This window comes from Epinephelus fuscoguttatus, linkage group LG16 (genome assembly GCF_011397635.1).
Source record: "Epinephelus fuscoguttatus linkage group LG16, E.fuscoguttatus.final_Chr_v1".
In the NCBI taxonomy this organism is placed as follows: domain Eukaryota; kingdom Metazoa; phylum Chordata; class Actinopteri; order Perciformes; family Serranidae; genus Epinephelus; species Epinephelus fuscoguttatus.
The window spans coordinates 26,574,418-27,151,133 of NC_064767.1; the positions used below are offsets into that span (position 1 = coordinate 26,574,418).

Consider the following 576,716-nt stretch of genomic DNA (forward strand, 5'->3'; position numbering starts at 1 on the left):
CACCCTTAATTATGCATAACTTTAAGCCTTAACAAAATGTAAACGGGTGAGGTAAATCAAAATTCACCCCCGTACAGTTGTCATAAACGGAAAAATTAGTTATAGAGTCCAAAACAAATTTTTGTACCAGGTTGCAAACATGTTTATTTCTGCTGTAGATTTGGGCATTTTAACACGGGGGTCTATGGGGATTGACTGGCTTCTGGAGGCAGCCTCAAGTGGCCATTTAAAGAACTGCAGTTTTTGCCATTTTTACGTCGGCTTCATTTTTTTAAACCTGGAGGTTGCCGCTTGTTTTAGACACACCAAACCCACAGCAAAGAACTAGTGGTGACAAAGGCAGACTGTTGCATCGACCCACATTGCCTGTGTTTTGTCCGAAAAGTTGCACACACTACGAAGACTATAGATAACAGCCAACTATTACATACACTGTGTGCCGGCATGTGAGTAAAGAACTCTCTATACTCTCCAAAAAATGGAAACTGTAAGACCAAAAGGATGGGTTCAAGACGCTAGTTAGCCAGAACATTAACAATACAACCTGATGCTGAAAGAACAAAGGATATTTATCGTGTGGCACCAAACAATAACAAACAATTATGAACCATTTCTGCGACAGAGCTCAATGATTAAGAAATAATCTTACCTCATGCAACAAGTTTGTTTTGGTCTCATGTCCTTTTATCTTCAGGTGTTTGTTTGCTTTCTTCACCTCTGTTTCTCTTTTTATGCACTGAGCTGATCTCACTCATTGATGGGCCAATTCAACATGCTGAATCATTCCAAAAGAAAAAAAAAAGGCAGACAAGCGATGATGAGGGCCAAGGGTACAAGACACACTGCAAAAACCAGGCCGACAGATGCTCACCAATGGTCCGATGTTGGCAGGGTGTGGCCGATTTGGCAAGTTACAATGTTGAAACCAGTGACTTACAACTACAGTAAATACTCCATTTTGTATTTTTTAACCGTTTGGATGTATAAAAGAATCTTGTTATTTATTTTTTAAAAATAGTCTCCTACTGATTTTACAAAAAAACATTTTTATATTTGACCCCAGCTTCCCTGCTGCTCAATCCTGTGTACTTAAGTGCATTCACATTGGATAGCTGGAGTGAAAAGCAGCAGGGCTCCAGAAGAAACACCACACTCCCCTCAGCTTGACTTGTTGGTTCTTGATCTTTTAAATGCATTGCTGATTTATTCCCAGAATCCCTGGAAACTAAGATCCAGGTGACATTTAGCTTTAATGAGTTAGAGAACATCAGCATATCCACACCTCTCACAAAGATACAGCTAAATAAGACTAATGCATTTATTAATGTCCAATTTAATTACCGAACATTTTAGAGCCGTTGCTTTTCATTTTCTTTCATTAGGTGTTCTCGGTGTTGTGTTTTTTTTTCCTGGTGGAAAAACAACATGGAAAGTTTTTAATGACTTCTGAAGTAAATTTGTTAACAACAGTAGCGCCACATCGTCCTTCAGTTTATTAGTGTTCTACAAAGAGATGTTATCATTTAAATCTCTTGTTTTAATCTATCTTTACCAAAAAGAGCATGAGCGTGTGCATTTATTTAGATGTAATCCAAATGGAAGCTTGTTCACGAACATAAAAGCTTTGACCTATTGGATAATGAGGACGATTCAGAGCTAATGATGCCAATTTAACTGAGGTTTATCAACAGATCGTGTTGATGGGTCTTTAAAACAGGACCTTATATCGCTCTCGGCTGCTCCTAATCAGTCTTTGTGGTAAGCTCAACCCATGCAGCGCTGCACACACATTAGCTTCATAACCCACTGAAATTTCTTATTTTACGCTGAAGGAAGCTTTTGTTTTGAAAACAGCAGCAAAATAAATTCAAGGGTGGATGTCGCTCATGTGAATTATCACCAAGTTGTTATTCTGAGCAAGAGGATGGGAAAAGAAAGAGAGGACTGCTCTCCTCAACCTTACATTACTGCTCACTGATTAAAAAGGCAGACTTTGCCTCAAAGTGGATGACTTCATACTGTATTTAAGAGACAGTGGTCTTATCCATGCTATAGCTTCGGTAAGGTGAGAACTTGCGATATCACCTGAATAAGCAATTTATCAAGTTGATAATTAGAGCAACAACGGAGTGTGAGAGACAGAATTAGTTCATTAATCCTCTTTCTCTTCTGTTCTCTTGTCACGAGGGGCCATCAGCATGAGACGAGCGTGTTTTTTTAGTCAGACAACAAATGTAATCTGCATAACCGTCTTGTGCTGGTGGAGTTTAATCGACGTATTCTCACTTGTTCAAAGCAAACTAGCAACGCTGCAAGTCAATTTCCTTTCAACATTTCAGTGGCTCTCGCAGCCTTTGAAGACAGGCATCCATAATGAATGGCGTCAATTTTCATCCCAATTAGAGTGTTTATCTCGGCTTAGTTCACCTATAGTGTTGCCTTTGCCTCTTGTGGGGGCGATGAATTTTCATGAAGGACGAACACTGTACTTCAGATAAAAACAGCTTATCTAGTGCTGGGATTTAAAGCTTTAGAGCTGGAATTATTTTTCTCCAATTTGTTTGTGCTGTGTTAACAGCCAGCGTGGCACCGGGTCGTCGTTGTGTGGCAGGAGGGTGGAAGACAGTGGGAGGAGTTAGGAGAAGGAGAGTGGAGGGAGAGCTGAAAGAAGGGGGAGAGAACATGGTAATGCATGTTTATATAAGAAGAGGTCAGCAGAGCTTTCATCTGGAAAATGGAATAAACGGAGCACATCACATCATATCAGCCCCACAGCTGCTTGATAAGATAGAAACTGACAAAAACATGGCAACTACACAGGTCAGTCAGCATTACCGGTACATGCATAAATACTCTATCATGTGGTTATGGTTTATTTAAACGTGTAGACACAGATACAGTGCCTGTGAGATGTTTTTGCAGTGTGAGCCAACAATTTCACCCTCACAACTCTGATGTGAACCAGACAATCCAACATTGTTAGCTGAAAACTATTTTTTTTTTTTTTTTTTTTTTTTGGCTGTTTTTGTGGAATAGGCGGTTGGTTGTTTTAGCACTGAAGTGTTTTGTATGCCAGGGAGCTGGTGCGTGGCAGGAAGCCTGTGCGATTAAGCTGTTTCCCTTGACACTACCTACTGCTCAAGTTCAGGGAACCCTCCGCTCTGACATGCAACATTTAAATGAAGTCATTAAAATTTAAACCGTCTCCGTTCCAGGGACAATCACTCCTGACATCCGCTTGGCATGCGACAAGTTAATGGAACGTAAACATGGTAGCTGCTAAAGCGATTTGAAACTTGTTTTCCATTGGCTTTTCCACACCAACAGATGAGAAACCTGTTGGTGATGCTTTTTTGCCATTATGGCATCCAAAAATGATAACAATAGGTGAATATTTTTAACCCAATAATAAAGACCTCTCTTGACAGGATAATGCTTAAAACACTGTGCTCTTGTATTTGATTGATGCGTCTCTGGAGAAAAAGCAGGGTACTGGGATGAACAGGAACATGTTGAGAAATCTTCCTCTTCATCTTGTCTGTGTTGGACTGGATTTAGTGTTATGAATTCAAAGTCCTAGTAGCCTTGTGGTTACGACACATGTAACCACAACTTCCCCAATTCAATGCAAGCTGGTTGCTTTGCTGCATGATGTACCTCTCTCTCACCATATTCATCTCTATACACCGTAAGCTGTCAAAGAGAACACAAAACTGTGAAGGAAAACAACAGAAAAAACTAAGTGATGTCACTTTGGCAGCTTTGGCTGGTGCTGAATATGACAACTTTGAGAATGAACAAACATTATCTGGGGATACGGAGTTAAAGAAACTTACCAGACCTCTGTTTCCTGCTTCTCATCTCGAGGCTGCATTGGCCACTACCAGCTTTACACACCTAAATCTCCTGCCTGGGCTGTCAGTGCTCCAGATCCATGGGTGGGTAATTTAGTTGCCAGACTTTCACAAAGAAGCAGAATGCATGGAATAAAAAAGATATCTCTAGTATCCACTGTTTTAACTGTCCATTGTGAGTCTGACAATGTTAAAGGAGTGCAGTGCTTAATTGGTGGTGTGCCCTTTTAATTATTAATGCTTCACTGTGCAAACTTTACCCCTTGATTTGCCTTAGACCAGACTCAGATGTGAATACAGGTCGACTCGACACATTATGATTGTTAACCTGTAATAAATCTGATTTGGAAGTGGAGACTGATTGGTTCAAGTCTGTCCAATCTGGAGATAAAAGCATACAGTGAGTGTTGCTGAAGGATTCTAATCATTTGCCTTCTGATTCAGTTGCTGGCCATCATCTTAGCACAATCATCTTTAACATTTGTTTGCTCAGCGAGTGAGAGAGTATCTTTTATTTCATGCTCCACATCAGGTGTTTGTGCAGAGCCGCAGCACCTGATAAAGTTATCTCACTTTCAGCTCTCTGTAGAGGTTTACAGCCAGAGTTGCTCTCATCTCCACATTCACCAACTTATCAAAATGTTTTGTTTTTCTTCAGTTTGTTTCCTTTTCCTTATGGATCGCACTGTAAATTAGCAAGGCAAACTCTTTTTGATGAATGTTGTCTTGTATTTCGTAAAGGAACATGCAAGTGTTTGTGTCCTTGTGGGAGCTGCCATTCAACGTGTCTGTATTATATTGCCTTGTGTGTTGCCTCAACACATACATCAGATGTTCGATGTGAGCTCTTTCCTGTTGTGAGGACTAAAAAAAATCTGTACAGTGGTGTAAAAGGATGTTACAGTGTTTTGTTTAGTCTTTATAGAGTTTTACTCGTCCTTAGGTTTGTTTGCAGCTTTATTTTGATTGGGGCTTGGTATCGATATTCAATACCTCTTTAACGTAACAACCGAAACAACCCAGTACCAAGTTGTACGAAAACTTACCTGTGTTCAATCCTTTTTGTACCCACAAAAAAAGACTATTTGTATGGTTCTGCTAGCAGCAAGCACTCTTCAGTTTAATGCAAAATGTGGTTGGCCCAGCTATACAGTCTATGGTGTGGTGAAGCAGAGTGCGGTGTATTTCACATTTCTGCATGCCAAGATGCCACCAAAATGTTGAAACTATGGCTATACCACACCCCTGGTGTCTGGTGGCATTTTACACAACTGAATGTTTAACATGACTGGTATTGAATGAAGCACTCTGGTATTGGTACTGGTATTGTGTTTTTTTTAAATAATACCTAGCCCTTTTTCTTGTGGTTAAATGATGAAAAAAGCCCAGAAACCTGGAAAACCTGTTAAAATATGTACAGTAGTTTTGTAAGAGTGTTGCAGTCTAATGATAAAGTGTGACTTCAGGAATTATAAACACTCGTAAACATTTACCAAAGATTTGAAAAGTTGCTACACTCACATTATCTCTCCAGATAAAGGGCGTGATTGATGAAGTGGTTCTGCTCCGAAGAGCTGCTGAGTCTTTGATAACAAACTCCTTGTGAGGTCTTTGGCCATTAGTGAGATTCCCAGAGGGAGGGAGGGCTCTGGGGTAAGAGGGTCTGCCAAATATCTCTTCTTATTTGATACAGGAGAGAGCCTGAGGGCCAGAGAGGCGGCATGCTGGAGATCACAGGACAGACTAATTGTTTCTGTCTACCCAGAGACACACGACTGATCGCTCTGTTACGGTTGCTCAATTTCACACGTATGAACCGATGGGAAATGAACTGTACCAGCTGTGAGTGGAAATAAATAAAATATCAGCTACCATCGTGACAGAAGTGAAAACAAGACGCGTGTCGGGGTACATTAAAAGCTGAGACATGGCTTCCACCTTTAAATTTTATTAGTTGTTTCTGTTATAGTTTAGCAAAGCAAACATCAAAGTATGAAGGCATCATTTCATAGAACTGTAATTAATCTGATCTTTAGTATGGCACCACTGAAAATAACCCATGAATCATACCAACATTTAAAAGAAACCAAAACCAATTTTAAAAAAATCAACCGAGGAAATAAACAAGAAACCATTAACAACAGGTATTAGCCATTACATGATGTTATCATGTACTTAAAATTACAAATCATCTGCAAGCAATACACAACCAAGAATTCATACTTGGACCACCTCCTTAGGTCTGTGATTGTGATTTAGTAGGTTGATATGAAATAAGGCAGATTCCTTCAATACAATTATAGACAATCTGGTAAGGAGACAAGCGAAAGCAAAGAGGACTGTAATTTTGTTTATGTTGATGACGTTTAAAGCAATTTTCTGGCATGCACTGGAAACAGCAAAGAAAAATGGGGACAAGAATTAATTGATTTGTTAAAAGACACTCATATCCTCTTTAGTGTACGTGGGCCTTACAGACCGCGGTCTAAATCAAGGGTATTGGCTGATTTGACTAAATAATGGAGCTCAAGCTGCAAGAGTGTGAGGACACATGGCAGGCGTCAGTGTGTTGCACTCCACTGAGGCTTACAAAAGCAGGGTGTTGTCAGGTACTCCATCGTTGAATGTCACCATGACTGTGGCGCTGTGAGAACAAAAGGATGGTTGATGTTAAGCATCACCCAGCCCGGAGTGTCAACATGTAGGAGCTGCGGCTGTTGTCCTCTGACAGCTTCACCATGCTCTCACAGTGGGATTAGATCAAATAAAGAGACTTGAACCTGGTTTATCTCATCGCACCCTGCTGGCAAAAATGATGTATGACTCTAACACACACAGTGAGGTATGGCTCATCTTTTCTGGTTGATATGTTCAAGTCCTATAGTAAGGTTTTGCACATACATACATTTACATACAGAACATACATACTTCAGAGATGAGTAGTTTCTTAATAAAGAGGGAATAGGCTAAATAAAGTTGGGAATGTGAGCATCTTGTGAGTAACTGGTTGTCCTGGGCCAGTGTCAGAGCCCATACTGACATGGGCCCGTCTGACACCAGTGTGGTTGGCCTTCGCACAGTTTTGCTGGCTGTCAGATGAGGTTGATTGTCTTTCCCTCAGCTGGTCATTCTTTCTTCTCAACAGTGTCTAGATGGAAAACAAGTTCAGAGTCCGACCTTAGATTTTGCATGGCTGAATTTCTGGTTTTTACATTTAGCACACAATACTGTCTTTTAATATTACTGTCTATCACTGGTCATGAATTTGTCTGACTTCAGCAGAGGAGATGATTGGAGACTTCTATAATCAATCTCTGCATGAGTGAAACGATAATTGCACACCACAAAATAAAAGGGGCGAATGGAAATAGAGCTGAAATGATCAACATCAAAATCAACAGAAACAATTAAGCAGTTATCAAGAGTCATGGATTAATTCTGAATAATTTGTTAAGTAAAACGGCCAATTATTCCCTAGATTCAACTTCTTAACCGTGAAGATTTGCTGCTTTTATTCGTCAAATGTAATGGCAGAGTGAACATCTTAAAGTTTGGGCTGTTTTCTAATATTTTAAAGACCAGAGGAAATAAAGAGGACCTTATGCTCATTTTCAGGTTCATACTTTTACTTTTACTAGAATATATTCACATGCTTTAATGGTCAAAAAAAAAAAAAAAAGATCTGTGCTGGAACACCTGTATTCACCCTCTTTCTGAAATGTGTCGTTTTAGTGCTGGTCTCTTTAAGCCCCTCTCCTGAAAAAGCCCAGTGTGCTCTGACTGGTCAATGTTTCTGGTTCTCCCATATCTCTGCATCTCTGCACCGTCACTGCAGATGGTAAATGACTGCAATGGAGAATAGCGGCTCCTTTTACCGTGAAAAATCAGCAACAAAAGCTTCTGAACACAACCAGACATATTGCAGATCTGAAATTGGACTGACATTTACAAAATCCGCAATCAAGTCCAATGTATTCCTCGTGTTACCCTGTAGCTTATTATTTGGAACTTTGGTTACGTTTAATATGAGCTCTTAACTTCATGCCTGTATGAAGACATGTATGTTGATTTACCTGTGTGTATGTGTGTGTGTGTGCGTGTGTGTAAGAATAAATCAAATCCAAAAAAAAAAACAAAAACCATCCATTGTAACACTATATAAGCATAATAGTTCCCCTTTAATGTAATTTTTGGGATACTGTAAAACTTCAATTTAAAGCCCAGGCTGGTATTTGCTGAAATCAAGAGGCTTATATTTGGGACAGGCCTTTAATTCCTTTCACACAAAACTGTTGCTCAGCAGAAATTGGGAATTATAATCAAACTGTTCATTTAAACTCATATAAATATAACTTATAATAAGGCTTCAGATAACACTAATTATGAATCATTAATTTGACCTAGCTCTGACAGACTGCGCATCAGAGAGAGAGTGAATTATGGCACTCAAGGGTTATGGCACCTAGTGTACTGACACAACACCACTTTATCCTGTTAAAACAATACTTAAAACTTGGATTAATTTTTATGAAAAACACTTCTTGATCTGAGGACCCGTATGGACAAAAGGAATATGAATACCTTACAGGATAATCAAGGAGATGACACATAATTTGAGGTAGCCAACAACCTGGTTTAATACATCCGAAGAGCTTCTATTAAAAAAATGAACTGCTTGGCAACCAGACCAGGCCTGTAATTGAGACAGGTGTTTATTTGTGAAAATGTGTAGCCACTCCAGGCTAGTAATAGACAAGCATGCTATTCTCAGATCCTTACAAGTAATACAGTTAAATGTAAAGTTGATCCTAATTTAGAAAAAGCCCATGGTGTCATTAAAATCAAAAAGGATTTGTCCCCTTAGATGTGTGTCTCTGGTCATGATATTTCATAAGCTGTTTTTAGAGCAGGAAATATTCAATATTGTCCTTTTTTTGGCTGAGGTGGCGTTAGTTCAAGATTGGTTTGATGCTGACAATAGAGGAAAATTCACAGGGCATGTTTGATGGTTTTCAGGATGTCGTGACATGAACCAAAATGTTGGCAAAGGAGAAGATTGACTGATAGCAGCACCAAAGGTCACTGGGTCACCCAAAATCATTAGAGGACATTCTCTGGGGAACAAATAGTTAGTCCAGATTAAGATATCTTGGACTGGTGAACAGACAGTAACCCAGTACTAAAGTACCTCTTAAATAACTAACAGGAGACAGAACTTGTGGCATTTATCTATAAAGCCAATAAAGGGCAGTGACATGCGTTATTACCAAAAGTTTTGTCTAAAATTTGATCTGTGATGTTCCAGAAATTGTGTGTGACGGACAGATGGACAAACAGACATTTGGACACTGAGACTCATCCATTTTCTCTGTTCTGATGTGAATCTTCAGTAACGATAAAACAACCTACCATCTTTGTTCCTGTTCAGAAAACAGGGCAGTTTGTTGTGACTGCCCAGTGTCAGGTGTTTTGATACTGTACTATGGCTAATTTTAACTGCACGCTATGCCCTGCCCAGCTCCCTTATACACCATCCCACCCTGATCCACACGCTTGTTCGACAACAAGCTTTTTCTTCTCTGGCGCTTTGTTTGGCATTGTTTAAGCTCCTTCCTTTCTACACCAACCCATTTGCCTCTGCCAAGTTATTTCATATGCTGCTAGCCTGTCCTATTTATTCAACCCTGACAATCTGTTCACAACAGTTGCTTAATGAATATTTTTTTTTACCTGGAAACTACGAAGCCCAAATCTAAATCCCATTTTTTGGCTCAACAACTCTATAGAGCCACACACACAGAACAAATGCAGACATATAAATTCATAGCACTCTCCACAGATGTGTACATTTAAATTACATGCCATCTTATTACCCTAAATCTCAACAGAGACCTGAGAATAACAACAGTGTGGTATCCTTATCAAATATGATTTATTGGCATGATTATTGCTCCTACAGTCTGTGTTGGCCGCATGTTAAAATAATATGCATTGCACACTTGATTTATTAAATGTCTGATAGTTGAGTTTGCAGGCAATTCATCACACTCAATCTCCAAAGACGTGCTGACACGTTTATACCAAAATATCCTACAATACAGCCCCTACTGAGAGAAGGAGATGGAGACAGACGGTGGGGAAAAAAAAAACGGAGACAAGGAGGGTGAAACTGGCTAACACTCAGCTGCACAGCGCTGAGGATTCTCCGGATGAAGTGAATTTTAATTCGGCAGCTGTGGCCACTAATAAGAACCTGCGATTCTGCGTATAAATAGAAATTGTGTTGGAGATGTGAGCGAGTCAGTGTGAGTGCTTCCCCCATGCCCTTACCTTTGGACTGAATGCTGTCAGTTAGAATGGAGTCACGTTCTTCTGAGCTCTCGACAGGATCTTTCATCTCCTCTAGATAAGAGCAGGGGAGAGAAATGAGAAGAATGGAGAGGGAAAATGTGAGGAGAGGCATTTGATAATCCAGCAATCTGTTGCCCCCCATCCTGTGCAGAGAAGCATCAATTTACCTAAACAAGGTAAAGCACGTGAATCAAGCTGAGTAGATTTAAAGTTATAATGTAGCAAACTTTTCGACATCGGGATGGAACTGGATGTAAGTATCTATGGAGGCTTTCACATCAGGGACCTGGGTGCGGATTCAAATACACTGTGTGAATGCTGTGTACCGTACTCAGTCACTTTTCGTCAATCCGTGCCAGGGTCCACTTGAAAAGATGATGGAGTATGATTTGCGTGTACTTGGGTACGGTTTGCATCTGGTGTGAAAACTTACAGCACCACAACACCGAAGTGGACTGTGATTTAATAAAAGGTAGCAGTAATTGCAAAGGCATTTCTCAACACTGCAGGTCTCCTCCAAAATTTGTAATATGCACGCAGCATGTGGTAATCCCCTCCTTTGAACTGCACGGCCACGGGTGATAAAGTAGAAAGACAGGTGAAAGGGTTGTCCTTTGACATTCTCTCCAAATTATAAACAATAGACCAGATCACTGTGACGTTTTTACCTTACATACTAACTAATCAAGGCAGTGGTACACCAGCAACCCCTTTGTTCTGCAAAGTAAATTTACCCTTTTGTAAATGGTGGCTGGTGGCTTTGAGGTAACTGGTTCAGTGGTAAAAAATACACTAAATATAGTGTACACTTATACTGATGATGATATTCTTTAGGTTGGACTTTTTAGGTGGCTAAAAACTAACCAACTGAGGCAGCGTTTGCACATTGCAGTTCAATTTGATGTAAATGACGCGAGGGTTTCTACTCGAAGTTATTGTAAACAAGTGGGCATAATGCAAAGCTTGACTCCATGGTATGGACTTTGGGTGCAATTTGTGGGTTTTCTACATTGTAGCAACAAAATAAACAAATAAAAATAAACATAGATTATGATGCAAGTGTTCATGGGTACAGCAAATTACTAACGTGAAAGCTGACCGGCAGGTGAGTGGAAAGGGAAGGCAGTCATAATTGGGGATGGAACAAATCAATTATACCTAATATATAATGCTCCAATAGTAGCGTCAACAAGAATCTAGATTACAGCATTGATTTGAGCTTCTACTACTAAAATGTGCATCCAACTTAAAACCAGGACGCTAATATGCCCTGTGATATTTTATGAAAGTAGGCAGGTATGTTGACTCATGTGTAGCAGAGGCAGGAAAGCAAGAAATGGAGGAAAGGGTGTGGAGAGCAGACAGCCGGGAGGCTTCTGCTAAGTGGCAGGATTTCAGTGATGCGTCACAGCACACAGACTGAATAGTTCATGGGGAAAAACATGATTTCTACTCACCCCCATTGCTGGTGCCAGTGTTGTTGATCTCAGAGACATCTGCAATGAGGAGCACATATAAATACAGACATGTTACTCATCTTGATTGTCAATCCATGCATGGTGATGCAGTTGATGAAAGATTCAGGAATTAGCAGTTCTAAATAATCATTTGTGCAAAATTATTCTGCTTTTTTCTAACTGATGGTAGTTTTTATCAAATTATCTTGCGCTCAGAAAAGTAGATCATCCCAAAATCAGTCCATGAATTCAAGAGTAACTTCATGGCCTCACATTTACATTTGTCGTGATGTTTAACAGTCTCCCATGCCTGGAAATTCAGTGCCTTCCTAAAGAGTTATTCTTCAAAAAAGAACACAACAAATGCGAGAAGGGAGAGAGACGCATGCAAAATTAATTATAGACTGCCATCCCTGTAAGGCAGCGTGAGACGCCCCCTCACCCTCCCCCGCGCACATCCTCTCTCCCCCTCTATCCTCCCCGTTACCTCTGTAGGCACACAACTCCTTCTTCGTCACTCCCAGAGCAAATCTTGCTGCTTTCCCCTTTGCAACAACAATCATCCAAACAAAGCACATCATAAAAATAACCGCTCTCCCCAGGCAGTCCAGCGATGATGTAAACAAATACAACTGCTTAGGCGTGATAGAACGCGTGGAGTCCAAAGTGGTTCAGAGCTCTGTATGTACACTAACAAGTCTGTGGTCAAGGTAATTTAATTCCTCAAAGAAATGCAGGCTCCTTTGTTGCAATTGCAGGTTTGGATACATGTGTAGGACTGCAGAGGTTCTCAGCTGGATAATGCTACATTTGCTTTGCAGTTTGGACGTGTTGGCTGCCAAGTATGGAGAATATACATTACTCTGCTTCTTCTACATAGAACTGATTTAATCTGTTGCAACATTTTGGTACGAACTTTATCCTTACTGAGACTCCATGGGGACAAAGGGACTCTTGAAAAGCAGGAAGGATGAAGCAACCACAATCTCACCCTCATTTTTTATTTAACTTTTTGATCTGAGGCTTAGAACTCGCCAGGGGGGAAATATATATACTTTTTTTAAAGCAAAACTATTGAAAAACATTTCAGATTATTGACAACTTGGATTTTTTTCCACATAGTTTTAGCTCTGATCGGTAATTATACTTACCGAGCTAATTGAGAGTGAACCCCAACATCGATGACAGCTTAGACATCTACCATACTTGCCTCAGTTGTGCACTGGAGTTTTCTGTGTTCTGTGATTATTTTTGAGGGCTGCAACTATGTTGGTCATTGATTTATCTACCAATTATTACTTTAAGTGATTATCAATTGGATAAAAGAGAAAAGTTTTATTATTTCCAGCATTTCATTGAAAAAAACTAAACTTTTTTCGTCTTCTTGTGAGCTTGTGAGGCATTTTTCAAACAGCTTGCAAATTAAAATAAACAAATTTACGTTACACCAAAAGTAAGTACAGATAAGGGCACTAAAATAACAAAAAAAAAAAAAAAAAAAAAAAAAGAAATTAAATAAATGGACACTGGGGATGCGGACATGCCCTAAGAATAAAAAGGAAATGTATCTAATATAAGGCCTAAATGATCAGATATTGCTGTGGAGAAATAAAGAATTCACTTTAGACTGTCTCTAATTGCATGAAATATTCCAAAAACTCCACAAGTGTCCAGTGTCTCTCCTACCGAAATATACACTGTGTCTGAACTGAATGCAATGCTGTGCTAGCGTCAGCGACAAAAATAGTTTTTTTCTTTTTGAATGTCCTAATAGGCTGCGAGCAAGGCCACACAGCTCTTAGCTAAACTTTCGTCGGACGCAGTGTTTCTGTTTATTCATGTCGCTCGCTTCGAAAGTGCTGCAATGGACAAAGAATGACTGATTTGTGCAACTGAAAAAAGGAGTTATCTACAAATACCTCCGCATTTCACTACAAAAACCTAAATAAGGTGGCAGCTGGCTAGAGGGAGCTCGCCAGACAGCTGAAGGTTTCTGGTATTGACCATTGATAATAACAACCTACTTGCTCTTCGCTATATTGTATGCCATTTTCAGTAAACATCACAATACAGAAGGTTCGTTTTCTAATTAAAAAGTACAAACTTATGATGGCACTCATCAGTCTGATCTCAAGTACAGGGCTGATAAGTACATTCATTTAGCCATAGAAATTGGCAGATATACAAACACTCCAGCTGATAGACGTTACTGTACTTTATGCAATAATGGTTCTATTGAATCAGAAGCCCATGTTCTTTTAGAGTGCAGACATTAGTTCAGAACTACTTCGTAACCTCTCCAAGTATCTTGTTAATTTTAATGATTTTGATGATACAAATAAAATGTGTATAATTTTATCTGGTAAACACTGCATTAACGTGTGTGCCCAACCCTGCCACCTCATTCTTAACAGAAGATTGTCTTTTATGAGTTCTGGTACATAACAAAACGGTTCTTGTGTTTTTGTTTTATGGTGCCATAGTGTACGTTTGTCTTTTTAGTATGTGTCTCACGACTCCTTTGGAGTGGTCCTCAACATCTTTTAATTTTTATCAAGGGGGAGGGGGGTTAACGGGTACTGAATACTGTAGCTTATGTATATTTTTGCAATTCTTCTGTACCCTTATGTACTTGGTATTCTTATTGTGTGTTGTGGAGTGACACTTAAATAAAGGTTATCTATCTATCTATCTATCTATCTATCTATCTATCTATCTATCTTGTTTGTTTATATGAAGTAACAGAGGTGCATATTTAACAGATTTGGTGTGAACGTACAGTAAAGCGTCCATGATGCAACGTGATAGTTTGACACGCTCATGCTGGACATGGTGGAGATGTTAAAGCTAGGGATGCATGATATAAATCTGGCTGAAATAAAATTATTAGCCGGTAATAGTCAATATATATTATTATGTATTATTCCGATAATTAAATTGCAGCTGATAAATAGCGGCCATGATACGAAGGCAAATTGCTTTCATTGACTTAACAAGGGCAGCATCTACACACCCAGGTACAGTGTATGGTGGTACACCTTTAAACTTGGTTTGTGAGCCCCCAAAATACACAAAAAGGGAGGAAGCACAAACACAGCACGCCCACTAGAGAGACAAACATGTCGTTGCCAGTGTGGACGTCTCTTGCAGTTGCAGAGGTAGACAACAAAATTGTACTTAGGGTCTGATCACCCACCGATCGACTCCCCACCAGATCAGCAAACTTGTCAGACACAGCCGTGAAGAACTATCTCAGGGGCCGCCATCCTCCTGGCGAACGGGCAGTTAAATGTCTGCCCGGTTAGCACAAGCTAACACAGCAGCAGCTGTACACATCCAACACAGAGCCTTAAATGTTTCAAACAGACCAGGAGCGTCGTTTCAGCAAAAGCTAAGGTATGGCAATATGACATGACGTCACAGAGCTACTGATGATGGAGTTTCAAAAATATGAACTTAAATAAAACTTCACTTTGGTCTTTGACCTGTCAGAAGTACATACTATGCTACTGAAAACTGTTTCAAAGGACATGAAGCTGTTTCTCACATTCATAATACCTCATGTCTGCATGTAATGCCCGACTTGATGAGAGCAGTGAAAACATCGGACCTATTTTGCGCATATTTCAGCACCACGGACAGCAAGCAGACGTTTAATTATCATTAGTCATGTGTTTAACTTTGTGCTTTTACAACACATAGATACCGTATTTTTCGTGTACAAAAATCTCTAAACATTTAGAGTGCGTCATTTTTTTCGTGTACATGTGTACACGGGTTTCACAGCTGGGTGGTGCTATTGCATTATACCAGTAAAGTCCTAGTTATCCGAATACCAACCGAACGGGCCATTTAACCAACAGTTACAGGCCGCCAAACTCTTCTGGTAATTTCATTAAAAGGCATGGCATATAGGTCCACAGTAACTTATTATTATTATCATTATTATTATTATTATTGGGTCTTATAAGAGTGGGCTACAATGAATACCGGGCCATCAAATCACAGCACCCGCGGTGAGAGGACATGGAATTGTGTGCGCTTTTACGCACGCGGGTGTAGGTGATCATGGATATTTGATGTGGGAAAGATGTAGCCAGATGTATTACCTGTTTTAGATACATGGCTGTCTGTTTGTCCGTCCGTCAGTCTGTAGCACGAGTCATGTGCACCACTTTATCACCAACCCGTGCGTAAAAGCGCAAACAGTCCCCCAAGGAGGGACAGCCATGAGGCAATGAATGAGGAAATAATCACCCAGGCATTTAATCGGACCGGTGTTTAATACGCAAAATGGGATCAAACCCCCAGCGGCTATTAGGTGCCCAGCGGCTATTTGCCACCGGGCGACTATTTGGAAATATAAGGTAACTCACATAACTCAAAACTCGCGGAGGAGAGAAGTGGTGAACAATCTGATTCAATAACACTCGTATTCACTGATGAGCATGTTATTGACCTATTTAAGTGCAATACAATGAAAACAACCAGCCAGTGTGCCTCGAGTAATGACTACAGAACCTCTCTCTCTTTTTTCCTCCCGATTCCAAGGTATGGCAGCTGCCATACCTCACCATACCTAAATGACGCCTATGCAACAAACTCACACCAAAACAGCCTCGGTTCTGTGGTTAAAACCATTAATAACCGTTAGGTAATGCTAGCCTTGTGATGCTACAGCCCTGTCATTGTGTGTATGTGTGTGTGTGTGTGTGTGTGTGTGTGTGGACTATCTCTCACCCAGCACAGAGCTCACACACAGTAGTCTGGAGTGTCTACACAGGGAGGCGGAGGGACTTTACTTTGGTGTCACTTATTTGTGCATAACCCGTTAACAAGCCTGTTTTGACAGATAATGTCGAAGCATTTCATTTTAATTCTTTGGCAAAATGCTCAATACAAAACAAAGTGTGTTTGAGAGGTTTTTTTGACATCCTTTACTAGAAAAAATAAATGAACATTTGAAGAGTCAGAGCTGTTCTTTGTTTTTGTTGTTTTAACAATAGTGGTGTCAGTTAGATCTGGTTAGGTCTGGGCTGTGGAATATTAAGTCATCCATATTTTCTCCCTGCATTTTAGCCTTTCTTACCCTGAAGTGTGCATAAACTACAGGTTATACACTTCTTTTTAAAATACAAATGTGAAATAATTAACAGTCTTAACAGTACCAGCGGTGCAAAGCAGGTAACTATTGGTATTGGCTGAAAAAAAAATTATTATCTATATTGTGCATCCCTAGTTATAACATAGAGCCCACTAATCAATGATGAAATTCAGTGCCAACTTCATTTATTATTGATTTTAATCAATTAGTTGTTGCAGCCCTTAAGCACACTCACTTTTGGTTTCAATCTCCTCTCCCCCTGAACATTTGTGTTTCTCCCCCTGCTGTTGTGGCAATGACACTGTGTTCCCAGGTATCAGCAGTTACTCTGAGCACAACGTTATCAATAACTGATAGAACTGGCCAAAACCCTAAGAACAAGAACCAACCCTGAATTATCCTTTAATATATTCTGCTTCATTATTAATCAAAGGAGCAGATTTACCAACAGATTCCAATCATCACGGTAATTGCATAAATTGACAGGAAACATGTTTACACACGATGTACCACATATGTTCAAGAGTCAGGCGTATGGCGTCAAGTAATGTAATAAATTATGCATACACGTGAAATGATATGGCCTGCATTCCACACGATCACAGTGCAGATATTAAAGCTGATGGTGGGACATGTGGAACGTGCCTGATGCTGCGACTCGTGTCGGAACACAGCCTCCATCATGTCTGCATTTTCATATGAGCTAGCATAGCATGCCTGTGTGAAGCAGCAGGAGCTCACTGAAGCACTGGCCTCATTCCAGATGCTTCTTTCTTCCTCTCTCTCAGGTAAAAACAACACAGTCTGGGTACTAGGATAGCATCCTCTTCCTCTAATATCCAGCACTGATCAAGACAAAAGCATAAAGCTTAGAATTTCAATTGATTGTGGCCCCAGTCTCCCCTGGCTGCCTGAGGCTCGGAGGGAACAGCAACGCGGGTATGTCCTGCTCTCTAATTTGACTGCTGTGTGCTGACAGTCGAGGGGCTATCATTTAGGGGAGGATGTGAGTCTGCTGTGGTAAACACATAAACAAGATGGGGGTAGAGAGAAAAACGGGCCTCTGTCAAGGTTCTGGTGAAGGAGAGGCACAGTCCACAGAGGGCTGATAAGGAAAAGAGAAAAACAGTCGACCGAATTGACTCCCTCAGCAGGAAACTAGACAGCTTACACCAGTGGTTCTTAAAGCTGGGACCCTGAGGGGTCCTTGACAGTGTCTCCCACTCTCAGTTTTGGTATGTAAATTACCAGTATGCAATTTGTATACTGCCTAGATTATTGTGGGTGTCTATTGACAGAGGGCATAAAACACTCTAGCCATCTCTCACACAACAGTTTATATATCTATGGCCCCTTGAAATACGTTTATATTTTTTTCCCCAAATGCTGGGTTTTCCATTTTAAATTTTCTGAATTTTATATTTTAAGATTCAAGCACATTTTGTGACTGCTCATGTTGTTCATGAATAATTTCAGTTCAATAAGAAAATGTTAGAAATTTAATGAATATCCAGGAATGTGATGTAACACAACATTGCACTATTTTTTGAATCAAAGCAAGTGCTTCAATACAGTCATAAAACAAAACATTCAATCCTTTTGTAAATTAAAGTGCTTCACATCTAAGCGTCACATTGCTCTGCTCTAAATGTAGCTGTTAGTGTTGAATTCCTCAGTTTTTGGATGACTTGTCTCAGAGGGCCTCTTCCACATGACTGCAGGGTCCAACAATTTTCTTTCAACAACCCAACATCAAAGAATAAAATAATTTTCCTCACAGATTAGTGGAGAAGGAAGCAGGTAACATGTTTTACACATCCTGTAAATAGAATCTAGCCTAATTAATCTCATTTGCATATACATGTATTTTTTATATGCTCTTTATTTCAAAAAGCGGACGTAGTCACACGAGCATCTTTGGCCGTTTGGATGCATTTACCATAAAAGTCAGAATATGGGGGCAATCCAGTTTTAGCAGCAGCTGGTTTGACAATGGAGATGCTAGGAGATGACCTAGCTTCACTGACCAAGGAAAAGTCTGCAGCCAGGCAGAGCACAGCAAACTCTACTTGTTTTTAAGAAACTTCTTTTGAGCACTGGCCTGATCAACTGGCTGATTGTATTTTACTGGCCCCGGTGTGTGTGTGTGTGTGGAGGAACTGAGCCCTGCCCTTGGTGAAACTCCAACACAGAGAGCAGAGGACAGGAGCAACATGTTTGTAAATGACACCAAAACATAGCAGCATAGGTTATTTTCTGTTCACTTGTGTAAAAAATGCCGATGATGGTGGAGAAAACCCTGATTTTTTTACAGACTGCATCAACATTTTGGCGAATTCCATTAAATTCCTTGTTTTACAGTTGATTCCATTTCTATTACCAAATTAGATACTATCTATGTTTTCCATATCACGGATATCACAGGGCCGTATATATCTCCTGGATTAAGCATGCATGAAATTTCTTCATGAAGACAGACATCTTCAGTGAGGGCGCCTGGTAATGAGGGTTTAAAAGGTACCTGATCTGCATTTTTCGCACAGTATTGAATTATAATCGTGATGATGTGAAGTCTCATGACATATTCATTTACAAGCGAACAGAGGCCATACAGGAGATTAAAAACACTGAAAACATTTGGTGAACTTTTACATTCTTTAACTTTTCTTGTCACTTCAGCCTTTCAGAAGTTTAGTGAAAACATCCTGGAGAGAAAACCCATCAGAAGCTCAAGAGGGAGGATGAGCATACGTGTGTGTCGGTGTGTGTGCGCGCTCACATCTTCACACATCAGAGTGGGGAAAGGAAGGAAGAGAGTTGGGCATAAGTCACCCTCGTATGCAGACAAGCAGAAAATTACATCCCCCCACCTTCCATTCATTTATTAGACAAGAGGTAGTTAGCGTTTTGTTGGTCAGCATTGGTGTACTGCACCACAACATTCAACCATGATAGAAATTGCATTTGCAACTAGATAGCAATGGCAAGTTAAGATTTAAAAGTATTGTGTTAATAAATGAAATACACATTTGAGTCACTGTAGCTTCTGTGTCTGTTTTCTCATTATTTCTCTTCCTTGGAGAGCATTTGTCACGATCAGCAGCAGTTCTGCCTCCACACCACTTTTAATGTTCTTGTCATTCTAGCGCGGTCAGCCCACAGGGGAGGCAGTCCCTGTGGGTCACCCACATGGCAGCATGGGAAACCGTCTCTGCTTAATGTTCCAGACAGGAGCCTTGGGCAGAACAGGAGGTTCCTTTTGTCCCTCCGCCACAGGACATCTCACTGTCTTTTAATTCAAATCCTCTTTTCTTGAGCAGTGAAAGAATAAAAATCGATGGAGGTGTAGAAGTGTCTGCGCCCTACAGTGTCAGTTCCCCAGGAGAATTTCTTCTGTTCATTTGATCCCCAAACCGTGGCGTGGTGGGGTGGGCTGGTCTGCTGTGTCTGAACAGGTCCTGGAGCTTTGATCCCAGCCAGCTCACACAGGTGTCCAGCTGCCCCCAGTCAAACAATGAAAACGACCCATCACAATCTCAGTCTGGGAGCAGCTGACAACCATTATTCTTTAACTTCCCAATAGTTGCTCAATATCTTTTGCTTAACGAGCCACTGAAGTATTCCTAAAATTAAACGCACAACATCTGAAAAAAATTAGACTGAACCTCTTTCACCGATTGCATCAAGTGTGTCTACTTTGCTTGATTTGATCAAGTATCTGGTAAAGGTCTTTGGTTTCTGCGGCTTTTATGAAACAGGCGAAGGGCTGCTCCTTCCTCAACAGCATTTCATCTTGAGAGAATAAAACAGAAAATGTCAAGGTCAATAGCAGTATCAATTGAGAAGCTCCATTGCTTTCAGGAGATGAGAGCAGAATTCATTTCAGCATGTAAACTGGGTGGTCTGTGTGGGACGTGGGCCTTGTCTGCATTGGGCCATGTATATTAAACAAGTATCAAAGAGCCCCTCATTGAACTTTGCATGGACTAATAGCTTTGGGGCTGATATGCCTTCTGCAAAGATAATTAAAGACATCTCTGTGCTCAAGCAAAACAGGAGCGGGTGGAACTCAACAAGTGCCCGACCAAAAGAACTAATGAGCTGGTAAATGTGGAAAGCAGCCCATTTTCATATGTTAATGTTAAGTTTGTAGTGCAGGCTTGTGGAAATAGCTTAGCTGCATGAGCTGCCACTCTCAAAACAGGAAAAAAAGGATTTTATGAAGGGGGGGGTCAGTGTTTGATAGCTGGAGTTTTCTTTGCTATGAGATGGAACACTGTCTGACAATCTGAGCCAATTAAAGAGCACTGAGCTGTGACCTGCAGGCTAGGGAGACGAAAACAAGCCTGCTCAATAAACACTGCGTCCGCCCTTCTATACTGCTATCCTCCTGAAAAGCCAAGAGTCTTCATTAATATTCCGCCTTTCTTCTCCCGAAGAAAAGGCCGAGGGGTTGTGGACACTAAGTAGCATTGAGCTCCCCTGCGGGTTTGGGTAACCTTGCAGTGGTGGCTGTAGTGGGGCGGCTCTAAGTTGGGTCAGGGTCCCCTAAACAGGCTGAAAAGGCCCAAGCTCATTACACAGGCTTGGGCCATGCTTGACAAGATGAGAAAACACAGAGTACTCTGAATGACTGAAAAGAGAACAGGACACCATCTGCTTTGGGGTTGAGCTACAACTCAGAGAAAGTGAAGCTGATTAGAGGGCAGAGAGAGATGGCAAGAGAAGAGACGGGGCACAGTTGATAACATATGTTGCAAAAAGCGATGGGAAAATGACCACTAGCAACCCATTGATAAGACAAAACAAGGGTGAAAAGAAACAGGAAAGTCAGTTAAAATGTTGCTCAGTTGTTAATCTCTCTCTTTTTCTTTAGTCTTTTCTGTTCCCCACTTTGTCCAAGTTAGTGTGAGACAGTCACAGTGGTCTGTCACAAAACAAAAAGGGAGATAAAACAGAGCGAGAACACTGAGATACCCTGAGATGAAAGGCGTAAGTGAATAACTGATTAAGTGAAGAAGTGAGAGAGGGAGACAAAACAAAAATAGACATGGAAGGGAAAAAATGCAAAAGAGGCCTCCCCCTGTGTGACCTACATACCTGCTAAACCTGCTGTCAGTGGTGGCCTGCTCCTCTCTCATCACTCGCTGAATTACTTTACATAATCTTTAGACTCTCCCTACACAGCTAGCGGGCCTGCTGCAGGAAGCTGCCCACCTCTGTCTTCACTACCTATTGTGGTTTACTATATCAAGGCACAGACAGACAGTCTTGCAGGGGACTGGTAAATCTGACTGAAGGCGATCTGGCTAACCCCTGCGATGCATTAAAATGGGACACACCACAGCGGAGGGAGGTGTAGGAGCGGCAGGCCTGGATGTCTGTGTGCCATCCAGGACAAGGCTCAGGCCAGCTGACTGATTTGCAGTTATGAAATGATGCCTCTTCTGGGCAGCTCAAGGTTTTCCGCCGGAGATCATGGATCGGGCTGGTCGATATAATCAAAGTGCTCGTCTAGACTGCAACGCAAGCTGCGAGCCCTGGCAGAGCAGCTGTCTAACACTGAAAGGTCAGCAAGAGAGTAGCTTGATTGGTAGACCTCAATAGAAGCTCCAAGTATATGTGTCAGCAGCATAGTGAGAGACTGATAGAGACATTATCATAGCAAATGAAGACGTATTAGGTATTAGTATCGTCACAGTTTTTTTTAACATGATTTTACTTCAATGCCGGTTGCTGCTTTTTCCCCCAATATTGTCCAATTTAGTGTTTTCTGTGATAAAATATTCTAATGTATCACTTTCTTATCATAACATGACCTAATTTATTGAACTGTATCATATCATAAGGACTGCAATAGGGATGTCAACGGTTAATTGAGAATATTCTATTGGTTTATTTTGCAGCTCAGCAGTTCGCTGCACTGCGGACCACCTGAGTCTGGTGGGAGCTAGCTAGCAGTTCCACAAATTCAGCCATAACCTCTAGTATTGCCGTCCTGACCAGTGTTGCTGGTCCCTTCTAGCTCTGTTAATGATGTTATCACTCTGTTAGCACCGTTAGCAGTGTCGGCACAGCTAGTGGTGCTTACATAATTAACAATGTTAAAGGGGTTTTGTGGCTCAGTGAAGCCACTTACTCACTGTAGATACCTAGGTGAGACCAAAGGGTGACCACCATGTTTTTGCAGGAATGCCGTCCCACCACTGGGACGCTGTTTCTAGTGGTAATAGCCAATGAGTTGCACTGCTAGCTCCTACCTGACCCGATTGGCCAAGGCTAACCAGTTTCCGCACATTAACATAGTGAGCAATGCCAACAGAAAATGAAATAAAAGGTAGAGATTTACATCACAAAACGTTAAAGTTTTGGCTAGTGCTTCGAAATGTGGTGCTAAAGCTTACTGAAGTCAACAAGCGCCAGATTAAAAGAAGAGATCTCTTGTACGTCATGTAATTTTGCCTGTTTTTCCTCAAAAATTAACTGGTTAGTTACCAGGAAATAGGTGTCAGATACTGAAAACAAATAATCAAAACTGATATCAGTGGGCTGTAACTAATGACCATTTTCGTTATTGATGAATTTGCCCACTATTTTATTGATTAATTTAGTCCAACCAACAGTTGAAACCCCCCAAATATTCAGTTTACTATTATGTTAAGACCAAAAAAAAAAAAAAAAAAGGCAGCAAATTCCTAAATTTGAGAAGACGGATCCATCCATTTCTCGGTCGTTTTTTTGCTTACAAAAAAACCCTTTGCAAAAAAAGTTCATCAAATCAGTTGGCAGTTTTTTGGTTGATCAACAAATCAGTTTATGGAGTAAATGTTGCAGCTTTGTTATGTTGTGTTGTATCTTGTTGCATCATACCCTCAGTGCCTTTTGGGTGAACTTGGAGAGATCAGAAAAAGGGGTCAATATCTGAAAATTCGAGTGAGTGACATTAGCAATCCAAAGACTAAAAACCCCGACTGTCATGCTTGAGTCTCAAAGAACATTGTTGTCAGTATCTCACTGCTCCCTTTTTCTAACTGAAGTAGCTACCATCAAATCTTTCTCACTGCCTCCAGGAGACAGGCAACCCATACAGAGATCACTCATCAGTCAGTGTCTTCGTGTGTGCGTGTCTGTTTTTAAAGTATGTGTGTCTGACAGAGATTAAAATGTGTTCGGGACTTTTCAAACACACATTTGTTGCATCTCTGCTGGCTGACAAATTCTCACTCTGCTCAGAGTTGATTCATTTACCATTTCTGTGAAGCAAACAGAGGGATGGGGACAGGATAAGAGAGCTGATCAAAAGAGGAGCTTCAAAGGAGGACAGAAATGTGTGTCCCTTGTAGCTTGTTAGATGAGGCCCCGTCTCTTTGAGGCAAGCTTCTGGGCCAGAGGTGACCAACATAATGGACATTGTGCACATTGTTGGTCTATTCTCCAGCTCCAGCCAAATGACCAGAGTGCTTTATAACTATCAATAAGACAACATTACAAGATGACACAGGGCACTGTGCTGAGGAATGATGGCAAAGAACCAAATTCAATCAGGGTCTTTTCACACCTTAAAGTCAGACCCAAGATATGAACCAAGGGTTGCATTTTATGTTACATTGTATACATTTGATGCGCTTAGTTTTGGTTTCACATGGCAATTATGCAAGCACACAAAATAATTATACATGACATATATCCTGTTGTCATTATCTACGTAAGCTGTGCTTCACTGTACTTGACATTGACTGTTTTATAGATGTGCTCTGCCATCCTCTTGTATCCCCTCATTCTCATCCTCTTAGAAAATAATTAAAAAGTGTCTGAGTTTTTATGAGTCTTTTCCAGCTGACTGTTTACAAAGTCGTCTCCTCCTCTCTGAATGTGCTACAGCGGCTCATTTTGTTATGTTGTGTTGTTCATGGACTAACCAAAACCCACATTATACATTTACTACCACTTGACAACTTTACTGTTAATTTCTCCCCCGCTCCAATCGCCAACACCTGTCTGCTCTGAGCGTAGCCACCACCACTCTCTCCGTCACTAAACCACACACACACACACACACACACACACACACACGCACAGCACAGCACAGCACACTGAGGCACTACAGTACTCTCATCATTTGACGACAGCCTGCCAAAACGTCCTGTAATTGGTCTGAAAGTCCAAACCATCCAAAAAATGTTTTCACACCAGAAAGAAACCAAACCATGGATGGTTCAGTTTGATCTGGACCAAGACAATCTCTTTTCACTGGAACAAGTTTCAGCTGTTTGGACTGAGGGAAGTTTCACACTTGTATTTTGGTTTGGATCAAACTGAAAAATCCAAAAGTCTGGACTTAACAAGGTGGGTGTGAAAGGACCCTCACACTCCAAGGGATTCTAAAAAGTCAAACTTTTTCATATTGAAATCACCAAGAAATTGGCTCGATTTGATATTCAGTGACCTAACATTTACAAAGTAAATCAAAACATGAGTCAAATTGAGTTCAAGAATGAGGTGCAAAGCCAAACGGAAGTCAACAATAAAAGCTGCATTAGTACGGATAAAGATATGACTGTGGTCCTCACGGCACTCAAACACAATGTCTCAGCAGGCCTGTGATTGGTGTAGCTGCTGTTCCTGGACTTTCACAGTCAGTGTAAAAAGCTATAAAACACAAGCATAGCCTAATGTCTTCAACCAGTGGCAGCTTGCTCCCTGAGGAGCCACTCAGTGTTACAGTATACAATGTTATGCCAAAAGTTAATTGTGTGCTGACAACTCTTAGCCACAGGAAAGACCGCATTGCTCTCCAGAATTAGATTTACATCACCAGTATCCCATTGTTCACAAAAGGCGAAGACAAAGGGTCACAAAACAACCAATTAAGCAAAGCTTCAAATCCTTTTTGCTAAGACAAAGGAACATGAATGCAAAGCGCACTTCAGTAACAACAAATTCTGAGAGGAATATACCAATGAATTCTGGGATAAATTATTCAAGCTGTTAAAAAGAAGGAAAAGGGTCTTTTGATTTGCAGTGGATTACTAAGAAATACCACTCTTTGTATTTGACACTTTAAAATAAAAAGAGCGACCACACAGGGTCACTGTGCTGTGATAGCTTTGTGTGTACCCTGATATTGCCAATGGCAAGTCTGCTGGATTTCAGAAGAGCCATTTATGTCGGCTTGTTGTTATGTTACACTCAAGCTGTACCACCGAGGGAGTAAAATACATAGAAATCAATAACATCCCCCAAATAACATTCGCAAACAAGAGAATAACAACAATTCTCATAACAGTTGTTAGAGGGGAATTTGTTGCACCTCCATTTTGATGCTGTTTTTTTTTTTTTTTTTTTTAGTGTTTTTTGATTGTACAAGGGAGAGAGGTGGGTACATGATGTGCATGTTGTTTTTGGGCACCATATGGCACTTGTGGATGCAGCTGGGCTTTCTGCTCAGAGCTTCACATACAGTGAGCTGCAAGCGGTTGTGGCACAGTCGCAGCGCTAAATAAAGCACTCACAGCCATCTATACTTAAAACACCCTGGCTACCATGGGGGGAAAAACATTTGGAGAGAGAAAGTCATGAAATCAAGACAATAAAGAAACCATAAACAAGTGAAAACTTGGATAATGAGTGTGAACTAGAGTTTACTTGTGCTGCTGTGATGTTTTTTCCTTTAACAACACAACAGGTCTAAAGAGAGAAAAGGAAACAAAGAAAAATCAAGGGAGAGATGAGCAGTGGGAATGTCAGCTCCAACAGCCTCTGGGCTGATGTAATGGTGCCTCGTCTCTCTGCTGTGTTGAGACTGAGATTGTTGTGATGGCCTGCTGGGTCTGTCTGTCTCTCCATCCTCTTTCTCTCCATCTCCCCTGCAGGGTCCCTTTTTCCTGGCTTTAGTGTGCCATTACAGTTTGTACTCGCCTGTCTGCTCTGCACCCAGCCATGCTTAGGTAGAGACCACCCCTCTAAACTATTCTCTGTAGCATCCTTCCATAGTCAAGGAGCTGCTTTCATCCTGCAGTCGGCCTCTACCAGAGGCCAGCTTTATCAAAGGCTGAAAAATATAAAGAACATTCAGGCTCCCTCGATTGCAAGGTTGTCCATGCTTTATATTCAAGGATATATTGAAGAGCAGAATTATAGGAACAGCACTGCCTTTTGGTCACATTTAAAAAGGCTGTGTAGATAATAGGCACGAACTAAACCGAGTGGCAGTGTAATAGGAGATACTGTCACAGAACAGTCTCACATGCCTTATTCAGGTTTGTGTTGGTGCACTGCATGACATGCAAATGCTTTACAGGCGAAATTTGCTCAAAGTTTGATTGTAAAGAAGGATGAGCCGGTGTTCGCTCGGTGGCATTGAATCTGCGCAGCCATTAAATCTTACCTTTGGAGCCAAGACGATAGCTATCGACTCCTGTAGGAGAATCACACATGCATGAAGGAAAAACAATTTCTGTTCACAACTCAGATTTATTTATTCCTTGCTTTAGGCAAAGACAGTCTTATTTTAATTTATGGATGCTACATGAGCTTACTGAAGCGGGTGCCCACTCTCACAAGTCACCAGAACAAGGCTTGCTGGAGAGATAGTTAAAAAAACACACAATAACAATACAGCTTCCATTTCCATTTTAAAATATGTTATGAATATTCATAAATAAAGGCTGCTTGGATTCTGATTCAATTTGGGGAGCCTTTATAAAATCCCAGATATCAGACGGAGGATCTCATTGCCTGTGCAGGGAGATATCTAATACATATTGCGGAGCCTGCTTTAAAATACAAAATGTCTCCTCTGCCTGCCTCCTTACATATCTCTCCTCCATACAGATATTATAAAGCGATAAAATCCCCAGAATATCTACTGTTTGTTGCTTATAATGTTGCATTAAATTAAAGTCATCTGTAAAGCTAAGAACAACACGACTAAATACTTGAACAAAACCACATATTTAGACCTGCTATGTAAACAACAGATGGCATCGTTTGGTTCTATGAACTGTTAAAACATCAGCAAATGACCTGTGCTGCAGTGTCCTACATCTCTATCTAATATAAGGGAGTGTGCTCAGACTAAATAGATTCTTACATTAACAAGTAATAATGCTGACGATAGTGAAAATGAATAGAACACCAAGCTTTGTATTATTTAGTGTGACTGAGCTGGGACTGAGATGCTTAGCTGTGATAAACACTTCCATATGTGCAATATTGAGCTATGTGAGAACAGCAGGCTGTCAACAAACATCGCCGACAACTGGGAGCACGTGGATTAAAATGTGCAGAGGCGAAAGATGGTATTTGAGAACACTGTAGCGACATGTCTGTCTATAACACATCCTACGGTGAAGGACTGCTAATATGTGGAGTGTGAACATCGTCATACAGGAGGCTTTACCGATTAACAACATAATGAACGGGTCAAAGGAGTAGAAGCTATCAAGTTGGTAATTTTGAAATCAAATGCGTCCACAGCCACTGATGCAATATAGCTACAGTATTTTAGATACTATGAATCAGTGCACACAGCTGACCAAATAACCCAACAGCAAAATTAGACAGAATTATTCTTACAACATTTACTTTAGGATCAAAGAGGCAGCACATTTCTTCTTTCTATATTTCTTGTCCTTGCTCTTGTGTCTAAGAGCATCAGATTTATCGCTCTTTTTGTCCACTATTAGCAATTTGGCAAAAGAAAGGGAAAAACAAATAATTCAGTATATCATATATTTATAATTAATGCAGACAGGTGTGTCCTTGTGGAGAATTTAAGCTCAGCAAATGCTCAGATTAGTTTGTTTGATTGGTTTGATTTTGCTCAAATGGATAAATTTGTTTAGGAAATGTACAAATTTGCCACAAACCTTGACAATTTTCCGTCTTGCCTGCAATCAAGGGAAGCTCTTTTGTCTGAACGCAGCACCAGACAGCCAACAGCGTGTGTTAATACAAAACATATTATATCGCCATCCCTGAGTTATTGGTGCTCGCAAATTACCACTTGATTGTGAGTATAAGACTGTTGAAAACAGAAACTAAGGCACCAGGTAAGACCTCCACACTGACTCCTGATTAGGTGTATGCATATATGTGTAGCAACCTTGCGTTCGTCTCTCCTCAAATTGTTTGATTCATTACTCATTCCTCCCATCATTATGAGGCATTTTATTACTCCTTTCAATGAAGCAGATTTAACCTCTATAGCCATGAGCAGGCAGCCTGATTACAGTTATTATTTTTAATAAAGGGTATTGGCTCGGGAATCATTTTGGTCTTGTCCTGTGAATAGCTGGTTACGCGTGGCTAAGCCGGGTTGTGTTGGCCTGCATGAGATTCAATATCCGAGACAGTTTGAGTCTGCACTCTGTCCAAGGCCCCGCTCCTCTATACAAAATGCAATCTGCCTGCAATCAGGAATGACACCACTGTTTACTGCTTGACAGTGCCACCACACAGTACACGGCCCATGGTAACCCTAGACAGTGACAGACACTGGCGGGCTCAGGCAAGACACAATCAACAGGCTGGAGTGAAGCTTTCCAGTGATGGAAAGCCTGCAGTGTTTGTAGGACGTATTCCAATGGCTTTTCAGAGAGGATGGAGAAGGCTATCTCAGATAGATCTAACTGGAATGTTCACTCTCACCCTAAATTAATTGAATGTCAGTCAAAGAGAAAGTGAAATGGAGGTGAGGGAGTGACTCAGACCTTTGTGTTAGTGTAGTGGCGGGAGAGGGGCGGCTGGGGCTCACAAATCTAACCCTCAACTTCACCAGGAAAAAACCCTTAATCAGTGTCAATGTGAGCAAGAGAAAAATGGGGATAAATAAAGACGGATAATACCATGTGGTCAATGAATGAACATAAACGAGGGCTATGCAGAAAGAGAAGTTAGAGCTAAACAAAATGGCTGGCCTCATCATGGAGCTCAACTGGACTGGCTGAATGCAAATAAAGGCTAACATATGGCAACCTGATGAAAATTACCTAATTTAAAGTTTCCTGCCTTAAAACTTTGAATTTATTTCCTCTAAACACTGTCTTTTCTTTAGCATGAATAATTCAATATTTGTATTATTGTCAACAAGACCAAAACCAGCAATGTGTAAGTCCGTCTCTCAATACTTTGTGACTTTCCTACCCTGTCTGTGCTGCTGAGCCTCCAGCCAGTCTGTTCTTACTGAAAGTGGCAATGTTTTAAAAACAGGTAACAAATATACATTGTCTTGAAAAAGTATTAGAATTTCCTACAACAGTTGGGCACTTAAGTTTTCAGCAAATGTTACTCAAACAAGTGTAAATAGTGTGTTTGTTGGCAACTATTTTCAGCCATGGTTTAATACAAATTTGGTGCTCTAATGAGCAATACAACAGCAGGTTGGTGAAACGGACTCTTAAGGATGCATTCGTAAATCCAATCTGACACTCTACACTAAAATGAGAGCGCTGTTGTTCGAAGAAGCAGAGCGTTCTACTTATTCATGAATTAACGAACCTTTAAGTTAATCACACTTTCACTCCACATGGCGCTCTGCTGCTCCGTCCTCCCAGACAGAGTGTCCAGAGAACGCACTGCTGCTCTGGCAGTGTGGTGTTCGAGAGCTTCAAATTTAAGAATGGCCCAGTTTGTGCCAGAGTGTGCTCCGGCACTCAGAGTGAGTATTTCCGAATGCAGCCTATATAAACTGAAGGTACAAGTTGCCCTGTGCAACAGTTTGGCTCATTTATGTGTTTAAATAGCAAACAATGGAGGTCTATGGTACAGAGGAATATGTTATATCAGGCGTTGGATACTACATATTGTCATCTTTAAGTTATAACTTATCTTAACTTATATTTTGAAATTCTCATGGCATGTCTGTGTCAGCATTTCAATCTGATTGCACCTCCTGCTGAAACATTTAAACAGCGTTGGTGACCTAACACCAGGCAGATAATGGGAAGCATCACATTTGTGATGATTTTGGTTTTTGTGTTTGTTCTCTCTCTCCCTCCCCCTTTCTCCTGTTCTGCAGTGCATGTGTGTGTCAGGGGGCGTGGCTGGCTTTCTCCTGCAGCAGCAGATGAGGCACACCTGTCTTCAATCACCTCATCTTCCTGTCTACACAAGCCTGGTCTTCACTCCACTACGCTGCCAGATAATTCCGTCATGTTCGGTAGCGCTCTGTGTTCTTACATTTTGTATCTTGTGCTCATCTTGCTGCATAGCCACACTTTGCTGCCTATTCTTCTAGTGTTGCTAGAGGTTTTTGTACTTACCTGTGGTTTTTTCCCGTTGTACTCAGGTCGTCCTTTGTGCCTCACCGTGTGCCTGAGTTTTTTCAATCCATCCGTCGGTGAATATACTACGAGCCAGCCAGCTCCCTGCCTCCGCCGCCTGCTCTTGTTTTTTTTCTTATTGTTAACAAACCTTTTTTGTGACTGACCTGCTTCAGTATCTGCACTGGGGTCCAAACAAAACCTGTACCTAACAACATTGTTGTTCAGAGATTCAGTGTAGTATTGTACCATGATGAAACACACATTTTTCAAGTGTTGACATTAAATAATATTGAACACTGCCTGCTTTATTCTGCCCAGAAAAGAACAATGCCTTACAATATAATAGTCAGTCTTAATTTTTTTTATCTACTATGATTGACTGTTCTCAGCACCTCCGTTGTGGCTTCCAGAGATGTGTTATACCCCCTGAGGTCCCCTGCAATGCCTTGAACTTCCCATACAAAGTGATATAGCATGGGTGAAGTGGATCTTAGACAGGCTGAGATTGATTTCAGGGGAAAACTACTTTGACAAACAGCAGACAACAAAAATAACGCTGACCATACTAATTCAATTCACAAGTATACAAATACACAAGGCTGACTGAGAAAATCGCATTGATAGAAAGTCAGTCAGCGAAGCTCTCAATCAGATCAAATCAAATCAGATCAAATCAATTCCAAGCAAATCAGATCTTACCTTCCATCTCCACAGTGGACTTTGCTGTGTCGTCATCTTCTGCCTTTGCAGCAGGCTGCTCTTCCTCTGCTGGAAAAAGGAAGCAAACCTCTGATGTTTGTTGTGCTACACATTCACACGACTTTAGTGTCTTTGCAAACAGGTGATTGCACCCCCCATGACCTGCTGTGTCTTCAGTGACGTTAACATGCAGAATATTACGGTTTATACCCTTATTCTGAAAAACTCATTGTTCCTTCTAAGCTGTTTACATGGCTAATGGCAAAGAATATTCCACTAATGTTCCGTGTCCTAACATATCATCTATCATGTCAAAATATAGAAAAGTCAGAGCCGCTTGTGCCATTTTGCTTCTTTGGATCAAAATAGGATTTTGTGAAAGTTTTCCCCTGGTGGCGGACTTGTTTGACCGTGAAAACACATTTCCCCCCTTTCATTCCTTAAGCCCCCTTCTTGAAAAGGTTGGTGTTGCGATATTTGCACATATCCAAAAAACATGTTGATAGCAAACTTAATGTTTAGGCGTGTTTCTTCCAAGCAGAAATGTGGACTTTTTTTTGGGCATGCACTGCTACCCCACATCCTTGCAAACTGTTGACTAGTTGGCTTGTGTACAACACATCAATGACAACGAACAGAGCTGACTGTAAACAGACGAGAAGTTGACATGCATGTTCCGAATGCCCTGTATACATGTCCAAGGAATAGTCCTAAAGTTGCCAACGATACAGCACTTACGATAACCATGACCTGGATGACTGAGAATCTTCACTGACAGTAGTCCTAAAACCTGAATGATACTGGCGTACCCCACATGTCTTGATTAGAAAATGCTTTATTCCAAAAAAGGCCTATTTGCAAATATTTGAAAGGAATATGCTGTTGCCACTACTTGTATCAAATATTGCCATATTTGGAATGATAGTTGTATGTTAGTGTGTGTGTCAATATAGTCATTGAGATCAGCTTTATGTATACGTTAGTATGCTTAGTGTGTGCACTATGAGGCTCAAGTGATGGAATATTGTATGTAAAAGTGCACACACTCCGAGCTAATCCCTCCTCACTTGGTTCTGCTCATTCTGTGCAGAGAGATGAATTTGCATAGATTCAGACACTGACAGCAAGAAATAAAAAACCCTTATTGTGCATTTGTAGTGTTCCATCTCCCAACCGTGTAATTTTAGACTGCCACTAAACCAAAAAATGTAAACATCAATGTTTCCATTTTGTTATGATGTCATTATGTCAGCCATCAGGGTTTCACGCATTGAACTGACTCATTCATATCTAACTGCCTCAGTGCCCTGTGGATATTTTGCTACATGCAGTGACAAAATACAATTACTATCAGGAAATCAGACCATCACCTGAACCTTTTTCAATTTGGTACGAATATTTGTGACTGTCAACTCGTGTATCTCAAAGTGTTTGATGTACAAGAATAAAACCAAACACATACACCCCTGAGTACATACCTTTGTCCTCATCTTTATCGTTGTCAGTGCCTTTGTCTTCTTCTTTCTCTTCGTCATTGTCAAAGCCAACATCGTCATCTTTGTCTTGGTTTTCATTTTCATCTTTGTCCTTTTCTTGATTTGGCTCCTCGTTTCCTGAATTTTCATCTGGAGGCACACAAACATCGAAACATAAAATGAAGTACATAACGTTTTGAAGGATTAATTCAGGCAAAGGGAATCAAAGCCTTCACAATTAAATCCTGTAACACATGGCAGAAAACAAGCACATATGCCATAATGCTGACAGAAATCTCTCAGAAACATTTTCACATCAACAGGTTGTTCTTTACCGCGGGGGGCAGACAGGAAAGAAGGGTAAACTGTCAGAAACTTTAAAAAGCCACAGTTTCTGAAGAAAAAGTGTTTCCTTTTGGCTGTACAAGTTGTATTAAATGTAGATCTATAAAACCGATATTTCCTGTCCTTGATTATGATTGGCTGAGGCTTTCAAAGCCGTCATAAAACACTCTATAAACACACAGCTGCTACCGCACAACGTCAGTATTACTGCCCCAATTAGTCACCTGCTATCATATGTGATGCAGAGCTGAAGAGGACAACAGCCAACAACAGCTTAGTATGAATCATGTATCATTCAACAGGATGAGACTGGTCAAAGGTAGAAGTATGCACCGCTGTCATTCAATGTGTGTGGTCTCTGACTGGAGTATAATCCTGAGAGCCTGGACCCTGGAACATCATCCAGTCCCAATCCCAGTCCTGCCTGAGACTTGGAAAAGTCGATAACAAGAGGGGAATGTGTGTGTAGACTTGTACTATGCATACTATGGACACAAAAGTCTTTTCACACTGTCACAATTATGAGACACGTCTCTAACGTGGGAACTGATGATCCCCAGTGGCGCCCCCAAAAATGGTTTATAGTGGCGGCCAAAAAAACACACAAAGATGCCAGCAAGAGATCCTACAGTGAGGAAACCCACTGTTTCCAGTGACAGCTGTTGCTGCTGCTCAATACATCATCCCTTTATCTCCATCAGAATCGGACAAGCTACACCAGCTACCTATGGTAAATTGACAGTGTTACTTTATATAGCTTGATTAGCCGAAAGGACTGGTGCACAGAAGAAAAAGTCTTGGCCCAGATATTCACTGGCTGCACCAGATCAGCCCACAATATTTGTCCTCACCCCTAGAAGCTTTATTGTCTCCTGCTGATAGCCAGTAAGTTCCAAGGTTGGTTATAATGTGACTTAAACATGACAAGGACTTTTTTTGGTAATAATGTTAGGTAAACTAGAGCTCATGCAGGTAAACTTCTTTGGCGCCATGTTGCCACAGCTTTGTAAAGCAGCCCTACACCGTCAGTTTGTGTGTTGCTTGACAACCATTCCACTAAATGTCACCAAAGGACTACACTACTTGGCGGAAGAATAATTATTCGTTAACAATAAATCATTGCATTCTGTGTTGCTGTGTGTTTATTTCATGAAACTTTGCCAGGTATATCTAGTAACTGTTTTATAAAAGCAATAAGCCGCAAGAGGCCGTGCTTTACAGTGATTTTAGAACAGCTAAGGGGCGTTGTTTGGCAGCTGATGTACAATAGTCCAGGATATAAAAACATGTAATGGTTGGTGTTATGAGGGTGTCACTTAGTGGTCGTGAGACTGCTGGTGTTTGCTAGGGTGGTGGTTTCTATCATTTGGAGGGAAAGTAGTGCTGAAATATGTACAAGATAATGAACAAAATGTGTGTAAATGGAATAATACAAAGCGAAATGTGAAGGAGCAGAATACTCACAGCAAGTAAAAGTGCTAATAAAGGTCTGTGTGCAAAGGTTATATTTTACAAATTAACCACAACTACATTATTGAATAACATATCGATCTGTGGTCTCTGGTTTTCACCTGCAACACACACACACGCTCACACGCTCTCTCTCTCACACACACACACACACACACACACACACACACACACACACACACACACACACACACACAAAGCAGAATTATGCAACTGCTGTATTTTTGGCTGAATTAGTCTGCAGGTGTTGTTTTAAATTGTATATCTTTGCTCCTCCTTGCTCCTACCTCTCTGTTTGTGTCTCATGAGAAAGTAATTACATATCTCAGGTTTTGGATAGCATCCCAGGGCTGCATTTGCTATAACTCTCTCATAGAATATCTACAAAATTCATGCTCAGAGAGGCTCTATCTGTCAAATCTTTGTCAATGGGATGGGATTTGAATAAAACAAAAACAGAGGAGAGGCGAGGCGCTGCTCACTGCCAGTATGCAAATGCAGAATCTTAATTATATACCAGCAGCACAGAGGATATTCGGAGAAAGAGAAATGGTTCTTGCTCAAAGTTAATGGTTGCCTCTCTGTAACACACACACACGCACACACTCTCAATTCACTTAAGGCCCTCGCTGTCAGCACAACACAACATATCAGAGTCTCAGGGTCTGTTCATCCAGCCCGTACAGATGCATTCAGAGCTTTGTATACTAGTTATTCCTCCGCTGCTAACAAGACTGATCAGGTTAGATCTTAAATCAAACTCTGAGCTTAAGTGAAAACCAGAGCAGTGAGCTGCATGTTGGTCAGCTCGCACAATTCCCATCTTTTCCAGAGATAAGAGTCAGATCGATGTGCAATCCGTCCCTCTCGGTGAGTGATGCATAGAGTGGTGGCAATCTGCACACTGACAATAACACGTAATCACACCCCTGGTCCATACAGGAGCCTTTGCTTGTAACTGTACTGTACCTGGGTTTTGACTCGCCATCTCCACGTCTTCATTTCCCGGAACATCTAGAGACAGAAGAGGAATTCAAAAGAGTGGAAAACATTTGAGCTCAGCGCTGTTGCCTGGAGTTGAATTGACTTGGCTTTCGATATCACCTCAAACAGCCTTTTCATTCCATCTCTTTGTGTAGCTTTTTCTTTGTACAGCAGTATGAGAGCAATGGAACCACAAAGACATGCATAAATTAAGTGACAAAAAAGAAGGGAAAAGAATGTCACTTCTAAAACCATACATAATTAAGGGATTTCTTTGTTCCGTGCTTCTGTGATAAGAGAGTTTCTTTTTTTTTTTGTTAGTGGTGGCACACGGGATGGAAAGACTGAATTGGAGCGACTCGAAAATTCAATTTTTGATGACAAATGACATCAAGAAGCACTGGTAGAGCCGAGGGGCTCAGAACATGTGTTAATGGTCCGTGGAGCTACATTACCATCGTCAACCTCTTCTTCGTCACCTATTTCCTCTTTACCTGAAAAAAGGAGGGAGAGGAATCATCAGCCAAACACTCACATGGAAATAATGCCAATCGTTCAAATTTCAAAAGCAACGCCACCAGTCATACTGATGATCACAAACTATCTCTAGGCAAAGGATTCATCTTGTGAGAGCTGCCACCACATTTTAAAATGTTTACTTCCTGTCCCCTGTTACACTTGCCTCACATTCACAATGTATTTTTACATAGTGTATTCTATCCATGGTTTAAGGTACTGCTAGGGAAACCTACCACTGCACTCGCAAATAACAACTCCTTTTGTCTGAAGTACAACAATTACTTTATTAGCTTTACTTGTCTTACATTGCCAGCTTTGAACTTCAGTTGCTGAAGGGTTACAGAAGTATTACTGTTTTAATATAAAGTGTTTCAAATGTGTATCAGTAGGAAATAGGTACGAAGAGTGGACCCAGAGTAAGGGCTCTGACGCATCAAGCCAACAGTGAGGCCATCTGAGCTTCTGCCACCTTGGCCCTTGCTGGCTATTTTCGGCCAATTAAGCATATTGATTAGGCATCAGAGGTGGCAAAGCCAATCAGTGAGAAAAATCAACTGGCAGTTGAGCTCAGTGCGTGAAAAGTGCCATGGAAGTGAGGAAAGTAAACAAAGTAACAAAGTAAACTGCTAAAATTGAGAGGGGGTGAAATCAAGAGACTACCACGTTGGCCATTGGCTGTGGTCTTTGCAGTGTGTCCAAGTGCAACTTTGTGTCCGTGACCCAGGCGATGTGAGGTGACACAACAGTCAGTCTTTGAGCCACTAGTTCTTTGATGTCTGTTTGGTGTGTCTGGAGTCTACAGCCATGCTAGCAGCACTATCAGCCTGTAGCTAGGCACAGCAGTAATTTGAGCTAAATGCTAACATTAGCATACTTCAGTGTATGTCCTTGTATTAGTCTGTGTCTGGAAATTTGGAAATTTTTGCAGGTCCTTGAAGGCAGCGCAAGCAGAACTTTGCTTTTTTCCATTCAGCAGCATTTGTGGAGTTTTGAGTTGTGGGGTGAATAACTCATCAGTTGAGCTGATCACAGCTGATCAGATCAGATCGATATATGAGAGAAGCAGCTGTTTGTTAGTGACAGGAAACTTTAGAACCACCGCACTGAAAGTTAAGTTTCACTTTTCACTGCGTCTGATGTTCTGCTCCTCTGCCTGGGCTCTCCATCTGTGGAGCAAATAATAACCGAACTGTGGAATGTGGCGGCATATGTTTTAATCGTGGTAGCCCACCACAAATAAATGAATGTTTAGGAAACCCAGTACTTAAATGCATGCATACAGTGACAACGCTAGCACGTTGACATTAGCAGGTAACATTGTACTGTTTACCATGCAAATGATTGTAGTATAGTATTGCATATTATAGTATAGTGAATATAGTACTATCCACATAGTGGATGGTATCACTACTATACTGTGAACTTGAACTATTAACATGATGCTTACAAGTATTATGTTTCATGTAATCCATGAAAAAATATTTGACGAGGGGGCCTTGTTTTCTACACTGAAGAATGACACTCATCATACTGTAGCCTACATACAGACATCATACTGGCTAACCAACCTTAAATTGTCATGAAAGTATCTGCCTAACTAATCTACCCAAAAAACATGTCAAAATGTGTCCAGTGTATATACCAAAGACAGATTTCAGTTGAACATAAAACAAATTTAATCCCTGCATCATATCTGTTACCCCCACCCTCCTCGCCCCTTTTCTCACTCTCTCATATTCTTAGACACACACACACAGACACACAAATAAACCAATGACATTTGGGACAAATTGAGTAAATGAAAGCCATGACACCAATAAGGGAACATGCTATACAATGGCTATTGTGCAGCTTCTATAATTGCTTTTTTAACAAGCTGTAGAGAGAAACCATTTTTTCATATCTTTGCAATTTTGCCCTGCACTCAGAACAATAAAAATGCCAGCCTCTATTAAATGGGGAAAAGGCCAGTTCTACCAGTGCTGCATGTTTTACTCAAGTGCCTCTGTCCATCACGCAGAACGCTGGTGACACACAGTAGATGGCAATCCTTTCGATTAATCATGACTGGCATTTTGAGATGGAGCCACAGACAGGGCTGAAAAGAATACTTCATTGGGAAAAGCAGGTTAAGATGAATGCCTCGTTGGTCATGAGGTCACCCTAAACCTTTCTTCTGCGTTTAAAAATTATGCATGGCTGCTGTATCTGTCTAAAGTGATCCCAAACAACAATATATCAGATACGACAAAAGGCTGGATGTAATTTCCTCCCTGTTATTTGATCATTTGTATTTGGCTTATTGAATGGAACAGTGTTCAATTTGTGATAAAGGATGTTAAGGACAGATTGTGGATAAACACACACACACACACTCACACACAAATGAGACAACAAAAGATTCTATGTAGGGCAGATGTGTTTTATAATGGATCCAAGTTAAGTTCAATTACAACAGTGTCTCTCTCTCACAAAGTAAAATCCCAACCAGCACCTCAAGTCTCACTCATGTCCTCCAAACAGCAGGTGGCAGCATTGTCACAGCTTTCCTACCCAGTCCTCACTGTACTGTAGAGCCTTCTCTGTGAGTCAGGGTGTACCATACTTCACACAGAAGGGCTCCGGCCGAAGTCCTCACCTCAAGACTTTTAGTGTTAATACTCCCATAAATTCCACTTTCAGAAATATAGTAGAGACTAAAAGGCAATTTTAGACACTCGCCTGCACTCGTGTTGAATGAGCGACAGCGCTGTGGTGTTTTTTTTCCTGAATAAAATGTTAGTCTCACACACACTTAAATGATTTATTTATGTCAACATCAGATTCAGGAGCACAGTATCACAAATACATAAACTATTTAGATGTTGATATGCAACCTTCCCTGTGTGTCCTACTTGCATGACCGTTGAGTAAACACCAACTACAGATGATATTTCCTAGGAGGTAAAAGCAGTATCTCATGTTTAGGAATGAATAGGAATGTGAACAAGTTAACTTGCACACACACACACACACACTTACACACACCCAAGCTATGCTCTATCTCTTCCCCCAGCCCTGTCTCCTTTTGCTTCCATTAAAGCAAACTGGAGCAAAGGACAAAAAAGATTAAAAACACAGGGAAATGTGAAAAATTCATGAGACATGTGTAAAGGAAAAAGGGCTCTGAGATGACCAACAGCTATCATTCAAAGACCTTTTGCATGTGAAATGTGTGTGTGCTAGTAAAGTGCAAGTGTGCCTGTGGGCGATGCTTGATGGGGTGCCACGGTGTAAAAGATGGCATCCCGTGGAGAGGCTCACTGTCTGTCCACACATAGCATTATTAATCTGCATGTCCATCCACGCTCCGTGCCATCTTTCACCATCTCCCCCTCTCTTCCTCAAATCTTTCCCAGAAAGCTGCGAGCATGCCAGACAAACAGACCCAGCCAGGCATTGATTCCTGGCGCAATGTTCACATGTTACTGTGCCCTGTGACATCCACTAATCTCACTAATACCAATCTGATATCAAATAATAGACAGTGTGGGGCTGCCTGCCAACTCAGGTGTACTCTAAAGAGACTGTTCTCCGCCCTGGACCTCTGTGCCAACATTCGTCTCTGTGTCTCACCCACCCTCTCCCACTCTTGTCTTTCTTCTTTCTATAGCTCGCAGCATCTGCATGCTGTGCTTATGTTTCATGTGGATTACATCACAACACAGCTCATCACACACACACACACAGTTAATCTGTGACCCTCTTTTGCAAATACACTTCGAGGGTTGTTTGTAGTTAACGAGGGATCGCGTATTGGCCTCTTTTGAAGAAGAGTTGAAATACTGTTTCTCAAATCTGAACAGCTCCCCTGTTGTGTTGGTCTTAAAGGGACAGTTCACCCCAAAAGCAAAAATACACATTTTTCTTCTTACCTGTAGTGCTTTTAATCAATCTAAATTTTGTTTTGGTGTAAGTTGATGAGTGTTGGTGATATCGGCCTCAGAGATGTCTGCCTTCTCTTTAATAAAATGGAATAGATGGCTCAAAGTGCCAAAAGAAAAAAAGACACATTTGAAAAACACAACAGCAATGTTTCTTCCCAGAAACCCTGACCTAGTTACTCAAGATAATCCACAGACTTTGTTATTATTGCGCAGAAGGAAGCGTACACGTAGTCATAGACAGGACGCTTGTGACAGCAAAAGTGGTGAACATTAAAGCCGTCCTCCTCGGCTGAGCTGTAGCATTAGCAACATTAGCTAGCTCAGTGGTGCCAGGTGAGGCAGCAGTACATGCACAATTTCTTCTGCATGATAATATGGTTGGCAGATGTAGTTCAGTAGGAAGAAAATAGTTTTGACAAGAAACTGCTCACAACAAGGTCTGTGGATTATCTTGAGTAACCCGGTCATGGTTTCTGGAAAGAGACATAAGCCCCTTTTCCACTGCAGGGACTTTTATCAATTACCTGGGATTTTGAAAATCCATCGAAATTTACCCGGGTAAAAAACTTTCCCTCAATCCCAAACTTTCCCTGAAAAAAGTACCAAGTAGAGGGGTAGGACTTTTCAGATTACCCGAAGTCTTGAGGGGCGGGGCTGTTAGCTGAAGAACGCTGATTGGTGGAACAGCTGCTGCAAACTTTATTTTGTTTCTACAAGCTTCACTTTGTTTGTGTTTGATTAAGGATGGGTACTGAAACCCGGTACTAAATTAGCCCTGGGGCTAAATTATCAAAGACCGTATTGATAAGTGCTAACAGTATTGGTTCTCCTCTGTGCTCTGTGCTGGCGCTGAACTCCTCCACATACACACACACACACACACACACACACACACACTGATGCGACACGGTAACCGGTGAACAACCGAGCGGCCGCGGTAGAAACAAAGTGAGGGGGATCTTGAAAATGACTCAAGTTAAAGGCAGCTACACTCGTTACTGTAAGTGGCATTAGCCCTTAGCGAGTAAGAAGCCAATACTTTATCAATACATGTGTTCAGCAAGCATGAACATGTAAACATGTAGACAGCGATATTCAATATGCTCTGTCCAAAGTCTCTCATCCACCGACACTAACATTATGTCCTACACAAGGACAGCACGCTAGTTCGGCTGATAGCGAATTGTTACTACATGTAATAAGCTCAAATGACAGCTGTCTGTATGCAGACCAACTTAGTTTGACACTTATCGTAAAATACTTTTAAACTTAGCTGCTGGCTGAGACAAACAGCCCCAACTCTCTCTAACAGCACTATGTTACCAGTAAACAAGCTGGTGGAGCCAAATACAAGGCACACGCCGAATCATCTACGTCATCATGCTAATTTGAATACATTTTCCGAAGCTTTGAGGTGCGGTGGAAACGCAGATTACCAGGAATTCTTTTACCCAGGTAAACAAATTCCTGGTAATAAAAGTTCCTGGAAATGTTGGTGGAAAAGAGGCTATTGTTGATGAGTTTGGCACTTTGAGCACCACAACCTGAATGCCATCTAGCTCCATTATATTTGAGAGAAGGCAGACATCTCTATGGCACCATCTGCAACTCACACCAAAACAATCTAGATTGAGAAACAGAACAACAGGTAAAAGGAAAATATGTACGGGGTGAAGTGAATTTAAATAATACTTGAAGATTGAAAAGTCTCATGAAAGTAGGACATTTATTAAAGATTTATGAGCCATAAGTGTTTAGAAAAGACAAGGAACAAAGTGACAAAAGCAATACATAGTATATTAACATTCAAAAAAGTAGAATAAAAAAATACACAGTAACATAATATGAGGCATGCTTTGATGTTTATATAATAAGATGGAGAAGCTGCTGTCTTGATTGAATGGTTAGTTGTACCACAGGTTATGTGCTGTTTTACATAGTTGGGTATTTGTGTTAATTGTATGCTTTTTTACTATTTTCTTCTTTCAGCCCACTGAGGCAGAAGAGGCATTTTACTCGTGTGAAGTTGCAGTAGTAGCAGTTGCTGTGTGTGGGACAGAACAGCCCTATAATTACCTTTAGTCCACTAACCAGTGTGTTTATCGTGGAACAGCAGTGGAGAAAACCTTTCAAAGAATACTTTCTCTTCATCATGTGCCGTTGCTAAAACCCCCTTATATCTGACCCATGGACTGAGAAGAGTGAATCCCCCTGAGAAGAGTGATGGATGTGATGGATCGCACTGAGGCATATTGACAGACACACTCCACCAACTGTGCTGCAGCGTAATTTATTCTAAAAAGTGCTCCACATATTATATCGACCACACCAAATAGGTGACCTGCTTTGCTGGCTCTATAGACAAGATGGTGAAAAATAGTGTGTTTTTGTTAAAACACTGGTGTACAGAGGTTGTAGAGACTCCCAGGCATCTTGTGTCTGTCTCTCACATATGACAGTCTGTTTTTGGAGCTCATGTTTCCTCTGCTCTGTGCTATCTTGACATCTGAGTGTTTTCTATGATTAATCCTTCCTATGTGCTACATTGAACCAGACCTAACCTTTACAGTGCAGGCAGTACAAAATCATTTCATTCCTTTCCTGTGAGAGAGGTTGTCTCAAGGACTGAGTGTTCCCATGCTAGAAAGCTGTGCCAAGGCCTTTTGTGAATGGATTAGTTACTATTAAGCTGCCGGGCCTGATAAATTAGGATTTATAAAGATTATTACAAAATACTTATGCCCTCCTAATGCTGGTGATTGAATTTGTGAATCATATTGAATTACTGCTGTGGATTACAGAAAGGTATGTTGAATAGGCAGGGAGAAATGACTTATTGTGCTTTGTTTAACAACGCAGAATGTATTGACGCCCTTGAAGTGTCTGTGCTATCTAGTCCAGCCTCTCACAATCAGCCGAGGACCCGTTTCCCCAAAGAAAACAACCATGACTGCTATCTTCAAAAATTCCCTGCAACCTTAAGGCTTGAAGACAAATGGATGGTGTACGATTTTAATTGCCTACTAACACCCTCCAGTGTAAGAATCTAATTATCTTTGGTCCATCGTATCGGAGAAGCCTATAACTGTTTCAATATTACACATCCAAAGGGGCTGAAACTGCAGAATAGCCAGATAATGGCTTCTTAAACAAGTTTGCCTCTAAGAAAACATTCTTTTAAAAAAGACCAAGCTTCATCTTGTATTCATTTCCCCAAAGAGGAACTTGGCACCGGAGAGCAAGAGATTACCGACCAAGAACACACTCCATTACTTCAAACACACAAAACAAATTAATATGTAAACACATATCAATGTGCATTGTTTCCTCCACTAGTTACTTGGCATGTCCAAAACATGCAGTCATCATGAATAAAATACAAACAAAAACACATGCATGCAATCACACACACCCTCACAAATAGGCTTACCTCTGTTACTGTCTTCACTTTCTTCCTTGGTTGTGGATTTCGTGGATGGCGGTGTGTTATCTATAAATAAACAAAAATAAATGGTGATTTACAGACGGGGGAGTGACACATCGTTATCCCCCAACGGCATCAGGATGCAAAGGGCGTGATTCCTTGTCAATTTGAACTGCTAGATGAGAGACGGTGAAAGACTTTTGGCAAGCCAAACTCATCCCAGCAGTGATTATTCTAACTTGGCCACTCTGCATCGGCCGACCACGCTACAAGAGCCTATGGGGGAACTCAATGGCTCTTACACTGTTTTGTTTTATACCTGCCTGACAAAAAAAATGACTCCTGTGGGAGAGAAGGGGAAGAATGTGAGGCTTTGAGACCAACTCCAGAGCACAGTCTGAGACAAAAGCATCATTCCATGTGAGAATGGCAGTCATTCGAACCTTTGAATAGGCTCCAGGCTGCACTGATTCAAACTCTGGCTGATGGAGCTGAATAAAAGGCCAGTCCTTGGCACCGACGCAGAGGCCCATCAAACAAGGCCAAACTGGACCGGGGCAGGGCTGGCATGATGATACAACAGAGCTACGAATTATCAGGGGTTTTTCCAGTTGGCTTGATGTGGTCTGGTGCTATGTTATTATGGAGTATGCAGTGTAAAATAACTGGTGAGAAACGCGACAGAAAACAGCGTAGTCGCTCAGGCGCTAACAACAGGACAAACTCTCAAATGCAGTTCCTCTCAGCCAAGTCTTTATGATTTAGCCATTACGTGCACATTGTTTCACTCTGGAATATCACATTTTACAGTGCACTTATAAAACAGCCCTTTTATGTTCACCCAAAATGGAATCTCATTGAAAACACAGATGCGTGTAATTGGCAAATCACGGGGGTAACTTTGGGAGGAAAAACATTTTGATAGCACCCTGGGTTCTACATCTGCGGTAATCTGAACACTTCCTTTCGACAGACAGTAAAACTAACATTGCTCTCTGCTTAGTTGGTCGCACGTGTACTATGACGTCTTCAAGGGCCAAAGCCATTAGATCCCCTCACACTCGTAAAGAAAACTCACCATCAGGTGTTTGCTTAGGCCTACTGTACCTTGGAGAACACTGCTACAGGCAGTACATTTCATCAAATATTTCATAAAAATGATTTTTTTTTGTCTAAGGAGAAAAATAAGTGACTGCTGCTCAACTCTTTTGTTCTCCCTATTCAAATAATACACATACCTCCATTAGGCTTTCTGTTCAAGCCATTGCTTAGTCCGGACATCAGCGCACAGACAAATGTCAATAGTTTATCCTGATAAGTAGTATCTGGGAGTTTCAGGCCGTGTGCCAAGATGGTGCGGTGATAAAAGCATTATGCGCTGACAGTTGTGTTTGTGCCACCGCCTGGCACATGCTGCGGAGGGATGCTGCTCTGCTGTTTTTTTGTCACTCGCTTTAGGTGGTCTGAAGGCATTGTGCCCGTAAGCCGGATGAAGAGAATGGTGTTGGGAATTAGCTGTGGATATAAGCTCTTGTAATGTAATGTACCTGACATGGAGTATTTTTAACTGCGATGTGTCAGGCCTGGGATTCAACTTGTCACCAAATGAATAAACATTCAATTTCATCTGCTGCATAAAACCTGGCAAATCACTGTCACCAGTTGAAGCTACGCCACTCACTCAGCCTCTGTGTGCTTTAATGGAGGTGTTAAGGTGAAAAGGCAACCATGAAATATTCTGTCACTCACCTCCCTTCAGCTGCTCCTCTGTAACCTCCATGTCATTGTCTGGCAGAGGGGAGAAAGACAGCGTGTCAAACCATGCTATTTTATATTGTACGATACAGCTCGTCGCCTTGATTATAATGTTAGAGCACAGATATTTTGATGCCATGCTGCTGTGTACTCTGCTTAAACCAGTCAACCACTGAAACTAAAACCTAGAGTGTTTGCTCAGAATGTGATTGAAATATGAATTATTCTTTTGGTACAAAAAGAAAAACCCATCTCATTCACATGCCTAAAAGCCTGCTGTTGAAACTCTTTCACCTCCTCCTTCAAAACCAGCTGCCATGGCCCCAGATCTTACCCTTCACAGCCTCCCTCGATTCCTTCACCAGACGGCCTTGGATCTAGTGAGTTATTACACCAAATGACTGTGCATGCGGGTGTGTGTTTCAGGGGGTCACATTCATGAGACATTCTTTTTCAATTAAACCTATACTGGTAGGCTCAGCATAAATGGCACAAAACCTCCTATTTCCTCAAATTACAAGGACTGCAGGCTGGGGTGGACAACTGTGCCTTCAAAAAAAAAAATCCCTTTGATTTTCTCTTCTTCTCTCTATATGTCTATTGTGCGAGACAGACTGTGTGAACCAAAGGTGTTTCTGGGTGGATGAGTTGAGTTGCACAGTGGAAGATGAGAGGGAGCCGCTGGATGCTGCTTCAGGAGGAACTGCAGTGTGAGAGATGGGGAGAGAGGAGCTGGGGATGCTTGCTCACAGATCCTGGCTCCCATCACACAAACACACACTCAGATCTCAGCATGCCAACATTCTTTGAGTCATGCCACTATACACTATATACATAAATCTGTGTAAAGCATGTGTGCAGTTACGTTTTAATATGCATGTTCCAATGTGTGAGGGCACATCTCTGACTATGTGTATGGCTGTGCATGAGTCTGAGCAATGATTGCGCTTTGGTTAACAAGCAAAGGCAAGAGTTAGCTTTGATGAAAGACTGTTGTCATCTGTTCTGTAGAAGTGTAACCATCAGAGCTCCCAGTGGATCCAGCGACAGACTTCTCTTTTGTATAACACTGAATAAAAGGGTACAGTGCATTAATCTAACCTTGCTTGGGGAAACAAAGCACGGGCCCACTGATACAGTATAACAATAGTGCAAGAATGGAAACATGGGGTGTCTCAGCTACTGCCACATGCTATGACATTATTACCACCACTCAACACTGCTGTCAGCACAGGAAATGTATGTAACGTAGTTTAGAATAACAATATATATGACACCCTTATTTCTTTCTTTTTTTCCTTCTAGGGGTAAAGACAACACAATGGCGTGGTGAGATTCACACGAGGGATTGCTTGATCTTTGAATGAACAAAAGCTATTATTATATGAAAAAGATGAGAAACTATCAGCTGTTCAATAGTTTGACATTTTGGGGAAAGTACTCATTTGTCTCCTTTCCGAGGGTTAGATGAGAGGATCAATGCCACTCTCATTTCTGTGTGCTAAATATGAAACTAGAGCATCAGTAGCTCAAAAGCTCGCTAATTAACATTATATGTCCTGGCTTCTCCACTGGTTGCTTGGCAACCTCACAGCCATGACAGAAATCCAGAAAGTCACTGCGCCCGGCCAAGAAATGGTCCAGCACATCAAACCCTGTACAACTACAACTTGTTTTTCCACTTTGGTTTATGTACAGATTAAACAAAAAATGTAACGCAACAGACCGGACCATCATCGCCAAGGCCGCGCCCTCTTCTAGGGGAAGGAAATGCGCTGTGACATATGGAGAAAAACAGGAAAATGCCAAAGCTTTCACATGAGATTTGAAGCACCCACAAGATAGAATTTTCACTGGCAGTGAGGTAAATGGCTAAACGATGCTGGTGACAGTATATTCATACAGTACAGCAGCAGCACATTGTCATCTCCAAGTAAATCTGAGTTTGGTCAATCAGTTGGCTACTAACAGGTTGATTATTTACAGAAACGATCAGCCTCATGATACCTTATAATTAGATCGCATATGTGTCAATGTCTGCCTCAGCAATATACAGTCACTGTGTTGGTCATTGATCAAATTGCATGGGGGAAGACTGAGGGGGCATGATGCCAATCAACCTTCATTTGTTAAGGTATCACAAACGAGCAGGTTCAGACAAGGTGGCAAAACAATTATTGATGTCTATCAAACAAAAGTTTGGTTGACAAGAAATAAATGCATACAAATGTATCAAAATTACAATCCAAACATGTCAAATTGCATTGACATCTAAAGGAACTTTGGTTTTCCAACCCCCAAAGAGGGGGGAGCCTTGATGTTTGAAGTACTCCTATGTGCCAGTTTGGTCTGTATAACGTTAGCTCTAGAGGTGCTTTTAGGCATTTTGTTTGTACTTTAGACAGAGCCAGTCTAGCTGTTCCCCCTGCTTCAAGTCTTTATGCTAAGCTTAGCAAACTGTCTCGCAGTGGTATCGATCCTCACATCTAAATCTTGGAAAGACATATTGATCTTTTCATCAAATTCTTGACAAGAAAGTAAAAGAACTATTCCTCCAAGTAACTTTTCTTCTGTACTCACATATTGGAACAGCTTGGCATTATGTGAGGGATGGGTCAGACAAAGTTAGCTTTAAAGTTTCAAACTGTACCGCAAGCAAGTTCTAAATCTCTATATTATCAGGAAGTATCCATGTTTAGCCAATACTCTACATATCGATAACCAGGTATATGTACATTTTTTTCATGTCTGTGATTTATGCACATGCATGTGAACATTTTCACATGTGATAAGCTAAACTGAATCCTCATATCTGCCAAAGCTGACTGAGAGTCTCTGAGCCACTGTGCTTTTTGACAATCACATCACTAACACACCATGGTCCTCTCATTTCCCTGCCCCGAGGGACAGCCTCATGAGAGCAACACAGACTTCATTTACACCCCTCTTGGGGTTCCCGTAGCCCTTCATATCCTCTGTCCACATATTACATGGGTATGATAGAAGCTTGTCCATATCACAGCTTTACTTCTTCCAAAGCAGTGGGGGGTTTGAGGGAATGCTTCATCTGTGTGGTAGGTGTGTGGGTTGTGGGACTGGGAGTATGGAGTGTATTAAGAGCCATGTAAACAAATGTCAATCGGAAAGTCAGTGAAACAGTTGGAGAGAATGCAGCAGCCCCTGCAGATCTGTGGGCTGTGTTAATATTGTCAGCACTGTGGCTGATTGAGGGGAAGAAGAGATGGAGCCCAGCTTGTGGGCAGCCACCCGGATCATATTAGTGAAGAAGTGTACCCAGAATCAATTTCAACATGCTTTTACTCTCTACAACCACAGCTGGCTGACTGCTTCCATGCTCGCAAATAATGCGTGCCAAGGCAAGCATGTGGTCAATCACGATTTATGAACCAAACTAAATACTTAATAGATTCATGTCATATGATTGCATTGCATTGATTAAACACAGTCAATTAATGATTATACTTAATCTAGAAAAAAAGAACCTATAAGTGCAACCATGGTAATTCCTTGAAATTTTCCGGCTGCTGTCTCTAGGTGCGTGTATTATTCCTTCAAATGATTCAAACACTGATGGTCCACTTAACCAGATAGAGAGGCTGTCATAGCACCTTTGAGATGTATACAGTTTATAGCTTTTCAATGTAATGAATAGGTCATTATATCACTGGTTATGAGCTCAGTTGTCGAGGTGGGTAATGGATGGTGAATGGTACCACTGAGGCAAAAGCTTTACGTATAGTTGCTGTGTGTATTAGCTTGTTAGTCTATTTGCATATTTTAGTATTTGTGTGTTTGAGAGGCCTCCTTTAGAAAACAAATGAGCTGGCATGCATTCATACATTAAAAAAGACCTTTGCTCATCAGGGCTGTCGGAATTGGTCAAATATTGCATTTGAATATTCCCTCTGGCAAAACATGTAGGCTCAAACCATTCGAATATCTATTACATCCATAAGAGGTGGCGTTCTAGCCATGCTCATTTGTAGGCATATTTTCAAGATGTGCCCTCAAGTTGCAAGTGTTGAATGGCAGGCTAACTGTAGCTTACATAGCTTGCATACATCTTTATCTCAAAGTTCCACAATTTTCTGGTCTACTGATTGAATTTGAAGTATTTCCAAACTGAGCCTTTAGATTGCTTTGAGTGCACATCACTCTCTACGGCTGACTTCACGCCAGATGCCAGGTGACTTTATTTGGACAAGAGGGTGGAGCTGTGGAGGAGCAAGATGTCACTCGGATATATAGACTGTGGTGACCCCTCGCAGACAGCCTGTCTCTCAAAGCAGCCATTCCCTTAATCATGCGCATCTTTAAGCCTTAACAAAATGTAAACAGGTGACTTCTGTAAAAATTCCCCTTCTGTGCAGATGTCATGAACGGGGAAATTAGTAATTGAGGCCAAAACTGTTTTTTATACCAGGCTGTAAACATATTTATTTCTGCTTTAAAGCTGGCTTATTATCATGTGGAACTTGCGCTTGGAGACAGCCCCAAGTGGCCATTCATGGAACTGCAGTTTTTTGCATTTGGCATTCATTATTCAGCCCTGGAGATTGCTGCTTGCGTCAGTGCAGCAGCCTAGGTCTAGCCTATGCGACAACTTGTGATGCAGAAAGCCACAGCAGTGCTGTGAAATGTATGTTTAAAAAAAAAAAAAAATAAATAAAAAAAAATTTAAATATATAATTATATGCAGAATATTCAGACAGCCCTATTGCTCATCAAACAGCAGCTCCTCTGGTAATGAATCCACAGTCATTTGTTCTATTTTTTCACTGTGATGCCAATGTTGTAATATTCATTCAATAGTTTCATTGTTCAATACTCGACTTCGGTATTACTTCCTGTTTTATATGTATGTGTCTTTGTCCGGTGTGCCTGTTTGCTGGTGTGCATGAGTATTCTTGTCAGCACAGGCCATTTTTCAGTTTCCCTCTTCTGCAGAGATGTAACCATATTTTGGCTCTCTCATAGTGACAGCTTGTGGGAATGCACATTGTAATAAAGCAATTTCCTGTATGCAAATGTCCTGTTTACATGTTCCTGCTCCAGTCATTGTCACTTGACAGATCGCTTGAATATGAGGAAAGCAGCTATACAATGAAAAATGAGAATAGTAAGACTTCAATAAAAATCTATTGTGCCTATTCTCAGCTCTAGACATGCTTGAAACCGATGTCACAGAGAAGATCTTGAGTTTCACTCGGCCACACATACAAATTACAGAGAGATCAAGGCCACTATTCACGACGGCTGCTTAACAGCTTGCTGATAGAGGAGGCAGTGGAGAAGCTTCTCCTTGATATAATGAGGAAGACTGATAGAAAGTGGAGGGATGAGGTAATGGCTCAGTGACATGGGAACAAGGAGAGTTGTAAGTGAGAATGAGTGAGGAGGAGAGGGAGCGAGAATATGGGGGATCGACGTGACAGAGGGTTATTAAAAGCGGTAGCATGTTGCAGGAGACAGAATGGTCTCAGGCCTCTGTGTGATGCAGTCAGCGCTGCCGCAAGATCTACCTGACTGTCTGTCTCTAGCAGTGAGGATGATGGGATGTTCAGAAAGCGTACGAGCACACCTGCAGAGCTAATTCACAGCCTCTGATTCACTACTGCCACTCTGCGCAGGCTAAATGCACGTCTTTTCACACTACGGGGTTATGCATTCCCTACATGGTGCAATCATACCAATCAGCATTTCTTTCTTTAAAGCACACCTACTGTTAAACTCATCTACGTGTTCCAGCCTGATGGAAAAAATATACGAATTCCCTCCCTTACCTTAGCGTCTAGTCTACGATCACAGCACCAGTAATTATGTTATCTTTGAATCATCCTCATGGAACATCTTAAACGAGCTGTTGTTTTCATAGAGAGAGGACGGTAAAAGCTTTGAATGAACACATGAGGTGAAAGACTCGAGCAGGTGTAGGCGAACATGTGTAAAAAAAACAAACCCCACGTCAACCTCACTCCAAACTATGACCCTCAGTGGGAATGTCACACTTATTTAGCCACTTGATCTATAATGGAATTAATATCCTCTCCAGCCCACACATGCACACAGAGCAGTGATAAAGGTGGCTCTGACCCTAGAGGTCAGAGGGCACATGACAGGTGAGACACTGTGATGAGGAAAAGCACTCGGGCTGGCATCATGGTGCGTGCTGTGGTAGCCTTCTGGAACGACCCCACATTTAATCAAAGGCTGACCTCTGCCTCCCTCATTAGCAACTCACTGCATGATGGTAAACAATAGTTTTTAAAGAGTTATCCTCTAATAATGTGGCTCTCCAGAACTTTTCTGATTTCCCTTTGCGGCACACACAGAGCCTGTTGTTTTGTCTCCACTCTGTTCCCAGTCGTGGATAGAGATATAGGGCATTTATCCGCTGACAGCACTTGTAAATGGTGAGAGTGATAACTGGAGAACAACAGCTCCAGATTCTCATCTCAGAGCACTAATATGATGAGACGGGTGCTGGGTGCACAGGGGCAGGCATTATAATTAAGGTCTCTCCCCAGAATGTAATCTTTCAGGGTAGAGCCTGGGCGGGGAGTGGGACAGATGACGGGGAGCGCAGGGGGAACAAAACACTCTCCATCTGGGAGCAGCGAGATGAAGGCCTGAGAGCTGGTATTCCGTTGGGGAGGTGGGGAGGGAAAAGTGAGGTAAATGGGAGGTAATGCTAGGCTGGTGAAGCCAGCCAGCCTCCTTCAGCTCCCCAGCTATTAAACTCAATTCTCCGTGGAGCCCCCATCAGAGCTGGTGACTGCTCCCAGCCCCCCTAGAAAAGATGATGGCGTGAAAGGGGGGAGGGAATTGAGAGAGAGAGACAGAAAAGAAAGAAGGAGTAGGAGATAATGGATGTTTGTTTATTTCACATATAGAATTGAGGAGCAGTAACCAAGGACGATCAGCAGTTGCTATGCATCCCTGAATTTTTTAGCTCTTGCAGGAGACATTCACTGCTGCGGACCGTTATTACAGTCAATCAAATCTGACATTAAGTCTCATCAAAATATCAACAATTATGTAAAGTATCAGCTTGCTGGTTTGTTGACAAGAAGTCTAACTATTCTAATCCTATTAAGGCAATCCATAAAGAACCTGACGCTTGTTTTACCAACTGACAGCATTAATTCTAACTGTTAATCTCTGAAAATGGCTTTGCAGGAGAATTGACTGTGTTTGCATTTGAAGGTGTCACCTAAGCCTGACAGGTCCTCATACTACTTCCAGAAACAACATATCTCTAGCTGCAAATGTTTTCTAGGATAAACAATGTGGCAAAGCTGCCTGGGTTTGTGAAGATGGTCAGTTAGGTAGGTGGTGACATCACATATCACACAAAAGCATATAAATCATTCATCTATCCATTAGTTCAACTCAAAACAGCAATAGGTAACACATGTAATGATATGGTATTACTGATATGCAGTCTATTCAACTGGAGGTAGAGACACATACCTGGAAATATGACAGACATTTTCTTCTTGTAGATGGCAAAATCAGTCTCGAGGAAGACACAGAAAATGACCCGTGTGATCTGTGCAGGAAGAAAAAGAGATAGAAGAGTAAAAGTGTTATTGGAAAAAAGTCTCTCTCTGGTGAATAACATGACGGGAAAACTAACTGGACAGGTTTAGATCTGGTGATTGTCCACACCAGCCGGCTACAATTCGCCATTCAGAAATCTAATTAGTTACCCTCCCTATAGAGACCACACAAACTAGACCCTTTGAGACAGCTTTTTAGAGAATATTACAGCACATTACATCAGAATAAGTATTATTGAATGGGTGCATTGTTTGAGCAGAGCACTGTGCTTTAGTATCAAACAAAGTGCAATGACAGGAAACTGCAATTTTAAAGATGAGCAATGGAAAATACTTTTACCTAAATTGAACACGTCAAGAGATAATGGCAAATAAAGTGTTTAATTCTCCTACATAGGATCATAAAGACAATTAAATGCTGAAAAGAAAAAGTGCATTTAATGCTGAAACATCAAAAAGACCACCTGTAAATCTGAAAACCTTTCACAGACATTGACTTATGTTCTGTTTCGGTGTCATAAAAAACAATACAGACAATTTTTTTTGTTAAATTGGATAGCTCAAGAAGATGGGAACTACCACTGGCCAATCATTTCTTCCCCTTACCCTGGGTCTCTTATTTTTATAGCTGTGCAGTTGTGTAAGAGAAAGTTATGTCAGCTCTCAAACATTCAAGTGTTCAACAACATCGACAGTAATGAGTTATATGTTGATCATAGGCAGATGCAGAGGTGACTGCTTCACTTTTTGTAAACAATGCCGAAAAGACATCTATGCACTGTATACAGCGGCTGCCATGACAACGCAAGTCCTCTACAGTATGTTTGTGAAAAAAAGGTCTAGAAAACTTTGTAAAGGTGAAACCCGTTTTATTTCAGAGGCTCTGAGCACAACATAACCTCAATAGCTCAGTGGGTGTTGATGATCAATGCCAGTCACTTCTCTGTTTCCTCACTGCCTACTCACATTTCAAACTTTCTAATCACTCAGGACGACCTGACTTTCTGTATTTGCTCCCGCTGCTCCCTAACCACCAAACTACCAACTGTGCTCTGAATCATTTGTGCATTCTTTGAAATCTGCAGCTTTACACTCCAAACACTGTTGCACAACGCTGGCTTTAATTTTTTGGTAAAGATAACCAACCTGTGCACAAAATAAGCTTTTAAGTTTGCTGTTGATGCAGCATAGCAAAGGCTGCCATGAGATGATGATAAAGAGCTGAGTTATGTTGATAACTCATTACACCTTCAGTGCACCTGCACTGGCTACAATTCAAATGCAGGATTAAGGTTCTTTTATTTGTTTTAAAGCCATATGTAGGCTGGCACCCCAGTACATTGCTGAATGTCTCTGCCCCTACTCCAACTCCCGACCTCTTGGATCCTCAGATCAGTGTCTTTTAACTGTCTCATTAACGAGGCTGGTGAGTATGGGAGATCGTGCATTTGTGGTAGATGCTCCAAAGCTTTGCAATAGCCTGCCACTCTCAATCAAATGGTTCCTCTCCATTGGCACTTTTAAGACAAAGCTTAAGACGAACATATTTTCAATGGCCTTTGGTTGTTCACTGTGGTTTTAATATTTTAGTATTTTACAATCTTTTTTACGTATGTAATTGTTCTTACTGGTGTTATTCTGTTTTATATTTGTGTACATGTGATACTGCTATATATTTGTGTCATCCTTTTAATTTGTACAGCACTTTGGTGCTTTTAATGTGTTATATATGTTGTATTATGCATTATAGACTTTCAATGTAATGAGTCCCTGGGACTCACAGGTCGTCATTTGAGTGGGTCCCCAATAAATGCTTTGTCTTTTGATTTGCCAAATTACAATGTTACACTAGTTTGTGATTTTATATATTTATAATTGTGGTCATATTTATGTATGAGGAATATATATATGTGTATGGAAATAAAATCCCAAACCTGTAACCTTAAGTTATAAATCATTATACAAATGTCACATCTTGTGTACATTTTTAGACATGCCTATTCTCTTTTGTTCTGGGAAGAGTGTTACATTTCCCTTTTACAGGATCTGGTCTAACACAAGATGGTATGAAAATGGCAGCTGCTTGTGAAAATATTTTTTCAACAGGGCACATCCCCTGGACAGTAAAGCAACATCGGGTCATCATCAGCATGAGTTTGATTGTTGATTGATTGAGAATTAAGTTTGTTTGCTGCAACAAGAGCGTTAAGTCTTTGTAAGTATGAGATCTCAGTTGCTTTTGTTTTTTGACAGCAAAATGTATTGTCTTTATTTATGATTTTAACAGAAATTTGTTCTTTACAATATAGCATTATCAGGGAAAAAACATAGTGTGCCTCCCCTGGAAACGCTGATAATGAGTAATAGTTGCAGATTTTAATGCGTCAGAGATGGACGTGTACTTAGCAACATTACTGCAGCTGCCATCAGCATCTCCACAGGGGACAGATTAGAAAAGAGAGAAGTTCCTTTCTATTTGATGAACAGAGTAAACAATAATATTTAAAAAAAAAAAAAAAAAAGTAGAAACAAGCTAACTGTCTCTTAGACTTGCCAAGGAGTTTATAATGACAAATTGTTACATATTATTTAACTGCCAGCATATTTGAATTATTTTACTTCTATTTGTTGGCTCAGTAGAAATCTGATAACCATTTTGTTTTTCACCCTCGGGGCCAAAATCATTCAAGTATTCAATTTAGTATTAAAGGGATTTCTTTTCCGAAATGCACAAGAGGATGATTAAGTTGGAGAGCATCATCGTCTCTGGTACTTTCAGTCCTCCAGACATATGCCAAATAAGTACATGTAAATAATATATAAATATGCAACTTATTAAATCAACAATGTGACATTTAGCAAACCATACAGAAAGCATTCATGAGTGTGTGATTTTGTTTAATTCTGTGTGTTATAATTCATAGTGTAGACAAGGGGACTATGGATGGTTCATAAACTATCCACTAAACCTATCCACTGGCTATGTACACTTTCTGTATTGTAATATTGTGTCTAAAATGAGTCATACGCAGAGCCTTTGAAAGATTGCAGAGAAAGAGGTCACCTCTTTCACTTTCAGTCTTCTCCGGTGGAGTCTTAGATATGCAGGCATCAGTCACAGTCACAGAGATGCATTACACACCGCGGCAGCAGATAATCGCTTGACTGAATAATGGCAATTTTACACAACAGCCATAATGGTGGCTACTCGCCCCCCATCCTCCTCCATGCAGGATAGTGATGTTATGGGGGAATAAAAGGAACTGACCAGCTTTACCCCCATTCCTGACCCTGCCCAACACAAGGATCTGATTCAAAGAGGCACCCTTCTGGTGTTCACACAGACATATAACTATTAATAGTTTATGATCTGCGCTTTGGAGTAAATGTTAGGAGCTGCATCCAGGATGGATAACGTTTTATTTTGCTGGATGTTTTGTGAGGGGAGGAGGGCTTTGTTCATAAAATGTAGACTCACTCTCTCAACCCCTCAACCCTGACAGAATATGAAAGAAAGCTTTAAGTCTCCTTTGAAGTTGTGGGCTCGCTGACAAACAGATTGTGAGAAAAGTGATAATACGCCAAGATAGTGCATACCACTGGGAGCTGGAAGGCCACAGGACAGCATCTCCCCAGGAATTTCCATTACTCTTTTATGGAGCTCCATTCTAAAACTGACTACCCACTGTGAAACAGGATGAATCATGAATTCATGCTTTGGAACACACAGAAATACCGGTTTGCACGCACACACACAGAAACGGACACCATCAATGTTGAGTCCACTTCTCCTATGTTGCATTTGATGTGATAAAGGAAAGGATAAATATTACTTGGAGTTAACAACTTGTGCTAAAAACAAAAACCAAACGGATAATCTTAGTATCCATGTCATGTAGCCTCTTCTCTCTGGCTCCTTCTCCTTCTCCTCCGTCAATCTTTTTGTGTAGTTTTTGTTAGAGCATGTTCACATTCTGCACGAGGCTTGGGCAACTCCTTTTATTCCACAGATCAGAAACACATCATATGGTCTTTGACAGATATCAGCCAGACCAGGATGCCAAATAAAAACCAGAAATTCAAGTGTAGAACATTGATATTCTGTCTGTATCCAAACAAACACTGCTGGCCAAGGCTTCATAACGGTGAAAAATGAATCAAATACAACACAGAAGGTGATCTGTGATATTTTCTTTGTAAAACTAAATTCTAACAGTCTGTACTTAAAAGAGCTTGTTCTTTCAAAGTCAACCAGCAACGGCTTATCTCTTGCATGCACACTTACAGTACTGTATAGCCATAGACGAAGAATCTATGAGGAGTTGGAGAGCAATTTTCTGAATCACAGTCTGAACCAAAATCACACACACCAGACGTTTTTAATCATGTGCAATGTAAAATACACCGTTTCTTCACTGTCATGTGGATTAGTGATGACACACAAACTCACTGCTTTATATTGATGATTACACATACAAGAGAAAAGATGATACACAGAATGGCATTATACTGTATGAGTGTAATCATATAGATGAGCACCATAGGATATAAAAGCACACTCTTTTGGCCAATTAGGGTGAAAGTGAGCATGATTTAAATAGCACTGCAGAATAGAAAATGCTATTGAATACTTCATTTAAGATTTTAGATTCAGGAAAAGACGCTCAATATTTTGGTCTGAGGCTGCGAGGTGTGTGTATGACTGTGTCTGAGTGTGTTGAGCGTGCACCCCGCAGCCGCCAAGGTTGAAAAAGTTAATGGAAGACTAATTAGAAAGCTGGGATCACTGCATGCAAGCCTGCCTAGTCATTACTCATCCCTGATTGGAGGGCCTTTGCCAAAGGGTGAGCACAATATGATTGGGTCCCCTGGTTGCATATGGGAGGGATGGTCGTCTTGACAGAAATGTGTTCTGCACAATAAGGTGCAAGACGGTGTAGTTGGCATGACCTGTCGCTCTTTGAGACTCAGCCAACTTGTGAAAGAAGGACTTTTGACAACGACTGAACAGATGCTTTAAAATAGTTTTGCTGTTGTTAAACATGGACCCCTGTACCTTTAATTCATCATGCAGTTTTTGGATTCTTCATTCACTGCAGGCATGCGAGAAAAATGTTTTCTTTATGAATTCAATGTAACACAGGGTGAGTAGTTGATATGTAGATGGTCATTTGTGGGGTGAAGTATTTGTTTACGTACAAATGAAATTAATATTTTGAAATATGTCCAATTAATTAGTTTATCCTCGATGAGTCCTAGAAAATATGTGATAGTCTGAAAGCTGTTGAGTCACTCTGAAAGTTTCTGTTACACTGTAAAGACATTAATTAATGGTGCAGACATTATTTGTCAACACCAGTGCTGTGCTGTGGAATATTTAATAAGTAAGGTTAAAGATCTTATTTCAATTATATGATTTAAACACTCTGCAGAACAAATTCATCCAGCCTAATCAATTCAAAACCAATGCCTCTTAGCTGTAATTGGGTTGTGAATATATTATGAGACTAATTAAAATGATAATGCCAGGGGTGCAACCTCCTACGACTTTGCAGCTCATTTTCATGGCATGTGAAAAGCAGAAAAACAAGATCTGGGAGTGGCTAGCTCTGTCAGTTTGTGGCAGATGCATGTGCCACAGAGTTAATGAGTAGCATGACACAATATGAACGTGTCCTTTACCCACATTTCTTGTTTCATGAAATACTGTATGTGATTTTTAATTTGCATGTATCTGTGGCTCATCATTCTGGCGCATGGCTCACCAGGTGCCCCAGACTCCTATTGGCTGGCTGACAGATGAGCTGTCATAGCTGGCCACCCATGCCCATAATTACATTGGGGGCACTGCCAGCAGAATCTGACGTGCAGGCACAACGCACGCACTTTTGCTACTTGCATTTCCTTCTTGATTCTGTCACAAACAATAATAGGGACAGGTTGCCCTAGCATGTCTGCTCCAGCTGGAGCCCAAACCCAAGGGAGATCTGTGTCTCTGTGTCCTGCACTGCCTCGTTACCGAGGCACCAGCTCATGCAGGATCCCGAATGGTTGCATCCAGATGGACAAAAAGCGACAGTAGACTGATATACAAAATTAACACTGTCTCTATTTATTCATTTGCTTTCTTGCTTATGACCAAGGTCATGCTGAGTAAACACCAGCATGTACTGGGTGGAGGGGAACCTGTGCAGGTCACCAATCCATCACAAAATATGGGCATAATGAACTGTATGTATCATAAAGTCCCACATACACACCGTAAATACATTTTGTGTTTGTTTTGTTTAAGATGTATTCATCTCTGACATGACACATGACATACGAGTGTTGCACATGTGATCATACGCTGATAGTACATTGCCATTGTTCGAGACAGATTGAATAATTCCAGCGAATTATTCCAGAGCCAGAAATATCTCCCCATAAAACACAGCCTTCTATCTGCATCATCAAAGCCATAATCAGTGAGTGCCCGTCTCCTTTGTTGTCGGCAGCGCTGGGTTGGATAGAGGGTTCACTTTGAGGCAGGTGGACCATATCCAGGCCCTATTACTGATGTAATTACACACACCTGCGTCCCCCTCACCACTAGTACACACAGCCTGCATCTTGGAAAAACTCTGCTCAGGTCTGACAGGCATCCATAGTCAGAGCTGTGTAAACACTCAAACACACATAAACATTCCCAGATCCTTCGTGATCATGACAGCACAACCACCCAGTCCACGTTCTGCTGCTTAAAACCCGCTCGCCACTGTGACATCCCTCTTGTTCACTGCCTTTACCAGCAGTAGGGATTATGTCGGTGGCAGAGCTGACAGCTGCAGCCAAGGCACTGGCACCGGCTACTCGGGTGAAGCTGTGAGCAGCTCCTCCATTTGACTTTGATTGACCCTGTCTGCCGGGAGAGCTGCAGCTCCACCTGCAGCAAGCTGGTGAATTATCATTTCAAAGAAGTGCCCAGAAAAGGTTATCCCTTTGAACAAAACGCCTCCATCCATACATCAAAGGAGAGGCCTGACATTGGGCTTTGAGAAGGCATGGTTACGACCAAAGCCTGGAAGAAAGTGCTGAGCTCAAATTCTTACTTTCTGAAGCCGGTCGACATTAGATGCTCACTATATCACGATAAGGGCAATAGGATAGTCAATGGAGTCAGCTTAATATTGCTAAACACACCACAGATTTTGGTAAATGCTTATGTACACAATTATGCATGAGTGCTCAGCACAGTGTGACTAAGTAGAAGTGATAACAATCTGGTAAGCTGCCTGGTTATTTCATCAGTGTAAAACATCACCATGCTGCTTCTAAGGCCGTACAGCAGTGCAGAATATAAAACATTCTGACAGGAAAATGCTGTCTTGCTAGATTCGGAAAAACCCGTAAGATAATATATCAGCAATTTGTATGTTAATTCAACAAATGCTGCGTGTGCCTCACATTTTTTACACATTAGAGCTGAACAAATAGTTCCTGCTACTGTATTATTCAGGCTTCATTGCTACATGGTACTGTAGACAAAAATTGGAGTACAGCATGCTTGAGGCATCTAGCATTTTAGCTCACATTCTCAAAAATTGTTCTCTCAAAGTGAAAGAGACAGCATTTGACTTTCACAGGCTTTGAGCTGTTCCTGCCAGCTCCCGCTGCCAGCAGCAGAAGCACTGTGCTATCTGATTTAAAAAAAAAAAAGCCAGACACAATTTCAGCAGGAAAAACTCACAATTCATTCCTTCTATTTCATTTCATATTATTTTCATATTTAATCTGTCTGAAAGAAGACGGCAAGCTTTATGGATTTTAAATTCTCCAGTAAATTTTGCCAATAAGAGCACCAAACACAGTGGCTGATAATATTCTGAAGTGGCTGTTTTACCTCCGTGAGCCTGTTCCAGCAGAGTAAAGTAAAATGTCAATAACCTCCCACGGGAACAGTAACTGACATTACCTGACTGCAACTAAATGTTTAGTAGTACATAACCAATGACAGTAATAGAAATCCTTCCCCATCAACAAGAGGACTTGTAAGTACCTCAGAGGAGCTCTAAGGGAAATGTCAGTACCACCAGTGCCTCCAGAGGTTTGAGGTCCCGGACTAACAGCATCTTTTTGGCATGTGACCAATGGCGCAACAGCCTCCACTGATAAATGTGTCAATTGATATGGATGGTCAAATAATTATAATGATGGAATACTTGTGTTGAGTCTACAGGGAGTGGTGTGAGTGTGAAGGAGAAGGATTGGGCCATTTTCTCATCATAAAGATGAGAGGTGGTGCAGCTGCGGACGAGGTCAGAGGGGAATGATGAAGGAAAGACTAATATGAGGGCTGTATCTATGATCCATGGCTGCATTGGTAATGATCTGACCTCTGGACAGCCACTGGCCTATAACAACCTTTGCTGATGAGGCACAGTGTGTGTGTGTGTGTGTGTGTGTGTGTGTGTGTGTGTAACGGTGGAGTTAGGGTTCCTGTGATAACACCTTGTTCAACTGTATACCGTCCAAATGTCATACTGGTCTTAAAAACGGAAATATAGTATTTTCTCTCTCGCTTTACGTAGATAAATGTTATGGTGTGTTTTCTTACCCTTAAGAGAACTAACGACATGACCAAATAGATCTACCTGAGTTACGCTATTGTCGGCTTGTTGATATCTTCAAACGGCAGACATGAAACAGTCATCTGCCTCTGGTTAAAGGTATAGTGGAGTTTGCAACAAACACAGTTTTCTTACATTTCTTGCTAAAATGCACTGCTTGTCTCCCTAAGGTGATAAACATATGCAATGCATTTCCTACCTCATAAAACCTTTGTTTGAGTGTCCTTTTTCTGCTGTTTTATCCTTTCATTGCTAGCTTTTACAGCCCACCAACTGTCAAAGGAATAGTCTGCATCTTTTGAAGTGGGGTGGTATGAGGTACTTATCCATAGTCAGTGTATTACATACAGTAGATGGTGATCAGCACGTGCCCAGTTTGAAGAAGAAGGCAAGTGTACCGACATGGAACATGGAAGCTAAGTAATGAACTGCCGTGGACAGGGGCAGCAGCAAAATGTATGCCACCCAAAAAACAACAAAAAAAAATCAATAATAGCTTAAGCGTATGCTATATTGAGAATATTTTCACTGCTTTACCTTGCAACGGACAGCCTTTTTTGACAGGAAAGCCATTTACGGATCCACTTCCCCATATCTACTCTAGTCAATGCAACCGGACTCCATTGACAAAAACAGTAATTTAAACTCACTGGAGCTGCTGGACATCTGCTGCCTCAAACAGTTAGTTTGTGTTACTGTTCAACTAAGGTGAATCCTAACTAACTCTTTTAAGCTCCGAAGTCATACAGTAATACAAGCAAAATAACTGATTGAGACAGCGATAGACCAGCAACTCCTGTGTTCAGCAAGCTAAAATTCCTGTTTTTCTTAATGGAGTCTGGTTTTGAAGAGAACAGGGATAACAGCTTCAGCTCCCTGTCAGAAATCGCTGTCCATTGGCGAGGTAAAGTGGTGAAAGTATTCTAAATATAGTGTACACTTAGACTGATATTGATTTTTTATGTGGTACTTTTTTTAGGTGGCTAAAATATGTTTTGCTGTTGCCCCCATCCACAGCAGTACATTGCTTAGCTTCTGTGTCGGTACTCCTGCCTGCTTCTCTAAACTATAGGTGTGCCGTTTGCCATCTACAGTAGGTAATACACTTATTATGGATAACCCATAGTTTACCCCACTTCAAAAGATCCAAACTACCCCTTTAAGATCCATAACACCCCTCTGCATTTGGTTGGAATGTAAGCATGTCTCCTGGTGCTTATGGTCTGTATGTGTATCCTGATGCACTTGCTGGTAAAATTTGAGATACAAGCAAATGGGGACCACCTCGCCATAACATTGCGCCACTTGGCACATATACTTTAAGTCGGGAACAAAGTGCAATTACTCAGGAACTGAAAAAGTCTAGAAACTTATATTTATTGTGTATCTCCAAGATAAATTCTAATTATTTCACAAGTGGTGTATGCTGTTGCCTCACATTGTTTTGCAGTCTTCCTCTGCATGAATCCCTCCCTCCCGTTAAGCTCCTTTAAAGCAATGACTAGCCTCTGGCACCTTTGCTGTGCTCCCAATTCCCATATTGACCACCAATAGGCAGTATTACATGTCAAGTTGAAGGATTGGTGCTTCGTGCGGATGTGTCAGGCTCTGTGTCTGCTCATCTGCTCTCCAGGATCACGCAGGGGATATCCTGCTTGGTTGTCAGATCCACTCATATTTTCATTTTTCCTGTTTCTATTTAGTCAATACCTGCTCAGTCTCTGGGCGGAGGCCAATAAGAGCCAAGTCAGCTCTCTCTGAGGGAGGCTGGTGTGTGCAGCCAGGTACATCCTCTACGCTGAACCCGTTACGCCCAGCTCATGTTGATGAAGTTATTACACAATGTGTGTTTTCTTGTCAGATGAAAACAGTTTTCACACAAGAAGGGCAAAGCCTTTTAGGTCCAGCAGGAGAGACAGAACAGGGAGAGCACTGCTTTAGACAAATGAAATCCACTGATGTGCACTGAGGAAAATAAAACAATACAAATGTCTCCCTTCTATTTCTCAGATAAATCATTTTTGATGTTTCCCTCTAGTGTATGCAGGACTTGGAGCAGTCAATGCGTGTCTCTGTGTGCTCGTTTGGCACGTCCGGCTTCTCCTTTTCAGCTGCATGTTTGCCCTGTCTGGTCCTGACTGGTTCTAAGAGGGTTTCCTGGGAGGAAATATGTGGTGTGATCCAGCCAGGTCCTCCCCAGTTTGAATGTTACACAAAAGCTGCCAGACGAATGGGAATCCAATCACAGTTCCCCATGGCAAAATTGCCTGAACTGCAGACAGGCCCGGATCTGGAGAGGCACCAGTGACCTGTAATTTATCTAACAAACAAGTCCATGTTTCTTCTGCAAAAACGAATGTGCTACGGCTGCTAGCAAGAAAGCTGTGTCTTTCGTTGTGAGCATTCTTATTAATAAAGCCTTGTAACCCAGTCAGTACTTGAACGTGATAACGCATATGAGTGAGAGAGAGTGTGTGGGCTGTGCTATCCCCTCGCTACATGGAAATGCTAATAACTTTGTCAGCTCTCTGAGGTTTAACCCACATGTGGTGGGTTTTTTTTTTTTGTTTGTTTTTTTCTCCTGTCAAGGGTAATGCCAAAAGGTCAGGAGGAACACTTATTAGAAAGTACTCTGCTTCACATATACACTTCTAGCTAAAGCTATTGCCCCTTTGTTACTTTTATAACAGAGCCCATACAAGATGCCAACACAATTCTAGGCAGAAATATTAATACTTTTTCCTTTTCTTCCAGCTGCATTAGAGCTGGCACCAAACCCGTCGAAGAAAAGGTTCATTAAAGCCTTTTTTGCTATTATATCCAAACAGCACAATCAGCTGAGCAGTACTCATTATTTCATTTCAAGTTTAGAGATGGACTATTTTATTCTGTCTACCATTTTTCACCCGTATAGAGACACACTCAGAGTCTAAATCTCCTCATTAAATTATGAAAACCATTCTGTGGACACTAAAATGAATAGTTAGTGGAGGTTTTAGGTATCTATAGGTATCTTGCGAGGTATTAAAAGGATAAAGAAATACCCCCAAAATTAAAGCAGAGGGCTATGTGAACACGTGTTACGACAAAAAAGGTGATCCTTTTCACATTAAAATGCCACGATAGCCACTGTGAGGTTCGAACAGATTTACACACTGCTGAACAGAACAGAGGATGAGTGTAATGGCAGGAAATAAAAAACAGAAAAGCTGATCCTGAGAGCGATACCATATGGCTGTGTGGGCGACATCAAACAGGGAAGTGAGCCTCAAAGCAGAGGTGCTGTTTGACATAACTTACAAAGTGGAATTAAGATCTGATCTGGACTTTGTCAGGTGTGTCAGGCAAATTTACAACCCCACGTTCAATGTGAATTGTAGAGGGTGTCGGGGCTATTTATTTACAGTGACAGACTGGCAGAAGGTAAAATGCTTTTTGAGGGGCCAGTGGATTGGGATTTCCATGGAAGTAGAGGAAACAGTTGAACATTACAAGACACATAAATCATGAATAAGTAGAGACAACATAGCAGAACATTTGCTGGAAACTAATGCATGTTACAGTATCACTATTTGGTGTTAATGTTGAGATAGAAATACAATACAAAAACAATATCAAGAGCCACAGTAGACAGGCACAGATGTCGTAACTGGGTGGTAAATAAGTTCTCACACAGAGTACCCAAATCAGAGTCTTTGAAAGCAGTGATTAAGATAAAATTGTCTGGTTTTGGTTTCCTCTGTGTTGCTGTAACTGGCAGCAGTCGGCTGATAGGAGGTGCCTGAAGGTGTTTGCTCTGGAGATGGGAGGCTGATTAGATATTGTAAATGCAAGTGGCTCACAAGGTTTATAGCAGGTTCATCAACTAAAAGAGAGTCAAACCATGGAGATTTGTCTAAATCGGTGTCACCCACTGGAGTCTTTGCTTCTTTTTTTCTTTTTTGATGACAAACAGCTGTGTAACAGCAGATCTAGTCGCTCAAAGGCCCAGTTACAGTTATATTATCATGACACAATGGATACCTTTACAGCTGGCCTTAACACGCACATCTCACATCTGGATATCTGGGGCCAGATGCATAAAACTCTGTGTAGACTAAACTTGTGTGTACCTGCACAGACAGAAATATACCTTTGCTTTTAAAATCATTTTTATAAAGTGGTACATAAATATGATTTTGTTTTATGAATCCCAATCATTGTAGAGCTGGGCGCATGTGCATGAGCCTCATTTCCACAGTTAGCAATAAACTGATGTAGACACGCCTTTAAACAAATTGCATATCAATATTTGTGCCAGCTCCACCACTCATTAGACCTGTTAATGAGAAATACAGCAACGAAAGTGCAATTACACGGACTGTGTCGCATCAATGTGGTTCTCCCAACAGCTGTCATTTCACATGGCTGTGGCTACTTGTAGCGACCATACAACTAACTCATCACATTTCTGCAAACCATCACTGCGGTAAAATCTCAGTCATCATTATTATTAAACCTCAGAGGAATAATCAGTGATTCTTTCATGGTGCTGTTACTGAAACAGACTTTACAAAGTGCTTCACAATTAAGGATAAAATTACACGATCATTAAAGGGGAGATGACGCTCAAATGTAAGTAAAAAGAACTAGAGACCATTTAGCGATGGGATCACTCCAGCTGTGAAACAGCAATCTGACTCAAAACAAATGTGTACCAGGGGCGTAAAGGCTGTGTGTGTGTGTGTGTGTGTGTGTGTGTGTGTGTGACACTAAGGTGTGACAAAATCTGTCAACAGACAGATAGAAAGACATATAACCATCTTCAAAATACTCACAAGTGCTTCTGTGGTAGTTCCTGCTACAATTGGTGTCACTAGGACCACATTTTGCCATGATGACACATACATCAACACACACACACACACACACACACACACACACAAGCCCCTTTTACACTGCCTGATTTTCGGCGAATGTTGAGCCGTTTTGCAGGCAAGCTCCTCATTGCCATTTTAACCACAGCTACCTCAGCTAAAACCGTGTGCATGTGTGGTCTGAACAAGGCTGTGTGTGAGGTGCACACATTCCTACTGCACATTCCCCCTTTATAAATACCAGTGTATATGCAGGAAAAGGCATTTGCATGGTTTAAGTGCATACAAATCATTTATACATCTGACCCCAGAACTCCATTTACAGTAAATCTAAAATAAATATTTTACCCCAGCATACACACTAAAAGCAGATATATATTTTTCTTCACAAAGGACATATTACTGAAAGCAGATTTCCTCTAATAATAGTTCGTCCTTATGTCCTTTTGGCTTTTTCACTATTGACATATATCCCCATGATCTTTGTGTGACAATATTGCTGTCCACACTTCCTACTGTAGCTCCTGCTTGATTTCTAAATGAAAGCATACTTGTGTTTACTGTATGTTAGTGCTATTAAATGTCATTTGGACATTCTTGTCATATTTAGTTGGGTGTTAATGCACCCAAATGTGTCACTGGCAGCCTCTAGATCAACCTTCATCTCATTCACAATCGGATTTACTGCGTCTCTGCTTTATTCAAAAATAATCTGATTACCCTTTTTGGTGTTGATGTTAGGTGCAACGTGGATCAAAAATCATGTACAGGAAAGATCTTGTAAATCAGGATTAGGGTTTGTAGTGGGAGGATGAAGGTTTCTAATTAGCTAAGCCCTGCAATGCGAGCAGTTTTGTTATATGCTGAGAGAAGCTCCAAACTAGTTATAAAAGCCCACAGAACTCAACAGCTTTGGGTGTGATGGAACTAATGGGAACAAAACACATCTCACTGAACAGAGTGAACTGAAAGAGTTTAAAACAAAAACTTAATGTGAAGAAAGTCTCTAATAATAAGCTGGGAACAACTCTGTGAGGAAGCCAAATAAAGGCAAGATGTTGTCATCATCTTTGGTCGAGCACAGTCAGTCATGATCAGTGCAGCAGGGGGAAGGGGGAGAAAGGTAATTCTCCACAGTCTCCCCGATTTGCATGATTTCTCTCAGAGAGACTGTAATATATCTATATTAGTGTCAGTGTCCTTATGTGTGTTTGCCGTGCTGCACCTCAGGGTAAAGCCCTATACTACAGGACACTCAGAAACAAGGAGGGATCCCCATGAGGACCTTCCAGGCCACTGACGCTAGAGACACAATTCGGTCTGACTTATCAGAGGGCTCATAAGAGTGGAGTGTTACTTAAATAGGCAGCACTGTGCTTTTTCAAACACCAAGCCACAACAAAAATACCATTCAAAAGATCCCCCCTGAGTAACAATAAAATAGCTAAAGTGGGTCTAATTAGCATGGTTAGTGGAAGAAAGCTCTGTGCTCAACTCTTGAATATGAATCAAACCGTTTCACTTGTTGGCAGATCAAATAAAAACATCAAAAATGTAAAAACATATCCAATAATTTGTTGACTTTAGTGGTATAACTGTGAGCTAATATGAAACAAATAAACAAGGAGATGTGAGCAGTCGCAGAGAGAGAGAGAGAGTAGTCAACAATATTAGTCAGACTCGGAATGGGTTTTGTCATGTTGGGAGTTTCAGGAGGTCATGCTTACGAGACAGGATGGCCTTTTTAAAAAGAACTACAGTAGAGCGAGGTGTTTTTATTGGAAGGAAAAGAGCTGCAGAGCATAAGATGGTTTATTTCTATGCAGCGACCACATTAGCTCAGGGTGCTGAGGTAGTCTGTGTCACGCATGATGGACGGTCACACCGCACAGCTCCACAGACTAATGTTTCCCAGCCTCCGAACTCTCCTCTAGCTTACTACAACTATCCCGCGGAAGTCTCCAATCAATACAGTATCTGTTTCGGTCGAGCTGTCGCTTAGAAAAATCAATGACCTCCCCATTTCTAGCACTGTTTTCCACACTGTCTCTTGTAAGCTTCCTTAAACCTGACTGGAACCAAAGCAGGGGGTAGTTATCTCCCCGCCTAGTAGCTCGGTGACTATCCACAAGAGATAGGTGACAATTTGTTAATGCGACAACTGTGTAACAGGGGGCACAGAGTGCTGCTGTAATTAATAACGCTAATCCAACATCACTTTATATGTGCACTTAGAAAAAGACAAACAAGGATAAGTAGGAGAAGAAAACACACTGCAGACGGGGTATGATGAATGAGCAGGCTCACTAAGTGACTAATACCAGGGGATAAGAGAGAGTATTTCCCCCCTGTTGTTAATACTTTAATAAACAAGGACATCCACTATTTTCAAAGTAATATATCCAGTCTAGGTACTAATTAATGCTCCTGATAGATACGGACCGTTAAAGAAGTGTCAAGGGACTAATTAGATCAGTGGAAGAAGAGGCGCTAAGCACGCAGTGATATCACATGGGACTGAGGAGTAAAGAGGGAGAGCACCCACTCTGTCATGTGGTGGAGACCCAGCCGGCTCAGTCTTAAGGAAATCCTCCCTGCACCATCAAGAGAAAACCACAGGCTAATATACTACCTCATGATTCATAAGTAACAACCAACAGAAAAAACTGGCAAAATAACGAAATGGGATTTGTCTTTATGTGGCAGACGACAACTCAGAGCAGCATCTGAGCTGCAAAGAGGAGCGGGGATGGGGCCTTTAAGGGAGTGGAGAAGAACATCAGGGTGGTGTGTTGGGACAGACCGGCCCCCAGTAAGCCTGTCTTAACCACACCTCTAACCAGGTCCAGGTGGACACTCTCACTGTCTCTTGACTGCCAGATCCTCAGAAGTGGGTCAACGCAGCACCAGAGAGGGGAGAAAAAAAAAAAAAAAAAAAACCTCTTGAGGAGAATTTAATGCAATCGGCAAAGATTCTTGTGACCATGTAACTGCAATGGCAAACAGTGCTAAAATGGATCTTTAAAGTCTTAACATACTCCATAAAACCATCTCTCCAGGATGAGAGAAACATGGAGGTATAAAGCCCACGTTGACCCTGTGACCTCTGGAAGAGCACTCCTATATTACCATTCTGCATGCCTGTGCTTTGACCTTTTCAAATCCCTCTTTAAAGGTTGCGTGTTCCTGTGTCTGTGGGCTGCGCAGGCTCCGCAGGAGCAGCCGGCTGAGTGAGCGCACCTCGCCTCTCCACAGAGTGACCTACAAAGCTATTGTATTAAAAGAACCGTATTTATTACCGCTCTCCACACCACTCTGTCCTACCTGCTGCAACGGAGAACATAACCCTTCCTCAAACTCAAGTGCTCCTCCACTCAGCACTTTGAAAAGCTTTTTAGGCACGATTGGTTAGAGGGATCTCTGAAAAGGAAGCCTATCGCTTGGCTGCTTTGAGAGGTGAAAATGGTATTCAGGAGCCACTGAAAGTTTAATTAGTCTGTGCTGGGCTGCTTGAAACACAGGGCTAGACTAGTACAGGCGAGGACTGGTCACTAATTTAAATTTTTGAACAGACACTGTTCCTTACATCTGCATTTGTAATTATTTCTCCTAAAAATGTATTAACATAAATGGAGAATCTCTAAAAATATATCTATCTGTGACAGATTTCGAATTCAAAAGGTTTTAATCTGGTGAAAAAAATGCACCTCCATACTCTAGAGGTGCATATCTTAAAACTTGCATTGAAGAAATACTGACAGAGTGCTGACAATAAGGTTGTTACTCAAGGCAAGGAAAGCCTGAGGATAAAGGGTTAACCCGAGGGGCTATACTGGGAGCATGGCCTTTCAGCCTGCAGTTTTTTCATCTTTTCAGATGATGACTGAAGCTGTTAGGTTGGCAAACGATGAGGCTCTTTGGAATAACAGGGGCTCCAGAAAAGCCTGTAAAGTAGAGGTAACAATGAATTGTTACCCACACAGGCTAGAATTATCCTTTCTTATGCGTGCAGTAATCATCCCAAATAGCACCTCCACTGTCAGCTCACAGCCCAATATCCTGGTGTTCGGAGAACAAATATAGTTCTCTGCCAATTTTGATTTCAATATAACAGAGCCCCCAAACTTCCTTTAAAATAAATAGCACTGTCATATAAGCAAATAAAACTCTTAAAATAGAAAAGAACTTTGTGTTCAAGCTCCAGCTGACCACAGAAGAGGCCACATGGTATCAGGCTGCTCTGATTTAGCAACAAAACAAAAACAATTAGCTGGAAACACTGTAACCAAGAGTAAAGAAGCCAGAGGCAAACAGAGCCACAAGTTCCCCATAATTCCTCCAATAATCTAATTAAGATACTTACTGGAACCATGGCAAGCTAATGAGAGGGCTATGACACATTTGTACTCTAAACACTCTGGCGCTTTATCTTTGCGCGCTGGGAAAATGGAATTATTTCCACAAATGCATCTCAAGTCTGATATCCTTTCTCTCCTGGAATGGTTTTGTTTCGCCTGCCCTATCTCATCTGCTCATCTCCACTCCAATCTTATTGTTAATTCTTCCAAGACAGGGACACAATACAATTCCATTTTAATGATTAAAAATAGAAGGTTTCTAGAAAGCGCAAGTAGGTTAAATAAACAGTGGAACTCAGACGGGCATAAAATGACGGCAGCATCGCTTTTTATCAGATATTTATAGCTCAGAGTAACGGTGGTGTTCTGTGATATGTCTCTCTCCACAGGGATGTGGCTGTGGTTGTGTTTTGACATATATTGTATCAGTGTCCTACTGTCTCTGCGACCTAAACGTACAGAGGCACATGTTGACAATGGAGCACACACAGCGCTAACATGCTGTCCTGTGTGCATCCTGTCCTGCCACTGAATCTTTAATTCATGTGCAGTGCCTGTGCCGAGTCCTCGCCTTGTTTTGGCCGATGGCTGCCTGTCTGACAGGGGGGTGTTAGGGGTCGAGGGGTGGGGGTGTTGATATGGGTGGGGTTAGGTGCATATAAAAACTGAGGCAGATGGCAGGATGTGAGAATATCAAATAGAGTCTTCACTTCCTGCTTTGCAGTGCCCGTAGGTCGGCAGGGTCGAGCCAGCTTTGCCGTCGCAGCCCATGCTGCGCACACAGGAAGAGAGTGGGTCACACTTTTATCACTGAGACACACTGAAAAAGCAGCTGAGAAAAAGATCACAGCCGCACAGGGGGAACGCAGACCCGAGAGGTATATCTCTCCTGCTTTCACTTACTCAGATAAGACCCTGAGCCTGACAGCACTTTCATTTTTGCCACTTGCTTATTTCATTTGATTGAGCTTTAATGGGTTTTTGTGGATAACATCCCTTTGTTTTTCACTGTATTTTTTTCTAATTAAGATTCAGTATGACACGTTGAAGTCCTCTTGTTTTTGTAGCACCAGCCTATTGCAGAAAATGAAACCCAGCTTTTGTGAACAGGAGGGTAACCATCAGGAAGGAATTTAGTTTCTCATTGATCTTTAAAACTACAAACGCTTCTTACTTTTTCCTCTGTGCTGCTCGGCAGAGATTGAAAAATCCTTGTTTTCCTTTGCATAGTCACTTTGAAGAAGTAAAACACCTATGAAACATGCAAAGTTGACAAAGAAGTGGGTGAGGTGGTATTTGTAAAACCAAAAGGAAAGGGATAAAAGTAACCTCTGCCATGCATTACGGGGGTGTGTGTGTGTGTGTGTGTGTGTGTGTGTGTAATCTGAACACTGAGGGAGAAGGAAACTTGACTGTCATTTATGTGAAAATGCATTAGTGCTGAAGAAGTATAAATTGTCACTACCTAGGATGATAACACAGATTTACATTTTTTTTTACTAATTGAAATTCATCTTTCCTCAATGGTATGCTATAACTGGCACAGTTTAGTAATCTGTGGCGACTATATGAATATGTATGAACGAAGCTACCATAGTATGATACTATATTTCAAATCAGCACGCATATCTATCTTTTAGCACGCCCCAATTAAATTTGACATTCTGCATGAAGCGGGTTTGAGCAGTCAGTGGTGTGTGTTTATGAATATGTATTCCTTTTACGATGTCAATTAAGCATTGGATAAACGTCCATGATGTGCTTTTCGCGAGCTTAAGCGTAGTCAAACTAATTCTAATTAGCTGGTTTATATGAGAGGCTCAGATTAAGTGTAAAGAGCTGTGGATGTCCCATCGGCACAAGGCTACGAGCCCATATGTGAGACTGTGTGTGTTTTGTAGGAATAATAAATCGTCTCACATGTTTTACACTTCAGAGTTGTTCAGCCTTGGCGCTTAGTGGATTTGCTTGCCAACATTCCCAAGAAGAAGAAGAAAAAAAAAAATCACACATCTGTAAGACATTTCCAGACTCGACGGTTGATGTGCTTCGGACAGTGTCATTTAAACATCCCAGGTTATGGCCTGTTATAAAAATGCCCAGCTATCCAGGTGCCAGGAGACATTTACTGGACTCCCAGAGGCTTTGTGAGGGATTTGGAAGTTTCATGAAGAGACATGGAAACGTGCATGAAAACCTCTTCACCTAAAACTGCAGGAAAGCTTCCAGAATGAGGATTAAGGTTCAACTTCCATCTGTGTGACGGACAGACGAGTACTTAGCAGACAATTATAATCCGTTAAAAGCTAATAAAAGCACCATCATGCTGTTTCAGCATGAGGTGAGCCGGGCTGGGGCTGATGCTGGCTCCCTCCCTCTGATTGGCTGACTGCTGATGAGAGGTAGACATCCTATCTACAGCCGCAGTCCCCACAACAGCCTCAGGCTTAGAGGGTCAAAGGTCATACCGGGGATCACATCAATCAAACGTCTGCTGTGAACCCTGTATGGGTTAATTTGGTAACTAATTTATCTGAGATGGGCTCCCGCCTCATATCACTTTATATGCCTCATGGATGTAACACAGGTCTTTATTGCTCTGTTGAGGAGAGAGCAACTCCCATGTGCTTGCTTCGCCGACGCACTGCAGTCGGCATGAGATCAAAATGGGACTACTTTTTGATGTTTCTCTACAATCTGAGGAAAAATACTAATAAGCTGAACATCCCTCAATATGCAGAGCGCTGGAAAATCAAAACCAAACTGTCAGCGCCAGTCTGAGTTTGGGTATGTGCTACTGCAGCAACATGAGGTGTCATCACTTTCATCTGCTTGGACACGACTACATCAGGGACCTCATTAGGATCTTTCAAACCCCCCAAAAAACTCTGCATCCCTGTTATCCAGTCTAGGAAACATCTGCGTAACACCCATCCATCCAGAGTTACCCACGTCCCACCCAGCAACCGGGGTTACTGGGTTAATTGGCATCCATCTAATCACAGGTGACGTCTGACGTAATAAATTGATTTATTGATTTAAGTGGTGTGTTTTGTAATATCCTGCTCTATGTATGATTTAAGCTAACCACTCTAAATCAAATGTCTGTCTGAATTCACAAGATAATATCAAAAATGCAGTATTTACTGGAAAATGATTATTTCTTAGATCAAGGCATATGGCTCTGAAGCTTTTAGCGCGGACAGCTTGAAGGATGCACTGGGAACCAAACTACAAAACACCTCCATAACCATGAATAATGCTGAACGGAAATGAGATGTCTTATCGCTATTCTCCAGTGAGGGAGGTAGGAGGAGGGCTACAATGAGTCAAAGGTTCAAGATGCATTTAGAACGTGCCAAATGCACGTTCATTTTATTATCAGTTTTTCGTCTGAAGCTATATAAACCTATCACAAATGTCTTGCCTTTATCTCAACTGTTTGGATATACATGTGAGCCCAGAGAATAAAAATATTTATTCTCTTGCTAGCTATGGATAATAGCTTGAACCCCTTGAGCCAATAGGCTTTCAGGAGGAGTACAAAGACACACATTGGAGATGAATCAATACTGATGATAACATGAGCTGGATGCAGTGAATCAGCCTAGGTCTGGGCTTTGTGACCTGTCACATTCAGACATAAACCAGTGACTCCAAAGATTAAGGGGAGATTCTGTCTCTGTTCTCGACCCCGCAACCGAAATGTTTTAGTTGTCCTTTAGATCCCTCCTGTATGCCACGAATCAGTTTCCTTGAGAGATGGCCGCGAGCACAGTCCTTAGAAGTGGATTGTGGGGGGGAAACCTGATGTAAATATGTGCAGCTGGCAGCTCATGTGGTTTTGTTCATGCAGCTCGGCTCGCGAGTCTTGTGCTGAGAGGTACAGTATGGATTTCTATGAAAATAACCTTGCTTTACAGTTTTTTTTAAGACTCAGTTTGAAAGTTAACCTTTTGAAAAGTGCATTCTCCATCTGAAAAACATTCAAAGTGCTCTCTGTATGAACTCTCACAAGTGCTCTTTGACAAAATGAAGTGACTGCAATGGTGCAGGGTGTCACCGCATAAGACCTGAATAATTACAGGCTGTTTGCTTTCTGAGTGTTGCAGTTAATCCTGCCTGACGGGTCGCAGTAAAGACAATATAGACTACTTGAAGTATCCGATTGACATCCTTGACATCACAATGAATCTGCCAACATTTACAAATACTGCGAAGTACAAAACAAGGTGGCTGCAAGCGAAAATAAAGCCTCACTTTATGGAAGCTGAATCCCTGGTCTCTCCAGGTTGAAGCAACTGTGCCAATTTAAAAATAACAAATACAGACACAGGGCCTACAGGGACACAAAGCTTTTACTGTAAACTGTAGCAGCCATAGCAGGGGTATCACACAGTTGATAGATACTTCCAAATAAGATATGAGACACGGGTTCTCTTGTGTGTTACCTCATAACCTTTCAATTATATATCCTGATAACATCTCGACTTTTATTGTCAGATATGATGTTGATAAATGTCACATAAACCGCAAAGAACATAATGGCTGCAGTCGCTCAGGCTCTGCTGAGGCAACAGAACATGCTGACAAGATGAGATGGTGCCAGAGCACACGTTAACCCAAGTACTGCTACATGCGTTTTTACAATCCACCGTTTAAATCCATATATTTTTAATTACCACATCACTTTTTCTCCGAATATAAATTATGCAGGGGGGCAAATGCTATCTAGTTCACACTAGTTTGACTCCTTCCATGCCTGTTTTTCCATCAGATTCCAGTCCAGGATAGTCTGCGTGGGGGTGAATTCTAATGAGCAAGACACACTTACATCCAAGCTATTCCATCCACTTTATGCTTTTTGAAATGACATTAACCTTTTTAGATGCAACTTTTGGAGGATTTTGAAGGCGGCTAAGTATTGCATCACTAATTGACTGCTTAGCAAAGGAAATGTGGTGGAAAATGACAAGATTATTAGATACAGAGTGAGAATGTAATGGAGTGCCAAAAGAAAGGGCTCGCTGATAACGCCTTCAAAAATGCCAGCAAATAACAGGAACACTGCTCTGGAAAGCCTTCGGAGTGAGGGGGGAAAACAAACTTAGCTAACATATGTTCACGCACATTCAGACAAGGGCAAAGTCATAAATGCATGCCCACGCAAGGTAAGTCACGTTTTGCATGAATACGTGAAGATGACTATCTCAGTGGCTCAGCTAAATCCACACTCACACAGGCTGTTAATGTTGCCCCTACCATAAACATGTTAGATTCAATAAAAGCTTGATACTATTTTAATAAGAGGAAAGGCTCGCGGCTTAAATAACTTTGTTTTTCTTCCACAGAGCCGCCCCCTCCATATCACATTTCTCAATTTCAGGCTTTTTCTAATATCCCCCCCATCCCCTGCAGGAACACTTGTATGTTTCAGTCAGTGTTCAGTAGGCTGCATGGGTTCACTCCTCTAACTCTTACCACATGTGCACTGACTGGGGCAGCAGCACTGCACGCCAGATAAAGCCTCCGAAAAACACAGCCACGCTTATCTCCCCATTCAATTCTCCCAATTATTACTAAATAAAAGATCAATCCAAAAAAAATATTACTGACATGCTTTACGACAGGCTTGACACAACACACTTGCACGACTTTAAAGCAAAAGCCAAATCAATTTAGATGAAGTATTGATAAGGATTGGGTTGGAGGGGGAATAAAGGGGTGACAGATATACAGAGGGCATAAGAAAGTATCGCAGTAGATGATGAAGGAGGGACGTTTTTTCATCTTCTGACACAAAGGAATCTATGAAGGTCTGCTGTGCTGCGTGACTGCCAGACAGAGAGATATGCATATGAATTCTTTATAAAGAAATTAATTGTTTTTGTCTGTCTGGGTGTGCTAGATTGTGACTCATTCATTTCTATACTTTTCTATTATTATTCCCTATAAATTATAATTTGCTATAAATCTGAGTGAAATTTTGTGGTCATGTTCTGACTATTTTTGCTAATTTATACTTTATCCTCATTAAGCTCAGCCACATTTCCTCTCATTGAATATTAGTGAAGCTACCCAAATGTTACACAATAAAACAACAAGGAATGAGTGTAATTACAAGTGCTCACAGCTCCGGCCTTATTGTTTTACATGGTACACTGCACAACAACAGAGGGGCAACGCTTATTACGCAGTACAAACACTGTGTAGATTGGCTTGAACATATAAAGATGCACTAATTCTGAAATGGGCCATGAAATACAGAGGACTGTAGATTATTGCCGGTCACAGAGAGGAGCTAATCAGCTCACCAAATGAATGATGAGGAGAGAGCTGGAGAGAGGACTCCCTCTAGTTCTGCCCATTATCTGGCGACATGCAGAGAGGCTACCTGGTGTGAACACACAGACTTCATGCCTGTGCAGCGGGCAGTGGCTCACGCTGGGCGTCCCGCGCGCATCAGATAATTGGTAGAGCACCGCCATGTGAAGCAGTGTGCCAAGGGGACAGCGTGCAGAGAAAAACACACAACTTCAGCAGATGGTTCGTCTGATGAACAAACAGCATGCGGACAGAGAGGCAGAAAGAATCGGGAGCGTCCTAAAAATATAGGGAAGCGGTATAGTTGGAGAGAGGAAGCGCAAATGTGTGTTTGTGTGTGTGTGTGTTTGCGCGCATCCTGACTGACATACAATACGACAAAAGTAAAAAGATCCAACGCTGACTGACAGCAGATTCGTTCATTATCACACAACACTGGTTTCCATCAGTATTTCCTAACAATCCCAGGTGTCAGAAAATCAAAAGGCAGTTGAGCAGCCATGCAGGGAGGAGAAAATCAAATATGTCACAGTAATAACAAAACACCATATATTGGGCTTTTGACGACACAATAAACAAGCACACTGAGCAGAAGAGAGTGTAGACGCTGCGGCAATAGCAAAAAGGATATCATTACAGCCCTTCAGTCGCTTTATTCCACAGTATGGGTCAGAAAAAAACAAGCTAACAGAGCTGAATCAATATGACAGGGTTAATGACTGTTTCTCTCTTCTAAACTCCGGCTGTGGAGCAGCTGGGCCTCAGAGACCCCAGGTGACAGTTAGACTTTCTGTCATATCCGCCCAGTCACACTTCATTTCTTCACCTCACTTCACCACCATGATGCCGCTGCGCTTTCTCCCCTGACACCAGCACTCAACCACAGCGCCTGGGCTCCTCACCTTCGGGCCTTGCAGGACCTCAGCATGCTTTAATCAAAACAGGTTGATTATTTACACCCACATCACTTTGTTGATGGAGATATGATCAGGCTCAGGTTAAATAACAAAAAAAAAAAAAAAAAAAAAAAAAGCACCCACAATTTTTTGGTTTGTTTAATCCTAATTATGCGCCAGATGGGCGAGGCTAGACGCACAGCTCGATGATACAAAAACCTTAGAGAAACCTTTGACCCATAATTCACATGTGTATTTAAAATATGATTAAGTATGCCTCATTGTGATTCACACATTAGGCTATTTGTAATTATCTGTACACAGCCTGTATCCACATCCGGTGGTAAAGCCATATCCATACAGATTAGAATGAATGATACAAACCACTGAATTATTTGTCTCTACTAAGGAAAAAACAAGGCATGCCACCAAATTATGTAGCACAAATGTAATGAAAATATACACTTTAACATTTTAATACCTACATTACTTATATTTATAGACTTTTTAATATTTTTTAATCACTCTATTTATTGCACATTTGTCTTTTGCATATCTAATTGAGTATGCCACCCCCGCATTTCACTGAAATATGAGTATGTGATGAATACATTGTATCATCATATTTGCATGTTCTTACTGATTTCAGTATAATGCATGACGTACTATCATGTGTTTAAGTGGCTGAAACGCACAAGCTATGTTTGAGGTCTCCTGATTTTAATTTAATTTAATCTTTAAAAAATTTAACGGACACCTGCTGACATATTGGAAGAATTATCTGTAGCCATGGCTGGAAATAAATTAAAGATTTTGTTCAAATTGATCCCACAAAACAAAAAAACATGAATAATTCTGGCATCAAATACGAATTTCAACCCAAAGCAAATGTGACTTGATATGTCAATATTAATCTGTAATTAGTACATTTTCTCTCAGCAGTTTTTTTAATCCCCTTCAACTGCTGTCCAATAAAAACTGTCGCTGTGTTTGTGATCATAAAATCATGGTGAGATTCAGAAAGACAAAGGCTGTGATGCTGTGTTTGTGTGTGTTCGTGGGTTTGTGTGTTGTTTGGGGGCTCTTGATGTATGTGTATGGCTGTACATGACGTTGGGGGAACAAAGTGTAAGTGGGTTAGTGTGTGAATCAATTCCATGTGTGAGTGTTTGACCACACTTTGGAAAAGTTGCTGATTTAGTGCAAAGGGCCATCTGTGCTTTTTTCCCTGACCTTCATGGAGCTGTGACTGTGACAGCGAGCAATTCCCTCTCTGTAGGATGGCTGTCTTTTATATATATATATGTGTGTGTGTGTGTGTGTGTGTGTGTGTGTATGACAAACACAACGCATTTCTTGTCAGGCTTTGATCGAACACACTTCACAATAATACATTTCATTGTAGATTGTTTGATTTTCCTTTTGTCTACAAGGCCAAATACAACAGCCAACACAAATAAACTGACTATATTAAGAAAATTACCATTGAATTGAGCATGCCCAAAAAAGGCTCCTCAGAGTGTGTCTCTCCCCACGACTCAATGGTGAAGCGTCCCCTCACAGTGAGGGTGACCTCCTGATTTACTCCTTTTTGCCCCGGTCACAGCACTTTGTCAATACAGCATCCACCATTCAGGAACACATCAACACCCAAGGACAGTCCACACAGACCTGGCTGGTCAGCCTGAACAAAATCCAAACAAATAACCTTCCCTGCTGTCACAGATTTACAACCCTCTGACAGGACTGCCCGCCAGAGGACGACAACAACACGACACAAACGGGATGAATCATCCCTACGTTTTTCCTCTTCACCTTTGAATCGGTGGAATGGTGATGAGAGTGTTGTAATTTCACAGAGCTGGAGCGAGAAGAAATCAGCCTCCTGTCTCTAAATTTTCTTCACAAATTGGTATTGAATACCTGCCGTTTTATTCATTCGTTCAGAGGTATTGTCACGATGCTGAGCTGCAGGAGAGGATAAACACGAGACATTAGTAGTCAGAGTGACTCTTGCAGATGTGACCAAGTTGCCCCACTTTTTCACCACATGCCCCTCAGAGCATATCCTGCCTGAGGAGCGTCTTTCTCTTCTCTCCCTCCCTTCTGAGGGTGAAGGCAGTGCCAGCCACTAGTATGGGTTGTCTAGGGGATGTCGGGCGGACTGGTTCCCAGCTGGGCTGCTGCTGCTGAAGGGGCTGTCATCACTGCCATGTCGCCCTGGGCACCGCAGCAGGACTGAGTTGCTGGTCCCTTGATCGCTGTGGTAAAAGCTCATCTGTAACTGTGCTGGGGCCAAAGAGGCTACTCATGCCTAACTGCTAACATGGAGGCAGGCCAGAAGAAGACTGGGTTTAACTCTGACATTAGCCAGCAGAAAGAAAAGCAATCTTTAAAAACCCATGGCTCATACCCTGTATCACTAAACTTTTCACAGTATATTACTGTATATTACAGCATGGCTTGTTTATTCAAACTGTCAGTTTACACTGCCTGCTGGTAGATAATGCTGCAATCAGTTAAGGCAGCAATAATGTTACGAATATTTGCACATTATTTTAACCAAAACCCTAAAATATTTCTATTAGGACTTAAAAACAGCTAAATCAACATTCAGACAAACTGACAGCACTTAACAACATGCACACATCTAGGCTCCGTACCCACAAGAATATTAGGTTTGAACTGGAGACATTGTTTGCTTGTAAATGTCTTGTAGCTGTGGAGGGTTGAAGAATTACTGCTCCAGGTCAGCATGGAAATACTGTTACAGAAATACTGGAGGTACATAACAGTCTTCATTGTTTCTAATATCTCTACGCTTCATGTAACTAGAACAAACTCAAAACAAAGGTCATACTGTATATTGTGTTTTTCACGGTCGGTTAAAGTAGGTCTTCGTCATATTGTATTTGTATTTGCAAGAGAACAATTACATTGTTCAGGAAAATGTACAAACATTACTTTCATTTTTCTCCATATATCTCAAATAACAACTCTTTCTTTGAAAAAAAAAAAAAAAAAAATGCTCAGATGCCACCTCCGAAGGCATTTTCTGGTCAAGGTTTATTCAGCAAACTCCTACATTTGACCATGATCATTTGTGCCAGAAACCTGGCCAGCCCTGAACAGACACACTAAATTCTGGCTCTATAGGGCCATTCCGGTCGCATCGGTCACTGTGGTTAGCATTCTCTCCACAACAAGCAGAGGAGAACTGGTAAAACACTGATTTGTAACATTAAACTGCTTTTTTCAGTGTTTCCACCACTTTAAAACACCTGGTCAATTTGTTTCGGAGAGGAGGAGACCTCTGTGGATAACTTGGCTCCTGGTAAAAACCTCTTGAACATCTGGATCTTAAGTTATGAGAAAAAGGGTGAACATCCATCAGCAAATGCCTGTCTGTGACAAGCCAGACTGTGTCAGAGAAACACTGATTTGTAATGTGAAACTGCTTTGTTTAGTGTTTTCGCAGGTTTTAATCACCTCATGATCTTCTTTATTTTTCCTTTGGAGAGGAAGAGACCTCTGCAGATAATTCGTCTTCCAATAAAAACCCCCTGAACAATGAACACTAAAGGTATCCTAAGCAGGGGTTCATGTTTGGCACATGGGAGATGTTTCAGCTGGTTGCAATTTGCATTCGTCACCGCTAGTTGTCTAAATCCTACACATTGGTCCTTTAATGCATTGGCTTTGCCTAGGTTGCACTTTAAAATAGTGTTATTCTAAAATGTCATACAGAACCAAAGCCTTTTGGGTGATTTCCTTTGGCAGGTATGATTTCATGTCTATCTAGATAGAAAGGGAAAAACAACTGTAACCTGTCAGCTAAAGCAGATGAGACTTGCATACTCTATATAAGCCTTTCTTTAGCTCTAAATGGGGGCAGTGAAAGATGTCGTCTGTCACTCTATCTCTGATGCTGCAGTGATTAAGCAGCATTGTGGCTCTGATACAGTTATCAGCAGTAATGCTGGAAGCCGGCTGAACAGACTCTCAGCTCAGGGAGGAATGCAGCGTCTGATGGAGTGGCTTGGCTCCCAGGGCAGTTGAACTGACATTACATTAACACTCTGTGCCACGACATGCAGAGTGGCAAAGAGGAAAACAACAACAGTGCAAAATCTATCGCTTTGGTCAAGTCACACTGAGCGAAAGGCAAACTTTGGGAATAAAATGACATTCACGGGAAAAAGCATTTACTGTGATGAAGGCAGGAGATGATATTTAAATCGCATTTGTCACTCTTGACATTCAACTCAATGGCTGACTTTTATACACGTTCCATTTTGCCCAATTTGCCCATTAAATGAAGTGAAGGTGGAATGAAAATCAGGCTTGCTTTTTCTGGCTGTGTAAAATGACATCATTGTAAAGAGACATGTCTACAAGAGTGTTCTGTTTATAATAACAGACAAGTAACTGCTAAACTTGTGCATAATCTCATGGATGTAGACACAGTCATGTAATGAATGCTGTATTTTCTAACAGGATTTAGCACACACATCATGCTTAGCAAGGAAACATGACTGCAAATCCAATGCATCATACAATACGCTGTCAAATTCACCTTCAAAGCTTCTAATTTGGCATTTTGGCTGTTGGCATCTTGTTTCTTTTTGGAGTAAGAAGTGACCAATGGACCACAGGGTGGAGCTGTTGAGGAGCCAACGAGAACCCAATGACACCGCTGTGGTAGCAACTTGTCAATCGTAAGATAGCTGCACCTAAAGCATATCCTGCTTTAATGTTAATTTTACTCAAAATGGGACCATAATTTACAAAATGAACATCACGGTGTAGTGAAGAAGTAACAAGAAGGGTAACAAATCAAGTGAGAAGTAGGGTAATTTCTTAAGGTCTTAAAGGTCCAGTGTGTAGGATTCAGGGGCATCTACTGGCAGATATGGTATAAAAAATTCAAAGCTGTTTTTATTAGTTTATAATATTCTGAAAATAAGACACATTGCGTTTCCTTAGAATTAGCTGTTTGCATTTATATATGAGTGGGTCCTCTTCCACAGAGTCCGCCATGTTGTTCTGCAACAGCACAGATGGCGCCGTTCGGGTTTTTGTAGTTTTGCGTAGTTTTTGCAGTAGTTCTCCTACAGTACATGCTTGGCACATGTGAATGTTTCATTTCTGCAACCTCTACGCTAGATGCCACTAAATCCTACACACTGGACCTTTACCTACAACCAGACTTCTTTTTGCAACCAAGCGGCCACCTCAAGGACCGAAAAATGAAGCCAACACGACTACGAAGACAACCACTGCAGCTCTTTGAATGTCTACTTGAAGTTGGCTCCAGAAGCAAGTCAGTCCCCATCGATCCCCATGTTAAAATGCCAAACTTTACAGCACAAATAAACATGTTGACATTCTGGTGCAAAAGCCAGTTGTGGTCTCTATGGCTAATTTTCTCTCTCATAATGTACAGACGGTCAGTTTTATTAGCTCGTCCATTTACACTTTATGATGGCTTAAAGTTGCACAAAATGAAGGACTGGCCAATTTTCATTGCTGTTGCCGATAGTGTCATAGATAGATATTTATTAGTCCTTTCATAAATTTGTTGTATGTTGTACAGCAATCGCCAGATAAACAACGACAAAAACACTGACAACAACTATAATAACAGCAACAACGATAAAAAAAACAAAACAAAAAAAAAAAACACACCAAAAGTCAGATCCAACCCTCGCTTCTCCACAGAACGACATCCGAGATGTCGAATATGAGGCATGCAGGTTTAGAATGCAAGTATAAGGCACTTACGCATTGGCTCCACTTCAGACCTGGACATAAACCTTTGGTTCAAACAACTATATGCACAACAACTTTGTAGCAGCTGACATCTTTGTACATTCAAGACCTTTGTTGAATGTGTATCAAATTGTTTTCTGAAATGAAAACTTATTCATTATAAAAATAAATGATGCCATCATTAGTCTTTTTTGTATACTCACAGTGCTCTGTGACCTTGTATTTCAAGTGCTGCATCTAATTACTTGTGTTCTCTTTTTCATTAACTCTTAACTGCACCTTCTGTGTTTTATTTTAAATGTAGACAAAAAGATTCATAAGAATCAATAATAGGGCTGCGCTGTTGGATACAAAGTCTATTATTTGCAAACTATTCATGATCCTCAAATAAACTCTGCATAGTGCGCTAGTTCTTAATTGCTATAGTCAACAACAATACTGTTCTGAGGCTGTTTTGGATGAAGCATAAAGGGCAGATGAGGCGAGGAGAATGCACACTGATTGGAGTGCAAGAAGTGGGGAAAGCTTACAGCAAACAGTTGGTTTGGTGAGAGATTTGTGTAGTCTGTATGGTTTCAGCTTGCTGTCCCAGGTGTATTCTACACACTGTGTACACTAACAGCATACAGGTAACATTATTCTGTACTCCTGGCTGGAGACAGTACGGGAACAGTAACAGACAAGACGAGAGCAGGCCTGCAGGTTCTGCTGTCATGGCAGCCATCCTCTCTTTATCTCAGTCTCACCTGTGTCCTGGACAATTTAATCCATCCAGCTCCTTGTGGCTCGCCAGAGTGACATTCGATTAGTGGCCCAATTAGAAACAGCATTGCTTCAAGGCCTCTTTTTCCCTCCCCTTGTGTCAGGGTGAGAGACCGAGATGTAGTCTGAGGTTAGTTCAAGGCTATTGTAAAGGCAACAAGTAACCATGATGCCAATGCCAGGTTGATTAAAAAAGTTAATTAAACATGCGGCTGGGTGATATGGAGAAAATCAGGATACTTTGAATCAAATACCTCGATACTGATATTGTAACAATATAGCTGGGTCAACTATTGGTGCTTTCCACTCAGTTCAGACTTGAACATAGCACATATATAACACCTGCTCTTAAAAACAAAATGGATTCTTATATTTCTCCTCTCTGCTGTAAGTGTAACTGATCTGGATGCTACATTCACTGTTTTTGGCTATGTGTGAAGCTACAAAGCTATTGCTCTACTCTTGTGGATGAACCGTGTGTTATATTTGGTGTTCAAATAGAATTAGACCCTCTGTGCCTCTCACTTGCCCTCTCGGATGGTCATATTACAAATATCAAACATAAGAGACTCTTCAATCTTTTGATATTTGTCGGCAGGAAAACTGTTCTGCTCTTTTGGACCAAGGATGCTGCTCCAACAAAGAAGTCGTGGCACAATCTTATAATGCAGTGTGTTCCCAATGAATATAGCCCTTGTATGCTTCACTTCTCAGTAGAGGCTTTTTAAGTCTGGGACTCTGACTTGAAGTACATTGGACCTACACTGTCTTCTTCCATAGTACAAGGGGTTCCTAAATCGGCTTAGCCAGTCTCTGCACATTGCCTGTTAATCAGTCTTTTTGTAACCTTTCTGTTTGTCAATTTAGCCTATTAGTTTGTTTGTCGCTGCCTTTGTGTGGTTGTAGAAGGTGATGGAGGCTGGGGAAGGATGTAATGCCCACTATTTTTTACTTTTATTATTATTTTCTCAATTTTAACTACGAATTTTATTTGTCATGTCATGTCTGAGCTGCTTTGTTCTGTGTTGTATTTAAAAAAATGTAATAATAATATTCTGATAAAAGGGATTTTTGATAAATAATCATCAGTAATGTGGATATAATGAGTAAGTGGGTAATGGTAAATAATAGTTCACTGTAATGCAACAATTTAACAATTTAAGACAGTTTAAGACAGTGCCTCACTACTGATGAAAGAAATGTTTGCCTTCACCTATTTCCTCTGCTAGCTATATGGACTTTGCTCAAAGAGGGGTTAATGCTTATGTTGGCTGCCTTTTAACAATGCAATTAGCCAGACAAAGGTAGCAACAAATCACTTTCATTTGTGTTAATTGATTTTTAGTTGTTGTAATTATGACTATTAACTGTGAGTCACATCAAGGAGGGCACTCCGCCCTGGCTCCAGTTTCAATTTAGTCACGCTAAGTGGGTAAGCATCATGGTGGAAAAAGGACCAACCCATGGGTTTTCACACATGTAAACACACACACACACACACACACACACACACACACACACACACACACACACACAAACATACATACACACACACACCCTGATTGGTTCAGTTTCTCACCAAATTTGCAGGGATGTGATGTGGCATATGTTCCAGCTATGGGCTAGGCGTGTGAACAGGTGGAGCAGAAAATGGTGTGAACTGCTAGACACCGCAGCAAGGTGGAGGCAGCACCTTCTGTCACAATCTTAGGACAAACTCGTGCCTGATCAGGCCCCAGGGCCGCCACTGACTTGTGGGTCATACTAATAAGAAGCTGGGATTGGTTAATCACACAGCTGTCATGCTAATGCAACGATTCAATTGGAAAAGACAGACTGGTTGATGCCAACACAGTGCTCTCCCCTTGACTTTTATCTTTTGGAAGAAAGGTTTAATTGTGCAGTGATGAAACAATTGCCCTTTGCAGTTAGCTTCACTTCTAATATTAAACAGAGCCTAAATGAGCAGGTGGAAATCACTTCTTATGATGAGGGAAAATAGAAGTGAAAGCAGCGCTGAGGGCATCCATGAGCATTCTCCTCCACCCAGCATTTCAGTGACACTGTAAAGGACCTGTAAGAAGCAGGGGAATTGATCTTTTCCTTTCACGGGCAACAGTAGCCGACTCTAATTGTCTACCAGAGCGGAGCAGGCCTTGGTGGAGGCTTTGCACTGGGAGCCCCTCGTGCACTGTGGGAGAGCACCTTGGGCCCTCGTGGAGTGACAGGAGCTAACACACACTTATGCAGCATGCTCTGAATAATGCAAATCATGTCAGCCCTCACACAACTCCACCTAACAAGACTCTGGTGGTTTCACACAGCATCATCTGTAACAGTGACAAATCCCAGCGTGATGCAAATTAAAACAGTGTATGAGATTATTTTCACTATAGTGTACCACCTCCTCTGAATTATGATACAATAAATTTAGCTTCACAAAAACGGCTCCGAGCTGTACTGATAGATGCTCAGTGAGACGCCTTTTAATAGGATTGTTGGTCTAATAGCAAACATTACCACACATTTTCTGACACTCCATTACACATAAGTGACATCCTTATTTGAATTTACAAACATACACACACATGCATGCATTTCATACATTTTCAGGCTGGTCGCAGAATCCCAGCAGCAGGTCCAGAGCAACGTCTCTGGTCTTGGTCACTACTGAGGTCTGGGCCCCCAGGCCTCATTCATCACAGCTGCTTCTGTCTGGTGCTCTGGATCACAGCAGGGATTTTTTTTCTGCAGACTCTGCATTTTAAGTTGCCCTATGAAGAGGGGAAGCGATGATGGACACACTAGTCAGGGCATCTGCAGCAAACATGCCGCGAGCCATCCAGTCAGGGTTAGTCTCCCTGACAGCACCGCTCTGACACACAAACTCTGACGAACACATAGTGCCCATCTGGCTGTAGTCAGTGGCAGAGAGAGCAGTGACACAAGGGCCAGTCACACTCCCATCCCGAGACTGATATATGTGTACCACTGGTATTGTTCCTGCTACAGAAAAGATTGGCTTGGCCAAAGACTGTCAAATAAATACTGAGGTGTAATTCCATCTCGCATAGCTACCTTTAAAAGAACTCCCTGACATAAATTCTTTGCAGTGGCAGATATGTCCGAGAATATCCCATTATACTCCTGAATGTGATGCAGGCTTGTCCCAAAACCATACGCGCTGGTTTTGGGTGATAGGTAAACATAACAAGATGATGTATTGTGTAGGACAGTAATTCTAGTTCCTCTCCATCTCCCCTGGGGCAAATGAGAAGTCTCAGCCTCACTGCTGTGACTCACCAAAGGCCATTTTCACACCTCGACACCTTGGCCTGATGAGACAAACCATGCATGATAATTACGTGTGACTCAACAAGCTGCAGGGACACTGTTAAGTAAGCACGTGGCCTCTCTGTGCATGCGAGTGTTGATGTGTCTGTCATTACTCAATCCCCATTTAGCCGGCCGCTGACATCTCTGACCCCCTGAAATAGGCATGGCAATAACAAACTGGGTGGCACTGGTATTAATAAAGTATGAAAAAAGGCAGCGTTTGAATCTAATTATTGATCTAATGCATTAGATGTGATCACACAGGCTCTTCAGTGATGAGGAAATCATCTCCCGTAAGACTCCACACTGATAATTACAATAACATTAACCTCTGCCTTGTTAATTCAGGCCCTCATAGCAATTCATCTCGGGTCAGAGACCTTTTAAAACATTTCTTCACACTAGCTTTGCAGAGTGGTGGAAATGCTGATGTGGTGTGGACAGAAATCAAGCTATAACAAGCACACACTGTTTTTTTTAAATGAATAAATGAGGGGCTGTATTCACCGCCTGCTGGAGCACATTTTCTTATTACCCCGTTAACTTGCGATGTATGCTTATCCATGTGCTGGAAGCAATGCTGCGACAAAAACACAAATGCCAACAAATTTAAGAAATTCACTGCAGTGGTGCCCCCAGAAAATTTCCATAGGGGTGGCCAGATGGGGCTGTTTTAGTAGTCCATACAGTGTGCATTCTGAATCACATACTTTTTCTTTTTACTTACAGTAGTTACTGCAGCTGCCCTTTAAAGTACATACTGTTGCATACAGTATGCACACAAGTGGGACATACTACGGAGTGTTATGCCTTGAACTTTGACCCTCTCATATATCCGTTACTATGGAGAAAAAAACAAAATGCTGTTCATCAAGCTCTCCAGAGATGGAGGTCAACCCGGAGAGCTCTGCTGTAATAACTGCATACACTGAGGATTCTAACATATTGTATTCACAACAGCACAATTACATAGGCCGTACATTTCTCTGTTATTTTTATTTAATACTTGTGCCCTTTTGTTGTTGGTTATATGATTATTTTATTCAGTTTATTCTTATTTTTACTAATCGATTGGTCATCAGTCATCCATCATAGCGACCTCTGAATAGCCAGGAAAGCATGCTGGCTTGCATACTGCAAAATTGAACCCAATGTAGTAGCACATCCTGGTATTTTTGGCATATTGCATTTGCAAAACTATGTATACTAAATCTTTTCCTGGCACACGATATAGTATGGTGGTACTGGCACTGGCAGCTAGCGTTAAGAAATCGCAAACTGATATACTTTTGTTCCTTATTTCAAAGTAAATATGCTAATTATCTGATTAGCCGAGACTAATAATGGTACAGTTAACACTTTGATTCTCCAACAATCTTGTTTTAATATGTTATGTGTCTATACAAGCTAGGCAATTCATTGTTCTTCAAATAGGCTGGTTGTCCTTTTTCTTATAAAGACAAATATGCAGTTTTAGTATGAAGAAGTACTTCGATTGTAAGGAACTAAATATTTAATGGGGGCAAGCCTTCTCGGGTTTAGGGGAGACTCTTGGGTACCCAAAGAACCCATTTTCATTCAGATATCTTGAGGTGTGGGTTAAAGGGATCCCTTTACAAATGGCCGTGCAGTTGTTCCCTCAAAAAAATGTAGCCTTTTACTTTGAAGTGTTATTAAGCTTCCTGTCCAGCGTTTGTGGTACCCACATACACAGAATACCTACATCACACTAGCTTTAAAAATGAGCATGCCACAACCTTTTACAAGGCAGTAATATCAGCTTCCAATTATGTTCGCTAGGAAGCCACTGGGGGGGCCAGTACTTGTATTGGCCTCTGGCAACAAAAACGGAGAAACAGGCAAGCAAATGCCAAAAAATGTAAGTATAGTAAAGGGGATAAATTGAAAAGTAAATGAGGATCTGAGGTGTGTTGGTTGGTGGCATCAGCAGTGTAAATGTGCAGGTGTGTGTATAATTTAGTGTAAAGTGTTGTCAAGTACAAATATGAAACAAAAGCCAAGCAAAAGAAAAGGGTTGCAGGCGTTGGCAGAGAGGAAAAAGAGTTGTGCTGGAAGCTGGAACTTAATTAACCTATGGCGCTTCAGATCTGGCTGGACTCTGCAATCAGCGGCACCTTAAAGACAACATGGGTAAACAAAGGAGCCGACGCTGCACAAATACACACAGGCAGACTAGGCAGGGGCTGTCATACATGTGAAAAGATTTTTGAGTAAGGACAGGTTTCTAACTGACATTATAATTAGAATACCACAATAGCAGGGAAAATGACTCATTAATCTGTTCATGTCTCGCACATAATCACTGTCTTTTCTGCACTCATGTTGTGCTATTTGGATGCTTCTAATGATGTGTGTGTTGTGAGCAGGCAGAAGTTGATGTAAGAGCTGCACACACACACACACACACACACACACACACACACATGCACGCACGCACACACACACACACACCGCCTCCTGCACCTTCTCTCCTGCCACAATCTCAAATGAGCTGCAATAACCGCTACCAAAAATTAATATGGATAAAGCAGACAGTAAACACTTGATAAGGCAGACACACAAATAATAAAAATAATAGATGCATGCACGCGCACACACTCTCATACACACACACACACACACACACACACACACACACTAGGGAAGATACAGATCACACAATAAACTCTCATATTCAGGTAACACTAGCGACTATATTGGACTGTGAACACCAGAGAGGTTTCAAAGGTTCCAGGTTTCTGTTCCCTCGACTACATTATTAGATCATGAGCAAAAAAATCAATTACTTTTCTCTTCATTACAAGATAAGCTTCCACATTAAAAATACGAAAGTATCAAATTCAAGTTTTAAAATATCATAAGTAGCCTCCAAACATTTCTGTGATGTGAGTGCTGTCACAACAGTCTCCAATCAACATGTTGGTCAGCACACATTGTTCTCTAGTGAAAATGAGGCTGTCGCTTCACAAGGTGGAACAACACTGAAAAGGCGTGCGGCACGTTTTCATGTGAGGAGGACCACATTGACATGGAGCTGGTGTTTCAAAGCTGGAACATGTAGCATGGCAACCAACTTGTTATCTATTAGGCAGGCAGAAAATCCACGGTGTGAAACAGTGAGAAAAAGATGCACTTGTCAAAATAATCAATCACACTCGGGATCGACACGACCGCATGATTTAGCACGTGCAGTTATTCCTTGCCAATCACACTTGGCTGCTTTGTGAATTTTGTTCATTCTTCAGTGCACAGTCTTGCATCTCTAAACAAATAAGTGAGCACTGCTGCCAGCAGGAATACATATTGTGCCTTTTTTAGAGATCTAAATCATCTTCATGTCATCATGTTAAATACTGGGAATACCCTGATTGTAAAATTCTTGGCACATACCAATTTTTAAAATAACTATTTGTCCGATAGCCAATACTGATGTTTTAATGTTGTTGTTGTTTATCTTTCTGCTGTTATTTACTCCCACTTTTGTTCCAGGGAAACAAAGAAATCTACTCTATTAAAAAACTGAACTGTTTCAAGTATTAAAACGAGTGTTAGGCCCTCGATTACAAATTGAACTATACAAATTTGTGAAACAACTACCTGTCACATGGAAAACATATTTTTAACAAAGTAACAGCTTAAAAAGCATTTTTACTATATATATTATCATAATTTCCTCACTTTTATCTGTTTTATATTGCTGCCAAAACACAAATTTCTCCTTAAAATAATTGTATTTATTCTAGTTTCTCACCAAAATCTACATTGTAGAAGATGACACTGAACGCATCATGAGAATGTGACAGTTTAGCTTTGCCTCATTGTCAGTTTTACGGAATAGAGCTTGAACGCGTCATATTGTTGCTCACTGCAGCCTCTGTGAGCTGTTGGTTGTAGGCGCCGGCAGCATGGAGCTAACGATAAGTAGCACTCTTCCTGCAATATGGATTCGTTGTCCACAATGTAACATTATCAGGGGGGCAATAGGGTGCGTCCTCTGACATGATGAAAGTGAGTTCACAGCGTCCTTTCTTTAAAGATTTCTCTTCGTCCAGAACATGTTTTCTATTGTCACCAGGACAACAGGACTGCTATTAACAATCTTGTCACACAACAGTGAGATCACAGAGCCCATTTGCCGAACAGTTATTGTATTCTTCCTGTACATGCTCATTAGTTTAAGTTTGTTGCCGTACGTTTTGAGCCCTGCTTTTTAGCCTGTGCAAAACTTACATTGGTGAATGTCATCTCATTTGCCGATTAGCTGATGGCAGTAAAGAAGGTGGATATTAAGCCTATGAATTGGTGCATCCCTATTAAATTCAAAATAAACATTAACGGTGCTTGATAGTAATGGTTGCCAGGTTGCCATTGACAAACATCTTGAGAAATTGACAATCAATTCTTGGTCTTTGGTTGCAATCAATGGCAACCACTTCTTAAACATATAAAAAATAGGGACAGCAATCAGCCAAACGCACCCCAAAACAAATAAATTGTTAATATTTGCTGCATTGGTGATATTTTAATATTTCTGTTACAGTCAGACTGGGAGGCAGACAACAGGACTAAACTGCACATGCATGGACTGTTTACTTGTGTGTGCTTAGGCATTGGTTTAAGAGACAGTGGTGAAGCAAATAAGGTTGCACTTGAGATTCAAATTCTGTAAAGTCCCAGATAAAACAAAAAAATAATTTTGTTCAGTCACTGTAATAAAGCTTTTTAACATTCTTATAGGTCACATTTTCATTATTTAGCTGACGTATAGTGAATAGTGTCTTAAATTATTATTATTAATAATGATTATTGTTATTAAATGTTGGATTGGAATGATTTTTGATGTTTTCCAATTGTTAAATTCAATCCACAACTATTTGCCACTAGAGGTTAACTTGTGTTTATCTTTGTCATTACAAGACACATGAGAGAGACAAAAATGTACTTAACACTGATAGTGTTTACCACCATGAAGCTGTGGGTTGATAAACAGGAAAACCCCAAGAAACACCTCGAAAATGACTAATATGATATTTAAATGAAAACTACTTAACATGGAAATCAGCAAGAAAAATACAACATTAACATAAATAAGGGATCACATTAACATCTGCAATTTACATTAAGTCTTAATCAGCACTATGATTGTTTGATCTCTTGACAATACATAATGGACTTTGAGTGCATGTGTGTGCATGCAGCCATGTGTATGTTGTATCACTTTGTTTGCAACAAAAATTAAAAGCATCCTTGGATAGTAAGCCTTGATATGCATATAGCACAGTATGCCCTCTGACGTTTTCTGATTTGCATCTAGATAGCTTTAATTATGAATAAAAGTCAAGTTACCCGATTGGATGGCATAGTGGCGAATCGATTGGGAAGCGTGGATAATGACAAAAGGCACAGCACCACTTCTTATCACAGCTCCAAAACCATATCAATCTCAATATGTGGCACAGCAAATAACCACTCCGTTGCATTGCACGCTGGAACATTTGTAGCAATTTAATGGTCTTGTCAAATGCGGATGATCAGAGATCGTTTTTGAGTCTACAAATAAATTCTCCTATGTAATGCGGCCTCAAGTCATCTTACTCAGGAGGAAAAAGAGAGGTTCACGTCAAACAGTTGGCATCGCACCTCAGAAAGTGCGAGGGTAAAATATGGATTATGCAAAGTCCAGTGGTCTTGTAAATGTTTGTTTTAATGCATCTTTTGCATCCAGCAACACCACAAAATTATTGATACCATAGTATGTCCATCTGCAGACTGCTTTAGCTGAAAGTAGGCAAATGCAAGTATATATTTGCATCTTTTTGTTTCTGTCTACTAAGACAGAATTATCAAAAAACCCTCATTAAAACCAGGCTCTTCAAAACTTCATATTAAGCCATCACTACTATATTGGATTTTAGAGACTTAAACATAGTTGACAGGCTAGAGACAATAAGATGCAAACAAATTACACCTTGTTTTGACAGGCTTGACTAGAATCTCTTCATTAAAAGCATTTTTTTTGATCAACTATTTATTGTGTTATAACTCAAAATGAAACAAGGATCAGACTATTTCCTTTTACTCTACTTTAGTTCATGGTCAAAAGTACTCACATACACAATTAAAGACATCTAATTCATGATAAATGAATATGTTAGAAGGGCTACATATTGTGCATGCATCCATCGACACAGCCAGTTATTAAAATAGCTGGTGAGGGTTCATGAGGTGAGAACAACTGCTTTGAGTCATCCCACGGACTGCTTTATCTTTTCCTGTGTGACCTGAATAAAATACAGCCTTTATTTTCTTAAAGCACCTCCTTAATTATTGAGCCCTAAAACCAAAAATGAGACGATGTGTGTCCTAGCTCATGCTGCCAAGACAGTGTGCCTCATCTAAAGTCTTTTGAAGTTTGCCATAGTTATCTAATGAAATCAGAGGAAGGAAACTAACATGTTGAATGCACATCCAAAACCACAAAGAAAATTCACAAACAGAGTGTCTGCCGAGACAAGTACTGCATGAATAAAAGAAAGAATGTATTTAGCTTTTTACTGCGGGCGGTGAGGCTGAAGTGTGCTAGCCCACACAGCAGCACAGAGCTCCACATCAGAACGGGAGCTGAGAACGTGCACAGAGGTGGGGATGCTGAAAATGGCTAGCACAGTGCACTGGCAAGAGGGTGGAGTGTTTGATATCATCATTATGTACCTCTGTTCTGTTCACATCTATATGACACACTATGCTATTATTATAAAGCAAAGGGTGGTTGTGCTCTGAAGACTACATTCAGCTTCTCTTTGTGCTTCCCAGTCTTACAGTCATGTCTTTTTCACTCACCCCTCTCTAGGACTGACAATCTTCCAGTAACGACACTGTAATGATGCAAACAGCTTGACACAGACGATTCTGAGGCCATGCCTCCTCTCGCAGGCAGAGAGACTCTACAGAGTTTTCTTAACGCAGTATTTATTTTTCTGTCCTGGCTGCAGGCTTTTTGACCTCCCAAAAGCCACATTGGGGATTTTGTGAGCAATTTTTCTCTGTCTCTAACTGGGCCGTAGCATCATCACGAGGGCATGATTGTACTTTGATTGTTTCCAGCCCACTTCATGAGCGTATGGTGTGCCTGCCAGTCCTGGTGGACTGAATCAGGACATAATGGGTTCATTAAAAATCGCCAAGACTGCTGGCATTGGGAGGAATGATTAGTGAGATAAGCAGGGGATATGAGCTTAATGGAACAAGAGGTGGCTCACCAAGATTAAAAGCCTTTTCCACATCACTGCCATTTTCCCTCCAATTCAGCAAATCACTTAATTGAAATTCTTTTAATTTTCTTTTTAATTTTCTTCTCAAACCCCTCCTGGAATTGCAACCTTGAGATGAATGGTCGACTGAAGTATGACTGTGATACGAATTTTATTACTCTTAAGTCATTCAGTGTGTCATCTTAGAGCCCTTTTGTGAGACCATTATTAGTGGACTGTGAAACTGTTTTAACAAATCCAATGTTTTGCCTGAAATATCAGACTTTGATACCCATATCAGCCGCTGCTTACTGTATCCACAAACATAAAAATAATACATAAAACACTCTGCTGCACCAAATTGCCATGTTACTGTTGCTGTTTCTCTCTCCTTGCTCTAAAGCCAACATTAAGGGGAAACAAAATTTAAAAAGCATATTTTCAAAGTCAAATTAAAGAGAAGCATCCCTTGCTGATCCAGAGAGCCATTACTAAATTCAAGGGCACAGACTGAAACATTAGTCCCTACTAGTTGCAGATTCATTATAAACCATAAAATTGCGACATCAAACATGTCATGAACCTGCTAAGAGCCAGATTTCATGGCGGCAGAAACACGGAAATTGGAGGTTGGCTGCTGCCAGTCAAAAATGAGTGTGAGGGCTTTGTTGTGTGATACCCTGTCAAGAGCAGTGCAGTCTCTGTGGTTTGTTGCATGGGCCTTCAGAGAGGCTGCACAGAGGATGAGAGACATAAATAAGTCTGCTCTGTCAGGAGAAACCACAAAGCTGTCAGATGATGCAGCCCTCTCAGGCCTACGCTACAAGGCCCAGCATGCGCCCAGAGAAAAACTACTTGTTTGTAGGACTCAAATTGACGTTACGCTAGCTGGAACCAATTTAGAATCGATTCCAATTGCAAATGGAGATCGATAAATGCCATTTAAGGCAGCGTCCTGCTGCACTGCACGTAAACAAGCATAGCCGCACTAGCATGCACATGCACAGATGCATACGGTACATGCAGGAACAGGCCATGCTTAACCTTGAGAGATGTCTTTGTTAGCTCTATTAAGAAATCATCTCCCTGCTAACACCAGATCAATAGCTGCAACTGAGCTCTCTGTCAGCAGCACATAGACAATAGCATGTCTGAAGTCCCGGTGTTGATGTGACAGGATAAATTTGGTTATGGTCCAACCCCTGGCTGGCTGATGAAGGGAGAGAGGATGAATAGGGTCTTATCGGGTCGTGTTGAGAGAACTCAAATGGCAAAAAAAAGCTCAAAGCCTTCCAGAGATCTCTCTCAGTCCGTCTGTCAGATGAGGATGAAAAGTGCCTAGGCTGAAGCTACCCAGTGCTCATACTTTAATGTCATTCAGTTTGCCTTTACAGCGGCAGACACAAAGTGGGTAATTATTTTGCATTGTAGTTTATTTAAACAAGACTTGTGTAAATTTTTCCTCTGCAGTCTGGAGCCAGTGTTACATAAACAGCGTGCTACGAAAACATCTGAGGGATACTAGACGCGAAGAGGATGTGTCAGAGATGGAGAGAGGAGCTCCTCTAAACACAGTGTTTGGAGAGTGAGGCGAGCTCAAGTGTACTCAGCGTGTTATGAAGGTCATGGCTCAGACAGTCTGTCTATCTTCATTACATCCCGTCTTGTTTTATGATATACAGGACAACATCTCAGACCAAGAGCCTGGCTGGGAGTGTGAGAGCCAGGCTGACAGCATATTTCATAATTGTTATGCATTGAAAAACAGCACAGGCTGCATTCAGCCTCCCTGCCAGAAGCCAAGCTATGCTAAACCGCATACAGTTTTTCATAAGTGTGCATTAAGAAGCCATTAGAGCAGGATGCTCACAAACAACAGCGCAGGTGTTGACAGAGATCTTCACTACAATTCAGTAACAATATTAGACATGGGCATATGGCTGATTACACTTCTCTGCATTGGTATCAGTCACATTATAATGCAGCATTGATAACTACTGTATTAGCATACCAGCTTGACGATGGCTTTTTACCTGCTGATTGTGGGTACTACAGGCACTTCCAATGAATTAATAATTCCAGTGCTCAGTATCAGTATGATTATCAGTATATCCAAGATAACTCATTATCCCATTTGGCTCAGTGGAGTCCATTTATTTCAACCGCCTTTGTTCGTCATGATGAACCTGCTTTATCAAAAGCTTGTTATTCAATGCCCGCAGTACAGCACGATCCTGTCTGCCTAACAAGCCAACAATTTACAGCACAACAATGATCACAGACTATGTAATTTTCTACCTTACTCCTCTGACTGCTGTTTAAAAAGCGTCAAAAAACCCTCTGGATTTTTTTTCAAAAACACTCTGTTAAATAAGTATTATTTATAGTTATGATCGTAATTGAATGTAAAATCACAATGCACAATAGATACAAAGGGTCTTTAGGAATTCTGATGGGACGTATGTAAATGAAACGTATTCAAACATCATTAAAAGCTTCCCCAATGCAATTAATAGAATATATTTTCTTCAAAGGCTGCCATTTTCACAAAGGTTGTGATTTCTCATATTTAAAGGGCCTTTTTTATTCTCTTTAACACAGCTGAGGGGAATTCATCTCATTTACATTTTATTTTTTGTGACATTTCCAAACTTTATGAGACAGTTGCATAAAAAACATGGCTATATTTCATTAACGGCCCCAAGCAACGAGGAAAAAGGCAATCAACTCTCAACTTACAACATGAACTTTCTGGGTTTTACGGGTAAGGACAAATATCTGACAGAAAATTCTGCCATGAAAGTGTTGAAAAATCCCACAGCCAGACAGACATGTGAAATAATCAATAGTTCCCATTGGAGAATGAATGTCTGCAGTGTAACCTCATTCTTTGAGAAAATCTTGTCTGCTCAGTTTGAGGTTTGCCCTCTCCAGATGAGAAGGCTGAATTACTGCGCATCAAAGGCAGAAAATCGTACCAGATTTGCCAGAATACTTTGGCTCTGTATCCTTCAGATTAGATTTGATGTCCATCAAAGCTTTTATGAAAAACTCTATCTGTGGTGTTCACATTACAGAGTGAGAGTGCTTTTTATCCCATAACTGTGAACAAATCTAATCCGATGACTTCATGAAGGGGGGTACATTTTCATTTCAGCACTCAGGAGAGACTGTTAACAGTGATTAAAAAATAGCCACAAATCCCATTGATTTGTTTCAGTTGAAGAAACAAGCTGGAACTGGACATCAGATTTAGAGATTGTCCAAGCTTACAAAAGGAATTGGGAGAAAGTTGAGGGTGTATAAAAAATAGATATATTTTGCTGTTTCTGCAAGCCACCACCACTAATAAGCATACACTTTTCATACACTTCTCTCTTCCCCAGTTCACTCCAGTCCACCTTCTGCTCAGCCGAGAGGAAATCATAAAAGCAGGAGACAAGTACAACTTCATAGGAACACTGCTTTAGCTATGCTGGTTGAGCAGGGACAGACTCTGGTGTACTGTCAAAGTTCAGCACGTAAATAGTAATTCAGTGCTCCAGGCGAGGAGAACACAGGAGGTTACTAGAGACCACTCCACAGGGCGACAGCTTCTTAACGTCCTCTACTGAATAAAAAATAGGAAACACAGGGAATACAGAGAGCTAGGAAAGGCTGGGCACATCAACAGCTCCCTTTAATATGTCTGGGATAAGGAGGAAGAGGCGTTTGTCAGCCTATTAAATGAGAAGGAGGAATTTAGGTAGTTGCAGATCGAAGAATCTTAAGTTGAGCACTGCAGTTTGCCTGTAACAGGAAAGCAGGTGAGCGCAAAATTTATGTAGGCCTGTTCATTGATTTGAAATTGAAATACAGTTTATTACCCCATTAAAATATTTTACGCTGAAATATACATTCAATAATAAATATGCAGCATAGGCATGGCTCACAGTCATTTAAAAAAGCGAGGGGAGCAGCTCCACACTCTTCAATACATTACTGACACAGTAATGCTCAAATTCAGTTAGGTTCACACTGATGAAGGTCCAGAAAGGGAAACCCAGCAATATGGAATCCACCAGTGCAAACAACTGAAATAAACAGCATTACGGAGGAGCAGAGAGGCAATATCAGAGATTGCCCTGAGAGAGCGTAATGGAAAAGGACTTGTTCTGTCACAGCCTCTCATGGTGATAGAATGCCACATGCTCCCTTCTGACAGTGTGATATTGGCTTGGCACAAGCTTGATGAATGTATCAGCCATAAGTCAGACAAACCCCTGCCCTTCCTGGAACAGCACCTTCTAAGATGTTTATGCCACGGTATAGAGACAGACATTGTGTAATAGGAGTGGGACCATTGTCTGAAATGGGTTTATGGAAAGCGGGCGGGCCCAATTCCAATTCCAGCCATTATTTCAAATGGAATGTTATTACTCTTTGAGGTTAGACGCATTGCTGCTTGGAAAATAAGACGGGCATTTGGCTGGGGTGACTTTGCGGCACCCCCCGAGCGAACGGGCCGTGACTTCCTGTTGCTCGGCTGTGGCAGAAGGTGAAGGGAAAGAAAGGAGAAGGAGAATGGTCGGTGAGAGGATGAGAGGATGAGGGGCGACCTTTCCCTGGGCAGGTGATGACCTGTGCCAGACCACCTGGCTTCCTGCCAGGGTCGAGCAATTAATGCTGCCCTCCTTTGATTACCTCGGACAGCCTGGGGATACAGTGGGCCAGCAGATAGTGTCTGGTCCGGGAACGTTGCACAAGGCAGAGAGGAGACAGCTCTGATGAAGGTTCAAGCTTGGGTCGCATTGTTAACACACACAGCCGTTATAAACATCAGAAAAAGTAAGCCGCTTTGCTTATTTATTTTTGCATTTGCATAGTAATGCGGCGTAAACACACTAGGTTGTCTCTAGGCCTTGTCACTCCTGCCTAGAGCCTCACCAACCTGCTCAGTTAATACAACGATTCACAGAGAAGAAAAAGGCTCTAAAAACTTTTCATATCGCAGGTGATACCACGAGGCGGGCTATAAGGATGTGGTTTTCTTTTTTCAATTACATTTATATTGTCAGACTAAGAGAATAGTAAGTAGAGGTGTTATGAACTAAAGCATCTACTTTCTTAGTTCTAGCCCTGCAGCCTTCACACAGCGACAGTGGCAACCGGAGGGGACATTTTATAACAGTATTGTTGTGAAACTCTAAGTGTTAACTGAACTGCTCTAAGTCTATGCACATTGCACATCAGATAGTTAGCATTAACTGTAAAATAAGAAACCAAAGTATATCAGTAATGACTATTTAGATCTATTTGAACACAGGTTTTGTCCTATATACTTCAAAAGCATGAGCAAATCCCTGAAATTCACTTATGGCTTTTGGTTTTGGTGTGTCATCCCAAGATTTTTACTAGCTCCATCTGGCCACCCCTATGACAGATTTCTAGAGGCGCCACTGCACAGTGAGTGCCTCCTGTTTTATCCATCATCCTCCTCTACCATGTAGCTGACCCTCAGTGCCCAGCGTTATCTATGAAGCCCTGTTGAGTTACAACATGTACCACTCCTACTGTGCCAGCCCTGCTAGCTGTGTCCCGCAGAGACAGATGCCCTTGTCAATCAGCACTGTGGAGATCATTCGTCAGTAAAGGTAACAGTCAAACAATGACATAGTTTAAAGGCCTGCTAGACGTAGGGGTGGTGAGGCAGAGGCTGAGAGTGATAGCATTGCTCACATCTGGCCATAATCACACCTGGTAATGACGCACACTGACCCACAGCTCTAAACATCTCTCTTCCTGCAGCTCAATGGAAAGCTCCCTCAGAAAAGGCAAACTGCATGGGGGATTAGCACTTCAGAAGTCAGCATGACTTGAACTGAACCACAGCTTCAACCTTTAACACAACTTTGAAGAGCATTTATACCCATTTATGGTTCACTGAATCAATTGGGCATCACTGGAAATATGAACATTTTCATCTCCTCCTAAACAGCTCTCAGTATACTGCTGCTTTGTATGAAGACACAGTTTAATAGCCCATTATATGGTTATATGAGATATATAACTGGAAAAGCACATGGCTAATAGCACAAGCAAAATGTTTACGTGTCTTTAATTCTGGCCAATTTTTTAAATTCATGCAGAAATTAAAAATCAACTTGATGGGGACATGTGTGACATGACATATGCAAACACTAGAGCCCCTCTAACTGTGGCAACCCTTACTTCTGAATACAACCTTGGGCAAAAAAGTGCCCTGATCAAGTAATTTATGCTTAGAAATAAAACATTGACTTTCAAATGCACCACCGCCTGAAGCCAGGCTTTGAGGCTGATTTGATCCCCCTTTGAGATGGTGAGAGATACGGCCCGTTCCCCCTAATCACATGCCAGAGACTGTGCAATCACACAGCAACAGCTAAAGTAATCACTGCGGTGGTCCCCACCCCTCCTCCCTGAACCGAAACTCAACCCTTCAACATCGGCAGCACCGGGAAGTCCTGCATGTGCGCTCCCCATACAGAAACAGACACACTGCCTGCGGCACCGTGGTGCAATATTCACACTGTAAGCAAGTTTGTTGATGAGGTGGCTGATAATGACCAACTGTGAACTGTGAAAGAGGCTGCCGCTGCATGAGTAGTGACCTCATGCTGAAACAAATACTTGAACAGGAAGGTCAAGCATTTCGTTGCTGCTTAGGTATTGCCTTTCATTATGTTACAGTGCAATGCCACATATGTTGCACAAATGGTGAACACAACCAATCTTAACCTATATTTGTGAGATATTTCATCCTGTAACTTTTAAATTAAAACTTGTGAGAAACTTTATAAAGCTCTAGTGCTACGCAGAGTTTTTGTTTGTGGAAAACTGGTTGGGAAAAACGGAAGCACGGGAATCTGACTGTAAAAAGTTAAGCTTTGGCAAATGAGCATGTTGACTACACAGCATTCTTTTTTATGGTCACAGAGCTGCACGTTAAATGGACTTCTGCTGATTTGGTTATCATGTTGCTTCCTGTGTGAGTTTCCACAGTTAGTGTGGCTGTTCCACCACCCGCCATGCCATTTCCTCTAACTGCAAAGAGCTTATCTTAATACTCTCTGGTAACTGGGATAGCTACCAATAGCTTCCAGGGAAAACAAAAGTGATATCCTCTTTCTGTTTTGGTTGCGCAATGGTTGACGCACTTCCTGTGTGACGTAAATCAAGCTTTCATTTCTGTGGGAGACCGTACCCGGTGGCAGACAGAATCGCAGAGTGAAAGTGAGGCTTAAGGGAAATCAGTTTAAACGCTGATGGTGTCATTATTCTGTCACCATCACATTGTGCAATCAACATTTACTTCATTATGATAAGTTAAAGCAAAACACTATTTCCACTTACATATATGTCACTTAAAAATCACTTGTGACTGCTAAGATACAGACTTGATAGTGGCTTGAGAGATGCCATTAAATGCTACTTAGATCCAACTCTATTCTGGTATAAGACATATATTTAAAGGAGCTGTATACAGCATTAAGACCATATTTATATTTCAGAGTCTGATTCAGAGATTGTCTGCACATGGTTCTAAACATGGAGGTGGCTGAGCCAGTGGCTAGCAGCTAATGGTGCTACAGCATGAACAGGGATGGGTATCGTTAAAATTTTATCGATGCTACTACTTTTATCGATACTCATTGGTTCCTTTTCACTTCTTCTTTTTAGAAAATGAACTAAGTTAAAAAGAATGAATTCAGAGCATGATTATTGAATATTTTAAATTTAACAAAATGTTGTTTCTGGTGCAGCAACTGCAATTTTTACAACAGCAAAGTCACTATATAAATAATATTCTTGACATCACAAGACTGAGTGAAGTTCAGTTTTCATCACTGTAAGTCATTCCTCCTATCCTCTGTCCTCCTGTGTCTCTGCTGATGTGAATCACTGCGTGCAGATAACATTAGTGCTGGTAGAGAGAGGAGGGGCTCTTTGTCTCAGCCAGCAGCTCAGTTTAAAAGAATTTGTCCACTTTGCAGGTAAGTGGCAAACTAAGCTAAACACTTCAACTACATACAAACGGCTGTCGTTTTCGCGTATTTGTAACAATTCGCTATGAGCCGTAACAGTGTGCTGTCCTTGTGTAAAACATGATGTTAAGAGTAAAGTATTGGCTTTTTCTCACGAAGGTTTAATTGCACTTTCTCTGTGTTGTGTGTGGTTGTGTGTGTATGTGGAGGAGGTCAGCCCAGACACAGAGCACAGGTGAGAGGCTGCAGGATGATAATGAATTAAACCAAAATGTTAAAAAGTACTCATAAAAGAACCGATAACATTATAGCCCATCAATACTCCAGTCTTTGATAATTAAGCCCCGGGGCTCAGTTAATACAGGGTTTCGGTACCCACCCCTATTCATGAACAGGGCTAACGATGACCACAGCGCTGACAGAGCTAATGGTGTTAACCTGGGGGAACCAAATGGTAGGGGCTATGCTTCCACAATCATGCTGTGGGTTGGGATGGCATTATTAGTGGTAACCGCCATATAAGGGCATTGCAGAGCGGTGGTGATTAGCTAGCCTGTGGGGTATACACACGGGTGTCACATGCACTAACATCTATCACAACAACTAACAGAGAAACTCGCAGTAAGTGAGTGTGACTTTGTTCTCTGCTCTGGGTGCCATTACTGTCCTATATCTTTACATAGCAAATAGTTGTCTGCTGCCATATTAATAAAGAACTTTACATACTCACTTCACAAACAACTATGTATGTTCTTCTTGTGCTGTACCCGTCAAAAAGAAGTTCATTACACTGGCAATGCTAACCAAGGTTATTTGTGTGTCCCAGACTTTATGGCTTATTATCAGCACAAGTGAGTGAGAGGACAGTGGAGTGGTCATAATGTTTTTCATCCACTATCTGTTTCTGCAGGCCATAGATAGATGACATAATTAACGGCTGTGATGAGCGTTCTCCTGACAAAACAGCAGAGGGTTTTTTTTTGTGTGTGTGTCATCTGAACTTGCGGCAGTCTTGAAAGGAGCTTACTAGGTCATGTGCTGCACTTAAAGAGCACACACTAAATGGCATACACAACACCTCCACAGTAAAGGTCTCCATGCTTCAGAGTGGGATACTGCGGTGTAAAATTGTGTTCAAATGGGAGTGAATGAGCTAGTCGGAGTTTGATGAGTCTCCTGTCCTCTTCTGAACCAATAGCTCGACCCACTCTTGCTTTATCACGGTGTGCCAGCCTACCGCTATCTCTGCTACACTAAATCAATTAGCATGTCATTAAGATAGCTTGTTCCAGCACAGTAAGCATGGAGGTGGGACTACAGTATCTGCACGAACGGAGAGTGCTGAACTCAGAGGGCATCATATCTCAGTGTCCATGTGTTAAGAGTGCAGTGGGCTGTATTTATTGGTGGGCTCGGTGCGTGTGTACAAGAGCACCTGGATGTGGAGAAGATAGCAGTCCCTAACAATAAAACACTGAAGGCTTTCTCACCATGGAAAAAGGCCGTTTTACAAAGTCGCAAACAAGTGCCAGCAAACTGTATTACCCATAAAGATAAATTATGCATATCTGATATTTCTTATGGTTTTTGTTACTTGTTAGTTGGCTCTGTAATCCTCAATAACAGCCATAGCAATTACATTCAAAGCTTTATTTAAGTACTGTGCTATCATAAACAGCCTTTAAATTATTTACTTATTTCTGTGTGAGAGAGATTTAATCAATCCTGTGAGTGGAGTTTTATTTATTCCTTTATTCCTTTTATTCCAAGTAGGGACCGAGCATTAACAGAACATTCAATATTCATCTGCCTCAGAACAGAAGACTCAAAGTCACCTTACATCTGAGAATAAGGTGATCATTCTGCAATTACCAGGAGTAAAGCAACACCTTGGTCTTTGGACAAGATAGAGAGATGATAGGCTTAATCCCTATTTGTGCAGAGAGGATTTCTCTCTGAAGGCAAGAGCTCAATCAAACCGTTCAGATAAACATTAAAAATACTGTAGCATTTTCCTGCTTGTGATAAACTTCTCTTTATCTTTGACAGCAGGAGCGTTTAATCGAAACTGCTGCAGATAAAGAGCTAAAAGTTAAACATTTAAGAAATAACTTTCACTAGTGTCAATACAGAAATTGGATTTGTATCTTAAATCTATTTAAACACTGAAACTAGTAGTATTTAACTACACCAACCTGGGGTCAGGGGAATCAAAGAGCACACATCATATTATCCAGAGTGAGCCAGATAATAAAATCCTCAGATCATAAAAGCCATAAAATCCCCATTCTACTGCCTTGGGCCAAATGGCTGCCACTAATGTATTAGACTACATGGCATGCATTAGCACTGGTGCCAGAAAAGTAATTCTCTGACAGAGAAAACTAATAAGGCATTCACACACTCTCTCTAAAGCATTTCTATAGCCAAAACTGCAGGTGTTTGACAGAGAGGCTGGAGAGAGAATACAGTTATCTCAGGTCAAACTGTGCGTCTCCATCCAGACAGTACAGTATGTGGATGCAGAGACGAGTGTTTAGTCATGCTCCCGGCTCCCGATCTGGCCGTATCTCCCTGATGCTCTCAGTCACAGCAAACGATTCAAAGGGGCTAGACACTGACTTCAAAAGACCAGTGCTGCCTTTGAACACCATGCCAGTTGCACAAACCATCAGCGGCACATCAGCGTCCTCAAGGCATGCACGGAGCAAATTTGTGCCTCTCTCGGCTGCAGATGCGACACTTGGCAAAGTCTTTTCACTGGATACCAAACAATAAAAACACCATGAAGAGGCAATGCAGCAACAGGGAGCTAACACACACCGCCCCACTTAGTGTTAGCCTCTGTTACGGTAGCTTTTGGACTCTCAAAGTGTTTTCCAACAGAGGGCTTCTTTCATCAGTCTAAGCTGAATTTACCAGGGCTTTCAGTCCACACTCTAAATGTGTATTTATCACTGTACTGTAGGGCAACATTTAAGCACATTGTCCTTTTACTATAGAAAAAGCAATGATGTTTTTGTGAGCTTTTTTATTACTGTTTTTAAAATGGATTAAAAAAACAGTCACGTGTCCAATTTATCTCTAAACTGTAAGTCCCTCTTGGGACATTTACTGTAGTTAATCATTTGACAACTAGATCATTCCTTTAAAGGTCTTGTGTGTAGAATTCAGTGGCATCTAGTGGTGAAGTTGCAGATTACAATCACCTGAAACCTCTTCTGAAAAGCTAAGTCTTCCTATCTGGAGTCAGTGTTTGGTTTGTCTGTTCTGGGTTACTGTAGAAACAACATGGCAGACTCCATAAAGGAGGACGTACTCCATAATATGTAGATATAAACAGCTCATTTTATGCTCACAAAACAGCTCACAATCCTTAGTTTCAGGTGATTATAAACTGATGAAGTTATGAATATTCTATTCTATTCTTGCCATTGTGTCCCCCTTCATCCTACACATTAGGCTTGCAGTCACTTTTAGTCAAAAATGAAAAATAAATAAATGAATAAAAATAAATAAATAGATAAATAAAGCAAAAATGTCATCCTTTCTTGCTTCTCAAATGTAAATATTTACTGGATTTAACTGTTTTCTATGATCTCAGACCAAATATCTTTTAGTTTTAAACTGTTGGTCTGATAAAACAAGAAATTTGAATAAGCCAACTTTAGCTTTGGGAAATGTTTTCTGATATCGTATTGGTCAAACGGTTAAAAAATAATTGACTGATGAGTCAATAATGAAAATTAACCTTAGTTGCAGGCAGCTTGATGGGTTCCACAGTTCTGCTACAAAAATACACCAGAAAACACTGCTTCCTGTGGATCCTTTTACAGGCTACATTTCTTGGCCTCAAAATCAGGTTTTAGGCCCTCTCAGTGCCAATGTGGTTTAAGCACTGGTGCCAGATCTTGTAAAAACAAGAAAGGTTTGTCCTTCAGAGCCGAATAAAAAGCCTCAGCCTGAATAGTAAGTGTTACAGTTTGCAGCCATTGATTCAGGGAGGTTTTTTTTATCTGTAGTCCAGAGACTCAATATACATTTTCAGTCACATTACAACAGAAAATGCAGTAAATGTGCTCCTCAAACATTCTGTGGTAACTCATCATTGATGCCCAGCAGCATATGTCCTAGACCCAGCTGACTGGAGCATTCAAGACTGTGTGAGGGCCTCAGACTAGAAACATGAGTGGGCTGTTCATATTCAACTTTCCAGTCTGCTATATCTACTGTAGTGCCCAACTTCCACGTAGCCACTGAAACCTCATGAGAGATGTTGTTGAAAAGAAAATAATCACTTTTATTTTGGTTATAATAAGGAGGTCCTGGAAATGTACTGTCCTTTACAGCAGTAGATACCACTTTAACATGCATTATCATGTTTCAGCCTCTTAGAAAGACTGATGAAAGAAACCTTGCATTGAAAACACACTGTCTGGACAAGGCTAATGGAACAGAGGCTAGCTAAAAAAAAGGAGGGACTTCGACTCTGTATTCTCTTTGTGCTCCCTGAGGCAATTCATCATCATTCTAAGCACCATGTATAGACAGTGATAAACAAGCAGGGAGCACATACGAATGTGGTTCAGTGTCTGGTAACCATGCCTGCTTGATAAAGCTGGTCACAATACTCAAAAATGTAATACTCATTTTCTAAAGGTGAACTGCACAATATAGCCATGATAACAGCAACCATCCATCGTATTCAGCTGAATGACAATGAATGCCTCATGTTAGAGCCCCATCTGCCAAAACCCAGACAGCATCCTAAACTGATATCCATTTACACAGAAAAACACAATCATACAAGACATGCGCCATACTGTATTTATTCCTAATAGTCACTTGACATTTGTCACAAATCACTGTTAAGTCTCGGGCTCTGATTTGAGATGGAATTTATTATCAGGTGTCTTAAATGACAAATGCTGCTAAGGTAAACAGATCATTCACAGAACAGGAAAAGGGATGTAAACACCTGTTTTGGGAGCGTCACAGGCACAGTGGAGTGCTTAATACCAAAACCCAAACCAGAGTGATGTTGAAAGGTGAAATCTCCACACATCAATTTTGTCCTGAGCAGCGCAGCGCAGCAGAGCTTATTACAGACTCCCAATCTGTCTCAAGTGTTCAGACTGTGTCAGTAATGCTGGGCTGCTGGGCCCTCGAAAAGCTTCATTAAAAAGCTTGGCCATCCAGAGCACATCCGTGGCAGCCAAATAAAGTGTCAGACCACATTTTTCATCTGCAGATTAAACCTATGTAAGGCTGAATTAAACCAAATTAGATCTGAAAATGAGAAATAAACCAAAGCCAGATGAGTGGAGGGGTGTGTGTGCGCTGGGAGCAGGAGGAAACTGCTCCAATACCATATGGAGAACTGGTTGTGTTGGGTTGTCACTGCCTCTCTGTCTGCAACCCCCTTATGCATTTTTGAAGAAATTAGAGCTTTCTGGTCTGTTGTTTACACATACCCACATATTCTGTTCCATTTATTCGTGTGGTGGATACACGGATGCTGACCTCCCTTATTCTTTCATCTACTGTGATCTGAAGGATCATTCCTGCACTCGAGTCTCTCTAGATTAAAGGATCCGCTCCCCCTGACCACGGAAAGGCTGTTTATTCTTCCACAATGGAAGTCTAGGTGCTTTTAAGAGTGAATTTCACGCTGGCATTGCGGCCCTTTGTGTGCTGGTGAGTGCATCAGGGCTACAGTGTGCTGGCCTGAGAGATAAACTCACTGCTAATCAATCACGCGGTGTCCTCTTTTTTTTCTCCTCTCCGTTCTTGCACACACACACACACACACACACACACACACACACACAAACACAATGTATGGACACAAATTCCTCTGCAATTTGGTGTAACAGTGTCCTGAGACTTCAGACCCACTTAAGTGCACATTTCAATCACTGGAAAGTTACAGTCCAATTGCTTTGTGTGTCCGTGTGTGACTATTTAACCTGACAAATTCACATGTATCTCAACTGGATAACCAGTGGTGGAAGAAGTACTCTATTACTTAAGAAGAAAATCGCAATACCACAGTGTATAAATACTCTGTTACAAGTACAAGTCCTGCAATCAAAATTTTACTTAAGTAAATGTTCAAAACTATGAAGTATTTAGAATGGCTCATTTCATTTCAATAACGTATTATTGGATTATAATTATTAACGTGTATGTCACTTTAATGTTGCAGCTGGTAAGGGTTGAGCTTACTTTAGTTATTTAATATACTGCTGTGTAGTTTGTGATTTCAGTAGTCTTCCCTTGACCCAAAATAAATCATAATTTATTTGCTGATTATATCCTGTATTAATCTGAATCTTCAAAGTCACTAGTAACTTAAACCTCAAAATTGTCCTTAAGCACAATACTAGTCACTTTTCATCACTGTGAATAACGTGCACACACACATAAAGAGCTGGACATACCCAGACAATGCTTTCAAGTGAAAGTGTGTGTGTGTGTGTGTGTGTCCGTGGAGGGGGTTGCAGCGAGGGGGCTGTGGCCTGTACTCTGCCACCCCAGTGTGTCAGATCCTCAGCCAGCCCATTGTACTGAAATTCAGCCACAATAGCACAGTATCTTCCCTAAAGCAGAGCCCTTATCATGGCCCTGAAATGACTCGTCTCTGTGGACGCCCACAACACAAGCTCCATGGGGGCGAGTGCGCAGAGCTGGAGGTGAGCGAGCGGTGCAATCTAGTCCTATTGTTCCGTGCATGATAAACTGGGCTTCAAACCTCTCATTCTCGCTCTATCTTTGGAATAGCTGGTTGCAATCTGTGATATGAGCTACTGTAGCAATGCTGAACTTTTGTGAACCATCAGATGTTATAGCATACAACATAATCTCTTTGTCAGTCTTTGAAGAGAGATAGAGAAAATTAATAAAACAACAATGTGTTTTAACAACCTGCATGATATGTCAGGTACATTTAGGGACTTTAATTACCTATGTCAAGGAGGTTTTGTTTTCTGTTTGATGTTTATCTGTTTGTCTGCACATTTATAGAAAAACTATGGGCCAGATTTTCATGAAACATGGTGGAGGGGTGTAGCATGGGCCAAGGACTAACCCATTGAACTTTTTTCGAGCAGGTCCAAATCCTGGGGTGGGTACACAAACTATTTTTCACTTTTGTTAACACTGTAAGACAGGGCATTTGGCCTTGGCAAACAAACACCATAAACCCAGTAGACAGTAGTAAAACAGCCAATTGTAGAAATACAATGACTCCACAATACAATCAACATTCATGGGTACCAGTAATCCTCTGTGGTAGCCCCCACACGCAGTTGCTCAAACTTCATACAGAAAGCGGTCTTCATGGGGCATCTGGGGACAGTGGTTTCATGGGAGAACCGCTACAATTGTAACACCACCATAATTGTAACAACACTTTTTTTCAAATAAAAGTGTAGCTATAGAAATGTAAATACACACATGTTATACAACTAATTATACTCTTGCTTACATCACAATGTTAACTGTCTGCAATAAACTCCACCAGGGATATTAAAGGAATACTTCACTGATAAATGACTATTCATAAATCAGTTATTCATGCTGTGTTACCTTGGATTCATGAAGAAAATATTTTTTATTCACATGCCTTCGGTGAACGAAGAATCCAAAAACTGGGACTACTGTTGACTAATGGAAGTAAACAGGGACCATGTTCAAAAACAGCACAACTAATTCAAAACATCTGTTAATAAACTGTCACACAACTTGTGCAGTATAATCCAAGTCTCATTTATCCAGCTGCATGCTCAGTGCTTCCAAAACACATTGCATTGCCTTGCCTTCAGCCCCTCTGGGCAGTACCACAAATAAAACTTATCTATGCTTTTACTTTCAGTCCTGTCCATAAAGAACTGAGGCAAGGCAATGCAACATGTTTTGAAAGTACTGAGCATGCAACTGGATAAATAAGACCTGGATCATACTGCACGAGTTGTGTCAAAGTTTCCTAATGGATGTTTTGATATAGTTTTGCTGTTGTTTAACATGATCCCTGTTTACTTCAACATTTTCCTCTTGAATTCAAAGTAACATGGCATGAATAAATAAATGATCATGCTGCAGGTGAAGTATGTCTTAAAAAAATGTTCACACTTTACGAGAACAAGTAATAATATTGAGCGCAATTTATAAGTACCTTATGAATGCACAGCTGAGATGATGACCATATTCTGACATCATTCTAATTAGAGCTGGGCTATATATCAATATTATATTGATGCTGTGATATGGAAACAGATATCTTAGATTTTAGACAGTGTAATATCAAGCTGCATTATAATAAAATGATGTCATTTTCTATAAGTATTTAACAAAATACTGTGTCATCATTTTGTGATAACACCTATAGTCAACCCTACAATATCATCTCAATATCTTTATCAAGGTATTTGGTAAAAAATATTGTGATGTTGACTTTCTCACATCGCCCAGCCCTTATTCTAATAGCTTTGGAAATATATCCATACACTGGCCTATGTTATGGTTGCTCTTGCAGATGAATATCATAGAGGACTGGACTACCTCGGTGGAGGTCAGCACTCTAAGGGTTCCCTTCAAGTATCCCATGTCTTAATTGACTGTAAGCTCCATGTAAGACATGCTGTCAGCTCATAATTTTCTTATGAGTTGACACGAAGCCTGAGACAGTATCATGTCAGTTATCAGTCAGGTTGACAGTGGGTGTGTCAGTGGAGTCAATGCTGCAGTGATAAATTGCTTTTCTAAACATAGCAGGCAAAGCAGACGGCATTCACCTCAACATTTAATGTGCAACAAAACACTAACGCATCTAACAGAAAAGACATCATGCTGCTCCTTCAGGCACTATAAAATTCCATTAGACATTTATTTAAATTCTACTTCATTTTTTTATTACGTTGAGGTAAAAACTAAACTGACATAATCACTTTTAAAAAAAGGATGTTTTTTTTAAAATCATATATCATGTATTTAAAAATCTGTTTGGGGATGCACCAAGAGTAACTCAACACCAAGCGACGGTGAATGAATTGAAAATTGGAGGGGAAGACCTCCTGCTTCAGTGCATGTTGTTCTGCAGTTTGATTGGAAGACTTTCCAATGTAATACTGCTGTGCTTCTGGGTAAAATGTATCACTTTATTCTCTCTGATCTCGTTAAAAGCTTACTCACTCTTGGTCTAGTTAGAGTTGAAGATCCACTGCTTGTGCATGCGGAGCTTTGCCAAACAGTGCTCAGGGAAGCCTCCGTAGACGTCTACCCCTCTCCATGAATTGTAATATTTTCCACTTGATCTACCCACACCAGAGATAGCTATCAGTCCATGCATCACAAAATTGTCTCTCATGTGCGGCAGTGCAACCCTCTGCACGGCAAACAGCAAACCTGGATGTGGAACAACACCACCACAAAAGTCAGCTTTGCACATTAGCTCGTTATTTAGAGTCAGCAATAAGCTATATAAAACCTTCTTCACGCCAGAGTGTTGATGGATTCCCCAAGTACATGTTACAGCAATCATCGGGCGGTGAACAAGTGCCGCAAACACGGCACATCAACTGCAAAGTAATCCAGCAGCTCGGTATCATTTGGCTGCCTGTTCACAACATCCATAACACCAGCTGAGGGATGTTGTAGCACATCAAGCTGTGAGCTTTATAAAACACCTCAATCCACAGTGACAGATATAAACAGTGCCACAGTAAACAGAGATGACCCCCGAAGGTTACCATCACTCACTGACTCTCAAACTGATGTATGTTGTGTACAAACAGCCTCCTGACAACTGGATGAAATTCCATCATCATGAACTGTTAATGAAAATATATCAAGGTGAGAAATACTCTTTTTTAATGGATGTCACATAAAACAATGCTGCTGTAAAAGCCTTGTGGAATGAACTCAAAATAGCTCGACATTCGTCCTAGCTTTAATTTGGTTATTACAACACTTTCACATGGAGTTTGACCTGGTTAATTAGTGCTGTCGCATTACAAAACAGTCACATATAAAGGTTTTAACACACTAGGTGAAGCGGAGTAATGTTTGATAATAAGTTCTAGTCTGACACTGAGGCCACATAGATTCAAAAATAAAGTAGCAGCTTTAGCGCACACCGTGTTTGTTTTTCTCACTGTCTAGATAATAAGACAGCAATGGCAGCTTCTCTGTGGCAAAGATCCTTGCAGCAGCATGCAGCTCAATCCCCAGCAAAAGCAGCTTTGAAATTAAAATGTCCTTATCCATTTCCTTCCCCCACTGGGGAGATGGATATATTATGTCTCTTTGTGACGGTCATTTCAAATGATGACTACTTTGCCACTTACCTAATAACTAAAATTGAAGATGATCGTCTGTCTTTCAGAGTATACCATTCCTTGTGCTTTCTGCTCAAGATGACGATGTTTATGCAAGTTTTCTACCAAATAAATTGCAGTGGTACAATGGATTGGATCATGAATTACTATTTGAGCCTTCAGTCTCTGGAAGGCGTCACTGTAACTCATCTAATACAAAAACCAATTTCAGATTATTTCATCTGATGTGTTTATGTTCTTCTGAGTTTAATAGCTCTCCCCAGCATAGACCAATTAACCAGTCAACAGACCATTTAAGGCCTGATTAGTCTCAGACTGGCTTTTAATTTGATATGCATTCAGACCACAGACTAAATAGCTGATCAAGCGGGGCAGGTGGATAAGACGTCTGTCTGATACGGAGATGCATGATAATTAGTGTTCTGTGTTTCTGCTGTGGTCCAATCATCTCCACTCATAGCAAATCAGAAATAGCCTAAAATAGACAGTGCCTGCACACATGCATGGGTGGCTTGAGATTGACAGCTATTTGTTTTGAACATGCATTACCCTGCCATGAACTACCTTATCAGGATTCTCTTCGATCCAGCTCTTTACTGTGTTCAGAGCGATGTCAGCTGCAGGCTCATTTGGAAAGCCTAGAAGAGAGAAAAAAAACAGTGTCAGTACCAGTTGTATCCAACATGCAGATGCAAGGGGGAGACAAAAACAGACAGTCCAACAGACAGACTAACCGATATCTCCACAGGTAACAGCATTTCTCCTAAATCAATGGAAAGCAGCACAAGCTGCTTGTCTCTGGCAGATGAGACCAGCTGTCTGATAAACTGCTGTAGACGTGTGTTGCCAGATGCACAGTGACGGGAAAACACATACACATGCAGACATATTCTGGGGGCACAGAGTGTAGATAAAACTACATATTTACATCACACCCTCCCTTACCTCAGGTGGTATTGAGTGTTTTGTCTTTATGGGGGAAATTATGCATAGATGTGCGATCATTACACACACTAGCCTATTTTATCAGTTTGCCAACATGTAGTAAAAATGGTGTGGCTGAGATGCAATGTGACTAACGACCATATTAATCACAACAGTTGTGCCTGCTAAGGAGCCCGAACACTACGTTAACACAAGGTATCGATCTAAACACACAGATTGCAATTTGATTAATTTTTAATAAGGCCAGCTGAGGGAGGACTCTGCAGGATGCTGATCTCAAGATCATTTGCTGCCACTATAGAGAACTTCCCAAGACCCAACACTTAGAGTGAGCTATTGACTATAAAAGCCCTTGGGCAGCCTTGCTACAGCTGGAGAGTATATAACCCATTAGTAAAAGCGCTGACAATCTTCTACTCTGTCACAGAGTAGTGTTTCAGTTGTCTTCATTTCAAAGTAATTATAGCTGAGTTTGGTCATCTGTGCCTTTCACAAAACTTGACAAAAGCATTTTGCTCTAAAGCCTCTGTACAAATCTGTGGAGCTAGTTTGAAGCTGCCTTGCAGTTACATTCATAATACTGCTATGCAAGTTAAGCCCAGAAGCCAACAAACAAACCCTTTTTTTTTCTTCTTTTTTTTCCCCCAGTCCTAAATGATCTCGCACATGATTTCAAACTTCTTCCATATTATAACCCCTGACCTCCATAAGGGACTACAGGTTGCAGCAGGCATTGTCTTCTTCTAACGACAGAGGTCAAGACCTCAATTTCTACCCACATCAATGGATACAAGGGCCACGCCACAGCTGTAGCCTGTTGGTTATTGCATGGGTCACATTCTCAAATATTTTTCTTTTTCCGGGTCATTGCCACGACTGTAACATTCTATGACCTATGAAACAGGCTTACAAGCACTGCAACGACCCCTTCCCCTTTAAGTTGGATGTAAAGAAAAAAATGAAAAGCCTTGAAGATTTAGCCTTACGTTTCCTGAATTCTTTCATCTCTCACTCGGACCACCTGCTGTCAAAGCCTCTCAATAACTTCCCTGTAAATGCTTTAAATCAACTGCCTTGACAGTCAAGATATACTGTATGAAGCTTTATCCCCACCACTCTCACCTTTCTGACTACCGCTGATGTCTCTCTCTGTCTGTTTTTCTTCTCCTCCCCCTTCTCAGCCTGACAGGAGTGGCTGAGTTACACTGAGCAGAGGAGAGGGGCTGAAGTGCTGCCGAGCCCTAGCTGAGCTCCTGTTCAAGCCCTGGGTGGAGCGAGATGTGAGCTGCATACCAGCCAGCAGTGACAGCCAGTCTGCTCCTATGGCTCTGTTAGGCAGTGTCTGCAGACAGTGCATGGCCCGTTCACGGCTCCTGCCCTTCAAAAGCTGCCCCCAGAGCTGTGTGCTCAGAACCTAATCCAGCATGCCAAATCAGTTTGCAGGTCACCTGACTCCTCTTGTCTCCCCAGACACACTTAACCTTTTCAGTGATATCACTTTGTCTGGTGATGTTTCCTTTTTAAAATCCGTTTCCACACATATGCAGGTGTACCGACACCCCAACTCGCACGTCAAGTAACGTAGGCAAACAGATGTGCGGAAGACAAGAAAGCTGAGAAAAATAGATCCATGGAGATAGGACCAGCTGTTTAGAAAGAGCAGGCACAATGGGAGAGGTGTCAAGGAAGTAAGCATATAAACAAATGAAACAAGGAGCTAATTATAATAAAAAGTCAGGACCTGTCTTTGTGCTCTTACTATGAAAACTTTATGAAAGCTAAAAACAAACAATTTTACATGCAATTTGGAGGTGCAAACATGTTTACAATTTAGGGAAAAGTACTTAAATGCATAGGGAAGTGGAAAGGTTTGATGCTGCCTACTGGGATTGCTTAATATATCAAACTTGCAGTGATAAAGGTAGGCGCTGTCACGACTGCCAAATGATCCTCAGATTATTGGAAAGCACATCCTCTCCTCATTTATAACGGTTGCATACACACAAAGCAGGGCTTGAACTGTGTGTACACCACTTTCTAATCATGAATTTGGATGTATTAAACAAAAGCTGATGAAGAAATGTGCATAAATTAACTAAAAAATATGACCCATTCACTGGCATATTTTGGAGACAGGAAAATTGGTGGCGGTGAAGAGAAGGTGGTGAATTGAACCCAGACTGTAGAAATTAAATATGAGAGCAATCATTATGTGTGTAATGATGCTGCTCACACATTTTAATAGACTTCATGTCACACGTTACTTATAGATTCAAACCAGCAGTGTTTTTTGTGCTTGTGCTAGTGAGTCATAACTATTCCATATGCACCTTTCAGTTGTAAAAGATAGAAGCCAACTCAAATCTTAAATCAAATTCCACTCAATATTTCATCAGTGCTGTCTTGCCATCACATTCCCCACCCCTGGAGTGCAGAAGACTGTATGCTACTGATATTTCTGGTCAGCTGTTGAGCACACTGCAGCTGTTGAAATACTAGCATAATGCTGGACTGTGGCAGGTGGCAGGATACCCAATATTAAGCATGAGTATTTTCACCTCCACCGTGCAGCTGATGAAAGTATCATCTGCCGTGGTAGCAATCCAAGACAACATCATAAAGCATTAAATAACTGCAAAACAAAGCAGCAGTAGTTTTCAGTATGATGCCACACGTGATTTTAGATTGCATGTGGTTTTTGTGTGTGAAATCATTGCAGTGAACACAATTGTGCTGTCAGGCGCAAAGAGTGCACTGAAGACACAGCAGCAACTGCTACACACACTCCGCTTCTCCAGTCACCTCACCCACGTCTTCATCACCTGCACATATGGAATGTGTAAATTAGCAAAAACGGTGGGGGTGCTTTTTTTCCTTTTTTTTTTGCATCCCCCTTTACATCTGACCATTTTATTTTTTTGTATGTTGAATTCACTGCATTAACCACAGGAGCAACATGTTGCCACTCGCTGCATTTTCTTTAGTTTGCGACCCCACTGCTGTGACCATCAAACATTATGTGCTTTCTCACCCCTATCTCACCAACGAGCACCCTGATTTCTGAGTCTGAAAAATTCCTTTTTGTGGTCTTCCTCTCAGTTGTTGCAATGATTCACCGTACGGCAAAGCCACTGGCTTTGATCAGCCAGCTCATTTCATTTCATTTGTAGGTACACAAACATTCAGTATGGATTCTCTGCAGTGTTTTACAAATGAAGCCCCAGATCTTAAAAAATGGATGCCAGAAATGTTAGAAATGGTATCATACAAACAGGTTAGCTGGAGCCTCTGATGAAGGTGAGAACTTTGAGAGGTCATGGAACCACTTTTTTGCTCATAGCGTTGCTGGGACACTGGTAATCAGATTGTATAACTACTGTGTAATAGCTAAATGTTTGTTTTAGTTCTTCTAAATGTGCGCATTTACCACAGGCCTTTAGATCTTATATAACTAAAGATAATATTACCTTTTATATTTAAATAAATAAAAACTTTAATCACATGAAAAAAGAAAGCTGAAAAGCTCTTAATCATAATATTAGGACATTCTGGTCAACAGCAGTGGGTGGACGGCATTGAGTCCATTTAATCTATTCAGTGTGGAGTTTGTACAAATGCTCTATTGATTTGAGAGCCATACCTATTAATCATAGCAGAGCTGAACAGAGAGGAGAGATGAAAAGAGGCGAGCTATAGAACCAGTGAGAAAGATAACAGGGAAGTAGAAAGACAGATGTATACAAATGTTGGAAAAGAAATGGCATAAGGAGAGTTAGATGGAAAGCTCGAAAACAGGGTCAGTGCAGCTCGGGGCAGGATGCCAGAAGAACTCTGCTCAACAGGAACATCAACTGCCCAAGGTCAACAGCAGCAGTTTGAGTGCATCGGCTGCTCTCTCTCATCATTTGTCTCCTTCACAGCATCCACTACCTTTACCTCTTTGCCTCTCTGTCCTGCCGTCAGCATGGCCAAGTATGTTTATATGCTTAAAAACAGCTACAATAAAATACCCTCAATCTCCACTTCTGCCACCTCTCTTGGCCGCAGGAGTCACAGCCCTGTTGGAAGTGCAAAATCCACTTACAGGAGTTCAAAAAATGATGCTCAGAAAAGGATTGAGTGGGCTGACTCTTTCATATGCTCAAGTACACACAAAATGAAAAAGTTCTGTGTTTTACTTCTACATCCTCTCCCCTCAACACTTCCTTCTTATTCTCTTTTGCTCCATTTGCTGTGTGGAAGGTTCAGTGAAAGCTAATCTGTCAGGAGGTGGAGAGCTGGCGTCAGGCGCAGTGATGGTGGGCCCTCCAGGGTCCCTGCTCTGCTTGGCTCGGCTCTCTCCTATGCTGGGAATATGGCCGGCTCAGGGAGATTTGTCTTAGTGAGGCGCACTGATGGGATATGTGCAGCGCAGCACCGCTGATGAGGACTCAGGTGGTGCAGTGTTATTTCTGCTGAAGGCTCCTCTACTTCATCACCAAGCAGAGCGCAGCATCCAGACAGAAAGGAGGGGAGAGAGACGGGAGACTATGGCACGTGCCATGTGGACAAAGGGTTACTGTGGCACAATGTGCTTACATAACATCTGCATAGTACATCCAGTGATGTTGATGGCAGCAGTAGTTATGGGTTCAGTGACCACAACAAATATGGACTAGTGACGAGGGAGAAATAAGATAAACACTGAGTCTGACCTGAGAAGACTGCGAGGCAGGTCTTTTCAGTTAGTGTTCCTCATTCATCCGAGGCCACAATTAAAAAGCACAATCATAATATATGAAAAAGACGACTTGGTTTCATTTCCTTTTAAATGAAAGGTACATTTTCATCTGTGTCTCCACGTTAGCCCAGTGAGTTAAGCCAAAGGGAAGACTCATCTTAAAACAGAATTCCCATATTTTATTCCTATGATCTTGGGCATGTAGGACCTTTGTTAATATGGAAAAAAAAGAGAGCCGGCTCTAATCTCTGATGCAACCAAGAGACAGAGTCTCTGGCCCCTCTCTTAGGCATATGTAAAACACCTTCATGAAGATTTTTGCAGGACCCAGGGAGACTTTTAAGGAATATGGTTTTATTTATTTTACACAAAACTAGAAACCAAAGGAAAGCCACTGCTTTGGATGTTACAGCTAAAAAAATACAAGCAGTTACTTAATTCATAATGAAACAGCTTACATCACAGACAACTCTGTCTTGACTGTGAGAGTTGGAAAGTTCATGTTCAAAAATATCCACTGAACTGGAACGTAGGAAAATAATATAAATGTGCACTCTGCCTTAGGGTGAATTTCTGCTTTAAGAACAGGCAAACCCATTGCTCTCTCTCTCTTTTGCCAGCATGGCAACTCTTTCGTATCCTAAATTTAGTTAGAGAGTTAACTTCACAACAAACTTGTGTAGCTCAGGTGTTTTGCTCTAGTGAGAAGGAGTGAGGAGTAACTGCATCACCTGATAAAGCGAGTAGAGGTAAGTCAACAAGTTGAATGTATGTCTGCGCAATGATACATTCCCATTCTTTGTTTGCAAATAAATGGGTAGGCTGTGAGAACATAGTGCATACCACACCAGTTTTGTTTTCCCTGAGTGAGCTTATATTGTGAAGACAATATCACCTCAACCTGCTGTTGTTTCAGGGCTTTATAATTTCTAGTGTTTTTTCTATTTTTATTTATTTATTTTTTAAGAACACACTGATTTTTTTGTAGGAGTGTGTGGCCTTGGTTTGATAAACATATGCTGCCTGAATTCTTGCAAAATTCAAAGTACCGCCTTTCTCCCCTTGAGGCAAGAATGGTATTGTTGGTCCCTCTTTGCTACCCCTCAGTTGTAGTTGGTCAAGTTCACGTCTAAACACTCGTCATTCATTTTGATGAGCTGTCTACCTTGAAGCAGCATATAGCCCGAGGCTGATGTATCTGGCACTCGTAAATTCACCACAGGTGTTGAAATGGCGGTAAACAGGAAATGTGCTACAGAAAAATAAAAATGGCAACAACAGAAACATAAAATGCCAATGTTTATCTGATTCTGAAAGGTCTTTAACAAAGATTTAGCATCTCATTTCTTTTTACAACTGTTGCTCAGAAACATCTTTAAAATAGTTGTATAAAGAAACTCCCCTTTTAATAAAACATTGATAGGGCCCAGAGAGTCTGACTGATGCCTCTAAAGACCTTTATTATAACAGACGGGCAGGGTGGAATCACTTAAGCACAATATTATACAAAGTAGATTAGTTGATTGTGGTTAGGGCAGCAGGAGGAAATCATTAAGTGCAGCACAAGTGAGAGCTGCTCTAGTTGAGGGCAGCAGTCCTGTGTGTTCATCTGGAAAGGGAGGGGGAAAGAGGGTTGTCACCCCATCAGGGCCCAGAGGAGAGGTGAGGTGACCCGGGGTGGAGGACAGAGTAGCGCCCCAGGACTCTAGACGCCAAAGCATGGGTGTCAAATGGCCCGGGGCTCCTCTCTACACCAACACTGGGACATGGCAGGGCTGTGACCATGACCGACTTTGCAGCCCGCAGAAGGAGACAGAGACAAAGAGGGATGGGAGGGTGCTATGTGAGGAAGACAGGCAGAAAAAGAGGTAGGAAGAAAGAGAGCAGCCTCCATGGCACAACAGATGATGACCTTCCTTGGAAACATTCCATACAGGTGATGCCACGCTTTGTCCTACATGCTAAAATTAACATCCGACATTCCACTTTTTAAAAACATCCTGAGGAGCGTTCGATAAGCAAAAGTTTAATGCTCAACCAAGTTTCTCAAAGGCCTAAATCTATTGTCCTGTGGGTGGGGAGTATTTTTACATTTGGCTTATCATCCATGAAAATGGTAGAGCAAGGCTAGTGTTGAGTACAATGCACACTGTGTGACTCGGTTAAATGGGCTACGAAGCTCCTGCTCCCCCTGAGCACACACTCTGCTACCCACTGATACAGCACGTTGCTTCTATGTACCTTGAAATTCCCAACCCAGCTGGGCTAAGCTCCCTGTAGTAAACCCTCGGTTTTAAGAGAAGGGGAGACTTGCCCGGGCCATCTCTGGCAAGCTAGCAGCGAGCCATCACTGTTGAGAGATAAGGTGCCATGAATGTCTCCAACCTTTCTAATCCTAGACAGGGATGAAGAGAGCCGGAGCATGATGCTGGCTGGAGGAAAAAATTCTTAGCTGCTTGACACCTTTGATCTGGACAGTACAGTAGAATGGCAGCGTGGACATACCAGTAGAGCTTGGCTGGATTACATCCGTATATCATCCGCTGCCACGAGTCAGTGCAAAAACCCCTCCGTCAACAATCCTCAGATCCGTCACAGAGACAGATGAGCCAAAGGTGTAGAAGGTGAGCAGTAAACAGGGAGATATTTGTCCTGAGTAGTGGCATTGCCGTGTTGTGAGCCCCCTGATTGTTTTGATAGGGTTATAAATGCACGTGTGCGATGGCATCTGCCAGGTAAGTAGTAGACTTAATGTTCATGTCCTTGCTTTTGCATTGTGCCAGTGAGCTCTCTGCTCCGTGCTGAGATTGATCTTAGTAGTCGCCTCCTAAACTGTACAGCTCATTACAAGGCTTTTGGAAAGTGCTCTTTCAGCGCCAGCTAAGATACGATCTCCACAAGGCTAAATTGTCCACGATGCGTCTTGAAATGGGATTTTTATGTATGTGGCTTTGCTTGAGCAAGTATCTCAGCCCGTGTGTGAGCACGTGTAGGACTGATGCATGAGGGAGAAATATAGACCACAAGGGATGAGAATGTAAGGGAGGGATGAGGGGAGAGAAAGGGATGCAAAAAGAGAATATGACCTCTCTAAGTCTAGGTAGTTGGACTCTTGGCACTGATCTTGTGAGACATTGAGAGGTGTCTCCTCTTTGGAAGGAATAATCCATTTAAACCCAGGTCGCATGGCTGTGATTGATGTGCAAACAGGAGCGGCACTTAATAACCTCTATCATGCTGGGTGACCTCATGGCCCATGGTGGGCACCAGTTTGTTTATGGGTGGTACCTCCGACACACTATCCGTGCAGAAATTCTGTTGTGGCTAATGGGCCGGACTGAGGGATTGGACTGTCAGCGCAGTGTGAGCCCTCATTTTTCTTTCCAAGCGTCTAAGGTACCCCCTGCGCACCCCTGCAACACCCAGCCTCCCTGCTCTGCCATCATCTGTCAACGGTGACTGAGTCTCCTGGAATATGGAGGCGTGAAAGAGAGTGTCAATTAGCATTAGCTTTCCTGACAAATCTATTTTTCTCACCACAAAGGCCTTGGATAACTTGTTCCTGATTCCTCTCTGTCACAATGTTGGGGGCGCAGCATTTGTTTTGTCGACAACGATTCAAATGTGAAAATGGGTCAAGCACATGTGCATAGGTATGGTACCTGGGCGCACATATAAAATTATGGCTATATTCATGCGTATTCTACAGAGACAGAGGGATAGAAAGAGGCACACACACGGAGACAGAAAGAGAGAAAGAGAGATCGGGAAGATGTGCCTTTCACACTAAAAAGCTTTTGTTTACATTGCTGAAATGGAAGTTGACCTTAAAGGTTATCTTAAATGTACAGAAAATGTCAAAACGCCTGACAAGAGAGCAGGGCCCCTTTCAGAACATGGCAGTACTCAGGGGGCACAGGGAAAAGTCATACAGAATAACACCACAGCGCCGCACTGTACTGTAGTTCCTTTGAAAGTCCCTCCTCTATTTGCCCTCTGCTGTGTGAAGATCTTCAGTCTTAATCAGCTGTATTGTTCTGTGGAGATGCAGTTATGGGAAGCGCTAAGCTGTTTATTTATTGAACAGGCTGTTTAATTCTCCCCCCTCTGCTGCATGCTTGGCTCTGCACAGCCTACCCCTTTGATGTGAGGGGGCTGCTGGTGGAGCGCTATGAACGGCTCCTACTGGCAATGCAGCACACGGCACTACAGTAAAAGCAATAAGGCAATAAGCAGTACCCTCGTCAGCGGCGTACCGTGCAAACAGTGACCCTCTCCTTCCTGCATGCATTTGGCTCGCCTTTGTGCCACTACAATAGAGCTGTTTTACTCCAAAATGCCAAATATCCATTTTAAAAAGAGGCCTGTATGTTTCCATTACCTGACACTCTCCACTCTATTCCTTAATTCAACCAGTGGAAGAGTCGTCACTCTAAAAGCTGTAATTTAATGTTCAAATTCATTTTGTTCTGTCCATCATTTGACTTCATTTACTGAGCATTCACAACATCTTTTAAATCACATATAAATCACTCACCAAGTCATACACTAACAAGTCAGTCACCAACAATCAGACACTAATAAGTCTGTCACTTGGTCTGCCACTAACAAGTCAGACACTGACAAGTCACTCACCAGCATGTCAGTCACTAACAAGTCAGACACTAAGGAGTCAGACACCAACGAGTCAGTCCCCTACAAGTCAAACACCAATGAGACAGTCAACGAGTCTGCCATTAACGTTAAAGTCAGGCACTGAGTCAGTCACAAATGAGTCAGCCACTAACAAGTCAGTCACCAACAAGTCAGTCACTTACAAGTCAGACACTGACAAGTCAGTCACCAACAGTCACTTAGTCTGCCACTAGTAAGTCACCAGTAAGTCAGACACTAAGGAGTCAGACACCAACGAGTCAGTCATTAACGAGTCAGACACTAATAACTCAGGTACTAATGAGTCAGACACTAACAAGTAAGTCCCCAACAGGTCAGTCCCCTACAAGTCAAACACTAATGAGTCAGTCAATGAGTCTGCCATTAACAAGTCAGACAATGAGTCAGCCACTTACGAGTCGGTCACCAACAAGTCAGTCACTAAGGAGTCAGACACCAACGAGTCAGTCATTAACAAGTCAGACACTAATAACTCAGGCACTAATGAGTTAGACACTAACAAGTCAGTCCCCAATAGGTCAGTCCCATACAAGTCAAACACTAATGAGTCAGACACCGAGTCTGTCACTAATGAGTCAGCCACTAACGAGTTAGTAACCAACAAGTCGGACCGAATGAGTCAGTTACCAATGAGTCAGTCACCAGTGAGTAAGATACTAACAAGTCAGTCACCGAGTCTGCCACTAACAAATCAGACAGTGATGAGTCAGTCACTAATGGGTCAGCCACTAACGAGTCAGTTAATGAGTCTGCCACTAATGAGTCAGACACTGAGTCAGACACCAATAAGTCAGTTACCAACAAGTTAGTCACCACTTGACACTAACAAGTCAGTCACTGAGTCTGCCACTAATAAGTCAGCCTGTAATTGGTCAGCAACCAACAAGTCAGTCACTAACAAGTCAGTTACCAAAGAACTATTCACTAACAAGTTGATCACCAATGAGTCAGACACTAACAAGTCAGTCACTGAGTCGGCCACTAATGAGTCAGTTCAAGGGCGTAGGTTTGATTTTCACATTGGTAGGGACATAAAAGTGCTCCATGGCAGCGTCCTGTACATTGATGATTATTTAATGCAATTTCACGTCATGTGAAACTGATCACATATCTACACTAAATACAAGAATATCTTGGTTAATGTATTCTCTAATGTTATCAGTTATATGAATATACACTGATAACTTCACCACATCTGTTCGTATGTGCTTCCCCGGGTAAACTATAATAATAACAATAACAGTATACTCCGAAGGGGCTTAACTTCAGTACCAGCCTGCGGTCTGCAGTTGGGTTGGTAATAGTGATTCAAATTGATATTGATATTGAGTAAAAACATATATTATGCATGAATCAATATTTTTACTTACCCCTAGTCACAATGCTGAATCTCACTATCAACATATATCCTTCATGATTAAATCTCACCTGTGAGGCTCCTGTCTCTCCTCTATCTCCTCCTGTCTCTCTTCCATTTCCTTCTGTCTCTCTTCCTGCCTCTCCTCCAGTCTCTCTACTACTTGTCATCTGACAAAAAAATATATTGATGCAAGACATGTGAACAGTGGGACAATTTGAGGTGCAACAGTCATAGATTTTGATTGTTGTAGCCTGAGGAAAACATACTGTATGTTTTACAATTGTGTAATTCATTAAACAACATCTGAATGTATATAGGTTAAAGAACAGCCATAATGTCAACACAAGTTAGTCAGCTTCATCATGTTAAACGTAAATAAAATAAATCAACAAAAATGTAAATGCTCCAAAATCATTATAATACCACTGTGTGCAAAATGTTGCACTTACACCCAATATCTATTACATAAATATAACTCAGTGTTGGTGTTTTTACTGGGAGCAGTGGATCTCTATTCTCCTAAAGTCCCTCCTTCACACACACCATGGATGCTGAAGACTGTCACTGAAGGAGCTATTATTTAGTGTTTACACTTTATTTATTCAGACTGTTTCTATCATGTCATATTACTACAAACATTAATGTGAACTGTGTCATCACTACATGACATCTATGATTGCTGATGGAGCATGTGAAGTGGAATTTCATGTTCTCTGGCATAATATTCATCTAATAGTTGCCAAACTTAGCTCAGCTAGTATTAGTATTAGCTTATTTACTGAACCAACTGACTCACCGTTCACACTCAGTGCTCCGGTGTGGAGCGCTAACGGTGACACGTGTGTATGTGTCATTCCCTCACGAACTGCTGTGAACTGTACGGTGATGCGCACCCACAAAGTCAGTGGAGAGAGCGGCGCTGGGGAGGACCAATCACACATTACCAAAATAACGGTAGAGCCAATCGATGAGCAATACGAGGTTAGAGACGGGACGTATGGTAGACACCAATGATTATTAACCCTTTGTGTACCATACTGAGCAGACGCCGACAGCCAGTGTTTATATTGATAGGGACAATACAGAAGGGGCTATGAGTCAGCCTGTGAGTCAGTCACTAATGAATCAATCACTAAAATGTTAGCCACTAACAAGTCAGTCACCAATGGGTCAGACACTAATGAGTCAGCCACTGAGGAGTAAGACACTAATCAGTCACACAGCAGTCACTACTAATTTTACTGAGAATTTGAATAGGCTAGGTGTTGCTGTACAGATCAGAAAGACCCCAAATTTGTGATTTGAGATATTGGGCTAAGTAAATGACTTGACTATAGGGTCGCATCAAACTGGAAAAATAACAAAAAATGCTACATAATGCATGTTCATATCAATGCAGAATGTGCTGTCGGAATTTCCTGTGCAAGACAGGAAGATATGAGAAGAGGGAATGAATTTTGCAGAAATGACTGCTGAATTCATCATCACTGACTGCAAAATGTGAGGTGAAATAAGCAGCGAGGGAGGAAGAGGGAAGAGAGAATGAGAGAAAAAGAGTGAGAAAGAAATTACAACTTTCGCCCTTCTTATCATTAACACTTCAGTAATAGCCATTTTGAGATGCGTGCAAAGACAGGTGGCAGAAAACAGACATTATTGCAGAGAGAGATGGTGAGAGAAAATGATGAGGAGTTGTTGTGCAGTAAACCATGCAGACTGCAAAAGTGATGGGTGGAAAATTCAGTATAATTATAAACATCTAGTGAATTTTAAGCCTGAAGGCTCTCTTTAGTACACACACTGGGCATGCTGTATATCAGGGTGTGTGACCACTTGGACTGTCTGGTACCAATTCACATGATTGGAAGTTTAATTGCACTGACTGGGCATAGTTTTTTATCTGTGCTGAATAAATGGACAGCTTGTTGAACTCTTACAAGTACACCATAATTAGCTATTCGTTTTTTCAGCACCCTGGATGTTAATAATATGGTAGGTGCTTATTATCAGAAACTGTTGAGGACCGAAAAAAAGGTTTGAAGTAAGTTTGTTGTAACTGCGTGTTTATGACTGGTTTAATAAGCACATCGACATTTTGTCAGGCTCTATAATCAGTGATTTAATAATCAGTAAGCCTATGTTGTGATGTTGTCAGTGTGCAACTTTGTGACAACTGCCAGTTAGTTATAATACAGGGCTGATAAAGGAGGAAGAGTGACGGCTTTGGATGGATCACTTTGTTCTGACATTTCATAGAAAAACGTAAGGTAATGTAAGGTAGCCTGTAATTTGCACGTGTACACGGAGGCTTTTTTGATGCTGAAATTCCTGTACTTTAAAAAGTCTCTATAGGCAGTTTCAAATGAGTAAAACCTAATAAATCCATATACACCACAAGCATCTAATACTGTGATTTTTACACCAGACAGCTGGCATGTCTATTTTCATATGAGCTACCAGTAGTGAGGTTTAGAGGCTTCTGTGATCTTAACGCATGCTCCCAGTCATGTTCTGGGATTGTGTTATTAGTCAATAGCCTCTTTTTAAGGTGAAAGCCTCATGTAACTTCCCCCTTGTGAACAGAGCAGTGCAGGATTTCATTTCTAAGATGTGTTTCCTCAACCAATATATTACATTTGGCAGCTGAAAACTTCTTTTGCACTCTAAGCAAGACACATCCTTCAATACTACGCAGACATTTGTGGCTGCAATGCACGGCAGGTCAGGCATTCAACTGCCACTGATTTTCACCTATCTTTTTCAAAAATAGATTGCACATTTTTTCACACTGGGCTGTGATAGGCGAGTTGCATCACGAAAGTAAGAGATGTTACTGCAGTTTTTCCAGCCACATGGAGTAATGCAACTCATAGAGGTAAAGCTGCTTGTCATGCATTATATTTGTGGAAAATGGAAATCAGAGATGGCTGAAGCTCCACTTGCATTTTGCGGTTCAGCTGCAAATGTCTGCCCTGTACAGTTAAACAGCCCAGCATAGGTCCTCATTAGTGGCAGTGCATTCAAATGACTCAACCGCGGCTGTGCTTATTTACACCATCGGTGTTAGAAGGTACCCCGTCGGTGTTGAAAATGGCAAATTAACACCTAGGTATTATGTTTTTCAAAAGGTTGAAAACTCTTTTTAAAACAAAAAAACATAAATATTATAGCTCAGAAGCATATGCAGGGTGGACTAAACACAGCTTCTGAACAGAAATATAACCACACAGCAGTTTCAGTTTGTCTTGTTCTGTTCTGTGTTTCAGACATAGACTACATTTTTCTTTTTTTGTGGAAAAGCCTCCAGCTCTCTCAGTGATCATGGCGAGAGACCCATAAAGGATTACCATATAGCTTTGGTGACTGGAGAGGCCATGAACAGGTTATGAGTTCACTTTGGTGTTTGAAAAACCACTTTTAAATTTGTTTCAACATTGGGCCCAGTTGTGTTATTATCCTTGTATACATATATGGGAACATCTTGCGAGAACAGTGTTTACACCACAGGGAGCCTCCGGTCTTGTAAAATGGTCTTAATTTCCGTGGCTGTAATATGATCATGGAGAGCGATGAGCGCACCGAGCCATTCTCACGAGACGACTGCCCAAACAACTTCAACCCTGACCATGTGTAACAGTCACTGACTTACGTTGGCTGCAAAGGCTCAATAAGCACTGCGGGACACAAAACAGGCATCTAGGTAATTTTTATCCATAAGTTTACTAGAGTGGTGACTGCTTTCGAACCATATTGCTGCTGACATGTTGTTATTGACAGCAAATGAAAATTAGCATGCTAATTAATCCTTATGGCACCCACTGTGATTGTTAGAGCTCATGTGCAGGTTCAGTGGATGATGCATACTGTATAGAGTGTGTATATATACTGCCATTATTTCTTCTCAGCAGAGGCAATTTGCTATATCATATAAACTCCAGTAGCTCCCCTGCATCAAACACCTTTTTACCATCATAACTTCAAAGCCTGTTTATGTCACCAAGTTTGGCATGTTTTCAATGTGACTTTGTTTAAGTCTAATTAGCACAGCCGCTCTTTGCCAGCGATGCTTTGCTGCATATCAGGCCTGGTCCCGTGAGGGAGCACAAGCATTGTTCGGGGTCTGTATTTTGCTCACCTTATACTAGGTTGTGTCTTTGTGCAACACGGTGTAAGGTGAACTTGTTGGTATGTTTCAGCATACTGTATTTTTCTTCAAAGACAAAATCTGTACCCCCAGCTCTTGACGAAGACAACTGAATATACAGCCACTGAAATGATGTTTGCAATATAATAATGACGATGTTTGCTATACAAGGCGGGTGCACGGTGCCAATGTGTGCAACTGATATGATAAAACATGTAAATAAGAGAGATTAAGCTTACCATAGATGCCTGTGGATATACATGGGAAGGCCTGTAAAACAAAAAAGACAGAAATAAACGTCATAAAAGCATATTCACATAATAAATGGGACAAAACAACAGTAACTTTTATCTCACTGAGCATTAGCACTACATCGGCATTGAAGCACACCTACTGTTTACCTTTTGTATGCTTGTTGTTTACCTCTACTGCTTCACTTCATTCCCAGGAGGAGCTATTTACGGATCCATTTGCCCAAAATCTTGCAATGCTAATGCAGAACTGTATTGTAAACCATGCTCCAGCTCCCAACACACACACACTAATACAGTGTACTTTTTTCTTGACTTCCAAAAAAACACAGGCACACTAAATTCATCCAGGACATGAACACCCCTATTCACACACACACATTAGATCGATTATCACGATCACACTGCTGCGTAAAAATGGCTGTTAGACTGTTGGAAATCCTATCATGCACCGTTGCACCAATGATCGTGACGGCCTATTAGTACTTAATGCCCATTACAGTCCATAACAGTCGTAGTTTGCATATGTTGCTTGAGGGAACGGTGGATCAGACTCATGTGAATTCATAGGTACATGTAGAGCTCGCTGCTTAATAATCTCCAGCACATGAATATCCAAATGAGGTCGACTGATCCTGTCTGTCGCCTACAGCCCAAACTTACACACAGACTTTCTCCTCCACTGATGTTTATGGAACTTAACCAAGGACTGTGGCTGCTTCACACTTCAAATTTACTTTCACCCAACTGATATATGCCTGAAATTTAATGGATTTAGATAGAAAGACAGATTTCATTCTGTGTAAAGTTGATGCAAACCCAGCTGAGTCTCGGCAACAACGAGGACATCACAGCAGGAGGCTTTTCGTTGCATTTCATTCAAATGATGAGAAAACTAAAGACGAAATCACAAAGTCATCGCTGCCACATTTAGATCAATAGCAGGAATCAATAACACCACATCAACTGCTAAAGTGTAGGAGCACATACACAAAACCAAGGAGACATGCTGAGAATCAGAATGCATGTTGTAAATATAAATATTTTCATAAGCTAAAGAGAAGAAACCTACATATATTTATGGCTGTCTTTTCCAAAAAGATTATAAAAAGTAACCACCTTGTAATAGTTCTTGCTTTGTAGCACTTTGCAGCAGACATATTATTCAAGCATGGCTTTATAGCTGAAAATAGTTTCATTATTCTTTACTTCTGTGAGCAAATACATTATGATACATAGGCCTCGCTGTAAGCTTCCCGATTTCACATTCATCTTTTTAAGTATATTAATAAACAGTAAAGAGAAAGGATTTTTTCAAAGGTCCCATTTGTCCTCAAAAGCAGCTGAATACGTGCTTTAGTTCCTGCATTCATCAAAAGGCGTGGCCGCGGCATTAATATAACGGCATGACAAATGGAAAAAAAAAAGAAAAGGAAAACATTCCCACCAGCAGCTCACAACTGGATGAATATAGAACAACAAAACACTACAAAGATTCATCAAAGAATAATACGCATATGTCAAATTCTCCCTGTGCCAAAACTAAGCCCAACAGTTTGTTTTGCCACACTGACCCTGTCAAGTTGTATTTAGAAACATGCTGTTGCTAGCAGCTGTGCCAAGATCACTTCATTTTAGAAGTGAAAACACAATTAATAGATCTGAAAGAGAAAGATAGCAAATACACATCCGCACTTATGATGATTATACAAAGAAGTAGTCAGGGTTCTAATCCGGTGGGTCTTTTCAACTGAGAGAAGAAATAAACCTATTTTGAAAGTAAATAATTGATTAAAAAGACTGATAAAATATGTAGACTTTTTTCCCTCTAAAGCATCACAACCTATGACACCTGCTTTGAAATGCAATGGTCCGTTTGTCCTTGCTTTAAGCGAAGAGGAATGAGTCTCTGTTTGTATTCTTATTTACCAGTTTTCAGGTTCCGCCTGTCAAGGTGAATCTTTCTTCTGTGGGATGATTTAAATCTTTTACCGAAGCTTTGACCTTTCCAGATGACTGTCTGGGTCTGACACAAACCATAGATGATGAAGCGTGGAAAAGCAAGGCCATTTTTAGTCTGTGCCAAACGCTGCCCATGGCACACACACACACAGGAAATATTGAGAATGAGACACAAAATGGTCTAAAATGGATTAATGATATCAAAAGGAAATAATGACTGCATGTAAACTAGATGTCAGATATAAAGGAATTTGTATTTGAAAACACCAAAGGATGCCCAAATTATTAATTGCACAAATGAAATGTAGTCCTTCATATTCTGTAGTCAGCATTTAGACCAGTGAATCCCAATACCTTTAGCTAAATTATGCCAATTCTACATTTGGCAACAGTCAATACAAACAGGAATCGAGATTCACTACAGCAGCAAGAATCTATTTGAAGCTGTGTGATAATAAAAAGGAAGTAAAATGAATTTAATCTTCAGACAAGATGAGCATTATTTCCTGTCAATGCCTCCAGCCAGTCTTGGCTGCCAAACTGATCCTGAGCCAGAAACCTTGTTATCTTCTCTCAGCTGAAAGGCAGCGATGTCAGTCTTTTCAACTTGAACTTCTGCTCCAACGGCAACTAAACCTCAACACATTGTGGGATGCTGCAATGACACCATCAGCATAATCAATTAAAATCTTTTTTATTAGTTCACTGGCTGATCCGTTAAAGGGTATCGATCGCTCTGGTGTGAAAATGCTTTGGGTAATCACTTTAAGGGGTGCTGTAAAGATCTGACACCTTTGCGGCTCATGCAAATGTCACTTTATTTATTTAAAGGATAGTTATTGCGGAAAGTGAGGAGAAGTATATATCCAATAAAACTATAAAGCCTGGGGAGCATTTTGGCAGACACATCTCCTTTTCATCCATATCAGCCATGGGCAGCAATAAATAACATCAAGCTGTGCAAAAATTTTAAATCTTACTGATAATCAATATCTGTAAACATGCTCAACATCATTATTTATAAGCTTAAAGTTAAAATTGTTAAAAGCTCCAGCTGTTAACTCAAACTAAGAAATTTTATTTGCTATTTTTGAAATTTATGCTCAAAAGGAAGACATAACATTTAGATCATCAAGACATCCCTTCATAAAAAGGATGATGTCATTTAGTGTCCAATTTATTTACACAAAAAACACTGAATGCAGGGTGAATTCTGATGTTCAAATTACACTGTGGCTCTCCAGGGAGCCCTTTTTTTTTGGGGGGGGGGGGGGGGGGGTTATGTACACATGCACATACATATATACATACATGACAGCAAAAATATACTATCAATACATTTCAAATCAAACAGAGAACATTTCGCATAGTGCATGAAGAAACAGAAAATTATTCGCTGTACATTCACTACCACTTGACAATTTCTTCTCTGCTCCGATCACCAATACCTGTCTGCTCTGAGCGCTTCCACCATCACTCTCTGTCTCTTTCGCTCAACCACACTCATTACGCCTTGAGCTATTCCCTCAGACAAAATTCTCATGTAAGATACTGGAGTTGATGCAGTAATGAGTGGGCTTGTACGTACGTTTGCGTGATTGTCATTGGTTAGAATTCTATGAACTTCGACAATCACATAAAAGATGAATAAAGTTCTACGGCCAATAGTTTTGCCTTTATACAGCAGTTGTGATCTAATCATACGCCAACCTTGCTAAATGTCTTTCTGTTGTGCGTTTCCCCGGTCTGCCAAAGTGGCGCATGGCTTGACAATTTTACACGCCACTGACAACAATTTACCAGCATTTGGGCGGTGGTGGCTGCTAATTTCCCGACCCTGACCTGTTTACTGCGGTAGCACCTGCTTTAGTATTGCAATTATTCCCATGCAGAGTAGATGAGTGGTGACGGTCATTCTTAATGGAAGTGTTAAATCAAATAGTGCTTTAGCTCTTTCAGAGACAGAAAACAAATTATTGCCAAAGTCCTTTAATTTGTTAAAACTGCATGAAAGCCAATAATACTACAGCTGAATGCATAAAGAGCTACGGCAGATTTCAGAAGCAGCCACAGCGAGCAACACTGTAAGAGCAGCAAAGCCCATTTTTCTTTCCCATCAACACTGGGCCACCGTAGAGGCTATTTTGATAGTTGTTAGCGTACATACCTGTACATCTGCTTACACTGTATAAGGTCCAGTGTTAATTAGGACAGTCAGTCCGTATATACGCAGTCATGACCTATGATTCTTCCTTTAGGTATTATTTCTATCTCTGGATGCTCATTAGAAGTGAGTCAGCATGTTCGCCCAAACCCTGGCACTTGGCTGTGTCTGACATGTTGGCTTGTTGCTGATTTTCTTTGCTTAGGGAGTGTTCAGAAATTGGTCACCAGGGAAATTATTCTGTTGCTGCCGCTCCTCCCTAATCTATCACATCACTTTAAAGTGGAGCACCTTTCCTCTCGGCATTTCTGTACACTTCTTCAGCTCACAGTATATTAAGCACAGCACAGAGTGGCTGCAGTGATTATTGTTGGAAAAACTTGGTGTTACATTCATGCATCCATTTAACGAAGATGGTGTTAATTATCATTTGCATGCACTTACTGTAATACTTTCAGGAGGATTTTTAATTTTTTAAATAGACGCAACCACGGCTTATTAAAACGATGATTTATTCACTTCAAAGTGTGACTAGAGTTTTGCAAAGACAGTGCTCATAAAACTAAGTCACTGTTATTCCACGGAGAGCATGATAGCCTGCAGCTTTCAGTCATTTGTTAAGCAGCAGGAAATGACACAGTAAAGATGGCTCAACCTGTGGCAAATTGTGGCTGTCCTGCTGTAGCTGTCACCTTCCCATGAGCAGACAGGTAAAGGTAAGAAAACCATGCATGAGCACTGTGACTGCAGGATCCTGCCGGGGGGAGCACCTCGTCTCGGCTGGCTGAGTAAATAGCACTGGACACAGGGTGCTGCCCCCGTAGCTTGAAGCCTCCTAGCCTGTTTGCAGATGGAAGCTCTGCTTATAAATCACAGCAGCGAGGGGAGACCTTGTGCAAATGCGACCACAAGTATGTTATTATTCACCACTGTTGCCACAGTGTGGGCTTACATCAGAGTATCAGAACATGAAGAGAATCCTCTTTGTTGACTGCTGTAATTCTTTAAGCATGTAGGTCATGCCTGGTTTCTCTGTCTGAATCAGCTACCTGCTGCTGCTGCTGGGAAGAGCATGCCACGGTTACAGATCAGGATATTCAAATATGACACATTAACACCCTTTTATTCTGCATAATACCACACTCCATATTCTAATGTGAGCGCTGATTGTTTGAGTGTCATTATGCTAAATGGAGGATGGAGAAATGCAGAGGGTGAGAAACCTGGAACCTAATGGCCCGAGTCCCACCACCCGTTTTTATATCCGCTGTGATCAAGTATAACTATTATCACAATAATATCAGAGTGTCCATTAAGAACTCAGCATCACTGGCTGTGTTTACATGCAGGGACTAACTTACTGGCCATGATTCTCTGGAAAACAGCTTATTAAGGATAAGCTGCTTGCAAGCACCTCTGCTTCCTTGTGATGCAGAATCTGTGTTGTTATGAATAAACCAGAACAGAACATTCCTGTCGTCCTCTATAGGGCCCTGTCAGCAATGAAGTATGAAAATGTGCCACCACCAAATAAATCCTTTCCCTAAGCAACACTAGGTAACGTCTGATACAGAGGGAAGGAATGACAATCCAGACTATAGAAATTGTAAATAGTGCTTACCACAATGTTTCTGTTGACAACAACATGTAGCCTATCTATCGTGCTGTGTGAGTGCGAGTCTGTAGCAGCAATGAAAACAAACAGTGAAAGCGGTAAGACGTTCCCACCTCACAGCAAAATATTCAATGTTGAAATATGCCAGCCTAACCTGGTCTTATATAATCACTCTGTGAGGTTTATTGGGTGGCTCTAATCCAAACATGAAGTTTACTTTGAATCATTTTGAAGCAAGATTACTTAAGTAAGGATTATCCGAGTTTCTCCATGCATGTAAACAAACTTTGCTATGTAGTGGCGATATGCACAATCTGATAAATGATAACGGAAATGCATGATGTGTTTTCTGGCTCTGGGCTTCCAGCCTCAATATTTCCCACTTTAAGTAACAGTATAATGTCAGAAACTACAGGTTATTCAGTCAAGGAGTGTGTAGGACTCCAGATATGAGGAAGGTGTGCAGAAAGGCTTAAACTGCTCACAAGTGAGCTCTTAACCACTTGCCACTTCCACAGTAGGACAAGTGAGTGCACACATTGGGATTGAACCAAAGATAGACACAGCAGTTGTATATAATGAAATCTTTTTGGCCTTAATGAAGCTCAGGGTGTTCTATGATTGCTCAGTTCCACAGCACTGATCCCGTCTGCACGTGCGATGGATTCAGTGCTGCAGGGGGAGAAAGAGTCTGCAGCATGTCCGTCAGCCAAACGTATGACAGAGGTGAGATGAATGGCCAGAAAAAAAGGTGTAAATGCTGCAGCCTCTGGATAGGGCAGAGCAGTGGAGCAAATACAAGCAGCTACTGAACTGATGGCTGCTTGATTCATTGGCCCATGACCAGCTGTATGGTTGATCAAGCACAGTTCACCCTGAAGCCCAAAAGCTTCAGTGCACAGGTACACTAAGAAGCTTCTTTGATACAATATGGTCATCACATTTGGAACTGGAAAGCAACTTTTAACATAAAACTATGAAGTACATGCAAAACTTTAACATATCCAAACCAGTGCGTTGAGTGTGCAAATACCATCCAGTTTGGGTGGAAAAAGGGTTCTTCTTTATTATTCATATCACAGTGATTTCCCACAGAGGTCTGCTGGTGACTCTGATTCCTTCAGTGTTAAAGAGGGAGCATTTAGAAACGGCATAAAAATGATACTACTCTGAACTGAGGGCACATGCAACCAGACGTCCGCTCATATTTATGTATGAGCGCTCTGGCTCAGTATCAGTTGAAATTATATCACTGACCACTGAGCAACAGAGAGGCAAAGACAAAAGAAAGGGCTTCACATCTGTGAGACAAACTGACTAACCTCTGCATAACCTGCACATGATTGACAGAATTGAAATGAGTGGGCAAGGAGCATGTCAGGTAAACTCAATAACAAAATGTATTCCTACTACTTCACTGTACCACTGCTCTGTACAGCTGCAGGCGTACTTCTTGTCAGATACATTTTTTTTTTTTTAAATATAACTTATTGATTAGATTAGCATACCTGTGGAGGGTGAAATCAAGACCTCACTGCGGGCTGAAATGCGGCGGAGTAGAGAGAGCCTCAGACTGACAGTTGGGGTAATAGACCTGTGCCTTTACTTGAGACAGGTTGTTATTATGATATTTTCTCAAGAAGCCTCATTGTTTTTGATCCGTCTCCTGCTCGCTGCTGTAATTTGTTGTTAATGGAAAACCAACATTTTATCAATCAATCAAAAATAATATTCCTGCAAAAATGGAGAATGCAGTGAGCCTACATTATCCCATTGGATGAAATTAAGCTGCTAAATTGAAGAAATCTCAGATTTACTAGTACAGGTATTATTTTTTAACTTTATTGGCAACCAGATCTAGAACCTATTCCAGCAGACCACAGCCTCAACTATTATGTGAATATTGGCTTTTATTTTGTGATTTATGGCATCTGACATCCGCTTCCTTTAAAGCCTTGAACTTTAGGATCATCACCCTGACATGATTATAATGGTCTTGTGATTTTTTTTATTGTATTTATCACAAGAGCCTTGACATTATAAACTGTAGGAGGCATTTTGATCCCGAGATGGAAGCAAAGAAAGCAGTAAATGAAGAGAAAATGTATGTGTGGTAATTCTGAGCAAAACGTTTGATTTGGATATTTGAACCTCAACACTCAGCAGTGTAGAAGACATCATTCAATATGCCTCAGGGCCCCCAAAGCTTGTGATTATTCCAATGAGTGCTTAAGAAATGTAGAGCATGGTGTGTAGCATTAGAAGTCATTTGCATTTTGGAGGCCTAAATTACAGGTGGGCACAAAGAAATGATCAAAGCAGGGAAAAGGAGGATTCTGTTGGAATCTATCAAACTGCTGTTTCATGAGGTATCTCAAAGTGAAAGAGCCTCTGAAATGCTGCAGATAAAGTGTAGCAAAAGAGACAAGTCAAGCCATATATCCCTTTATGGAAGGTAAAACCAGGGCAGATGTGGATTCTCAAATATCCATACCCCATGTCAAACTGTCTCAGCGGAGATTAGCAGCATACGGAGCAAGGAGGTTAGAATTATCAGTAATCCTAAAATACAGCTTGTGATTTGTACCGCAAGAGCAGACGAGTTCCAAGTGGTTGATCTAAATGAATAGTAAAATAATAATTAGGGAGCATTTTTCATGAGACATTATTTTAATTTCCATTCATAAATCAACCTCAACAGCACATTTAATCAGAGAAAGGAAAAAAGAGTGTTTCTGGTCTTGCAGTGTGAGAGCCAGCCGATGGTACCCTTCCAATGTAGGGCTACTAATTAGACTTTTTTTTCCTTTCAAGGCGTCCTTCAACATTTTTCAAAAGCACCATATCAAAGGGGCTTCAAAGTCAAAACCCCACTCTGAATTTTGAGGTGACAGAACTGCATACATATGAAGACTTGCTGTATGGCCCCCTGTCTTTGTCACAGGACCAGTGTGAGACAAAAATCATGTCTGCTGCATACTGCATACTGCATACTGCATACTAATGACTGAAAACCTACAAAATATAAGCTTGGCTGTACTGAGACTGTATTCAGTGACAAAAGCCTTGTAATCATCCCCAATCTGACCAAAGGTGTTTGAACTGAGCTACTAAGCAACCTCCACTGACATCTAAAGGGAACATGGGTGATTGATCATTTAAACTGACCTTTCTAACGTTGCCCTGCATTATTTATAACATTAAAGGTTTATTGATGAGCTACTATATGGTTAGACGTATGCTAGGAGCTACATGGAGTGGGTTAAGAGCTATTGTCAGGGGCTGTAAAGGAGTCAGTGTAACATGGTGAAACAGAGTTAATATGGTAGCATGTGGTCAGTGGAGTAGGGTACCAAAACCCAACCGGACTGAATGACAACGCAGAATTCAGTGCCTCATTTCAGCCTCTTGGTGGACTGTTGAGGCTATTGTCGTTGTAGTAACAATCAGACATTCCTGAACAGATAAAGGTAAACTGTCAGGCTGCTGAGTCTTTTCTGTGTTAGGGAGACAATTAGTGATCCAAACTCAAAATTTATTTTGCTGTTATCAGTACTGTAACTAATATTTAGTGCCAAATCCTTTTAGTTGGGTTAGGTTGTATTTATTATGTAAATTTGTTAAAAGTGTTTTGTATTTATTCATATTTACATATTTAAGTGTACTTTAAACTGGTAAGAGTTCATAAATTGTTCAATTTCAAGGTTAGATTTGCCTTTGCAATGTAAAAAAAAAAAAAAAAAAAAAAAGTTTTTTAATGATGTTGACCATCATGTTGTGCTTTATTTTTTTAAAGTATTGGCACTGGCACCATTTAGCCACTGGCAACATTTTTAAAGTATCGTTTTAGAATCAATAACAGCAAAACAACAAATTACACCCAACCCTAGCTGGCTATAACTAATATGGTTAATGTAGAAATAATTCCTAGCTGTAGCCCCATGGTCACCCAGAGTAAAGGACAGGATGCCACTGAATGATCCTTCACTGCCCTCGGGTCTTTCCCACTGCCTCAACTGTGTACAGCCTTAGAGGTCTGACTGGTTTAATAGTGATTAAGTCAGATTTTGTCAGCACAACAACCACATATATGACAACAACATAGATATCCTGCAGATAATAAAATGTTTGTTTCTATCAAAATGATCCTCAGGAATTGTACAAAGTTGCTTATTTACCATTAGAGATAATTAAGAGACCCCATAACTTAATTTTGTTGGACTTTTTTACTTAGTGTCTCATGGTATAAAATGGAAAAGCTAAGTAAAATATTACCCCAAAGAATGGGCTGTGCACAGAATCATAAGAGATGATAAAATAGGCCATAACCACATTTCCCAAAACACTACATACAAAATAAAAACTAACATTCGTTAAGAGACCCAACCTCATTAACTGCAAATCGAATCGAGCTCTCTGTACTGATGTAGTTGTGACCTCTTGGAAGCATGGTAAGTACATAATTATTATAGGAACACATTTTCCAATTAGAAGACCGAATGTTTGTCTTTTTCCTGTATACTTTAAGGCAAAACATACAGTATACCACTGGGTAAGTCTGTTTCTTCTGATTTCTTCATTGGCCTTGTGCTTTAGGAATAATTACTTCAAGACTTGAAGCCTGGGATGTTTTTGTCAACTGGGAATTTATTGGACTTAATGAACTCTTTGTTAACGGAAGCTCAGGGTGCTCTGTGATTGCCTTCATCGCACTCAGTTCCGCAACACTGATGATAGCTGATCCCATTTGCACAACTCCAGTGATACATAGCCTGTGTGAACTCCTGTGATGCAATGTTGTGGGGGAATAAAAGCCAGGCTGCAGTATGTTTATGAGCCAAGGTAGACTGGGGTGAGACGAATGGGCTTGGGGAAAAAAATAGTGCAGCTTCTGTCGGCAGATGGAGAACCCTGGATGACTTGAAGACTTTTTTTTGAACTGTCTGTTAGAGGCTAGCAAATCCCCCCCTGCTGCCGGTGTTTGTGCGAAGGTAGGCTAAACACATGACTGATCTATCTCTGTACTGAATGCGCAGAGATGAAATTGATATTGATCTTCTTATGTAATGCTCAGTAAATCAGCAAATAATCCCAAAATGTCCAAGTATCCCTTTGGAGATTAAAAGCATCATTCTATAGATTATACTGTAAAGAGCCTTGGATTGCAAAGCACAGGGCAAAAGTTAAACAACAGCAATAATACAGTGTCATCTATAAAAGCTATACTACACTGAGTTGTGGCATGTAACTAAGTACAGTGCAAATTCCAGGTATTTGTACTTGAGTATTTCCATTTTATGCCACTTTATAGCTTTACTCCACTTCATCTCAGAGGTAAATATTGTACTTTTTACTCCACTACATTCCTCTGACAGCTGTAGTTACTTTTCAGATTAGTTTTTCATCCCCTTCCTGTCCAGTGAAAACCATGTATCTCCATATGTGTTGATTTTTAATGTTTGTGATAAGCCGAAGAATGAAGGGTTCCTTCACGTGCTGAGAAAATTCTCCTGCTTCTTAAGCTAAATAAACTCTTTGAAAACCCTCTGGGATCAGCTGGAAAATGCATCATCACAAAGCTGAAAACAGGGCTGTTTTTCTGACACCATGAAAAGTTGACTTTTTAGAGATACATGGTTCTCAAAGTTCAGCCCATTACCAAACAGTTTATAAAGGTGTTAAAATTAGCACAACCTTTAACATCTATGCAACACATGCATTAAAACACTACTACTTTACTACACTACTTTTTTCATACTTAAAGTACATTATGATGATGATAATACTTACATACTTTCCCTTGGGTAAGGTTTTAAATGCAGGACTTTTATTCATAGTGAAGTATTTTCACAGTTTGGTACTGAAGTAAAGGATCTGAATACCTCTTCCACCACCGACTATACTGCAACACTACAAAATGATGATCATGTCAGAGTTCATCAATTTATTTTAGACCTACTTGCTAAACTGTATGTTGATTTCGGCATTTACATATGTGGTTAAATCTACACGTATACCAGAGCTTTGATTCAAAGCCTGTTTATTCATGTAGTCCGTGGACAGACTGGGCCCCAGCAGCGCACTTTCACTTTAAAGCTCCCCACAACATAAAGCCATAAATCTGAGCTTGCCCAGAGGTAAGAGCAACCAACACTAATTAACAGTAGCCGGATGAGAGGTCAAGGCCTGTGTCGTATTAGCGTGAGAAAACACTATTTTTCAATTTACAGTATATACTGGTCTAGTGTGCGTTAAGTAAAAAAAAAAAAAAAAAAAGATATAAGCTTGCAGTACCGTGGGTATGAATACAAACATATTTACTGTATGCACAATAATGTATGCTTCCAACCTCAGTTTATTCAAGCTGTATGAAGGGCTTTCAAATGAGATGACTAAATTGTCTTAACACAACTGACACTTTAGATGCAATGACTGCCTCTGGGAATGTCCACAAAGCAAGATTGCTGATCCAAAGTAAAGCTCAATTTAGGCATACTGTGTAGAATTGGTTTTCAATGAATATGTCTAGCCCTTAAAAGACTTTGGTCCAAGGACATAGTAAGCTCTGAGGAGGTCAGCGCTCCCTCTGCGCGGACCTGTGGGCCATTCTCTCACACTTTGATCTGAGCTCTGATGATGGTGTGGCAAGCACAGACTCAGGAGTGGAAGGATTAGGGACAGGAGGGACACGGGGAGTGACAGCTTCCTTTGTGTTCGTTTTATCCTCATTTTGTGCATAACGGCAGACAGCATGCAAACCAATGGCTCCTCTAAGGTGTTTCTTTTTCGGGGGGTGTGAAATCCTTAACTCTTAAAAGAGAGATCAAAGGCGAAGCAGGCTCATTGATAACTGTATAATGGCTCACTTAAAGAGAACAGGCATTTCGGGGAGATGGGCGCGTGGTTCAAACTGCAAGCTATTAGTCATGCTGTCGGCTCATTTCCATATGTGTTTTATTGTCTCATGGGCAAAGGCTACTGCACCTCCTCGCATTTATTGCACTCACAGTAGATCTAATGATATTCACACCTACGGCAAAAACAAAGGGCCTTGTATCTCTTTGTCTCCATATGAAAAGGCTCTTGAAAGGTGACAGTGTGAAAGCACATTTCAGTTTTGTGCGCTTTTCTTTGATGAGCTTTTAGCCAGGCTTGTCTGGAACAATATGAAGCTACATCTCAGACATTATGATTAATACAGACTAAATATAAATTCAGTAATGCAGACAAATTTTATGTGAGTTGACAAAGACTGTCATCAGAGCAAATACTTTGCAAATAAATATGCTGTGTTTTTTAGTCTCTGCAGTACTGAAACTGCTCCTGGGCAACTTTGAAGTCAGTTACGAGCACAAGAAACCAAATTAACTACAGCATTATTGAAACATAAAGAAATGTAAAGTTTCAATGACAGAACAGAACAGACCTCTCTCCCCTCCCTCTCACAGAAACACCTCACCCTAATGATGTTTTCCATCAAGGCCATGGAAAAGTGTTTAGGAAAAGAAACAGGGTGTATTTTTTTGATAATCCAGCTGCAGCCAAGATGCTCTGAGAAGCTACCAAGTGTGGTTGGAACTGCGTCACAGGAGAAAACGTGAAAGATATGATTGACAGTGACGCTATACTGATGTGTACATTGTGCCCGATCAGTGCTGCACATGTGTAACTCAACAGGGACTAGGAGGAAGCAAGATGGCTCACTTAGTAGCTACTTCCAGATGCTATATGTACTGTAGTTTAAATAGGCCACCAATTGCAAACAAAAATCTGCAATACCAGGACACTCTGATACTCCTGAAGTTACATTAAATGCAAGCCAGATGCCACAGCAAACAAAGTCCTTCATGTCTTAATTTAGGCTGCAGTCCATAAGAATTCCCTGTCACTGTAGGATCGAATTACGTATCAAAAGACACTGAATTTCACTGGTTGTAGTATACACATTCACATTTATGGACTTACAACATCACCAAGGTGGCAGTGTTGCCCTGTTCACCCCAGCTCCTTATCTACCACTGCTTGAGAATCAGGAGGACACAGACTCCCGTTGGTCAGTGGATGTAAACATAAAGGTAATTACGATGGGATGAACTGCTGCGAGGATGCCTGATCTCTTCCCCCGTCCCCACTTTTTCCACTCATCTGAAAATGTACATGCACCAAGCCCAGCAGCTGCCGTCTGAACTTCATGGTCTCTTCTTGCCAACCTCAAGGGGAGAGCACATAATACACCTGCCTTGTCACGTAGCAAACTTCCCTTATTCATGGCAGGTACAGGGATATGGGGGATCAACAGATGTGAAAGTGTTGGTAGGAGTGCTCCCCAAGGCTTGTTGCCATCTTTAAGCAGTCCTGTCACTTTTACACTACAGTGCAGGATATGGATATAAAGTATGAGGCTGTAAAAGCAGTGTTTTGAAACATTGGGGCGTTAGTGGATTTATTGAGTGTAAAAGCCTTCTGAAGGATTGCCTGTTCAAAGTATCCACCTTTAAATCCCATAGGAGATTTATTTAACCAAGCGTCCAGGCCTAATCAGAATCTCCCCTCAGACACTAGCTGGGTACAAGTTAGACTCTTTTCTACAAGGATGGTGGTACATAAAAACCATATAAATACACTCACATACATTCAGCATTTTAAAATATACACAGAGATATGAAGGAGTAAGGGTCTATCGTTTGAGTGCATGAGGCGGTGGTCATCATTAAGGTGCTTAATAGACCATGTCGCCTGTAGGACCTGACAGGCAAGCTGGGCAGAGTGGAGGATCCAGAGAGAGAGGGTCACCTTCATGTAGAGACAGCTCTGTCACACTGGGGCCATGAAGGGAGCCACTCTGCCACCCTAGCCTGGCCCAAACAATACATGTCTATGGCCAACCAAGCAGAACAACAAATCCCCCACCTCCTCTAGACTTCAACAAAAAAAGAAAAAAGAAACAGACTCTGAGAGAATTTAGGCAGTAGATAAAAATAGTACTTCCAAGCTGCTTCGTGAGGGAACTGTATAATTGCTTGCTGCAAATGTGAAAGTATATGTAGGGCTCATACTTACTTAAATACAATTATGTTCCCTGATTTCAACAATTGAAACCATCTACTGCAGAAAAACAACTGTGGGTATTGCTAAAACATGTAGGTGTCCTTTTAATCTTTTGCTTTCACTCAGATAAAATTGCGATGTGAACGACCACAGGAAGCAGCAGAGAAAGCACTATGAATATATGCAACTGAAGTCACAAAAAGAGCATGCAAAAAGAGCCAGTCTGCTGCTATCTGTGTTATGTGATTTTTTTTGTTAAAAGCAGTCAAATCTCAGAGCCGCATTGCAAAGCGGTGCTATCTTTGTCTGAGCACAGGTGCATCTCTAAATGAGGAGGGATGAGGAGGGACCCAAAGCCCAGCAACATCCCGGACCGAAGAGAGGGGACACGCCACTCAAGGTCATGGTGAATCTGGCACTGTAGATTGATTGGGAGTACAGGGAGCAGCTGGCTGAGAGCAAAACAGGAAGGTGACTGAGGGAATCACCAGGTGGCTCCCTTGAATTATGAAACCGTCCATCCAGCTCTTTCTATCTCCCGTGCAGACTAAGTGCTGGTTTTAAGTGATCCTGTCATGTGCTGCCTGCCTCTGGAATGGTATCTGATTTCCACGTAAGGTAACATCTGATGGTGGAGTGTACCGTCTGGTCAGAAACTAGAGTTGTTGCTGTGCTTTGATTTGAACTATATGGATTGCTTTCTTCCCCCCACAAATGGCCAGAGGATAATACAGCTAATTACAGCTTTCTAAATGTGGAGTTCATCATGAATATTGATAAAGCATTAATTAGTTACTAAAACTGGAAAACCATTTTCTCTGCACCAAATACATCACATGTTTTTGGAGCAAAAATGTACTGCATCACTTCATAGGAATGAGGACTCATATTTTATTGCAATAAATAATCAAATACTTCTGTCACTCAGGAAGAGTCTGTTCTTAAAAAAAAATAAAACACTGGAGCAGCCTGTGATATGTTTTTCTATAACATATCTTTATCAATAATAAGAAGGCTGATTATTATTTAGAGGGGATCATAATTATGCTTGGGTAAGAGACCATCATGTAGGTCATCATCATTATGCCTGACGGAGCTCTCTGCCAAACACATACACATTTCTTCATGACTCAGCCTCCTTCCGCAAAAGCCAAGGACTCTGCAGGACTGGGCTCAGGTGGGGAGCCAATAATTCCTCGCGTTAGGACTCTGATGCTGTGATTAAGCCAAAGCGATCTGATAGTTACATTTATCTCGAAACACTTCTCTCGGATTTCATAATGGAGCCTCTTCAGAGCATTGCTGAATGGGAAATACTGTTCTTTTAATTGCTCAATGCCTTTCTGTTCAGTCTTTCAGTCGACATAAAATGAAAACTGCCAAGTACAAATCCTCTGAAACATTTGCTTCTGGTTTTCTAGACCTATCTCAAAAGCAGTGCATTCATACTTGTTTTGTTCCATGTTCTTCATCTCACGCTCTTTGACCCAAACGATAAAGAGCCCCCGTTTGATTCCATGCATATTGTCATCAGGGTGTTATGGATGTGACATTAGATTTAAAGCTGAGTGAGATTTGGGGGTTATCTGGCATTCCAAGCTGCATGCAAAAAGTCAAACCATGAAACAAGATTCACCCCATGCTCGCTCTGGCGAGCACTTCATTCAGCATATGACATGGTGACTAAATCTTTGGGCTTTCCAGATTCATGTGTATGTGTGTTGAAAGAGGTGGATATAGGTACAGTAATGGCTGATTTAAATTCAAATCTTTTCTACGGTCCTGACAGTTGCGGCATCATTTATAAAAGGCAAGGTATGACATTTATGATATTGAGATCGCTGGTTGACAATGAAAGAAATGTTTAATCTGTTAAATTACCCTATGAAATGATTACTTCAGTAGGCCTACTTCATAATGATTTAATGTTAACATGTCGTATAATTTTTAATTAACTTGGAACAGGGGAGAGTGCGGAGGGTGGGGGCGTAACTCAAGGACTAGCTGCTCATTGACGATCAGGTACCTGATACTCAGCTGCTAAATGCTTTTTCTATCACAAATTAAATCACAGAAATAATAATACAATACATGCCCACAGTCAATGGCCTGTTTCTTGCACTCTGCAGATCATTCAGGTAAATGTTAAGTGCAGGGTCAACAGCAGGGCCACACTTTTTCGGTTTTCAAATATCATTAACCAGCAAAATAAGTACATTGGCATTCGTCGTCAGACCACAAATGTCACTGCCAGTAGACAGGATAAAACATTTGCTGGGGCCAAAATTACTATCTTGCACCTCTGTGGCGATCTCCAGTATCAAAGCAAGACAATCCTGCACTGTTAGAGCTAATATATCGCTGTCATAAACTTGTGCAAGGTGCTGCACTGCCTCCTGAATTGCTGAGTAGGCCAAGATTGAGCCAGTTTAAAAATTGCAAGTCAATCAGCACAGGCCAGGCACGGTGCGGCAGCCCTCGTTAGCTGTGACCTTGGGAGATAATAATGGCACTAAACTGGGTGTATGTGTGGGGTAATAGCGCTGTGATTAAAGAATTATGTAGGAGAGCATAAACATTGGCGTGTCTGCCAACGCACACAGTCATTCACCTGAGCCTGTGGGAAGACTGCTGCAGTTTTGATAACAAAATGTTTAGGGTACTCTAACTTGTGTACATGCGTGAGGACAACTTGAGTCTTGAAATATGTGTGTGGAGTCTGTGTTTAGTCTGTCCTGGTCTTCTCATAAATATGCATAAATATGGGCTGGCCAGTTGGTCAACACAATATGCACTGTTCCCAGTTTGCTGTCGTGAAACCAAACAATGCTGATCATAAATATGTGCCAAGCAGATGGGGACTGTTATAAATATTCATTTCTGACTTTATACATCCCCTGGATGTAGACATGCAATTGTGCACTTCTGAACCACACAAAGAACTACAAACATTCCCAAGGCTCCCAGTACCTGTCAGCTCTTTGCCTTATGCATTCTCTTTGATAAAACACACAGGAACCAATGCATTAACAAAACACAGGAACGAGTTGTGCTCGGTACGTTTTAAGGTTAGGAAAAGGCTTGTTATGAAAAATCTGAAGAAAACCTGCTGTGAATAACTGTAAATAATCTCAGAGCAGAGACTAGTACTAGCTGAACGGCATCAGGATTCAGGTCCCAGTTTGTGCTCAACAAGAAATAAGTTCGGAAAAAGAAAGAAAATGAACAAGCTGAACCAAAATAAGTAAGAAAGAACAAAATGTCAACTACAAGATAAAGTTTAAGAGGAAGTTATTAAGGCGATGTGCCTGAACAAAATGCTACTTTCTCTTTATCCAAAGGGGAACAAAGCTGCGTCTTTGTTTCCTCATTTTGTTTTATTAAACCATCACTCACCACTCAATACCAACAAAATAACAACCAAAGATTTCACAGCTTGTATATAATTCATCATTCTCTGCAGATCATTTCTTTTAATCATGTAAAAGCAATAACTACCTTGCATTAATTAGAATGGGGGTAGCATTTAATACCAGTGCAGTGGGGAGTCTAATAGAGAGCTGATCTCGCAGTTTTTATTCCCTTGTATGTCTAATGTGCATAAACAAAACACTAGGAGAAAATATAAACTTAAGAGTGGAACAGTTAGCAAGCCTTTTAGCAGCCTGACAGACTACTAATTTGTATGTCTGAAAGTGTTAATGTAATATACTCGGCTGTATCTTGCTTTGCTTTGCTGCCATGCTCATAATTGCTACTTATTCAGCTTAAAAGCAACAAATAACCGAATAAATAATTTCTCTGGTGACATTCATCTTTATCTGAGACGCCATCTGACTTCTACCCTTGAAAACATTTCATGTGTACAGCCAGAGCGAGAGAAAATGTCCCCCGTGTGTCAAACCATGATAGAGAGACCTTGTACTTCGACCAAACACATCTGTATGACCGGGGACTATGATTGAAGGATAATTGGGTGCAAGCTTGTTGAAATGGAACCCTGTGATAGACCAGGAAATTCCAGTTTCATGGACACGGCCCTGGCAAGGTCGCCGCTGGGTTCAACACCTGGCTTCATAAAAGCCACAAAGGAAAGACTGCGGGAAGGTGCTTTGAGGAACTTGATCCAACACCGGAGTTAAACGAGGGCTCACGTGTGGTGGAGCTACAGTACGTACCTGATCAGTGCTAATACAGTACATCACATGTTCGCGATGACTGCTTGCTTTATCACATTGTTTTTTAACACTAAAACCGTCTGAGGAGCTTATTTTCTGACGGAGAGTCATGTTAAACGTCTCGCCTTGTAACTTTAATTAAGTGCATTAAGAGGAACGCACAGATTCAGCGTTCTCATTACTATTCACTCAATAATAATTAAAATATCCATCTGTGAGTGTTAAATTGAAAATGTTGCCATGCGTATCACAATAGCAGCATAATGTATCATTGAGATTTGTGGACCAGTTGGAGGTAGAAGGCGACCCGAATGATTTTGTACATGACTAGATACAAAGGGTTTCCCTGGTTATTCATTTATACACGCTATTTGAATGAGTCTCACCCACTGGCATGGACTCAAGGATGACCAAACACACTGGAGCAGCACGAGGCATTACTTTGGGGATAGTGCGGAATTAGTAATGAGATGACTGGGAGCGTGACAGCTCTGTCCGGCTTACTGACACACACACACGCACACACACACACACGCGCGCGCACGCACACTACAGGCGTTGTTGGCTGGACTGATTCTGCATGGTAATTAACCATAATGATGTAAACAAGAACTCATTCCACCAAGGTCCGCTGCCGATGAACAGCAATCTGTTACAGTATCTGTGAGATTGCTGAGACTTACTCGGTTGAGGAGCAACTGTCAGGCTTTGAGAGACGCCTGCTTTGCATGTAATGTATTTCACATCCTCCTTTCCTGCTCAGCTCCTTTGATCAAGGGAGAAGCATTTATCAGGTGGTGGAGGAAATGTTTGATGACACTAGTGTTTCAGACTCAAGCACAGCTCTTAACAGATGGGAGCCTACTAGAGGAAAAACAGGCTTTCAGGTGTACAGCGAGGATGAGGTTATTTTTGTTGAGTTTTTGTGTAGCTGAGGAGGCTTCAAAGCAAACAAGATGCCACTGTCCATGTACTGAGTTTTCCTCTTGTCGGAAACAATGCAATTCAAAAGTAGCCTTCCTCAGAAAAATGACTTGAGACTTACTTTGAAAATCAGCATTGTTGCAAAAGATTCTGAATGAGATGTTGCTAATCAGAACTAATTGCCACTCGACTATTCTTTCCTTGGGTAGATCCATACGCTTTTCTCCTGTTTGTATTCTCTGTACGTCAAACCAGAGGCAAGAAAGGAGTGACTTTCTCTTTCCTGTTGTGAAGCAGAGGCAACGATAGACAGAAATGCCTTTTGTTCTCCTGTATTGCCCACATTCTTCAGGTATGTTTAATTAATGCATGCTTATTGTGGTGTTCTTGTCTCATGGCATATAGTGGGAAAGACATCTGTTTAATCAACAACTTCCTCCGACAGTCCCTCAGTTGGGTGCGAGCTGTCGCTTCTATTCTCAGATGGTACTGCAGAGGGATATGAGCCTCATAGAAATTCAGGAGACCGTCTCCAGGAGCTCCTCACAGCCAGGTACAGCAGCAGAGAAAAACATGAAGTGAAACCAGCCCGAGTGCTATGGCTGAGTCTTATACTGCTTGACTGTGCTTTAGTACTTAAATTATTTGAAGAGCCTTTATTATTGTCAGAGCACATTAATCTAGAACAGAACTGCTGCCATTTCCTTCACAGAACATCTAGGTAGAGTAGCCTTTGTAGGAGACAGGGTTTAGTCTCTCTGATGATTGCTATGGGCTTCCTGTGCTTGTAATCAAGACACTAGCATGCTCACATCAGCCCACTCCACATAGGCACTCAGAAGATTACCTCTTCAATCCCCATCAACTGTGATTACCCCTCTCGAGGTGTGCGGAAATGTCACATTTTACATATCCTAATATTTCACCTCACATAAAGTTTTGCAGTCTTCCCTGGAGTGAAGGGAATGTCAAGGGAAGGCGATATGACAGGGCCGTCCCCTTTACCCAGACCTGAGGCACCTCCTGCTGTAGTCGCCTTCTATTGAATCAGGGCACTGGGGTAATTGGGGTTCCAATGGCCATTAACTTAGACTAGGTGGCAGACCACCACAACCACTATCAGTGTAATTGGATCTAATTGGCCCTGTGTTGCCAATGATTCAGATCAGACAAATAGCACTGACTAATTTAAATGGCGGCGTGACCTTTTGAAAGCTTCAGTCTAATTAACCTTTGTGTTGCATGCAGGTACTGTATGTGGTAGCGGGCTACAAGCAGCGACTGGCTGACTGGTGACAGAGAGGGCTGGGTTCTAATCACATATTGTAGCTGATTGCTGATTGGGGGATTACACCCAGTGAAACTCTCTGCAGCACATACTGTACTAGTTTTTATTCCTCATTCGAGTTATAGGTGTCTACTCTAGATATTCAGCTGGATCAACACTGTGATTAACAATGGTAGAATCAGTGCTCAAAGTGGAAAAGAAGAAGTACCAGTACTCCCTTATACACATGTTGGCATGTATATCAGGTGTGGGTAGAGGTTGGGGATGGTGTCAGTGAACCAAAAGAGTAGCTCCATGAGTGGGTTTGCAAGTGACAAGCAAACGACAGGCACCAGGTTACTTAAAAGAGCTGGTCTCCTCATCGCCTGCAGTGGTGGTAGCCGCAGGTAGTTTTGCTGATTCTAATGTTACATGCTAGAAGTGGCACTAATGTTAGCTTGCTGCTCCCGGCTAGGATTTGACTTTCAAAGCTCTGTTATGTCATCTTCTGACTCTGTCCTTGGTCTCTATGTGTTCCCTTTTCAGAGCCAAGCCAGCACTATTGCCATTTAACGTCAGGGTTAGGGTTAGGTTAAGGGAGACAATGATAGGGGTAGAATAAGAGTTAGATGGAGTAAAGCAGGCAGGCGAGAACTGGAACAGGTGAGCGTCACAAAGTGCCCCCTGCGTACAAAGTGCCCCCGGTACCCTCTGGGTAATGCAGTTTATATTTGGCGCTGTTATGAATTGCCCAGAGCATCGAATAAGGAGAGGGCAGAGAAGAGTACCGGCAGCTTGTGAGACGTGCCAGTGCACAAGAAAAAGTCACAGTACACCAAAGCCCAGTTTGAGCACTGGCTAAAATGCTAACATCTTGATAAAAGCAAACAAACAACGCCAAAAAACTAAGGAGTAGAGCATCATATTCAACTGAGAACCAAATAAAATCTTCACTGGTTAAGATATGTTTCAAAAAACCTGTATCTGATGGCTTAGCTTCACATTAGAAGCAAACAGTTTTAGCACTATCTCTTTCTTTCATAGCATCCAGCCTTGGTAAAGCATATGTACATGAAGCATAGAGCAGCAGTCAAAGGTATGTAGTAGAACTGCACAGAGTGCTAAAAACTGATATTCAGTAGTATCTTGAAAATACATGAACATGTTTCCATCGGAAGCGCCAAATGACCTTTTTTTTCTTCACTTTGAAAACAGTGTAACATAATTGCAACCGACTGTGAAGGTCTGCATCGAGTTCACGTTTCGTCTGCAAATTAAGTTCTCCAAACAATGCCATAAAGACCTTGGATTCTATTCTGGCGGAATTCAAAGTATGAACTACATGCAATTCTGGGTGATGCAGACAGAAAAACCAGCTGCGTTGTGTAAGCAGATCAGCAGTAAACCTCTCGTTCTTCTATCCCAATTAATGGCACAGTTTACTTTGCTATGATCAGAAGCCAAGTATGTGCACGATCAGGCCTCTTTACTTCTCTCAGCCATTATATAATTAAATCTGGAGTCGCCTGCACTCGCGGACAATAATTTACGAGGAAGGGTAGAGAAGCGGATAGAGGAAAAGTTTGTGCACGATCTGTTCAGTGCATAAATGAAAATTAATTAATCACTTGGGGAGTCGGCAAACCAAAATGGAATAGGGTGGAGTACAAAGTCGTTAAGTTTGATATGGTGGTATTTGGAAACATAAATAATGACAAAGACTCTCAAGTGCACTTAAATACAGCAGTAAAAAACACATTTTCAAATATCACCAGTGACCTACATTAATAAAGGTGGAACAGTAAAAGTTATTTAAAGCACATTTCACATAATTCCTCAGAACAGAGGTTAGCTTTAAAACTGGTCGGCCAAAACTGAATCTAAGATGAGGTTAAAGCCAACCTGCCCTCCATACCTCCCTGTGTTGTCTATCTTGAAGACACCTTGGGGGCATGGTCACTTATCCCAGTGATATAGCGTTTGTTTGTTCTTCACTTGCTGTCCCTGTCATGTTGAACAGATTATCTGGTAGCGGCTATCAACTGACATCTTCAAGCAGGGTGTGCATGCTGATGTATCACTATAAGATATTGTTTGTAGGAATGCATTTCGGGAGCACTGTCGGGTAAAATGAATGGGAGCAAATGCTCCTAGCAGCCTTGGAATGAGCCCACAGAGAAGGGTGGCTAATCCTATCATTCTACACCATTCATCTCCAATCCACTTGGCTTTCAGCATTTTTCTCAACGGGCAATTTGTGGCTTCCCTGCTGGATCTCCTCGAAGCCAGTGTGTTATGACTACAAAACACTTCCAGCGTCGCCTGGGAGTCAGAGAGGAGGCCACTAAATGCAGTCTGCAACCCTGTCACTGTCCACACTGACAGCTGCCAGCCCACTGCACGCCGCCAGAAATAGCTTAATGACAGATACTTTCGAAAAGCATCAAATTGTGGCCTGTCAACGTCAAATTATGAACAAAAAGGAGGCTCAGTTGCCCACAAGATCATTAGTCAACAACTAAAATGCTTGCTGTATCTTTATGTCACTTACCCTCGAGACTAAAATCCTAGTTATTTTGTCTCAACAGAACACTCCCCAAAGGCTCAAAAGGAGGGCTAAATTAAATGAAACAATAATGATGTTTTGGGTAAACATGGTTATTCTTTTATTCTAAAGGTCACAGTCTAAGGGTTTTTTAATATGGTCTCTAAAACAAAACAGAGTCTAAGGCTGAATGGCTTCCAGATGGTGGCGTCCCCTTCATACACAGTCTGTCTGTTTCTGCCTGACAGATGCTATGCTTGCTTCCAGGGAAGAATCTGAGCAGCCTTCCATGACTAACCAAGACAGGGGACCTGCATTAACCGTCTCCTCAGTTCCATGTACTGTATGGCTTTCCAGCTCTTTGGAGAGGAGCCCCCCAGGGTCTGACTGTACATGAGTACAGTACACACATACCTGCGAATGCACTGATAAAATGCACATACACCGGGGTGAATAATTTGTCTTTCACCAGATGATAGAAGCCTAATCTTGATTGCAAGAAATTATTCTTTCAGTTAGAAGATGATGTGATTGGCAGGTCTCAGCCAGTGGTTAAAAATCTGCTTGTCTTACGCACTGCGTGGCACTTTAACTCACAAACAAATTACAGAAAATAATTTATTTCCCATCCGTTGTCTCTGAAAATTCTGGCAATGCAGTACGGTGGTACTGCTGAGTAGTGAGTTTCCCCAACAATCTCAGCTGTTTCCAAATGGACTATAATAATGACATGCTCCGTATATCAGAGAAACCATGATGAGACCTATTTAATACGTCCTGGCTCAAGCAAATATTGATAGCCTGCTACAGCATCTTCACTCCTATCGACCAGTGAGGAAATGTTATTATCACAATTCATATCTAGAATCAATCCACCAAAAATCCATATTTCCAGCTATATTTCCTTTCCGGCTCCTCACCTGTGCCACCTTTGGAAGAAAACAACATTCTGTAGTGTAACAAGCATTGAGCAGAGGAGGGGGCTGTTTGACAACGCGCTGCTCATCAGCCCAGAGCTGCAACTCTGTACTTATAGGCTGCACAGCTCCCATGGCTCCCCTGTGTGATGTTGCAGAGCCCAGCCGGCAACGCTGGCATCCTAGCTGTGGGCTGTGGTCAGTCAGAGCCCAGGGAGCTGTGACAGCCTGCTGCTCTTTCAGCCGCAGCAAAAAAAAAAAAAAAAGCACTGAAGCATAAGAGTCCTCTAGGCAGGGAAGGAATGAGCAAAGAACGTTGCACATTCACATGCGCCAGGATGATGCACGTAAAAGACACAGTGCATGCATGCACATGGGTACAAATATACGCTATCACTTTGCAGCATGCACTGCAGCCAAATGACTTGGAAAGCTCAACTCAATAGGCCATCCAGCCATTGGATATTAATCCAGCGACTAAGACAGAGTGGGGGTGTTAAAGCCTGGACCGTTCCAGATAGCTCTCAACATCAGTGTGGGGGTTAAACGGCAGGTTTCTTGGCGCAGGTTAATCGTCATTTTTCATCTGAAGGCCATCCTTCAGTATGGCTCAGAACTGCATCCTATATTTACAGTTTGCCCTGTGGGCCAGAAGTAGTCATATAAACAAAATGTGCACATCTGCCTTTAGATTTCAGCCAATATTGTCTTGGCAAAGAATGCGAGTATGAGTTTCAAGACTTTAGATAAAAAAAATAATCTACTACAATTTGTGTCATGATTATTTTTCTTGTGCAACATTTAATGTCGAACACCTTGAGTGTTATCAAAAAAATTTAATTAAAAATGTACTTGGCCTGGGACAGTTTACATACGTTTGCATATTTTCTCAATTATCTCTTAAAACTAAAACAATGGAACAAGGGTCCAATTTTAATGCCCTCATGAGCCACTGTCTGAGCTGCCACACAAGGACAGACTTTATGGACTTAAGAATATTCACTCAAGCTGTTACTTTCAAATTAATTTTATTTTATAGTAATGGTAAGAATACAACCTAAAAACTCAGAAACAACCTCTAAACTCAGCCAGGAATCGCCTTAGGTTGCCTAAAAGTCACATTTCCCATCTTCCCCAGTTCCGTCCCAGTAGAGCTGTAAATCAGTGTAACACTGATCACTCTGGGACAGGAAAAGCACATCACTGAAGGACAGGAAAAGCTCTTCTATCTAACGTCTGACTTCTGGGGATACTAGGAAATGTTCAGTCATACACACTGAGCTGCCCTAAGGTAAAGGAAATGCATTTTTAGCACTGAATTTCTGTGGTATTCCCAGTAAACTCCCTGTCTTGACATGCTACAGTCACAAAAGGAGCTTGATGAGATGGCTGTGGTAGCCGAACTGTTTCATAGCCTAAAGGGTGGCTTTGAGCTCTAAAAAACAGGGATTAACTACCAAGCTCTGCTTCTTTTTAATCTTTTATGCTCAAGTTTATTTTGCGTTAGGCTTTGTTTTGACTCCTATTCCTTTGTAATACCCTGGAATCCCCATTAGGGAGCCAGCCGTCTAGGATTCCCAAATGTAGACCCCCCCTTCTCTTTTGCCCTCTTTGTAGACCCACTTGGCAGGGTGCCAGTCTTCGGTGGGATCTCTTGTTTCTCTCACACAGCAAAACTTATAGTGAGACCCTTTCAGATGAATCAAAATGAGCTTAGTGCTGATCAGCTAACCAAAAACTTGGACTCATTGTGCTCTGCACCAAGAGACCGCAAGACTCTCTGTTAAGAAAGAATTAGGACTAGAGAACCCTTAGAGCCTCTATTCAAGCAAGTCTTGCATATCAAGGCAGGCTTGAGTAAGACTAAATCAAGGCCACATCCTTGCTTGAAGAAACAGCTATTTCCCTTTCGCTTTTGGTAAAAAGGCTTTCTGTTGTCCTTGCTGCAAGGAGAGACGAAATGGACTGTGGCTAACATAATGTAAGGACTAGGGCTCATCCTACAAGGCCAGTCAATCACAGAACACCACTGTTTTCACTGAAGGCCTGCTCAATACAGAGCAGCTGTATAAATACATTAGACAGGATCCAGGCAGCTCCCAGTAAAAACAGAAACTCTGTTTCTTATAAATATATGGATTATTGGATAAATAAATCAAGAGATAGGCCTAAACTAAATAAATCTTTGGAATGTGCCAGAAACAAAGTAAGGATTGGATCATTTGTGGATGAAAGCAGACAAGCTAGTGGTGTGTTCCTGCAATGAAGCTTGAGGGGCCCAGAGCTGCAGAGTTAGGCCTTGCTTCTGCCCATGAAGCCCAGAGCCCATCAGAGCAAACTATTCTGTTGTTTAAATGATGTTCTCATGTAATGTCATGCTTGTGGCACATCAGATATGTGTGGATGCAACTATTCAGCAGGCATGCTGCTGATTTTGATAAAACTTCACAAACACTTACCACAACAACTTCAGTCATTTGGCTTCACAATCCATTTAATTGCTACCTAGAGGTGTCTGTCGCAGTCATAATAAGTCATCAACAGAGCAGGAATTTGTCACAATCAACTTTAATGAAACTGGCACTCAGCTATGCCTCCTCTCTCTGTTGGTGAGTACTTGCATTGATTGGCCTCTGATGAGGCTGCAGGGCAGTAGGCTGGTGCAGAAAATGTGATTTGTGGCTATTTGGTGTGATACTGATTTGTTTACCCTCTGTGGGCAGGGCAAATCCATATATCACGTGGACCAGACTGAAACATACGGTCCAGAACAGGCTAGAAGCTGGGATGGTGTGTGAATGATCGGCCGCTGCCAGCTGTGGATTGTGTGGGCATTGTCTCCTCTAAAGCCCTTATGATTCAGCCACGTTCACTAAACCTTTTGCTTTTCTGGTGTTTAAAGAAGAAAATTCCTCTTGCACAGGTGGTACAGTCATACACAAGAATGAAAGCATCTGAAATGACTCTTTGGTGCGACACATTTAATTTTTGGAAATTAAAAATAATAAATAAAAAATCTGAATCAAGACCTTCATAAAATTCAATAAAGGTCACAGTTTGTTTGTTTTTTTATCCTAAAAGTGGCATTTGAACCAATGCTAAAGGCAAAATTGTGTCGTTATAAGCAGCGGCAATATAGAGTGGTGGATACAAAGGCCTGCCTTTCATTTAATCACAAGCCAAAGTAGTGTACATGAAAAGCCTTCATTTGACAAACATGAAACATTACCATTTGTTGTGTTCTCTGTTGCTTTTGTTTAAATAAAGAAGATTAAGGCTTTTCAGAACTGTATCTGAAATGAAAGATGCTAAATCCTTTTGTTCTTGTACCTTTTCCAAATTTCCTAAAAAATTTCAAACACAGCTTTTCTCACTGAAGGCTTACTCACTGTCAAACAAAAACACAGAGGCACATAATTTATGTCTTTCAAGCTGTACAGAACAGAGACCATTTTCTCCTCAGATGAGCACAAGCGTAGTAGCGTACTGTACTCACCACAGTGCTCAAGTCGTGCTCCTTCATCAGCCTGAGGGAGTTCTGGTAGCAGGAGGTGAGGTCATTGGTCTCGGTAGGGCCCACATGACCTCTGGCCACCGGGCCCACGGTGTGGATCACATCTGTCGGGGAGGGGACAACACACAAAGCTCATTTCAGCACAGTCTACTTCTAGCAAGGTGACATGCCTGGCGCCGTTTCTAGTAGTGGAGACATTAGTACAATGCTGCCATGCAGCTGAGCAGTCGAGCCAAAGTTATTAGAATCTGCAAAATCGTCATCAAATACAAAATATGATGAAGTTTGTCTTCACAATGAGACAATGGGGACGGCATGAACAACCCACTGCCTGAAATGAATGCATTTATTCAGTAAATGAAACGGCAGCTTAGATAGAAAATCAATTACAAGATTCTTTTATGCCATCTACTCAAATATTCATATCTCTCCCTGTACTCTCTTTCCCTTCGCATAGTAATGTCTTTACCTGTCAATCACCGGTCTCCTTGTCTGGCCTGGCCAGACTGAGGAATGCAGCTCCTTAATTGAATCATAGGAGTGATGACAGAAAAATAAGAGAGTCTAAGCAGTGACTTGACAGAAACATGATCTTCTGCATTCTGCCTGACTAAACTTGGCCCTCTCAGTGTTGGACAGATCAACATCAACAAACTAGAAGTAACTGCATCGCCCACAGAGCATTCCAGAGAGGTACAGCACAGGTACAGCACAAACTGCAAGGACTTCAATGACACAGTAGAACTAAGTTTTACTAAATACAACTGTAGAAAAATGTGATAAACTTGGAATTTTCTTAAAAAAACATCTTTGCCCTTGTGAACTATAATTCACGAAGCCATCAGTGTTTTTCTGTTTATTCAAAAGCAGACTGTTTCACTTTTACTTCATTTGGCAGTACTGGCTGTTGAATCACAATTCATGGTCGATTAAATATAGATCAACTATGACTCATATATTTGCAATGCATCAAGTCTCCATTTCTGTGCACTAAAGTATTAAACCCCTGTTGAAGTATGAATACTGAGAAATCAGACTTGGTTCAGGTGAGGGCATGTGATGAAAACACAGCAGCCTCATGTGTTTTCTTACACCTAACCTCACCGTTTACTTATAATATGAAACACTTAGCCTCACTTTCCCACTGAATTAATGTAAGCTATAATACTACTCTTCTTGACCATAAATCATTTATAGATTAAATTTAGTTCTCAGTTGTATGTCTGGTTGCTTAATAGGTCAGGATGATAAAAATGCACAGGGAACCACTATAATCAAGTGGCTTTCACTGGTGTTGCTTAAGGGGTGAGATTTTGTGTTTGGGAGAGGTAAGAAACAAGGTGATCCCCCAGCTAAGCCGAGGCTGGGCTGTAATGAGAATGGAGCTGTCTGAAGTATTGTCTTTTTCCAGAATAGCAGGCCGAAAATTGCACAGCACAATGTGGTTATAATGGGACACGTGGTAAGTTGTTTTTCGTGCATAATTCATGAAGTTCTTCACTACAAGAACGGCAACATGCCAATTAGAGTGTGGGCAAGCGCCAAAAACCAGACTACTGGTGAATTCATGAAAGTTTAAACAGTTCTTATCTCACCAGTACCGATGTCTCCGCTCGTATCCTCAACACTTCCACATCAAATAAATATTTATACAGCTGTGTTTCTCTAAGGTGAAAGGCATACTGTATTTCACTTTGTAAGTAAGGAGGGATATTACAGGAAGGACGGTTAGTTGCTGTAGAGCTCCAAAACACTCTGGCAGCTGCTTCAGTATCTCTGCAAACTTGAACACAAATGACCTCTCTACCCTTGGTCTTGGAGGAAGTGAGTTTTTTTGTTTGTTTTTTTTTGTAAAAGGAAAAGGCAGTCATTCTCTAAATGCAACAAAACATTACAATGAAGAGTTCATGTTGTTGAAAAGCAATAAACTGTAGGAACTTTATTGAATCCTAATTTTCTAAAGACTTGAGTTTGTACTGAAAAAAGTCTTCTGCATGGTCACTGAAATACGAATAACTCTAATTAGCTAAGTAATAAAGAGGCGTGTCAGTGAAGTGCATTAGTTTAGGGCAATTTAACCTCGAAGATACTAAAGGTTAGGACTCCCTCTATGCATATAAAAATTTTATATTTTTCCAATGTGTTTGAAGACTCAGGAAATGGTTATTTATGACCACAATGTTTTTCAATACATAAATTACACAGAGATGTTCTTTGCAATAAAGGTTTGAGAAGCTCGGGCAGTTGATGCATTCAATATGAGGCTTTATCATCATTGTTCCTTCTCTTCTGGTGGAACCCTCAGCTTTTATCATTATTCAAATCCATTAGCTGACAGACACATTTCAGTGTTTCTATGTTGTTCAGAAGCACGTACGGACACATGTATATCATTATCTCTGCGCAACCTTCGTACAAGAGGCACATAAATCTATCTTAGCCGGGGTGAAAAGATTACTAGCTGCCCTCTTGCACTTCGTGGGGGCTGGCCTTGATTGCAGGGATGATAAAAGATGCAGAAAAACATCAAGAGACATGTCCTGATGACACACACTGAAGGCAAATCAGTCACTATCAGAAAATTCTAAAAGCTTCATATCAAAAGTCATATTCCTGTTAAAAAAGAGGAATTCACTTGTAAAAAAAATAAAAGAAATATACCAATAAAAAAGCCAATCATTTCAAAATGAACCTGTAGAGAAACATACCAGTGCTACAGAATTACAACACAGCCGAGCATAGTTTGCTCTGCGCATACAAAATAAGTCATTAAGGAATTTAACGGAACACTTCTTTATCACACGGACCACAAAATCCCCGCCGCGCACCTCCTTCAAGACCCTCGCCTTGCCAATTCCACCAGTAGTTAATGAGCTTCCATTCCCACCAATGTTTCTGAGCAGTTTTTTTCCCTCCCAATATCTCCACTGGATTTGTTCATTGTGGTCTCTTGCCTGGGGCCACAAGGTCAGTAACACAATTGAACCAGCAAAGACTGATGATTGCCATTCACACTGTGCTTTCTTTCCCCATGAGCCCATGGACTCTGCAAAGAGAAACAAACAACAAGGACAACAAAACAAAATAAAAACAATCATGCTGATTTTTTTCATTGATAAGAAATAATTAAGCCTTAAACTCCACATTAATGGACCAAATTAAATACCATAATGCAACATAGATACCATTTCTGTACGGCTACACACTTTTTGTTTTATGCGTCCTACAACACAAACCATGAGTGAAACATGAACAATTTATTTTCCTCAGCATGTTTTTGAACATGTGTCCTTTCTGTTATTAGGACCACTCAGGATGGGCAGGTTTGCCACTGACTACAAACTACCCTAACAGGGATGCAGTGGGGTCTAGTTAAACTGTTGCTCAATCGTTTTCATTCTAAATGGGGAAAATGCGCCACAGCACATGCACTATGCTCGCTTTTTCTCGACTTCTAATGTGCCATGATTAGCACACACTTCTCCCATCAATTCTTGAAAGTCGATAAAAAAAGCACTGAAATGGGGAAAAGTGTAGCAAGTACTCAACAGACAATTGTTGTTTTTATCTTTTTTGCTCAGTACTACTGCACCCATCAAGAAATCATAGCAACAATTTAGAATGCCTTTTCTGAATACAGTCAGCACCTTCAGTGTGTGACTGATCCTTGTCCTTTGGTTTGTTTGGGAGAGTGTCACGTTTCTGTAACAGCAGGGACCCTGGAGATTAATGAGGCACGTATAAAGGGAAAAATTGCTCTTAAATGTTTACCCATCAGGTGCAGAGCGCAACGATAACAACAGGAGTGCAAGTGCTACACATAATTCTTGTGCACTTCTCACATAAGACTGAATATAAACTTGATTTAAAGTGGAAATAGACAACTTTTTAACTTTCGCCACCCCTTGTGTCACCAAGTGGTATTATGGTTGGCACCGTTGTCGCAAAGACAACTGGATTGCGGCCCATTTTCTTCAGAGCCTAGCAACTGGGATCTTTTTTTTGCCTGATAGTTTCCACAGTTACTTCAGTTGTTCCACAGTCTGCCATTTTCACTACTGGGGATAGTAACTGCAAAGACCTTACACTGATACTATAAATTACGCCTATACTTATAGAGGTAATAAAATAACAACATGGAGGCCCCGCAGTCTGAATCAAGATCATAGACTGTATAAACACCAAGGTCCACGATGGCAAAACTCTTCCCACGTTGTCAATGGCAGCACATGACAGCTTCATTCCTTCTGTTCTTGCCTTTCACAATAAAAGCCTTAGACATATTCACTGTATCACTGCTTACTAGAGGTGAATTCAATTTATTCAGAGCATTTTGCTTACAATGCTCTTTGGAAACTGGGGATAGCTACTGACAGCTACCAGCGAAAACAAAAGTGCGATCCTCTGTGTTGGTTGCACATTGGTTGATGGCACACTTCCTTTATGGCATAAATTGAGACTTTATGGTGGCTGACGGGGGCGGCACGGTGGTGTGGTGGTTAGCACTGTCGCCTCACAGCAAGAGGGTTCCTGGTTGCGGAAGCCCTTCTGTGCGGACTTTGCATGCTCTCCCCGTGTCAGCGTGGGTTTTCTCTGGGTACTCCGGCTTCCTCCCACAGTCCAAAGACATGCAGGTTAATTGGTGACACTTAAATGGCTGTAGGTGTGAATGTGAGTGTGAATGGTTGTCTGTCTCTATGTGTCAGCCCTGTGATAGTCTGGTGACCTGTCCAGGTGTGCCCCGCCTCTCGCTCAATGTCAGTTGGGATAGGCTCCTGCGACCCTCAAGAGGATAAGCAGTTAGAAAATGGATGGATGGATGGATGGATGGATGGATGGATGGATGGATGGTGGCGGCGGACAGAGTTGCATCGTGAAAGCAAGGCCTTTAGGGAACCAATTTCAATTGCAATGGTGTCATTATTCTGTAGCCACTACATTGTGCAATTTACTCCGTAATAATAAGTAAAAGCAAAAAAAAAAAGTGTCCATTTTCACAAACTCTAATACAGTACACTAGTGTAGCATTGTTGTGTGGTAGAAACCAGCACTTACAAACACTGGTGACAGTATCACTGCACAATTTAAACACATTATTCATAACATCATCTGCATTAATTAACTGGATTGGGACTGATACGCATAATTAAATAGTTTCATTGGTTCATATAAAGCCCAATTCTTTCTGAATGATCAGTGACACTTTGCAAATGCACCACAACCCAAGGTGTCGCTGTTGGTTTACAACTGCACTTAAAGGTTATTATTTTGCTCATGCTAGAGATATAAGGAGGACGTCAAGTTCCTTTTCAAAGCAGATCCAGACTGACACGAATATAGAAATTACTAAAGGACACTATAGGAAACCATTAAAAGAAAACTGTGATGCAGGATACATGTTCTTATTGAACATCTATTCAGATGACAAACATATGTTGACATATTCCTCTAAATTGCATGGGATTTACTGTGCAGCTGCATAATGTATTAATTAATACAACTCAATCGCGGCACATTCTTGATAGTATAAGACTCTGATCGGGAGCAAAGAATAAAAAAATAAAATAAAAAAATAAACCCTGATAGAGACATCCCTCGTGGCAAGTGATTTTCGGTAAGCCTGGTCTGTTCAGGATGGACTGGACATGAAATGACCCTTTACCACACCCACTTTGAAGCAAGTGTGTGAACATCATAGACAAGCCTACTAAAATATTCCTCAGCTGAATAACTACCAAGGGGACATGCTCACTTCAAAGACGCCACTTTCTTCGCAACTAAAAAATCTTTTGAAATATCTAGACTTCATTTAGAAGAGAAGTGCTGTGCTATTTCAGAGAGGGACCAGCACTTCACAGCCTAATCAATCTTTCATTTCTACTTGCCTGTACTGACTTTGAGGCTGCTTTACCATTCCACATAATATAAATTCCAAAAAAGGCTTGAACACGTTTACTGTAGTGTGACTGCGCCTGAATGGTCCCATTCTTGCCAACAACTGTTAGTGCCAAAGAGATGCTGTATGTGGATAGGGAAGCCTCATTTATATCTATTATAATTCACAAGAGCCAGCAGACAATAATCAAACCACGTTTGTGCTGTCCAGGGCAATTATCCTCCACACTTAAGAATCAACAAAGCACATAATGACTTTGAGTCTATTAAGAAATTCAGCCAAAATTTAATTTAACTGCAGTCACTACTTTTTATGGGGTAAGCCAGATTTTGTGTGGAGAGTGGACTGTGGGCTGATTAGTTCATGAAGGCCTTGCTAGTAGAATTAAGTGTCTAATAAAGTGCTATGACTGATGTTGAAAATCATCAGATCATCTAAAAGTCAAGGGGTAGAGTCACTCAGAGGCTGTCTAACTCTCGCTATTAAGGGTGGATCAGCAAAATAAAAGTAATTTAAATGTATAGTTATATATAGTTTCTTAACTAAGAGGAAGTTCTTTGCATAAAAATATCAGTAAAAGCACCATCACAAAGAATAGTGGGTCCATTATAAAAATTGTCCCTGAGGAAAGTGAACCACAGCTGGCTATGGCACTGTATTTCTTAAATCTAGGAGAAGAGGCTCGGTGTTGTGCAACAACTGCCCGTCTTGTATTGTAAGACTTGATTTACAAAGACTTTACAGTGTAATGCATCAGAGCAAATTGACGAAAGAAGATCAATAGAGTTACACAGCGCACGCTGAAATCTCTTGTCTGTGTGCCATTAATATTGAATTTCTTTTGTTGTTTGTATCCCGCGAAAAACATAAACAAAACAAAAAGGAAGCCAAAACACAGGAGAGCAGAAGAGGGAGTATCATTTAAAGGGTAATTCAATGAAGAAGCACACAGGGAGAAAAAAAATCTATATCTATACTGTTCTCTGCGGGCCGAAACTTTTCAGGAATGTTTCACTTGTGGCCACACCCTCATCTGTGATGTCAACACAGGTTTTTTTTTTCATTTCGTCTTTTGATGGACAACACAAGATGTGACAGAGTTTCACAAGACCATTGCGGCAGCAGTTTAAATAAAAAATACATACAGCTTTATTTTGCTGTTAACTCAGAGCGTCTTCCTGCCAAAAATGGCTGCATAGGTCGTCTGTGCAAGCTGCTTATTATGACCCATATTTATGTTAACTGTTAGGTGGTGACTGCTGGTGGCTGTAGTAATTATGAGGAGTAAAGGAGGAAGTCAGGTGATGTAGTATAAAGAGCCACAAAGCCGGTGTAGGGAGAGGGGTCAGGGAGACAGCTGTTCATGTCCTCTGTTGGCTTTTTTAAAATGTACGTTATGTAAATTATCGTACATAATGTACTTAACTTAGCGCACATGCAAAAAGTTATCTTGTGTATATAACATAAGTTACATAATAAACGTATGTATTTAAACCCTAAACCATGATCTTTTCCCAAACCTACCCAAGAAGTTTTGGTGCCTAGACCTAATCAAACTATTAGTTATTGTTCGTAACTCCAGTTCTATAATTATGTGCATCTGTTGCTGGTATGTTCCAACTGTCATTTATGTTGTTTTGGGAGTCACTAGCAAATGATCTATTAATTTCGTCCTTTAGCTATGAGAATGGTTGGTTAACTACACGAAGCACAATGACAGTTAAAGACATATATACTATTATCATAAGCATCATTATTGTGATAATCTCATGTACTAGACAAAACCCAGTGCTCTATAATTTTACCCCCTTGTAAACATTGTTTAGCATATACCCAAGCAGTCAAAATAAAGCATCAATCCATTTCCATACATGCCGGTTTTAATTAACAACTGCTTCCACACATCTGAACATGACAGCAAATAAGTGCCAGTCACTGTGAACTGAGAGGACACGTCTATATTTTGTCAATCACGAAGCTGCCTCTTCAAAGTGTCCAACGGCCCATGAAGTAGAAAAAAAAGAGAGATGGCATCTCGCTTAAAAGGGCTCTCTGGTGTTTCCCATTCCTTCATCTGTACATGTAACTCACTGTCAGTGTGTCAGAGCGGTACACGGCATGTTAGAGTTTTGGCAGTTGAGGATCCACCTGCATAAACACAGTGGTGTAGATTTACAGAACAATTCTGCATCCAGTTTAGGCTTCTCTTCACCTACTGTGCACCTTAACAAATACAAGGCAGTATGAATAGTCAGAGAGAGAAAAGGGCTAGGCAGGGTTAATGAGCGGTATTATTTTCTTCAACTTAAATGATGTAACTTAGCTTTTAACCACATTACAATTAAACCGCAAGAGATGTCCTTCACCTTAAAGAGCGTGTATGTGTACAGTGTGTAGGTGTGTGTTTTGTGGAGCTGTGTGGTGACAGAGTTGAAGTCTTGGTACTTAAGGCAGGTTAACGTGGCTCCCCGATGGTTCTTTGATGGCTCAGAGGTAATAGATTTCAACATTAATCAGGTGAGTGTATTTGTATTCCTCGTCTCCGACATACCTCAGTGAACACCGTGCTGCTTGTGCTGTAAAAGGCAAACAACAACCAGTACAAGTGTGCCAATTCAGGTAAAGGCCAAATGACTTCCCGATAAAAATGTAAGTACTGTATACAGTAGATGCCAGCCGCTGCCACTCGAATTCTGATTCCATAATACCCACAAGAGTGACCACATTTTGCGTAATTAAGTGTATTTTGGCGTGATTGCTAGCCTGGACCCTCTCAGCATGCACACAGCTGTTCCCATGTTGGTCACTGAGGATTACTAAATGAAGTGTGTACACCCACTCGGACATGGAACTGGCGTTGTCATGGTGACAGAGAGTGCAGAGTGATCCCCCAACGCTCGCTGAAGCTCCAGTCTGAAAAGGAGGGGGGGCTTTTTTTTGCAGACCTGGAATCGTCTGCCTGGCAGATGCAGTTGTTAGTGCATTAATATTCCCTTCTTTAAAAATGGATTAGGGGTGTCTTAGTGATTATTCATACACTTGGCTTTCAAAGAGCTTTTCCATTGTGAGTGTCACTGAGATTCTGTCACACTTAAACAGACGAAGGGGTAACGAGCACGAGAGGAGCAGTCAGTAAGGACAGAGTATCATGCACTGTCGCAGGAATGTTTTCCCTGATTGAGAACAATAATTATTTCACAAGTGTTCATACAAAACAGGAATAGCTGGGGTTTTACTGACATGCTTTATGCATACAGCTCTCACTGTATGTTATATAAATTAATAACCTTCAGTGCACAGGCCCCTGTGGTGCTATTTTCCCCACTGTAATAGCAGGTGACCCTTTGAGTGACTCATGAAGCATGACATTTTCATGAAGCACTGATCAGCGCTTCCCCACACTATCATTACATGTGAAATTTTTCAATCTTCCAGAGTCACACTACAGACATGCACATACAACACACGCACACACACAAGTGTAAAGTACAGTACAGTACAATCCAGGCCGCCTTCAAATGTCAAGAAGCTCTTCGAGTGAAAGAAAAGACCACTTAATTGGAAAGCCATCTCCACCAGCCTGCTGGCACACTTTTTTTTTCTTTTCTTTTTTTTTTTTTTTAAACTGCTTTACTGTACTGAACAGAAGGTGAGGTAGGTGTGTGTGAGTGAGTATGCATTGGCCTCATACTGAAGGACAAGAACACTGGGGGTGTGATGATTGTTTTGCTGTACACATGCTGTAAGAGTGGCCCTGGTAGTGTCTACAGGGACGACAGGCCCAAAGTAAAGACAAAGGGAGAAAGTCACTGAGCAGCACCGCCAGCTGTTTCCACTGCTCTGGGCTTTCTATAACATTCCTCCAAGCTTGAATGAGCTGCCAGGTGACACTGCTCTTGCTAGTTCTGCTGCTTGCTCTTTTTTCCCTCACTTTTCAAAGCATTTGCTGGATGTTTTGAATAAAATGTGAATATAAAAGTAGTTTTGCCGTGCATGAGGCGAGACTGGGGATGTACAAAACAAGTCATGCCCCCACACTTTGTAGACTTAAAGACTACACCAAGACAGTACCATTTGAAATGCAGCAATGTGCACAGCTGTGGATATATGTATGTTGCATGATGCAGTGTGTGATATGGTCAAAAATATGAATGTGAAAGACAGAGATGCAAACATTCAAACAAAATCTACGCAACATGCAGGGCACATGATTTACATATGTGACATCCTGACATATAATCATACCATTGTAGAGTAAATTCTGTAGTTTATTTTAGACATACAGTCAATGATGGGGTTTCACTTACCCTTCAGCCACAGGTATCAATTTGCTAGTAATGACTCTGCAGGCATGACATGGCTATGTGGTGATGTAGCTCAGAACCAGCATGCAGTGACACTGTGTGTAAGAGGAAGCAGCCCCGCTGGGTAACATCAACCACATTCACGTCGTGAGGAAAATACAATTTCTGATTTTCCTGTACAACACGGACCCCCTTTGAAACACCTTTGAGAGATGCTGTTGATGAGTCGGATGGGGCTGGCGAACTGCAGGCAGGTCGGCTAAATCTAAATGCAACAGGAGGGCGCAATCTATACAATAACATACAGCAGGGATTCGCTATATCTGTTGTTCACTTGCTGGCTCCCCTGCAGCAAGGAGCTGTGTTGTGGTGGAGCCTTAAATGCAACCTGCTCTGTGTGCTTTGTATTTAATGTAAAAAACAAACCACACATTGCGTCAGCTTAGCCTTTCATCTACCACTTGAACATGAGACTGCCATGTTGCTACCTGAACTCAACTGCATCTCATCATTTCTCTGATTAGGGCACCAAACAGCCGGGGCAGTACATCATAATTCTACGGGGGTCTGTGCAAGCAGGTCCTTGAGCTAGTGGGTTTGAGCTTCATGAATCTTTCAAATGTCAGTAAGGTTTACACTCGCACACATACGCGCAGTTGCACACACACACATACACACAGTTGTGGAGGCACAGCTGCAGGGAGACTGAAAGTGATGTGGCCTTCACAGATGCTATTACCTGTCATTTCAATTAAGACATATGCGCCCAACGTGAATTTGATGGAGAAAGACACTGCGGGTGGAGAGATTAAGTACGCTCTCATTCCAGCAACATGTGCCACACGCTCTCCAAATTATCCTAATGACATTAATTACAAAGGCACATTCAAGGCTGTGTTTGGGTAAGTAAGGGTTAGGAAATGGGAATAAATAGTATTGTGTGGCACCGTTGTATTTCACCCTCACCAGCAGACATGGAATCACTAAAAATAATTTTACTCTAATTCTCCTGCAAACCCATTAAGTCACATTTACTGTTCCTGTGAACCATTACACAGTACAGGACGTATAATTTAAAATCATATTTTGATATTGTGCTAATTACTACACTCAGCATGTTCACCCTATTTGCTTTTCAAGTGTTAATGAAACACTTGAAAGTAATGCACAAAAACAGAGGAAATAAAAGAAGCAAAAATATCTAGGCTACAGTGTGTATCTGGTCAGTTTGGTAACAATTGACAATTGCACTGTATTTTTTGAATGACAAGTTTGTTTATTCCCAAATAGAGCCGAAAATTACCAAAACGAGCATTTGTTGTCTTTGTGCTATCAACTCTGTCGGCTTCTATGCTCCCATTTGCTGCTAAAAGACTTGAAAAAAGTGGGTCGCTTTATATTATAGCCTGGAGCAAATAAATATTTTTGTTAATCAGATAATAACTTTTGACCTTCTGCTCTTTCAAATGGATGATGAACTCTCCAATCTTGGCAAGTGTAGACCTAAGTGTGGCCCTGGAGCACCAAGAAGGAGGACGTTTCCTTTTTCTTTTCTTTTTTTTGCTCTCTTATTTTGAGAGTTCAAAGTAATATGATAATGCCACAAGGCCTTTGAAAATCTTGTGACTACAAATCAAAAAAATGTCAGACAGTTGCTAACATGCTGACATTCATAAGGCTGCAATAACAAAAAAACTGCAGGGGGGCTGCATCATCTCATGCTGAAAGAGCTGCTATCTCCCTGGGGCTGCACTGAGGCCCATCTTCATGTGAATGTGAAATGGTTATTTAATCTGGCCATGTTCTGGAAAGTACTTGTACATTTTCTCTGTATAAATAACAATGCTTTTTATACTTATTACTTTTGTGTGAATCAGCAGGGGACAGCAGAGGGGCACGTTACAAATATGTTTGCTCTCTTTTAGAAGATGCGTTATTCATGTATCGGCTGATACTTTTATACATAGATTTTGGAGCAATAAAAAGTCTATGAGTTAGTGCTGTTAATATATCTGTCACTAACACACACACAGCTCCCTGGATTTTGTAAAACATGACCTTTCTGCAGGTAAGTGTGGACAAAATGGAAGTAGTGGGCTGTGACCTTCGGGAGCAATTTTTGAGTCGCAACGAGATGGGTCAGCCCTTTTCCTATTCCCTGCACCTTGCCTGGGTGAAATTTAGGTTCCTCTCAGCCCAAGCTCCATCAAATACACAGCCCACTTATCAACTCCTTTCACATCCAGGGTGCCACTCATTACTCATGTATTCATAGCCTGTGCAGTTTAATTACAAGACTAATCACAACAAACTATCTCCTTCACTACTAAACCAGCTGCCTGGGTAATGTGGGCCTGAGGGATTCAATGCAGCTAATCTGTTCAATGTTCACTGTATTCTTTAAGATTACCACTGTAGCTACATAGTACTTTGTATGTATTATCTCATATCGACCAACAATTCCATGAGAGAGAGGAGGAACGCACACTTATGCCGGAAAGGTGAAAGTACAGGTGTAAATGGCGATAGTAGCATACTCCATGATGCAAAAATATTTTAACATTTAAACATGACACCCTAGAAGATATTGTCATGTCAAAACTCTGGTAAATTATTAAAATATTTTCTGTAGTGTGGCTACGAACTTGCAATGACAAACAGTTTGACAGCACTTTAAGAGATGTAACCTTTTACACATTTTCAGAAATCCCTCACTGGTTTAATAAAGAAGTATTTCACTGCTGGAAAGACGGTCTTTTCATAAAACTAGCCTGTCTATGCAGTACAAAAGCACTTTTGAAATGACAAAAGAAACCAGACAAAAAGGGCTGTGGCATTCACCCTTGCCCAAGGTAGAAAACCTAGCATTGTACTGCCCCAGACCAATAAACGCTAACGCTGGTGGGTGACGTAATGTGAGCTTGGCCATTTTTCCACAGTAAAACAATTTGACGGCCTGCTGGTTACAAACAATATTGAATTACCAGTAAATAGTGAGTTAAAATATGTTTCTGAAAACATTTATGGTGAGAAACAGGCGACGCAGTAACAGAATCTTGGTTCATATTTGATCAACACTGCTTAGTTTTTCCATTTGATCTGATTTTTTTTTTCAGCCTCACAAATTCTCGTATTACAGGCAAACAGTGCACTAAAATATGTCTCTGAAAACATCTTAAGCAAGAAATAGACAATACAGTATCAAAATCTGGGTTCCTATTTGATCACCACTGCCCATATTTACTGTTTGATCTGAGCTTGAAAGACAAAGAGAGGTTCCATGGTGGCGGGCATACAAATATGTGCAAGTACAATCAGTCTGTAATTTGAGCAACAGTCCTCACGCCAGCAACATCTGGTGCATTTGAGCTAGGAGATGAGAAAGGAGATTTGGGTGCTTGCAAGATGGAGGGGAAATTAGCCATAGTTCATTTACACGTACTACCCACATTGTTACGATACAAAACTGGTGGAAAAGTATCTATTTAATAAAAACTTATTTTCACAGAGCTGGTACATTACCAGGGGAAAAACCAGTGCAAACACAGGTATGATAACATTGCAAAATACACACTAATAGGGCTGGGATTCAAGCCTGGGCTCTTTTTGCAGAAGTGCAACGTTGTAAACCATCAAGCCACCATGCCAGCCCACCACAATAGCAGGGAAAAAAAAATCTTATATCTTTTTCTGCATCACCTGTGGGCACTTTCCTAGTTCAGAGTATGACCTCCCTGAAATGACAGAAGAATGACTATACGGCGGTCCCATTTTTCCTGGAGACTTCAGTGGAACTGGGGTATGGCCCCATTACTGCTCCATCTGTGAGGGCCACCAGAGCAAGCTCTTATCTACGCTTGTTTCAGGTACCTCCACTGAAAAAGCTGTGACAAGGACCCATGCAGCCAGTGCAGTCTCACAGGACCTGGGTCCTAGAAGATACACTCCTCTTCGCACTCACACACACAAAGATGGGGTTATCTGTACAACAGCGTCCAAACTTGCCCATCAGTGTGAGCCAGCGCTGACAACTTTTGTAAGAGGGCCCCATCGAAATAAATAGAGGGCATTCTCACACTCCTCTCCTTTCTCAGCCCTCCCTCCAAACACCTACAGAGACAGTTTCAGGGCCCCATGTGGATGAAGAAGAACTGTGACCAAACTCCTCCAGGGAGGGAGACTTGACAAAAAAGAATGCACCTACCTAGCAGTGGTACACCTGCCACATGATACTTCAAAGGACGGAGAACACACATACACAGTGTGTTGAACGCTTGCTTGTGCAATGTGACCAAAAGCTATAAGAAACATACCCTTATGGGAATACATTACTCATAGTATAATACATAGCCACATGGCACGGCACAGATCAAACATGTTGGAATACAGTTGAAGTTACCACACAGTGAGTACACGTGCACTGGGTGCTGATGCTTTGGATTGATGGTATAGTAAAATCTCATTAGGTGCTGTGTTGCAGCCTGGCCCAGTGCTGTCTCGTTTTCAATTCCCTTTTCTTTTTGTCTTTTTCCCTTTGCCTTCGTCAATCTCTCTCACTCCCTTTCCCTCCAATTCTTCCTGTATCTCTCTGTCTATCTGTCTCTCAGCGGTGTAGCATCTGTTGAACTGCTGAATTTAGCAAAGGTTTATGTCTGGAAAACGCAAGGTCACGCGAAGCATCGGTCGGCTCCCCACCTGCTTTACTGCAATTCCTTCGTGCGTGTGTGTGTGTATTTTATCACAGATGCAGCCATTTCTGCGCTGAGGGGCTGTGCCACGCTGTGCATACGCTCACTTTGTTACCCCCGACAGAAATGCCTCACCAGGGAGAAGCCTTTAGTAGAGCACATATAAACTCTTGCCTTTTAGTGGCATGGGAAATGCTGGAATACATACATTTATGGGGTCTGTTTCTGAGCACGATACTAAACTCAGAGTTTGACCTTGCCACTGCTTTGCACAGTCGTTTGAAAAATGCTGAGGTGACTGTTTTAAACAATGGATAATTAATGTTCTTTTTCCCATTCCTAGGAGTGGTTTAGATATCTGCTCATGTCATCAGACAGGGTACATTAAGAAATGTTATAAATGTACTTTTATACAATATAAAAAGGAAGTTAGGGTGGGAAGTTTGGATGACAAAAGGAAACATTTGCTGGAGTGGTTTCATCTTCGGCGAAGAGAAGTGGAGCTGCAACTTGTTGGCCTTCCAGCGGCACCGGTCAGAGCCATCAGATAATGAAAGAAAACAGGAGATAACAGGGTGAGGCGAGATCTCTCAGCAGGCCTGCGTTAATGCTACTAATGGCACAGTGCACTTTAGGGTGAGCTTTCGATGACACAGGCTGATGTTTTCATATGTTCAACAAACACAGGAGGCCCCATTTAGCTGGGTCAAACACAAGTACTGTGAGCAGTGTCAGCCCCGAGTGCAGCAGCATGATGGACGGGAGGCTATCCTCCCCCAACCCCCCATAATTCATAGCAGTCCAGCCTCTTTGCACAACAGTCTCTTGTTCTTCAGAGTATTTTGGCAATCAGAGCCACATGCTGCACGAGCATTTATCTTACTTTCACAAAAATGTGGGCTTAATGAGATAATTTGGGGTACTATGCTAGATTGACATGGCAGAAGAGCTTCAATGTGTGGTCTCCACACAGGCAGAGAGCAGGTCAGGGGTATGAGAACTTGTTAGTTGTGCGCAATAAATAGCACAGGCTGGCTCTTTTAGCTGACGCACACACTGGAGAGCAAGAGAAACCACTGCAGGCCTTTGTGCTGGATGGAAGACACACTGAGGGGAAATGTTTTTTACCTCCAAGTTGCACAAGGTGAGCTGAGCAATCAGCCATCAGCTTCACCCCAGTTAAGAGAAATCATTTAGCCTGGAGCCTTGAAGCACACAAGCAGGTCTCCTTTACTGCCAGATCCAGCAGATGCCTACTGCAACCATAGTGGCTTTTAAAATATGCCTCACCATCTGATTTCAGTTTTAAGCCCAATGTAAGGAGCCAACAATAGAGAGAAGTACAGAAAAAGCAAAAGAGAGAGAAAATAACCCAGGTTATTCAGTTATACATAGCAGTCACTGCTTTTCTTATCCAGGGAAAATCAATTGAGATTTGTGTTATCAGAAACTTCTGCTTCCAAACAGGACCATAGAAGTTTATAAAAACCTTTATTTTTCAGGTATCAGAGAACAGTCGAACAAACACTGATTTCCATTCGGGTACGTCTGGGCAGTCAGACTGCGCGGAACAGAAGGCTTGTAAAAGCCGAGAGGATTCTCTTTTAGCACAGAGGCAAAAAAAAAAAAACCAAAACAAAAAAAAAACAACCTCTTAAATCCACCCCAAAGCAGCCAAAAACACACAGACACATCAGCCAGATAGCACTTCTTCAAAGTAAACCCGCTCAGGATATGAAATGAAATGATGAAGAGCAGGTGAAAAACATTGCACACATCAGTGCTGCCGCTCAGACAGAGCTGAAATAGTTCTCCACACCTGACTGGAGAGACAGAGGGAATCTAAAGGATGGACAGCAATTCGAGGCTGCTGTCGGTCTGCCTGTGCACTTCAGGATAAATGATAGAAGCAGATGAGTTTTACACTCCAAAGCCCCACAGCAGACAATTATATAACTCAGTAAGGTGAAGTAAAGATGATGCAAGTAAGATATGGATACATTTATAACTTCATTAAACTCTAAGAGTTACTGGCAGTGTAAATTGTCTGTGGGATATCTGAAGCATATCCCGAAGCTCAGGCTGTCGAAGCATCTGTCTGTCTGCCTACAGTACCTTCAATAGTCTTCCACTTGATTTACTCACCATCTTTGTTTCATCAGGTTTTATTGCAATGTGTATAGCACAGCACAAATTCCTGCTGTATAACAATAATAATATTACCTTTATTTATATATCAATTTTCAACTGTGTTTTACAGCAAAAACAAAGGCTAAAATTAAATAAAAATAATTGAAACAAATACAACAAATACTATCAGTTAAGAAAAAGGCACAAGATAAAAGTGAGTTTTAAGAGGACATTTAAAAGAGGACACTGGGTTTGCCTGCATTAAGATACTGGGGCAGGGAGATCCACAGCAGAGGGGCCCACTCACCCTTAGCAACAAGTCACGATTGTGTAACCATTCATAGGGCCCTGCAAACAGCCCAGTCGTCAGAAGAAAATGTTGGCATTGTGCATTTCTGCAAACCACAAATACATTACATTTGCACTTTTCATACATCCCATATTGACGTTTCTAAAGTGATGTATATGAACTGAATTATTGGGAGGTGAATGGCGAGATGCCTGCCAAGCTGCAGACCACTGTCTGAGACCAACAAACGATAAAACCGGTTGCGTTTTAGTAAGTAATTTCCATGGGCTTTGTAGCCCTCAAACGTATAGGTGTTTTTTAAGCAAATCAGTGCTGTGTTTCCAGCTGATTTTCAGCCCCCAGATGTATTTTTTTCAGCAACCCTTGCTGTTTTTCCAGTCAGGATAGCTCCACTACGAGTGGTCATTTTTTACCAAGACATTGCTGCTTTTCCAGCAGTGACTGTATTCCCAAACCATGTATTTTTAGCCAAAACATGACCTTTTCCAAACCACAACAAGATGATTTTTGTGCCTGAACCTAACCACACATTAACCATGGGATGGTTTGCAGAAATATACAACGCAAACTTTTTTTCTGGCGACTGGGTTGATCCCAGGCAGTGATCAGGCTCATCTGTAGTCAGCAGATCAGGGATATAGGCAGCAGTTTGACCATGCAGGGCTTTAAAAACAAGCAGAAAAATCTTAAACTCTAAAAGTAATGGGTATCCAGTGAAGGGCAGCAAGGATTAGTGTGATGTGGTCACTTCTCTTAGAACACGTTGAAAGCCTGGCAGCAAAATTTTGTTTAAGTTGCAGTCTTTGGGTGTTTTGCCTGCTTAGATCAGAATAAAGTGTGCTCCAGTTGTCAAGTCTGGAGGAGATAAAAGCACGAAGGACCTTTTTTTTTGTAGATCTGAAAATATAGCAGACCTCCAAAGAGACATGGTGTTAAAAAAATCCTATACCATGCTTCATATGAATACTGTGGGCGGTTGGTCTAAGGCACTTAGATAATAATACAGAATATGTGTGACACTGTATTGCCTTTAAACGATGCAACATAAACAATGAGGAGAAATCCGCAGTCTTGAGGCAGCCTTTATTGTAGAAGCAGCTGAAGAGACAGTAGCTCTTTCCTGTTTTTCTTTGCTATTATTACCATCTTCCCAATCACACATAATAATGTGGATATGTACATCAGCAGAAATAGTACATGTCAACGTATACCTGCTTAGCATGAAACTGCATGATCTACCTTGCACTGATTACCATGTTGTCATAGAAACAGCAGCCACAGAAATCACAGTCAGCCAACACTGGGATTCATACCTCATGTGGGTTGCCGCACAATACAGCGTGATCATTAATGCCGAATTGCATGTAGTTGCAAAGATGTTACTGTACACATGTAATCATGTATATTGTACATTAATATGAATTGTAGAGAATGCTCAGCACTCGCAGGCTGAACAAGTATGAACATAATTTCTATGATTATGCAGTGCCTGATAAAGTATACAATAACAAACGAGGAATTACGGCCCTATGAGGATCTAATCTTATTGGTTGTTTACAAAGCACTGTTCCTCTGAGACACTTGATCAAAGCCTACTTCTTCTGCTCTGGCAGTGACATCATGTGTAAACAGTGAGTGCTGCAGTGTGTGTGTGTGTGTGTGTGTGTGTGTGTGGGTGTTTGTGTATGTGCGTGTGTGAGTGTCTGTGAAAGAAAAGACTGGAGGCAGGGGCCTTCTCCCATGTTGAGACTTGGATGAAAATTTTGTGCAAATACAGCAAAAAGCCTGTGACAGCGTGCTTAATTATTTTTGGCTGTAGCAGGCCCTGCCACTGCCTGGTGGTGCCCAGCGGTGCCTGCCTCTCAGGGGGGCAGAGACATGCTGCCATCTGGGGGTGTGTCTACCCAGGCCTTGTTAGCATAAACCTAACTACAGATTCATGAAATTACCTCTGAGACGTCTTCAAAATACACACAGATCTGTGGCTATGGTAAATACATTGCCCTCACTGCAGTTCTCATAAATAAACAGATAACATACCATTTTCACCTTGCAGTATCTGCAGTGGAGAAGAAAATGGAAAGGTAACCTCAGTGGACGTGAAAATGAAATATGAGAGTGTGAAATGGGGGTAAATGCGCTTGCTGGTGTTTTCTTTAAGCATCTGCTAAGGTGGGGTGTGACATTGCTGAGGTAGGCTACTGGAAGGGCACAATGTCTCCCAGATGACTTAAGGAGGAAGTTTCTCTCACTTGCACATTGGTCTCCACACGTTCAGAAGAGAGCAGTGGGAAACGATATATTTCCTAGAACCTTCAACACCTCTCAAAATGTATCTCAAGACAAAACTTGTTTGCTTTCCATTCTTTCCCGTGTCCTTCCTGGCAGTCGCAGCCCCAATTGAGAAAAGGGGGAAACAAAGGTTATTGCTTTAGGTTTTCTTGCCATACAGTAAGTAACCCCCTTTCCTCCCCCTCTCTTTTGCTGTCCTCCCGCTGTGCCAAGAGAAGAAGCAGGTTGCCTGATGATGGCAGGCGCCCACCACTGACCTGGGAAATAAATCCTTTAACAGGTGGCCAGCGTGGAGGGGAAGGGCTAAATCAGCAGCACACCTTCCTGCTGCCGACGGGGCTGGCTGTTTTATGTGCCTTAATTACACAGTCCTCCAAAACCTTCACCCCCATCCTGTCTTCTCCTGCACCCACTGCCCTTGATACACCCTCTGACTCCAAGGAGCAGAACACCCACACAAACACAATCAAGCACAAGCTAGCTTTCCACCACCTATGCAATCGCTTAAGTTTGAATGTCAGGTGTTGGGTTAATACACTGTAACATGGCGACGTGAGAGAGTTGGTGTCACATATTCAACATCACGTCTTTAATATCCACACTGAAAGTTCACAGACACCTAGAGAATGTTGTGTTTTGACATCTATTCCTGTGTGCTTCTATTCATTGATCCAGTTTCTGAATGATACCTCTGGTTTTTGGCCCTTGACTCCATGGGGAGATCAGCCCATGTGTAGTTTTGTCAGTCTCTGTAGCTAAGCAACTGAGCATTACAGTGAAAGAGACCAGCGCTTGCGGCGGTTGCTAGGGAACTGCTAGAGAGTGTTACCACTTGTGAACGGCACTCCGATAGATCAGACTCTAATGGTTCAGGTCTGATGGAGCTTCGCCTAGAAGGAGATGAGGGATCGGCAAGCAGGCAGCATGCTCCATCTCACAGGCTATACCATATGTCATAGCCGACAAGTCTCCGGAGTCCCACGCATCAGCACACATAACAACCAGATGAAAGTGATGGCAGGTTTTTCCTCAATAGGAAACCATTTGCATAGAAGTGGAGACTGAATAATTGAGAGGTGTGGGAGAGAGCAGGGTGGCTGAATTGGGATGAAGGGATGTATGCCTGCCAGCCAAATCCATTAGCCAGGCCTTGCTTGGCTGAGGCAGGCAGCTGATGGGAAGGCTCTGTTATCGGACACTAAAGGACACTAGGGCTGGCCATCACCACGCCTGCCCTCTCTACTCTGTGCCGCAGGGGGAGAGAGAGGAAGACAGAGAGGGAAGGGACAGGAGGCAAAATGACAGAGACAAAAAGAGAAACTGAGGGAGAGACCAGAGAGGTTTAATAACAGAAAGGCTGAGGAGGTGTTGCCCTGTTACAGCTTTATAATTGGCCTGCAAGGGCGGTCAAATGAGAGGCTACTTATCGCACATAGCAGTTCCACAAGAATACTTGTCCATCTCTATAGCCGGAGCCCATTTAAAAGAGCATTAGGACAAATGAAGCGTTGAAAAAGAGGACACCATCTCTCTATTTAAGCCCGGATAAAAAAAAAAAAAGAAAAGAAAAGTGTTAGACAATTGTATCCCATGCAAAAAAAAGTAGCTCTGTTGGGTTCTGTTGGGAGCCTAATTACCCTGGAGAATAACTGTAGTGGACAAGCCCAGGGTAGCCTTCACAGAGGACATCTGTGCATGACAAAAGCTGCTGTAGTCACTATAGCACACACAACCGAGGGTCTAAAGATAGAGCCTGGCATATGCTGTCCAGATTGTAAAGCCATTTATGGTACATTTGTGATGTTGTGCTATATAGAATACATTTACTGGACTTGACATGACTATAAAATAATAATTTAAGTAAAGCAACAAAAAAATAATCACATTTTTGTGCAGGTAAATAAAGAACAAAGTACAACAAAGCAAGTGAATGACATGCTGCTTCCAAAACATTTGAACTTTTGTGGTTAGCTCGAATCTTATATTAAAGATACATTTAGAAAATAATTGAAAGGGTTCACACTCAATGTAAGAATTAATGAAGGACATTGTCAAGGCTAATAATCATCTGGAAAATTAGAACTTCTATATAAAGCTCCATAAAGTATCATTTGCAATTTAACTTTGATTCAAATGGCTCTAATGTGAAAGGGTTGTTTCTCAAGATGTGTGACATAGATTCACACCAGAGAGTTAATACTGAACTTAAAGTTTAGATGAAATGAAAAATGCCTTTACAACCCATCTGGATCACATCCTCGGTCAAATTGTGCACCTATTTAACAATATATAGCATTAAATGAATATTTCTTTATTAAAATCAAATCATGTTTTCATCCTGTGAAACAAAATGTTCTTATGTAACTACAGTCACCCAATTTCAACCAATATCATAACATCTACCCATCAATCAATCTGTGACTTTTAGCCACACAGAGCTAAGATTAAGTTAGCAAGCTAGCAACAGCACGCTACATCTGTGTGTCTTTAGTTCCCCAAAATACCTTACCTAACAGACCCACTGGTTACACTTTATTCACTTTAAGAAAAGTAGTATCTATGACAGCTCCAGCAAATGTGCAAGGCATTTTACAGTGGACTGCCTCAGCAACTAATGTACCATGGAGCATATGATGGACTTTGTCTCTCTCTCTCTCTCGTTCTCCCTGACGGATACTACTTTTCTGTCAGTGTGGCACCATCAGGGTCTCACTGTTATGACTGTTATGCCACACCCAGTTTTCCAGGATCAGATCAAATTGCTCCTATCATTTCACTTAGAAATATGTCACGATACTGAAGGTAGATACTGTCGAAATGCTGTTCCAGCTAGACTTTAAATTCAGGTGATAAGACACTGGGGTAATACAGACTGCTCTCTTTCCCTGGATGTGGAAGCAGGCAGTTTTTACTGACAGGTTAGTGATAACAACTTAATAAATCCATTGTATAATAAAAGCTCTGTGGCCAAAATTTTTGTGTTGGAGTTTTTTCACTTTCTAGTGGTTTGAATTGCTTTATACGGCTTTAGAAAAACTAGCTAGAGGCTTGTAAAATATGTTCAACTACAGCATAGTGGAAACAGTGCTCACAGCTCTGACCTTTGAGGCCTTCGAGATGACTTCCTGAGTGATTCTCGTCTAGTCTCACACCATAGAAAAAGCTCAGACAAAAAAAAAAAAAAAAGTAGACATCCAATATTTTCCTACAGTGCAACTGTTCCCGAAGAATTCTCACTAATTCTAACATCCTATTCCATCTCTTTCCTCATATTTGCCATTGCAATGTGTCTCTGTTAGCAGTTTACACTTAGTATCTCTGCGTGAAAGAAAAACACATTGCCGCAGTGATGCACTGCCAATCAGATTTATGCTGCACAGTCTGGTGATCCTGGAGAGGGAGACATCCAAACAAAGAGGAAGAGATAGAGACGAGCTCCACGCTAAGACCTGCTTGTACAGAATCCAGTACAGCATGACAAAGTCCTGGCTTTGAATAAACACAGAGAGACACAACTCAAAATAATGAGCATCAGACAATAACCATTGACCGGGCATTTCAATATAAGACATTGATTTGTGGGTCCTGGTCTATTCTTTGCGCCCTCAGCACAAACAAAATACACTAAAAGAAACAGAAACTAATCATATTCAGCAACGACCACAGTGATGGTGTACGAATGATGCTTCCCCTCTCAAACAAGCAAAGTAGAGTAAAAGGGGAACAGTGAGGCAAAGAGGGAGAGGAAACCGTGGCACATAACTAATAACTGCCGTTTGAGCCCTGAGTTTCATTGCCCCCTATCATGACAGAAGTACATGATAGCTTACACACAGAGAAGAAGAGGGGGCAGCCACAGGGCCTGCTTTAAGAGGATACAGCTGTACGTGTTTACAAAGCTCGCGTCTCCTAAAGCTCTCTCTCTCCCACTCCTTCTCTCCTTCTCTCAAGCACACACTGAAAATCAAGCATGAACAGATATGCACAATTAAATTAGCCCTGAGCTCTGTTTAATTGCATCTGCCAAATAAAAGACATTACAAAACACAACCCGTAAAATTTCAAACTTTACATCTTCCTGTCCCCGTAAGATCACTGAATAGGCAAGTTCAAGGACGTGCTGTTCTGTAACGACTAAGAGTAGTAGTAGTTGTCAGTTAATATTGGGTTTGCATCTGTGGGAAAGCCTGCGTTTTGACTCATATAATGTAATTTGCACTTTGGTGGATGGACTCACCTGGTGTGTTTTATTACACTGTAAGTGCATAAATACTTAACATGCATGGACACAGTGGGAATTAATCCGCGAACCCATAGTGTTTCTTTGAAGTCAAACATGGTAAGATTTTAAATAATTACTGCAATTCAAAGCTTTAACACCATTTTGTTGCTGCAGAATGGCGAGGTCTGGAAATCTCAGTTTATATTAATATAGGCATTTTGCAAGGATAAATAGCAGCTATCACATACAAGCGGCACTGAATCTCAATGAGCTTGTTATTGCAGTGCTACAGGAAGTGCATCCCTACAAAGCATTGATGCCTCATTTGCATGTTTTCATATTTAATTCTGGACAGCAGAGACAGGTCTTGATGTGGCCTAATGTGACGCCTGACATTGCCTAAGCCCTGTAATTATTTTTCTGACCTGCCCAACAATCATCTTTCCTCCAGTTAATTGCCAACATAAACAAATCCTCAGGTGGTCCAAGTTCATAGGGAGTGTTATGCATGCATAACGGCAGTCTCATGGCCAAGAACTACACGACGACAAATCCTCCCAAGACTGATCACAACTTGTTCCACTGCTGCTTTATGAAGTGCTAAATTACAGTTTCTCTGCAGCAGCACGATTGTAAAGACTGATTGATAACAATAATTGGCGGAGATATGACGGCAAATGTATGATCCTTCCCAAGTAGAAGCATAGAAATTATGTTGAAAGAAAAAAAATAGGCAACAAGTTGAGAATGAATATTTAATATAACTCAGACTTGCATTATCAAGCTTACTGAGCTGTGGAAGCCATTGTTACTGACCATTCAATATTTCAAAAGGCATGGGAATGAGGTAAATGTCTTTTTCTTTGGATATGGCTTTATGTTCTGTTCAAATATCTGCACAGTGGCACTTTTATTGCTGTTCTTTTGTGTCTTGTCTGTGTGTGCTTAATGTTTGGTGTGTTGTCGCTGCGAGTGAATATTTAATGAAGCCATGGCAAGCTCTCCACTGCTGTTCATCTGGGCATTGAGTCAGCGGAAAAACTCTCTCTCTGGTTCTGCCATCTGTTGGAATCAATAAGGGGGGCTTGAAACCCCCAGCCGCCGTTCAGGGCTCCAGCATGTTGACGATTAAAGCTAACCCCTCTCTCTGTTCCTGCAAGTCCTGCTTACCACCAGCAAGGTTAAATGGCAGGTGCTGAAAGAAGTATATTATACCCTGCACAGTAATGCTAATCCCTCAATTAAATTATAGCCCCTAAGCAGACAGGCCTTTCCTGGCGCTGCAGCTCCGAAAGCAAAGCCCTGCGACATGTTTGCGCACTACAGTCCACACTTCATGCTGGGGCTTTGGATGGATTTATGGAGGGAATGATACTCCGCAGAAAGACAACAGTACACAATGTGTTTGTGCAGTGTAACTAGACATTAAAAGCTTTGGGATGTGTTTGTTTAGCATGGCAGAAGCATTATGAAGCCTTCAAACAACAGGAACACTCAAAAATCCTCTTTGTCCTGTTTGCCTTCGTCTGATGTTGACAGTACGCGTCTGTCACGAGTGCACAGTAATAATGTCTGTCTGCGGCAGATGGGAAAAGACTGAAGCAATGTCCTTCTTCTGCAGCCCAGAGGGGTGCTCTTCCTCTAATGGGGAAAAATAAGGTTGTTTAATTGTAGTTTATTTCAGAGCCTGATTGCTTTTATTGAGCTCCATTATTCTTGTTAATGAGCCTGTAATGTGAATGCTGATAATGTGAGAAGCAAGTCTTCTCCTCACAATGTGAGATCCTAGTGTTTTCTGGCCACTAGCATCTGTTTGCTGCCCCCTGTGTCGCTGTCATTGACCTAACAATCAGCAAGGAATGAAACTTTATGTCCCATGGTTAACATTTCTTATTTGGAAACAGCTCCAGATGGAATGAAAAGCACTGAAGTTGGTACTCTGACTCACATCAAGGAATGCTTAAAGATAAATTATAGTGGACACCCTCAAAAGATGTGTCACAGAAATTCACACGGAGATGGTGTCTAGCGAAGGATGTTTACTTCTCTAGGGAGAGTTTATCAAGGAGTGTTTACGGATATTTACTCAAAAGTTTTTAGTGTTTTTCTTCCAGATATACGAAAAAAGAATGCACACACACGCGCAACAATCTCTTTGCAAGAAAGCAACAACATTTGGGCTGCCAATGAGTGTTGGGCAAGTAGACTGGCATTAAATTGGGTTATGCGGTGACAAGTGTGCTAAAATGTCATTGGCATTTGGAACAGGGAGAAGGCATTAGCATTACACAAAGAGTGCATTATGAGTGAATAATGCACTGTGCTACCAGGTTGGACATGCAGCAAAGTGAATGTCAAAACTCATTCAAACACACATTCTTCAGCCCATGCAGCCCCATATCATGCTTAAACAAGGATACAGAGAATCCTATCTTCTGCTCATTCCTTCATTATGATAACTACAGAAACGGCACCAGAGGAGGGAGACGCCGATGCCAAAGAAAGCAGATATAGACGATAGCAGGCGGTCTGCATGGCAGCCACTCGGTCATCACGGGTCACAGCGGGAGCGGAGCCTACCTCAGCATGAATTAGGTGAAAGGCAGGAAAACATCATTGCATGGCAAGCACAAGACACATATAGAAACATATAGTGTACACGTACTCTGGATACTTTGGAGTTTTCAAGTCACCCATGATCACCAAAATGCACACAAACCCTGACACACACCACAAGCTGTCACTACTTCCAAGACGCACTGACCTTGTTACTGCAAAGGTAAAAGTGCTTTGAGGATAAACTGATGACATCGAACCCTGAAATCAATCAATCCCAATAATTGCGGCTGACAACACTTGATCCTTGCAACACTGGTCTGATGAGAAACCTAACACTCATACTGTATGCAGTCCGGTGATGTAATGTTTGCCTCACAAAGCACAGCGTTGTGCTCACTGGAATACAGGGCTACATAGTGGATCATATCGTTGGACAGTTGCTTAGGAAACCTGCCAACTGATAATGGCTTCGTAATGTAATTAGAGTCCTATCAGGGCAGTTATTTCACAGACTTATGAGAACACATTTTGCTTCAAAAAGAGTCTGCTCCATTCTCTGAATAAGCTATTAAACAGGCTTCAGACTGTCAGACCCATCAAGACTAAATCCTCAAAATTATAATGATTAACTTGTCCTTGCGAACTATCAGAAAACACATAACACTAATGCTACACTGATACATTCAGAGTGAAAGAGGATAAATGAAAGACGTGGAAAATTACTATTAAAAAAACGAAAAAGAATTGCTAAACTATTTTAAATCCCCTTACTCCCATATAAACCAAATCTTTTTATGCAGCTATTACTACTGCTGTGAAGACCAAAACTGCACAATAGCGCCCTTACAGACATACTCACAGCCTGCAAAAAGGAGGCACTTTCCTTTGTGCAGAGGCCTCTATGACTTCTGAGAAAATGTAATAGCTGATATTATCTCACATTGCCTCTGTAGCAAGAAATAATGGGGTCCTCTCCATTAAAGACCACATCCACATGCTAGAGCGTTTCTTGTTAATGTATGTTTTAGAAACACACGAGGAGAAAAGTAATCAGTGCCACCGCATGAAAACGCTCTAAAGCCAAAGCCTATTCTTTTCTGATCTTGTACCCCACCACATTATCTGGTTTCCCTGTGAACTAGACTGTATTCGTTTTCACTGAGGGGTTTTTATCAATGATGACATACTGTGTACTCGTGTTGACAGAACAGAGGGTTGTTGCTCTGCGTGAGGCCAACAGAGTCCGGCCATGCCCAGCCTGGCTGCTTCTAAGCTCAGGAGAGAAAAAAACTTTTCTTTTCGTTTTTCCCTACCCTTTTCTTCACTCCCCTTCTCTCAACTGTACATGTTTAATGAGCTGGCATCTTTTCTTTCACTTTTTATATCATCCCCACCCCCCCACACACTCCTCCACTCCATCTTTCCCTCCATGTCTGTGCTCACTTTTTCTTGTGTCTCTTTTTCTTCTTCATCCAATGTTCTTCCTGCTGGCATTCAAAATGCTCCAGAAGGGACTGAGGAAAAAGCACCATCCTTTGCTATGAAGTACTTTACATTCTTGGTGCTGACATTCACTGTCCCATTTTAGTGCGAGTAACAATAGGGTGAATGAAAGCTTAAGAACTTTACCGCAGTTGGGGTTCACAGACCTGTGCGCATGTAAAAATGATAATCACATAAAATGGCATATCTTGCATTTCAATTTGAGTACAAGAATAGTTTTAATCAGCGCCCATCATCAGTTTGTGCTGTAGAAAAGCTAAAATTAATTCTTTGTGTTAGGGAATTGTGAGGCAGATGGAGAGAAAGGCATTAATAAAAAAGCCTATCTTTCCTGGACGATTGGGTTTTTCCATTTTGCTACTTCCTGTCAAAAGCATCACTCCATAAAACAGGACAAATGAGATTCCATGAATAGATGAATGGTTTCTTCATACATGTTCAATCTAAATCAATCATTAATGAGTTAATTTGTCGAGGGGATGGGATAAAGCTTCATCACGCAGACCACAACGACTCCATTTCTTTGACAGGGAGAGCAGACTTGGGGGGGATGGCTGGCTGGCTGCCTCTTCATGAGTGTAAGAGGGTTCGGCAGCTTCGGCGGCTGAGAACCGCATGTGTAGCACTTCAAGAGACGCACTGACACAGCTGTGAACTTCATGCAGTAATTAACGGCATCCTGCTTTTCTTGCAAAGGCCACAGCACACAGTCGTTTCCTATTCTCATTTCTGACCTCACTGAGATGATGGTCTGTGTGCCGCAATAAACCAGTCACACTGATTTTCACATACTTTTGTTTTACCATGAACAAACAGTCAAAGCAAAAACATAGAAATGAACTTTTAAAGCAGCAAACTTAAATCATGCATGGTGGGAAAAATGCAAATCTGTCAAAAGCAATAAATAGGAGGAGAGAAGGAGGAATGAAAGTTGTTGGAGGGATGGATCTGATTTATCTGCAGTGGTTCATATGTGAATAGTGAGGAGGCCAGAATGTTCCAACAGGCTGGGGCTGTCTGAGGAGGCCTTGGACAGTGATTTATGGGTCAGTGGTGGATGTGTTAATGGACTGGGCCTATGGAGCATATCCATCCCAGGTATGGAGCCCCATACCTAGGATGGATATGCTCCACGGCAGCCTCTCAGAGCAAGCACAACACATCATCGCTGTGACTGACAGCGTTTTAGACGTCTATAAACACAGGGCCCAGTGTCTGCTTCTGTTAAAGGATGAATAGGCCGCTGGTGGCAAACAGATATATTAACACAGCACAGCAGGAGAACAGGGATCAAGAGAGGGGAGAAAGGTTAAGAACAGCATGTGTATTTTTACTCTTTTATTCCAAAAACAGACACAGCAACATTGTTTCCAGGCTTTATGAATACCAATATAATTGAGATTCTTCAAATATAGAGGGTTTGTATTGACTTTTTAATGTGACGTGAACTTCGCTACTCTCTTACACAGCCCCTGGCTAGAATAAATCACAAAAACACTGGGATGAATTAACATCCTGAAAAAGTTAAGGGCATCAGAACGGAATGACATATTGGACAGTTGGTGGTCTGTGGGACCTAGACACACTTGCCTTTAGGTGTCATTAAGGTAAAATAGATACTGACTGGGACAATATGAGTAGCTGGACACAAAGGAGGTGACATTAAACTAAGCCTGAAGGTATTATAAAGACACCCGGCCTGATTTTAAAGCAGGGTTGTTCTGCCTGACTAAATCAGGAGGACTTTAAAGGATACTCAGTTTGTTTTGAGCTAATATTTTGTTTGTGCTGTCAATTGCAGAGGTCTGTGCCATTTTAGCAATGTTTTCCATGTTTGTTTACAAATGGATGCACAATTTAGGATGCCTGCTTTTATGCGTTTGTCCATATCATGTGCAGTCGCATGAGAAAATGCAAGGTCAACTAGAGATAGTTTGGCCCTAAAAAGATTATAAAAATGAACACATCATGACACTGCATATGGATAAAACCACAGTTCTTTTACGCAGTGCAGATATTATTTATCTTTTGATATTTATCTTTCTTTGACAAGTCACTTTAAACTGACAGGAAACTGCCTTCACTTTTACATTTTATATGATACACTTACGTTGATAAGACGAGTTTAAAATGTTCAAATCTTTTAAGGTCTAGTGTGCAGGATTTAGAGGGATATTTGGCACAAATGTAATATAATAAGTATGTTTTCTTTAGTGTATAATCACCTGAAATTGAGAATTGTCGTGTTTTCTTTGGGTTAGAATGAGACATTTATATCCACATCATGAGCAGGTCCTTGTCCAAAGAGACTGCCATGTTTCTACAGTAGCTGAAAATGGATGAACCAAACAGTGACTCTAGATAGGGCTAGTCACGTTTTGGTGTGATGCCACCTTAGCTAGGAGCTAAGATAAGCTGACAAGCAGTGTCGGAAAAACACAGACCTTTTCACTTGAACCTGCTTTGTTCAGTGTTTTTACCGGTTTAAATCACAGAGTCTGTTTGTTGTGGAGAGGAGGAAACCTCTGTAGATAATATGGCTCCTGGTAAAAACCTCTTGAACATCTGGATCTTTAAGTATCAGAGAAAAAGGTGAGCACATGTGACCCTGGCACAAACTAATTATCCTGACACGACTTCAGCTAAATGATCTGGCGTTGATTCAGGTCAAAGTTGGTTATGTGAGAAGAAGCGATTGTTCTCGGAGGTGGTTGTCTGAATAACAGGAAATCGGTGCTGAATAACAGGAAATCGGTGCTTGAAAACACTTTTTAATGTGTATTGGAACTGGGTGTGTGTGTCAACTGATACTAATTGTTTGTCAGACACTATAAATCGTCTTTGGCTTTCTCGCAAGTAAGCCCTCAAATGTGCAACTCCATGGCCGAGCCTCTCTTATTTTAGGTCTTGTTTATGCTACAACAGTGGCTCATCTGCAGTGAGCTGAACAGCATTGGACAAGTTGTTACATGAAACTGCTTTGTTTAGTGTTTTTACTATTTTTAATCACATGGTCCGTTTGTTTTAAAGAGGGAGAGACCTTTGTAGGTAATTTTGCATTAAACACTGAGGGAATTCTAACCAGGAGTTCACGCTTGGTACACGGGAGACTTTTCAGCTGGTTGCAATCTGCAATCCTCACGCTTTCTCGCCACTAAACCCCGCACAATGCTCCCTTAAATAACTCAAAATTACAGTAGATGATGGGTGCCTGAGATCCACTGGATCATTTTAGCTTTTATCAATAAGGTTGTGCAGTTCCCCAACCTTTATTACATGCAAAACGAAGATTTTTTTTCTATTAACTCAAAGCTAAGCATGTTAGACAAAACAAACAAAGAAAAATAATGTAATTATAACGTAATAATTACTCCCTCACAAATACATTACAGAGTGTGGTATTCTGTGGGGAGACTGAAACCTTTTTGCCATCAGTTTAACAAACAAATACCACACTTCCATGATAAACAAATGAGAATGTATTGAGGAAGAACATATTCTAATTCATCACACCCCCACCTTACCATAACACAGCTTCCTCACTGCTCTGTCTTGGCTACAAACTCGTGCAAACTGTGCAATATGTGAATAATTGGCATGTTTCATCAAGGCATAAAACAGGTTTGAAGAAAGTTGAGTGCCAGACTGCAAAGGCTCAGAAGCACCAGTCACGTGTGTCTGACAGAAAGCTTAATCCAAACCTTGTAAACACCATTAAAACACCAGGGCCTATAAAACACTTTTATGAAGTAAAGAGGCATCTTTACAGGTTTTGTACTACAGCTCCTAAAAAGAATGCTGTTGCTAATGCTGCCGCCTGAATGAGAACAACTGGAACAAAAGACTGGGATAACCTTCAGTCAAAAATTAACAACCAGAAATGTGTTTGTAGAGGAGAATGGTTTGGAAACGAGTCTGGATATCTTAAGTGATGATCACATGTCTCTAATGTTCTTATGATAATCCACTCGTAATGTCCTTGCATGTGCACAAAAAAAGCCTCTCTGCATTTAGTTATCATTCCGTTCACTGTGAGCCGGAGCAGTTTAACACCGTGTCTCCTCACTCTACATTTGCCATGTAATAACTCTGGAGGAGTTTGCCAGGTGGTGCAGAGGGTCACTGTTTACACTTTACCGGAGCTGTTAGAGGCACTCTGATGGAAGCCAATATCCATTTGTAAAAGACCTATCACATGGGGTGAGTGTCCTTCGCTGCCGCTTTCCCTCCTCCTCCTCCTCCACCTCCTCCTCCTCCTCCTCTCCTTTCCCCATACGGTAGCCTCCTAATCAGATTGGTCAAAAAACAGCCCCAATTTCAGCGAATATATAAATAAATAAAGTGGAGGAAATCACTTATACTGTATTTTGGAGCCAACATTCATCATTGTCAGCAGGCATATACAGTTCATATGCCCCTAACACGTCCCATTTCCCCACCAGTAGCCATCCTGCCGTTTGATAGGACAGCGTACTCGCTCATTTATAGTAGAGCCTGTCAGTTTTGTGCTATTTACTAATGTAAATGTCCCCCGAATGAAGTCATCGTCAGGCATACCCTTGCTATGACAGGAAAACAGGCGAGCGTAGCTGTTTCTAGTCATATTTGTGTCCACGCTGCATGGATTTGAATATCTACTCTGCAAAAGTAGATGAAGGTCGTGATGACCTCCAGACAATATGCATTACAATGCTTACCTTACCTCATGCGAAAAACTCACATCACTAAGTTCAGGAGGCATAGTGCAAAGATGGGCTTAATGGCAGATAAGTTGACACAAGTCCAGGAGCCTCTTGTGAAAACAGCCAGTGTAAGGTCTAACATTTCAGTCATGCTTAATCTAATAAGGTAAGTTAGGGGAAATACTTCTGAACTCTTAAAAGTCTTAGGACTCCACACACTGGAAATTGTACTGTATACACAAGCTATAAAAACATTAGCTCAACAACAACAGTCTAATGGTTTGCATTCATAAACAGAGGACCGAACCAGTAGCATGAAGCAAGCTGGAGAACTGACTGTTGATACAAGGAGCTGAGGTTACTGCCCAAAATCCCCACAGAGAGAGGACTTTCCTTTTGTTTACAATGAAATTCTCTAAAAGCCATCATATCTGCTGTGTTCCTATTGAGTTACAGGACAAATGAATTACTGGGCATTTAGTGTGGCAAACAGCAGCATCTCTTAAAGCCGGGGGGATCTCAGGACTGAGCCGAAGAGAAATGCCACTGCTGAGATCCATTTCCAGCTACGTAGGAGGGGAACTAAACAGTCCTCTTCCCCTCTCTTCTGCTCTTTCAATTTATTCTCTGTTTGAATGTTCACTGTGGTCTGCCCACTTGTTTCTGAAGCTGATAATCGGCTCAGGAAAATTAGCTTATCTACATTTAGCATTCAGGAAGACAGAGGAGTCTCATAAACACAAATAAATAAAATACTGCACTGTACAATACTCTGTGTGTGTGTGTGTGTGTGTGTGTGTGTGTGTGTGTGTGTGTGTGTGTGTGTGTGTGTGCGAGCTCGCGCGTGTGCGTGTGCATGTGCATGTTTGTGTGATTGCATGTGTTTGTGCATCACAGAAAGGCAGAGATAGCGAGCTCTTGTGTGCTTGCATTACAGTAAACAGGAAGGGGGGGCTCCAAAGGCATTTTTGATGCCGGGGGTTTTTAAATTGCATGATTGACATTCGTTCCCCTGTATGTGGAAACAGTCGTGTCCCGAGGGCAGGGAAGCCCTGCATGGTTTCAAGTGTTCAGTGAGCTGCGCCTGTTTATTCTGGCTATACCTCAACATCAGTACATCTCCCTGTCAGTCAAAGTTCTGACGCCATAAAGAGAAGCAGTCAGCTCTCTGCTGGGCCTCTGCAGGTGAATTACAGGGAGGGCAGGGCGCCACCCGGCCCCGCACTCTCTCATAAAAGCCTGTTATTAGTGACCCATGCAGCTGAAGCACTAAGCAGTATTTAGGAACATGTTTCCTACAGTTTGATTGGCAGGGTGCAAGGAGATGCCACAGGCAAACACAATGAACTCTATTTCAGTGCTACAGCCTTCAACAACATCTGACTTCTACCTGTGGCAGGAAACAGTTTGATCCACCATTGTGGATAATGTGTGGGAGGCAGGTGTCGCATCTATTTCATTTTTTTCATTTGTTTTCCCAAAAAATGGCAACAAAACTACTTGGACACAAAGAAAACAAGAACAACAGGGGAGCATGGACCAATGAGGGATTTTTATGTTGACTGTTCTGATCGGAACTCTTGCAGGCAGCTCTCTTATAAGCAAGAGTAACCCTTTACTCAAAAGTATGTTGACCATACCTATCAAATCTCAACTACATAAATCCCTCATGATGGCTAATGCACAAAATCCATTTAGGCAATTTCCACAGCACGCTGATGATTTCCACTGACATAATAACAGCAAATAATCCCTGATGAGCTCTTAAACAAACACAGTTTTATGTTGCCAGGCAAATTGCCACCTCTGCAAAGGGCTAACTGACATCACTGCGCTAAGTCAACGCACTAAGTATGAGACCGAAATTAATTCTGCCTTGAAAGATACAGTAGGAATCATTAATGCACTTAACTTTTACCCTGCGCCTCACACCTGCAGTGTCCACCTAAAAAAAGGACAACTGCCGTGAGGTCAAGACACTACAACATAATAGCACCAATGAAAAAAACTTCATAGGTGTTTTATGAATCTTGTCGAGAAGTGCTATTAAAGCCATGGGCTTGACAGCGGAGAGGTTTAAGAGGGGAGCCTTGAGGGGCTATTACCTCACCTGCAGGTGATATCTCAATAAGAAGCATGTCCTACACAATAGAGAAGGGTACATCAGTGTCTTGACCTATACAGCTTCTTGACATGGATTAAGACCTGCGCAGTGAATCAAAACAGCGCCTCAGCATAATTTTCATCTTAAAGAGATCAAGAAGAGGACGTCCTGTACCTTATTCCAAATGTCTCAGGCGCGGGTGGGATAGATACAAAGCTTGAGCCATGTTGTGGGTACAGAGGCTTCTTTTTTGTAAATGCATTCAATTACAAGGAAATTACATTATGATGTAACAGGATATTAAAAAGTTTGATAACGACAGTTTTGAGCAGAAGCACCTGCACCAGCTTCGGCTACTGTGGGGACTGGCAGCACTGAAGTATGGTAATGGTAAATACTGTTATCTACAGTAGGTGAGAAGTCCTGATGGAGCGGCAGATGGAAAACAGATCGTCTCAGTTTACCGAGCTGATTGAAATTATACACTGTGAGCCATCCAGTACCTCCAGATTAAACAAATACACAATCGCACCCTCTGGACACAATTACATCTCCAGCTGATGCTAAGTCCCTTTACAGATGATGGATGTTTGTGAGAATCTCGGTGTTGTAAGATGGCTTAGACTTCCCCTCTGATTTTGATTTTTAAAATATATCAGAGCCAATCAAAACTTTTTTTCCCCCCCAGAATATTAATAACTGAGTTTGCAACTTTGACTTCACATTCTGCCAAAACTCAAGCTTTAATAAAATTGCACTTTGCTTGCACTTAGCCACGGGAAGTTAGTTGTTTCCATTTGTGGTGATTTTTTGATTGAAAAAAAAGAAAGAAAGAAAAAAAAAAAGAGTCTCCACTGGCAGTAGCTGTGCATATCCTCCTTTGATTAAAATAACAAAAGGAGTTCCAAGCTTATTTTTCTTCATTTTTCTTTACTTAGTCATGATGGGTATTTTTTTATGTGCTTCACATTCTTGAACTAACAGCGGGACTTTTCAGATATAAAAATTTAAAAACTACATTTTAAATATCACTTTGGTACTTTGGCACCTTTTTTTGTACCATCTACTCTAGCAATAACTAGGGATAGGAATTTCTAAAATGTTTTTTATACAAATAAATATGCTATTATTGATTCTGCTTATCGGTCATGTCCTTAACAGATTCCCTGATTGTTTCCTGATCAATTTTCTGTGTGGAAAAGTAGGTCGACACAGGTTTTCTATAGCAACACCACTGTTGTATTGTCTCTGAGTCCAGACACAGTGTGGCTACTTTGCGCTAGATTAAGATTTACCCTCGGTAATGGTCATGCTGCTTGGTTGGGAAGCTGTGGCACAGTATGATACTTCATCAATAGCCAGTAACCCACAGTCATTAAACAAGCCTAATGAATTATAGTTCATTCAGAGCACAGAAAATGAGAGATTGTATTACATGTTATTCCACCCATGACAGGGAATCAATTGACACGTAATGCTTACACTCAATAAATCCTTAGAATTCACAGAAATGTGTTTAAAAGGAAAGGGACAGAGGCAATGAAGGGGGACATGTACTGACAGGGTTAAGGCGAGGTTGATCTGTGTTAAGACAGACGCGAGATACACAAGCTCCACACTTGGCAGCTCTGATCCCTCACCTTGGACCGGAGCTTTAGACCCCAGTCTGGCCAGATAAATTCTGAATCAGTTCATCGTTTCAGCATTTTTTTTTTTTTTCACTCCAGGACACAAGTTTGCCCAACGCCTGCATCACCAGTCCTTTGACTGGGATTCAAGAATGATGACGATGAGAGTATCCCCGCACATTCAGCAGATGGCGGATTCATTCACACATGCCAAAAAAACTACCATTGCAAGTGAGTCCAAGAAGGTATTGCAAACGTCAGACGCTTATGTAACCACGGCTCAAAAAAAACACTAGTATAATAGTATGAGCAGAGCCAGAGTCTGTAGTGTGTGTACGTGTGCTGTGAGAGAACATTTAACCTTTACTGAGACATTTCAGCACTTCATCACTGGAGCAGTGTGAGGATGGACACGCCACAAATTGTTTTCAAATTAAATTCTAATACAAATGAAAGTATATAAATAAAGTTAATTAGACAGGCAGAGTGAGAGAAATTTATTCAGTATTGGTGATTTGTTTAGACAGCCCAAGATGTGTGCTGTATTACAGTCAGTTACTGGTAATAGAATAAATTGCAGTTAAAAATAGATCCACTTAAAACTAGTATAACATTGATATCCTTCATTCAGAAAACACATTGATTACTAGGAGGCATGTGACAGTTACCAAGCAGACAATAAAAGTAACCACTGGGTGTTGGGTGGCGATGTGTTATAGAGACATACTGGTGCCTGGTGGTTACAGTTTCTTTACATACTGCATTTTATCACCTTCTCACATATAAGGAGGTCTGGAAACTGATGTCAAAATGTATAACAAGAGATAGTAATGTTTCAACTGCTGGAGAGAACATATGATATAGATACTGTATAATATATGCAGCAACGACAGCTGGGCTGCATTTTGGCCAGGAAAAAAAAAAAAAAAAAAAGCACATCAAAGTCATCCTTTAGTGCGCATGCCATACAAAAATAACAGTGGGAACCAGATGAGTCCCAAAAGGGAAAAAAATCCAGTCCCTCGTTGGATTTTTAACATCCCAGAAACCGTCTCTAATTAGTGACAAGGCTGCTCCCAGGGAGCTGATGAGAATATTTGCGTTTGATTATTTTGGCATGAAAAAGAAGAAGAAGAAGAAGGAGAATTAAATACCGTTTGAAAATCAAGCGGAGCCAGTTGGACAAGTTGGGAAGAGGTTTTCAGGGCACCACTAAGGGTCCACTCTCTCCTTCTGTTGTGTTTTTATTGCTTTTCGCTTGGTCTGCGTGGTTTCTCAGGCCACACTGGTGGAACACCTACCAGTGAAGTGAACAAACAGATGCTAGTCCTGACTAAGCAATTCTCCACACCCTTGCCTCCAAATTCCAAAAGTTATGGGAAGAAAAAAAAAAAGATTATATTCTCAGCATCCCTTTAAAACCATTCTAAGGCGCTGTCGGATTGAATATCATTAAACCTTTTTATTTCTTTTCATTTCTCTTTTCTTCTGTCGACAGCTAGTTGTCATAAACCGCCACCGAACCCCCATGAGGCCCCCTAGTGCAGTCAGACGAAGTACAAAGCAATCATATCTGCTGATTAAAGCTCTAATGCATTCTGCTGCGTGGGGCTGGGCCCTGCATCATTAATGAAGAGCAGATATTATATCCTGTTTACAGAGAGAAGGGAGGCAGCTCATATTAAGCATTAGCGCTCCCCTTGCACTACTTCCACCCACACGCTGAGAGGGCAGCATGCCCCTGGCTCAACATCGACCTGCAGACTTTGGCTAACAGTAGGCTGTGGTAGGTGGACCGAGAATGACGCATACTAAGAAGGCTGCTTCTCAGAGGCTGAATCATGACATCAGTGAGCAAACACTGCCGGGCAAAATCTGATGCTTGTTTGACTTAATATGTCTGGGTGTGCTCCCCTCTGCATATTTTTGCAGGTATGCATGGTTAAAAAGGTTACCCACAAGGTTATATGGCTTATCTGAGATCCGAGGTCCCCTCTCGTCTTACTTTATCATTATTTGCGCCTTTCTCCCTCTTCCTCTGTCTCTGCTGGCTTCAGCCCAGTGGACGCAGGGCCAAGTGGTCAGTCTCTGAGGAGGGACACCCGCTCGGCATGGTGCTCGGGACAAACACTGCAGCAGCGTTTCCTCCGCTCTACCCATCTGTTGGTTTTGGCCCACTCCTCTGGACCACAGCACAGATCTGGCCAGGGTTTTGCAAACACGCTTGTACAGCAGCCAGACCACTTTACACAGGACTTTTCTGTAAGTACTGTCGGCAGCAATTAAATGTGGGAATGGGACTGCAAGTTTGGGCTCTGGACAGTGGGGATGGTAAAAACACTGAGCAAAGATCATTCCCACGATATTAACATCGCATAAATTCTATTTATGACCTTCCCCTGGAGAACTGTGCTCTTCTGATGCTCTTATGACATGATGTACAAGTAAGGACATTTAGTTGAGCATATATCAAATAACAGAAGTTGACTCATACTTCTTGAAACGGGAGTTTATGCTCTTGCGCAATCCTTCATATCACAGTGATATGTTATGAGTCCCACTGGCAATCAGTTTAAGAATTGGAGTGCTATTGTGTCAGCGACTGATTAATATACAGAGAGTTAATCATTATTGGATACCCTAATTGGATTATCTTCCAAGAACACAAAAAGGACTAATTATTCACCAGGAGCACTCTCGTGTAAACAGTGTTTATTTTTCTCTGATTTGCACTTCCCCTAAGCCTTTCGTACCTCCTGAGCCACGAAACTGTCACATCAACATAGTCAAAGTCAAGTAAACAGTGACAATGAAATCATGAGACAAATCATTTGAGTCATCTGAATATAAAACAGCAGCGAGCCCAAGAGCAGTCTGTGCTATGACAATCTAATTACAAAACTTCAGTGGAGCAGAAAAGAGTTAGGAGAGGATAGGATAGGATAGGAGAGGATAGGAGAGGATAGGAGAGGAGAGGAGAGGAGAGGAGAGGAGAGGAAAAAAGAAGAGAAGATGACTCTTTTAGATTCCGAGCAGCCCTTTTCCTCTGCAATTGCATTACTTTAAAAAGCCTGCCCTTTAATTTATCTGTATCTTCTAGCACAGGTAATTTCTGAGTGCAGAGCAGGGAATCATACAGACACTCAATCGATAAAAAGGAGCCACAAGGAGGCAACAGAAGTGATTGCTTCAACCTGCTAAAGACGGCTAGAGGATATGAGCTGTTCCTCAGATAATTTCCATGCACAATCAAAAACACGGCAACAGACAGAAACACTGCATTAAGTATATGACTTACCTGTAAGGTGTTACCAGAAGCAGTTGATTGGGCCATGAGAGCATGGAAAAAAAGAGGAGAAGGACACACATTAGTGACACTGGAGAAGAATATGTAGAGAGTGTTTCTCTCCTGATATTGTCTCACACATGCTCAGTATGAGTGGTTATTAGGAGAATGTGTGAAGCACAGTGAACATTAGAGCAATGTTTTTAACAAGCTCTGGAGGAAAATATTTCAGCATTTACTGTACAGGTTGTTGTGTTTTTCAGGACACAACTGGCCAGATAAGTGCATTGAATGATGATCCACATTCCAGCCACAATTTGGTCCAAACCCTTCTGAAAATTGGCACCAGATGCCCGAGGGAGGAAAAACAAATCCCAAAATGAGCCCGTGTGATTGAGTACCATCTAACCCACGATGTCTGGCCTGCACAGACACTGAGATCGACGTCCACTGTGATAAGCGTTAAATTCAACACAGATGGAGGACTAATCAGAGTTTTTGCCCTAAATTTCCAATCGTTTCCTGTCACTTGAAACCAGCCTTGGCTTTAAAGAGGGACTGGGGAATCCATGCACTCAGATTTCTGTGCTACACTGGCAAGAACGTCCAATAGCAAAAATCAATATGATGATGCATAATCAATGAGAATGCCACAAACAGTTAAGAAATACAGGACCAATAGTATTATGATATTATTTTATTTAGTTATATTACAATATGCATTTTATTATTTGTGCTGCATAATGCACTCAAAATAGACTGCTCTGCATTTGTGAGATCTGGTTTGGGGGCAATTTATTAAAAGTCAGGAAATGAACAAGGACAGCACGACTATGCAGAATATTTCTCATTTCAAAATATATAAAAAGACATTGCTGAGGTCATGAATCATATCAGCTTTGAAGATGAACACCCACACAGGAAGTCTGGCATACTGGCTTTTATTGTTGTAGCAGATTAATGTGAAAGGCTTCCTCATTGAAAAATCACACAACACTTTAGAGTATCAAAACTCATTGATTGGCAGATGACACACAACATAATTTAATTTCTAAAAGCCTTGCCTTCTGTTTGTTTAGTCCTTCATTCCGGAAACCATAGCAAGAAGACAGGTGAGAGCTACCCGTCAGCCCTGGCCAAGGGCAAGTTTTGTTTTCCTAGGATGTAGTGGTTACGCTTTGGAATGGATTAGGACAACGTGATCCAAGACTACAGTAGAGCTCCGAGGTATCTTTTCTCAAGAGTGTGGTCTCACAGCCTGAGGAGAGGTAGATACTGTTGCCTGTGATAAAGTACGGTTGGTGCACACATTGTAACTGGATTAGGCCCTCTGGCCACACGGTATTCTCTGGAGGTCAGCACGCACAGAATTCATTGCCACAGAAATATGAGTCAGAGCTGTGAAACACTGGCATGGTGCTGCCAAGGATGTTTTACACCTTCAAAGGGAGCGTCTGAAGGTGGCGATTAGAAAGTTTTGCACTTATTAAAAGTCAGATGTTCCTGTTGTTGGCACAACACATGAGGCTATGAAAAAGATGCAAATGCCTCAACCACCAATTAGCACAGGCACTTGATTATAATGTCTTGACTTCAGCTCTTAACAGCTACTGGTAATTTATATGCGGTTGAATGAAACACATGCTCAAAGAGATTCACACTGAGCCATATTTATGCACAAATTATAAACATAGTTATGTAGAAACTTCCTCCAGCAATGTATTTTTTGCTGATCTGTATACGCTGTTGTCTTTTGCCTTTGAAGACAGAAGCGTTGTTGTTTAGGAAGCATGAAGAAAATGTATCTGCAAATAGTTCCATTTGGTCAACAGCAGGAGAGAAGTAGCATTAGAGCCTCCAGCACTGTGAAGCAACTGCATAGCAGGACTTAACTCAGCTCTGCTGGACAATACAAAAGTCTGCTGTGGCTGTTTCCACTTATTGTACAGTGGAAAGACTGACTTCTTAACACTATTCATCTGCTAAGTCCCATACAATTACTATCTTAATTGGATATCAAGCGTTTGATAGATCATCCATTTAATAAATGTGAGGGACGCTGATAAGAGACGGACTAATTGTCATGCCTGGCACTAAAATAGTGAACTTGGGAATAATGATAACATGTGGAGAGTTTCTCTGTCAGAGTGACTTCACATTACTCGCCAGTATATTATTAAAAGGATTTTTTAAAATCTGAGATGTCAAAGAAAAATCACATTAAAACACTGAAATATTAACCATTACAGATGGTTTTTTTTCCACTTTCAAACAGGTTGCCACAGGACTGACACTTGCCTTAATCCTGACAGCCAAGTGGAAAAACAGCACATGTGCTACCAGTTGGTTGGGCTAAATCTATTCTTTCTAATGACCACGCAGGCGGCAGCTCAAGAGATGCAAGCCCTGTCCATTCCTGGGAGAGATAGTGAAACGCCAGAGGTAATTAACAGCAGCTGAGGTGCTGAAGGGCTGCATGACATCCAGCACCAGATAGTATGTTCCTCTCCTCTGTCTTTTGTTAATTAGTAGCATTAAACTAATCCTAGCCTCATCCTTTCTTTTCCACCATCAAAGTCCACCAGGGTAATGCAACGGCACAGTGAAGCAGAGCAGACTAAAATGAGGAACTGTAACAATACCAATTTGCCACAGCTCTGAACACTGCAGCATTTCCTAAATATATGTGCTTGCGCTCGTCTCCTTTTTTTGTGGCTGATGCTTTGATAGTGTCCTCTGTGTAAGCCTGAGTGCTGCAGGGTAGAGGTTTGGAGTGAAATGAAAGAGATCATAGGGAGCTGGAGCTTGCTACATAGGTGTGTGTCTGTATCAACACTGGTGTTGTTATACCCCCGCCTGTGGCACGATGCTGTAGACTGCTATGTGATTTATTAGCCTGCACAGATAGTAGCAAGAGAGCATGGGAATAACAGATGCCACTAATGTAGACTATAGCTCTCTAATAATAGCCTTCAAAAGGCTTTCTGCAACACTTCAACAAACCAGCAGTGTGTTTATTAAATCTGTACATCTAAAGTAATTACTTGGATAATGGCGACATCAGTACTTTTGCATCATTAGGACGCAGCATACAAAATGTTGAACATCGTTTAGTTTGTAAGAGCTTTTTTTTCTCATGATGGGACTTTTGTGCCAGATCAGTGTGCCTCAGGATAAATGTGAAGATGTGAACTTTAAATCTTCAACCTGACAGTCGTGTCAACATAATCGATCAATTCAGTCATGAACAGATCCAGAGGTTCTGCTCGGACTATGAGAAAAATAAAACACAAATCAATGCGTGGGTTTGTGCAGGTGAGAAATAATGCTCAGTCTAGGTATTTCAGATGAGCATAGGAGCAACCTCCCCACAGCTCCAACAGCGCCGTCAGGATTTTCCAATGTATGCAGGAGCCCTGACCCTTTTCTCCCTGACTAGTTCAATTATTTACAGGTGTTCCTCCTGACAAACCTCTTACTGTCCTCACCTTCTGACACAGAGGCACTCAGCCACTCAGCTGAATATAAACCACCACCACGTTAGCGCTAGATGGTCGCACAGAATTCAAGCTGGACAGTGTGTTAAGGCAAGAGAGGAGCGCTTGCATCTGCATCACCTGATTTGGGAAAAAGTAAGTAAGGTCTATACAAATAAGCATATTTTTATTGAGAGTTACCAAGTCCTGAATCAAACCGCATACTATGCCGCTGGTAAAAATCCATATTTTTTACACTGGCAGATGAGAGAGGCAAGACTGGCTTTGTGATGAAAAGTGAACTTGAGCTGACCACAAAGAGACTGAACTTGCACTCGCTCAAAAAGAGGAAAGAATGGTTGAAAAATAGGGGAAATCACTCCCTTATCTTTTCCCAACCTCTGTGTTTTATGCTTTGAATCCGACTTCAAAGCAACGTGGGGCTGAAAGTCACCCTGTTGTGTGGGTGGGAAGCTTTTACTTTCTTTGTTGGTAACACTGCAGTACACTGCACACCTGTTAGAACAAGACAAAAATGCTAAGCAGTCGGAGCATTTTGGCTCTTGGTGTGTAATTTAACAAACTGGCAGGGGCACAGACATCTGTAAATACAGATAAACACTGGAGATGTGAATGGTATGGATGATATGACATGCCCTGGATGCCAACAGCAGCATGATTGTCATTGTTCTTGTCATGCATACTTGCAGTGCTGTAGTGTTGTTAAATCACTGTATTTCTTTTATGACATCTGAATTACAATCAATCTCTATTTGACATAAAAGTCACTGATGATCTGCGTCTGATCCAGCCGCTCTGATTGGCCAAACAATACGTGTTCTTCCAAAAAAACAAACAAAATAAAAACAGCTACTTTATCAACCAAAGCTCTCCTGACAACTGGCACTTTTTCGGACGTGCATGAGTTTGGGTGTTTCATGTCACTGTCAAACCACAATGTTTTCTTTATTGATTTTCCGGTCTGATCTCATCCCAGCCAGAGAGGAAGGGAGGCAGGGCGGACACATTAGAAAGAAAACATCAGAAAAAGAAATGTAACACTGGAAGAGTTGAGGCTCAACACAATCAATTCTGTTAGTGTCTAGAGTATGATGATGGCTTTATAAAGCTCTCTTATCCTTGTCAAGTCTGTCAGTATGTTAATGAAGGTGCTGCAGCAGTAGGAGGCAGCGTTGGCTGGCATCTGGCTGGGAAGAAGCCTCCCTTGGGGACTGACATCCCTCTACCAGGACATGTGGTGGAGGAGTGGGAGGCGGGGGGGGCTGTTTGTGAGCTCCAGTGGGTGCCAGAAAGATCACAGTGACCTGCTCCAGGAGCGTGCGTCCCACTGACAGAACTCCTGAAGCCAAAATAGTCTCTTCAATCAGCGTCTGCAGCGGACTGCAGGCGATGTCATTACTATCACCAGCCTTGTATTTTTCTCAAAAGAAAACCACATCAAAAGTGCATCTTGTATGTGCCTCGCAGGAAGCACAGGAGTCTTCTGATGAAACACACCTCTATTAGGCAGACTCTGACTGCGGACTGCTACAGATACTGACCTTCAGAAGATGTAAAGGTTTTCTACATGATTCTTCATGATTAAAGAAAACAACAAGGTGAATGCTAAACAAAAGCACAGTAGAGTGGAAATGAGAAATAAAGCAATGCAGCAGGTTAAGAAATGCCATGCTTGTCTGTTTCAATTTCTGCACTATTTAGTGTTTAAATGGTGCAATAATACAAAACTGCCAAGAGTTATTCTGTCTTAACCATGGCTTAGTATTATGTCAATCAGTATTTAATACAAAAAAACATCATAACAATCCACTTAAAAAATATTCTGCCATTAAACGCAATTTTCAGATTCCAGATCAGAGAATAATTTGCTGGTAGGGTGAATTATTTCCACGAGTTCCCAGTTTCACAGTAGTCAGGGTTTTTTTTTTTTTTCAACAAATGAGAGCTAATATCTTGAAAGAAGACAGGAAAAGGCATGCTGCTGCACTCACGTCAAGAAAATAACATTTAATTCTGCAGAATTCTCCAAACAGCTTGATTTGTATTGAAAACAGATACATTTATACCTCACCTGAGTCGCATAGATTTATCTTTGTAGAAAGTACACTTAGGAAGTAAAAGTAGTCCAACTGTAAATGACTGGTTAAAAAAAAAACAGATTTTTGTTTTCTTTTTTCTTTTTTTTTCCCCCAGTGTTCCCGGAAATCGTCCACAATGACTGCATCCCCTGGTATTCAGCACGGCACAAATGTTACCATTTAGTCTGTCTGAGCGAGTGCTTTTTAAGCTTGCTTTGAACAGTAGTGCATTTCTATTCTCAGACTCTTTTCAAAGCACAACTTTTACGTGAGTGAACAATATGAGGAGCCTCAGGACAGTTTAGTGATTTGAATATTAAAAATGGAACTTTATATCTGGACTACAGGGCTCAATTAGTTCACACAGGTTTTTGAGAAGACTTACAATAATTGAAAGCTTTTGATCCTACTGCAAAGGACAGGACTGAAGAGCTAATGACTGACAGTATGTATGCAACATTTGTAAGCAAGATTTTTATTTTTTGCATTGACGAAAACATTCTGAATGCAGCACAGTGGAAAAGGAAGCCAAAGAGAAAAGTGTAAAAAGAAAAAAAACATTTTTCTTCTCTACCATATGTTCTCCCCCTGCACAGTAGTTCCCTTTTCATGTGGATGCGAGCCTATTTTCCACCTTACTGCAACTCTATCAAGAAATATGATTAATATGTTGGGCCAGAACCCAGGTCCATGGCACAGGCAGATAATTGAGTTCTAATCTTCACACTGTGGTGATATCATTAACTAACTCGCCCCTACAGCTCCATAAAGATGCAGAAACCAATCGACAGTTCGGTGGGCATAGGTGCAAAAGCCACATTAAAATAAGACCTGGGAAAAGTAGGTTTTCATACGGCTGTTGCCTGAATCGATAAAGGCTATTAGGTCCAAGTCCCTAAGGCACATCTGACAAAACTCAGGCCCGGGAAAGACTAAAGAGGCCGAGAAACTGTCCAGGTAATTCATTCAGAGTCACGCTGGATAAATAATAATAGGCACATATGAATCTTCTTGGTGCTGTCGTAGTGCTACCGATACCATAGCAACCATGTCTGTTTCGCTTTGTTCTTTTTTACTGCTGAATAATCTGCTGACAGCAGCCAAACATGTAAATGCGTCCGTGCTATCATAAATCTTCTGTATTTATTTTGCATTGGATCGGAACGAAGAGAGAGAATTGTAACAGTACATATACAATAGTTGATTTTAGCCAGCCCACATCCCTGTGTGTGTTTAATGCCTTAAAAGCTTTACTTGTTTCTTTCCCTTCATTTCATTTTAGACACATGATTGTGCGCTGTACTCTACCGCTACTACTCATCTACTACACTATTTATAAATCCTGTCAAATAATTTATTCTGATCACAGGTGTTCCTATAATCAGCTGTCTCATCTGCACTTCACTCCTCAGCCATCTTACCATCACAAGGTGATTTGTTTCACAGTGGTTTGAGATTGACAACTTCCTATTGTTGACAGCTAATGCCAACAGCATTGGCAGGCTGTGAAACAAGGCAGTCAGCACTGAAATATCTTCAATGACAATGCCTAAGCCCATCTACTTCATGCTCTTTATTCATCCATTTTTCTATTCTGAAGCAGAGAAAAGATTCAGAAAGTGAAGGCAAACACAATACATGTATTGACATACTGTACATGATGCCGTGGTATTAAGCGGTGAACATAGTGCCCATGTTTACTTTACACAACTTTAAAGTTCACTGAACAAGTTTAAATATTTTGTATTTCAAAGACAGATCAAAATCTAATCTGCAATCTCAGTCAGTCCTCAAGCAACTCGTTGTGCCTCAGGCTACTTAAAGAATACTTTGGATGTAACAACACACTGAAGCACAGTGTGAACACACACACACACACACACACACACACACACACACACACAGGAAATGCTTGAGTCAACATCAAAAAATGTATATATTATGAGATGACAAAATACAATTTCAATTCAGCTCAAAGACTTTACCTTGGTTCAAGCGGATTAAGTTGACACATGGTGCTCATAAACATTCATCCGTTATGTCTGCTCTAAATGGGGCCAGGTGTTCACTTGTGCAACTTGTCAAACTACCTTTTAAACAGAACAGGAACTTCAATTAAGTGTCCGACACCACTTAATGAAGTGCTGATTGTGAGAACAGAACAGTGTCCAGAAACATAATGAAGTCATTAATGCTAATTTATACAAAGTCTAACATTTGAGCCCTTTGTTTATTTGTGAGAAGCCAGAAAACATCCTATGGGTTCATTATGATCTGGAGAGCTTCCGCTAGTTGTGTGTTGGACATGGGGGTCAGGACAGGCACGCAATCAGCCAAGTGCCTCATCTAGCTTATGCAGAGCCATTCCTGTTCTATGCTAATGTCATCTCGGTGGGCAGAAATGAGAATGTAGTGATGCAAGATAATTACCAGGGCACACCAGAGACAGGTGGTGCCCTAACTGTGGTGATTTAGCATTTTGAATTCCTCGTTCTCATTAGGCCTGTACTATTCCTCAGTCAGGAAGTAAACTTTGTGGCGCTAGGCACTAAATCTTCACACGGAGCCCCTGAGGAATGGCAGATCCCAGATGCCTTCAGAACATGCTAATGGTCGTAGCTATTACAAAGAGTCACAAACAAACCTGGTGTTTACCTGCAGTCAAGGTCAGCTTGCAGGTTATCAGTGGTTCTGGATGGCAGACTCATTTCTCAGGGCTATCCCTGTGCACACTTTCAAAAGGTCAGTCATTAACCATGCCATAAGACCAGAACACTGCTTAAGTGCCCCTTCTTCACTGTTGGGTAAAGCCCTATTTATGTCACTTCCAGTGGTGAAGCTTGTAGAACGCGAAAGCACACAACGGAAGCACCGCTATTAAACTGGCTTCTTAAGGGGTTAATTTCATACTGCCCAGGTTGAGCCAGGTTGACATGATGCGACTTCATGATTCATGACCCCTGCTGATGCCTGGTCGAACCACTAATTGTCTGCTTATCACTGGAACAACGTGGGAACAATGGGTGGCCGTTGCACCAAGGCAGAAACACTCGCTTTGGGTTCAGGTTGAAGTTTCTCTAATGACTCACTATTAGCCGCTCGACTTATACCGTTGAGTTATACCTGTTTAGCTCAATAGGAACTGTCTGGAGCTGCAGACAAAATGGTCTGTCACGGGGCAGTGAGCGCTTTGGTTCCTGCCTTGAAACAAATGGATTTCACACTCCACCTGCAGGGATGCTGGGGAAAAGGTGTGAATGGGCACTGAAGAACAGCCACAGGACAGGACTCGACAAACTATGGAGCGAGCCAATTAGACGTGGATCTGCAGGGAAGCTTGCACTCTCTCTCCTCTGCACCAGAGAAGCAATATTGACACCACATGGCATATCATTTTGTAGGCTATATTCAAAATACTATTTCTGTCCCATCAATGAAAATTATACACCTGCAGAGCCAGTGAGGAAAAAAAAAAAAGTGAGGCTCTGAGCTTTTAATGATGGACGGGAAAGTGTCAGCGGGATGAACCGAGCTGAGGTGAAAGGAGGGAGAAGCAGAATGTTTTCTCACCGTTACACATTACCAGCAGTTGCCATTTGTTTCTGGTGCCAAGCGAATTCTTTTGTGCAAACACAATACTAACAGCCAGAGCCTATATTAAGACTGTAGTCCAGAGATAGGCAGGACAGCTTCTGTAAAGACTTTAATCATAATAATGCTTCCACGCCTGCCATCCTCCAAATCCTGCCTCGTCCCTTCTTGGTGACAGTGGAAACTTGAACTCTATCCAGTTCGCAGTGGGAATTAGATGAAATGACACTGAAAACTGGAAGTGACTCAACATTTTCTGACATGCCTCATTTTGCCCATCAAACGCCATTAAGCATAATTGATTGCAGAATACAGAAAAGCAAAACCACGCAGGAGACGGAAAGAACAGGAGAGTGAAGAGTGAAGGGGTAGGCAGGAGAAAATTCCTGTTGTCACATGGCAACGGAATGGATGAATTTAAGCTGTCAAGAAATGGAGGTATTGTCAGCTAAGATGGTTAAAAGCCAGGGACTCTCGAAATCCTGACACTAAGATGCTGTCAAGCTGCCCAGAGGAATAAGAGTGACAGTGATGTGAAACAAAGAATTCTCGCCTGTTCTTCCCTGTTAACTAGTACAAACCCATCACAGAGGAAAAGTCGTGCTTAATTCTACCATGGAAAGAGAAGTTAGGGATATACTCAACAAGGACAATGCAATTTTTTATCTTATTTTTTTTAACATATGTCAAAAAACACAAGAAAAAAGAACAAACCTACACATCCAGCCCACATATGCCATATAGGTAATGTCTAAACCCTGAGAGCGTTGGTGAAATGCCCAATAAAATTTTATTATACACAGTATGAATACACTGTCTCCTGGCAACACAAGATTAACATACGAATTTCTCATGTTGCTGCTTTATCACTACGGTATTCCATATGAAACCATCTCCAACCTAAGCTTTACTATCCCCTGACTACATAAATCAGACATGACACATTTCTTTCTGTTTACTGCTATGCTAAATCTAAGGTAAGCAAAGGCAAAAGCACTGAACTCACACTCTTCTGTCTGCAAAATAAACAATAAAATATGTTTTGTTACGTTTTCTATTTTCTATGATTTTGGTATATACCCTCCATATCCTGCTTGGACCAAAAACACATGGCAGTTTAAGATGTCTATACTGTGACTAACCTAGTTATTGTGTTATAAAATATGTCATCTTGGAGAAATTTTAATTTCGGATAACTGTATGTAGAGGATGATAAATGCCTTTGGATGCAGTTCCTGTCTCATATTTTTACCACTGCATTCTTCTCAGATTCAGTTTTGCTTGATGAACAGCAGGCATCATGAGTGAGACTGCAGCCGCCATGTTGACCTGTATACTGTATCCATGGCTCTGCAGACAGACTTCAGAGACAACTGGGTTGACACTCCAGGGCCTTCCCGCTGTCACCGTGCTGCTACATAGAGGTGTGTGTTTGTGTGTTATGAGGGGGTATGGTTGATACTGCTGGCCCCAAATCCCCTCCTCTCATCTTTAGGCCTCGCTGCCTGCTTCCCCTGCAGGACCCAGGTTCCTGACTGGACTCCTTTGTGGCAAAATCAAATCTAAGGGACAGCCTGGGTATCGCTTCAGGCTACAGAAAACAGGGTCACTGGAAGAGGCAAGCGGCAACACGGTTGTATACCTTACACATAGCTGGCTGAGCATTAAAAGCTACAAAAAAACTTCCTTCAAACAAAAGTGTGGTTTGCACCAAATGAAGCAAAACTCAGTCAACATACTGTACATATCAAATCATCTCTCTAGCATGCAGCTGGAAGCTTCACCGAGTGACGAGCACATACGGCAATGATTCATCCAGAAGGAGAGTCTTCTTTCAGGGAACATTGAGTCTCCTTGTTGTGCTGAATTAGGAAATTAAGAAATAACTGTGCTGTTCTGTGCAGATGTGAAGAGCCCTGTGTTGTTTCTTTTTTTCTGGTAATTGCACAGCTTGAATCCTCTTGCCCTCCCCCCCTCCCCACGATTATTGCTGAATACACACTCAATCCCCTCTCTGCCCATGTATCTTGTTGCAAAGTGTTACGTCCAATTGCAAATGGAATTACCCCGACTCTTTCATTGTGTGCACAGCTTTTCCTTTCTCCACATGCCGAAACCATATGCTGGTCCAACAGTGAGCTTTACAAAGTGTACCCCTTGGTCCAATGAAGTCCTTGGCCCAGGGGGCACTTAAGTATATTTACCTTTAATCATGCCTCTGTAGAGAGAGGGCCCACATGTGAATTACTGATAATCGAGCTTCTCTATTAAGTAAGTGGTAGGCTCCACAAGTATATTAGGGACATCAAAGGAACTGGTTGAGCTGCATAGATATCTACAACAACAGCATTACTGTTATCTGTTTTCACCAGGTCATAACCACTCATATTACCTTATTCCTTTTTTTTTCTTGCAGTATCGCTTTAGGAAAGATAGCAGAGATACTACAGTGCCACTCATACTCAGTTTCCTCTTATTCAACATTTGGGCTTTCTGACTTAAGGAAATATTCCAGTGCTGGACAGATGGTCTTTACATACACCTGGGCTGTCTATGCAGTGGAAAGATGCAAATATTTTTGAAAATGATGGTACATGCCCAGAGAAAACAGACAGAAAGGCTGTGGCATTTGCTTTTGCCCAAGAGGTAGAAAACCTACAACTAACAGAATGCAATGCAACACCCCAAACCATAAATGCTCCTGCTGGTGGGTGATGTAATGCAAGCTTAGCTGTTTTTCACAGGAAACATTATAGCGGCCAGCTGGTAACAAATTGTGAATTACAGTTAAATGTTAAGATAAAATATTTTTCTCTAAACATTTAAGGCAAAAAATCAGCAACGCAGTAACAAAATCTTGGTCAGCACTGCTTTAACATTTTATGATTTTCAGCCTCTGTTTTTTCAATACAGGAAACAGTCAGGCGCCCACCCCTTGTTCATAAATTCTTGTATTACAGCCAAACAGTGCAATAAAACATGTTTCTTCAGATATTTTAGGCAAGAAATGGGCGATACAGTAACGGCAACTTGGTTCATATTTGATCAGCACTGCCTAGTTTTACCGTTTGATCCAAGTTTGGTCTGAGGGGTGGGTCTCTCTCTCGAACAGCTTCTATACTCTTTTTGTCAGTGGTGGCAGATGTGCGATGGTAAATGGGGAAATGCAATCTATAGTTTGTAGGGCTGCCTCCAAACAGTCGACCAAATGTTAGTCAACCAAAAAGGTCAGTAGTCAGCAAGATTTCATTGGTTGCATAGTTGCAGAACCCCCCCCCCCCCCGAAACCTGACACTCTATTAGGAGCTGCGCCTTGTCAAAATAAATCAAAACCTTAATTTGAAAGTACAAGCACAGGAAGAGGCCACACGCAGCAGTCAGGCAGGAGTCACATTAGAAACCAATCACAGCTGACAGATACATTTCCCTTCTTCCGTAAATATTCAGTCTGTGATAGATTAAGAAAAGTTGATTATGTTAGTGAAGGGCTAGTCAGAGTTTTACATCTGTCCCATGGATGATAGGCCTACACACTTATAAACAGCACCTGGAAGAAGATCAGCTCTGCACTCAGGATTTTAGGTATAGCGGCTATACGATGGTTGCTTAACAACCTCAGACGCAACTTGCCACTGCGCTCTTGAAAGCTGGAGCAAGAGTAGCGCCCAGTGCCGACCTCATGTGTTCCAGCCGGACTAATCTACAGGGCTGGTACATGCGGTTATTACACAGGTTAGTTAATAACATGTCGGACAGGAAATCCAAAGTGTGGGATCATTTTGAGAAGGTGAAGGACGAACCCGAGGTGATATGTAAACTCTGCAGGCAAACATTTGCCTATCATTCATCTGTAACATGGAAGTAGCTACATGCATGTTAGCCACTTAGCACAATCATTACTGCTTTGCCAACAGCGTCATTAACAGGCGGCTTGCTCAGTGTGTGACGTGCACTCGCAGATAAAATATATGCCTATAATAATTAAGGTTCATTAGTACGGTTTTGTATTTCTCTGTAATGTAGCACAGCGTTAACAATGTTACTGATACTGTTCTTTCTCACACCTTGAACTAAAACCATTGTGTTACCCCACTCAAAATGTATAATTTAGTAATTAAATTAATATTGTAATGTATTGGGCCACTAGTCGACTAATGGCCCTAAATGACAACTATTGGTCGACTAGGAAAGTCCTTGGTCAACAGCAGCGCGAGTAGTTTAAGCAACATCCCTAGAGCCAGAGAAAATCCACTGGATGATGCAAAACATATCATTTTGAGCTGTGACGTGAGCAGGGAGATCTGGACGCTGGTAAGATGGAGGGAAGTTAAACACAGTTCATTTACACATATTGTCCACATTGTTATGATACAAAGCTGGTTGAAAATGAGCAAAGTATCCCTTTAAACTTAACGTAAGGGAGGAGGGAGGAAGGATTCAGGTCCCAGCAGATGTTCAGTCAAAGGAATGGTTACACCAGGCCAAGACTCCAAGAGGAAAATTGCAGGGAGGACACATTTAAATTATTCCTGTGCAAAACCAACTTGATACGGCTGGTGCATGACATCGCTATTGATGTGATTTAGTTCAGCCATGTCCAAATATGCTCTATGGCTATGACTCTGGAAGGACCTTTAGCAATGTATTCAAGGTCCACTGTGTTTTCATTAACATGTGACTGGGGCCTCAGTATGTGATTTTCCTTATGGAATCCAATGGTCAATAAAACAAAATGAATGACTTTAAGCCAGCACCCCTCTACTCATTACAGAGGCCGCCAAGATGGATATGACATTTCCAATACGCTGAGTGACTCCAGAAAAAGACCTCATTGATTGAGGCCAGGACACTGCACTGAGACAAAATATTAATTTTTCTAATAGCATTGTGTTTTTGTGGGAGCAGGTGCGAGCATGTTCAATAAAAATCCCACATATATTAATAAGCTGAACGTTCCCGTTTCACTTCATCAACATGAAGTACTGTAGGCATTATTTATATTTTCTAGAATAAAGATAATATAGTCAATAAAGACAAACACTGAAATTGAACACCTTATTCTTTGTCACTGGAGACAGGCCTAATAATACATTTCATCAGATGTCAGCCACTACAAATTATTTACAAAATGACAGCTCTCAAGCTGCAGTCCAAAAGCCCCGCTCGCTCTGCTGGCGCTCTGTGAGTCAATATCTACTCATGATGAACAAGATATGTGAGAGACCTCATAAATCTTAAACAGCCACCTGCAAAAGGCAAGACGCCTCTCATTCAAAGGTTAGACTCCATATTGCAGTTTCTCAGAGTCCCTCCCTTTGCACTGCAACACATAAAAATGTCATTGATACACAAGTGTAATCACAGTTTCAAACAGCTATTTGTGTGGTTACCCTGACTGTGAGATAAAAAAAATCAAGCTTTTCCATTAAAAGCCAGATCCATAAATTGACAGAGCATTAGATCATACTGCCAGTCTATCCCCCCTTTCTCTGACAGCATTCAATCACCCCCCTCACTCCCCTCAACCCCTTCATGCCTTTCACTTAAGAGCATTTTCAGCTGGCCCTACGGGCCTCTACAACAGTCACATGACTACAGTGTTGCTTCAAAGATGCTCTCTGTTGTCGATGTTGCTGTTTCCTTTGAGCAAAGGCAGTTGGTCTCCATCAGTCACACATATGTTGTCAGTAGTGATGTCTTTGTAATGCTGGTTAGAGCTGAGTGCTGTGGTCAGCAGAGTCCCACAGGGTGAGCTACAGGAGGTCGATCATTTCCTGTTTCTGAACTGAGCCAGAGGTAAGCGGGATGTACAAATTAGCGTATGAATAGGAAACACGACCACAGCAGAGCTGATCAGACAATGGGATGTCCTTCTTCATTGTTGAGAAAGGTTAGAAGTGAAAGTAATATTAACTGGAAACTTTTTTTTTAAACTTCCACCTGCTGTTCTCTTTCTTCCCATTTTGATTTAAACTCGCCATGCGGAGGAGGAATATAGGATTGATGTGGACAGCATTCAGTATAATGTAGTACAGTTGGAGACACCATGGGAGGTATAGCGAAGGCTATGTAGCATGACCAAATGGTCTGACTGTGAGGTGATTGATACAGAGAAGGAGAGAATGATAAGCCCCTGGGAGAGAGCAGCTGAGGAAGACGTCCTCTGTCATCAGTTACACTAGATTAGGAAGTGCCATGCCAATGTTGCAACAAAGAGCAATCTGTGGATCTCCACCCTCGCAGGTCCACTACTGCACTGAGGCCCATCTGTCTCAGCAGCCTCACTTGTCCCCATACATCACCACCTTCCTGGCCCATCGCACTGGGATCCAGCACCACGGTTAAGTGGAGAGCAAAGTCCAGGTGCTCGAACATGCTTTTGACTGGAAACATTGTTACACAAAATAATTTTCATTGACTGAAAACAAACAAAAAATATCTTCAGTCTCAAAAATAAGGTATCTTGGCCATTAAATCAATGTTAATATTTAAGCTCATCTTTACACATCTTAGTCATAACAATTTCAGTCGGCTTTGGATGTATTGATACACCTGTGCAGTAACAACGTCAACATACTAAACTATCAATGTACCTAGATGTATCTACAGTATAAATAGATGTCCATTCCTACTATAACCTGGCTTTGGATCAGCATTTAAAAACGGATGGATGGATGGATTCCTGTTAAATATAGTATCTAATAATTTTACAAAATCATCCAACAACGTAATGCTGCAGGTGACTGCAAAATGATGTAATACTGTTAAAAAAAGGAAACACGTAACCAATTTACAGCTGTATGAGAAATTTGCAAACTGTTTTCTAAAAATATCCCCATAAACATTTTTTATCCTTCTGCACAGTGATGCAGTTGCCAGGTGTAGTTTGCAGGAAAGAAAACTGTTCCAACATCAAACTGCTCACAACAAGGTCTGCGGATTATCTTAAGTAACCGGGTCATGACTTCTGGAAAGAGACACTGCTGTTAGGTTATTTTTTAAATATATTTTTTAGCATTTGGAGCTCCACAGGCAGAGTGCCATCTAGTTCCATTATATTCGAGAGAAGTCAGACAGCTCTACAACTGATATCTCAAGTACTCAGCAATGAAAGAATATAGATTGAAAGACAGTACTAAAGGTAAAAGGGGAAATGTGTATTTTTCATTTTGGGGTGAACTGTCCCTTTAACATAAGCAAAATGATACAAATACTGTATGCACGTCTACATGAACAGTACAAATCCAGAGCAACAAAAAAAAAAAAACAACACAAACTAGATTAGACAAATATCTCTAATGTTGCTGAGATTCATTATTTTTCTGAAGATAATTTAATGGCATTTTGCCTTGGCCAGCTAGCTGACAGCGGCAAGGGACAGGAAATACAGAAAAAGAGAGAGTGGGATGACATATGCCAAAGGTTCACGGCCTGATTCAAACTCTCCACCTCACAGTGACATGGAACGCACCTCAGACCGCGAGGCAAGCAGTATGTCCCAGATTCATACCATTGGACAGATGGAGTAAACCGTCCTCTCTGAAAAATACACATATTGCAACTGGCACGGCTCCATAATAACAGTTTTTCCAACCATCTACACCATGTGAGTACTTGTGTGGAATTATATCACCCAAAGTCAAATAACAGCGGAAAACAGCCCCATGTAACTGTGCTTTTTCTAACAAACCCCATATCAAATCTCAGCGTGAAAAATTTTAGGACTTGTTTGATGTTTTCTTACTCACAGTGACTGAGCAATGATAAAACAGACATAGTACTGTATCTATCAAGTTATCCACCTTGAGCTGCTATAAAAGCAATGTAAAATTGCAGCTTATTAGTGTAATAATTGTAGTGATTTGTCTTGAATGTCACAATTAAGCAGATTCACAATGTAGTTCTCGATACTTTACAGCTCATTTTCAGTTAAAATCGCACTTAAGCCCACAGATATGGGAAAAATGTAACCAGCACGCTCATTAATTAATTCATGTAGGATTTAGAATTAGATTTCAGTTACTGCAAATGTGTGTTTTGAAAACCAGGCTAAACTCTTAAAACCACGTATGCTGTTTTGGCTGTCATTGGCACATGTGCAACAACTGACTGAGAGGATTATGCTATCTGCTGGTCATAGCTAGAGAGAGCGAAACATCTCCATCAGGATGTTTAAAGTGTTTGTGTGGGGTAAAAAGACTGCATGTGGGAGGTTAAAAGAAGTGCATCTCGAGGCTGATGTAATGAGGCTGTAATGGCATCGGCTTTGATGACAGAACAATATTCCTCGTGGCAATGTAAGCATGATACAGGTGAGTCAGTGCGAACAGAACACATGTGCACAAGGCTGTATTTTATTATTTGACAAGGAAAAAAAAAAAGAACCAGACATTTTTTGTTGATTGCGGATTTTCCGAAGGTTATATCTTCAAACCAACAACCCTGTATGGCAAAGTATTGATTGGTTCACCTTGGTTACGTTTCAAATGTTATTTCGGAAAAAAAAAAGAAGAGAAGGAAACAATGCAGGATGCAGGCATTTCGGTTCAAAGCCCCATGGGTGTGTACTATGTTCACAACATAACAGGAGACAACCCTGTTAAGCCTGCCAAGACTGTGAATTAGCTGTCCACTATATTTATGTGTAGACATTTGATAGCAGCAAAAGCTGAATATTGTTTGGGAGCTTATAACAAGCCCGTCACAACAAAGAAGAGATGTCAGTTCCAAAGGCTTATCCCATTTATAATGAGTGAGGATGAGGATACATTATTCATTGATTCCGACACTTTTAAAATTGTAAGTGCCAGATTATTACTATAGTGCTGTTCAGGCTCTTGAACGAGAAACTTTTAATTGCAACTGGAAGAAAAATTTTCTAAGAGCAATTTTAGCTTTTACCTGCATAATCATTTATATTTCATGAGCTACTAATTGACTCCTTCATATTATCTATGTCTTCCGGCATGCTAATCCTTAAGAGAGATCAGCACAGATGCATAGGGGTGGGTACGCATGAATCACCATGGTCTGCTATTGATCCCTGCTTCTCATTGAAAAACAACTTAATGAACATTCGCCAAGGCGTCGCACAATGCATCAGCGTGTTCCAGCAGATAAGTGTTCTCGTGGATTGACAAGAGGAAAAATAGGAGGCTGGTGGACACCACAGTCCAGTCAGGGCTGGATCCATAGATTTATTGATCCCATCTCTAGATAAGAGATGCGAGAATAATGATGCTCTGAGCGCTTGAGCTGGGATGGCCCAAATCCTGGGAGATTAGGCAGGGAAGGCATTGCAAGAGGGGCTGGGCTTCGAGTTGAAAAGCCAATCTGCGGACTCTCCTGAAGCCTGTACGTCATTAGTATTGAACACTGTTGACATCCACCTGGACCCTGTACAGTCTCTCAAGATGGCTCTCTGAGTCTTGGCCAGAGATATGTAAAGTTGCGGCTCTCTTCACAGTGCAAGCGTTCATTAACAAGTGAAAGGGAAACATGAATTGATGACCTTTGCAGCCACACAAGTGCATCTTTCCCAAGGAATATCTAAAAATAAGAAAAGAATGAAAAAATAAGCATCTTTACCTAACTATTTCAGAGCGCTTGGCTCTCCCCAGCTCCAGCCCTAAAGGCCAGGAGAGTTATCCTCTGTTCCCTCTAAAGTACACTTTGTCCCAGTTTCCTCACCAGATGGGCACACTTTTTAACTACTGAGGCTTCTTTGCAATGATTATCATGGGCACAGCAAAAAGGAGCGCAAAGGAAGTTTGCTGCATCCTCTCTCTCCTTATCTGTAAAACCTGAAAGGTATGGCAACAGAGTATCTAACATGGGGGGTAAGACTAAAACCACTAATTGATGACAGTATTAAAAGGGTCAAGGACAGTGGCTGCATCATATCAAATACTTTTTACTTAGGACCTTGACATGACTGTAATGAGAGCTTTTCAGATCCCACATATCTCGCTGTCGGCACAAGGCTATATTAATCATGATGAGCCAACTGACCTGTCAAACTGTTGGAATTGATCCCTTCATTCTGTAATCCTTGTGAAGGTCACATTAACTGGTGGTCAGTAATCTTCCCACAAAACAGACAAGAGAACTATAACATCACGATGCACAACAATAATCCATGCCATGCTCTGCACATTTGCAAAGAATCTATATCTCATTTGCCGTGATGTGCCCTTTTGTCTTTGTGTGTGCCTGAGTCATCCAAAGGTCGCATGGTGCAAAGCAGAGGGAACACAAGAAATCATCAGTGGGGATCAATACAGTAAAACCCCCGTGAGTAGCTAGGTGAAATGGCTGTCATATTCAAATAGCGATATTGCAGACTGCAATCAAATGAAACAGCCAGGAATCTATCCCCTAAAGCCTCCACAATTGTCTTTTGTGAGCTCCTGTTGTTCTTGTAAATGTGTCCCTGTATGCTCTCTAAGAAGGATCCTTGTACATTCACTGGCATATCAAATGACTTTTACTCAGAAACATTAATTTATGCTTTTGCAATTTGTTCAATTACTCCACATCAAGTGTGTGAAGCTAAATAAAACAACAAATGCATTTCTTTCTAAATGATTATGGAAAACAATGTATAAATACGTATTAATTAATACCCCTGTATGAAATGAGGACTCCTGTGCATGTGTGTCGGCACTGTAGTTCACTGGCCGGCATCCTTGCAGAGCCCACTGGGAAGGGCTCATCGCTTATCAATTACCAAGGGGTGTTACTTTGCATTGAATCATTTTATCCTCACGATGTGCCTGCCTGTGTTTAAAGCCGTCTCTTTAAAGAGAACAAGCTCGTTGACAGAATTTGGAAGCATGCTTGAAAAGGGCTAACCACAGTACAGCAGCACACAGAGCCGCTCGATGCGGAGTACGCAGGAGGGGGTGGGGGTTGGGATATCTAAGCTCAACAGTAAACACCGGCATCTCCCTGCTAAACCGCCAACATCTTCTCCGGTAGGGCAGATCAAAGACGCGTGCACTCACAAACTCTTATCGACACACAAAAGCACTAGTGCTGCATGGTGGAGAACTAGGCTGTAAAGGGGATTGCTGCTTTTCAGAAGTAAGTGTTTTGAGAGAGGAGGGGAAAAAAAATTACGAATAATTTTCAATACAAACATGTGGCTGTTAGAGATATCAGAAGACGAGAAAAAGCTTGCATTACGTTTGCCTTGCCTCTACTCAGAAATCCACAAGGGTGAAAGGATACTTTGCTTCCTCCACCAAACTCCACTGCTGAGCACTTTAAGTGCATGTTGACACTTGGTGTTAGCATATAAACAACCTGTCGCAGACACAGCCATGTGTTTTTCTAGAAACTGCACAAATGCTCCTCTAATCAGGTAATTATTTCCTACCAGCTTTGATTTGTGTATGACCTAATATTACAGTGCACGATCAACGTCAGCCCTGATCTACAGCATGCCTGAATCTAACCTTCAGCTTGAGCACAGTGTAATAATGTAATACTGAGACTAATGAGTGTTTACCATGCAGTAATTAATAAGAGAAAAATTACAGTATCATGAAACAATCCTCCAGTGGAAAATGAGTAGGCTTAGTCATACAAAATTATAAGAACAAATATAAAATCCTCCCATATTTCAGCAGCTGAGGAATTAAGCTCTTTTCTTTTAACAGTTTGAGAGAGAGTCCAAGTATCCGTTTTGTTGTTAACTCTGGAGACTGCTGCTCTTGGCACACAGAGCCTTCATCTGGATAGTGTCGCTCCAAGGATCCCATTCCTATTTTAATTGACTGTCACTCATAGCATGCGGTCAACAGTAACACTAGGATTTTGCAGATTCCTTTATAACATTCTTGACAACAAATCAATAAACAAGAGTCTGAGCAGTAGGAGAGATTTCCTGTCATTAACTGTGGCTGTCAATCTGTCTCTTCTTAGAATGAGCCCTGTTCATGATTCCTCCTGCTGGCAGTGGCAACCAGACACATTTTGTTATGGAATTTTCAGTCTTTTAACTTGCTGCTTAAATTTCTCAACATGCAATAAATAATGATGAGATCTAAGCCTACGCAAGGTTGTTAAAAGTTAGTTGGCTATCTGTTTCTCCTATATCTTATTCTGCTAAATATGTTTTTATTTTGCTGAACAGGCTGTGTTTAAAACACCACAAGACCAAATCTATTATCTTTGTTTTTCTCCAGAGAGACAGGACCTCCTTGACTTATGCACTGCTGATATTCCCCCGATATTGATGAAAATATAATTTGCAATGAAAATAATCAAAAGTCTCTGGGACACAAATAACCAGAAAACTGATGTCAGGAATAATTTTAACTAGAACTTAAGAGAAGATGGATCCCATCATCACTTTGAGTTTTAAATATTGTACATGATCTAAAATGAGATGGAAATCACGTTCATCCTCTGCATAGCATTGCATCAGGTTAGATGCCAAGAAGAAGAGGAAGAAGATGCCAGCGCTCAGACACAATCGTACTCTGCTCTTTCAGATAAGGCCCGTTGTCTTCTTCTGTTTTACTCCACAATATGATGGACAAGAACCACTCAGATGATCAAATAAATACCTCCAGGCTGTTTTCCTCTAATGACAAGCTGTTACCAATGCTAACTATGGTTCCTTCCTCTCTGTGCAAGGCTGCTGTGTGCAAAGCAGTAGCAGCATAAAGAACATGTCCACAGGCACCCTATGTCAGCCGGCTGACCTACTTTATTCTCTGTAAGGTCTCGCGGCTCCCTCAAGAACCCCTCCACAACAAAGACACCATTTTGTCTTCATTAGATCCAGAAAATGTCATTCTATGCAGTTTGCCTCCAAATGATATTAGCTTTGTTTACAATGTGTTTACCACCTTAATTCCAAATCAGCTACACAAATAAACAAATGAGGAGTGATGAAACGAGCCTCAGCTAATGAGTATTGCCGTCTCTAAAAGGGAGGTAATGCCACGAGCAGGACTACCTGCACATGTAATTGGAAGAGTCTGCTGGTAACAGAGAGGGTGAGCCCTGTGAGATGTTTCCACTGACACTTTGTATCCCTGTGTTGGTCCCCATAGCCATTAGCATGCACACCATGCAGCTGCAGCTTTTAATCATTAATACATTTCAAATTAAACACAATTACAAACCATGATCAATGATGGAGTTTTAATTACTGCTAATAACTGACCATCTGCCTGGCGGCCGAGGGGTAAGGAAGAGGCACCGAGATGTACCCTGAACAGTGCACCCTAAATGTTGTGCAGACCCATGAAATGCCTGTGTTAATTAAAAAGTCTCATTAAAGCGGCCCACCCACGCCAAGGGGTGAGAGCACTGTGAGAATGGTAATTGTGACCCATGGACAGGAGAATATCTTAGTGTGGACCTCGAGTGAGATGTTAGAGATGTTGTTGCGTGTGCCTCCTTGTGAAAAAATAAGCAACATTACCGCAGCTGTAAACTGGCAGCTCTAAACAATGTCAGGCCGATGATTTTTATATTTAAGATAAAACCATATTTAATCTGGTCATGTCTTGTGGTTGTTTTGTGGTCAAAGAGTTTGTGAAGTAACTCCTGACAAAGACACAAAGACCCTTCTTGCTCTGCGGGCATTTCTCCTCACTGCTTCTGCACTCTAACCTCTAACCTCTCTGAGGATTGTCATTTTTAGGTAAAGTAGTCGTTTTCTCCAGCCCTAATTCTGTCATGGATATTTATGAGCATGTGTGTCTCTGTGTCAGAAAGCCTTGTAGACACCAGGCCTGTTGCATGTAGCTTCATTCATAATGTGGACATTCAATCTAAGTCATCATTCGAATGCTGCTTAGATTTTTTTATTTGCATGTTCATTCTGTTTAAACTAAGTATTTCTGTGCAGTTGCAGATTAGGCCACACTCATATTATTAGCATCATACTATTTGTAGAATGAGATGAGATTAGGACTGTTTCTGAATCATGTGATCTCCAGAGTGCTGTAAAGTCAAAATTTATTTAAGTTAGATGTAATAATTGCCAAAATTCCAGAAAAGAAATATTCTGCTTCAACTCACATATGTGTCTGTTTAGTCTTTCGAAAGCAACGCTGTCACTATGATTCAAAAAACTGTCTGCTCTCCTGCTTGCTGCACGCAAAGAAAGGCATGCACCTGTATTTTCTGCGAGGTCTCGCAGCAATCTAGCAACTACTAATAAATTTAAAAAAATACATTCATTCATTTAAAGAAAGCTGGTTTAATTAAAAAGACTAACTCATTTAATGGGATGAATCACTTTAATCAAATCAAATTTTTTTAAAGAGTGATGTCATAAAACATGAAGACAGACATTCAAAACTTCATTTGAAAACCTCAAAAAAAAAAAAAAAAAAAAATCAGATTCAGTACAGCCCTGGTAGAAATACCTATTGCTGTTTGTCTGTGAGTCAGTATATGTGCAGATTTATGTTGATGATCAACGTACTATTGACACTATAGAAGCTGGAGCAGCAGAAGATGCAGGGGAAGAAATCAGCATGTCTCACCGGCACTGCTGATGACGGCTGTGCCCTAAAACGTGTTAATTTGTACCATCATGCTGCTCAGGCATTAAACATAATTGTAAACTACACTACATCAGTGAACGCTGCCCGTCTCCTTCTACTTCTGCCATCATTGAGACCGCACACTCAGTGGGAAACTGCTTGACTAAGTTTGTAGCTGTGCGCCATAATTACCTTGTCTAAACACTACAGCGGCAACCATAACAACCATCTGCAAAAATGCTTTGGACCAGTTCACAAGGCCAGAGCCAAGGGAGTCGTAATGATGTTGTTTACTTCAACTCTCTCTCTGACTGTTGCTCATTTTATGTTTCTTTTCCGCTCCCTCTTGCATACACAGTCATTCCCCTTTGCATTTTTCCTCCCTTATTTTCAGACATTCAAGTGGAGGACAACGGCTATGGCTCCATCAAGATCGCAGGGGGGGCCTGAAGCAGCGGGGGACATGCCAGAGGGTACGTTGCTGAAACATGTCTTGACGACTAGGGCCAGATTGGGCTTGGGGTATAGTTGCTCTTTGAAAGCCTCCACAGTGTCTGGAGATGTGGTCCTCACGGCTGTGGAGCTTGTTATCCATGGAAAAAAAACACAACTCTGATGGGGCTACATGCCTTTTTCGAAACCCACGCTCACTTCTGCTTGAATGGGCTGGGCTCATCCTGCTATGTCACTTACAGTGGAAACATTGAGTGAAATCCACAGTAAAAATGTAGTTGCCATTAGAGGTATAACTTAAAACTAACTAAAGCTATAAGTTATTTTCAGAATCAATAATTCGAACGACTCCCCAAGCAGGCAGGATGCATAAAACGGCAAGAGTAACATTTTTTTATTTCATTGTGTGAGATTTTGTTTTTGTTGATACTTAATATTAGCAGCTATTCATTTAAACTCATCCAACTTGAACAGCTTTAATTCCCGAGGGGTTTGGATTAGAGCGTTTCTGTGTTAATGAATTACAGATGACACTGGGAAACATGAATTTTGGTCGACTTGTGCGACTTACCCTGCCAAGTTATTAGTACTTGCGACACAAGTGCATTCAAATATGCCAGGGAAATGGCTTTGTGATGATGATGCTGATGAGGATAATAAATTCTTGAGTGAATATGCAAGCTGCTGACATTTAGCTGTGGTGCATACTTTTTCCAAAATTATCTTGTGCTTACATATTTAGGACGCTATTTTTCATCTTGATTCTTCATCACAAAAGACTGACAGTGAACGACGGTGACGATCACATGATAATGCTGACCTAGCACAAATGATCCTGTCTATCAGCATCAGCAATTTTGACAATTCTTTCACGAATAATTGTCTCTCTGTCCATCAAACAAATGACTGTGGTAGCGTGGGGAATCTAGGGCACCTCCTGAGGAAACCTACAGCACGAATCCTCTTGCACACAACACACAGACATTTATCCCTTTGCCACCTTCACATTGAAATATGGCTTCGGAGACAAATGTACATACCTGGAGGTCCCATTGATATGACACAGAAAATCACACATTGCTGGGGTGGTATTTTTAGCCCCGTGCTCCTCTGCTGGGCCAAACACAGAGGGGATTTCTGAGTGATTGCCCATCTAAATAATGCAAAGTGTGTTCTTCCTGCGCACCCGAGAGGCCCCAGATGCAAAATGACTTGGATGACGGGGAACAGCTGATGAGATGTTTTGCCACAAAAGTCTTTCCATGTTTCCTTTTCCACACTGTAGCTTAGTGGTCTCTGAGTGAAGTGCTGGGGAGGTCTGTCCTCTGCTTAGAAACAGAGAACTACTTACAGAATAATGAAAAAAACTGCATCATGTGCACCTATTAGCCAGCTATTTATTTATTTATTTATTTATTTATTTGATTATTCTTTTAGTGTTTTTATCCAGTGAGTCACACAAATGTCTCAGGGAAAAAGGGGAATATATTTGGTGAACATGGACTTGAATCCATTTTCACATACATTTTAATTAATTGCCTGATATAAAGGGCAGATTCTGATTTACAACATGTCTAAAAAAATAAGTTTCATTTATTATCCACATGATGAACAAAAGCAGAAAAAAAGGCAAGTTAAGGCTTCAGAAAAGAAGGATTAAAAAGCCTTATCTATACAGAAGGTAAACAGGTTGGAGATTGGTAACACTGCCAGTAAAATGAAATAACAATTTAAAAAAAATAACAGCTCTCTGAATCTAAATCCTCATTTATCTGAATAATGTGAAGATTCTGACTGCAGCTGGTTGCATGAATCAAAAAGAAAGTTCTCATCTGTGATTAAAAACGGGGGCTTATGCACGCTTTGAAATTCCAAATAACTTTTGAAGGACATGAGATTATGGAGATGCAACAACAGAAGCGTTTTGTTTCCGAACCCAACTCCTATCAAAATCGAACTGCTGTGGTGTAGCTAGTCAGTAACTATCACAAGGATGTGTACAAAAAAAAAACACTGAATAACCACTGATTCGAACATTTACATGGTATATTTAATTGCACGCCATCCGTATGCACAGTGACTTGATGTACAGAATACATTTTAGCTGATTAGCATTTTATCTCATTGCTGAGTGCAGTGAACGTGCTTCTCAGTATGATACTGAACAGTATATATTTCAATCCATGACACTGATGAACAAAGGAGAATATGAATTTATTTCGGGATGAAGCTGTATTGAGAGACATCAGAGTGCCACTCTAAAATAAGCTGCGAGTTGACAGTAGTTAATGAATCTTTAATGTTTCTGCTTAAGTTGTCAGGGAAAGAGAAAATGGCTTCAATTTTACTCCTAAGGCAATAATACAGAGTGCTCCTCTCTGCAAGTGTGCCAAATGATGACCATGGTCAGCCATCTTGCTCTCTTCACCTTGAACGCAGCTACCAACTTTCCTAAACTGCAGGTCACTGAGAACGCATGACCAGTAAGCCTGCTGGCTGGAGTGGTCTCTTCTGTCGCTCGAGTCCTTGTTAATCATGACCTGATGACAGGGCTGTGCAGAAAATGAAAGTTTGCTGGATAGAATTGCTGTTTAAACAGCACTAAGTATAATAAAATCTCTATTAGCATTTACATAATTTCACAGGTCACATGCAAAACAAACATGCAGGTAGAAAGTAGAGTAACACAATCAGGACAAAAATGCAGCTCAGTGGAAAACCTGAGCATTCCCTTGATAGTTTTCCCCTGGGAGGCAGCCTGAACATTTCACCGGGGACTGAGCAACGGATTGAGTTCGGCCACGTAGTGAGAGTCTGTCTCTGAGCTGCCACTAACAATGTACTCTGACAAGACAGACCTGATACTATGCACGCCTAACCTGAGTGCCCATTATGTCCACCCACAGGATTGTCAGGAAATTCAGTATCTAAAAACAAACCACCACACCACGACTGACTGACACACATATTATATTTCTAAACTGTGCATATGATTAGATAACACTGTTTTAAAGTCTTTAACAGAGCTCAAACCACGTACACGTATCAAAGCAAGATATGAAAAGAAAACATTCTTCTGTTTGACACTACATAATATGCATTTTAAAAGCCAAGCAAATATGCTCAACTGAAAAATGTCACTCACAATTTCCAATCATACTTACTCAATGCTGTTTCACTATATTGTATAAAACACTTTTGCATTCAGTAAGATAGAGCATTAGTGTCTCTCTTGGGAGACTATATTTATCTTCAAGTGAAAATATAGTATATCTTATCTACACAATTCTGATTTTAAACGTATTGTCACTGGCTAGAATGCCACAAAACTGGACACCTAATTTCATTCAGCTGAAACTGACAAAGAATTAAAGCCAGGCAACAAAAAGTGACAACTTTAGGGAATTAACTGGAATAATAAAACAGTTTCTCAGAGGATGTTTTTATAGGGGTACGTAGCTGGGATTGATGTGCTCCTAAAGTGTTGCTTCAATTATGTTTGTTTTTCACTCATTGGTAAAGTGTAAAGATTGATCGCATCAGCACACAGGCAGCCGACAAAAATCATAAATTGGCTTGTTGTGATTACAGTTTGCTGCAATTATTGAAAACACAGAGCTGAATTCAACATCAGTCAACCAAGTTACTATGAACTGCGTATCAACAGATAAGTGAATCAATCAAAATAAACCTGAAATTAAAGCCTTCTCTTTTATAATCTTGTCAATATTTTGTCAGAGGTATTGTGTTTCCATGGTTGTAATGTGCTTGTTTGTTTTATGCCAGTATCATCTGGATATATATACAACGTGTGTGTTAAAAGTTTTGCATGCCTTGTTTGTTGAGTGTTAAAACTAGATTCCAGCCAACTTAAACTGAAGAATGATGCTGACTTTGTTTATATTTTACCACCAATACCCCTGAAGGGACCAAAACCTACAAATATAATTTGTCTGCATTGCCTGATATACTATAACTGATGCATTCGTGCCATAGAACTCTACTGTTATCCAAAAATGATTAAAAACACACACAAAAAGCACCCTCACTACTACAAATACTACCCCACTGATACAGAATCTCACAGAGACACAGAGTTTTTGTCAGGCTGAGTAAGCATGGGCAAAAAACAAAACAACAAAAACTGTTATCGTGGCCAACGCCTCAGAGAAAAACACTGGAGCCACTGCTGCTCTTGGGTCAGTTAAGGCAAAAGGCAATGCAGTTCATACTATGAGCTGGATATATACTTATCTTTAACTGGCTGGAGGCTGTGACCACTTCATATTGTTCTTCCTGCAAATGTAAATGTGTAATTTACATTGTAAAGAAACTATGTTCTCTTTTTTTATTCTGTTGTGTGTGTTGCTGTGATGCGATGTACAACGGAGCCCTTCTGGGGTCACATGGTAGAAAAAAAACTCAATGTGTAAATCTGTGCAAATGAATTTGTAAACTTTGCCCTTGGATGCATAATCTGCCACACACAGTTTTGTAATCTAGTTATATACACAGATCTTATGTTGCCCATGCAGTAGCGATCCATTTATAAACCACTGGAATATATACAGTAGGAGAGGATACCTATCTACCCATCTACCTAGAAACCAAGATATGACAGAGATAGTATTCTCTGTTATCATCATATCTGCTGATGTATGATTTATGGCTGTGGCTCATCACAGAAGAAGGTTTTAAGGTGCAAATCACCTTTCTCGCAGGTTCCTATGTTAACCTGATTTAAGATCACAGTTAAAATGATCTGTCTGTTTTATTCATAGAGTTCTAAGTCAACACAGAAATCATAGTTTAGGTGACAGAGTGGAAAAGGTTCCCTTCCAAGAGATCCAGTAACATCTGTGTTTGTCTGACAGAAATGGGTTCAAATGACAGATAAGACGTTTATCTTTCTAACAATCCCAAAACATGCACATTTGACGTCTATGGATAGCTGGATAGCACTGGTTTAGATGTCGGAGCCAATCAATTTAAGTATGGTGGTGTTTTTTATGGACAAATGTCTGCTAGCAGAAGGGTGCAACAGTGCATAGATAGTGAATCGGAGGGCAGGGTTTATAAAACAGTGCACATGGATTTACACATCAAGTTTTTTAACCTTGTGACCCCAAAGGGGCTGTGGTGAAGTAAACAAAACTGCAATCATGAGAAACATTTAAATCTTTGGAAACAGGAGCTTTTGTCTCTAAAATGTTAAAAAAAAAAATAAGTGAGGGAGTTTATTTTTGGTTTTTGGCCAAGTGTCCAGGGTGTAAGCTGGATAATCCATTCTGAGACATGCGTTAAAGGATTAAATAATGCACTCAAAGATGCAATACTGTAACACACTAAAAGAACCACACTCTGCTTCACACTGGATTGCCTTTTTGCATTGTGCATGGAATGAATTGCGGATTATCCCTTTCTTAAAGCAGTAATGCGTATCCAAAGTTCTTAGTCAGACGCTGACAAACAAACAACAAAATTGAACAAATAAATGAAAACTGATGTAAAAATCAGATCTACACTTTTGCTGCTCCAAGCAGCATCTGCACTCTACCTGCAGTCACAGTTGCCTCTACATGCATGCCAACTAGAGAGACAGGAAATCAGCAAAAACAGAAAATGTCAAAGAGCAAGTTGTGCATGTTATGTCTTTAGCACACTGTGCCTGGCTCTGTTAGCCAGGTGAACACAACATGCTAATGCCCTGAGGAAAACACTTAAAGAGGGACGCATGTGTCGGATAAAATAGTCAATATCTGAGAGCCACATTGTAAAACAACACAACTGCACGTGGCCATGGGCGCGCTAACAATGAAAGATGAATGAAAGATGAAGCACAAAGTGATTAAAATTCAGTGGCAATATAAATATCAAAAGCGGAGCTGTCAGAACAGGCTGTGATGGCTGCCTGTTGACGGGAGGGGGGAGAAGGGCCATGTTGGCAATAGTTGACAACCCTGGTAGAGCTTCACATTTGGACGTGTGGAAAAGGAGCTGGTAGTGTGTATGTGTGTTTTTCTGTGGAGTGGGGGTGCTTTGTGCTGTCAAAGCTGTAGAAGCTTGGGATGAGAAAAAAAAACCAACCATATAACCACTGCCAGCAGATAATGTCACTCAGTCTTTGTATTTAGGAACGGGTGTTTCAGGGCTGGCTGAAATATATGAATACGATGAACAAAAGTGCTGCAGTGTAGAGTGAAGGAAAAATGTCCACGAGTTGTCCATTATGTGTCCTTTCCATAATAAGCAGGGGCAATAAAACTGGTCACTGAAAAGACACTGTCCATTAGAAGCCTCTAGATGTGTGTTTCCTGTACCAGACAAAGCTTTTGAGCCTCTGATCATTCCTTTGATCTAAATCGAAAAATCTAGATGCACACTAGATAATACCTCAGAATCCATGCAGATCATACCCATATTTAAAAGACACAGCTGATGACAGCACTGAGAAAGGTGAGGATAGACAGATAGATAGATGGATAGATAGTGTGTTCTTAAGGAGGACATTCTTTGAGGACAAATAACTCCCATTACCTCTCCTAGTGCCGTCATCACAGTAATATGCCTCTTTTCTGGACATGGTCAGGACCGAGTCTTATCACACTGCCCATATTCCACCGAGGATCTACAATTTGAGATGCAATTTCACACCAAGACCTGACGCTTCCCATGTTTCTAAGGTTTGATTCAGCCTCTGTGTTATTTGAGGGGAATGCAATACCAACCCAGAGTTTAAGGAACAACAATAAACTACACAAATATTGACAGTTTACATCCTTGTAACTATAAAAACCACCTGGCACAAACTACAATATCTTGAATATCATGACTATCTGAAATGGTGGACAAATGGTGTTACAGTTAGACGCAGTCAGTGCACTATGGCATAATATGATGCAAAGCAGGTAACAAAAGATACAATGCAAAGTTTGAGAAACAAACAAGAAGAGCATGATTTCTTTGTTTCAAGTCTCTCTGCTGCCATCTTACAGGACTTGCTTTAGAAAATGGACAAAAATTAGCAACGACAATACAAAATTACACTTTTAAAAGATTAGGATAGAAAGCATCGTGTAGCAGCTACAGATACATTAGTTGTAGACAACAGAAACAAAACTGAACAAAGTTTATACAGTATCAAACACCTCATGCTTAAAAGACAAAAGCTGTCAATGTGTGGAAGCCAAATTACTCATGCAAAATTTGTCTTTTGAAAGTCAAGTTGTTTTGAAGAGTATCTAATGTCAAGTATTATCTAATGTTGATTATAATGTGTCCTAACAGTTAGCTCCCACCAAGTAATATAATTGGATGAGATGCATTCCATGAGTGGTGATATAGAGTACAACATCACTGGAACTTTTGACTATGCATTTATTACTCCACTTTACGAGTCTAAACCGTTTGTGACGTTAACCGGTAATTAGCCTACATTAAGGGTCGTTGTAACACACTTTACAAAGGAGAACTTATTTCCATGAATTAGATTTGAGTTTAATTATGAATGGTTGTCAGAGGAGGAGATGAAGGGAAGGAAAGAAGCCTGGAAACTTCACTGCAAACATCCAGATGTGCTGATACGACATCCGGCGATGTCACATCGGTACTGTCTAATCAAGCTGTTAACTCATGTGAGTCACACATGCCAACAAAGTGACTGTCAACAGATTCTTATTTTTCTGGTTGCACAACAAATGGAAACATGCAGATAAACGTACATGATAAAAACTGGCTGGCCTGCGCTAACAAAGTAGCAAGCAGGTGGGCAGGCATGTTTATGTGTTCCCTGGCAACAGTCCAGTCCCTCTCCAGCTGCAAAACTACTTGTGCTGGCGGAGCCAAATAAATGATGAAACTGAATAAACAAAAAAAACCCTCATCAGTTGTAGCTTATTAATGTTAACTAAAATAGAACTTAGAAATCAGCACAGTTGTGAATATCTTCTGCATTTACGAACACAACACAGCTGTGCTTATATTCAGTACACCTGTCATGCATTATTGCTTAATTTATTTAGTGCCACCAAAAACAATTAACTAAGTCTTGGGCACAGCATTTAAAGAAGTATTTCACTGCTGGTAAGATGGTCTTTACGTAAAACTTTGCTGCCTACGCAGTGGAAAGATACAAATACGTGTGAAATTGTTGCTACATGATGAGAGGAGAAACTATCAGCATGCATTGCCCTGCAGTGGACCAATAAACGCCCCTGCTGGTGGGTGACGTAATGTGAGCTTGGCCATTTTGACACAGGAAACAAAATGGCAGCTGGCTGGTAACAAATGACCTCAAATTACAATTAAACAGTACGCTAAAATACATTTCCAGAAACATTTTAGGTGAGAAATAGACAATGCAGTAACAGAATCTTGATTTACATTTAATCAGCACTGCTTAGTTTTACAGTTTGATCTCAGTTTTATCGGGCTCCATTTTTACAACACAGAAAACAGTATGGCACCCACTTCCTAGTCACACATTCTTGTATTACAGCCAAACAGTGCACTAAAATGCGTTTCTGAAGTCATTTTGGTGGAGAAATAGGCAATAAAGTAACTGAATCTTACTCAGCACTGTTTGGTCTGAGAGAGAGAGGGGATGGGTCCCTTTCTGGATCTGCATCTATACTCTTTGTGACTGTGGTGGCAGGCATACAAAAATGTGAAAGTACCATCTGTAGTTCAACCGAAAGCACAAAGCCAGCGAAAATCAGCATTTTGCGTCATCTAGCGGATTTGAGATGGGAGATGAGCAGGGAGATGTGGGCACTGGTAATATGGAGGGAAGTTTACCACTGTTGATTTGGTGATACTACCCACATTGCTGGTTGAACCACAAAGCTAGCTGAATATCAGCAGGGGATCCCTTTAACGTAATAAGAAATTCACTTCACATCAAAAAAAACTTTGATGCTCTGTAAATACATGCTACATAATTCAAACAGTGTAACTCAATGACATGCAGCTGACATGCAAAATCCTTTTAACTCTAAAAGGACTTTTTTGTTAATTGTTTTGTGTTGATGTATTTTTTAGAAAATATAATTTGTTTGGTGGAGTCTGGATTCCGTCATTTACTCTGTGAACCATGGCAACTACATAAACAGACACATGACAGCATATATGCATGAGGAACCCTGCAGCGCAGGGTGTGCATGTGCCTTCCATTTATTATAGATGTTTTTTATGTGGGCAAAAGCCACAGTATCATGTGACACACTAGGATGCCAAATGAAAAAAACAGCGATAGCACAGATGCTACCATAAACGCAGCTTTCAATGTGTTTAACCACAAGAGTCGCTCACTGAGAGGATTCCCATCACCTAAATAAAACAGAAAACGAGTGTTGAGAACGTAATTGAGCTGCCATGTACACTTATCATCACTGTCAAAACAAAACCAGGTGCCCCAAGTACCTAAGAGATGGCCATTTCTTCCCTTCTTTATGAAAATTAATCGTTTCACGGCCACAGTAAATGACATGCCACATTTGTTTATGGGCTTAGAGCGAATTGATAGTGAAGAAAACAGGTATGGGGAGGAGGGAGTGTGGCCACTGACCCATGCTAGTCTCGCACTGCATTTGCATTCATTAGCTCAATCAGGGAGCCTTCCTAACTCTCTCCATCATAAATGATAGATGACTGAGGAGGCTGAATAGCCACTGAGATCACTGAGACCCACAGAATAGATATATTTTACTGACATAAATTATTCATGTGACTTTCATTCTGAAAAACAACATCTGATTGGTTCTTAAGGAGTAGCTGGGATAAAGATTATGCAAATGTTGATCACCCATAATTGAGCGTAATTGCATTGCATATGTTTGTGAAGCTCTTAACCGTCATTACTCCCCCCCTCAGAATTTGTTTTAGCACACAAGAGGGGTGACTCACTCACAGGCACCTGTTCAAAGGACAAGAGAGAGGAGCGGCATAAATGGAGTGGATGACATCTATGACCAGGCCTCTCAGGTTAAACTTGGGGAAGAAAAAACACAGAGGAGAGGATATGAAGCAAGTTTTTCTGCTTCCCCAGAAAACAATAGGGATCAGAAATGTTTCAGAAGAGTCTAATTGGTGCTCTTTGATGTGTCACTGTGGTTGCTCTGTCCTTTCTGTCAGCTGTCACCCCCCAAGCCTAAGGCTCTTTGACAGAGGCGGGCTCCGGGCAGGCCCATGAAGTTCAGCACAGACGCAACAGTGTGACAGCAACTAAATTACCATGATACCCGCCATAATCAATGGGGCTGCAGGGAATATCGGCATCTGTTCAGCACAGGCGGACAAGGCATCGCTGTCAATGCACAATATTCCATACAGGTTACCGCAATTACACCAAATGTTTGAGTTATTTGGCTCATTCATGATGATTTGAGAGGGAAAGACTGAGGACAACTGTGTGACACCACTGCATATTTGTAGTACAATATTATCACACAAATGCTGCACGCATAGAAAACTGGAGTGCCATGGAGGGTTGTCATTTGCTCACCCATCAGACTTGTATGCCTGACTGTAAAATAACAAAACAATAATACCACCAGCCTGTGCTTCAGCCTCACTGCCTCAGTTACAGTGTAATCAATAGTCTTAATATAGAACTAAATAATGATACCAAGCCCAGGCTGCTGAATCCCACAGTGTAAAGGGAGAGACATGGCCCGAGGTGCCAAAACACTGAATAAAACACAGCACCAATCAATCTCTCTGTGCTTCCAAATCAGACATGGCCGATTATCCCTCCTGCACCAATGCTTGTGCATGAGCAAAAGAACGAGATAAGAGTGAACAAGGTTGCATATTTAACATTCGACAAAGTCACATACCAGGTTCACAAGCACCTGAAAAGACAAGCTTCATACGATTAATTGTACAATATAATAAAGGGAGAAAAAACGAATTATCGAACTTTCCACAGAATGGAACATTTCTCCCATTGAAAATGCTAATAATCCATTCTTTGAAGTGTCCTTATTTGCATTACAAACATGGCTCCCAAACTCTCAGCAAAAGAGTGAGGAAGCAAAAGAGAAACCCTCTGTTCTCCATCAATCAGAGATGTTCTGCAGTCGAATCTGTGTTTGCCAAGAGCTGCTATGCAAGATACTGTACCTGCTACAAAAATGCTGTATTACAGTCAGACTTCACCTTTCCATTCAGTGTCACGTTCAGATGGTGGTTCTGATCATGAAAAAGACAGATCCCCTGAGGAATACCTTTCTGTGGTTCCACAAAGAGAAGAGCAATCCCATCAGAACAACCATACATATTCAAGAAATCCTTGTTCTGTTGGCTTTGTTGAGCAGTGGAGTATACCCATAAGATCTCCCAACCTCACAGAACCACTAGGAATTCACAAAATAATCACTGTCTTACAATATGTTTAACTCAGTGTGAACAAGGAAGTCTTCTGTATAATAGAGACACAGCAAGGTAGGTTGAAGAGGGATGGGTCCCAAGACAAAATGAATTCAAACTGCTGCCTAACTAGGCTATCTACCAGCCTGAGGAGATTTATGATTTTATCATTAGGGCTTGCTGGATACATTTGATATACATAGCCCGTCTGCTGTGATTTTGATGTAGCAGTGCTCTTGCAGTTAGAGGTATGAGAGATAAAAATGCAGGCTTCCTGCCACAGTGGATCGCTGTAGAGAAAAGCTTCTTGTTAAACCCAAATACGTGTTCATTCTTTTCTCCTCGAACGGACGAGACACCTGATAATCAAAAGAAGCGGAGCACACTTTGCAAACAATCTGACAAGGCTTGAAGATGCACTCTTGCTTTACTAACTTTGATCTGAAATTGAAATGCCTATTATAAAGTTATCTCACACAAATGGAAAGTGTGCAAGAAAACAGCAAATCAATGGCACAGAATTCATGCAAACACATTATGAGGTGTCTACTCTGAAAAAAGTAAAGCATGATGTCATATATGACATTTGCAGCCCTTTGCCTACTCAGACAAATGATGGACATGGAAAATTAGAGGAATAGTGTGATTTTTTTGGTAACATTGTGTGGGTTTTTGTAACAGTGGGTAATAATGTTGAGGGGGAGCAGCGCATTCAAAATACAATGTCTCCTCTGTGCCAAAATAGTCTTGGCAAAATGAATATGAGAGGTTTGAACGAAAGCCTGCATTTTGATCATTCTTTCTTTCAACATCAATCCTTTGTACCATAGACAACCTGTTAACTATTTACAATGTTCCAGCTGCTTTTGCTGAACGGGGAAAGAAAAAAAAAGATCTAGAGTTGTCATGTCCATATGAAACAGTATAACTCACTTTCTAGTGTGTCAAGCCATGAAGCTGAAAAATGATCTATCTGGAGGGGGCTCACATTCTCTTTCAATCAGAGATGAAGACATAACATTTATTAGCTCGTGCAGAAAGGTCAACTCTGACCACCTGTTGCAGCCAAGCAAGCAGCTATGAAAGTTCAAGCCACTTCACCTCATCTGTCTGCAAAAGCATTCACGTTATAATCACAGAGAAAGGGTTAAACTAATCAATGGCTGTAGGAAACTGAGATGTGATGTTAAAAAGAACAACATTTAAAGAATACCCAAGGACGAACAGAATAAAGAGGCACTCCCAAGCAAGACTAGAATAATATCTGTGCGCTGTAGGCTTCACAGTGACAGGCGCTGTCAGATCACTGTGACACAGAAGCACCCTTAAAGCTCAGAGAAGTACACTCATATTCTTGGAGACACATTCAGTGGAGTCACACTTGTTTGGATGTTGAATGGCTTTTTTTTTTTTTTTTTAAAGGCTTTCTCTAAAGTGCTGGTACTGAGGACTTTCTCATGCATTGATAATCCAATGGCCCTTCAATGATTCAGCAAGCAGTGTGCGGAGTGGCAGCCAAGAGCTCAAGCTCTTTGGGCCTTTTTAAAATTTCAGTAAACTAAAGCAGGATTTGGAGCAGTGGGGGCCTTTTGCAGACTCTCGCTATCTTCACCTCTTCGACTCGATCTCCTGAAACGCGTCGCTGTATCCAAAGTCATTCAAATTGCTGATAAGGGAGCAAGACATGGGTGTCTGGTGGAATATTCAAGTTTACCAACTGCTGAGTATGTGTCTCTGGCAGGCACGTGGGTACTACAAGGAAAAGTCTGGATTTTTTTTTTTTGGCAAAAAGTTGGTTATATAACATTTTTCATAAAACACAAATCACAAGATAATTTAATAAATTATGATCCACAGAGTTTTCTGACAGCCAAAGATATCCGATGTGGTTCATCTTTTGATCAATCTGTCAACTGTTTGAAAGTTGCTGTGCTTGACTGATATACGAAATAATTGCGGTAGACATTTGAGGGTTCAAATACTTCTTCATTTCTTAATTTAGTAACAACTGCTGCCTTTGGAAAAAAGTCCAGCACTGATTAAAGGACTCCTGATGAATGAACTACAATCAGTTGGCTGTTTTCTGAGATTGCCTGTTTTTCTAAATGGGATAAGTTTCATACAGTTTAAAATGCCAAGATGGTTCTTGTAATGTAATTAAGTGGCAATAGTTAACGTGTATTTTCCATTCTTTGAGTGGGGACAGAGCGTACTGGGACATACTATTCTTCACAGACAGGCCACCCTCATTTCCAGGGGAGTACGGAGAAATGGTATATAACAAAAAATGAAAACTGATCAGAATGTTCCATTGTAGGACATTTTGTATTCCACCGCTAAAATAATGGAAGCAGAGGGCCAATTAATCAGGCACTTGTTTACCATTCTCAAGGCTCTCCGTGTTCATTAGTCTGCCGAAGCTGCGCTCTATGGGGCTGGAGACAACCACAGGAGAGGAGATCCATCTACACGCCGCGGGTGACATCCAGAGATTTACGAGCCAGCGCGTGCCACACGCCACATTTCCCATCCCCATAAGACAATAAATGCTTCATTATCATTTTAAATTGCTCCTTTTGTGTCTGGTAACAAACAGCAGCAGCAGTATAACTAAAAAGTAAACTATGATTCCATAACGCCCTCAAGACCACTGTCCAAGCACCAGCTATGGGATCTGGCTCTAAATATGACAGAGAGGATGTATATTCATGTGGAATTTCTCATAAAGCGCTGGAGGGGAAAATCCAGCAGACCAACAGAATGAATGATTTATATGCGGAGTAACTAAACAATTAGTATTTTTGCCATGATTCATGAAACTATTAATAAATTTCCTCTTCTTTTTTGGAATAAGAGAGATAACATGATAACTATGAAAGCCTGGAAGGCGAATAAAAAGAACATGCATAAATGACCAAAAACATCAAATCTTTAGAAATCTAAACAATTGTAGAGAGAAGAAAGTCATAAATAAAAAGTGCAATGAATCGTGCCGGGTTTGAATGGATGTTCCTTTTCTCGAGAGCAGAAAGAAAATGCTCCTTTCTTGTCAGCGAGCCAGCTGCATTGATGATCATTTTCCACAGCCCATTTCCCCACTTAGTCATCTGAACAGCACAAAGGAGCAGCAGAAGGTGTGAATTATCAAAGAGAAGTAAAGAAGGGCAGTGAGACAGGGACAGCCAAAACCGCTACCTCACACTTAAGTAAGCCTTCCTGTTTGTCTTGCAGAACAGGACATTTTCCTCTGACTAAATAGAGTTCAGTGTGGGCTAAAGTCTGTGTGTGAATAATGAATAATTCAGGGTGGAGGTGAGTGGGATCAGTTCCTAGTATGCAGGGGGAGATTAGCCACTGGTGGCCCCTGACAGATGGAGACCTTACAGCCCGATGCAACACAGACCCAAGAGAATATCAGGTGTCACCTCATTACACACTTCATAGGCTTTTTCAACTTCCAATGTTACCTCCTCTGATTGGGATAACTGAGGCAGCTCAAAAACAGCCTAAAAACATTGCTTATGTTGAATACGAATTTCATCAGAAGGGTTTTAGTTTGACTTTTCTGCCAATGCGTCAACAGCTGGTTGGGTATTATTTTAATCTTCCATCGACTTTCTTTAATAAAAGTAAGTTTTTCTGTTTGTTTGTTTCATTTTCCAGATTCGGTTTTTCTCAGCAGGAGCAAAAAGCCTGCCCAAAAAGTCTGACTAAAAAAATTGAATACAGTTTTTTATATATTTATCTTTTGGGGGGATATCATCAATAGAGTTCCGCTCAGTTTTCACAGGGCTGCAGTGAATACTAAATCGGTTTGAAGGGCTTGGCTTTATCTGCCATTAAATGGGTTGCCTTTTCCATAAAAACACTTGGTGGGATTGTCTCATTTAAAAGGGGAGTAATTTACTCGATAGGAAATGTGAAAGAGATTTTATTCAGAGAGAAAACTGAGATTCTCAACTGTCATCTCATGGGCAACTGGAGCCAATGAATAGGGTAAGCTTCATATTTTCTTCAATGCTACACAGCAAGGCAATTTCTCAAACTGCATCAGTGTGATTTATTATTTGTAAGCTGATTTTATTTCTGATTAAATATGCACTGGTTAAAATTGTTATTTTTAAAACATATATACTGATGAGTTTGCAAAGTCTCCCTCACTCTATTTTTCTCTGCCCATCATTAACTCTCTCTACATCCTCCTCCTTGCACAGCTTCAGGCTAGATTCAGGATGGCCTGGTAACCCAGAAAACCTAAACGTAAAAGGATTGATTGATTTTCACAGTTTACTTGATTTGCTAATTTTTTTATGATAAAACCTATTATTTCTCAGCTCAGTCGGCAGAATAAATGTTGGTGACGTAAGTTTCTGCAAACCACATTGTAAGTTTCACATGTATGTGATTGTTAAAGCAGCAAACAGCAGAAAAGCACTGTTGAAGACCAAAAAAACTGGGTGTTTCTGAACAAGAGTTTTGAACATATCCAGCTGTGTTTGTGGCAATCAAACCATTTTTAAGTGTTTTATTTTGGTGCTTAAACCTAACCACAGGTTAACCACAATGTTGTCACAACATAAAATTATTTAGATGACTAGACTGCATTCCTAATCCCTGTCTGATTTTCATAGATTTTCCATCATCATGTTCACTTCTCTCAGAGTTTTGTCACTGATTACACTCTGGAACCAGCTGCTGAGATGGACACTGACACAGTGGATGTATACTGAAGAGCAGCAGCGGCTGCAGCTCAGCTACGAAGCCATGACGCATTATAGTTAATTGGCAACATTTTGAACACTAGCATGATTATTGAAACTAGGACAATAGAGCCCAAACTGAAAACACCAAGATGTAATATTTAATGACTACAACATTTTTGTCCTTTTTTGTCCGTTTTTTTAATGTTCATTGCAAGATTTCTGCCATTAGTGGCAATTCTTGAACAAAATGTTCTGTTTATGTTTTGCTTGGAAACAACTGGGCTCAGCTTCTCAGATAGAAAAAAAAAAAAATCAGAAAAAGACAAATGTAGCTGTCATTGGCTGTTTCACTTTTATGTCAGGCTTTGAAAAATCAAAGACAGCACCAGTCAGTCTTGATACTTGCCCGGTAATTGACGCTGACTGACATAAATTGGTAACAGACCAATTAAGTGTCACTTTAACTTCCACATTAATTGTTTCAGTGGGATAAGAAATCCAGAGTGATCAACAGCCAGTGTGATGGTGCTGCCTGTATTAAACCAAGAGACTGGATGTGCTACAAGTGAGAATTACCTCGCCTCTGCAGAATAACATCTCCCGGTGAGACACCCTGGGGGGGGGGGGGGGGGGGGCGGCGAAAGTGAAAAGAACATTCTGCTTTATGCCAACATCTTATCTCTGTAAATGGGACACATCTCAAGTGCGTATACGATGCATTAGCAGGTTATAATGTCTGATCTGGCAGAAGATTGAAACTGATCATTTAATTGTAGTATATATCACCCTAACATCCAGTGGTCAGTACAGGGCCAAGTTGAACTAAATTGATGGCCAGACGACTGCAAACCAGCCCGTTCCTTTCCAAGGTCACATGGTACGACTCAGACAAAACAGAAAGCATATCCCAATGTAAAAAGATACACAAGCACACAGACAATACACACACACACACACACATGCACATACATGTGTATATTTTAAAAGGCTTTCTCTGTGGTTGTAGCTTACTGGCCACACTGCCACATACCCAGAGAGGCTGTTAAATCCTTTATTCTATGCATTGAAGATTTCCAGCATGTAGTGTTATCAAGTTAACTTGCAATGGAGCTGCTGTTACATTTGCCAAGTGCATAAAGACTAGCTCAAATTCTGTTTCAGGTTTCCATCAAATGCTGGCAGGTCTACAGTCTGGCTGTGGCTCGCAAAGACTCGTGTAAAATCAGGTCACATGCGTAGCCTTACCTGTCCACATGAACAGCTGCAACACACATCATCTAGTGATACTAATGCTCTCTGAAGCCGTGATAGGAAAAAATACTCTCTGAATGTAACATTAGGTGCTGGAGGACTCCTACAATAATATGGTGGGTAATTAAATAGCATGGGCTTGTATACTTAAAACATGCAAACTCCACACGAAGAGAACCAGGATTGAGACTCAGTGTAGGTCCTTTGTAAGAGAACAGTGAACTATGCCTCTTATGTTTGTGAACATTGAGTGTTAATGTAGCTTACATCGATACACAGGCAAAAAGAGCTACTGTGTCACAGCTCCTCTTAGCATCAGCCTGTGAGGAAGAATACACACATTATCTGCTTAGTTGTTAAAAACACGGTGATAGCTGCTGGTCTTTTCCAATTCCAATGGAAATCAGCCACTTCAACAAGCTTATCAGGACACCGGCAGCACTTAATTGCTCCAGGTTTGTTTCATCCAGGCCTCTTTTTGTATTTTGCCTCTTCCGACTTTCCTGATGGAAACTGAAACAACCTAAATCAATTTACCACCTAACATGGTTTCAAGTTAGTGGGCAAAACAACAAAAAAATATCCTGAGTGTTTGATGTGTTGCGGGGCGTGTTAGGGTTGGAAAGGAAGAGGCATTAAAGGAAAAAGCTTAGTCCTAATAGGACTGATGTAAGGACTGAGCTCAGTTAAAATAATTAAGGGCACCACAAGGGCAGAGGACCTCAGATGCACTATGAAATTCATTAAGCCCTCTGCTATCTAAACATGGCATTAATCAGAGCCATATTATAAAACTAATAGAAATCCTTTCAAGAGTCTTATCTTTAAAAAGTTAATGAAAGATACGCATGAGAAAAGAGAAGGGGAAACCAGCATCCATCACCAGGCACTCACAATCCTCTTTCTGAACCTGCTGGTAAACTGTAAATGACCTCAGAATGATGACAGCATGTAAGTCGAGAACAATATGGCTGCCGTGTTTACCTGCCTGTCTTTTCTTGCCATGTCAAGCCGTGAGCTGCCACCGGAGGCCTGACTGACAAAGACCCTGCAGGGTGGAGGGGGAGGGGGCGGGATAGGTTGAGCGATGGATGCCCTATCCATCATGGCGGCCCTTGCTGGTGGGCTAAGGAGCCGACATGTGGTGGTGAGGGAGAGGTGGTCAGTGAGGAGTCAGCACTCTTTGACTACTCCAGATCCATCATCCAGACAAGAGCAGCACAGAATCTGTCTGTGTGGTGACAGCTGGCAGAATGGCTTCTTCCACTCTGGGCAAAGAGCAATGTGCTGACCAGGAGAAAAAGGTTGTAAGAGGGCTGGTCAGGATGATATCGTTTAGAGGATTTGGGGAATCAACACTATCAAAGTGAGGGTTTTGGAGCAGGACCCCATGTTGCCAGATTGAAAAAAGAAGACAGCTTAAGAGATATGATTCATGGGTTTATTTCTTATCAGGGGAGGAAAGAAACATCTATATTACCGTGACAGGTAACGCTGTATATTACGGATCTTGTAATAAGCATTAGTTAACAGGTAATAGGGCCCTTATAAGATGCTTACTAACATTATTAAGTGTTAAAAAGACTATAGAGGTGTCAATGATGGCATCATGAACACGTTTATTGTTTGAATTACGGACATTCAGAAGCACTTACAAGAAACCTGTTATGGGTTTATAGGGTAACTGCGCCCATTTTGAAAAATCATATTATTCCTATTATCAAAGACAGTCCAAAAATATTAGTAAACAAGACCAACTCTCTCCCAAATCCAAACGCTACAGTACTAAAACTAAAATTTGTGATGTCATAAGGTATAAAGTTTAAAGCTGCTCTATAGACACTTAATTGGGAAAGTTGTTATAGATGACACTGAGAGCAGCCAGGGGAATGGTCTGAGTATGTGAGTACATTTTCTGTTTCAAAGCTGAGAACACTACAATAGAGTAAAGACCATTTGGGTATATAAAAGAAAACAAACATTATGTGGATTCACAATATCAGGCTCTCACTCACTGTAGCTGGAGAAGCTCCAGAATTTATACCCCATAACATTACAAGTTTGAGACTTACTTCTCTGGTTTCTGGCTTTAAAGGAGAGAGTAGCTCATATTCACAGATACTAATGGAGCTTCTCTAGACCATTTAAAAGTTTAGGTGGTGTTCCCCTTTAAAGACTGATTGAGAATGTCTATAAAAGCGTTTCTCATAATTGTTTATATTAGCATTACAAACATATTTATTGAATATTCCTTCCATACCTATTCTGTAATTTAAACCTTTACTAAGCTTTTGTCATGTTTTATCAAGAGTAATAAATACTATATCATGCATTTATTAACAGTTAACTATGCTTTTTGCAGCTACTGGATCTAAAGCAAGGACAATGCCTTGTTAAGCTAATTTTTTTTGTATTTTTAAATTTACTCATGTTTTTGTGTCTAGATGATAAAACAAGACACCAATTTTTGAAATTAGTCCTTTATTGAGAGACCACAGCAGCTCCAGCTGTGGAAACAGGCTGCAATGCAACCCCAATTGTGCACCATCAATTTACATCCACTAAAAGTGCTTGTTTTTGCCGCTGACATTTTAAGTGTCTGACAACATTATGGAAAGGACCCTACAGAGAAATGAAACATTTTTCCTTACCTTCCGCTGATCCTGTCTGTTTAGTATTGTGTCTAACATCATCTCGCTCAAGGGCAAGTCTTGTTCTGAAGTCTTGTGGACTTTTCCTCATCAAAACCAGCTAAATATTCAGTCATGACGATGAAAATCCTTTAGATAACACTAAGCCATGCTGGAATGGGGTCCAGGTTGAAAAATACGTCACTACCCCTTTAAGGTTAAGAAATCCTTTATTATGCACTTATTAATAGTTAACTATGCTTTTCTCAACTGGAGGGAGCATGGTCAAGGTTGGTAAAATATTAATAAAAAAAATGACAATGTTTAAGCTTTGAAGCACAGAAGCAGACTTAAAGACTGCGCTTTTGAAAAACTGTCACTTACTTTTTATCATTTTCACATAAATGGCTGCAACATGCGGCTACACAGAAAACCTTCTAGAAAACACAGCCTCAAAAAGGCCTTAAAAATAGCACGATTATTATTATTACAATTACTAAGTGGTACTGTTAGATGATTAGGAGGCCACTGGTATTAATGTTTCATCAGTTTAACCGATTGTATCTGGTCATACATATATACTGGCAAGAAACTGATGACTCAGAGTGAATCAGATCTCAATGCATCTGACCATATAATGCAATGCGTCCATATATAGAGGTAACGGAGCAAGAGAAAAATGATGCAGCATGCAGGTTAAGACAAAAATATCAATCCAGAGAGATGGATAGAGAGAGGAAAGAGGGGAGAGGAAGGCAGAGGACACATGCGAGAAAAAGTTCACATGCATGAGAGAGTTCACAGTGGGTACCAACCTCCTGTAGATCTGAAGAATTAGAGTCATAGGGAAAACTCAGCAGGGGCACAAATGCCGGTCTCGTTATACAATATATCACCACTTGGTAAAGGAAAAAAGAGAACATGTTGTTTTTTTTTCTTGCCAGTTCAGGTGGAGTGTGACATCCCAAGTCATATTGTTGTTGTGCTACAGATGAGTAAAGAAACAATGCTCTACTGCAACAGCCAAAGCTGGCATCTCACAAAGTCACTGCACAGATGAACTCAAAATCTCTTAAGACACTTAAAAACAGTTGTCTTTCAGTCTTTATAGCATTGCTTGTCAGGAGCAATGTCATCAGCTGTTTACAGAGTAATCTGCAAGCATCTAATCTCTGTACACTGATGTAGTCGGTGACCCTGCAGCGCTCCGACACAGCACTCTGTCTTTTTAACTGCCACTGCCTTTTTTAGCTCTGGAGGTGGATTTGTTCCCCAACATGCAGGGAATGCTAAACACACCAAAACTCTAAGGTCAACTCACAGAGATGACCCATTAGGACATGAGCTAGTTAAACTCTGACACCCTGCCCCTCAGCCCTGACCTTCACTGGCAGGATGCTTCTGATAAGGCTAGTTTGGGAGCCACTCCACACACTGTTAAGGCAGGGAGCAGGGAAGGGGGGGAAAAAAGCTATATTGAGGCTTTAGTGGATTTGAGTTTATAGGAGCAGCCGCATAAAGCAAAGACATTTGTGGTCTTGTTATTATCTGTTATCCATCCGACCCAAACCAAACATTCACACACTGTTTAACTCTATATTTCTACTAAAAGAGATGCAAGAAATCTGTTACTGAGATGTCTGCTTTGCTAAAAACGCCACCAATCTCAGACCAGCACTGGTGTCAGCTCATTAGACGGAGCGAGCGGGCTGCGCAGACAGGTATTTTATAGGCAATCCTCTTCTGCGAAAGAACAGAGACCACAGAGAATACAAACCTAATTGCATCACTCCAACATGACAAGAGGCAGATATAGAAGCCTGCAGTCATACGATTCATCAGTGGAGAAAGAAATGGAGGAAAAAATGGAGAATGAAATCATTTTTATGCACATGACGCAAGGGGATCTGGCAGTCATGAACAGGGATTACCTTATGCTCTGTCATTGTGGAGTGATAGCAGCAGAGATGTGCTTTCATTTTTCAGTGCAGAGAGCGGGCGGGGATGAGACAGCCACTGGGATGCTGCTTGTGTTTTGCAGACACAGATACGGGCCGTACACTGCACCCTTTGACAAAATGAATCACCGAAAACGCCCCCAAAAGCACCTGTATCCAATACAGAGAAACGTGGCTGGATGCCAGGTTTGCAAATCCGGTGTAAATAATGAATGTTGTTTCACACAAATTCAACACATGCAAAGGGTGCTGAGCCTGAGTACAAAAGACACACAGAAGAGGAAGCTTCTTGAAAAGTTAATTGATGAAACAGGGTGAGAGCAGGCCAACGGAATGTCAAGATGAAAATCTGTCATATCGTACTGTTTCATTTTCACATAAATTACACTGGAAGACACGGCGTGGAGCTGGGTGTGTGTGCTTGAATGTGTCTGACTGCATGTGTGTGTGTGTAATCTGACCCACAGTATTAGTCTAATCTAAATCAACAGATCCAATCATGCTGCAGGTATCATTTAGCAATGAGGGCATTGTGCCTTTGCGATGTGCAATCTTCTGCTGATTGGAGCGCTATGAAAAGCGGGTGCCAAGTTGCTCGCATAAGCTTCGAAACCAACTCCCAGTACTGACTAAAATGAAAAGGCACAGACATGCTGAGAGTGTTTTTTCCACTTCTGAACAAAAGATTAGTTGCTTTGCACAACAGCGATGAGTCACATCAGACTGTGACGATTATTAACTGAGTGACAATTAAGGGAGAGACAGTTTCTATCAGTAATTTTTCACAGTACAATTGAGAAACTGAATCTTTCTTCACTCCATGTTGGCATGTCATACACTGCAATGACCGGCAGCTGTGCTGTATTTGTAGCAAAGAGTTTTCATTGCATCCAAGTTAATATTAACCATGTTTTGAATATGTATTGAGGCACTGCAAATAGGTAAAGGAGTGCTAGAGTGCCAACTTTTCTATCTAAATTGCAGGATTTTAATGGAAGTGTTAATGGACATGAAAAGGGAGGAGAAGTTAAAAAGGGGGCTATTTAAACATGGTGGCTAAGTTAGCTATTACATCAAATAATTAACTACGTTACTTAGTTAAATCCACCAATTGTTGCAGGACAGATAAATATATTGTGGTAATGTTTCCATAAAATCTGTGTTGCCTTTGGTACTGAGTTCAACAGCACGTCATTGCATCATCTCCTGTTGGTACAAATAGGTAGGTTATAGGCTAATTTCCTGAATACTAACTGCCAAAATACAGATTAGCACAAAGCATGATGACACTTTATAGTATTAGTTTATAACAAGAAGCTGGGACACACTCATTGTCTTCTCACGCTAGAGATGTAGCCTTTTGTTCTCTTTTTTTAATAAGCGACTTAGACGAAGAAGACAACCTCAGGCGAAACCTGAAAATAAATGAGTTGGCTCCCGCTAATTGAGCAGTAATCGTGATGTGCCGTTTGTTTCTGTTGAAGAAACATCATTTGCTGATAAACATTTTTCTAATCACAGCTGCTGCAGGCACCACTTCCCTGTTTAGTGCCAAGGTGACCCGAACAAAACACGAAATAATGTGACATGAAATAGGGACGCTGCCAGGAGCAAAATGGCCTGTCACGCTTCCTCAATATGAGGAAATGATGAGTGCTACTTTGCAAATAAATCTGGCACCACTACTATTAAAAAGGTGGAAAACAATCAATAGCTTTCCCACAATGCATTTGTGTCATTGCTAACTAGCAACTGGTCTCTGAATAGATGAGCGAGCTGATGCAAACTGTTTCCCGTTGTGGTGATTAGGAGGTGAGCGCGTCTCATAAAACTTGTCTTGACAACCTAATTGATCACAGCAGGGGGCATAATAAATGCCTTACACAAACTGAGAAGTATATCAAGGGACCTTTGCATTATAGCTTAATTTAATTATAAAGCACAATCAAATTACTGTAGACTTGAAAAAGTAACCCATCTTATTACAATCTCTCCCCTCCTACTTTTGGTCATGCAACTTGGCTAATGGAGTTACACTTTTCAAAGTGTCCCTGTGGATCAAAAATAAACTTATTTGCCTCCTCAGAAAGTGAGTTGGCTTAAGTTATTAAGTCAAAAACTAATTGGTAACACGGCAAAGGCAACGACATGTAAAGAGCGCTCTATCTGCTTGTATTTTTGCTTCTTCACAGCACCCTTCATGCAATCTGCTGTTCATTTTTTCAGCACATCCGCACATCTAGCACACAGACCCAGTCCCCACCCATCCACCTGCTGTGTATACAATTTTGACTAATGGTTTTATTCAATGTGAGTGAAAGGGGGATTATTGGCCAGATTTCTGTCTACATAAGCACGAGGATAAACTAGTCAGAAGTCAGTCATCAGGCACCTCATTTACGGGATGTGATCTGGGCCTCCAGATCCCCAGGCTCTGAGCAGTCGTGGCTTTGGTAGAAACCAAATGAGAAATGTCATTAAGTGGGTCTCATCATCAAGTGATGCCATTCTCTCTCTCACACACACTCACACAAGCTTGGCACTTACGCACACACAAACATGCACCCTCACAGACACCCATAGACTTTACTGCCCCTAACAGGATGCACTTCGACAGACAGTAATGAAAGTGTCTCATTCGCAATTCCAATCAAAAGCTCATCAATCACAACTTGCATCTAAAAAAGCCTCACGCACTCCCCGCTCTTGGTGGGAAAAGGTGAAAGGAGGGAGCCTTGGTGCAAACCTGAGCTAAATTTAATCATGTGCTATCAAAAACAAACAGGCTGCCAGGATAAAGACAGAGCCCTGCAGAAAAACTGCAGTTTACTGAACCTCATCATTGCAGTCAGTGGGATGAGGCTGTTTAGCTGATAGCAGATCAGGGCAGACTATTGGAGGAGGAGAACATAAAGCGAATGAGCATATGAATCACACATTTCTACATTTCTAATAAACTTTCAGCTCTAGTTTATTTGCAGTGATAAAGCGCTGAAGCAAAGAGATAAAAAGTGCGCACACTGATGAAATGCAGTTATGAAGAACAATACTGTAGCTGAGAAAAAAGCACAAGATGATGCCAAAATAAAGAAAAATAAACTAATTTGCATCAAAATTATAAACTGAGACCCAACTGTAGAATTAAATTTAGAGTACTAAACATAGAAACAGTATGGAAGTAAATACAAAATTAAACAAATGTTAATATGACCCATAAAATATATTCAAATAGCCCTATCAAAGGCATGTGTGAGCGTATGTGTGTGTGTGTCGTTAGTCACACTCTCAATTGACTGTACGAGAGGCACATATGCTGCCACATATAACTTTGACAGCAGCTTTGTTTTGTTTATTTCTTCACACTTCACACCAGTGGGGGTGCATTACGAAGAAGGCAACCGTAACCAGCAAGAAATGGTGTGGACTACAGCAAACAACAATACTGGCTGTAATGAATACGAAACAGAAATAGCCGAGGGCAATTCAGGATTTAGAAGCCACTTTGCCGATTCAACAAAGGGCAATGAACCAGAATATGATAGAAGAGGCTTCTATCTAAGATAACACACTGTTATGTCACAGTTTTGATGAGTTGCCAATGGTCACACAGCGGGGAGCGTTTGTGCTAAAAATGTCCTTAAACATGTTTTTTTTTATATATGTTTAGAAATGCTTTTTTTGGCAGCAATGTTGATTTTGTTTTGTGTCAAGAGTTTGTGCATTAAAGCAACAGGTAAAGTCCATGCCTATGCAACAAGTTAGCGTCACAGAGGCCGGATAAGACACATTCTAAGTCTATTTAAAATAGCTGCTGTGCATCAGTAATAGTATGCAGACTTAGTATAGTTCACAGTCAAAATCCCTGTAAAACTGTCATTTTATCTGATACACCCAGTGTCCACTTCATTAGGTACACCTCTCCTTGGTACAGTCTTATTTATGTATGCATTTATTCATTAATTCCCAGGGACATCGCACATAGATACATCACTGCACAGGACAACCCCATCTCATTCTTGTCCTATACCATAACATTACCAAGCCAGTTCTTCTGTATGGTGCCATCGTTTTTTTCCAAATGTTCACAGTCACCTATAAAAACAAACTCTTAAAGATAACTCACTTAGCCTGTAAACTCATAAGTATTCCTACTTCCAACCTATCTGATTGTGTCACCTCATCCCAGATCCACGAAGCACTCATAATCTCCAAAAACCCAGATCATCCTCTCCACCAGAACACTATACCCCTCCTTCTTTATGACACGGGTGTAGACTACCAATGTGCAGAAGGGTCTGTTTCAGCAAGGCTTTGTTCCCACAGCCATACGAGGTCAAAATAAATAACCCCCTTTTGGTATGAAATTCAGTCTGTGGAGTGCTGGATGCCTTTGTCTCTTTTAATTAAATAATTACTTTTGTATCTATCTGATACAAAATCTATCGATCAAAATCTGTCTATGAGAATCTATCTATCTAGTAATGGTGCTCTTGTTTGTTGGTCTAAAAGCTTCTGCTGTGGTGCTTCAGATAATGGGATAGTGTGCTTGTGTACTCACTGGGTCTAACTGTAATGCCATTTATCCATCATTTCGGATAATTGTGACATTCAAGACATTACTCTTTGTGCCAGGTGCGTATGAGGTAAACTTCATATTTTATTGTTCCTTAAACTCTGGCTTGGTATTGTATTGCCCTCAAATAACACAGAGGCTGAATCAAAGCCTAGAAACATGGTGAGACCCAGGTAGATCCTCAGTGGAATATGGTCAGTGAGATGAGACTCGGTCCTGACCATGCCCAGAAAAGAGGCATATCACTGCTATGCCAGCATTAGGAGAGGTAATGGGAGATAGACATTTTATTTATTCTCAAAGAATGTCCTTAAAAACTATCTATCTATCTATCTATCTATCTATCTATCTATCTATCTATCTATCGTACATACATTGTAATAGAAGTGTTAATCAAATTATATCTTAGAAATGAGGTCATAGTCAGTGGTGCTGTTGTACTGGACTGTAATAAATCAAAAGGTGTTTTCAAGTTATCTCAAGGCAATTGAATCAAACGCAACTGGACAAGTCCAGTTGCGTTCGATTCAATTGCCTTGAGATAACTATGACCTGGATGAATGAGAATATCCACAGGCATGTTTTCAAGTTGTTCTCCCTATTTACACGCACGAGGGGGGGGGGATGTTCGAAATCCTTCTCACAATGCCGTCCAGGAAACTACATAAATCCAACAACTACAAACACATAATTGGATTTACACATCCCCAACAATATAACCACAAACCGAGCAGTATGAGCTTTGTACATATGGATGTCATGGCAAAAGTGTTGTATTGGACTGAATTAGGTTGTCCAGGTGTGCCTAATAAAGGGGCCACTCAGTGTGCAGCACATATGGAGCATGAATTCAATCAAAAGCTAATTTAACAGAGAGATTCCAGATGATTTTCTGCATGCATGAGTTATGTGGAAGATAGCGGAATATTTAGTTGATGAGAAAGTGGTTCGGTACTACTGTTGCTCAAAGTGGCTATTATAACAATTACCATCTCTGGAGCTCCTGTCTGAAGGAGATTGGAGGCAAGCCCAGGCAAAGGTCTGCAATAATGGTTTAGACAAGAGCACTGTATGACTGTCTTTCTGCCCCTCTTACTCCCAACATGTGAAAACACATATTGTGGGCAGCACTTTCTCTATTTTGGTTTTTGTTCTTTTTCAATAGAGAAAAAGCCAACTATGGACTGTAAAAAAGGAATTGAAAAGTCCACTCACCCACTCACACTGTGTGATAGAGAAAGGATAATGTATTTTGCTTTGAAACCTCAGGAGTTGGAAAGAAATATCATCCATGAGTAACACCATTATTTCACACTGTTACCCAGAACTCTGAAGCCAAGTAAATTCTGCACCGATAAATCTTTTTTTGTTAAGAAGTCTGGCCAAAGAATAACTTGTGATGGCAAAAGCTAAAGTTTGTTTAATACACGAAGGCAGTGTTGGACACGTCAGACCTTATTGTTAATTAAACCATCACAACAGAAGGCTTGTCCCTTTGAGTGTGAAAACATACTTTAGTAATTCATGACACTGACCACACTTACATGGACAAAATACTCCAGTTTTTTTTCCTTATTCCAAAAAAGATAACATCCCTACCGAGCTGTTAACATGGCTAATGAAAATGAATATTCCACTAATATCCCCATTTACATTCAGTCGTGCATACTTCGATTAACATATGTAAAAGTAAAACAGCTGGAGCCACTTATGCCATTTTGCGTCTTTGCATCAAATAGGAATATTTCAGTAATTCATGGGTGGTGGATCAACTGTGTGAACACAGCCTCCCTCTTTCACTCCTTAAACCACCTTCTTCAAAAGGCGGGCGTTGTGATATTTGTGCATGTGAGAGAACCTGTTGATATCCAAGTGTTTTCAAAGGTTAAAATTAAGTGTGTTTTTTTCCCCCTCTGAGCAGATATGTGGGCTTTTCTTTTGGGCATGCATCTCTACCCCAGCTTTGCAAACTGTTAACTAGTTGGTTTGTGTACAAAGCATCCATGACAACGCACAGAGCTAACTGTAAACAGGTATGAGGTCGTGTTTTGCAATTATTCTGAATGTGCTTTATACACATCCAAAGAATGCCTGAAAAAACCTGGCTAATTGCGGCATATCCTACTGTCTTAATCAGAAAATGCTACAATAGGAAAAATGCCTAATTGGGTTTATCCAAACAGATTTAAATACAGAGTATTATTATTAGTAGTAGTAGTAGTATGAATAATACTGGAATATTAGTGTGTATGTAACTGAACACTGATCAGGTGCAAAGAAACACGAAAGGCACCAAAACTTTGTGCACTTTATTACCTTTTTATTACCTTTAAAACTGTACCTAATTTTCATTAGAAAATTGTGATAATACACTAAAAAATGATGGGTAACCTTTTTTTTCCCCAACAAAATTGCACATACTGTATTGGGTAAATACAAAGGCTACATCATTTATAAATCTTTATAAATCTTGGTACTGGATTGAACTTACTTTTTGAATAATTAAAAAATTGTGACTATTGGGAAGAATATTAAAAACTGCCAAGTGTCGCTTTTGGCACCAAATGCTTTCTTTGTCTTTTTTGCTTTTTTTTGTTTTGTTTTTTTTTTTAAATCAATTATTGCATGATTTGATAGCCTATGCTAACCAGACCTGAACCAGACCCCCCCCAATCACTTGCCTTCCCAGGCTTTCATAATGCAGGCTTATGCTGGCCTAGTAAAGCTGAAAGGTTAAAGGCATGAAAGCCTTACTGTAAAAAAACCTTTTAACTTACTTTTTCAGCACAGGAATAAAGAAATTGCATTACTAGAGGAAAATGGGGAGGACTGAGAGAGGGGGTAATGGCAGCTGGTACTACACTTGTGAAGGATAAGGTCAGTGGCAGAAATACCCACACTGAGTCTCTAGGGACAACCGCAGAAACATTCAAATCCTCAAATCTCAAATAAACACCTCTCTAGGGGAGTGGGGGGATTTTTTTTTCCTTTTTTTCCCCATCTCATTGCATTCAGTAGGCCTCCACCCATGGTTATTATTCACTGCTCATTATCACTGCTCTGATTAATAAGAGCAATTTCAGGGTCCCCTGGTATTAGAGCGGAAAAAAAGAAGTGGTGTGTTTTCTGTTATAAACACAGTGAGTGTGCTACTTAGAATAGAAAGAAGGAGGGAAAGCAGCAGGTGATATTTGCCTAAGCTCCTTATCTGAGCGCCTGCAGCTTAAGGGGGCACGGATTTCACAATCATTTCTCAATAAATAAGAAAACATATCTTGGTGGTCAAGAACCGGTCAAGACCAAACTGTAGTTGACAATAAATTCCACCAGGTATGTCATCTTTTGCTCAGTTGTGAGATGCTTCACAACATTTCTTTGCACGACCCTTAAGTGTAACAATTTATTCACCATTTGAGACTATTTTTGGAGATGGTGCGTAGGCATACCAGTGCGGCTCTTAAATGTGTCCCCGTTTTTATATATCCCTTTAATTTCTCAATTATTAATGACCAGAAGGGAGAGAGCCAGCGTGCCTGCTTGTGAGAAAGTGTCTGTGAGACTGCAGAGCTACAGTATTGCAAAGATCAGGTCTTAACAACATAACAGCACCTACTGTGCTCACAGCCTGCTACCTGTTACCACTGATGGTCAGTGCTCTCCGACACTCTCCCTCACATAGTCCTGTGGTGACAATAAAACCAACTGTCAACTTTCGCAAAAAAAAAAAAAAAAAAAAAAAACTCTCCTGTGCCAAAGCTCCCCCAAAATTCTGATGAGTGGGCCAGTTCAGGGCAGCAGTCAGCAGCAGACGATGCCATGAAAAAGGCAAAGACCAAATGTTATTCTTCCCAACAGGGATGGCTCACACAGTTTATGTGGCTGTGGGCTATAGACTGTTCTGACTGTGCTCAAACAGTCATGTGGGAAATGAGGTTTTCTGATTTGACCAAGCATTGTACACACAATATATCAATATGCAATATAAAACATATAGGTGGACTGCAATGACTCTTAGTGTTAGTGTAATATTTTTGCACTTGCTGCTAAGACACTGATCAGTAACACAGTGAAGACGAGAAAAAACAGTGTGTTGCTCTTTTTGTTCACTTAACAGTGTTCCTGAATGTAACCTGGTGGCTTTAAGTGATGTCTTATACCAGCCTGAAATAAAAAAGATTCACTGATAACCTTAGAGAAACCCCAACACACGTATATTACTAAATTCTGCTTCTCTGGATCCTTTCCTGAACGTTGCTTAGATTGCTTAAGATGGCATGGATTAAAGGTATTGAAGCACACAGAATAGTGGGAAGCAAAGATCAAGTGTAATGGTGATGAAAGCATCACAGAGATGCAGAATTCCTCAACATGCCCCTCACAGACCTCTGCGTTTCAAAGACATCGACGCAATCCGTTTTTCTCCACAACCTCACACTCATAGCTTGATGTAGCGACAAAAGCAGCAGTGCTCGCACTGCCCTTGTTTAAGGGAGCATTTGATTTTTCTTATAGGCATTTGTGAGGTGTAAAGAAGAAAACTTGCTGTGAAGTCACCTTCAAAGAAATGCCCCGGTGCCAAGGAATTACAAAGCTAAAATAGTTTCTCTGGGAGGAGGCAGCGATTCTATTATTCTTTAAAATGCAGCGCAATGGCTTTCATGAGAGTGTGGAAAAGCCATCTGAGAAGCAGGTCAGGGGAGTGAGCGGCTTGGCCCTGAGCACATTGTGTCTTATCCCTCTCCATTTCCACCACCTTGTCCCTGAATAATGGGCAGACCTCGTCGCTGCCCCCGGAGGCTAATGGCTTCTCATGGAGGAGAAATCAACACAGAAATACCTCCACGGGTAATCTGCCTCTTTAACCAGAAACATGCCCATGTGTTCAATCCTACTGTATTCAAAATAGCACCAGAGAAATAAGCGATTCCACCCCTTTGGGATGCCGCCTTAATATGCTCCATGAGAGCCGCTGATGAAAAATATATAATCTTCACTGCAATCTACCGGAAATGTAGCTAGCTGAATGCCTCCTCCGAAGGGTGATGATTGATACCCTGTGCCTCACAATGGTGATCTGTTATGTAACCTCAAAAGTGATGCAGATGAAAATTTTAGTTGGAGAATTTTAATAAATTGCCAAGGCTGGACATCAACCAAAAAAATTAAGCTGGAAAACAGCGTGTAGAGCAATTAGACTGAAACTCAGAGAGACGTCCAACTTAAAACTCACCACAATGACGAATATAAAGTTGGCCAAATGGATTGCTTTCATTTTTGTTCACGCCGCAATGAAAGGCAATAAAAGAAATCAATCAATATTGTAAAACGCTTGTTAACTCAGAGTATGCACCAAATTGAACTGTGAGAGATGTGCAATATGGAACTGAGAGTGCCCCCACATCTGAAGTACATATGCAGAAAGAAATTAACAGATAAATCTTATGCAACTACATGGATATGCAAAAGTATTTTTTTAAAAATCATATGGTCCTTCCATCTGTATTGTTCTGTCGATATACAAACACACACACAGATATGTATGCAGATACACACAAACAAATGATAAGCGCACATAAATACTCTGTAAATGAGAATATAACTCTGCTTCAGGCACATTACACATGATGAATTATTGAACCACTCACTAGAACTGTTGGTGAAACTCTGCCTCACGTTACAAAGTTACGAAGTTGTGTGTATGTGTGTGTTTCTATGCGTGTATTCCTATTCTATAACTGCAGCTTCACTTTAAATTAATATTAAAACTACAAAGATTTGGTTAAGGCCACATCAACCACTTGAGGTAAAATGTTTAATTTCAAGGATTAATGAAAGGTCAACACCATCTCATTAACAGTTGATAAATATCACATGCAATCAACACAGACGAAACAGATACACACCTCCAGAGCTCCCCTGTGACTGAACATGCTGACTTAACTGCACAAATTTCACATTAATCCACACATGCCAGCGGTGCTTTCACAGAGTATCTTGATAAACTGATGCTTCAATTTAAAGAGCTACTAGTATCATCTTAAAAAGACAAAGAGCATGTATGATAGCAACGCATGTCAACAACAGTAATTAGTAACAGCAAGGACATTTGCCTACAGTGCATTGATCATTCTGACCAGCTTCAAAGGTCTCTCAACTGGAGACCTTTAACGTAGAAAGGAGAAGTCTCAGATGAGACAGTTTTCCTTTAATTCCACTTAGAAAGTGCTTCAAATGTGTAATCAAGCCATTCGCAATCTGTCAATCCAGATTGAGGCTGTCTGTTAATACATGAAAAGAAATCCATTTGATGTCAGTTTTGTCGGCGACAGATAAAGCTGTTCTACCTTGAGCTGATGCAACAAAACGGTGAGAAAACAAAAGGCGCACAGGTCAGTGTCAATAAGCATTTGTTTCTTTTGCATGTCTGGCAAGGCACGAGCACCTATTTGTACAATGGCACTTCCCCTTCAACATGCTCGTTTCTTTATACGCCGTCTATACCTGATTGGTTTTCTTTATGAATAAGCATAATGGGAGTAAATGGGCAAATAAATTATCATTCCCACTTCAAACTCTCCACTCCTGCTCTTTATGAAGCAATTTTAGCAGCTTACAATTGTCTCATTAATGGAGGTAACTGAAAAACAATGCATCAAAGATCCTGTGAAAGAGACGTGGAAAAATACAGTCCAAAAATAAACACATGAAAATGCGTCTAAACAAATAAACCCTTCTAACAATAGCAATCCCACAACAATACGGTAAGGGTAGAGAGGATGTGTTGAGTCAGAGACTGAAACTAAACAGCTAATTTTGTTGTCAACTAAATACACACACCGACGTTGGCTGACATGTGGGTGCCCGCTCCGTCTCTCCAGGGGCAAATAATCCACGCTGAGCTCCTGGTGGCTGAGGTCAATTTCACACTCAGACCTGCTCTAATGTCTACTAACACATACAAATAGATATGAATGCACGTATGCACATGGAGAAAAGCACATACCACACAGCCGCTGACTTGAGGGGAAACAGGTGGGTTTAATGCCAGAATCTCATCTTTCACAAAGACCGCACAAGGAGTCAGGGAGAGATATTGCTTTCATATAATTCCATCGATAACACAATAAAACGGAACGGAAATGAAATAAAAGTTCTTGAGAAGTGCTTTGACCAGCAATAATGTTGATCTCCATCCAGCCGGTTTACTAAAGGGGATAATGTTGTCACTGCTAAATACGTGACAAGCTGAGAGCCACCAGGAGTATTTCACCTTGGAACGATTCATCCTCTGTGGCTGATGGCCTGTTCAATGGCACAAATATCCACTTAGATAATGTCACCAGTAAAATAATCTTTTGTAAAAATCCATATGGAGTATCACTTTGCCATTTTTGCATTTTTCTTTTAAATAACACACCTAAATATGGAGCTCTCATTGATAACATGCCTGAAACAACTCTTGTTGGATGGAGAAAATTGACTTACTCTCAACAGACTCTATCCTGGCACCAAACTGTGAAATGTACACTAGTACATTGTGATCTTATTATTTACCCTTTATATGTTTTTACAAACTCTAACCTGCAAAAATTGCTGTTTCATTTCACTGTGTTCTTTCTTTATGGTTTCAATGGCTTTTCTTGTAAAACCAGGATCATCACAATGCAACACAGAGTCACAAAAACAGCAAGAACTGCAACTCTAACATTTATAACATGATTTGTTATATTCATCCATGAAAATGAGTAATCCTTACTGTGAATACACACCAACACCGTAAGGCTAAGTCCCAGTCCCATTTCATATATCTATCCCTTCCCCTCGTTTGTGCCACCTTGCCCCTTGGAACAGACCTACAAGGGGTAGAGGTTGAAATCTTCAATGAAATGGTACAACCCTTCAAGACCCTGATACGTCATCGATATGCTGGTGTTTACATAAACAGAAGTGACAACTTTGGCTACAGGCAGCCTTTTGTGGTTGACAGGACGGTCATGATCTGTTCACAACTTGAGTTTCACGCTATCAAAAAAGTCATCAACTAAAAAAGAACCCTGCTCCATTATCAGGCCACAAATAGTACTCTTTAAGCTAACCTGTTAGCAACCTGTGCTCCTACCCTGCCTGCGAACACTGATATTAGATGAGCAGCGACAGTGCATCAACCTCATTGCTAGACTTCGGTTAAATGTCAGGCGTCATATGCCATCAAAGGAGAAGAGTGCAACATGCAACATCAAAAAGTGAGATTGTCATGCACAAATCAGCAATACAATGTCATAGTAGCTAGCTAGCGAGTTAGCTACCTACATATCAGCATACTAGCGATTTCTTTAGTTATACATGTGAATAAGGAAAAGGACCGCAACACATTGAGAATGACATTAAACTAAGATGATACTTTGGTTATTGTAAGTTTTAAATCTTAATTAATGAAGACAATTCCTTTGTGGGTTTATTTTGTTGCTTGTGTAGCCATCTTGCAGACGGTTTCTCATAACACTTGGTTTGTGATGTGCCTCCAAAAAAAACCTCTAGAGGGCTATGCAGCTCTTATACTTCCTCTTATACTTCCTCTTATAACTCTATCCCATCAAGAGTCAAGACAGCCTTCCTCTAGACATGAACTCAAAGAACAGAGGAGTAAGGACTAAGTGGTAGGAGCAAGGGGTGTACTGGGATTGGGCCTAATTATGTGCGGTGTGCAAATCTACTCCTTGGCTATGAGTTACTTCCCCTCTCTGTCAAAGAGAAGGTACGATCTGTCTGAATGAGGTAGATTCACTGAAGTGACACAGCTAGTCAGAGACCAGACATCATCAAACATCAAAGTGTCTCGTTGCTAAGGGACCATCTGTTTCATAATGTACTCCACTGAATTGGAATTCTGTTGCATATGCAACAGGATTATAAAGCTGCCCGAATCTGGGCGCTCAGCTTTAAATATTTCAAGTGTTAATCAAAAATAATGCGCTGGGGTTTTGTCAAATGCAAAAATGAAACAAAAAATAAGCAAATAGATTGTGAATGCGAGGAACATCCTTCCAACTAGGATGATTATTTTGTCGTCCCAACACGTGTAGCTTCAATGCCTCTCTTTTGTCTGGTACTTCTCCAGCAGCAGATGGTTCACATACAGTGGTTTACAGAGAGGCTAGTGCATCGCTTCCCTTAAAATATAACAAAACAAGCTCAGCTGCTGTTGTTCGTCCACCTGATGCAAATTATCCTTGTCTGCATTGTGCATGTGTTCAACAATACGTATTACAAAGAAGTGCTATTGTACAACTATGCAAGCATTGGCTGAGAACTGCTGCTGCATTTTCTTTAGACTTCTTTGATATACAGTGCAAAGAAGTGTCCTACATCTCAAGTGAATGACATTACTGAAGTGAGTGAAGTGTCTTTATATATTGTAATTTCCGTGTGCAGTAATGCATGGCAGAAAGGGTGACATAAACAAATAAACTCACAGAGGCCAGTTCTTATTAGAGTCCTCCTCTTGATCAACAAAAAAACAGAAACATCGCCCATCCTGAATTTTCTTCACTATCTTACAATCACCCCAAGCAGCCATGCACAATGAGACAGCTCTGTTTACCTTGAGAGAAATCAATATAAATACCTCAAGGAACTTATTCAAGCATACATGTCTGTCAGTGACCTCAGATCTTTTCATTTAATCTCCTCCTCTTCCCACACACCACAACGAGATCCACTGCTACAGTCTTTGCCAATGCAGATTCAGGTCTTTCATATTCAAGAGTATTGACATATCTTGACTGTATCCTTAATTCCATTACCTGCCTTGACTTTCAGATTCCACATTATGGGCACCTGAGGGGGTACTGAAAACAAATCTTTTTTCAAAATGCTGTTCATACAAAATTTAAAATGCTGGTTTTAGCTTGGAGAAGAAACAGTTTAAGGATGAGACGAAATTCACCTTGGACTTGAAACAACCTGAGGCAATCTGTAAAGAATATGGATGACATGCACCAATTATGATGTAGGACTACATGAAAGGAGACATTAGCACCAACAAACATTTCTTGCAGCATTTTCTCAGGATACTTTACATCCATATAATCCTAAACAAGGCTCCACAGGATGACATGTATCTCTTATATACAGACTCCTGTGGTGCTAAAATGTATTCATCAAGCTATACAGCCAAGAATGTGGTGGGATTTGAACACAAAATGATGCTTTGTGGGCTTTTTGTGAATTATGATGTGAATGGCTATTTCATGGAGGCTAATTGCATTGGAATCAATGTGTAATACAGTACTTTAGGTCCTTTGTCGTTTTGTTTTATGGGTATTAATGCTCAGTGATGCTAAACTATGTTGATAGTTTAGTCAATATGAATGATCAATATGAATGTCTACAATGTTACACATGATAGTTGGTTTTATCCAGCCTCTCCTGATGCCCATTTTCACTTTGCAGTTGTCTGTAATGACGATTTCTATCTTCTTAGATGCTGTTTTGTAGACTCAATAATTACTCTGAATCATTTTGTGGAATCTCTGTTTTATGCATTTTGGTCCCAGGTTGTACCCACTGCTCTGCTGAAAATGCTAATGGAGTCATTACTTGCAGTCTGACAGAAACAATGTTCCAGGGATGATGAATTAAACAATGTCCTCTCTTGTAGTGGGACTTGAGATAACCTCTGAAGCATTAGAAACACAGCCAAGGGTCATCTAAGTTCAAATTTACCGTTTTATTTCACAGAGCAGGGCGAGAGAAGTTTAAAAGTCCTGTGTCTCAGTCTGAATTAAACAGGTGATGGTTAGTTTGGCTTTGTAAAAGGCTTTGTGCTGGGTTTTAATTGCAGTTTTTGAAAGGCAACCTGCTCATTATTGGCTTACTGCAAGTTCCTATAGAATTCTAACAGCTTTGTTTCAAGGGCTTACACTCATTTTCCTGTCATATTCAGTTGATCTTTGAATATCATTCATTTCAATTTAATCTAATTCCATGATAGCATTTCATCATTATTCCTCTCATCTAGGTCAGTGGTCTACTTCACCATTCATAGGTCAAAATCACTGGACATTTAGATGATTCTGAAACCACTGCTCAAACATACCCTGTTTTTCCTGTTCTAGAATAAATAAATAAATAAATAAATAAATAACTGGGGATGGCATTATAAGATTGGCAGAAGTGTTAACTGGAGATGAAAAGGTGCCATCAACCCCTCAGCAAGACACGCTGCTACGATCAGTGTGTTATTGAGTCAAAATGAATATGTAAGTAGCAACAGCTTTGCCAAATAACTGAAATCCGTGCACCGCTTGCACTTAACCCTTAAGTCTTTAACCCTGTTTTAACAGTTTTATCTCCCACTGCCTACTCTCCATCACCGCCAACATGTAGAGTCGTATGCTGTGTGTGTGTGTGTGTGTGTGTGTGTGTGCGCAGTGTGTGTGTGTGTGTGTGTGTGTGTGTGTGTGTGTGTGGGGGGTTTCTGCATTTTTGCTGTGAGCTATGCAGGTTGAGAAGGAGTATCCAGTGACAGATAGGAGGATTTGTAACCCTGCTGCAGCTGTTCAACAACCCTCACCATCAGGTGAGCACACCAACAGGTCTCCAGACACAAGACATGCATGAAAGGCGAAAAAAAGGAAGCTCTTAAACAAACAAACAAAGGACTTGTTCTCTCAGGGCTGGGACACATGATGTGCATGTAACCGCCTGGAAAACGCCAGGGCCCGACCTGGCGTTTTCCAGGCGGTTACATGCCACTCTTGCCACTCTTTTGCCAGCTTTCAAAGGGGCCAGAATTCAGAGCTGATCTTTTTCTAGGTGTTGTTTTTTAAGCGTGTAGTAGGTCTAACGTATTGGTCCATGGGACAGATGTGAAGCTCTGGATAGCCCTGCACTAAAATGATCAACTTCTTCTCCATTTTTACCATGACTGATATTTACGGAAGAAAGAAAGATCTGCCAGCTGGGCCCCTCCCCCCCAAAAAGGCACTCAAAGGCACTTGCATGCCAGCGTTGCTCTGCCTTTTGAGTGTGCTTTTAATGTGTTTACACTGACTATAATGGTTTTGAGGGTGCAAAATATGCAGCGTATGTACGTGCCCTTACTGTACATTTCACTGTGCATCGAAAATTGATGCCGAGTTCTCATCCTCCACAAAATGAAACCATTTAAAAGGTTCCAACAATTGCATACTTACAAGTGCTCTACATTTCATTTGTAGTGCAGCTTTTTACAAATCTTGTGCTCAGCTTAGGAGGAAAAAAATTAAATCCAACATTTTCAAGCATCATGTTTATAAAAAGATACGTGTAGTGTGTTCTTTCAATTGACAATGGTGAGAAAATGAAGATAACAAGGCGGGGAGATAGTAGTGCTATGGTGGCAGTGTCTTGGGTCTTTAGATCTCAGTTTGGAGAACCATTACCCATTCCTTGTCCATCCTCTGAGGCTCTGAGGGCCAACCACGCACACCGGGGTGACAGAATCAGGAGGAAAATGAGAAAAATAATTGGAAGGTCAGATTTGATAATGGCCACTCCAGTGAAAAACAAGCACTTAATTGGTATAAGGGCTGCTTGGTGAGTTTTCAAGGTAAAATGTGAAAGCACTCATTATCCTTTCCATCTCGCAGAGGCTGCTGCTACCTCGCAGGCCATGGCAGAGATAGCTTCCGCCTTCATTCGCAGTGTTGAGCCATGACATGAGGCTTCATGGCCTTTTTGTCGGACCCAGGCTCCACTCTAATGAGCCATTGAGAAAGCATGTTGGTGGGAAATATTCTAGGTGAGAAGTAAAGTTGTGTTCGAGAAAAGCAGGTGTCAGAGTAATTGCAGTCCTTTTTTGGGGGGGCTTTTTAAGTAACAACTTGAAATGTCACCTTCTTGAGTTAACTTTTCTCTTCTTCTCTGTATCGTTGTTAAACTCATCAGGTTGCAGCATGGGTACACGGCTGTACAGCGGGATTGAGAACATGAAGCTCTCTCTCTCTGACTGCGAATCCCACTAAAGCCCTGGTATCACCTGTGAGAGCTGGGAACTTGGCTTCAGGAGCCGTAGTGAGTGTTGCGTGGCAGAATGAGTGTCACCCTGCAGGACGAGTCCTTTCATCAAGCTTCCCTCTTACTCTGACCCTGCCATCTGGGAAAGCAGATGATACTAATGAGGGATGGCTCCTTGTCTCCTGGCACCCAACACACACACACTGCTCCCATTGTGCTACACTGTCCCTGCTGCCCCTTGGGAGTCACAGACACCGCTCATTACGCAAACATAGACACAGAGATGGACAAAAGACAGGTACGCAATGGTATGGGACGGTTTAAAAGCAGGAGAATTTCTGATGCTTTACCATGAAACAAGAGGGATCAGAAACATTTAACTTTTAATACAATGCAGCAGACAGTAGTGAGGTAGACTTTTCTGTTGCTGCATGGTATTTTTTCTTCTTAAAGGTCTGACAGTGACGGTGGATGGGTGTAGGTGGTGGAGGGGGGGTTACTTGGGTTAGCATTGCTTCTGCAGGAACTGGAAAGGAGTGACTTCTCTGAGACGCAAGGGTCAGACAGGGCTAATTAGTCTGCAGCGGCCCCTCAAATTTCTGCCCTGGGATATTAATGAAGTGATCCATAGGAAAGCAGCTGCTCGCCACACACACCCCCACCACCACACCACCATCCTTCCCACCTCAACAGCCCACTGCAACCTCCATTCCCCCAGCCCCCTGCCGCTCTGCGACTCTACCTAGGAAGGGCAGCGCTGTGCCAGGGGAGAAGCCCATACAACCCCCCCTGAGAGCATGACAGCTCCCGATCGATGGCCCCGGAGCAGGAGGCGGATGAGCAAAGGGGTGGGGTGTGCAGCTGTGCGTGTGTCGCCATGCCAGGAGAGGGTGACAACAGCCTGGCTTTGTGTCCTACATCAACAGAAAAATAATGTTTCCACAGGAGTGAGCACAATGGTTTGAGGAATGGTTGTCTTGTCTCCATATTTTAACTATTTCTGCCTTCCTGTGGTGAGTCGGAGCCTCACTGTCATGAGTAACTACTGAGGTAAAGCTTATTAGAGTCTTCACTGGTACATCTGCTCAGAAGCCTCTGTCACAGGCAGGATGTTTTCCTGTCATTTCTTCCATGAACACACAGTCCATGCAGTAAATGTCACACCAACTAAAGTATGTGTCTTTCACATAGCTATGGGGAAAAAAACCCTGGCTGGAGACATTCTGAATATCACAGAGACATTTTCAGACACAGGGAAAGATAAAAATACGTCTCCCTTGTAACAATTCATTCAACATGCTGCTTCAAATTCAAATGGGACAAACCTTTTGAGACAGAATAAACAGACTGACAGTCAGTTTAATTTTGAAAAATCCACACCTATCAGCTCTTGCCCACATCAAAAACTGTGAGAACAAATCAGAAGGCAAATCTCTGATCTGAACATCCTACAGAAAAATGTCAAAAGAGGAGAAATGAATTCCTCTGTTCGGGTAGACGGATGTTAAAATGTGTGAAATGTGGAAAATTGCAACAACTAAAAGTCATTTTATTAAAGCATTTCGAGTCTAACTAGCTAAGATGAACAAAAATCCAAGATGGCTTTCATTTCAAAGCTTTTGTTTTTCCTACTTTAAAACACCAACGTTTTCACCTAACTGTAACCTAACCTCACCTAACCTTTCTAACCCATCTGCTTGTCATGGCACTGTTGAAGTCTGGGTCTTCTCACTTATCAAACTCAAGTGATTCTTGGGCAGTACATGGAGAAATTTTGCCCTGAGTTGAGCCTCTCGGGCAGCGCTTCCTCTCAGGCTGTGTTGCCTCAACGAGCCAACAGCTTGGCAGCAAGAGCTGCAGGAGAGGTTTAATTCAGGGCAACAAGGTCCCTGACATGCCTGTGCAACACTAGCCACAAAGGCCCAAGAGGTAAGACAGGCATCTGACCTGACAAACGGCAAAACGACTGATGAAATAAAAAATAACCAATCCAAACATAATCAATTCTGTATTAACACATTGCATTAATGCAGTTCATCCACCTTATTATCTCTGCCAAGATGGTTATGTTTTTGGTTTGGTTTGTTTGTGTGTCAACAGAAGTACGAAAAAAAATACTGGTCTTATTTTCATGAAACTGGGCAGGGTGTAACATGGGCCAAGGAATAACCCACTCAATTTTGGAACGGATACAAATCACAGGGCAGATACACAAATAACTTTTCACTTTTGTTGACACTGTAAGATAGGGCACTTGGCCTTAGCAGAGGTCTGTGCCCTCTGAGTGCGCTTCTTGGCATCAACTTGGATCTGCTGTTACAGAAAATAATAACTGGCTCAAATCTCATAACAATTGTTGCATCTTTCTTAACAGCAGGGACCTTTTATTATAAGCTCACATATATTCATTTGCATTTCTCATTTCCATTATCGCTGATACTGATGTCTGTTGATGTCAGCACACTAGAAAATGGGATTTTTCACTTAAACAAATGTCCTTGAATGAGGTGCGGGGGGTTAATATTCCCAGTGTGAAGTTTTCCCCTAAAGGCAGAGGCATCATTTAGCTCTTGCAAGCTGAGGTCTTTAGCAGAGTGAAATCTCTGTCTTGTTACGGCTCTGACAGCTTATTCTGCGCACATCCAGTGTGACTGCAGGGGGACCAGAGACAGAGCTGAAGGTCAGTAGGCCAGTGTGAATGAGAGCACCTCTGCAATTGAAGGTGAGTTGTTGTGAGAGGTCACTGCATGAATACCGAATGAGTCACATGGGCCCAGTACTGAATCAATGAGTTTTTCACGAACGTGACGATGGAAATGAAAAAATGGAATATGCAGAGGAACCTCCAAACCATCTGGGAAAAAATACAAAAACAACAAGCTTAAAATTCAAAATAATGTTTTAAGAGCAATACAGATGGTGTCTGTGCTCTTGAGCGCCCATGCAGACTGCATAAACATGAATTCTTCCTACGTCTCATGTGTCATAACAAAATGTCTTGTCAGAACATAAGACAGTGGCGGATAAGCCTGCTACAGTGAACAATATGAGATTCTTTTGATCATCTGCTGAGATCCAATCTTTGGGTAAACAATTGCCAGTGGCATCTAGTAATGACACATTTTACAGATGTCATGTACTGCCTTCCCAGAAGCACCCCCATTACAGCAAGGTGTCAAAACTGTGACCCCTTCTCTCTTTCATCTTCACACCTCTTAATGAACAGTCGCACTCCCTGAACTTTTTCCTTTTGATTGACTTTTACCTTTTCTCAGCCTCTGCACAGTACCTTGATGGAATCGGTGGTTCGGCCCATGAAGTCAAATCCCTGATGACAGAGTTAACCCTTAGGTGGCTTTGATTTCCTAGTAAACAGTAGTGTGTTGTGGTTCATGAGTAATTGAACACTATTGATTTGAAGGTCTGGGGGTGACAATAATGAGGTCACATATCAGGCGACAGCAAACAAAGCTGTGAAGACAGCTTACTTCTCGGTGACAGACACACACACACACACACACACACACACACACACACACACACCACAAGAAATTCTTCTCACCTATACGCTCCATGATAGCATCGCTACCCACTGTCTTTGGCAGCACTTGCTTTTGCTCTCCTTATCTGCCTCGCTGTCAATACAGACAACCCTCTGCTCCACTGGGGGCATGGGGCGGTATTGACATTCAGCTCAAGCCCACAGCTCTGAGTGGAGTCCAGGGTGTTGCACATGAATTATGCATGTCTTGACGCCAGGGTGCTGAGCAACACCAGTGCCATCATAATTGAAACAATTGAAAAGACAATACCAGATGGGTCAATAATTAGACAGCAGGAGGGGGAAACTTGATCCGGACGCTCCCCTGCTTGCCCTGCCAACCGAACCACCACGCACATGGAGGGGACCTTTACCGACACGTCCTGGTCCCCTACGGTGCATAGCCACGTGCTGCATAACATGCCAGATTGTGTGTGTATATGCATGTGTGTCTCTGTGCAGTTATTCAGAGAGAAGATTGCAAACTTTGCTAGAGCCATCACCTCTCAAGCAATACTGAAATAAAAGTGTTCCCACTTAAAAATCCTATATCTTAAGGTTTAGACTTCCTAAAGTTTCTAGAAGTACTGGATAAGTAAACTTTGTGGATCAGTAAAAACTGCCAGAAACAGTCTCTGTGTATAGTTTGTCAAATCCTTGTCGCCTTGGATTAGCTCTCTGACGTTATTCATTGGTGTCTCTTGGTCTGTGGAAAACAGAGGCAGGTGACTGATCCTTCCCTCCAGCCCTGCACTTTCATAAATCCATACTGAGGGCTCCCAGCAGATCCATTACACTCACTGGTCTCCTGGCCAGAGCAAGGACTCAAGGTGATCACCATAAAACTACTTGCCACAGAGCCGTTTCTCACCTTGCAATGCCTTTAAAACAACCTGGGAAACACAGGCGGCATGATGGCAGGAACACGAGCACCTCGGGCCAACATATGTCATAAAAAGGTATAAGCAAACATGTCCTGGTTTACTGCCGTCAATAGTCTTATAGTCAATAGTTTAAGGCCAGTGCAAAATAAATCTGTGATATATGTGATTACATAAAGAAACAATTATTTGTATAATTGCTGTAGGCAAAGAGGCAATTTTAGAAAATGGACTATTTTCTCTCTTTTCCCTTGATTGTTGCTGAGTGTAATTAAACAGCCTACATGATGTCTTTCTGATGATCAGTTAATATTCCTGGATATCAAATCTAATTTATTTTTAAATACTAACAAGAAAGTATGATATTGCACATTTACTCTCTACAGTCCTAAATCCCCTCGTCGTGTCCAATTAGTTTCCGCATGGTGTTTTTTGTTGTCAAGGTGCAGCACTAAATTATCATAGAGGTGAAATACTTAATTACTCCTAAAAGCAAACTGCTTCAAGACATAAAACTACACAGATGTCAAACTTTTTTATTCCATGAGGTGTGAACAATAGGGTCAAGGAAATAAAACAGAAAAGAATTAAAGGTAAGAAATTCAAACAGCCTTGGGCCATAAAATCCACACAAGTACACAAACTTTAATTTCCTGGGAACATATTGATCGAGACAGCACTTAAACCAAGGTACGCGCAAATCTGGGAAACACCCCAACACCATAACGTTAGCAAAAAAAAAAAAAGTTTTACTCCCTTTTTATGGAGTCTCATTTCCGTATTTCTCAAAAGAGGTGCCCCTGAAAGCACACATAGACTCCTGTGTATTGGTCCCATTCCCCATTAGGGTTTATAGTGAGCCATATGCACTTTTATGGGAAGGTTAATGGTTTTTAAGGGCCGCAGCGCAGATCTAAATCCACAGCATTAAACTCAAGAATGGCAACCTGGGATACACACACAGGTCACATGTCTATATATTTAAGAATGTAGCATATACTTAACGAACTGGCTACCAACGTCTCCATCCCCTCATATCCTCAGAAGAGGGATTCTGGGATGTGAAGTGAAAAAAGAAAAAAAAGACAAAACCTGTCAACGCTTACAATCTTAAAAGCCTAATGAGCGGAAGTAACCATAGCAATTTAGTGAAAAGAACATCAAAGACTAGGGAGCAACTATTTAGGCAGGCAGTATTCATGCATAATTAGCTGTGAAAATGGCACTACAGGAGTCTGTTACTCCCTGTTCTTAATTAGTTTTTATCCTTAGTCTTGGATGAGAGGTAAACAAAGCCATCAGATTAAAACTTTGCTTTTCTTCCTGAGACAACAACACTGTCAACATTGGAGACATGCTAGTGTTAGCCTTAAACTGTGCACTATTATCCCAGGGGAATGAGTGGCAGTGTTCTGTATTGGTCTTAGTCACAGTATAAGGGAGCCTGAAGCCCTGCTTAACACCACAATGCTGTTGTTGTAGCGAGACAGTCAATCTCCAAAATAGAGCATATAATTAAATTTGAATAAAGACAGCTAGATGTTTAAAGGGTTCGGTGTAAAGGAAAATAAAGCTTCTCACCTAACAAGAAGAATAATTCAGGCACTAATTCTTTGTTGAGGCACTGTGTAGCCTTACCCTGCATCTACCTTTACTGAGTCTGTTGTGCAGGTAGCGTCACATTATGTTTCCTTACTCAGCAGCCATTTGTGAAAGACTTCCCTATTGATTGATTTTAGATCAAATTGCACTGGAGCTCCTATGAGGCTATAAACATTGGCAAAAATGTCAAAAACATGTCTTTAGGGTCAAAGTGCACACACTATTTTCTTTTGTCTTATTTGACAAAATGAACACATGCTGGAAAAACAGGCTGCACACACAATAGTAAACAGACTAAACAAATGTGTTGGTGAATTTGGAGAGATTTTGGGGAGCTTAGCTGTTAAGATAATAAGTATTTCATATCCATTTAGAAAGGCAAATTACTAGAATTAAATTAGAACCCAATAGTGCATCAAGAAATCTTTGAGGAAATGTTTGAACACATCAAATATAAAATTGTAAGGCGATTTTCCTTTTGAAATCACATAAAGTCAGGAAGAGGATGTTTTTCGGCGAGTTTTGGAACCAGGCCTGCTGGGGGCGGAACATGTGCCACTAATGTAAAGATGTAAAGCGAACTGCAGCCTGATTATCTAACTCAAATTGCGTTACAAAAGAATCAAGGGCTTGAAAAAAACAGAAGCCAGAGTACAAAGAGAACAAGAAAATAAAAGAAGCAGAGCGGCAATGGCCAAATTTCTGGCCAAAAGAAAATGTGAAGAAGCAGCGGGTAAGACAGGCGAAGCTGAACGTGGCAGTGATGAGGAGCTTGGCACACTAGCAAACAGAACCTGCTGTAGCAAGCTCATGTTTAAGCCAGAGTGAAGATACTGGTATTATACTGTATAAATGAAAATGTACCAACATGTCATGCTATCTTGTCAGGAAGGGGCTAAAAAACACTCCAAAATAAGGCTAGATATTGGCAAGGGAAAAATTGGCATTGCCATTTTTCAAAATGGTGCATTTGAATATTTCTGCATCTTGGGTCCCTGAACAGCCTTGGAATTGCATAAATTGGGTATGACTGGAAAACTAAAACTCTTGGATGGATCGTGGATTTAATGAGCCCAATTGTATTCATGTTTGATGATGTAAGTCCCCATAGTAGCCATTTCATTGTAGCGAGACCATTTGAAATTGCCCTTGTTGGTATTAGAGGAAGAAGACTGCATTTTTTATTAATCCTCGAGGGGAAATTAAATTTTTTCCCCCGTTGTAATTTACATGTTATATACACATAGCCTCAAAATACACACATGTGCACAAACAGGACCTATACACATGCATTAAATGGAGAGATGTCTGAGCAAGGGGGCTGCCCATGGACAGGCGCCCAAGCAGTTGGGGTTTTGGCGCCATGCTCAAGAGCACCTTGACAGCACCCAGGAGGCAAATTGGTACATCTCCAGCTATCAGTCCACTTTCTGTATTTTGGTCCATACAGGGACTTGAACCAGCAACCCTCCAGTTCCCAAGCCAAGTCTGTATGGGCTGAGGTACTGCCACCCCACGAGTTAGGGGTGGGTGGTGTTGGTGACAGGCCCATTTTGAAAAACAATTGTCCCCCTGTCCATAATTCCTAATAGCTGGCCTATTCCCAACCCCTCACATCTCCCAATTCCTACACCTGATGATGCAAGCTTGTGCAGTAGAAAGAAAGAGCCACTTCAGTCATTATCTTAACAAAATAAAACTAAGAGACTTTGTAACGTGGGAGATGAAAGTTAGAATACAAAACGATAATAATTACCTAGAAAAAGAAAGATCCTCCTGAGTTTCTCAGACACTCCAGCCAAGTATGGAATGATTATGTTATTGTTTCCGGTCTGTTTCTCTCCCCCTGTGTTACTTCTATAGATTTTCTACCTGGATGACAAATCTGTTTTCCCTGCTTCTTACTGCACTACGACTGCATCATTATCAGTTGTAGAATTTGGGGAAAATGAGGTTGAAAATCTGATTAAAAAAAAAGTCAACCTTTAATCTGATGAGGTAATTCTACACATACATACAGGTAACAGCAGGACTTAAAATATATATATATTTCGCGATCCCCCAAAGATGTTACTAGAATCTGTCCTAAAATACTATTCAACATTAAATCAAAATTTTAATAAATGTAACACACTCTGGCAGCTGCAACACTTCAATAGTGACGGTTCTGTGTGTGTGTGTGTGTGTGTGTGTGTGTGTGTGTGTGTAAATGTGCCACCACTGGGTGATGAGCCCTTTATAACGACAGCCTTCATTACACCAGGCTTACTCATGGACAGATGGGGAGGCAGGACTGCATTAGAGCTGCTGCCACATTCCACTTCAAACCTGACCTTCCAGTGGTCCCACTTCATCTGCCACCCACAGGCCCCCTCCTGATGCATCACTGTCATTCTGGGGCTCAGGCATTCCTTGCTGACCCCCCTATCACGGCTACACAACCAGCCTGCCACACAGGCTGAAGCGGCTCCTGCACCCCATTATTCCAAAGGCCTCTCACCTCCTATTTTCAGCCATGTTTTAGGTGAGACCACCACACTTTCTTTCTGCTAGTGTTTACCCGATCACTCAAGATGCCACCCCCCCTCCCTCTAGTTTCCTGGTGATGAATGACCGTTGGCCGTCTCACTGACAGCTAGGCAGCTGATGCCACATAATTACAGTATCACCGTTTAGGCAAAATTACCAAATTACTCCAGTCCTCAAGAGGCCTGGAAGACTGACAGGCTAGCCAACAAAGGAAACACAAATATCTGAAAAGAGAGAGACGTGGAGGACTACTTGGGCCTTTAAAGGCGAGCAGTGAAATTAGGTTTGTTCTGTTCCTTGAGAGTGCACCCATTACAGCCAATGAGAAGCTGGAGAGCGAGTTGATTAGTCTGGAGAAGCAGAGGCACTTTTTCTCTCATAAATAATGCGAGAAAACATCTGGCCTCTCCTTGATATTCGATCTTCCTTTTCATACTCAATTTATTTAATCATTAATTCGTCTTGAAATTTTGGAGATTATAATCACAAACAGCTTAAAATTTCATCCCAACAGCAAGGTCCAACCATTATCTTTTATGCATCAAAGGTTTATTAGGTTTTTTTTTTTTTTTTTTTTTTAAAAAGTTTATCTGAGAAATATTTCTCACCTTTCCTTGATTTAATTCCTTTTTTTGATTTGTTTTGCAGTTTTAATACATGAAAGATTATCATTAAAACACTGCTTTTGCTACCATTACAACAAAGTGGAACTTTCACATTTAAAACGATTACTACTTCATCCCATAATAACTGACAGGCTGAGTGAATGAGGTACCAGACAAAACAATCACAACTGTCTGAGAAAGTCTGAGGTAGCCCCCCCGTCTGGTAAATGGAGTGAGCATGAAGTGATGAAGTGACATTTATGATGTGAGTGCTAACAGTGAGCAGTGGAGAAGATGTTGACTTAGCACTGTGTCTGGTTAGAACAGTGATGGCCACCAGGGTTGAGCTAAGCCCCGCTAATTTATCTGCTGCAACAAAGGATTTCTTTCACTCAAGCCTCGAATCCACAATGAGAGAGAGAAAAAAAAAAGAAAAAACACCTCGAAACAGTCACAGTGCGTCTATTTGATCCATTATGTAGAGATAAAGTACATTCTGTTCAGCCTTCTGTCATGTTAGCCAGTACATTTATGGAAAGTAGGGCAAACAATGTTAACAATGCACTGCTGTTACATGAAAATCTTATAAAAATGTGTTATTTTTATATTTTGGCTTTTAGGGATTACAGCCCTTCTGTGGCCTGAGAAAATTCAATGAACTGCTGGAATTATGGGACTCAGTGGATCAGGTAAAAAATGTATGGTGGTCAATCTATAAACAAGGTGTTTCGATTGTTCCTAAAATACTGAAGTCACAGGCAGAAGACGTTTAATAACCTCCACTTATCTGAATGACTTTTAACTCTTTAATTACATTTCTATTGCAAATGCTTCAGGACACAATAAAATATATTAACAACACAATGAAATTCAAACTTGAAGGACAACAGCGAAACATCTTTAACAATTAACAAATCATGGGGTTGTTCGATGGCCCTCTGAAAGTGTCAGCCCCGTTGGATGTGACGGGGCGGGACTGCTTTGATAAACATGCTCGGCAGAATGATAATGTTCTAGGGGGTAATTTAATCAGAACGAGCTATATGTCACTTACTAATAGTGGGCACTTTGCTGTGATTTATCTGTGTTTGCTGAGTGGAGAGAGACGGAACAGACGGCCTGGTCTCCCAGATTAAATAGGGCATGGGAAAGATTCCTCACGCTATCAGGGAGAAAAATTTATCACAGGCTGATGATTAGTATTATTAGCACAGGTGCAGTTACAGTAAACACCAGAGACTTCCATTTTGTACTGAAAGGGAGCAGTAGATAAAGAAGGAGGTGAACTGAACTGGGAAGCTTCTCCCAAAGGTGTTTTGTCTAACTATGGTCCTGTAAGTTCCACTGAAGCTTGCCTCTTAAAGCACAGTTGGAAACAAACATTCAAAACCACTACTGCAAAGTAACACAACAACAGTTCTGGTTCTCTGGCTGTGTTGTTCAACTTAAGCTGCTATCTTTCACTGTGGCAATATAAATAAAAAACAGGGATAGAAATAGCAAAAGCAAAAAGGGACTTGTCCTGTACTTAAGAGCTATACGTTAGCATTGTGCTGCGATGACGTCTCACGAATCATATCCTCGAAAATGTTAAAAAGCCTGCTGCTGAATGAAATAATGAAAAAAATCTGATGACATAAAGCCTCCTAAGTCCTCAATTCATCACTTGCTGTGAGTGGATTTGCATGACCTTGATTGATTACTTTGATAACCTTCATTTTAGCTTAGAAAGACCTGCAAATATTGCAGTTATAAGCACTTGCTGTTTTAGCAGCTTATGTAAAATACCTCAAGAAAATGAAGGCTATAGTTTTTTACATTAGCGCATATGTTTCAAAGGAGATAAAAACAAAATTTAAATATATTTCTACTTAATTAGAGGACCATAAGGGGAGGCTATAGAAATGGCAAGAAACAACTATCAATCTTTAAATCTCTGTCTATCCGAGGACACAAACGGAGTTTAGGGACTTCTCATTGGAACTTCATTGCTGCAAACTAAAATGACCCCAGTTCACAGCGTCTCGTGCACAAGGCTAAGCACAGACTTCTGATTTTCTTAAAGGGAACACACCCCTGGATGTAATAGTAGTTATAGACAGCGTATGGATTCACTGAATACACGAGGCCAGCAGGCGTGTGTGGCAGCCGCAAGTAAAAACTAAATAAATGTCAGCACTGTGTGTTGTCCTAATGAAGCTCGAGTGTACAATGGAGAAGTGCGGAGAAGTGCCCGGTCAATGTGGAGACAGAGAGCCGGCTGAGTGTGCTCCAAACAGTTAGCATCCAGTTTTAGATTAGAGAGTAATCAAAGGTCTGCCAGCGGCTCGATGCTGCATGGATAAGGTTGTGTCTCTCCACACTATCAGAGTGGGCTGGGTGGAGGCAATACTCCAAAGGCTGAAATATATAACCTTACAGCTGATAAGTCAGAGTAAAAAGCACTTCCATATGAATCCCAATGAGCTCTATTTCTCTAGAGGGATCAGTTAGCAAAATAGCAGACTGAAATATTTCTCTGCTCAATGAGATTGGACACACTTTAGAGATAACAGTGAATACAGTATTCATACAGCACGTGCTGTATAAATTGTTCCATATATGTAAAAATGAAGCTGGTTCTTCCTAATAAGTGTATGGCTGAAGCTCAAAAAATAATTCTCACATATAATTAACAAAGTCTAAAAATGAAAGAGGCCACTGTTATGACAGCAACATGGTAAAATAAAATGTTGGCCCTCCTCTCTTGCATCCAAATATGATTTATTATTTAAAGCATATACTTAGAGCTCAGAGAATAATGGGTAGGGGGGAGAGAAGCAAAACAATAAACAGTAAAACGTTTTGAACTGTCAATCCAAAGTAGCCCTAGGGAGGAAAACAAAACTGGGTAAAAGATTTCAGATGAAACTGGAGAGTGAAAACGCCCATCGTCTATCTAAAAAGTTCCTGTGGGACGTTAACTTTCTCAGGCAGACCTCTGGTTTGAACTCTGAATGCCTTCTAGGTCTACTGTGACACATAGGGCTGAAATGTGCAAGTGCAGATTAACCCGCGAGGTCTTTGCTAAACATTATTAGTGTGGACCTGTGGAGCAGCATAATAATGACGATATTCAGACAAGTCTATTGTGGAGTGCAGTCACTGCAGCTCATCCTCAGGTGTGTCACACATTTAAATTACAATGACACCTTGTCACACACAATGTGACAGTATGGTGGCCCTGAGGATCAAAACGCAACATTTTAGAAAACAACAACAATGGACTGTCAGACAGTTACGATCCAACCAGTGATGAGGAATCATTGTCCAATAAGTCTATCTATCCTGGTTTCACTTTCACCAAATGCTGTTGTGTTTTCTGAAATGTCATGTTTTCTGCAATGTTGTTGCCTGAAATGATTTTTTTTTTTTTTAAAATGTTGTTTTGTGAAATGTTGTGTTTTCTGCAGTGGTATGTTTTCTGAAATGTTTTCTGGTGAAAAGTCGTGTTGTCTGCAAGGTTGTCTTTTCGGAAGTGTTTTGTGAAATGTGTTTACTGACATGTTGTTTTGGAAATGTCATGTTTTCTTAAATGTCACCTTCTGTGAAACATGCTTTGTTAAATGTTACTGTGTTTTGTGAAATTTCAAGTTACCCGAAATTTGTTTTCCGAAATGTTGCTGTGTTTTGACCCTCAGGTCCACAACAGAAGAGGGTGTTTAACTATGCAAACTAAGCAAGATCAATAAGAAAACACATGCCGATCATCACTCATACTTAATTTATGGACGAGAGTGAGTAGTTAATTTTCATATATTTATTCTTATTTGGCTTCCACCAATGTTGTTTGCAACAGATTAAAGCTCATGTAAACCAACTTTGTTTGCAGCAGAGTTAAGCTGCAGTCAATCCTCATAAATGATTAGGTATTTAAATGGCACTTTTTGATTAGAAGACATAATAAAGACAAATACGGTGTGTATGATCAGAGCTGTCTTGAGTTTTATCCACTAATTACCAAAGTTTTAAATATATTATTCACCAGATCTATGTTAATGTTTATTGTGATTATGTAAAAAGATACTTTTGATTCTACTTTTCTTTCTTTTGAGAAAAAGTATATTACATCATCAGCACCCTTAGTGCGCACCTTTCCTGTTCTCTAATGCCTGGCCTGAAAACTCAAAATGAAAATAATGCCACACATAACAACAACAACACAAAGAATGTTTATGTGTGTTCTCAGATGAAGTACCTGAGCCAGAAAGGCACCATACGGGACAGTTCTAACCTCATCCATCATCCCATCAGGTGAGCATTATAAGCATGCTTTCTTTGAGCCATTCGATATCTACTTGTCAGACACAGCACTGCTAATGCACTTTACAACACAAAAATGTCTTACAGCAAATGTTCACAGGTGACTTAATGTCTGTAACTACAAAGGACAAGGCCACAGACAGGCAATACAATGGACACCATTATAAAGATTTCAGCAGTTGAAGTGGTACAAAACAACCTCAGGTGGTAAACAGATAAGATGCAACAACTGTAGCCATTCTTAATACCAAAATGAGCACAATCCACAATGTTTCTATTCGTTTCAATCTTTTGAATGATCTTCTTCTGACAGCTGAAGTCGACAATACTTATGTATTATTTATCTTTGTGTCCCCATCTGTAGCTAACCCATTCTAAACTTTTAATTTGGTCACTTTTAAGGCATAGTGTGAACTTAAACGCTAATAATGGAACAATTGTGGACAATGCTGCAACACACGTATAGTCATAAATATGTGACTTAGCTTGTTGCAGTTGACATCATATTTTCATTTGATCATTAGTCTATGAGCAGATGAGTAACTTGTCTAACATGAGGGCAAATAGACAATTTCCCTGTCATATTGATGTAACAGACCATTTTTTTTGGAGTCTTTCCGCTATGGTAGGTGGGTAATTACTGTCATTGATTAATAATCCTGGGCCAGCCCCATAATAATCAGTCCCACATGTGCCTCGCCCTCTTAAAGGAAAGGCTCATTTGCCACTGGGATTCACAGCCTAAACTGCTTAGTGGGATGTAATGGAGAGCAATTTTCTTGTCTTGAGAAAAAAAAAATAAATAAAAAATGGGATGGGGTGGGCTAGCCCCGGTCATTTTCCATTGCCTCAGCACATCAAATCTCCAAACAAGGACAACTCTGATTTCAGATCAACTGCTCTTCTCCCTGTGGGCTATAAGTAGTTTTCAAGAACACAAGGAAGCATTTTATCGCTTTACCAGTTATTTTGAGTATTATGTTTAAATTGCAATTTCTCCATTTCTTACAAAAATAACAAAATTGACCAGCGTAATCCTTTGTTGAATGATACAATACACCGTGGGTGATATCTCTAAATAACACTTAAGACTCCATAAACGCTGTAAGATCAAGAGAAATGGCAATATTCATACTGTAATATAATGGATCGCTTATTTCCATGCATTGTTGGCAAAGTCGAGAGATGACTGCTGTGGGTTCAGCGTGAAGCCGAGTCTAAATCCCTAAAAAATTTAATTAAAAGCAAAGTGATTTACAGTTTGTTCTGCATTATTCAGGGTTTAGATTTCCTTATTTCCAATTATATGCAGTGGACTGGATTTCAGAGAGGGAGGCCCCAAAGAAGAGTGCAATCCTCTGAGAGATGTATGTGTTTATAGGAAACTGTGAAAAGCAGCCTAATGTTCAGGACAAAACTGAGAAGAGAATGCCCAAATTGGATATACTGGGCATTGCCAAGATGTAAACGGTAAATGGTCCATCTGTCTGCGCTCTTCTCGCTCTTGGAAGAGTCAAGGAGCCACCATCTGCAGATATGCGTCAGCAGAAGCAATTTCACTTGCAATGAGAGTGCGAGTCCACATGTGTATGTGTATATAGAGACCTGCAGGCACATATTCCTTACATTTTTTAGATACATGTGAAAAAAAAGAAAAATTATAAATGCACTGATTATGCTTTTAATTAGAATTCATTTCGGTGTGTGTGTGTTGGAGCTAACATTTCTTGGACAACACTACGTTTGTTCACGTGTTGTTTGTCGCTTCAGTGTCTAATGGTTTCATTTAACAACTTACAAGTCTTTACATTTGACGTCTGACAGCCTACAGTAATCAATCTGTGACAGCGCTAACAACACCAACTGCTTTATTTTCCAAACACCCACTATGACCATAATAATATTTCAGCTGGCTAACTGTTTTGACAGACAAGACAATGAGATGGGAAAACTTACTCCACAAACAACTTTCAATGTAGTTTTAATTAGGCTTATTTTCTCTAAAAAACATGCTTAATTTCTGTTTAAGTAGAAAAGCTGGTATGTATCTATTTAATTGTTTATGAATATAACTATATTTTTTTGCATAGTTTCAGTAGCCACCTCTGTCAATTATCCTGATGATCCATCTACCCTGAGTAATGACACGAGGCTCAAGTTAATCATTTCATTAAACAAATATTAAAATTAATTTTATGTCAATTTTAATCATTTAATGCATTTAGTTTTAGCCACAGCAGCAGGCCATTAACATAACATTAACTTTCAATTAAACTAATATACACTGACATTTCACTGCAGGCTTTTATCCTTTCGTGCAACGCCTACATGTAACATCCCATAATTTGGGGAGATTCAAAAATGTTAAAATTGTGTGTTGCCTTGTTTGTTTACTTTGTTCCTTGGTGAGGGGGTGGACAGACTATTATTTGAGATTTCATAAACCGAATAGATTGTTGTTTGTAGTCATGGCAGCTTTATAATGTGCGTGTAGGTGGAACAAATAGTCAGAGACGGAAATTAATGGAAGACGAGCAAAATCCAAACAGTGGATAGACTTCGGGAATGAGTGAGATCTCTTGTCAGAGCTGAGCGCTCATAAAGAAAAGTCAAGCGGTTGTCAGTCTCCAAGAGCAGACGGGAGAGACAACGCCGATGATGACAGTGATCAGAGTTGGGAGATAAGAGGATGATACCGGCTGGGAGTAAAGATAGCTCTAATATGAAATAACATCACGTTCAAAAAAGAACTGGCTGTTCCCGGTAAAGAACTACACAATCTATTACGATTTATCAGCACAGAGAAGGTGTTTTGCCCAGAGATAATTACAATAACAGCACCCGGTGGCAGTGTGATTGCTCCCAGGTGACATTGCAGGTTATTAAATTGTCATGGTGCACCCTGTTTTGGCGCTGCAGACACTTGAACTGGCTGCCCACAAGACTGACTCACAGTTTATCTGCTCCATTTGTTTGACATCTTTACGACATACCGTATTAACACAACCTAATTTCATCTGGGCCTCAATGTCTTCTCTTGGCTGTCTCATGGAAATCCTTCAGGGTTAGGTTAGGACTGCTGGGACGTTTGTCTCGACCGAATTACACCAAGTGACATTTCTTCCATCCTATCGTGTTTTCCATTCCAAGTTTGCGAGGGAAGAAGCTTGTGACAAACTTTAAAAGTGACACGCGTAGACAATTATCACAAGAAATTAGCTTGGGAATGTGTATCATAAAAGTCGTTCAATTCTGAGAGGAGGTGACACACGCGCGCGCACACACATACACAACACAAACTTGACTTGATTACAAAACATTACATCAATGATAGAGATAAAAACAAAGAAAACAGTGCAGTCCCTCTTCTGATCATTTATGGCATGTCAGTAAGAGTTATGTGATCCGTTAACAGAATAAATCAGGGATGAAAAATCAATCAAATTAAGCAACTAATAGCTCCCTTAATGTCTTTGTTTGTGTGCAGATGACGCTCCCATCCAGCCATACAACAAGCACCAATCATATTAATTATCTTCCAAATAACAACTCCCCATTTATTACAAATTAGTTTTCAAAACTAATAAATTATGATTAAAATGTTTTTTATTTTAGACATTACGAGCATCCCACTCTGTGTTTTGGAGTGGACGCTAATGACCCCAGTCATTATGTGCAGGTATGCAACTGTGCACATGTGTGTGTAGGCATATGTGTGTGGTTTCATTTGCAATACGATCATGTTACTCCAAACTCCACAGAAACTATGACCTCATGTCAAATGATGCATGTGCACATGTGAATTGCAAAAACCCTCTTTCAAATCAAACAGCTATTTCTGTGATTTTCTGCATCAATGCAATGTCAGTGCAGCCCCCCAGCTGGTCCAGGAGCCTTAGGTTTGAATAAATGAGGCTATTTTATAAAAGCAATATAGATTAATGCTGGATCGCACAATGTTTCACTGTTAATGTTTACCACTAAATCTTAATGTTCACTAACTGTCAAGTAATGTAGCCCTCAATGGCAGCAGTTTTGATTAGAGAATATTCCTGCAAGGCACCGCTGCACACACTACAGAGCAAACAAAAAAACATATTAATTAACTGATACTCACATTTTGCGGGGAGATCGTAGCCACAGGTGATCTTGGCTTTGCCGGTTTCACAGCCATTTAGTGAGTGGCACTCATCATACAGACAGGACCCCGCCGCTTTGTGTATGCAGCCATCCACTGAAACACAAACAGACATGCAAAGAGAGGTAAGGCCTACCTGAGGAGAAACATACAAAAGCAGGCACCTGACATATCTCAAACTAGCGGGGCTAATTAGCAGTTTGTGTGCTCTATCATGTCAAAACAAATAAGCCTTTACAAGAACATCCCGAAAATTATGTTCATGAGTTCGATACTGGAAATCCCAACATTGTCAAATTATCTCCCTAGCTCTGTATCTCTTCCCTGTAGGGACGTTGGGTCTGCCATAGTGTGCTGCGCCTGTTGCTGGTAAATATTGACGAGCTTAGGAATGAAATTAGCTGGGCTAGGATCTAATAACGCCTCCACACACAGTGAAAATGAGACTGTTCTTCCTGTAATCCCTCTCCACTGTCAACAGCGATATACAGTCCGATCATTAACTGTATTTTTCTGCCCTGTGGTGGGGATCTTATAGCTGTCCTGTTCTCTGCGGCGAGCCTGTTATGATGTGGATCTGTGTTCTGATTCTGTCGCGCTCCCTGTTGATGTGTGTGTCCTGGTTCCACGGAGACCCCCCCCCCCCCTAAGGTTTTAATTTTACCGGGTTAAGGCCGCGATACACTTGATTGATGGCACGTCTTACACGAGAAGGCAGAGAGATAGAAATCCACATTATCCGTCTCTGAAAGCCTGACATCCCTCCAAGAGCATGTTATCAATCACACTGAAACATCATAAAATCCTCCTCAAGTTGTCCTGTAAAAATCCTCACAAGCCATTAGAGGATAACAGAGCCAGGGGGAGGAACAGTAGCAGTTGGAAAAACAGACGTGTCTTTTCTTAAGTTTCTCTTTGTAAAGACTTGGCCGATGGAGAGAACAAGTCTCCCAAACTGGCTTTATCCATCAAAGCTTAAACGGTTGGGAGTTAAGATAGCCTGCAGGATAACCACTGTTTACATATTCTGAGCTGATGAAGGAAAAAAGAACTGGGGAACAGATTAAAAAAAAAAATCTGAATTTATATTCCTGATAAAAGACAAAATGTGCCTCTAATCACTATCTTCATCTCCTAATGTAATAATTATTCACGTACAGCGCCAGGAAAGAAAAACTGTACAAAAAAAAAGGCCGAACATTAGTTATACACTATCTTCAAAAATGTACTTTGCTTCACATCGTCAACACAGACAAAAGGTCTTTTGATGAGGGATGGTCCTTTTCTGAGCTCCTTTCAATTTCTCAGGGATGAGTCAACGACAACAGCTGGGCGGAAGATTTTCTAGCTCTATCAATCATCTTTAATGGACTGAGGGACAGGCGGTTGACAGAGACGAATCCTGATGGCTTTTCGAAAAAGTAACATGAGTCTGACAGTGATGTGGATATGAGGAGGTATCGCTCTGGTGACAATGAAAGCTACTTAACACAACACAGAGCGGATGTAGCGCTTGGCTGTAGGCTTGGCATTTTTAGAATATTCACTGTGCAAACAAGATTGCCCATGATCATCAGCCACGCTTATTTGCATCATAATTGCTTCTTAACATCTCGCAAACATGAATTGCTAAAAGCACAGGCTGAACTGAATGCTCTGAGACTCGAAGCATGCCTCTCATTTATATACATATAAAATCACTCCTGATATATAAAGTAAGAGAACATTGCCTTTTAGGCCTTGATGTTTTAGCACTGAATGAAGTTATTTAAGGAAATGTCTTCACCTGATGTTGCATCTGCATCACAGCAGTAACAGGCAATTCAATATTTTCCTACTGACAGGCTTCAGATTCAGTGGTTGTCTATAATGAAGGTGAATTGATCAGATGTCCCCCTTGGCCTCTGTGTAATTTAGGTTTTATAACCCTTCATGTGAACTTCTGTTTTGGCTAAAATGTTTTAATTTAAATATTTAAAAGGATACTTCATCAGCAAAGTGACCATTTGTATATTAATTACTTAGTGTGTGTAACATTTAATTCATGAGGAAAATTTTGTTTTTCTCCACAGTGAACGGAGAATCCAAAAAAGGCAAAGATTCGAGGACCAAAACATACCTTCACAAAGTCTCACATAACCCATCCAGTATAATCCAATTCTCATTTTTCCATCTGTATGCTCAGTATTGCCCAAACACAAGCATTTTCACTAAAACAGTAACTTAACACACAGTACACACAGTCCTATGCACAAACGGGAAGCATGAACATGATGTTTGAACAGGGCTCAAGCAGGGTAAATACTTAATGCATGAGTGTGCTCAGGCACGCTCAGGGCGCGCTACTCATAGGCAGAGGCGTTTTGTATTTTAAAGTTTTAGCAAAAATGCATGCGTTTGGGAAGTACTGAGCATGTGACTGCATAATTGTGACTTGGATTATACTGCACGAGTTATGCAAGTGATCGTGAACGGATGTTTTGGTATAGTTTTGCTGTTGTTAATCATGGTCCCCAATGACTTTAAGTCTGAAATAATGTTTGCCTTTTTTGGATTATCCGTTCACTGTGGAGGCATGCCAAAAAACAAAGTTCTCTTCATGAATTCAAGGTAACACACAGTGAGTAACTGATATGTAAATGGTCATTTTGTAGGTAAAGTATTCCTTTAATACTTCCTTTCTTGCTGCCTTGTTTTTTACATAGTCTTTGCTGTATATGCCACATTATTACTGTATATGTATAATATACATGAGTTACAATATAATCCATGCATTGACAAGCTTTGTAAGTTTAGTTTTTTGTGCTTCTAGATATATCATCTAAATGCAGTTTTCCCTTTGCAGTGTGATATGGAACATAAAAAGGAGTCCCAAGGCACTAACAGAAAGTTCACATATGGGCTACGATGAAGCAATGAAGTGTTCTGTGGGTTTTAGCAGTTTTGAAACATTTTGCAGGCGATCTTGCAGCAGTTTCACTCTGTGAGTGTGCTGCACATCTTGTATTTCTTCTATAATATTTTGGCCACTAAATGGAAGCAAGCAAGGTCAGAGAGAGAGAGAGAAAGGGACACTGGAGGTTGCGCATCACATGACTTCTACACCGAAGATGAAAACTTTCACTTTCAAGTGCTAATTGCTCGGAGATCAATCATCAGTCATTTAATTGGCTGATCGAGCTGACTCATCTGCTTATTAAACACACCAACTGGATTCAGTCTTTGAAGCTCTCATTCAGGTGCACTCATGCTAATATATATATATATATATATATATATATATATATATATATATAGTATTAAACTGTATATGTTGTGTAAATGTGCTGCACCATGTTAGTCAAGTAGAAAAAGACATTAAAAAAAGAAATAGGGTGATATATTTAAAGATTGATCAATACAAAGAATATTTCTGTATAATTAATATGAAAGTAATTGGGTTTTTCCTTAAGAAAAAACACACTTTACAGCCTTGAATCAGATAGGAGAGACCGTTCAAGAGGAGGAAAATATCTTGCTTGAACAGGTGTAACAGAAACTATGATCGCTTCATGGTCATATAAGGCCAGACAGGTTAGGAAAATTTAATAATGCCCTCCTCCAGTTTGCAGTGTTCCCGCAGGAGTCCATCCTCCCTAGACACTTCCTCTCATCACTACCAGGCATGGCTGATCTCTTACCTATGAGCTCCTTGGGAGCCCAGCGAGCAAAAAGCACACTGGGTTCTGTGTTTCATCTCAGTAGCTGAAGAGTAAGATTGTAGATAATAGTTTCGGCTTCCATTTTGCTGCTCCCCCTGTTCATGGTTGCATAAGCTACAGTGAGTGTGAAACTTGTTTTTTTTTCTGATGCTACTGAGTGTGTCACTGTGCATCTTGTGTCAGCGAGTCCCTACAAGCCTGGAAATCTGTTCACAGTGCCCGTAAATAGAGAGGAGGATGCTGAACTGATCTGGCTGATTGCCAGCGTCTTGGATGCTACGGCTACAGATTTAATTTACCTGCTTCACGGAATGGGTGGAGTGCCACAGATGCATGGTGGGTAATATGTGTGTTGGAGAAAGATATATATAGAGAGTGAGAGGTGGGGGAGCATAGAGACAGGGAGAGGTTTTTAAATGTACTTTGTAATTTCAAATTCAATTGCAGGGCGGGTTGTGAGCTAATCAAAATTTGATCGTAAATGCATTTTTCCATGTCCGTTATTTCGGCAACTAAAAGCAGATCTGAGGTTTCCGTAAGTGAAGACATGACCCACATGCAATTTGGCCATCAATTTATTTTCTCATTTAAGTGGGATTTCAGGATTATTCCCTCAAGATTTCTACATTATGGATGCCTGCAACATTACAAAGGCGGCCTCAGATTCTCATTAACTAAGACTGGCATTTACATTCACTTCAGAAAGGAGGACATGTCAGCTCAATCTCCTGTTGCTCACTATGAAACACCACAAATCCGAAACAGTTCTGTATTTTGCACAGTTTGATTACAAGTTTCCTTGTTGATTGTCCGCAAATTTAATTTAATTATCAGATATTCAACTGAATTTTGCTGTAAACCCTCACAGTACTGCATGTGTCTTGTTATCATAGTCACGTGTTTGAGTCGTTTCAAAAGGACTCCCGAACGCCATTATATCTGTGTCCCTATTCCATTATACTTATGCAATAATCATATTCAAATGCTAAAAAAAAAAAAAAAAAAAAAAATGACAGCGCACCCATCTTGATGATGCACCTGCATCACAGCATTGAAAGGTGATCAAAGCGACCTCTCTCTTTCATCTCCCAGCTCTTAGTCTGAATCACATGTCAAGCAGAAGCCCTAAGATGAACATGTGCTCGGCTACGTGATGCACAATCAGTGGCACTCAATGCTATATTTCAACTCCTGTTAAGACTTCTTTATGGAGGACATTTCATTTAACAGGCTTAATATTCAGGCAGCAGCATCTGCTTCTATCCACCCCACTCCTGGGCTTCCTTGGCCCCCGTTGAAAAATATAACAGTTAATACCTCATCTATCTCTCCTTGCAGCCCTGCCACTGCTTTAGGCTGGGCCTACGTGGGACAAAACATTTATTCATCTTCTCTGAGTGCCTTGCTCAGAGAAACCTTCCCCGAGCAGCCACTCCAGCAAGTCCACACAGCTAATGAAGATAACTTTGAGCGGTGGCTGGACGGCATCCCTCTGAACTCATAATGGGAACAAGGAGAGAGCAAGAGACAGAGGCAGAGCCATATTGAGAGAGACAAAGGAGACGAGTGTGTGTGCGTGTCAGCGTGTGTGTCAGTCTAGAGCAGTTTGAATTAGTTACTCAGCTGTAACCTTGGCTCCTGCCATTGTTGAAGACACCTCTGCCTCGTCCTCTCAAGGCTCCGTTCCCACATGCATTAAGGGACTCAGCAAAGCTCTGCTTACTCTCCCGGGGCTTCTCCCAGGCAGCCCGAAAACCAAGGGCTTTCAATCGCTCCCTCAGACACAATGAATACCTGCTCTGCTCTCATTACAATACCCTGCTTTTCAGAAATAGTGTCAGCTGCAATTTTCTCTCCTAATTATTTTCCGCTCCTCTGAGGGTTGGGTTCAGGACTGGAGCCAGAGGAGGCTGCACGGGGTGGGCAGGAGGGAGGAGGGGTGAGCTGGATTCTACCTGGCAGGATATGGAGTAGTCTGAATATCAGTCCATAATCTAACAAAGGGGAATAGATGGTCATTCATATCGAGGTAGGCCTAAACCTCAACCTCTTGCCCATGTGGCCATTTCCTGCTGATCTGCTGAGATCTCAAACGCCAATACTTCTCGTGAGCAGGTTGGGCAATAGAAGCTAAAACTTTTATCAATACTCTCTCACGCTGGGGGTTGCACTTTCCACACAAAACCAAACATATTCCTGAAACTATTAAGCCATATATTCCCTCTCACCTATTTTTTGTAGTATCCATGGCAACAACATATTTCCTCTCTCCTCACAGCACTTTTTTTTTTTTTTTTTTTTTTTTCCAGAGCTGTACACTGATCAAAGCCCCCTCCGCAATTCCACCTCTGTGATTTACGACACCATTTTCTACTCAACTAATTTCACTGAAGGAGATAATGACATGGATTAGTTGCTAATCAAGTGCCAATCAGAGATCTGGCTGAACTAAATGTCAGGTGGAATATGTTCAAGCCATTGTGGTAACTCCCTTGTGATACTGGATTATGTGTCCTAATCACAGCAATTTTGGATGCAACAGGAGCCAGAGCCCCCCCTCTACTGTAACCAAGTTCCCAGGAAAGGGATAATAATCTCCATTTTACCTATAATACCCCGGTAAACAAGGGATTTGGGCTAATAGAATGCCAGGCAGATAGTCATAGATGTTACTCTCCAAAGTGACATAAAATACCTCAGGCTTACATGATTCACAATTCCCCTGACATCGCTATGTAAGCAGGAACCAGAATAAATGACACACCAATCACAGGTTCCACCACAACGCAGAGGAAACCCTGTTGTTATTATTGTTACAGTTCAGCCCAAGTTGACAAATATGTCAGTAAAGATCAGAAGCACTTTCTCTGAAATGGCATAAAGGAACCTAGTGGGTTGCAGTTTCAGCCTTAACTATTATAACATACTGTGGGTCACATCAATAACAGCAGTTTGAGGCTTACTTAGAAATCTAGACATGCGGCTTAAAGTTTGACAGTCTGAATACACAGACAAGCACTACGGCATCTTAAGGGATGAAAGCGAAACCTTTACTGAGGTGCCCTGAAGCAAGGCACTTCATCTTAAGTTGCTAAAAAGCATAGCACCCCACTGTCGAGGATTGCGCCACCCAGCTCCCAGCTGTGACTGTGTCTAAATTTATGAGTGACAAGCAGGTCCCTCCTGAAGAAAGAATATGTGTGCTTAAAATTAATGATTAACAGAAAAATACAGAGCTATTTAATGACCTAAAAACGACTCTCAAAGGTGATTTTAATTAGGTTGCATTTCACCACGAGCAAAGAAACATATCATTAAACAGATCCAAATTGATAAGAAACACTACTTACACATAGACATAACAATTAACAGCTTTGATTCCATGTCATACCATCTCTCTTCTCCACCTTTCCCCATTATTCTTTCTATATCACATCATTGTTACATTAGACTAACATAGCCATGATAATTGTAGCTGCTTTAAAAAAATGCTTCTGGCAACATTCGCAGCACCTTTCAACCTCCTGCTGACAGTGTAAGTCTTGGATCATGTGTTAGCCAGGATTTATTTCCATGTACCATAACAGATATGCACTTCTATTAATTTCCACTAATTTTAAATATAGTTGTGCTAATGTTTCCATGGTACCCAGTTAACCTCTCTACTTTGCAGTTGACGCCATATGTAGATCTGTTGATCATGCTGAGGTTAAGCCAGCTCACTGTGGACAGATTTACTGAAGAATTATTTAATCATTCACAGGCATTATGGAGATTGAAGCTCAACATACTGATGTATATTCATGACTGTGTGCATACTACTTCAAACTGCATTTAAAAACTAGAGTGGGATTTGTGGAGTGGGGGCTGAAGTTAAACAAGTAAGGAGCACACACTCTTCACACTGTTGTTCCCAGGGTTGTAAAAGAATGCCAGGTTAAGTTACCACAACTCATGTGACACTGTCGTTGGAAACCTGGAGTCCGACAGCTGCGGACAGCTCGGTGCCAAACCCCAGCCGTGCTGAACTCCCCTGGAAAATGTTGACCGCCCCGGCCTATACATTTAAAGATGTTTTTTTAACCACTCTGTCTTGTTGTTGCAGCATTCCCTGTCTGAGGTGGCGGAGTCACTCTGTCTTAAACAACCTTAAGTACACCGTCTGCATTTTTTACATGGCTGGGGTTCTGCTTATTCTGCTTCACAGTAGCTCTAGGTTGGGGACACTTTATTTGGATAGTCCAATACAGAGGCTTTAAATAAATGCTTTCATTTTTCTCCTCTAGTGTAACTAATAAACTTGACCCCATTTTCAATCCTAAACCCTAAAATGAGCCCAGACAATGACAATCTACAGACATGAGTTTCACTTTAAACTCCACAGATGACAAATCATACTGAGTTGATAGGACATGGAGTATCAGCAAAGGATTATCCAAATTAGGTGTGACAAGCTGCCCAGTGTGGTTTCCAGGTCTCTTTTGTAGCTTGCATGCCTTAGCTATAATGATTTCTATTTCCTCGCAGCACGGGGAAACAGCACAGACCCAAATTGCCATGCGTGTAAATGTTCTTTCAATATTTAGGACATGCAGGTGTCCAGCAAAAGGGCACCGCCATATCATCACAGCACCACTGTAAGCAACACCTTTCGAGATACCATTCCTGTCATTTGGAAACACAATCGTCCCCATATCACTGACTGTGATCACAGCTGCTCACTGAATGGTATCCTGCCCGAATGAAATCCACCATTTGCGTCTCCTACGACTCCATCTAGGTCTTCAAAACCTTCTTTCATTTCTGGGTGTGTGGTGCCCTAATAATCACAGATAAACACAAACCTCCCCTTACAGCTTCCTCTCCCTGCTTCAATATCACACTCATTTTTCACCTTTGACTCCTCATCCAGTCTCTTATTACAAACAAGCACTCTGTCAATGTGGCTATTAACGCCTCGTCTCCTAGGTTAGATTACCTCTGGCACCCCAGCTTTACTATTACTGCCAGAGGAGAAAAAGGGAGTGAAGGAGAGTGTCAGTAGACAGTATTGTATGTGAGACTCTCTCAGATCTCTCTCTTCCAGCAAAACCAATCAGAAGTGCAATGTTTGTGTGTGTGTGTGTGTGTGTGTGTGTGTGTGTGTGTGTGTGTGTGTGTGTGTGTGTGTGTGTGTGTGCGCACATGGCCACATATTATTTTTGCCTGGAGAGTTACCTTCAGTCATTAAAGCTCCTATAAATGCAGCTTAACAAAACAATTTAAATAAAAATTGCCATTTCTCACTCATGTCTTTCATGTCATAATTGTCTACAAGTTAAATTGTTCATAGAACAAAACACGTTTCCATTGGTTCTTTGGGTTCCTGGAAGGAATCAAAGCATTTCTGAACAACTTGAAACATTATTAACAAGAACAACATGACATGTAGTTAATTCCTCCCTGTAAGGGATTCTGACATCAAAGAGCTCTCGTAGCAGGGGTTTACCACAGCCGTGTATCTCTGGTACAAAGGTAGTCAACATGTGTAACCCACAACCACCAGGAAGCATCTCCTATCAGTAAGTGTGCCACCTATCTCAGTGGGTGAGGAGCAAATCAGCTGCCAGAGAGGATAACATCAAATATGCTTTTTCCTAATTTCAAAGCATGATCCTGCTGCTGACCAATAAGGACTCCCCTCGGACTACATCAAGAGTCAGAACCAGATGTGAATTATTGATTAGATACAGCATGCTTTTACTTAACATTACTGGAGACCTACCACTTACCGCCTCATGGAGTCTCTCATGTTTTTTAGTGTGAATTAGCATTATATTAAGGATAGGATGCTGCATCAGAAGCTGTATCAGACACATCTTTGTGGTTCCTTAACACCACACGGCTGGCTCTATTTGGAATCAATAGAACACACACACATTTTCATCCAGACATAATTAAATGTCGCCTCCTGAAGAAATTGCCCTCTTTGAGAAGTTAGGCTAATAAGGGACACACTAATGTTGAGAAAACACGGCTAGAAAACACAACCCCCTGAGCGAACCTGGCCAATTTCATCATAAATTACTTCCCTGCACAAAGTTCATCTTTGAGTTACCCAAGAGAGCCTGCTGCATGATGGTAAAGGATGGTGTTTCTAAGAACAAACTGGCTAGAGGTGAGAGCTGGAACAGGAGCACTTTGTTCGATGTGTGCACAGCTCGAAGAAGCAACAACAGTGGACAGGACTAGACAAATGCATGTAATTATTAAGCAATCTGAATAGCGAGCTTTAAGGCTGGTGAGGAGAGAAAGCAAGCATGGCGGCTGCTTCAGACTCTCGGATCTTCAGGCCAAACTCTCTGGCAAGTCTGTAATTGCGGAAATGAAGAAAGATGGAGCCATTCAATGAAAGGCCACTGCTTTGGATTAAAATGCATGAACAGCTGTTGCTATTATACATGGTTCTTTGGGTTTGCTGGTGCAAGGCGCTTCTTCAGCAAAGCCTACAGCCGTGTACAATACATTAACATTTGCAAAGTAGCACACGAGGCATGTCAAAACCACAGAGAGCTATGGAATTAAAAGGTCATCACGGTTTTGTATTTCTTGATCACTAACCTTGTTTTACCTGTGTAAACAGATGCTGTGGATGTTTGAATTGAGTTCAGGTGCAGCCAGTAAAGGACTATGACAGTGTGATAGGCTACAGGACTGAGAACATCATGGTTTAGGTCGGAAACTGGGATTCCAGATATCTGAGACATTGTATTTCTATTCCTGTTAAACCAGGAGCAATAAACATTTGGGCAACAGTAAAACCATACAGCATTTTCTGCAGCAAATCAAGTTCTGTTGTGTGTCTGGACATCGGGTCAGTTTGCAGTCTTTATTGAATTCCTAAATTGATGAGATACCTGCAGCTCAAGAGTTTATTGTAACAAGACACAGCAAAGTCAGGCTGTTACACCTGTCCGTGATAACAGCTAATGCCAGAGCTGTCTTAATTGAAGAGGAGTGCAATTTTCGTATCTTGTTTCTGCACAGTCAGAGAAAATTTTCCTCAGAGAAAATCAAGTTTTTAACCCTGTTAAGACCCATATTTTTTATATGCTGTAAGACATCATGAATGAAATAAGCAGCCAATGCCATGACTGAGTAGTGCACCAATGTCTCATAAACACAGATTCTGACTTCCCAGGTTTGTTATTTAACAGACCGAAGGACCCAATCCCATGACACTACGGCAAAACGGGGAGTATCACAGGAGAAGCTGTATTTTGCAGCCATTAGCAACACATTATTAGCTCTTTGATAATGTAGTCACGTCAGAAACATGTTATCTATTACAGTTTACAAGCAGGGGCTTGCATGTTTGATGAGCAGAGTTGTAGGTGAGCAGGCATGCTCTAGCTGCGGGTGAGTGAATGAGGGGCTGGACTTATTTGCATATTCACAGCAGAGTTCTGCACTGGGTCAGGTATCTGCAGTTACCGCAAGCACTTGGATTTGTAACATTCTGAAATTTTAATTTGTACTTCCTAAATTACCTTCATTTTAAAATATATTATCTTAGTTTCACGTGTTTAAAATGTTCAAAAATGATGACTTAAATATGCTGCTTAACCAAATTATCTGAACAGTGCATGGTTATTAAAGGAATTGCTGTTTTGGGTCAGGCTGTGGATATTGTGTCTGTGTTTTGGGTTGGGTTGCAGAGCTAAATGGTCATATGTGCAGATGGTGAGGCAGGTATGGTAATGCACAGCATGACTCATCATGACATGCAGGACTCTGATTCATAGTCCCCACATACTAAATGGGGCAAAGGTGTAGAGTTACAGCAAAGCCATTTTAAGGCATGACTTTTTTTTTGTCATGGATAAAGCTTCTCAATATGTAATTTTGATGAACAGAGATGAGTTTTTGGGGTTTAATCAATGCCAGCAGAGGAACTTTAAATAACTCAGTAATATCAATGTTATACATTTTTAAGATAAAAGATAGACACATACATCCATTATGATATAATACATATTAAAAGAAAAGACATGCTTTCAATCCCGCTATGTAGCAGACAATGAATCCTTTCATGTACAGACGGCTAAAAAATAAAAGTCATGCTAAAAAGAACTAGATAAGACAAGCAGTGTGTTCATCTATGGTAATTTAATATTAGAATGCACTTCATGCTGTGCTCTTTACTACTGTGCATTCCTTTTCATATTTATTTAGCTGTTTCATGTAGCTCCAGCCTTAAAAATCATTTTATCTGCTTAGCCAATGGGGAAAGACGCTGGATTTGAAGACGCACAAAAGTTTAATGTCTCTCATCATAAACATCACTGTGATGACTGCCCGAACAAGGAAGAAGCCTGGAAGAATTAGGGTTAAGCAGCAAAATCAATTCAAAAAAATTACAATCATAGGTAAGTGTTTTTCTTTTCTTTCCAAAGAGATTACCAGAGAGTCTTCCAGATGATTATCCATTTTCCATTATGGTGAAACTGTAAACAAGATGATTAAAAGGAGTGAGAATTGAAAGGAATCAGTGAAAACTGCTGGTGGGTACGAAATGATTATTTGTCTTTTATGATCCTCAAGTAAATGCATTTTAGGGGCGAGTGGATTTTATGACATCTACAGATCAAAATGCTGACTTCAGAAGTATCAAAGGCTACAATGGTTTAAAAAGTTTAAATTCAAAATGTATCACGTTCTTCAGTGTTACTCAACAATTATACTGATTGCTTTTGTATAAAAAACAAAAATATAATTATGGAGAATCCTATAACCTATAATTCAGGGTAATCAAAACACTTGTCAAAAAAAACCCCTGTGTGCCGCGCTGCTAGAAAATCATTACCCTTCTGTAACTCAAACTAAGCAAACAAAGAGAAACAGGCCACTGGGGCCAGGGCTTGCAAAAGCCAGCGTGGAATCCTCTCCAGTGATTTATCTGACGGGGCCCTGACAACTTTCTTGCAGAATCCCAAAGTGTGCTATCTACTAATTGAGCCTGTGTCAGCGCAGGGGAGATTAAGCGTCCGCAGCTGCCCAGTGAAACGTCTTCCCCAGGCCCAGCTGTGAGACACAAATCAAAGGCCCCGGCACCGAGACGAACCGGCACAACACAGAGCCCACCTCCATTCAAACACAAAGCTCAGCACTAATGTCCAGCTGTGATTCACTGTTCGGTAAATATCTCCAGTGTAATGTCTGATAGCGACTGTTAACCAAATCTGATATACTCTGGCACATTACTGATGATTCACATGAGTTCTAATGAGCTCAGAGATATGAGAGAATTAGCTCTAAAAACCAACAGCAATGCAACTGCAGCACTACAGCTCTGCTCCACTAAGGGTCAAACAATGCATCAGCTCTTGGCACACTATTCATTGACTTGACATATAAACTTGCCTGTGATTTGCCTCTTGACTCCCTGTCCTTCATAAATGATCTTGCTGTGCTTTTTCCCCAGGCTCAGTTGCCATAAAAAAGCCTCTGGTAGACCTCTGGGCTCGCTCTCAGCTCCCCACATCCTCAGTTAAAGGCCCGTCGTCCTCCCACTGCCTGTACTTGTAAAAGCCCTGTGTGGTCTCAGTGCTTAACTAGTGGCCATGGCCTGGCTCCACCATGTGAGGCTCCTTGCTGCAGAGCCAAGGATTAACAGAAATGGGTCTTTTATAATTATACCGTCATGATTCCAGGCCTTTCCTGCTGGTCCTTTTAATTAAGTAGATAATTTTTCTCTGGGGAAGACCAGCTTTAACATACTTACCGGCTATTTCAAAAGCGGACTTTTCTCGGAACTGTGGCAAAGATCTTCTTAATCAAAACTATTATTTTGTTTTGAATTAATACATAAATTGCATTTGTGGGCGAGCCGGCACTGCATGTGATAGAAGCAAACATTAACTGGTGTGGGGTATGTTAATGTGACCATTGAAGCATTAACTCCCCCTCCCCCACCCCCCCCACCCCAATGATGTAAAAAGCCGTCCCATCTCTGAGGGATGGAGGTGAGTCTTGGAGGGTAATAGGGTCTTCTGTCACTCACACCTCTTGTGAGTGACAGCGACAAGTCTAATAACGAGGGAGATGCCTGGTCACTCTCCCGTTCAACCATTTCACTGAAGGGACCTATCTCTGCTATCCGGTGGGCAGTCACGCACCCGTGCAGCACCCACCTTGCTCTGGGGAGGTTTTATAATTCAAATGGAACGCTATAATGGCCTCACCAGTGACAGCATTCAGATAGCTGCTTGTTCACAGCTTGCCGTGCTGCCCATTAATTCTAAACCCCCCTCAAATGCAACGTCCAAGGTTTTTATGACGTACACCAGGAGGAACAGAAACAGCACTGGATATGGTCATGTGGAGACAGAAAACAGCATGATGAGTCGACATATTTTCAGATGTTCCACTCAGTTTGAGTACCTACTATCAATCTGGAGAAAAGCTAAAATAATAAAATACATGTGTCAAAACTTTATGGTTTGGGGATTACAGCTGAGTTATTGCTGCGTTTAAACAATATTTTCCTGAAAAAGTACCATCATACACCACTTTGTGTATCACAAACTGGCAGAGCTAGATATCAGTTATTGAGGCTATGATGGAAGCCATTGACCTTCCAGAGATGATATGTGGACTTACAATACAGTGCACTGTCACCTCTGAGAATATTAGTTATCAATTCTGACTTTAAATCTCTCAGGTCAGCATTTATGTCATCTCAGCGGTGGAGCTGCGGTGATGGATGTTGAAAGAATGGCGGGCTTCATTCTTTGTTTTGGAGCTAATCTGATGATTTCCTTACAGCCTCTTAAGCAGGTTATGATCCATTTTTCATGCTTTATACTAAGACAGGATATATTAAATCCATTTCTGCCATAATTGCTGATGCCATTAAAGAAGAGATTAAGATATTATTAAAAACTGATTATTTTGCATATGAAGGCTGACTGTACTGTACTTCAAAAATAAGACACACACAAGGAATGGGGGGGAAAAAAAGGGAAACTGAAAACGCTGATGAGCGGCTTTACCTCAGAGTGAGTATATAAGTGTAACATTGCATTTCTTTTCTTCTGCAGTAAACTATATAATACTATAAGCCTTATGTTAGTTGGAAAGTTGCCAGAGTTAAGTGGTTTTTGGTCAGAATGGTGTATATTCAACCAGAAGCCAAAATTCTGCCAAAAAAGACCGCTTATATATTTATTTAATGTATGTCTGATGGGTAAAAAATTGGTTTGGCACTATCTAGATTTGGCATTGAAAAGAAATTCTGTATCCAAACACAGTGTTTGGCCAATAATCAATTCATAATCATCGCTTTGCATTCCCTTTTGATAATTTGTATTTGCTGCTGTGGCAATGTGATGCCAAAATGGGACTTACTCATGCTTAAAGGAATAATTTATCCACAAAATGATCATTTGTATATCAATTAACCATTCCTTGTTACACTGACTTTGTGAAGACAAATTTGTTTTTCTCGCATGTCTCCACACTGAGTGAAGAATCCAAAAAACAGCAAACATTCTTGATGACTTGAAGTAAAGGCGGGCATGTTTAGCAACAGCAAACCTATATCAAAACATCCATTTGCAAACTCTCACATAACTCGTGCAGTATAATCCAAGTGTCATCATCCAGTCGTACGTACATGCATTTTCACTCAAACTTTACTATTTAAAAATATGCAAATGCATGTTTTGGAAGTACTGAGCATACAACTTCATAAATGAGACTTGGATTATACTGCATGTGTTTGAGCTTGTAAATGTATGTTATGATATATTTTTGTTGTTGTAAAACATGGTCCCACTTTACTTCAATTTATCAAGAATATCCGCAATGTTGTGGATTCTTCCTTCACCGCTGAAACATGAGAGAAAAAAGCTTTCATTGCGAATCTGATAAGTAATTAATACACAGATTGTCATTTTGTAGGTGGAGATTTTCCTTTAACTAAAACTCAGGCAATAGGTGGTGAGGAGGAACAGGGAACACTGACAGGTAAGGTGATCATCGGGACACTTGATACAAAATAACGCCCAATCTATACTTCTTCTTAAAACAAGAGGAGAACACAGTCATTGCTTCCATTTTCCATTGTAGGAAACATACTCACAACAACAACAAGAGTTTTTTGGAGAAAACCGTGTAGGATTTCATCTGTATACAGAAACTGAGCGGATGGCAAACTTCACAATGAGTCACTGTGTTTTCGCCTCTTGCATGATATTACAATTATATACAAAGACAAACACACCGCACAAGACTGAATTTACACCTGGCAGGGATCCTAGCGCAATGTAAACCAGGAAATCTCTGGAAGCAATCAAGCTGATTGAATAATATTCAGATCACACAGACTTTACACCTTGCGGTAACACTAATGCTTCCTTTCAAGGATATAATAAGCACGCATAGGTTACATTTTATTACTAAAATCAAGTCAGTGTTTAAACTCTAATACAACTCTAAGTATCAAATTGGAAACAGACAATGGTCATGTGTCCTGCTGTTGTATGTCAACTGTTGGATCCTTAACACAGCTTCACTGCAGTGAAATCCATCTGCTTCCTAATGCAAAGGCAACGGGCCTTCCCAGAATACAGTCTTGGCATTTAGCATCAGAACTGGGGATTTAGTCAATAGAGAAAGGGGCAAACACAAAGCTGGCCGGCAGAGAGACCTGGCACAGCCTTGGTAAACACCAATCAGACTGGAAGTGCCAGTACTGCTCACAGACAGAGACCAGAGGTTTGGCTCTTTTTCTCTCTCCGGGGATGCTGATTTGAGTATGAGTTCTCTGAAAAAATAGTGTAGTATTCAGGGAAAACACCATGACTTGTAAACGGAGTACCTTTGGCTTATTAAACTGTTCAGACATAAAATGGATTTGGGAGGACTGAAAGGTCAGTTATAGGCCTTCCTCTTACAATGGCACAGATACAGGAAAATAAACCTGTAATTATGTTGGGCACAAGTGTATCCATTGACTGACGATAGGTGTGAGTGCAGCTGAGGGGAGAGTTACTACAAATCAGGCAGCATGGAGGTGAGTTCCCTGCTTTCGAAGGGAATAGTAGGATGTTATTTGACTCGTCATAACTGATGCCAGCCACCACAATACCAACTGACTTTTTTCATACTCATCCAACCTTTCCTTCAACAGCTCTGTTGGCGCACCTGGGCCACACAAACACCTCTGATCACAAAATCGCCAAAATCTGTTTGTCACGCCCTAAAAAGCTTGCACTATGAGATTATTCCACTTGCTGCATTTGGGCTTGGATGCACAGAAAACAAGCTTTGGGAGTCAAACACAATGAGCCATTCAAATCTGCACTAACGCTACTCATCGCATGGTATCTCTAAGATACCTCAACATCAATTTAGATCGCCTTTGATCCCCTACAAGGACATTAAAAGGTGATACTGCTTGCACTTTTCCGCACATGATGGGCTGTCTCTGCGTCACTCAATTCACCATGGCACTGATTCCAGAGATGTCAGCTGTAAAGTTAATTAGTCAGTGTGAACGAGAGTCCAACAATAGCACTTTGCGGGAGCACCAGAATGCTGATATTAAGCTTCTCTGCTGTTATGTTAGGACTTGCCTTCTGGTGATCACAACCCATTCAAGACAATATGCATACCAAAGCAAGACACTTCAGCTGGCTTTAGTCCGTGAAATTAGACTGAAAATAAACCTCAATTCTACACAGTTATGGCTCAAAATTGGTGCTGTTTTCGTAACTGGGAGTAATTTCCTATATTCATACAGTGACATTTCAAAATGTTTACTCTGTAAGAGAAGAGTAGAAATGGTAAAAAAAAAAACAACCTCTAAACATGAAAAGCAAGAGAAACTACAGTTCTCACTAAGCAGTAAAACAGTAAGGGAATTCAGGATGCAAAAACGGGCCTTTAAGCTGGTAGTACTATATTGAAAATCCTTTAAAATGTTTAAAAATGCACAAATAGACTCCAGAGTTTCACATCTTCAAAGTACATCGTTGCAGCTGTTAGGATTTATCAATACATGCATTATGCTGTTTTCTATCTTGTCCTGTCTGTGCACACATTCATACATGAGGTTGCTTATCTCTGCCAGATATATGGGCATATTTATGCTGCTGAAAATACGACTAGCGACATAAAATCTTGGCACATAAAATGACACCCACAGCAGGTCATTACAAGCGACCGTCTTTCCACACTGCTCTTTTTATGTACACTTTACCACAGGTAAACAGTGTACTGGGTCAAACAGTAAGAACAGCCAGACCTGGACATCAGATGAGCACAGGGGAAGTGAGTGGGTTCTCTTTTTGGCACTGAATCTGATGTCAAAGTCAGCACCATATAATAAGCATACATACTGTATGCCCAACAGCTGTTGAAGACCAAAACTGCCACATCTGCATAAACGCATTTATTATACCGTAAATATGGAAAACAAGCGTTTAAGCCCAGGGACAGCTCACCAAGACTGAACAAGAACGGCGATTGTTTCTCATCCTGCTTACTACCATTACTGATATGACAATCGTAAGACCCACAACTACTCATAATATGAAAAACTTTTTAATGATTGATTTGATAGAGAGCCTCAGAGATATCTAAGAAATGTAACAGGTGCCATCTTCAATAAGGATTTTCACTCACAGGCCTTTTTCTTTTGGTGCTGCCACCATCAGATCTGTCGGAGGTTTTGCTATTCTTGTTTGCAATCTGCTTTATGTTCTCATGTAAGAAAAAAAACCCCTCAAAAATAACACGTAAAAATAACCCTGTCAACGCCACCACTCAAAGATGACATGTTTTACTACAGTGCTCAAAAATGCAAATAAAGCATTTGAAGTGTCACTGTCTTTTATTTAACTAACATTTCCTTTGTAGTTCAACTATTTTTTGCTTCACACACAAAACACTGGCCCAGGCATTACTTACTAAACATACTAATAAACTGGAGCTGCATGAAACTAGAATTTCAGCTCTGTGGTTGTATGTCTCCGCCAACCAGTCAAGTTTGCAGTTTACATCCATGTCTGTCCAGACATATATATTAGTGAAGGCATGGAAGGAATTTAATAAAAGGTATGATGTGTATTTTTTGGCCAAATATGGATGCTTCACACACATCTTCACACCCGCAGCACTGGAGATAGTTTCAAGGTGGGCACCCAAGTCACCAATTCAGGATAACTAAAGGATTCTTGAGTTATGGCTATAAACACATTTTATGAGGTCACAGTTACCTTGACCTTGGGCCACCAAATTCTGATCAGCTCATCCTTGAGTCCAAGTGGACATCTGTGCCAATGTTGAAGTAATTCCCTCAAGGTGTTCCTAAGATACTATGTTCAGAAAAGAATGGGATGGACAGATGGACGATCAACCTGAAACATAATGCCTCTGGCCACAGTTGTTACTGGAGTGAAAGCATAAAAGTCCAAACTTTGTTTCTAGGTTCAAAATGGTTTAATTTAAATCCTAATGGTGATATTTGTGGTTAGCTGTACTTCACTGTGGGCAGATGTTGTCTCGTCATCTTATCCAGAATCTACCTCCTTTGGAAAACAAATCTGGGCAACATTTTCAGAGTGAGTATGTGGGTCAAAAGCTTCATATAAACTGTGTAATAACATTCCTTTGAATTAAGTGTAGGAAACAGTAACACAAGAATGCACTGCCCCACAGCAGTCCCAAATCAGAGGACAGGTGATACAATCTGAAGATTGACACTGCTGATAATATCTGTAGTATACTGTATAATGTGTATAAACAGATATGTTTTTAGTATCAGTATTAAAACTCCAAAACAAATAACCACATTGTTTCTGTTCTTATCTTTAACTGTACATAATAGACACAGTAGATCCAAAAATGCATCTCCAGAGAGACCTCCCTACCTGCCCTGTGCACTCCTCCTCAGCTGGCTTCTTCCATCCCCATGACCCATGTCAGTTCAATGAGTGCATCCACTTTCAGCTCTGTAATCCCCAGCCACTCCACACAAAACAAAACCTAAAAAAAACACCCTCCCTAAAATAAATCTATTCATCACAACCTATAAATATTTTTGTTTTCCTCTCCCACACTATATAATTTGCAATTTATCATGTTGTGTCCCCTCAGTGTTGTTACATCTTATGTTGATGTTTATGTGTTTACTGCTTTCATCTGACCATGTAGGCTGATCTTGTACTGATAAATTGTGAGCAGAATTATTTTAACTTTTATGAATGTTTATAAATAGTGGTAGTAACAGTAGAGGTAGCAGTGGTAGCGGTGGTATCTCAACAACAAGTTGTAAAGTGGGTCATAGCCAGTAATAATGCCATCCTCCATATAACTTTGTATTTGCGAGGAAAACTCTCAGCAAGTGCAGCGAAATGGTTCCTGTGGAGACAAAAAGCCACTTCAACAAATGTCAGCGGCTAGTCAGCAGTCCATTTACCAGTGAGATGGCATGACTGATGTACTTTATTTGAGGCTGCCTCAAATGTCTCTCCGGTGGTCAGGTGTACTGGCATGCCCATATTAATGACAGGGTGAGCAACATACTGGGCCTGTAGCCAGGCATTATGCTGGGTTTAAGACAGCGACAGCCTGGAAAGCTAGCCAGGTCCTCTCCAAGTCTATGCAATCTGCAATGCAAATCAATCAACAGTGTGTGGCCAGTGCAGCAGCACTGCAGAGCAGCCTGACTGTGAGCAGTCAGTGTTGAAATGATCTCTTTTTTCTTCAGTGGCCATCACTCTCTGTCAGGTGCCATGGCCATCTCATCGCCATCGCTCTAATTAGACGGGGATCCCCGGAGCAGGCAGCGTGATAGAAGACAGGGGCACCAATATACCAGTTCATCTCAATCAGAGAAAATTTATAAAAGTTGTGAGCAATGACTTCTTTTTAGTACGTTTTTTGCTTCAATAGCCCCATAACTGATAAGTTCTTTTGCTACAGTCAATATGCAGTACTTAGATTAGGCTATTCATCTTATCTAATGGTAGAAACCTACTTGTTAGCTATACAGATAGTCAACTCGCGTATATTCCATACATCTTAATGTGACAGTTCACCCTACATTCAAAAAATATATATTTTTCCTCTTACCTGTAGTGCAATTTATCAGTCTAGGCTGTTTTTGTGTGAGCTGTTCAGCTGTAGAGATGTCTGCCTCCTCCTGAATATAATGGAACAAGATGGAACTCGGCTTGTGGTGCTCAAAGCGCCAAAAATAAAAAACATTTGAAAAACTCAACAGCAATGTCTCTTTCCAAAAATCTTGACTTTGTTAATCAAGAAAATCCGAAGACCTTGGAGTGACTATTTTCTTTCTATAGAACTACACCCGCATACTGTATCACCACACAGAAGGAAGGGTCCATCTATTGCTAGCTAACCTAGCACCACTGGGCTAGCTTACGTTACAGCTTAGCCAAGGACGATGCTATTAATGTTTACATCTCATGCTGTCATAAGCATGAGCCTCTCGTCCATGAATAGATGCAAGCTTTCTTCTGTGTGGTGATAAATTTGGCGGGTGTAGTTTGATAGCGAGAAAATAATTTCTACATGAAAGTGCTCACAATAAGGTCTGTGGATTATCTTGAGTAACCAGGTCATGATTCCTAGAAAGAGAGTTTTTAAAATGTATTTTTGAGCACCACAAGCTGAGTGCCATCTGGTTCTATTATATTCAAAAGAAAGCAGACATCTCCAGCACTCTGCAGTTCACACCAAAACAACCAAGACTGATAAATAGCACTACAGGTAAGAGGAAACATGTCCACTTTTGGTTTGGGGGTGAACCATTCCTTTAAAGACCACTGCTGATAAGTGCTTCTGCATGAAATATCAATATTAAGCCCTACTAGTAAACATTGCTATACTGCCGGAGTCACTGCAAAACAAGTACCAATATAAGGCATCGCTGATTATGACATTAGTGTTTATAATGTATGTCATTATGATACATTTACATGCTTGAGTGTACACTGCTCCATACAGAGCAGACTACTTTTATAGAAACTGGCTGTTGCCACACTGTGGTGCAGCAGAGGAGTGGGGGGAGTCTGACTTTTGGCTCTTCAAGACTAAACAATGTAAATATTTCAACTCTATTTCGGGGAAGATTAAATAATTAACTATACATGTCCATTCAATGTTAATATAGCTTCTCATGTACATGACATTAAGGTGAGGTGTGTCTGCCACTCAAGTAATATGCACAGCACTGCAACAAAGTTAAAACACCTGCCACTGAACCCCACTTTAGTATTCTCATCCTGAGAAATGATGTGCATATCCTTCCTCCATCTCAGCAGAGCAAAAGATGAGCCAGGCATCGGGTAATCATTCCTATTTCCATTCACTTTGCATTTACTAAAACCAGGTATGAGGGAAGCGATTCATTTCTCCTTTTCTCCTATCTGTCTCTAAGATCATTTCTGCTGAAGCCTGGCAAAAGGGAAATGGAGGAATGGAGCAAAGCGCAGATGATCAAATCCAAGGATGATTCTTGTGTCGTTTCACTAAATAGTAGATTTATCCTGGTCCTGTTGCTATGGTTGCAGTGCAGCAGAAGAAATGGGAGGCAAAGTGTAAATCCCTTCATTGATCACTTGGTTATGCTTTCATCATATCTGGTGGTTAAGGTGAAATGTGTTATTGGATCGGTGGCCTCACAACAAGCTAGATTAAAAGATTCAATAAAAACAGTGACAGAAAGGGTGAGAGTCTCCACTTCCCATGTGCTTTTAATGCTTGGAATACGTTATTCACAGCAATAAAGCACACACAAGAGAAGACAACAAAAAAAGAAAAAAAAAACATTTAGTAACCTATTTATTAAATAAATGTAATATTGGAGTGTATTTGTGACAGGACTGGAGGGCAGGCGTAATGAATGGGTTCTCTGAAGTCATTTAGAACAGATAAAAACTAGTTTAGTTTAATTAGATTTTCAAACGGGTGGGGGTGTTGTCCCAGTTCTGAAACAGAACAGTCTTTGTGAAGTTGCATTTAAAAGCTTGGGTGCATAGGCTACTCTAAAATACATGATAATTGTGCATTTTAATAAGCTTGAGAAGTGTGAGGCAAAACAAGCTGAATCCCATCTGCATGAACAATGAGATACACCAGTCACATCCTTTGTAATGTCATGCTGAAACCACAAAGCCTTGCACGGTATAGTGTAGCAAAAGTCAAGGTTATTTAATCAACTAGGTTTACTAGTTAACATGTAAAAGCTTTACTGCTCAGATTTTGGGGAGATTTTAGTTCACTCTGCATGACTTTGCTACTCATAAAATAATGGCATTCATCTGAAAACTGACAGAGGTTAAATGTAGGGATTTAGTCCGCTTCCAAATTCAATGGCATGAAATACAATCAATGGAAATTAATAAATCTGGCAGTTTTTGCATTGTTGTTTTTCAAAAATGACTGAGCTAAGTGCCCACAAAAAATACAGACTACACTTCCGTGACAATATGTGCAGTAGTGAAGGGTAAAAATAACAGGCTATGCCTCCCCCGTGGCCTGTAAATCGAGTGGATGATTGGAAATCACTCCAAAGTGATGCCAGACAACCCCTCACCTGCACTGAAGAAAGTATCACAGCCAGGATATGGGATCTAATGGTAGGCTAAAGGCACAGAGAAAAGCTGAGTGCGTCCTCATATTTTGCAGTCAGTGACGCCCACCTGATTTGGAGCGCACTTTTTTCAAGTATCCATGTTACAAGCTTTTGCATCAGAGCTGACAACAGAATGGCTGTTGTTCGAGATGAGAAAACAACACTGTCATTGTGTTGGGCTCCGTGGACACTTAGTTGATCTACATGCCAATCAATGAGCACAATTAATGTTCCAATGAACACCAGGCACTGATTCAGCAGCTGATGCTTTAATTGGATAGAACTAAAGAGGGTTACAGGATGACCCTTTTACTGACCCTTATCAATGGAGCGGTGCCTGGAGCACAACCTTATGAATGACCCTTGTGTCAGAGGTTGATCAGGACAACCCTGCTTAACCCCTGGACACATCAGCCCATGAGGTCATTTAGCAGCATTTGAAACAGTGTGTCAAAGACTGTTAGCATCTGGAAAGCTTTTTTTTTTTTCTTCAAATAAGATTAAAATGAGGGACAATTAGCCGTGACAAGTGGATTGGTCGTTTCCCTTTAGACAAAGGTATTCTGTAGGACCCAAAGCCTGGTGGCATTAAACAATCAGGAAGGGTGGGGTGAAAAATAAAAAGTTGTGGTGCATGCAGACAGGAACCTTCCTTCACATTAAGTGTGCAGTCTAACTGCTTATAGGTGTACTATGCAGGGATTTCCTAAAACTTCAAAGTAATTCCTCTCGATCATCACATATAACCCACTAGAAGTGTGTGACGGCGTATTTATCTGCAGAGACCCTGCCCTTTGACTGTATTATCGTATTTTCTTCTTGTTTTGATATGTTCAGGACATTTTAGGTTGCAACCTTTGGACAATGGTGTGTAGTCCCAAGGCATATCAGCCCACACTTCAGGTCAGGACGTTATACAAAAGTTCAAGAGGATGCTGTGAGAAATTGTGAACACAGCATCAAAAAAAAAAAAAAAAAGAAAATATAGAGAAGCAAAACACCAAGCGGGCAAAGCTTGTTCCAAACTGAGTGTGATGATAATGCGTGTAAAAAATTTAGTACCAAAGTACTCCACAGTGGCTGTGAATGAAATCAGCAACATGTTAATCTATTTATGAATTTCATTTTAGGGTTGTTTCAGCAATTTAACAACACTGTTTGGACAATACTTAACTACCTGTCTATTATGAGGGCAGCTTAACTCACAAACTGGGTTTTCATCAAATGCATTTCACATTACTCAGTGGCTAAAGCATGTAAATAAACACTCACCCTTACAACTTCAGATACTGCATATCCTATGCAGTATAAATGTCAACTATCACAGTGTGCGAGGCACCAAAAAGGCATTTTTTTATTTTTTTTTTATCATTTTTCAATTGATGGAGAGGCTGATTTGACAGGTGCAAATCCCTGAGGGCTGCAGCGAGAAAGATGTTTCACTACAGTATTGCAAAGGAGCTATGCAACTAAAAGATAACAGTGAGCAAGTCTGCACAACATCTTAGGCATCCTGCTGAATACCTCACAGTGTTCATATTCAAACAGATACCAGCTGTAAAAGCAGTAGATAGGCCCGAAAATGTTAGAATAAATAAAACACTGAATTGAACTTTTTTATATAGAGTGACCAAGAAAACAAAACTGGAAGTTCTGACGACCATACGTTTAAGGCATTGTTTCATGTGAGCAACTTTGCTAATGAATGAGAAAGAAAGTTAAGTCAGTAATCTTCTATGACCTAGCCAATTGCCTTTACAGGGAATAAGAGGTCTTTGGGTTTAAACGGCAAGACAGAGAATAATTACATGCACAAAGTCAGACTGGCCTCAAAAAGTTTCGGGTTGACTTAGCAGGTGCTAATGGGATGTTTGAGAGCTTAGGCTTTGTGGAGTGGAAGCAACCATTGCAGGCAGCGAGCTGACTGGAGCACGAAAAGACACCGAGCCACTCACTGATGCTGCAACTGACACGAGCTGACAGTCAGCTCCAGACTGGTCACTCAGCCTGCAGAACAAAACTCTTCTGTAGAAGTAAAATGGAAAAAGCATGCGGCTGGCCGGAATGACAGCAATTTTTTTAAACCACACAGAGACAAGGCTTGTCTAGCATGTGTCATCCTATGCTGACAGAGACAGAAGAAAGCTGCAGTTCTTTTGTGCCACAGTTGTAATTTCAGAGTTGTTAATTACTATCCGGAGAATTGAAATCGATGCCGGCATGCTGGTATCTGACGATTTCTTTCAGTTACAGGATATGTTGATGCCACAAGTAATTCTCTGAGTGCCATTGACAGGATAAGAAGGGAAAAAAATGTTGTGGATCACACTGTGCACGTCCCTATCAAAGGAAATGAATCATTTCTGACGTCTACAACCTCCAACCAGTTTCTGGCGTCCCTGTGTTAAAATGTCCAGATATGGCACTGTTTGTAGTGCTTTGATTATTTAACCAACCATGAGCTGCTGTGACTCATGATTTCTCTCTGTGATCCCGAAAACACATTTTCTAAATTATCCTGTGGTCAATCCACATTATTACTGTTAGTACAAAGCTGGTTCAGATTCAGTGGAAAACGTTATATCTAGACTGTGGAGTGACAACAGCTTGTCACTGACCATTTGCAAAAAAGTGTTACAAGAAAATGAAGGGAAATCAGATTCTGTAGCTTCTCTAACAAGCGGTTGCTGTGGCCATTATGCATCCAGTATGCCATGCGTTCCTCTAACAGAAGAAACCTGAGTGCTTAGATGAGGGAACAAATTGCCTGTATCAATATGCATCAAGCACAGCGAAAGGGAGAATGGCGATGTTAATTATTTACTGAGGAAAATGTTGCCCTGTTGCTTTCACTGACAGGTCAGACTTCAAATGCTGAGATGCTTAACGTATGCTGCCGAAAAACCATTAGCGCCTCATCCCTGCTGCTCAATTAAAAACTCAGTATAACAACCATGCTAAAAAAAAACAGAAAAAGACAACACCTTACTTTTGGACAGGAGACATTTGTATCACACAGCATCACTTTGCTAAACAGGTGAACTGCTTATTTTCTGTAAAACCTGCATCTCCCAAGGGAAATATCTGGCCCTAAAGCTGCTAAATGTTCCACTATGTTCACCAGCTAGTCGCTAGATGTGTCTGTCTGCCCTTTGGTGCTGGACAGAGTACAACCCTTTTTTTAAGAGCTTTTTTTACACAAAACAGCTGCCTGCTGCAGTTCAATGCTACAAAAGCAATGAGAGTGAACCAAATCAGGAAAGTTTGGGTCTGAACAGCTGAAAAAATTAGCTGAAACTCGCTATAAAGCACAGTGAAGCTGAGAAAGCTGCAGACTCAAGCAATAACTCTCCGTAGATCCATCACTACAAGCAGCTCACATGGTTGTATGCAACTAATAACTTTTTTCATTGTCAATTTGTTGATTATTTTCACAATCAATCAAGTAGTTGTTGATTTGTCCAAAACCCAAAAGACGGTCAGTTTACTGTCATAGAGGAGAGAGAAAACCAGAAAATATTCAAGAAGGTGGAATCAGAGAATCAACTATTAAATAAGTTGCAGATTAATTTAATAGTTAACAACTAACTGATTAATCCATTAATCACTGCAGCTGAAGTCATTGTCTATATTGTAATTGTCAAAATATTAGTTATATCCTCTTTAAAGTAAAATACAGCATCTGGACACAAATATTTAATATGAATATATTGATGCTGCTTTTACACTGGTATAAATTGTGGATTTATCATTCTAGTAATCATGAATTTATTAATTTACAAAAACTGGCTATGACTCAAATTCCGAGGCAGATTAGGCTCAATGTTTTGTTACCCAAACAGAGAAAACTTTTTTTTTTCCCATGGTGAAACTTCTGTTCAGTCAAAAGCAACTAAGCTGTCATTTTGCTTGAAATTGTTACCTCCAGAATCATAGGCAATGTCTCCCACATCAACCCGCCCTAGAGCCAGCCTCCCTCCAGTTTTAACTGTCTGACTATCTTATGGCTGTTGTTGAAACTTTTGTGAAGGATTTAGAAAGACATGGTGTAATGGCTTGTGTACTGCTTCCTGCAAATTGCCATGTGTTCAGGTTGAATTGCATAGTTTTTTTTGTCTTTTTTCCCTTTTCACTTTGGTGTAACCCAAATGTGTGTGCTGAAACTTGTTCCAATAAATAGCTTCCTCTGCCCTGCAGGAGTGGAAAAATCATTTATTTTATAGATTTTCTGCTTTACCATCAAGGATTACCCTCTTAACCTTAGCCTCTTGCTTCCTTATTGGCTTAGCTATCGATTGCCCTCCATCCACTCTTCTGCCTTCAAGGTGACCCATAACTAATAAACACTCCTCAAAAAGTATGCCATGCAGTAACCTAAAAATACGCCCCTGTTTGCTGCTGGCCAGGTCTATATGGCTGTCAACGTTTGTGCTTATGTTATTGAACATTCATCGAGCTGTTGGGGATACCTGTCATATACTATGCCAAACAAAGGTTGATTGATTTATGCAAATGTGTGCGGTCGACATGAGCCACAAGCAGTCCTGTGACATATTTCAGGTCCTCTGGTCTTTCGCAAAGAGTAAACAACTATGTCAGATTAAAGTTTCCACATGTAAACCTACTAATTTTAGTGCAAAAGCAATGTGGACAGCCGAGCCAGTTAAATTGATCTTGCCCTCCGTTTCCCTCTCTTTGCTTCCTGAGAGGGTCACACTGAGGAGTGTGATGAAGAGGAAGCATCTGTTTCTAAAGTGTTCCTCCATTGTCCACCCATTGTGAAGGACCAGCACCTGAGCAAACAAAGAGCTTCCATTATGCCATACTCACCAAAATCTCGACAGCACCTTTACACGCCGAGTGTGTGAGACTGAGTGAAGGGAGGAGAGTGAAAGGAGAAAGGGAAATATTGTATGGGAGCTCTGGATGTTCCAGTCTAGTGTGCTCCTTAAACAAAACTAACAATGACCATTAGTTACAAGACACCTTTGCTCACCATCATTCAAGCTAAAAATGTCTCCCTCCTAGATGGCTCTCAGAGCCCAGAGTAAGGAAGACATGGCTGTTTGTGTTGTTTTGTGCAACTCCACAGATCCCCCCTTTTAGAATGAGCACTTGACCTGCTTCCACACATTGGAGTGTCCTTTCCAGAGTAATGGCATTTTGCATAATGCCATTACTAAGCTGAAAGTGTGAAATCGCTGTGCTTCAGTGCAGTTTTATAAAGACAGAAAAAATGTGTGTGTGTATGTGTATATATAATAGCATGTGGGGGATGGGTGTGAGGTGGCCATGTAAGATGGCCTAGCGAAAGCATATTCTCAAATTTCATCTCCTCTAAATAAGATTAGTTAATTACCAAGGGAGGGTAATGTTACAATTTTGGGGAACTACCCAGCTGAAGCACAGTAAAAAACAAACACAATAACATATTAACTTGTTTCTTTTCAAGCCAGCACAGTTTGTCTAAGACGTCATCTGAGTTGTTCATGAGCCAACATTTATAGCTCACATTTGATAGCTAGTAGGATCTAAAATTATCACCCAGCACAGCCAGCCTTATCAGGCCCTGGTTAAAGACTAAACCCTGGCTGTCAGTGAAAAGAGTGATTCCAGAGTGTCCTATCTTTCCCTAAACACACCACAGGGAGCCTGGGAGAAGACCCTGACCTCATCCCCCTTTCAGCCCTCTGTGCCCTGAACTGGGATCGTTCAGGCCAGCTGCAACATTGATCTTCCAGGCTAAAATTTCAAGGGCTGAAAAACAATCTCCCTGTTGGCAAATGGATGGCATAGCACCCCGAGCGCTGGGGTCGTCAGTTCAGCCGGAGCCCGGAGGACGTGTGGACGTGTAGTGAAGGGTAGGAATGTTGGACAGGCAGAGGAGATAGAGACGTGTCCAGCAGGCCTTCCCTGGAGAGATCCGATGGCGTTGTCTCTGACCAGGTGAAGAGGTCATCGTCACTCTCATGACCTCTAACGCTCACTCACTTCGTAAACTCTATATGCAGTCACAAAGGACAAGCAGGATTGTTACACGTCAGTATGCTAATACACAGCACCGACATGTTCTGACAAATATGTAAGATTAGCTGCCCTAAATCTTTTTGCCTCTGGAGATTTATAACTGTGTCCATAACACTCTGAACAGAAGGTGAGAAAGGGGGAAGAGGACTAACACATAGAGCATGAAATATCACAACTCAGAGCGAGCCGCATCGCTTACTGCACTGAAATTCCCTTTTTAGTTTTAGGGTAGCTTTTCAACACTGAACATTAAATATTTCCTGTTAGAAGCATTCAACTGCAGGTCTAAGATTTAGGAGAAGTTAAAATGGTGGCTTTGTAAAGCTGATTTCTTCCCTTTGCTGATCATCTCTCACAACTTTGTACAACTCTCTCCCTGCTCTGACTGAAAGTCCTGTCAAAATGATTATCCTGTCATTAAATGAGTGGTCTGAATTCATTACATAACATCTCTGCAGCCCGGTAGCCAGCTTTTCACCAACCGGTACAAAGTTTAGATTTTAAAAACCACTGTCCTTAGCCATTAATTTTTTTTCCACCCAGTTTTGTGTTATATAAGTGCTTCCAGCATTTTAATGGCCCTGCGGTATAAATAGTACTACTATCATATTCATAGGATCAGATCCAAAACTTGTTACATAGAAATAGAAACCTCAGTAAGAAGTGCACTTATTGAATCAAAGTATGTTATGGCTGCTGTCAAGCTTTTCCTGTGTCTGTATTGGTGTTATAACATCACAGTATAGAACAGATAATATGTGTCCAATATATAAAGAGATGGTGGTTTACTGTATATCTTGTTATTTGTAATCTCCAGGCACATTTACAATCCACAATAATGTGCTAAGTCCTTGTTGTGATCAAATTATGGAGGGCAATTTGACAGTGATTTACTGCACCAGTGCATGAGACCGTGTTGTTTCTGTTGTGATTGGGGGTACAGTGAGAGCATGGACAGACAGTCTTGTGTTAAAGGGACAGTTAACTCCAAAATTAGTACTACATATTTCTCCTCCTACCTGTAGTGCTTTTTGTCAATCTAGATTGTTTTGATGAGAGTTGCCAAGTGTTGAGCATATTTGCCATAGAGATGTCTGCCTCCTCTCCAATATATTGGAACTAGATGGCACTCAGCTTCTGGTGCTCAGAGAGCCAAAGAAATACATTTAAAGACCTCAACAGCTCCTTCCATGACCAGGTTACTTAAGATATCTTGAGTAACCGGGTCATGATTTCTGGAAAGAAACATCGCTGTTGAGGTTTTTAAATGTATTTTTCTGGCACTTTGAGCAACACAAGCCGAGTGCCATCAAGTTCCATTATATTGGAGAGAAGGCAGACATCTCTACTGCTGATATCATTAACACTCAGCAACTCACACCAAAACATTCTAGATTGATAAGTAGCACTACAGGTAAGAGGAAAAATATGCATTCTTGATTTTGGGGTTAAGTGTCCCTCTACGTAATCTCCACATGAATTCGTCTTGTACAAATGTGGAACACAAGAACAGCATTTCAGGCTATAAAATGCTTCTACTATCCACAAGATAACAGAACGTCTATATTGCATTTCCAATGCTTTATTTTCCTGTCAGGTCTCACTATGGAGAGTATAAGGGAGGGGCTGCAGTGTGTGGTAATAAACCGGTATGCTCCAAAAATAAAGGTTAAAGAAACAGAAAGTTTTGGGAGGGGAATCAAGAATCAGGGGTTAAAACTTTGTGTTTGTTGCCTCTAGCTTAGCAGGGTGCACTGTCAAACACTGTGGTGCAGCATTTGTGGGTGGGAAGCTAGCTTGGGATCATGTCCTTGGCACTGCACTGCATCTCCCCTTGGCTGGTCAGGGCTTTTGTGCAGAGTGCGGTGGACTCTTTGGGGGATCTCGTGAACCTCTGTATGCAATACGCCCTACCGGTGAAGCTCAAGCAGCTGGCGGCTCCATGCCTGCCAGAGGAAAGGTAGTGGTTTAAACAATCTGCACAGATCAATAGTGGGAGTTGGTAGCAACAAGGACTGCAGTTCTCCCTTTCTAACTTTCTAAAAACCACACAACCAAACCAAAAAACACCTCTGTGTGTGTTGTGGATTGTGTGTGTGCTTTTTGTTACTTGTCCTGTGTGCTGCTCATCAACCAAGATCATCAACCACACACATAAAAATGTTCCTCAGTGGTTCTTTGGTGTGGGATGAGGTGCTATATTGCACTGCTGTACACACAAAGAACTCTTTAAGCCCTTTTATGTTTCTTTGGCGGTACTTAACTAAACTAAGCTAAGCTAAGCTTTAGAGGTTCTCTACAGGTTCTTCAGTGCAGTTTAGAAAAAATATTCAAATGCCCCAAACAGAGGACAATAACCTGTCCAACAATTCATAAGAAATGATTGCAAATCATTCTTATCTTACGTACAATTTTATTTAGTGCCACATAGCACCCAAACAGGTTTCTCTATGATTATGAGCCAGTCATCTGCATTTGGGTACTGTTTAGCACTATTTTTATTTAGACTGAGGACTAACTGCATGAGCTTATGTTCATGCATTAATATACATATTGGTCCGTTACCCGTCACTTCACATTAAAATCTTAACTCCTTTAGACTAAGAAGGAGAAGGCTGATTCAGGACAATGGGCTAGACCCTTAAGAGTATCTGAGTTAAGACGTCATAGTGTCTTTCAAATATAACCCAGCAAAAGCATGCAGGTGATCTTTCCCATTGTTTGATTCAGATAATATAAGAGAAGGCAAGTATAGTACTTGAGAGACTGGAGAGCGCTAAATCTCATTTGTGGTGTCTGTCAATACAAGTGAAGTGCCAGCTGCAGCGGTGCCGAGCTGTGGGTGAACCTTAGGTTAACGCGTACGTATAGGGGGCTTTGTGAGTGTTGGGAGGGATGTACTATGCAAAACAAAAAAATCCATTATTCAACAATGAAAAGTGTTTTTTTATCTCTCACTTATCTTACATAGCGTTGTAATTTTGGAGGCCACACACTGACCACAGGTGAGCACAAAGAGGAAAACAGATCATCGGGTCACAACTCCAATCACAGTGTGGAGAATCAACAATGCAAAAAAACAGGCCAGGGAGATTCATTATTTTGGGCTGCTGAGAGTATTTTAAGTGCTCTTATTTCAGATAATTCACATTTCCCATAGCTAACCTTCTCCCAATCCTTCTCTCTCTCTCTAATGCTCTCTCTCACCGTCTCTTTTCATTTCATTTCTCTTTGCTCTCCCTGAAAGACAGATCTATGGAGCGAGAGACTTCTTGTCTGAGGCTGTCTTATCGCCTGTCTCAACCCTGCAGAGAGAAATTCCTCGCCATTTGTTGAATACAAGTGTGATGGTGTGCGTTAGCGGCTCATCTGTGGCTGCACTTCCTCACCTGGCACTCATGTGATTAGATTTCATATCCCAGCCCGCAGCAGATAAACTCTATCTCTATCGGCCAGGCCCCTAAACATCAATCTGCCTTGCTGATGGCCTGTGTTGTGGCGGCAGCCTCATAAAACATTCCTACCACCCTGCTTACGCATAATAATAAAAACGGCAATGTTCTATGCAGAATGCCGTTTTAGATTTAAAATAAAAAAGTTTATTGTAACATGATGTGTATCTGTTTCACAAGGGAGACAATCAAGTCCTCATAAAGGGTGAGCACCCTGCTGTGCTATCCGAATGCCAGCGTTTAGGGGTTCACTGCCTTCCTCCAGCCAGTCCTGACGAGATGCTGGACTCTGCATGGAGCACATCCACCATGTGGCTGGACAGAGGTGTGCTGGAGCAGGAAGTGGGAGGAAGGAATAGAGCAGGTCTGTTTATTTATTGTTCTCCTCTGCTTTAACGGCTCGTGACCGGCTGGCTTTATTAAACTGGGCTTTGAGCACACACATAGCAGCACTAAAACTTCCTGATGGCTGAGAGGGGATCAATTCGAGCTGCTGCCTGCAGGAATTACTGCAAAGTAATGGTACTATCACACAGGTAGGCCTCGCCTGCGTTAGGGGTTAAATGGACCATTTAAATTCTTTAATCAACTTCAGTATTAGCTGCATGAGGGGAGTGCAGCTCCTAACAGATATGTGCAGGTGTAGGCATTTCTATGAATATCAAATAAGGAGTTAACACAAATCCCTTACCAAAATGGGTTTCACGAAAAAGACAAAACAGACATGTTGAAGATCTGTCGGCGCCACAGTTGTAAAACCTGGAACATGAATATTTTTGTCTTTAATTAGTGCTTCTCCAAACACTTAATAGGTTGCATATAAATGATGCATATTTATAAAGGGCATAGCTATTGCTCTAATTAAAATGTATATTTGAGAAAAAAAAAAAAACAGAACAGAACTATGGAGATTCACTACAGACATCTGGAAAGTTTTCAGAAATGCTACTCGCACATGTTCGCAGTGACACTATTTGGTCTATATCTTTCTGATTCTATATTGATTAGTTATGTTACTTGACACTGTATCCCCATGTGCATTGTGAGTGGATTTTGTTTTACCAATCTATACAGAAGACATGCAACAAAAACTACACTCGTGAAATTTACAGGACACTGGGGCTGTATGGAATTGTGGGTTGTTGTTTTTTTCAAAGTGTTTTTAAAGCTTTGTCCACCTTCATTTGCATACGTTAAGGAAGAGAATATTAGAAATGTCTAAAAATGTAATGTAATGCAACAACAACACATGCTACAACCTCAATAATTTCCATAGAGATTATCAGCATCTTCATGACAGGTTAAAAACAACTGGTCACACAAAACTGGAGACTGATATATTGGAAAATTAGAGGAAAGGTTTGTCATGTAAATCGACATTATTTAAATCAGATTACAGTTGAAAGGAAAGAATCTTCCGACTGCGACAGTGCATGTAAATGCTCCGATGTGTGTTGTGTACACTCTCAACCCCCTCCCCTGTACGCTTGTTGACATCAGGGTCCCCTCGACCCCCTGCCACCTCTGTAAATTGTGTTTCACGGCTTGAAGGTTACAGAGAAAGGCTTGTGTTTGCCGAGGAGGCCAGATTAGTGCTCATCAGTCGTGGTGTTTGAGATCCCCGTTCTGACCCTCGGGGCAAAAAGCCAAGCCGCTTTCACACTGCAGTACACGGGGACCCGAATGAGCCTACAGCAGCCTATTGTCACCACTCACCCAAAAGAAAAGGCAGCAAATTGCCATGTCAGGAACTTTGGCCCCCATGCCAATATAATACACAGCCTTTGTCCCTCATCTAGCCTGTTAATATAAAAGGAGTCGCAAAGGGTATATGGTGCAGCTCAATTCTCGCTACAAAATAACAACAGTATGATTTGATGTAGGAGTTTGTGTGGGTGTTTGCTTCAGAACAAGCGGCAGTTTGAACCGCAATAAAGATTTACATTTGATGCAAATGAATGCCTAGTCAAACTGGTGCGGGATAAAGGAAGGAGGCACACATGTATCTGCCTTGAGATGAGAGGAATATTAACAGATGGTTGTAAACCGCGGTTACAAACAACCAATGCAAAATATTTTTAATTAATTGAATAGATGTCTGAGTTCTGCTATGCCATGACACTCAGGAGCAGATGAAAACGAGTCGGTGGATTATGCTGAGGTAAACAGCTATGTTGAAAAAGCCCATTGAAAGTTTGATCCTATAAGATGCTCAAACCCACTGGCTCAGTTTGCAGATAGTACACAAATTGTTACAACATTTTTTTCATTATCTCCAATGATTGTGCTAGTTGTACTCTCAAGCTTTCCACTTCTATGCCTACAGACCCAAACCGTAATCGACTTGAGGTGATTTGATCATTTGTTCCTTGCCTTCCTGAGGTAGCCGGCGGAGGTCAGTGATTTCAAATGCCGACCAGATGACATATATCATTAGGGTGGATTTCCTATTCTGCTCAGTAGTCAATCGTGCAAAGGTAATTAGGCATTTCTGTCTCCGTGACGCTGACTGACACTAAGATTAACAAGCTTTAGGAGCACAGTTGACTGGAGGTGAGAAATCTGCCATTATTGCCCAGATGATGAACTAGGTTCTGTAGGGTTCGATGGCATTGAAACCGTGGCCCCCCTCAGAGCAGACCACACTACGCTGCACACTACTTACATTGTGTGTACAGCTTAAACACATTTCAACGCATAGTCAAGGGGGAAAAAAACTGTTAAGAAGTCACACTAAAGTACTCAGGCACCTCTGGTAATCGATAAAAATTCGCAAGCTAATCCTGTCTAACACCTACACTTCTGTGTGCTCTCAGAGTAAAAAAAAAAAAAAAAAAAGCAAAGGGGAAAGAGTGTTGAGTTAGAATTAATGCAATGTTAGTATGCACATTGTTTTTCCATCAGGTCTATTGGCATACTCACAAAAAGCCTCTGCATGTTTCTAATCAGTGTGGTAGCAATCCTAAATGGCAGCAATAAAAGCACACAGATCTTGCAGGAATGTAAAAGCGCCAGTAAAATAAAACGCATGATTTAATGACCATCTGTTGGGAGCCGGTGCAGACCTTGCTGCGACATGCTTTGTGAATGATCAAAGGCAGCGTCCGCATCGAGAGCGATTCACCTCAGGAGGCACGCTGGGGAATTAACAAGCCACCCAGCACAGATCCATTTTCCATGCAGTTTGGCCCTTTTGATTCCTTAACTGGGCTGCCTCAGTCTCACATGGTGAAAAGGACGGAGTAAAACAATGTAATATACACACAGCAGCCCAGCCCTACAAAATGAGAAGCTCATAGCTAAACAGCAACACACTTAAAAGTTTGAAAATCCATTTGTAGAATAGCCCAGCGGAACGATTCAGAAGAGTTGTGTATTATTAGGATTTTTTTTTTTTTTTTTTTTTTCCTTTCAGACTAGCCCTGCCATCGGCTGCTTATGTTTATGGCCTTTCTGAGTTTCTCTAAGAGTCCATTTAGGTGTTGGGGGATGGATGCCAAATGACCAATCAGCACTTAAAAGAAGCATGCACACACAGAGAGGCATGCTGATGTCCTCAGACAGACATTCCAAAACACTCGGCTCTTATCTCATCAAGGCTCAGTAAATAAAACATTTAACAGCTGCGCCAGACTCAGCATTGCAGAGACAGTGTGGGCATCCAGCCTGCGCCAGGAATAACACGTAGAGCACATAGAAACACAGACACCCAAAGATAAGTCAGGCACTAACGTATATTTATACTCATGAGTTAATTTGAAGTTATAAACAGACCTAAAAAAGACAGATTCTCAGGGGTACGACGAAAAGGAACAACCACTCCGCTGGCATAGCTCACGCTTCAAAAATTTACCATAAGGCATGACAAATCTCAGGTGGGTTCCTGACAAATACATACCCACACAAGCGCTTTCAAAGCACTACAAAGATTAACATACACATCCTTGGGCTGACATCGTCATTACCGCTTTGTTTTGCTTTCTTTACCTTCTGTCTTTCTGTCTCGTCCTCTATCTCCTTAATTATTCTTCCTTTTTTCCAGTGCCCGCCTGTCTGTCAGTGAGACTGTGTGCAGTATTTAACATGCTGAGGGGACACATGTCCACCCCAAACACCACAGAACAAATTCGCTACTTTGTTTGCGTTCACAGCTCATTTGGCCCAATCCATGTTTTGGCATTCTGTTATTGTCACGCTTGGTGAGGTTTTCTCCGCTGCCCACCGAGGGGGAGAAACACGTTCCAGGGGCTGTCAGCTGAGGCTCACATTCACACTTTATCCTGCAGTATTTCCTTCAGGCTTACTTTTTCATGTAGTGTACAGAACACTGTGTCTGGAAACAGAGACTGTGGAGTAGCATGTGTGCCTCCATCTTTGGGGCATTGCCAGCGAATTTTGAAGAAGCTAATAAAACGGGGGGAGTGAACTTGGGAGGTGAGGATAAAGTAGCTGGAGAAATGGCATCAAGGTCAACTGCTTCCTCTGCTTTACCACTAACCCACCCACATCTTGACCTTTTTTTTGGGGGGGGGGGGGTCAAACACACACACTTTAGATACAATCAGCACCACAGCTGTGTGTGTGTGTGACATCATACCTCCACCACCAACACAGTCACACTCCCACATGTATACGGGCTCTCTATTTTATCTGACCCACCACCCCCTTCAATACTGTAATGATTGAAGAGGCTTGGGAAAGTATCAGTGTGGTGTTGATCTCTCCAATGGTTGTGGAGGTTGACGGGAAGGGACAAGGTCTTGTTTGCAATTTCACAGGTGGAACTGGCTGGTGGTGGTAATGTCCCAGCTGGTCTCAAAGGTCTAATCTCCCCCAGCAAGCAGCAGTCCATCCACCCACCGACTGTAAACACAATGGCTCCCTATGGTACTGAGCTGATTGCTGTTTCATCAGGGCCAGGACTGAAGTCAGTGGAGAGGAGCTCTATCTCACACTGTTTGATGAACTTGTTTGTTTTTCCTGCGCATGGGAGGCCCAGAACAAACTGATTGGCAAGCAACATGTTTATCAGAAGCTTAGAAAAGCGTTCCCGATGATACCGGACAGTCAGTGCTACGCCAAAGCCACAGCAAAAAGCTTAATTAGAGCTTTCTGAAAATAATGTCTTGATACCACCCCCTATAATGCCCATTATTACTGCTAAGTATGCTCCTCCATCAAGTATGGCATGTGCTAATGTGAGTCTCACAGTAGAGAGCCAACATGTTTCAGTGGGCTCAAATAGCTTTGCTGCACTCTCCCACTCAGAAATTAATCTTCTTCCCAGCAGACACCTCTGCACATGCCCGACACAGAAAGGAACGCATATACCAACATTAATTGGTTTGTGCAAACTGAAAACTCAATTCTGAATCTGAAACCTCTCAAATACACAGAATACTACACATAGATGGCATGTTTGGCATAATTGTTTTGACATTATTTTTCACCCTACAAAATGTGCTCATTATTTAACTAAGCTAGTCAAACAGTCTGTAATATATTTGATAAAGTGTGGCTTGTTTGATGAAGAGAGGACCTGTTTTCCCCTGACTCCTCTGCAGTTTTGCTTGCTACTTGCTTCTGTCGTGAAAATACATGAATATGCAGAGGAAAATGAAAAGATATTACGCACTGTTTTTCTCTCGCCACCACCCACTATGTCTGACATCTGTTCTCCACCTCCACCACACAGTTTACCCCATGCATCCCTCTGACATTCTTCATACCACCCTCCTCCTCTTCTCTCATTTTTCCTCACCCTTTTCCCTCTCCCTCAGTACTCCTTGCTCCCTCTCCACCTTCTATGTGAGCTTCTGTGGCTATCCTCGGAGATCTGTCTGCACACACACATGCTGTGGCGACAGTGTGAGGGTGATAATGAAGTGTCTGGGAAAAGCGGATTTGGTGGAGTGGTGGGCATCATCCCCGCGGTATAAACGCTCAGCTCTCCCTCAGGAAGGACACATGGAGCGTCTTTCACTTCAGTCCAACTGGCTGTCTCTGTGTCACTCTCAGCTAGCACACTAGGATGGCTGCTGTGGCCCTCAGGAGGCAACAGTGAGGGGGGTTAACGCAACGGCGGGCCCAGCACCTAGGGGACGTTTGCCGTTTCATCCTCTGACACCCGCCTGTTTATTCTGCACAGCCAGGCTGAGAGGAGCGTAACACTGGCACTGGGAAAGTGAAGATCTTCACCAGGGGAACAGGCTGACACAGAGAGAAAGATAGATGGAGGACGAGAGAGAGATAGAGAGAGACGGAGGAAGAGAGGGAGAGACAAACTCCTCCTCTTCCCTGTGGTCTGACAAAAAGATGACAGCTTTCCTCTGGAGCTTGCTCTGCCCTCCCTGGGCTGAAACCTCACTTGTAGGCAAGCGGCCTGTCAGACATAGCTAACTAGGCTGCCCCAAGAGAGATGCAGAAAGCTTGACAGTTTGTTACTAGTTGGCAAAAGGCCACTGTAGCAGGTCAGTCTCTGCACAGGAAGTGTCAAAGAAGTGCCACTAATCAGCTACCAACTGGCTCTTTACAGATGCTCACGTGAATGTTATCCTTCCTCTCCGCCCACAGCTAGTTCAAAGACCTATTATTATCACTGATTTGTCACATACTCAAACGCTCAGATCTATGTACCACCCCGACACTACTGTAAACATTAGGTACTTGAGAGCAATCAGCGCCCCGTGTTGCGCTTTTATGATGCATAGTGGTTAGTGAAATTATGGCATGCATTGTTTAGGCAGCACAAAGCCCCGGGAGCCCTGCAGTGTGCAAGTGTAAAGCAGGCAGCAAGGTAAAGGTCCTTGAGCCAGCTACATTTAACATAACAGAATATTACACGGTACATTTAAATCTCAAAATGAAGAGTAATTTAGTAAATGATGTGATTAAACAAAACATGTGCTATTTATCTTGTAATAAATACAGTGTTCATATTAAAAACAGTTCAACTATTCATTTGTTAAAAAAGACTGGCTATCAAGACAAGGTTATTCTGCCTAGCCTGGTGGCTGTGTATTGATTTAATGGCTCTGCTTAATGGCAATGTCCTGCTAATTTCTTCCATTGATCTCCACTGGTTCCTCAATTACATTCACCACTGTTAAACATAGAGAGTAGATGGCATGAAGGGAACACCTTTGTTAGGGAATCAAATTATATTAAAGGGAACCTGTTATGCTCATTTCCAGGTTCATAATTGTATTTGAGGTTTCCACTAGAACATGTTTACTTTATTTTCCTCAAATTTTCCGTGCTGAAACACCTGCATTCACCTCCTGTGTGAGACACTCTGTTGTGGCGCCTGTTGGTTTAAAAGGATACTTTGCTGATTCTCAACTGCCTTTGTATTATAACAATGTGGGTAATGTGTAAATGAAGTGTGGTAAACTTCCCTCTCTTTTAACAGTGCCCAGATCTCTGCACATCTCTCAGCTTTTCACTGGCTCCAGGGTGTTTGCTCAAACTTCAGATTGCACATCCGCATTTTCATATGCCCCCCCACTACAGACACAAAGGGTATAGACAGGGATCGAGACACAGCTGCCCCCTCTCACTCTCACTCTCTCAAACTCAGACCAAATTTAGATCAAACTGTAAAAGAAGGCAGCGCTGATCAAATATAAATGAAGATTCTGTTACTGTATTGCATATTTATCTCCTAAAATGTCTTCAGAAACATATTTTAGTGATGTCTGGCTTTAACACAAGAATTTGTGAAGAAGGAGCTGGCGTCAAACTGTTTCCTGTGCTGTACAAACGGAGGCTGAACTGAGATTAACGGTAAAACTTAACAGTGCTACTAAAAATACATACCAAGATTTTGTTACCACTTTGCCTTTTTCTTGGCTAAAATGTTTTCAGAAACATATTCTGGCCAACCGTTTAACCAAAGTTGAGATAATTTGCTACCGGCCACCATACTGTCTTCTGTGTCAAAACAGACACGCTCGCATTAGATCATGCACCAGTGGAAGCATTTATTGTCCTGGTGTGGCACACAAAAGTGAATGTCACAGCCCTTTTCCTCTGTTTTCTCTGGTAACATAACACCAATATTAAAAGTATTTGCATCTTTCTACAGCATTGACAGCCAAGTTTTATAAAAAGAACATCTTTCCAACAGTGAAATACGTCTTTAAGACCACCTCCTGAAACAAAACAAACAAACAAACAAACAAAAAAAAAACATCTGCTCTGATTGGTCAAGGTTCCCGGGTCTTCATCATCTCAGCATCGTCATTGCAGTCAGGGGAATGATTGTAATGGACTACAGCAGCACTTTCTATTGTGAAAAAACACCAGTAAATGCTTCTAAACCAAAATCTTCACCACTGGACACGTTCCAGCAGGAAAATGGTCCAAAATCAGGGAGAAAAGAACAACACTGGCAACCAAAACTACATGTCTTTCCAATATAAGCATGTAACTATACGTAGCAGTGTAGGCTACATAATTAAACACTTGCAGTAGCATGTCTGGAACAGATGACCATCAAAAGAAATCTGTCATGAACTCATGTCAGCTTGTCTGGAAAGTATAAAGACGTTGGAAACAGAGTATTCAGAACAGTCTGAAACCTGAGGTTACTTTTAAATATGTTTACCTCATTATTTGAAACTTTGGCCATGTTGAATATTAACATCTCAAATTGTAACATCATATTAATGTGACAAAGTAAGGAAAAGCATAACAGGTCCACTTTAAACATCAAAGCAAAGCAAAAGAAGAAGTCGTTTTGATACTAAACCTCTTTCATATTTCACTGTGCCTCAGTTCCAGATTTTGTTAAATGTTGAAATGTGTATTTCCCAATTTTGGTTTACTTTTAGTCCCACCTGTCTATTACTTAAGTGTTCTGTCTTCCTGATATATACTTTGCAAGACTCTCTCCAGCGAGCACTCCGAGTAAGCTTTTTGAAAATAAGAGGGTTTCATGTGATTGGTATATTGGCAAGACAGCCGTCTCTGAGTCATGTGTGAGCATGTGCCTAAGCTCTCTGGGCCTCTTGTGATGTCCTTGTAGTAGCCTTGCCGTGATTGGTGAGACTATGGGATGGGGTAGTGCCCTGCTAAGAACTGTCCCCGTCTGTCAGATCTCATCACTCCATCCTGCATCGCTGGGGGGCTGCGGGACCAAAACTGACCACTGAGTCAACTGACAAGACAGCTCAGCATCCAGTTATCCCAGAACAAGAAACGAGCACACACACACACACACACGAGCACATATTTGCAAATTCAGACAGACACACAGACACGCCATCATGCAGCAAATGCATTCACATACGCGTGTGCGCACACACACACACATACTGACATGCAAACACCCAGTCGCACAGACACAAACGTAATACACACAGACACATCCACGCAAAAGAGCATGGACAGGCCGAGTGCCGGATCTACCCCCAAAACAGCCACAACAAAGCCTGTGCAGGACACAAATGTGCTTTGACGTTGAGGTTGGTTATGCTTTGAGTTGTCTAAAATCTGAACAACTGACCCAGAAATGCTGGTGCACAGAGGAGGGGGTGCGGGGTGCGGGGGGAAGGTCATGTGTGATGCAGTGTGGAAGAGAACTAAATGGACACTTTCTTTCCCACTTCTTGAGCCCTGTGGTGGTATTCTCACTTTCGGTACAAGGGGGCGGGGGACAGAATATGGTGGATCCTTAAACCGGGGTGTCCGCCCTTTGTTGCAACAAAGCATGTGAATTACCGGGTGGTTGAAATATACATAAGAGGTACAATATGCTGTGAGATTGCAGAGTATCACTCTTCCTGTCCCCGGATTGAAGTCAAAGGCCACCTTTGTTTCCTCTCAGTGAGAGCGAGAGAGAGAGAGAGCACAAAGCAAAGAGAGAGAGAGAGAGAGGCTGCAGAGGTCAAACACAAAGGAAAACAAGCAGCTGCAATATGTTTACAGCAGCAGCCCTGAGGGAAGGAGAGGACCCAACCACAATATCGCATATATTTATTTTTAACTAAATGATTCTGAGAAGTCAAGATGGCCTACTATATGCTTGTGTTGCTCCCTTGCAGGCAAAAATGCACAAAAATGCATGCAGAAATGTAAAATCCATAACTTTCCCAACAACAAGAATAGCTTATACAATAGTTTTATGATAATTTCAAACACTGTACTTTACCCAGCCAAAATGTAACAGCACTCAGAGACTCCCTAGTCCCAGCTGCCTCGAGGCTTGGCTACTGCCCCGAGGTTTTAAGCTGCAGCTGGCAGAGCTAGCGTTTCAAACTGATAAGACTCCAGACTTTCCCAGTCCTCTGGTTCAATATACTACAGGGGACATTCCAGAGGAGTGAAGTCCTCCACCTAAAATCACGTCTCGGTGGCAAACACACTGAAAATAGGTAGGTTTTTAAATCCACTGCAAGCTAAGGCAGGCTGAAAACTGCATTGTTTAATAATCTTTAAGGCTTAAGAATAAGAACAAAATGTACATTTATTGTAACCATCTTACATTTTCAAAAATCAAAAGCGCTTGGAATATGCATTACCACTAATTCATTCAAGTCATAGTGTTTACACACGCAGGAAACCCAGCTGTCAAGTACGATCAACAACAAACTTAAAATACAATCTGCATTATACAAACACTTTCTTAACGTCCTGCATTACACATTCACACACTCTTGAGTGGCTACGGGAAACTCAATTAATTGTGAAGTGTGAACTGCGAGTGTCAGAGGAGGAGCGTCTCTTTGAGCAAGTGTAACTCTGAATGGTCCTCCTTAGCTCAGTGAAGCTGGTTACACCACAGCCAGACACAGAGAGCTCCCACAGTTTGATACGCTGATATGTGTGCTTTTAAAAGTTAGGCCCCGTCCCTTACCCGCACTGCAGTGCCAGAGATCAAGTGATGTCGTCAACTAGCTAATGACATGACTGCCGCAGGCGACGGCCAGCAGCTTGATTTATACATGGGGACAGAGATGAATGATTCATAGGCTAAGAGAGGGATAGCAGGACACGTGGCGGCTATATGCCCCTCTCGCTTGCTGTTATTCGCTGATACACACCTCTCCATAAATGCCTCGGAACACTTTATGTCTCATAAGCTTAACATTACACAACTGGCCAGTCCTGTTACCACCGCTCATAATGTCTGTGCCTTTTCCCTCTCCCTTCTTTGTCTCAACATTTTTTTTTACAACTCTTCCTCACACTGTCCCTCTTTCCCTCTAGTGTTCATTGACTCCCTGACCATTTCTTCTTCCCTTCCCATTATAATGCAATGCTAATCCTAAATATGGAACCCACTGTTGTAGGCTAAAATGAATGGCCCAATCATTCTACATCAATTAGTCCATCCATCATTGCTGATTGGAGGAGGAGGAGGAGGTGGGGGTGTTCGTGGTGACTGTTCTCTGTGGTGGCAGCGGGGAGACAGAGATGGCATTAGAGAGAGCTTTCACGCTGAAATGTAATTTCCATCACTGTTTGGGTACCGCAAACTGCAGTCCACACGATGACCTTGTCCTGCTAATTTCACTGGAATGCCCTCTAAATTACGTCATCTCTGTAATAATTGGGTGAGATGATCTGACAGCATGGGGGTACGGTACTTCTCATGTGATAATTTCACAATATAATGACTGATGTTTCCACTGAGATGTCATCATGCTTGATGTAATTGTATATTTAGTAATTACCACCAACTTCCATTAAAAATACTCAAAATCAAGAGATGGCTACACAGATGTAACACATCAAGCTCTTTCTGTAATACAGAATTAACTTTGTTGGTACCAACAATAAATAGATGTGGTCTAAGTGGAGTGTTGTGGCTTCCCTGCATATTATGCAGTCAGAATACTGGGTTACACATTTAATAAAGGCAAGGCAACAGCACACAGTAAAGTGTTAATGCATAAACTCACTTAGAAGTGCATTACACTTGGGATATGTAGCATGAAGTTGTTTTATAATTTTACTAAGTAAGTGCAATTTACAAAATGACTTCTCTGCTTATGCAAGAACGAGGCCAATTCAAATAAGGATCTTTTTTTAATTTTAATTATTTAAATGCATATCACTGGCTCAAGCCAATGCAAGAGGGCACTCCCAGTTTTGGATGATGCTATAAAAAGGAGACAAATGCAAAGTCCTGTCCTGAACTCATGCTTAAGAAATAAGAGGTACATAGATTTATTTACTTTGATAAATCACACGAAGATTAAGATATTACAAATGTCTTTATGCTGTGAGTTTACCTCGTAAATAGTTCCTAACAGCAGGGCTTATCCTGCAGAGGAGGACAGACACACATTTATTTCACTGCTGTCTCTAACACACTTTAAAAAGCACCATGGAACATCACAGCACAAATACAAGGTGGACCTAGATCAGAGTGTAACTAACTGCCCGCTAAATATGAGCAGATAAGTAAATCCCGAGGGTACCGCGCTGACTGAGGAATCTTTGCATTCAATTTATCATTTTACATTATTTAGGCTACTCCACAGGGAAATACCGTATCTCTTTCATAAGTTATGCTAATGGCTGGTACTACCATCTGTGAACTGAGGACCATCAGTCAAGCATGGTGTGCAGTCTCCGAGTTGTGAGAATAATATGTCATCTTTGAGTGATTAATCATATAGGGGAGTTCTGGAGCTCACTGCGAGCTGATTCGGTTGTGACAGGGACATGAGGCCATCTAACCCAAGCCGTCACACAACACCGTCCTGTATCTCGACCTATATCCCTCCCCCCTGCACAGAGTGCCATGCCCCGTTCCCCTCCAATCTACTCAATAAACAAGCCTGGGGCAGGACCCAGACAGAGGATAATGGTTCACCTGGAGGTGACAGGAAAAGAAAACAGAGCTCTTTGCATAACGAATGCAGATAGAGATAAGCACAGTGAAGCACTTAGGAATCTTGATAAAGGATTATCCAAACATGTCCGAAACTGGATACATTTTCTTTTTTTAAGCATGCTGGAACAGTCTTTTTGGAGGAGCCAGTTCTGCAGTTATTGTCCTGCTGAAATTGCACTGCTGATATTGTGCTTTCTGTGGTCAGGTACTAAAAACAGAAGTTCTCACATTTCACCCAAAAGGTCAAACCCAGGACATTATACTCCTTCCGTTAATTCCATTTGTAATTTGCAGACCTTTGCAAACACATCATTTTCTCAGCACAGTCACTAAGCATTGCCCTGTCATGTCACTGTGAGTCTGCCTCGATGACATCTTTAGTCGCAGAGGAGGGCAAAGAACCACACGAGCACCACCGCAGCCAGGCATAATCACAGCAAGCATAATTAATCTCATACATTAGAATGTGTTGGTACTTGCTATGACTCACACCACTGTTTAGGAAACTTATGAGGGAGGAGAGCTGGGGGCACACAGCGCTACAGCCTATGTTATGCAAGCAATGACAAAGTCTGGTGAGTTCAGTGAGCGTTAGCAGCCCGTGGCCAAATTAGCCCGAGTCAGGACATACAAAAACAACCGTGCATGTGTCCTGCTGCTTGACTGGAGCAGAGAAAGGAGGCCCAACCTGAGAAGAACGATTTGTTTGGGTGGTCTAGTTAAAGCCTAGTGCTAAATGGGCAACGGTTCTGGTTAGAATGCTAATGAGCCCATTCCCCTCCTGGATGGAGACATCAAAGGCAAGTGGAGCTCCCTCTCTCTGGCTACACAGGGTTTCATGGTATCATTACATGGCTCAGTGTGCGCTTGCATCCTTGTGTTTGTGCGTGTGTGCGTGTGTGTGTCAGAGGGTGTGTGAGAAAGCCACAAATGGAGGGGGGAAAGGAGAGATAGACAACATCATGTTTACATTAGGTCTATTCTTTTGGGAGTGTGCCAGCATCCAGCCATGCTGTGACACACATCACACAAGCAACCTGGTACCATTCATAATTACCCTCTATTCACAGAGGCCTCATTTAGTGTGCTATTATCAGAGATCATTGTTATTTCCCTCTATGTATGTATGGAATCCCAGTGAGACCAACATGTCTCACATAGATAACAGCGCTATTTCGGTTAACCCCATTGTGTACATAATACTGAAGACGCACAACCCAGAGAGAATTCCCATCAGTGATTTCTAAGGATTTAATAGAGCATCAGGGCATAAGAATCTTTTCTAGACTTTTTTTGTCTCCATAACTAATGCTAGGAATATAATAATGTGTTTTTTTGGGCACAGGACAAATCTCACTCAGGGCTTTCTTTTCACTTATTCCCACCCTATTCACACTGCTCTGGCTGCAAGCCAATGAAACCATCACCAACATGAGTCTTGTCTGCTTTGCTGTGACCACACATCACACTTGAATTAATGATAAGATACTCAGAGAGGTGAAACTTTTCTCCCAAAAGATACCTCCACATACGTGGGAATAAAAAAAAAAAAAAAAAAAAAATCCTCAAAACCGTGTAAAGCCAGGAGAACTTCTAAAAGTGTGTAGGTGGTAAACTAACTTTTCTTACATAAAGTAAAGACTTTGTCCAGTTTTCACATACTGGCGGGAGGCCCACCTCTGTGAGAACTGTGAGAACTAAACATGGCTCAGGTGCGTGAGGCCAACATGATGGATCATCCTGTTGTGAAGCTGCCCCTCTGCAGAGCCCTGAGAAGACAGGTGGGAGATAAGGCAGGCCCTATATGAGAGCACATCTCCTCTTCACATCGATCCTCGCCGCCACCAAGGCAGGAGGTCTTCACATGCCAAAGCGCAGATAGGGGTAGAGGGAGGGCCAGGGTGAGAACAGAGGGAGCAGTTTTGTAGGTTTAGCAGCCACCTCATAGTGATAAAGACACTGAAAGATAAAACCCCTCTTGGCCTCGTGCAGATAAAAGACAAACGGTGTCGAGCTTTGTTTTGGCGGGAAAGTAACATTCTCAGCTCTCTGGTAGATAATGGTAATCTCTCCGTGGTTATAATCACCCCAGCCAAAACAACAAAAACAAGCTTCACAAGATCACACACATAAAAAAAATAATAAAGTCACACAGACTTGTTGTGGTCATTATTAACACAAGAAAATGTGAGTCGTAGCATTTTGCAGTTAATTGACCTTGTATCTTGTGCCAGTAACTTGGCAGGAATAGCATCACTGGAAGTCAATTAAGAATGAAAGGAGGCTTTGCTCTCAAAAAATGGCACTTGCTACAATTAGAATTCCTCTGGAGTTAATAAGCACAGCTGCAGGTCACAATCAACCGAAATGTTTTCTTCCAAAGTTTGACATTAATTGACACATGAGCTCTCACGTTCCAGTGTTGACAGCCTCAAACCTGACTTCGTTTTTGTCGGTGCTGTGCTGAAACGGAGCAATCTGTAGTTGAAGAAGGACCTGGATCAATCAACAAGTCTGCATGCTCTAAGATTCTGAGAGCAGTAAAACGGGGATTTGCCACAAAATAACAATAATGGAAACATAATGGCAAAGAAAATTGTATCTTGTGTTTGTCCATATGTGGCACATGAATACTAAGAGTCCACTGCAGCGGAGACAGACACCAATCAGGAGGACAGTACACCTGCTTTACAGGGCTTGGCTTTGTTATGGAGACGCATGTTTGTGACCTCTGATCTCAATCACTGAAGTTTTCTTGATGGTTGTGCGCTGAGGGCCTCTCCATGTCACTGATACACATTAGGATGCCGCACTGCTACGCAATAAATGGCTGGAAAGTTTGCAGTCTTACGCATATATCAGACAAGATGAGGGCCACTCCAGGCTGCGTGATTAGATGTGAATAAGATTTCAACAGCAACTGTGTACACTCTAATGGACACCATGTGCGCTGAGCAGTTAACTATGCTGTGGCTTTGATGTTGCTTTATGCACATCCCTCGTCTCTGATGACTCATATTTCACGCCAGGTGTTCCTAATAAATAAATATATAAAAACAGAAACAAGTGCATTCCTGCAAAGGGCATAATTCTGTCCTACGTGCTGTTTTTTTGTTAAAACAATTTCTAAAACTACTCTATAAAAGGACTATGTAATTTGGAGGAACATTTTGACAGATAAAATGATAGAGTATAACATTTTAACAAGTCACCCACATAATTGTTTATTTTTTAGTTCTATGAGGAAGATTAAAACACCAAAAAACAAGACACATGCACTGACAATAAACAGGGACTATCTGGCACACTGTAAATGTCAGTGAAGGTCTTCTTTATTAGTCGCATTATAGAAAGCTCTTAAAGATACAGTTCACCCCAAATCAAAAATAAATATTTTTCATCTGACTGTAGTCCTACTTATCAACATGGATTGTTTTAGTGTTCGCCGAATGTTGGAGATATCAGCCGTCAAGATGTCTGCCGTCTCTCAGATACAATTGAACTACAAACACATTGCAGTATCACAGTGCAGAAGCATTCTTGCATCTACTCATGGATGAAAGGCTCGAGCTCATCACTGTGAATGATCTTAAAATTCAAGGCATCCTCCTCAGTTGAGCCGTAACGTTAGCTAGCTCAGTGGTACAGTTGGTGGGTGTAGTTCGGTAAAAAGAAATTAGTTCCTACATGAAAGTGTTCACAACAAGGTCTGTGGATTATCTCGAGTAACCGGGTCATGATTTCTGGAGAGAGACATTGCTGAGAACCACAAGCTGAGTGCCATACATTCAAGAGAAGGCAGGCATCTCTACAGTCAGTAGACTCCCACCAAAAACAATCTAGATTGATAAGATCTAGATTGATAAATATCACTACAGATGAGAGGAGAAATACATATTTTTGATTTGGGGGTGAATTGTCCCTTCAAGATGAACTCCTTTCGACCTACAGCACACACTGTATAAGAACATTTCTATAGATATATACGATATGATGCAATGCCATGTAATGCAATTAGATTAGATAGATTCCATTAGATTACAATAAATGTACAAACGTCTAATGCCCTGGTTTGGATCACTCTGTACAACTGAAGCCTGTCAGGAAACGGTGACACATTGAAAGTGACATCCCACGCAGATGGATAAACAGATAAAGCTGAAGCAGTGACCCTATTTCACTGTCATATGATTCCAACATATCATCAAAAATTCCCCTTCGGACTTAAAATTAACATTCCACATAAATGGGTGCAATTTACCCCAACCTCATACTACTGTGGGGACAAATGATTACTTCAATCATGTCACTGTAGAAGTCAAATTTCAGAAAAAGCAGAACAGTTGGATTGGGCAGTAACATCCTACTTGAGTTCCCAACCCATTATTCCCACACCACGGTTGGCTGCCTCAGATTTCCTCCATTGCTTTGATGATAATGTTCTTCGGCAGGCCGCTAAAGTAATGACCATCTCTCACTGTGGCACAATGCAAGGTTGTGCTGCACTGCGCTCTAATGTTTTGGCCTTACATTCGGCCACATTTAACAGAGACACTTGGAGCGAAATAGACACTAAAGTCTACCATGAACCCACAGCAGAATATAGACGTGCCATATGAGATCTGATGAGTGCAACTTTAATTGCTTTAATACCATGGGAACAAACACTGAGATGATATAAAGAAAAACAAAGGTGTTCACTTACCTCCCCCTCCTCCCAGAAGACTGGAGTTTGCTGAAAAGAGAAATAAAATGAGTCAGTAAACTTCAAAGAGTAAGTACATATGCATCATTCTATACAGTCAGCAATATCTGAACATTAAAGTTTGGATTCTTTAACTGCGCAAGTGTGATTTCTTTAAAACACACCCATTTGATCTAAACTTTGATATAATTATCACATGAATCATTTATGTTATCTAATGAACAGAACTACTACTGAGAACAGAATGATTCTTGAAATCGTTTATCATATTTCCAGAGGACTTAAAAGAAAACCAGTAGGTATAAAGTGCCAAGAGGAGCCTGTTTCTGGCCTGAATGATTATGTTACATATTATTTTGTATTATTTTCTCAGTTCTCAACCTGTAATCACATATTTCAATAGCTGTACCTGGCAATACAAGATTTAGCATTTTTCCTATGGCAGCTTCCAACAACACCACAGTCATCCAAAAGTAACAAGCAACACGACCGTCATCCAATACTTTGTTTATCACATCTTCAATAGACAGAAGTGATCACTGTGCGTGGCAGTGGTTTTCTTTGAATACTAAATTTGGCAACAAACGTGTGATTCAGCCAGCAGCTAATTTCAATATACACTCCTTGGCAGATTTCTCCCTTGGCAACATGACAGAGGTTATGCTCAATAAAACGTGTGGTTCATTAAAAGCAATTAGCAGTGGCCTGAAGTTTGAGACACTGCACAATTGCAGCTTGGATTATGGCTTTGTGGGGTCTGGTTGTTAGCTCTGTCAAGGACGTCATGTATTCCGTTCGGTTTGTGCGCTTGTCTGTGTGTCAGCAGGATTATGGAAAAATACTGGCCTGATTTTCATAAAATTTGGCGGAAGGGTGTAGCATTGGCTAAGGAAGAACATATTAAACTTTGGAGTGGATCAGAATCACAGTGCGGCTACACTAATTATTTTTCATATTGCAGTATACAACATTCAGAGTCCGGGCCAGGATTGCACATGAGGTGGCTTGGGGCGAAATGGTGGCTAACAATGCCAACAGTGCTGACAGAGCTAACAGTTGTTATGGGGGTTAGCTCAAAGTGACTGAGAACACCTGGGAGGGAACTGGAGGGTGGATGTTAAGCTTCCATGATGGTTTGATGGCATTATCAGTAGTGCTACTGGACTAACGGTGTCAACAGTGGCTACTGACAGAGCTAACAGTTTGATTTTACAGCAGTGCTCATACAGGCTAGTATGCGGAGATTAGCTAGCCAGAGGGGACAGCAGTAACAATAGATGGCTACTAAATTATTGTTCTGAATATTGTATATTGCATCTTCAACATTACGAGATAGGGTATTTGGCCTACTGCCCTCTCTAGTACCCCTCTTTGGGAAAAACATGTCACACAAAATGTTGAACATGAGCTGAGACAAGCTCTTTAGTACAACACTTGTGATCTTGATGAGTGAGGTTTCATTCTCACATGCGACATAGACATGTGGAACAGCGTCAGAGTAAAGCCTCGCTCACTGCTAACATGTTGTCAGCTTTAAGACAGTTTAGTTCATAAACACTCTTAATATGACCCTAGCCCCGTGCTGCTCATGTGAATCTCCAACATTAACTGCAGTTTACTGGTTCAACAGAAGGTAACGTCAGAGTGTTATCTAAGTGGAGGGTGTATCATTAAAAATGAGCCTATCTGTCAGTTGGAGACATCCGATGCACATGAGAGGAGAAAGATTAGAGGGGATTTAAAATACATCTGTTAATTTGGGTGTTACTGGAAGTAGGTAGCCTATGTGTTTGAAGTGTAGTTCATCCAGCGGGCACTGGAAGAATCATACACTGCAACATGCCTTTAATGATCTTTAGTTGTAGCTATACAGGATTGGCTATCATTAGCAGTGAACACTATCCCATTAAAAACTTATTATTTCTCGAAAATGTTTTGGTGCCCAAGCAACAGATAATGAACATGTGGTATAAGGGAGAGTTCTCCAATCACAGCACAGTCCTGTGGCTGTTATTTCCTCTTTTTTTGCCTCATATGAAGGGGACTTCTGGAGTTCACTCAGTTTCCACACCTTTCTGTGGCACCATTATGGCTTTGCATTGTTCTCATTTGAGCACCACACATACGAGTGGCCACAGGGACAAAGAAAGCTCTCCCACTGCAGAATTTGTTTCATCAAAGGGCTTTTGTTGTGTGCGTGTATGTGAGTGTGTGCGTGTGAGTGTGTGCATACAGTATGAGCATAACATACACACACAAGAAACAGCAACTCAAACAGGGATGTACTGACAATCCACTGTCATGTTTACAATAGCACCTCTCCAGGTTTTTCTGTGATGAAAAAGACGCCTGTGCTCTCCCAGCCTTTGTTTAGCTCTGGAATCTATCAGCTATCAACAGCAAGCACACAGCTCAAACGTGCATTTCCAGAGCAGAAAATTCTCTGCTCATATTTCAAAAGCACGGATAAATTTTGTAACCAAAAAAAAAAAAAAAAAAGGGGTTCTATTACCAGAGATCTGGGGATGGCATATCAGATTTTCACTACATGATTATCATGGCCAAAAGATTTCATGTTAACAATATTGTCATGATACCTAAATGAAATTTGTTGGAGAAAAATGATCAGCCAAATTGAATTTTGTTTAATGTGCGATTTATTTGTGTCGATTTTTGGCAAATGAATTACACATAAAATAGAAGTGTATGGAGGTGGAGAGAGAGAGAGTCTGTAACCATAAATGTACAAAAACATACAAAAAGAGCAGTTACACTTAATGGATATTGAAAAAGGCAAAAGGATGGTGTTGTGGGAGGGAGACAACGCAAGAACGTAAAGAATGGAAATGATTTAAAAGTTATGTGTATTATCAACACAATATCAAAATCTAATGTTTAATTATCATGGTTATCCTCAATACCGTTATAATGTGACACCCTTAAATGATTAGGGTTGAGTACCGAACTCTGTACTTCTGAGGGTTTCCGAACAAATGACATCTCTACTACAGAGTACTGATTAACATTAAATCCATTGGAGCCAAATGTCGGTACTGAGAGTGCACCTGGGTGAGAACGCCAGGTTTAGACAAGGGGTATAAGCGCCACGAAATGCCACGAAGCCTGGAAGCCAGCCACAAAGCTCTGAGGAAGCCAAAACTATTGCTGCAACTCCAATCTGCCATGATGGTTTTGGCGTCTGGTCTATTTTCTTTATTTTAGTGATAGCCAAAAATCAAGATTAGCTCTATGTGATATTTTACTGATAAAGTTGTGTACCAAAAAAAGGTACCGTTGGGTGCAGCACATAGTATGTAACTTTTTTGTGATGAAAATATTTTTAAGCTCGTTATCGTTTATCTATTAAATAGTTTTAGTGCCAGTTAGAGGCAAGCTAATAGTATGCTAGTTTTCAGCAAAGTCTATCATTATTGTCTAGTCTCCTGGGGAGTCTTCCTATTCCTGAGCTATTAAAACACTGGGGTTTAATTACCTGACATTATGGAAATGCATACCTGAGGGGGGCGCTTCATTTACTCCACACCTAATCAGAGATTGGAGATGTGGTTGCTAATCAGTCTAACACAACTCTTCTGTGTGTGTGTGTGTGTGTGTGTGTCTACGTGTGTGAGGTGGGGTAGTGCTGGTAGTGAACATGGTAGTCTGGGGGGTTGAAATGTTAGAAGCTTTCTAACCACATGTGACTTGGTGTGATCACGGCAATAGCCCACTGGGAGATGAAGAGTGTTCGACAGCCATCTCATCTCTGCAGTGGGTTTGATAAATATGGGAGCAGGGAGGGGTAAAAAACGCTGCTTTATGCCTTTTCATTTCCCCCTCTCCCTGCATCCTCTCCTTTAATGATCAGAATGTCATGAAACATGTTTTGGCAGTTTATCTTAAAGCACACTGTGCTGCTTATGCACACAAACTATCTGTAACCTACAGAGCCAGTGAGCTCAGCAGCCCACAGCGATACGTATCAGGGGAGACATTAAAATCCCAAAGTGGATGGGGACTCGCTTTAAAAATCCGTCTTCAAGCACGAGACAAATAAGAAACAGCTGGTGGAAAAGCTAACCTACAGCAGCACTCACAGAGCAGTCCTGCTCTCTTGGCAGCAGAGGCTATGAGCTTGTGCCTCATTCAGTATGACTTGTCTGAGAAGTGCTTCAATTATCCTGAGTGAAAATCAAAACAGAAATCCATATTTGGCCACATCCACCCCATAATGCATATTTTATAGAGTGTGTATTAATTATAAACTAGCTCTCCTTGCTGTTTGTGCCCGCCCTGGGCTCAGTCTGGCTATCTTGTGGTAGATCAACACATTTCTGCCTTTAGGGAAGCAGTGGGAGAGCCAACAATTAGTATTATCAGAAGACCATTATCTGGTTCTTCTAGCTGAGCATGTACATGTGGAGTTGTCTCTTTGAATGTATATTTAATGGGTTTTTGATTTTGCCATCCTCTCTTCAGTGTCCGCCTGTGTGTGCCCCCTTGAGAATTTCACGAATCAATTCATCAATTTAGACTTCAAGGGCAGAACAGACCACATCTCCATCTATAAAACAACTACAAGGATCCCATCACATTAGACAAAATACCGCAGTGATCTTTGAGCTTTAATATTTCAGAGAACCTGAATATTCCTTGTCACAGTAAAGATAAGCCTTGAAGATTTGCAATGACCCAGTTAATGAGAAGAAAGAGTGAAGCTTAAGTAGAAGGCTATGACTTGGAGTTTGTCACGACTGCTGCTGAGAGTCGTCCTAGTAGTAACCACAACATGGGTCATAAATCTCAGTGGAAGGGCTCCCCAGACTGCCTGGAGATGGCAGGTCATTAGGAACTGCTGGTCCACAGCATTAGGCTGGCCCATCAAACATACGCCTGAACTGTCACTGTGGGAGGACCCACTTCCTGTCTGCCCTTTGAACTCTTAACCTCCACAGCAACCTCATTTATCCCTCAGCCAATGACAATGCAGCGGAGCCGCCGCTGTGTATTTTCACAGCAAGAAAATATTGATAACAGAGCCCTAGCTGGAGCCTGTGACAGGCACAGTTTATGGATTGTGGCACTGCGTCAAGAAGCCAGCGCAGACACAAACACAGTGAAAAAAAGGAATGGTGAAACCACCCTCTTGTCTCAGTGTGTCCATATATTTGCAGAGCATTCATAAAAATGGCTTATGTGCACTTCAGTGTGCGAGTCCTGTGTGTGCAGAGGGCAGTGAGGCATGGAGCTGGGTTGTGTGTTCGGTGGCGTCAGCAGAGCCCTAGATCATGCAGTTAAATGGGAAGTGCTAGTGCATAACCACAAAACCTCAAGGCAGTAAACAGATTCACTGTCTACCTTCTGGTCTCTGCCACCTTAACTGAACCCTTTAAATATGCTCCATCGGATACACACTCACCTTATCCTTAGCAGCCTCTCGCACGCTTCTCAATAAGCTCAGAGGTTAATAGTGTACTCTGCTGTGACTCTGGGATAAAAGGTGGGGTAAAGAAACTAATAAAAAAGTTTTATGGCTCAGGTTGCCTGCTCTGTTGCAAATAGATGAGTCAAAAAAATCTTGGTGCAATTTTTCAAAGCAACCAGGGCGGCCACTGCAATGTAATGCTACCGGCCTATCTCTGTCTGCAAATACAGGCTTTTTGGCAGGATTTTAAGTAAATATATCTGAGTCAAATTAACTGTGACAGGGACTATCTCTGCTATATTCTATAACAGTATGCTGCTTCATATCAGAAAGTTTCAACATCACTCACTGCTGCGTTTGAAGGGTGTCTCACCTGTCCACAAAGACGGAATAGGGATTTTAACAAATGTGATTCCAAACACACAAACTGTCCCAGATAAAAAGCGCAAACTAGGTCAATAGAGCTGCTCTTTGTAACCGGGAGTCACATCATTTTTTTCCTCCATTCTTCTGCTTTAATTAGAAATCATATTCACAGCTAATTTGATGGGCACAAATTAGCATCTACAACACAATGAACTGCAAATGGGAGGCCTGAAATAATGAAGAAAAAAGGTCCAGAGAAACAAAAAGCCGATCATTTGTAGACTCGACTGACACTTAGATGGTCATTAGACGTTCCTCTTCATAGTGTTCGGATGTTTAACATGTCAGCTCTGAATGTCGATGTTCAAAGAGTCAGCGAAGTGAAGGACTTTGGCAAATTCTTTTTGAGTGGAATAATGTGCTGCTCCACACACTGACACTTTTCCACTCCGTCAGCCTTCCTAACAAGCACTGCTACTGAGCCTGTATACACACACACACACACACACACACACACACACACACACACACACACAACCACATGCCCAAGTACACACATGCATGCGCGTGTACTTACGGACTAGCACGACCCAACTAACAGGAAATATTCAGGCTAGGATTTAATATCTAGAGCTACCCGTGCCATGTCTGTGGAACTCGATGTTAAACTGAGGCAATTCTAACCTTTAATGATGGGGTTCTTTTTTCTTTTAGTGGCTGCTGAAATTCGCACAAATAGAAATAAAACTTAAACGAGCCACCAGTTGTGGGATGAGAGAGGAGAGGCAACAGTGGTATTTCTTATTTGTGGCACATTAAAAATGCATGCTACACCACACATGCTGCCTTGTCTGATGATACTGGTTGGCATTTTTGTTCTTTATAGCTTCTAGTGGTCCCTAAGGAGCCTGACTGAGCCAGACAAACTTGTGGTAGAGGTGGCACGATCCCAGCAGCACATTCACATGCACACACACACACACACACACACACACACACACACACACACACAAAGCCTAAAGCCTGACTCATGCATCAGTCAAAATGATGCAACTGTGGCTAAAACAAGTACAGTATGCAAGGTTCTACTCTTTCTTCTACATGTTAGAGGAGCTCTATGTGACATTCAGAGCATTAATAAAGCAGCAAACAACTGTTTGATATGTAAAGATATAGTGGAGTAATGAGGTCCCAAGCAGAGAATGAAGTCACACTCCTTCTGTGTGTTGTAATCCGAGCTTCTTTGTTCGTTGTTGGGACAGATGGTTCGGCCACGGGTGCATGTTAGTGCATGTGAGTCCTGTGTGTGTGTATCCCACTGGCTAGCTAATCACCACCGCTTTGCACTGTGCTCATACGGTGGTTACTGCGGATATCGGGATAGTGGCATTCGGTTCCCCCCGATGACTCTGTTGGCTCTTTCAGCACTGTTGCTGTTGTTAGCACTGCTCATGCTGTTAGCACCATTAGCTGCTAGTTGCCATGTTGGGATCCTTGTGCAGACAACCTCTGATTCGCAGATACCTGTGAATGTCGAATAGATCTCCTTTTATGTCACAACACCTATTTGAGCATTACATGACAAATTATTTATTGAAATGTTATCCACATGCCATTGACATGACTGAAGTTTCAAGGTTTCATTGCTGGGGTAATGCTAAAAACTGTAAAAATACACAAGAAAAACATTGGTATGAAGCTTGCATACATCAATTTCGACAATGCATGAAAGCATAAATCTCAAAGTCTACTCCAAACAAACTTAAGCATTCGGCAGCAAAGGTAAAGGGTCGGTTTGCTGCCAAAAAAAAAGCCACCTCTTACTTGTAGTGCTATTTATCAATCTAGATTGTTTTGGTGTTAGTTGCCAAGTGTTTGAGATATTGGCAGTAGAGATATCAGCCTTCCCCAAATATAATGGAACTAGATGGCACTCTGCTGGAGGAGCTCAAAGCACCAAATAAAATATATCTGAAACACTCAACAGTGATATCTCTTTCCAGAAGTTATGGCCTGGTTACTCAAGATAATCCACACATCTTGTTGTGAGCAGTTTGATGTAGGAACTATTTTTTGTCTGCTGAATTACACAAAAAATTGTTCTTACATGAAACTGCTCACAGCAAGATCTGTGGATTATCTTGAGAGACCAGATATGATTTCTGGAAAGAGACATTGCTGTTGAGTTTTTCAGATGTATTTTTTGGCACTTTACACACCACATGCTGAGTGCCATCTAGTTCCATTATATTTGGGAGGAGGAACAGATCTCCCCAGCTGATATCAACAACACTCAGCAACTGGCACCAAAACAATCTGGACTGATAAATAGCACTACATGTGAGAAGAAAATTATGTATTTTTGATTTTGAGGTGAACTGTCCCTTTACATTTTTGTTTTGAGAAACTTGTAAGTTGTGTCTGCTGAAGCTGTGAAACAACAGCAAATTAAATTGAACTGAGACTACACTGCCAGCTTTATATCCCCTGTTTTCCAAACCCAGCTTACAGTAAGTTACAGGGTTTTTCTGCACTGTAAAATTTTAGGAGGACCTTGTTGCAGACTTTGTTTGCCATTTATTGGATTGTAATATCAAGTTGATTTGGTACCGGTAACATCAAGCAGGTCTCATTTCTCATGTGTACTGATACTCTGTCAGCGGTCAGTACAAACAAATATTTCCATTAAGGCAGAGGATGGGTTGAACTTTCGGCTGCTCTGTAGTATACTTAGTTTGAGCTATTAAAAGCTCATCTGGCTCAAACGGGCAGTCTATTGCTGTGGGAGTCATTGGTTACCTTTACTGCTGCATACAGTGGTTCATGTGTTACCATACCAACCTCAGCCATGTGGATTTGTTGTGGTGTGAAGCTTATTTGACTCATGACAGCGTCACTAGCTCTGGAAGAGAAATGCCTGTGTGTGTGGAGAAACCAGAGCTTAACTGTTCAAACCCACTACAATAACAGCGATGTGACTTCTATTTTTGGATTTATTTTGAAATTCTCATTACAATATTGGGCAACCGTAGGTTGCTTCTTAAACCTATTCATATTCCTAACAGTACTTGTCATATACTGTTTTGATAGCTGAAATTATGTTGTTTTTGCAGCTTCCTTTAAGAACTATAGCAGCAGTGTTATGATGTCTGAATGTATCAATGTGACAACAGGGTGGTGTCACAGTGATTAATCCCTTTCCTCCGCAGGCTTGTCACCTTCATAACAAAGCAACAATACCAGATGCCAAAGCCAGCCCACACGTCTATTGTTATAATTACCTGACCTTCAAATCCACATTAATGAGCCCAGGATGATCCCATTCTCTTTCATCATTTGGCTTCCGAGCCCTCCTTTTATCTAACAAGGTCACCTTTCACAACACTGCTTCTCCCTGAAATACACATCCCCCTCATAAATATACATCTACCTGCATCTGCTCAACCCCCAATCCTAAGAAGGGAGCTTGGAGAAATTACAAGAAAATAAAGCTGTAGGTGGGCTCTGCAAAGCGCGAGTTTGTATTTCTTCTGAAGTTGACACCAAGGGAAAGTCAATGCCACCAAAGTTAGACACAGAAAACAACTTTCTAACGATTGAAGTGCTACTTAATAATTGTTTTCAACACTAAAGACGCAGCCTATTAACATGAACGAGAAACACTCACTGCCAGGGCTCTGAAGGTACAATGCAGGGGGGCAGTGGAGAGCGGGGTTCATTAGATGAAGTCGTTTCGATCCGTTCCCACTATTTTAATCACAAATGCACTGCGGTTGTCAAAACAACAACAAAAAAAATGTCCGGGGTTTTTGATAAACTGCAAGCACAATCTCAGAAAAACAACACATTTAGTTACTCACCTACTCTACTCTATTTCAGCCACATTTTACAATGTGACTGTAGTTGAATTTGAAGAATGTGGAAAAGGTGAAACTGAGCTCTGCATGATATTAATAAGGCAGAGCTGTTGAAAGCAACGTCTAACAACTTAAAACATGATGTTAAATAATAACTGGAGGAGAAGGCAAAGTGCCACAAATATCCACATAAATGCACAAATTAAAATACACAAATTAAAGCAGTTAATGACACATGCAAATGTTTACAGTGGCATATTCTCACATATCTTAATTTATGTCTTGACATTTCAGTGCACCTCACTGCTCACATGCCTTAGGTGATCCTTCCGAATACTATTAATAGATGAGACATTTTTAGTATATATAAGTGCGGATGACTAATGCATACTAAGCCAAACCAGATATTCAACATTAAATCCTGTACATTGGACAAAAATGTGGTTTTAATATGCATATGTTATGTAACGCAGCAAGATATTTCAACTGATGCTCACCAGCCCTGTGCATATGTGCCAACTTCGAAGAGGCACCATCATTTACTGGTTGAGATGAAATAGGTTATCTGCAAACTTCACAGGGCCCAGTGTCACTGCGGAGCCCTGGCGGGATTTGGGCCAACAGCTGCATATTATGGATTTATCCAGTCCCATTTCTGGATTTATCAGCCACACGTTAATGCAGCCTCCTCCTTACTGGCGATCAGGCCTGTTGGTATGTTAAAGACCCGCATGGCTCCTCAGGGCCTTCACAGTTCACTACCCGCAGCTAGGTACCCACCAGGCAGCCAGACAGTTCCCCTCACTATATCCAAAATAACATGGCTGAGATTCCTCCACACGGGAGAGCCAGGACAGCATTAAATTGGAGATTCTCAACTACTGAAGTGTGGTTTCTGAATCGACTTCCTTACATATCACTGCTTTCTCTTTGCAGAAAATACAAGTCTGGAAATGAGGGCCTTGCCCTTGATAGCCAGGCCGTGGTATATACACTCAGAATTAGACTCCATATAGCTTAAGTGCAGAACATTGCATTAAGGAAGAGTGCATTGTCTTTTTTAACACTAAATGTATTTTAACTTCTCTTACTTCCTTAGTGAAATGCACTTAACCGGCACTTAAGAGAATCCATTCATACCAGCGTCTATTTGATCACAGCGGTGTAAGTGTCGAGGTGATGTGTGAAGTGAGCCTTGGCTCCAGAAGTACTTCGTTTATGTCACAGAGACTCATCTCCCTTAAGCGCCAACTGCAATCAGGCTGGAGCAACTCAATCAGAAGTCCAGGAGAGATACGCCATATTATTCATGTTACCATGGTGAAAAAACATTTTCACGTAGGCATCTCTGTCTCTGTTTAAACAGGGTGTGAGTTAATTAAAGGGGGGGGGGTATCAGAAAGGTGGAAATTATTATACTTCTACAGCTTGTATGTACATTTCTTTGTGTGGAACATTGCTGATGGATGCAATTAGGGGAGACACACTGACTCAGTAACATACAATGACAAGCGACAATTCTCAAATATGTAACGGACTACTTACTAAACTATAAATTTATGTAGTGCTGAATATAGTGAGGGTTTACATCTTGAGCAACTGTAAAAATATAAGACAGACATTCCTTTTGCCTAAATACAGCACTTGTAGAAAGCAAAGCTCAGAAATCAAGAGTCTAAATGAAGACACGTCAGTTCAGTCTACTGAAGTACATGATGAAAGCTCTCACAAAGATAAGCCAATCCCTCATCGGGAGAGATGATCTCATAAATAATCATTCCTGTATTAACATTAATAGCAAGTTGTAATGGTTTGATCATAATGGGAGGTATTTACTTTGAGACGGTTATTTATTTCCCATACTTTGTAATGGAAATGGAAAAACGTTTTGCACCTCAAAGATAATGTCTGCCATTATGCCAGCTGCACTCACTGTTGTCCCAATCACAGGCCACCATTAAAAGAAAAAATTGCGACAGAAACAGAGCAGTTATGCAAACAGGCCCAACAACTGTGTATTGATATCACACTGTACTCGTTAGCTTGTGAATATTATAGCACTATAGCAGCAAAAGGGGGTTTTCACATACGCATATACCTCGCAGTTCCTGCCTTTTGAACAACGGTGGAATTAGCTTAGATACAGGAATGTCATGGTCTGCAACAATATTAGCGTAATATTGTTTTGAGCTTCTTTCTTTGTAGCTCCTATGGATCACACAGTGTTCACTTCAGTGCAGCTTCAAACAAGCGTCTTTTTTCCACCAACAAACACGTTCACACAGAATCCCGCCAGATAATTTTCTGCTCACTGGTATCTGCAGCCTTTTGTTAAAACAAAACAAAAAGACAACCTGTTTCAACTGCTTATTCGAGGAGGTTTTAAAAAAGGCACCCTACAGACTGAAATGGTAAAATGCAGTGTTGACACTATGAGAGTTATACAATCAGACAGGCAGAGTGTTTTCCTCTTGGCAGTGTCACCAACGAAAGCTGAGCTTGAATAAAACAGTGAATTGGCAAGATGAAGAGCAGAAAAAAAGAGTTAAATATTTTCCTTTTTTCCCCAACTGTGTTGCCCAGTCTTGGGTACTGTGGTTTGTTTATGCAGACTGCATTAACACGATCCATTAAATTGCTCAAATCAACTTTACTGCACCTCTCACTGATCCGAAAACATCCTCCCTATCTGACACTCATCCTCTTTCAGAATCTCTCTTTGCTTCATCATCCAGTCTGACGTCGTCCTTTAACTAACTTTTAATGATATTTAAACAGAGGACACGGTTTGGCTTAATAGAACCTCTCTAACTCATCAGAGGATATTAGCCACAGAATAATGTGAAGTCTCCCTTTATCCACGTTTGCGAGAACAACTGAAATCATCCTTTGTAAGTACTCATCAGAGTCCTCAATTACCTATGTTTGAAAAACTAGGCGTGACAAGGAAAATGCTAATTACACATCATTTTCACTGGCTTAAGCAGGTAAGTCTACCATAGCCCTTTTATACACATACTGCATTTCACTTCAGAACACAACACTTGTATCTGTTTTTGTATCAGAAAGTGTTCCTCTTACATATGCAGGAGAAGGGGACCCATAATAAACCACATCAAGCTAAATAATTGACAGACGTGTTGCAGGCTGAGAGACTGAAATAGTTATCTTGGGAATACTTAACTAGGAGAATAGATTGACAATGGTTATATCTCTCTAAATGATATTGCCGTCCTCCTGCTGAACTTTGCAGTGCTGCTTAATTGCAGACGTTAATTGGCTTGCCTCCAAGCTCTTTATTTCATTGCTGAACCCCAACACACACACACGCACTGTAGCCATCTTAATGTTGGGTTAATGCTAAAGCCAAGATTTACATAAGATTTTCTCCCACTGATGTACCGATGAAAAGGATGTACATTAACCACTGTGTGGGAAATAAATGAACTAGCATGAGCTAACTTGAGGGTTTCCTGCTGCTTCATGAAAAAAAAAACCTGTGACAGCAACTGGCTTTCCTGCTAGGAAGGTCTAAGTCAGGGCTTGAGACTAAATGTCATCCACTAATAACACAAGTTCTCCCTATATTGAACATTTTGGAAGCACAACTTGCATCAGTGTGCAATGCAACACTTTCAAAAGTTGTCTGTAACTGAAATTTAATCATCGTCGACCCGTAACCCAGTCCAAAACCAAAGTCATTTACCACAAAATTTCAATGATTTCTTAATTTATAAGTACACACGTAACATGTTTTACACTTCCTGTGAATATAATCTTATTAATCTAATTTTCTATACATGTATTTTGTGTACTTTGTGTCATGACCGTTTTTTGAAAAGCAAAGATAGTAACGTGTGTAGGTGAGAATACGGAGGCACTGCAATTTTAGCGGCAGCTATTTTGACAACAGAAATGTGAGTTAACAGTTAGCTTGATGCAGAAACGTCAGACTTTGCCTCTGGATGACCTCAGCACAGGAGGATAGGATTTGATCCAGCTTGGCTGACTGAGAGAAAGGCTGCAGTCAAACTAGCCGTCACGCGCATTTCCCCGATCAAACAAACTGCTGCCAAAGTTGGACACAACACAGACAGAACAGAGCGAAGTCTCAGAGACTAGAGCAGACATTTGCACCGTTGCTCCTAGTTAGAAAGTTTAGTATCTCCAAAAATGGTTGCAAAATGTGACTAAATGGACGCAATCTGGAGCCGTGACAAAGAGTCAGATGACAGATGACAAAGAGTTTTCTCAGTAAGGTGCAGTACAAAACTGCAAAGTGCCCTTCTCAAATAGCACCAACTTAACAGTTCACGTATAATATTAGGCTGAGCAGCCCGAGCATGTGGGTAATAATGAGAAGCAAACCCTGCGGTACTTCTAGCCAAACCGGGCCAGTTTTACACAAGACTGTCAGCTTTAGTGTTCCTGTGTTAGAGCCTCGACAATAGGAGGTGGGGCAGTGAACAGAGAGCTGCCTCACTCTGGCAGCTCCAAAACACCAATCAAACACTAAATCACGGCAGCACACTAGTTACATTGTGAGGGGGCCTGTCACTTCTGGAGAGCCAATTTATGTGGCTTTTACACATGCTGAAGAAAATGAAGGTTTTTTTTGAGGCACACAACCCGAGACTAACTGTGAGGCTGACTGTAGAGCTGAATGTTAAAGGAGAGGAAAACACAAGGAGAGGCACCCCTCGAAGATTTGTTCAGCTCACTGCTCTTTATAATTCCTATGCCTTGCACATAGTGTAATAGGTGGAAAAGTGCCCACAGAGTATAAAACATGAAATTAGCATGAATAACCGCACATTTACACTCAACTTTAATGGCCTTGACTGGACACTTCCTGAGGACACAGATCCCAGTGTAAAATAATATAAATCCAACCTCACCCTCACACCAGGCTAACAAAAATCTCCAGCAGGTGGGAGCCTGGGAATGAAGGAAGGAAAAACTAAATCTGGCCCAAAGAAAGCAGCAGATACAGGGAAGGATGAAATGAAAGCTCCAGACAGCCTGTAAAGGAATTTTGCATAAAATCAAACAAGGAGTGATAAAATAAAAAGCTGAGAGAGGTGTACAGGATTTGTTTGTAATTCAAATTGGGAGGCCAAAAATGGAAGGAGAGAAACTGACAACAGGCAGAGGATTAATTCTCGTGTTTTGCAGAGAAGAAGTCCATGAGAATAAAATAAACCATGCCAGCTTTTTTTCCCTCTCTAACAACTTACAAGGTAAAAAAGAGACACAATTTTGTTATCCAATGTACAACACAATACTTGTTTTAATACTGGAAGATCAGAAAACGAAGTGACATTCACAGGCAGGTGAGAGCAACTTAAGACAGCAGCTGCAGGATATATGATTAATCAAGAAACTTTCGCTGGACTGTAAGTAGAGATGCACCGATTTCAACTTTCTTGGCCAATTCCGATCCAATTTTTTAAGAGTCTGACCTGCCGATCCCAATTTTCTTTCTTCCAAAGAACTACAATTGATAGTATACACAAACATACTGCATTTGGAACTTTTCTTTACAGCCACCGCAAAACTTTGCTTCAGGTGTATAAATGCATAGATGAGTGCCTTATTGAGCATCCACAAAAGTCTGAGTGATTATAAATGTTCGCAGCTATTAGAAAACTTAGTTCCAAAACAGCTCATTTGGCTGCTCAGACCACTTCACAGGATGGTGAGGGTGTGATCAGATCACGCTTGATTTACACCTCCCTTTCAGCTCAAGTAACGTTAGCATTTTATTAGGGACACTATTGTAATCCTAGGTATTCTTCTTCTTTCTTCTTCCGAGGAAATCATACTTCCCATGGGTGAAAACTCACCAAACTTTGCACAAAGGTCCAGTCTCATGCCAGATATCCTCAGCTGTAAACTCAAGCCAAAAGTCCTGATGGTGGCGCTACAGCAAGCGTCTAAAGTTCAAAACTTTGAAAATTCATAACAAATCAACCATACGTGCTACAACTTCACAACATTCATCAAACTGTAGCCCCAATGCTGAATAAATGTTTGTACATTTAAACCTATTCAAAATTATGAAGTTAATCACTCTGTTTTTTTTTTTCAAAAATTTCTTAAACCTATCTCTTCCCACAATTTTTGCTCAATTGGCACCAAACTTGCTACAAAGCATCTTCAGACTGTCCTACAAAAACTAAGTTTCTCAGATTTTTGATTTATCAAAAATTGAGCCTACAGTACATCAAAATGTTTGACTGTAAACAGTACTGTAAACATATACATGCAAATTCTTGCAAAATAAATCTTCATGAATCTTCTGTTCATGAAAAAAATGACAAAATTCTAGAGGCATGGTGGATGATGTGTGGCAGCTTTCAGAATTTTATCTCAAAAACTGAATTTTTGACAGCATTTTGAATTTTGCTCTAATGTGAACAATGGGAGTCAATGTAAAAATGACAATTTTAAACATCAGTTTTTCACTTATGGAGCAAATCAATCATTGTTACAAACAAATTACCAACATCTCCATGCTGTCTAGATGCAATATGTGTATTTTCAGATTTTTGTTTCAATAACTGAATTTTTTTTACAGTGGTTTGAAATCTGCTTTTCCATGCATGGACGGCTGCTAAACCTGCACATCTGGCTTAGTCAATTTGTGAAGCTACACATGAATTGCCACTGACTAATTAGCGCAGTGAGATAGAAATTGATTCTTAGTCTCAGAGGTTGTGAGTTCAAGCCTCAGCTGATGCAAAAGGCAGATCGTGTTGCTAAATTCCTAAATGTCTTCCAATTCTTCTGCTTGTTGCTCAGAATTGCCTAAAAATGCCCGGACCCAACCCATCGCTGCGCAGCAGCTATAATTTTTCTTTCAATCCCTAGCATTTAAGCATTTTGCTGCCACAAAATTAACTACCACATCTATCAAATAAACCATACTTGGCAAGAAAGTTAACTAGCTGACCTAATAAGCTATGTTAGACCACACAAATCTCTGCTTTTATTGAGCTATACCTCCCAGAATACACTGCCAAACATTTTAGCATTTCCAATTCACATACATGAAACAGTTAGCATTAGCTTTTCTTTGTAAAACTCTTGAGCTTATTATCAACCACCCTCGCAGTCTCCTAGTTATCTTGATTAATCAGCTATCTAGCAGACTTGGGTAGATCACCCATATCTGTGTTTTTATTGAGTTATACCTCCCAGACCATTAGGGTTTTGGGAGCACTTTTGGCCTCAACGAGCCAAATCATGCTGTGCCAATTTGCATTTAATTTGTTAGTTTTAACATGCCGAGTTGAGCTAAGCCTCACCCGAGATGGATCATCACTGGAGTCAGGCCAAAAGCACGCCCGACCTCCTATAAGCGGGTAGCTGTGACATCTTGCCGACCGCAGCCAACTCCTGACAGCCTCCCTTCTCCCTCAGAAACCAGCCCGTGTAGCAACACTTACCTCATGCTTTTCTGTGCAGGAGAGCAGAGAGAAAAGGCATATTTTCAAGTCTGTGTGTGTCTAGCTCTCAGTAAATTTGTAGGCTTGACACTGAATCTCTGGGGTTTGAAGTTTAGTTTCTCTCCTATGTCCCGGTTTTTACTTTAGATACCTATATCTATATCTATATCACCAGTCAAGGCCAATCAAGCTGGAAACGGCCGATTACAGTCACCAGCTGATCAACTGGGGCATCTCCGGCTGTAAGTATTGTCAGGTACATACAGGTAATATTGCCACAATCATAATATCCGAGATCAATCATGCTGGTATAGTTACTGCACCACTCTACCATTTCCCAGAATCCAATATGGGTGAAGAAGCGGTTTGATCCTCGGTATTGTTTGTCACTAAATCAACCAGCTGTCCCTAAGACTACTGCTCTGAAAGCCATTATAGGGAACACAAAAGCTGTTGCAGTTGCAGTCTTAATAAGTTGAGTCCCTACAAAGAAATGAGCTTTGGAAAATTCATCCAAACAATAATGTCAGAGGGCAGACAGACCTTCCATGTAACCACACACTCTGTGCAAGTCAACAAGACCTTTTTGTTGTCAGGCCCATTCAATAATACCTATAGCTACACAGGCTGTTTCTTGCTAGAGGAGAAGGACTCAGCAGTAACCTTGCATCCCAAGGACACATCATTTGAAATGCATTGGGTGCCACAGCGGTGTGATATATCCTTTTTCCAGAATTAACCTCAGCTAGTCTTTCCTGTCACCGACCAATCAGGGAGTATGAGTAGGGACAGGTCCCAAGTCCCAACAAACAAACACAGAGCACTTCTCGTTCCGCCTTTTGTATGTTTACCAGCTCATAGGGCAAGAGCCAAAACATGACAAATTGCTTGAAAGATCTCACAGGTCAGGCAGCCACATGTTTGACAAATACAATCTAATTGTGAAACATTTGTTTAGAAAAATCTTTTTTTTTTAAAAAAAAAAAACGTGAAGGATGGAAGTGTCTCCGTGACCTCTATTAGAGGCAGAGATCTATCTGTATTGCAAGGTTACCTCAACCGACGGGCAGTCCAGTCGGCGAGCAAAAGGGCTCCTGTCTCTGCGTCTCCAAATAGTAAATGTGAGTGCATTGTGGAGAAGAGAGAAAAAAACTGAAGCCACAGATGGCTAAAAGCATACATGATTAAAATGCAATTCAGTTAGGAGGGTGAGATGGATGAATGACCTAAATGGAATCGGCAACTGCACAGGTAGACTCCCTCCAACTAAACTGGTGGGTTTTATGTGTCTCATGGTGTCATAGTTGCCACCAGTGAAAAAAATATGGAAAAAAGTTATGATGATTAGAGCGAGGATGCAATTACCGTGCATGGATTTCTCATTGTACATGGAGAATTCAGTTACAAACGGAAGCCACAAAATATTAACAAACTCTGATAAGATTACTGAAAGCAAAGCCAAATTCTTTCCATCTTTTTAATTAAATGCCAAGATGGAGGCATCTCTTTACAGCATAATAACCGTCACACTGCTAAATTCAGATTTGGCATTAGATTAGTGTCTTTGAGCTTTCTGCCTGAATATGCTGAAAGAATGTGACACTGTCTGTATTAAGGCACCACTTCAAAGAAGAGAGACTTTGTGATCATTAATGGAAGTTCTAATTACTGAGGAGCCACCAGTAAAGGACCAATGCTAGCTCTCTGAGTGTTCATCATTTATGAAGCTGGACCACAGTTTCAACCCTCCAAAGCGTTTAATTGGCTTATCTCTCTTTCTTCCACACAGAGACACAAAAGAAACACAACTTCAGACACATTCAGAGGAGCGCTATCTGACAGACCCACATGAGTCTGTGTCACACAGCAAAGTCACTTGTTTTTATTAATCAGCGAGACAGGATATTTGACATTTAATGCATTTTTGATTGGGAAAAAAAGCATATTCTTTAAAAAACAGAGAGCAAAAACTTAATTAGGCCCCGATGATTTAGAGATGTGGTGCAATATGTATGACACCTCTTGAAAAGCTTTCAAATGCATCTCTCATATAATTCACAAACGCTTATGTCCCACTACGATTCATTTTATGGTTCTCTGCAAAATCAACGATGTTCCTCGGCTGCAGCAGTAAATTTCTGGTAATGGTGTCCAGAGCATCTGTCAGCTTGTCTGATGAAATAAACCCTTCATTGGTGTGGCAAAACAAGCATTACTTTTCCCACTGCAGGAACTACTTGTTCAATCTTATTTATGAGTAATACAAGGGAAGTGGATGCCTCCTGCCCAGTGCCGCAGTGTGCAAAAGAGGATGTGGTTTAATCTTCACTTCCATCTTTAATGAGATCTGATGCAGGATGAAGCAGCATTGCTAAAACACAATGCAGGCCCTGGGAGCTGCACACAGTAACGCAATCGATGCCGTGTGATAAAGTGATATACACTAACCATTAGGACTGTAACAAATTATTTTTTTGTGGTTAGCTGTGTCAGTCCTTCAGACAAAGCCGTGAAAGGGAGAGAGAGAAAGTGGAATCAGACCACAGACAGGAGAGGTGGAAACTCAAGAGCAATGCAAGTAGTGCAGGATTAACCTCTGCATGCACCCCGCACTTAAATGAAATGGATCGGCCCAAATTCACTGCCCTCTGGCCAGTGTTCCCTGTTGTGTTAGCATGACTGTTACATGGGGCAAGTGTTTGTGTAGAGTGGAGTCATGTGAAAGCGGACTCGGAAAGATACACTCTCAATTGATAAGACTGCATATTTTCGGACATTTTTATTTATTTATTTATTTTTTAAATCTTACACTGAATAAAAACATTCTACAACCTCAGTGGACATACAGTATGTACAAGTTACAAAGTCTGGCCTCTTTCTCTGTAGCCTTTGAGGTATAAAAACATACTCTTCAAGCTCTGTGGGCTGCTGAGGGAGCACTGATACCCTGTCAATACCTCTCTTTGGCGCTCCTCCCCCCTCCTCGCTCAAAGACAGGGAGCATTCATTCTTCAATTTGGCCCTAATCAAGTTTGAATCGAGTTAACAGCTGTATGTCAATCTTTTCTAGAACTCCGGTTGCAGATATGTAATCTCCAGCGGTGTCTCCGGGGCATATTTAACTCATACATAAATACAGGGATTGTCTCCTGCAAATATATAATGTGTCACTGCTGGCCAGACAGCAGGTATTGGTTACAGCCACACAGTCTAGACAGGCAGCATACTAGCTTTGAGAAAAACGATATGTATTTATGTATTTTTCTCTTTTAGGCCGACATTTTGCAACAGAAATATGGAGGAAATAAAGAATTGACTCTAATAAGGTTTTAAAACAAACACACGTATTATCCTCTTACACACATAAGGAGCTAATAGACGTGCTCTCCCTGCAAAACCCTTGCATTCAGTTGTCTCGAGCATAGCAATGGCTAGGTTGGTCTGTGAGGGCTGATGCTCCATATGGGAAGCTTATTAAGCAGGAGGCTACATTCAAGCTAGCAGCCTAGAGGACAAGAAATGAGAGAAAAAAAAAAAAAAAGGAGGAGCCCCATTGTGGGAGCCCATTGGCCCGCAGTGTCTCCTGCTCGACTAATGTAATCTATGATCTCTCCCATCCCAATTAAAAGATGAAATGGCCTCAGAACAGCTGTAAAGGGAGGCCTCACAGGAGTGCACTAACCGCTGTTAATGTCAGAAGTCTCATTTAAAGAGCAGCATCTGTTTAGGCTCCACGCAAGGCCTCATGCCTCCGAGCCCGCTAACAGCAGATACAACCCTGCCCATCTGGAACGTTGTAGCAACACTCTGTCCCTGACTTACAAAACCAACTGACACTCGTATTGTTTCGCTCAAGTCAAGAGACACCTTTGACTTTAAATGTTTATTAAACTTTGTTTGAGGTCAGGAAGACTATTTATTAGGTTACATTTTATCGATTTCCTCATTAAAAGTTCCTCATTGAAATGTGTGTCATAGACTTAGTATCAAACTAGAATTGGAAAAGCTTAACTCCAAAACCACAGGAGGTGCAAAAGGCTCGGTAAACATCAATATCTGTTCTCAAAACATTAAATCAAAGTGCTGTTATTCGGCAGCAATAATAAACATGTCTGGTTTGAGGCATTTTATTGTCCAAATCACAATGCAGGCTGATTGAATTAGATGATTACAGTATTTTGAGAGCTTTGATTGGTAATAACATAGGGTATGGTGTATATAATATATTGACTATCAGATGTAAATAATACATGCTGAAGTTGTAAAACGGCTAATGTGCTACACTTAAACGAAAACTGATGAAATGTGCAGGAATCACCAAAAGAAAAAGCCCAGGTTAACAGTGTGTATGGGTGTGTGTGTGATTCCCGAAGCTATCAAAATGAACCCAGCTATGATTTGATTTCACTTGTTTAACTCAGAACTGGTAGCCTGTAGCTTCCTTTAGATCTCTCTTCTGCCGGTCCAACAGGAACACTCCACTGTTCGTTCTGATTCAAGGAACAGGAAACAGCAGTGCATGCAGCCAGGAAATGGGCTGCCAAGTGAGAGAACAGGAGGTCCAGTAAAAAATGAAATGACAGTTATTTGTTTAGGAAGACAGCGGAAGGATGTTCACTTCAGCAAATCTGATCAGATAATTCCATAGCTCAGTGGCTTGTAACAGGAAGTATGCCCATGCGTGTTCATCACTCCTGTCAAAAGCAGCTGTAAACACTGATTATGTCATGTCTCAATGAGGTCATTTTCTAATCAAGTATCCAGCAACATTGCCTTTGTGTGTATGTTAAAGGCCCAGTGTGTAGGATATAGAGGGGTATACTGGCAGGGAGGGGCCATAATATAATAAGTATGTTTTCTTTAGTCTTAATCATAATCACCTAAACATACAGAATTGTTATGTTTTCGTTACCTTAAGCCTAGTTCACATTACACGATTTTCACCCTGAGACTATCATAATCTTTTGAGTGTTCATACCTGGCGACGTGTGTTTCTGTCAGCGGGAGTCTCGCCAACTGTGTTACGACCTGTTTGTGCACACCACAAGATTTCTCCACCAAACCCAAGGCAACAGAGCCCCAGATAACGCGGTGACATCACCAAACACAACACACTCCCTGTGATCCTGTGGATGCCGCCATTGTTGTTGTGGCCTGCCGGCCGGGAGAGAAACAAGCAACTAGGGCTATGGAAAGAAGCCCAAAAGAAGCGACTGCAGTCCGACATAAAAAAAAAAATAATAAGCAGACCTGGCAAGTGGCAACCCTGCGGCTTGTCCTCCTCACATTTCTTCCGTCCTCCTGCGTGCTGACATGGGACGTATCCCGCCTCTCATTGGCTGATGCTCTTTGTCAGAAGTGTCAGACTTCTCCAGTTTTCTATCATGCCAGATATTCAGTCCCAGTCACAGACGAGGGGGCGACTTGCTCGTAGGCTTGTTCACACAAGAGGACTCGTCATGCCAGACTATCTGCCGACTCACCTTCAACCCCAGGTGCCTCTCAAGATCCTCTGCGACGTCAAAATCGCGGTGAAAATCGTCTAATGTGAACTAGGCTTTAGAGTGAGCTGTTCATATCGGCATAAAGGTGCAGGTCCTCGTCCATAAAGATTGACACATTGCACTGCCAAGTTTCTACTATGGACCTTTTTCACAGCAGACATTTTGACTTGTGTCTGTAGAGAAAGCACAGGTGAAATTGATAACATTAAGGATGGCTGAGTTCCATTCAGTGTCCCAGTAAGCTAGTAACATTTAGCCAACAGGGACAATACCAGGGTTTCCCCTAAGTGGAACGCAGCTGTTATTAGTGTCATTGAACACACCTGTGTTGCTCCAACTCTGACATGTCAAAATGTCTGCCCTGAAAAAGGTCCATAGAAACAAACCAAACACTGGCTCCAGATTGGGCCATTCGCGTTTTCATGTCGGCTACCAAAGTTAGCAGCCCCTCTACGATGAGCAGTTTCAGAGAAGCAGATTTAATGTGAAACTGCTTTATTCACTGTTTTTATCGGTATAAATCACCAGGTCCATTTGTTTTGGAGAGGGAGACACATCCGCAGATAATTCGGCCCCTGGTGAAAACCTCCTGAACTTCTGGATCTTAAGTTATCAGAGGAAAAAAAAGGTGAGCATTCACTGGGCTACCAGCATGTCTCTGAGAAGCCAAAGAGCGTTGGAGAAAAACTAACTTGTAACATGAAACTGCTTTATTCAGTGTTAATCACAGGATCCGTTTGTTTTGGAGAGGAAGAGACCTCTGCCGATATTTCTGCTCCTGGTAAAAACCACCTGAACAATGACCACTAAAGGAATAATAACCCAGAGAACTTTCACCCGGCTGCAATCTGCAATCCTCACCGCTAGACACCACTACATCCAACTAAATCTTACACACTAGACCTTTCATGTACATATATTACAATACTGCTGTTACAGAAGACTCCATGGAGGTCTTTATTCATGGGCAATAAAAAATATTTCCTCACGTACTTTAGATCTGGTAATATATTGAGGGGCTTGATAGAGTTGCTGATCAATACCAATGACAAATGATTGCTTTTTCAGCTGCAGAGACTATTGGCTTTTTAAAACTCACTTTCCAGCCCTTACTCTGTTTTGGCACAAACACTGCCTGCAAATTGTACTTTCAAGACACTCCCAATTCCCCATCTACCTCCCAAAAACTCCTACCCATAAACACTTCCAACTACTCTTTGATGGAGTGTGGTGCTAGGAGTTAGCGTCTGGCGTCCCAACACACACAATCTAAAAACAACTAAGAACACAACATGTTCTCAAGCCAGAAGAGGGCAAATGATACAGCATTACTATTGCAGTATTTTGGATTGTGATATATTACCTGTTCACTAGACTCTCCTAGGATCTGTTCTCTAATTAGCTAAAATACTAGTCTATACTTGTGACTTTCTTTGTGCCAACTCAAGCCTACTTTAAAGCTACTGTAAATCGAAATCCAAACTGGTGTATTCTCTTAGCTGAGATGGCAGATTTGTAGTAGGGGAAAAAGCTGTGCCATGGGCTTTAATTGACACAATATGCACAGACATCCACTGAGAACTTGCTGAAATCTTTGCATTGACACCATAGCCTCCAACAAGTTAGCAATTTCATATGATTGGTTGCACTTGTGCATGTGGATTTGGCTGCATTCTTTCCATCTGACTGTTTTATATCATTTCCACCTTGGGTAGACTGAACATCTGTTACAACAAGATGAATCTATTTCAGTCGACTTGAAAAGAAATCCATCCGCTATCAGCTCCTTAACTGCACAAGTATCTAGCAAGTCTGTTATTTTTTTTCCACACTGTGCAGTTCAAAATTGCTATGCATGCTAAACTTAACCGCGAGTAATTTTCTTCACAGGTGCCTGTACTTCAAGTAAGTGGGTAAAGATGATTATCAAATATATGGGCCTGATTTATCATGGCTGCACACATGCACCGACTCATCAAAAAAACAATAGCAGGAGGCAGCTGGTCAGCATGCATACTCAGCAGCTTTCAGGTAGCCCAGATTAGGAAAGAAGTATTGGTAATCAAGTTTATCATGTACACAAGGCGCAATTTCCATATGTTTGGGCTGGATTCATGGCCTACATATAAAACTGCAAAAGACCCCAAATGCAGCATTTACAATACATTTTGTATGCAATGTAACAAACAATACACTCAATCACTATAGAAGTGGAAGGAGTGAAAGAGTTGGGTGCAACATTAGAGACACGTCAATGTTGTTGCAACTTGTCCTGGTCCCTTAGATACAGTAGGGGTGTAAGGAAATATCAATAGACTTGAGTATCACAATATTATATTTAGTGATACTGTATCAATTCTAAAAAACCCTGTGTTGATTTTTACCTAATAACCAGGAGAAAAACAACATTAATAACATTGTCTGTTTAACTGATTTGAAAAACTCCGTTCAGGAAGATATCAATGAGAAAGAGGGAAGAAATCCTTTATTCCCCCCTCTGTCATCTTACTGAACAAGTAACTTTATTAAATATAAGTCACAGTTACTATTTTTAGGATCTCAAAAATATGCAGTACTTGTTATCACTTTCATCCCAACTGTTTGGCCCACTTATTTATTATTTAATGTTTTTAATCTCATGCATTTTCACCCATAGCAGAGGATGTTTTTTAAGTGTATACATGTATCTGAAGTTTTTGAGTGTTTGTGAAGCCGAAGACAATTTTCCACTTGATTGGAAAATAAAGATTGAATTTACATGCAAAGCCTCATGGCAGTGGTTCAATTTGTGGTGTGTTTCAATCCCCAAATGCTAGATAACAGTGCTGCAATCTATTGTAAGCCATCTGAATCTTCCTCTCTAGCATAACAACATATCGCTGGCGTTAACACAAAGAACACAGGCCTAAGAAACAGGCAGTCATTAAGACTGCACTGCTAGCTCCTATAATTATTTGTTTTTTTTAGAATCTCTACATATCATCTTACTTTCAATATCGCAATATATTACAATATATTGTAATATATAACCCCTGTATCATGATATGTATCATACTGCCAGATTCTTGCCAATACACAGCCCTAATATACAGTTATGTGATGCCTGAAATATGGCAACAAATTTCCTCTAACATGCAGTGTCTGAAATATATTGTTATTAATATATGCCATTATTTTATTAATCACTTACTCTCCATACCTCCATACCTCTTTAGACTCAATACTTGACATCTCATAGCTTTCCAGCATGGGGGCAAGGTATCACATACTGTGTGAGGAGAAGGGAAGTAACTTGTAGCTTCTCGGAAATGGGTGCAGCTGACACCGAGTCAATAATTATAGTCTGTAGAAAAATGAGAATCCTGAACACCAGCAGATCATTATCTCTCTACTAAACATTTTCTGAGATTGGTGAAACTGTGCTCATTAACAGTGGTAATAATTGAATAACTATTTACATGTAAACAAGGACCCCGTTGAGTTGGTATGATCACAGATGTACTCTGAATAGGTAATTCCTGATTGTTGATGGTTAACAGGCTGGCAACATGACTCCAACACATTTGGCAGAGAATCAAGGGTCATATGTGATTACCATGGAAAGATCACACCTCTGCACAGCATTTTACAGTTTCTAACAATCTCTATCTTGCCCTAGGCGGGGCACAGGTTAACAGTATGCATTACTTTCCCACCACCCAACGGACAGAAAACAGCCTTAAAACAACCATGTGATGCAGTGTTTCTACATTTATGCAAGGCAGTTTAGCAAAGGATAAGGTTGTGTCATTACTAGTTTTAAAGAGTAACTAAATCCACTTATTCGAGTCTGTTAATTGTGTGTACAGTCACACTATTACACCATCAACTGACCTTGGTTCCAGTCTGTAATATTCATGACAACAGAAGCTATTTCACTTTTCTAGAGAAAATCCAGTAACTTTGTCCTCTAGACCATCAAAAATCTGCAAACACCTGTGGTGTTCTCTGGTGCACCATTTTCCCACACAATACCAATATTCCTGCTAGGGATAGTTCAATTAATTCTGGATGACTGCCAAATAATATACAGAGGTGTGCTCAAGCTAAATCTGGAAAATATGTTGCTCTTTAACTAGACTGTAGGTGATCAAATCAATCAATCAGATAGGTGTCAAAATCAAAAACAACTGAAGTCATGGCACTTTGATATGTTTTAATGCCTTGAGTTCAGCTTGTGAGATGTCTGATGCCTTCTGCTAATAATGCCTTTCTTAATTAAGGACTGCACAAGCCATCAGTGTCCATGTTTACCCTTCTCTGTGGAACATAATCTCCAGCAAGCTGTGTCATCTTTCAAGTCCTACTTGAGTATTTTTGGCAGAACAAGCTCAATTATTTCTTCCGAGATTAATTGCCTCAGAATTTTTTGACAAAGTGGGGCAACACTGGAGGTATTTTCACTCTCTTTTTTGCTCCCCTTGTCTGGCTGTATCGGGTTCAATTTTTGAAATACACACTTGCTCGAGGTCTATTTGGAGATGGAGCCGGGTGCTTGAAAGCGTCAGAGTAAAATCCAGCACATAAATAGTTTTTCATCACAAGCACAGAAGTAACAGGGGCAAGAGAGGAGCCTGCCATTACTCCACTCAGTGAGGGAAACTTAACTACTGCATCCTGTTATTGGCCTTCTATGGGATTCTGTTCTATAAATTTTGGAAATTGGGCCTTACCAGATCCTCAATGCAATGCAGGAGGAAAATTGAGTGTAGCGTGATTGTTTATTTAATGTCACATCTTTATTATAGAAAGACAGATGGGTGGTTACTCTGGCAATAGGAAACCGCTACACAGTTTTGAATAAACAGTCCACGGCAGCTTTCTGTATGCAGAAGGACATATTTGTTATTTGTTATGGCAAATTGTGGTGACGCAAAATCCATCAACTTTGTTGTATCAGCAATAGTGTTGCTGTTGTTAGCAATATGTCTATATGCAGATGGTTCCATTTAGATGGAAGGGATACCATGGAGCCAACATTTCCCATTCAGTGATAAACATATCAGCTCTTGCATAAACAGTCGGAGTTGCACTAGGTTTCCTTTTCCCACAGATGAATGGAGCATTGATGGACACACTATGTGATATGGCACAACACTGTGATAGCAAAGTGTAATATAATACAATACAGTGTGCGTTTTAGTTGTGTTTGTGCAAAAGACCTACACGAATTTAAAAAATGTCTTACATGGCACAATTATATAAGCTGTTTCAAAAACCATATACATTATGATAATACATCAGACTATATTACTACCTCACTAGAGTCTCTCATGATTAAAAGGAATGAAATATAAATATTTCATACTTCATAAATCAATATTAGGCTGCATGATTGGCTAATTTCCTGTCTGTTGATAATGCACTTGCCACATCTCAAGCAATTTTTTTTTTAAATATGCCATTGATTTTTCCAAATGCCCAGCTAATTACTAAATAACTTCTGCTATATTCTTTGATTATTTGTGTGGCTAACAGCTCTGCACTCCCTCACCCGCGTACTTCATGTCCTTGTTTCTCAAATGATTGCATTACATAAATAATGCTTTAGGCCAGATTGTGAATTAGTACAACAGGACGTTTGTTCCACCTCCAATATGAGCGGGCTATTTACAGCTCGGCTCACTGTAGGTGCGCCACCTTCACTGTTGAACAGATGTGAAAATGTGACATGAAAACTACTGTTGCTAATAACCACAGCACTGAAATAAAAGAGACTGGAACCAACAGATATTGTACAACAGTACATGTGCAGGACTTAATTCCACACAAGTTTTACCTGCCAGAACAATGCAGAGGAAAGACCTCATCTCGTGACCACTCTCCGTTGAACTATTCAGAGTATCACTTTGCAAAGTGCCTAAATCTGCTAACTGAATTCAAGAGAAGCAGCTCTAAACTCTGAGGAGCTATTGTGTGTTCTGTACTGCACTTTTCTTTTTCGCTCTCATTTGGATAGCAACATGCTCCCCAATGACCCCACCTCTCTTAGTAAAGAAGAGAAGGGATTCCGAAAAACACTCTGGTAGAGGAAGCGAATGTGAATGTGCAGGTTCTGGATGGCTTAATCTCACACTAAACAGGCAAGTGTAGAAGGACACTATGCCTGGCTGCAGCCCTAATCGTCCTGAAAGAACATCTATGTGTTGCTGTTAAATCCAATTTCTATTTCGCATTAATGCCCTCTGAGAGCTACTGCCTTTCTGCTGTGGAGAACATTATAGCCACATCCAGAACAGACCAAGAGCGTGTGAGAGAGTGTGTTTGTTTTATCTGGCCAAACATTACATTTGAATTTTCCATCAGTCTAAATCTCTTGGTAATAATTATTATCCTGCAACCTGATGCGTTGTGCATATAAGAGATTGTATTTTTCCCCAGAAACATTTCAAATAAATACCCTGCATAAATTGAGACGAAACCTTTCTTCATGAAGATTGAAGTAAACTCTACTGTATAACAGTAGGGAATTCTACAATTTTCTACTGCCTTTAATTTAAAAGAAAAAAAATTAACAATAGTGTTCATGTATCCTGTCTTGTGTTTTAATTCTAAATAGACCTAACATTGATTTTTAACAGTACACAACTTAAAGTCATATGAAATGGAAGATAGAGATCTTTAGCTTTTGTACTTTAACATATTTCCCAGTGAAACTGAATAGTAGAGTTGTGTACAGTTACAAGAAGGATATGAATCAAATCTTTCGCGTTTGACTGAACTCTTACTGCACTGTTGGCTCCTCACACTTCGCTGTTACATCAGGAGGACAAGGGAGAGATGAATAAAATAGACCTCAACCACGCTGTTTAGAAAACGAAAAAACAACACAAAAAGATTTTTATGTATGGATATCCAGACACAGATATCTTCCTATCTCTGTCCACATTGCCCTGTTAGCTACAACAACCCACAAACGACCAGTGTGGCTAGCTAGTAGCCCAAAGTCTCATTTGATTGGATGAATTTTTGTAAACGTCTGAGTGCAGGATAAGTCATCAAACATTTGAAACCATTTTACCCGGTTTTAGAGAAAAAGACAGGGATTTTGATGTAAAAATACTCTGATAAAGATTTTTTGACATATGTTTGGCATATAACGAAAGAAATGATTAATTAACAAAGGGACATGGGATTAAAACTGGGCAATATATATTTTTCATTTCATAGGGACCACTTCAATCCTTATTTTAAACACGTACAAGACATAACTATAAAGGTTTTCATTCCCTCTTAATAATGGTGCTGCTACAGTAGTAGATGTAGGCAATTGTGTGGGACACATGCATGGGCTGTCTCATCACCATGTTTTATGGCTCTTTGCTCAAGAGGATTAAAAACTCCTTAAGATGCTGGTATTAGAGTTTTACAGTCCAACAGGCAAAGACTTAATGCTATTGGAAATGGTGACCGTTCCTAAAAAGAGCAACAGGGACTTCATAGGGGGCTAAAGACGGGGCAGGACTGAGCCTCAACTAATGATGCTACGCAAGCGCAAGTGTCCGCGGGGACAAAAAGGAGAAGTCCTGATGGCTGACTGAGCGAGAGTTAGACTCTGAAAAAGGGGGATTAAACCCTTGATTCAGGGAAATTCAACTTTGAGGGCTGAGGTGAAAAGAGTTAGAATAGTCACCCATGCCTGCTCCAACCCTGCTTTGTCCTTAGAGACAATAGGCTTAGCTACTCTGATCCACAGCTCTCTGGTTCTGATCACAACCCATCACTAATGCACTACCACTGCACTTAAGACAGCAATTTACTGATTGCCATCAATTTCAGATGTTGAGACAGCGCCTTGAGTCGTCCATTTTGCAGAGATTTGTTATGATGTGATTGCTGTGGGGGTCTCCACTTTAAAGTGCAGACGGATTCACACAGATGGGAAAAAAAACGCATACAGTAAGATGAAGTGAGGAGGGAAATAAATGAAGGTGGCTGAGGCCATTCCGTGTGGGGAATGAAGAGATATTGCACCACATTCCAACTGCTTCGGCTGCTGATTTAAATGAAACGCTCGGTTTAAACGCTCTATCTGGCATGGAGCCTCATGCAAATCTTCAAGCTGCCCTCTGACCTGCAGACAATTGTGGGGCAGTACTTAGAGAGCGCTCCCAGAGATCCTCCCCGGACTCCAATTAAGGAAGCTTCACATTACTACACACAACAGGCTAAGTAGGGGCCAAAGCATCTTAAGCTGCACTGCATGTGCTGCACAGCCTGCTGGTGCCACGGCGAATACAGTCAGAGAGGTGATTAAGTATTGCAAAATGAGCCTTCTGAAAGTGGTGTTACTTGAATCACCTCACTAGTACCACAACCAGGGGAAGCATAGATAAAAGGAATAGTAATGGAATAATCAAAGAAGCCAGGAAGAACATTGTTTATTAGACGTGTGGTTGTTTGAGTACATATGCAGCACATTATACTTCAAAGATTACAGCCAGGGAGCCAATAAGTAAACGTGTATCTTTTTTTTTTTTTTTTTTTTTTTGGGGGGGGGGGAGTGCTATCTTAACTGACCACTTTTCCATAAGAGGTGTAACGTTTGGCAGGTGCTCTGCATTATAATAAAAAAGGATGCAGCAGTTACGATAAAATGCATCCTGTTCTACACATAATCCTGAGGCACAGTGAGAAACATGCTGTATAGTGTATGCACAAGCAATAAAGCTGTACCACTACAATGATAAAGGACTACATTTGCTCCCTGTAGTGAATACAAGCCAGGGCACCTACAAATTAAGGTAATGTGTGAACTGAGTCAAGAAAAAAAGCTTAGTAGTTGCCACATGAGGAAAAGTCCCAGCTGTTATTAGCCGAACAGTATCAACAGCACATTACCCCTTATATTCAACTTTGGCAACTTTCGCACCGACACTTTAAGTCCAACTGCACTTTACTTTTTCCATTCAGTTTGACAACACCTGCATGCTATAGGCTTATTGGAATTACTGTCTTTGCCGAAAAGTATAAATTAAAATCCATTTCAACAAGAAATTACCATATGGGGCCAGCAGGGTCAATACTGATGCAGCACCAGAGGTAGTGGAGTTGCTTATTGCATTTCTCTATATATCGCCTTGTGAAGTAGACAGTTGTGTAGTCACTTAAATAAAGGGAACACTTAATTTGAAAGGTCACAGGTGTTTTTTCAGACGACGAGGGCCGCTTGCTCTGTCGCTGAGAAAATGCTCTGAGAGGAACTGCAAATGTGAGGGGCCGTATGAAAGATGGGCAGTGACAGCACGGCTACATACAGCAAGAAATGCATAAAGATTTCACTTAAAGCTTGCCAAAGCACTTATCACCTGTCACTTTGACCGAGCATCTGCTTGCCAATCCATTTGAGTGCTCAGGTAGCTTGTCTTTTTTTCTCCCCCATCTCATCAGAGATGCATTGAAATTCAATCACTTGCATGGAATCAATGGGTTTGAGGAGAATTACCTGAGCAGATTAGAGATGGAGGCAGCTGGAGAGAGCTATCGTTTGATCATTCCAGCTTTTCCTGCTCTGTTTGTTTTCCCCGCACTTTAGCTAAATTAGTAATTACAGTCACACAGCCAATCTCACCATGGCCACCGCGAAGCCAAAGACACACCTGCAGAAGCGCCACAAACAAACAGCTAGTTTAGTGGTGCACAAACTCCGACAACTTAATGAGAGAAACGGTCTCTTTTGCAATTTCCATGTGAAACCTGGTGGAATTAAAGCGGAGAACCAACACAATCAAAAGTGTTAAATTGGAAAGATTGTTGAACACTAAATGGTCCATCAGCATAGTTAGGCTGTATATCTCAGAACACATCATGCAAAATCAGTCTCTTATAGCAAAAGACATCATATTTTAAACTAATTCAGTGCATTTGAAAGCAACAGCAGGAGCATTAGGCCTGGGGTTTGTCTTTCAACATCATTAAAAAAAACAAAATTTAAAACAACTTCATATTACAGCACAGAAAACTTTTCAATGAGACCTTTAATCAGCATTTTATTAGCTGATATGGAGGAAATGGTAGCCTGATTAATAACTCTTAACAGTGCAGGATGCAGAATATTGACGAAATGGCCATGTAAACAGTTAGTGGGTTTGCTTGAAAGAGGGTAAAACAGAAGGATCCAGATGCAGGCTTACTTTAACCCATGTAGCCATTTTCAGACATGGAATTTGCAGCACAGCTGGATGTTACAGTGCTGCAGCGTTTACGATATGCTTGGCATCTACCATGCGAGAGGAAGCTCTAAAGCCCTCTTCTGATCTCACTGTAGTGGTGGGAATGATGGAGGGCAGCAGCGAGTTGGAAAAGAATCATATCAAAGAGGAGTGTCCTCAGTTCTCTCACCATAGATAGTGCACACAGTGATGGATCTGAAAACTTATTTTGCAGTTGAGCTGTTTATCTGCATGATCAGCGATCAAAGTCGACACTGCAGGAGACATCCACGCCAATGCGTTTTTGTTTTTAAAACGTGTAACCTTTGCCACACTTACAGCTAGCATCCGCCCTACTCTGGTGCTTTGAACCGCTGAAACTGAAAGTTCTGACCTTGTTTTAGTTTGAAAACTCTAGGATTGCGTTTTATTCTGGATGGGCAGAAATAGAGACATAAGAAAATGATGACGCAAGCACCCACGTTTGCCTCCTGATTGAGTCTCATCAGTCACAACTTATCCTTTGTGAATTTATCACAGCTCTATCATGTGACCCTTTTCCAGAGGAAAACAAATGACATCAGTCTTGACTACTGGTGATTAAGTCAACATGGATAAGGAATTACAGGTGTTTCTGACTGTGTTGTCTATGCTAGCAGCTGTTGTGTAGTTAAATTCTGTATTTTATGATGCTACTACTGCCTACATGCACAGGAGGCAAGCTATCATTGGAGCCATTTACATTAATACCTGTCTTCAGCTGCAATATCAGCCGGCAGAGTGGACAGTCTGCTTCCTGATGACACCACACGCCCAGTGTACATGAACAGTCAGTGATATGCGTTTTCAGGCGTTTGATCTAAAATTGTGCTAAGACGCTTGTGTGGACACAGATCGTTTTCATTTTAGAGTAGATGTAGTCTATAAGCAACCAGTTACATCCCCCAACACACTTCCTTATCAATCATTCATCAGTTATTTCATTTATATACTGCTCAAGCATTGGTCATGGCTCTAGGTGAGTTCCTACATTGGCTCACATACTGCATGTAAAGAGCTAAAAGCAGCTGGAATGAACACAAGTTAAAAATGTCGGGGAACTTGGATTAATGAGAGAGGTCTTTTTTCTTTTTTGCCCTGTGACACAAAAGGAAAAATCCTTAATTGAAACACATTTTTTAAAAATTCACCTGATGCGAGAAGAACTTCAAATTGGCTCATTTGAATTATTTCATGGTTTATTAACCTGATTTTATTTCCAAATGATAACAAATGAGAACTTTTTCATTGTGCTTTGGCAGGAAAGCAAAATAGCCCTTTTAACAGCTCTCTTATAGTCTTATTTTTAGTTACCCATATCTGCAAGGGTCCAAAGACCAGAATGTGATCACAAAAACCGCACTTGTAGAGTGAATATGTATGTGCACGCTTGGCCGATACATGCATGATTCCCAAAATAGTATATATGAAACCAAGTGTGCGTCTGCTGTCTGTGTCTATGTCCGTTTTGGGGTTATCAGGGTCTTTACAGCGAAAGTGAGCTCCCCTGACAGGTTCTGTGTCTCAGCTAACACCTCTTTAGGGAGCTCAGGAGAAACCCAGACTGCTGTGTGTTTCAATATGACTGAGCGAGCCCACCAGCAATGAGTAAATATATGAGCCAGTGGGGCTCTAAATTTACAGTGTGACGTGTTTCATATTCCATAAGGTGCCATTCAAATGACCAAAGAAATCCTGTCTTAGAGTAAAGTAGCCACATTTCTAAGCAAACAGCTTGGCAATTGCTCACTGGGTGAAACATAAACACGACTGGCTTTCGCTTCTCTTTCTCTCACAACAGAGCCAAGCATCTTATTGGTCTCCAGACAGCAATCAAAAGCACAACGATATCTCAAAGATAGCTCGGTACTGTTAGACTGTGCTACAAGGCTTTGATGCGTTTTACACCCTGTCTCAAGAATATTGCGAAATCATGTGCTTTTGCTCGACCAGTTGGGCCTTCTGAGGCTGCACCTCCACGCTGTTTGGGGTGACTCAGCGCAGTCACCGTGGAAACATGACTGAATGAACAAAGGCAGAGAGTTTGTTAAACATGGAGGGGGCAAGGTCAGCTGGCCATGTGATGTGGGTGGTAGCAGCAGCAATTGGAGGCAGAGGTAGAAGGGCAAAGGGGGTCGCACGAAACTAATCAAAGAACTTCTTTGACTTGATAACCTTGTGTTGCTGCGACTGAATTTGAGCTGGGGAGCTTTTGCAGGAAAACTTTTCTTTTGTTGTAGTTAACTGACATCACGGGCAGAACACCTAGCAAGACCTTACGTGGCGTAAACTGATGCCTGACACTTGTATCCCCACAGTCATACACAAGTCTCACACTGACAAAAACAGACATAAAGAGTGGCTCAGGTAAACTGACGGCTGGATATGTGAGAAGCCTCAAATGCCTGTCAGGCTGTGTGAAAAATCACACACTGAGTCTCTATGGAGGACTCCATGTCACTGCATTCAGAAGAACCAGGCAGGAGTTCAACAGCCTTAGCCCCAATTATAACCCAGCAGATGACTGCACATCATACAGAGCGCTGTTACATTACAGTAAGAGGAAAAATGAATACTCTTCTATTACTTCTGACACATTCAGCTTCAGATCTGACGACTGATGTGACTGATCCCCGCTGACAGATCTGGTGACAGAAAAGAACTGTTTCTCTCTACGCTTGCACATCTGCAAGAATAAGAAATCTCCTGCTGGCACAGCAAACAATAGTGAAAGCCTTCTGACTATGCAACTGTAACTCACTTATGCCAGGCATTAATTACTAACTCAATATAGTCTGAGATCACACTGGCGTTTTAACAAGAGAGTAAAAAGGAGACATGCAGTCATATTCACACAGAATCAATTTTAACAATAGATCAGGAGATCAGTAATGGGCTGTTGAGTCTGTACAGCTACAGTATGCTCTTGTGGATAAACAGAGAGGAGGAAAGAGAGGCTTTCTCCAGGGAAAGCTAGATAATTCCCAATTGAGCCCATCGGCTCCCACCCACACGCACATACACACACACACACAAACACAGAAGAGACAAGACCGTGAATATTCATTAGGAGGATACTGAACTCTAATTAAGCAAGGTGGAAGGAACACAAGCAGGTGTGGGTTGCACCTGGTTTTTCAAAACCATTGCTTCTCCACACTGGGATGAGAACACTCTTCCTTTCTGCGGTTGTGACGTCACTTTCGGCACACATCCCTAACCACTAACAAACCTCGTCACCCTGCATTCATCTGCTCCTCCTACTGCACCTCTGAGGCGCTGGGGCAGGTGTGAAATTTGGCGGGCTAGGAAGCCATCCGCACAAGAGAACAGACAGCAATCCACACCAGGTGAAGACAGTCTTTCCTGCTTGATTGGCAGATACATTCCTGTCGGATGGCTCCAACTCTTCAGCTCAGACAGACAGAAATGTATAAGGCAGAGTAACAGGGCCATATGTAAAAACACAGCTGTTTTTTTTTCCCTCCTTGAGAATGAAAGACATAGCCAGTCCTCTGATATTTCACTCCAGTGCTCTTCAGAATCAACTTCAGAAGCTGAAACATTTAGCTACTGTGTTCTGGCAGCAGGAGACACTGCTGGAGTTAGACTTCATTCCACATTATACACAGCTGTTAATGCACTCAAACGTAAAAGTCCAATGTCATTTTTACAAGAAGTGTCCTGGAAACACACAATGCAGCTTCTATAAGTCTGACTCCATCTTGGGGCATCACCTGTTGCTATGAAGTCAAATCAAAGTCTGTCCATGTGTCACCTTGTGTGTGTGTGTGTGTGTGTGTTTGTGCTGGACTGTGAGTTAGTGAGAGCATGTGTTTTATCAGTTGCTGGCGTTTGTTTGAACGGAGCCGTGATGAAAGCCTAGACAAACACAAGGGAATGTCAACCAAGGACTAAAGTCAACACACAGAGCCTCGACGCTGCCAGGGACCCCTTGTGAGAGAGGCACGCCCTCCGACACCGCACCGGACTGTCTCTCCACACCGCTCCTCTCAAACCGACCTCCACCGGCAAGACAGAAATATACTCGACACATATACTCAACACAGGGACTACTATGCTCTCTGATACAGTATAAAGATATGTGAGGAGAATGTGGATTATGAGACAGAGAAAAGGAGGAAGACAGAGAGAGGAGAAAAAAAAACAAGCTCATAAAGAAACACCGCTAGGCAGTTTTTTTTCCTTTTCCAAGCAGTGGAGAGTCAGCTCAGCATACAGGATTAAAGATGGCTGGGGGTAAACACTGTCCAAACACACCACTGAAGTGCAACTAGAATATGTCCATTTCCATACTCTGCTGGTATGAAAAAAAAAGCACAATTAAAAATCTCCCTTGCGTTTAAAACGACCAACTGATGCAGAGAAAATATTCAAGGGAAGCTCATGGTACTTGCTTTGAATATATTGTTGGGATTATGGTCTCGTATTTTTGGTCTGGTAATGTACTGTGAAGGCAGCGGAAGGGCAAACGGTAAAGTAGGCTGGACAAACATCGAGCCCTATTCAAGTCAGTGCTGAAGCTTCACTTTTATTTTTTCTTTGTCCGTTTTTGTGTGGGAAGCCAGTAAAGTGGGCCTGAATCCCTATTGACTCAATGTGCTGAGACGTTTTCCCTTCTACCAATGCTAAAGTAGGCATGAGCGCTAATCCTTAGGGGTTAAATGGAGCCTCCTCTGGGGTTTCCCTATCCTGAGAGAGCTGGGGGCGGTTGCTGCCGCAGCGCGCACACAGAACTTTAATGTATTTGGCAGAATTTTGGCTCAACTTTTACAAACTCGATGCAAAGGAATTCCTGCTCAAAACTCAGTAATGCAACACTGAATCAGTGTTAAAGCAATCCATATGGGGGACGTGTCTGCTTAAATTCAAGGCTTCCCATGGCAGATACTCAGGTGAAAGGCATGAATAAGATACATGCTGCTGATGATGATAATGATGATGAAATTTTAATGATCACAGTGGGGAAATTAGGTCACTGGAGCAGCAGAGAGGAAGTTATAGATAAAGTAGAGAATGTACAGAGAATTAAATGCAAAACAATTCACAAGCATAATAAAAGAAAATAGCTAAAGCACTGCTGAGGATAAAAAAATGTAGCATCTGTGTTGCTGGTTAGAAGCTATAAAACAGTCAAAAAATATGGCAAAAACATGTTTGCAGCTGTTTATATTATCAGTTACAGCATATGAAAGAATATAAAAGATTGTGCAGCAGAGCTGTAGCCCATGCAAAAATGCTTCACAAGCTGTGCATGTGATTATAAAAAAAAAAAAGAAGAAGAAGAAATGTGGATTGTTAACTGCTTAAATAGGTATAGAAAAAATAGCTTTTGCAAATGATACAGTCACAGTGATTAATGATTCCAAATAGGGAATGCTGGCATTTTCCACATTAACAGTGACCTTTACAAAGAGAAGAATGCTTTGCTCACAGCCTATTGCAATGTTATGCAGAAACTTGATGCAAGCAGCTACGGTTCAATCAACAGGACTGTTCACCAGTAACACCCTCCACAGAAAGGGACCATTTCCATTTCAAATCGCAGCCATTTTCACACCGACACTGAGACAGCATCAGCAGCTGCCAAAGTCTGGCAGCTTTTGCCCTCAGTGTTTTTTCCTATCGCTGCGTATAAATTCACATCTTTGTTATTGCCTGTTTGATTGATGTCAGTTATAATGCCACTACTTCTATTTACCCAACACATCTTCCCATCTCCTCTAACGGCGATTTGCTGGTTGACTTCCTCTTCCTTTTACTGGCTGTCTTTGATGGGTCAACTTAAAGGAGTTCTTACTGGCCTGTGAAATGTCACAGCTTTGTCTTTATTGTTCGTTTGTGAAATTGGAGCATGGAAAGGTATATTTTCAAGCTATGATCTGTGAGAAGAAAGGAAATACTGCTGGGCCTAGAGCCCCAAGAAATTCTACTTCTGGAATACTGAAAAATTTCAATATAATTCTGTATTCAAGAACAATAAAAAAATTCTTAAAGGTGATTACTGCTAAATGATAGATATGGACAGAAAAAATCTATAGCCATATAGCAAGCACACTTTTTGCCCAGTTTAACTTTCCTTTATTCTGAGACAGACTACCCACTAAGCTGTTTACGAGGTTAATGAATAGCCTCGTAATGAATGACGAATATTCCACTTGTATTCCTGTTTACACGCCCTAACATGTCGTTTATCATGTCAAAATATGGAAAGTGGAATGGCTGATGATTGTGCTCAGAATTTTTGTGCACCTTCCACCAGTGGCGGACTTGTTTGACGGTATGGACACAGCCTCCCTCTTTCATTCCTTCATCCACCCTCTAGAAAAGGTAGACGTTGCAGTGTTTGTGTATGTCCATAAATCTGTTCATATCCAAGTCTTTCCGAGCATTTGTAATGTAAGTGGGTTTCATCTTCCGACCAGAAATGTTTGCTTTTCTTTTGGGCATGGACCTCTATGCCGGCCTTGCCAACTGTTAGCGACTTGGTTTGTGTACAATGTATCCATGACTAAGTCATATCAACACAGAATATGTTGTTTACGTGACACATATCAAATTGAGAGTATTATCATATTCTCAACAATAGTGGAATATTAGTGTGCATGTACCCAATGGTACTCACAGAAACTGAAACTGATTTAATGCACATGTAGATGAAGAGCATGTCAATGTCTGAGATGAATGTAAACATTCCCAACACACTCAAATCCTCCCACCCCTCATCCCTATCACTGCCAATGTAATGCACACCGCCACACACATCTCTTCCTGCAGAAGGTTAACCTCAGAAACACCCCAGCAACAGAGTGGGATAAAGAGGGTCTACTCCAGTTACTCCAGTTTTACCTAAAACATGTCATTCACAACTCCACCACAAGCACCTTGCACTTCTGCGTTAATGGGTGGGCGGGCAGTCTACGAACACTTCTTTCAGGAAAGTCATAAATGTCCCCTTGACTCAACCGCCGCTTTTATTTCCCCATCATCACTTTCTATAGGCTTCCTTTGAACGTGGCTCCTGGCTGCACAAGAATAAGACATCTGATATCCAAGTCACTCAGGCTGAGTGCTGAAGAACTGGTGTCAGACGCTGAGGCGCACACACCTTCTCCTTGTTGGGGTGGTTGGAGGTGTCGCCTGAAAACACCTTCTGGTGGAGTTTAATACCAATTAAGTGGCTCTGGTTCCTAAAGACGCTTCCCACCACCACAATGACAAAATGTTAACGTAACTCTACCCGTCTTCAACAGATAACACTGTAATGATGCAAACTGACTTATATCGCGCTTGACAACCATATGCAAGTGTGGAACTGGATAATGAGAATGTATTTTAAGCAAGTGATTGAAGCGTAAGCTCAGAGTTGAGAGCACTGTTGTTACCAAGTTTGCTCTACAGCGCATGATCATATAAAAATCTGTTTTGCTTTTGTACTTTTCTAGCAGTTATTTATTGTATTCAGCAGTGGAAAAAAACAAAGTTGAGAAATCATAAAAAAGGGTAATTTTTAGATATGACTCATGAGAGTAAACAAAGTCATCCAGATCACAGAGAAAACAAAGTCAGAGTTAGTGTTTGGCACAGATAAGTAAACACTTTGATCATCATGATGGCAGCTCTGTGTGACGAGACATCCCTTCTTTCATACTCCCCCTTCTCTTAACCCAAAACGCTGTTGCCTAAGAGCCGTACTTCCTGTATTTGTTCCAATCAACAGGGCCATTACAGTCCTAGAGGTCTTCTACAATCTACCTTATCTTATCTGGAGCAGCAAAAACTTGGTTTGTTCCACTAGATAACATTAGCCCTGACTTCCTCTCCTTACAGCTCTAAACCCTGACTGACCCTTTCATAAGATACTCAAACTCCTAATCTCAAAGGACTATGGCACTAAATTCACCCATGTGATGCTGAGTTCAGGAATCAGAAAGCTGTGTGTTTGTCTTTAAGGCTCTGTCGACGCTTACACAAGCATATAGAGTCCATTGTAAAGATAAATGCTACCATTTAAGTAAGGCTAGAGAAAAAAATACTAAATTGGCTAATTACTGATTTAGTGCAGGACTAGTAAAGCAGTTACAAAGCAAGAGAGAAGGGCTTCAATTAGCTGCATTAGAGTTGTATGCTGGACTGTGAAAACACTGTATGGTAATTCTATCTTTTATCTCTTTTATTGTGCTGATTAGTGCAGTGGGGAGGGGGAGGGGGCCTATCTAATCTGATCACAGAGCATTGTGTTTGGGGTCATTAACCTATGGGAGGTTCTGAGGTTGACAAGTCAGCGCCTACCCCCCTCTACCTTTTTTTATGGAACTCGCTCATCCCTGAGTTCCTCTTTCTCTGCAGAAAACACAACAGAAACAACCAAAGAAAACAAAAGACGAGGGGAAAAACAGCCGACGGGGCTATTTGCATGGCTTGTCATTCTTCCACAAACACAAGGCCCAAATGACTACTGGCCCCTGGACTTGCCTAAGCAGCAGGATGTCGGCCCCTTTCGTCTCAGTTGTTGTTGGCTCTTGTCTTTTTCTGGGCCGCATCCCAGTCCCAAGAGATGAAGGGGGTCAGCCTATCTCTCAACATCTGGGATCTGCATCAGAAAAGGCTAGTACCTTACTGCATGGCCTAATGGCAATCATGCCCGTCTGCTTTATGCAACTGACATCTGCATTCATAGGCATAAAAAGATCCAACAAGCCCCATCAGTCAGAGCTTTCTCCTGCCAACCATTTTGGGCAATTCATGAAGCCTGCATTTACATCTCTACAAACCCACACTAATGAAATCCAACATCTGTCTACATATTTACCCATTCACTGATTTATATATTTTTCCATAAACCCTCTGTCTATCCCTGTCACACACATTACACCCTCTGCAAATCAAAAATGTGAATTTTCGCGTATAACCAACAGCACCTCTCATCCACAAATCCTAGTTAAACTGTTGTGATGCTGAAAAGCTGCCTGTCAGGATGGCAGAGCGGAGATGAAAGGCCCACAGCAAAGATCTCTGCTGATTGCCTGTAGAGGATGAATATGCAAATAAAGCAGAAGGTAAATGAAAAACAAAGCGGGGGTTTTGGCAGCAGCCTTTTTACATGTTCCCCTTTATTTGGCATTGGTTAAGAACACGGAAAGTCTATCAATAATGAATTCCAGTCAGAGCAGGGAAGGAGACATGAGGAGAAATCAGTCTCCATTTTTCCCCTGTGAGCCCCTGAGCAGTTTTGGGGCCTATTGTATTTCACACAAGCTTTTCAGCGAACAAACGCTAAGCTTAAGTGACAGATAAACGGAAAATTGAGGGAGATAGAATAATATCCATAACACCTAGCTTACATTGCAACAATCAGACTGGGTCTGCGTGTTTTGGCAGACAGTCCAGAAAGTAGGGCAACACAGCCTGCCAACTGCAAGCCCGATCTATTGACCACAGCAAGAGCAAAAAAGTAAATCAATTATCTGGTCGAATGTCTGTCATGAGAGACAAAACCTGGGATCGGGACAGTCTGACATAGAACAAGACCAAGTGCACACTCAACAGTTGTTTCATTGCCACCAGAGCCAAAAAGCACTTTAGACAGCACTTAGCAAAATCAAGTGGCTTAATATATTTAGTTATCTTTGCAAACACACACAACAGAGTAGGAAACAACTGTCTGTTGTCCAAACACAGTGAAACTAGCCAGACAGACTAGAGTGCATCCTTGGGAAAAGGAGAGCACCCATCCCCTTCAACAAAAGATGAGCAGGGCAACAGATTTTCCCTGGTCTTGAGATAACAGAAACCCAAAACCCTCGTCCTCCAGTGGGGCTCTTTGTACGTCTGAGAGAGGGTCAATCAGCAGCCGCTGACAGATGTGTCTGCAGTCGATTTAGCAGAGGAAGGCACGGTGAGGTCAGGCATAGGTTTCTCTGCTCTGTCCCCCTGGAGGGAAGACAAGGATCAAGTCAGGATGTCCGAGACTGACCTTTTCTCACCTCGCAGCCTTTGGCATACAACACCTGGATGATGATAACATAGTTAAGCTCATTAACAAACTAGCGAAACATTAAGCCGCAGTGGAAACTCTGCAACACAATGGAAATTTTATTTCATACAGATTTGCCTCCAAGTGAACGACATACGGGCAGACCATTTATATTTGTCTAGAAATCCCATTGTGTTTCGAACAAAAGTGAGAGCCACTCCAGCTGGAAAGCAAACAAATCTGAAAAACTCCACTGGAGGTCTAAGTAGTTTTGGCAGATGCTCCAAGCTTAAGTGTCTGTTCAATTAGGCACTCCAGTTAAGATGGCAATCACGGTTTAACCGTGTGCCGATGTGTTGAGGCTGAAGCTGGAACACGCTCTGTCCTGGCAAATAGCTGGGCATGAGATGTCAGCGGTGGTCAGGCACTTAGACAGTCACTCTTGTGTAGTGCGCACCATCCTAATGAGGCAATAACAATTGCCAGGAGTGGAGGTCCACATCAGCTCATGAGCAGACAATGAGAATACTAAAACAGTCTAAATGGGGACATTAAATGAGTGAGTTGTGCTGTTGTTTATGTCAGGAAGTTGCATCCATGAAAGGCATTTTCTTTAAGTTTGCTAAATTATTACTCTGTGTGAACTGAAGGCATTTGCACAATATTACAAGGCCCTGCTTTTCCTTTCACCCGTTGTCAGTAAAATATTACTGGGTCTCTGCTAGTTTACTGACAAAATGTGTTCTTTAGCTTTTCTAACAGTCATTAATTATCACACAGCAGCTGCTCTCTCTTGACAAACAGAAAGCATGATGAATTTCAGCTAGATATTTTAGTATCCCCAGACCGAGTGAATAACACCTCTCTAACAAACCTGTTTGTTTACTGAAAATGAATGCAGACCCTCCAGGCATTCATAACTAAACAGCATAATAGGTTTGAGTTAATTAACAAAAAGTAGTATTTAGTGAATGACATGTAAGGGAGGAGTCTCTGCATGACATAGACAGCTGCACACAGATCTGATCATTGACCCACTGACATCAGCAGGAAGCTGATATTCAACAACAGATAAACAGAGCTGCTCCACTGCAGCTCAATGCACCAGGTTGTGGTGTCTGTCTTGTCTGGTAGCCGGAGGGGGAGACACTGGAGATGACGCAGGGCAGCAGAGAGTGTTGGCTGGGTCAGCTCTGCTGTACGACCCTTTGACTAACAGGGTGACTCACTGCTGCTTTGGGCCTAGACGGGAGCAGACCCACTGTTTGGCTTCATTTAAACATGAAACCAAAGAGGGTCAAACAGAGAGCATGAGAGACAAAAGTCAGAATGGTTCAGGTGTGTCAGGGTGACTCACATGTCCATCCTATATCAGCGCGCACACACATATGCTCATCATACGAACACATACGCAGCTACACCCACAGGAACATATATCAGGAATTAGCACAATTTGAAATTCTTGTTATAAATTATTCTGGTTCCCTGTGACAACATCATCAAATATTCATTACCTGTCAAAGTTTTTTTGTTTTTTTTTTAAACAGCCAGTCTTCACACAAGTGCTTCAAAAAGGGATGCTTTTTATTAGCATTTCAGATTTTTAGATTAGACTATTTTTTTTACACTTGCATGGACAAAATAATTTGGGTTTACAATTGTGGAACATTTCTTTCTCTTTGAGAAAAGACATTTACATCATCCAGATAAAAAGAAACACCTGCGACAGAGATAATTGACAAATCACAGCATCGGTAATGAAGCCCCTGATGCCAAAAAACCTCATCGTGAATTATCCTGACACATCTCAAACAAATATGCAAATGATAATTTACCCAACAAAGCCACACATGGCCTAAAACAAACCACTACAAGTAAGAGGCTCTGTGTTTGTCTAATTCTCACCAACGTGAAGACACGTACTGTGCATTTCCAATTCTTTCCCTCCTTTTCTGACAGTGAGCATTGCTTTCCAACCAGTGACTATTCACTCCTCTTAAGTGCACACATCTGACAAGGATGTGAGTGCATTTCCCCTTTCCTCCACTCCCCCTAGTGTATCCATGCAACACTGCATTTTTTTCCCTATGCATCTCCCAAACAGAGAGAGACAGAGAGAGAGAGAGAGAGAGAGAGAGAGAGAGAGAGAGAGAGAGAGAGAGGCCCCTCCTCCAGATGACATCAGTGCTCTATTGAAGCTAGAGGCAAACACAACTCCACATTTGTATTGAGATCTACCCGTGCACCTACGTCCTTGCACAGCCTACAGATTTTGTGTGTGTGTGTGTGTGTGTGTGTGAGAGGGGCACCAGTAAACATAGCAGTGCTGCTACAGATAAACTCCAAATAGCTCTATAGCCTTGTTGAGTGAGTGACAGGAGTTTTTTTTCTGGATCTGAATTTAAGTCCTCATAGCCTGGATTGGATTATTATTTTTTTTCCCCCGTCGTGATACCCAATTTAAGAGGATACCTGTTACTTTCCAATTTTTTTGGTTGATTATAGAGGTAAGTGCGTTTTTTGCTGGTACAGTCCTGTTGGGAATGCATCCTTTTCATCTTTTTGGATCTTCTTTCTGGCAGAAGGAATTTAAAGTCATACGGGATCCACAGGAGTTGCTTGTATCTTAATTAGTTGCCCTCTTTTTTCCCCACCTTTCTTTTTTTAACACTCGGCCCATGCGAAAAAAAATCGGTTTCTCTGATGTGGATGTGTCACAGACGTAGGGAGGCTTTCATCTATGCCATAGTAAGAAAAAAAATCCTGAGCGCACTTTTTTTCTAAATAACCAGCCAAACAGAGCTGTGTTAGTTTAAGCTCCGCACTGCAAGTCATTCTGCTCAGCTTGGCAGATTAAAATCGGACTTCTTCTTCTTCTTCATCTATCTCGTCATCTCAAGCCCCCTCTCGTGCCTGCAACTTGCTGCTTCGATCCTGTGCTGCGTCCCTCTTCATTCTAACACACACACACACACACACACACACACACACACACCACAAACACCACATCTCTGTCTTCTCCTCCGGTTTCTTCCTCTGCCGGTAGAGATGCATTTCTTGTTGCGACACGCTGAATTTGCTTCTCGATCACATTCACACTCCGCCTCAGTACATTGGTCACAACATGTAAAAAAAGCACTTAGGAGAGCAACAGGGGCCACTGGAATCTCTCTGTTCCTTGTTTCATTCCAGCTTCTCATTTTCCCCTAAACCAGTAGGGGAATAAACAGTGTTGAATACGCAAAACTTGATAGGATTAGAGGGACTGTGTGATTTAGTCTCGGCGTCGCAGCCCGAGCAGACACCCCGGTGTGCAGCTGAAATTGCAGTGCAGATCCCGCGGAGTTGGACATGAAGGGGCAGCTGGAGAAACTCCGCTAAATGCGTCTCCGGCGTCACTGTCTGGACGACTCGGACCAGCTCTGATCGTGCCCAACTCCATTGAAATGTGCTGTGTGCAACTGTAAGCATGTCTGCAGATAATACGGGCGCCCCCCTCAAAAAAAACCCCACCATACGTTGTGGGAGCTTTGTGCTGGAGGGGCGCAGTCATGAAGGTCTCCTGAAAATGCACAAAATCCAGTGAAGTTTCGCACATAAGCAGCGGCTCATTTTGCGCACACAACATACTGTAGCGTTAAAACATATCTCTGACATGTGTGTGCTGTGGCAGCTTTGTTATGACTGGCGTATTAATAAGCATCCAGAAATAAACGCGGTTTACAGTAAGATAATACCTCCTGCTCATATGGCCGACTGACACTCTGGTGTTAATCTAATGAATCAAATGCCCGGTTCATGTCTTTTACATACAAACCTGATATTTATCCCATTAGATCCATGTAAAAAAGTGGGCGCCTTCGATTAACATGCACTGTACTTAAGCTGGATGTATTATTGGCAACACCAGGGCAGGGACTGTTGTTAATCCAATTTAACACGGCCTTTTATCTTCATGAGACAATAAGGTCATCCAAGCTTATATATATATAAATATATATGTATATTTATAGGCCTACACCCTGATTTCACTAAATCATTAATGTAGTGAAATTCAAACTTGACTTCAACTGTCAAGCTATGGTAGCTCTTTGTTGTTCTGTGTGTTGCAGAGACAAAGAAATAAATTGCCTGTTAATAGCAGACATGAGGACAGACCCAATTGTCTTCACTGATGACTGCCTCAGGCAAAAGTCCCCAGTCAATTGCTTTCAGAGGGAATTCACACTGCAGATTAACAACTAACCAGGTCACTACAGACAGAATCTTCTATTGCCAGAAAAGTTAAAGCATAAAATATGAATGACTGTGTTCGGGGGGGGAAAAGTAATAATACGACTTTCATAACTACCAAGACATTATTTCAGATTCGACACTGTACTCTGCAGAGGCCCAATTCAGTTCTTTTCATAATTTATTCAGACACTGAGCAGTCTCTTTTCACCATCTATTCCAAGCTTTAAGAGGCAGTTCGTTTTATATTGGTTACTAAAAGAGAAGGTGTAAACATGGCTGCAAAGCATATATACTGCAGGAAAAACCTTTGCAAGCGCTATGACTCAGGAAAAACTGTAGATGGGCATGTAGGGAGGTTAACAAATCTCTGTATTGTAGGTAGGTGTCTGGCCTGTGCTGAGATGGGCTCCTGTGAGCAGCTTAACATGAGTATTTAGTGTTTTGGTGTTTGCTTGTCACATACAGGCACACACACACATTTCATCTTGCAGTGCCTACCACCCCCATGTGGGGAAAAAAACACTGCAGCTGCTACAGATCTCTCCTTTCAGGCTGTTACAAAAGAGAGACCCCCGTCTGTCCCAGGCCTCTCTTGTGCTCTTAATGAGCCAGCAAAAGTATCATCTGGTCAGCCCATCTAAAGACAGCTCCAGGAGGCCACATACCAAATCTGTGAAACTATCAGAGATTTTTGCCCATTTTCTCTCCGGCTTAAACGTGTCCTGTGTCTCTGTGAATTCAGATGTGACCATGAATGTTCCATTGTGTATTGCCACCACAGCAGGCCGCTGCCTGGTGTCCTGACATACTACTTACTAATATGTAAATCAGTTGCAGACACAAGGCTTCACATAGCACACAAAAATGGATAAAAACTCACCTCGGCTAGGAGCAGAACATCATGAAACAAAATATCTAAATACAAGAAAACACAAATGGATATTACATTTTGCCTTCATATCAAGTTAGCTTCAACTGACCAAAATGAATGCATTTGCATGATCATGCAACTGTAATGAATCACGTTTTCCAGTATCATTTGACTGATTTAAACCTATGAACTTGCCAAACCTTACTGCAAAAAAATACATTTTCAAGAACAAAATATGACCTACACTAACAATATTGTGTGCAATCAATCATATTTCAAAACTATATTATGAATTAGAATAAATAATCAACAGCAGATACAAACAACATTGATTTCCCAATGGAGAGCTCTACTGTGGTTCAAAATTAATTTCAGGGCTTATGAATAATTTAACAGTCAGCCATTACTACTTCTACAGCTCTTTCCTCCCCTAAATGCAGCCTATGCAATATTATTCTGTATTTTACGTAACTAAAAGTCATTATAATCTGCAATACTTCTGACAGGCATGAAATTGTTTCTATTTGAGGTTTTCCAAAGCCTTTCTTGTGCAGTGTATGACTAGGGGGCACAAAGTCTTGGGCTCTGTTATTGCAGACTAATGTGCATTTATGCGTGTTGAGCTCACAATGGCTATCAGTGTCCAGCTTTGTGTGAGCCTTCCACGCTCTCCACTGAAAGGTAACTAGCTGTATACACACACACAATTTTACCAGGATGCTCAATTTAACTTTGCCAGTTCAGATTAAATGAAGCAGAAGCCACTTTGACTGCAAGAGAAATCTCCTGTTGGCCGGCGGAGATTATTAGAACGATGGAGAAAGACATCCATCACTAAAAATGTGTAACTCAGCCTCCATTGAACTGAAAATGGTTGTATGTGTTCTGTGGGTATACGTTATTAGTAAATGCAATTGAAAAGGCTTGTAAAATGGACTGTGTAAAGTAGAGGCATTTTTAAATTGCCTAAATAAAATGTTTTAATACCTAAACCCCCTCTGTTGAGGCTACAAGGTCCACATGCTTGCCTTGTAGCGAACAATGGAGAGGGGCCACTCTCCTGAAATCCGATGAGTGTGGAAAAAGAAAAGGGGGAAAAAACACCATAGCATCTAGGCCTTACTGTGCTCCTCGTAAAGTATGTGTGATGTGCTTGGTTTAAAGCAGACATCTGATAAATCACCCACAATACAAAACCACAGTGAAGACTATTAAGCTTCAGTATGTTTTGCTCTTTCTACCTATATTTACACCAGTGCTCATAAATGAATACCAGTGTCCCCTGGCCCCCGTAGTGGACACTGAGCCAGACTCTGTGATCTCAGCAGGTAACAGAGTTGTACTGACCAAAGACAGGCATCAAACATCATATATGTGGCTATTTATGCAGAGAATCATCCCACCACACATCCCTAAAATCCTATTATTCCAAGTGCAAAGAGGTCTTGCTGGGTTCCCTCGATAAGATAGAAATGCAGAGACAATTACTTTCTTTTATGTAATGCTAAGAATTCAAGGATTCAAATCAAGACTACATACTTAACACTTAACAGTATTCAGAGGATGGAGAACTTTACAAAATGAGGTGAAAAGGGCTATTTAAAATTGAAATAGCTTGACTAAGTGCTGCATTAAAAGTTCATTCCAACAGACAGACAGCACATATCCCTCTATCATCCCGCCATTTTCTAAAACTCCATTACTGAATTTCATTTTTTCCCCCTTGTCAGACTCCTTTATTCCAGAAGTTAGTAGAGGTCACATCTGGTGCTTTTTCCCCGGACTCTAATCTACAACTAATGTAATACTGGACTATGGGGCCGTGTTTAGATGGAACAGAAGGAAGGGGGGCCGTTATTATTAGACAGCATCTCAGGAGTTGTAATCGAGTTTCAAGCCTCTCAATTCCCTAATCTTCTCCTTGTCATGGGCTACAACTGTTAAATGGCTTGGCCCCTTGTTCCTAATTTACCTTTACGTGTTTTACAGCAAACACTGTCCGCCAGCAGGTCACAAGAATGGTTGCATATACAGGCACAAAGCTATTGTGCGTTAAAGAGGAAACATAACATTTTCTTTGGCAAAGGAAATTCTATTTTTAACAAACAGAAACAGCATTCATAGAGGATGGGGCTGGGGTAAGAGGTCACAGAGAGGAGCTGGAAGTGACAGCGATGGATGCAGCAGCCATCCTCCTCTCCATACAAAAAATAAAATGGGCCTCATTAGTCAGGGGGGCCTTTTAACAATGTGAGTAATTCAGTAAGCACCAACTGGATCTATTTTTTCTCTTATGTGTGGAATCTGAACTAGCCTTGCTGCTAAACTAGCACAGACTGCATTTTTATAAATCGCAGGACTAGTTCCCTTGTAAAACACCAAAAGCTCAGCTGAACAGTGAGCTGGACTGAGAAGGGGCACAGGAACTCCACCCTTAGCCATTGTGTTGGGATCCAGATCACTGTTGTCTTTCGTATGCATACACATTCTTTCTTGTATCACCATAGAAAAGAAACGTGGTCTTTAAGAGTAACGGGCTTTAAAAGGTCAACAGGCTAAATCATAGACCAGGAGAAAAGGGTATTTCTAAATTAGAATTGACAATGTAAGGGAGGTCAGAGATCAGTATCAAACACATTCCTAAACTGAGTAATACATCTAGTTCATTTTAGGTTTCAGAGTGATATGCTTATATTTCTATCGGACTAAAAGAAGAAAGTTATGCACAAACCATGTGCAGTAAATGTCTTATCAGTTTTAAAAGATCACTCTCTTGTTGCCTGATAACTGAAACACTATTTTGTACTGAACGAATGTGGGCACTAAATGTGTTTGTCTCTGGTTATTTTTCAGCGCGCCATCCCAGGTGTGAGGAGGGCACAGTATGAGTCAAGCTGCAGATTCGTGAGGGAGGCTGGGCCCAGAAGGATAAGCACCTTGCCCTGTTTTGCTCCTTAGAGGAAAGGAGAACATTGGTTATCTGCTTCTGGAAAAGGGACCAGAGCCCTGGATTAATGTGTACACAGGCTCGACAAGAAAGCAGAGGATTCTGGGTTACCTGAAGACCTGGAGTACACAAGTGAACAGGCCTGTATTGAGCCTGTGGCACAGGGGATTGGCATGGCTCAGACCAGCTTTGTGTCGACTCATCATGCCTGTCGGGCTTGATTGCAGAAAGGAGCCTAAAGCTTGCCCCGTTCTACACGCGGAACACTATACAACACCCAAAAAATCTCATTTGCAGTTATGACTGTTGAGCTCAACACCCATTAGGATTTTTTAATATTACCTGAGAGCGCATGTTTTGTCAGTGAGAGGGGGATGCTTTTTCTTCAGGCTTATCTGCCATGGTAAAGGCATTGAAAGCATGAGCCTCTGACTACACAGAGGAGGTCATCGTCCAAACAAGGATCAGCTCGACAAACACTGACCAGGTCAGGATATCACCAGAAACCCCTCGGACAAACTTTTCCTTTGAGAAAGGATAAAAGAAAATTCAAGAGGAAATCTTGATTGGATTTTTGGTGGCTGGGAAGGATTAACCACATCGTATAAATCAGGTATGACAAATACGGATGGCTTTGCTTCTTTCCACTTCACTGACCAGACCACAATTTCTAATGAGACGTGCAGGAAGAGAGGTCATGGCGGGAATGCATAATTAAAGCAATAAATCTTTATTAGTGTTATTAAAAGGAACTACACATCAATGGTGAAAAAATAAGACCTTCTGCTTTGCACCACGGTTTTGTTAATTTCAAGGCTACCTGTCGTAAGTTCATAAAGTGTGAAATTTAATATCTTATTTTTTATGAGACTGATTTATTTAATTAGATACATTTTAAACAGATCACGATTACAGCAAATATCATGACCAGTGCTGCACGGATAAACGAAGCTCACAAATTTCATCTTGTAACCTCAGAAATCTCTCAAAAAACCCTGTCCTTGGATCTTAACATGCTCAAGTCTTTTATCAAACCTCTTTTCTGTGAGGAGAGATTTTTCTTTCCTACCTTGTAAGAGGCCAGTTAAACCCCAGAATTTGAATGACGAAAGGCATGGGTAATGACCTAACAGGACTTAAGAGTATGTCGGTTCCACACCAGTTCATCAACAAAGCCTGACTTTGTTCACTCTCGTGGTCTGTAGCGATGAAAGGCAGCCTTGAGATACAGAAATGTGTAAAACAACTAGGGAGTGCGATTACGTTTCACAAGTCAGGGCCAAAAAGCAGAGGCACAGAGATTCAATTCACAAAACTCAGAAGTTGGAACATTTCTTAAAAAGCAATTCTTTTTCTAACGCAGGTTCATTTTTGAACCTCTAATCCTAGAAATCTACAGATGATATAAAAATAGCTCTGAAGAAAACAGTTTATTGCAGGAAAAAAAAAGTTTACTTTTTTTTTTTTTTTACTGTCTGGCAATCCTAATAATCAATTCATATAAATTTAATAGAAGGATTTCAAACCGATTTTTTTTCAGCAGTTATTTAATCTAGAAAGTGCTGCAGGCAGCATTTCAAACACCCAGCAATTATGAGAACAGGAATTTGGCTCTCCTTTAAAGGCCTTGTGCATTAAATGTACCCTTGTGTCTTCTCCCCAGGGGCTCTTGAGTGATTAGACTGCCAGGCAACACAGCTTCAAGATGGTGCGTCAATGCAAGGCCTTTATCCTCTTCCTCACCCGGGTCGGGCTGCTGCTGGGTCTTGCTAACCCCCTGATGACCTCCGCCTCATGTCCCTCAGCCTGCCGCTGTGATGGGACCTTCATCTACTGTAATGACCGTGGCCTGACTTCCATCCCTACTGGTATGCCCCAGGATGCTACAGTGCTCTTTCTGCAAAACAATCGCATCAAGAGTTCAGGCATTCCTGCAGAGCTCCGCAAGCTGACAAATGTGGAGAAGATCTACCTTTACTGCAACAATCTGGATGAGTTCCCCACTAACCTTCCTCTTGGGCTGAAAGAGCTCCACCTTCAGGAGAACAACGTTCGGATGATTACCCATGCCTCTTTAGCTCAGATTCCCTACATTGAGGAACTACACCTGGATGATAACTCTGTATCTGCGGTCAGCATAGAGGAGGGGGCCTTCAGGGACAGCAACCACCTCAGACTGCTTTTTCTCTCCAGAAACCACCTAAGTACCATCCCTCTAGGCCTACCCATGAGCATTGAGGAGCTGCGCTTTGATGACAACCGCATCTCCTCCATCTCAGAGCAGTCGCTCCAAGATCTCATCAACCTGAAGCGACTAATCCTGGATGGTAACCTGCTCAATAACCGTGGGATTGGGGAGATGGCTCTCATCAACCTGATCAACCTGACTGAGCTCTCGCTAGTGAGGAACTCGTTGACAATGCCCCCAGCCAACTTGCCAGGCAACAGTTTGGAGAAGCTGCAGCTACAAGATAATCACATTAATCGGATCCCGCCTGGGGCTTTCGCCTTCCTTAGGCAGCTGTATCGCCTGGACCTGTCTGGCAACAACCTGAGCAGCCTCCCACAGGGTGTGTTTGAAGATCTGGACAATCTCACACAGCTCCTGCTACGCAACAACCCCTGGCAGTGCAACTGCAAGATGAAATGGGTCCGTGACTGGCTGCGGTCGTTGCCATCTAAGGTGAATGTACGTGGCTTCATGTGCCAGGGTCCTGATAAGGTCAAAGGCATGGCAATTAAGGACCTAACTACAGACATGTTTGACTGCACGGAATCAGAACTCAACCCCACGTATGAGACAAGCACAGTCTCCAACACTTTACGCCCCACACAGCCCCAGTGGCCCTCGTTTGTGACTAAAAGGCCTGTAGTAAAAGGGCCTGACATCGGTAAGAATTACCACAGCACCACAACCTCTTCTGGCAGAAAGATCATCACCATCAGTGTGAAGTCAAGTAGTGCTGATGCAATACACATATCATGGAGGGTGTCGCAGCCCATGACTGCCCTGCGGCTCAGCTGGCTAAAGCTGGGACACAGCCCTGCCTTTGGCTCCATCACTGAGACCATTGTGCAAGGGGAGAGGAGGGAGTACCTGCTCACAGCGCTGGAGCCAGAGTCTTCCTATAGGATATGCATGGTTCCCATGGAGACCAGCAACATTTACCTGTCAGATGAGACCCCTGTTTGCATCGAGACAGAGACTGGTTCTCACAAATCATACAACCCGACTACGACTTTAAACAGAGAGCAGGAGAAAGAGCCTTACAAAAATTCCAGTCTGCCTTTGGCTGCTATCATTGGAGGGGCTGTGGCTCTTTTGGCAATAATCATGTTGGCACTGGTGTGTTGGTATGTCCACAGGAATGGTTCACTTTTTTCCAGGAACTGCACCTACAACAAAGGCCGTCGGAGAAAGGATGACTATGCTGAGGCTGGCACTAAGAAGGACACCTCCATCCTAGAAATACGAGAGACATCTTTTCAAATGATACCTATAAATCACCTGCCTGTGTCCAAGGAGGAGTTTGTGATACACACGATTTTCCCACCTAATGGCCTGACTTTATACAAAAGCCCACACACCGACAACAGTATTAACAACAGGAGCTACAGAGACAGTGGAATACCAGATTCAGACCACTCCCATTCATGATATTGCGCATGGTCATTCATGAGGAGTGCGTGACATAAACAGAGTGGCAAGACTTTTACAAAACACTGGATCTATAAGACTAAGGAAGCAATGTTCTGTACATTTGCCATATAATTTATATTTAAGGACATTTTATGAGGATGGAGAACGTTCCAGTTGCAGGCCGTCACTGAACCATCAGTGGGTATTGTAACTAACTGCAATTCTATATTTTAGGAATTTGTAGTAATTTGTACTGTACTACCTTTGCTTAAGGTTATCGACCAACTAAAAGAAACTCTGTGTTCTACTGAGATATGACTTGTCAACTGTGAAAGTGGGTTTTCATTGCTGTGTTGAACAATCAGACCTTAGAAAACCTTGTAGTATAAGCACAGGTCATTCTTTTAACTTTGTGGCTGTCTGAAAAACAAAAAGGCAAAAAAAATGACATGAAGTAAACTAAGGCACAGCTGATCAACTAATTCGCAAAGCAGACATGTTGCCCTCTAAAAATGTGAGCAGTCAGTAGCTGTCTCCACCTAACACAGACCAAGAGTCTTGTTCTAGTATTCACCAGGTATGGAGTACGAATACCTAAAGATGAGGTGCCATGCTTTATTTCTCTGCTTTGTTCAGTGTGTGATTTTAATTTCTGTTTTGCAAGAAGAGGAAACACAGCAAAGCGACCCAAGCAGGGTTCCAGTGTTTCTGATAGGATTGTAGACCACAGCACAGGGCAGATAAAGCACACCGACCTTAAGGAGCTCTCTGCTCCTCAAAACAAGTAGGCTGGACCGGCTGACACAGAGGACCCCCCACTATCTCTATTTGTACAAGCCAACAATGGCCAAACGACAATGGCGGCATTCTTTAGTACCATGTACCATACGTCATTGTAGTCACCAGGCCAAAAAGACAAAACATGTTGGCTTTCATTAGAATTACCACAGTGTCAGCAACTCCTTGTTATGAGTATTATTTTGTATTATTTTCCAAATGAACACACTATTATGTTTCCACAATTTGAAGTTAACTGTTCTTAACAATTGAAAACCAAAGTGCATTGTATGCCCTTTGGCCAGTCTTGTATGTGCCTTGATCCAATGCTTCTTGTATTTAGCTTTTTAAGAAACCAGTGACTTTTTTTCATACACACTTGAATATGAAAAATATTGGTCATATTACAGAATAAAAGTGGACAAAAATAACTTTGCTCGTCCTTACCTTGAGTACACCAAACCCCACTCAAAATACTTTTTATTGTTCTGTTCAATCATGATTATCCCATCATGCTTTGCTGTGATTGCTCAATTTATTTTATTCTACTCAAGAGAATTATATCTTTGTACAAATGTGAACTGCCCTGGAGTAAAAAAAAAAAAAAAAAGAAGGCTACAGGGGAGCTGTTTTATTCATTCATATTTCAAATTACTGTCTCGGCGCACAATCCAAAAATGCTTGGAGATGAAAAACATAACCTACTGTATTTTTATCCTCAACAATGATCTGAACTTCGGAGGTCTTAGCTCATAGCGTTAAAGCCACATCTCCCCTTCCAAGACACAGTGAACTCTTTAACAATAACCGAGATACTGTTCTTGAAACCCAGTTTTCCACTCCATGGGCAGTCTGCAGAGCAACATCTGCTTGAGGCTGCTGTTGTTCTTTCGTGTGGTGAAGCCATGTGTGACTTATCCGATTGGCCAGAGAGAGAAATGTCATGGTAGAGTAGAAATAGGCTGCGGAGAGATTGGACTCTGGGGTTTGATGAACCTCCCAGGCACCAGGGCAACAGAAAACTAATGACGAGGCACCATATGGAGGGTGGTACAGGCAGACCCTGATGGGGATGCCCGTCCCTGCAGAGGACAGAGTATATATACACTGCTCTGGGCTCCAGGCAGAACACTTAATGACATGGTTGCAGCTCACCCGAGCAAGGGCCCATGAAAAGGTACACATGCAAAAGCAGTAAAATACTCTATTAGCCCATTTTACAAATGTATCCAACAGACCATCTTGTGAAAGCTAACATAAAGTTAATGCATTTCGGATTATACTCACCAGACTGGAGCACTGACCGTGCTCCTACACAAAAGCACATAAGCATTCAGTGTGTATCACAAAAAATATCGCATACCCACATTCACACACCCACAAGCTCTTAACACAGGGAAAGCTTTAATTACAGTAAGAGGAGCCGCTAAAAGCTGCACACGCCATCCAAACCTTAAGTATACACTAACTCTGCCCTTTACACTAAATATATATCACATTAACTTGGAATTAAAGTAAACAGATGGTCTACTTTTAGATACTGAATAGTAATAGTTTCCATATGAACTCTGTCAGCAGTTTTTTGGTTTTTGACTGTTCAGCCTTAGTCCTATCTTATTTGGGTAAAGAAATATGAAAACTACAAGATAAAACCTTGGAATGTCTGTAATTTTTATTTTATTATGCTGAAGTGAGCAAAGCATCCTTGTTTGAGATGACATTCTTCACACTTTTTATGGTGGCCTTCTTCAGAAATATTAAATAAATAGCATCGCATACTATGATCCGTTTTTAGGTAAATTACAATAAACAAAAGGATGTGCAGTTTTCTCATTGCTATTATTGGTCTAGCAGAAAGCAGACAATTCAGTTGGTTTCACAGCATCGGCTTCTCCCCGATGAATGTGGTGGCTCTACAAATGTTGAGAAATGGAAAAGTGAGCAGGGCGTCCATATGTCTAGTAATTGCAAGAACCTCTTAAAATGTTTCAAGTGTTAGTTTTGAGCCAGAAAGACTACAAACATAGTGTATCGATGAGATCACTGCAATTTCTTTCACTTTAACAGCAATCATTTATGTGGTATTGCTGAGTTTTTGGGACTTAGTTAATTACTGGCGTGGGTGTGTAGTGACATGACTATGCTGACCATTTTTAAAGTTCTGAGAATGAGAAAGCCGCTCACACATTTCTCATCTGTATGATAAATTACAGTTTAGCCAAATGGTGAAAGGAGCATGCTATTGTTGTGACTTTCACTGAAAATAATACATTAACCGGAGCAGCTTTGTGCAGTTTGGTTGACCTAAGTATGAGGCAAAATTGATGAACCAGACTGCTGACGACCCCATGTGACCTCACTTATCACTCATGACCCTTGACCCATCTGTCCTTTTAAACTATTCCTTAATCACTCTCATGTTCTCACTGAGGTCAGACAAGTCTTTAAACAACACAAGATGCCACATGCATTTGTCTTCTGTGTGACACACACAGCACCTAATTATGTTTGTCTTTTATGTAACCCAGAGATTAAAACTAATGGCGGCAGCTGCACTGTCTGCCCCAGGCCTATTGTAATGTACTGGTCAGGCAGCCGGTCACATTTGCATACCTATAGATGCTCGTATCAAAGCGCCCCTGGATGACCTCATCGTTGCCAATAGCTGGGCATGGTTCTTCTCCGTCAGCACCATTAGTAGGACAAAAAAAGCACAGGCCGTGTGACCCTATGACTGATTAGAGGTCAGTGAGATAAGGTCAGACTCAGTTCAAGGATCTCAAGAGATGAAAAAAGGATGCATATCAGTGCCCACAAAACATAGCAAGTCATCAGGGACTCTGATAGGCGACCTGTCCACTATAAGGATGCTCTGCCCAGGAGAGACCCTCGGCACCAATTACGAGACATTCTTAGGAGGGATGCCAGAAATTATGGGCGAAAACACTACGATGCCAAGGCCACCTGTTAAGCTAATGGCTTAATTGCCCTCAGAATCATTCAAAGGCTCACAGCATAAGGTTAAGCCAATGAGTTGATACAGAGAGGACCAATTCAATATCCTTTGATATGGTTTATCAACATGATTAGGCATGCTATGCTACGGTGCCTTAATAAACTGTACAAAATAAGAGAAATTACTCAAATTTGACAGAAAGGTAAAACAAATCAACAGCAATGTGTCAGGGTTAGGGAATTCTCTAAGTTACATACTCCACTCACATGGGACTCCCTAAAAACTTGGCATTTCACCAGAGGGTGGTGCCTAGCGTCCTGTGTCACACAGAGTGTTGGTGCCCGATGCAAAGTCTCAGCTCGTATTGGGTCGTCTCAGCACTTTTTAGATAAGATAGCAAAACTGTAACCTGAAAAGTTGTTTATTAACCTAACCGACAACTGAACCATAAGATAAACATACAGAAAACCTTACGCCTCATTGTAACTTCAATAAGAGGTGCCTTTTTATTTTTGTGTGTATTAGTTTATGACGATACACTTAGATTTTATACTCCTTGTACTGCTGGCACAGCTGCAACCACGATTGGACTCCCCTGCAGATTTCCAAATGACTTTTACCTGACCGCTGAAAAATTCTCAAACTGACCTTCATTAACAAATAATGGAAAATATAAAATTGGTGCTAAAATAAATTGACATTTAGATGGACTAAATTATGTCCAGCATCAACAATCAACTCACACTGGGGGTCTGTCTTTTGGTGTTAACGTTGTATCTTGATGCCCTGCCTAAACAGGCTCACAAGGCAGACTATCAATTTCCATGTACATAGGCGTGAGCCCAAATAAACAAATTAAAGGAAAACATAAATCATATCTTCCTTATGCCTTCATACTTGACATGCAACACATCATTTATCTCATATTTTATGTATTCTTCAGTTCAATTTGCCTAATTTCCCAAGCTTTAGAAACTAAATTAGCCTTTACTTTGGCACTCAGTCCTAATTCTCATTTTCATCAAACCTAGATAAATCAGGATTTTGCATTCTGACAAAAGTGCACACAGTGTATTATATAAAGCATGCAATGCTGCATCCTGCAAATACACACCCATCATGGTGAAATATAATGTTTTAGGGAGTCCTCTGTTCACATACTGCTTAATGGTCATAATGTACAGAAAAAGTATCAACGTATAGACCATTTTGTTCTAAAAAGAATTTCCCACAGAATAAGAGCCCCTTGTTTTTGAACTCTTGTAAAAGAAAAAATAAAACGTGTGCCTCATCAACACATGGACTTGTATGCCAAAAGCAACCACAAATTCACAACAAAAATAAAAGGCGCGCTTGCTGTTCCCTCACATCATGCTGCACACAGCTTGCACATCAAACAGACAAATTTAATGGCCTTTTGCGGGATGGTGGTAAGGTCAGAAGCCAAACCAAGGCACAGGGCCTCCCACAACGTCTGCACTTTTGCCAGTGTGTAAAATCTGCATATTCTGTGTGCGTGTTCATGTGTCAAAGGGATAAAAAAAGAAAGAAATTGTGACTGCTGATGCTGCAACGTGAGGTACTTGACTTTTACGTTTATCCTCTGGCACAGTGTGTATGGTTGATTCACATCTTGATCAGATTACATTTATTATTCAAATGTGCTATAATGCAAACATGCTTGTGAATATATAGCTGTGGTCACAGACATACACACTAATGAGTGTCTTTGATGGGACTGCAGATTGGGGAGGGATCCCCAAAGGGTCAAATAGACTTGTGACTGTCATATGACTTTTCCTGTACATTTGCAGTGAACTAGAGGAGGTGGGACCTGATAGTCTGAGCCCTGAACAAAAGGGACAGGATGTTTTTGATATTCAAGTCATCCTCATCACTCATTCATGATTACATGTGACAATGAGACGCTCATGCTAACCCAATGCAAACGTCTGCATGAGTAAGTGCACATTGTCTATGTGTAATTATGATTGTTATAGTAGATGTGACTACTTGCCTTTTCATCTGAACCTCTGCACATTGTTCACACATCTAATTAACACAAACAGACAATCACACTGATTGATATGCATGCAAGCAGAATAACCTAAAGCCATCACCTCCCTGCTTGGTTGTCCCAAGACTGTCATGTGACTTTGTCTCTCCCAGTCACAAGCACAGTCTGTTCTGGCTGTAAAAGAGCAGAGGGGGCGAAAAACAGTGTGTCCGGTGAGAGACATGTCAGCGTGAGTGATGTGCTCTTGTGTGGGGGTATTGTCCCCTCCACTCTATCTCTGACCAGCCCCTCCTCATCCTCCAGGCCAAGACCCTCTCCATCTCTTCACATTACTCAGTGACCTGAAACCACAGGGCCAAAAAACCTAACCATCTCCTCCGTCTTCTTAATGAATCCAATTTTTTGCCTGAGAGCACAAGGCGTGCACATACATCCATCGCAACTCTAAATTATCTGACATTAATGCAAATTAACAAGAGCCACCGCCATCAAGATTGTCCCACCCCACAATGGCAGACAATGACAACGCATCTATATCACTGTATGAAGACAGCAACTTATTCTGTACCCCCCAAAATTCAGTCAATAACCTCATTTAAAACAGGCTATAACCAAAACAAAAGCAGAGGGGCTGATTGGTGTCCGTGCCATTACACTATGAATTATACACAATATGTTATGAAAATATCCATATAATTGACTCTGGTCTATGGCAGCCATTAATTCCTGTCCTCCATTAAGTGGTTTAAATGATCTAGTAAGAGGCCATACATCTCCTGATGCCCTTTATGAGATCAACACCACATCCCCCTTAGAACTTAATCGACCCTCAGTCCCATTTGTCTATGAAGTCTGATGCAGGGGAATAATTATTTCATTCCTAAAGGTTCTGAGGGGTCCAACTTGTCCATTACCCCCCCCAGTAGATCTGCAGCAGGAGGCCAAAGCTCCTCTTCGATCCATTCTCTTCTCTCATTTATGTTAAGCCAGCTTTAAATGTCAGTACAGTATTTGCATGCCAATGTGCATCTGTCTGCAGCTCATTATTTTCAGATGTTGACAGCCTAATCGCATGCAAGTTTAGTCCACTTTGCTAACCTAATGCTTGTTACAGCCAAGTCATACTGGACAGCAAGCCAAGGTTCATATCTGCAGTGTTCATCTGCAGCTGTCTTGTTCACTTTCAGGGGGAAAACACTGAAAACACAGCAACCTTGCATAATCTGTTAATCAGTAATGACAGGAAGCGTTCCATGCTGACCATCAAACACCACTGTCTTAACCAAGTCTACTAAATAACATTGATGTAGCAAGAAGGTCAATATAAATTATATCAATTACGTGCTGAGACTTCGATTCTTGCGCTCACACGCCTGACTTTCTCCTCCCGAGATGTTTCGGGGATGAAGACTGAGCAGGGCAGAACTCTACCTCAGCAGGTCTGATATTACCCTTTTGACAGGCTGACCTTCAGGCGAGAACTCAGTCTCTCTCTCCAGAGAAGTTCATCATGCCCCTCATTCACTCAGACAGCAGCTCCTCCACACCTCAGCCGGGGACTAACACATAGACATTTGCTCAAGGGTAGCAATGTTTTGGTACTTCTCCAAGAGGTGTAGAATTTAGCAGTGTCAGCATCTTTTAGGATTGTAAATACAACCTGTCACCATTCATCTAGGCACCAGAAGGAGAACGCAGACACTTCAAGGCATCATTATTTCACTGTCCTCAAGCACCTTGACATGAGATCACTGCAGTGCAGCAAAGGGGAAACATCCCCTGACCCAGTGTAGGCAAACTACTACAAAGGGTTATTAACATTTCATGTGGACTTGGTGTACTCACATAGTTTCAGGCACAGTTACCAAACTCTTGGAGACAGAGTTGGTGGAGCTGACATCGGAGAGTTTAAACACGTGAACAGAGTTAGTGGGCTGTCTCCCGCTTTCAGAAGTGTGGAAAAGTGACAGCGGTGTCATCCTGTAACGATACAAGTTATGTACACAACGCTGCAGCGGGTTGAGAGACTGCAGTTAGAGAAACCTCCCCCCCCCACCGCACCATCCAAACACACACAGTCAAACACACAGGGAAAAAAAAAGTTAAGAGGGAAAAAGTTTGGGGGAGAAGCCACCAATGGGCAGGGCAGGGTGCTGGGATGTGGGATTAATTAAAAGCTGCTGTCACTGTGGTGTGCTGGTGACACGCAGCCACACGATTACTGAGATCTCTGTGTGAGAGGAATCTGCTCCCACAACTCATTTCCGCCCCATTGAGGAGGGGGGTGGGGGAGCAAAATGGGGCCGTCTGTTGTACAAAATACCAAGAAAGAGAGAATCATTTTTCATTTAAAGGAATTTGAGAATCCAAAAGGAAGGAAAGGGCGGGGGGTCAGAGAGGAAGGATGAGGAGAAATTCTTTTGTTTTTGAATAAAAGTCTGCTGAATCTATTTCAATCGAGTCGTACACTGGCCTGGTGGGAGGGAGAGGTCAAAGGATCTAAGCCACTGTAATCCTAAGCTTGCTGCTGCTTAAAACCTGCTCAAGTTAACATGCTGATGTGTGTGACTATGGACACCATGACACTCACGCAGCTTAAACTAACATCTGGCAATGCTACCATATCTAACTTTCTACTTATTTCTTGGGATGCTTACTAATCCCTTTGTTGTGACCAGTGTACTGAAGTCTTAATGCAGTGCTGCAATGATTAGTCAAGATTTTTGAAAATGGATTAATAATTTAAGTCATTTATCAAGCAAAAGGTCAAATATTTCTCTGCTCCATCATCTGAAATGTGAAGATTTGCTGCTTTTCTCCCGTTTTTATCATCAAAAAAAAAAATATCTTTGGGGTTTGGCCCCTTCAAGCAATTTAAGGACGTCGCCTTGGTCACTAAAATGTTTCATTTAATTAATCAAAAAATATTTAACAGATAAATCAATAATGTCTGGTTTGCAATTAGGGCTTGGCAATAAATTGATATAATATAAATATTGTGATATATGACTAAATATCATCATAGATTTTGGATATCCCAATATCGTAAGTGTCGTCTTTTCCTGGTTTTAAAGCCTACATTACAGGGAAGTGATGTAATACTCTGAACTCACCAGACTGATTTAGCTATTCTCTTATTTCCCTGTGCCCACTTAGTCATTATATCCACATTACTGATGATTATTTATGAAAAATCTCATTGTACAAATATACTATATTTAATTTTTGTTTTATCACCCCGCCCTACAATCATCCACAGTATAAGCTATATGTTGTGTTATATAAGCGTAAACACTTCTCATAAAGCCAGATTTTTTTTCTTGTTCCCTACAAATGATTAAAAGAATATAGGAATTGAGTTCTACTGTTAGATTTATCATTAGGATGTATCTCTCTTTCTTTTCAAGTTATTTCAGTGTGTGTGTGTTTTTCAGCTGCTAACAAGCAAGCTATCAAAATGTTTCACAGAGGTGTAGCATTAAGGTGTTGAGTATTAAAAGGCAGTGTTTCCGCTACATTCATTTAGCAGCGGCGGCACGCAAGCAGAGTTGCACCACCACCACTCTGTGCACTTGCACAGCGCAGCAGCCAGTGTAGTGAGGAGAGCAGCGGTGAGGGAGGGGGGAGGGGGGAGTTGGGGAAGGCTCCTATTTAGGGATGCACCAAATACATTCGGCCGAATAATACAAAAAACACACATTCGGTATTTGGTGGAATAAGTGAAAAGCAAGGCCTAATAATAGCGCCGTGGTTTGATAACGGAATCAAACAGACACGGACAGGAATACGTATTCCTGTCAAATATGGCAGCGCATGATAACGGCTTACTGGCGACGGAGAAGTCCGGCTCCAGGTAAATAACTTGTTGTCATGACTGCCCAAAGGTACCTGAACGCTGAGCCATGGCGGCACACAGTATGTGGCGTATCAGAGGAGAAACAAGCCGTTCACATGTCTCTCTTTGTGGCAGGTAACGGTTCACAAACCTCACCGCACTTTAGGGACTGTTCTTTACTTGTCAGGGGAGGAGGGTGGCTGGTTGATTTTTATTTTATTTATTTATTTTATTTTGATCCCCCCTATGTTAATCACTCATTGATGCTGTTTTTGAAGTATGAATAAGTCAATAAGTAATTTATTCCATTGAAATATCAGTGATGTATTATAGAAAAGTGATTTATCTTTTTATAAATGACAAAAGGCACATCTGCCTCATTTTTGCTGTGGTATTGTGACACTACTCAGAACCGTGATACTTTCACTGGTATCGTACAGTGGGTTCCAATTTTGGTACCGTGACAACACTAATCTGGAGGGGGTTCATCTGCAAAAACTAATGAAAGAAAGATATCTCTCACCCCCTCCCCCCGCCACCCCCGCTGCTGAAAAAAATCGTAGAGGAAGCACTGAAGGGGGAAACACTGCAGTATTGAAGAATGCATCATTTTTAAGTAGAAAATGTTGTAGCAGCACATGATCCTTTCACACCCTGGGTTGTGTTGCTGTGATAATGTTTACAATCTGGAGAACATACTTTATATTTTCTTTAAAGACAGACGGAGCAGCCGGCTGACACCTGCATACGCGCCATATGCAGCGGTGTCAGATTCTGGCACACACGTCTGCATTTTTTGAGAAAATTAATTGTGGATTCAATGAATGCTTTATAGCATGGCTGAGAGGTAAAATAAAAATGTCTTGGGAAATTTTGAAAACCATCCCACCTGCTCTGAGTGTTGTGAGAGTGAGACATACAGCAAGCGGGTTGAAGTGCTAAAGGTTACACCCCAGCCACAGATGTCATTAACAACAATTCTTATTAAAGGTGATAGCTAGGGTGAAAACAGGATACTGGAGACAAGGAAGACAGCAATGGAGCTTATTAATTCACACTTCACTCTTACTGGTGAGGGCAGATAGATGTGAATAATACACTGTGAAAGGTTGGAGAATAGACAGCATCTACATTTATGGGATCTCAGTTTGGCACCTGTTTCATCAGGGAAAAATAATCACACTCAATAAATGATATCCATTTTTTTCTCTCCACTTGTGAGACTGTTCCCCTTTCCACCTAATAAACCAAAGATTGTGTGCACCTCACAAATTAAAGCTCTTCAGGAGTCAGATGAAAATTTAATACAACCAGAAGCTTTTAGGCTACTAATTATTCATCTCCTTTAATATGCAGACATTTCATTTAAACAAAAACTTAGGCAGAAGAGGAAAGTTTCCAGTTTCAGAAAACACTGCTGGGAATGCTGGCAGGCCCATTCTTCATTTTCTAATTATGCTGGATTATTATTAGCTAGAGACACAACTGACGAAGAAGACGTACATTGATGGAAGAAACACACTAATGAAATCAGGGGATGCTAGGAAACGCACGCTGAGCAGATGATGTTAATACAGAGGGATTCTACTGTGTGTGGTGCAGAGGCCAAACGAAAGCTTAGCACGTCGTGGGAAAATACAAGAAAAACCAAAATAATGAGTTTTTTTTTTTTTTTTTACTGTGGACAATGCTGAGCTTGAGGCAGACATACTCTGTATACATACATCTGTCTAACACATAATCCCTGTGTTTCAGGCCAGCAGCATATACGGCCAAATGTTCCCAGATCAGTGCTAATGTGACAAGGGTGATGGCTTTTGTGTAGAGTCACCAGAAGTTGTCAATGGCACCACGAGCTTGGTCATTAATCACCCAGCCGCCTGGTTGTGTGCATACATGACACAAGGGCAGGGTCGCAATGGAAGGGGGTTGAGCCCTGTAACATGGACTCCTGCCCCAGGAGCCCCAATGGACTTGAATGAAGAGGTCCCACACATGCATAGTTACCAGGTCACTAATCAAATTATGTTGATAGCCAGGGATAGCACACAGGACAACAGAATTCATTTAGTATCCCTCACCTCTATTGTCTGTTTGCCCGGGCATCACTGAGGTCTGGGATAAATAAGTAACCCCCTTTTCATCTCAATTTATTTGAATCCATTCAAATGAATGGCACGCCTTGTGAGAAAGGCATGAATTAAACAACAATGAGAGGTAGGTAATGTGGAACTTGTGACGACATAGTTGTCACTGAAAGAAAAACTATGCAAATGCAAATGCAAATCATCGGCGTGAGACAGATGGTCATAGTTTTAGGCAAATTCACTAAGTCAGGCATAAGTGATGTCTCACATTAAAAATATGGCCAAAGCATTATTGGACAACACACTCAAAATAGGGGTGCTGAGGTGAGATCTGTCTGTCCATCACTGGAGGTGATCATTTGGTTATATGTCCCCCGAGGTGACTAACACAACAACCTGGCACTATCTCAGACAGGACTGTGTGTGTGGGGGGGCACTCACACGTGTGTATGTCATTCATGCACATACCACAGCCCCAAGGGGATCCAGTGCCTTTGCTGTGTAGCGTTTTAATTAATCCTGTGATGACAGAGCGGATCTGGCAGGTTATGTATGTCTTAGGGCAGGGGTGAGGGGTTAGTGAAGAGAGAGGAACATGACAGTGGGGTTAATGCCAAACCCACCAAAAGGCATAACACAGCGAGCAGCAGGTCCACTCTTGGACAGGTGCTCCTTCTGGGGTCACCCGCCAACTCCCTAACCACACAAAGCCACCGTCTGTCGCCACCAATCCGACCCGCATGGTCAGAAACGGAGAAACACATGGCCTCAGTTGACTCTGGTAAATGTTATGAATTTTTAATGAGTACAATAAAACCAAACATTTACTTATGTTTGAGCCTCTTCTATTACAGGGTAAAAATGTACCGGTCGGTGGTTTGCTTAGATTGCTTGCTCACTTCCCTGACTCCTGGTCCTGTCCTGAGGTGCAGTTAATTTAAGCAGCTTTAATGTGTATTTGACAGAGCGTAGAAGATGTATTATCACCATTGGTTTCTTTGCTTTGTGAAATTTGTCATTTCAATGACCATTCGAGCTCACATTTCACACTAAGTGTGATTTGAATATAAAGTTGGCCATACATTTACATCATCTAAAGAAATCCTTGAGAAATGCAAATCTTCTTTGAGGGTGATTAATTGAAACCTTTAATGCTGCAGCCATTGTTTCATGCCCTGGAGTGGACCTGGGTGGGTGACTGCACACATTGGCGGTGAAACTCAATGTGTGCTGGCTTGTCCATGCTTAATCAAGGCCAGTCAGAATACTAAACACTGTGAAGGTGAACAGTGTGACCATGTCCTGATGCAGAAATCGTATTTTAGAGTCAAAATGAGAATCACTTTAATCGATAAGTGCGATAAATGTGGGAGAATTTGTCTTGGTGACAAAGTTCTCGGCATGGTGAAATGCGAAATTGGAAAGTTTCACAGTACTTACAGACACAGTCAGCGTAAGGTCAACAGGCAGAACAAGACATATATAAGGACCTATGGACAGTAACGTGCATTATTTTCTACAGTTGCAATATTACAAGTGAGTGCATGAAAGCCATTGCTGTTTTTCTCTTCAGCACAGTGGGTACTCAAATGACTAACATCTGCCTCTCCAGCCCCCAAGGCTGCAGTCCGTCTGTCTTTCAGCCTTAGATTGAAATATTCACGGGTCACGTCCAATAAGGCCAGTGATAATAACAGAAAAATACATCAATATTACAGGGCACAAGGCAACATTGCCAGGGACTGCCAATCAGCAGTAAAAATGGCTGAAGTATTGACTGGATACTCAACCAAGACAATGGGTCTCATTGGATGCCTGTCATTTAAGAGACAGCAATTAGCAGATTTTATAGCAGATCACAGAGGCTGCTGAAAAGGAGCAAGGTTCTTCACTTAGCTGTTGTGAAATGAGAGCGACACAGAGGAATGTCTTTGCTAAAGGCATCTTTTGTTGAGCCTCAAGTACTTGAGTTTACAATACAGTCAGAGTGCTTCTTTCATCGTGCCAGCACACGATCGTGGCAGTATTTTAAGTTACGCAAGAATAGAGGAAAGGAGAGACCAAGCTAATGATGAACAGAGAGGATATTAGAAAAGAAATAATTGTCAGCAAGGGAAACAAAGACAAATAGAGTGACAGACCTTCAACCACACAAAAGACAATGTAAAACCAAAGTGGCAATGCTAACTTGTGCATAAGCGCCGGTGCCATAGTGCTAAAACACTTAAGGAGAACATCTAATTGCAATATGTCCAATACCAGTATTGGGACTGCAAATTAAATTATGATTATTTCCTATAAGTCAAACTCCAGGCCTTTATTGGTGGTTTGTATGGAATTAATTAAGATTAGTTTGTATCATGTTAACTCAAACACATCTTGTTTTTACAAGGAAAAAAGCCACATATTACAATTGACAAAAAAAAGAACCCTTGCATGACCTCAACAAAAAGCAACTCAGACAAATTACTGTAATTGCACCAGGCTTTGAAAAGAGGTTTTGAAAAGATAATTTTGCAAAGATTGATTACGACATACATAACATTACTGGTTTACTCATTGTGTCCAACAGCTACACAGATCTCCATTTAGTGTATGAATGACAGGATGCTGGTAAGTCAACACTACCTAGCAAACTGCAAACTACCCACCTCATAATGATGTGATTAAATCAGTCATCAGTCTTGTTGATCATCATTAAGACACAGCCCTTTGCCTATCCTTCCAAATGAAAATGATAGTGTTTCTTTCCTGAGTAGTGAAAATAGTACAGACACATTCATGCAAGCAGCCTACTAAGGAAGACAGGAAAAAGACAACAATAAGATCTGAGTATTAGAATAGAGACAATTTAGTTTTACAACCACGCACAGCCTCCCCCTTCTGCCTCTACCTGTCAAGAGAGAGACTATGCACAACCTACCAAGGGATGTTTGTGTATGTGCATTTTGTGTGGGTGTGTTTGTGTGAAAAAAAAAGTGAGCACACGCTCAGCTTGGGTGAGAGGATGACAAAAGATGTTAACGGTGTAGAACAGACATGGAAGCCGCCGCACACAGGAAGGGAGGCACAATATGGATACCATAAGAAACATAGGCCCCAGTACAGAAAAAAAACAGGCAGCTATACAGAATTAATAGAAACCTGCGGAAAAAAAAATGAGGTGATGTGCCCAAGAAACAAAGTGTGATACATCAGATCAGGGGATAATAGAAACAAGACCACATGTCCCTAGTGATGGTCATTCTGGCTTCACCCTCCAGGCATACACACTTCAAAATGTTAAGCTGGCAATACATTAAACACCAGGGGTTTATCTTACCACTAGGACTTATCCTAAATGGCAAGTTCCTGGCTTAGACTTTTCCTCTTTTATCCCCTATTATTCCTCTATGTTCTGACCTATTCAAGAAGCTGCTGAGATCAACTTTTACAAGAAAATGAACAGAACTCTAAGCTAAGAGAAATGGTTGACCTTGTTTCTATGGACGACATTGTGCTTCACGAATGGACTTACTCATTATACCCTCAGTGACTGACTCATAATTCATCATAATAATCCAAGTATAATGAAACATATAATTACTGCTGCTGTATGCACTATTAAGGTGATATTGTGTTGTTGGACATACGTGGTCATGACTGTGGTTGTGGAAAGGACTGCAGACATTGGGATTTCAGAAATGAATTACCTATCTAGTACTTTTATGAATACTCCTTGTGCAAAAACTATAGTCCAATCATAATAAATATATTGTGTTAAGCATGTATAATGGGAAACATTAATACATTATATTCAGGGACACTGGAAACGGTAAAAGAAAATCAAAACAAAAACCCACTTAAACTATATACTAAAAAAAATGGCAATTTTATCAAGATCAAGATTTTTCATAAAGAACATTTCTACAGATTGTTGTTCTGGAGCCAATGAATGTGATCAGGGCTGGCTCAAAACTTTGTGTTAAATGTTTGAGGAGCCTTGCTGTATTGGCAGACTCTAAAGTGTGTTGCTCTGGTATTTATTGTGAACATACAATGCAGTATTTGTGACCAAGACTGTCTTTTTTTGATTTGACTGTTAAAGTGGATTAATATGAGAGTAGTATTTCAACACTGTGCTTTGATAATGTTGGGAAAAAAAGGCTGCTGCAATGTGTACTGCACTTTGGTGTGATGCCAATGCATTGTGAAAATTCATCACATAAAGTGATGCCAAGAAGTCATTTCGAAGTCATTCAATAAAAGCAGTAGACTGAATTCTCTAAAGCACGTATTTGTCAAGGCCATCCACGTATATATGGTATGTATGTTTACTAATGGTAGTAATTCTATAAATAGGTCAATAATAACTATATTTCTTGTTTTATTCAACACCTGCATTATGTGTCTTACAGTTTTATGAATCGCTTTAAGTGTTGCATTAATAGTTTATCATTTTTAACTTGGGATTTTAAAAGAGTTTCAGGTATTGTAATACTGGTTCGGCCCAAACCTTTAAACATTTTTTACATTTATTAAAATAGCATGAAAAATTAAATCTCAAATCCTTGTCCTGACTCCATTTCAGAAAGTGTACCACTAACATTGGAGAGTGTGATTAATATAACACTGATAATGTTTTATTGATATTAAAGGGACAGTTTGGATCTTTGGAAGTGGGGTTGTATGAGGTACTTAAGCATGGTCAGTGTATTTCCCACACTAGATGGCAACCGGTACACCCCCAGTTTGAAGAAGCAGGAAGAAATACTACCATAAAAGCTTTATATTTTAGCCATCTAAAAAAAAAAAAAAAAAAAAACCAATATCAGTGTATCAGTATTATTAGAATATTTTCACCACTTTACCTTGAGGGATTTCTGAGGGGGAACTGGACCCATGATATCACTATAACAGCAATTTTAGCTAGCTGAACATGGGAGTTGCGGGTCTACGGCTGCCTTGATCAGTTAGTTTTACCAAAGTCACACAAACTAACTGACTAACTGTGTGGCAGTAGTAGATCAGCAACTCCCATGTTCAGCAAGTTAAAATTACTGCTGTTGTCAGTGTAGTCTGGTAGCTTTGATGAGAGCATTGATGGGAACTGAAGCCATTAGTGGCTTCCAAACAGGACTGTCTGCAGGAAGGTAAAATGGTGAGAATATTCTCCAGATAGGTGGGACTTTTCAGGTGGCTAAAAATTGTTTTCCTGCTGCCCCCATCCACAGTCGTACATTCCTTAGCTTCAGGGGCAGTACTCCTGTCTGCTTCTCCAAACTGGGGGTGTGCTGACGGCAATCTACTGTATATAATATACTGACTATGTACCTCATACAGACCCTCTTCAAAAGGCCTGCACTGCACTATCTCTTTAAAGTTCTTTAAACAGACAACTTCTGCAGCACTCAGCCACAAGTATCAGGAAGTATGACATTAGCAATGTGAGATTAAGGAGACCAAACAAACCAAATAAAAAATAATGAAGGAGTAACAGGTAATTGTGTGAAATTCAATGTAAGTTATTATATCAGCACAATCAGTACTCAATCCTAATTTCATTTTTGGATGATGTTTTATGCAAATTTCATTAGCCGCCATTTATATTTTCATTATTAATTACGTGTCATGAGATTTTGATGGCATTCAAAAAATGAGAGTGAGACTGTGTCCAAATGAAGGTGCTAATGCTCTGATTGTGTTAAGATAATGTACCTGATGAGGCCATTTCACAGTCTGGCTTCATTTTAGCCGACAAGCTTCATTAGTCTCAGCCTCCAAAATGGCACTCAAACTGCATGGCCAAATGGTTATCAAGTGCTAAGAGCCATGCCGGGACCTGTACCACACACCATAAACCTCGGATATTAATTAACATCAGTTGTTCACAGATTTTATTGGGTGATGCCTTTTTAATTGACACTTGCTACGACCGAAGAATTCAGAAGGTACACTTCACTGCAGGAGGGCAAAAAAGACAAATTAAAGTCAATTAGTTTGAGGCGGATTGAAGGAGGAGATGGTCATGCAGATGAAAGAGGAACAGCTAGGCCACACGAGCTCAGGCTAAGACGGAAATCCAGACTACGGGGAGACCCAGTGTCTGCCAATGTGAGATAAGGCCAGCACAGAGACTATGGCGCACTGCCCTGTACTGTTGCTTTAGAAAATGGAGTGGAGAGAAATGGCCGGGGTCAGGCCTGCAGCAGGATCAGTTTTAAGAAAGCTCTATTCCCGAAGAGGCCCTCTGATATGTGTAGAACAAGCAACTTTTGTTCTTTATTTACATTCTTGCTGGATTGGCCGGGATGAATTATGGAGTCTATTTTGGTTTGCAAAGGGGTTGATGAGGAGGTGGGCCAAGATGCAAGTGAAACCCCAGAAGCCTTGAGCCCCAGAAGCCATAGTTTGTGAGTGTGTTCTCCTGCAAGAGGCAAGAAGTCCCTGCCAACATGGAAAACCGGGGTGAGAGTGTGCCTGGCGTCAGCAAGAGCATCAAGGCCAGCTGGAGAGAGGAGGGAAAAAAGGATCCAGAGCAAAGCTTTACAGGTGTTCCCACTAACACTGTGGCTTCTTTTATGCATTACATTTGAGTGTGTGGGAATAGCATGCATGCAATTTTAACAGCTGTTCTAACAAATACAAAAAAAGAAGACTGTGCCAGTCTCTCTAGATGAAATCTTTGGCATGAAAACCTTGTCCTTAAAGAGCTCTTTGATGGACTCCAACCCCCTTAATCATCTCTTCAACTCAAGAGTGCATTACTCATCTGAAAGTGTTATCATCACTTCAGTGTGGGATACAGTAGTGAATGCAGAGTCCATAGTCAGTGGCTATGCACATCAAATTGTACCCAACAAAGAAATGATGCTCAAGGCTATATGTTGCCAAAATGGAGATTTCAAAATTTCTTCTAATGGATAAAATCCAAAAGAAGCTTTGGCAGTAAGATGTGAAACAAGACAAAAATCAGCGAAATACCAGTGAAGGACTAATATATTACTATGGGATTAATACAACGGGCAAGAATATCGTGTAATGACATCTGTTAAATTGAAATATTTGGGTCTGCTGGCGAATGTACAGTAAAAAAAAAAAAAAAAAAAAAAAAATGGCCCTGCTTCTATCAGGGGTATATTATAGAAACTTACTATCTTATTTCATAAGTTAATATTTCAACATTTCTGATTCTTTCCCTTTTTGCCTGTTACAAATGTTTATTTGGTTTTATTCCTTAATCAGTGCTACCCCTTACCAGCAGACTAAGGAAAGATTTAAGAGGTAGAAGGTTTCTGTGCAGTCCCTGAGCAACCAATTCATCAGCTTTATTTGTAGATGTGTGTATACTATGTAGAGTATTTTGTCGCCTACATTTTTCATCGAAATTATTTTTCTAAAAATTAGATATTTAGCTTGTTAGTTATACTTTTGCAGAGGTGCAATAAGTGAAAAAATGTATTGTAATTCTAAGAGCTTGATAATTCTGTAATTAATAATAATGTAATAAAATGTACACAAACACAGAGGGACGTTAATGTTATCAATGTGCTGCCATTATATTATAATACTTTATTTATATGAACTATTGTGTGTCAGGTTAAATTAGTGAATTATGCAAAAATCTTGGACAAGTTGAACTAAAATCCTCCATTATGCCTGTGGCACCTGGCCTTAATCAATCACCATCCTAATGAAAACTACACCCCAGTGGCTCTATATTGTTTGAAATGAGGGATGAAAATTCAATACTTTGTCTGTGTTCAGCTTCATCTCAAAGTCAGGGACAATTAAAATCAATCGCTTTGACTTCAGACAGTGTGCTGGAGTCAAATGAGCAAAGTTTTGACAGTGAGCATCCATTAGAAACACTGACTGTAACAACTTAATACGCAATGCACAATTAATGCAGTGGAAGGGGAAAAGGTTGAAGTATGAACCGTGATAGAACTTTTTATAAACAGGGTAATTGCTGGACCTATCTTGCCATCAGGAAAACATTAAAAAAAAAAAGAGTTATCACTAAAATGGTCACTTGTTTTGCTTTCTTAGTCACTAAATGAGTCTCTGCGGGTGACAGCGAAGAAACATTATTCACAAGGCCACCGTTCAAATGCAGCTCCAAATCTAAACACCCCCTGGGTCTTACCAATAGTTGTAATGATTTGGTTTTGTTTTCCTCTAAAAGCCTTTTACCCTTTACAATCTCATATTAGCAGCTCAAGTATTAGAAGCATACAACAGCTAGAGAGCAGCAGTGTTACCACAGTTAGCCTCATACAAAGATTTATCGTCTCATACGTGCCGTTTTCATTTCTACAAGGACCATTAGGTAATTAATTTATGATGCTGGTATTATTCAAAAGCTTTGGTAATAACAAACCCCTTCGCAGTTCTGAAAATCCATATTTACCCAATACCAATTTATTACATGCTATAATGTGCGTAATGACCTAGTGGAAATGAGAGTGTGAGTATGTGAAGCAGGACTGATGTATTGATGTGTACGGGAGCATGTCAAAACCAGGTGACAGCTGTTTGAGTTTATACAGTCTCAGACAGTCACAGGTAAAGGTTCTGTCACATTTCATATTGAAAACAGGGCTGTAATAGTGACTCTAGGCTGGGCTTTGAGCTATATGCTTAATGTCTGCATGCAAACTGGTCACAGTGATGCTGATGTTTAGCAGGTATAATGTTTACCATGTCCATGATCTTACTAAGCCAGTTAACACACTAATATTTGCTAATTAGTACTAAGCAGTAATGTATGAATAGTGATGGATAAATTAAAGTTTTGACCTGATGAGGGCACACATCAGTGACTGCATATAAAGATGGACAATGCATCTCCACCTTCTCCCACTGCACAAAAATGAAGCCAATATATCCCAGATACAACCACTGCCATCGTGCGCTGGTGCCGTCATTTGGAGCCAGAGTCTGTGCAGCAACGATCTCTGCAGAGTTCCTACCCATACACCCGTCCTCCCAATGGTGAGCAGCGCCAGTGATGTTGAACACACTGATTGCCACACACAGCTGTCAATCTTGTTGTCGCATCTACTTTTTTTTTAGCATCAAATAACTACATAAAACCACATTTATCCAAAAAAGAAACATTTGTACGGACATCAGTGTAGTAAGAACGATCTTAAATGACAGAAACCATCTTCTAAAAAAATGTATTTGACGTGTACTTTGATCTTTGAGTTGGGCCCATGTCCCATCCGCTAACATAGAAGGGGCATGGTTAATGGCCTATACTGCAGCCAGCCACCAGCCACCATTTGAGATGTTTTGGCTTCACTTTGGGGGGCTTTCATCCATCTTTATTATATAATCTATGGCTTAGACAAAAAGTGAAGGGACACATTGGCATGAACTGACTTCTTTTGCAACCCGTCCAACCAGTCGAGACGTTGTACTAAAAGACAAAAATTTTAACCTTCTGGTGGCAGTAGATTAAAAGTCACAGGATCACCAAAGTTATCGGGGCTTATCCTCTGGGTACCACTTATAACATGTTCCAAATTACATCGCAATCCATGCAACAGTTGTCTAAACATTTCACTAAAAAATAAAAATGGCAAATATAGTGGCATTAGATGAAAGGTCAAGGAATGATCAAAGTCTGTCGTGGACCAAAGTGATGGACTGACTGACCAATCGACACTGCTATACAGCCACACTGCTAGCATGGCTGCTAGGAGCACACATACAACACATGCATATGAAAACAGAAAGCTCAACAACTGTATTTAATAATGAAGCCATATCATAAATATTAAGATGACAGTAATTGCACATAGTGGTATGTTTTGAAACCATGCCGTTCTATGCAGAACAAAGGTCCAACAAGAAGTGAGGCCCTGAGGATCAGGACCCAGAGCACAGGGAGAGGAAAGACACACTGGTCTGCTCCATACAGTCATTAACCTTTCTCCAGCAGGGAAGGCTGCATGCTTTCTTCTTTCATTCTATTCACACACTTCATTAACAAGCTCCCTTTCATAGACTAATTCCCGTTTCAAATTCGCTCTTTGTTAATTAGACGCAGGTTTAACCCCACAAAGCGCTCCTTTTGTGTTTACTTTTTGATAATATTGCCCCATGTAAATGAATTAGCACAAAAACACACTGTCCAAGGCGGGCATTTACAGAAATGTATTGGCAAGTAATTGAGTGTGGATGCAAACGCATTTGTGCTTTTTCAGTCTAAAATAAAAGCTGGTGTCTTGCCTTGGATTTCTCTTCTGTTGGTGTTCCTAATTAACTCCTGTTTTCAGGAGGGATTTAAAATAGGCCAATGAAGAGACACGCAACGGGGAGGGTTATAACGGCCTCCTCATCCAGTAAATTAACCTTGGCTGCCTCTTGCACCCAAAATGTAACAGGTTTCTAATCAATTTTTGGCTCTACAATGCAATTCACAAGCTTAGGAAAGACGCTTAACATGAATTATGCCTTAATAACAAAGTAGTTGAACACTTATCTCCAAACCACAAGACATTTTTCTAGGAAACTGTCAGGATACACATCCCCTGGTTCTGCCCCTGGAGTCGAATGACCCCATGGTCAAACCACAGCTGGCGTGCAGCCCGCGACAGAGGAACTGCACGCAGATGTAACAAAGAAGACGGCAACAATGTACAGTGTGTCCCATCCAGCCCAGTCACCACAAGAAAATGTTGGCATTGTATGTTTCTGCAAACCACAAATATGTTAGATGTGTACATGCCATACGTATCATATCAACATTTCTAAGTTGATGTAATTCTGATTACATGTGTGTGACCTGACTTTGTCATCTGGAGGTGGAGGGGACGATGGCATGATAGCTGCCAAGCTATCAAGACCAACAAACAACTAAAGCAGGTTTTATTAGCAAAATATCAGTGGCATATCCAGCTGTAACTTTTCCCCAAAATCTGGTATTTTGGGACAAAACATGGCCTTTTCCTGACCACAACCTAATCATACATTAACCTTGCATGTTCCTCAGAGGTGCTGACTGCAGCTTTGTCTGTCCATTGAGTGAAAATTTAGGAGGACGATATCCTTGAAGATACAGGCTTTGACATTGAGGGTGCATACATTATACAGATTCAGCAACAGGGATTTCACTTCCTCCCTCCTCTAATCACTAAGGTGTAATTAAACAAGACAATTAATCTCCAATCCAGAGACTCTCCTGTCTTGTAATAATCAAGGGTCAAAGCAGCATGTAACAGCCATAGCTGTGAACTTGTTTATCTCTGCTGCAGTATGTTCAGTGTCACCACTTGTCATAGTGTTTTGGCATACATGCACATAAATGAAGTATAGATGTTTAATTGTGCATTAAAGATGAAAGAGAAGCTCATCATCATAGTTGTTCCCCCCACATATAACCATGCAATGATGCTCTGCTGAAATCACATCAATGCACTGGGGATATCTGCTGTACCCTGTCACACATAGTGGAGAAATCACCAAACTAAACACGATCCTTCTATTCAACACTCTAAATGAGTCAGTCTCATTTTGATGAGAGGAGACGGGATGTGAGCCATTTCTACCACTGCTTAATTGGCAGTGTTTGACTAGCACGCTGACACCAGGGGAGAACAGTCAGTGCTGAGACACATGAGTAGGACTGTCAAGGAGACAGGGTGAGTCTGTCGTGGACATGAGTAACTCATCCTCTTGTCTTGCACGCAAATGTAAGTAGATTTAAAAAATGCAACTAGGAAAAAAAAATGCCTTAGAACTGGGTTCCTTAGAGTGGGACTTCACGACTAATTGTCAAGCCGTTATGGCATATGTCCAGTACGACGACCTTACAGAGTTGAAAGTAATAGATTTACAGTTGTTTTCAGGTTGCAGTGTGAATGTGTATGTGTGTGTGCATGCTACACTGTATAGGTCTGTATAAAGTTATTAGTTTGATCAGTTTTGTTTTGGCTCCAGAGTCCCCCCACAGTTGGAAATAATAACAACATATATAAAGAAACATTTATTATGTGCCCTTATTGCTCTACCAGTGTATCCCTAAGAACAAATTTAACAGCAATTAAAAAACAAGAGTCCGTATATGAAACCAATACACAAAATGGTACTTAAACTGCAGCAAAGAAATCAGGAAGAAAACTGCAGGCAGCTTCACAAAACCTTCTTATGGAAAACTCTGTAAACTGCTCTTTGTTTATGAGTCTAATCTACAGAAAAGGGTCAAAATATATAAATGATGAATGGGATTAATTAAGTAAGTGCAATCAAATATGCAGAAATTCCACAAAAAAGAAAACACTGAATCAAAAGCACAGCTGCAATTCTGCTATAACTGGAGCTGCAATAATAAGTGGCTTACACACAAAATGCATTGTTAAAGGTATATTGTTACTGTTTGTTCATACGGTTGTCAGTGAAAGTGAAAATAAAGCCAACCCCTTCACTCTCATTTTGCCTCAAAATATTTGTGTTTTCAGCGATGTGTCTCTTGGATGCCTGGAGCTTACAGTCTGGCACCTGGTCATGGGGGTACACGCCCATAAACATCCCATACCCAGAAAATAAGAAAAAAACAGGCAGCGAGCAGAGTCTCTGCAGATAAATTCACCGCCACACATCTCTACTGGGTCATAAGCGACGATTAAAATGAATTCTGTCTGAGTCTACACATGATTTTTGCTTGTTTGTTTACTTTTCTAGTAAATTCTTGATAATATATCTTTAGTATCTCTATGTAGATATTGATTAATTTTTTTTCAAGCAAAAATACAAAGTATTTGATGGCCTCAGCTTCTGCAATATGAAGATTTGCTGCTCTCCTTTGTCTTGCATTGAAGATCTTTGGGTTTTAGACTTTGGATTGCTAAAAGCGAGAAATTTGAGTGGAGTGAAAAACAAAGTTCAAAAATGCTTCAAATGATTTTTGCCTAGAAACAACAACATTGTCAGCCTTGAGAAAGACTAAAAAAGAATCCATCTATTGACACTCCACTCAATATCACTAAAGACCATGGCTGACTATGACAATAGTACTAGCACATGTGAAAAAAAATGTTTTGTTAATATTGCAGTTGCTTTGTAGTCTCTATTCAAGGAGCTAGAAAAACCAAGCTTAGTTTGTAAAAACTGAGATCTCGATACTGGGAATCAGTCAATCTGGCCACTCAGCATGAAAGCTAAGCCTATCAACAACAACAGGGCTTAAATAAAACTGAGGCAATTTGTTTACATTGTATAGTTCTTTAAAGTGGCTTCTTTACTTCCAATAAGCAAGATAATGTTATAAGAGGAAATGAATACAAAGTAAGCGCGCGCGCGTGTGTGTGTGTGTGTGTGTGTGTGTGTGTAAAAGCAACAGTGAGAGCGAGATTGAAGAGAGATAGGTTTAAAGACTGCGTACAGTAAGTTGAGAAGCGTGCAGCCAGACAAACATTTCCCAATTACCTTCCATGCGGGGTTTTCATTAAGTACTTCCACATAAGAGTCTGACTGGCTGCTCTTTGTCTCCACAGCCGTCTGGAGCTAATCAAATTCACAGGCCGTCTCAGAAGCCATCTCAGCCTCCCATTATCATTAATCTGGATGGCCATCTCATCGGCACCGTGGTTAACGAACAATGTTAGGGCTAGAAATTCAATTTTCTACAGTTAGCAATTGAATTGGTGATCAATTGTAGCATCTCAGAGATGAAGGATTGTCAAAGCGGGGTCCTCCATTGTTCCATTATCGGAACGCTCAGATGAGCTCCTGAATCCCATTAATAAAGCGGCGGTGCAGCAGCTGTGCATCACGGACCAGCCAACGCTGAGGCTGAACCTCTGTGTTATTTCCACTGTGGGAGAACGGAGAGGAATGACAAGCCAAAACTGCTTTTACGAGATGAAATGTAGCAAATGGTGCTGCCTACAGTGTGTAGTCACCAACAGAGGAGGACTACACCAAAAACAATAATTGAAAATATATTATGTGGGGAATAAGTGATATAAAAATATGAAATCTCATACAGTGGGAGTGAGGGGGAAGATTTATGTTTATTGTGCTGATGATAGTTATTATCAGTGAGGGAAGGTAACATGACACAATGCAGGACATCTAATTGCATTACTTCTCTAGAGTGGAACAATGAACGGCATTGCTGTTAGAATTTCAGTTTCACGTTACAGCCACAGACAACAAACCTCAAGGTCCGCATTATTTGTTCTACAGATTCAAGTTTTAAACATTACTCATGTTATTGCAATCAACATTGTACTGAAACAATACTTTCATATAGCCCGTGCTTTCTTTTCATCTTATTCCTGTTTACATGTGAACAAACAACAGAGCCAGTACAGAGGATGCATACAAGACTTGAGAGACAATGGGATGAAAAGGACAAGAAATGGCAGGGACAGGAGTGATAACAATCCAAGGGTGCAGGTATGTGACATCTTTTTGAATTTGCTATAAGCAGGAACAACAGCATATTATGAGTTCTAGATGTGAGGAAAAGTAAAGAAACAAGCACTTTTCCCAAGGAGAAATTGTTAATGTAATTCAATTTATTACAGTTAAAGAGAAATAATACATTATACATGTAATGTTTTACTTTCATGACCTTGGCAGTGTTGTTTATCATGAAATTACACAAAAGTATGAAAAAGTGCCGCATTTAAAAACTGCAATGCTCTGAGTTGTGAGTCTGACAACATCCAGTAAGTGGGTCTGGTCTTGTGAGCAGAGGGAATAGAATAGATGTTTTGTGTTATGGGAGCACCAACCCCTTTCTCAATGCTGCATAAGCTACACTGTCTGACTGCAGTGGGGTCTATTGAGACAAAGTGCCTGCCAGAAGAGCATAAGACTAATAGCGTGCTGCCATTTCTGCTTATATTGTTACACCTGCCCCAAAGGATAGCTATACTGCTATGAAATTACACCACAAGATGTGTCATTGCGACATTTTGGCACAGTATGCAGCACAAACTGACATTAGCAACAAGTAGTGCACCTACACACTGTGTGCTTCCAGCCACTAAGACTAGGGCTTTAGAATTCAATGCATCAGTCTTCACTAGAACCGTTTTATTTTTCCATCAAAATAATTGAAAAGATATCAAATGAAACTTCTACACATAGTAACTTTACAGTCTGATCAGGTGAAACTTAAATGCATGATTTATGTTCAAGCTAAAAATTCAAAACAAACTACAACATTAGAAAAAGCATCACTGTCACTACATGAATTAGAGTCATAAGAACAACCACAAATTGCCACACATTGCGAGTGTTGTCACCCTCGCCAGGAAACAACACATTTGAGCATGACGATATTAACTCCTTGAGCCTTGCAAAATGACAATTAACACTGAATATGATTGTGTAAAACACATAAACAAGATTTCACAGACAACTTGACTTCATCGTGTTCAGACAGGCAACCAAAGAGAGTAGATGAACGCAGAGCCATGAAATCCAACAACACAATGTTCCTAACACTGGTTTCCCTATACTTCTCAGTGACCCCCCCCCCCACACCCTCAACCCTGCTTTCCATTCAACCCTTCAACTGTCCCAAAGAGAAGGGGGGAGGGTAGATATGAAAGCACTTATTTGTTGGCCTTTGTGCAGCGAACTGCTCTGTCTGCGCGCGTGCTGGAGTTGCTCACCAGTTCACCCGAATACTTGCGGTTGTTAGCACCCGTATCTTGGTAACAGCACAAGGCGAGCAGCATTTGCGGAGGGTCTTACTGTAGATGTTCAAAGAACAGAGCCTGCTGCCTGTCTCAGGGAAAACAAAACCGTTAATAAAATGTAGCAGAGAGCCGATGAAAATGTGAGATTTTGCCAAGTTTATGTGTAGGGTGTGTTTATGGCTCAGGTTAGAACAAAAAACAATGGTGCTATACAAAAAGGTGTACTTTCCTGCTTTATTTCTAGCTGTGTGTGCTACATGAAGGGAGAATGGTTGCACCACCTGGGTATCCGTTTGCGTCAGCGTTCCCTTTATTGTACACGCTCAGCGAGTGTCTTGTTCAGTTCCACCCATTTCCCGGGCTTTTGTTTGTGTAGAGTTTGTCACTGAAGATATAAAAAGGTATGGATAAATATGAAAAGCAGATGTGGCTGCCAACAAAATGGCATCCTTTACCCATGCTACTTCTTTTGTTTTTTAAGGTCCAGACAACCATGTATGAAACATAAGTCCCAGAGAAAAACAACACATGTAATCACAATCAGAGGAGAGCACAGGATGTCCAGTTCTGCATTGTAAAGCTCCACTGTCCTCAATACATGACATGGATTTCACATTCTCTCTTTAAATAAAAGGAAAATCAAATCCTCTAGTTATTTAAGAGAAATTATATTACAATTCAGGTGGCATAATGATGTGCAAATTGATCCATTTTAATGTATTTTACCACATAATTGTGTCTAATTCACTGGAAGACATGACTAATATCAACTATGACCACACCAGATCTGATTTCATGCAGAATCTGAAAAGGTGTCATAGCTGAGGAGTTGGACACAGTTAAGAGGAGAAGAGGGAAGCAGATGTCATTAGAGTATGAGGGGGATGTGGGCAGAGCCAGCAACTACACAGGACAGTGGCGTCCCTTCTCCTACTCTGTTGGACATAGACTAAGACCCCCTTCGAGGACACTGTGAACTGATCCTGATTATCCCAGTGGGCCTAATCCTCAGAGGCCGGCACTGCCTGGCCGTTTCCCCCCTAAAAAAGACTCACTTCAGTGGACAGAGAATCCCAGACACTGTGCCCCTAAACTGTGAAAACTCTCCTCACAATGGACACCAAGAAGAGAAAGAGACCCCAAATCCACCCCCCTTCCCTCATCCCCCAACACTCCCCGTCGTCACACTTGGGAAAGCAAAGGAGCGCAGCCTCATCCTAGGAATCCTGCTCAATATCCTGGGATTAGCTGCGGCCCCTCTCAGCGCCCCTTCTCTCCCTCCTGCTAAGGCTAATTCAGACTGAACTCGTCTGGCCGGACCCATTGTAAAAGCCCCACCACACAAGAGAAACAATCAAATATACTAAACTTTAATCTCTTATGAGCTCATATCTCAGTCTCCCCTGCCTGCGCTCAAATTCCATTGAGGGAGCCAGCCTGGGAGTTTGTTAAATACAACAGGCCACATCCAGGTATACACCCACAGTAAGATATCAGGAAGTACGCAGAACCTGATGCAGCATAATTATTCAGGGGAATCAATGAGCAAGTCCTTCTGAGTTGCAAAGCCAAGCAATTTGAAATGTAACTAAATAAAAAAGCCTATAGTCAGTTGCTATATCAACACAGCATTTGTTTCGCATATGAGACTGAAGCATGCACACTTCAGTTCAGTCAATAGACGAGATTTTTTGGTATGGTCACGATCCATATTCAGCAATTAAAAGTGAAAATAATACACATTGAGCTGGGGCAGTATGTCTGTTTGGGCAAAAAAAAAAAGTCCCTTTAGTGAAACATGCAATTGCATCCTCAATGTAGGCTTTGAAGGGCTTTGAGGCATCTATGGAAGCCATGGGATGTGGGTCCAGCTGTAAAAATACGAGCGCGTCTGGACTGCCACCCATGCAGCGAGCATTGTGTGATTGTGTGTTTGTGTGTCTGTGAGTCAGTCAAAGACTGATCCCATTGCTACCATCTCCATATCCTGTCACTACCACCCCCCTTTTCTCCACTGCATACAAATATGCGTTCACTCTGTGAGGTCTAACACCAAGAGCCACAAACAATCACTCATGTGCTCATCTGGATACTCAGATCTTCCCACGGACATTCTGCTTCATCACTTAAGCCTCATTTCCACCACTACGGTACGCATTTTTTCCACTTCCATTGTGAATAGTTGTGGATGGTACCAATGAAATTATTCTGTACCATCCCAGTTGTGGTCACCCCTCTGTTCGGGTAACAGACACTGATGCGGTCCTAAAAGGTGGAGCTGTGAACACTGCAGTCTGTTGATTGGTCAATAGTGGACAGTCACTGCTCAGGGCTATATTGTTGCTGGTTTTGAAACTTATGTAACCACTCTTTATTCCGTGGTAAGTCTTAGATACATTAGTAAACTATAACTATGAAATGGAAGGATGTTTTGCTGCCTCTAGCAGCAGCTGTAGACTGAGAAAAAAAATTACTTAAGTTACCGAGCCAACTACTGGCAACTTTTAAGGTGGAACGTTAACTTGTAATGCTACTCAGTGCATGAATTGATAACATGCATCACTCACCTTACATTTAAATATGATGACTCTGACCATTACATCTGTTTTTTTTTGTCCCTCATGGATGACATACACTTTTAGTAATGAGCAGATCTTCAAGCGTTTAAAAATATATGTTAATTTAGACCAGATTATGTGAACTGCATCCTTACTTGGAGAAAAGTAAGGATGCTTGCCTGAGAGGGACCAAATGCACAGAATGGCTGTTTTTAAATATCCCATCCAGAGTGATTCTCACCGCAGCCTTTTTTATTCTGTTCTGAATATGACGTTCCTCTATGTCACTGGTGAAGAGGAAATACAGCGAGTGCTGGACAGAGCCGTGAGTGACAACAACCTTGCTCACATGTAAGAGTACCACTTGTAGTGGAAATGCTGAACGGACCTAGGGTCTAGGTACCATGTCTGTGGGATTACTTCTGGTTCCAAAGGTACTATACTGAAAGTGTTTGGTAGAATACCTGTATGCATTTTTATTTCGAGATCCCTGCTTCACCCATCAAAAGGGAGCTCAGCACTACCGGGAATCCAAAGAGATGAAGAAAAATTGATAGCTCCTTAGCGGAAATCACATTACCCTTTATGCTCTATCAAATTATATTTTGCCTCAAAGGATGCATCTTTGCCTCTTGGAAAGGCATCCTTTTGAAATTATATTAGACACATGCAGTAGAGGTGAGAGGATCAGAACGACTATCAAGTGCAAATGCCTGTACAAGGCACTGGCAACAGAAAAGCTGTCCGATGTTGGTCATTCCCTGCCCATTAAAATCATATTAAAACAGACTTAACTGGATTGATCTATTGAGAATAAGTTGAGTTGTTTGGCTTTAGCTGACAGATCTGCTCCACGGTGTGTGTGTAGCTCTGATTTATAAACACTGCAGCCGACAGAACCAGTGTAAGTGTATGAGGTTGCCTTCGGTAGAAACCTGGCCTTCTTTTATTCCATAAAAGGCCTGCAGACTTTAGCCACTTTGAGGCATACACAAAGCAGCTGTTAATTGGTGCTTTCCCAGGCAAGTGGCCAGCAGACATTCTCAGTCTAATGCGGCACCTGCAAAAACTGTTTACTCATATTGGCTTACGTCCTCTTTTGCTGTTTGCTTGCCAGTCTCCTTCCTGTTATGCTGGTCGTTGCGATGCAGTCATGGATTGGCTTCAGACACAAAAACATATAAATGCAAGTTCACGCACAATCTGCTACCCATAAGATAAATCTGTAGGCGTGGGAAATGAAGAAGGAAAGGAAAATGGCAGCTTAGAGCAATGAAAGAAGCAGAGGTACAGGCCTCTCTCTCTCTGAAAATCAGAGAGAGTGGGATTTTTGTACAGTGGCACGTATGCAAATCTGGCCATTGGGAATACGCTCTGGCTCTACTGCGCCCTATTCTGATGATGCAGTTCGAGGCAGTGGAGGAGGAAATTGAGTTTAGTCAGATAGAGAAGCTGAGTTAACATGTGGCCTGAAGGAAGAAGAAGGAGTCACCTGGGTCCCATGGGAAGAGATGCAAAGTCCTCAAGAACCCCAGCTAAGGCATATAGCCCCTAGGAGACAGGGGTGTGGAGCTCAGTGGATTGGACCATAATGACATTCAAATGTATAGTCCACTGGGTTGACGGTGGTAGGAGAAATGTGGGATTTAAAGCTTGAAGTATTGAAACTCTGGGGGTCAAAGCATTTAAAAATGAACAATTCTATTTTTCCTGATCGCCAACACCACCTTTTTAACGACAGCCCAAAACGGACTTTTCCCACTTTTAACGTCCCTGATGGATGGCTATCCTCGGAGGCCTTTATCTGCTGAACCTTACTTTAATAGCTGCTAAAGGCAGACTCTGACCTGAATCTGTGGACTTTGTGAGAGCAAGCAACCAGAGAAGAGAAGAGAAGAGAAGAGAAGAGGTGGAGTGGGTGAAAATGCAGAAGACAGAGCCAGGGAGAGGGAGGGAGGTTGACATGAGAGGCAGAGAACTTCACTTCACTGCGAGTGTCTCAAATCTCCCCTTGGGCATGGAGTTTTAACGGAGGACCGGCACATAGTTGTATGCAGTTTTCAGCACTACACTCTATTTATTTTCCCTGCTTGATTCATTACTACATCACCTTGACACACAGAGTATTTAAGAGCATCCTGCTACTGAAACGCCTCTAAGATTTGAAAACAAGTCCTGACAATTTGAGAGAAAGGACAGGCTCAGTAATGATGAGCAGGATACGACAGGTCTGTGGGACAGGTACAGAAAAATCTGACAGCCTCTCCACCTCTAAATAAGTTAATAAGTTGCCATGAGCAGGAACTGCCAAAGTAAAGCCTTCAAGATGATTGCTTCACCCATTTTACTCAGTTCCTTTTTCATTTCAGCAACTGTAACAGAATTAAATTAGGCTGTGTTTAACAGTAGCACTTTGCACTGAATAATAAATTAAACATTATGATATTTCCATTAAGGGTGGTTAAGAAATTAAACTGTCACCAGATTAATAGCAAATATATTACTCTGACCCTGACGTGAACATTACGCCCCAAAAACAACATGTGGCTGACAGCTTGGGAATGTGATCAGTAACGAGGAGGCTGCCTTTGTTCTGATTGTGGTACGCCCCTTCTGAGCTGAGTAATCATGCTTCGGTTAATATCATTCACTTGTGTCGCTCTCCCTCTGATGAATGAGTGGACACCAACTGTCACTCTCTGAATGTAAATTATTTGCCCACCAATTAGTCACACAGTTCCAGTTCAGTATATCGTAATGAATAAAATCCTCCTCGTCCACCTACACCTTCCAGTCGGCTTTAAGATGTGTCTTGCTTGTTGGGTTAACAATAACAGGCACGAGGTGAGAAACAGGTGACATGGGCCGACTGCTTCACATGAATAACACATTGTGAATAATGACAATAAACATAAGAAGGAGAAACCTATTAAAAGTTGCCCTTTCCCTCAGTCCATCAGAGGTTGTTGACTTTCTCCGTCAAGACGCACTAAACGAGACATTAGATTTACCTGATCACAATAATCAAAAGCACTTTACAGCAAGAACTCTTCAACTGTGTACATAACATACTGAGAGACAGAACGGGAGGTGAGACAAACTGGACTGTATACATGGTACATAAAGAGTTCGACGTAATTGTTACATGATCGTCAATGTTCTATCTGAAAGTAAGTAAACGATCTGTACGTAAATACACAACTTTTCTGTAAGTAGGCTGTCAAGGGTAAGTATCAGTGGTGCCTTTAGGCTCTTGAGAAAAAAGCAGTGTTTTCTATTGTGTTTCCTGTTTGTGTCTCCCAGTTTCTATGAAGAGGAGTATTTCCTGCACAAAGAGGAATATACATCCAAACCTGTCGTGGCAGTAGGAAGGTTTGGACTGAGGATGAATTATGACCTCTAAAACAGCTTGGAGGTGGAGTAAGAGCAAACAACATTCTTTGCACTGATCTTAGGACAGTTTGATTAAGAGTAGTAGAGGCAATGAATATGTTTAACCGCATACATTAGAGTACTTTTACGTGTTATTCTGTCACTTCTCATTCTATTTCAGGCTGTCGACAGACATGATGGGAAAACTGAACCTATGATCTCTGGGTTATCCAACTGCTTATTTTTGTGTAATGAGTCAGGTACATATTAGCACAAGTGGCCATGCCAGACCACAGTGAAACCAACTACTGTATTATTTTTCATCGTCAGAATCAGGATCAGGATTCAAACTCTTGTCACATTCTCCCACAGTCAGTTGTCTTATTCTGTGGATCTGTAGTTGTCACAATGTACAAGAATAAATGTTGAGGTAGAAGAAGACTCAGACCACAACCCACAGTCCAAGCATTACAAAGATAACATAGATAATATGAGTTATGAGGCAAAGAATCAAATAAAATAACTAAAATATTCAAGAATCCAGGAGAGCAGTCCCAAGTCACTTTAAGCTAATAACATGTGTTTAAAGGGACAGTTCACCCCCAAATCAAAAATACTGAATTTTCCTTTCACCTGCAGAGACGTATGACTTATCATTGAAATAATGGAACTAAATGGCATTCAGCTCGTGCTGCTCAAAACACCAAAAACATACATTTGAAAACTCAACAGCAGTGTGTCTTTACAGAAACCATGACCCGGTTACTGAAGATAATCCACAGACCTTGTTGTGAGCAGTTTCACGTAGAGATCATCTATTTTCTTCTGATCTACACCCACCAACCGTATCACTGCACGGAAGGAAGTGTGCATTGACTGCTATCTAACCTAGCACCACTGAGGTGACTAACATTACAGCTCAGCAGAGGAGGACATAGAAGTTAATATCGAACACGAGCCACTTGTCCATGAGTAGATGCATGCTTGCTGTTGAGTTTTTCTAATGTATTTTTTGGTGCTTTGAGCACCACAAGCCGAGCGCCATCTAGTTTCATTATATTCAAGTGAAGGCATCTCTGAGGCTGATATCTCCAACATAAACAGCAACTCACACCAAAAACAATCTAAATTGGCCAATAGCTTTATAGGTATGAGGAAAAATAATTGTTTTTGATTTTGGGATGAACTGTCCCTTTAATATAGTGAATGCAGTATTGTCCTTGTTGTTATTTGTGCAATGACCAACAAATGGTGCATTGCCACACTACATTGCTGCAATGTTTTCAGCTTTGGAGACAAATTCAGTAGTAGAGATGCCTGAGTGAAAACAGGCTAAGAAATACGGATGTCTTTTTTTCATGAGCCTATCGCAAACTTTTCTAATAATGATATGGTGGTTGATGTCTTTCAACACCACAGTCACCCCTGCCACAAAGATTAAGAGAGGATCTGCTAGTTTTTCGTCATGTTATTTAAAGTCTACATTGGCACTGGCTGCCTGCCTCAGCTCAACTCAGACACTCGTACCAAGATTGTGGTTCCACTTTATGGTTTGTGTGAGAGCAGAGAACCAACTCTGCCCGTTCTTGCAATGAAAAAGGCCAGCAAACATGAAAAGCAAAAAGATCTTCCTGCCTGGAAAGCGTGTGATTTATTCATGGCCTTTAGATTCACCCTTTCAGATGCTGGATCATGTGAAGCCGAGCATTAACATCACATGTGCAGGTGCTTTTATGGGCCCTCATCCATTACTCCTGATTTACATTCCTCAGCTAACACAGTGCTGTAACCAGAGCTGTGCAGATGCCTCTTCACAAGAGGCCAGTGATATGTGTGGGAAGGGGTTAATCAGCATACAGCAGACGAGACCGATACATGTTTGTGCGAGGTCATTTACCACTGTCGTCAAACTTCTCTACATGCTTGCGCTGAATGTGTAAAAATCCTTTTATAATACAACATAAGTAATATTGCAGTTGGGAACCAAAATGGATGAAGTGGAACCATAACAACTAAATAAAATATGATTAACAGAGGACGAGAAAGAATTCATATTTTAGCACCCGCTCTGTGCTGAGTTCTTACACCACTTCCATTTGAAATTTGTCTGCACTTCCCTGAATTTCCACTGCATGGGTAAGCTGATATTTCAGGCTTGTATGAGGTCCATTTATGCATGTTTACTTATAAGAAACACTGGGGAGTAGGTGTTTTTGTGAGCAGAGTGTGGGTGGGGAAGCATCAAAAAGGCCAAATGAAGCACTTCCAGTACCACTGAGAGATTAGATGGCAGACTCTAGCTTCAAGATATCACTATTGATTTCCCTTTCTTTCTCCCATTTCTCACTCTGTGGAAAAATAACTTCATTACTGTTCTAACTGACTCATCGCTGCACAGAGAGAAAGAAGCCATATATTTCCAAGACAACCCATCTGAGAAATGCTTTTTCACATGACATATAGCACATTGTCTAGCTAATAACCGCAACACAGCTATTTGTTTCGTGGCTGACTGGGCTTATGCATGTGAACACATAGGCCACAGAAAGCATGTTATTAACAATAAGCTTAAAATGCGTTCAGATGTAATATTACTCAGCTGTATAACAGGTGTATGATAGTTCATACCTATTATCATCATCGCTTTTAAAAAATATTTAATAGAATTGGAAGAAAAATGCCTTTTCACACTCGTACTCGAAAATCCCCTTTGCCTTTGGGGAGGAATTGAGTTTTTATTTTTCTCCTTTCATTCCTCATGCTAACCTTGGACTTTAAACTTCTTATCAGGCCAAGTCAAATTTAATTAGAGCTCACTCCTTCAAACCTGAAATTCATGGCTGATTACTTGGCCTCCCCCTTGGTCCATTTGTCTTGAACCATCTCGGACGTCTATGCCTAGTAAGCACCAGATAACAAAGGAGAGAGCCCAGGGAAAGCCGGGTAGTTCTGCTCCAACACTCACAACTACATTCAGATTTAATATTTCATAGAACGGAGTTCATGATTAATGGAGGGATTTGGAAGAGTCATGAGGAGGGACATTTAAATTGTTCCCTATCCCACAGCGGAGTCACCTACTCAGACAAGCCTCTTCCATCCCTCTATTATATAAGCTTTACGTAATGTGAGCGAAAGAGTGTTTTGAGGTCTTTTTTTTCTTGAGTATTCTGACAAATCAAATGTGGCAGCTTGGGGAGAAAATGAGGAAAAACTGTCATCTAACTCACAGTTATGCAGTCCTGCAAGTGAGTAACTTTTCTAACTTTCCTATCGAACAAATCTGAAGTAGACAAAGAGGCATAGACTTAAAAAGGATCATCGTAAGGGCCATACATAATAACAAAACACTACATAATGTTTGGGAGCAAAATGAATCTGTTTATGTATGAGGCAGTATATCTGTGCAGCTTGGCTATTATCAACAATTTTGTTATATTAAGCTACATCAAGCAACTTTATAGTTGGCTCCAAATTCCAGTGAGTAACAGTTTGAAAGACTTTAACTTCATTATTGAGAAATCATAAATCGCATCTTGTTGTATATAAAGACTGTTTTTGTTTTTGCCATTGTTAATATATACCCTTGGAAGATGTTAAGAGATTAGATCAACATTGGGGGTTAGGAAGATTACCTGACATTACCTGAGTTTAGCAGGTGCCAAATATGCACAGGAAAGAAACTAATGATGCCAGATGGTGTAAAATGTCTAGCAGCAGGCTGTTCTTACTCCTCAGCACAGCATATCAGGCTTTTCAGACAAAAGAGCGGGTAGAATGAGGGACGTGTGTGGTAGTGCTCTACCTGCTGATTGAAGCTGATGTTAGCATGGAGTCAGGTAATAGGATCAGACTGCCCAGGCGTCAGAGAGTGCCTGCAATTTTCCTCCAGGGATTGTCAACAAAAGGCCTCCTACAATTACGGTGCTGAGAGGCAGAAGAGACAAGACACATTTCTGTCTCATTAACACCTGCTGTCTCTCGCTTTTATGTGCCTTAAAACACTGTCTCCTGTCGTATCACTTCTTCCCGACATGAACTCAGTGACTGCAGTTTCCAGTCTTTTCATACTGTGCTGAAGGTTGTAACCCATGACAGCGAGAGAGCATGCAAAAGAGTACTTTCAGATTCCTATGATCTTTCTAGCTATTCACTTTATAGATTTTAACATTTAGTTGCAGGTATTAATGTCTTAAAATTCTATTTTTAGATGTGTTTGAATATGCCTTATTTATTTCTTTTCTGTTGTGACAGAAGTGCATAATTAATGGCAATGCATGTGGTGACTTAAGACAAAAACAAGTTCCACAACTCTGTGCGTATGTCTCAATGTTGTAATTTAAACATGCATCCATCATGATACAAAGAATTTACACTACAAATGCAACTACACAGGTCTAGGTCCTGACAATTCATTTTTGTCCTCTGTGGAGGACATTAGTCTAACTAGTGTAACTCAAGTATTCTTTACGCTATCCATTTGGGTCAAATTGTGTTCTGACGAGGACATTCAGGGCTTTCTAATGATGTAGACATTATGTGGGTGGGGTTAACAGGGCAAACACACAGCCTTTTTAAAATGGCTGCCATTACGTTTTTCTCGTTTATTGCTGCCAGAGTGGTCATTGATCATTTTCTGGCAAAAGTTATGATTATTTTGTTAATATTTAATTAGTTTCCTGAATATAAGGGTCTTAACTTTAATTTAGAGAGATTTCAGAAATCCAGAGTAATTTTAACCTTTTCAAAATACACCTTTTATTCAATGTCCTCTGTAGAGGACATCAGGACTTAGTACCCCCTGTCTTTTAACCAATTTCCATGATTCAGCAGGCAGAAGGCCATTAAGAGGAATGACGTTTTTTTCTCATGATTTCTAATACATTTTAAAGGTTAGTCAGTGTGAAAGCAGAAATTTGGCTTGGAGTGAGACTCTGAAGTAATGTGTATGCAAGAATTTGGAGGTTTACTGGAAAAAAAGAACACCTTAGGTGAACGAACATTCCCATGCATCTATGGTAGGATACTACCTAAAAGGAGGATTTCAAGAAACGTCTTGCTCCATTTCCTTTAAACAATGACAATTCTTGCTGAGAGTGTATTCACACATACAATAGTATCTATAAAGCTTCACTCCACTGTTCTTTACCCTTCCTCGGCCACCACACACAATAAAGTTTACCTGGTCTTTGGGGTCTGTCACATAGGGGTCATGGGTCAAACTATGGGGCTCCCCATCACTTCTTATTGCCTGGGTGAGTGTCAAATGTCTACATAGCAAGCATTACACCTCATCACATCATAGATAGTGAGGGGTGAGTGCAGTTGGACCACTAGGCCCTTAAACCCAGTGGTACAGGGTACCAATCCTGCACCCTGACTGCAGCGTCAGGCCCATTGGTATAGCTATTAAGAATACACTCTACCTTGCTACAGCTATCCATCATAGTGTTAAGCATTGAAGACAGCCACATAATAATTCCAGGGGAGTAAAAGTCCTCAGTAGCTCATTTATTTAGAGATAAAGCATAAAATACCCCATAGTCCCATTGTAACTCAATTGAAACTCATTGACTAACTCTGGAAATTTAAGACCCGACTAAGTCCCGATGTCCTCTACAGAGGACATGTGATAAAAAATAAATAAATAATATTTTTGAATTTTTTTTTTGATGGAAAATGTTTCTTTCAAGTCTAGTACTTAAATTACATAAAACAAATCTTGATATCAAAACTTTTTTCTTCTGGGTCCCAATCAATTTCAATTGAATAGTAAGTTTAAACAATGAGCATATGCAAAACGTGATTTTGAAATGATGAACCTAAAGATGAGTCGCAAGGTTAATAGTGTCACTGTGTAAAGTGTGCACTGTTGCAGCCTAGTCAGGAATCATAACAAGGAAATCCTAAAAAAAAATTATGTTGCAACTCATAATGTAATAACTTAAATGTAATAAAAGTTCATAATGTAATAATTGGCTCATAATGTAATAAAATCATGAGCACATAACATAATAACGGCTTTGCGCATAATGTAATAATGTAATAACCTATTACATTATGAGCTTTACTGGCATCGTTCATAATGTAATAACAGCTCATAATGTAATAATGGCTTATATTGTGAGAAAACTGCTGCATTATCATACCTGCATCATTTTTACATCTTAAAGGTGCAAATAAAGCAAACGGCATGGGTTTCAGCGCATAGTAAACTAAATTAGTGAAACCAAATATTATTTAATCGTAATTGCATTCTCACATTTTATTATGTAAGATGTATAAAGTTGAGCCACTAGGTGGCACCCGTGTTAGGTATTTTGGGCCTTTGAGAATGCCATGCTCATTTCCACTGTCTGATTGTTGCAGGTAAGCAGTTGGTGGAAAGTTTAAATATTATGACGGATGAAGACTGCTGCATAAGTATTAGTAGGTTATACAGAGTGGCTGGACGCAATAGTGGCCTTGCGTCCAATATCAGGCAGCTCTTCAGCCAAAATGCCGGGTGGATTACAGCCTGGATCGTGACTAAACATATATCCTTTGGATGGGTCCATATTAAAGACATTCTTTGGAAGAGGTAAAGTTTTCTTTAAAAAAAAAAAAAAAAAAAAAACTCGTTAAGCTTTGATCCGAGTGAACACTGGCACAGTCATTGACAAATGGAATCCCCTGGACTTGATTTTTGTTGGCAACTATGATTTATGGTTATGTATTATTTATGCATATTGTTAAGTTAAATTTATTCGGACTTATGTTTTTACTTGGGTGTCTTGACAGGCTGTGTTTACATTTTAAGAACTTTTGAGCTGGTCCATTGTTATTACATGGTTCTAAAACGCTCTGCACATTCTTGCACAAGTTCCAAAATAAATTAAATTGAATGAATATGTTACGCTGCTATCATGTATTTAACTTAAGTAGTAGGAAAACAATGCTTATTAAAAGTCTTTATTAAATTGGCATTAAGACCAACAAAAAAGTAACAGCAACATTTTGACTGGAAGGTCTTCACTAGGTTGTATGGAAGGAGAGAGTATTCACTTACTTATTTGAAAAGACCAAGCTTAAATGTGTTTTTATTGTAGAAGTTATTGTGTCCTGCATTTATTGTAGCAATAGTAAACAAAGGAAATGCTCTTTTAAACTACATGAACCACAGTCCCCCTCCTTCTTCCCTAATCCACCCTCTTCTCCAACTGGCTTTTGAGTTGGTTACTGTCGCACCATCTATAAACAAATCATAGTCAAACACAAACACAGACCTCTGCCCTTAAAGGGAAATTTTGGTTTATTTCAACCCGTCTCCTATCGTCCTAAATTTGGTTCAAGTGACTAGTGACATACAGATAATAGTTAGCATGTAAGCCGTTAACCTAGATACAGCCGTAGCGTCAGACCTGTTAAAACGTAAGTGAACGGGCATCCCTTCAAGTGCAAAGTTAGTCCACTAAACAAGCTTTTTTTCCACAAAGACTGCCTCATATCATTAGGATAAATGTCAGAGAACATGTAGAAAACGACATGTAAACGTGTTGTCTTACCTTACCGGAGTGGTGCCATGTTTGTTTACAATTTAGCTCTGCTTTCCAAAGCGCGGCCGAAATATCGCGAGAACAAGCAGTGATCTCATAGCGTGCCTGAACAAGCAGCAACAGCGGGAAGGCAGAACCGGACGGTCGCCTGAACGGAGGAGGAGAGAGAGAGGCGCAACAGGTAACGTTAGAGGACGAGAGAGGAGGAATGGCTGCTGCAAGGCTGCGTAGCTCTGGAGACTGGTGGTGTACCTGTGAATGCTGTGCCCCAGTGCCCACAGAAGAGGAATGCCTCTGTTGCAAGCAATGGGAGCGGTTGCAGCTTTATTTTCAAGGTCTGGATGTGACCGAGGACGAGACACCTCCACCTGGAGTAACGTTAGCATCCAGCTGGACTTTATCTAGAGCTGGCAAGATATATTTCGGCTGCGCTTTGGAAAGCAGAGCTATAAATAAACATGGCAGTACACCAGTAAGGTAAGACAACACGTTTACATGTCATTTTATATATGTTCTCTGACATTTATCCTAACGATATGAGACAGTCTTTGTGGAAAAAAAGCTTGTTTAGTGGACTAACTTTGCACTTGAAGGGATGCCCGTTCACTTATGTTTTAACAGGTCTGACGCTACGGCTGTATCTAGGTTAACAGCTAACATGCTAACTATTATCTGTATGTCACTAGTCACTTGAACCAAATTTAGGACGATAGGAGACAGGTTGAAATAAACCAAAATTTCCCTTTAAGTGCACCTAAAAATGATGATAATGCAACACTTTTTCTCACAATATGAGCCATTATTACATTATGAGCTGTTATTACATTATGAGCGGCGCCAGTAAGGCTCATAATGTAATAAGTTATTACATTATTACATTAAGCACAAAGATGTTATTACATTATACGCTCATGATTTTATTACATTATGAGCCGATTATTACATTTTGAACTTATTACATTTCTGTTATTACATTATGAAGCATTAGTTGCTACAGATGACCACAAATTTGTTGATGACACGCTATTCGTGGGTTTGATTCAAGATGATGATGAAACCAGTTACCATGGGTGTGTAGCGGGGCTGAGTAATATAGAGGAAATCAAATATCATGCTATTTCTGATGAAATACATCGATATCGATATTGTAGGGTCGACTATTGGTGCTTTCACTACATACTTATACAATGAGATTTTTGATATATAATCTTCAATAATGTGGATACTATGACTAAGTGGGGGAGGGTAAATGATAGAACAGCTACAACAATCTGGTAAGTGTACATCACTTTGTTGTAATGCACCCTTCGAATCCAGGAAAAAGCAATACTTGTGATATTACGATACCCAAAATCCAAGACAATATCCAGTCCATACTGCCCAGCCTTAGTGGGTAGATCAGTTTGTTGGTTAGTATAGGTCCCTTTTTCTTTATTTGAACACCGGAAACGATCATCATCTTTGACTTCTGGTGACAACACATACCAACAAATGACTATGGGGACTCAATGGGGAAGGTAGTACTACAAATATGTAGGAACATTAATAGATCCCAAACTGGCATTGGATTTAAACACAGATGCTATCTATAAGAAAGGTCTGCAGCATCTCTATGTCATATGTAAACTGAAACTGTTCAGAGTGGACAGATATATATTGGTTCTTTTGAATCGCTCCTTTGTAGAGAGCATCCTAACTCTCTGTTGTATTGCATGGTATTTGTCATTGTCTATAAATAATAAAAACAAACTGCATAACATGGTTGATATGCTTTTTTGCTGCTGTCCAGCAATCTTACTGGGCATAACAATGACTTGTGAGGCCCGAGTGCTCAGAAAAGGGCAGGTGATTACCTCGAGTTCCACATCCCCTGTTTAGTGTATACGAGTTGTTACCATCAGGCAGACAGTAAAGGGTGCTGTCCTTGGCTCGCCAATCATTTTTGCCTGTTGCCAGTGTTGTTGAACAAACTGAGAAACAAAAATAACTAAACCTCTGTGTGTGAGGATGCTGCACCTCATGATATGTAGAGCACTTTAATGATATGTGGCGAACAGGTCTAAAATAATGATGAGGTGTTCTGCTGTTGACATTTGCTTTTGGTGCCATTGTTGTTGTCGGTGGTGTTATAGTTGACATTTTATTTTATTTTTCTGATGACTGCTGATGAATTTCTTATCCGTCTGTCTGTCTAGCTAGGTACTATATTTCAGCAGTTTAGATACATACACCAGAAACCATTTACTTCATTTAAAGAAAACGGGGGTTCTGTATTAAGATGGTGATAGGACTTTGTCTTCTCATATTACAAAAGTTTTCCTTGTCTGCAGTTTATGCCATTTGACTATGGTTGCTTCACTGCTAAAATATCCCACATTATTCTCAGTCTTGCAGTGATGCACTAGACGAGAAAAGTAATGTTAGAAACAAATAGAAATGAAATCACACATATCAACCTTAGTAGCACTACAGAAGACATTATTGAACTGTGCATTTGGTTGTATTCCCCCCTCCGCCTCCGCTCTATTTGGCAGTCTCTCTCACAAACACATGCACACACTCCACGGGCACTCCACTGTTATCCTCTCTCACATTTGCCGTGTTTCTATACCATAAGCCCCAGAAGTCATTTTACTTTCATCCCTGGCATCTCCTTGAACTGAAGAATCACTCCACTGCTCTGCAAAAGAACATATTTTTGGTTTTAAAATGTTGAATCGAGCAATGATGCCAGAATCTTGTTCTACTTACGCAGCAGCAAAAGCATCTGAGAGTAAATATATGTCTTACGTTAATTTGATCATTTTAAATTGACCACTAAACACTAGAAATGATGCAAATAAAATGACAAAGGGAATGTGCCAGCACTGAACTAAAAGATAAAATGTAATGTGATGAGCCATATTTGTCATAAACATAATCGAACTCTCGTGCAGTTAGATATTCCTTTGCTGAGTGATTTCATTTTAAAAGTGAATCAAATACAGACTCCCTAAAACGTCCTATGTTTGAATGGCATTACAAATCACAACAACAGCACACATGTGGTGTGGTCCAAGGTTGCTGGCTTTCCACTGTGTAAAATAAAACAAGATGAGACAGAATAGATACACATGGCCAGTAACAAAATAGATGGATGGTAAATTAGTTTGCTCACTATTTTGGCCCTAGCTGTTTTTGTAACAACTGGGCATTGAACTCAGCTGGCCCAGACAGTAATGTTGTCCTCTGCATGGTGTGCTGACTCCTGAGCGAGCCAATTTGACAGTGGAATGATTTGAAAAACAGCATGTGAGTGCAGGTTGCTTGGGACGCCAGAGATGCCTTTAACTAAATCATGTTGTAATGTATCATATCAAATTTCATCACATCTCTCTGAGCAATAGCTGAATTGAAACTTATTGAGTCCTTACAAGTTTGCTTTTCCAGGACTCCATTTGAGAATACGAACTGAGACACAAACTGACTCAATCTAATAATGGACAAGAGAATTTATGTGGTCAAAACTAAAGACCAACAAAAAGTGGTTAAGTACTTCCTGTGCTATTACAATATTAATACTGGCAGTACTGGCATCAGAGCGTACTCAGTCTGAGGTCATCAGCAGACACACGATTTACAGGTTCTGTCAACACTCGGCTATTGAATTAACCCGTGGTTCAATAAAGCAATGTTATTTCCCCTCAAATAGTTATTACGAGAATGTCTCTCAAATAGAGATAGAGTCCTGGCTAATATAAAAGACCTTTTAGTAAGCTGGAAGGTTTGTAATGAAAACGTTGTGGAGCTGCATCAGTCAGGCAGGTCAATAAGGCCTGTCTCAAGCCATTACCCAATAAGAGCAAGATGTGTCAAGGTTCAATGTGGCTAGCTCAGACTTATCTTTTGTCCCTTGGTTAGAGGAAAAGGCATGGAGATTAAATCCAGCACGAAAACCAACCTAGGAGCTCATAAGCTATTTTAGTTTCAATTTTATTTCACTGTAAAGCAAGATTTATGTTCTATTTTATCTGATGAATGAACTTAGCAAAGGGCAGAAGGTCAATTTAAGGATGCCATGCAGATGAATGTTTCTGAGGCATTATGATGACTTCAACTGGGGACATGGAATGTTCTGACACCACACTCCAGGAAATGCTTTGTAATATTTAACTGATTTCCCCCCTTTGCATTACGTTATTTACATTTCCCTGTATCATAATAGTGATTGTAAATAACAGTATACTGTAGGCAGAGGACGATATGAAAGTTTCATGTCCCAGCTATGAAAAGCAGAAATGTTTGTCATGATTATTCTGAACAAATTAATTACAATTACAGATATTATCTTGATAATCATCAAAATATGCTTAGAATTCTTAAAATGGCATGAAAATATACTGAATCCACTTTACCTTACATTTTGTTAAAGCAACACAATGGAGGATTGCGCTTTTTACCTCACGGGGTCCCCCTACAGACGAAAAACGGTATTGTCTGTTACAACTGTCGCAAAAATCTTTCTGTGCCTGCATTTGTTGACAAGCCAACAATACCGGTTAACTTCCTGAAGCTGGCCATGTAATGCGTGATCACCAGGTCTTCAGAACAGGTAAAGTAGCCTTATAGCATTTTGTACATACATGATTAGGCCACTTGCTTTATTTATTTATTCATTTTCGAAACTCAGAAATGAGCTGCTCTCTGCATGTCAGGGCTGACCTCCTCCTCACAGCACGCACACGCATAGACACACACACACAAACTCAACAGAGTGAAGTCAGACAACAGCAGAGAGGCCGCCTTGCAGATGACGGGAATATAACTTCAAGATCACTCTAGTTGACGACAACTACGCTTGTTACTGTAAGTGAGTGTGATAAAACCTCTGCCAGCCAAGCCAATATTTTATCAAGAAATTGAATTCTTCTTCATCGATTAAACAAAAGAAACAACCACCGCCAAAGAAAACAACAAAGCAGTTACAGTAACTACTGAGAGGAAGTGTTTCTGGAAACTGACAGCATGTTTATACTGTAACGCTCAGCTACTGTAGCTTCAAACGCCAGTAACCAGAGCCAATATTTACTGTGTCAGCCCTAAACCTCAAAAAGTATTCATTCTTCTGTTGTGTATTGTAACAAAGAATGAAGTTCATTCTGGACTTCTGGATGTGCAGCAAATACAAAAATGTTCCTTCAATTTAAATTGAATGGTCACATTTACACGTATAGACCAAAAAGCAAGTGACAGCTTTAAGATCCACATTCTGGGTGCATGTAAATATAGCTATTAATGATTAAAACAGTTTCTGGGGAGACTCAAGTAAGCAGAAAATGAGCACTCTCAACTGCACCTGCTGCAGATCTTATCAAGGAGCAATCAGTATAAACCCTGTGTCAACCTCCCCCTCCCCGCTGTCACCATGGACATGCCCATCTGACAGCTAGGGATGTGGCTTTTCATGCATTCATTATTTTAATGTATTTTTTTTTTTTTTTTAGTTTAGCTCTTTGTGTTCATTCAGGATTTGACTTTCAAATCCATAGTGGAAGCAAACACTTTCTGATCTGAACTTCAGTCTCTCAACAAGTCAGAGTAAGTATTTTCCACAAAAATTATGAATCGTTATCGAATCATCTCTCACCATTCAATGTCTAACCTATGTATCCAAGAATAGAGCGTTGAAATGAAGGAGGAAGACAGGCAAAGTTTCAAACTACACTTGGTTGCAGAGCTTGGATTCTTCAGTAAAGGTGCAGTGGAAAGCGTTTTAGAAGCAACATGCAGTAAAAAAAAATAAGTCTAAATAAGCAAGATGGAGGAGGCTATGGGTATGAGCACAGAGCATAACGTTCAGTAGCATCTGTTCTTTGTCATCTGAGTCACCAGTCTGTACAGTACCTGTGAGGAACATTAGCTATTTAACTAAACCATCACCGATTCAAATTGAACATCCAAGTAGATAACAACCATTTGCAATTATCAACTGAATCCATTACAGTGTATTTCTTATAAGAGCTACAAAACGTAATAAATCAAGCAATTAAAAAGACTGGGAAAGAATAGGACGCAACAAAATGAATTTGCACTAGAGCAGCACACCTCCTCCCTGACCAAGCCACGATTTTACCTTGACTGAAAGAAAAAAACATTTTCAAAAACAGCCAAATAAAAGACAGAGTAGAGAGATTTCATTTTCTAAACACATTAAAAGATCTGAGATTAAGAGAAGAAAATGACATGCTCGAAAGACAATTTTGTTCCAACACAGAGGCACAGTAGAGAAAGACGCACACGAGACAGACACTGTAAATGCACTTCTAAGAGAAGGAGGCAAATTAACGTGTTGCAAAATGAATGCTAATATATGCAGATTCCTTCTATCAGCCTGTACTCTGTTTTTTCTCCCTAAACCTTTGGTCTTTTAAAACTGCAGGCGGACAAACAGCAAGCTGTTTAAAATTCATGAAACATTTATTTAATTCACCGGGCAGGGACCTTTCCTGACAACCTTTTACTTCTCCCACTCAAGCTCTGCTAGTCTGACATTCGTCAGGTCCACATTGGACATGATGTATGTTCCATGACAGATTACTCTCCTGCATCATTCGCATTGCTCTCTTGGGTCTGCTTTGATCAGTGGGATAAGCATTAGCATCTCCCACATCACACACACTTCCCGCTGAACGTTACTGACATAAGTGATGGACAAATTGTGATACCACAAGCACAAATGTATAACCAACAAACATACGCGCGCACACACACACACACACACACACACACACACACACATACAAAAACCAATCACTGGGATATTTATGATGATAATCCTGTAGTCTACAGCTCTAAACAGCGTGCAGACTTTTCAGCACACTAAGATGAAATCTAGTGTTGGTCTACAGGTTTGAGGAGCAGGCTGGTGCCCAAATATTAAGTGTTTTGATCCCAAACTGGAGGGAAAAAACTGGGCAAGGAAAACCACTGTTGTTCAATTAACCCCTAAACTCCTCAGTGGCTAACCAACACTATGGTTTTAGTGGACCAAGTCTACCAAGATTACCATGTAAATGCGGGATTTTTACGGCCTAGACACACCCAACCAACAAAGAACTAGGGGTGAAAAAAGCCAACGGTTGTGTCACCTCACTTTTCCTATTTATAGGCCAAAAAGTTTCACTTGAGCACACTGCAAAGACTACAGCCAATGGCTAACTAGCACATATGCTCTGCGTCTGTGTGAGATGAAATAACCCCCACAGCAGCAGGCAGCAGTAGTCAACATTCATCATCATAAAAGAGAAACCAGAAGACTGACAGGACAGACTCAAGACACTAGTTACCCAGTTAAAACGTTAATAACAACACAACCCAATGTTGAAAGAACTAAGGAGCTCAATGGCTAAAAAAATGATCCTAACTAATATCTCAAGTTTGTTTCAAAACTCACGCCCTCTTGACTTAAGTCGTTGGTTTGCTTTCCTCACTTCTGTTTCTCTTTTTGTGCACAAAACTGAGCTTCCAATCAGATTGATTTCTCTCACTGATAGGCTCTAAGGGCTCCAATGCCAATTCAACATGCTGAATCAACCAAAAAACAGGCAACAACGCCTGACTAGTGCCAACAGTGCAGGGACACACCTTAAAAATTAGGGCAACGGATGCTCACTAACAGTCCAACTCTGACCAACGGCCAACTGCTGGCTTGGTGTGTCAGGGACCTTAAATGCAGGAAAAACAATCAATAGATTCCTTGCCCCTTGCCAGTAGACAGGTATGCTTTTGTTTGTTTTCTGGAGCAGCACATTCCACATCACAAATATGCCGTAAAACAGAGTTAGTAAACAGTCTACAGCAGCTTGGAGGCCAGTGACAATGTTACAGTGGTTATCTCTTTTTTTAAAATCTCTTAGTTATTCAGTCTCTTTCAAATTTAGTGCAGACTAATTTGGAACAATGTTCAAGCACTGCCAGAAAAGGGAGAAAAATGATGGTGTCCACCCACATGTCATATTTCCATAGCTGCTGATCTGGAGCCAATAAATACCTGTGACTCCTACAGAGTCATTTGCCCTGGGAGTTAAAGGCAAGTTGTAACCTTTCCCATTAAATACAAAAGCCAGGTGTTAGTGGGTGTTAGTGGATTTTTTTCTGTACAGTGTGAAAGAGGCTTGAGAAAGAAACATTTATAGATGACTTAAAACATAACAATTTAATGACTAACAAAAGTGATGTTTTAATTCATAGAACATGCTGCGAGATATCCAGTTTGTTAGTGGAGGCAGTCCAAAAAGCATTTTTGAATGTGCACTGTTGTGTTTTTCCTTGTGATGCCACTTGTGATAGACAGGGTGTTTGAGCAGGTCACGACCCTGTCATCCCACATGCTTGAGGGCTCCGCCAGTAATCATGGTTATTGACAAACTAAAGGTTCAATTGGGCTTAATGGCCACTCTGACAAATCCTCTGATTCTTCTGCTCATCTTCCCTTTCTTCCCTGTGCGGCACCATGACTCGGACTCTGCCCATCGCTTTCACAGCCCATCTCATTCCCAGCTACTGCTTGAGCCGAAGCCCAGCTGTCCGTCGAGTTTGCTCTGCTGTGTGAATGACAAGGAGATGCAGTGAGAGGCACTGAACCGCTCAATGTGGAGGAGCCTCTTTGAAATCCTCCAGGTTCTTTTCTTTACGCCCAGGCGGTGTAAAAGTCCATCTACGCCCTCTGTGACTTCCCTCCTCCCTTGTGCACTAACCCCTTTAACTAGTTCCCATTCTGGCTCTGAGCTGCCCACCCTTCCATGGCTCCCCTCCTCTGTAAAGAAGAGCCGCTTTCCCACAATTCCCTGAAGATGTGGCTGATGCTTTCTACTTCCAAGACTATGGGTGGTATTTATTCAGGGTAAAAGGAATCCTCACACCTATTTTTGTGGATTTAGTTCAGATGCCTCTCCCTGGCCATATGGCTCAGGGAACAAGGAAGTGTGGAAGTAAACGCAGAGATTACCTTGAAGCAGCAAAGTGAAGTAAACACCCAGCTCATCTTCAGTTTGACCCTCATGTCACTAGCTTTCTGTAAAACACAAATACCACTTAGGGTACCTGAGGAAATAAAGAGGGTATTTAACCCCAAGAGTTGAGCAGATTTGAGCCATCTGTTTTGAAGAGCTTAACCTCAGACAGTCCTCCACTGTCTGGATGCGTTTGGTGACAAGAAGAAAACCAAACAAGAGTGCTCACTAAGGGAACAATGAGGCATGTCCAGCTCTTGCTTAAATCTTTGCTTAGTGCATTTACTAGAGATGAGCCATATGTCTCAAAATTCCTGTTTCACTTTATACTGAATAGGGCTGGACAGGCCATCTGGAGTCGTGGGAGTTTCCCTGGTGACATACTCAACCTGAGGGGCTTCCAGTGAGTCAGAAACAGTCTAGTTTTTTATGCAGCATTACACTCACTTAGAAGGCTCCTTACAGGTGTGTGTAGGCAGGGTTGTCAATTTGTCGCATTTTGTACTTTGGTACATTCTGGCTGGTGCATTAGGTCTCCTGTATACAAAGGGGTAAATATGGCAGGTTTTCGGTGACCTTCGACTTACAAAATTGTACCTCTGTTCAGATTGTATGTATGTGACTACCCTTTTATAAAACACCAACTTCATTTACATATTTTGCTGGTTGTAATAATCTCATCTGGCTCATATTTCCAAGGATGGTTTTTTTTTTTTATTATCCTTGTTTGTTACTGACAATGGGAAGATGAATGGGGAAGAGTAATAAGTGTCTTTATACTCTCACACCTTTCATTAATACTGTACCTGTACTGAAACTGAAAAGGCTTTGTTGTTATACAATATATCAAAATGGTATTAGTCATTACTGCTTCCTGTCTTTTCTGCCATTTTGTACCACCATCCCCACAACAGAAAAAACATTTGTCTTAAAGCTGCAATCTGTAGAATTGTGCCATGTTTTGTGCACTGTTGACAGGTGTCAAAGGGATTGTGTGCCATGAATGGCAAATGTCATGGTGAAGTGAGGGATTACACTGTATTACTTTCTGAATATTTTTTCAGAGCCAATAGCTGTCTAGTGAAGGAGTGGTAATCTGCTGTGGCCAGACCCCATCTGGACTGACAGCGGCTTAGTTCCACAGAGTTCAGTCCTCTGGAAAACTTGGCCTACCATGTCACAGTCCATCAGAGACCTGAAATTTGGTTATTCACCCCTGCTAATGAAACCGGCTCCCCATCCACGCCACGCCACCTCTGGCCCGCGACCAAGGCAGACAGCCGTGTTTATTATGAGGGAGTGGAAGCACCCCAGTGTCAAGACCTGCCATGCAAAAAGACAGCTGAGGCTGGCTCTATGACACGGGGAACATTCTTTTTTCCACTCATTTTCAAAACTGTCTGCAGCCACAGGAAAATAATAGCCATGTGTTTGATGTCCTGCGCCACTTTTCTCTCCACCAGCACGGATAAAAGAAAATAAATAACATCACTTTTCTGTCCTGCTCTTATGTATTCCCCCTTGTACTATTATACATGAATATTGCAACACAGATATTTGTTAGATCTATAGTTTGTGGACTGTGACTTTGACCATTGCTCTCTCATAACACTGCACCAGGGCTGTACTGAATACCATTTTTACACTTTCTAAGCCTCTATTGAGTTTCATGAATGGAGCTTCAAATGTCTGTCATCACATTTAATGACATCATAACCTTAAAAGAAAATAAAAAATCCTTGAACACGATCCTCAGTTTGAGTAAAGTGAATCATCTGATTAAATGATTTGTTAAATCAACTTCCTTTAATGAATGAACTTCTTTATCTGCAACTGAGCAGAAATACTTCAAAGAATGAATACACATTAAAAAAAAGCTGCGCAGCATTCACGTTGATTTAGAATTTGTATGTCAATGTTATGAATGACGCTTCCAAGCTTAAAACTATTAATTCGGTACTGCCCTACTCTGCACTGCTCAAAATGATGGCAAACAAGGCATCTGAGCTTATGCTGTTGTTTTTCCTCATTGTATGTCATTCTAGATAAGTGTTACAGCTAAATGCCAGAAATGTAAATGGTCATTCTGCTGCTCATCCGCAATGCATTACACTGATCCTCAGGGGTAAATGGTAGCCAAATAGGAGGGTCTGTCAATTTTTACACACTGTCCATTTTCCAAGCAGAGAACAAATTGGTCACATAATGACAATTATCTGTTAGCAGACATAGATAGATTAAAGCAAACTGATCATGTAATTTGGCTGGATAGTATGAAAGGATGTTCTATTGACCTAAGTGTCAGATCAGGCTGATAAATGGAAACCTAAATTGGCAGCTTTGGAAGGTGGGATATTGACTGCGGTCAAATGGCTCATTGATTATTTGATTATAGCACTCTGTTGTGATTAGTTGATAAGCAGAGTGGATGTTGGGCACGCAATCTGTGAGCTTGGCTGATTGACGAGAAGACAGTGGATTCATCAGATGAGGCGAGTGGTTGTGGACAAAGATGATAAAAGAGAGCTCACTATCTCAGGAACTTATTATCGAATCATTTGAAGATTTCGTCACATTATAAGAAAATATATTAATCTTATACTGCCACTGAGAATGACTGCAATTAAGACAATATATCTGAAAGCAGGTCTCGGTGGTTTGTAATGAGGCTGCCTAAGTCTTAGACATCTCCTCTGTCTAGGCTTTCGATGCATGTTGACAGCAACAATACAGGTTGTAATAGCTAAGCATTCAGGGATCAAATTAATTCACCCCTCATGAAAACTTTATGAATACACTCTGAGGGACTGAATATAAATGTGCATGTTCTAGAGGTAATGCACAGTGGAGGCAGACAGATGCCTCAGAGTACAAATATTGCTTGATAATATTTGCCAAATCTTTGCATATTATCCTACCATTAACGTGATTACATCATCAGCATACCAAACTGCCATTTTAATTGATGCAAGAAGATGAAAATGTGTCGTTTAGCTGTTTAACCCTATGGGCCCAAACGACGCATAGTGCGTCCAAATTCACACTCGTTCTTCTCTGTGGATTTTCTCCGCGACCGTGCGTCATAGCGAGAAGCCACACATATCACGTGAAACAGCGGAACTGTAGCTTTCCGACAAGACCAAGCACTTGTCGGTAACCCAATGTTTTCACAACGAGAAAAAATTGATAATGTTACAATAAAATGATGTATAACAGAGCTTTCATACAGCTTTGCACACGCATTATTCTTGGATGGATTACAGAAATACCACGCATATCACATGAAAGTGAAGGAGCAGAGCTTTCTAGTGATACCACACAGATCATTGTGCTGTCATCCCATCACGCTATAAATCCAGATCAATTGTCTACAAAATAAAAACCTGATGAATTTCTTTACAATCCATGATACAGATCTTGTTATCAGTCACTTCATATAGTGAGTAATAATAATAATAATAATAATAATAATAATAATAATACATTTTATTTATAATGCCCTTTTCATCAAAAGATCTCAAAGTGCTACAAGTTAAAAACAAAGAAAGATATTAAAAAAAGGAATGGAAGAGAATAAAAACAAGATGAGCAGTTATTCAAAAGGATTTAAACAAAAACATCTAACATCTACTTTGTATGACAAGACAAGCGCACTTCACCTTTGCGCACCCTGACAACTGCAGCCTAATTATGCATGCTGACAGGGCTGTAGTCACCATATGCATTGAGGGGGACACATGCCCCCCCACCAATGCCCAAAATGTCCCCCCAATATAAAACTGAAACTGAAAAATAAATATTATCTTGGAGGACATCATTGCACTTGGTTGAGTATTTTTCTATTATCTTAGATGTAAATATTGCATGTTTCTTTCAGATAAAACACATTTTTGACTTGTGAATGAGTCAATGGAATTTCTTGCAATAATGAAAAAATACTGGCAATCACGCCCGGCACAAACCACATGTTTTGGACAACTGTGAAGTGACAGAATGTCCCAGCATCATGGTTCTTATGGTGCATTCCAGGCAGGCTTCTGAACTCGTAAGTCACGACTTCAAGTCACGAGTTACGACTTTGTAGCGTTCCAGAAAAGTTACGGCAAACTGCCAGTTACTTCCTGTTTAACGTTAAACATATTATGTTAACATATTATGATTGCAATGTGCGAATTTATTTTACATTGTCCTAAAGTCTATTTCTCACCATGACGCAGCATCACCGCATCCACAGGGGCTGCCACATTTGTTTGTGGGTTATGTGACGTCAGAGGTCGGAACTGGGAGTACATCGATTTGGTACGAGTTCACGGGTGGGAAGTTACGGGTTTGACTGCCGTTCCAGTGCACTTTCACGGGTTACAGGTTGTGAAAACACGAGTTACGGGTTGCCTGGAACGCAACGTCTCCCCTCTTCATACATGGCAGAATATGTCAACTTCCAACTTGCTGTGGTGAGATACATGTAAAAATTAAGAATTTAGTCACACAGATTTGTTTTTTCATTGATATAAAAATGAATATAAAATACAGGCACATAGATGGACATGGCATGATGGCAAATCCGGTTAGCCCAGATTGTCCTGAAAAAAACAAGATATAGCATGTGTATGTAGCCTTTATAATGACTGTGATATGAGCTTAAAAGTAAAGGCAGTAAAAATATCCCAAAAAGGCCTAGGGCCCATAGGGTTAAACAAAGTTAGAGAAATGTGCCAGTCCATGGCAGGTAACGTGCACATCTTAATTTGAAAATAAAATTTAAAAGCAAATGGAAAATGGCATTTTGCTTTGCTACTCATGTACACCAAAGTGAGATCACCGCAAAGGACAGGATTGTTTCCACTAAAATGGACCTTACCAATCTATTTTTCTACCAGAAAAGCAGTCATATTTATTAGCTTATATCATCACAAGACTTTCTTTATCCACACATAGTCTTTTTACTCATGCACAACAATAATCGAACTGAAATAATTTCATCTGAGTGGCACCACAGGGGAAAAATTCTTGTAAATATGCAATTTAATTCAAGTCTTGGTGGATACATTTACATGCACTGCAGAGTTTAATGTTTAGGATGCTCACGTATATGCCAACCATCATGTCCTGATTATAATAACCCAGTTAAGTTGCTAGAAGCTTGAATATAAACGCTGGATTATTATCCAGTATACTGAGGCGTGTAAACACTTTAGCCCAATTACTGTTGGGTTTTATGATCAGCCCAATTTGATTACCATGGTAATATTTCATGGTAACACTCAGATAACTTTGTTATTCATGTACAGGAATACTGTACAGATACTTATACAGTAGCTATCCCAAAAACAGTGAGCAATAAAAGACAGCCACCAATGATTGATATACGAAGGGTTTTTCTAGTCAAATATTCAAGTCTTCACCTATTTCACTTTGGGGAAACTCCATATGAAACACGGATATATCCATCACTGTTTATTGCTTTAAAAAGAGCATGAGAGAGTGAAGCATTACACTAAAAATGCAAAACTGTTTAAATGAGAAACATAATGGATTGAGCAGGAGGGCAGCTTGTAATTCCTCCATACTGTTGAATTACTGGGGGGAGAAAAGAGGAAAATGAGTTATGGAGCATTAACCTCTTCATTCACAATTATCCCTTTGCCTCCCTCTCTCTCTTCCTCTGTCTCTCTGTCTGCCTGTCTCTGTCTCTGTCTTGTATTACACATCACTTAATGGCACCAAACTGACCAACGCTCCCTGGAGGCGCTCTCCGTCAGCCAAGTGCCTGATAGTATTTTTTCACAACACCCCACTCAATCCTAAGAGAGGGGCTGGGAAGCACCTTGATGATATCACTGATATTAAGTTTCAGAGAAGTCATCGCTCACTGTGTGAGGGGCAGCGGATGGAGGTGGGTGAGGAGAGGGCGACTGGGCTGATAAGGATCTCTTTGTCTCAGAGTGATGACCTGCACTGCCGGGTCAACATCCTGGGGAGCTAACTGGTGTGAGGCATTTTTCAACCTTGGAAAGGTGTTGAGACATTGAAGGGTAGTGTGAAGAGAGCTATTGAGTTACTGTGACGATGGGGAGGGCTGAGGTGCATGTTTGCTTGATGGCCTGAGGCATTTGTAAGGCAATAAGAGGGCCAGCAGCTCTCGTCTTTCTCCCACCGGTGCCTGGTCTGTATCACAGGCGTGTGACACCTGCCCTCTCACACCTGACTCTGAGACAACAGTTAAGGACTGATCCAAATCTCAGTCTTCACACGCAACTCTTCCAGTGGGAGACAGATGTTGGGCTATACTGCCTTAAGGGTTGGTAATTAATAAGAGCACTGAGGTCTAAAAAAACCAGCAAAATGTTAGAGAGTCAAGCCCTAAAATGGAAACTTATGACATTACCAATTAGAAGACTACACTGTCTCATGAATTCACAGAGTACCTGTACAAGCGTTGCTTCTTTTGCTGGAATACTGATTACTTATTATGCTGTTATTGCACCAGAATCCTATAATATAGGAATTATAAAGACTCCACCTTCTTGGTCATCTATTCCAAGTCACTGTAATAAAACCTCTTTGCCAAAGTCGTTTCAGTCGCTGTCTCCTAGCAGCCAACTAATTGAGAAAACTGATGAGCCCCGTTAGCTTCCAAGTAAGCCCTTTTGTTCCACCTGCTTGCTAATTCCTTGCAGTCTCCATCTTTGTCCACTCTAAGCTAATTCAGCACTTCTCAGGCATATGAGCTCCTGATGACCTCCCAGTGGTGAGGAGAAAAAATGTAGAGGACCCTTGTGATTTGTCTGGAAACTTGTGACCATGTCTCCTGTATCCTCTGGGTAGAAAGGGTCAGAATGTTTGAGGGTAAATTCAAATTATGACAAGATGCTTTAAGAGCCTTATTTTTCATATCCATAACAACATCAGATTATTTTTCTCCACATTTTTATTAATTGGTTTAATAATGTTTATGTAACACAACTCTTTGTATGACGCCCTTTCTTAAGAAGCAGCTAACTAAAAGAATTTCATTAATTTGGATTGACAGAGCTCTTCAGAATTGTGTCCCAAGGTTTGATGCAGTTTTTGTTTTTCCACCCTGAGAAGAAAACAGCTCAGGGACAAAATCTGCATATCTGACAAATTAAAAGATTTCAATTACTGACACAAAACTCTGGCCATCTTTGAATTTAGTCTAAAAACACTTTTATTTGCATAACACCCTTTAAAAAAGGAATGCTGCTTACACACTTAATATTTCTGCTCATCCCCAGTAAATGCAAAGTAAAGTCAAGTGAGGAGTGACAGGGTTGATAAACACAAAATAAAACAGAAAGGCACCAAGGCTCCAAATCATGAACACGTAAACAGCACATGAAACAAGCATAACATTAAGAGTCCTGTGGGGAACGCAGCAGTTAGTAGACACCAGTAGGTATTTACTTGATCTTTTTTACAGTAGTGCTCTCGCTTTAATTGCTGTCTGAATAATAAAGCACCGGAACATTCCTTGTGCTCTCTGATCAATCTGACATATTGGCTAATGAAATAAAAGCCTCAACGTCCTCTCAAGCTTTGTTGCCATCTCCTTTTGGGCTGTAAAAGAAAGTTGGTGAAATGTGCAATGATAAACACCCATAAAGCCCTGTCTCATTTTACTGAGAGGCCATTATGGTACCATCCTGAGAGGTGCTTTCATTCTCTGACAGTTAGTCAGATTATTCTCATCTATAAAACATGCAGGTTACGTTGAGGGGTAGCTGTAAACTGCCAGTTTGCTCATTTAGTAATGTCTGGGGAGTGTAGCTATCAGGTATTCATCTTCCGCCTCCCAGCCTCTTGCTGTGGCCCTGACTGGGAGGAAACTGCCTCACAGTCATAAATGTACAAATGAATGGGTAAAATCTCCTGTCGCTCCACCACTACTCCAACAAATGGTTTTATTAGCACTGCCACCACTGGAAATGCTGTATATTGAATGCTTTTATGCTGTCCATGCTCTGGAAGATTAAATAATTATGTCACATTTGTCAAAAACTGTCAGATTTGCCTCCACGCTACAGTTTCTTGAAGGACAAGGCTGTGCATTAACTTATTCAGGCCTGAAGGCTGGTTATACAGCAAGTTGGTGAATTTGATGCTAAAAAAACTGGGGGAAACCACAAAAACCTCCATTTGTACTATCCAATCTTCATTTGAAACACCCAATGTGCTCTTAGTTAGGCTAATTGTTAATGAAGTCAAACCTAACTTTGCTCTATTCAGGTTGTCTGCTTCATGTACCGTGCCCCAGGGACACATAGCAAAGTTTTCTGGGTCTGTGGCTAATTGAAAAAGTACACAGCGTCAAATATACAGCTATCTATCTTGCCTTCGTGCAATAACAATGCAATCACAGGGTAAGTGCACGGAAGAATATGTTTACCGCTAATTGCAATTGAGTGCATTCCCCTAATGAAGCCCAGACCTGACCCTAATGTTTGCCTATGCACAAACCATTGTGTGGACATGTGTGTTTCTTGGCCTCTGTTACTGTTGGTGTGAGATGCCAACATATTATTTTGTTTCGATTTTAGCATTACTTTTAACACACAAAGCTCTTTCTTCAGCAGGGGAGAGGAAAGAAAGTGAAGACAACACGTAGTGAAAGAACGCAGGCAAGACTGGTGCAATCTCTCATGCACCATTTGGCAGTATAAAACACAGGCCTGTTGTCTATTATGATGATTAATCTCAAAGCACACAGGTTTTCAAGACCTCTCCATCAATTCTCTGGTTGCAAAACCAGAGAATGAGCCTGAAAAACAATGTGTGCACATGTAACTTCACACCAAACACTCTACTATGAAAGAAGAACATGTCTCAGACAAGGACCAGGCTCTTTAGTACATGCTTCACAGAGGGGGGTAGCAAACGCAGATCGAAGATCGGAGGCATTAAAGTAGGATTGGGTATGGTCTATGTGTGCATTTACATGTGTGCATATATGTCCGCTCGTCTAGCAATGATACTAGTAATATAGAAAATAAAACAGACTTGATGCCAAAACCATCGGGACAGATCAGCACTGTAGCTATAGTTTTGACTCGCTGAGAAGCCGACGTAGTGGCCAGCTTTCCAGGCTCTGGGGCATTTCTTCTCCTGTGTGAATTGAAACTGCTGGCCCCATGGAGTTCTGTTGCTGGCCCAACCCTAGGTGAAAGTTACAACAAAATTTCATCCCAACTACTTGTATATGAAATGCTGCTTTGCCTCTTAAAAAATCCCTGTTCCTTTGAGGAAATGAAACGAAAGGGAGATACACAAACCAGCAGCTAAACTGGAAAAATTGGAGAAGGCGACCATCACAGTTCTGTAGGATTTCACCTATCATCATGAGAGCCTACCAGAAAGGCAGGATATGAGATGTTAGGAGTTTTAAATCCAACAACATCATTACTGTCATCAGCAGAATCAAGAACATCACATGGCTCCTTTCACCATTATTTATTCATGATAAACAGGCTAATGTTAGTTGTGTAGCAGGAACAGCACAAATAGAAGTCTGTCTGACCTTAAGTGACAGAAAACCATGAATAAATGAGGGGTATCAACTGAAATTGGATTGTGCTACGCCTTGCTTTCAATGACATACAAGATAATTGCCTTCACAATGCAGAAGTAATTGAGCAGATTCAGGCATTAACAACATCAGTAATATTGTCAATATTGTCAACAGTGCTGTCTGGAGTTTTGAGGAAATTCAATAGTAACTCATTAGCCAAAGTTGTAGGGAAATAAACAATTACTCATCCTTGTTCGTGTTCTGTTGACATTGACTACTTCCCCTAACAGATTGTTGTGAAGCTAAATATTCTAACGATACAGCAGTATACAAAACTATCATCTAAATCCCATACTTCATCCCAGTGTTTCTTATTTGAGACCCAAAACAGGAAAGAAACTGTCAAAAAAAAGGAAAGTCTCTAAATATGTTGACATACCACAGCAGACGGTTGTGATTGAGACGCCAGCTGGTGTTTAGAGTGAAAGCCTAAATCTAGTTTACCATAATGAAGCTCTCAGAGGGAGGCAATGCACTCCTCATGCCATGCTGCTTTACTTGGCTTCTTAACACTTCCAAACCTGAAACATACACACATGGATTTTTGGGACAAACACAAGATCTCCCTGGTCGCTACTACAAAGTGGCACTGGGTGTGTTTGCACAGCTTGAGAGAGCTCGGCTAAACAAATGATTGACGATTTGATGCCAACTTGCATGAGTCTAACAAAACAACAACAAAAAAAATCTTCGTTTTGGGGTGCCAAGTTGTCTGAGAATGAGTAAACATAATTTTGCCCTCTCTCTGTTGGACATAGTTTATTTGTTTGTTTATAGCTTGCTTCTTCAGGAGACATAGTCTGTTCCAAGTCTGTTAGAATAAAAAAACTTAAATTAAAATGTGCCTATTACGGCAAACAGCAAGCATTACAGTAGCTGTTCCAAAACAATGGTGCCCTGCTCCTCCCTGACAGCATCCTGCAACTCTAACTTTGTTTCACATTTTGAATCTAGGCTGCACTGACTTGCAACAAAGAGACAGTAGACTTTACTCATTGCTTTGAATTACATCAATCTTCTGCCAGCTGACAGCTTCAACTTGCCTCTCAACTCTGACTGTTGTGTTTTGGCCACTTCAGGTCTATTTCATCATAAACACAGAGTTTAATGCGTCTCATTTGGGGGATAACCCCCCAGTCAGTCAAATCTTCTTACAGAGAAATTTTTGTGATCAAGAATTTACAAGATCTGCAAAATACCTTAAAGTTGTTGTGTCCCAAAACACAGAATTCAGTTCTTAAGTTTTTCATACTTCCAAATCCCGAAACAGTATCTCGCAGAAGACTTCTCCTTCTCTAAGCTAGCAGCAGCCTCAGGCAAACTGTGGAATCCTGCTTCCTTACATACATAGACATAGAATAAGGGTCAAGCTAACTCACAAATGGTAAAAACAAGTGGTCTTTGTTCGTTTAATGTAATGTTTATATACATTATTCTCATTCCTGCTGCTGTCAGTCAGCTCTATTTTAAAGATAATTATAGTCTGCCTTTTTGCGTACACAGGGCTCGACAGTGCGAGCGTTTCACTCGCATTTGCGACTAAAAATAGGTTTGTGCGAACTGTAAAAAATATTTAGGGGCACATGTGCGCATAAAAAAAACAGCCGAAGCTTCCTATATTTTTGTCAATAAAAAAACACGGTTATGGGCGGTTTTCCAAGCCACTGTCGGCACAATGAATATAAGTCCCACTGTCGGCGGCATGGAAATAAGTCAAAGTGTGGAGGAAGCGGCGGACCTACAGGGAAGTCTGCTTCGTTCTCCCCGCAGTTAGGGACCGTCCTCCACGGCCAGGCTGTAGGCTGGGTGGAAATAAGTCAAAGTGTAGCGGAGACGAGGGACCGGGAAAAGCGGCGGACCTCCGGTGAAGCCTGCTCCGTTCTCCCCACAGTTAGGGACCATTCGCCACGGTACCGCTGCTGGGCAGGGTGGAAATAAAGCCCTTTTCACACAGAGCACGCAAAGCGCAGACCTCCGCCAACGAACCCATTCATTGTGTATGTCCTACTGCGGCACAAGAGCACACCGCTCTGCCGCCGAGCTGATGCCACAGCGTCTGCGCGCCACCAGCCTGCGCTCAAATTGAAAACGCGCTGTGACGACACCTCGGCGCGTCCAATAGCAGAGAAGAGCGGTCACCATGGAGCTGTAGCTCCTGAACGAGCCTGTACTCCCCCAAATCCTGTCTTGCGCGCCTTGCTCTCTGCTTGCTCTGCGCCCTACCCCACAGTGGGCGCCGCGAAAATCGCGCTCTATGTGAAAGAGGCTTAAGTCCTGCAGAGTTTCAGAGGACTTGGAGAATGCTTTAGGATAGTAATAACAATATATAAGATAATCATATTGCAAAGATAATATATATAAGATAATAACATTAAAGACAAAATTAAATTGCAATACTTTTTCAAAACTTGATGATTTTACCTTTCTGTACATTTTGTATACAAATTCATTAAATAATTTTGCTGGTAAATGTCTATTTGCATCACGTTTATTACGGAAAACACATTATTTGATCAATTTACATTGCGCCCCTAAAGTTCTTTGTGCGCTCCTTACTTTTTCAACTTAGAGCACATGTGCTCCTTGGGAAAAAAGTCAGCGTCAAGCTCTGGTACAAAGCGTCACATGTGTGCCTTAAAGAGTTGATTTGGATTAATACATTTCATAGGACTAGAGGCACATCTGTTCTGAATGCACCCCAAAATTAGGTGCTGGTTCTGGCAAGGCCTTATTAAAAAAGGACATTAACCAAGCATTAAGCTGTAATTACCTATCTGTATTGCAGACATTTTGACCTCACTTTATCTTTCTCATGACCAATTTTTGCTTGATTTGAGATTCCCCCTTCAACACATCCTGCTTACAAATGATAAATGGACGGAGCATCAAGCAAGACAAAACCATCAATGAAAATACCGCCTGACCTTCTGCTTCTCCTTCCATCCTGCTGGCCTGCGCTGACATGTCCCTTCATTAATTTCAGCAGCACAGGCAGCATTAATTGGCCCACAGTTAATTGAGTTGTCTTCTAAATGGAAATCACTGTGAAGCTGTTTTCAGGACTTTATTCCGTTAACATACTTGTGTTACCGTGAAATGTAAAACACTCCTACAGAAGCAATTACCGCACGTTACTATGTCCACATCACACTGCTAATTCTGCAGTGAAATCGACTATAAGTGATTTATCTGTTCACCTATTTTAGACAATGTATCTCAAAGGCCTCAAGGTTAAGAAATGATGTGGTACATATACTTGGTTACTACAGTACCTTTATAGGTACATCTGAACAATGTAATGCAATATAGCCATGCAATGAAACATTTGGGAAACTTTTAAAGGTCCGTTTTTGTTGACAATTTCTCAGACAGGTGCTGATTCAACTCTATGCTTGTTGTTTCCAGCCATATAATTAGAGGTGCTGTGGTATTGTATTGAATTATACTGTGTCTGTAGTGTTTGCCCATACCCATTAGTGGACATGATATTGAATATAATCCAATGAAACACAACAGCAATATTGCCAAATTAGCACTATTGCAGTGCTATTCTGTTGATTGTGTCAGGATTGTAAACTGGAAGTTTGGTGCTTGAGTACTGTGGTACAAAACTGCCTACAGTAAGAAGCAAAAACAGCTCTTGAATGACTCCATTACCTCACTCACCTATACGATGATACACTTTCAGCATGTGATGAGTAGTTCTCTTTGTGCAAGTCAAAGAGAGGAAGAGAAGATTTCAAAGTTGGTTTTGTTGCCATATTCAAGCTCAAAGGGCTGTCAAGTTTGATATACCTTCCTAAATATTGTTTACCTGCTCTGTAACTATGTGAAATACATTGCATCAAATGGCAAGTTATCTCACGGTATTTTGAAAAACACAATATATAGGATGTTGTATAGTGATCTTTAATGGCCAAGTATGTGTGCACATACAAGGAATTTGACTATATGTACATACAAAGAAATAAAAATACAGCTACTCTATTATTCCGCCCTGTGTTATTTCAGTGGTAATATTTCAATTTGCAATTCATGAATAATTTAGAAAGTACAGTGAGATGACAGTGAGATTAACAGAGGCTACAGTCAGTATTAAAATGTAATATTTTAAAAGTGAGGTGAAGTAATTGCTTTTTGCCGCAAATATGTGGAATTGTGCTCTAAGGGTTATGATATACTCTCCCAAGCATAAACTGTAATAAGTTGTTTTTGTAGTCTTAGTGGAATTAATTGTATGACTAATTAAATGCCCATGCCCTAACCTACAGCTACAAATATGGAACAAGTGCCCACAATAACTGAATTTTATTGTACCTATCCAGAATTAGAATTAGTTATACTGACAGTGAAGTCTTGCATCAAAAAAGGAGGCCATTGCATGAGTGTATTAAAAACCTGTGTTTACACAAACAAGTAGACACTGAACACAGTGTTTTGGAATTAATTCCATCCTCTTATACTACAGGAGCCCATTTGTCACCCTCTCAACCCTGCAGCGCCCTTGAGCTACAGTTGTCTATAATTGACCTAAACAATAAAGTCAAACTTAAAGCAGCAGAGACAAACGAGGAAGCTTGTTAGAGCAGAGATCCAATAAAAATGTTTACTGACGAGTCAATAGCCTATATCATGACGTTAAATGCTAAAATAATAGTACTGCTTTGTCATCTTCTTTTTAAGGTTGACAGCAAAGCTTTTTAGCCATGACCAAATGGTTTTCTGATGGCAGTCGATCACTCGTAACTCTGCTCTTCATTGTTGTACTAGAAAGAAAAAACTGAGGAAACAATTGCAAGTGGGGTAGGAAAGATGAGGAGATTGGACCGGCTTCAAACTAAAATCGTACTAACCTGCAGATGTACTTATGTGTAACGTGATTATATCAACATATCAATGATTTTGTGCAATGAGGCTGTGAAAGCCATATGTATTTCTCCTTACATTAGCCAGCAGTATCTGAACATCTTTGCTCCTGCCTTGTGTCCATATATTCTGAGCAGATATCCCATTGTTAAAGGGTGATTGTGTCTACTGGCTTAAGTTTTCCAAGCCTTTGGTCGTACAGTATGGAGTTACCTTGATCTGTCTTTTCTACCAGTCGTCAAGACACCCACTACGCCATGATAAACGCACCCATATCAACTATAATGCGATGTGTTTCATCAACAATACAGCACAGCCCCTGGGGGACTGCGATGGCTGGAGGATGGCCATGTGGTGCCTGATTATCCAGGGAACATGGGAAATTAAATCTGTTGAGAGTACACAACATCCTCCTCTGAGTCCCCTGCCTGTCACAACTTCCTCCGATCTCTCTTACTTCCTATTCTTCCCCCTCACCTGGCAGCTTCTCAAAGTATACCTATAAATATACAGTGTCTTTGCACCTTGTCTTCACGTTTGTCTAAGTGGCACAACCCATGGGAAGAAAAATTTAAAAAATAAAAATTACATGACAAACACTCGATTGTCTCCTTTACTCTTCAGTTTCCCTCTTCCACATTCATCCACAGCAAATTGCATTCTTGCAAATCAATCAACACCTGCTAATGGCAAGAGGATGACGGATCGCTTCCTTAGCATTCATATCAAAGAAAGGACTGTGTGGAAGCTCCTTAAGAGCCGACTATTCACCACAGCCTGAGTTTCAACCACTCGAGATATAATTAGCTTCACCATCATGCTGAAGCACAACACAATAATGCGGTAACCTAGATATAGCTTTTAGTACAGGGAGATTTCACTGCTCTGCAGACAAGGTAATATGTATTCTTTTATCGGTGTATAAATATGTTTCATGTTTGATGTATTTCAATCTAACTTTCTCCTTATCTTCTCTTTCCTTTTGCCCATATATCTATCTGCCGTTCTCTTCATAACTGAATGTGATACATAACGTGCTATTGTTGTCCTGGTAGGGTCTCCCTTGTAAAAGAGATCCAAGATCTTAACCCTGGTTAAATAAATTGAATAAAGCACAAATGAACAGAATTGGGGCTTTTGCTCTGCATTGAGAGAATTTCTCGCCCGTGTCTACGCACGGCAGACAAAATCCCCAATGCCACCCACAGTATTGGGATTCTGTTCCATCACAAAGACTGCGAAGTCTTCGCCTTATTGGGAACCCTAATCTGCTTTGTTTGTGCATGGGGGGGGGGGGGGGGGGTACTAAGATTCTATTAAAGAGATTAAATTGTTTCCATAGCCAACTGAAGCATCAAAGGCCAACCAAATTGCAGCCGCTTACTTGAGTGGGTTTTGCTAAAGTCACTTTTTTGTCCATTTCATCATGCTAATGGCAGAAGCTATCATCCCATTATAGCTCCACAGCTGAGCGCGGTTAAACAAATGCAGTTTGTCTGAGGTCACACTACCTTCAAGTCAGGTCTCACTGCTCTCCCCCCCGTACATCACAACAAATCATCAGCTTGTCTATAACTACTCTATATAAGCAACCCTCTGAACCCAGCTGCATTAAACACCTCTTCACTTACTGGCACTCAAGGCAGCAGTGGTCTCTTTTTTGTCTCCTCTGGTTCTCCTCTCATCAAAATTCCTTCCCTTGCTGCACTCTGTTATGGAAATAAAAATCTAATCTAACTTCTTGGGTCAACCTAAAATCGCTTTGTTCTTCTGGGGAGTTTGTTACACAGTATGAAATGTCAAGCATCTGACTGAATATTCTCCGTACGCAAGATCTTGTTACCCTAATAACTGTCTTAAATGACCAACTGAAGAAATAAAATCTTTCAGTATACGGTACCTTCTCCTAACAAACTCTGCAATAAACAGTGTTCATTTTGTCATAAATGAGCCTGAATGGGTTCTGCTTTTCGAAAACTGATGGAGTTCATTAGTGCTCATTGTTTGCAGGGTAGTTACATCAAACACTGACTTGTAAGCTGTAAGACCTTTCAAAATAATAACTCCATCATGCCTAATAGACTCATATCTCCCAGACATGTCACATAAAGCTTACCGTTCATCATAGCCAACAGAACCTAACCTCATTTCTATTACCATTCCACAGAAGGAAGGTCTCTGTCTGTAATGAGTCCACATTCCCTAAGCCCTACAGTAACCACACAATCACTTGTGTCAACAAAAGGGAAATCCATTTCATCAGGACGTCCAGTCAGTGCTTCATTACCATACACGAGGGCAACAACTGTGCAGCCACGTCGCCCCTGAGAGCTGCTGCTGATTGCTGGAGTTCAGTGCATTTGCTGAGAGAGTATTTTCATTATTACTGTACAACAGATAAAACATGTTCAATTAAAACACCATCACAGGTCAGTTCATCACAATGACATATTGCATCATAAGGGTTCTTCACCACCATGACATGTAACTGTGTGTTATAGTTATAGTAAAGACAGTACAAATTGCTGTGAGACAGAGAACATAAGATTGTTTTTTCTATTTCTCTAACTCATCTTAATCTCAGCCAGCAACGCAGACCTTTATAAGACATGATAAGATCAAGGATCATTTAGTTCCCGTTTCCCGCTACACGAAGGAATAAAACCACTGACTGTCAGCATCTTTTCTCTGGGACAGTCTCATTTCTATTAGTAAGCATTCAGCAGTGTTCTTTAAGGTCAGGGCCATTACAGTTAAGAGCTTTTTGTCATTGTCAACTAGCTGATTATTTCCCAAAAAAACAAATTGTCTTCTCACATTTATTCTATTTTTTTTGCAAGGTTTTAAAAGTCATCTCTGAATTTATACCTTATTTGTTTCAATCTAGAAAAGGCTGCTGTTGTTATGAACCAGGTTCATTACAGAAGATGGAAAAGGTCCCTCTGATAGCACCTTAAGGTGAATTTCTAGGATAATGTGTATGTTTTGTTGTTCAACATTGCTAGTGCTGCTATAAAACATCATTTGGGTAGAGACAGTCTAAAAATATTCAGAGTCTATAGACTTCTCCGGCACAATGGGCTTCATATTTTAACACATTGCTGATGGCTGACACCATACTATATCAAGCAGCTTTTTACATTTATTTTAAGGTCCTGTTAAAATTGGTAAAGAGTAACATATATTTTAGGAGGCTCAAAAAGATTATGGATTGCGTAATGTTTAAAAATCACAGCCACTATATTTGATAGGAGATCAAAGTAAATGCAAAATACAACTCTTACAATAGTTAGAATTTTAGCCAATATTTATATTATTTAATGGTTATCTATTATTTAAGCACAGCTTATTACAGGAACATGTATTTCAATAGGCACTTTGTTATATGAATGATTTACTATATATATATATATATTTAAAAAGGTTATTTTCAGAAAAGATGGTCGAACTTGTTTCTCACTGTATTTTTGAGGAGGATTATGTTGTAAGAACAGTGAGTAAAATATAAATACTTGCTGCAAAATTAAAAACATACACAGAGATTATGTTTTGAAAAATAACACACAAAAAAATAAAAATAAAAAGCTTTCCAGTGGTAGTAGTTGTAGTTGTAGTAGTGGTTATGAAAAGTCTTCAGTTTACCCTTTTGCTGATTCAGTAAATGAAGATTTAGATTACACATGCAGCTGTTCAAGGTACACATCTGCCTTATGACAAGCATAAAAGCAGGAACTGATACGAGACAGCCTGCAGGTGACAGCTGATAACCTCCTCTGTCTATGTGCGACCACAATCACTGTGTGACTAATTATGCTTTACAGTTTAGCAACAAAATTACCTGCAATGCAAAATGTAATACTTTGAATGAACAGTGAACTGTTAATTAGGTCTAAAAATAATGAAAGACAAGACACACTGTTGCTAACCAAACATTTTGCTTAATTTAGTATTATGGGGAAGATAAATTCATGGATTTGAGAAAATAAATACTAACATTGCCATGAGACTTTCCAGTTAACTACATCGTCACTTCTGAGCATCATGGCTGTTGTTACCGACGCTGCTGAAATCAGGACTTCAGGTTAACTCTCTTTAAATTCTCTGTGAGATATCTTTTGTAGTTTAGGAGTGAAATGGCTACACGCAAACCTTCACCTTAGAGAGACTCATGAATAAACCTCTGCAAATGTAACCGTGCTAAATTTCTTTTAACTTTTAAAACCAGGAGAGGAACATTGTTACTATAAAATGCATTCAAAATGGCCAGTTGAGAGCTACTTGATGAACAAGGTCTCCTCACAAATATTGAATGCACTGCCCTGGGTTATAGGAATTGTATTCACATTTAAAGCTACTCAGCAAACATCACAGTCTTTTATTTGAGCTGCTTATAGGACCTGTTATATGGAGTTATATTTCTGTTTAGCAAACAGAGGAATAGTAGGGAGGACACAATTTCATATCTCCATTAGGCACTGATGTTCTAGGTGCATTTTTGACAGAGACTTAGTCACAGTAACGCTGCATTGGATTATTTTATTTCTGCTACAACACAACCACATACTCTGAACAGCATGAATTCATTTTAACCACTGCATCCCCTCTAAAGAAATGAGGACTGTTTAAGCAGAAAATTATCAAATGGAGTGTCTGGTGAAAAAAAATGATATCCCTCACAGAAACTACCCTCGCCAAAATGTGTGCTTTATATTCCGTTACTTACTTGTGACATTATGTTGCTCATTACCTGCGCCATTGCCATTACCTAGCCATTATACATAGGAGGCCATTATAGAAAACCTTGCCACTGCAGGCCTGTAACCAAGTAGCTCATCAGTATTTCTGCTAAGGTGCACACTTTTCTGGGCTCTCAGTGTACATGGCTTGCATTTGTTTGCTTCCGCAAAGGTTTACAGTATTTGCAGGAGTAGAGATTAACTGAAAATAAAATGAGGAAACTGAGGAAAACATGGGGAGTACAGAAGCAGGGAGAATGAACTGGTGTTCAAAGAGGGGTATTGTGAAGACCAGTGAATCGGCAGCTGACGACCGTGCATGGCACGCTGCCTGGGGATTGTGCAGAGAAACAGTCAACAGTCGGGGGTTGATTTTTCCAACCCTCTCCTTTCACCCGTGCTTCACACTGCCAGGAAAGAGCGAGTCTCATCCAGCATCTCCCCACATTCCCTTACAGGATAAAAAGAACTCACTTCCTCCTTTGTGCATACACAACTGCACACACACACTCCACATCCCTAACACAGCTAAAAAAGAAGTGCACAGCCGCACTCTCACTTCTTCTATGCTAATACCGTGTAACATTTGAAACCTTGACTGAGCTCTAAAATCAGGATCTGTTTTATTTTTGTGTTTCAATTTCCAAAAACAGCACAATATTGGACATTTTTCTGGGTTAATGGAGGAGCAGATGCTCAAAATCGGTAAGATGCCTTGGAATTTCCAGTTGTCACCTCAAACAGTTCTAAAGAAACATCTGTGAAGGGGAAGCAGAAAAGGGGGATTTATCAATCTGAAATGCAACACCAGCCCAGCCATCTCACTTCTCCAACTTACTCTGCTGTCAGCGATGTCAGCGATACTTAGGTGGAGCCACAGTGCCCCCTACAGGTCTACAGTTTCACAGAGCACTGGACCCATTATTCTATTGGTCTGTCTGCTATGTTATCTATTAAATGAAAGCTTTAACTGGTACATACTGGTTGAAAACATTTTATTCATCTGCTTTCAAGGATTGTACCTGTACCACACACACAGACACACAGACACAGACACACACAGACACACACACACACGCACAAGCAGGCCTTCTCATGTTGTGGGCACAGAGCTAGAACATGAGTCATGTTGCAACCCCCATCTTTAAGTATCTACTCTGAAAGCATTATGTTGTTCTGAGTTTAAAAAAATGTTTCTGTACCATTAAAATACTTGTGAGGTTAAATTTACCTCACTGTGCTCGTATTTGTTTTTACTACTTATTTTCCTTTCCTTGTTCTATAAATGACTTCTGCAGTAATTACTTTAACAAAAGATCCTCAACTTGTGTGAAACAAAGGAAAAAAGAAACAGAAGGTGGTGAGAGACTCCTTCCCCATGTTCCCATCTGAGTACCCCCTCTATTACTCACAGGCCTGATGGTTGAGATCTGGCGTGTGTGCAGCATAAGGCAGGGTGTTTTGAAATGTTTGTTTCAGGGCAGGGAGGGGGGTAGTGGAACAGAGGCAAGAAGGGAGCTGGGAAGAAAAACAGGGATGCAAACAGAGACTTTCTGACCTTGACAACGATTAACTTAAGTTCTCCGTCTACTGGGGAGACAAGTGAGGACCTGACCTGAATGATGGGCCTCTTCATGAGCACTGGCAACTGTCTCCAAAGACACAAAGTCAGTTGAATGGCCTGAACACCACTTTGTGTTAGTGAATGTTTGCAAGTGTAAGTGTTTGTGTTAGAGAGAGAGGGTGGTGTGGGTTGGGTCACAAAATGTGTGACTGGGAAGGACGGGGAGGCTCATTCCCCCAAACACTTAATATGGTCATAGACCATTAGCAGTTCAAGCAAAGGGAGACATTTCTCTAAGTACCAGCCAGATACACACTGACAGCATAGATTCCCATGATTACTTTCCATTAGCCACACCTCGTGAAAAATTATTTCTATCTGGCCACGTTGGCACCTCGTAGGCCACAGAGATTAGGTAAACAACGTTGACGTTGACCAAACACTGAGGCGAGCTGTGAGGCTGTTCACAATCTGGACACTGGGAGGGGAGAAATGGAGCTAAAGTCAGAGGGAGGGGAAGCTCGCCAGCTGGTTTGTCACCTCAGTTCACATTTACACCCTGATGGCAGGGAAAACCCAGGCCTTGTGCTGTATCTCTCTCAGAGCTGATACGATTAACTGGACCTTTTAGTGCAGGACCCAATGCAACCCATTCACCGGAGTCATTTCACTGTTCAACAGAGCAGCAAGCTCTCTCAGCCAGGGGCATTGATTTTCATTCTTGGTGTGGCAGTGCAACAATCACAAGTTTGCTCAAGAAGTTACCAGTCCTCTGTCATGGTTTCTAATGTACTCTGTGTGTGTGTGTGTGTGTGTGTGTGTGTGTGTGTGTGTGTGTCTGGACTTCCATGTATACGCAACTGGCACTGGAGTGAAAGATGGAACAGAAAGAGTGAGAGACCCTGAAATGCAGTCATATTGCTGGGAGCATGGCTGCATCACTCAGGGAGGTTATGGCGCAGGGTGTGAATCTGCAGAGACAGATAGACCCGTCGAGCCAGACTCTCCGAGGGCTGAGTGTGTTGTGCAGCACATCCATGACCTGACAGAGAATCTAATGAAGAGTCTATGCTGACAAGATCCCCAAACAGTAGGAAGCCACACCAAAAGCCATAGGTTTTATCAATCACTGAGGGAAATGGAAAAAGAAAAAGAAAATTGTACATTTGACATCATTATTTGGCATGTCATGCCACAGTCTGGTGTATTGTTGAGACATCCTATTTAGTAACAGCTAAAAAATGTCCCCATTCCATAACAGTAATGAAGTGTCCTAACAACATTTTAGACAGATGCAGTAAAAAAAGGATTTGGACAGCAAATCAATTTCACAGAAGAGTATTGGCTCTCACAAAATAGAAAAGGAGAATATGTTGTCATATATTACCACTAGACCTTTAAAAGAACCCTAAAGTTGGAAGAGTGACAATGAAAAAGTCTGTCTTTTAGAGTCTGTCTATAGACCAAGAGCTCAGTGAGAGAATAAAAATGCCACATCTACTCCTCATTCTGGAAAGCCTTGTGCTTTGCAGGCTAAAATATTACCAGAGCACTCAGAAAGTCATTCCCTAATAAATAAGGCAGTACTCTCCATTAAGGCTTGTGTCTCAGAGAAGCATATAATATTCTCTGGACATTACACACCATTATCCTGCACTGTTGCTGTGCTGCCACAACTACTGAGGCTTCCAATAAACGGGGAAGGATGAACCACAACCACTACGTGCCTCCCTCACCCTTAAAAGAAAGTAACCCTCAGAGATGCGAAAAAAGATTTTTCTGCCTTCAATAAAAAAGTCTACTACTTTGCTAATAATATGCAGCTCAGTTTGGGTTTTTTTGGCTGCATGTAGCTACTCTTTTGCATAACACATGAATAATGTTGGATGATTCAAATTTTGCACTCTTATTTTCATTTTTTCTTCTTATTCAGATTTTACCTCAAATAACCCAATATCAAGGTTTCATTTACGCTAATTATCAAATACTATGACAATAATTAGTTTAAGAGCAATTTAAATCATGTGAAATAAGTGATCTACAACCCATTTTTGTTTTCTTTAAGTCTCACCAGCCCAACATATGCAAGCTTGAGTCCATCCATTGACTAACAAACTGGTCAGGATTTAATTTTGAGTTTGAAACATGAACATGAAAAACAATACCACCTCTACATATTACCTTGCTCTGACCACCGAGTAAGACTGTATTCTGTTCAGTACCAGAGCCAGGGCACATAGCCTGCTGTATTGTACATTACGCATGAATGACCATAAAGGTAAACAATGCTGCCTGTGTGCCAAGCAGCCCCACAGGAAAACAATGTTTGAATGGACCACATATCAAAAAACATATAAAAGTCATCTCCACTGGATTGTGGTATTCTGCCCTCCGAGGGTCACTGCTCTCATCAAACCTGTGATGACTGCAGTACGAGCGGCTCCATACAACTGAATACCAATTGCCTTTCTCGCACTCATCTCAACCCCTACAGGTTCTTTATAGCGTTCATAACCAGATTCCCTGTGCACACTAAATTGGCTCCTGTAAAAAATGATCTAATACTGAAAGATGGGAAAGGTTTCAGCGGGTAATGGATTAGGAGTCAACCCCTATGCATAATTACCACAGGCATCATGATAAGCGAAGTCCTCTCTACTTGGCATCGCTATCTTTACAACCTCATTTTGATCTGAAAGGGATGGTGACACTTAAATGAACTCCATGCACAAAGACAAGGAAAAAATGGAAGGCATGATCTTGTGGTTGCCAAGTAAAAGAAACAGTAATAGCATGCATTAAATGTAAAACTGCAGTTTGAGCGTCCTTTCGACTTTTAGGCAACCCTGTAATTTTCTATGAAAGATGCTTTTGTTAACTGTGACTGTCCAAAAGGTATATGTCAAAGACATAGGCTACTAGAGGACCAGGGAAATTGTTGGATATTTGTCAGACTTACTGAACAATGCAGGATTGTCACTTGCTTACTGAATGTACTACATCTATTGTACAAAGGAGGAAAATGCATCCTGTACAAGAGCCTGGGCAGAAAGTCTTCCACACTCAGGGAATCAATACCCAGAACAAAACAGTCTGCACTGCTAAAATTCAATCTAGACAGTGTGCTGAGTAAAAAAAAAGACATCCACTGAGGGGTATGTCATATATATGCCCCCTGTCACTTGTTGTCATCCTTTAAAAACAGTAGGAAGAGGGTTACAGGGAGCGTGAGTATGGGTCTAACAACATTATTTATGCAGAGTGGTGGCAGACCAAGGCAGGCTTATTCTAATGAGTAGGCTGAGTTGGGCCATCTGCCAGGGCTGGATGCTGCAGCCCAAGCCACCTTGTCATGATGTGGCCATCCTGCCCTCCACCCCTGCAGTTTACCAATTGTCACCACAGCCCCTCCTGTCCTGAGCTCTCCAGGCCCTTACCCAGGTGACAGTTTGAGCACCTTCTGTTCAACCCCCAGCCAAACAGAATTAAGGAAGAATTAAAAACTCAATGAGCCTAATAATTAAACTTTAATGGGGGACATAAAGCAACTTGACACCCTCTAAAAGCTATAGGCAGCCACCATAACAGTTGTGCTACGCTGGCCTGTGTCCCCTAAAATTACAGACGTTTCTCCTTTGCAACCAACATATTTTGTCTGTCAGGACAAAAACCTTGTTACACAACTTTTATGTTTTTGGTTTCTAAAATATATTCAAAATGCTGTGTGATAAAAAAATAAAAATAACATGTCAGCTGCAAACAAGCTAAAAACACTACAGTCTTTCTTGCTCCTTAAAACGATGACATTTACTGTGAGTCATTCTTCATGCCCAAGAGTTACAGTTAAAGGGATACTTTGATGATTTTTTTCAACCAGCTTTGTATCATAACAATGTGGGTAGTATGTGTAAATGAACTGTGATAAAAATGAGATCAAACATTAAAACTGAGCAGTGCTGATCAAATATAAACCAAGATCCTGTAACAGCAGGGCCTATTTCTTGCCTGAAGTGTCTTCAAAAACATACTGTTTAACTGAAATAGAAGATAGTTTATTATCTGCCGGCCGCCATTTTGTTTCTAGATGGGAAACTTGCATTATGTCACCCACCAGCAGGGGCGTTCATTGCTCAGGTGCGGCGAAGTGCATTTTTGTAGTTGTCGGTTTTCTACCTCTTGAGCAAAAGCAAATGCCACAGCCTTTTTTTTGTTTTCTATGGTCGTGTAGCACCAATTTTAAAATTATTTGTGTCCTTTTTACTGCATAGACAGCCCAGTTTTATAAAAAGACTACCTTTCCAGCACTGGAATACTTCTCTAATGCATTTAGAAAACAATAATGCTAATGCAGTATTAAAGATAAGAAATCAAGAGTTTGGTTGTTTCTCATTATGATCTGTGCCATGATACAGGACCAAAAGTTCACTATGTTGGTATGATTGACAGTACTACATCCTAAAGCTGAATTGCCCTGTTTGACTGTGGAGACATTCAGTTCTAACTCTGCAGGCAGGTACGCCAGCACAGGATTACACTGAGAACCTGCTCCTGTGGTCGTTCTTCAGTTCATGTCCACTGAACACACAAAAGGACACAATAAGCAGAGTGGAAAACATATACCTTTGTTAAATTTTACATAGCAACCTTAGCATTTACCTACGATTTGCATAGTTAGCACATTATGTTTGACATTCTGACAGTTTATTAAACTTTAGACTGAAACTTTCTCTGTGCTCAAAAAGTCCCACACTTCATAGACAGCAGTCTACTGGTGCCAACACTTGAATGAAAAACAGCATGAGAAAATGGAAGTACTGCAGGCTAGAGATTGGAGGCAGTGAATAGATGAGAGGCAAAGATCTTATCAAACTACGTTGCTCAACATCCGCAATGTTTGTTCACATGCAGCTCAGAACGGTGTTAGTCACTTAGATTTGGACAGCAGCCACTACAGCCGGAGCATGTCCAGCCTATTCAACTAATGAACAGTTTGGACCCATTATTTATATCAGCATACCTTAAAATCAAAGTCTTTTGTTACCGATGAGAAAAAACACATAGTCTGGCACGTTCCATTCACATTCAAATTTACATTCACAACACACTACTGTTGTTGAGCAGAGCCGTCATAGTTGGTGAACAAAACTGGGCAGCAAAGTCCATCACTATATGTTCTTATCAGTCCAACCACCTGTACAAAGACAACTGGTCCTGCAGTATGAATAGAGTAGCAGTGGGCCAACTGCTGAGACCTTCTGGAAATTATAAAAGGCCTCAGCAATTCCTTCAACCTTTCAGACACTCTGACAGCCTGCTAAACAGAATGAATTACCTCCTGGCCAGCATGTAGCTCAATCAGAGCCCGGACGTCTGGCAGCATTAACTGCTGAAGTAAACTGCCTGCCTTTGCTACAGTTGTACTCAACAGTTCAAAAACAAAAACTGTGCAATGCTCACTCCTGAATCTCATTCCCATTCTCCTATACTCTATTTTCTGTTCACTTAATAAGTAAAAACACTGCTTACCCTATACACTGCCTTAACCTTGATTTGTTTCAGATATTGACTGTAAAGAACATATTGGCCACAAAATGGGGTAAAAATGCAATCAAAGAGAGTTTAATCAGTCTATAGTATAACAGGTTTACATACTATAAAACTAGGTCGTGATCTCAATGACTCTTACCTTAAATAAAATACAAATCCAGACTTCATTAATTCATTTACCCTAACCACTTTTGGGGGTGTGGGGGGGCTGGAGCCTACCCCAGCTGTCATAGGGTGAGAGGCGGGGTACACCCTGGACAGGTTGCCAGACTATCACAGGGCTAACGTATATCAAAATAGCATACAACCATGCAATTCAGAAATGGAGCAGTAATCACAAAACTCAATACAAACAAAAGCTACTTAAATAGCCTAATACCAGAGGGCTACATTTATAAAAGGTCAAAATGTCGATAAAGCAAGACAATTGCCATGACATTTGGGTGTGTGTCAGGTGTCTGTGTACTAAACCTCATATTTGTCTTTTACACAATGCTGATGATGATTCAGAATGTCATGTCACCCTATCCTCATCAGGCTGGGTATTTACATAATAGATTAAATTCATTAGCCTTATCCAACAGAGCAGTCTGTTTTTCACATCTATTAATCTCGCATAAATTATAGAGTATTAATTTCACACGGGATGCACACTGCTTAGTAAACTGTTATGTGTGTATGTGTGTGTGTGTATGTTTGCAAATACTGCACAAGAAAGGAAAGTTATGAAACACAATTGCAGAAAGTCAAAGCAGACCATGGTATGGTTCGGGACTATACAGTCTATAGCTGCAGAATGGTCCTAAGCAACAGCTGCAGAAGCAACAGGTAAAGTAATCTTTTAGCACCTCTGACTATGTGTGTAGGTTGTGAGCAGACTGCAGAAAATTACATAACAGTAGCACAAATCTCTGAAAAAGGCATATCTGGGAACCTTCTCCCATTCCACATCCTCTCTTTTACTCATTATAACTAATCTGTACCCAACAGCAACACTGGATTTGTGACCACTAATCATTACAACACACATATGCCACATTCATGACAAATGAGATGACAATAACTTCTAAAAAAAAATCAAAATGAATTCAGTCATTAACCTTGTGTTTAAGTGACAAAAGGCAGGTCAAAGCACTGGAATTGCAAAAAAAAAAAAAAAAAAAACTTGAGTAAGTAAAGGTGAGATAAAAATCTCATCACTATTTTATTTTTGAAAAGTCAGACAAATGTGGCAAATGTCCAGTTTAACATTTGCCTCAATCACACTCATCACTTGTACAATGTCTTAAGAACCAGCACTTTCAGAGTCTTAACAGCAGAGGGCAGCCAAGGACAATTTAACAGCCGAGCTGCCTTCAAGCAGCAAAACCCATCCAACAGTTAACAAAGGTCAAAGGGCAGATCCTTACCAGCATTGACAATGGCATCCACCTCCAAGACGGTAATATCTCCTTTGTACAGGGATACTTTATCATTCAGCCCTCCTCCACCCGTCAGCTCCGTCCCTTCCTCCTTGTCATTGGCTGAAATAAAAAAGATAACTTCAACTTGTTGCAATCATTCAAAAAGGGACATGAAAATATAGTCGGTCAATAAATGCACATATTACTTGCTGCTTTGAATAGACACAGAGCAGGTTCACAAATGGTCCTCAGATGTACATGAAAACACAATAACTTCAGTTAAATGTGATGATGTTAATGGAGCAAAACACTCAATTCATCCAATTTCCAATTTTCTTATTTCTACAGCAAGACTCCACAGAAATTTAAAATACGATAAAAGTATTGCCAGTCACACACATATTATTCTGGCTATATATATATATATATAAAAAGATAAGTGTATTCTGGAGAGAAGTAATTTGATGCCCTCTACGAGTTCTTTTCAACAGGATATTCCACAAGATTCCACTGCGGTAACAACTAAGGACGCACAATACTCCGATTTTTGTCAATATCTGATATTTTCCAACTCATTTTGGCTGATTGCAGATGCCATTACCAATATATGCACCTATATTTTTTCATCTAATTGCAGAAATTACCTGTCCTAATGTCACTCCTGTGGTGGAATTAACATAATGTTATGCCTGCTCTTACAGTATAGTGATGACCCAGTGGCAGACATAAAATACATTGCTTTTCAAAATATACACATTCACTGTGCAAAAAAAAATCGATTTTAACTTAGGTTACATGTAAAACATACCATATTTATTTCTATGTAACATTTTTAAACAAAACTATAGAATTCATGCTATTTCTCAGGTGATGATGCTGTACCTGAGACAATATCGGCAATAGCCGCAACCAGGACACCTTTAACTTATTTCTACTATTTGAAGACACAAAAATAAAGTCATCTTATCTGCCTGTCATTTTTGTAGAAATATTAATTTCAGGCAGATAATATCAATATTTTATTTTAAAGGCTTTACCTGTCCATACCCATGACATGCCAATATTATTGTGCATGCCTGGTAATAACCAAAATTATGGACAGAAGGGTCAACAAACAACTTTTATAAATGTTAACCTTTTATAATGTAAACCAGACCCTCCAACATTCAATACATGGATCCAAAGAGTATGGGGCCTTTATAAGATGGAGCAAATTATACTCACTGAAGCAAAAAACCACCTTTACTACATGATGGAGACATGTCATTAGTTTTATTAATACAATGAGGTTTATTACCCAGTGGTGCTCCATGTTGTAGTGGAGGGAAGATGGGGTTTACCAAGAGTACAACCACTTCCTCCATGGTAACTCATCCATATGTAGTACACCCACCTCATCAACCACCACTACACCACTACTCGAACCTTCTGCCAAATTTGTACTTATACACAGATTGATACTCACATAACATATCATCTTTTCCCAGAATAAATACTGTGCCTGTATTTTTACCTATGCTACCTATTTATATCTTTTTATTGTGTGAAATTCTATATATTGTACTGTTGTTGATGCAAACTAAATAAAATGACATTAAAATACAAAAAAGTCGACAACAATGTACTTATTGTACTATCGAGATCATGATATGATATATCCATGTTCAAAATGGATACTGTGAATTTGAATTTAGAATTTACATACTCTTGAATAGTCCTTTGTATACCGTTCTTGTTTCATATTGTGAAAAAAAATCTAATTATGTGATGCAATGCGTGGTAAGCCAGGCAAGTTTAGCCACGACTACTTTGTGGCATGTACCTCCTCTAAGAGTTGAGCCAAGAAACGTTAATAACCAAGGAGCTGTGAATCAGCAGTTCTGTTTGTTTTATACTGGTTCTTAAGGAAAACACAGCAGCTAAGCACCCCCCAAACCACCATAAAAAGTTATTATACCCTGTTTAATTTAATGTAGAGAAAAATGCCACAGCAGATGTATGCACATCTCCAAGCACTCCTAAACAAGTTGTCATTGTGCCTCACTCCACTGAACATATATTGCAGTCTGTGTTGGTTTTACACCAGTGTCAGACAAGCTGCCACCACCATAAACTACTCTATGTTCTAAAGCTCCTATAAGCTTCAAGCTGTTATACATTGTCTAACTCCCTCATACTTTTCTATACATGACCTACATGCATCAGAGTACTCATATTCTATGTTTGCCAACTACTCTAACAACTTTCTATATGTCTGTCTATGAACACCTTATCCTGTAAGGGTCATGGCAGGGCTGGAGACTATCCCAGCTGCCACTGGGCAAGAGGCAAGGTATACGGTGGGCGGGTCACCAGACTATCACAGGGCTGACACATTGAGACAGACAACTATTCATACTCGCATTCACACCTAAGGCAATTTCAAGCAACCTATCATTAACCTAAAATGCATGTCTTTGGACTGTGGGAGGAAGTTGGAGAACCCAGAGAAAACCCACGCTGACATGAGGACAGCATACAAATTCCATATAGAAGGGTCCCAGCCAGCCAGCCAGCCAGCCAAGCCCAGAATCCTATTGCTATAAGGCAACAGTGCTAACGAATTCCCTACTGTGCCCCCCCTTCCTTTATTCAGGCTATAGTAAATTGCTTTATTTTCATTAAAACATGTTACTCAAAGGCAACAATATGTAAAATCTTGCACAATCTCATGCCAAAGCATGCTGCTACTTGAAAGGCAAACCACTATTCTGAATCTAAATGAGATTTGCTCATTGTTTTCAAGAACAAACCTGCAACACTGATATAGCACAAGACCTAATTCTATTTGTTCTTAGGGTGGGTGCTGCAAAAGTTCTTACACAACATACATTTAATAAGAGTAGCATCATTAGCTCTGATTTAGAGTGAGTATTCAATTATACTGTGTTTGAAACTAATTTAGCCAAACATACTGTAACCTCTAAGTCTTTGGTCTTCATTGGTTTGTGACTGCTTCACTGTCTTAACCTCTGTTACTGTTGGCTTACAAGTATTCAGAGCTTTAATACAGAAGTACTGTATGTTCTTCTGGGTTTGCTTCATTTGTGTTAGGACTTTTAATGACACATAACCCCATTTTAAAAATACTTGCCTTTAATTAAACTCTAGATGTACAGGGTTTAGGCCATGTTCTCCAAGACATTACATAGCAACACAGGCTTGGTGGACAACAAGACCTAGAGTTTTTTAATTGTTTTACCAACATTAGCAAACGTTTTCCCAATCTTCGAAATCATGTTGGGTTTTTTTAAGTTTCCTTGGACATGTATGGCTGTGGTCTATGTCTTTTTCATCATGAAATGGCGTCACTTGCTGAGAAATCATGTTGAAGATGCTTTACTGTTTGTTACCTTGGCTATCAAGCAAAGTTCACCATCATAATTTTGGTTTAAAAATTAGCAAAAAAGGTAGGGGAAAAAATAATGAGTTATTTAAATGTTTAGTAAAATACACTAAAACATAGTTGCAACTTTCGAAAAATATTACCAATATGCAACACCAGCACATGTAAAAATAGCACACGTGGAGATTTACAGCGCTTATATACAACACCATCAAAAGTGTGGAATTACCTGTTATATTGATGATCTTCTTCTTTCCTTCAGTAATGGCTATGTGTTATTTACATCTGAAATAGTTTTAGCCCCAGAAGAAGAATGAAATTATTCTAACTTCTACGTAATTGATATGTTGCATTGTTGCATAACAGGGGAGAACACTGTAGTAACAGTTTTAAAAATACCTTTGCTAGAGCAACACACTTGTTAGGCATTATTGCGCACTTGACACTCAAACAGTAACCTGTTCCTATTTAAATCTGCATCTGTTCTATTTGTAAAGAGGGTTTTCTACAACCTAAAGCATGAAAGCTCATTCAAAATTAAGAGTAGTCCGCTCAGCTATTTAACTGTACTGAATCAAGTTATTGTGGCAGGCAATTTTTTGGTGAAACTTTTAAAGGAATTTTAAGTGAGGCAAAATGCTCAAGAGGGGACTTGTTCTGCTTTTCCTCATTTTTTGTCGTTACAATGTCTGATGTTCCAAATTTTAAATAATGAGATAAACGTATATAAAAGTGATCCCTGCAAGCAAACACCTCAGGCTTCAAGCCGTTCTGAATGTACTGTTTCCAACAGTTTTTTTCTACTTTTGAGACAAGCTGATGTCAGCTCATGATGGATTTCTTTATATGGTCATCTGCTCAGGCACTACATAGCCTACAATGCTACATGAAGCGACATGCTAACGTTGGACAAACATAAAATCTTGGTTGCCAGTGTTATTAATATCTCCTCGATTTTGGATCATAATTCTGCTGAATCATATCCAGCTGTGAAGAATTTGCTTAAGAAAGTTTAACTGGTGACTTTTTTCCAGTCAAAAGTGCCACTATACTTTATTACAGTCATTCTTGGCTGCAAGTACTCGGCTACCTATAGCTACATGCTAACATCAGGGAAACATGTAGGGCCCGATCTTAAATCTGGCATCTAGTGGCTCGCAACGCACCACAACTGTCATCATTCTGCTATTTAAAGGACACATTATTGAGATAGTAAGATGTGCCTACATAGGTGGGTTCACAGTGCCCATACACTGCATACACTCTGCTTGTTACACCCACAGAAAGCTAGATGGGTTGCGGGTGGTATAAGTGAACATAGCAGAGAGCAGAGATGAGCGGCAGAGCTGCCATCCAACTCCCCGTTAAGAGAGAAGCTGACAGTTTTAGTTCTGATTCCTTTGTCAAGTTTATAACTACAGGTTTTAGTTTTCCTGCTTAAATGTCCCACAACAATTGCAGCAGTGACATTACTGCCCTTACTGCATTACTGTCAGCAGAAAACCTCATGTTTCCCCAATTTGCCAAATCCGTTACGTAAATAATGGTGTGCCAGGTGCAGGCACACCTGGATTTTAAAGGGAGTGAGATATGACACTCTGATTGGTTGAATATATGTTATACCCAAAGCACACCTATGATTAAACGGGTACTAAATACAACCCCTCTGCCCCTAATGCATACACTCACGACCATGCTCTACAGATCGTTTAAACAGAGCCTATAGTTTGCAGATGTTATTTCTTTGTTAATTTCAGATCATACCCCTGCTGGAACATATTGTGTTGTGAAGATTTTGGTTTAGAAGCTTTAACTGGTAATTTTTCCATGGTAAAAACGTGTCTCTATACTCTTTTACAGTCATTCCCTGGGCTGCAATTATGGTGCAGAGACGCCGAGAGCACAGACACAGAAAATCCTGAATCCTTGACCAATCAGGGCAGAATGGGCTTTTTCTGGAGGGGGCCTTAATGATACAGGAGCTAAAACGGAGCTTATCAGACAGAGGGTAAATACAGGTGTTCCTGCACAGTATGGGGAAAATTAAGTATTTTTGAACATAAAAGCATGTAAACATGTTCTAGTAGAAACCCAGAATACAAGCATGAACCTGAAAATGAGCATAATAATAGGCCCCCTTTTTCCGAAACAGAAAAATCATTTAACAATAATAATTTCAGTTAGGCTGTGCACATAGTGCCATAATGTGTCAGTTTATCAGCCACAGACAACTCATAAAGCATTCAGCAACAATAAGCAGTCTTTCTTACGTCTATTTTCCTCTCTCCAGGTTGAGATCTTGTCCAAAGATATAAAATCTTGACGACGATACTCCTTGCGTCTCTCCTCCCGATCTAGACGGAGCAGTCTCTCTGTGGAGGAAAGACACCATACATTTAAGCAAGAATAAAGCTGGTCCAATTGAAGAGTACAATAGAGAAAGAAAAGGAAACAGACTCGGAGCTGGCACAGACAGCTAATAACAAATGTAAAATTAAATTCCAGTGAGAGCCACAAACTCCCCTAAATCGTAGTGTCTTTTCTTTTCTTAACTGCCTGTCTCCAAGCGTATTTCCTTTACTTTATCTGACCACCACCCATTGGACAGTTGCTGCCATCATCATCATCATCATCAGTCATGTGCCACTCCTCATTGCTCCAGCTCCACACCTTCCTGGCTCTCTAGATTAACTCTATGAAAAATGTTTTCTTCAGTTAAGTGATATTTAATAATGTGATCCTGCCTCAGGCATCAAAATCCCTTTTGGCTTGTCCGGTCGAAATGCAGGATCAGCAGTGAAAAAGCCCTCCTGGAGCTGGTAGCTAGCCCACTTTCTACCTCATCAGTGGTTCTCAGCCATGTGCCATGGTGACCCAAAAATCAGACGCCTCACCACCAGTTGATTTCACTCATTCATCTCTCTTCTTTGGTTGTGGTGTGTTAATTAGTAAAACTGTCTGTTGTGCGGATTGGCTAGAATGAAAATGTGCATACTCTTGTGTCTCCATGACTCTCAGATGAGGACCATGTAATCCTGTTGCCCAAGCTTAATTGCACTCTGAGCTGTTTGTCTTACCTTGCGTGTGCTCTGTACTGCTCTGCCCATGCAATAAGTTTTATGTGACTTTGTTATCAATAGATTGCTAAGAACTTAAATTACATCACTTACCCTGTGATGCATCTACTGTACATGGAGAAACTGTCTTTGTCAAAACAACCTACATTTGCAGTTTTTTTTACAACTGTTAATGTATATTTCTCAATAATGAGTTCATAGAACTCTTCACACAGTCAGATAATGTGGACTAGACTGTGACTGACTTTTCCTTGCTTTGACACAAAATGCATACAATGACCACCTCTATTAAAATCCATAAACTAGTTTCTCACTCAAACTTAGCCACCACCAAAACTGTGCATTTACGATCCATGTATAGAAAATTGGTGCTCTACTGCACCCTGTATCATTTCATCTAAAAAGAAATTTACAGAAACGCATGAACTCCAGATTGGTACATACAACAACTGAGCACCTATTGTCATTCCTTGATGACTTCTAGGAAAGACTGCCAACTGAGGAAAGGTAGCAAGTGATGCAGAATCCAGAACATTATGTTACTGTAGGGGACCTTGTGGCATTTCTTCATTCTCTTCCAGTCACAGAGGGGTTAAAAGCCAATTCCATGATGGTGTCACTTTTCCTACCACCTTACTTAAGAAATAATTTCATCTCAGATCTAGAAAGGTTATGACCAGCAGCCACATGATCAGATGTCCCTGATGGACGCAATGAGTGCTGGATATCTGGACACATCTGCAGAGGATAATCTGCCAGGGATGGATCAGGCATGCAAAATATTCTTTCCCCGGTGTATTAGAAGAGAGGACAGAAGGTGTGATGTTGATAAAGAACTGCCAAATTCAGAAGACAGGGTTGTATTTTTATGAACTGTAGCTATACAAGTGTGTATGGTGATTATTAGGTTCGGGCGACATCACAGTATACCGGGGTATTTAAATATCCCAAACATTTTCAATACAGTTTAAGATGCCCCCTCTTTGGACTGAACTCAGATGGAGAGGATGTACTGTGTGTAGTGCACAGCATGCGTTACCTGATGTCAGTCTCTACTGGTGGAACAGGCAGCTGAGTTGCCAAACATGGCAACTAGAGTGGTGGGGATAATGTTGCAGGAGGGTAATCAGCTGGCCCACAATAGCCAGGGGAAATAACAGCAAATATTCATATTTATTTTTTACCAAACCAGAGTTGGTCATTGTTGGAACAGCAGACTAACTAACTAGACAACTGACTAAGACAGTTTTGGTCAATTTTATTATGTTTCTCTCGAGTTCAAAGGAAGTATTATTTACGATGAGTTAATAAGGCACTAAGCTAGTCTTAGTTCAATAAAAGAGAGATACTTGAATGCAAAAGGGGTACGGTTGTATTTCCTGCTGAAAAAGGAAAATAGGTTTAAGAATATAACCTTTCTTGACATGTTGTGAGTAATAGCTGTGGGGTGGGGAATGGGATTTACTCCAAGGCTGTTTGGCCATCTCTGACCTTTCATAGGCTCAGTCATTGGTACCTATTTATTTACAGTATAAAGCATAGACTGTATAAAAATACCAGACATAGCCACCGTGACTTCACCCATTGGTTTGTGGACTGTTTTGATGCCTTGAGTGTGCATTTTGGCCTTTGCTATCTTGGATTGTTGGAACCTGGAGCATCCATATTAGGATGGCAGGGTGGAGCTGTGGAGGAGCTGGGAGTTGAGTGACTTGAATTGGCTGAGAAGATGCCTGGCATGAAGCCTGTCACTCAAAATGGTCCACTCTTAATTATATGTAACTTTACGCCTTAATAAAATTTAAACTAGTGAGTTCTATAAAAATTCACCCCCAGTACAGTTGTCACGCATGGGTAAATTAGCTGTAGAGTCCAAAACTGTTTTCTGCATCAGGCTGTAAACATGTTTATTTCTGAGTGAAGTTAGGCACTTCAACATAGGTGTCTGGGTCATGGGGATTGACTTGCTTCTGGAGCCAGCCTCAAGTGGCCAGTCAAGGAACTGCAGTTTTGGCACTTAGCACAGAGGTTGCTGCTTGGTTAAAAGCCATTCTGGGTAAACTCTCATAATACATTTGTACTCTGATTGGACAAAGATCTGACTGTACTTATAGTCTGAGATCATACGATGTAGTATTGTTGTCTGTTCCAAGAAAACGGATTGAGCTGGGAGTAGCCTTCAAAAAGATGTCAAACAAAGAGAACTGGTCTCTCTGCCTTATTTTAAAGCTCTCATAATTATAATGGTGAATGTATCGGTTGGTACATGTCAATGTACATAGGTTTTTTAACTTTTCAACACATTAATGTATATCATCCATGTTTTTCTTGCGATTTATTGTTGTTTGTAACTTTTTTTATGCTGCTGTCTCAGCCAGGTCTCCCTTGTAAAAGAGAATGCTGATCTCAGATCTCAGTTGCATTTTGTGCACTTAGAATCACTCTATGCAGAAATGGCAAACAAATAAAGTCTACAGAAGCATGCTGCAGCATTTCTGATTCATTCGTTGCATAAAAGGTAGCCATTCAGTTAAAAAAACTTGCTGGAATATTGGTTTATGTTAAACACATAAATAAATACATAAGAGATTCTTCTAAGACAATAATCATACTTCCTGTAATGCTAATTATGATAAGTTGTTTTTTTAAGTCATTGTGTAATGAGTGACAAAGTGTTACTGTTGGCAGACAAATGTTGTCAGTGTTCTGGTGCAAGAGTTGATTCTGAGATGTGCATGTGTAAGTGTTGGTGTTGCAATAGTGCATTTTAGATGTGAGATGAACCGTTGTGCTGAGCTGCATGTTGGTAAAAAGAGAACTATGCAAACAGTTTCGAAAAAGTGAACTTAGTACAGAGAAATGTTACCAATTCTAAAAAACTGTAAGCTACTGTACTTCTGGTTAACTTAAACTGCCGTGGGCAAGAAGTGAGAGTATCTTTCCTTATTCGATTGTTTGGTTTTTACAACAAATTGCAACATGATTGGCTGCTGACATTAGTACATCACACAGCTGCTGCTTGACCTTTGTACTGCTGTATCACTCTTGGGTCCTCACAGCTTGTGTCCTCACGTTCATCTCCACTGACTGCAAAAGAGCCTCAACTTGTTACAGACAACACTGGGCTGTTCTGCAAAACAAGCTTCATCCTAATTATGTGCTTCACTGTGAAATCTTCGCCAAACCCCAGTGCAAAAAGTGTGGACTTTGGTCAATTAAAACATCCCCACTGTAAAACAGTGCATGCAAACTGGATGTGATATGACACTACACAAAAGCATCCTAGTTCACTATATTTGGCTTGTTACAACAAAATGTTACAGGCTTTAATGCTCTGCAAATAACACTATTCCACATCACTTTGTACTATTTCTTAAAAGGCTATGAGTTATGAGACTTCCTCCTTACACAGATGACAGCCTAAAATATTGAGGCAGTCGGTGCTGACTTAATTTTGGTAAGAAATACAAGGATCCTTGGGTCATCTTTTGGCAACATCCTGCTGTAGGTCAGGCTTATATCAAAGGTATTTCCGCAGTGGGGGATATCCATTCTATCCCTCATGTATTTTCGCTCCCTCTTGCCCACTCCTGTCATTCCCAAGGCTGCTTTTATTCTACATGGATGAATAAAAAGGCAGTTCTGAGGTTGAACACAGCAAAGCTCTCTGGACCACACTAAAGCGCTTCGTCACTCTGCTGAACTTATAGTTGTTGAAGAATCCCGCAGCTTAGTTTAGATGCCATGAGAACAGGATGGGGCCGGAATTTGCTTTATTAAATATGAGTTACAAGACTGTGTTACTGGAGTCGCAGCATAACTGATGCTAAGTGCTGTATGATTCTTCTGTACTTGATGAGCTCTGGATGGAAAGGCCAGTCACTCATCACATCCCTGAACCAAATTCTAGTGATAACAAAACAAAAGGAGATGTGACTGCCTGTCACATAACATCTCATTTTATGTAGTGTTTCAACACTATTCATATTACTGTTTCATGTTCATTTTGTTTAAGAAGGTTCTCCAACTTCAGAATAGTCTGCAGCCTGACAAAACTCTGCACGTTACTTTTAAATAAGGCTGATTTTGCCAACACAACTTACAATAATTTACCTTTGTTGATACTACATCTCACGCAGCCTACAGATTAGCCCTGAGTCACACTACTATTTAAAAAAATAATCACATTAAATTCCTTAAATTTCAGAATTTCTTTCACATTTTGACTTGCCTTGATCTCCTCTTAACGCAATTTGAGCTAGAGGGTTGTATGCTCAGAATATGAAATCTGATTTACTTTGATGTTCATTCCATTGCTACCACCTGCTCGAACTGGAAACGGCTGGCTAAGATTAATTATTACCTTTGCTCGGAGAATTTAAATGACCATTATGAAATTTTTTTTCCCATACACTCCAAAAAATTAGTTGTGATTTAATGGGCTTTGATGGTGAGACACTGACTGAACTATATCACAATAAAAACTAGCAAGCCACTGCAAACAATTCTGGTTTCAGTTATTAACTGAGGCCACATCTATGTTGAAATTTGTCTGAACCAGTTGCCTACGAGTATCAGACACTTAAATTCAATGCATTTTAAGACCACTTTTAATCACTTTTAACCAGATTTAAGACTTTTTTTTGGGGGGACAAATAATCTTTCTTATTCAAGCATTGAAGGTAAGTATAATGGAAAGTAGTATATCTGTAGCTACGTGCAGAGGTAGGCAATTCAGAAATGTGGACTTTTACGTAAAAGCTTGACTCATTTTGACAAAAATAAATTCAAATTTTGATAAAAAATATTTGTGGCATATATTCAAATTTGAGACTAGTATCTAATTACTTTTAGGGCCTAATATTTTTTTAAAATCATTTACAACATTTTAAGACTTTTTAAGGACCTGCAGACACCCTGGATGTGATTTTTCACAACATCATGTGCAATTTTATTTTTCAATATCACGATCACTTGTCAATGTAGAGTAATATCATTTCTTCAATCATATGCAATGATGCTTCTCATTGTTATATCATATTCAGTATAATATTGACTATCAGGCGCAGTCTGGTTTTTCCATCGTTTTAATTCATTTTTAGCAACTCTTGTGCTTATCATACTCCTGCTGTTACTCTATTAGGCACTGGTTTGCTTTTGCTCTTTGAGAACATCTTCTATCTTGTATATTTTGCCAGATATTTAATACTCTATTTTTCTATAACTGGGCCCAGTGAGTGACCCTGACCCGGGGAACCCACTGGTTCTCTGGTTGTGAACGTTAAATTGTGGTTACTGTACTTAGTTTTACTGTAACTTAAAGCATTCTCTGGCACAAGATAAATAAAGTTCTATTCAATTGAATTGAATAAGGAATACAGTGAATTTACATACAGTAGTAGCAACTGCATAGCCTACACCTTGACTTGTCATAGCAGGAAGACCACAGGTGCATTAAATACTATTAATGATGGCTGCATCCCATTTAGTGTGGACAAGGTGGCAGCAACAGAACGGCGCCACCACTAATTAACGTGATTGACTGCACCTGTGCTGCACCTGCTGTGGCATGTCAAAACGTCTTCCGTGGAAAGAAAACCCTCTACTGTGTCTGTGTCACGAAATGAATAACTTATAGATATATAGATAAGATTAGCATGTCTGTCTTGGCCCATTGAGCACAACAGGTCTATCCCGTACATGTCTCTGAAACTACAGCACTACACTAGCATCATACGCAACTTTGACTGTAGGTTTGAAGCAGTCGTTTTTGTCGTTTAATTATAAATAACCATGTTTTAAACTATTAGACAGTCCGTTTTTTGTTGTGACCGTGTGCCTGCTGTTTGGCTACAGGAATATTCAGTAGCACAGAAGGTTGTTTGCAACTCAGTGAGCTACTGCTGGTGTATCACACAGGTGGAAGGTGGGCTATGTTCGTTAAGAGTACTCTGACAGGTAAATAAGGGCTCGGCACAAATCTGCCAGAGCCTTAAATGTAAGCTAATAAGCAAGCAAGAGGCACTATGTGGACAGTGTTGGTGCGAATGTCAAACATGCATTACGGCAGCCAAACAGAGGCACAACATCACTATAACATCTGTGCAGTCACCGTGTGGGATAACCGAATAGTCCAGATAGTGAGCATTGTCACAGCGACACGGAGGAGACACGGAGAGTGGCTGTCAATCTTGTGGCATGGTTGAATTCATGCTGTCTGCCATGGAGATGATGATGATAGCCTCATTCCCCCCCAAAACAAGCCTTACCTTTTTCAGTCTTCCAGTCCTTTTTCTTTTTGCTCATGCTGCCGGAATGATTTGACTTCGAATGGTTGTTTTTTGACTGTGGCAACCCCAGGCTCACAGTGAATAGTGCTCCGGGAAAAAACTGAAATGTAAAGTGAAACAGCCTCTGGACGGTTGTCTCACCTGTGAAGCTGTCAAATTTCTATGGACCTCAGTCGGTTAAACCTACCATGATTGCGCCGTAAATTATGTGTACGAATCCTGGCTTTGTGATTGGGTGTCGAGAACGGGGAAGTGGGCACGCGATTGGTCCGCTGTCTGAGTCAATCAGCTGAAGTCCACGCCCCGGGGAGGCAGGGTAGGTTGTTTCTGGCGGTTCATCCTCCTGGCGTGTGAGGTGCTGGGCTAGTAACGCCGGGCCACTCGGTTGCAGAGTGCAGAGGGAGGGCTGCTATGAGTCAGTGCCAGTGAACTCAGAGAGGAAACAGTACTGTAAATTAAAAAAGCACTTTTTATAGGATTGTTGTTGGCAGTATATGACAGTGTGTTTTGCAGTGTTTTGAGTTAAAATGTTCTCCCATTGCAGAGAAAAGTAAAGGGTGCTTTGTAATAGTAGTATATTATATTTGTACTGCAGGCTAATATCATAATAACTTAACAACCTACTTAAACCCCTAAATATTCCTATCATAAAACCTTAAATTTGTTTTAAAAATGCCTGTTAATATAAACTCTCATAGCAAGATAGATTTAGTTGCATGATATGTCCATATTTTCATTATTAAGTCTTCCTAGTTCTGCCTAATATGCTTACAATTTGCCTTGTTTGTAACCCAGAACTGTAATTATTATGTAATCTTTCGATCTTAGCAACATGAAGACAGGTTTGATTATCATTTTGGCCAGTATTATCTGAGATGACTGTCATTATATGACTTTAATTAATGTGACTAAATACACACAAAATAAAAAGCAGTGATGCATGGTAACCTGCCCTTGTTCATGGCAGAGGACAGTCTCTCACAGGATAGACCAGATCAGACCAGTAAGTTGGGCCGTCATATGTGAGAGGCTGGCTCCAAAGACCACCGTCTGTCATCTGTTGTGTTAGCTCTGCTCTGGTCCAGACCCATCTGCTCCTGAGACCGCTGACATTATCTGAGAGTGGAAAATATCTTTCATCCAAGCTGTACTCTGATCCAGATCCAGATATTTAAAATCGAAGGTTATTCTAGTGAAATACATCCAGTTTTCGTGTCATCTGTTCAGCTGTTACAGCTCGGTGAAAATGTTTTTCATAAAAAGCCTACATTAATAACACTAACAGCAAACTGACAGTATAGGTGGAAGATATGTCCCTGTTCCATTTGGGCTAATTATATCGAAAACTCATATTACAAAGTGCAAAGGATTTACGTTTCCCGGGACCAAGGTTGGCAAAACTCTCTCACAGTGTTCACCAGACATCTCATTTACAGTCAAATTAAAGATATTTATCTCATTGAGCTGCTGCCCTTTTTTAGGAAATTAAGACAAAGTAATCAGCTCTCACATCTGGCACAGAAATTCATAATTTGCCCTTGTAATATCTTAATTAGTTTCCACTCTAATATGGATTTAAAAAAATATTAGAATATTATATCAATGCCTGTTCTATTTAAAACCACAATGGGACATCTGCAGAACTTCCCTAGTCGGAGCCCTGGGAACAGCTGATTAAACTATCTGCCTTTACCCTATAGCCTATTTAAACAAAGATGAGATTGAATTAAGTGGCCATTGCGGTTTTCCCCTCTGTACTATTCAAACCAAACCACTAGATGTCAATCTTGCAACATTATAGGCACCAAGTGAACCTCTTCAGAAACTGAGTAAAGCCTATGATCAGTGTTGGCACCACATACAATATCTACAAAGAAGCTGATTCCAAACTTATAAAGATTGGCAGATATTTCACGGAGGCAGGGAGGTAGGGATCGCTGTTTTTAGCCGGTCTTGCTGTAAATAATGTTCTCTCTGATATTTTTATATCAGAGGGAGGCATACTGAGGAGAATGGACTTCACCCAGAGGATTTGAGTTCAAAACCCTTTTGTCAGCATGTCTCCCACCCAACTGTAGTGGGTGGGAGGCCACACACGTTTGATGCTGAATCTAACATGTGTGGTGCTGACCTCTGACCCTTGATTTTACCTGTCAGTGAAGCATCCTATACTTCTATGAGGTTTGTTTGCACAAACTACTTGTTATTCTACACTGAAATACATGATTATACTATGTTTTTTTGTGAGATTAAAGCCCCAACACAGCCACGGTCAGCTCACACGGGTGTTTTCACTAGCGTTGTCTGATTAGACCTCTACTTGGGACTGTGTTGGCATGTACAACCAAGGCTTCACTGACATCTCCCTCAGTTTCCTGTTGTATTGTTACACCTGTAAAGATAGGGCATCTTACCCTGTTATCATTCTTATTGGTCCATAGTTTAGTGACAACCTGACTAGAAGTGTGATCAGCCAGTTACTGAAAACACCTTTGAGGACATTACTATTATGATGAAAGGGATTTTTTGTCTTTTTTGTAATTTTGTCCTGGCTTTTTCATTGTTTAAACTGAGGATGATTTAAAGTAATGACACACATTGCATCTATTATTTGGTCAATAGTGTGTAATTGTTTGGTCATTGTGGTTCAGTCACTGTTCAACAGGTGTTACGCAGACAAGATGATATCTGATGAGCAGCAGAAAAAGATCAAACTTGGCCATCTGTTCACACTGACTAGTTGATTGTGCAGGGCAGAATCTTTATATTCCAAACACTGGAGGATCTATTTGTGTAGGACTGCGTAGGCAATTGTTATTGTCATGGTTACGGCACAAGGAGATTAAGCCGGTGCCTGTACCTACAAGCCACTAGCAAGAACATTGCATCGTTTAATCTCTTGTTGGCTTGATACGTATGTTTTTCATATCCCGCTCATGATCATAGCAACGTAATTACAGCAAGCAACACAATTATCTACAGAGAAACGCACAACATTACCCGTAACTTAAAGTGAGCCCAGGGGCTAAAGGAATTATAATTATGGCAATTGTTGTTTATACGTGTTCTTATGTCAATATCCATAAGTCCTTTGATGGGTTTTTAGTGACTATTTGGCTCGGTAGATTTCTGTGAAGGGATTATATCATCGTGTCTGTTCTCAGTCAGTGCTTAATGATGAAACACATGATTTGTTCAGTGCAGTAACTGGTGGTTTCAGAATCTTAGTTCAAGCCTATAGATGTAGCACTAAATGCTTCTGCCCTGTGGGGAGCTCCGGCGAAAAACTGGGCTCAAGCCATCTTCGTTCAACTGGCCCTTGAGGCCTTAAATTATTTACTGTTTTTCATATCTCAGATGAGGTTTGACAGTGTGAATCTATAGAATGCATGTTAAACTTCTCATCCAATACATACACACAAATGTATGTAAAGCACAGTTTTTCACATACATTAATAAATACTTTGCAAAATAGTTCTAATGCACAATCATTAGAGATAGAAACAGTTTTTCAGCAGTCCTGCACTTTTAGAGAATCTGTGTTGCTATTGCTGAGTGCTGTCTTTGACGCAATGCCAGCCCTGGACGTGAAAACACTATCGTTTGGTGGTTTGTGTGGGTTCTTTTCAACCTTCCAATCAAACATGTGTCTGCCCATATCATCCATTGTGTTCTGTCTCATATTATGCTCATCTGTTCCACAGATGTGAGAAGCGGCTGGCTATTCTGATGAAAGGAGCCAAGAACCTCGGAGAAGCACCTCGGTAGAGAGCGGCTCATTTGTGCACAGCTCTGATGCGCACCTCTATACATTCATCATGTTTGTTTATGTGATTAGTATCTACTGAATGTATTGGAAAACCATTGGTGAAAATAAAAAAAAAAAGTTTTCATTGTTACTAATGGCTGCTTCTTTAATGTGTTAATAACACACACCAGGTATGGACCTTTCTTTCTAGAACTCCTCTCCTGTGTGCAACTTAACTGTAAGCTATATATACAGCCCTGCATCTCAGAATTAACTATTATAGTCTAATGTCTCTAATTTCCTACAGAAGTTCTTATTCCTGGCTTTGGCAACTGTTTTATTCATGATTACAAGCAGGTTTTCTTAGAAATCACAATCGCCTCTAGCCTCTAGTCTCTAGTCTGTAATTCAACTGTAAGAGCAATTTGTCGTGAGATGCATTGTGATGTACTGATGTGAATATAGTGGTTTACTCAGTGGCACTTTGTTTAGTCTACATCCTTAGAATGGGTTTGGGATTGGATTAAAAAAGCATCACACTGTGAGTATTCTTTTCCTGCAGGATTCCTGTGGGTTGTAGCTTTGGCAAAATGTGTTGCAACGGCTCCCTCTGTTTATTTTACTCTATTTGATAAAGCCCCCATCCAGCATGTCTCTTCACACCAGAGCGTGCCTGCTCGCTGCCTGCTCAAAGCAGCAGGAATTCCTTCCTGATCGCTGGCTGAACTCAAGTTGAATAGATTTAGTGTGGATAGATGTTCGGCATGTTCAGATGTTCAAAGCATATGCACAGTACTGATCCAAACTGTTATGGCTTCTATGTATCAACAATTTTCTTTGCAAGATTACTCATGCTCATATACTTGGTCTGTTGCTCTACATTTCCTTTTTACCACATGACAATAATTTCTTCCTATAAAACTTTTTTCAGGCTGCAAAGTGAAATCTCTTTGATATTGTACCGCAGTGTTCTGAGACAATTCAAAATATCACGTGTTCCCTCAAGACTCAAGAACTTCTTCTGTCATTATGCAAGCATAATGAAATTGCAAATATGCCGTCCTCAAATGGTGCATACTGTTCAAACTTCACACTCTGACCATGCAAATATTCACAGTGCAGCATTAGTCATCCGAATGAACATCTACCATGTCTGCCAGATGATAGAGCAGAATATTTTCAGAGAGACGACACTCCACAGGAAAAATGCTATTGCAGAAACTATATTGCTCACGCTCAACGCTGCAGGAGTCTGCAAGATTCCTGACCTCTGATTTTCTGCTTGTGACCTCCTATCCCTGCCATAACACCACAATACAACACAAAACAATAACCCAAAGCTTTAACAGCAATCTGTCCAATTTTACTTCAAGTGCTCCAGTATGATAAGGGTATGATTACAAAGGTCTTTAAAATATCAAGATAAATTGCACTCTAAAAGTAAAATGTTGATGTATTTGATTCTAAAGGGGATGATGGGGCCATTTAACGATGGCCTAGCTCACAAAAAAGCCTGTGCGAACGTGAATATATGACTCAGGATAAAGATGCAGAGGAGGCCTCAAATGAATTGATTCTTTGTAGTCACAACAGATCACACGTCTGTTAAAACTGGACTGGCAGTTTTCAACAACAGCGAGCAGAAGTTTACACAGACATTTGATGGCAAGCTGCCCCCTAAAGGCTAGCTGGCCCCTCTTCAGCACTCTGCACCCTGGTCCCAGCTCTCTCCTCATTAATTGCTCAACAGCACTCTTTCATCTCTGTTGACTCGATCCAAAGAAAACAACATTACGCTGCGCATTATGATTAAAGAATGTGCTTGTTTTGGTCCACCCATACAACTTTTGCTTGGACCATAAACATTAAAGCGCTTGTTTGAGAGCAGTAATGATATTGGACTGGTGTTGAATTTAAATGACTGGGTGTAATGAGCTGAATACATATTTTTTTTTGTATTACTTTGTTGCATTTTGTTATCCTTATATCTCTAAATGTCGTACAGATGAGTAACCCAAACTGTCTGTTATTACAGTCTCTGAGATAGGAATTATGATAGCCTGAAAATATAACACAGGATGTCAGCGTCTGTCAAAGATGTTCAGTTTATTCAAATAGCAGTTTTATGTCTTAAACATAAAAAGAACTTCCTAAGGGAGCAATAATCTTTGCATATGCCCACCATTATTGAGAATTTATATGTATTATACCCCTTGCAGTTCACTTCTTTTTTGAACTGACTGTGATGATAAAACATCTTTCATGTGCAAAGCTGACAGAGGAACATTGCTAGAGAGCTTTAACTGCATGGCAATGACTGGCTTATGAACTTTTCTAAATTCTAACAGCTAATTTTAATCACGAAGGCTGCGTATTTCTCTGTGTCTAAAGCAATACTGAGTCATTCTTCACACAGAGGCAAGAACTGGATGTTTTTCTTCAGGGTTTAATTATCAGCTGCCTGACAGGCTCAGCCAAAAAAAAAGTCAGAATGACCATATCTTGGATAAAGCACATCCTATTCTTTTCCCTACCGCCCCACAACTATTCTGGAGAAAGCAAAGTTATCATTGCAGACTTGATTTGAAGCTGTGGGACCTAAAGACGGCCACTGATTAAAAGGTCTCTGTTGTCTAACCTGACACACAACTTGGAATTTATCCAAGAATGTGCAGCAAAACACGACTGAAGAGGAACACTGTCACATTGTCAGAAGTTGTAGTGACACAATCTGCTGCAAATGAGATGCAGTGATTAAAGAAAATTTGAATAAAGTGTCAAGGAAAGTTGTGCCCACTTTAACACCCTGACAAACAGCTGGTAGTGCCTTTCTAGGGCTCTTTTTCTTCTTCTGTGGTGTATTTTTTCTTTCTCTCAAACAGCATTACAGTAGAATTTGGTGGGAGGAACACTGCTATCTGACTGTTTGTGAGTGTTAATGGACAGGGAACACACAGAGACAAAGAGAAAGAAGGATGCCATGCAATGAAGCCGGACTCAAACCCACCAAGTTTTTAATTTCAAACATTTAAAGTTCTCAGTTTTTGATGCTACACCATGTCAGAATCAAAAACAGTCTTGTTTTCACCATTTAGGTGAGTCAGTCTCACAGTCCTGATATTCTGTATGCTGTCTCACTGGTATGCCTCCTTAGACACCTAATGGAGCTGAGCTGTTATTAAAGAAATTAGCTGGACCTACGTGCTTCCTGTTAGACGAAACATCTGCTGTGAAAGAATACTGTGGTGGTGTTTAAATAAAGTTGTACAGCTGCCATCACAGTCACAGCTTTATTAGAAATTATTTGGTTAGTTAGCGTAACTGACAACTGTGCGATTAAATTTACACACAATCAGTCAATGTAACTACTCTTTATTTCAAACATTACAAGTCAATGCAGTATTATGGCTGACAACTAGAGTAAAATTAAACTGTAATAACATTCATTTCTCCGTATTTGATTTTCTTTAGGATAGGATTTGGGATAATAAACTTTTTTTGCAGGCCTCTCCAGCAAGTGTACATGCTTTTGCAGCAGGTCAGCAGGTGTTACTGAGATATCTTTCACATGGAAAACTGACCATGAGGCCATTATTTCATGTTGTCATATTGTTTTGACAGTGACAGGTAGAGGGATTTAGAAATATCCTCTCACCCAGTCAAACTTCAATATGAAGCTAGCACAACCAGCTCTATACTACAGCTAGAAATCAACCTTGACAAGTCCCAGTGCAGGCGGTGCAACTGCACTGGGGCCTCTGGGTGGAGGAGCCCATAGAGAGAACTGGCCTTGCAAGTGAATCAGATTTCCACCTACCTGTGTTCAAAGATAAATCTTAAAAAAATCTACAGTATAGTTTAAAAACAGTGTCATTTCTATACACGTCCTCAAAAAGGTGAACCCATCTGCATCATGGTTTCTTTTTTTAAATACTCAGTAGCTGTCCAAAACAAAATTATACACTTTTTTCTATAAGTACAAAATCTATAAATACACTATAAAAACTATTCAATTAAATTTTCCTACTTTCTCTGATTTTTTTTTTTCTCCAGATATGCAATGATGACTGCTGGGTAATATGTATGTTGATGATGTTCAATGTCAAGTCTCTATTTGTTTCAAGACAACACATGCACGATAGCGTGCGCTAGTGCACTTCCTTACGCCACTGACAAGTCCCCACTTAGTTAGGAATTGCTTACTTATCCAAACAGTCTGGAACAATATGTTTATTGCCACTGACTATGTATTAGATTGATTCAAGATTCAAAATTCAAGATTCAAGATTAAAAAAACTTTAATATCCCCAAGGAGCAATTTGCTTTACAGACAATAGTGCAACACAAACAACACAGCAACAGATCCATGTCTCGTACACTGACACCGTGAATCATGTAAAAAGAAGACACAATGACACTCGCGGTTATAGTTTGTTAAAAAAACAAAACAAAAAAACAATAGCAAATGAAACAAAGGACAATTGTAGGCTACAATAGTTCAGTGTTCACATCAAAGTGTCTGGATTAGCCGGGGCATACTTTCTGGAAAGACGTGGTGTAAAAAAAATAAAAATAAAAAATGTAATTATGCTGTGAGCACTACAATCACATATTGTATTCACTCACCTCCATTGTATTGGAGAGGGTGCAGAAATCTCAGTGAGAGAAAAACCTGGCCAAATAAAACCAAAAATAACTACATGACTAGATTCCAGGAGGGGTAAAAGAAAAAATATATGTTGGTCATTTGGGTGACTGACCTTTTTATGATAGTTTAGTTAATATTAATACATGTTAAAGTTTGTTCTGGTCAAGGATTGTCTGATAAGAGTGGGAGAATCACATGAGAACCACATGAGGATTTAGTTGAGACCTCAGAAGATGGAAAAAAAAAATGTATAGCTCACCAATTCAATATTAATTAATAATATTATTAGATTATTATTTAAATTATTTCAAAGAATTATTTTATTATTAGCATTTAATTAAATAAAATAATAAAAATGTAAACGTTCAATCATTAATAAACAAACTGTTGTCTTGTTGTTGTTGTTGTTGTTTTTTGCTTGTTTGTTATGTAAGATATGCACTGATGATGATGATTTCCAGTTGCAAGTTGTAATATAACCTCACAAATGTATATTTCTGATTCATGTTTTAGATCATAGACTGTTTCAGATTCATGATTTACGTGTTTTTTCCACACAATAAATTCGCAATTTTGTGTGTGTATTTTATGTATGCAAGTCCGCGATAAAAAAAAATGCATTTGCAAATGTATTTTGTTCTACTTTCTCTCCTCTGCAGTCATACCCACCTCTTATTTTGTGCAGCTTCGCTCCATCCACGTGTTGCAATGTTTGCACTCAACGCACTTCCTTAGCAACGTGTATCTGAACCAGGAAGTACTTTTGTATGCTCTAGCTAACTAGCTGCGGTTAGCACAGAGGAGTGGAAGTGAGTGGCAGCAAAGTTTGTCTTTGCGAGATTTATGGGTCCAGCTGCCGTTTATATGTATTAAACACATGTCGGGCGACGTCGTGGTTAGCAGGCAGGTCTGTCGCTGGTAGGAGAGGAGGGGAAATTGTAAGTTGAGATTGTTTTGTTGGTGTGTGTTAGCGAGCTGTTAGCTAACAAGCTAACGAAAACACAGGGCTGTTAGCTTAACTTGAAATAACTTACTTGTTTTTAATGTACTATCTTTCTTAATCAATTAAACATAAATGTAAAGAACAAAATAAAGCTTGTTTAATAAGGCAAATTTTAAACTGACATGCGTAACGATGCATTAACAGCAGGGGCAGTTTGGAAAGTTGATAACGTCAACTTAGGTTAACGAGATGGATCATAGCTTTATGTTACGTGCAAGCTTTCATCTGTGGTGTTGTGGATCTGGGCTATGGATAGCATGGCTTTAGATAACATTAGCTTGATGGCTGATGTTACTCACATAGCATTTGTGCTCGAGTTAGTACTTGAGTATGTGTTATTAGTTCTCCACCACTGTCAGACCAGTTATACTGGTGAATGGTAGCTGAAGTTGATTAGGGATAAATGCATGTGCTGAGATGACTGAGCATGTGCAGATTCATTACTTCAGCTACATAATTCATTGTTAGTGAAATCAGCTTCTGTTGTAGTGTTGATCCAAGCAATAACCTGTGTAGTGCCCCCTTTGTGCCACTGCTTTGTGGTCTCAGTGGTGCATAGCTGTTAACCGCCATACTGCTTTGCAACAGGTTCTTTACACTTCGGTTATCTGTCAAAGACATTAAATCGTGTTGTCCTATATTATCCCTCAATGATAATATTTGTGTTGATTTTCTTGTCACAGGTGTTCCATGAAAATGATTTTCTTACCACTGTCTGGTAGGCCATGATCGGCTTGTCAAGTTATGCAGGGGTTATGGAAAGTCTAATGAATTCTGCTGAAGAGCAGCAACCCTCCTCTCCCCTGGCCAACTCATGGTCCAAAAAACAGGAATCAAGCAAGAATCAGAAGCCAAAGCATGTTGGCGGATTTGTTTTAGTGCATGCAGGTAAGTGCGCACATCATGATTAACAGGTAGAATTAAGGCTTACTTTTTTTTTAGCTATCCTCAATGTCCATCTTGAAATGGGAACATGGGCTTTTAAGTATGCTGCTCCTGCAGCTTGGAGTTTGCTGCAGACTGATTTGGGTGTAGGGAAGCTGGTCTCTCCAAATGTTTAAAAAAACAAAAAGGAGTTGGAGGAAGTTGCATCAGGTTGTAGATGCTTTGACTGAGCTATTGCCCTCGATGTGATCCAAAATATGGTTTAACCATGTTGTGATTTTGAAATCTTAAAATATGTAACTGTTATATGTTGTATGTCTGCCACTTTGTTTTAATATGCTGTTGCTTGTCTTTGCCATGGCACTCTTGTAATTGAGAATTTCTGACATCTCCACAAGGATTTTCCTCACTAAATAAAGATAAATGAATAATAAGAGTGTTTATTACAAAGGAATCGTAAGCAGTATATCATAATAAGCAAACATACTTTAGAGTAGTATGGTTTTCAAAGCACCAACAGGCTTATGTGCATCCCACTATAGTTTTCCGCTTAGTGGAGGTCATCACTTTCATCATCGCCGTATAAGTGATCACACACCTTTTTCCTATTATTTACTTTCAGGAGCAGGATACCATTCTGAATCTAAGGCCAAGGAGTACAAGCATGTGTGCAAAAGAGCCTGCCAGCGAGTAAGTTTCCCATAAGGGTATTACGATTGTAAACTGTATGCATGCATGTGCACACAAGTGACATAACCTTGCACTGTTTGTACACACAGTTGGTCATATTCTTAGTGGAATGTTAGGACAGTCCAGATATTTTGGCACTTGGCACTAGTTTCTGAATGCCAAGCAACAGAACAGATTGACATTGATTAGTAATTTAAGTAGCTTTTCAGGGCTTGCTTCTAAGAATGGTGCTGCGTTATTATATTTGAATGTAATTTTAGTTGTAAAAGTGCCAGCTCATCATTAGACCTATAAGACTTGGAGCTGGATCCTTTAAGGAATACTCACCCACAAAATGACCATTGTAAGTAACATCACATACCTTGAATATGTGAAGAAAATGGCAAACATGTTGATTTATTGGTAAATAAGGGACCACGTTAACAACGGCAAAACTATATAAAAACATCAATTTATTATTATTATTATTATTATTATTATTATATTATTTATCCAGTCGTATGCTCAGCACTTTACAAACACATACATTTTCGCCAAAAGGTTACTACTTAAAAAATGAACTCAAAGTGAAAGTTGTCTATGCTAAGATTATATTTGTGGGCTTTTTGCCTTTAATGACAGGACAGAGAGTGAAATGGGGAGACAGAGAGAGAGAGAGAGAGAGAGAGAGCGAGAGTGGGGACTGACATGCGGCAAAGGGCCGCGTGCCGGATTCGAACCTGCGGCCGCTGCAGCAAGGCAATGCCTCTGCACATGGGACGCCGGCACTATTCACTGCACTACCAACGCCCCAATATGAAGGTTTTTTAGCGAAAATGAATGTGTTTGAGAAATGCAGAGCATATGACTGGATAAATGAGACTTGGACTCTACTGCACAAGCTGTGTGAGAGTTTGTTACTGGATGTTGCGATATAGTTTTGCTATTGTTAAACACAGTCCTTCTTTACTTCATTCATGCATTTACTTCAGGTAGAATGTTTGCCTTTTTTGGATTCTACATTCACCATTGAGGCATTAAAAAAAGTTTTCTTCATGAATTCAAGGTAACACTCGATGAGTAGCTGACAAATTTTCATTTTGCCACTGAGGTATTCCTTGAAGTACAATCTGTCAATAAATCACCATGTTTTCTGTTTTCCATGGCGGCATGCAGGAAAAACAAAGTTCATGAAGTCAAGGCATGACTGATTTACAAGTGGTCATTTTGTGGGTGAAGTATTCCTTTAATGTAGATCATCAAAAAAGAAAGACTAGGTCAGTACTCCAATTTGATGTTTTAATGCTGCCTTATGTCTTACAATTTGGTGTGACAACAAATTAGGCAACTTAAAGTTGCTAAACACTAACATGTGTAAACGTCCCTCTTATACATTTTTGCTTGCAAATCAAATGTCTTCAAAAAGCACATAGAGTTCCCTTGTTTATCAGCTTGATCAGCAAGGTATTGGGGTTTTCTCCTCGACTTTCTGTTTGCTCAGGTTGGATGGGGAGCATCTGTGAACAGCTGTCATTTCATTTATTTTCAGTGGGATTCCAATCTTTGTTTTGGCAGTAGCACTCAAGCATTTTAATGTTTTTGTTTTGAAGTCATTCCAGTTTTCATTTGGCTGTATTAAGATCATTTTGCTGTTGGAATGGAAGTCTTTGTTCTTTGGCACCATAGAGCAGGTTCTTCTCAAGAATGTCTTTGTATTCTGTTTCATTCATTGTTCCTTATGTCCTCAAAAGTTCCTTACATCTGTACGACTGAAAAACAAACTCGTGGTGCTGCCATCACCCTTACTTCACAAAAGGAATGGTGTTGGATGGGTGACGAGCTGTGCTCAGTTTCCACTGGATGTAGCACTTTGATTAGGCCATGCAGATTTATTTTAGGGTTCTTTTACCTCATGCTGTCTGTGTCCCTTTTCCCCACATACACACAGACAAGCCACACTTAACTCAATCCAGAATCCTTATTGCATGTGTCTTTTCCAGGCCGTGGACCGACTCAAAGCTGGGGCACTTGCAGTGGAAGCAGTGGCTGCAGCACTGGTTGAACTTGAGGTTGGTTGATTTTGGTCCAGGTTTGATTATTCAGCTGTCATTACCTCAGTATGCAGCAACACTCCAGTTCAGAGGAAATTAATACTTAGGCCCAGACTGGACTTAAAAAAAAAAAAAAATCAGCATCCAGAAAAGTTTAGGTGTGATATGAAACTTAATTTGACATGTGTATGTGTTTATCCAAAGCAGCTTTATTCCACTCTAGCCTCCGAAACATGTACACACATCCTGTCAGATGATGTAAGAAATGATTTTCCTTAGGGCAGGTTTGGAATAAAGAACAGTGACTCTGATGAACTCTCTGCAGCTGCACAAATGTACATGTAAAAAATGTAGTGCAGCAAAGAAGAGCCATGTACTGTATACATGCATCCAAGTCAGGAGAAGTCAGAAAGTTGTAGCCATCATCTGGTCATTAGAAAACAGTTCAAGCATAATGCAAAAATGAAGCATCATAATAAGATGCTATCACAGAACAGAGGAGCATTAGCTAAACAACCAATCAGTGTCACCATTACAGTCCCAGACTGATAACATAAGTGGCAACAGGATTGTTATTGTGTTACGGAGAGTAGTCCACCAGCTGCAATTTTAATGACGTTGTAACGTATTGTTAATTGTCTTGCTTTAAACCTCATCCTGTATTTGATTTTCAGTCGGTGATAATAGTGGTTTTCCTTTGATCAGGCTGTTTCAAAGCAGAGTTTAAAGTCTTTAAATGTAGTACAGTCAGCAGGGCCATTACATAAGCTGCTGATTTGAAAAGTTAAATAAGAATAGATATTGATTCTTGTCTTGTTTGAAATTATTTCCATTACACCAGGACTTTGGACCATAAGAAAGAGTGACATTTTTTTCTTGGTTAAGATGTATAAAAAGATAGAATGACTTTCATTCAGCATATTAACACTGACAATAAGGTTCATTGCAAAATAGAGTTTTATTCTAGACTTTGCATGTTTTTAATTGTTCTCAGGACTCTCCTTTTACAAACGCGGGCATGGGCTCCAACCTTAATTTGTCAGGGGAAATTGAATGTGATGCCAGTATCATGGATGGGAAGTCGCTGCATTACGGCGCCGTAGGGGCTATCAGTGGTGAGTTATTACACACGTAGTGGTATTCATGTAATGCTGATGTGTTGTTGTGGCCCTGAAGTTCAGTCACCTGGAAGTAACGGCAATTAGTGAAGCCTCTATGTTTTATGTTTTACTGATTTACATTCTACCATTTCAGATGTTTTAGAGGTTCATAAACAATGGGGGGCATCCGCTTTTTACCTGGAGAACAACCAGAAAATGCTGTTAATATGTACACATCCGCATACGCAGATAGTTTTCCTTGAAGGCTTTAAACAAAAGCAATTTTTTTTGCAAGGACTCATGATTTATTCCAAATAACCGCCCAGGGGTGGCAGTTAACATGATGTCCAAAAGACAACAGATTGTTTTAATCACTACATCTGCATCATGTAACAGTTTCCCACATTATTTGTACATGATGACTTAAACTTTGCTGGCTTCGATATAGAAATGCATACCTGCCAACCTGTGTTTTTCATGAGGTTAGAATAGTCTGAAACCCAGATTGCCTAGGTGTGCTTGTGGGACTATGGCAAAATAAGGAAATGGACAGTAAACTAAGTGAATAGATTCCATGTGAAAAATAACAGAACAAATTTTAACAATACACAGAAATTCAACACAGATATGACAAAAATCAAAACCATATTCGGTCCACCTGTATAACTAAGCTTGATTTGAATCAAGGATTACTATGTGTGTTTGTAAAGTATCTGGATTTGTTCACACTGTAAAAAATTAAGTAGAATGAACTGCTAGCCCTGTGATGATTCTGACTTTTCCTTCAGGTATTAAGAACCCAGTCTTAGTTGCAAACCGTCTACTGAGTGAAGCACAGAAAGGGAAACTATCAGCTGGCAGAATACCACCCTGGTGATTATAATGGTTATTAATTATTGTTGTATTAATGTGACAATATCCACTTGTTAATTTGTGTTCTTTTGTCAGCTTTTTAGTGGGGCGAGGAGCACACGACTGGGCAGTCAGTCATGGAATACCACCATGCCCCTCAGAGAAAATGGCCACCAGTGAGTTATATTGCACCGAATCAGAAACATGCTTCATCTAAGACAATGGTTCCCAACTGGTGGGTCATAATCCAAGTGGACAAGTGTCAAGTTTGTAAAAAAGACACTTTGTTTTGAAGTACAGTGATTATCCGGTACAGAGCTTTTATTTTGAGGTGCTGTTTTCTGCTGTAGAGTGAGTGAGTAACAGACAGCTGCTAACAGAGAAGTGTGACGCTGAATATTTGAAACTGTGTGGACCTTGAAGTAATGACTAAGGACAAATCTGGATCCCGTGGTGGACCAGTTGGGAACCACTCATCTAAGAAACTGATTTTCTGTAGCTGCAAATCTTAACCAAAACACAATACTTCAAAACAGCCATTGAAAGAAGTGCATTCATTTATATGGATTTATTATGAGATTTCTTTCCACACACAGAATTCAGTTTATCTGCGTACAAGAGGAACAAGCGAAAAATGGAGCTGGCAGAAAAAATGGACACGGGACATAATCAGGCCAAGAAAAGACGACAATCAAGTGAAAATGTAAGTGCTATGTCATCAGTTAAGATACCATAAATTATTTAAATGGCGTCAAGTGTATTCTTTCTCAGCTGCATCACTCGAGTCAGAATGGACTCACTCCTTTCTGCAGATTTTATAGCTGTATTACTTACAGCGAACAACCTTTTTTTTCCTCCGTTTCACAGATGCTAACCATCTAACCACCTGAACACGAGCATCATTTGCACTTAACAAAATCTGTAATAAAAAATTGGTTGGCAAATAGCAGCCTAAGGGCCAAATCTGGCCTTCCACCACATATTTTGGCCTGTCAGATGAAACCTGAAACTTTCCCTGCTTGGGCTACATTCAAATATTAAACAAGGCTCAGAAATTAATTGTTGATGAGCCAATAAAAATCCATGTAAATCGCCACAAACGTAACATGACTGTACCATCTCATGGGTGGTACTTCCTTGAGGGGGACAAAGTGATACTGTGCCTGCACGTGGTGCTGCAGTGAGGTCTAATGAACTGACAAAATGAGCTGTGCTTCACTTTGATCAAACTGTGCTGTTATATTTAAATTAAAACAATAATTTAACTCCCAAGAATTATTACACAAAGACTGATTTGCGTCAAACGTAGGAGAGATCAGCAGTAGCAACAGTGTAAGCATGCTTTTCTACCTTATAGAAAATCACAAGAGAGTCACACATACTCAAACTCAACATGAACGTGTGATCCTCAAGTCAGTTTCAGTATACTTGCAGCCTACTCCACATTCCAAACTGCTAGTTATGCAAGACATTAAACTGCATCTTAAAGAAGGCAGGAAACATCAAGTACAATTTGGTATTTTATACAAGAAAGCAGTTTAATGACGCTCCACAAGTAAGACATCAAGATCCGTTCTGCCAGTTATGATCTCACATTCTCACAGGGTTGTTAAAGGAAATGGCATTACCAGGTTGCACAGAGGGTTCCCAGAAACGATTAAAGTGTTGACAAGAGTAAGTGCAAAGTTTCAGTGCCCTGAGCAGCACAACCAAAGAGTGGCTGGATGATGAGCTGAGTAGAAAGAGAGCAGACTCATTCTGCTCTAACGTCACCGGCAGTGGCAGCAGCACAGAAGAGGGTGGGAGAGTTTATCTTGGTTCGGATGTGAACTGTGTTAAATGGAGTAAAACGTGTAAACAGCCACAGCCCCATACGCTTCATTAGACCTGTTTTTGAACACTGTTATTGTTTATTTAGTTCAGTTAAATCAATCCTCAGTATTAATGATATATCCACAAGAAGAAAGATTAACAACTAAGATGACTGTTTGTTGACCGAGGCAAGTGATATATGATTAAGTGATAGATTTTTGTGTCAAACAGCTTGTTAGCCTAATGAGAGTTCAAGGTTTGAGTTGCCCTCTGTCCTCATCTGTCTCCTACACATTTACACAAAACTGCTCGACCTATATAAGATTAATATGTGACCATTCGGTGCAGTTAAGCTACCGCAATTTGACCATGACTGATACTCAGACTGTGACTGTTCACATGCATACCGTGGTCAGAGTTTTAGGTCATTTTACATGAATTTGGCATCAACCTTTTCACTCTGCCATTGACATATAAAGCCAATTAACAGGAAATAACCTCCTTTTGTATCACGGCTATTAGAGACTTATGGGTTCAACACAAAGCATCATTGTAGCAAGTCTGGTTTTAATTTGCGTACACAGTGTTCCTTTTATGCCTCTGTCTTTTTGCCAAGCAATAAAATCTTTCCAGTCTTATTTTTTTTGTGCAGTATAGGCACCTGTCTCATGATGGTGTATAGTTGCAGTGTTGTTTAGGAAAATCTAAAGCATTTCCATATAATCCCAAAGATGCCCTAAAGTTTTACAGTCATTATTTACTGTGGATTTTTTCACTCAAGGACACTGATAAGGAATGACAGGATGGTCTTTTGTAGCATTTTGCAACAGTTGGCTCTGGTTCTTTTTGGCCTCAAAAGCTCGGAGACAGGGCTGATTTAGGAGAGCATGAGACAGACGAGAAACACTGTAGCCTTTTTTTTATTCTGCCTTTCAGTCCAGGGTTCAATAAAGATGTTAAGTTTCTGGTAGAAGTGGAGCTCTGATCATGTATCATAATGCCATTTTGCACATTTACCCTGTAGGAGTCTATTTATCATGCCGTCTGAGTCATGATGGTTCACAAACAAGTCACTTCCAAAGCAAACTGCAATCAGGGAAGGACAAAAACAGCCGATTGAAATCACAACAGCACATTTTTGATGAAATATGAAGGGCAAGGAAGAGTGATTCATAAATTCATGCATTACATTAATTTTGGAAATGTCCTCAGTCAAAGATGATGTCTCTGCTTCAGAATGTGAATGATCGGATTTCTCCTCCTTATGTTGCCTAAAATGAGATCAGTTCTCATTTGAACATGTCAATTTGTATATATGTGTGTTTTTTTTCTGTTCACGTGACTCCTCTCTTTATTGTGATCCAGGAAAATGGTTCAGGGTGCCTCGACACGGTGGGAGCCGTTGTGGTAGACCTGGAAGGGAATGTAGCTGCAGCGGTGTCCAGTGGAGGTCTGGCCATGAAGCATCCCGGCAGGGTTGGCCAGGTAGTCAGGCAATCTTCTCCTTTCTTCATCCGTTCATGTCTTTACCCCCATAACCACTTCTTTAAGTATTACATAAAGATATAATTTACAACATTGAATCAGGCCTTTTTCTGCGACAGCTTTTATTAGACAGGTCTTTCTTTTTAGTGTCCTTTTTGAGTAAATGTTTTAGTTCGATACATGTTGAATTTCTATTTAAATAGTGTACACCTACATGTAGTTTGTGTGTTATGTTGCTATGAATAAAGCAGCCTGTGCGTCATGGTCATACATCTATGACCTGGTCCCTTTTACTGTAAAACTTGTTGAATATCAATCGCGATATCTAATCTTTAGTCTTCCTGGCTAGGCTAGCTTTTGATTCCAAGTCCAAGTCTTGGGGGGAAAATAGAGAATTCAGCAACGTGTGGATAGATTTGTTTGCTTTTACCACCAACACCACAAAGTTAAAGTACCAAAAAATCATAAATAACCCAATGCATAGTAGCCACCTTGTATTTTTACCTATGTTATGGTGAGAGGCTAATTTACACTTAATAGGCTGTGTTACCTACATTATATGGCTAAAACATGATTTACGGCTCTGGAAAGATGTTTTGATTATTTTATTTGCACTTGTGATGGTAAAGGTTGCTCAGCTCTGCCCTAAACCAGTTGGAGAATAACCTGAGCACGATGCACCAAATAGACAAAGTGCTGCTGAGAATGACTTTAATCAGTCGTATTTGTATTAACAGTCAATTAAATGACTTTGTGTTTTATGAGAAAGTTATTAAGAAACCTGCAGGGACTTAATACCCAACGCTGCTGGGATTTTTGACCTCTTTTAGCTCATTGTTTTGGTTTGACAGCCCACACATTCTTTATGATGCCATCTCACAGTTCCTGAATGTGTTTTTTGCGGTCGTTTTCACCAAAAAAGTTGCAATAGCGTTCTGTCAGTTTGATCCGTAGTGACTCTGAACTCTATTTGCCTGTCTCCGTCCCAACAACCAGCTGTCTGTCAGTCAGCAGCAGCTCATGAGGAGCTAAGAGGACAGCAGCCAGCCAAACTTTCTGCACCAGGCTGACAGAAATTTACTGGACATTTATTTTTAAATGTAGACTCCATAGGAAAGAATCAGCATTGTTTTTAAATGTATCAGTTCATTTAGTCAAAAGAATCAAATCAATCTGTCTGCGTGTTTTGGAGTATTTATGTTGCCTAGTGACCAAAAATTAACTCGTCAATCCAGCCTTAGAAAGTCTGAAAGCAGCAGATATGAGTCTTTGTTACCAAAGAAGCCCCCCCGGCATTTTGATCCCCTCCATTTGCGTCTGCCTCAATCCAGCATCACTGCTGTTTGATTTAATTAATGGATCTAAAGTTTTGCTTCTTAATGCAGAGACCTTAATTAATGAGGTGACCTACTGAAGAAGACACTCTGATCATCCTCATTTCCTGTGCCCCATTCTTTAATGTCAAAGTGAACCCAGCAAATTGCAGTAAAACATTTCCGTGCTGGAAGTCTTTTACTTTGAGGAAGCTGCAGGAAGTTATGAGTTTGCATAAGAGTATCTTAACAGGAAAAAAAACAACAACTTTACACTGGGAACAGAATGAATGAATCAGTAGGATTTACTGCCTTAACCTCATCAACACTAAAAACCTCAAGCTCAGAGCAGTAGAGTCCTGAGTATGCCATGTTATTCTAGTGTAGTTAATGATGTGGAAATGTGAATTAGGCTGAAATGTCCACCCCAGCCTGCAGTGTTAGTTTTAAATTCTTACATTTGGCCGTGAGCAAAGCAAAGTGATTATTTGAGAATTTATGATCTTTTCATTACTTCCAAAACAGAAAAGTTAAAACTGATACTGCAATGAAACTGCTTTGCATCTAAAACGTGCTCTGTCCCTCTCTCTTCTCAGGCTGCTCATTATGGATGTGGCTGCTGGGCTGAAAATGCCTGTAACATGAACCCTTACTCTACAGCAGTGAGTACCTCAGGTATACCACAGCGCACTCTCTACAACCTACACCGCAGTTGTGTATATGTGTGTGTTCCCTTTCTTTTCCCCTTACCATTAATGTTTACCACCGGCCTGCTTTTTGTTTTGGAGATGATATGAATCAGAAACAGATATTTGATGTGAGCCTCTTATTTAACCTCAGTGAGTCAAGCTTCACAAAGCCTGATAATACTTTCCGATGACCTCCAACCATTCCTGCTGACTGACTCTCATCAGTCACTTCCTCAGCTGATTGAGTCATCATTCTCAGCTCTCTCTTAGTCAGCTGCATGCCAGGTGCATTGCAGAGCTTTGAAATGACATTTGACATGAGACACCTGCTGCAGACATGATGGAGAGAACTACTGGAATTGCAGCAGAAAGATAATACATGTGCACACCTCAAGCTCAGTTATCTAGTTTCAGATAATAAATGAGTGGTATTAAACCTGGTAGTTAATTCCTAGTGCAAAGTAAATGCCGCATTTTTTGTTTCTAAAATCATTTTGTTACAAGATTCATGTATTTATCTTTATGTTAAAAAATAAAGACTTGTGCATGTATGCGCTAAGAAAATCATTTTTTTTGTTTAATATGTATTACTTACCTTTTATGATATTTCAAAAATAATTCAGCTTATAGTACATCACATGCAAAAAGGATCAAGCATTGATCCTTCCAGGTTTTCATTTTGCATGTGAGCTATGCACAGTCATAAGCTCTATCCTTTGACGAGCTTTAACTAATTAGGTGCAACAGTGATTAACTGAAAACTCAATTTTTAAAACTATTAATCTTAATGCAGATTTTACTTTATATTCCCAATATCAAAATGCTCTGTTCTCTGCTGCAGTAGACAGTCAACAAATTCTTTGCTTGGAAAAGACAGATTAAAATATGCTTGTGCCAATACAAAGTGAAAAGTATGGAACTTATTGAATGTTTTCTCTAAATGCACCAAAGTTCTTTTCAACTTGGATTCTGCATTACATGTTATTTTCAATACTACACTATTAAAACTTCAAATATCTGCATGTGCATTAAGAGCAATACAACTCAGATCTTCTGCACTCTTCTTTGTAGACAGTTTCTGACACTCCTCATAGTCCCTCAGAGACTTCATACCATGGAAATAATTTATAGTTGTCACCTGTTATGTGCTGCTTGTCCTGTCTTTCTTTTTCTTTCTTTCTTCCTTCCTTGCTTCCTTCCTTCATTCCTTCCTTCCTTCTGCAATTCATGCAGAGGTGGAAATCTAAATTACTCCAGCTGGCAATCATGCAAGTTCCCATTGTGGTTAGCAGGTCATCAAGATTAAAGGTTTGACAATCTGATAAACCTTGTCAGTAGTTTATCACAGGAAATCAGAGCTATTTAGACAGTTCATGTTGTCATATCACATTTGGCACACATAGAGGGATCCCTCCTCAGTTGCTCTTCCTGAGGTTTCTACCATTTTTTTCCCCATTAAAGTTTTTCTTTTAGTTTTTCCTTATCCACTGTGAGAGTCCAAAGGACAGAGGGCTGTCGTATGATGTAAAGCCCTCTGAGGCACATTGTGGTTTGTGATATTGGGCTTCATAAATAAAATTGATTGATTGATAACAATGATTTAAAATGGATATTTAATGATGGAAAGACTGCAGGGACTACTTAAGATAATAAAATCCCTGCAACACTCAGTGTGACCTCTTATATTTAAGTCTTTTATCAGCCTGATGAGAATGGCCTAAAAGTCTAAGATTCACACCGAAAGCAGACAGGGAAGAAAATTCTGAGGATAATTCTAACTTTAAAACCCTGCTTTGGGACTGTTGACACTTCTAGACAAAATAAAAATGCATGTATGCATATAGAGAAACTATAGCAACCACCTCACTGCTTCTGCCCATTGTCTGCTGACAGCACACAGGCGCAGTGAGGGTATCTCCTGAAGCGCTGGCTCTTTAGGATTTAAACTCATACACAGATTCTATTGGACAAAGACATCCTTCCCTTTCAGGACCAATCTGCCATTTCAAAAACAACTCGCATTCTTCTTGAACATATTTACACAACGTATACAAGTGTGCTTTAGTGTTTCCCAAAAAGGAGAGTGCATGCATCTTTTAGCTGAAAGCAACATTGCTGGCTGTGAGCTGTATGGTTGTGAATGTGAGGTCGAGGGGCTATATTAGCCCACTTCTTTAAGATGTGTAGACGTCTGCAACATAGCTTCTGGGGAACATTAAAACCTTTTGATGTGGATCTGTAGCCTAATGCATGTCAGTGCAGACGAGCTGATTTGATCAGACAGGCTGAAGCTTGAGTCATATAGTACTCAGAGCACTGAGATAGCCAGCGTTTTGCACCGCTAAAGCTTGTCTGAATACATTATGACTAGCTATCGGTGAGAAGTTTAGGGTAGTCTAACAACAAAAGCACTTATAGTGAGTCTAAACAATTCTTTGGACTTTGTCCTGTAATCATAACGTCAGTTTTTTAGATATATTAGCATCATGAAGGTTTTTATTACTTTATGTACTGCTTTTGAACATAGCCTCGGAGGTAAATAATGATTTTAACTATGTTCTGTACATTTGTATCCCACATGACGTCAGCTTGGTATTAAAGGTCCGTCACTTGTAGTCTGCAGCTTAAAGATTATAAATCGTCCGGCCCATTTCGACTGATCTATCTTGTATTTATTATATTAAACAAACAGTATAAGAACTCAATCTTGATAATAGTCTGCTGCTCATCATTTATCCCAGTAGATGAAGTATAGATGTTTGCTCTGTATGTATTTCCACCTCATCCTGTCCTCCTATATTGTGGCTTTGCCTTTGATGTTGCTTAAAAAAAAAAGCTTTCCGTATGGGTATGGAGAACATAATGTGTGTTCCAGTACGACACCTGTTTTTAATTTCCTAACATGAAAGGCATTCCCATCAAAAGAAACAGAAAAACAATCATTTTCATTCTGACTCAAGGAGTACGGTCCTCAACCCTGTATGTCACTCTTTCTTCCCTCCATCCCCCCCCCCCATTCTAGTCTGTTTTGTAATATGCGGCTCATGTGGGTCATTGTTTTATATGCGTTGACTGCTTCGTCTGGCCTTCACTTTGCTGTGGCCCATGAGAGAACAGCTCACCAACTTCACTGTTCTCTGTCACATACTGCGTCTCACATTGTTGGCCTCGTACCTTTCTACATTTCTCTTCTGTTGAGTTGCTTTCGTCTGGGCGTCTCGCTGCAGTTCCAGTTCAACTGTGTTTGTGCTGCCATAATATCTCATTCCCCTGGGACAGAGCGGTTTACGGTAAACACAGTACAAAAGGCACAGTACCTGGCCAATCTGACGTTCTGCTCTCATTAAAAAAAAAGAACTTCAAATTGCTGCAGGCATTTGGTCTCCACAGTTACCGACCTGCATTCGGTTTTGTTGTAGTTACCTGATATTTTACGAGGCCTTCATTTGTGTTTACAGAAACAACAAGGCTATATTCTTCAGTCTTTATGGGGTTTCACAGGAGCTTTTGCCAGATGTGTTTTCACTTTCACATTTCTTGTCTTTTTCCTGAGTGCAGGCAGACTTCACATATAGGAAAGATCAAGATCATATTTTACGTATGCAGCATGCATTTAATATCTGTCTTTTTCCAAACAACCAGGTCCTTGAAACAGTAAGAAGCATAAGATATAAAAAAGTACACCTGCTATGTTTTGACTTGAAAGTGGTAGAGGGTAAGGTGAGACGGGCTGACCATGGTTTTTATAGATCCTGGTTTGTATAAATACTTAACAGAATGCTTTCTTTCTAGCACTTATCTGATTTTATTTAGATTTCTGCATAGGAGTATTGTTTCTGTGAACTGTAGGAAATGTGTGTCACAGCCCTTACAGGTAAAACTGTTAATTTTAAGTTTCTATACTATTTTTGTTTGGCCATTTAAGCTGAACTAAATTCTAGAAAATTATCTCTGGAAACTAAAAGCCTGTTAACATAAAACTGATGCATAGATGTGTAATGGTGATACATGCTGCAAGTATGCATGCACATACTGTAGTTATGCACTGAGCCAGCCAAAGCTCAGAGTTTACAGAAGTGGAATTTATACTGGGTGGTTGCTGTTTCAAATTCCCAGACCAGCTGGGAATCTGGGTAGGGAAAACTGTACAAGAAACACAAACGCTCCCTCAGCAATTACTGTCAGTGTGCCCTTGAGCAAGGTGCTGTCATATTTATCTGAAATAATAAAGCTTAATGTCATCACACTGCTGAGAATGTGCTAAAATGACTGCGGCATCACTAAATCTTTTGTACAATCTAAAAAAATAATCTTACTTTTGTAATATTTTCCATTATGTAACTTAATAATCAGATCTATTAGGAAAATGTGATCATTTTGACAAGTTTTGAATATCAAAGCATAGTATTACAAATGGTAATCAGGAAATGCACGTACATATTGATCTCTTCAGAATTCACTTAAACTTCAAAATGTGAAATATCAATATGTGATTAATACCATACGCATGTTTGAAAAGTCAGATTTTTTCAATGTGCCTCGGATGCTTTGACGTAAGTGGTTTTGTACTTCATGTGCTACAACTCTCTTGAAGTGAACTCACTGGAGACCTTGTGCAATTCTGATTGAAGGCACGCAGCCTTGCAACAAAGAAATGAGTTAATGCAAGTTAATGATACAGGCTCAGCTGTGTCTGTGTGTCTTTTGCCAGGCTGTGGAGAGCATCTGATTCGCACCATGCTGGCACGGGAATGCTCTGCTGCCATGCAGTCTGAAGATGCCCACCAAGCACTGCTGGAGGCTATGCAAAACAAGTTCATCAGTGAGTCACCCACATGTAGCCCGACTCCCTCTCCTTTTCCATACACACAGATTTGTTAGCCAAGAACGTGTTTGCGAGAAACACAATTATGCACAGAGAGAATTAAGCAAACAAACAGATGTTGCATAACATGAGGAATGAGCTCACAACTGGAAACACTGGAAATAATTGAATCAGAGGAGACGGCTTTTGATTTATGTATCGTTTTCACTTTAAACACTTCAAATGTTCCACACATCATAGCGGGCAGCCGCAGATAATTTTGGAAGACACAGTTGTTTTGTCGAAAGTTCATGTGAGGATGTAATTTTTGTTGCCATATTCTCAGAAGTGGTCAGTTTTAGAAAGCCTTGTTAACTGTGTTTGCTGCGTCTGTGAATGACCACTGGGATAGCTCAGAGAAGACAGAGCAGAGGAGGAGAGGACATGTGGAAACATGTGGCGGTTTCTGCCTTGCTTTGGCCTCCTTTAGAAGTCAGTCCCAGTTTGGCTTTGTCATGGACATCTGTAACACCGAGACGTTTGGATGGGCTGGATGAAGTCAATTTGAAGTTAATTCTTCTGCTGTTTCCTTTCAAGATGCACATTAAGTCAAACGAAGCTCCATAAATCCTGCCTTAGCAAGAGCAATGATGACAGTGTCTGTGATGTGGAGGCCTCTCACTCAACTTCACCATACATTTGTCAGGTTCTCTAAATAGAATATCTTTAATGACAACACCATCAGTATTTTTAGATCCCTTTGTGTCATACACCACCTCTCCCTCTCAAAAATACTAAAACCCTCATAGTTTATTCTTCTTTTATTGTTATGGGTAAAATAATGGTGAGCATTAAGGCAATGATTGACCCTCTCTCATGTGTACAACATGCAGAGATGTCAGACTTATTATGGAGCGTGTAACAAAATTAATTTAAGAGCCTTTTTTATAAAATTTACAACAAATACCAGGATTTTGTGTGAATGGCGTCCAAGCTGCGCTCAAAAGTGTTTTATAGAGTGAAGGATAACATTACGACATGGAACCAAAATCGGTGTGAAATGCAACAAAGAAACAAAGGCATGCAGACACCAAAATATTTTCATCAAATGCACCAATTGCCCCCTTTTGTTTTTTTTTTTCTTGTTGCTGTGTTGAGACGTTTTGAAACACACTGGAGCTGTTTTTAGTTTGTGCTTTTCCAAACTCCTTTTTTCTTTTATTGCCTCTCACTAATCAGCCAATTTTTTTTTTTTCTATACACAACACCTCATTCAAGTTGGCTTTTTTGAAGTTTATTCAGGGAGCGAGAGAGGTTCTCAATCCAAATGATAGATTTTTTTTGTTTTTTGAAAGTAAGCTTAAGAGTCTTTGAGAGTTATGCAGCTGGGATTTTTTTCTTTAAATGAAATATTTTGGTACAGGACTGAATGAAGTGTGGGGAAAATTACACTACCTGTCATTAACCTATTATGTGCTAAAAACCTGCCCATACAAATTGAGTGAAATTTTTTATTTTTTATTTTTTTATTTAACAGTCTGCTAAATAAAATAAATACATCTGAATAATTGCTTTCAGTTGTTTAACTTGGCCAGGAGGGCAGAGAACTTGAATGGAAGGATTTTTTTCTCCTAGATCACCTTAATTCAATTAAAAAAGGCTGTGTTTTGTCTGGTTCTCTCATGTGTTATCCTTGGTTCGAAGTGTTAGGGTGGAGACCTAAAAGTACACAAGAGACTTTGTTGATTGAGGAGAAACTTGTCAGTTTTTTTTGTACCATGTTTACGCTTCGTTTAGTCATCTCATGTGTGGTGTTTTCTTTGTGTGTCCAGGCTCACCCTTTCTCGCCAGTGAAGACCGTGTTCTGGGTGGAGTAATTGTCTTGCGCTGCTGCAGATGTGTGGAAGCTCAACCATCTCAAAATATTCAGGGTATACTGGGTAAGACATTAATCGTTTCAAGAGTGATCGCACCCAAATATCTATGCCGCAGCAGAGATTTTTGGCTGTTAATATTTAAAAATCCATCATCAGATAGATGGGAGGAGGGTGGGAGGAGGCTCTGTAGCTTTCCTTGCGGGTGGTCCGTGTTTTAACTTGCACAATCAGGCTCTGGTTTCACACCCTTCATCTCAGATTCAAACAGAGACCTCCCACTATGGAATCAGCTAATCTTCAGATAAGTGGAGGCCTTCTGAATACTGCCTAGTTTGGCTGATTGTATTGGCGGATCTGATTTCTCTACCTGGAGCTTCTGAGCTTTATTTTTGCAAACCTACCATCATTGAATTTAACCTAATCAGAGGTCCGTCCAAAGTTTAGGCCACATGACTAGGTTTAATGTTGCCCTTTGCCTTTTGTGATACTTTAAACATGATCTATGAATAATGAATAATGAAATGCTCCAAAGTACCACATACTCAGTGATGTACAGGCCCTGTTTGATGCTGTTTATGGAGCGTAGCCCTTGTGCACAGTGTGGACTACCTCAGATTACTGTGGTCTGCAAAGGGCTCTGTGTTGATTTACAAGAATTAACAGTGTGTCAGCCACTTCCTTTGGGTGCTGTAATTTCTTCTCCAGCTCACAAGTTCTACCTTCCTCTGCAGTTATGTCACAACTGCAAGTCATATATTTTCACGGAAATGGGCATGCTCAGAGTTTACTGCAGCTTGCCATGCTGAGTCACCTGCTAGACTTTTTCCTCCTGCAGATGGAAAACTCTTGATTTTTGTTCATTTTGTGAAACTGAACTTTAGTTTTATAACAAGCTGTTCTCTCCCCATACCTTTGCTCTGTCCCTGCGTTCTTTTTATTTATATTATTTTTATATTATGTAAATGTATATTTGTGGTAATTTATTTTTCCTGTTCATTTTGTAATAAACCTTTTTTATCTGTGTATTTTCACAGTGGAGTTCCTATGGAGTCACACCACAGAGAGCATGTGTGTCGGCTACATGTCTGCCCAGGATAGCAAAGCAAAGGTAAGCTTCCCAGTTAGCTCGACAAGCAGAATGTATTGTAATGAGTTTCAAATACACTTGAGTTAGGATTTGTAAAGTCAGAATCCCTGAGAAACTGTAGGCCCTGTCCCTCCTAGCTCCACTGTTGACTTGAGGGAGAGTATGTACAGTAGAGACAGGTCTATGCTATCTCCACCAGATTCCATTCCTTATTCCCCTGGCAAATAATCCCTCCCTGTCTACCTTCCTACAAATACTGAAGGTTTTGGTGTCATTGGAGGCCACAACCATGCCAAACCTCAGGTCCCTGTGGTTGGAGGCAGGAATTTTGCTCCTGCACCACCTGTGCTTGCTGTCTTGTTTGGTATGTAGTCTGTTGGTGACCTTGGCTTTTGGACTGTGGGACTAAAAGTCTTTGTGGAGGCCTTTTAAGTAGACATATTTACAATGAATGTTTGAGGTTAGCTCTGTGATCTTCATCCAGGACTTTAACTTTCTAAAAAAGAAATCATTAGCGAAATTGCTGAGCACATAAATTGTGTGACGTGAATCAGTCAGTGTGGCTTCTTAAACAACAGGGCTTAATGCTCTGGTCTCATGGCTCTAAATGGAGTCTCAGCTCGGACTGATTTGTTTGGCTAATGTATCTCTGTCACTCTGTATAAAGAGAGGGCACTGTTGTTGAAGCCTCGGTCAGATTTCAAAGTGTTTGTCCTCGGTGCCGCCTCCCCGCCCCCCTTACCCGTCCTTTCCTCCGTCTCTTGGTCTATCTCTCTCGTTACTCCCCCTCTCTGGCCCTACCTGGTCCTGAAGCACCATAAAGTTTACTGAAAGTCATGCACCACTGGGGATATCAGTATCAATCTGCATATTTGTCAGATGCGCTCTGTGTATTGGGCTTTGTGGTGGAATGCGAGCATGCAAGCTCCCCTTTCACGCCTGTGCCAACGTAAAGAGGTGAGCAGAACACAGTGAACTGTGTGCTGTTCAGGGCCACTTTTAATCAGGAGAGATTGCCTTGGTTTGTGAGTTTTTGTTTTGTTTACATTGGGAAAAGTACAGTAGTAGAAAGGTGTCTATTTGTTTTTAATAAAGGTAATTTGCAGTTGCAGGTGCAAGGGATCAAATTTACCATCCTGTGATTGGTGAAGTGGAAATAATGTTGTGATAGAGAATAGGGGGGAATGTGGTTGCTGGTTTCTGCCACAGTGGCTCAAGCTGCTCTGTCCACAGACTTTGAAGCAGTACTACATAGGAGCAGAGCAGCAATCTTTAGCACTTGCAGGCTGTCACTTAAAATTTACACTGTCTGCACCATAAGAGCTTTAAAGTAAGCACCTTCAAATCTGCTGTGGTGAACCAGTCGCCCAGCATCACTTCATTAATATATGCATGCAGAATGTTCTTTATAAAATTGTGCTCAGTCGGGGCAGGTCTAGGAATATCATCTGTCAGTAGCGGTTTCTGGATCTCCGGGGAAATGGTATCCACTTCCTCTCAATGGGGCATTGGTGACACAGTGATATTGGAGAGTGCAGCCGAGAACACAGCTGCTCCACCAAACCTCACACTGCTCCACGAAGCTCCCTTGTGCCTCTGTGGCTCTCAACGTCTGCATACCAGAGAAGCTGGCTGTTCTGTCCTTCACGCCTCCACAATGGGTGCAAAACAAGATTTTACTCGTTGCTCCGCAGCTGGGCCCAGAGTCGGCCCCTGCTTGCTGCCAACATATTGTCCGCTGAGGGGATTCCATAGGAGAGCATCTGTTTTCTCTCTGATCTGGTTAAAAAAGCCAGAGATGGGAACCTTAATGCAGCCAGGCTCCAGTCGTGATGTCTGTTGTCTGTAAAGTGGTCTGTAAGCCGTAGAGGCCCAGGAGGTGGCACCTGCATGTCCATGGCCTTGATGGCTGGTATTGAAATAGTGGCAAAGCCTAATGGACAGAGTAGAAAAGACTGACAGAAGTAGTGCATCATGCAGATTCAGTAGAGATAAGCCCTTCTCAAAAGCATCAAGTCATCTTTTACTGGGAGCAGTGCAGATGAGGGTTGATGCTGGATACCAAGAGGCAGCAAGACAGGCAGTGCATAAATTCTTGCAAAGACTTCCTTGACTGTGTTGTCATAAATACTTGCAGAAGAAAATTTGCTACAGATTAGTGTACCCATTGCACTTTTAATAGGTTGCCTATATAACTCATTTTGATTTAAGCACATACAAATTTTCATTGCACTCACTTGCAGAGATTTCATATAGAGCCAGAGCCATCTACGGCCTCAGCTGCTGTGCTACAGACATTCTTCCCATTCCTATTAGCATCCCACTGGGCGTTTCTAACCAGCCAGAGTCCATCTTCCACTGCTTTTCTGTGATAAGAACATGAAAGGGCTGATACACAGTAGCAGGAGTATTTAGGACAGAGGTCAGACTGGATTTATCTTGTAAGTCTACTTCTCTTTCACAGCGTTTTAATTTTTCAGATTTGTATGTATATATATTTTTTTGACAAACGAAGCATGCTAGAGCTCACTCTGTAGAGTCTAAAATGAGTTGGACGTCAGAGCGGTTTTTCAGACACTGTGCTGGCTGTTACTCTAAGGTTTTTCTCATGTTTCAATCACATGTTGTTTTGAGGAAAGTTGAGTCTCTATCCTAATCCTTTTGACATTACACTGTCAAAAAGCTATAAAGCAGAATTGCTGCGGAGGGAGAGCATCTGGTTTTATTCAAACGCTCACCTGTGTTTGCACTGGATAGGACATCAGAACATCGAGCCATGTTTTACAGAGCTACACAAAGCTGCAGAGGCAGGCCAGTGGCAGCGCTTCTGAAACAGTTAGACTATTGTTTTATTGTTTGTCATGATTGGGCAGATGAAAGAGAAGTGTAGGATCCACAGCACCACCACCATGGCTCAGTTCCCTCCTCCTGGACATCATTACCGCTATAAAGCTTTTGCTGCTCAAATTGTGTAAGGCCAGAGAAAATCAACTGGCATGCGATTCAGGCCTCCTGGTTATTGTCTGCTTTGTATATTACACGACAAATGTCTTTTATTATGGTACATTTTGTTTTTACTATCCATCTCGGGTGGAGAATAAATAGCATATGATTGTTTTATTTTTTAATTTTTTTTTCTATTTCAAAAGAAAAGAATGTGAAAACCACAACAGAAAAACAGCAGCATAGTCATACAGCTAAATTTATCCTTTGGTCTACGCTGTGGTGTTAATGTGCGGCTTCTCTAGCTCCTAAACACATTCATATCACCAAAGAATGTTGTTTTTCTCCGACAGATACAATGGAGCTGTGTTTTTCACGTTATATTTTGACTCAGCTGTAGTCCTGTCATGTGGTTCACTTCAGTCACTGGGTATCAAGCTGACAACAGGCTCCCTGTACATTTGTGTGTCTTTATTTTTTTCCCTCATCTATCTAGCCCCAGCTATCGTATAATTCAGAATTTCTTTGCCCCTCTTTCAACCCCTCTGATTTTGTAATTAGTTTATGCTGCTTCTGTAAACATGGATTCCACCACAAGAATTCGGGAAACAAGTAAATTGGAGTTATGATACGGTACGTTATGAAGGGGATGTTGAGATGGACATCACATCCACCAACAGACGATCTTAAAATCATTGTAAATCTGTGTTCTATTAGTGAGATCATGTTTGTCATTGAAGTGGGAAGAACAACTGTGATGGCCAAAAAGTTGCCTCTCTCTGTAAGTAACTGCCCACTTTTTAGGAGCAGCACAACAACAAAGTGTCAGTCTAAGTCGGTGGTTCTCAACCAGGGCTCCGCAGACCTCCAGGGGTCCTTGAGGGTGCTCCAGGCGGTCGCCAGGAAGATAGGCAGTAGCTTGTTTTCCTTAATTAATTCATTATAGAAGTGAGCCCAGTATGAGTGAGGGGCCGTAGACATGCTGCATCTTTAACCGCCTGGAAAATGCAACATCGGCCACTGGGCGCTTTTGTGCCTTTTTTGAGCCAGCTTTCAAGAGCGTGGTGGCAGGTTGCGTCTGAGGTTGCTAAGCAGCCTTAACAGTCACCATACCATAGCCTATTTACCTCAAACCCTGAGTGCAGAGCTGATCTTCTTCCAGGCACTGATTATGTGTGGGCGTATCGTACGTGGGACAGATGAAAAGCTCTGACCGCTCTGCATCAAAACGATCAACTTTTCCGTATTTACCACAGACTGATATTTACGGAAGAAGGGAAAAATATCTGTCCGCTGTGATTGGTTGTTCCTCGTCACATGACGTGGTGCACGCTGCTGTGTTCCAAAAGTTGAACTCGGTTTATCTCGATGCGCAGCCGTTGCATCCTGAAAAATAGGCACTCAGGAACACGTGCATGCCTCGAAAGGCATCGCTCTGGTGTTGGTTGCGCCTGCCACATGGCTACATTGAAAACAGTAAATTTGTTGAGGGCGCAAAAAACGTGGCATGTGTATGGTCCCTAAGAGTCATAAGAGTGACTATTCTGATCATAAGTTTCACTTATTTCCTCAACTATGGTTGACAAATAAAGACTTCTAGTCTTAATCATATCTTATAATTAAAATCTTTTCAGAATGAAGTTGTTACTGTACTGTGTTGTTTTGCTAATGTCATTGTGCTCTATCATTAAAACATCAAACAGCTTTTCTTTATGTGAATTTGCTGCTGACTGATAATACTACAGTGTAATCAGACTGACCATAAAGGTTGGCACAACATAGACACACAAACTGTGTGAGTGCGAATTAGTGATTCAGTGTTTACACATAAGGCTACAGCATTATTTGTCTGATGCTGATCAGACTTGATGTCACAGAAGTGTTAGGACATCTGTTGTGTGACCCCTGAGCCTGAAGCACAACTCATCCTCACTACTGTGTCTCTCTAACCTGGACTTCTGAACTAGCGCCGCAGCTTGTGAAAGGCACGCGATGCCCATAGCACTGTGGTGGTGAAATGACTCACTTGTTTGGTTTAGTAAGCCTTTTACTCTTCCTGCTTACTCACTCAAGTTGTCCATTTTGTCAGATGGAAATATAAATTAAGGTCTTAACATGTGCCGCAAGGTTGCGTGTCGGGGTGAGGGTTAGGGCACATTGGTGTCATTGTCAGACACAGTTTTTCCTGCAAAATATATGAAGTCATACAGCCAGGCAGTAATTGTACCCAGTAGTGTGTTTTCAGCTGTGTATTCAATGTGGTTGGAATTTAAAATTGCAAAGCTCCTTCCCTCTGACATGCAAACATCAAAAGCAAAACATTTAACATGTCACCATTAGTTGATTATGTCTCAGCTATGGACCTTCAGTCACAACAGTTTAAATGAGGCCTTTCTTTAACCTCATCTTGAGAAGATGAAGGGGAGAGGATGAACCCAGAAAGGGGCACTAGATGCATAATAGCCCCTGAGAGTGTTGCCATGTGTGCCTGGCCTTCTCTGGCTGTTGTCCCATTGAAGTGACAGTTGCCCTCGGGGTGCCAGGGGCCATAGTCCAAGCCTGCACAAAAAGAGGGCCAGTAGAGATGAAGGCTCCCGCAACTGGAGGAGTGATGTCAGGCCAATTCAGTGGCCTGGTCAATAAGTGGATGGACTTTTCCCCCAGGGCTGGAGCCAGTGTTAGCCTCTGTGGAGAGAAAGAGGAAGGAAGATGACAGCCATTATTGGCACAGGGAGAGTCAGTCACATTTGATCCCCTCAGTTGAAGTATCACTCCCATCTTCACAGCTGTGTTTGCTCCTTGCCTCCTCCTCTTACTCCTCTCACTCCTCTCTATGTCTGGTCAAACACAAAACACTTACAGTCTGTTTCCTGTATTCACTCTGTCTCTGTAAATACTCACTTGGCATCACTGGACCTCAGGGGTACATGCTCATGATGCGATAGTAATAGTCTTATGTATGTTCTTGAACACAGAAATTGTTGCATTGTATTTATCACCCGTGTTAGACATAAAATATGAACGTCCGTTGCACTCAAGCCCTTGCCAAATAAGTTCACACAATGCTGATTGAGCTGTCGCTGCCAGGGAAAGCTTTCTGTGTTTTTCAGTGTACTGGAATTTTGGTCTCGGGTGATTATGCCAACTTTACTTTACCGTATAGGTGCAACGAAAATTATTTGTAAATTTTGCATTAGATATGTTTGTTTTTATTGTCTTATTCTGTTTGGCACTGCTTTTTGTTTTGTTTTCTCAATGCTTCATCTGTATGTGGGGACGGGGGAGATGCAGCGAGCGGTGCAAGAATACGTTATAAGCACATGTTGATAGTGTTTATGTAATTACTCTCATTGCCAGAGGGGGGAGACAAAAGTTATGTACCTTAGCTTTAAATTATATTTAAACTGTTGTAACACCTAACACACGCTTACCAGGCAGTTACAAACTCATTGCGGTTGAGGTGTTCTGGAGCCCCCCATAACCTCCAGGGGCTGTGCATTGTCATATGAAATGGTTCCTGGTACTGTCTCTTGATTAGTCCAAAGGCCCGTTTCCCCTGAAGAAGTTCCTGGTACTATTTGGGGGGCAGGAACTACTACAGGAACGTCCTCTCGCTCCGCCCTCTCAACCGCTGTGTCTCCACTGAAAGAGTGGAGTACAAGAAAGGTTGTGAAGTTACGGACTCTGGGTGTGACGTAATCTTTTCGCGACCATTTTGACCGGGGCGACGTAGAGACGCCGTTAGCTGTTAGCCGATAGCGGTGTCTGTAATAACTCACTAAATGGCCCGTGAAAAAAATTTTTTTCCAGCGGATGTCTTAGTTACAACATGATTGAGCTAACTGGAGTAGTTTCATGTTGTATCTGACAGCGGGAGGCTTTTAACAGATAACGTCCTGATGTTAGCTTTGCTGCTGTTGTGAGCTGTCCCTGTCAGCTGATGCTTTCGTGATTTCCCAAAACTGAATAAATACCACGCATTTTAACACAAAACTGCTTTGCTAGCTCAATCATGTTGTAACTAAGATATCCACTGGGAAAAAAAAAAAAATTTCACGGGCCATTTAGTGAGTTTTTTTACATGGCGGTGGAAGCTATATGAACGAGCTAACCCTCGTCTGCTGAGTTTTAAAAATGCCGGCTATTTTGTTGCTTTCTGTTGACGTCACATCCCTCCTTGAGTATATCCAATCAGCACTAAGTAAACCCCAAACCCCAGCCAGGAGTCTTTCGGGGCCGTTCTGAGTACCTACTCCGAGGCAGGGACTTGTTTAGCCCCCGCAAAAGTTCCGGAACTCTGTCCTTCGGGGGTGGTTCCTGCAGTGGAGACACGCACCAACGGCCCCGGCCCTGTAAAATTACCCCGAAGTTCCTGTGGAAACGGGCCTTGGTATTCGAGTCTCTGGGTTGGGTTCTGAAGAGGGGACTCCATACTTCTTCTGGGGTACCTTAACTGTTGTCAGAACCTCAACAATAGCTGGTTCCTGAACACCTTGGACGAAAACATGAATGGTTGACTTTGTAGTTGTACTGTCATATCTCCTTGGGGGTAGCTAAGCAGGGCTGCAAAGTTTAAAGAGTAGACTGACCTCTGCAGAGACTTGACACAACAGACCTCCTTGTATGCGTAGCTCACTTGCAAAGACAGGTGCATCATGGGTCCAGGAAAGGAATCCTTAGGCCATGGTTATGTCTTTAACCCTTAGCTCTGGTCTGTCAGTCATTCACCACTGAAGCCCAACATCATGGTTTAAAAGCACCCCCATGGGTTTGCAGCAGTGCTAATGGCATTCATAGTGTGCTAAAAAAGTAACAATTTATCTATTTGATAGACTGCAAGCTGCCAGATACGCAAAGTGGAATCTTTTTAGCGACCATGTTTGTTGCTGCCATTTTTAAGCTCACATCCGCTGGACCCCCAACAAAGATACTATCATCCATCCCAATGTTTCACTGACATCGTCATGTGCCAATGTGGTAGACATCGCCCAGCCCTACTTTGCAGTGTGATTGTTGTCCAGTCTAACTGTTAATGCAGCAATCTAGAAGTCACATTTTCTATGTGCACGGTCATAGTACAAGTCTGTGCTGCGTACATTAGCGCTGCAACAAAAATTAACACAGCCTGCTTCATTTTAATGAGACCACTATGTTGGCATGTACCAAAAAATTCAAGGTCTTGTAAAAAGCTAACCTGGCTCAACTTCTGCTGCAGTAAAGAACAACGTAACTTTTGTCATTATGAAAACTTTCACAGTTCTAAAATTCTTCTGGTGAATCTGAACCTGACATCTGATGTATGTATTTCTCAAACTGGATTGGAGCATTTGCTTTTTACTATATAGCCCTGCCTCTGTATGTATATCTTTCCTTGGATGATGTTCTCATTGTGTCAGTGTTTGTGTGCTCTTTTGTCGCCTCCAGACACACATATCCAGATTACCACCTGGGACCGTTCCTGGGCAGTGCTTGGCCATCGAAGGAGGTGTGTGTAGACTGATGAGTGTGGTGGAGTGAGCTGCATTCGCCCTCCCTCCGGGCTTTTTCAGCAATACTTCAATACAAACCCTTCCACTCAACCACACACGCGTGCACACCGCCCTCAGCTCCCCACCACCTCTGTGACACCAGAAGTAATAAGCTTTAGCTGTTTTAACAGGTGCCCAGAAAGGAAGGAGGGGTGTTAGCTTGTACTTAGTGCACTTACAGGACTTCTCTTTGCTGCCTCCAGCATGTACTCTATGCCCCCCCTGCTTCCAAGATCTCCAGTGTCACCTGGATTAGACTTGATGCACCATTGCCTTGATGCACCATTTTTTTGTTATTACTCCTTTCCTTTCCTATTCTTTTTTTTCCCTTTTGTATATAAGCTATGATTTAGGGAAACAGGGTGGATGTTCATGTTGTTTTGTATCGCTGAACAGATGTGACTATTTTCAAACACTTAGGAATTTCAAATGCAAGACCTTATTTTGTTCCTCAGCTACTTTTCAAGTTTAAAAAGATGTCAGATTGCACCTTGTGGAATGCCTGCTACTCCAGATAATTGTTATGAGTGAAGCATTTATAGCTGTGAGAGTGATAAAAGCAATTTACAATGTTAACACGTACAACTTCCATGTACTTGTACACACATATTGTTATTAATCCTCCAGCATACTGTATAATGTAGCATAATGTGCATCTTAGCTCATGATGAATTTTATAACCATTTCAGCCATAGAATGCTTTGCTTTGATTGTTTTTAAATGTGAATACATAGCTATTGCATGTGCGGAATCTACAGTAAGCCACTTTGTGTTCTCCGACAGGCGTAGAATTGATCAAGAAGCAGGAAGCTATGCACTTCCAGATTGATGCTGATACATACATAGTGCTCAGGTAGCAGCATTTGACCCCATCGCCAAACATGACTGTTAGTCATCATTTAAAAATGACAATTTATATTTCTATAGTTACATCGACAGAGACATGTATTTTCTTGCTAAAAAACAAAAATGATCACTAAAAACTAATTTATGTATCAAGCCCGTGAATTGGTGCTGTTGAGAATTGTACTTGAAAGAAGTAAGGGTCTAAATTAGTGTTGGGATAATCAGTTCCTCTGGTTTTGCTGTTTCACTCAGTTACTACTAAGAATTCCAGTCTCAACAAAACCATAATAGAGCTTGTTTATTCTTTACTTGAAAATGCAACTAATATAAAATGGTATAAGCTATGGAAATTGTAATATGTGCACAGCTCTCTACAGTGCTCAAAAAGTAAATAAAATCTATGTTGCTACATTTCTGTGTCTGTCTTTAGTCTTTTGAACACCATGACAGAAGACATAGGCTACGTTTATATTACAGGGCTTAATGCTCAAATTCCGATTATTCCCAATATCCGATCTTTCTACCTTCACTGCTCACATTCATTTTTGGAATGACTCGTATCTGGTAGGGTTCCAGGGGAGAACAGTTCCTGTTCCTCCAGACTTTATGATGTCCAGCATTTCATTCTAGTATCTCTGTCAGTGCCTCACGACAACGCTGCGATGGCATGCAGGCCAGCTGTCCCCATCAGAAAGCACTTGGCAGTTGGGCTCAATTGGCTAGCGACTGGCGCAGCCTAACGTAGCAGCAGCTCGGCCATGGACTTCTCAGACACTGTATGGTGAGTGATCTGCATCTGCACAGTTAAATATGATGTGGAAAAACATGGATGTATGGGAAAACACATATGAATCCCATTATGACTTTTTCACATTTGCATGGCCATTGTTCGATTATGGATTGGATTTAGTACCACATATGAAAGCGGCCTAGATCTAATAGGAAAAAATCTGATTTCTGTGTCTACACTACTCTGAAAATATCAGATATACATCACATGGGAGCCAAAAAAATCAGATTTGGGCCTCATGTACTTTTAATATGAATGGCTGTATTCCTCCCACTGTACCTTCTCCAGAAAAGGAAAACAGTTTGTGTAAGCCCAAACAGACAGCATAAATATCATGATCTGAGCTGTGGATAGCCAAAAATGTATAGTCTGGGAATAAATTACATGCTGGACAGTAACTAGAGTGGAAAAAAGGATTCTGCAGGAAGACTTGTGAGCATGCTGAAACATTTAAACGCCAGAGAGGAAATATTGAAATCTGTGTTTTTTGAGGAACCTCGATGAGTATTAAAAATGTATGCTGTCCATCGCTCCCACCCACACACAAACACACAAGCTGTTCTTTTCCTGAGCCACTGTTTCTTTTTAAATTTCAGCTTTTCTTCAGATTTAAATAGTGTCGATTACATAACCAACATTTTCCACTCTCCAGTGTTTCTCAAAATGCCTTTTTTCTTCTGAGTTGTGTTAATTTGATTCCTCATAAAGGCTCTTATTGGAGAGGGCAGTTATTTATATCAATTGAATCAGTCTCTAGGGCAAGAGTTTGTCCAGCTGCTGGCTCTGGATCGTGGCCACTGCAGTGTCTGAGAGGAATGTGCAATAGAGATGTTCAAGGAGATAAATATATGCACCGTTTGAAGAGAGAGATGCCTCCCTGTCAGTGCATCATGCCTGGCTGTGGGCTAGGACCACATATTGATTGTATCCAGCCAGTTTGCCTCTCAGGTGTAACATGTCACAGTCTGTTGACAACAGTAACGTGCAAAATGCATCTGACAGGTCAGGAGGAGCAGCAGAAGGTTGGTTGGGGAGGTGCTGCGTGTGTTTGTTTTTGTTCCGCAGCCTCCTGACCCCAGGTTGATCTTGAGGGTCCATCTTAAAGGCGATCTATGTTACTTTGCCCCTCACCCGCACTTATACTCACACCATTCTCCATTAGTTTGATCATGTGTTATTATGAAGCACTCTTTTCATCAGGGCTAATGTGTGTTGCTGGGAGACCCTCGGCACTATTCAGCGCAACCTTCCCCTTCAAACCTCATCCCTCTCTGTCCTGGATCCCCTTAGCTTTGAAAAAGGATCCTGGGTCTTTAAAAAGTGGACAGGGTCCTGAGCCATTCAAGGTGTATCCAATGCCTCGTGCTCAGCAAGGCTCTTAAATGCAAAACAGACGGTGGAGCAAATAAAGATCAAAGGCAGCAGCCTTGCCCGCCTTGGCCTGCTGTCCTCACATGCCAGGCGGTGCTGTCACAGTGAATCACGGCCATGCAGCTTCCATGCTCACGCTTATCCCCCCTCCCTCACCACCTAAGGGCCACCAACCCCCTGAACATGCTACAGCCATACTGTGCCAGTGTCTAACATCCACACTCACAGGGTTAAAACCAGACAGTGCCTCTGCTGCCTCTGTCAAACCCAGCCAGAACTGCATCAGATGAGCTAGACATCTCTAACCTTTATGCACATCGGGACAAGGGTGCTTGTTTATGAAACATATAAAACACAGGGCTGGGGGTCCGTCTCCAGAAAAATTAGAGCATCAAACACATAATTTCCTGCATTCTAGTGAACTTTTATGCATCAATTTGTGTTATTTTAGCTTCTGGTCTGACTGGTGTAGAAGACATGAGCCAGGGGCAGGTGCCAATCACGCCACTGCGCCCATTTAACATGATAATGTTCTTTGCATGGTGATTCTGTAAGTCTAAGTATGCTCTCTTGCCATAGATGGTGCAGCATCTCGGTGGGCTTAAGTAAGGCACCCCAGCCTCTTAGATGCTCCACAGCTACTTGACCTGTTTGTTCAGCTGCACACCCAGGCACATGTCTGCCCCCCCCACCACACCACCACCACCCACTCCTCCGCTGACTCGCTGAGCCAAAGATGTGAGCCTATGGCAGGCACAGTGCCAGCAGCCCTGCCCCTGTTATGCCAGTAGGACATTGGGGGAGAAGGCTGAGAAGGCGGGATAGAGCAGCTAGATAAGCAATCTACCGTACCAGGTCAGCTACTCCAGATTAGAAGACCAAAGAAAAACCTTTTAATTAGGTTTGCCTCAGTTGTCCTAATTTGTCCCAGACACTTCCTGCATTGTGCTACACCACCCAAAAAGTAGCAAGCGCTGAGTGAGTGAGGAAAGACAAGACCAAAGAAAAACCTTTTAATTAGGTTTGCCGTGCAGTTAGGGCCCTGCGGTATTGCGGCCCAGACACTTCCTGCATTGTGCTACACCACCCAAAAAAGTAGCAGCGCGAGGGAGTGAGTGAAAGAAAGTGAGGGAGAGAAGCTAAAAATGGCTCTGCCACATGTGCACCACACCACAAAACAAAAGAGATGCCTGATTGCCACCATGCACTGTAGTTATTTACCTACTAGAAGCACTACAGTGAGCTCCAGCACGGACAGCAAACCACCTGGGCTTGTTTTAAGGTGAAATACTTGTACAGGAAAGAGTTGGAGAACAGCTGAGCTTATTCTTCATTTATTACAACACCAATGCATCCAAGTTTCCACTGCTTTCTTCTTAACTCCTCTTGTTTTCTTACTCCCACAGTTAACTCTTGTGTGGAGATCGACTGAGAAATCCCAGAGCCAGCCCTGTCAAACTCGGTCTAAAACGGCGTACATACGTTGGACATAATTTCCTTCTCATAACAAAAATAGAGGCAAAATACCAACAATCATATCTTGGTGATGCTTAATGAGCCCTTTCGGATCCTTGACAATATACCACTAATATGGTGCTTTGCGTCCTTTGAAACATACCAGAGTAGAGTCCTGGAAATAGTAACACAAAAAGCGAGGCCTCGCTGACGCCCCACAGCCAACGCAACAAGTCTTCTCTGCGCTCGCTGGTCTGCAGCATGTCTGCCTTCTCATGCATTTTCACACCAATTATTCTCAGCCTCTAAATCTGTATTGTATCTGTATTCCTACTGACACCCTGGCACGGGAATCAAAGTGCATATTGTGCAAGTGTTTGTAGGGGAGGGGAGAAGAAACGAGAGATGAAAAGTGAGGAGGGCATACGAGTAATTGCCTGCACTCGAGACACGTGGAGCCTGTCTGGAGAAGAGATACTGGGGGGTGGAGGGGGAGGTATGTCATCAATTTGAGCGTGGCCCTAATGTTTCAAAATAAAGACAAACACCTCACTTTGATCTCCATGGCCTGTTCAGCAGTTGGTCTGCTAAGATAACGATCCATGCCGGTTACTGTAATCTTAGCCTCCATCCATGCTTTTACTGAAGAGAGAGACAGAAGACTTAAAAGAGAGATTTACACACTATGAGTCTGAGGGAGAATTATATCTGCATTTTAAAAGAATGTATCCGCATGATTTACAGTGAGTGTTTGGTGGGTTGTTGGTAAAAGGCTGCATTTGGGCATAAATGGGTCGAAGGACGCGTGTGGAGGAATTTCTGATGAATAGTGAAGCAGCTAGGCGGTTGCAAGTAGCGCCTCAGGGGTGTGGAACGTGCTGGGGCCTGCTGCATTATAAAGACAAGCCCTGCGCCCGGCCAGCTGTGCCGTACACAAGACTGCAGGAATGAGGGCACCATGAATGGCTTTCTCTGTGTGACAATGACTGCAGCACTCAGCGGAGAGGGAATGGTCAGAGGTCCTCGCTACGGACAGGCAGCATTGAGTGTGTATGAGTGTGTGTGTGTGTGTGTGTGTGTGTGTGTGTGTGTGTGTGTGAATGCATGTGTACACTGAGAAATTACCCAGGAATGTGAGGATACATGCCAAAGACAAAGAATTTGAGTCGCATTCAAGGGAACCTTACCCTCCTTGCCCTCTGAAGAAATATCGCAATCCCATCAAAAGGCCTGGCCTGAGAGCCACACTGGATGGAACTAATGGAAGTCTTGTGCACTGGCTTAAGCTCATTGGAAGAGTTTAATTGATGAGATTGTTCTCTGAGATGAGTTTCCTTCGACAGCAGGAGAAAAATCTAACAGCAGCTGATGAAACTTTGCTTAAAATCATTATTTACAACCTTTAAAGGTCAAGTGTGTAGGATTTAGGGGGATATATTGACAGAAATGGAATATAATACGTATGTTTTCTTTAGTGTATAGTCACCTGAAAAAAAGAGTCATGTTTTACCTTGGAATGAGCTGTTTATATCTACATAGGGAGCAGGTCCTCATCTGTGGAGAGTGCCATGTTGCACTGTTATGTTTGTACAGTAGTCCTTTACATAGCTCTACATAGGGCCATTCTCATTTTCACTTTAGCAACCGTAGTTAGCAGCCCATCTGCAACGAGCAGGGTAGGAATAACAAATTTTTTCAACGGTGCTTTATTCAGTGTTTTAACAAGCTTAAATCAACAGGTCTACTTGCTTTGGAGAGAACCTCTCAAATGTCTGGATCTCAAGTTATCAGAGAAATATTGTGAGCTCACATTAGCAGTTGCTGGGCTATAGCAGCCCATCTCCGACAAGCCGAAGTGCGTCAAAAACTGATTTAACATGAAACTGCTTTATTCAGTGTTTTTACCGGTTTACCAGATAATTCAACTCCTGGTAGAAACCTCCTGAACAAAGAACACAGAAGGAATTTTAACCGGGAGAAGTTTCAGCTGTTTGAAATCTGAGGTCCTTACCACTAGAATCCCCCTAAATCTTACATACTGCTCTTTTATGAGATGTTTGCCATGAAGCTCATTCACGCAGAGAGGTTTTTTTTTCTAACAAACACATTCATTGACTTTTTAAAAAATTTATTTATAGATTTATATCTCAAAAATCTTTCCGTACAGTTGAATTCACACATTCTTTACGCTCTATTACGGTTTAATCCCAACTTGAGACACGCACATCGACGCCAATGTTTGAGCGAGAGCGGAATCTCAAGTTAGCATTCAGCCATATGTGAATCAGAAACCACAGTCATAGACACCCAACTCAGACACAGCTACAACTTAATAAATACTTTACAAAAATAATGCAGGCTGCCTCGGAGACACAAGGGACATGGTTGTAAATTAATTGTAAAATTAAAAAAAAAAAATGTGCATGCTAAATAAACTCACAAGCTTACATGAGAACCTGGATATTGTGAATGACAAAATGGGAGAAAATTTGATAACCCTGTTCTCCAACCTGCTCCCCCACCCCCCACCCCCAAACACATTCCTGCAGGATCTCATTACTCTATTACCACAGACCTCTCAGATTCAGCAAACATAAACAATCTATGGAGACAAACATGGACACAATCTAAACAGACATTCCTAGAATAATAATTTTCCCTTTTTAAGAATACGAACTCAGTTCTCCCTTTAGCGACCTGATCTGAAAGAGTTATTACTGGTGGCAAAATTTTGATTCTTTTTTTTCAGAGGCATATTTTATAAAAATGTTTTTTAAAAAAACAAAAACAAAAGCAGAGCAATGTTTTGTGCCTGGTTTTGGTGAAGTCACGAAAAGTTTCTTGTGAGCAAGTGAGTGTTCTGACTCTGTTGGATTTTTATTCCTCTTGGTTCAAAAGAGCAGTTCTGTAAGTCTTGTTCCTCAGAGCCTAAAAGTTCTTGTGTTGTTTGATCTAAAAGAGAATTTTGAAAAAATGGTTTCAGCACCATTTTTGAGGTTTAGCTGAATATTTAAGCAGTGTGGGTTTGTTCCTTTTGCTCTGCAGCCGGCTAGAATTCCCTCGCTTCTTCAAATTGTTTGTAGTAGTCCTCGTCCTGAGGGTTGTCGGGACACTTCTGCCCATTGTTTGGCGGCCTGGCCTGGTTGTAGCGGCTCCAGTCTCCTTTGCAGATTATCCAGGGCAGGATGTCCACTTTATAGTGCAGGTCAGCTGAGAACTCTGTGCTGATGAGGTTGGGCGTGCCGGCCCCTTTGCCACGAGTGATGAGCTTCATGTTGTCATCGTAGCAGCAGTGCTGCGCCGCCAGCGTGGTGGACTCCAGCGTCAGCATAGAGCGGATGCAGTAACGGGCCGTGGGCTTGTAGATCTCCAGTTTCTCTTTTGGCCCGCTGGCATCTTTCCAACGGAAATCCCGGCGCGTGGGAGCGTCGTGTACATCTGCCGTACTGTACGCCACCTCTGTTGGGTAAGAGCAAGGGCAGCTGGGAAGGTCGTTCGCCACTTTGGTCATGTACTTCTTTAAGAAGTCGCTCTTGCAGTTCATCCACCGCTCACAGCTGTCTGTATCTGGAAGAAAAGAAGACACTGTTAAATGCTACATCTCCTTCCCACCATTAGAAGATGAAACCACAAGTGTAAGAAGGTGTAATGTTTAACATGAAGGTGTGTTTTCACTGGGTTGATTAAGAACAGACAGACAAAGAGAGAGTGGGCAGCGCCATACTGTGCTCTTCCTGCCCTGCTGCACATTTTCATCTCTACGCAGTAATGGAGCTCAGCCCGAGCATGAGGAATGCTAAGTGTGTGCAGGAACACTGCTGCCAGATGGATGAACTGTCTTTAATAGTGTAAGAACATCTGAATGAGGGATAGTCTGCAGTAAGACAAGAGCAAAAATCTTACCAACACCAAAGAGCTCAGTGGCATTGAACTCATCTGTTCCAGCTAACAGGCTCACTTCAGTAGCTGCTGTCTTGAAGGCATCCTCAATACCTAGAGAGATGAATGCACAGTGAAAGGTGGATCAAAAGATGAAAGACCACTAAATCATTTCATCCACTTACAAACTATCCTCTAATACCCGTCTTAACTGGTGTGGATTTTCTTTTCTCTGTGATCCAAAATCAAGACTCTACCTGGGCAGTTGGGCATATCACAAGTTCTGGACTCGGTGGCTGTACAGGCGTAACCACATGACCTGGTTCTCTTCTGGTTGCCGTTTCCACAGGTGACGCTGCATGCTGTCCAGTTACTCCAGTCCCCCTCTCCGTCCATGTAGTCTGGATCAGAGAGAACGAGAGAAAAAGATCCTCAGCTCTGATGCAGGCCACATGCTGAACCTACTCAGGCCTGTTAGCATGCCTCACTAATAATAAGTGGGGGGGAGCACATGAAAGGGGAAGTGGGGGAGCTCAAAGTTCTCTTTGACTTCGGCCCTCAAAGCAGATACCACGCAAGCCTGTCTACACATACATGCACACATGTTGTACACGGCATAGGGCACAGTATGTGTGTTCAGTTAGCGAAGTAACAGGGAAGCATTTTGCTAATTCCGACAAAGCTACAGTCCATGGGCACAGATTTGGGGGGGGGGGGGGGGCACAGGGGACATGTCCCCCTTAATATGTAGAAGATGTCCTCCATTATTTAAAATCATTAAAGAAGCAGTAATAATTACATTTTTGACAGAAATGCACCACAAATTGATAGAGAAAATGCGGGCAAATAAACAGCCAGCAGAATGCAGGAAACAAAGTGTTTGATTCTCAAAATTTCCTGGTGTAGGATCCCCAAAACCCCCTGCTTCATCTGTCTCCCTTCCCCCAATGTTGAAACAAAACGTCCATCCTTACTTAAGGTGCTACAGCATTTACAAATAGAAATTTCCTGCACTGCCTGAACACCCCTGGCACAGTGGCACTGGACACCATTCAGTTGCTCGATCTGTGATTCATTGCTTTGAAAATAGGAAGTGAAATGGCAAGAAATCCTCTTTAACTCCAATTATCATTGAGCAGATCACTGTAATGGGTGTACATGGAAACAGTTACACTGGGCTTGACGACCGCCTCGACCCACCACCACTGTCGCTACCGCACACAAACACGCACACACACATCTTGAAAACAGTACTCCATCAATGAGGAGAATTAATGTGGGCATGTTGGGATGGAAGTATTTCTGGCAGGAGTCCAAACCTTCCTATACACCCCCCCAACACCCCTGCTGCCATCTGCCCCTCATTATGAGCATTTTGTATGAATACAGGCCAGATAGCCATCTAGCGCCATCTCCCCTCCCCCTTCCATTGCTTACTACGGCCAACAAGCTGGTGGCAGCTCTGACAAAAATCAAAATTGAGAGGACTTGATAATAGTCTGCCCTCAGACCACAGATGAGACGGTTGAATGTACCGCCAATGGCCTGTGATGGAGTGGAGGACCACTGCCTGTCCACAGTTATGATTATTAGGTTTAAAACCAGGACAGAAATTATGATAAAATATTTTCTTGTCCATAGTGTGGTATGAAATAGACTATGAATGAGAGCTGACCGCAGCGATAAGCCAGAAACATTACACATGGGCTATGGTTTGACAAAAAAACGATTATAAAATCGCCTCCCTTAACCACTGTAGCACAAGTGCAAGTGGATAAAATGACATTTTCCACAGCATATGCATTCCTGTTCGACCATGTTGGTTTGGGCATGCTACAACACGGGCAGGACACATACTGTATGACAGTGAGTGTAAATTCTTCTGCAGCAGATTTATCTGTAGGGTTACTTTTGGAGAGTGTTGTGAGGATGGTGTGGCAGCCTAACAGTGCTTCTGGCCCCATTCCTGATGCTAAACTTTGATGTAGCAAAGACGTTTAAACTGTGTCACGTAGCTAGCTCCGCACCACAGAGGAATCCATCTCATAAAAAAGTGTTAAAGGCTTCAATCAGGGGCTCCCAAGGGCTTGCCTGGGATGACTGCACTTATTATGGTGACAGCTTAAATCAGCAAATCTGCAAATTACAGATTCCACATCAGACTATGGCCATCTGTGGAAAACCCTGGAGACTGGTCCTCAAATGAGAGCCTATAGACCCAGCTAAATATTCTGCCATGTGCATTGTGCACTCATTTCCTTGCAAACACATCTCCTGTCATTCTCACCATATTCAGTCTGAGCTTTGCTGCCTCCCCCGGTGCCTCCCCTCCTGTCCCAGTCTGCCGGCGGCCGGAGGAAGTTGCTGTCTTCACTGTTGCTCCCGTAGGTGCGATCGTGCTCTTCTGTTTGAGTGGTGGTGGAGGAGGACGAGGATGAAGAAGTGTGAGGCCACCAGTTTCTCCAGTTCGGAGAAGCCCAGTTGGGTTTGCTCTCTTTACGTAGGCCTTTTTCTGGCTCATGACTCTCCAGTCCGTCCACCACTTCGATGGTCACCTGAGAACAGAAGTCAATTTAAAGTCAATATTCAACAGAGTCATCAAAGGAGATACTTTTGGAACAGAATAAGTCGATCAGATGCCGAGAGGTGACACTTTCTGATACCCCCATGCACAATATCACCCCCTCCCCCTTTCTGTCCTAACACATGTGCCTCCCAGATGAGGGGGGACCACCACCCCTGCTCCACAGTCACCCTCCCACCTCTTGGGCTCTCTCCACCTAAACACAAAGTTCAAAGGGCTACTCAGCCTCCTCCAGACCATGAAAGCCAGATGAATCCCAGGATCAAAGACACCCCCCTCCTCCTCCTCCTCTCCCTCTCCCACAGCCTCACGCCCTTGCTCAATTGGTTGCTCCGCTCTCTTCCCACATCTTGAGATGTTAATACACTTTGTTCGTGCTCGGATTTAGCAGTGATGCTCTCAGAAATGGAAAGACCCCCTTGCTGGATTAGACAGGAGAATGATTTAAACATGGCAGCGGTTACTCGGCCATCTGCACCACTGAGGGACTTATGGGCAAGGGCTTGCCACACATTTACATAAGCTGCCGTCTGTCTTCCTGCACATGGGGTAGTAGTGAGGCATTGCTGTCTTTCTTTCAGCTGTCATTATGATGGACGTGAGACCTCAGTGTCTATCTTAAGCTTCACTACGAGCCAGGCAGTGTGAAAGGGGACGGGGGGAAGGAAGGAGGAGAAAAAGGGGGTAATGATGTGCACCAAACTATTCTCCTTCTTCCTGTTTGCTCTTCCTGTCCTATGTGGTTGAGTAGCCATGTCTTACAAGTGAGTGAAAGCATCAAAGCAGGTGCACAGACACACATGGTCACCTGTATGTTGGGATTCTGTCCATTGATATCAGCTTTGGAGAGGTCAGGGAAGTTGTGCAGATCTAGGAGGAAAGCTCCAGGACCGTCCCTGTGTACGTTGCTGCCTTGTGCCCAGGGGAGGGAGGCAGGTCGGTGGGCCAATCGATGTTCTGGACCAGACCTCCGATCTTCAGGAGCCAGCTGGGCAGAGGAGCTGCTTTTTGCATTTATATTGTTCTGCTGAGGAGAGAAAGGGACATAACATTCAAGTTTCATTGTTTGTGCATTCACAACATGAGAGAATATTTATAGAAAACATACAATTCCCTTTTGAGTGAATGTTTAGACTGAGGACCCTGTCACTTGGCATCTACAGAGTCTGCACACTCAGCAACATTAGATTGATGTTGACAGAGGTCCATGTGGCCATGACCCCTGTCATAAATCCTGTGGACTCTTAGCTCCTTGGAGCCCAGAAGGAAGGAGCCACTGAAACAGACAAACATCCCGCTGAGTTCTGTGCGTCTGTCTGCTTCCACCAAAATATAATTTCAGAGCCAATGTCACAGTAAGACTGTATATTTTTCCATTTTTAACTGACAGAGTATGCCGCTGCTTTACCGTAGTTATATGATGTGGACATTTTTAGCATGCTCTAGTGCTTGCTGGGAGAAAAGAGCATGTAAGACTGATGGGCTTCCTGCACTGGGGCTATACTGAGAAACCTAAGCAAACATTGCAAAATAATTACATCTGCCTTCTTGACGACAGAAAAACATTTGGTCTTCTGACCGTGGGGATTGTAAATTCATCCCAAAAGGACAGTTGAGGACATATGTCCCTTGTCAGGTATGCTCAGAGCGAACAATTATTCCTCAATTGGACAGACAGCCGTAAGTAGTCGGCAATCATCCATTCTGGGGTGGCAGAAAATAAGATCAAAGAAAGCCATCAATCATGTTCCTTGTTTTCTTTTTTCATGTCCCATTTCTTCCTCCCTAGTGTTTTTGTGGCCAGGCTGAGGCCTGAGAATATGGCAGCAGTGCTGTACGGTTGCGGTGGCCAGTCACAGACAAAGTGTCAGCTCAGCCACATTGTGGTGGGCATAAAAGCCCCCAGTGGAGCTGTTTGTGTCCAGCCAAGGTGCACTCTGGGACAATATAGACGCCGTAAATGGAGCTGCACAGCGAGGGAGGAAGGATTATAAATGTACATGTAACTTGAATTCAACCGCAGAGAGGATGGTGGCTGCGCAGAGGAACTCCCATATTCCACTTAGCGTTACTTTTCTTAATTTACCACCAGAGACCAGATGGAGTTAATGTGATAATATGATGCATTTCAAAGAATTTAAAAACTTTCACATCACACGTCCTAATCTGAGCCACCACAATTACAATAATTATACTACTGACCATAATTTTAAGGACGAAGAGTGGATGGTTGTGCATTTTGTCTGTAGCCACCAAATAAAAAGAGGCAGAGGTTTTAGATAAGATGATGAGTTTTTATGAGAATTTATGTTCCAAATCATAAAATCTGAAGAAAATGATTCTGAAAAACCAGGTTCCAATCAGAACCACAAATGCCTTTTCCATAACCAAGCAATTATGGCTGAGGGCTCATACAAAAAAGATCATTTCAACACCACTGTTTTGGCATCAGCTCTTAAGCCTTTATGTGACCATTACAGGACCCTCTCTGGTTCTATCACGAGTACTCAGGCTTTGAGATGCCCACGTGATAACCCCGTCTTTCAAGTTCCCAGGCTTCAGAAGTCAATTGGTGGCTGTAATTGAGCTCTACTGAGGGAGCAGGCCTAACACAGCACTTACAGGTTCAGTCACAATGTAACTACATAACACACACTTGTGAATAAAGTAAACAGCTGTGGTTGATCTGCTCTGCGTGGATTATATTTTTTATGGATTATATTAGCATTTAACTGCAGACCACACAAGTTGCTCTTCAGTCCAGACATTACTGTTTTCGTGATCCTACAAACAGTCATTTAAACTCGTTGCCAGAAAACACTTAACTTCCACACACTTCACAGCTACTGACGAGACAATTTCTTTTGTTTTACCATCATGTCATCTTGTCATTTCAGGAAATTCATCCAGAAATGCTCTGGCTGCTGATGAACACACAGCAGCCCAGTCACCAGAAGACAATGTTGGCATTGCACGTTTCTGTAAACCACGAATGTTACATTTGCACGTTTCACATGTATCATATCTGTGTTTCTAAAGAGACGCAGTATATGAGCTGACTTTGTCATCAGGAGGTGGATGAGATGTCGTGGCTGTGTTTCCAGCAGTTTCGAGGCATCAAACATATGTGTTTTGTGGCGACCCATCACTGTTTTTCCAGCATCTTTTTAGGCATCAAACATGAGTGTTTTGTAGCGACCCATGGCTGTTTTTCCAACAGCTTTTAGGGCATCAAGTGTAGATGTTTGTGGCGGTCCCTCGCTGTTCTTCCACTGGCGTTTTAGGCATCGAACATGGGTGTTTTGAAGTGCCCCTTCCGTTTTTCAAGCATCTTTTTAAGCATCAAACATTGTTTGAGTGTTTTGTAGTATCCCTTCGCTGTTGTTCCAGTAGCTTTATGGCACCAAATATTGGTGTCTTCTTGCGGCCCATCACTGTTTTTTCAACAGCTTTTAGGGCATCAAACGTAGGAGATAGTGCCATGGACAGCTGTTGTTTTTTAATTAAACATTGCTACATTTCCTGCCAGGATTGTGCACCAAAAATAGGGTATTTCAGGTCAAAACACGATCTTTCCCTAACAATAACCAAGTGTTTTTCGTGTCTAAACCTAACCACACAAATTAAAACAGCATTGTTTAAACTTAAAGTTTCAACGTATCCGCGACATAACATGTAAATGCAACATATCCGTGGTTTGCATAAATGTATAATGCCAACATTTTTTCTGCCGGCTGGGTTGCATGCACACATACATGACTGCCACTGAGTTATGACTTGGTCTATGAAAAGAAAGCAGATGCCACCACAAATGTTTCAGAATATACAAACTGTTGGGTCTTGAAACCCAATCAGAGTGTTTGCCGGCCGATTAATCCTCCATTATCCAGTCTAATCCTATCTAAATCTTCTGTTGTGTCATATTATGCTGTGTTACACATGGCAGGCAGATTATCTAATCCTGACACAAATTTGGTTTATTTGAAGTCAAACTTAAAAGCACTTTGATTAATCCCAGGGCAACACTCGTGATGATGCCTCACTGGCAGGGCTTGTAAACACAGTGAATCGTCAGTTTATGGGCAAACATTGGTAGTTTAATGTGGTTTATTTTTGTTTAGACCATAGATTATCTTGCAGATGGTACAGTAAGAATGCCCCATGTGGGAGAATTTCTGAGTGGTGTAACAGAGAAATATACTGAATATTGAAGAAGTTCTGCGGGTTTGAATGAAGCTGTAATAATTTGCAACCAAACTACTTCCTCTGTAACCACTAAAACTAACGCCCAGTTTCAAGTTTAAATTATTTGTTGACTATCTAAATCATATGTTAATGGATTCTGATGTGCTATGTTACATTGACAGCAGGCTGGCTCATTGTACAAGTCTGTGTTATCCCCTTGGACAGATGTATTAGAGTCATTACAAACTTACAGTGTGCTGTGGGACATGTGTTGCCTGTTTGCTAAAAAGTTACACAAGTTATAAACTGATCCATGGTGAGGCTAGGCTATGTTTGAAGACATTCATATAGGTGTAAAAAAAAAAAAAAAAAAAGACAATGCAATAACCAGCTGTTATTTTACAATATGCCAGATTGCTTTCCCACCTCTAATTGTGCAGAAGCTACATCAGACACTTCATTAAGTGAGCTGCTCAGCCTTAAACAGTTAAAGCTTAGACTGTATGTGTGACTGGTGTGTGCACACAGTGTTGACATACTGTTTATTGTCTCACTGTCCTTGGTGCCAACAGGGCATATGCTGATTTTCTCACTGCAGTAAATACTATCAAATTCTTGCCAACATCTAGAAAAATTTCAGCCTTAAATATAATGCTGTTGATTAAAGCCTTGAGCTGAATTGTAAATAAGAAAATTGTGAGACTGTCTTGCTGAAAACAGTCCATCACTTGGACAGAAACAGGGAGATCTAAGCTGCTTTCCCCCATAAGCACTGAGATTTCACTAAATCTTTATTTCCATCTGGGAGCTCAGCAGTGTGAAGGACAAACCATGAAATTTTATACGCCCTAATAACAGATTCTTTTTTTTCTGTCTCAATCAGTATTTCAGCAGAACGATTGAGGAGAATTAGTCGAGTTGCAAATAACGGAAAGAATGCGCAACGTGGGAATGAGTCATCAGAAAGGAATCGCAGTTGTGTATCAGCTATGTATAAATTTCTGATAATGTCGACATAAACACCTCTCTTTGTCTTTTCCATGCGACTCTCAGTGGAGCTTTTTAACACACAGCGTAATGAGAAAAACATGCTGTTTGCTCATTTTTCTCTAATACGGCCCAGACTGTAACAGTGCACAGGAGTAACTCATTTAAATGATAGAAAATCAGCAGTGTTCCCCTTTGATGGCGGGGCTGCGTTACAGTCCCTATCACTCATCTGAGATCTTCCTCAACGAGGAACATGCTTTAATTTGGAGATCAAAAGTGACACACCATTCCTCAGTTCATCTGGGGCCTCCCAGGATGTCACCCCCCCCCCCCCCCCCCCCCCCACACACACACACACTCTCAAAAGCCATGAATGAACACTTGCACACACAAGCCACCCCCTTCTCCCTCCTCGCAGTATCTCCTCTTCTTTTCCCGCTTCCCCCTTTTTCACTTTGTGAGGGCTGCTTAAAGGGGCATGACTCCATTTTCAATTGGGAGCAACTCAGGGGTCCTTCCCCCAGGGAGGCTGGCAGGAAATGAAGGCAGTGCACATTGTGCCAGATGCTTTTCAACACTACACTTACGTAGGTGGAAGAGAAAACTATCCTTCCCCTTGTCACACGCCTCATGCTGGGCTTAGGTATGTGTTTATTTACAGGATCAAACTGGGAACATACGTGCTATGAAGGAGTTAACTTTAGAGTTTACTTCTTGAGAATCAGAAGAAATTAAGCTCAGGGGTGGAAAACCATGATTCATTATTTACTGTTAGTAACTGCATATTCTTAGCTGACAAATAAAGTTTTTTTTTTTTTTTTTTATCATAATATAACACTAACTTTACTCTATCACAGTGGTTGAATCTGCCTTCCTGGGTCAGTGATGACAAAGTGCCTTGGACCAAAGCATTTCCCCTCTCCACTACAGGTGCATGGAGCCGCATCCTGTCATTTGTGTTGCTGTGAATGGCATTTTAAATATGACACCTTGGAATGACAATACACCCCCTGGGCCGTGACAGGCTCGGCCGAAAGATGACATCACCGCCTTCAGTGGGGGGCCAGTGAGGCATATCATAGTTGGAGAAGTCACAAGCAAAAAAAAAACAAAAAAACAAAAAAACAATCAGTGCTTTTTCTCAATATGGGGCATGAGCGACAATGTCGGGCTCTGTCATCACAAGCCAGAATCTCTATGTAAATTTGGACAAGTGACAAAGGGGATGTTGGAGGTGGAATGAGTGGCATGTGTTTAGTATTTCTTGCTGCAGTTTCCTCAGGAGAAACTCCCTCCTGGTCCTCATCCTGTTCGTCCAATCCAACAATTGGCTGTGTGACAAATATTCAATAAATTCCTGGAATATTTCTTCAGCTTTGCATGCCCTGATATCCAGCTGAACACAGACTTGCTGTTGCATATAAGCAGGCCGGTCCACAGTGATGGCAGTGATAGTGGAGATAAGAGAAATTAGCCTCACCTTCCTCTGTTTAAGTAAAAATTCTTTCTATCCTAATAAAGAATTTCTGAAGGGACGCCGATCCAGTGAACATAAATGCCCATTAATCACTGGGGCATGATATCGAGTGTCAGTATCATGCTAAATATACTTCAAAAAGCAGCTGTAGGATGCTTAACAATCTCTAAAAAAGCCTGTTGATCTCAGACCTGCCTTAACCCTAAAGTCAGGATCTGAGGCTCTGTGAGAGAGTCTGTATGTTTTATGCTGATGTTAAAATGGGCAGTTAAACTGTTAAAGTGGGTGTCATGTTGACAAAGGTCTTCCTTGTGAGCTTTTGTTGAGGCTCATTCCAAACTGGACCACAACCCAAAAGATGTGTCATTAAAACAGTATTTTCATCACACTATCAGTGTCAAAAGATTTTAAAAACCTTATTTCTTTATATTCTTCTATTTCTTTCCCTCGGCACTGAACATTATCATCTGATCTGTCCATGTGGCATTGCTTACACATGTGAGTGTAGTGCAGGATGAAATAAAACAAGTTAGACTTAAGACCCGAGGTCCGGAGCAGGGCAGAAGTCTGATGCCAGACTCTGCTCCAAACACAACTCTGGGGCATGTGTGTTGGTAGGGGTAGGGGTGGGGGCACCTTCCGGGTTTCAGCTCTGACCCTGGATGACAGTGATGAGCCCATGATGACAGAGAAGTGCCTGCAGCTAGCATTTAACCCCCAACAATAGGGAGGTGCGTCTGGTGCAGGGGGCTGATCTCTGACCCTGCCTCATCTCCCATCCCTCTGCTGGCTCCCTGCCATTCCCGGGGGACACCCTGGGGAGACCACATCCGTGTGTATGTCAACAATCCCCAAAGACTCACAGGAATGGAGTCTTTGTTTTACCTGGCTCAAGTGAGCATTTTATCAAATCCATCTGTGACCAAATGAGACCCCTCAGATATCACCTTTCGCATCAAAATTGCCCCCAAGAAATCCCAAACGCACCTCACTAACAGCTTTCCCAACTCACCTCTGTAAGTGCTGTGTCCTGATCCAGGCTCAGAGTTTCATTTCCCTGGGGCAGCGGACTGCTCCGCAGGACCGTGATGTGCAAGGTAAGGAGAAGAAGTCCCAGGAGCAGCAGCAGCTCCGCCGCCAGTCGCACCATCCTTTTGACGCGGCCGCTCTTGGGAGCCTGCGGTGTGGACGGAGCTCCGACTCCGCCTCCTCCCGGTGCAGAGACTCCAATCTCCGGATCCGCCGGGGACGAGGAGCCGCAACACCACTTCGGAGCCACTTCGGGAATCAGAATTGCAAAAATGAAGGGAAACGGATCGGAGGGGGGGCAGTCGAACAATTTGGAAAAAGTGATGTGAATTGATTTGGATCCAGTTGGGTTTCTTGGCAAACTGTGTCCTAAATTAAGATTTATCCTCTTTTACTGACTATTCATGTAGTTTATTTTTAACCCAAGTATAATATGAGTTAACGCGCTCATCTGCCAGTTTACTGACTGTAGGGCTGATCCAGCATTAACACTTCCCCCTCTTGTTGCGCCCTCGTCAAATCTCCAAGCTCAGGAAACTTGCAGCCCAGTTGTCCCGTGGTGTCCCCGCCACATTCTACAGCCTCACACTTCACTGTTCCTCACTTCCACTTCAGCCGCTTTACGCACGTCTTGTTTTGTCCACATTCTGCGCCATCCAACGTAACTCGACGAGACTACACCTTTGGAGAAACAAGTACAGGTAGTTAAAAAAAATATATCTCTTCCCAGTTAAGACTTCACGGTGGTGTTCTGTCTTCTTCAAAAACAGTATTCATCCATTATGCTGCGGACCAGGAGCCCACCAAAATGAAGGCACGGGCTTGCGCGCGTCTCTAACGAGTCCTGTTGGAGGAAACACGCCAAACCATATCAAACTAAGGCTTACTAAAACACACGCTGTTCTTGATGTACGCTCTTGAGGTGGTTTTATACTATACGCCCCTGTGCAGGCGCCCTCCCCCTGGTTAACTCTTTCGACCCCTCTACCAGTCCTCTCCAAACTGGTGTCCGGTTGGGTTAACACCAAATATACTTGTGGAAGTTCGGGTGTGAAACAACCCCAAAGTGAATACCACTTTCCCATTGCAAATGAGATACATTTAAGTCCTTTATAGTCACAGGACCAAAATGACAGAGATTTATTTTCAAAACCACAAAATATCTCAGAGAACATCAGGACAGATTTATAAAGTTTCCACATTTCAGTAGACATTAAATCACGAATCAAGTTGAGTCATCCCAGCATTGTATTATTAAAAAAAGGTGCCACTGCAAAATAAAGACTTCCTGAAAGAACCTCAAGTAACCCTGGTGGTCCCGGTCCCCGGAGGCGCACTGGGCACATAGGCGCATCTGAGCGCGGAGGAAGACACCCGGAGGCGCCTTACAGGAGGTCTGCCTCTCCTGTTGACATGTGTGCAGCAGCAGCAGCTTTGTCTCAGTGGTTGATTAAAACGCTTCTGCGGAAGGTGCTGTAACACTTCACTTAAGCGAGACAAATGGTGCGTAATGTGATTAGCCCTCGTGAGACTTTTTTATTGTCCGCTTCAAAGGACAGGTCGCTGTGTCAAATTATGCACCAAGCGGGGATGCTGCGGCTTCAGCGTGGGTGACAGTTCACTGAGCCCCGAGGCATGGAGACTACCATGCATATGATATTGCTTGTCACCTTTGAAGTCGGTACACTCAGTTTGGGCACACGTGGAGCAATAATGTTACTGACGACGACTAACAAGTTCTCATTAGTGTCACTGATTATTTGTCGGTGTCATTCCAGCTGGGATAAAACCATGTATACACATATTTGATTGTGCTCATGCGTTATCCTTGATGCTGCGGCCAAATGGCGCGTAACGCAGCTGTAGCAGGGCCATGACAGTGAAACAGCAGCAGAGCCAAACAAATTAAACTTCTGTTGTGGCATGCCATATGAGTTAAATTTTATTTGTCTAATTTCATTTTTCCCTTCATCACAGTTTCTGTATCAACCAGCCTGTGTTTTAAATGTGTTAAATATCCAAAGAATAGCCAAAGAAAACACACACAGTCATCATTCATTTCACTCTACAGCTCTGGGTGTTATGAGTCTTAATTTTGAGGCCCTGAACTTAGTTCAGCTGAGATATAACTCAAATGTGCCCATCTGATGCCCATAGGTGCGAGAAAGCAAAGTGAGTTAAACTGGTCATAGTGTCATCTCACTTATTGTAAAGAATGGCAGTAGATACCGATGAGCAGGATGGAGTAATTCAACAGTTTGGATGAATGATATAGCAGATATCATATCATATTCAGTCACTGATACCCCTATACCCTGAACAAAGCTGCCCAAACTATCCCACAAATATGAGATTATAACAAATGTCTGAATTAGTCTAAAATACATAGAAAATGCTCCCGCTTAATTTCTCTACTATTTGAAATACACCACACTATTTCATTATGCTCTCCATTAACAAGTGGTATCCTCCAGTCCTCAGTTACAGTCTTACTTACACCAGGCACAGCATAGCTGTCTAAACCATGTAAATCTGTTCTTTGTCTGCCTTACTTCAAAAATCCCTTTCCAGAATAGAAAAATCTCTTGTCTAAATGGAAAACAGAGTGCAGAGAGAATGGCTTGCCTGCTTTGGACACAGTGGTGGACATCAAAGGCGTAGCAGAGGATCCCCCTTCAGAATAGCAGCTACATGCCATTCCAATAAGTGCAGTGTATTTGGATCTGCAGTTCAAAAGAGGCTGGTGCAGGCAGGCAGGTCTCTGGGGCCTTGCCACCAGTAGTCAGGCTGCACAGATGTTTTGAATGCCAGCACAGACCATTTGCCACTTCTGCTGAAACTGAGGGCAGTTAGAAGTGACTGGAGGGAAGTTTGGCAAGACACGTGCTTCCCACCTTCCCTGACAGCCAGTGTGTGTTACGATACTTAGTCTCTTTGCTTCACTGGCCAGCTGAAATCGACACCTCTCGAATATATGGTCCATACAACATTTGATAATAAAAAATTGTTTCTAAAAGACTGATGAAATTAGTTGGCTGTTTTGATATGAAGGGTTCTGCACAGGTAAAGACATATTTGCAATTGTACACACAAGTTTGGGGTTAAAAAGGCATCCATCAATTAACCATGCAAGTTTGCTGTGCAGAAGTCATTGTGATGACTTACAGCTCATGTTAAAGGGACAGTTCAATCTTAAATCAAAAACACACATTTTTCCTCTAACTGTTCTTTTTCTTTTAACCTACATCATTTTGGGATGAGTTGCAGAGTGTTGAAGATATTGGCCGTAGAGATGTCTGCCTTCTCTTGAATAAAAAGAAACTAGATGGCACTCAGTTTATTGTGCTCAAAGTGCCACAAAAATAAAATAGAAAGATTCAACAGCAGTGTCTCTTTCAAGAAACCATGACCTGGGGTCTAAATTATAAAACAACGTGCAGGATCCATACTAAAAATATACCTGCAGACAAAAGCAAAAAAAGGTTTGTGCCAAAAAATATTAGACAGTTTCTACAATCAGGCTTTCTCCTCACCATCTGCGTCGCAAAGTTCCCATCCCAAAAATGTTAATAATTGTGGGTCAAAGTTTCTCCCATCAAGTCTGTTTTTATAGATCACAACTTTTGCGTGGGAAGTGGCGTACGCCTCTTTCAGGCTGCATTTTGTGCGTAGCATGCAGAAGGAAGTGTGCATCTACTAATGCCTTACCTAGCATCACTAAACTAGCTACTGCTACAGCTTAGCCGAGGAGGAGAACATTGTTTACTTCTTGTGCCGTCATAAACACGAACCTCTCTACCATAAGTAGATGCACACTTCCTTCTGCACGGTGATACAATTAGCAAGTGTAGTAGCTCCAACATGAAACTGCTCAAAACAAGGTCTGTAGATTTGCTTGTGTACTCACATCATGATTTCAAGAAAGAGAAAATTCCATTATATTCAAGAGAAGGCAGATGGCCGATATTTCCAACACTGTGTAATTACAATCTCAATTGGTGAATACCACTACAAGTAAGAGAAAATGTGTTTCAGATTCTGGGGTGAACTGTCCCTTTAAGTCTGAAGTCTGACTAAAGCAAAAACCAGTTCAAAAAGCCAACAATACATCTTCTTTGAATGTTATTTCACTCTCAACGTGAGATTCCTGGAACAAGCATTCTCCCTGCTGTGCATCTGCACAAAAATGTTGCTGGTAAAATTTCAGCAAGTTAGAGTTTGCCTTTCTGCATAATCACAGTGGAGGTGAGTATCTGAGCGCTCCGTCTGTGGCGCGTTGAGCTATGTCTGAGAATGAATTCAGGCTTTTGAGTTTCACTTTACACACATCTGTCTTCTACTGTGAACCCACAATGCATTTCAGAATGTTCACATTTAGACTAAAAAGGTGAAAGTAAACACAAATTAATAACAGACATCCCTGAGGATGTCAATGCAACATTTGAGGCCACCTTTCCCCATCTCCTCCAGATCATCATGGAGCAGCACATTGGTATGACATCACAGATTCGAGGATTAACAAAACTGTTTTCTATTGTTTCTGGCTATAGGAGCCAGATGTGAATATTCACTTACAGAACAAAATGATCTGGTATGGTCCAGAGATTTCAATAGTTTTCTCTTTTAGTTTTTTTTTCTTTAATTTCTTATGTTTACAGTTCATCCAACATGTTTTTCCCAAAGATTTGCATATTGCATTTTAGTTCCATGTTGTAAAATGTCATCACTATGTTGTTTATGAGGAGGAAAAAAAGCACAAACACGGTAACGTCCTGAGGGCAAACAAGTGTCGACTAGACCCAATCTGACACATTGTGAAAACACATTTATCATCCATCTATAATCCTTCCTGTGTTAATCAAATGATTACCCCATACCACGAGAATTTAGAGTTCAGCGCTAATTGCCAGGTTAGGTTTCTGTTGGCTCAGGTGCCGCATACTCTGCATGCTTACCTTCACGACTGTTACATAGTCTGTGTGTGAAAGAAGAACAGCGGGTCTTTAAAACATCAACAATTAAGCTGTTAAGACTTGGTGATGATGAGAAGTCTCGCCACGAAACAAGCCATAACACCTTTTTTCTCGCACGGGGTTTGTTGAGATTTAGCTCAGTAGTTAAGTAATTGTTGTGTGATCTATTATTTACAGGAAGGTTATGATTTGCTGTGGAGATCAAAGTGGTGTTGCACTGAGGAAAGTTTTACAAAAACAGTTCACTGTGGAACACAACAGGCATCTTCGTCATCGTTTGCTCAATCACTTCAGCTTTGAGTAGTGAAAATAATCATGTGTCAGGAAATGAATGCAGTTCCAAAGGGAAGGTTCAGGACTTTTAAGAAGCACAATATACATAATATTTTAGCAATGCAGCAGTACGCTACAGGGGAAATGTCAACCTACAAATGCTTTTTCCATAACTTTTAAATACTTCTCCATGTACAGGAAGTAAATGGGACTCCTCACATCAAATTCTGAAAGTCTGTGCATTATTCTCCAATAATGACCACCACTGGCATCTTTTAAAGGAGCAGTATGTAGGATTTAAGGGAATTTAGTGACATCTAGCAGTGAGGATTGCAGGTTGCAACCAGCAGAAAATTCTCCCGGTTAAAATTCCTTCAGGGTTTATTGTTCAGGAGGTTTTTAGTGGGAGCCGATTAACTGCAGAGGTCTCTTCCTCTCTGGTGATTTAAATCAGTCCAGCCATGGTGTCCAGATATCTCCTTAGACACTAGTTAAAGGTCCAAACAGTGTAATATATACAGCATCATACTTGCCTTTGGCCATGTTGCCCAGCTAGTTTGTCTCTGTTAAGTCGCAGGAAATGGCACTTCAAAATAAAAGCTCTGTGCAGGAAATTCACTATACTTAAAAACAGTGTTTGCAAGTGACTTGCGGTCTTTTCAGAATGGACCCATGGCCCACTTTTGGACCGCGATCCATCAGCTGTGAATCACTGAAAACACTGAATAAAGCAGTTTCACATTACATATCAGTGTTTCTCAGAGGCTGTTCGGCTCATCACGGAGGAGATGCTAACTACGGAGGCCAACACTAAAACGCAGATGGCCCTGTCTAGCACCAGTGTTTGGTTTGCCCATTCTGGTCTACTGTAGAAACATGGCAGTGCAACATGGCGGACTTTGTGGATGAGGACCTGCTTCCTGTGTAGATATAAATGGCTCATTCTAAGGTAACAAAAGAAAACATACATTTCTGCCAATATATACTCCCTAAATCCTACATACTGTAAATGATGACAATAAATTATGATAAGCAGTTTTCAGTGCTTAATATAGAAACAAGTATTTAGAATGATGTCTCAATATAAAAGGCTAAATGACTCAAAATATTTTACAACGCATTTGAGTTTGACACCAATCCTGCAATGCCTGTGCAACAATTTCATGTTTGTATTTACATATATATGTATTTAGAAATAAAACATTTAAATAGTTCAAATAGAGTCTCTTGTAAGGAAGCAAAAATAAGTGTTCTGTCAAATCAAAATGTTGTACAAACGTATAAAAAGCAGCTGCTAAACATTTGGCTGCCTCTCGTGAAGTGAGACGTGGGTGTTACACTGCACTGTGTGTTTACGGGTCTGCTGCGGCGTGGACACTTGGTTTTGACACTGTGAAATGAAGGTGTCAGGGGTCATATCAGCTGTCCAGCTCAAAGTCTGTCTCATCATAGAGGTCAGGACTGGGGGTATATTTCAGCCGTGAGAACTTCAGGCAGAGAGTGTCTCCCACCTCGTTCAGATGGTGCAGCACCTAAGGGTGAAGGAAAAGTCTCTGAGCATGTGTGTATATGTTTGATTCAGGTGAAAAATACATACCCTTTAAAATACCCTCAGTGAGGAATTTGATGTTGTTCAATATTTGTGTGTGTGTGTGTACCTGGTTCAGCATGGCTCTGGTGTGTGCTGCAGACAGACAGAAGCGAGCTCGGGCCTCTGTAATCGGTGTAGCCGGGAAGCCGACCACTACAACACCAATTTTCCTCTCCAGCATTTCTCGAGCAAAAGCCCTGGTCAGCAAAAAATAAAATAAAATGAAAGGAAATGAAAAAAAAAAGAAACTAAAGTGGTTCTTTTTGTCATATACAGACCTCTGACTGAATTAGATTATATTCTAGATTATACAACACACAGCAATAGAATCAGGGTGAAAATTCAATAGTCACTCACAGCATACAAGACTAAACAACAACTTATCTCACATTTCTTACATACTTCTCACATATTTAAGGTTTGGAGTCTCCAACATGTGCAGAGGCCCCAAAAGCCACCTCAGGATGATGGAGCATTTGCCGCTTTTCCTCATCACATTAAAAGAAACATGGAATGTTGCTTCTTCGAGCCCCTCCAAATCCTTAATTATGTAGCTGGGATGTGTGGTGTCGATAAATTAAAAAGAACACATAACTAACAATTTTGAAGGGCTAGAAGCAACATATCTCTGATGACTTTTACTTTAATGAGTCCAAGCAGTGAATACCTCTTCATTTTGTGGTGAAGCAGACAGTTCAGAGAGTTCAAACCCTAAAGGGACAGTTCACCCCAAACTCAAAAATTCATTTTTACCTGTAGTGCTATTTATCAGTCTAGATTGTTTTAGTGTTAGTTGCCGAGTGATAAAGTTGTTGGCCGTAGAGATGTGAGATGCACCTCTGAGCGAAGTATGTTACAGCTCAGCTGAGAAGGACACCATTAATATTTACATCTTGAGCCTCTCTGCCATGAATAGATGCACGCTTCCTTCTGCGCAGTGATACAGTTGATGGGTGTACTTCGATAGAGAGAAAATAGTTCCTACATGAAACTGCTCACTGTGGATTATCTTGAGCAGCTGGGTCATGACTTCTGCACAGAGATATTGCTGTTAAGTTTTTCAAATGTTTTGTTTGAAACATTGAGCACCACAAGACGAGTGCCATCTAGTCCCATTATAGTCGAGAGATGGCAGACATCTCTATGGCCGATATCTCCATCACTCGGCAACTCACAACTAAACAACCTAGACTGATAAACAGCACTACAGGTAAGAGGAAAAATACGGATTTTTGATTTTGGGCTGATCTTCCCCTTTAAAATGTGCTCTAAAACCGATTAAATAAATCTGACACTGCAAACTTGAATGGTTTTCCATATTTTAGATGATGTGTAATTTGTGTGCAGAGCTAGTCCAGAATCTCAATTTAATGGCAACATCTTTAAGATCAACTTAAAGTCATTAGGACAGCAATAATCCAAAAAGGGTAAAAGTAAATGACTAGAAGTAGATCTGATATAGCAAAGTAGCTACGGACACATAGCTTTAATACAGTTGTTATGCAATGCCTGCGAAATGCACTTCAGTGTTGTTACAAGACAACATTTCCAGACAGCTTTGAACGGAAAATAACAGTGAAATTGCTTTACAACTATTTAAAAAATAATATTTAAAGATAAGAGTGATGGACTTTTTTCCCAATCATCATTAATGCCCATGAAAACGGAGCGATGTAAAATCAGAAGCTACTGATTATATTGGGTGGAACTGGCCTTTTCATGGATATTAATGGTGACTCGCATTGAAAGACTCTTTAGACCCAATTGATTATACCTGAGTGGCTAAAGCAATCCTGGTTTATACCTAATCAATACCTGATGTTGCCTCTTAAGTGGTTACAGGAACCCAGTCTACACTACTGATTCATGGAAACTCTGGAGTGTGTAATATGGCAACCATCCAAATCACTTAGTGATGACACACGGTGAGCTGACCTGAAATTGCTTGTGACAACAAAGGATAGTGAAGTTGATATTCATTGTTTCAGATTAGTCTACGCAGAATGAATTTCCTGACAATCTTACACTACTCTAAAAGAGGTAAGTGTTTTGGGGGAGAGTTTAAGTGTACTTACACCACTTTGCCTGGCATGTAGAGCAGGATGGGAACCACAGGTGAGTCATCATTGCCGTAGATGATGAAGCCCATCTCCTTCAGTCTGGCCCTGAAGTATCTGGTGTTCTCTGCCAGTTGGCGGATCCGTCTAATGCCTCCAATTAAAACAAGGACACCACCAGATGTACATGAGTAAAACACCAACTCACTGCTTTTTTATGCGTATTTCTCCTGTCCCCTGCAGGGAGGGACATCACCTGTCAGTGGTAGCTAATGTAGTGTGAGTTCTCTGCAGTGCCATCTCATCCTGAGTCCTGCACCTCCATCTGGGCCATTCCAGCCTCCGCTATGAACTTGCTCATGATTACAACTCAGCTGCGGCAGCAGATGGTTCAGTTTTGTCCGTCTGACGGCATGGTATACGCACTCGCGCGTTGCCAAAATGAGGGTTTGCAAATTGGATACGATGGATTTCGCACAAAATGAGTGACTGTGGACTGCCACTGGAGCGAAGCCATGACTGAAACGGAATACAAATAATGCTTAAGGATCACATGTATTTCAGATAAATGTATTAGAAATCAAATCAAAGACAGCAGAGGCGGGTTGCCCTGCTAACCCCCTGTGTTTTCAGATGATGTGAATCACTGGGGAGCCTGGCGCTCTGTGGCTGTAGCACAGTTTGGCATGGCCCAGCCTTGGAACACAACTCTGTTTCCCTCTGATTACCTGGGAACAGATTGGCAGTTCTTTCATGGGGATGTAAGAGAGCACTTTAAATCCCCTTATCTCAGCAGAGAGAAAGAGAAAGAGGGAGGGAGGAAAAAAAACCACAACATTCAGGCATCTGCCAAAAAGCAGGCCCCATTTTGTAAATTGTTCCTCTCTGCTTAGATAGAGGGCATGGGGGTCAAAAACCTGCTGCCAGACTCAGAAATCATATGAGTAGGTGAGAATGTGTGGATGTTGCTGTCTGTCAGGGTTTTTTCCCCATGTTTCAGAGCCGTTGCCACCATTTTGCTTTAAAGTGCGAAATTCAACATAGTTGAGAAAGGTGAGGGGGACTGGGGAGGGCTGAGAGAAAAAGGAATAAAAAGGTATCCGGCATATATATATATATATATATATATATATATATACACACACACACAGAAAAATTCCTGTCAGAGTGGGCTTTTATAGTTTTGTGATGGATGCTGGAGCTAATGTGGTGAAAGACTGCAGTGTTTGCTGTGTTCCCTGCCCTCTATAAGACAGGTCAAGACTCATTTTTCCACAACAGCTATTTCGCTGGGCTACGTCAGATGCAAAGCATGTCTGGTTCAGAGCCAGATGAGAAAGTTACTCATCTTTGCATGAAGCTACAATACACCTCAACCATGAGACACCAGGCTTTGGTCCTTGAAGTGATTAACCCATTACAACACCCTACGACAGACATGTATTTTTGTATCCCACGCAGTTAACATGGCTGTTACTGTAAGTGTGTAAATATCTGCCATTTACCTTCCACTACTACCTCCACCACTACATATACTACTACTACTACTGCCAGAACTAAAACTATAATAACTCAAGAAGAATTGCTCTGGCAGTATCGCAACCGGTCTGGTAATGACTACTTCCCTGCCCTTGTGTCTGATGCCATTAAAGCAGAAACTTTTCAGCGGTACAGTGTTCCTCACAACACACACATGAAAATGATTTCCTCCACGTTAAGGTCACGTGTGCTCAGGGACTGCACGTCCCCCCTCTTCCTACCACTGCAGACCCCTGTAATTGCAACCACATTTTCTGACCAAGCAGCTGTTTGTCTTTCCCTGCAGGTCTGGATTTACTCCTAATGTTAACATTGGTGCTATCCTCTGGATTTGGTTTGCTGTTGTTTCCATAAAAAATTATATTAAGGTGTAAAAATTTTTATAAGCCAGACATAATATTTGTCTGTGTAAAGAACATCAAGTTTGACGAGCATGTGGATAATAAGACTGAAATTGAGGGTGACGTTCACTGGTGGGAGTTGCGGCGAACTAAGACACTCACCCTCTGTGCTCCCGTCTTTTCCCATGATGCACTTCATGGCGCGTATGATCTGCTCAGTGACAGGAGGGGACATGGCCGAGGCATATACTGCACTGTGAGAGTGACTGCGCAGGTAGTCTACCAACTCCTGCAACACAGGACACACAGACATTTTTGTAAAAACACTGATTAAATATATATGTAATAATATGTATTCTCAGAACTGCACTTCCCTGCACTTTTATTTTAGCACCACTAGAGCGAGCTGAACACCTGAAAATCAATTAAAATACCTCAAGTCATTTTTCTGTCATTATGACTGTCTTGGCATTGACTGTAAAATAGCTCTGGACCTGTCCCTGCTCTCTACTCTAAGGTAGCCAGCGCACTAATTTGAGAAAGAACCATTGCTGAAATGAGCCAGAATGAGGACTGCCATGCTCATTATTCGTAAATGTCAGCAGGAGATTAATTCTGTGAATGGCTGTCAAGAGAAGAGCAGGATTTCAGGAAACCGATTCGGTCATGGGTCCCTGGAGCACATGTGTGTAAGTGGTCTGAGGTTGGGATCGGGGCCTGAAGCTGTGATGGGCTGCTGCTCAGTGGCCGCGCAGTGGCCAGCGGGTGCAGGGTGATGACACATAGCCGGAGATGCTGTCTGGCCACCATTTCCACTCACCGCCATCTGTCCCCACTGGGCGGCGGCTGCGGCTTCCTCACACATAAGAGGGGAGGGGATTTTAGGGGAAATGCTCAAACGTAGGATAAGAACCCTGAAACAACCTGACATCTGTTTTCGTTTAAAGCAGGGGGATTTTCACCGCTTTAGGGCCCCCGCAGGATTTTGGTGCGACCAAGATAAACCAGTTAAGAGAACATGTCCGAAATCCATCTCACGTCTGCGGGTGCGGAGTGACAGCTTAGAGTGTTTCCTCAGCCACAAGGTGGCCACAATACTGATGTGGTGATACATGTCCACAGTGCCACAGAGCAGGAGCTGTGCCAGAACACCACACACACTACTTGGTTCTTCAACGGATGTATTTAATAACCTAATCTCAGTGCAATCCCAGTTTTGAGTAAAGGGTTAATGAATAAAGCCTCTTTCATGCAAGGTTGAAGTGAATTAGAAGGAGCTTGGAGTGTATGTACTGGGATATTTATTTTTGGTACTCTCATAAAATAGCTGTAACATGACTATTTTCCAGAGCACATCTGCAGAGTCTTTTGTCGGTCAACCCGCATCCACTTAATGTAGGATTTGGGGGATTTCACCACAACAACAAATACGTCAAATCTAAAGGCTTTCTCTCTCTTTTCCTGCCTGTTTCTTTCAGGGGTTTACTACAGCCAGCTGTCAAACCAGGCACAGTGTTCTTACTTCAAACATTATCATGCTTGTTAAAAGTCATCCTGTTAAATCTGGAGCGCAGTTCCGACGCCCGCCACAAGAAGGGGCTGGCCCTCTGCCAGCTTTACCTTCTTATTATGGCAGAGCAGGGCTGAGCCGACATAAAGGCAACGGCAGGAAGGGTCCCTCTCTGAATACCTAATTCAAGCAACATGGCCGTTTCCTCCGTTGCTTTCTAATCAACTGCCACAAAACCAATGTGGTTATGTACTAAAGTGTACTTTTTAATGGAGTAAAAAAGAATTATAAAGGCCCGGAGTCACAGCCTGGGGAACATTTGTTGGACACGTGAGAGCTACAGGAGAGGTGGGGTGTAATGAAGTGTGTATGATTGAGTCCCACACATCTTTAAATAAAGACCAAGGTAAAATAAATATTTTGTTCGATGTGTTCTAACCTGCTTTGGAGCCAAATGGGTTAACACTGTTCCTGTATACAGACAATGGCTGCCAGGTTGTATAAACAATGTCAAGAAAGTTTTAAAAATTCAGCTCAGTTATTTTCTGAGAATGGCAACTTGCCTACAGCTGTTGGAATTGTTTCTGTGTGATTAATCCCACCTACGTACATTTTGAAATGTATCTTGACCCCGTTTATGTCCAGGGGGATTATTTTTACATAGCAACCAGACTAGTTTCTGCCTGACTGGAAAATCAGCAGGTCTACTGCAGTGTTTGCTAATTCAGTTTTTTTACAGGTGTACCACAAACTGGTGATTTGGATATCACTTAAAACAGTGATGATGAATTACATTACATTAAACTATTTCAGCTTGTTTTTGTCCTTTATTTTAAACCCTTTCTCTGTATGTGTCTTTTTTATACTGCCTTGTGTTTCTCTTATATCTTCTTTAATATAAAGCACTGAATTGTCATGTTGAAATATGCAAAACAAATAACATTGCCTTTCCCTGCCTCTCTCTCCTCATGTTTACATTCACTCTTTACAGCCAGCTATGTGATTAAACACAAAAACTTGAGGCAATAAAGTGTTCTGAATATGGCCTACCTTAATAGAAAATGTGTGGAAGAAAATTAAGTTTTAGAATGAAATGCTGTAAACAAAAATTCTCAGGTGTAAAATGATTAAATGTATATTTATAACTAGGGTTGGGCATCATTTAAAAACACTAGAACCAGTATCCGTAAAGTGTTACTGATACCAATACGGTACTTTAGGCGATAGCTATGATGTGAATGGAGAGGCTTGTAGCATATAGCCATACTTTCGAATGTGGTGGCATCTCGGCATGCTGGACTGCAACTCCATCAAATACACCACGCTTAAAGGAAATGACCACTTTAGAATGAAAATACAGACAGTACTTACTGACCATTATGCCGACAAGAAGTCCAGTGTAGTTTTATAATCCACAAAACTTGTTCTGGGTATCGGAGGATAACAGCTAGCCGAATTTTTCCATACACGTCCATGTCCAAAATCATTTTGAAAATGTAATAAAACTAAGCTAATGCATTTCAAAAACATCAGAACGGCTCGTCTATCGTAATCCAAGTGCCCTGAAGCTGCGGCATGCAAAATTGACTTGAAAAAAAAAAAAAAAAATTCTCACCGTGGTCAGTTAGCCTGCAGGCGTGCTGTGTTTACATGGCAACTCGCACGAGACTCGAGAATGTTCAGAGACGTTCTTGTTCTCACGAGTCCTTCCTGCTGTTGGACGAGCCGTTCTGGCGTTTTTGAAATGCATTAGTGGAGTTTTATTACATTTTCAAAATGATTTTGGACATGGGTTCCATGCACTTCAAGTGTATGGAAAAATCTGGCTAGCTGTTATCCTCCGATACCCTGAACGAGTTTTGTGGATTAAAGAACTACACTGGACTTCTTGTCAGCATGAGGGTCAGTAAGTACTGTCCGTATTTTCATTCTAAAGTGGCCATTTCCTTTAACTTCACCTCACCAAAGACTTTATGGATTGTAGCTGCTGCTGCAGGAGTGTGAGCTCTGCACTAAGGACAGTTGCGAGAGTCTGCCTGGCCGCAAACACAGTGATGGGGCTAAGCGTTAGCATCACGTAGCTAACGTTGCCTAACAGTTATTTATGGGTTTAATGACAGAGTTGAGATGTTTCAGTGCTGGTGTGAGTTTGTTGGGACTGTTTTTTGGCTTGGTGTTAGGTGTGGGTGTTTGTTAGCTGGTGCTAATTGGGCAGACGGAGGCGGCTGCATCAGAAAGTTTGCTGATATGGTGGGGAGTTGCTACAGTCAGTGCAAAAGGCTCAATTGCACGTATCGTTAGAGTGGAGACATTTCGACACTAATTGGGTTATTTCGGTTGAGGTTAAGGAGTACTGATATCCAGCCCTTTATATAACTCATAAGATTAAAAAAAACAAACAAATTGTACAAATTATATTCAGAATGACAGAACGATATGCAGTGTATGAATATCAACTACTGTAAAATTAATAAAGCAGAGAGAGCTGACACAGAAAATCCCAAAATCCACAGTAACCTTTTTCCCTGCGATATAGCCTCCAGCAGCCCCAAAGCTCTTGGTGAAGGTGCCCATCATCACGTCCACGTCAGTAGGGTTCACATTAAACAGCTCGGTCACGCCCCTCCCCGATGGTCCCACTGCTCCGATACTGTGGGCCTCGTCTAGGTACAGATATGCTTTGTACTTTTTCTTCAGAGCGATGATCTCAGGAAGTCGCACCACTGAGCCCTCCATGCTAATGAGACGAGAGTCAAACAAAGAATACAGTTACAAATTAAACAATGTGGGCACTCACATTTAATCAATTGTAGGCCAGACTTTTTAGGTGATCAGGTTTAAAAGGAAAAGAATCCGACCCTGGACCTCACTTTATCCACTGCAGAGGATCTGTACATCTGTAAGTGCATATTACATAATTTGACACGCTCCAATCTTCCAAGAATCTTTCTGCTGGCCTCTTTCACTTTACTCCCACCTCTTTCCCATCTCTTCCTCCCCTTGGATGCAAGCCTTTTAAGGCTACAAACAGACAGCATGAGTGAGTATATGGCTGGTGAAAATAGAGCAATCCCAGACCTGCTATCCTTGCTATGGCTGAGAACGTCTGCAGCCCAAATGACACAAGACAGGGTTTCACCAGGATGGACATGGACATCAAAGGCAGGGCCAGGATATAGCTAAGCATGCTTAGTCTTTATCTGAGCCTTTTGATGTTACAGGGAGGCGATAGATGGAGCATTAGTTCTTTCAGTGCCGTACAGCAAGGCAGCGTTTTTTTAATGTCGGAGTCTGACATCAGACATTATTGCAATATGATTACATGCAATTAAGTTGTCTCTCAAATTACCAGGACCGTTGTGGAACTAATAGTCATATTGATACCAACTGATGGCTATGTTCAAGACTGTCCTGTTCATTTGATAAGAAGGTTGTCAAAAACCAATTTAGTAAACTTCACCGACTGTGTAAATGTGTGGAGGGGAAATTAAGTTGTCTATTAAGTAAAATAAATATGTGGTGTTTTAGTTCAAAAGGGCTGAAATGCATGGTGCGTTTGAGGGTAAAAAGAGGGAAGAAAGGAGAGAAGTAAATGGCCATGATAAACAGTTGGAACTGGGGGTGTAGCCAAGTCAATCTCTGTGGCTCCATTTGGCCTTGATTTGGAGCTAATGAGCAGATGGAGAGGGTCACTAAGACTCAGGATAGCTCACTGCTGGCCTGTGAGAGACACACAACACCTTGCTCTTCTCTCTTGTAATGAAACGGTACCCAACCATAGACACACACAGAGGGAAGCAATTGTAAAGGAGACCATTATAGGGAGTGCTAAACACTGGCTGAAAGCTCTCCTCAGGTTACAATTTAAGATTTCTACCTGGCTGTGCAAAAAACTCTGCTAAAGACCACCTGGAAGCCTATACTTACAAAGATTGATACAACGGCTCAACTGACCCCCAAGATATGTGCCTGTGAGAGAGCGACTACACTGATGTGTGTGTGTTGTATAATGACAGCTGACCTATAGATGCCTTCCACCATGATGAGAATCTTCTTCCAGGGCCTGTGGGTTCGCGGCTGCCCAGAGCACACTGCCTCTCTCAGCATCTTCTCCAGACTGTGCATGTCTGAGAGAAAAAAAAGTGATGAAACAGGCAAGAACCCAACAATCTAATCTAATTTCAAACCTTATTAAGGTACAAAACAAATAGCTTAACACACAATGATGTTTGTAGTGTAGTTTAGTCTTGTACAATGAAATCAAGTACAATTAAACACTTTATACATACAAATACATCCTGTTTTTAGAGTGTAGCAATAATGAGATGCAAGGAACTCCAACTAAAAGCCAACCACAGTAAGTTGAGTAATAATTTCTACAGGGCAGGGCAGTTCACAGAGTACACAAAACACTACTTTATCTGCCAGAAACACCTTCCACAAACTACACACTGCAAATACCTCTGCAGCCTGATGCTAATGAACACCTGCAATGTCTGTATCAGGGCGGATTACTAACTGAGCTAAATATGGGTTTGGCCAAAGGTCTCTTCAGTGCAGTCTGCATGGTTGCTTAAAATTAGGATCAAAATTTTGGCTTCATCCAAATCATTTCCCCATGGCATTTAGAGTTTATAACATGCAGTGGCTACACTATTAATGTTCCTCTGCTGCAAGCCAGCAGATGGCAGTGTTGAATAACTGTGGTTTGCAAAGCAGCATTATTCAAAGTATGACCGCAATCCAACCATTTCCAGCCGAGCAGCGAGTAAACCTGTCACAGCTAATTATCTGTCATAGATGATCGATATCGCTCCCTCAGCACAAAAAAACAGGTTTACTGAAGAGGCAGCAGACGCTCTTCTGATAAAAATCACTTCCTGAAGCTCCGCAAAGCAGAGTACACCTCACATTACCAATATCAACATTGAGGAAACCAGACAGTGAAAGAGAAATCCACAGTGGCTGGGCTGTGTGCACAGACAAGAATGAGGAAAAGATTATTTCACAGTTAAGCACTGATTTGAGATAAGCCACATGGCCTGATGCGTGATACTGTATGACTGTGATGAGGGGGATGGTAGTCTTTGCTACCATAAGAAACGCGCATACAGTTGTGGATGCCAACAAAGATGTTATTATCTTATCTTTGCAGTGACCCTGGGGATGTAAAAATGCTACCAGCTTTATAAACAAGCCATAACCTTCCATTAAATACATGTAATCATCTGAATGAATAATTATGCCAACCTTCAAAATAAGCGTCCTTTATCTATTACTATTCAAAGTATTTACAACACACGTCTCACAAAGCTAGACTGGACAAACCAGTTCATCTGCTCTCTGGCATGAATTCCCATCCTTCCATGTTAAACACACACCACTGAAACAAAAACAAGGGTTATTAGACATTTTAGACAGAGATTTTTTTTTCTCTTATCTGTTGATGTGGCCGAGTTGATCGGTTGAACCCTCTTAGTAAATATTGGCCTTGCACTAATAAAAGAGTGTCTGGTGCTGGAGGTATAAAAGCAGGGAGGGGTCAGATACTCAGGTGCCTGAGGGCTCTTTGCCTTTAGACAGGCCTCTGGGATCTGCTTGGAGGACCCATAACTGACTCTGCTTGTACCTGTCAGGACACATTTGCTGCCAGAGGACCGGCTCATTTGTCCTGTCTCCTGAAAGAGCAGTGGATGTTTCCAACGCAAGCGTGATTAATGTTGTATCATTCATGCTAAATAATTCTCCCTATTCATCTACTGACAATGTATACTTTGACAAAATAATAGGGAGCATTTAGTCTAAGTAAGATGACATTTTCATATAAATAAACTTATGTTTTGCTGCTCTGCTGCTTATGGAATAAAATGCAGTCGTGACTGTAAACTGAACCCATTTCATTAAAGCTTTTTACATTTGCTGCTCTAAACACAGAATGTTAAGTAGGTCTTTCCTAAGGCAAATCCTGTACCGCACAGAAAGTAATGTGTTTTTCTCACAGCAGCAACAGTTTGGAATGAACAGAAGAAGAACTAGATAATGTGAGCAGCAGAGGTGGCTGCACAAACAGAAATCCAAACTTCATCGAAAGATAATCTATTGCAAAATGCATCAGCAATGTTTATTTGGCAGGAGCAATGAATGTTACAGATGCTGGCAAACTGAAACACCACATTGGTTATAGCTTAAATAACGTTGTGTATCATGTCGTTGTAAGGTAGCCTGGGAACCAGACAATCTGCGAGCTCGTGTTTTATTTGCTCTGGCAGATGCGTCTGGTCCTCCTCCCGTTCAAACAGATTTGCAGCCGACCTGGCCCGCTTCGAGCCAATCACAAAAGTTTATCTAAAACAGGGTGAGTTTGATATGATGACTGAAAACTTGTGGAGCCTTTGTGTGTTATGCTAAATCTGTGATGATGTCATTTTTGGCTCATTCACCCTCATGCCAGGGACACTACGGTGAGCATAAACCTAGCTTAGTAAAGAGGAGTGCCATTGAGCAGTTTTGAAAACAAAGATGGCTGCATCTGCATCACGCTTTAGTGATTTGCAGTCGCTCAGTGCTACATCATGTTTTGTTGCTCTGACTCATAATAGGTCTAACCAGTTCACAGGCATTTTGGTCTACAGCCATTGATAACGCCCGTTGGAATTAAAAAATAAACAAAGAGATTCCAGACCTGCCAGGCTGGTTGTGAGACATGAAAGAGTTACTGGACTCACTGTTGTGCTTGAACACGCGGATGGTCGCTCCTGACAGTCTGGCCCCTAAGATGAGAGATGTGTGATTGAGCTCATCGCTCAGTATCAAACAACCCTGAAAATCAGCAGAGAGAAAAGATTTAATTAAATTTCAATTCCAGTTTAACAACTGAATCACATGTTCCTGCAATCTGGAAATTAAAATTTCTTACAAACTCCATAAAATTCCTGTATGTATAGTACATTACACTGGTTGTAATCTTTCATTATTGATAAGATGATAATATTTGCAAAGACAGTGTATAATGTTGTTTCACATTTAATGATCTATACTTAGAGACAGGGCCAATTAGATTCTCTCTTGCGCACAGGAGAAAGCTTGTAAACACTATCATCAGTATAATGTACATGGATGAAAATCAGTGTAGCTGTGTGTGCTGCGTAACTCTACTCTTGTGTCTGTTTTCTGAGAGGCTGCTTGTTTTTCTGCGTACTTCATGTTTTTGTACTTTGTCCTTGTAGAACGTTCTGTACAATATTTGTTGCTCTAAAAGGATCCACCTGTCCAATTACAAGTCTGCCCACTATTCTCCTCTTGCCCATCCATGCCTCAATCATAATCCTCTATGTGTAGGTCCTCTGTGTATGATAATAGCTGTATGTACTGCACATATTCAGAAATTCTTTCATGTCTGATGAAGTTTCAACTAACAGACACATCACATTTTTCATAATGGAGAGTATGCCATAAAAATCAGCATGCAAATTAATTCAGCTGTTCTAGGAAATTCTCTCCACAACATTAGCATATTTAACACTGAAGCTCTAAGCATTTGACTGCATTAGTTTGAGTGAACTCTTGTAGAGGGTATGTTGACACCGTCTCAGTGACAGATACCCTCGGTTTGGCCTGGGGTCCAGCTGGCCTGGTCCCTGGTCTACCAGCAGCTGTCACTCTAATGTAGCCCTGCCTGCACAGCGAGGCCTGTCCTGGCACAGCCTGTCCCTGTAGGATAGAGTTGGCAGTGTGGGTTGACCCCCCAGCCCCTGCAGGGTTACTGTTGGGGGCTGCAGCCTAAGGGGCTGCTACACCTCTTGAGCTGCATAAACGACCCCGTTCTCATCACTTAAAGAGTCAACCTCCCCTTCCCCTGTCCAGTCCAATCACAGATATTCATGCTGTGTGTTGCCCCTGGTAACCCGTGGCTGTCTGTGTGAGCCAGGCTGGTGTGCCGCCAGGCCAGAGTATGGGTAATCATACCCTCGAGTTGTGCTCTTAACAAAACCTGCCCTTCCTTGTCTATGTGACTGAAAGCAGCTATGTATGCCCAGAGCCTCATCCTTGCGGCTACTGTAATGTTTAATTATGATTTTAATTAATGGGGGTGGGTCGGGAGTGTCGCAGCTGAGTTTAGTTGACTGTTATTCATTAATTTAGGCCATATGCGAGAAAGGAACAAAAGCTAGGCTAATTAGATTAATTTCTGCTGCGCTGTAAAAATGATACCCATGTATAGCAGGATTTCCTACAATCAGTGTGTGGCATTAATGGTGTAAAATCACAAACCTTGCCAACAAGTGCTGGAATGTTCATCGAGTTGGTGGCGAAACCCATCCCAAACGTCATGGAAGATTCTACTCCGAGAAAATTGGCCACAAGTTGCTCCAGCTCTTCATGAATGCTCAGGTTACCTACAAGATAGAAATCACAAAAAAGATGTCTCACTCTGACGAGATCACTGTACTTGTTTGTTAATCATGTCTTTGGGTTTTCTAGTTTTTATCATCCAATCGCAAACTTTGACAGACTTGAGTGCCTCCTGATAAAAAGCAAGACACCCTTACGCAACAGCCTGGACTAACTGCACACGCAGCACCAGCCCCAAACACTCTAGGCATTTGAAGAGATTTATAAAGATTCAAGATGTGGTGTATTTGTAATCTACTTCAACTACCCCCCTTTCTCATCCCAGGTGATATCGAGGCGAGCCGTGCAAAGTCTAAAATGGTTGTGCAGCACATTTTGGGACTGAGGCAGTTTGTTATAACCCAATGTGACAGGTGGGGGACCAGAATTCATTTAGAAAATTGATCAGATTGTAATCTGTTGCCTGACATGGTGTTTTTCTATTTTGTGCAATAAAAGTGGGATTTTCGGGCATCTCTGGGGTGCTTTCATTACTGCCCTTGTGGTCAGCTGATAAAAAAAAGAATTGCTGTTATAATTGTGAGCTACAGGGAGAGAGGAGGCAGTGAAAGGTTCATATATACTGTATTTTATTGCTGCTGGCTGTGGGCAATGTTATATATGGCTGAAATACAGTACAACATATAGGTTCAGTAAATTTGAACCCACTGTATGCTCACTATAGAGTTACTATAGTAGTTACTAGTTATACTACAGAGTTAAATATTACTCTATAGTACTATAGTACTTTCATAACTGTTGATAAGTGTTTTGATGGTAAATTATATAACCACTGTAAAGATAAAACTGCCACCATCACAACAGAAGCACAGTAAATCTGTCAGTAAAAAGACGTCTTTAAATATTTGTAGGTCTTTGAAATACTATAATATTAAACAAGTTACCAGTGAATATAATAATCTGGCCTGGTTTTGAGATATGTAATTCCATTGAGGCAATTCTTAAGAAAATAGTGAATTGATTTAACATATATGGGATATTAATCATTGTAGTCATAATCAATAAAAAACAGTAACCACATAAGCAAGCATCAGAAAGTTCAAACAGACTGAATGGTTGAGGAAGGACAGGAAAATGGAGTGATGTGTATAAAACTATAACACAGCGAAGCAGCTCTGCCTTTATGGTGATCCCAGTCAAATCGATTCATACATTTCCTCAACCACTCAGGCTCACAATCCCTGCTGGCATGTGCAGCATTTTTGATCAGACTGCATCGGCATTCACTCTCTGTATAGAACGTTTTACTCAGCTGTGGCTTCATAGAGATGCCCTGCCTCCTTATTGATATGCTAACCTCATAAGGCTGCCCGCGGTCTGGATACTCTTCAGGTAAGAGAGGGTGGAGGGTCCTTATTAGATCCCACTCACTTTGCTGACTTGAGTCAGCTCTTGATTCACATGCATCTCATTAAGCATGGCCCCCTGTCCTCTGAATTACCAAGGTCACCATACTGCCATCACAATCATCAAAGCTTGTTGACTAACAAAAAAAAAAAAAAAGCTATATAACAACTGCCAAGGTTGGGGTGCATTATCGTGGAGAGACAATAAAGATTATGTTTGCAAATCTCTAAGCTAAATCCGTGTCTTTCATTGTAAACCTGTGATTGAGGTTTCTCTTCAAAGGCTTTACAACCAGACGAGAAAGAAATGCCAGGAAGAGTTAATAATTTCTATCACCAATCTCGACTGCAGTCTCAAGAGAAAGTACAACAATGGCTTAGTCTCATACACATGCACACAAAACAGCCTTACAGCTGTACATTAGTATATTAGTGTACATATAATGGTGAAATTCTTACTATTATGTGCATGGCAGCTGCACTTAGTATGTCTTGGTAATTTGTCATTCATTTGACTATATGACATCATTATCTAACACACTATATGTTAATGATTGTAGGAGAAGCAGGAACCGTGAGCTATCCATTAATACAAATCTATGAATGTTTGACATGGCGGTTTACTCACAGGGCGTGCTTTCAGAGCACTTTGTATCTACTTTAACACGTCTACCCAATAACAAAAATACCTCACACTGCGCTACATATACTGAAGGGGAATTGGGGAAGAATTATTTAGAATTTTTTAGTAACTTTTGAACTGAACTTGACATTGCGTAACAATCATCTCTAGAAGTTGACCCAAAAGCCTAAAACTGAACTGCAGTTTCTAAAAGAATTAAATATCAGATAACATAGAAGTGGAGATGAGATGAAACATTTGAAAAGAACCTTGCATCAAGAACATTTTCCCTTAAATCTTGAGAGGATGTTGAAGGCACAGACAAGAGTGGAGTGTGAAATATTCTTTAAATCATCATCATTTTAGTTTGAAATAAACTGAGAGCTGGTAAATTCAGTAGAAACACATCCTGCATAACACCAATACAAATCCCGACATGTGAACGAAAACACTGGTGATAGCGTCACTGCTACTACAGAGATACTTGGGTCTTTAATAATTGATGCTTAATAAGGTCTCTGGGGAGAAATGCTTGTTATTCCTTAACCCTCTCTGTGAGCCAGCTGAAACACGGATTACAAACCCAGGGAAAAACAGTCCCATTTTAAAAGAGAAATAAACATATAAATAAATCACACAGATGAATAATGGATGGTGCGGAGGAGTGTGTGTGTGCGCGCAAGGGGGGTACTTGCACTCTAACAAACCGACGTCTAAGGAACGATCACATGCCCTTTAATTCCTCCAGTTTTCTCTGTTCTTGTCAAACTGCTGATATCATGAAACACCACGCAGCCACTCAACCCACTCTGAGCTTGTATGTCAGCTCACCTTCTGCTAGCCTGCTCTCAGCAGATACACAGCACAGTGTCAAAAGTGTCATAAACTAAACCTCACTAACAGAGAAAAAAAGGAACTACTTTTCTTAAGTAAACTTTGCTAAGAGTGCCCTGTTTAGTGAGCTCCACAATGTTTACCCATTGTCAGGGTTTGACCAGCAAACACGCAGCTTTTGACAGCCGTCACATTTCACTGCTGCAACATAGCTGTGCCAGAACATGAGATCCTGGCACATGCAGGCACCTAAACACTATCAGAAGCTGGGTAAAAGTTCAGAGGATAAAATATCATTCAAAATTCCTCTGAAGCCACAGATCCCACTTTCTGATCCTTTCTGCTCCATCACTCTTCTCACTTATATTCCTTTTGCATCCTGCCTAATGTCCAGGGTGTTTCATAATGTTACATTCCACTATGATATAATTTCCCCCACCTCCCAGTGTGGACCAGTATGTAATGATCTCAGCTTATGCCCAAATGGTACATAATTCAACAAAGGTTGAATAATTCATATTACACTGCAGCCACTGGAAGATAATTAAACACGCGGGCAGTATAACTCATGAGAAAGATAATAAATCGTGGCATATGTGATGAGGGAGATGGAGTTTTATTTCCAGTTTGATACTCAACTTATAGTCAGTGTCATCAAGGTCTGCCGGAGACGTTAAAATAGATGCATATGTAAAAAATGAGAGGCACTGAAAGATGAAGTAAAAAACATTCCCTGCCATATGCTCTTTTAACTTGAATTATGAAGTGGACCTTTTTCACTCAAGACAAAATGAATACCCTTGTTGAAACTAACTTAAAGGGATAGTTCGCCCCCAAATCAACAATGCATATTTTCTTACATGCAGTGCTATTCATCAGTCTAGACTATTTTAGTGTGATTAGCGAAGGGTTGGAGATATCGGCTACAGAGATGTTTGCCTTCTCTGCAATATAATGGAGCTCGATAGCACTAAAGCCAAAAAACAAAACAAATGTGCCAGAGCCGCCTCTAGATTCTGAGGAGGCTGAGGTCGTCCAACATCTGCTGGACAATGGAGAGGATGTTTAATGAGTCTGTGCTATCCCGTTTGCTGTTGTTTGCTAGGGCAGCAGGTTGAGGGGAGCAGATGTCAACAGACTCAACAAACTCATCGGCAAGGCCAGAAACGTTGTGGGGGTGGAGCTGGACTTTCTGGTGGCAGTGTCAGACAGGAAGATGCTGTCTGAGTTATGGGTCATCTTGGACAGTGTCTACCACCCACTCAGTGATGTGCTGGTCAAGCACAGGAGTACATTCAGTGCCAGAATCCCCTAAGATGCACAGTAGAGTGCCACAGAGGGTCACTCCTGCCTGTAGCTGTCTTTTTTTTTAACTCCTCCCTCAGTGTGTCAAACACTCTTGGACTTAATTCAGCCATCAGCAGTTCTAATTCCATGATTTGTTTATTATATTTCAATATATATATTATACTGATTTAAAGGTACAATAAGTCTGTGCAACTGTACAGAGACTGATGCAGTAATTTAACTGGGCAATATTCTTTTCAGTATAATAATTTATTCTTACCAACAACACACTTGATGAGCATACAATGCACATATTGTTCATAGCATTTTTTATTCATATTTCTATTCATGTATATATTGTGTTGTACATTGTAGCATAATATAAATATTTTTTAAAAATTCCATACTGCTTTTATACATTGTAATATTGCATAATGCACATATTTGTACACACATTTCATACTTATCATATTATACATATTTTCAAATATTTTATATACTAGTGTCAAACATTGTAGCATGATGCAAATTCTTTTTATATTTTTTACATACATTTCTACTGTCCTATGATTCTCTATGCTATACATCAGAGCGACTGTAACGTTTTACAATTACCCTGGGGCTCAATAAAGTATTTCTGATTCTGCTAATCTACAGACCTTGTTGTGACTGGTTTCACATAGGAACTATTTTCTGTCTTACAAGCGACACCTGTCAATTGAATCGCCACAGAGGAGGAAGTATGCATCTACTGCTAGCTTACCTGGCACCACTGAGGTAGCTAACATTACAGCTCAGTGGAAGGGGACACCATTTATGATTACATTCTGCGCTGTCACAAGCATGAGCCTCTTATGCATGAGTAGATGCACGTCTCCTTCTGTGTGGTGACATGGTTGGCAGGTGTAGTTTGGTAAAAAGAAAATAGTTCCTACATGAAACTGCTCACAACAAGGTCTGTGGATTATCTTAAGTAACCAGGTCATGATTTCTGGAAAGAGACATTGCTGTTGAGTTTTTCAAATGTATTTTTTTGGCACTTTGAGCACCACAAGCCGAGTGCCACCTAGTTCCATTACATTGGAGAGAAGGCAGACATCTCTACGGCTGATATCTCTAACCCTTGGCAGCTCACACCAAAACAATCTAGACTGATTAAAAAGCACTACAGGTAAGAGGTGAGTATGTATGTTTTTGATTCTGTAGTGAACTGTAGCTTTAAGAAGACAAGTGCCACACATTGTTTTTAAATCTGTACCACTGCACACTGACCACAGACTCACCTATTTCCTGCCTTGTGCTGCAGACACTAACCCCATACTGGCGTGTCGTCTCTGCCACCGTTTTCAGGAAATCAGCATTGTTCTCAGCAAAACCGAGGTAGTTGTAAGAGCCCATGTTGATAACATTGGGTATGGTCCTCCCTGTAAACCTGCAAGCGTGTAAACATTAGGAATCACTTTCTGTTGCCTCCTACTTTTTTCTACTTACACACACACTCAGGGAATTAATTACATATTTAAAAAGTAATCAACATTCAATTAAAAAAATTGCTAATCATGAACTTGTTTCTTTGTCAGTGGAGTTCATTTCATGAGGAGCAATTATAGCGATGTTTACTGTATATAAGGTAAACAGCAGTGACTGCGTGTGTATCAGGATTCATTATTCCAATTTCCTTGGACATTATTTTTTGGGAATATAATCAAATATTCACAACTCATTATGCTGCCCTATAATATGTAAATAAACATGCAAATTGGGAAAAGATGGAAGGTGTGTAATAGCTTCTTGCAATAAGGCAAGCTGATGTAAGTTCACATGGTCTGTCAAGAGTGCACAGCCTCACTGTGCATTAGCATCAGAGTTTAAACAGTATTTTAGGAGAACTGCTCCATTTCATCAACTGGCCTACTTCCTCTGACTGCGCATGTAAACCTGCACACCACTACAAACCGTTCCTCATGCCTCTGTGATGGAAAATTATGGTATTTGACCTTTTTAACCTATAGTGTGTTCTGCATGTGTTGTTGTTTTGATGAAACTGAACTTCTCACCTAATGATATGTGTTACTGTGTTACTGCAGTGTTAGATACAGCAGAGGCTGAAAACTTTTTCTTTAAACTGTCCATTAAATAGTTGTTTTGCCACCTCTTTACCCTATCACCAAACTTAACCACTGAAGACAAGCTGACTGCTCCATTTCTACTTTTTCCAGTCAGGTTGAACCTCTTAAAACATGTAATCCACCCTGACTACCCCTCTTTCCTGATTCATAATGTCACATCCACTCCCTGTGGCTCTTATGTATTCCCTGACCCTGCTGAGCAACACAGAGCTGCCTCACTTGTGTCAAAGAATTTAGGACTGACATGTCCTCACTGATGACACATGGACTACATCTAAAATTAAATACTAACAAGCTTTTTAAGCATTGACATTTTAAACATTCTTGAGCTGAGCAGCATGTAGACCTATACTAGAAAATGTCTAGTATACTATATCACAGATGACTGGATGAGAGTACCTAAAGGTCCAGTTGTAGTCATTGGACACTCTCTCCATCAGGTCAAATACAGGTCCCGGCAGGCTGCATATGGGGCGGTTCCAGTTGTCTCGTACCCTCATGTACAAGTTTCGAGTGTAAAAATTCTCAAAATCTTGATAAAGAGGTATGAAAGCCTGAGAACAAAGAGAAGCATCATCAACAGCTTCACAGTAAGCCAGTGCCAGGGTGTCACAGAGTGGTGAAACAATACAACAAAGTAAGTTGACGTAAGGAAAACAAATCTCTTCGATGTTTCTATGTTGTACCATGTTGAAATTAAAATACATACTGTGCATTATTTGCTTTAGTTTTGTGACCCGACACATTCCCTTGCCCATCCTCTTAAAGCACTTTGCCCTGTAAATAGGGGCTCTTCATATCATTTATGTGAGATGCCCTAACTCTTGATGACCACACAGGTGTTTGTTATATTGTGTCTACCTTTGTACTTGCAGCAGGTGACTTCTGTACCTCATAAACATTCAAACCGCCTTCTCAGTTTTTACCTTGGTAGGAGATTCAGATCTACACTGCTGTGGTCTTTATGCTGCTTGTATGTTTTCACACACAGTGAACCCCTGACAATGCTACTTACCAAGATTATTTGAGCATTTGCCTTCATTAGCCCCCCCTCTGTATGTCTGATCCAATGACGCCACCATTACAGTCTCACCTTAACTTCACACTGCAAATGATTGTTGTCAAACACAAGGAGCAAACTGCCTGGTTATTCCTTGGAGACACTGCTTTATTGTCTCTGCCTATGGACACACTGCCTTATCAAAATAGTAACCAAACATGCTAACAGCATTTGTTTTTATAAGGTTACAGCATTTTTTTTAATATGAGCCACGCAAAACAAATCATTACTACTAACTTATCTAACAGTAAGTGTGGTTTTTAAGATTTAAGAAATCAAATCTATGGTAATACAATAGCTCTCATGTGGCAGTGTTGGGGCCTTATCTAGGATCTGAAGCACAGTAACGAAGAAAGAACTTGAATCCTCTGAGATTTAATTAGGTCTTCAACAGATATTCTCTGTGGTGTACCATCTCACCCATGGCAACATTATAGTGCAGAGGAACACGAAGGAAGGAGGCAGAGAGGGAGCTTAAGAGCAAAAATTGAAATAATTAGGGGGAAACAAAAAGTGTTGACACCCAAGGCGTGCATGCTCCCCTATTCAAACTGTCTGGGTGCATGTGTGTGTCTACAGTATGTGTATATGCCTGCAATTTGCCTATGTTTGTGCTGATTTTACGTACCTTCTGTTCCACTCTTTCCTGGGCAAGGTGGCACTTCTCTAAGCCCACGGCTCTGAGGAAATCTCTGAGGTAGCCAAACAGTGTGACAATGCCAAAGCCCAGGTATGTCAGGACAGCCACGTACATGGGGGCCTGTTCAAAGGACTCGTGCCTGTGCTGCCTGGAGGCGACACCAGTCCCTGGGCCATTTTTCTATACAACAAGAGGCCCACATAAGCTCTCTTACATTGCAGACAAGACAAGAGAGAACAATACCGTTTGAATAAAAGTGGCTCAGTTTCAAACAAAGGGATGGGAGAGGAGAAGGGGAGGGAGGTAGTGGCCTACTGCTGCACTTCCAGATGTCACTAACACATATTTTTCAGACTCTCCATTCCATCCATTATCTGTAACCACTTATCCTTTACAGCAGGGGTGTCAAACTCTGAAGAAACTGCCAAATGTTTTGCTAGTGCTTCAGCAATAATATGCCACCCATACTGTTTTAACACAGATTCCTTTGTACTGAAGCTGCTGGTTGATATTTTGCACAATGTTAAATATCTTTAACTAAGACCACAGTACATTTTTTTTTACTGGTAAGACTGGAAAAGCCTCTAAAGCAGCATTTTACACAAAGCAGGCTACTAACTAACTTGCTCCTGACACCTGGCAGCTCTTATTCTTCACAAATGCATCAATATTGCACGTGCAAAAAGTCAACCAGTAGGCTGGATTGGTGGATCAGCTCTGACATATGGGCCATATATGTTTGACACCCCTGCTTTACATGGCCACAGGGGGCTGGAGCCTATCCCAGCTGACGCTGGAGAAGAACTGTAAATACATCCTGGACAGGTCATCAGTCAATCACAAGACTGACACAAAGAGAAGAGACATACAACACATCACACTCACATTCACACCTATGTACAGTTTAGAGTCAACAATTAACTTAACCTGCATGTCTTTTAGGGCTGCCACGATTAGTCGACTAATCAATGACTAATCGACTATTAAAATAATCGGTGACTATTTTAGTAGTCGACTAATCGGTTTGAGTCATTTTTCATAGAAAAGTACTATAAAAGTACCCCAAAATACTCTTATTGCAGCTTCTTACGTTGAAATATTGGCAGCTTTACACACTCTCCTGTGACAGTGAACTAAAACCCTTCGGCGTGAGTAGGAAACAAGACATTAGATGAAGTAATTTTGGGGTTTGGGCGAGATAGACCAATATTTTTCAACATTTTAACACATTTTTCGATGAAATGATTAGTCGACTAATCGAAGAAATAATCGACAGATTAGTCGACAATGAAAATAATCGTTCATGGCAGCCCTAATGTCTTTAGACTGTAGGAGGAAAATAGAGAGACTGGGGAAAACCCATGCTGACTGTGGAAACATACAAACTCCACACAGAGGGGCTGCAGCCAGCTGAACCCTCATGCTGCAAGGTGACTAGGCTAACCACTGCACCACCACCATGACACCCACATATTATTCAAGGTCACGCCAAGTAAAAGCTGCTATATGGGATCATTTTTGCATTGCTCACATTTGAATAAAAATAAGATGATTTACAATAATGGATAATCTGAGTCTACGGTATAAACCAGCATAAATGACAGTACTGAAAAGCCGATTTGGACTCAAAGCGTCGTGCTTTTTCTAAATGTAATAAAGTCAAAATATGCTTAAGGAGAGTTAACAGAGAATACACTGCTTTGGAAAGCAGAAGTAGCTGCTTAAACCAGCATAAAAAAGATTTTACTGACAGCTGTTGAAACGATGCAACTTGCACAAATTTCAATAAAGATGGCAGCCAGAAGTGAGGCCTTATTTGGAACGACTCTAACAACAAAATTAATAAATACCTTTATACTTATGAAAATGTAAATATCATCAATATTGGCCTTGATAAAAGAAACCTGTATTGGTTGCAGTTTTGGTAACACAGTTGTTTGACACCATCTGCAGCACCAAGGAGATGTGTCACTTCCAGCTGCCATGTTTGTTTGGTTAAGCACTTGCAGCTTAGATAAACAAAATCGTTTTTTGTGTAACACAGGGAGTATATTATTTTTAATTATCTGTCCAGAAAAGAGGATTGTGGAAGCATCTTTAAACAGCGGTAAGTGTTGTTGAACAAGTGTAATTAACTAACTAAACTAGGGTTTGAAAAGTCACCAGTTAATGCTTCCTTTCACAAAAACTGATACCATGATGTTAATGGTCATATCAGACTTCAGGTAAATCCATTGCTTGAGTGTCGGGCATTAAAAGTATTCAAAAAACGTATAAATAAAAACTTAAGTTGTTGGACTAAGTGAAACCGTTACAAGTGGTGTTATGTTACATTGTTAAATTACAACCATAAAGTATGGGATTATACATAAAAAAAAATCTTAGCCTCAAAGCAGGTGACTTAATTTGCATAAACAAACATCTGCACCAAACTTCAGTAACCCAACTTTCATAATGAGGCAAAAGGTAACAAAAAGGCTTAAGTGTAAACAAACACAAATGTAAACGAAAGTACAAAGTGGCTTCACCTTCCTCACCTGTAAGACTGAGCCTGAAGGCAAAAGAAACCTGCTGTTGCAACAGGGAAGAGTTTCAGGGCGGGGTCGTTTGTTAATTTATAGCTGTTTGGTTTGCATTGTTCTTTTTGGAGGAACTAACCATTCTTTTATAATAAGAACGATAGCAGGCAGATCATGCAGTTAGTTTTTAATTATTTAAAATGTAAATAGCGTCATATAGAGCTTTGGGTTGCTTAAATATCACGTCACAACTATTGGTACCGTAAAAGACACAATGGCACAACTTTCTTTTACGCGCATATAGCCTGGGACGCTTTAAGTATAGCGGTGGTGTGATTTTGGTGGTTTATATGCAGCAGGTGAGCAGCCTCTATGGGTTACAAAGTTTGCCTACGTCACAGAGGTCGTATCAGGTAAAGAGCCCCGTAACTGTTGCTCAATTTCAAGACAGTCTCTGCAGGGAAATAGTAACAAATACCTGATTTTACGCAAGAAGCGTGAAACAGACGCATGAAATAATCTGGCGCACAAACGTGTTTGTGTGAGTAAATCCAGCCGCTGACAGACATACCTCTCTCCTGCTGTGATAGCCATTCTGGTTCAAATGTGGTTTTAAGTTGCCTTTACCCGCAGCCTTTGCCATATTCCTTGACGCGCAGCAGCGACTGTCTGTGTCCTCTGTTTGACTGTCAGGTAATATAACCACCGGTGAGCTTTACTTCACTTACAAAGGTGACTTCCTCCTTTTGTTGCTTCGGTTCAGCCTCCCATTGTGGCTGGGTTTGAACATCGCTATGCGTTGGCGAGTTCTTCAAAAAAAAAAGCCACACTTCAGTTATTGCACTGTTTCGATATCTGTTAATGTGTCAACTCTCTCTTCTCCTTTTTCAATTTATCCAATAACGACACTTGGAAACTTAGCACCTAGTTTGCATCTTAAACTAAGTGTTATCTTTGAATTTGCCAGTTTGTCTTGTTAAGGTATTCTAAGTAACTAAGTACATTTATTCAATCATGATACTTAAGCTTTGAGTATTTTACTTGAGTATTTCCATTTACTGTAATGCTACTTTGTACTTCATTTTAGAGCAAATTGCACTCTTTATATGCTACATAAACAACTTTAACTACTTGTTAATTCTGTGATTAAGATATTTTTGCAAACAAAACATCTTAGAAAATATGTGCTGTAGAACTACTAAACAGTATAATGTACCTCCTCCAACTAATGCAACAGTATTACCTCTACAATTATATTATATACTATAATAGTACTGTTCTCACAGGGCCAATTTTCCTACATTTACTTTTACTTTTGATACTTAAAGTACATTTTGTTATTATTTATTGTCCCTGTTTTGTAAGAATGTGAATACAGCACTTTAATATATAATTAAGAATGTTTACACTGACATATTTGTATTTTCACTTGAACAAAATTATATATAGTCATTTGTTTACCTTATTTTAGGCCAAGCCTTTAGGTCAATATAGGATGCTTGTTTGTTTGCAGATGTTTATGGTTTGTTTGCAGATTAGATTTATTGTAGCCTTATCTTATCTTTGTGAATTGTTAGTCCAGTGATAGTAGTACACACCAAAATGCACAATCAGCAGTGCGCGTGATGCTCACAGTAACCTGATTTCAAAGTTATGATCTTCACAGTCACATTACAGATTGTTTTTATATATGCACTAAAATCCAGTAAACATGGTTTAGACAGAAATGAAGTCAAGGCTAAATACACATTAATTAATTCATTCATTCGTTTTCTGTAACCGCTTATCCTGTTAGAGGTTATGGGGGGGCTGGAGCCTATCCCAGCTGACCCTGGGCGAGAGGCGGGTTACACGTTGGACAGGTTGCCAGACTATCACAGGGCTGAGGCATAGAGACATGCTCACATTCACACCTAAGGCCAATTTGGAATCACCAATTAACCTTTGGACTGTGGGAGGAAGCTGGAATACCCGGAAAAAACCCACGCTGCCACGGGGAGAACATGCAAACTCCACATAGAGGGGCTACCTCACCCTGGGTCCAGGTTCGAACCAGGAACCCTCTTGCTGTGAGGTGACAACGCGAAGCACTGCACCACCCTGCTGCTTTAATACACATAATTTGACACAGATTTGCTGAAAACTGATCTATATGATAACGTGGTAATATAATGCAGCACTTTTCTAGCTCTTGATATAGATCTTGCCTTTATGCACTGACAGGTCAGAGGGTTCAGCTACATCCGGGGCTGAGTTGGCATCTCAATCTGGCTCAAGTACTCCTCAGGAGGGCCAGTGCTTATTATTGTGAGGGCTTAAACTTATGCTCACTGTGCTGGACTGCTCTCCTAAATGCACAGTTAGTAATAAGAGCATTTTATTGACCACATGCAGCCAAATAGATTATGTTTCAGGGCACAGCTTTAAGCAGTTATGTGTAACAGTCCAGCTCAGCCTAATGATACACTGTACACCCCCTACAGCCACTCTGGCATTGTTCTTGCAGAGCACACAGATGTTTAGTCCAGGAAGGTGTGCTACAATTTGCAGTCTCTGCAGTTAGTCTTCCTGGTTGATGATTTACTGAGGTGTCATAAATCAGACACTCTGTTATTGGCATAGGTCAAATCAAAATTGCCTTGTAAACTTACTTCTGTATGCAGGCTGTCGACACTTTGTTGCCCGCCTGCGTTGTTGAGATTTTCCCTTCGGCAAACACAAAGAGATTGTTTGTTAGTAAAAGGTCAAGGCCTACTCAGTGGTCTTGTGGTGCATTTAGATTGTGGGTACACAGTCAGTCGGAATATACGCAGTACTGTGACAGTAAATGTAATGAGGGTATGTCTTTACATATTGACACTGACTTGCTGCTGTTTTGGAGAGCATGTCTCTCAGTGGGCGTGCACAGGCAGAATATGAGTAGCAGACAGTCCAAGTGATAATATTAAGGGAAACTCAGAGTTTGGAATGCATATGCATGTCTGAACAGCTGTGAGAGGAAACATTTCAAATCAAGGTATCTGCTATACACTTTCTGTATACTTTATGTTAGGCTATTCTGCCAGAGTGTGTTTGGACAGGAAGCACGTTTGATTGAAGAACTACCACATGGGACATTTTACAGCCTGTCTAATACCCCCCCTCCCCACCGCCATGTCATTTTAACACAAATCATTTATCACTATAGGTACGAGACTCTATCCCTCACAACCATTCACCGTTTGACAGACATCATTTCCTGCTTTCCCAACCCACCACAATCGGAAATTGTGCTGTCTCTTTGACATGTGTCTTGAGTTTTTAAGTCTTCATTTGAATTGCAAAGCTTGTAGAATGAGGCCTTCTTTGAATGCATTGTGTGATGTTTTGGCTGAAAACACTCAGGCCCTGTGGGATGACACATGTCATACGCCATCACTTCAGAGCTGCCCTCACTTCGCACTAACTGATGAGGGTTGGTGTTGTCTAATAACTCAAGACCACTTGTCAGGGAGGGAGGGGGGAACGCAGGCTGACACTTGCATGAGGGTAAACTAGGAAGGCTGACAAGAGTGCTGGGAGATCATTGGTATTGCAGTTTGAGTGAAGCAGAGAGAAAAGGACATATCATGAATCTGGAGTAGTCGGCTTGCATCCAACTGTTATAGAGGCAATGATTGAATGGAGGGTAGCATACCGCAGTCTTAGTAAATTAAAGGTATCCGCAGCTCTCACCTCCTCTTAGCTCAGCTTGGAGTCCTGAATGGAGCTGTCACAGCGGCTGGTGCCTCCCTGCTTTCACTACAGGATTGCTTTCTACCAGTGGGACCAGATGTAACCTACATCTGTCAGGATTCATTAGCTATGTCAATCTGGATGGCACTGTTCATTTTTGCTTTGCAAATGTTTCTTTTTAATTCTTCTATGCGGCTGCACATTTGGGCAATTTGGATTTTCCAGCATCAAACTTTTAGACATATTTTATCTCGCTGTTGAACATACTGTCATTGTGAGTTTGACCAAAGTTGATCAATGTTTAAGGAGGATCACAAAATTAGGCTCATCATCTCCGCAGGGAAATTCTCCATTTTACACTTCAGCTAGCGCCTTTCATGTTTTTTCAACATGACTGAAGATTGGACTTGATTTTATTTGCTTCCTGTTTGATATTGATTGATGTTTTAATTTCCTAACAGGATTGATCCTTGTATGTCTCACCCCGGCTTCTCTTCTCTACATTTAAGATTATTAGATGCGGTTTCCCTTTTTAAGTTGTGATGGGGAAATTACTTTGAAACCTCCATGAAAAAGATTTCCCACCTTGAATACAGATGAATGGTGAAACGGTGTATATAGGGAATAAGCTGCCCACAGCGCCCAGTGGGAAGTCTCCATCTACACTGCTTTCATGTGAATGTACTGTAAAATGGGCTTTCCTTAAATACATGATGAATACTAATCCATTTTTGATCTGCTTGCATGTTTTTAATTGACCTCTATTCATATTTTTGTTAGATTGACGGATTCTTTTTTTCTTGTGAATTCATTTGCCTCATGGGTTTATTTCTGTTTGGATGTTTATTAGATTAAAAATAGGGTTATGTCTGTTCATAAAACACTTTGTAGAGTCTATAATGCTCACACAAATAGAAGGGTTTTCATCAGTTGCCTACAAGAGATATGGGTTGTCCCTCCACCTAGTGGCAGTGCATGGGAAAGCACCTCAGCCTAAAATCACATACACACAGCCCTATTGCCACTTCCTAAACCCCACCCATGTTTTCACTATAATGAGATATTTGATTGTAAGTAAATATGTTTGCTAAAACAGAGGGACAGGTCTTCACTGACGTGTAGTATTTGATCAGTGTCAAACCATCCAGGATTGAAGTGTTTATGGATGAACTCATGTCATGCTGTGCTGTTGGACGCCAGTTATAATGCAGAGCTATATTTAAACTTCCCCTGGGGTGCCATTAAATCATGTAATTTCTTCGTCAGGCCTGGCTGACCTCATTTTAATATCCACATCAGACAGCATTAAGAGGAAAAAAACATTAAAAAGAGGAATATTGAATTTTTGTATGTGCAGTGTTATCTTACATTTACATTTTATATTTAAGCCCTTTGCAGACTTTCTTATCATGTGAGACTTACAAGCAGAATAAGCTGAAATTCAATACATTTGGATGTTGGAATGGCAGGGGCGTGATATTATGTGCTGTGATACGGCTGTGTGTTTGTTTTTGTCGGCTGCCAGGAGGGAGAGTTGAAAGCGTGTCTATGTATAGTTCTGCAATGCGCGCAATCCATTTGGACCACCAAGAGAAATGAGAAAATCATAAAAGGTTGATGCATAAAATGGCTGCATTGTTGTTTTTTTTGCTTTGCCGGGGATGAGGATACAGAATGTGTTTTTCACTCAGCTAAATAGGATATAAAACTTTAATTGTGTTTTGCAGTATTATTTTGGGGAAAGAGGAGGCAGACTGAAACATCATATTGTATTAGAACCTTTCAGACTGTAAAATTCAATTTGGCTTCAGTTTTATTAGCAGATAAGTGAGTTTGTGTTTGACAGCATGGGCTATTAATGCTGTGGACTGTACAAATGTCTTCAATAAGTCCTGCATGACAGCAGAAACCCTGGTCTGTTAGCTCCTGCAGCTGCAGTACTCCTAACCTTGAGTGGGTGTTCACATCCACGGGGGCTGGAAGATTCCCCTGTTCTCTTCAAAAGCAAGCGGGAGAGGGGGGAACGACAGACTCGGAGACAGATATTTATAGAGAGAGAGTGGGAGAAAGTGAGATTGTGGCTTGAAAGGTTAAAGGAATAGGGAGCAGCAGAATGACAGAGAGGAAGAATGACAGAGTTGTCTGGTGAAACAGGGAGATGGTGGAAAATAAAGATGAAGCAAGAAGACTTAGAAATGGATGATGCTGCAGACATCACCAGAGGCTGTGCGGACCCTGCTGTAAATCTCTGTGTCTCTGTAGGTCAGGTTGGCACTTTACTGCCTGTGTTGACCCTAATTAAGTCCTGCAGATAATGCAAATGAGTCACTGAAGGGCTGGAGGAAATATCTTCTTAGGGTATATCCTGCATTTATATGTCCATTGTTTCCCCCCTCTGTCATCTATAAACATTACCATGCGGATCCTTAAAGCAGATTGCTAATACCATGAGAGACTGTGAAATATTTATATGCTGCAGAAATTATATAGGTACCTAGGTTATTAGCATAGTCAGTTGAAGTGAAATGGGCTTTGCTGAAGTGTTATTAATGTTGAATAGCTCATACATAAGTCAGAATGTGAACTCAGAGTCTTAATATTCCCATCTGGGTAGAATTATGTCACTAAGCAGACAGCTAAAACAGTAAATCACCTCCTCTGAAGCCAAATTTTCCCAACTCTGTAGTTCTTTTTTTCTGCTCTGACAACCGAAGAAACCATTTGTTCCAGGCACCCAGGAATCTATTGGCCTTATGACATCGAATCTCAGCAAGGCTCCTGACTCCCAGTGAGCCTCCCACCCAGCTGTAATTACAGTTTCCTATCTACCGGGATTGTCCCGACCAGGCCCACTGAGACTCACTCCGCACTAAATCTCCTTGATGTCGTCACTCAGCCGTCCAGATAGGTAGCTGGACAGCCAGGAAAAAGGCAAGGCCTCCTGGAAGTGCGCTCCTCCTCAGGGTGGTTGATGTATGGACCGTCGTGGGCTGATTTTAACAAATGGTCTCTCCTCCCACACGGGGCCGTTCTGAAGTCATTGTCACACTGGGCAAATGTGTCTGGCAGGATAGATGGGAGTTTGCCGTGTTCAGGATAGGGGGGAGAAAATGTTGTCTTGTGGACATAGGGCTGATGAGTCGGCACAGACAGCCATTTTCCTGCCGTTACAGGAAGGAGTTTTGTAGAGCTGGGAGCAGGGCTGTCAAGAAAAGGAATAAACAATGGTATGTGGAGGGAGGTGTTAGCTACAACTCAGATGCTGAGCATTGTACTTGCACACTGTGTGTGTTTTGTGAGTGCAGGATTAAATCAAATCAAATCAAGTTTATTTATATAGCACATTTAAAAACAACCACAGTTGCCCAAAGTGCTGTACAAGAATGAAGAATGAGACAAATATACAGTATAGCAATATCACATGCACACAAATATAAAACAGAATAACACCAGTAAGAATAATTACATACGTAGAAATTATTATAAAATACTAAAATATCAAAACCACTATAAACAACCAAAGGCCATAGAAGATTTGTCTTAAAAGTGTCAATTTAGGGGGGACCAATTGATTGAAAGCCGAAAAGCTATTCCCAGAGCTTTGGAGCAGCTACAGCAAAGGCACTCCCTCACCCACTAGTCTCGATCGTAGGACAGTTAAAAGACATTTTTCTGAGGATCTAAGAGGTCGGGAGTTGGAGTAGGGGCAGAGAAGTTCAGCAATGTACTTGGGTGCCAGCCAACATATGGCTTTAACAACAAATACAAAGAACCTTAAAATCAATCCTGTATGAGATAGGCAGCCAGTGCAGAGATGCTGGCACTGGTCTCTTTTTCTGGTGTCAGTAAGGAATCTCGCTGCAGCATTCTGCACCAGCTGCAGGTGAGACAAAGATGACTAACCAACACCCAGGTACAGAGAGTTGCAATAGTCAAGCCTTGAGGAGATTAACACACCAAGATTACTGGCATGGGTATGAACATAGGATGTGAGTGGTCCTAAGTGGTGCTGGGGGGACCAAAAACAATAACCTTTGTTTTATCATCATTTAACTGAAGACTTTTTTGCCATCCAGGATGTGAAATCCTGGATGGCAAAAAAAGTCTTCAGTTAAAGATGGATGTGAGTGCTGGAATCCCCTGGGTTTAACTGAAGGTAAATTTGTGTGTCGTCGGCATAACAGTGGAAGGAGACGTTGTGCTGCTGGGAAAATGGAGCCTTACGGAAGCATATACAGTGCAAGTAAAAGGGGCCCTAAGATAGATCCTTGAGGTACACCACAAGTGATACGGGCCGAAGAGGAGGAGAGGTCACCAATCTTAACAGAGAAGGACCTGTCTGATAAATAGGAGGCAAACCACTTGAGGATTGTGCCCTCGATGCCAACCAGACATTACAATTAGTATGATCAATGATTCCTTTGCAAGGAGGACATGGTTGATACATTAGCAAAACATGTAGTTTCTGATAGAATAATTCATAGACAATCTTGGAAAAAGTAAGACATAGAAGCAAAGGGGTATGGAGAGCTTACATCATCAACAATGTCCACTATCGATGGGTGTGTGGATGTTTCACTTTCTATTTGTTTCCAGTTATTTAAAATAACAAGTGTTCAATCTGGTTTGGACGTAGTAGGCCGACTGACTAAGAGCACTGTTAAAATTTAGTGGCCTATGCTTTGTTTATTGTTACAAGGGTGATTGGGGCTTTGTGCCTCCTTCATGTTGATAAGGTCTTTTTAAAGGACATGAATTAAACTGAGATGTAAAACATTTCATTGAGCTTTGTTGCAGGCTGAGAGGGCCGAATGATAAAAGTTGCTGATTGTGTCTGTGCCTTTAGTTTAAAATATTGACTTGTTTTTATGTTGTTGTCCAAAAGTAGATTAAACACTTTTCAAATTAATGCATGGCTTTTGAAACTAAGATTGAATAATCAGTCTTTCTTGGTGGATCAGGCTGAAATTTGACTGTTCATTTTGCAACACATTGCTATTGTGCGTTCAAAGTTTAAAATAAAGTAACGCTGTACACAGTATGCAAAAATATAAAGCAATGATAACACATAAACGGTAAAACTCATTATGTATAGTCATTCACAACCATGCATATCAGCGTGTCAGTCCACAAGAAATGTGGGACCGGTTGTGCTTTGAGCTGGTCTGCCATGCAATCAAATTTGCATTAGTACGAAAAATGAAAGAGAAATAAAAAGAGCACGACAGATAGCTGAAGGGGCTTTTTTTTGAAAGCCTGCTTAGTTGAGCACAGTTATTATGAGAGTATCAATCCACATTACGACACACTGCTGTTCCTCTCATTTACAGCACACTGCCAGTCCTCAAATGGGAATATCACAGTTACTGTATTTAAAAGTCACATTCAATATTTGTTATTCTCTCAGCTTCAGTTGGAGAGGAATGTTAATAAGCCTTATAAGCCATGCAGAGCTTTGACTCCTTGTTACTGCACTGCAGGTTTTATCATGGCTTGTGTGATGCAGCACATGGTGAGAGCTTTGGCACCCCTGCCTCTTATTTTCCTAAAACTGGGTGCAAATGCAATGGCAAGTCCAAACTGGGGTGCAAGCTTGCAAACAACCAATTGTTGCAGTTTTTGCAATGTGGAGAGGAAGCTGAATGAGGATAAATTTATCAGTGGGATAAAGACAGTATCAGCTGGTGGAGTTCTGGTGGGCTTCAATAAAGGCCAATCAAATCAGCTCTTCTCATTTCCTTTTAGGATATACTATGCAGGATTTTTCCCAAAAACAATATATAGACTCCTCTCTCATCACTTATGACCCTCTAGATATGTTTAGCTCTGTATTTTTCTGCAGAGACTCTGCCATTTGCTTGTATTTTCATCTTATTTTTTGTGCTCAGGACATTTGTGGGTGGTTACCTGCACAGCGCTCAGGTGAGGCTGGGGCTTTATAAAGAGCTAGCAACCAGGTGCCAGGTCGTAAGCGGCATGCATCCAAGAGACACAGCACAAATATAGCAAAGCAAAATGCCAAACAAGAGCTAATCTGGGGTTGGCTTTTACTTTGACTTTCGCTGGTGAGTGTGTTTACAGTAACCGGCAGAACTATATTTTATTGTTTTTGGTTTGTTTAACAAAGGCATTAAATTAAAGGCCTCTGCGTTCTTTAAAGCTTCTGTTCATCTATCGACTCTCCACTGTCTACAGTTCACCTCCCTTTCTGCACTCTCACTTTTGGAGTCCCAGACAAGAATGGGTCAATACAGGAAAGTCCCAGAGCAAAGAAGGAAGTTAATGGTTCACTTTCACCCTATGAAAGAGAGATCGATAAAACAAATGGATGCATTTAACACAGTGTTCCTCAAATGTCTGACATGCCCTTTAAAGAAACACAGTAGAGACTAGGCCCGTTGCTATTAATGTTTGAAGTAAATCTACCAGTTTGAATTGATTAGAGATTTTTTTTCTGTACACCTTTGAATTTCTACTGCATCATGAGAAAAAACAACATTCAGCTCCCCCTGATCACATCACTCCTCAGTGGTTTGCAATGGTTCGTGTCACAGCTACAGCAGAACAAACTCACACCAATAGGTGATGTTTTTCAAAATCTCTGAGAATCGTCTCTTGATTTGGTGCTAAAAGCTGAAGTGCTAAAACCTCACCATTTTATTGAGTAATGTCCTGCTTGTGCTCAGACCTGAGAAATTGCATTCCTGCAGTGTGTCCGCTCATGTTACCATCACCATGGGCATCCATCACACTGCCACACACATATTTTGTGGCTGAAGCTCTGAAATATTGTGCACTGATAGCTCTTGTACTGATATTAACTTGTCATGCCACAAACATGAGGGTTTTCAGTCTGTCCTTAACAGTTTTATTTCTGGGAGAGCAGGAAACCGTTGAAATGAAATCCCTTTAAGATTAACACCTCCTCAGAACTCCCCCCAATGGCAAGAGTAGATTGAATTAATTCAGCAAAAACATTTGTAAACAACCTGATGAATAAAAATATATTCCAGTACTGAAATTACTGATTGGACTCGCTGTGCTGAGTCTCAGTCTGCAGTTCAAAAGGGGAAAAGGAGCATTGAGAATGATGGCGTCTGGCTGTGACACTGGTGGCAACAGGCCTGGGAGTCTGGAGGCAAAGGGGGGAGGGGAAAAGGAGAGGTGAGTGACTGATGGGCATGTGTCAACCCTCCTCCTATACTAAATGTTGAGAGGCAACAAGGGTGGCTCGCTAATTGGGGCGAGATGTAAAAGTCCCTGTCACTCATCATCATCTTCACTAATATGTTTGGAGGCAAAAGCCAGCTGAAGCATGGAGCTGAGTGATTTGTCACAAGAGTCGGAGGCCAGCTGAATGAAGGATGCATCTCCACTCGAAATATCTTTTTTGGACGTAGCTCTTGTACTGATAAGATTGGTACCACACTGTGCTGCTGAACACAATGCTTGTGCTTTAATTATTGAACATCTGTACATTTAATTTGCAAGGCAATTTCAGAGAGCAGCCCTGTGAGACCAAGCTTTGTGCTGATATTTTTTTTTCCCTCTTTTTTTGGTGCACAACAGTGAACCACTCCAGCAATAATGACAATATCATGGATTGTCGTGATGGTCACAATGGAGTAGAGGTCTTGGCCCTCTAGCATCTATAATTTTTCTCTGACCTTGAATTGTTCCCTTCTTTCAGAACCTTTCATGCGATGTCCTGAGGGAAATAATGGCAAAGAGACGGAGAGCGAGATGCAGCCTCTGGAATTGACTGTGAAATTAACAGGAGGCGCGTTATTCCAGCGCACTGTTTAACCAGTGTGAAAAACAGATAGTGACAGCGATAACGAAACAGGTAATGAAATAGTAAGTGCTCTCCCTACTGTTGTATGTATTTATCACTTTTATTTACTTTTTTGTAGACTTCCCTCATTAGAGCAGAGCAATAGCAATATAGCTGTTTGAGATGATAATTGTTGGCACATTAAAAGGCTACATTTGATGACAAGATGATTTAACGTTACACAATAAATATTTTTTCCCCTCACAGACATTAAACATTGCCTTTAAATAATGTAGCTGCAAAACTAAGTTTCAACAGGTACAATTAAGCTCCATTTACCACCTAATTAGATTAATATGCTACCAAATATTCCCAGTCACTTTTTAATGGCTGGTTAATACTAGTAGTTGGCATTGTCTCTTCTGAGTAATTCCCACTCTTGAATCTAATGATCTGAACAAAGCCAACCAGTTATATGATCTAATTTGAGTGGCTTTTAAAACCTGCTAAGATCTCATTTCCATAACCCTCTAACTGGGAAAACAACAGCAATTATGGGACTGGTATTAGCATGAAGTGACACCTCTGAGCTGCAGTCATGCAGCAGGTGGGTAATTGGCCCTGAGCTGTACAGTGGGCGCTCTGTGGGACTGTCCTTGTCTCATGATGGGGACACCGGCTGCTCCACAGGGTGGACTTATCAGCTTGCTGCCCTCTGAGCCAGATGCAGCATTTCATAATTAACCAAGTGAGACGAGTGGGGTCAGAGAGAGAGAGAGACGCCGCAGTTCTGTACTGTAACCAGCTCTGCCAGCCGCGATCATACATGTACAGTAAACGTGTCACTCCTTTCTAGTCTGTTTGCTTTTGCTCTCATTACCTCAGATGTACAGTATGTGGATTATTTGCATGCAGACAGTGCGTTAGAAAGAGACAGAGAGTTTTATTGCTGAGAATGAAACTGGACTCCAGAGGCCTCCCTGGTGTTAATTGAGGTGTAATGTGATTTGTTTTGCTGGCCCTTCTAGCAGCCCTTCCCAGTCCATTGAGTCAGATCCCCTGCGATTACTCTCTAATGGCCTGAGTTACGTCTGTGTGCTTTAAACAACCCACAACTGCTGAAGATAAAATGATAAGGTTAATGCTGCAATGACACGATGCAAAGTGAATAACCATTTAAACAGACTGTCTGTGCAGCATCACTGCAGTGTACTTTAGAAATCTGTCCTTAAATACAAAGACTGTTTATAAGCGTATGCAAACCAAAGGGCTGATGCTGGCACAAAACCATTTGCATCTGGTGCAGATCCATATTTGCGTGCTTACATAATGACTTGCAGGTGAGGTTGTGTTTGTAAAGAAGCAACCAACAAAGAGCTGTAGTTGGTAGAGGAACACAGACACCTTCTCTTGTAGTTTATATACATAAAAGTCCTCTCTTTGAGTTTATTAAATGCCTGTAGCCATCATTCACCATCATCCGCTGAACATAATAACACACTTCAATAATGTGACTTGGAGGATTCTGGTAATATCAGGAGAACTTCATACCACTGTAATATGCCCTTTCTGGTGCTCAAAGCTCCAAAGAATTAAATTAGAAATAGTCGCCATGCATGTCTCTTTTCAAATGCAATGCCATGGTTATTCATAGTAATCCACAGACCCCATTGTGGAGGAACTACTTTTTACCAAATCATGTCTGCCAGCTGTTCAGCACTGAGTATAGGGAGGAAACTGTTCAAACAAGGTCTCTGATTGTGTCATTTCATTAGAAAATACTTGATGATATTTAAATTTACACAAAATTCCCACAAAACACTGGGTCCTACAACTCAGTGAGCTACGCTGTATATCTCCAGACCTCAGCATATCAAAAAAATATCTAGACAGATGGATCACACTCTGCATAAGAGAAAAAAATGAGTTCTGCTGTGTTTTTGGTAAACTGCCCCTTTTAGTGGTACAATCAGTGACCTCATCATTCAAAGACACAGGTGTTGGATGGGAGTGAGTAGCTTATATTTGGCTGCACCGACATCATTTGCTTCAATACCGTATTCAGCAGGGAAAACATGCAACGATGGGATTTTCTTTTTCTATTATGAAAAGACCGGGTTACCGGGTGCACGTCTGTGGGGAACGTATTTATTTATTATAGACAGGTGTGTTGATGCGTGGCGCTATACCCGACTAAACCGATCATTCTTGAGTGACCTTTCTGCATTGGTGCCACTGCACTGCAGTTCATGAATGTTTAATGGAAAGGCTGGCTGTTTTGGGCCTGCCAAGCTGGGTTTGCTGCCTGACAGAAACATACTAACTCAAAGGCAGAGTGGAGGTTAAAAACAGTGGGTGCTACAAACAAAGGACACCAGACACAACCTCTGACAAGTAAACACTCCTCAGACCCAGAGAACAGGTGAGCATCAGATGAGGGAGGAATGCAATTATGCATACACACACACACTCCCATTTTCACTGTCTCTCTCACACCTACACAATTTGATCTCACATTTGACCTCTTTATATTGGATGAACGACCCTCTTAAAGGCACGGTGACCCATATTATATTAATTAATGCCATCATATACTGTATACTCCGGAACACAACGTCGATGGCTAGAATGACAAATAACAAGCACAGGCAGAGGGAAAAAGCGTGGGTGAGGACTAAGTAGAAAATGAGAGCTGGACTTTGTAAAGAGAACAGGAACAACAAGATACACTGCTGGTGAGGTGTCGTCGCGACAATATCTTCTTTACAGTCTGGCCCACAACATGCATCCCCCGACACCTTTTCTGCCTCCTTGTATTTTTTACCTACCACCACGTACTCTCTACTCACAAAACACCTCGAAATAAGTACAAAAGAAGACAGTAGCAAGAAGCAAAAAGACATGATGATATAAAAATAAGATAGGAAAGATAATTGGGTTTGAGAGTGAACCGAGATAGTACATGAAATTGTGAGAAAATGTGTGGAGGAGAGGTGCTGATTTGGCAGGCGGACAGCAATGCAGATAATGATTACCTAATTTATTAAAAAAAAAAAAAACAACACACACACACATCCCTGAAACAAAACCTTCAGCGGTTTGTTGGTGCCACGTTTGACTATAAAGGCACAAACAACATCAAATCAAAGTCTTGTACCCTGTGTTTGCAAGATAAACACAATCAGCTTCTCATATCTGTCTGACAGCATCCCACTCTTCCAGCTTTATGGAGGAGACAGCACAAAGAGAATACTAGTCAACTGTGTCATGAAGTGTGAGCGTGTGTGAGAGGAAAAGAGAGCGACCAAGGCTACCTTCAGCACCATCAAAGTGTAGGGAAAACTTTTACTCCAGTGAAGTCTGAACATTTAACTGCCAGGGTGGCATGACGAGATAAAACCTTCAGCTCCGTGCTGAAATCTGAGAGAGAGAGAACAAGCAGATGAGTCAGCTGCACTAACGGAGTGGACGGCATATGAATATGATTTCAATAAAAAGCTCTGCTTTAGAACTCCTGCATATTCAGTACCCAGAACTATGGTCACTCAGTTTGACAACTTTACAACTTTAGCATAATACGCTTACTAAAGAAGGGGACACAATAAAAAGAGGATGAGATTTCAAAGGTCAGATGCAACTTTAATCAGTTGTACTCTATGGTATACATCAAGGTTATTCAATTACAAATTCAAATGAGCAGGATGTTAAAACCAGGAAATGTAAATGGGCTAGACATTTTCAGTAGCTTATTCAAAACTGTTTTTTCCAGCTTTTAGTAAGGACAAATTTTAAACAAATGCAAATGAATGTACATCACAAAGTGCAGAAACAGAATTAAAAACAGCTATTGATGCACAGAACCACAACAAGTGGCAGTAACAGTAACACACTCTATCTGTCTTCATCCTCCCTTCCATACACACCTCACCTCATGACATTTTCCTGCAAGGTCAGGAAAAAGTTGTTTTGGAACACTACTAGATATGGTTGGAACTGCATCACAGGAGAAAACGTTGATTTGTGAAAGATATGATTGGTGGTGTCGCTATACTGCACTATACATCCTCTCCTATCTGCACTGTGTATCTGTAACTCAGTGGTGACTGTGGCTCAGAGGTAGAGGGTTGTCCACCAATCAGAAGATCGGTGGTTTGAACCCTCCTCTAGTCCACGTTAAAGTACTTGAGTAAGATACTAAATCCTAAATTGCTCCCGATGGCTGTTACATCGGCGTGTGAATGGTTACTGAGTAGCAGATGGCACCATGTATGGTAGCCTCGGCCACCAGTGTGTGAATGGGTGAATGTGACGTGTAATGTAAAAGCACCATGAGTGAAGTGAACTAGAGCAGCGCTATATAAGTGCAGTCTATTTAACTCAAGCTAGATGAGGATGAAGCAAGATGGCTCACTTGTTAGCTCCTCCTAGACACTATATATAGTTTATATATTTTCTCATACCAGTATATCAGATTTATGCATGCTGGGCCACTCGGAGATTGCTTCTGAGCTGGATGTGGCCCATGTGCTGACAACTGAATAGGCCTGGTATACATTATGTACATGATGAGAAGCAGCAGAAATTTATTTTAATAACTTCTGCCAAGGAGGTTATGTTTTGGGGTTTGTTTGTTTGTTTGTCAGCAGGATTACAGAAAAACCTACTGGCCTGATTTTCATAAAACTCGGTAGAAGGGTGTAGCATGGGCCAAGGAAGAGCCTATTAAATTTTGGAGAGGATCCGAATCACTGGGTGAATAAACAAATTATTTTTCACTTTCTCTAACTTTGCCTGATAGGGCATTTGGCTTGGGTGGAGGTCTGCGCTCTCCAAGTGCTCTCCCAAGTTATTATTTGCACCTTTCAAATTGCAGAACATACAAAACCACCTCAATGACGCCTCGCTGCACCTTGAGGCATCTCTTTAAATTTCCATTGGTTCTTAGTGGAGAGAGGCACTGAAGAGGGAAATAGATGATAGAGCCCTTTCTGTCTGGGCCGGGGCTGTGATGCAGAGAGCAGGTCTCATTGATAATGCATCAGGAGAAGAAATCCATCAGGACCACATCCATTTAATGC

At 41.1% G+C, this 576,716-nt stretch overlaps 5 protein-coding genes across 7 annotated transcripts; 2 read left to right on the forward strand and 3 right to left on the reverse strand.

Moving 5' to 3' along the window:
• Positions 1 to 6,328: 6,328 nt before the first annotated feature.
• Positions 6,329 to 474,108, reverse strand: macrod2 (mono-ADP ribosylhydrolase 2). Of its 2 annotated transcripts, none has more exons than XM_049600013.1 (18): positions 473,897 to 474,108; positions 466,821 to 466,922; positions 461,172 to 461,285; positions 329,164 to 329,193; positions 278,763 to 278,879; positions 157,951 to 158,072; positions 129,823 to 129,853; positions 114,305 to 114,378; positions 53,125 to 53,203; positions 45,625 to 45,663; positions 43,882 to 43,941; positions 36,462 to 36,500; positions 35,992 to 36,036; positions 33,211 to 33,357; positions 31,733 to 31,798; positions 11,663 to 11,701; positions 10,185 to 10,256; positions 6,329 to 7,002 (listed from the first exon to the last, which is right to left on the reverse strand). In XM_049600013.1, the coding sequence occupies exons 1-18, from the start codon at positions 473,931 to 473,933 to the stop codon at positions 6,980 to 6,982; spliced, it is 1,236 nt and encodes a 411-aa protein (XP_049455970.1). In that variant the 5' UTR covers positions 473,934 to 474,108; the 3' UTR covers positions 6,329 to 6,979. The 2 variants fall into 2 exon arrangements, with proteins under 2 accessions (XP_049455970.1, XP_049455969.1); XM_049600012.1 differs by having other exon boundaries at positions 31,733 to 31,801.
• flrt3 (fibronectin leucine rich transmembrane 3) lies at positions 374,197 to 385,755 on the forward strand. Its single transcript, XM_049600011.1, has 3 exons — positions 374,197 to 374,499; positions 379,953 to 380,659; positions 381,710 to 385,755. Exon 3 carries the CDS (start codon positions 381,752 to 381,754, stop codon positions 383,702 to 383,704), a length of 1,953 nt encoding a protein of 650 aa, XP_049455968.1. The 5' UTR covers positions 374,197 to 374,499; positions 379,953 to 380,659; positions 381,710 to 381,751; the 3' UTR covers positions 383,705 to 385,755.
• An 8,957-nt stretch (positions 474,109 to 483,065) lies between the features above and the next one.
• tasp1 (taspase, threonine aspartase, 1) lies at positions 483,066 to 511,668 on the forward strand. Its single transcript, XM_049600823.1, has 14 exons — positions 483,066 to 483,251; positions 484,000 to 484,204; positions 484,824 to 484,891; positions 486,871 to 486,939; positions 487,916 to 488,036; positions 488,810 to 488,894; positions 488,970 to 489,049; positions 489,470 to 489,576; positions 492,051 to 492,170; positions 494,080 to 494,158; positions 498,884 to 498,994; positions 500,809 to 500,916; positions 501,888 to 501,961; positions 510,308 to 511,668. Exons 2-14 carry the CDS (start codon positions 484,042 to 484,044, stop codon positions 510,398 to 510,400), a joined length of 1,278 nt encoding a protein of 425 aa, XP_049456780.1. The 5' UTR covers positions 483,066 to 483,251; positions 484,000 to 484,041; the 3' UTR covers positions 510,401 to 511,668.
• A 5,316-nt stretch (positions 511,669 to 516,984) lies between these two features.
• On the reverse strand, positions 516,985 to 529,954 carry ism1 (isthmin 1). 2 transcript variants are annotated; one of them, XM_049600965.1, is made up of 6 exons: positions 529,001 to 529,954; positions 522,145 to 522,360; positions 521,040 to 521,307; positions 519,010 to 519,153; positions 518,777 to 518,866; positions 516,985 to 518,440 (listed from the first exon to the last, which is right to left on the reverse strand). In XM_049600965.1, the coding sequence occupies exons 1-6, from the start codon at positions 529,136 to 529,138 to the stop codon at positions 517,923 to 517,925; spliced, it is 1,374 nt and encodes a 457-aa protein (XP_049456922.1). In that variant the 5' UTR covers positions 529,139 to 529,954; the 3' UTR covers positions 516,985 to 517,922. The 2 variants fall into 2 exon arrangements, with proteins under 2 accessions (XP_049456922.1, XP_049456921.1); XM_049600964.1 differs by having other exon boundaries at positions 522,145 to 522,363.
• Positions 529,955 to 530,236: 282 nt separating this feature from the next.
• sptlc3 (serine palmitoyltransferase, long chain base subunit 3) lies at positions 530,237 to 560,949 on the reverse strand. Its single transcript, XM_049600811.1, has 12 exons — positions 560,722 to 560,949; positions 557,620 to 557,811; positions 556,331 to 556,485; positions 555,086 to 555,234; positions 549,573 to 549,697; positions 548,027 to 548,120; positions 545,323 to 545,428; positions 543,819 to 544,038; positions 539,954 to 540,080; positions 537,930 to 538,065; positions 535,922 to 536,051; positions 530,237 to 535,795 (listed from the first exon to the last, which is right to left on the reverse strand). The coding sequence occupies exons 1-12, from the start codon at positions 560,791 to 560,793 to the stop codon at positions 535,682 to 535,684; spliced, it is 1,620 nt and encodes a 539-aa protein (XP_049456768.1). The 5' UTR covers positions 560,794 to 560,949; the 3' UTR covers positions 530,237 to 535,681.
• Positions 560,950 to 576,716: the final 15,767 nt, after the last annotated feature.

Bases quoted from the DNA above. Each gene is read 5' to 3' on its own strand.
- macrod2 (XM_049600012.1), bottom strand. From the start codon at position 473,933: ATGAGCAAAAAGAAAAAGGACTGGAAGACTGAAAAAG. The intron at 329,194-461,171 runs GTAAGGATCTGC...TTCTCTTTTCAG, and splicing joins GGATGCCATTGTCAATGCTG to CAAACTCCAGTCTTCTGGGA. The intron at 53,204-114,304 runs GTAGTTCATGGC...CTTCCTGCACAG, and splicing joins TCGAAGAGAATCCTGATAAG to ATCACACGGGTCATTTTCTG.
- sptlc3 (XM_049600811.1), bottom strand. From the start codon at position 560,793: ATGGCAAAGGCTGCGGGTAAAGGCAACTTAAAACCACATTTGAACCAG. The intron at 556,486-557,619 runs GTACGTAAAATC...CTTTGTTCTCAG, and splicing joins AGGAAAGAGTGGAACAGAAG to GCTTTCATACCTCTTTATCA. The intron at 540,081-543,818 runs GTTACTGTGGAT...CCTGTGTTGCAG, and splicing joins GCTATATCGCAGGGAAAAAG to GAGTTGGTAGACTACCTGCG.
- ism1 (XM_049600964.1), bottom strand. From the start codon at position 529,138: ATGGTGCGACTGGCGGCGGAGCTGCTGCTGCTCCTGGGACTTCTTCTC. The intron at 521,308-522,144 runs GTGACCATGTGT...TTCTGTTCTCAG, and splicing joins GACAGAATCCCAACATACAG to GTGACCATCGAAGTGGTGGA. The intron at 518,867-519,009 runs GTAGAGTCTTGA...TCATCTCTCTAG, and splicing joins TGATATGCCCAACTGCCCAG to GTATTGAGGATGCCTTCAAG.
- tasp1 (XM_049600823.1), top strand. From the start codon at position 484,042: ATGATCGGCTTGTCAAGTTATGCAGGGGTTATGGAAAGTCTAATGAAT. The intron at 489,050-489,469 runs GTGAGTTATATT...TTCCACACACAG, and splicing joins CTCAGAGAAAATGGCCACCA to AATTCAGTTTATCTGCGTAC. The intron at 492,171-494,079 runs GTAGTCAGGCAA...CTCTCTTCTCAG, and splicing joins ATCCCGGCAGGGTTGGCCAG to GCTGCTCATTATGGATGTGG.
- flrt3 (XM_049600011.1), top strand. From the start codon at position 381,752: ATGGTGCGTCAATGCAAGGCCTTTATCCTCTTCCTCACCCGGGTCGGG.